This window comes from Emydura macquarii, unplaced genomic scaffold, assembly GCF_026122565.2.
Source record: "Emydura macquarii macquarii isolate MOO-44397 ecotype Brisbane River unplaced genomic scaffold, CSIRO-AGI_Emac_v2 contig_1790, whole genome shotgun sequence".
In the NCBI taxonomy this organism is placed as follows: domain Eukaryota; kingdom Metazoa; phylum Chordata; order Testudines; family Chelidae; genus Emydura; species Emydura macquarii.
Window position 1 is genome coordinate 24,464,840 of NW_027131927.1, and position 576,716 is coordinate 25,041,555.

Below are 576,716 nucleotides of genomic sequence, written 5' to 3' on the forward strand. Positions count from 1 at the left end.
TTGTCTGCCCTCAGAATATAAAGAATCTTCAGCCTCAATTTCACCTGGATTCCTCACTGAAGATCCCTGAGAGAAGCTGTCAGACTCCACAGGGAGGGGAGACAGTGAAGGAAAACCTGCTCGGAGGAAGTAGCATAGGCAAACTGTGCAGAACCTAGGAATAGGGGCCAAGAAGCAAAGAACTTCATTGTAGCTCAAGAGGGGCAGAAGAATTATTATTTGGCTGTTTGTTTGCACTTTCAGTTGGGCCTTTTGTTACCCTGGAAGGGTGTTGACTTTAAGAGGTGACCTGACTGGAGGGCTGAGCCCCAGAAGACCCAGAGAGAGGCAGGCCGTCACAGGGCTGAGGAAGTGATCAAAGGAGGGCAACAGAGGTAAAACCACCTGCAGCATAGTGCCAGGGTCACTACAGGGGGTGAGTACACTACCTTGCACCTTTGCTAGGAACTATTAGCAAAGGGATTGAAAATAAGACAGAAAATAGCATAATGCCACAGTATAAATCCATGGAGTGCCTTCTTGAACAGTGCTGGTTGCCTCATCTCAAAAAGGATATAAAGGAACTGGAAAAAGGTTCAGAGAAGGGCAACAGAGATGATCAAGATTAGTGATTCCATATGAGGAGAGTCTAAAAAGATTAGAGCTCTTCCTTTTAGAAAAGGGGGGCTATGATAAAGTCTAACTCATGAATATTGAGGAAAAAGTGAACATGGGAGTGTTATTTACCCTTTCCCACAATATAAAGAACACAGGTCACCCTGTGGCAGGACATTTAATACAAACAAGAGGAAATACTTTTTCACTCAGTGCACAATTAATCCATGGAACTCATTGTCATAGGATGTTATGATGGCCAAAGTATAAATGGGTTTAAAAAAAGAACTAGATAAGTTCATGGAGGATAGGTCCATCAATTACTATTAGCCAAGATGGTCAGGGATTTAACCCCATGCTCAGGGCAACTATAAACATCTGACTTCCTGAAGCTAGGAAGGGAACCCAAGGATGGATGTCTGAGAATTGCCCAGCTTTCTACACTCCCCCTGAAGTTCTGGTACTGGCCACTGTAGGAGACAGGATATTGGACTAAATGGACCATATGTTCTTATGCTCTTCCATAACTCAGAACTAGCTTGAAAGGATTTTTCTCAAACTTGAGACGTAATACTGTCTCTCACTTTGTGTTTACACAGCACCCAGCATCGCCACAATCACTTTGGGCTTTACAGTACAGGTTTTTAAGCACTGTCAGTGTACATAGCATTGTGCAGGCATACATGAAGACCTGGCCCCTGCCCTAAGAAGCTCCAATCTACTTCACACTCTGAACCGTAAATGAAACATTACTGTTTGCTCAAAAGCTCAGCTGCCAAAGTGTTGTATTAGTTCTGTGCTGAAATTAGAGTGTCTCAGAGGAGGATCCTTTATACTGTTAGGACCCTTCTTAGCTCACTTCAGCCAGCTAACATGACAGGCAGCTGAGGGGAACTCAGTATAGTCCTACATGCTGTCGCTAACAGGTGCTGATGCGCTCTGTGCACTGAAGGGGGGGGGGGGGGGGACGGATTTTGTGTCTTTGCATTCAGGGAAGGGGGAGTCTAAAAGACAAACTGCTGCAGCTCCTGTATGTATCTCAGAGCCCGATGAGGCCCCTCAAAGTAGACATTACTTTTACTGTTTTCAGTCAGTCTGTGAGGGACCTTTGCTTTGCTTACTCACTATCAGATGTCACCAGCTCCCATTGGACAGAGCTAAAGAACCCCTCAGAGATACTGCTAAGGAGGTTTTAAGTTACTGATGTTGGGTTTCTAACAAACTAAAACAAAGAAATCAGAAATATAGCAAATCTGGATTTCATAACAGAGAAGAATGCAAGTTCAATTTGCTTTTACACTTTTGGATGAAATTGTGGGTCTGTTCTTATTTTTCTAAACCACTAGTAAGGGGGTGATCTCTGGTAAACATTAGCATGCGGATAGATTATTTTATTGTTTTTAATATGTTTTCTCTCTAATACTTTCATCTTACGAATTTCCCAGCAGTTCTCATACGTGTCTCCTCCCAGCTGCTCGGGCAGGAGGCATGGCCAGGGAAAGGGGTTATGGCTAGGGTGTCCCTGGATCTTGCTGATCCCTAGGTGCCTTCAGGTTGCTCCGACTTATACTAGAGAAGCAGATGTACTCGGGACACACAAGGCCACCTTTTCATGCCACCCACCTCCATACTTGTTCTCCTGGACATACCTAGAGAATTTGCTCCACGCAGCAGACTCTTTGTCAAAGTGACATTGCTATAATTATCTGTAAGCACAGAGTGAACCAGCACTAGAGTCAGAGCCGCTTCAAGCTCCTGAATGACTCTGTTGCATTATACAAGTTGTTAAATGTACTGAGCTGTGCTGCTGTCAAAACAGGTTGAGCAGGAGTTGATGGGAAAATTTTCCTTTCAGTTGACTCAGACGGAAGGGTGTGACCGACTCACTATTTCCTGAAGGCTGCAGCACCTGGCATTCTTGTGACCAGAGGGGTGTCAATCCTGGCCAAATTCAAAGTGGGTAATTGCATTCTTCTCTCCTGAAACTCCTCCGGCAGTTTCATATGCAGAAATTATTTCTCCTCTTTGTTCCGTAAAAAAAAAATAATAATAATAATAATAATGTTATGTAGTCAAATGTTTCTGGGACAAAATGATTGCTGCTTTTCACATTAGAGGAAGCTACATTTCATGGCAACCATTTAGCTCTTCCTGTTACAGAGCAGCTCTTAAACATGTAAGGAATTTAAAAAGTGAAAAAGAAAAACTGAGAATAACCCTGAGAGAAGTTAACGCAATAGCCTCACTCTGTGGCAACCTGACATTGAATTAGAAGAGAACTATTGTGCTAAATGATCCATTATTCCTGTGAAATGTCTCCTAGCTAGACTATTCTAGTGCATTTAATTGTTATAACCCTTGGCAATAGCCTGTCATGCTGATAAAGTTTATTGAGCTGCAGCAAAAGCTGTATGAACAGTTACATGTTGCTACTCAAGTCTCTCAAGTCAATGAAAACCACAGATGTGTAGATTTCAAAGCCATTTCAGAGGAGAGTTAGACTCCAAGGAACAGGGAGAGGGCTGTGGAAGTGAGGCCTGCTCCCAGCAGCGAGGGCTGTGGGATTCCTGCTGGGATGAGCAGGGTTACATCCCAGAAAGATGGTTGGGAGTGGCACTCCTGACAGAGGGAGAGAAGAGGCTGGATAAGGGCCCAGTTGTGATGGAAGATACTGGGGTACAAGAATAAGGACTATGTGCACTGGGGTGATATGAACTATGTTTTGGGACTTCAGTTATAGACTATCTGCACAAAGTTCTTGTAATAAACTGGCCCCCAGGAGGAGTATTATTTAAGTCAGAGCCTGAAGTGGAGTCCTTTTGGTTACCCAAGAAGGAAACTGAGGCAAGGGGCCATTTGTAAGACTGCCATGAGGAGGTGCCCAGGAGCAGGCCAAATGTTTTACAGTGGCTAAATGCCTTCGAAGATCTGGTCTTCAGGTCCCCAATTCTGCATCAACATCTGCTTCAGTGGGATTCTATATGGCATATCCTGGTGCAGTATTGAGGCTATCTACAGTGTACAAAACAAAAAAGTAATATTCAGATGTTTCATTTAATATTAACTACTAATTATATATAAATCTAATTATATATATAATTATTTCACTTCCACGCTGTTTGTTTCACTTCTTTTCCCCACTGTCTGTCTTTTGTATTTAGTCTGGAAGTTCTACAGGACAGTGACTATTTCTTACTGTGTGTTTATACAGTACTCACCCATCATCATCCAAATGCAGCAATCATAAATCCTCTTGGGAAAGGAAGTGAAACACAGCTTCATTACCCGTTAAAAGTGACAGGGAAATTTGGGTAAATAGCATGTTCCCCTTAACTGGCTTCTTCCTTTTGGTCCAGCAATGGCTATTAGCCAAGATGGCAATGCATCTGACTGCCAGATGTTGGGACTGGACCACAGGAGATGGATCACTAGATAATTGCCTTGTTCTGTTCATTCCCTCTGAAGCACCTGGCATTGGCTACTGTTGGAAGACAGGATTCTGGGATAGAGGGACAGCTGGTCTGACCCAATATGGCTGTTCTTCTGTATCATATGTCTCCATCCCTAATAGCCAAATCCTTTTCATAAAGCTCTTGAAACCAGGTAGATGTACTGTTAACAGACCTCTCTATCAGCCACTGTGATGCTAAGGAGGTAAATTAGGACCCTGCCAGTGCCTTTCCTGTGTACAACTAACATTATTATAATACCCCAGCTAGCTACAAAGCAGACTTATTTTTTTTCCTGCTGTATTTGTTTTCAAAGTGCTGCTTAGGCTTTGTTGTTCCCCTTGGATTGCTGTCAATTTGCCCCTGGCTCCTAAATCCTTTTTTCTGAAACGTACAGCTCTTCTGGCTTGAGAGGAGAGGGTGAAATTCACCCCTGCACAGAGCACCAGCACACCACATGTAGATCACGTCACACTCCCACTAGAGCCCTATTTTGAGTACTTAAAAGGATTTCATTTCAGTGATGAAAAGGCCTTTTGCAGGTCCTCTACATAAGAGTGAATTTCAGCCTAAGAGAGCAACTGCAAAGCCAGTAATTAAACCATAGTCTCTTGCTAAGCAGTTCATAGTTCTGACCATTGGTGTAATGTTTCTTCAGGAGAATCTCAGATTTTTTTTATGGATGCTGTGCTATGACCATCACACACAGCTATGAATATTAAGTGGAGATGTCAATAAACTGGATGTGAGTAAAGAATGCAGGATCAAGCTCAATGTGATTATGAAACAACAGCAACATGAGTCAGAATTTATTATTAGACACCTAAAGAAGGAAGGAAATAGCAGAGAAAAAGTGTTGGTTACAATTTATAATACAGCTTCTGAAATTACATTGTGGTATCACTGCCATTAGAGTGTGGGCATGTGGTTTTTAATACCTGTAATTATCACTAAATTATATAGAGCTTAATCCTGCTCTATTGAAATCAATGTGAGTTTTCTATTGACATGAAGGAGTATGAGTAAGCCCATAACCATGTTTGCATGTGACTGAGCATAACTACAGCATAATGCCAATGTAGATAATGTGCCTGGATTATAATATATTTGTATTTAGTAATTCAGTCATGTTGTTAACTTCCCTTAATATGCATTTGGGGCAATTAGTTACCAAAAGAGCATAACCACTGGGCAATTATAACTACAGTATAATTCAACACTGTAATAAAGTGTAACTAAAATGTGAGAATTATCCCTCTGCTACTTACTATAGTCAGCTCATCTATTTTATTTATTGATTTATTTTTCTAAAAGAAACTCTACATTAATAGATGCTTATCCAAAGTTTTGGGCATCTACGACATGCTTTTAAGAACACAAGCATAGGAGGTACAAAACATAAATAGTCCCAAACAGCAGCAGGTCTCCTTCCACCTTAGTACACATCAGCTAATTACCATACTAATTATGAGACCAACACCACTTAGCTCCCCTATCACCTCATACCCACTTAATATTTGCTAACTGAAAATTATTATGAAAGCCAGGAGTTCTGATATCCTTTGGGTCAAATAGCCCCAATATCTGCTGACATCTACACTTTCAGCTACAGCTTTACAGGAACATAGGAGTGACCACACTGAGGTCCAGTCTACAGCTGAAATTTAGGTTGACGTAGCTACATTTCTTGGGGTATGGAAAATTAACACCCTGAGAGACATTGTCAAGCTGACCTAAGTCCCACTGTAGATAGTGGTATTCTTCTGTTAACTTAGCTACCACCTCTCGAGGGGGTGGATTAACTACAGTGAGGGGAAAAAACCCTTCCCTCACTGTAGCAAGTTGAACAGTTGTGAAGCTGCAGCACCGCAGCTGTGCTGCTGTATTGCTTGTGGTGAAGACCTACTGTAAAACAAACAACTGCTCCACCCATTCTGGTATCTCATCTCTGACAGTGGCTTATATTTCTTCCTTTAGAGGAAGCCAAACACCCTAGACTGTGTCTAGTCAATTTTGTAATGCTGCTGCATGAAGAATGTTTCCTTCACACCTCTCTGCAAGAGATCAACTTGTATCCTGAAGTCTGCTAGCCAATTTTCCCTGTGAGACATTTTCACCCAGCGTCCAAGCTTAATGTGACTGCCCTTGTTACATTAATGTAACTGCCTAGGTCACACTAGATCAGTGTTCCTAGATCAGTGTTTTTTCAGACCAGTGACCCCTTATTTGAAGTCAGACAGCTCCCCCCTTACAGTTGTTATAAAAATAAGAGTACAAAAAGATGAAACAATGTTAACATTGATATGCTGTGTGTGTGTGAAAGAGAATGACTATTAATTGCATGTCTCAGTGCGTCAGTGTTGCAAAAGCTGATGCAATATTACAGTGATTACTGTGGATGCATACCTTCCTATGTGTATGCCATCTAGTGAAACAATATGAAACTACAACTCAGCCAACAAACCTACTGAACCTATTCATGCAGCAGCGCAGAATCTAGGTATTTATCAATTGACTTGGATAATAACAGAAGTTAAGTAAAGTAACCTTAAGATTCAAGTTTTGCAGCACTGGTTTAGTGCATAGGTGGCTTTTCAAGACACTGAAGGCGCTGCAATCATCTTATCCTCTTCAACACATGGCAAGGGAATGCGGCAACCATCAGGGTTTCCTATTATAAACTTCTTGGTTATAATATTTATGATTCAGAGGGTCACACATATTTACACTTGAGGCATTGTAGAGTTACAGAAAGTTTAGCTGATTACTAAGCTCTTTATGCCCTTTCAAAGTAGTTTGGAAAGTTAATCTCTAGAGTAGCATTTCCCTAACTTTTGAAAACCAAGCCCCACTTTCACGAAGGAAAATAACTCTCTGTTCTGCTCTCCACCTCCGAATACTGCCATGTACTAATAAAGACCACCTATCTAAACATTTAATCTCCAATTGGGCCTTTGAGTATCTGGAGAGGGTGCACCCCACGTGGGAAATGCTGGTATAGCTCTTCATAATGCAACACTTCCTTTCCTGAGAGAGACAAAGGGAGTGAGGTAATATCTTTTAGTGGACCAACTTCTGTTTCAAGCTTCACAGAGCTCTTCCTCAGGTCTCTTCCTTTGCTGTCTTACATACTTTGACAAGCTTCACAAACGTTTACAATATTGACATTTAAAGTATTATCACTGGCATCTGAATTACTGGCATTGAAATGGATGGGGCAGTTCACACCTTAGAGTTTGTGCTTTAAAATCTCTGCAAATTCAGCAGACATCACCACATCACTTATACCCAGGCCATATTTTTAATGCTTTTTCCACAAGCAGAATAACCAGAGAATAACTTCTTAGAACAACTGAAAGCTGAGGTTCTGAAGAACAGTTGAGAGATTTGTCCCTACTTTTTTCCCCTCTGGCAGGGTACATCCCACACTCTTGGGGTAGTAAAGGCAATAACCTTACCACATAACATCGGTTATTTGGCTCCACTCATATATCAGTGGTGATATTTATTCCCTAAAATGAGTTTTTGTGTGTGTGGAATATAGTGAAAAAGAAAGAACAATAACCTAGTTATGTGTCCTATTAGCCCATTATTTTGTTAAATACAGTTAGTTATTAAAGATCTGTTCTAATATAAAGGAGAGGGAACAATATCAGTTTATGATGTAATCTCCATTAGCTTGCTTACATAAATCCTAAGGGTTTGAAAGAAGAAAGCTGATTGTTTACAGAAGAGTGTTTTTGAAATAGCTGGCCAAGAGGTGGTCTCCAGCTTCTGCCAAAGGCTCACAATCCCCATTCACAGAGTGGTGCAAAGCCTATGGGTTCTGTTTGACTCCTCGTGAACTTGGCTGGTCCTGTAGCCTCGGTTCCCAAAAATGCTTTGAGTTTTTTCACCTCCAGCTTGCTAGGAAACTCTGTCCCTTTCTCCCAAATTAGGACCTTCCCACAGCACTGCATTCATTTATCATCTCCAGGATGCATCACTGTGGTTATGCTTACATTGCAGTTGGAAGTGTGACTGTAGCAGGTGTAGACATACCTGAGCTAGCTGTAATCTTGCTAATGTGAGTACCAGTAGCAGGGTAGCTGCACCAGGAAGGGATTCAGTGCGGGCTATACAAAACCTATTTATTCGGGCAGCTAGCCTTTACTGAGGTCCATGCTGCCACAGCTTTGCTGCTATTGGTACTTGTGCTAGCTAGAAAAAACTAAGTTTAAGAATGTCTACACATGCTGCCATCACACACCCGGATTGCAGCATAGGCGTGCCTTGTAACTCATTGTGTCTGAGCTGAATGTGAAAATGATGCACGTGCTTCAGTTGATACAGAAAGTGACTGTCCAATTTCTCCATGGCTCAAGCTGCTGCAAGCACATCAAGCCCATGCATAAGTCCCACCACTGGTTCCCTGTAAGTTTTCAATGCCAGTTTAAGGCCTTGGTTCTAATTTCTTCCAAAGCAATTAATAGATTAAGCTCCAGCTATATCAAAGACTGAATTTTCATCTATGAAGCACTGTGATATCAGCGCTCCTCTGGGACAATGCAGATCACAAAGCCCAGGACAAAGCATGTGAGAGCTGCGGATAAAGTACCCTCCTTCAAGAGGATCTAGCTACGGAACAATCCTCCAGAGGGAAACCAGGCAAATCCAGCAGCTGACCATCTTTAGGAAATGCGGCAAAAAACAAGGTTACTTACCAGTAACTGTTGTTCTTCGAGATGTGTTGCTCATGTGCATTCCAATGTAGGTGTGTGCGCGCCCCGTGCACAGATTCCCGGAACTTTTTCCCTAGCAAGCCCCGCATGGCCAGCTCAGGCGCCCCCTGGAGTGCCGCGCTCATATCGCGGTATAAAGGGCACTGCTGGCACCGCGGGTCCCCAGTCCCTTCTTTCTGCCAACTCCGATAGCGGGGACGGGGGGTGGGTTTGGAATGGATATGAGCAACACATCTCGAAGAACAACAGTTACTGGTAAGTAACCTTGTTTTCTATCTTCGAGTGATTGCTCATATGCATTCCAATGTAGGTGATTGAGTAGCCATACCTTGGAGGAGGGTAGGAGTTATCGGTGACCTGCTCTAGACAGCACGGCCCTGCCGAACCCTGCGTCTTCCCTTGCTTGTTCCACGATGGCGTAATGCGACGTGAACGTATGGACTGACGACCAGGTCGCTGCCCTGCAGATGTCCTGCAGGGGAACCCTTTCTAGAAAGGCTGCGGAAGAGGCCTGAGCCCTAGTGGAGTGTGCTCTCACCGGCCCTGGGAGGGGTACTCCTGCCTGCTCATAGCATGCTTTAATGCAGGCAGTAATCCACTTGGAGATGCGCTGGGTGGAGACAGGCAAGCCCTTCATCCTATCCGCCACAGCCACGAAGAGCTGTGTCGACTTCCGGAAAGGCTTGGTCCTCTCGAGATAGAAGGCCAAGGCTCGCCTGACATCCAGCGAATGCCCCCTCCTTTCCTCCTCCGACCCGTGGGGTTTTGGAAAGAACACAGGAAGGAAAATGTCCTGGTTACAGTGGAACTGAGACACCACCTTAGGCATAAAAGCCGGGTGAGGCCTCAGCTGGACCTTATCCTTATAAAAAACCGTGTAGGGGGGCTCCGAGGTTAACGCCCTCAGTTCGGAGACCCTTCTGGCCGAGGTGATAGCCACTAGGAAGGCCACCTTCCATGACAAAAGTAGAAGGGAGCATGTAGCCAAGGGCTCGAATGGATGACCCATCAGCCCGTTAAGGACCAAGTTGAGGTCCCAGGGTGGCACCGGGTCCCGCACCTGAGGGAAAGTCCTCTCCACCCCCTTAAGGAACCTCACCGACATAGGGTGAGAAAACAGGGAGCGGCCCTCCATGGGTTGGTGGAAGGCCGAGATGGCTGCTAGGTGGACCTTGAGGGAGGCCAAAGCCAGGCCCTGCAGTTTAAGCTGCAGTAAGTACTCCAAGATGGCCTGTATAGGTGAGATGTTAGGGTGTAACCCTCTCGCTTCTGCCCACCCCGAAAACCTCCGCCACTTAGCTTTATATGTTACTTGCGTGGACGGCTTCCTGCTGCCCAGGAGGACCTGTTGAACCTGCATGGAACAGGCTCTCTCTCCCTCTGTCAGCCACAAAGTCTCCAGGCGGTGAGGTGGAGGGAGTCCAGGTCGGGGTGCAACAATCTCCCATGGTCCTGGGAGATCAGGTCGCACCGTCTGGGTAGCGGAATCGGTTCGGTGATGGAGAGGTCGAGCAGCATGCTGTACCAATGCTGCCTCGGCCACGCTGGGGCAATCAGGATAATGTCCGCCCTGTCCCTCTTGATTTTGAGGAGGACTTGTGGCAGGAGCGGGACAGGGGGAAAAGCATACATTAAATCCCCTGTCCAGGGAATCAAAAAGGCATCGGACAGAGAGCCCGGCTCGCGACCCCTGAGCGAGCAAAACCTCGGGCATTTCCTGTTCTCCGCTGTAGCAAACAGGTCCAGATGGGGAGTACCCCACCATTGGAAGAGGCAAGCCACTATGTCCTGGTGTAAGGACCATTCGTGGCGGGGAGAAAAAAATCTGCTGAGGCGGTCTGCCTCGCTGTTCCGTACCCCCGGGAGGTGAGAGGCAGATAAATGAAACCCGTGCCTCACCGCGAAGTCCCAGAGGTGAATGGCTTCCTGGCAGAGTGCCGAGGAACGTGCCCCCCTTGCCTGTTCATGTAGAACATGGCTGCCGTATTGTCCGTAAGGACTCGGACCACTCTGCCCCTGAGGAAGTGGAGGAAGGCCTTGCAGGCCAATCGGACCGCTCTGAGCTCGCGCACGTTGATGTGCAGAGCTCTCTCCTCCAGTGACCAAAGCCCTTGGGTGCCCTGATCGTGAGAAATGTGGGCTCCCCATCCCCGATCGGATGCGTCTGTGATGAGCGTCACAGATGGGATGAACTCTCTGAAGGGGACGCCCATCATCACTTCCCTCGGGTCCCTCCACCAATCGAGGGATGACAGCACCTGTGGGGGAACCAGGACCATTCTAGTTAGAGAATGCCGGTGTGGTACATACACCGAAGCCAGCCACGCCTGGAGAGGTCTAAGCCTCAATCGTGCCAGTCTCACCACATATGTAGAAGCCGCCATATGTCCCAACAGCTGCAGGCAGTGCCTGGCTGTCGTCATGGGGGACAAGTGGAGATCAGATATGATGGCTGCCATCGCCTCAAATCTTGCTTGAGGGAGGAAGGCCCTGGCTTGTACCGCATCTAGCCTGGCTCCAATAAACTCAATACATTGTACCGGAGTGAGTGTGGACTTTTGCTCATTGATAAGCAGCCCCAGTCTAGCACACAATTCGCGTGTGAGGAACAGACTATGTCTCACATGGGAACTCGACCTTCCCCTGATTAACCAGTCATCCAGGTAGGGGAAGATTTGAACACCTTTACGGCGCAGGTGGGCTACCACCACAGCCATACACTTAGTAAAGACCCTAGGTGCTGAGGAGAGCCCAAAGGGTAGGGACCGAAACTGATAATGGCGTCCCGCTACCACAAACCTCAAGAACCGCCTATGGGCCGGTAATATTGAGATGTGAAAGTATGCATCCTTTAGGTCAAGGGCGGCATACCAATCCCCTGGGTCAAGGACCGGAATGATTGTGGCGAGGGAGACCATACGAAACTTAACCCGCGTAATATACCTATTTAGGCCACGGAGGTCCAGAATGGGCCTAAGGCCTCCCTTCGCCTTGGGGATTAAGAAATATTTAGAGTAAAAGCCCCTGCCCTCTTCGGCCAGTGGGACTTCCTCCACTGCCCCCAACGTGAGGAGCGACCCAATCTCCCGCACAAGGAGTTGAACCGAGGCCGGATCCCCAATGGGGGACAGCCGCGGAGGGTTGTAGGGGGGAAAAGCTGTGAGCTGGAGGGAGTACCCCTTAGCAATCACCTCCAGGACCCACCGGTCCGTAGTAATGGCTTCCCAATCCGCAAGGAAAGGGCGAAGCCTATCTGCGAACGGCCGGCCAAGATCCCAGAGAGAAGGAAGAGTACCACCCTCCGGTTCTGGGTCAAAAACGTTTATTCGGATTACCCCCTTTCGAAGGCCCCTGCTGGCCCCCTGCAGAGGACCCTTGGCGGCCTCCTCTGCTGGGACCGCGGTAGCGCTCACGACCCCTCCTCTGCTGGGCGGGGCGAGGAGCCGGCCTGGGCGGGGGTGGTGGTTGCCTCTGGGCTTGAGGTCTGGACTGCTGTTTGGAGGCCTGAGGGGTATACAACCCAAGTGACTTCAGGGTGGCCCGAGAGTCCTTGAGTGCGTGGAGTTTGTCGTCTGTCTTCTCCGAGAACAGACCCAGGCCATCAAACGGTAAGTCCTGAATGGCCTGCTGTACCTCCTGGGTGAGGCCAGAAGCCTGAAGCCATGAACAGCGGCGCATCACTATCGCCGAGGCCATAGCCCTGCTGGCTGTGTCCGCCGCGTCACTAGCCGACTGCAGCGCAGCGGTGGCCACAGCAGCCCCTTCCTGGAGGATAGTGGAAAAGTCTGCCTCCTGGTCCGGGGGCAGCTGGGAGGCAAACCTCTGCATAGAGGCCCACAAGTTTTTATTATATTTCCCAAACAGGGCCTGATGGTTCGCTACTCTAAACTGCAGCGCCGCAGTAGAGTAAACCTTCCTCCCAAATAAGTCCATCTTGCGACCCTCCTTGTCCTTGGGCGTGTTACCCTGGTTCCCCTGGCGGTCCCTCTGGTTGGCCGCATCGACCACCAGGGAGCAAGGTGCCGGGTGGTTGTAGAGGAACTCAAATGGTTCCTTGGGGACATAATACTTGCGTTCCACCCCCTTGGACGTAGAGGGCAGAGAGGACGGGGTCTGCCAGAGTTTCCTGGCTATCTTCATGACATTGTCATGTACTGGCAAGGTGGCCCGTGAGGGTCCCAGAGAGCTCGAGGGCCCAAAAAGGGGGTCCTCCTCCTCGGACATGAGCTTAAACTCCATGCCTAAGTTTTCAGCCGCCCTCTTTAGGAGGTCTTGATGAGCCCTAAAGTCAAACAGGGACCCCTTACGATCCCTGGCTGCTGCCTCATCAGGCGATGAGGAGGAAGAGAAGGGTAGGGGCGCAGTGGAGGGTCCCTCCCCTGGGTCCGAATCCTCCGACCCTTGCTCCTGAACCTTAGGTGCGGGAGGTACGGGGGGAGCCACCGCCGACTGCAGCGACACTGAGCCCTGGGGCATAGTGGCATTCCAAGGCCCCCAGTACGGCCACTGCCAAGGCCCTTGGGTCCATCCTGGGGCCTGCAGGGAAGGCTGCTGCAGCTGCACAGCCTTCCTGTCCCCCGAGCCCGCCGTGCGTCGTCTATGTCGCCGACGCGTGGAGCGGTCGGGCGAGGACGACGCGGACCGGTGCCGACGTCGGCGGTGCCGGCGATACGAGGAAGTCGAGGATGATGACGACGACGTAGCCGACCGGCCTCTGCGGTGAGAGGACTTGCGGTACCGCTTCCCTCCCCGGGACCGAGAGCGGTACCGATGACGGCGACGTAGAGGAGAGTCCCGTCGCCCCGATGTCGGTGTCGGGCCAACCGGTGCCGGGCCCATCATCGGTGCGGCCCCCATCGGTGCGGCCCCCATCGGTGCCGGAGCCATCGGTGCCGGAGCCATCGGTGTCTCTGGGCCTTTCGAGACCGACGGTGACCGGGAGCGGTGCCGAGACGGGCTCCGTGCCGAAGAGTGCGAGCCCGAGTCTCGGTCCCTGCTGGCATTGGAGCTGGACACACGGCTCCGGCGACGGACTCGGGACCGCCCACGGTGCCGCGGTGCCGAGTCGCTCGACGACCTAGAGTCGGAGCTCGGAGGGGAGCCGACGCTCTCCACCCTCCGTGACCATCTGGAAGGAGACTTGGATTGGGAACGTCTCCAACCACCGAGACCACCCAGCGCGGGTTTGCCTCGAGACGCAGGTCCCTTGTCCCTCGGCCGAGGGGGGGACGGAGGCATAGGCATGGCCATAAGGGCCCGTGCCGCGGTAAATGCCTCCGGCGTCGACGGCCCTTGCGGGTGCACTCCCCCACCCCCAGGAGTCGGGGGAGGCAACCCGCGCGGAGACCCCGGTGCCGGAGTAACCTCTACGGCCCGTGACTGGGGCGTCTCCGTGCTCCCGCCGCCCTGCGAGGGCCGGGGGGAGATCTCCGGTGCGGCCGAGGGCTGTGCCGACTTCTTGGGACCCTTGGAGGCCTTCTGCGGTGCCGAAAGCGGTGCCGGTGGGGGGGCGCTCCGCACCGACGACACACTCGGTGCCGACGGAGACCGGGATGGTTCAGAGGCTGGACGGAGCGCCGACTCCATAAGTATTGCCTTTAGCCTCGCGTCCCTCTCCTTTTGGGTGCGAGGCTTAAAGGACTTGCAGATTCTGCACTTGTCTCGACGGTGTTCTTCCCCAAGGCACCGGAGACAACGGTCATGCGGGTCACTGATCGGAAAGGCTTTGGTGCACAAGACACAGTTCTTAAAGCCAGTGGAGCCCGGCATGACTCCAGAAGGAGGAACCCCGTCCGGGGTTCAGACTTAACACTAAACTATAAACTAACTAACTCTATAAACACTATAAACAACAACTTTGAAAAACAGTCAAACAACTAGGGAATGAGCTACTTGCACGCAGCAAGAGGCGATAGTTCCAGCAACCGTCACAGGCGGAAAGAAGGAACTGGGGACCCGCGGTGCCAGCAGTGCCCTTTATACCGCGATATGAGCGCGGCACTCCAGGGGGCGCCTGAGCTGGCCATGCGGGGCTTGCTAGGGAAAAAGTTCCGGGAATCTGTGCACGGGGCGCGCACACACCTACATTGGAATGCATATGAGCAATCACTCGAAGATAGAACCTTCCTTGTTACAACCATACGTGATGCTCACAATTAAAACACCCTTTTTATTCCCAAACCCTACCAACTCTCCCAGCCCCACCCCCAAAATCTGTCCCAAGCAGAGTTTTGCCCCTGAAAAGTGCCAGAGATTCCAGGAAGTCCACTTTGCAATTGCTATTGATTTTATATGGAAGGCACTCAGATTCTATGGTGATGGGTGGCAGAATAAAACCCAACAGATAATAGTTATGATTAAAAATTAACCCTGGTCTTAAGGGACAATCCACTTAAAAAAATCACACTTCTATCCAAGAATATTTTAGTAATATTGTTACAAATAACATCAAGAATGACTGTAATAGAAAAAGATCATGAAAAATATATAGATTCCTCCATTTTTTTCAGCTCGTGCATTCAGTAGTTCTTAGTGCACAGTCAGTTGCTTTCATTCCTCTGTATACACTGTAAGGCCCTGATCCTGCAAATACTGTAGCACAAGACTAGAAGTATACATATGAGTTGTCCCACTAAAGCCAAAATAATTAATGTGCCTGCAGGAGGGCAGCCTTGTTTAGTCAGTTTGCCCTGTTGGTCATATGGGGCTGTCACACAGCAACAGGTGAGAGACAACCTGTTTTTAAAATAGGAAAATGAAATTATAAAGCCACAAAACAGGCAGATGAACCCAGGGACAAAACTTGCATCTGAAACTACTCAATATATTTTTAAAAATGAACTAGATTTCAAGTTGGCAAAGTTTCCTTAATAATATCGCCAGTGATGCTGATCAGGTGCTAGACTCAATCTGTTTCTTTCAACACTGAACCACTGTTATGTATGTTTTTTTAATTTAAAGTTTCCTTAATAAACAAATCCAACGAAGTGGATTTCTACCCACGAAAACATATGCCCAAATAAATGTGTTACTCTTTAAGGTGCCACAGGACTCTCGCTGTTTTAATAAGCAAAGTTTCCTTAATATTGCCAGTGGTGCTAGACTCAATCTGTTCCTGTCAACATTGAACCACTGTTATGTATGTTTTTCTGTTCAGTGTTACGATGTTTTTCTAAAAGATACGCATCAGTTCAACCATGGCTATTGGACTTGAAGCAGGAATTAACTCGAGGAAGTTCTATGGCCTGTGTTACACAGGAGGTCAGACTAGATCATCATAATGGTCCCTTCTTGACTTAGAATCCATGAATGTTTGGCAGTTCCCACAATGCAACTTGGCTAATTTGTAAAGTGGAGTCAACAGCTGACAAGAGCTTCAGTGTTCATGGCCAAGATGTTGGTTATTTCTGTAATGCGTTCTCATCTGATTGCAATGTGTTATAAGAACAGACAAACTTCTGTTTGAAAAATAATTTGAGCTAGAGAATAAGGCCTGTTTTAGTGGCCCATTATGAAGTGATTTGAAACATCCCTTAGTTGTGATCCAGCTACACACATACACTCAGATAATCCTTTTCAGGGGCCTGGGTCTGAGTCTGCAGGACAGTGAATGCTCTTAACTAGTGGCTAAAATAGATCAAAAAGGGAGTGGGAGCTCACCAATTCTGGTGATTGTGTGTCATCATAGGTGTTGATGTCATGGGCTAAAGTGACATGATGCATCATCTTGGAGGAAAGAGAGAAGGGACAGAATGTATCAGAAAGGAGTCCATGTGACCAAATGGCTCCAGAGGCAGCTAAACGAAACATGCCTTAGACTCTTTGTGATGGGGTATACAAACCCATACTGGGCAACAAGAGATTGACAAATTACTTTGGGTCCAGCCAGCCGTACACTGCCCCACCTGCAGGAAATGCACCATCTGGTGGAGGAATTAAAACACAGGGAAACAGCTCCTTTGGGGACACACCTGGAAGAGAGCAGATGTGTGGCTCCAGCAGAGTGGAGCAGTGCAAAGGGAAGGCTGAAATTGCTAAGACAACTGCCCCAAAGGGCCCTCTCTGACGGAAGAGAGGGCTCACCCCCAGAAACAGAGAGGGAAGCATTCCCCTCTCCCCTGACTATGGACCCTGGGCATTGGTAATCCCTGTTTATTCTCTTAGTTTGGACTACCCCAGCAGGGGAAAGCTTTGGACTGAGCAGGCCTGGGGAAGGAGCTAGGAAATGGCCCAGGGAGGGCAGCTTGAAGTAGCTTTGCTTGCCAGACTACTGGTAACCCCAAAGGGCTCTGGGTTGGAGCCTGGTGGAGTGGGAGGGCCTGGGCTCCTCTACCAACATCCCCCTGCTGGTTATGGCTTGTAGCCCTGACCACTAGGCTATCTTTCCTGACCAATCCTGAGTGAGAACTGTTACAATCTGGCTCAAATTATCTTTCAAACCGAAGTTTGTCTGTTCCTTATAACACATTGCAATCAGATGAGAACACATTACAGAAATAACCAACATATTGGCCATGAACACTGAAACTCTTGTCAGCTGTTGACTCCACTTTATGAAATAGTCAAGTTGCACTGTGGGAACTGCTAGACATTCATAGATTCCAGGGCCAGAAGGGACCATTGTGATCATCAAGTCTGACCTCCAGTGTAATACAGGCTATAGAACTTCCCCAAAATGATTCTTAGAGCAGATCTCTTAGAAAAACATCCAATATTGACTTTAAAATTGTCAGTGATGGAGGATCCATGATGAACCTTGGTAAAAAGTTGCAATAATTAATTACTTTTCCCATTAAAAATGTATGCCTTATTTCCAGCCTGTATGTGCCTAGCTTCAATTTATTGTCATTGGATTATGTTATGCCTTTCTCTGATAGATTGAAGAGCCCACTATTAAATATTTGTTCCCTGAATAAATACTTATAGACTGTAATCAAGTCACCTCTTAAGCTTCTCTTTGTTAAGCAAAATTGATTGAGCACCTTGAGTCTATCACTATAAGGAATGTTTTCTAATCCTTTAATCATTCTTTTTCACTCTTCTGTAGATTCAGATATATTTTTCCTGTAAAATGTAATATAAGAAAAGACTAAATTCCATATGAAGATTGAGTGTCAAAATGTAGAACCTGATTTTTGAAATACTTGTGCATCTGCATAACTTTACTCACATGAGCAGTATTATCTACTCACATGAGTGAAACTATACACATGCAAAGTGTTTGCATGATCAGCACCCTAACCAGTCAGTTTAGGAGGTTCTGAGTGAAATGGCTTAGGTCCCTACAATACTACTGGACTAAAAGATTTTGGGGGGGTCTGAACCTCAAATAAATAAGGGAATCAACTGATTGCATACAATATTCCTGTATTGGAAAAGTATCGGACAAGGTCTTTTTTGGGTGCTAATGACACACTGGTGATTAAGACTACTCACTGATATTATGCTTTAAAGTCTGTGACAAAACAAGGAAGAAACAGGTTTTCTCCCAAACAAGAGGGGAAAGCGGCTATCTACCTGTCTAATGTAAAGTAAGCATTATGGAATCAAAACAATGGAAGCCCAATTTAAATACAAATCAACAGGGGGATGGTGGGAAGTCCACAGGAAGGGAAGAACAGTATGATGGCATCCTGCTTCTTGAAGCAGGGTCAATGAACACTGAGAGATATATAAGGGGAAACAGAGCCATTTTGGCATCTTTCACCTAGGACAACAAGGACAACCAGCACCTTGAACTTCTATGGAAGGTCCTGACTGAGAGAAAATCAGCCATGACTAGAAAGAAGAGGGATTGGTAAGAAATCTACCTTGAATGAAGACTGTAGTTTGCTAAAACTCAGCCAATAGACAGCATATTTTATTTTTGTAACCATTTTTGTCTTTATCCCCTGTACTTCAACTCACTTAATCTCCCTCTTTTTATTAATAAATTTGTTTTACTTGTAATCTAAGCCAACCCAGTGCTGTGTTTGAATTGAAATGATAACTCCCGTTACAGTAATAACCTGCACTTTTATCTCTTTAAAGGAGCTGCAAACCTTATTACTAAATTGAGTATTCCAGGAGATGAATGGATGCTTCAGAGCAGATGGCTTTGGGGAAATTCACGACTGGGAGTGTGCTGGAGTCACCCTGAAAGTAGTAACCCAGGCTGGTGGAGCTGTTGTGGTGTAAGCAGAATGTTGGAGTCAGAGTGTGGAATGAGGGCTGTACAGCACACAGACACTCAAGGAACTGCATGCTTGTCTGCTGGATGTTGGTGTCTAGGCTGTGAGTCACCACAGCCGAGCATTTTAGGCACCCAGGGTTACAGGGCTGGAGTTGACACACCCCCTTACTGGTCTGAATTCAATCCCAAAATGTTGCAGCTACACTGACTATAATTTAATTTACTCTGTGGCTCTTTCTGATTACCATAAAAAGTCATGTCCTCACCTGCTCTATGTGGACACTAATGAGCCCATGGTGCTGCTTGTAAGGCCTGGCCTACACTAGAAAAGTTTTACTGATATATCAGTAAAGGTGTGAATTTTTTAACCAATATATTCATACCTGTAAATGCCCTAGGTATACACAGTTATACTAGTATATTGCTTCTTGAACTAGAATAAACTATACTGGCATAAAAGTGCTCATACCTATAAGTGGGTCCACACTAGGGAAGCCTTACCATTTTAATTAGATCAGTATTATAAATCACTATTAGAGTCAAGGTCCCCCACATGATGCTGGGTGGAATATGAATGACTAGTCATAATATTATTGATGTCCAATATTGCAAAATTGCAATAATTATGAGATATGACATATCGGGTTCCAATGGAAAGTTTATAACTTGCTAAGATTGAGATGTAACTATAAATGTGCTTATCAGCTTTGTAGTGAGTTGATATATCTATATCCAAACACTTGTGCTGTGTTTCTGGGTGACACCCCAGACAGGATGGTAATAGCACTAAGCCTGCTTCATGGCCCATCAAGGGAACTCAAAGTAGGTGTGAGAACCCAGGGGCTACATCTTATGAGTCACTAGTAGGACATGTAAGAACATGCTTATGGATGATTCGGAGGCTTTTCTATGCCATGTGCTGTGTTTGGGACAAGTCACACGACAAAGGAACATAAAAGTTTGCTGCACTATCCCCATCTTGTCTTCATTCCAGCTTCCTACCTCTAGTTCAACTCATCCACAACTGAAGCTGTGAAACAAAGGACTGAGACCCATTCAGGTACTGGATGTACACCAGAGGAACTGTACAAGCCTGCAAACTCCACAATTCTGCTGAAAATCTGATATATATGGACTTTAATGTCACTTGTATGCATCTGATTGCTTTGACCATTTAACATTTCTCTTCTCATTTGTTTCTTTCCTCTTATAATAAACCTTTAATTTTAGTTACTAAAGGATTGGCCACCAAATCAATATAAATTTGGATCTTATCTTAAATACCATGCTGCCAATGTAGTTGACCCTTTGGGGATCAGGAGAACATTTTTTATAAAGAAAATAAAGTTTTAATAACTTATCTCTTTACTGGACCTAGTTACTGACTGGAAGCCAGAGACTGAAATGCAGTAAAGGGGGCTGTGTAATTGTTTAACTTGATAACTAGGGTGGGAAATAAGAAGCACTGTTTGTAATTGATTGGGGAATAGGCACCAGTTTGGGAAAATCTGCTCTTCTTTTTGCAGGCTCCCCTCACCTTGGCATTTTTAGGTGGGCTAGCCTCAACAGGGAGGGGTCACACCCCAATCCTGCAATGATTTAAAGATGTGTAATTTTTGTTCATGTGAGTAATCCCCCTAATTTTCATGGTACTATTCATCTGAGTAAATTATCCACCTGCTTAACTTTTAAGATCCAGACTGTGATTTGCCCTAGTTCCTTTGGAACCTCTCTGAAAATCTTGGTTAGCTGGTAACATAGCTTCTTCTAATGGATATTGGCTAGGTCTACACTATGAAGTTTTGTGAGCATAGCTCTATCAACTAGGAGTGAGGGAAAAGTCACACTCGCTAGCTGACATACTACCCCCAGTGTAGATGCAACTACACCCCTAGAAGACTATTCTATCGGTTTAGTTTTGCCAACAGATTAACTCCTTTCTGTGTTGGCAAGGGCTGGCTTTGCTGGCATTATGTTACTGGCTAAAGCTCTGTAGTGTAGACACATCCTTAGTTATGATTTGAGGCTTTGATCTTGCAACTACTTCTGGGGGGTTGTTTCATGTGCCCCCACAAAGCCCATTGCTAATCACTAGAGCTCCAGGTGGACAGAGAGACCAGCTGTGGGGGGGGGGGGGGGGAGCAGTAGCTAATGCTTTTAGTTGATAAATGATGGCAAATTGTTGAATTTGGTCATCTGGAGCTGGCTGCCATTTATATTCTGGCTAGAGCTTTATTTACACAAACATGTTTAAAATTATTGAGAGACAAGATTTCCAAAGGCACAAAAAAGCAGTGAGGCATCTCAAGCCCATGGGAGTTGGGTGCCTCACTGCTTTTTTGCTTGCCTCTGAACAATAGCCCTGCCTTCTGTCTCCTCACACTCTCCTCCCCCTACCGCTGCAGCTCAGGCTGGAAAAAAAGAGTCCAGAGCCAGACTCCAGCTGGGCTTGTTGACACCTGAGAGGCTAGAGCACTTCGGCCGTAGCGGGGCAGAGACTGACTGAGAGCGAAGCATCCCGGCCGGGGAGTGAGCAGCCCCCCAACCATGTCCTACTGCTGGGGAGCCGGCTCCTGCGGGCAGCTGGGGCTGGGCGAGGAGGCAGCCAGCGGGCTGGTGCGGTGCCGCCCGGGGCCAGAGACCGCTGGGGGCCGGGCGCTGCTGGAAGCGGCTTGCGGGGAGCGCCACACGCTCCTGTTGCGGCCGGACGGCACCGTCTGCTCCTGCGGGGACAACTCCCGGGGGCAGCTGGGCAGGAAGCCCCGCTCGGGGCAGCGGCAACCGCTTCGCAGCTACACGCCGGGTAAGAGCCAGGTGGCCGGGCTGGAGGGCAGGCTCGGGGGGGTTGCATGGCCGGGAGAGGAGAACGGGGCCAGCTGCAGGGGGGGTGGGATCTGTGCGGTGCTTGGTCTTGAGCCCCGCGGGTGCTCGGCATCGCTGGGGCCGGAGCTCGCCAGGCGGCAGGGCAGGGTAGGGCTGGGGGTCACAGGCCGAGGTGCACTGCGCTCTTTCGCAGCGGACGCCCTGGGCTTCTCTGTGCGGGGGAGGGGGTGTCCGCGCGGCAGCGCCCCGCAGCCGGCTGGGCGTGGGAGTGGGAAAGCTCAGGCAGTCAGGCAGCGCTTTGCGCCGGGAGGGGTCGGGGTCCGGGAGGAGCCCGCCCCCGCCGCGCTGAGTTTCCATTTCTCCCTCCTGCCGATCCAGCTGCCGGTTTCGGATTCGGCCTCCAGGATGGCTGCTACTTTCGGTTTCATTTCCCTGATTGAGGGGGGGAGTGGCAGTCACCTGTTGAGAGGCGAAACCCAGCAGCAGCTGCTGCTGTTCTGCTCCCTGCCTTGCCTGTGTCTGGCTGGCTCGCCTCTCCCCCACCAGTAACTAACTCCAGAGAGAGCAGGTGGAGACGGTGACACCGGCTCACTGCATCTGCAAATGAATATTGGTACTAGGGTGACCTGCTCGCAACAGTAAAATATCGGGACTCGTGGGGGTGGGGTGATATATCTTTTCACACAGAAACAGGTGGAAAAAAAAGGTATGAATAGTAATGGTCTATGTATAACCATATAACATTTACCATATAACATTTCCAGAGCGGTAGCTGTGTTAGTCTGTATACAGCAAAAACAACGAGAGTTCTGTGGTTCTTTAAAGACTAACAAATTTAATATTTGTAGGCATAAGCTTTCCTGAGACTCAGCTCACTTCATCAGATGCAGAGGTAGAATGATACAGTAAATAGGAAACATAAATATACAAGTGCATAGAGAACAATGGGGTAGGTGGATGAACGCTGGGTATTCCAGGATTAATGACAGTCATTGAGCAGGAGGTGAGAATGGGTGAGCAAAGCCATTACCTCTTGTAATGAGAGAGCCATTCCAAATCTCTGTTTAAACCCAGTTTGAATGTGTCAAGTTTGCAGATCATTTCTAACTCAGCAGTTTCTCTTTGAAGTCTGTTTTTGGAGTTTTTTTGGAGAAGTACGGCAACTTTCAGGTCAGTGACAATGTGCCCTGGGAGATTAAAGTGTTCTCCCACTGGTTTATGGATGTTATTTTTTATGTCTGATTTGTGTCCATTTATCCTTTTGCGTAGTGATAGTCCAGTTTGGCCAATGTACATTGCAGAGGGGCATTGCTGGCACATGATGGCATATATAACATTAGTGGATGTACAGGTGAATGAGCCCCTTATGGTGTGATTGATGTGGTTAGGACAGTGATGTTGTCACGAGAGTCGATGTGTGGGCAGAGCTGACAACAGGGTTTGTTGCAGGGATAGGTTCCTGGGCTGGACTTTTTGTAGGGTGTATGGTTGCTGGTGAGTATTTGTTTCAGGTTGGGGGGCTGTCTGTAAGCTAGGATGGGTCTGTGGCCCACTGCCTGAGCAAGAGATGGATCATCTGCTAGGATAGATTGTAGATCTTTAATGATGTGTTGGAGAGATTTTAGCTGGGGACTGTAGGTGATGACCAGTTGGGTTCTGTTGTTTTCTTTGTTGGGTCTGTCCTGTAGTAGGTGACTTCTGGGTACCCGTCTGGCTCTGTCAATTTGTTTTTTTACTTCTCCAGGTGGGTATTATAGTTTTAGGAATGTTTCATAGAGATCCTGTAGGTGTTTGTCTCTGTCTGAGGAATCAGAGCAAATCCGGTTGTATCTTAAGGCTTGGCTGTAGACAATGGATCGTGTGATGTGTCCAGGGTGAAAGCTGGAGGCATGAAGATATGTATTGCGGTCAGTTAGTTTTCGGTATAAGGTGGTATTAATGTGACCATCCTTTATTTTAATTGTAGTGTCCAGGAAGTGGATTTCTTATGTGGACTGGTCCAGGCTGAGGTAGATAGTGGGATGGAAATTATTAAAATCCTGGTGAAAATCTTCGAGGGACTCTTTCCCGTGGGTCCAGATGATGAAAATGTCATCAATGTAGCGTAGGTAAAGAAGAGGTGTTAGGGGATGAGTTTTGAGGAAGCGTTGTTCTAGGTCAGCCATAAAAATGTTGGCATATTGTGTGGCCATGCGGGTGCCCATAACTGTGCCACTGACTTGGAGGTATAGATTGGCTTGAAGTAGTTGTGGGTCAGGACAAAGTCACAAAGTTCAGCTGTGAGGTGTAACATGATCATCAGGGAAAGTGTTTTTGATGGCTTGTAGTCCATCTTTATGTGGAATGTTGGTGTAGAGAGCTTCTACGTCCATAGTGGCTAGGATAGTATTTTCTGGGAGATCACTGATCGATTGTAGTTTTCTCAGGAAGTCAGTGATATCATGAAGATAGCTAGGAGTGCTGGTGGCATAGGGCCTGTGGAGAGAGTCCATATAGCCTGACAGTCCTGCAGTGAGAGTGCCAATGCCTGAGATGATAGGGCGTCCAGGATTTCCAGGTTTGTGGATCTTGGATAGTAGAATAACCCTGGTTATTTAAAAAAAAATATAAAGCACTGCCTGATTTGGTGTATTGTTCTTATCAAATTGCATATAAAGCAGGCAAGATGAGTCAGACTTTCTGCAAGGAGAATGCTGTCACTAACCAAAGGTTATGTGTTCTATAGTTTTTTGTCGCCTTCCTGTGAAGCGTCAGAGATGGCCATGGCTGGATATGTGGTGGGCCAGGGCTCTGAGGGGATGCTGAATATTCTCTCTCAGGTGCTTGGCTCACATTCTTAGTAATTCTAACAGATCACCATATGTGGGGTCAGAAAGGACTGTCCCCCAGGTCAGATAGGCAACCCCCTCCCCAGTGCTAGTGCCATTTTCTGCAGCATGGTGTGTGGGTCATTTGCCAGGATTATCTGGGTATTTCTCACTGAATTCGTTTTCTGCCATTGCAGAGCGTCGGGCATTGGTGCAGCCCTATGGCATAAAATAGTCTAGTCTGCTGTGGGCTTGTAGTACCTTGGTCCAATTTTGATTGTTAGTGTGCAGGTGCTGGGTAGTGGTGGATTGGTATCTACAGATAGTCAGACTAGATGATCTGGTAGATCCTTCTGTCTTTAAACTCTGTGACTCTTAAAAAATAAATAAATAAATAAAAATCAAAAGACAAGAATTCAAAATCATCCCATACAGAACAACATGAAGTTGCTCAGACAAGTGTGCATCCACCCTCACAATAAGATTAAAAAAAAAATTAACAAAGGAAAAGTGTTTATTTAAAAATGAGACTTTGGGTGTAAAGCATAACAAAAAAAAAAAAGAAAATATTTCTTTATAAAAACATATTATTGATGTTAACGAAGCAAAAATATGTCAGGCGTTATCAATATCTGAATCTAAAGCGATCCCCTGAGAAAATTCTTATTTGACTGACATAGCTAACTTCTTGGCATCATAATCAAAAAAAGACTGCGAGCAGCCTTCTCTGCATGGATTTTCTTCGCACACTTCTGAACAGCCCGTGTTATGTATTTAAACTGTTAGCTTTTTGCATAACTAGATTTTTAAAAATTGGTTGAATATTATTTTGAATACACATGAATTACTACATGGAATCCTCCCTTGTGAGAGCTGGTGCTTTGGTGTGGTTTCCAATTTCTTTTGATACCAAGCTATTATCCTTTATACACAAGTTAGTCACTTCCTTCTAACTTAAAGGAGGGTGTGGAACATTCCATAGTCAGACCTAATCAGCTTTTATAAGGTTTTGAAATGTTTAAAATATTTATTACCAAACTTCAATTTGTGGGAAAAAATTGGTTCAGATGTGGTGTCCAGTCCTTACACTCAGTTTTGTGGACTACTGTACCTTGTAAATACAAAGAGCTACCACTTTCCTTGTTCAGATCTTCCTATATTCGCAGTGTTTCCATGATGCCACAAGAAGCAAGTTACTAATAATAATTCCTAGACACAGACTTTTGTTTAAAAGAACTAAGGATGGTTGTGTTGGCATTTTCTTGCTGTTCAGGGGTTGTGTTGGGGGGAAATGCCAAGTTATGGAACACCTTTTAACTGTACCCAAGAGGCCACACAGTGCATTTTCTCTGACTGACAGTCTCTGCATCCTCCCAGGGAACTACCTTTTGCTTTCAACAAGATAAGCAACTGTTCTACCAGGGCTGCCAAGTGGGGGTTAAGCAAAGGGGGCAATTGCCCAGAGGCCTGGCAATTTAAAAGGGCCTGGGTCTCTTCCTCTTGCGGCCCTGCCCTAACTCCATCCCAGGCCCCAACTGGCCTTGCCACGTTGCTCCTTCCCCCCTCTACTTGGCCTCTGCCCTGTCGCCAGCTGCTTGCATCCCTCCTCTTCACTCCGCTTGCCCTGCACAGCTGCTCTTTGCATCCCTCTCCTCCCTCCCCCGGCTCAGCCCCTCCCCCCAGCTGTTGCCTGCTGCCTGAAGGAAGGGGGAATGTGGAAGAGAGGAGGGGGATGACCTCGAGCAGTGGGGACCAGCAGACTGAGTGGGGCCAGACTGTGGGTGGGGTCTCAGGCAGAAGAGGTGGGATGGGATTATTCTGCCTTGGGCTCAGAATTGCTGTTAGTGGACCTGTGCACTACATATGTTTTAGTAATCTCTCTCACTGTATAATACAAATTACAACCCCAGAATATCAGCAGATATTCAACATTGACCTACATGCACAGGTTAAACCTGAGGCATGTTATGTATTTGTAGGAGTAACGTGAGGTGATAATTAAGGTTTTGTGTTAGACTGTGCAGATAACTTGGCCCAGGAGAAACAGACCTGCATGGAGCAGCAGCAGAGAAGTGCAAAAATTAGCTTCAAGCCACTTTTTTTCACCTTTCCAATTTCCTGTGATTCTGGCAAATTAGCCCCACTTTAGGATCTGGCCCCAAACCTCTAAAGTCTTTTGCATTGTCCAGTGTGTTCTGTCTTCTCTGCATTTGTCTTTTGGTTTGTACACTCTTCAAAGCTTGGATTATTTTTATCTCTGTGTCTTGAACAGCCCCAAACACACTGCTAGTACTTAAATAATACCTTTATTATAGGTTATTTTCCAGGTAATACAGCTTCTCTAAAATGGCCACTCCCTGCTGGCTCCCAGTCTTGTCTCTGGTTCTCACAGCCCTTGCTTCTTTGCTGAGGCTCTTGCCCCTCCAGTGAATGGCCCCATCATCGCCACTGCATGTCCTGGGGCGGGGCCCGCAAAGGAGAGGGTGGCCAGGTTGGATCTGGGCCTGGGAGAGGGCTCACCCCTGTGGGAGGTTTCCTGTCCCCTTGTTACCCCGCCCCTACCCCCTCAATTCCCGATGCCATCGCCCTGGCCCCGCCCCTGCTGGCCAGCCCTCCGCCAACACCTTGGAGGGCTGGGTGCTCATCGAGGGGAAGCGTGGCAAGCAAAAAAAAGATCAGAACCTCTCCGCCAGAGCGAAGCAGGTGGGTTTTTTTCTTAAGATGAACACAACCATATTTTTAAAATAAGTTAAGGATCACTACTTGCCTCTTTTCCCCCACCCCATTCAACCCATTACCCCCAACCCAACACATAAAAGAAAGAAACCCAGCAACCACAGAACCAAAGCAAGTGCTGCTAAATGGCTCATTGGTTACTATGGCAACCAGCTCCACTCCGCTCCAGCTGCTTATCCCGCAGTCCCTCTGTCACCCTATTTTTAGCTTGAAATGAAAGAACGAGCGAAGTCGGTGGGGTTTTTTTCTTAAGATGTACGCAACCATATTTTTAAAATAAATTAAGGATCACTAGTGAGTCCACCAGTTGAGGAGGAAGCCGCAGAAGTGAAGAGGCCCTTTTCGATTCCCCTGCCCCCGCCCCCTCCCCCGCCCCGGGAGGCCTTGAAGGGAGTCGCCCCTGCCACCTTATCATCTGTACCCTCTGTCAGAGCTGAGGTGGCTGCTACCTCGGCTTCTAGCAGGGTGGCCACTGTGGTGGTGGAGGGGGACTTCAACGCCATCTTCGAGAAGATCTGGCCGGCCCTGTTCTCGGATCACCACCATGAGAGAAGCTGGGGCCAGCCTACTGGCATTTTAACAACAGCTTGCTGGAGGACCTAGGTTTCGTGACATCCTTCCAGGAGTTCTGGCTGACCTGGCAGGAGCAGAGGGGCGCCTTTCCCTCCGCATGGTGCTGGTGGGACATGGGGAAGGTGCACGCCCGGCTCTTCTGCCACAACTACACTTGGGGGCCAGCCGGTGGAGGGATGCGGGGATAGAGCAGCTGGAGCGGGAAGTCTTAGAGCTGGAGAGGTGTCTGGCTGCCAGCTCCAAGGATCCATCCCTCTGCAGAGCATGCAGGAGAACGGGAGAAGCAGGAGGAGCTCCAGGTCCTTGAAGACCTTCAGGCTTGGGGTGCCTTCGTTTGATCCCGCATCGGATCACAGCTCCCACTTCTTCTATGCCCTGGAGAAATGGAGCGGGGCAAAAAGCATGTCACCTGCCTTCTGGCAGAGGACAGCATCCCCCTCACGGATCCGGCAGAGATGCGTGGAAGGGCCAGGGCCTGCTATGCTAGACTCTTCTCCGCAGATCCGACCGAAGCCACCGCCTGCAAGGCACTCAGGAACAAACTCCCCATGGTCGATGCGGGTGACGGACTGGCTGGAGCTACCTCTCACTCTGGCCAAGTTCTTGGAAGCCCTCCTTCTCGTGCCCACAAATAAATCTCCGGGCATGGATGGGCTGAGCATGGAGTTCTACCGCATGTTCTGGGACGTCCTTGGCCTGGACCTCACCATCATCTGGGCTGAGTCTGAAGGCAGTGGAGTGCTCCCCCTCTTGTGCAGGCCAGCCATCCTCACCTTGCTGCCTAAGAAGGGGGACCTCTGCGACCTTTGGAACTGGTGTCCTGTCTTGCTCCTCAGCACGGACTATAAAATCATAGCCAAGTGCATCTCACTGAGGCTGGGGCCCGTGCTGAAGGACATGGTCCATCCCGGGCCATACCATCTTTGAAAACCTCTATTTGGTCTGGGACTTCTTGGAGCTTGGGTGTAGGGATGGTCTGTCATTCGCCTTCCTGTCCCTGGACCAGGAGAAGGCATTTGACAGGATGGACCATAAGTATCTCCTGGGTACCCTGCAGGAGTTTGGCTTCGGGCCCCATTTCGTGGGCTTTTTCCAGGTGCTGTACACCTCCGCAGAGTGCCTGGTCAGACTCAAGTGGACCCTGACCAAACTGGTCAGCTTCGGGCAAGGAGTGTATCGGCTGTCTGCTGTCAGGCCAGCTGTCTGCTTTGGCCATCGAGCCCTTCCTCTATCTCCTCTGCCAGAGGTTGACGGGGTTGGTGCTCCATGAGTCAAAGCTGAGCCTGGTCCTGTCAGCATATGCCAACGACATACTCCTTGTGGTCCAGGACCCGGGTGACTTGGTGAAGTTGGAGGCCTGCCTGGCTGTCTACTTGGCGGCCTCCTCTGCCCGGATCAGCTGGGTCAAGGGCTCTGGCCTGATGGTAGGGGCCGGGTGGCCCTCCCACCTGCACTTCAAGCCATCCAGTGAAGCGCAGTCCACTGCTCTGTCTGGGCATTTACCTTTCTGCCACCCATTCCTCCCCATCACAGAACTGGCACGATTTAGAGGGCAGGGTGTTTGAGTGACTGTGGAGGTGGACAGGACTGCTCTGATGCCTTTGCCTTTGAGAGAGGGCACTGGTGCTCAACCAGCTAGTTCTGTCCATGCTCTGGCACCGGCTCAACACCCTGGTTCTGTTGGAGAAAATAAACAGGATTCTATGGGAGACACCTAACCCTCCCGCCAACAATTAAAAAGTGTCTAGGTCCCCCTTCTGCATCTATCGTCGGAGTAGTCAGGTGAGTAAATACCAAAACTCAGACTAAAGCAAAACAAGGAACAATTTATTCAGGGGGCAAATAACAAACGAGGGGTCACTCGGGAATTTAACAAGGTGGAGCTTAACTCCAGATTCTTTCCCAACTTAAACCTAAACTACCCAAGCCCAAAGTTAATAAGAACTACTTAAGGTCTTTTTTCACCTTCCTGGGGCATTGTTCATGACTCCCAGGATGAGCTAGGAACTCAGGATCTGATGATGGACTCAGGACCACTGCAGGTAGGTATGCTGATCTTCTTGTGTGGGGGCTATCTGTGATGTTCTTCCTAGAGGTGTCTCTTCTTCTCTCAGCGACTCCTGCACATGATGACACCTTGCTGCCTCTAGGGCAGACAGCCCTGAGCTGAATGGCTCGCTATCATTTACAGAGTCCTGTTGCCAGGCAGATCACACTCCTTTCCACCTTACCTTTCCCGCCTTTTTCCCAGAAAGGGCGGGAAACACTGGGGAAGAAGACCTCCAAGATGGAGTCCTAGTTGTTTTTTCATCAGTTTAAACATTTCATTTAATTAACATAGTAATTCCCACACTGAGGATTTTACTCATAAGGAACAGGGAACATAACACGAGGGTATTCTCAGCCCAACAGTCCCATCCCCGAGGTTCCTGGCCTACCTCCAGAAAACGATTCTGGAGTTCTTTTGGCCAGGACTGCACAGGGTCTCTGCAAGGATCCTGAGTCTCCCCCTGGAAGGAGGGCAGGGTCTGTGCCGTCTCCACAGCCGGGTTCACACCTTCCGCCTCCAGGCCCTGCAGAGACTCCTTTATAGTGCAGGTAGTCCGTCTTGGAGCCACTTGGCATACACCTTCCTCCACCGCCTCCGAGGGCTCCGATATGACCGGCAGCTGCTTTAATCTCCATCCGAGAGGTCTTCGACGAGACTTCTCCAATCTGCCAATCTTCTACCAGGACCTCCTCCAGACCTGGAGGCTGGTCTCGGCCTCCAGGTCTGTTACGGTTGCTGAGGAGGAGGCCCTCCTTGTGGAGCCCCTGCTACACAACCCCCAACTCCATGTGCAGGTGGCAGAGGTCCCCTCGGTGTGACAGAGGATGGTCCTGTCAGGTGTCACCAGGATCGAAGGCCTCATGAACTACAACCGGGTGGATCCCCAAGCGCTAGCTCGGCGCATGGGGCTCTCCACCCTTTGAACCCCCTGGCACGTACTCCAGGAGGTGAGAGCAGCCTTGCTCCCTGCTGCTTGGGTTTATCTTGAGCGGGTCCTGCGAGAGGGCATTCCCCCCACCCCCCACACAAGTCCTAGCCCTCCGGAGCTTTTCATCGGGCCACGGCCCCATGTGCCCCTCCAGCTGCCCTCTCCCCACGCACTGAGCTGGCTGTTAGACTTGCAGCTGGCCCGTTTCCAAACTGCACCCAGGGACCATCTGTAAACGCTCGTGCTCCACACCCTTCATTTCCTCAGCCTCGTGTCCCACCCAGACACCAAATGGTGGGACCTGATACCACCTGTAGAGGGCGAGGACCGCCAGTGGGCCAATCTCTATTCCACACTAACTCCATGGCCTGCTGGGGACATCAGCTGGTGGCTCCTTCACGGAGCTGTGAGCACGGGTGTGTACTTGGAGCGGTTCACCGCTTGCCCCGATAGAGAGACCCTGGTGCACGTTTACCTGGAGTGCGCCAGGCTGCAGCCCCTCTTCTGGCTCCTCCAGAACCTCCTGCTGAGGTTCTGCCTGCACTTTTCCCCACACCTGTTCCTCTATGCACACCCCATCCAGGGTCCCACAAAGTTGCAGGAACTCCTCGTCAATCTCTCCTAGCACTGGCCAAGGTGGCCATCTATAACACCAGGGAGAGGAGGTTGGCTGAGGAGGTGCTCTGCGACAGTGAGGCCTATTTCTATTCCTCCATCCGTTCTCACATCTGGGCAGAGTTACTCTGGGCAGCATCCGCTGACTCCCTCGATGCCTTCTGAGAGCAGTGGGCGCTGTTCGGGGTTCTCTGCTCGGTGTCCTCTTCCGGTTCCCTCTGTTTGACCCTTTGACCTTCACGCCCTTTCCTGTTTTCTCATTTAGTTGTCCCCCAAAATCAATTGAATCCCAGATCCAGTGGCTCCTCCCCTTAGGCTGGGGGAAGGGCCTTTAGCAGTGGGCCCACCCACTTCCCGGAATTCAAATAGTAGTAGCCCTATCTGGTAGCCATCCAGTCTGAGCCTGTCACACTCCTTTCCTACTCATTGCTTCCTTTTCTTTTTCTATTGGGTTCAGAAATAAACAGAGCTGTTCCCCTGTGAATCCATTCCTTTCTTTCCCTACTTGCCTCTTATACTTTCCTTACAATTTCTGTCTTTTTTTCCTACTCCTGGAACTGTGTTGCATTTCTTCTTTCCTTCGTTTATTGCTCTTCTTGCTGTCTGGATCATCAAAGATCCATCTAAAGCAGAGTTGTGTTCTGTTAACATTATTATAAATACATACTTTGAATCTAGATATTTACAACCAGGTTATAACAGCTTTATAAAGCAAAGCAAATTTTTAGGTTCAAAATCAGGACAGTGGAAGGATTGTCTCATTGCTGTAAGTCTGGATAAAAATAGAAATTTATACAAAGACAATTATTTGGCTAATTTCTTCCATGCCCCCCCCCCCCCACACACACACACACCCCTTTTCTCTTTTTACTGTTTGTAAAGCTATTCAAATGTTAGTGCTTTGTCCATCTCAGCCTACTTTCTGATTTTTCCTGCATTGAAGTCATAATCCTGTGCAAAAGCTATCATTGTCTGTTCTTACCAATACAATTATTGCTACAAAATTGGTTTTCTGACTTGTTTCCAGCATCAAAGAAGAGGAAAAGTCTCACAATCCATCTTTTCAAGTAAAAGTGCGATAACCTTGGTAATTAGTTTAATTAATAAAGAGAAATGAAAAGCTGTGAAAGGTGAAGTACGATTTTAGACTGATCTGTTTAAATGTTTCCTTAGTATAAAAGTTCTCTTATTCTGTGGTACTGCCGTAATTTTTTTCTCCCTGTGGCACATTAGTGTTAAGAGTCAGAAACCTGAGAAGGCCCATGTTTTTACTCTGTATTAACCAACTCACTCAAGGTCCTGTGTCAGCTTTGATCTGTCCAGGAGAGGGCGGAAACTCCATTTAGAGCCTATTAATGCTACTTCTTAATTAGTGGGAGGAATCACCAATGGCTTGTGAATTTCTTGCCCCAGGAGCTGAGAGTTGCTATATGGCTAATCCTTTGTTGTTGGAAGGTATGGTTTGTATGTATCTTTTCTTTTTGTAACTTCTGAATAACTGTAATTTTTTTCCCCACCAAAAGAACAAATTCAAGCTTTAGAGGCACAGATTATTGTTCATGTGAGCTGTGGGAAAGAACACTCGCTGTCTGTTTGCAACAGAGGAAAGGTCTTCTCTTGGGGAGCTGGGTCTGATGGCCAGCTGGGCACTGGAGAATTTAAGGAACAAAGATTAATCCCGAAGTAAGTAGTCATTTAAGCATAATGTTTCAGACAGTATGGTCCCCATTTGTGCACATCACCAAACCACTCCAAAATCTGGCACAGTTTGACATTGGTCAGGACTGGAACTGGAAAGTCTGAGAGATCAGAAATGAGTTCTGTGGGGAAGTTTGCAGAGCACTGAATCTCACTTAGAGCTGTCTCAAACCAGGTCTAAGAGTATTGAGATGCTGTGCATGATTTCCCGCTCTTGCAGAGCATGTTCTTTACTTACCCAAACACAGCATTTCATCCACAAATTAAAAGAAATCATAGAGACAAAATTATTATAAACGAGGGGTTAGACAGAGTGGTTCAACATCACCTGAATTGTTTGCAGCTTGTTTAAAAGAGTTTTTTCTGCTAACTATATTGGGTTCAGCATGCCTGGAGAGAGAACTACCTGAGGATTTTAGAATATTTTTTTTCAGGTGCACTTACAGGACTGATAGAACAAGGAGCAATGATCTCAAGTTGCAGTGGGGGAGGTCTAGGTTGGATATTAGGAAAAAGTTTTTCACTAGGAGGGTGATGAAGCACTTGAAGGGTTACCTAAGGAGGTGGTGGAATCTCCATCTTTAGATGTTTTTAAAGTGCGGCTTGACAAAGCCCTGGCTGGGATGATTTAGTTGAGGTTAGCCCTGCTTTGAGCAGGGGGTTGGACTAGATGACCTCCTGAGGTCCCTTCCAACTGTAATCTTCTATGATTCTGACTTACTTATAAATATCAGTACATACACACTTGTGAATATGTGACCAAATTGAAGCTCTAGTGTAAGTGGGTGTCCTTCCAGTGGAAGTCAAGTGCCAGAGCAGGATTTGCCCCTGCAATTTTTTTATTTCACACAACCCTGTTAGTTGGTCTTGTAAATTACATTTGTTCTAACCCCCGGCCGAATGCCAGATCAATGCAAGTTACATTACTTTACCAAATATTCCTTTTTCTAACCATCTTGCACCTGACATGTTTATTACATGACTATTGAATGGTATACAGAAAGGTAAAGCACAAATAGTGTGGCCATAAACTCTTCATTATTTTTATAGCAAGTATATATATCAGTCTCTTTCTTTCCTGTTTAAGCAGAATTGTCATTTACCTCGCCTTCCCCTTTCCCCCCTCTTCCCTCAAAGTAGGATGCATCTAAGACCAGGTCAGCTACTTCAGCTCCCTTTATCTTGACTCAGGGTTAGGCTGTGCAAGAAGTGTGGGGAACAGGTCTCAACTCTCTTGCAGGGTACACCAAAAATTCAGGATCAAGTTCTAGAGCTTAAGTTTTGTTGTCATTTAGAAGCCAATGCATGTCATGTAAAACAAAGCTATTCTGGGACCTTTACTGAGCTGCTTTAATGTTCAGAGTTAGATTTGGATTATGCCCCCCTTTTGAATCAGGTGGCAGAAAAGTCTATCCGCTAGCACCTCCCCTTCACTGGAGGGGTGGAAAGAAGGGCATAGTGGCCAAACAGAGCAGCTCCAAAAGTGGATGGCATTGTCAGGAAGGAGATATGGCAATGATAACTCAGTGGGAATCCCTGTGGGAGGATGGTGCCTCTCTCTCTGACCTTAATTCTTTTCTTCCCCCACATTACTCCCCAATAGAAGAACATTAGACCTCTCTTCACCAGCAGAGAAGCAAACAAGTCCTCGGCATATCAATTTCTAAAAAGTCTATGGATGTTATAAAATAGTCACTAACATCCATACACCACTGTAGAAAATCACCCTGATTAGACCATGATGACTTTTTGGTTACATGAAAAGCTGGCATATGAAATTCTGAGGCCTTGCTTAACTCAGGAACAAAACATTCCCATCCTGTATCAGATGAAAATCTAACACTTTTTTACCCAGTTTTTAATGTTCTTTTTCAGTCTTGTAAGACAACATTTTTGATTTAATTATTTATTCCCCACTGCACCCTCCTATGCATGCCCTTTCTAGCTGCTTATTGGGCATGGGTGTAGGAAAATTGTAAGCAATTTATTAAAACTAACATTTGAAAATGATGTAGTGAAAAATATTGGGCCCATACTTAAAAGCACTCTGCACATGGACTTAAGTGGGAGTTTAGCACATGAAATAGACCCAGGTCTGGATAATTTTATGGCGTATCAATCATGGCTCCTCAAGGAAGTCTGTAGAAGAGACAGAGTGAGGGTTTTCCAAAATGTTTTGAAAATCTCCAGTGAACTTTGTTCTACATGCATAGGCAATACCAACAGAGGATATTTGGAGATCGCTATTTAGAAAAGAAACCTTTATAATTAAGAAATAGGGTGTGTGAAATATGCCTTTTAGGCCCTTAAAATTCAGACAAATAAAAATGGGTTTTCAGTAGAGTACCAAAAAATCTGACCTATAAACAATCATCATGCTAAATTTCTATTTTCTGTTCCAAACAGCTAAGACACCAAAGCCCTTTAAAACAAAACAAAAAAACTTACAGCATTTTCTCCGTTATTAAAATTTGTTTGCTTTTTGTCCCATCTCCCCTCGCCTTTGTAGTAAAACAAACAGCAGAACAATATTTGTGTGAGCTGTCTAAAGATATTCACAGTTAAGCAGAAACCAGACCCAGAAAGTTTCACTCCTACAGGTGAAAGTTTGACAAAGTTCTAAGCAACTGGAAAAGTCCTTTTTAGCATGGACATGTTTAGGGAACCTTAACTTTAACTATAGCTATGTCCTCCAGCTATAATGCTTATACATGGATATTTTTGCTGTCAAAAAGAAGTTACATTGCAGTGGATGCATAAGAATCCATTCTGAATAATGTTAAAATACAGTGCATGTTCACCTGTGTGTGAATATCATACAGCTGAGTCACAGACAAATTAAGTCAGTGTCCAAATGACACTTTTATATGCATCTGTCCTAAGTAGTGGAAAAACAACCTATTGCAGAAAACTCTGGGTAATAACCAGGCAAAGGTAAAATAGAGACTGTACAGAGTCAATGTTATAAAGTATAATATTATATTATGTGTTTTCTGAAACATAATTGTGTTTTTCATATGATCTAGAAGCCAGGTTAATTTGATTATTCTGTTATCTGCTACAGAAAAATAGATGGTCTTTCTGCTCTCAGAATAATACAAGTAACCTGTGGGCACTATCACTCGATGGCACTGGCGCAAGGTAATACACATTTCATTTTTCAATTATTTCCAAAGTACAATGCAAACAATTCTGTTCTTTGGTGTAGCTAATTTATACGTAAGTCAGATGTTAGGTTATCCATTACTCCTTTACCAGAAATTATTAGGATTAATCATGTTTGCTATGGTAGCGCTCACAGACCAACCTAGAATGAAGCCCCATTGTGCCAGATACGATGCAAACACAGAGTAGTTATACAGTCCTTGCCCTGAAGAATTTACAGTCTGATAGCTGAGACAGATAAAAGGAAGGGCAAAGGGATGCAGTATACAAGCAGAGCAATCAGTGCGATGGGGACAAATGTCAACTTATCTCTTTCTGTTTTTCTTACAGCCCAAATAATGCCCAGTACTTCATTTCTGAAAAAGCTGAATGAGGCTAAGTTAGCCATCACTTAGTTATGCTCACAAATGAGTTGCTAGTTATGGTTTTTGTGTTAGTTTTTGTCCATGATGGGAAGGCAACCCTTCTCAAAACTGGTATTTAGATAAGAAAATGTCAAAAATCTTCTCCAGGTTTGTTTTGGGAATTGTTCATTTGATAGCTAAGATCCACCTTTAATAGTAAAGAGATGAACGTGTCCCGTCTTCCTTCTCTCAGTGAGGAACCACAATTCCTGTTATATGCAGTGAGGCTTCTTAAATATTCAATCAACTGTTCAATGGTCTGTTAAGACATAGGTGGTGTCAGTCCAGTTTTGTAGTGGAGATGTGTCCCATAACACAATCTGCTACTTCACTTGATACTAACTGGTACTTAAGACAGAGATGCTTGAATGCATTATGGACACTCAACTACCCCTCACCCTAGGTATGGTTCTCTCTAGATCACATTGATGGTGGGGTTGGAGGAGAAGAAGCTTCCTCTGTTGTTGCCCATTCTGTACTTGTTCTGTGGCTAAGCAGAAGGCATTGGGTTCCAAGGCTGTCAATCAGGCACTTGTCATGAACACTCCATTAAATATATGCATTTGGAGTAGGATGTCATTTTAAGAGAGTGGTATTTTATTTTAATGTATAAGCTCACTAGCACTTTACTAGTAGAAGGGGACACTAAGAAAAATATTCTCTGTTCATTATTTTTTAAATTATTTTATATTCATATGAAAAACATGACAGTTTCTGTGAGCATATAGGACTATCTGACTCCTCAGCTTTGGATGCATTAGGAATCTACAGATACTAATTTCAGTTTGTTACACAAACAAGTTGTGTAAAATTATTCTGACTGTCCACATAGGTCACGCAGCTCCAGGTATTTGCCAAATCACAAGCATGATAAATAATGTGTATGTGCCAAATGCAGCTGTGATTACAGCCCACAATCATCAGGGTAGTGTGGGACTTAGTGATAGCAGAGTTCACCCCTATGTGTCTTGAGTGAGTGGTAAAACTGCCCTCCTCCTTGGCATCACATTTACATCAAGGGCATGATTTTTCACAGCTCTTAGTGAGCTAGTTAGTGAACATGTCGATTTAAGGTGTGTTTTCTTTTTCTTTGTTTCTCTCTCTTTTTTTTTTTTTTTAATAAAGATGGCAGAGTCTTTTCTTGGGGACAGAATAGCCATGGCCAGCTGGGCCTGGGTAAAAAATTCCCCTCCCAGGCCAGCCCACAGCACGTCACATCTCTCAATGGGATCCCTTTGGCTCAGGTTGCTGCCGGCGGGACACACAGCTTTGCCCTGTCTCTCTCAGGAGTTGTGTATGGGTGGGGAAGGAACAATGCACGGCAACTGGGATTAAATCACGCTAATATAAAAGGTAATGCTATCCTTTCATTTTTCAAGGAAACTCCACCTTAATTCCTGATTTCCTGTCATTGTGTAGACGCCCCTGAGATAATGGGATGGCCTTAGTCTGTTTGCTAGAATGAACCACGACTAGAGCTAGATGAATACAAGGGGGAAAGGATGTGTGAACGTTTGAATGAATTTGCACCATGTTTGCCTTCTGTGCGTGTTCTATCAAATGAGTTTTTGGGAGGAGAATTCACCAAAATAGCAAACTTTAAGCAAAAATTGCAGAATGTTTGCAGGAAACACATTTTGAGTTCATATTCACACTGGAAACCGGATTGTAAGAGCTTTACCTACCCAAAGAAGGAAAAGAAGCATACCACATTGCCAATCAAAACAGTTTGGATTTCTAACATTGAACTCTCTCAATGTCCCCTGTACAAACAAGATACCATGAAGGAACTATTGGCAGAAATTATTCAGTGAATCATGTGAACAGCAATTAAATTTGAGAAAATGGCATGTGTTTAGACAGGAAAAGATGAGATGATTGACTATTCAGCCACCTATAACCATAACAGTTCACAGCTTGTATAATGGGCCCACAGATTAGGCAGTTGTGGAGGCACCAGCATTTTTGGAAACCAGAAAGAATGACCAATACAATTCAAAGCTGATGGTATAAAAACCAGCAAAGTAATGTGGCAGTATTATACTTAAAAATTCTGGCCAGGCTAACAATATGCAATTTCTGTCTGGATGGAAATATTGATGGCTGAATATTTGCAGAGAATCTATTAGGTCAGATTTAACCTGAATGGAATGTGAGGTTCTGAGGGAGTGGGGGTGGTTGTTTTGTTTGGTAATCTGGATGTTTAAGCCTGCACCTTCAAGCCTCTTTTAGTTTTCTTGTTCAGCCTTTAAAATTTCTCACTGTGAGCCAAATCTATGGTCTGTCTGCAGATTACAAATCCAAAACAAAGACACAAACTACAGCTAGTTTGATGGCTTACAAATGCAACTTCAGCATGGCCTAGAACAAAAATTCATCTGTTTCTACTTCTGTGCATCACACAAAGCACTTACATTCCTTGCACTAGTTGCATCCCTTACACTAGCTGTAGTAGGTGTGTGTAAATTTGAGAAGACTAAAGCACAGGTGATTTCTCATCTTACCCTTAAACTCCCCTTCCCTTTTAAATACACACACAGTTAGATGGTATGAAATCTGAGGGCAAGATGCTAAAAAGCGGGGTCAAGGTAACCAAACGTTTGGTGGATAGTGCCATTTCACATGCTATAAGAATCTGTGCTTCTCCAACAGAGAAAGTCTTCAAACCGTATTCGGTAGCTGCTCTGAAGACTATTGGTGTGATCTATGTCAGCTGTGGAGATGAACACACTGCAGTCCTCACTCAGGTATGCTCCAAATCCTTCTGTGTGATGGACAGCCAGGCCATGAGAGTTTAAAAGTGTGTGTGTGTGTGTGTGTGTGTGTGTACACATGCTTAGTTGATATGAGGGCACAGCAAGGCCTAAGGGTATTTGTTTGAAATTTTTTTGCGCGGGGGGGGAAGAATGTGAAAGAAGACCTGAGCAGTGCTAACCTTGTGTGAAGATCTTAGGCCTCATAACTTTCACTGAGGCCTATGGGATGTTTCTGTGTTCAAGGATGTCAGGGTTGGACATTGCTGCTGTCTCTGACATTGGAAACCACTGTTGAGTGCTTACATGAAACAGAACAAGGGCCACTTAAGGTTATGAGATCCAGTCTTGCTCCCATTATACTCATTGACCTCAGTCAGTATAGGATTGGACCAAATTTTTTTTTCTAATAACAAAAGCTGTTTTCTGAAAAATGATCAAAAATAAATGGAAAGCACATGAAGTAAGAGCAACATCCCTGCACTACTTCTGAGCTAGAAATATTCTCCAACCAATCAGTGCATCTGTTCAGCAGGTTGCTTCTCCCTGGATCAGTGCACTTGTAATCCTTGTGTTTTTAATCCTCACTAGTGGTTGCTCCTTACAAGAAGGTAATGAATCTGTCTCTTCCAGACAGCGAACTTAGCCCTTTACCTCAAGCAGCAGAGGTTCGTGCTTTTGGTATGTGATCTCAGGTTCAAACCATGCCGACAGCCCAAACTGGATTAGTTACATGTCCACTGTAAATATGATACTTCGTTGGTTTCACTTGTGTGTGGCTAGATTGTATCATCTTTTCTCAACAGTCTTCAGGTTTTCTTCTTTTTTTGTTGGAGCGGATAAAAAAAATGATGATGTGAAAGTTCCATAATTGTACCAAGCTAAATTCGCTTCTGTTTCAACAGGATGGCAGTGTGTTCACATTTGGAGATGACAGTGCTGGACAGCTGGGACATCGCTTTTCAACCCAGATGCCTGGTCCTCAAAAGGTCGAATGGCTAGATGGTCCGGTTTCCCACTTAGCATGTGGAAGGTGTATATTGTAGCTTGTATGTTTTCATAGTAGTCACATTTTTCAAGGGAAAGCAATATTGTTTTCTAAAGGAAGGTAGACATTTTTTTTTTTTTTTAAACCAGGTGTTTGCATATTAAAAGCAAATAACTATTTCAATATAGAGCTAAAGTTCCAGAGTTAATTCACAAGGTCAATTAATGCATAAGTTACCTTCCAGTTCTGTTGAGAACACAGAGACAGACAATTACATTAGGTGTTTGCAGCAGCCAGTAGAAACAGAATTTTAGGGTGAGATTCAACCATCGACTGACTGCTCTGCATTTCTTCACTAACTGTAAGCAGCAGTAAATCCAGCTGTAACTGGTCTGTGAAACTGGATTTATTGCTCCTTCACATCACTGGAAGGATGCAAAGCATTCAGAATATTCCAGTAAAGCTGGCCCTTAATGTATAATTATAATACAACTTGCATATGCAGGTTAGATACTCCTGAGGTAGTTCTGCTGTCTGGGTTCTTTTGTGGATGGTCTCTATATAGCAAATGCTAGAGGGTTCCGAGGTCTGATGTATGCTGTAATATGACACAAAAATAATATAGTAGATATTGCTCTTCATTGATCTCAAATTGTTTTGCAAATCAAGGGTCAAGCTGAAGTCTAATAGGCCTGAGTCAGTAAATAGGAGTATTCTCATTTTGCGGATAGGAACACTGAATTACAGTGCAACTGCGACTTATCAAAAGTCAGACAGTGAGTCAGTAGTGCTGAAGAATAAAGCCCATTTTGTCTGATTCCCAGTCCTGTGCTCCAACCGGTAGATGTCCTAGTGGATTTGTACAAAGTGCCTTTATAACGCTGTTTTACCATCAGCTGACTTATTGACTGGAAGAGAGAACAGAGAGTTTTCTGTAATGGATTGGTAACATGTTATCTCTTCTTTTTGGCAGCTATCACACCCTGGTCTACATGTCTACTTCTGGGCAGATTATATCTTTTGGACGTGGTCCCCAAAGACACATTGAAAACGGAACAGCCAGTAACCAAGGGGAGCAGACACAGAACTTTGACATCAGCAGCCTGGTTTCAGCTAACGGTACTGATTATAAATGGAAATATGTTTCTTTTATTTCCACAGTGCACCATGAATCTGTGGAACTCATGGCCACAAGAGATAACTGAGGTCAAGACCTTTAATTAGATTCAGAAAAGGATTTGACATTTACTTGAATAACAAAAACATCCCAAGTAACATTAGATGGTATTAGAATATCTATTTTTAGAAAGAATATAAAGCCCTTACGCTTCAGTGCATAAATCTCACACTAACATGGGCTAGGGAGAAACAGATGATTCCATTCGGCCACATTTGGAGTACTGTGTCCAGTTTTAGGCCCCCCCCACACACACACACACACACACACACCACACACACACACACACACACACACACACAAAAAGGATGTGGACAAATTGGAGAAAGTCCAGCGGAGGGCAACAAAAATGATTAGGGTGCTGGAGCACAAGACTTATGAGGAGAGGCTGAGGGAACTAGACGTGTTTAGTCTGCAAAAGAGAAGAATGAGGGGGGATTTGATAGCAGCCTTTAACTACCTGAAAGGGGGTTACAGGGAGGATGGAGCTACTTAGTGTTCTCAATGTCAGTAGATGACAGAACAAGGAGCAATGGTCTCAAGTTGCAGTGGGGGAGGTCTAGGTTGGATATTAGGGAAAAGTTTTTCACTGGGAGGGTGGTGAAGCACTGGAATGGGTTACCTAGGGAGGTGGTGGAATCTCCATCTTTAGGGATTTTTAAGCTGTGGCTTGACAAAGCCTTGGTTGGGATAATTTAGCTGAGGTTAGTCCTGCTTTCAGCAGGGGCTTGGACTAGATGACCTCCTGAGGTCCCTTCCAACTCTAATATTCTATGATTCTATAACTGTAATATAGTAATTCCAAGAAACAGCAAATACACCATGAAAGTATTTGTTGTGCCTCTTGCCTATATTTTTCTGTAGCATCAACTAGGGTCCAGTCCGTAACATGCTGAGCAACTCCTAGGCATTTCTTAGACCTCTCAATTCCCTTTGACTTTAATGGGGCCTGAGGGATTTTGGCACCTTGCAGGTCTGGGGCCAGATCCAAAACCCACTGAAGTCAATAGGAGGACTTGCACTGGCTTCAGTGGGCTTTGGATCAGTGCCTAACGTACAAGAGAACAAAGCAGCAGCATAAACAGCAGCAGTAGAAATTGAGGATTTTGGTTTGATCTGATTGATATTCTTGTAGATCTGTCGGGCGTCCGGGTGAAAATGATTTTTGCTGGAACATATGTCAACTTCGTCAATACTCTTCAGTCCCAGGTAGTGATATCCTGTCTTGTAGATTTCATTTAATGCATTTGTTTCAGAATAGTGGACAGAATTGCAAGCAGTTTCTCAATAACATGTTAACAAATTCAAGCTTTATTCATTTTAAAGTAGATATGTCATGGTTCTGGAGAAAGGGATTGGAAGCAATAACAGTGGCAGTTATTGGAAGCAATAACAGTTTTGCCAGGAACAAGCAAAACACAAATGGGAAAATGGTGATTTCCAGTTTATAACTCAGCCAAATTGGAACAGATTTATATGGGGCCCTAGGTTTATTCCCTTGTGAAATTTCAATCCTGCTGGCTGTAAACTATGAAGACATTAGAGGTCTTAATTAAGGTTCTGACTGTTTTTTATGGAAAGTATTATGCAACTTTAATATAGGGGTTGTGATATCTCCCCCTGTATATATATTTGCTCTTAATAACATTTTTCTAAAATCAGATTTTATGGGCCTGATCCTCAGCTACTGTCAATGATCATCACTACATTGATTTCAATGAAACTTTGCTGATTTGGCTTGAGGATCTGGGACAGTGTTTTAAGAAAGGACAATCCATTCCTTAATTATACTCAAGTATATGAACCAATTTTTTAAAAGGAAATATGTAACAAGTTTGTATTGCACAAACTAGTGTAGCACATAGAGAATGGTAGAAATAATAGAGTTAGAGCAGTAGGTGTAATTCTGACCATAATATTACAAGAAGGAAGTTGAGGTTGAAAAGCTGCAGTATGGGCTAATGATAAATTTGGTACTTATATTGAGCTTCAGAGTTCTGTAAAACCATTAACTAACCATAGCAACAGTGATAATTTATGGCCTCTGGTGTAGAATAGCAGTTCTCCATGCATGCTCCATTAATCACAAGCCATCCAAAAAGCCCTTCCTGGTAGTCTGCTGAATGAAATAGTTTGGAGCTAAGTGATGGCTGTTGGAGCAGGAGGAGGTCCAGGTGAGACTGGAAGTTTTCATTTAGAAACAGCTAATTTATCTGTGGTGGCTCAGTACGGAAAAGCCAGATGAGCAGAGAAAATCCTTCAGTCATCAATTCAAGGATTTCTCAAGCAGCTCACTTCAATCACCAGAAAATGTGATCCATAAATACAAAGCAGATCTGGAGATCTGCAGTGGTTGGTAGAAGACACTATGGTCCCCTAACCCCTCTTGCCCCCCAAATTTAACAATTTTAATCTCCAAAATCTAGTGAGTGGCTTTCTTCCTATATTCAGCTTTCTTCTTCTCTAGAACTGTGTCCAGATCATTTTAGGACTAGTTCTACTCATATGGAAGTCAATAGCAAAACTCTTATTGACTGCAATGGAGCATGGTTTTAGAATTGGTTGCTAACTCAAAAAACTTGTAGACTAGAGAAACTAGAGAATCCATGCAGGAGCTTTGTTTGTTACTACAATATACCTTAGTCCATGTCCTTTTTCATTTTACTAACTGTTGATAAGGTAACTACGAAGAGGAAAATTGGTGACCTTCAGGAGCTAAAATTAAGTTGTGAGGGATCTTAGGTACAGTTTAGTCTAAGCATTAGTAATAATGATCTTCTTCTGCTTCAGAACCAAGCCAAGAGAGTTGCACATGTTTATTTCTTGTCCTTCCATTAGGTTACAAAATGTAAATAAAAACAAAAATAATTGTAAACCGTTTTCAATTTGGGAAGCATCAGGGACATTATGATAGTACTCTCATCTTGTTTTGCCTTATCACTTTATAGACTTCCACATAAAATAAATTGATTTTAATGTCAGGAAGCCTATTACAAGATATAGAGAACTGGTAACTTCTCCACATAGCCTGTTGCATTTACCTGCCTACAGCAAATGCAGTGTCATCAGTTTTGAGCAAAAATGGGAGCAGATTTGATCAGACTAAATTGCTTTGTAAAAAGCTTATTTACAGTGATGGTTTATGATTTTTTTATACAATCATATGTATTTACTAAACTTAATCTTTTATTGTTGTATCTTTGCTTTGGTGTTATTTAAGGATCTTGAGCATGCACGTGGGAGCTCTTCCACAGATACTCTGCAGAAGATCAGCAGGATTGACAGGACATTGATAGATAAATGGATGGCAATGAATGATGGCACTGATGAAATCAAGGAGGCTAAAAGGTTGCTGACTACCACTTTTCTATGTTATAGGATAAGAAGACTTGTCTGTAGACGTCTTTACAGTCAGTGTACTAAAAACTTATTTATAAACTTTAAACAAAAGTAGGGTCTGCTTTTACTTCCCTTACTGAAACTGCTAGGCTCTTACCTAACCCAAAACATGGCTGTCCTACAATTTAGCCAGCCTTGTATGTGAACTCTCTTTGATGACAACCAGCCGTGATTAAACACTGTTTCTGAACTCTCTTCTTTGATCATTTTTCATTTAATCATCATAGACCTGTTTGCTGCTGAATGGGAATTGGAGCAGACTCTTACACTGACTGGAAAGACACCCTCTAATTTCATTTGGAGTCAGATTAGATTCTAAAGGTCTGATGCAAAAGCCATTGAAGTTAATGGAAAGACTGGCTTTGCTGGGTTTTAGATCAGGCCCTGAGAAAGAGAATAAAAATCCTGCAGCAAACAGCATCTTCCTCCAAATGAACAGACGTGTCTTAAGAAAGCATCTTTTGGCAGTAGAAAATTCATCATGTAAATAAGATAGACAGAAATGTGCTCTCTTAATTGCTTAAACAACAGAGTAGTTGCTTAAGATTCAAATTTGTAAATGTCTGAGTGCTTATACATTGATCAATTAAGAGGAATAATTGCTTAATGCCTACTTTCTTGTGTTATTGTTCCTTTTCTAGGGAAATAGCAGTGATATTTTCTTCTCCTGCTTGTTTAAATGCAAGCTTTTTAAAACCGAGGTAGGTGATGCTTTTGGAGCAATGTTTTGTTAAATTTAAACAAGAAGTTAAAATTGTTAATCAGCTAAATTATTAAGGGAAAACCCTATCCCTATAATGGTGGGAGAATGGTGAGGCTTAGGGGTGACGAGGGAAATAAGCAGAGCAGTGCTGGCACTTTTAAGTTTGAATAACTGTCATGTCACTGCGGGACAAGAAGAGTCTGGGTAGTAAAGGCAATCAGTAGTTATGATACACTTTGCTGCTTCTTTAAAAAAGGAAAACCATTCAACACACTGAATCCCCACCACCCATGCTAGCATATTCTTCACACTGCAGTATATGTGCTAGGTAGCCAAGGACCCAACCTACCACTAGCCAGCAGACCAGGGTTGTTGGCTGGCCAAACTACTATTTGACCTCAGCATTCTCAAGTGCTTGCTAAGATCCCTGACCACCTACTCTGTGAACATGCTTAGGGTTGTGTTGGAAAATGCTCTCTTTGTCCTCTTCCCATTCCTTCACCCTGGGCAGGGCAGATCTAGCCCATGGAATTTACCTGAGTTTCCTAAAGCTTGAATTTTAAAACACCCGAATAAGACTGGCAGAAACAAGCTGATGGCTGAGCTAAGATGTGCTCTCATGCTCTTTTACTTCACTTAGCAATTCTACAACTCTAAGGTTAACAAGAATCTTTCAGGGCTTTTTACAGAGCGACAGCAATTCTAAGCTTGTTTATAACAAAAAAACAGGTGCATGATATAGTTTTTGCTGATTTAGGGGACAGGATTAGTATTGTGCTATTACGCCTACAGAGTCACTGATTCAAATCCAGCTCATTAAAATAGTGACTGACACTTGCGACCATCTGAGGGCTGTTGGTGGCAGTGTGACGTGAGTTATTTCCCAGTGGACCCTGGTCCGTGGCACAGCTGGAACTGGCCCTCTTTTTAGCAGTCTCAGTAGAGTGGCCAAGGATTGAATGAGCACAAATTCTCAGCTGTCCTTTCTTACAGGTGATGCTTGGTAGAAGCACACTGACTGGGCATTGTGGGAAAGCTTGCATTGCCACTATCCATCCTTTAGATTAACCAAAAGATTCAGTTTCTAGGGCTGTCAGTTTGACACATTGCACAGCACTAAATTCTGAAGAAGAACCTTTTAAAAAATCAATACTTGCTAAATGGGAGAGGGCATATTTGGGGAAAAGATTAAAATAAACCCAAAAAACCCCTCAAACCAAAATGTAACAATCGAGGTGTATTGCAGTCTCCTTTTTGGTTGTATACAAATGATGTGTATTTTTTCCTAATCACCTTAGCTCTGCTTTGGAAGCTAATTGTGTTGGTGTTGATCTACAAAAGGCAAGGGAAGTATTTGATGAGCTAGCCAAAAAGGAGTGGATTGCTAACACGGTAAAACATCTTGCAAGTTTTTGTCCAAATCACACCTAGTGTATAATTTAATTTAACAGGGAGCTACTGATTAAATTGCTAATTAATTAACTTGCAAGGGAATTTTTCTTTGTGTGTATGTTGAAGACATGAGGTGTCATGCTGTCTGCCAGAGTTGCTCAGGACAAGCGTAGGATCTCAGCTCTGCTCCCTGTGCTATGATGTGTTGCAGCTGGATGTGCTAACACATGGACTCTCCCGATAGACTGTTAATTTCCATAAGCCTCTCACCTCCCAAAGACTGGTTCATTTACCAGTCCCTCAGAGTTCACCTTCTAAATATGAGCAATTGTTTTTAAACATAAAAATGAGGTAGCTAACAAGTATATGAGGGGATGGTGACCACTCTTTATCCCATATCTAAATCACCTTGAGTTTGGTGTAATGTCAAAAGTATTTCTATTGTTTAACAACATGATATTGAAATGGGGAGGTAGACAAGAAACAGAGCGGCAGCACAACTTCGAAATAATTTGGATAGATTAGGCAATTGGGCCAGTAAGTGGCTCACACAGCTCTGTACACAGAGCTGCAAAGTAGTACACCGGGGAGTCAGATTTAAGGCACACTTGATGATGTGTCTACTACAGCTCTAACAAACAAACCTCTCTCTTCATCTCTTTTTACCCCAATTTTAACGTAGATTATTTTTTATTTTAACTGCATTGGAACTCCAACTGCCCTGAATTTTTTAAACTCTACATACAAAACTCTTTTGCAAAGTTTCAAGTCCAGCAATATGCCAGGTAGAAAATATTGTCTGTATTAGTGCAAATCATACTCTAAATGCTTACTCTCCTCTACTTTTTTTTTTTTAAATTGCATACAGATAAATTCCTATCTGATAGTTCATCTGATTCCTGGTCTTCCACTGCATTCTGCTCACCAGGAGGCTTTATCTATTTTCCTTCTCCTGGCAGAATGCTTCGTGATGTTCAAAGAACAGAACTTGGAGTCTTTTGTTATGCAACTTGCACGAGCCATTAATAGCATGAGTGACCGTTCTTCAAACATTCTGGGTAAGGTTTTTTCACTTTGAGCATGAGGAGAAGCCACTTCTTGAGATAATAACTTCAGCACACATTGAAAAATGACTTAATTAGAGCATGGTCAACATGCTGGTGCAAACATACAAAGTGATAATTTTTGCCTCTTCACTTCACCACTTGTGGATAGTACTGTAGTCCCAAATTCTTCTATAGAAAATCTTTATATGAAAACTGCGTGTGTGATATATTTTTATTCTCACACATGGTTTTCGTTAGTTAGCCAAGGGTGCTAGGTTGCATAATCAACTAATGCAAACCCTAAAAAGTAAGGAAATAGTATATTCTACATTCCATCTACACTCTACTCATCAGCCCCTCTTCTCAATTATACGTGCATCTCTTCCACAACTCTCAGACCATATATCTCCACCTTCATCCTAAACAACCAATGGGTCCCCTTTATTATTATTGTTTGTATTACCATAGTAGTTAGAAACCCTAGTCACACAACAGGGTCCTGGTCCATGGGGCACTGTGGACACAGAATAAAAAAAACAGTCACTATCCCAAAGAGCTTACAGTCTACTTATAAGACAAGATGATTTAGGTGGATACAGACAGATTGGGGAGCATAGGAAACAATGAGACTGAATTGGTCAGCATGATAGGCAGTGGTCTCCATACACCAGTAGCCTTATTGTTGTCAAGGATTTGTAGGCATCTTGGAAGGGGGGTTTTAAGGAGGTTTTTGAAGGAGGATAATGAGCTGGCTTTGTGGATGTTTATGGTGAGCACTCCGAAGCCTGAGGGGCAGTATGGAAGAAAGCATGAAAGTGATTGTTTGAAAGCTTAACAGGTGGGCAATGGAGGCTGGCATCATGGTCTGATAGGAGGCAGGACTCAACCTTTTGATACTGAATGAGAGGGTAGGGTGGGCATAGGTTGTGAAGGGCTGTGAGAGTAAGGTTGAGTTACTTATGTTTGATACAATAGAGAAGATGGAGCCAGTGGAAGGACTCAGAGACGGGTGGTATGGTCAAAGTGGCGGGCTAGGAAAATGACCCTTGAACTCCGACCATGTTTATTGGCCTGGAGTGGTCATAAGTTCATATGTTAGGTTTGGTGTTGCTCTCCTCTGCTGTAGTTTGTATGTGTGTGTTATATGGGTGGGTGTAAATAGCTGAGATATGGGGTCTGATTGCAAATAATGGCTGCATTCTTGCCTTCCAAAACCACATGGCATTAAAAAATTCTTTGAATCCTATATCATTCATAAGAATGCTAGCTGAAAGATATATGTGGAGGAAGGCTGGAGCATGTGTGTTACTTTACAGATTCTGTTTTGGTGTCTTTGGCAGAGGAGTTTCATTTACATGAATATTTTTCCCTCATACTTCAGAAAAATTCTGGTCATCCTTGTCAGCATCGTTTTTGGACAAAGTGGTACAGATGTTTAAAAAGGCCGTGGTATCTCAGTTGCCATATTATGCCTTTCCCCGTTGCCGGGACACCAAACCTCTCCTAGAAGTGCTTGAAAAGCTGTACAGGGTAAGCATGTCTAGTCTGACTAGATGCATAGAGAATCAACGCTGCTTCTAAGCAAACACATGCATCTTAACATGTGGAAATTTTATTCCATTTCAAGGTAAACAAGAAGGCTAACTATACACTACAGTTAAGCAATTTTTATATAGATGAAATCTCCAGCACATTTATTCTTCAAAATGATGTAGCAAGGTGGCGCTCATGGCAAGCTACAGTTGTAAGTATGACATCTCTTGGCTATTCCCGAGTTTTTAAGGAAGGTGAATGGTTAAAATAAAGCAGGTGCTCCTTCATCTCTTATTATTGTAACAACTAGCATCCCCAACTGAAATGAGGGCCTGATTGTTCCAGGCACTGTACAGATGCTAAGCAAGAGACAGTGTCTGACCTGAAGAGCTCACAGTCTAAATAGATGAAACACACAAAAATATGGGAGGGGAAATAGAGACACAGAAGCTTGAAGCAACTTGCCCAATGGCACCTACAGGTCAGTAACAGAACCAGGAATAGAACCTTGGTGTCCTGATTCCCAGTCCAGAGCTATAACCACTAGAATCTGTTGCCTACCTCTGAAATTTCTAACCTTAATATTAGCTTCATATTGTAGCTGTCTTTTTTTTTTTTTTTTTTAAAGTCAGGGTTTAGTTGCAGAACCTGGTTGGTGAGGGGGGAAAAGGCACCAGGATCTGCACATGAGGCACAGTGGCTAATCCAAAGGAGTAGAGGAGAGCTATAATTCTCTCTGTTCTGGTGACTCCTGGGCAAGAAGGGGAAGGAGACTTCAGTCTTGCAGTGCCATTTCTTTTGGGGGGAGGGGGAGAAAAGGGGGAGTAATGAGTTAAGAGTGCAGTAACTGAGATTTACCTGTTTTATTTTTAATTATTCAAAAGATATGTACCATTCTCATTGGTAGAATTCTTGTAACGAAGATGACGTTCCCATCATATTCTGCCGTTTTCCTTTTATCTTTAACTTGGTTTCCAAGATTCAAGTATTCCACTTTGATTCATTTTTCCTGCAAGAGGTATGACCTGGTCTCTGTATACTCCTGAAACACAGTCTAGTTTGTTTATGTGGCACAAGTCTACAATGGCATTTCAACCCTATGAGCATGTGCTAAAGTGAAGGACTTAGAATCTATTCACTTTTTTCTCAAATCCAGTGGTTTGCCATAGTTCTTTCCGTCATGTTTTCCTGGAAAATGACTCTTTTTTGATATGGAGTTGATTCACATTCTTGTCTACCTTTCCTTTTAAAAGAAGGCCTATTTATGCTATATGACATGAATACCAGTTCCTCCTAAAACACTGTTTCAAATGAAGGAAAATGGGTGTGCAATGCAATAAATTAGTAGTTAGAGTTGGGCAAATGTCACATAGAGTGGAAAATACTACTGTCTATGGAGGAGAAGAATGTTTTACTCATTATTAATGCAGTATTTTTTTATGGCAAGATGCTGGAAATATAGTTATTTATTCATTCTTTTTTAGAGTGCAAAAGTAGAAGCCCAAGTCCTACTGAGGCAAAATGAACTGCTGAGAAAGAGTGAGCTTCCTGAGTTTCCTGTCTTCCCTCTGCAAGTTAAACGCAGCAACCTGGTTGAAGATACCTTACGTAAACTAAGTCATGTGGAGGACAGTGTCCTGAAAAAGCAGTTGTTGGTATGGTGCCTGGTCATGTTCTTCCTAGTTAGCAATGCCAGGGAGGTTAGCAGTAAACTGCAAATCTGACTAGAATTAGGACTGGTTGAAAAATTTCTGTTGAAACTATCTTTCAATTAAATGAAATTATTTGTGAAAATTGTCTGCTTTCCATAGAAATGTCACATTTCAGTTGAAGAAAATGAAACATTTTTGGCTGAAAATCCCAAAACATTTTGGTTTCAGTTTCTGATGAAAAGTCAGAATTTTCCATGGAAGAAAAAACATTTTCTGGTCAGCTCTAGCTAGCATGCACCTGATGACAGGTGCCTAATTAGCCATTTAGGTGGCAAGATAGGTTTCAACACATTAGGTGGATTTATGTACTTGATCACCCTTGACAGCTTTGAAGATTTTAACCAGGGTTTTGAGATTTTAACCATCTGACTCCCATTAACAAAGATCAGTACCTCAAGGATTGTGGTCTTACATGTGCACTACAGTGAACATTTACCCCTCTGTGTTAACACATCCTGTCATTGGATCAGTATGACACCACAGCTGGTGGTTCTCCATTAGAATGGAGGCTTACTTGGTGTGGCTTGTCTGTTGCTTTGTCATGGGACCTCAGAGGGCTAGCGAGTTCAAAAGCAACACCAATTTATCTTGAGAGAAAAAGAGAGAGCCTGGGTCTCTAAGCAGACATAACTTGCACTGTAGCAGTGTATTGTGAACATCATTTTTCAGGAGGTGAGTCAGATCTTGAAAGAGAGGTAAGAATGGCAGTTTGTAAGAGCAGGAATGATGAAGCCCTCCCAAGTCATCACTTTGCACAGTTGTTCCTCTTCTGATCTCGGAAAGGGCTGAATATTTCAAACTCTAAAGCTGTGCATACTTTGCACTTAGTAGTTTGACTCCAGCACTAAAGAATTAATATGGTGTTGATTGTTCCATTTCTGTGAGAATACTAGTCTGTAATGACTTTAGAACAACGGCCATGAAGAATAGCCATCTTTCTCTGTGTTTCTGCAGGTGCAATTTGAAGGGGAGTTGCGGGGCCTGGATGCAGGTGGAGTGACATTAGAATTCTTCTTGTATCTATTTGAAGAGATGGTGAATCCACAATATGGGATGTTCATGTATTGTGACCCTGCGTCCCCGATGTGGTTTCCTACCAGTGTAAGTCAGAATCAGCTCAAGCCATTCAGGGTCAAGAGACAAAGGGAGCGATTTGTTTTTTGACTCCAGGCTTCCTTACCTACTGCACAGTGGCTGGAGTCTGCTGAGTGGGTCTTTGAAGGCTCTGTCAATTTTCCAGAGGAGTGGGTCTGTGCCACCTGGGTGTGTTATATTGCAGAGAATGATTGGAGGCATAGGAAAACTCATGCAGAGAGATTGCAAAGACTGGGATTTAGCTTTGTTTACCTTAGAAAGGAGCTGAATAGGAGGGGACATGATAAAAAAGCACATAAATCAATGAATGCTCTATAGATGGTAATTTGTGAGCTTTGTCTCTGTCTCACAAAACAAGAGGATGTTCAACAAAACTGAAAACTACTGAAGGAAATAATTTTCCATTCAGTGAGTAATTAGACTGTGGAACTCACTGTGGCTAAGAATTTAATAAAATTCAAAAAGGGACTGGACATTGATATGGATAACAAGTTTAGCCAGAGTTATAATAGTTAATACAAATAATAGTTTTTGAAGGGATAAAAATCTCATGCCTCATGTTATATGCCATTCTCTAGATATTAGGGTTTAGGATGAGATCTTCATGAGAGGCAGATTATGCCACTTCTACCGATTGTGGGGTTCTTGCTGCTTCCAACTACAGGGACTTCAGGTCTGATCCAGTCTGGCAATTCCTGAATTCTTACAAGAAATATTTTCTAAAAAATAAAGTTAGAGAACATTGCACTGTTCAGACTGTATTCCCTGGCTGACAGCAATAATTAATCAGACCATAGCAGGGCATGTATTACTGTTCTATATATTGAAACTTTCCATTAGTAAACAAATTGCAGTTGATCATCTGTGAGAGATCAGGTGAGCTGCAGTCAGATAGGGGACCAGTTCCATAGTTCTAGAATTCTGAATGACTGATATTCCCAGGCTAATTATGAGCATAGTCAAAAACAATCAAATTCTTACAATCAGTGGCAGCTCTTCAAGTGGTAATATGCTGCTTTTGTTCTCTTTATATGGCAGTGGCCCAATTAATTCTTTCTTTACTCCTTTGTGAAGTTTAGTTTTATTGCGCTGCAAAATCTATTTTTGTCAGGGAGGGGGAAGAAAAAAAGTAAATTCCTTCACCCTGATTTCTAAATAAAGGTGAACAAAAAGGAGATGACTTAATGCAGTGAATTAAGTCTAAAAGAGGGCTTTTCCAGATAATTTTGCTCATTAATTGCCTTTGGTTTGCACTCATTGAAGTGATAGTGTGGCAGCCACCATCTTGGCCAATACTAGGGATTAAAAGCACGAGCTGCTACTGCTTGAGCTAAAGAGCCAAGATGCACTCTGTGGGCCTTTAATGGACTCTTATCCTCCGCAGATGAGGCACAGAGTGAGACCTCTAACACATTGACCAGTGAGATACAACAGGACAATGAAATCCACTTAAATTCAGATCTGTGGCTAATGCAAAGTTGCCAGATGTCCTTTCTTTCCCAGTAGCGTGATTCAGCCTTCCTTAAAGAGTCTCATTAACTTGGATTGGGCTTCAACACAGGAGCAGACCTTTTATTCCAGGTGTCCCTCTGATTTAGGGCCCTGCCCTGCCCTGTCCTACTCTCATTGTTTTCAATTGGAGTTTTGCCGTTGACTTCAATGGAGCAGGGTTGGAGTCTTGGGGAGTATCAGAAGGTTTCTTTAAACAGAGTTTCAGCTCTTGTTAGATGACTGATAGGTTTTGTTGTTGCTGCTGCTGATTTAGCTTTTTCTTAATTATCAGAACAATAAGTTGTTTTTAAATTGCAGAGGAAGTTAAATTTTGCACCGATTGACCTTGACAGAGTGCCCCTTTAACTCGTAAAAAAAATTATGTAATGAACATTTTTATTGCTCAGAAATGAATTTAAAGATTTACTGTAAATATATGTCTTTGAGATCTCTCTGTTCTGTTTCATTCATTTTCTGTTCTATCATGACTTGGATCTCCAGTTATAATATTACAATGCTTGTTTTTTTCCAGTCTTCAGTAGAGAAGAAAAAGTATTTCCTCTTTGGGATCCTGTGCGGGCTCTCCCTGTTCAACAGGGTCATTGCCTTCATCCCTTTTCCACTTGCTATTTTTAAGAAACTTTTGGATAAGAAGCCTTCTCTTGAAGATTTGAAAGAGCTGAATCCCGTGGTAGGGAAGTAAGTGATTTCAGCTATTGGTTCCGTCTGGAGTGTGTGCATTTACTCACATGTACATGAATAGGCAGGACAATTTGTAGGCATTCACTATATTGTCTACAGAGTGAAGGAAGGATAGTCTTGTGGTTAAGGACTTGAGGTAGGGGTCTATTTCCAGCTCTGTCACTGACTTCCTGTGTGACTTTGGGCAAGTCACTTAAATTCTCTTTCTCAGTTTTGTATCTGTAAAATGGGGTTAATATTTTCCTACAAAGGGGTAATGAGGATAAGTTGGTTAATATATGTGAGGTATTCAGGTATGAAGTAAAATGGGGGCTTTATAAGAACATAAATAGCTGAAAACGTAAGAGTAGCAAATATTCTAATATTTTTCTGTGCTTGAGTTCTATGCCATGGTCATGCAATCTGCCTTTGTGAGGCTCACATTGGCAGTAACTTGCCAGCAGCACTGTTTTTCCTAAAATAGAGCAGATTGCAGCCTTGATCAAATTGAGTTTTATATGCAGAGTCTCATAATCTCCACTACCTTCCCCATTTTAAGAATGAGAGCTGCTGTGAGCCACATTGTAGCATTTCTCATTTTGGTGTACCTTTCTGTTGGTTGTGATTTGTTTTGGGGGCTAAGGTCATGCATTGTAACAGAAGGAGATGCATTCATTCAGATCCATTTTTTTTAAGGGTATCATTAGCACCTTCAGCCACACAAAGCCCTAAAGGTGAAGATCTGTCATATAGCTGCATGCCCTGTCATAAGTAACTTCTTACCTACTCTCTATTTGGAACAGAAGGAGAGAATACAGCACAGGCAGCTGTGAAATACAGCATATTACATACATTGTGCTGTTGTGAGGATGTCGGCATAACTCAAAGAGCAAACCTGAATAGTTTGTATTGTCATCAACGTTGTCAGTGTTAAGAAATAAAAAAGAACTAATTACAGTTACTAGTAATTAAACTGGCCAATAAAAACATACATACAAGTGCAGCTTGCATACAAAGCAACTTATGCTTTATAACACAGAACTCTTTTTGATTTCTAAGTCACATGTTTTGTGAGGCAACCAGACTTGAGATTTGAGATTGTCCCTGGACAGATATTGAGAAAACAAAAAATTCCCAGCTTGACCTGCAGCAGGGGAGGGAGACAGAGATTGGTGAGAAGGACAGAACCCTGTGGCATATGATAGTGGAGATAGAGGAAGTGGGTATAGATTTTCTACTGGTTTTTGAGCCCAAAACTTCTCATGGTGGCCTTTGTCCCTGACATGTATGAGGTTTTTCTACCCATAAGTGCAGAATTTACAATTTTTTTTTTGTTGCAACTGGAAATATGTTTACAATTGTTACAATTGCTGTCACTTTTGAAATGTTGTTGTTTGCTTCATGCAGTGGAGTAGGAGCTCTTACACTGCAGATATGGTATTAAGAAGCTTTTCATGAACTTACTTCAGTCACTTGTTCGTTTCTTTCTCCCCACATTTACTACTATGTTCATCAGAATTTGATCAAAAATCAATAGGGTTTTTTTTTTTTTTACTGTCATATATGAAACACAGTTTTTCATAGTCATAGCTACTAAAAATCAGTAATAAATGGCTGAGACTCATGATGTAGGATAATATGTCGTGGTCTGTCATCTAACAACTTTTAAGCATATTTTTGCCTTTTTTTTTTTTCTTTTAGGAGTTTGCAGGCAGTTCTAGATTATGAGTATGATGATATTGAAGAGAATCTTCAGATATATTATTGTGTAAGTATCTCTGGAAGCCATTATGATACATTCCATTTCATTTGCTATTGACTACAGTAGTTACAATTCTTGTCACTTTTAAAATGTTGTTCTTTGCTTTACATGGTGGACTGGGCACTTTTACACTGCAGATGTAGTATTGAGAAACTTTTCATGAGCTTACTTCAGTTGCTTTTAATTTCACACACACCCCCCACCACATGCTATCCAACTAAAATCTCCAAAGATGACTGTTCCCCTTTGGAAATTCATAATAAGCCACTATGGGAATGCAAGTCTAGAGTGTCTTTTTATAAGCTGTTTGAGGCAGGGATGATCTTTTTGTTCTGTGTTTGTACGGTGCCTGGCACAATTGTGTCCTCATTTGTGACTGGGGCTCTGACATGCTACTGCAACACAAATAAATAATTTTCCCTACTTCCCAATCTTTTTGAAAATTGAAACCCCACTTTGAATAAGAAACTCATAGGACCTGATTGATTTTGTTTTAATTATTTTAGCCTCTTATTGAAGCAATAAGTCCATTGGCTTGAAGGCTGGTCTCTTCCAATCACAGTAGGCCAAATCTTAACTTCTTGTAAGCAAATGTGATTCCATGGACTCCATTGGTGCTAAAATTAGCCCATTTTATCCTGTCAGTCAATGAGAGAAAGCTCTGTGTATGTTAGGGAAGACCTGGACTTGAAGAGGAGATGGGACAGGCAAAAAAGAGGACTGAAATCATTCATGTTTTCTTTAATGCCTAGAAACATACCCATCTGAAAATGACACATAAGAGTTCTACATGTGTACATTAGTCACACACCCATGTCTTTTAAATAGCTACGGGAAATCACTGAAATTGTGCTCACAAGGTACCTCTTTCTCTCTTGCCACTGTAATATAGTTTTGAAGGTGATAGGATTAAAGGTTTCTGTAAACATGCACAACAGCAGTGGGAACTTTGCTGCCATACTGATTTCAAGTACTGAGTAGGAAATTATTTAGTGGAGAGAAGGTTGTCATGACTGTTGCCTTTTATACTTCTCATAAGAATGTTTTCATGGTTTCAGGTGTCGTGGGACAATCAGGAAGTAGATCTGATTCCAGATGGCAGTTCCATAGCTGTGAACAACACCAACAAGTATCTTAATGCAGATTGGTTTATTTAATTCTAACTCTTGGGCTTTTCACGACCAGGCCTCAGAGTTAAAGCAACTGTCCAGCTCTTTACAATAGTGTCCTTTTTAGTTCTCAGTACTTACATGGAAATGGTAATGAGGTAAACCCTCCTAGCTGGGAGAGCAGGGATAAGGTGTAAGGCACAGGAAAAGATAAGCTTAAAACTTACAAACACCTCTGTATAAAGACCTGAGCTAACCTCTGTCTATCTCACCATCCTCTCTGTGTGAAAGACTTGGAGTGACCGCTTGTGTCTCCTTTGTTCAGTCCCAGACTCCTCTCCCTTCCCCTCCCTTGGATAACTCCTAGTGAGATTATGTGAACCCCTGACTTGTCATCTGATAAGCTGATTTAAAACAACTCATCCTTTTGCATGCATGTGTCTGTGAGAGACTTGCCACCATTTTCCCCAATATATGTGTGCAGTTGTATGATATCAGGACTCTGTACCTCAAATCAGGGAATCTAAAGGCACTTGTTGAGACTTTACCCACTTCAGGCTCCCAATGAGGCCACAGTCCCTAATCCTTTTGTTACAAACTCAGGGCTGGATCCTGTGAATACTTAGTATTGAGTGTGGCTCTTACTATCATGAGTAGTCACTGGGACGATCATGATTCCAATGGGACAGTTTGTAGTAGTAAGCAATAAATCCAGTAATAAATGTTTGGAGAGTGAGACTCCAAGTACTTCCTACCCCTTGGATACAAAACATAAATACGGCCATACTGGGTCAGACCAATGGTCCATCTAATCCAGTATCCTGTCTTCCAGCAGTGGCCAATATCAAGTGCTTCCAAGGGAATGAACAGAAGAGGGCAACCATCAAATGATCCGTCCCCTGTCATGCAGTCCCATTATCTGGCAGTCAGAGGCTTAGGGACACTTACAGCCTGGGGTTGCATCTCTGACCATATGGGCTAATAGCCATTGATGGATCTATCCTCCATGAACTTACTAGTTCTTTTTGGAACCTCAGTTGAAACTTTTCTCTTATAACCATCTTGTGGAACAATTATCTGAGCCATTAAATGAACATCCCACATCCCCCTCTTCCTTAGTGTCAAAGGAATGTCAACCGGTTTAGTTCTAACAAGGAGAAAAACAATTTTTTTTGTCATTTAAAAAAAAAAAAAGGATATGTCACACAACTGTATCAGAATAAAGGCTACTCTTATTACTATTGTATTGCTGTGAGGTGGTGAGCAAGGGGACCAGGCAAATACATTTACTGTCCTATGTGTTTGAAGAGAACAATATTGTACGTGAGCTAACCAACATCTCTCTTCACTTCTGTGAAGGAAGGACTTTGTCAACAAGTATGTGGATTATATCTTCAACAAATCCGTGGAGGAGGTTTATGAGGAGTTCAAGAGGGGATTTTATAAAGTCCTGGACAGAGAGATACTTAGATTCTTCCAGCCTCAAGAACTGATGGAGGTGGCAATTGGAAACACTAATTATGACTGGAATGCATTTGAAAAGGTTTGAAGGGGATAGGCACAAGGAATCTTCTCCTGTATCATTCTGATTTATCCATTAAGTTTCACTTCTTTAGAGTAAACCTTTTTCCTTTGTTGTTTCATTTTGAAGAATGCAGTCTACTGGGGAATATACACTCCATCACACCCCACTATCAGAATGTTCTGGAAGGTTTTTCATGAGCTAACTCTGGCAGAAAAGAAGGGTTTCTCTGTGAGTATCATGTCCACAAACAGACAAGTTGATTTCTCCCAAAAATTCAACCAGTGCAAAATCTTTCAAAATAGAGCAGTTACCAGGAACCACTCTTCCTTGGAGCAGAATGGACTCGTCTGGGATTTTATACAGTCTGTCCCAACGTGTACAGTGCCCAAAACTTGTGTGCAGTAAAAATTACTGAATGCAATACTCCCATTGACGTCAGCAGCCTTTGTGCCTGAGTAGCACCACTGAAGTCAATGAGACTATGCATGTGTGTAGTGTTTGCAGGTTCAAGGCCTTAGACTGTAAGTATCTCACTCTAGCGATTTTGTCTGTCTGTCTGTCTTTAAAGCACTATTCGTGCCTATGTAGCCTATATAAATAATTTGAATATCATTCTGAAATTGTGCCATTCTGAAAAGCATTATTGGAGATACGTTTATCTGAAATATGCTATACTAAATATTCCTTAAATGCCCATCACTTTATAAAAGGTAACTTGAAATACATACTTAATTCTAGCTGCTCTTCCCGCTGAAATCTAATTCTGTTCTGCTCTGTAGTGTTTCTCACAGGAAGTGACCGGATCCCTGTAATGGGAATGGACTGTATAAAGATAAAGTTCAACCCACATGTGACTTTGTCTGAGGATCACATCCCTGAAGCACAGACCTGCTTTCACATCCTGATCCTCCCACAGTATTCTACAATAGAAAAACTCAGGGAAAAGCTTCTCCTAGCTATCAGTAACAATCAAGGGTTTGGCAAAAATTAGTTACAAATGTACACAACATGCATCAGAAACAGAAATACTTCCTAGTCTCTTGATCTTCGATTCCTTACTCACCAAAATTCCCATTGAATTCAGGGCAGAAATAACAGTGCCTTCCCGATACAGAAGAAAAACTTTGGAATAAATTACACACCACTTAACAAAAATGGGTTTGTTTGGTTTTGTATTGTTTTAAGTCTTCAAAGGCAATTCCCAAACATCCTTATTCAGAAGTGTCAGAATTATTTAGGGTCTCACTTACATGAAGAAACAGATTAAACCTACATAATAACTGCATAAGTTTAATGACTTGACTAAGCCTCAGCAAAGGGGAGAAATGTACAGCGTAACCTAAAAGAGGGTTTATAACAGAAACTATGTCACACTTGAACACTGATCGAAAACTATAGTGCTACAGGATGAGAATTTAACTTCCATTTATTTAATGCATCTAACCAACAAACTATATATAATTAGTACTATATCACTTAAATCTCAAATTAAAAATACATTCTAACCATTCAGAGTATACATTTTTGCATTACAAACTCAATAAAAAATTGTCTTGAAGTATGAGACTAGAAAATAGTTGTATATGGTATGATCAAATCGTATTAACCATTGCATGCTATTAAAAAGACAACTTCAAAGAAAAATATAAAATATCAATGTTCAAGAAATTAATTTTTAGTTTTCAACCTGATACAAAATTATAACTTGTTTACTGCACCTAGCAGATAAAACGAGTTCCAATTTCTAACATTTACTTTTGTTGTTTGTCAAATTTCAATAGCTTCATGACCATTCTGTTTGTTATTGAAGCCAATTTTGACTTCTTTTTTTTTTTAATGTCTTTATGAGGTAAAATTCTCTGGCCTCATTTTGATGTTAGCAACAATGTAGTAAGATGACATTGCATGTGAATAATTCTGACCTATTTGGTGGTTGGGTGAGCAGATGAAAAGAATGTTAATAATGAATATACATTTGATGGAATAATGTTCTGTAATATTTTTGCAATATAATGGTGTTTCTACTATATTTAGATAGATGATGTAAACTTTTAGGTCCACATTATAGCGCTGATGTTTAAGTAGAACTCTCCATTGAAATCAATGAGATCCACTTAGAAAGTAATTGCACTATGTGGCCTTTTTGTTCTTAGTATTTAGCATCACTTAACTATGATTTCCTTGTACTGACTACTAGTTGCACGTAATTTGCTAATGAAAGTCACTCCAAATAAAATTGTAACCTGCTTTTATTTCCTTCATTCTTCATGTTGTCTTTATTAGTAAAGAAGTCAATCATCTGGTCCTGTAGGTGTTACTCTAGTGAAAAAAGGGACTGAATGACCTGACTTATATGCCTGATGGACATCTGAGGAAGGGGGCTGGGGAAAATAAAGTGAATAGTAATGAAAAAGAAAATAAAGGAGAGTGGAGGTAGTCAGTAGTAGATTCAGTCACACTTCCTGAAAACTTCTGCATGGGCCCAGATCCAGCCAGGTAAGTTTAAGCACATGAGTGCCTAACTTTAACCACATGAGTAGCACTATTGATTTCAGCTAATATAGTTACTTAGGAATGATGCAGGATGCTTAGTAAGAAGTGTGCAATCTGATAAGAGCTTGAACTTCTAGAAATAATGAACATGCTCATAAATACTATTGCAGATGCACAAATGGCAGTTTACTATGGTGTATAAATAAGTGAATGGGTGAATTTTCAGAGAAAAAGGCACATTACCTCTGACACATATGTTTAATTACTACCTACCCTGAGAAACAAGAACTGTTAAAAAAAAAAAACACAAAGCAGGAAAACAAAATATTCACATATTGTTAATTGATCTGATTCCTGAAATTGGATGAACTGTTTTTGATAAGACTTTCCAAAAAGTTCAACCTGAGCAGGTGCTAAGCTTTGAAAATTTCAGCTCTAAAGGCTAAAGTTTATCTTCTGGAAACTGGGAGTTGTTATAGTGTTAAGCAACTTTGACTATAGGCATTGCTACTGTGCTGCCTGTAATCTTAGAAGTTAAATAGTCAAATAGAGCATTCTTTTTGTTTGCTGAAGGATGGCATTTTCTGATGGATGAGAGACAACTGTTAAAAATTGCTCTTCACCGGATGGAAGCTGAGAATCAGTGGGATCCTTCATAAACTGCAAATCCAGGACTGAGGAGTGGAGGTGGGGAGAAATGTATATTCAGATGGATGTCTACACTGCAGAGTGAAGTCGACTTACTTTAAATCGACTTTCACCTGCCGATTTTTAGAAGTTGCAGGAGCGTGTTCACACCACGCTCCTTGTGCCGGGGTCATGTGTCCACACTCGCCACACTTGTGTCGACAAAGCAGTGCACTGTGAGTGGCTATCCCACAGTGCAACTTGCTGCGGAGGCTGTTGGGAAGATTTTCATCGTCCCATGATGCTACGCTCCTTCCTCTCTCTTCTTGCCCCAAACAAACAGAAAACGGTTTTCACACCGTTTATGCCGCGCGCTCATCATTGCTGCAGAGACATGGAGCCCGCTCAACTCTTCACTATTATTGTGAGCATCACAAATACATCACAGCTAATCCTGAATTATTTTCAAAGGTGAGAGAGAGCTCGAAGCACAGACAACCGCGATGTCGCTGAGGCTGCCCTGCTACAAGCCATCGAGCAGAACAATTCCTGATTGCTGCAGGCTGTAACGAGTCATCTGCAGTCGCTGGAGCGCTGGTTCTGGTCCCAGGAAACAAGCACAGACTGGTGGGACCGCATCGGTATGAAGCTGTGGGACGATGACCAACGGCTGCAGAACTTTTGTATGCGAAAGGCCACTTTCCTTGAACTTTGCGCAGAGCTGTCCCCGACCCTGAAGCGCATGAATACTCACTTGAGACCAGCTCTGACGGTGGAGAAGCGAGTGGCCATCACTCTGTGGAAGCTGGCAACTCCTGACTGTTACCGCTCAGGAATCAATTCGGAGTCAGTAAATCTAAAGTGAGAGCTGCCATTATTCAAGTGTGCAGAGACATCAATAGACTTCTGCTACGAAGGGTAGTGACTTTGGGAAATGTGCAGGACATAGTGGATGGGTTTGCCGCAATGGGGTTCCCAAACTGTGGGGGCAGGGGGCTATTGATGGCACACACATCCCTATCTTAGCGCCTGACCACCTTGCAATAGATTACATAAACCACAAAGGGTATTTTTCAGTGGTGTTGCAGGCCCCGGTGGACACAGGGTTCATTTCACCGACATCATAGAATCATTGAAGATTAGGGTTGGAAGAGACCTCAGGAGGTCATCTAGTCCAATTGCCCTGCTCAAAGCAGGACTAACCCCAACTAAATTATCTCAGCCAGGGCTTTGTCAAGCCAGGCCTTAAAAATCTCTAAGAATGGAGATTCCACCACCTCCCTAAGTAACCCATTCCAGTGCATCACCACCCTCCCAGTGAAAAACTTTTTCCTATTATCCAGCCTGGACCTCCCACACTGCAACTTGAGACCATTGCTCCTTGTTGTTCCATCTACTACCATTGAGAACAGCCTATCTCCATCCTCCCTGGAACCCCCTTTCAGGTAGTTAAAGGCTGCTATCAAATCCCCCTCATTCTTCTCTTTTGCAGACTAAACAAGCCTAGTTCCCTCAGCCTCTCCTCATAAGTCTTGTGCTCCAGCCCCCTAATCATTTTTGTTGCCCTCCGCTGGACTCTCTCCAACTTGTCCACATCCTTTCTGTAGTGCGAGGCCTAAAACTGGACACAATACTACAAATGTGGCCTCACCAATGCCGAATAGAGGGGAATAATCACTTCCCTCGATCTGCTGGCTATGTTCCTACTAATGCAGCCCTATGTGCCGTTAGCCCTCTTAGCAATAAGGGCACACTGCTGACTCATATCCAGCTTCTTGTTCACTGTAACCCCCAGGTCCTTTTCTGCAGAACTGCTGCCTAGCCAGTCTGTCCCCAGTCTGCAGCAGTGCATGGGATTCTTCCAGCCTAAGTTCAGATCTCTGCACTTGTCCTTGTTGAACCCCATCAGATTGCTTTTGGCCCAATCCTCCAATTTGTCTAGGTCACTCTGTATCCTATTCCTACCTTCCAGGGTATCTACCACTCCCTTTAGCTTAGTGTCATCTGCAAACTTGGTGAGGATGCAATCCACTCCATCCTCCAGATCATTAATGAAGATGTTGAACAAAACTGGCTCCAGGACCGACCCCTAGGGCACTCTGCTTGTTACCAGCTGCCAACTAGATATCAAGCTACCCATTGATTACTACCTGTTGAGCCCGATGATCTAGCCAGCTTTCTATCCACCTTCTAATCCATTCATCCAACCTATACTACTTTAAATTGCTGGCAAGAATAGTGTGGAAGACCGTATAAAAAGCTTTACTAAAGTCAAGATATATCACATCCACCACTTTCCACACAGCCACAGAGCCAGTCATCTCATCATAGAAAGCAATCAGGCTGGTCAGGCATGACTTGCCCTTGGTGAATCCATGCTGACTGTTCCTGATCACCTTCCTCTCTTCCAAGTGCCTCAAAATGGATTTTTGAGGACCTGCTCCATGATTTTTCCAGGGACCGAGGTGAGACTGACCGGTCTGTAGTTCCCCGGATCCTCCTCCTCCCCTTTTATGAAGATGGGCATGATATTTTCCTTTTTCCAATCCTCCAGGACCTGCCATGGGTTTTCAAAGGTAATGGCCAATGGCTCTGAAATCACATCCGCCAACTCCCTCATCACCCTCAGATGCATTGCATCTGGGCCAATGGACTCGTGTATGTCCAACATTTCTAAATAGTCCTGAACCTGTTCCTTCAGCACTGAGGGATGTTCACCTCCTCCCCGTTCTGTGCTGCCCAGTGCAGTAGTCTGGGAGCTGACCTTGTCTGTGAAGACAGAGGCAAAAGGGCATTGAGTACCTCAGCTTTATCCACATCCTCTGTCACTAGGTTGCCTCCCCCATTCTGTAAGGGACCCACACTTTCCCTAATCTTCCTCTTGTTGGTAACATACCTGTAGAAACCCTCCCTGTTACCCTTCACGTCCCTTGCTAGCTGCAACTCCAATTGTGCTTTGGCCTTTCTGATTTCATTCCTGCATGTTCGAGCAGTATTTTTATAATCCTCCCTAGTCATCTGACCAAGCTTCCACTTCTTGTAAGTTCTTTTTTGTGTTTAGGCTCACCAAAGACTTCTTTGTTAAGCCAAGCTGGGCGCCTACCATATTTGCTATTCTTTCTGCACAGCGGGATGGTTTGTTCCTGCGCCCTCAATACAGCCAGCTCTCTTAGAGTCCTTTCCCCCTCATATTAGACTCCCAGGGGATCCTGCCCATCAGCTCTTGATTTCCTAACTCCCAATTCACATTTTTCAAACAATCTATGTGGGGTGGTCTGGAAAGGTGCATGACACATGCATATTAAGGAACTCGGGTCTGTTCTCGAAAATGGAGGCGGGGACTTTCTTCCCAGACTGAAAAATTAACATCGGGGATGTGAAAATGCCCATAGTGATCCTGGGGGACCTTGCTCCCTTGGCTAATGAAGGCCTACACCCGCCACCTCGACAGTGACAAGGAGCGTTTTAATAACAGGCTCAGCACTTGCAGAATGGTGGTGGAATGTGCGTTTGGGCATTTAAATGCCAGATGGAGATGTCTCCTTACTAGGCTGGACATGAGTGGAAAAAAAACTTCCCATCAGTTATATCTGCATGCTGTGTTCTTCATGTGTGTGAAGCGAAGGGGGAAAGGTTTTCCCAGGGTTGGGCTGTGGAGGCAGAAAGGCTGGCTGCCAATTTTGAGCAGCCAGATGGCAGCAATATGCTCAGAGCCAACCGTGGAGCGCTTCGCCTTTGGGAAGCATTGAAAAACCAGTTCTGCAATGAGACGCAGTAATGTTTTCTGTGTGTTTTGTTCCTTTCTGTACCATCCCCCCTACCATTGATGTCAGCACCCTCCAAATCCCTCCCCAAACAAGCTATGAATTAATAAAGAGACGTGTATTGAAATGCTGCAAAGTTTTATTTATGAACGTTCTGGCTGGGGGGGTGGAGGGCGAGTGTTAATTCATAGTTTAAATTGATAGTGTGGTTGCTTGCAGTGAAGTTCTCAATGAGGCCGCCGCGTCTTTCTGCTTGTGTCCAGCGGGGTGGAGTGCACCACGTACTGCAGCCTACCCAGTCTCCTCCTAGGCCGCTTGGGGGTGGGGGAGGACAGCAAAGCGATAGGCGGAGGAGTGTTCTGGAGGGGCTGCAGAGGGACTCTGTCCTGCCGCTGCTCTTCCTGTAGCTCCACAAGATGCCTGACCATGTCCCACTGATCCTGCATTATTCGCAGCATCTCCTGCTGCGTACTACGCTCCTGCTCCTGGGCAGATCTTCTATGCTTCACGTCCAGTTTCTGGGACAAGGACATCCTCCACGCTCGGAGCTCTGTTTCTGCGGCCGTGGAGGTGTTCATGAGCTCACCAAACATGTCATTCCATGATTTTTTTTTTTTCCTCTTTCTGATCTGGGAAAATATTTCTGCTGCAGTTCTGGTGGTGGCAGAGGGAAGACAAGGCCGAGGTGTCTACAAAAGAAAAGAAATGCAAAAAAGGGTATCGATTGTATAGCTTGGATACTTTAAACATGCGCCATCTTCCCTAGGTGACCATGAGCGATATCAGTCTCCTGAGGGTAACACAGGAGGAAAGGGAAGATTTGCTGCACTCAGCGGGGTACAGGCCTGGCCCTTATGCTGCTATGCTGTGTTCCACCATGATTCCGGCTCATTTGATTGCAGCGTGGCACAGTAAAGTATCTTACCGTGGCGGAAGAAACAAGGCTGCCCTCCCCAGAAACCTTGTGCAAAGGGTAACAGATTACCTTGAGATATCAACGGATGATTCTCAGAGCATACCTCTGCACATGATCTGTTCCAAGCGTAACCCTCCAATAAAGTCTGCTAACATCCAGAAATTCCCTCCCGATTAAAAAGGCCATTTTAGACATTGGATCAAGGGCATAACTGCTAAGAAGAAAAAAACCCTCACCAGATGTGCCTTCCCCGGGATCCTGATCATTAGTGCTGTCCTGTGTGTTGCTGGACTGTTCTGGGGTCAGGAATAGGTCCTGGCTGTCTGGGAGAATGGACACCCTTCTCTCCTGCACCCTGCTCTCCTCATCTTCTTCCTCATCCACAGAGTCCTCGTCATTCTCCCTGGACTGGGATCCAGCAGAGGTATCGATGCTGCGTGGTGGCACCGTGGTGGGGTTGCCACTGAGAATTGCATGCAGCTCCTTGTAGAAAAGGCATGTTTTGGCAAGGAGCTAGAATAGCTGTTAGTTTCCCTAGCTTTCTGATATGCCTGCCATCGCTCTTTGATCACACAGCACTGCTGTGCGTCCCTGTTGTGCCCCTTCTCCAACATGCCCTGGGATATCTTCCCATATATGTCCAAATTTCTTTTGCTGGCTCTGAGCTGAGCCATAACCAACTCCTCGCCCCACAGACCGATGAGATCCAAGACCTCTGGTCGACTTCATGCTGGAGCATGTTTGGGCCTTGCAGTCGCCATGATGAATTCAGCTACAAAGCGATTTCCACACTGGCTGCACAGGAAATGAAAAATCAAATTTTCCTGGGGCTTGAGGGGAAGGGCTATTTCCTGTTTGCATGGCCATATAACAGCAGTGTGTGAATGTCCAGAGCAGTCACAACAGGGCATTATGGGATAGGTCCTGGAGGCCATTAACATCACATTACATTACGCTCTGTCTACACTGACGCAAATTCAACCCATGAAGTTTGAATTACACGCTACGCCACTTGTGGAGGTGGTTTTATTAGGTTGACTTTTACCGCGCTTTAAGTCGACAGAACTAACGTGCCAGTGTAGACGCATGCTTTAGGACAGGGGTGGCCAATCCGCAGCTCGCAAGCCACATGCAGCTCTTTGGTCATACAAATGCGGCTCGTGGCTCTTTGCTCTTTGTGGCTCTTTGCTCTTTGAAATTGACAAGCTTTTTGGAGTAGGGTAAGAGACTAGGGGAAACTGACACGTGAAATTGACAAGCTGCCCCCAAAATTGAGGATCAGTGAGAATTTTCTGCAGAGGGTAAGAGATGAGGGGAAACTGAAAAGGTAAATGTGGCTCTTTGCGGCTCTTCGTCTCTGACTGGTTGGCCACCCCTGCTTTAGGAGTTCGACGTAAACGTCCATCACCAGTGTAGACCAGGCCTAAGTCATCCTTCAGAATTTGCATTTGCTGGGCCAGGGGCAGAGACTAGGTGTGTCAGTGGAAAAGGTGTGGAAGTTTTTATCCATTAGAATGGTCATCTTGGGGGGCTCACTTGACCTGTAGAGAAGATGGCTGCCTGACTCCTGGTCTCCTAAACCCCCTTGCACTCATCCTCATCGGTTAAGGACTCTCAAGTATCCGCAGAATAACTTTCTCTTATAAATGTACTAATTAGACAACGGGGACCCTTTTTGTTGTGTTTATTATTGATCCTGCTAAGACGCATAGAAACACCAAAGGACCCAAGCCTGAGTTTCCACAGAAAGGTAAGGCTGAGAAAACGCAGCAGTCTCTCACACAGGACTTTGCAGCTACGGAGGACTTTCCGTCTACCAATTTTTTTTTCTTTTATCTCAAGATATATGTGAGTTCTCTAAAGATACAGTAGAAGTCAAAGCTCCTTTCACCTATTTAGATAATTAAATATTTTTAAAACCTGCTATAGAATGGAAGGTTAAAACAGAGAGTGCTTCCTTAAGGCAAAGACTAACCAGTCTTGAGGTGAAACAAGAAGATATTAAAAACGGATCATGCAGGAATAATTTGTGGTTAATGGGCATCTCTGAAGGACTGGAAGGAAAAAAACATGATTAGCTTTCTCCAGAACATGCTCTCTGAAGCAGTGGGATTTTGCCTCTCCTGGAGATTGAAAGGGCTCATCAAGTGGTAGGGGCCAGGAGAGGAGAGAACAATAACTGCAGACTTTAAAATTAATCTTTAAATTGCTAAGATTTAATGATAAATTTAAGCTGATGTCTGCTGCTAGGCAAAAAGTTATACTCGCTCTGCATAGTAAATTTTGGAACTATAAGAGCTCCAATGCAAACCTGTCTCATATATTTCTTGGATGTCAAAGTATATCCACATTTTGGAAGTAAGTGTGTGGTGTTGTAGCTAAGGTGAGTGGGGTAGGAGGTTTGTCCTACCTCAAGCCTCTGTGTTTTGTGCATTCTAGATGATCTACCCTGTCCAAGTAATGCCAGGAAATTGATTGCTGTAGCATTTAGAGTGCCAAAAAAGTCATTTTACGAAAATGGAAATTCCCCCCCCCCCCCACACACACACACACACACACACACACACACACATTCTTTGATTGGCTGACAGCTAACCAAGACCACTTTCATGGAAAAACTAACAACCTATAGAGACACAAGATCCAACTATCAAGACTCTTGGTCTTTCATGGGATTATCACAAACTGATTCCAGGTAGATTGGGTTGCTGGTGCTTCTCTTTTTTTGGGAGGGTGGGGGTGGTTAGGGAATTATTTCTCTTATAATGCTCAAAAGTATTTGGGAATATTTCATACTGCGTTATTGTTAAATCCATCCTCCTGCTGTGTTTTCTTTGCCTTTGTATTTGAATATGTCTGTATGGATATGTTAAAATTTCAGAAAAATAAAACACTAAGGATGTTCATCTTCTTATCCCTGCTCCAGGGGATGCTGTTTGTGAAGCACAAGAGAAGAAAAGCCCAGAAATTGCACAAGACACACAGAAATGATGCTTTTCTTATGGTTGCTTTTATTGAAAGGAAAGGGGAGCAAGAAATACTACTGATGTAATATCCAAATTTACGACAGGGTGGTCTGAAAGGACTGCATTTGCTGACACCATACAGGTCACTGAGTCTTGACACATAGATTTGTTGTCTCTGCTGGAGATAACAAATTGTACCAGCTCAGTCACCCAGCTAAAAAAACTCCGGCTCAAATTTTTATTGCAAAACAATGGGAGCAGCTCTGCATTTTTCTTTTTTTTTAATTGATTGATTTCTTTAAATCTACGCCCTTTGCTGCCTCTGTTTGTGATGGACAAATTTTAGTTTCCCTTCTTCCTGTGCTAGGGAGAGGGCTTGGAAAGTAGCACAGTTTCAGTTTCCTGCAAGGACACACCTCCTTTCTTTCCCTCTTACAGAAGGCAGAGGGGAGGAGCAACTAGTGAAGATTTAAGTCTGCAGCCTATCACTGGTAAGCAGTCACTAACATTCACACTCACTGGCTGCTATAAGAGAAGCATCATCAGACAACAAGAGCTTCACTTCTGCAAGGAACTTTTATGGGTGAAAAAATCTGTAGGCTAGTTCTATTTTTCTTTTGCAAATCTTTAAAAAGTAGAAACCCTTTTCTCTCTCCAGTTACTGCCTCAAACAAAGAGCTTATCCTTTCCAGAGTGAATCTCAGTGGACTTAGTGTTTATCAGCTGGTTTTGCTACATTTGGAGCTGTTACCACATCACAGTGTGTGTGGCTGGCTTTCTCTGGAGTGCTGAATAGAGCTGGAGAATACGAGCATCTCTAACAAAAATGCCAAGGGACCGCCAGACTGCCAAGCAACAAACCAGCAGGCAAATGAGTTTATCGTCACCATCTCCTCAACTAGCAGGAGCAGCATCCTCATCGTGGTGGTGGTGGTTCCCCAAACCAAACTGCCAGCCTAACTTCTTCAAGAAGCACCCCGAAGAAATCTGCCAGATAAACTGCCAAGAGAGCAACCTGGCTGTAGTGGAAAAAAATGGAAGCGTTATCATTTTTGACAAAGCAGGTGAACACCAGGGTCCCTACAGAAAATATAGTGAGTATTTGTTTTGCAAACCCCAGGACAGGTCTTAAGCGGGCATAAACTGGCACAGCTCCAAAGATGTCATGGAGCTGTACGGCTTTACAGCAGCTGAGAATCTCCTTCATGGAGATTTAGGTGAAGGTAAATTTGAATGAGAGGACCATAACTTTAGAGAGCAGTAACTTTTTACATATATGAAAGTTTTTTCTTGTTGTCAAGTACCCAAATCTAACCCCTTTAGAATTAAATGTGTGAGAGAAATTGAAGAGTACCCCTGCTATGATTCTGTAATACATTATTTTGACAGTGAATTAAAATGTTTATCTTCTTCCTTTTTAAATTAAACTGAGCACAGAAGGAGACCAAGGTAATTTAGGACTTAGGTTGATTTTTCACAGGAAACTCCAAGTGGTTTGTGATTTGTCTCCTCTTGCTGTTCAGAAGTCCAATTCCCAGCTCCCTGCTGTCACTATTATTTCTGTCTTGTCTCCTGCCTTCTCACTAGAGCAGTTTCCTTTCTCTGTCATACACGTAACAGTTTCGGTTTCCATTCTAGAGACCAAGCACTGTGAGCATAATGTTACTCAGGGGCCAGGCAAGTTGCCCAGCTGCCAGGCAATGGGTGAAGTGCAGGAAGTCACTTCTGAACTGCAGACTCCTGATTCCTGGAGGAATAACCCTTTCTTGCATAAAAATGGGAATTTCGTTTTTATTACAAATATGTGACTCTCATTGACTTCTCAGTGATCTGAGGAATGTAAGCCCTGATCACTGGCTTCATGGAGATTTAGGTGAAGGTAAATTTGAATGAGAGGACCATAACTTTATGGAGCAGTAACTTTTACATGATAAGGCATGGATTAGTAAAATGGTGTAAAGGTCTGATGCAGTTCAAGTGATATAGTGGGGACATTTCTACTTTGGAAATGGAATAGAATCTAGGGGAAAGGGACCTGTAGGATAGAGAAATCTAGTTTAAAGGGATGCTGGCTAATTTCTGGCCTCTCTTTTTGATACTACTAGGAAGAAGAGGAGTTACAAAGTCTAAGATGATTAGAAAAACGTTGATGATTTCTTTTGTTGTTGCACTAATACAGGTTTTTATTTATGGATTTAACCATTTCCCTGCAGGATGGTGAGCCCCAGCAGCAAGCACATTGTGCTAGGGCATGAGATCCAGACAGATAGCCTCACTCTATGCAGCATGAAACCAACTAGTTTGTTTTCCATTGTCTAGAAGACTGAGGGATGTGCAAAACTAACTAACTAAATAAATAAACAGCAAGAAAAAATGGTGGCAAGCAATTTAGAGTGTTTTAAAACTCACCTTAATTTGTAATAATCTGCTGGGCTGACTTTCAGAGGGCCTGAGCACTCAGCTCTTGCTGAAAGAGATCTAGGTACTCCGCACCTCCAAACATCAGGCCTTAAATTATTTTTAGTCCTGCCACGTTCCATTGCATTGGGGAGACTGGAAGCAAAATGGCCCTGCCAGGGGTTCTATAGGCCATAGAACTGAGCTCCGGCGTGTTTCTTTCTCTTATGGGATGTTGTGGGAAGGTTGGGGAAGTTGTGGAGGCATGGACGATGGGTGTACAAACTGTATGGATGCACTAGTACACCACACCACACGAGGGGGAAAGGGAAGTAAGTAAGGTGCAAGCATTACTGAAACCTATGGCCTACGCTGCTACAAGTGCATCTAGGTCATCTGGGTGCTCTGCATGCCACCTCTGTGTATAGGGGAGAATTGTGTGCCTGAGAGTGGCCACATAGTAGTAAATACTAATGTGCAAAGCCCCATTATTAAGCCTTGTGCTATATTAATGATTCTGTGATCATTAATATAGGGTGAAGTTGCTGGGTAGCTTTTAATATGTCCAATGTCTCAAATTGATTGTGTGTTTCTATCTTGCTTTATTCTGCAGAACACATGAACTTAGGAAAGCACGTGAGGGTGCATTCCTTGGACTGTGAAACAGCTCATATGCTCATTCTTTCCTCCAATGGAAAGCTCTCTGAGCACACCATGTCAGCCACAGCTAAGAAGTCAGAGAGAAGGTAGGAAATGTCTCAATGGCCGATGATGATTGTTGCAGAGCAAGACCAGTGTTTGGTGAATACTAAATACAGAGAGTGACCAAAGAAGAGGGGAAGTTGGTCCAGAGCTGGCGGGTCAAATAATGAACTTAAACAGAGAAAGGTCTAGGTTGAAGTAGCCCAAAATAAGGGTAAGTGATTGAGAGGAGACAGCTTAGAATCAAAGTCAGAGCAGGGAATGTGGGGCCAGGTGTAACTGACAGCCAGCTAAAGAGAGCAGGGAGACATAAGAAGGATCAATGGTTTTCCAAGAAGGATAGGTATGGGGGGAGGAGGGTTCTGAAATAACAGGGGGAAAAATGGAACTCATCCGTCACTGCTGCTCCAGCCATTAGGATGTGAGGGAAGGGTAGTAGTAAGGCAATGGTGCACAGTGACAGAGACTGAAATAGCAGGGTATTCTGGAGATATGTTTCCCCTTTGCCTAGGAAAGAAAGAGTTTGTTTTTCAACAAAAGAAAACATAGGTTTAAATGTAAATTAGGGGGTAGCTTTGTTTATACAGAAAGCATGGTCAGTGCCCTGAAAGACCAGTCACATTGGAGCAAGACTTGAGAGTTGCTGGAAGGGATTTGCGACCCCAAACTGATTCCTATGATTACATTTTAATGCACTGAGCATAGTGCTTGAGGATAGCAGTGCTTGCAAGCAGCATATGAATGGCTGCGTATTTCTCCTGATGATAAAAAAGCTCATCCTACAGCAATGGAGTTAGAGGTGCTCCTGTTACAAAGACGTGGGGATGAAGCAGAGTCAGGTTTGGAGCCTACTATCTTGCTTTTTTTTTTTAAGTCCAGCAAGAAAGTATTCCTTTTGAGGATTGTTAATAGTACTGGACTAAATGGACTATCTGAGTACCAGATTCCCTGAACATCAAGCAGGACCTTATTTCAGGAGCCCCACTGTCTCAATGGGACTACTTGTGGAGTAAGGTACTTCTCAGTGTGGTGAGGTGGGAGGGCCCAAAGTGATGATGTAGCATCTGACTGAACCGTATTAATTGAATCACCCTCTGACCTACAGGAAGCATATAAGTACACTACCATCACCTGTGTTATGTTGTTTTCTGTAACTTGATCCTATTCTGGTTTACACTGGTATAAATCAGGATCAGCTCAGTTGAATCCAATGGAACTACACCTGTGCAGAAGCAGTGTGAGTAAAGTTAGAATCAGAACTAGACAGCATTTGCTAGCTATGCTGAAGGTGGTAGAATAGGATAAAATAGATTCTCAGCTGGGCTCCTCTTGGGTTAAGATTAGAATCGTTTATGTTGGAGTCACTGCATGTATTTTTTTCCAGATCGCTGAAAGAATTGGGAACGAAATATATTGTCCAAATTGCATGTGGGGACCATCATTCCATGGCATTGTCTAAAGGTATTCTCCTTGCTTTGATTTTCCTCTACATTTATTAAATCAGAGCATTGCAACCCCCTCCTCCAGAGCTAACATTTTAAGCATCACAGTTAGCTAATGGCATTATTATGAAAAGGTAAATGCTGGATAAGAAACTATTTTCACAAGGGTCAGAGAGGAAGGATGATCCAGTGGTTAGGGCAGTAGCCTGCAACTCAGGAGACATGGACTCAATTTCCTGCTCTGACAGAGACTTCCTGTACAACCTTGAGCAAGACTCTGAGTCTCACTCTGTGCCTCAGTTTCCCCATCTGTAACTTAGGGACAATAGCACTGCCCTCCTCAAAAGAGTGTTGTGAGGCCATGTAAGTAGCTAGGATAGATATAACTCACTATTTTTACAATTTGAGATATACAGATTAATAAATTTGTGCAAAAATAGCGTGAGTTATAGCTATCCTAGGTACTTATATGGCCCCAGCACTATAGTATCAGAGCACATCCCACTATAATGTATTTATCCTCACAACACTCCTTTGAGAAAGGCAGTGCTATTGTCGCTGCGTGACAGATGGGGAAACTGAGGCATAGAGCCTACAATCATGGCTTTTATATGCCGAAAAGCAGTTGTTGTAACACAGGTGGGCCTTAGAAAGAAAAAGATTGAGAAGCCCTGATTTGGAGAAAACTAGCATATGCATGTGTTCTCAACTTTTTTCTTTCCAAGGCCCACCTGTGTTACAACAACTACTCAGGCTTTTATATGCAGACCCCCTAAAACCTGTATGTGGCCCTCCCAGGAGGGCCTCAGACCCCCGGTTGAGAACCACTGCTCCAAACGACAGAATGTGTTAATTTTACATTAGATGAAAGAGAATGGGGATATTGCCATGCCATCTCCTATCAGATTTCTTCCTGTCACTTGTTCCTGGAAAGAAAAAAGCCCGTACTCTGAGCCATAATTAAATCTTCATATTAAAATTATGTGAATCATTTATTTATTTCTATAAATGTCAAAATTATTAATTAGGGTTTTTCACTTTTTAAACTATCCAATGGATAGTGCCACTTTTCCATTCAAATGAATTAAGAAATCTACTCATGATGTCTCTGATGAACCTATTGTAGGGCAAGGACTACAGGACTGGATCCTTAGCAGATAGCAGAGGGCAGCTGCATCTAGCAGACTGAGCATTGGGCTGGGAGTCAGGTTTATTTCTGACTCTGTCAGTGATTCGTGTGCCCTTGGACAAGTTATTTAACTTTACTGTCTCTCTTTCCACATATGTAAAACGGGGGTGATACAATGCTTTGAGATCTACGGATGAAAGTATTATGAATTGCTGATTGTCAGGAAAGATTATGACCCATCACAACTTTAGCACACACACCTGATTTTCCCCAATCAGGACCAGCGAGTCCTTTGAAATGATTTAGTGTCCCCATTGTGGCAACAATGTTTTTCCACTGACCATTGTCCATGTGTGATGACATCATTTGACAATGTGATGATGTAACATAATCATGCCCTGATAAAGCTCTATGGAACAAAGATAGAGAAGGCTAGGTTTGGAACCACCTCCCCCAGCTCCCCAGGCTAATCTCACTGTGGGCCCCTGAAAGCCAATGCTGAGGCATCTGGGATCCCTGCCTTTACTGAATCTTAACTGGGGTCTGGATTCCAGTATACAGCAGTTAGGTTCAGTCTTATGGTCCCTGGTGTGAAAATACAAGGGTCCATTGGGTGAAACCTGTATGTTTGAAACTGTGATGATTTTCTTCTGTTTCTTGTGTTAAGGAGGGGAGCTTTTTACCTGGGGACAGAACTCGCATGGTCAGCTTGGAGTGGGGAACCAGATTGCCTCTGCCCACGAACCACAACTGGTGGGGGAGCTCAGAGGCATCCCCCTGGCTCAGATTGCTGCAGGAGGTGCTCACAGCCTTGCCCTGTCACTCTCAGGAGCCGTTTATTCGTGGGGGAAGAACGATTTTGGACAGCTGGGACTTGGAGACACAGAAAGTAAGGAAAGACACATAGCAGCTTGAAAGTAAGGTGGAGAGGACATATAGATAAGTTTGACACAGACACAGAAACTATTAAGAATGCCAATCACCATCAGAGCAATAATATCTGGCAGTGTCTCTGGAAACAGAAAATGCAAATAAGTGGGTGTTCCACTTGCTAGCTTGCCCTGATCTGCTACTGCCCATGGAAAAGCCAGCTGGAACAAGGGAGTTTGGTGTTTTACTTCCGGAGGATGAATCAATCATTTTATACTCCCATCAAGGTAATGTGGGCTCATAAAATGCTCAGGCCTACAAGTTCTCTCTCTGATCACATTATGCAGTGCCAATAGTTTGCATCAAGAAAGTTCATGTTGTTATACTTCCCTCCCTCCCTCCTTCAATATTCTGTTTCATAGATTTTATAAATACAACGTGAGAGAAAATTAGATGTCCAGGTCTGGAAATGTTGGTGGATTTTTAAAGTTAGGCTCATAAATTCCTATCTAAATATATATGGCTTGATTTTCAGAGGTACTGAATACCCACAAATCCCACAGAAGTCAACAGGAGCTGCATGTGTGCAAAACCTTTGAAAATCAGGCTACTTATTTAGGCACCTAAATATGGATTTAAGAACTTACTTTAAGGCCCCCAAGTGTGAAAATGTTCGCCCAAGTTTTATTCTTAGCTCTAACATGCGTAAATATGTAAAACAAGCAAATAAACAAACTTGCAGGGCATTATGAAGCATTACACATTGTAACAGAAAGTGAATAAGCCTTGTAAACAAGTTCTAAATACACAGAAATTGCTTTAAAAAAGAAAAAAAAGTAATTCCAAGGATGGTTCAAAGTACTTTTCTAGACCTTTATTTGCTTAAAACTTACCAATAGTCTGTCACAGCAGTGCTGTCAATCTACATTGTTTTTCTTTTCAGACAGATTTTACCCTTCATACATTAGAGCCCTAGAACATAAGAAGACTGTATATATCTCATGTGGTGGAGAGCACACTGCAGTTCTCTCACAGGTTTGGTTGAATTTGGATTCATTCACTTCACAGAGCACAAGGAAAGCTTAGTCTGATAGAGATGATATACTAACTTCTAGAGTGTTGACACCCTGCAAGGGCCATATTTACATTTATAGGAGTTTGAAGCTGGCCTCTGAGAGTTGCTAACTGAGTTTTATAGGACCGTAGTCTACTGAAATTCATGCAGAACATTAAATGAGTTGTTGTTCTTCTCATTGAGCCATTGGTTATCAAAGAACCCAATAGATATTCCACTAGTGTCTGGCAGAAGCTGAAACTTTAAATCCAAGTAAATGGGGCCTGGATGTCTCAGGGAAATATTAACAACACACAGTGCAACTGTCAATGATGACCAAAAGTTATTACTCTTTGATGGCTTTTATAGTGTCCTCACTGATTGAGAACAATAACAAAAACTTGTTTATTAGGTTTACTCACATGAGTAAAGTCCTTAAGAAATAGGACTATCCTCAGGAGTAAAGTTACTCACACATGTAAGTAATGCAGGATCAGGCCTTACATTAGTATTATTCCATTTATATTTGCATCACCCATATCCTGATCCATGGTCTATCACATGTTATGTCTTACATGTATACAGTGTAGTTGTAGCTGTGTTGGCCCTAGGATAATAGAGAGACAAGGTGGGTGAGGTAATTGTGACGGTATACAGAACTCCTGGGGTACTGCCTGGACCACTGAGCCTTCTGCCTGACCAGCTAGGGCTCTCTTTCACACTGAAATGCTGTGACAAGCCACAAACCTCTGACAGGTGCTGCACTTACACAGCCCTCCACAGGCAGGGACCACACCCAGCTCAGTTCCACAAATGTTTTCCGGCCACTCACAAACCAACAATAGAGACACTTAAGCTGGCTCCTCAGCCCAGGACCACAGGACTACACCATCTAGCCTGGTCAAAAAGCCTGACTAGTGAAGATGATTATCCAGTCCGCCTTCCCTTAAAGTGGAAGGAACGTGCGCCAGCATTTGTTACTGAGCAGGGTGTTTCTAAACGCTTCACTCAAAAACACGCTGGTTAAGATAAAACATGACACAAGTTTATTAACTATAGAAAAATAGATTTTAAGTGATCATAAGTGGCAAATGTACAGAGATTAGAAGTAGTTACCAAAGTAAATAAACGAAAGGTCGCAATCTAAGTTATACACACTAACAAGATTTGAATTAGCAATGTCTCACCCTTGTTAGGTGGTACAAGCAGTTTCTTAAAGGCAGGCTGGGCAATCTTCCCTTCCCCCTTTCAAAGTCCTTGTGTCTTCCAGAAGACCCTTCAGGTGTTCAGTTGTATGGAAGTGGAGCCAAGTGATGATGTCACACTTCCGCTTTTATAGTCTGTTTCAGCTTGCTATAACAATCGGGGTTTGTAACCTGTGAGGTCATTCTCATTGGTCAGTCCAGCCCCATTGCGAACATGCTTCCTACAGTGAAGCCTTCACTGTAAACAATTCCTGTTAGTGGAATCTATTCTTGACTGGGTGAGAGGTAGCCCTTAACGCTGTCTGGCCACTCCATTGTTGTGCCTGAAAGGCTGTTTGTGGCAGTTTCCCACCTTGCAACATGGTCTAATAGCATGTTCAACAATGTTTCATCACTTCACATACAGTGGTAACACATACAATCCAACAAGATATTAATATTCAGCAGTTCAAGACTTTAAAATAACACCAAACAAGGCATACCTTGTACCAACCGTGTCAGAATTACATGAGACTGGTGAATATGGAGTTTCTGGGGTGATGTTCTCAGACATAGAATGTCATAGTAATATTTTCTGTTGGACCAACTTCTCGAAAGCTTGTCTTTTTTGCCTACAGAAGTTTGTCCAATAAAAGATATTACCTCACCCACTTTGTTTCTCTAATGTCTTACATGGATAGTCAACAGGACTATGTGTGTGAGTGAAGTTGTGTAAGCATTTGCAAGATTTGTCCCCTAGTTTGCAATTATTATTTTTTAATACCATGAGCTATTCTGAGATTACATGTCCCTGATGTCTGTTTGTTCTTCTCCAAGGATGGGCTGGTGTGTACTTTTGGAGCTGGAGATTATGGGCAACTTGGTCATAACTCCACCCGGAATGAGCTGACACCTCGTATTGTGGCTGAGCTGTTTGGAGCTAGGGTGTCTCAGATAGCATGTGGAAGGTAGGAAATAGCAATGTCCTCAAAGCTTTATAATGACGAGGAGATAACTTTGCGGATGCTTTTGGGAAGCACTGAAGGACGTTAGGAAAAGATATTTCTAAGACAATTTTTTCAGATCCCCTTATTCTAGTGGATCACAGCTGATAGACTATTGACCAGACAGACATTTTATTTATTAATTTCTCCATACACAGACCCTGCCCTGCATTGAGCTTCATGAGGGCAAAGTCCCACTCCAATGGAGATCAGACCAAAGTGAGCAGATTTAAAAATCTTAGTGTACCCATATTCCTTAGCTGCTGCTCTCACCAGGTGATGAAGAATACATACATGTGACAAACAGAAGAAGACCATCAAGTTACCTAACAGGGAGAAATTTACCAAAATTTCCAGTCAATCCCTGTACAACATGGGAAAATGATGGCTCCTTACAAACAATGTAACTGTGAGTGGTGGAATCTATGAAATTACATTCAATCATTAACAGACTGTTACAAAGTCCACTGAAATCAACAGAAAGTCTCTTATTGACTTGAGTGGGCTTTTGGATCAGGGCCTTAAAACACAGAAAATATCTATGCTTTCCAAATGAAAAAAATACCAAGGTAGAACATTTATTTTCTAATTTTGAACCAGTGAAAATTACAAGCAATAAAGAGCTATATGGAAGCAATGGACCAGTGTTCATTTAAGTTAAAGATGCACACATTATTCTTTCAGTCCTGCATATTTATTGTAAGGTGTGTCCTACCAATTTGACTAGAGAACTTCTGTAGCATGGTTCTCAGTAATTTTAATGGGAATCACCCTCATGTACCACTCTGAAAATGCACCTGTCTGTATTATCCTAACTAGATCAATGGCCTTCTTATGTTGTTTGTTTTCCTTCTCTGAACAGATGGCACACGCTCGTCTATGTCCTCTCCTTGGAAAAAGTCTATTCTTTTGGTCGTGGAGCAGAAGGGCAGCTGGGCAATGGGGACAAGTCTAATCAGTTGATACCACTGCCTGTCGAATTGCCTTCGGATTGGGTGAACAGTGGAAAACTCAGCCAGGGTAATTTATACAGTAGATCTTTGTAAGCTGTACTTTGTTGTTTTAGGCCCAAACTAGGGAGGTGTTTGATTTTTAAAATGAAAAACCCATCTTGTTTAATGAGGAGAGTGACATGAGCATGAGAGAGAGGATTCAGAATAAGGAGATTTGTCTCCAACCATTGGACAGTCTGAAGGCAATTGAGATGATTGACCTTACTGTTGGAGGCCCAGTACAATTTGAGTTACCTGACCACTGTCCTACAGGCCCAGCATAGCTTCCGTTGCTTGCTTGGCTATTCTGACCCCTGTAGCATGGCATCTTCCGGTTGGCAGAGATGAATAGGACTACTGAGTAACCTTGCAGATGTCTCAGTTTTTGCATACCACGGCACATAACAAGACAAGATACACAACATGTATGCTTGCAGTTGCACATAGATAATGGTGATGGGAACAACAAGTTATCCTTGAACGTCTGGGGGTACACAGTTTCCGTGCCATGGGGCATATTTTTACACTGCCCTTCCTATCACCAGATGTTGTTTTGACGACTCCAATTATCATGGTGAGAACGGAATGTAGTTAAAGTTGAAAATCCAATGTAGGTAATTAGCATATATGATAATGAGTAGAGAGGTAATTAGGTGAAAGCTGTTTATGGAAGGGTATAAGATGTCACTACTTAGACAAAGGGGTGCACTCCATCCGCATCTGACTCCGCGGGAGGTGCTGCTGGTCGGACCAGAGGCCGCTGAATCCCTGGCGGGGCCCCTGAAGAAAGCTGTTCTTATATACAGCCTTCTGAGTGACTGCTTAGCTCTCCAGGCTTAGTGATTATGATATATTGTAGTTAATGTTAGGCTTTGTATTCAACTAGTATATCTATAGAAAATCTTGCACATTAAACCTTATTGATCTGCAGATCAGGCGTAGTGTGTCTCACTGGTATTCACACTGATCACCGAGTGTCCAGTATCAACAATTGGCATCCCTGGGTGGACTCGATCAGCTGTGAGTGAGACGATCTTTGAGACGTATGGTGCAAGTGTTTCTCTCACTGAGTGTCAGCATGGTAGCAACCTGTCTGGCATGGTTCTCCACGAAGCTGTATCTGTATTTGGCTTCAGGAGGAGGGCATTAAGTCCTCTACAGGAATGTGTTGTGACTTAGGCGGTCGAGGAGTTGCCACTCCCGCTCTCCTTTCGCTAGAACCAGTCTCGGATATGGAAGCTTTTGTAGATGGCCAGGAAAAAAACCCATGGTCTGGAGGAGCATTTAAGGGTAAAACGGCATATGCAGACTTGATGCTCCTGTGGGAACAATTCATAGAGACAAAGCCTGGTCGTAAGAAAAAGTGCTGGCTGTTTTACATGGGCTCGTTTTAGTATCTAAAACCCTTACTGAAGAGCTAGGGAAGTTAGCCAAATAAAACAAGAAGCTGCATGAACCATTGATAGCATGCCAAGGTCAAGTACAGAAACTGAAAACAGAGTATGAATCTTCAGTAGACCACTGTCTCACTCAGGTTAATTTGCTCTCTAACTCTCAGCGCGATGCAAAGGGTTACAAAGACAAAGCTAGACAGTGGGAGGAAACAGCTCATATCTGGGAAGTGAAATGTAAGGACGCGCAAGCTGCAGTACGTGTTGTCCTGGAGAAAAAAAGGAGGGACACTGAGGGCCGGTCCCATGCAGTTTGTCGGCAGCTGTTGTCTCAGTGTACAAAGCAACTGGCTGCTGCTCAGGGAATTATTGCTGCCATGCAGGCAGACGGATGGTGCAGAGAGTGTTGGTATGCAGGACTTTGATCTGTCAGCCCTCTGTTATGCAGAGGCTGTGTGGGATAAGAACCAGTCAGCTCAGAGCATAGAATGTCCTTCCCCCTATGCTCCTCTCAGGCAGATAGTAAAACAGCTGGCTGAGAGGGATATACTGTGGGCTACTGCGCCTATGGCTTCTGTGCTTTTGGAGACCAAGAAAAAGACTATTGGAGTGGGGGAGGAGGAAACCACCACCCACACTACCACTGAAGTGAATAAAATACCGGGACCTGAGCAAGTGCAGGCACTGAAAAAAGCTTTAGGAAACATCACCCCTGAGAATGTGGTTACCTGGTTTGCACAGCTTACCACAGTGCCTCAGTTAAATTATAGTGATTATGCCTTGCTCTTAAGGGAGTGTCTCCCATTAGACACCTTTTTGGGACTTCCCATGGATATACAGAGGGGAAAGAGAGCACAGAGGGTTACCCTTATGAGGGATGGTTTTGAGGTAGTAGATCCTGGCAAGCACATTGAGGTGCACTTTTATCTGGAGCGGCAAGCTCTAGGCGAACACCCTGATGCTTATTTACAATGTAAAAAGATCCTATGGCAAGCTATGGGGCATGAGGAGGACAGTCAAGACCTTATGGACACAGACTTTCCAGCTCATTTCATAGAAGGGCTAAGTCCGCAAGTAAAAGTTGCTTTGGGTACTCTGAATTGAATAGCTGTGATGTGGGGGGCACTGTCACAGAGAGTTCGGCAAGCTCATTTACTAGTGAGCCAAGCTTCCCCGATAAGCACAAAGGGAAATCTGCTGCACAGATGGGAGGAAAAGTGGCTGCTCAGATCTCTTTTCAGAATCAAGGGATTAAGGAAGGTGACTTAGTCCCTGAGGGAGTTAACAGAGGTCATGGCTGAGGGTGAGGCCGTGGGAGGATCGATCCCCTGTGCTGGGTACTGTGGAATCGAATTCTCCAATGTGCCCCTAAAGCTCTATTTGATGGCAAATCTCATAAACAGCGGGCTGACCTGATTTGTCAGAAAGAAAGGGAGTCTCACGCTCCTGAGAAACATGCTGATGAGTGTCAATGGCCAACCCCACCTCCTGAGGGGAAGCCCTCAGAGGCATAGGGGGGGCCAGGCATCCCCGAGTCCCCTGATACATGCAGCACCTTTAACATCTGATAAATGGGGATAACCCACTGTCTGGGTAGATTTTGAACAGGGGACATTCGGACAGCATATGCCTGTAGATACTGGTGCCACTATTTCATTGATTGATGACCGCTTAGTTCCTGCAACAGTCAAGTTAAAGGGAAATCATTGGCAGAGGTTAGAGAGGTTTGAAGGCTCCAGTGTAGATATGCCCTTCTCTTGTCTAAGGAAAACATGGACAGGGATTTTTGGTTTGGCACATGCTGGAGAAGCAGCTATTCTGGGCATGAATTGTGTGCTTAAAATGCAGGTTGTTGTTGATTTAGCTAATTGGGTGTTGTGGATTGGATTGGGAATTCCTAGAGTTGTTGCAGCTATGCCCAGGGTGGCAGCCCTTAAAGGACCAGAGCCACTCTCAGTTACAGCAGAGTGGTATTCCCTGGATGTTGCTAATACAGTACAGGCACACCCACAAGCATGGGCCAAGAATACATTGGATTGTGGCCGGGTGGATGCCTGTATTCTTATTGTAGGACCTAATCCACCACCCCAGAAGCAATACAAATACCCAAAGTAGGCTGAGGAAGGATTGCTACCCACAATTGCTGCTTTCTTGCAGCAAGGAGTGCTAGTGAAAACTAATAGCATAAACAACTCCCCCATATGGCCAGTCGGTAAAGCGGATGGGAAAACCTGGTGATTTACAGTAGATTACAGGGCTTTGAATACATGTACACACAAGACAGCCCTGTGGTGGCCAAGTTACCAGAAGCGATGACTGCAATAGGTATGGGAGTTAAATGGTTTTCAGTATTGGATTTATCAAATGCATTCTTTGCTATTCCTCTGCATCCTGACTGCTGGTATAAATTTGCTTTTATCTACAGGCACCGTCAACTCACATTCACCCATATTCCACAGGGGCTATACTGCTCCCACACATGATAATTATTAAATTATGGAATAGGTGCACAGCACCGATGAATGTTCTCTCTTATGTGGATGACATTCTTATTTGGACTGTAACCCAAGAAGCCCAGCTGCTTTTGCTCGATGAAGTAATCTTCCTGATTGAGCAAGCAGGCTTCCCAATTAATTTGGAAAAAACCCAATTGTGTCAGCAAGAGGTCCAATACCTGGGTTCAGTGTTAGGACAAGAAGGAATTACCCCTGACCAGCAGAGAGTGGAACTAATTTGTAAACTGCTAGCACCCATTGATGTCTCTGCATTGTGAACCTTGCTAGGTCTCACAGGATGGCTCTGCAATCATATGGAGAATTTTGCCTTAAAGGCACAACCACTGTACCAGCTACTGAGGAAGGGCGTACCCTGGAATTGGGGCCCAGAACAGGATCAGGCCCTATAAGAACTGAAGCAAGCAGTAATCTCTGCCCCTGCACTAGCAGAGCCAGATAACACTAAACCATTTATGTTGCAGTTAGCTCATTCCCCAAAGGGAATAGGAGCTATTTTAAGCCAGGAGGGTCACTTTGGTCAAAAGCTAGTGGTATTTGCCTCCTGAGTACTGGAAGGGCCAGAGACTACCTTTACCCCTTGTGAAAAAGAATTGCTGGCTTGGAGCACTGGCAATACCTTACTGGTTCTGCCCCGATTATTTTGAGAACGGCCCACACCCCTCTTAAGTACATAGTGTCTGGGAGTATTAAAGAAGGGCATGCGTCCAGCTCTAGATTGGCTAAATGGACCATAGCTTTGATGAATAGAAATGCAGAAGTCCAGCCACCTATGGCTTCCAACCAGGCCCCATATGCCCTGATAATTGAGGGTGCTGAGCGTAATTGTCCTCTCCCTCTGACAGAGCTAGCCCTTCCTGATGCAGGACCAATAGAGTTTACAGGCAAAGGGAATTATAGAATATCACTTACAATTCCTCTATCATGCCATATGATTTTGCAGGCTGCTGGATAACAACAAATAGGAAATTAAATATATGTAAATAATTTATACTAACGGGGTCCATAGATCCCGCTTTATTTTGTAGTTAATTAATTGTTCTTTGACTCACCCTTTCCTTCTTTACCTTTTCACAGGAAACAGTACCTCAGAAAAGGTGATTAAAATTATTGCAGGAGGAAACCAAAGCATTGTGCTTTGCTTGAATAAAAAGGTATGCAAAGTATCTGATATGTTTTTAACAGTGTAGTTCATGGCCAAGGCTTCTGCTTTACTGCCGTTGAACCACATATTAATTTGGATTTGCCATCTAGCCCCATAATAGGTTTTTCTTCCAAAATTACATCATTCTCCCCACCTCCTTCTGTCCCTACACTGAGAACAAATTATATTAGAAAAGCAAATCTCTCCCTCTTTTTTTAATCATGACATCTTTTCTGTATCTTATGCTTGTGGTATTGTCTACGGATTGGAAGCCCATTTATTTGGTCACAGTTTGACCTTCAGAAGGCTGTGATCCTAGCTAACCAGATTGTCCCATCTACTGGGTTTCTAACCTCATTAATATTCTTGCCCATTTTATACAGAATCCATACGTTAATTTGAACAGAACTGAAATAGTAGAAGACAAGAAGGTGGATAAATGGATTTCTAATTCAGATCCTAAACAGTGGGAGAACATACAGAAGTAAGATCCCCGATGATTTTTTCATTAATACTTTAAACTCTAAACCTCCAAAACACTGTATTTTCTTGATTTAGTTCATCCCTTTCAAAAATCTTGTAGGGAATGCAATTAAAAGGACTGTGGCAGAGATGCAGAGTTGAATATTTGCTTGTTTACTGTTTTGAGATTCAGTCCAGCGTGCTTTACTTCCTCTTTGCTCAGGCAAAACTCACATTGATGAAATAAGGGCTCTAGTGTTTGGCCCTTAGTCATCATTTTCTTGCAAAGAGATGGTAATGGGCATTTCATTAGTATAGAGGTGGGGGACACGGGTCAACTTTAGGAGTGTATCCTCCTCTTATTGCAATTATGTAATTGCCACTAGTGTTATCGGGAGTTGAGAGTGCACATCCCAAAGAGTGGTGGCCTTAAACAAGACAGCCTGATGGAAAGTTCATCGAGCAGCGTGGTTAGAATTTTCAGAAGGACGCAGCATGCACAGCTGGGGCCTGATTTTCAGAAATGCTCAGTTCTCTTTCAGGCACAGAAATAAGTGGGAAGATTTTCAACATAACTCAGTGCATTGGGATGCTGAACGCTTTTGAAAATCTTGCCTTTTTGAGGTGCCTAAAAGGGAGCTGATTTTCTTTCAGGAAATCTGGCCCCAATTATGCATGCTGAGTACTTCAAAACCTGGCCCAGAGTTCTTTTGAAAATCTGGCTAGTTTGGATCTCAGTGACTCTCCAGGTATTTTGAATCTAAGGTAAGTGGTAAGAAAAGTGGCATTTAGAACAGCTGGCATCTTTCAGTCACAAACCAATTTGTACATATCTTCTCTGTTTATTCAGATCTGTTGCTGCTGTTTTTGTTGGAATGAATCATTCTGTATTTTTGTCATCGTTGTTCTTTTAAATTAACAGGACTATTTGGCTGATCTTTTCATCTGCAGCTTGTGTCAATGGAAGTTTCTTGGAAAAAAGGTAAAGTGCACTAATTTAAAAACAAAAATAATGCATCAGCTGTGTATGAATTGGTCAGAAATTAGCTACCTTACAATGAAAGTAGAGATAGATAGGATTATCTGGATGTGCAAGATGCAAGTCTATAGAATATTTTTCAAGGAAAGAATAAAATTCTCCTCTGATTCACATAATATATCTTGAGCAAGATTTTAAAAAATGAGGGCCTACAATTAGGCTTCTAAATTCACATTTAGGCACTTAAATAAGTGGCCTGATTTTCAGAGGTGCTGAGCAAATCCAGGTCCCATTGAGGTCCAACTCTTGCAAAATCTAATCAATGTGTTGCTTAACTATGGATGTAGGAGCCAAGACTTAGGCACCCATTTGCCTCCTGGTCTCCAGAGCTCTGCTTTCCTTGCACGCTCCTGTATTTTATATATGTGGAGAAGGCAGAGGATCTGAGCGGAGATTCATCATATGGATCTGAGAAAAGCACTTTACCCAAAATGAAGATTAGACAGGTTTGTCAAATATTAACATTCACTGTTAATGAACTTACATTTATATAGCATCTTATACCCAGAAGGATTCCAAATCATTTCACAAACGTTACTTTACCCAGCACTGAAATGCAGCTACTTCTAGGGTGGAATATGGCAAGCAGCTGATTAATAACACATAGCCACGCTATGTGAGAGCTTAGAGCAGTGAGTACGGAATAACGTTCAACTGATGCTGCAGTGAGAATTTCTTGGTAGGTGGAATATAATTATACCAGTTGGAATTAGGATTTACATTTCTAAGAATGTATATTCCCCTCACACCCAGGGTATGTTAAAATGCTTCAAAGTTTAGCCAGTAATAAACAGAAGAGGAGCAGATCTTTCACATCCCTGACTTCTTTTCCCTTCCAGTAGAGACAAACATTTCAGAACCTCCAAAGAAATCTCAGGCGTAGATATGTCAGCAGTGCTTCTTTTTTGTGAGAAGATGAACAAGAAGCCAAAAGTCTTCCAGAAGGTAAGCAGTGGTGTAGCTCTGGGTCGTAGCATTTTTTTTCCACAAAGGGATGCTGACAAAATGTAGGTCAGGGTTTTTTAAGTGTTTTTACAGACCCTAACATAAACAGGAGAAAACAAATCTGCTACCTCTCAAAGCTGCTTCCAATGTCTTCCAAAGACAGTTTTGTTTGCTGTTATTCTTTGTATTAAATTAGGAGTTGCCAAGATATTATGATGAATGCCACATAATAACCTAGGTTGATAGAATGTTTTCATGGTGTTTTTGTTTTATGTTTTGTTTTAAGCTTGTTTTCCTAATTCAAACTCTCCCTGCTAGGGCAAGAGAATCAGAAAGGGAAACTGACTATAAGTAAAACAGCTCAATCTGCAAAATTTTAGTGCAGAAGGTGTGCATTGTGCTAGGCACTGTACTAACACAGAGTGCAAGACGGTGCCTGTCCCAAAGAGTTTACAGTTTCTAAATTGGCAGATAAATGGACAAGGGTGGAAAAATTATTATCCTAATTTTAGACATGGGGAAAATGAGGCACTGACAGATTAAGTGATTTGCCTAATGTCATATAGGAAATCTGTGGCAGAGTCATGAACTGAACCCGGATATCCTGAGTCCCAGTTCAGTGTATGAAAGAAGATAATGCATGAAATTGAGAATTCTGTATTGGTCTTGCTGCTATAAATAATAAATTATGATGGCAAAACTCCACTGCATTTTTACATTTTTCTTCTCTTTCGGCTCCCTCAATCCCCCAGGTGATCTCTGCAATTATGAAATTGCTGTCTTCACTGTCTTCCTCTCCCAGCTCACCTGAAGCTCTCCGAGTCTACCTGATCATACCTGTCCTTTTACAGGGACAGAATAATTTATCGGACTGTCCTCTTGATCGGCTAGCAGAAGCCATCCTGAGTCTCCAACAAAAGAACCTGAAAGTTCTTGGTAAGGTCTGGTAGCAGTACAGCTGGATCTCCTGAAATCCTGAGCACTTTCTAGTGAGGGGCAGGGGGAAATACTCCCATTGACTTCACTGGGGCTAGGATTTCACCCCAGATATTTTCTACAATGGAAAAGGATTTTGATAAACTGCTTATGTAGAAATAGATATTAATGGATAACTTGTCTGGAGCAATCTACAGATAAAAGCATTATTTGAGTTTGAGATTTACTGGTTTAGTTTAAAACTAAGTGCTTTATTCATTTCATTTAAAAACAAAACAAACTAATGTTTGTTCAAAGGACAGATCTTACTGAGGACTATTTGCATGTTGTCGAAGGTAGAGGTTTCACCAGTTGTTTTCTTTACAGAATCCATGTGGTCAAATCTAGAAATATCCTTTTTCAAGGACCTAGTGAGCATGTATCAAAGGGTTTCCAGAATCAATCTCTCTCGTTTCATCAGACAAGTCAGAAACTCTGAAGAGGTTACCTGTGAACTGCAACTGAATAGGACTCTGAAAATGCTGCAGATTCTTTACCAGGTAGAAAAGCTCTGGTGGGTTAGAAATTACACATACGATTAGAATATATAGAATATTTATTTCCTGAATTTATGAACATATGACTTTCATACCTAAGGTGAAATTGTGTTTACACTTTGTCCACTCAGTGCTAAGAGAATGGAACTGTAATGTCAGATCATTGTTGCTTTGCCCCATTACCAGGCCCCGTTGGTCCATTGCACAAGAACAACCTGAATAGAGGTCTGCAATCAGTGAGTCTGAACTCACTAAATTTCCCTCTTATTCTTCCATGAGGAGACTGTGACATATTGGGGAGGGTAGGAAGGGCAGCAGCTGAGTCACTCCTGCCCTGTAATCTTGGGTGCCTCACAATGCCTTACTGAGGTAGTTCCCACCTGGGCTGTTCACAAAGTCTTTCAGCATGCAAGCCACATCCTGAATGTTTGTGTGTAATTGCAGCCTGCCAGCCACACTTGGGTTACATTCTGGCTCTCACCACCAGCCTTGGTTATACTGTAGGGTGTTCCCAACACGCCCCTGGTACTGGATGTTCCCCCAGAAATGTCTGTCCTTTACTGCACAACCCTCTCCTGGACAGGACATATATTTTAAGTCCATTATTCTTTTAAAGGAATAATATGCACCCAACTTGTCACCTGAAATGGAGTTACCCAGATACGTCAACACACTGGATTAGATAAAACAGTAAAACAAGTTTATTAACTACAAAGAGAGATATTTTAAGTGAGTACAAGTAATGAGTACAAGAAAATAAAATAAGACATTTACTAATGCCTAACTTGAAATGAAAAACATGTCCAGCTGGACACTGGGAGACAAAGAGTCTATGTGGAAGGATGTTCCCTGCTGGCTTTTTCTCACCTCTTTGAGCTTTCTTTGTTTCCCTCCCTGCTTGATAACTCTGTTTACTGCTTAAATGCAAATTAAGCAAAGCACACATTCCTTTGTTTAGGACAGACCTGTTTGCCAACTTCTGCTTGGACAGGGCTGTGCGGTTTGGAACGTGTTAATAACTCCATACGAGGGAATTTTTATAACTTCATATATAGTGTTGCCACCCATATTTTACCAGGACAATAATGACCAGCAAATTATGAGTTTTCAGATGATACCTCACAAGACATACTTTGTATGAAGATTATTACAGTAGTGTGTAGATATGGATACAGGGGTGCATTCTGTCACAGGGACACAGGGCCTTGTCTCTCCACACTGCCTCCTGCCTCTCTCCAGTCCTTTGGCAGCATAGTTCTGAAAGAGTTGAGTTGCCATGGACTCCCTTACCCACCACTGCAAACCTCAAGCCCCATCTCAGACCTGTCCCTGGCTGACCCCCTCCAGAACTCCGGAGTTCAAACCCTTCGGAGTACCTATGGGGAATGGCTTTCATTTGATTGTGAAAAGGGAGGAGCTGCCTGTGCCAGGATCCATGGGTTCAGTCTCCCCTTTGTTCACGTGCCGTGTCCCCACTCCCTTCCATTCCAATGGAATCCTCACTTCATTCACCACATATCTTGACTGTAAGCAGCCTTCATGACCTCTGTCCAACATACTCAGGCAACTACACAGCACTTCAAGATGCTACACATGTGAATCTAAGGTTGTACAACAGGTGTACTCCATTATTGGAGAAACAGTATGCGACAGTGTAATTAGAGACTGTACCAGAATGTATATGCCCAAGGGCAAGAGCTAGAAGTGTCCAGGTGTGATCTTTTAGGGATCACCCAGACCAGAAAGTGGTTCTGTCACCACCTGTCTTGTAACTTTGGGTGCCTTAATGCCATCCTGCTATGGCTCAGAACTCTGACACCAGTAGTCGGCCTACCAGCATAAAGGTCTCAACCCTGGCTTCCACCAGCCTAATTATTCCTTGTAGGATGACCAGTCCAACACCCCCCCCTCCCCCCCCCGAGTTCTTAACTGCCAGACACTCTGGTTTGTCACCTCTAAAGGGTGAAATCTGCCTCCTGTTATCAGTTTACTTTGGCATGCACACTCCACACAATTTGCACAATAGAGATCTGCCGGGGGGGAAATAAACAAAAAGGTTCCTTATTAGAAAAATCAGAGATTCAAAGATGAAATAGTGAGGGAAAGCAAACATATACAAGTTACACAGAAGCTAAACATATGGAGACAACCTCAGGCTTTACACTTTTATATTAACTAAATTCCCTTTTTAATATAAATTACCTATTGCCACAGTTTCCCAGTGTGCCCTCTGTCCTACAGGAGATCCAGTGTTTCACAGACAGCACTCTGCTTAGAGGCTGGTTGTAAGTTTCTGAACAGCCTTAACTTCAACCCTCTTGCCTTTTGACAGGATTCGCAGACAATTATTCCCCTCTCTTTCAGACTGCAGTAATTCATGGTTACACTGAGTAGGGGAAACTCCCTCTTTCCCTAGTTGTTTTCCATAACTGGGGTTTTCTTTTCAGTTGCAATGTCTTTCCATTAACTTTAGTGGTCCACCATTGTCTTTCCCTTGGTTGTACAACGGCTAGGTGCTTGGAGTTAGCTTGGTGTAAACCACAAGCCTGGGAGGTGCTCCTCTCTGCCTGAATGCTTCTCCACAGGGCTAGAGAGACAGGGTGGGTGAGGTAATATCTTTTATTCTTTTTATTCACCAACTTCTGTTGGTGAGAGAGACAAGATTTCAAACCATGCTTGTCTCTCTTGCCAACAGAAGTTGCTCCGATAAAATATATTACCTCACCCACCTTGTCTCTCTAATATCCTGGGACCGACACGGCTATAGCTATTCTCCACAGTACTGTGAGGTGATGCTCTCGTAGCATCCTAGTTACAGTTACAATGTTCTACACATATACACATGCATACATTTATAATCATAGCCTGTATACAGATCTCCTAACAACCATTGATGTATATTTATATGCAATAGCATTGAATACAACCAGTTGATTCAATTGCTTATTCTTTAGCATTCAGACCTTCTGTTCTCCTCTGTGGGTGTCTGGACTCTGATTGTCATAGCAAGTTCCTCCTCTTGTGTGCCTTTTCATTTGAAGCTGAGATTTTCAAGGGAGCCTATAAGAGTCAGGGGCCAGATGAAGTCAGGGGGACTGTAGTCATTGATTTTAGTGGGTGTCAGCCTTACCCCAACATCTGCAAACTTGAAAACATAAAACTAGGCACTTAATTCCATAGGTAGACACTTAAGTAAAAGTGGTCTGGTCCTTAAGAAGTGTGATGAGCCCCACTACTCCAGCTGAAGTAACTGGGAGCTGTGGGTGCTCAGCAGCTCTGAAAATCAGGCCTGTCTTTAATAAATGCCAAAATATGAATTTAATTTCAGGGACCTTAGTTTGAAAGTGTTGGCCTTGATTTCAGGACTGCCTCAGACAACTCTGCCAGACCTGCAGTCAAAAAGTGCCTCATGTCTTGTTGGTCCTGCCCCACGCCAGGGGCAGGTTGAAATGTGACTGTGATGTTTGCTGGTTGCACTCTAATGCTGCAGAAGTTGTTTCACACTGAGCAGCTGCTCTGTGGTCATAATAACTTGAGTCCTCTGGGGAGCTAAGGGTTCTCTCCACTTTTATTACTGTCCTGGTTGTGTCACGTCACAGGTTCCACCCCCTCTTCCTCTTCCAGCCATCACTTTCTTAACTCTCTCAGCAGGCCCATGCACCAGTTCTGGACACATTACTTTCTGACCACACCCACTGGGTTTGCCCTGCAGTTGGCATAGGATTTTGGGGTAGATGGGAAGTTGGAGAGAACTGGGGTAAACTTACACACTGAATCTTGGGCCTTATATAATTGGGACGGTAATGTAATGCCTTTATTGGAAGCCCTGGATTTGCTTGAACTTGATTTTTATTTACTCACCTGGTCAGAATCCATTTTTCGTCTGATTCCTCCCATGTCTCCGCTTATTAGCCACTTCTAAGTAAAAGGCCTTTCTTTGTCCCTCATCTCCGTTTGGTAGAATTTTCAGATATGGCATAATACAAAGGATCTGATTCTCACTTACACTAAGGCCCTTTTCCCCCACTCTTGTAGTGAAGAAGGGCCTTAAATGAGTATAAATGCAGTATGTGCTCACTATAAAGAAGCCTTAGCATAAAAGAAAATCAGGCCCATAGAATTCTCAATTAATACACAAGTATCCTATGATTCTTAGCTGTATGGTTCTATATTTATGGTATTGTTTTTGCACTTCTGCTCTTGTACATTGCTTTGCTCCTTTGTAAAAAGTGCTATGGAACATTTGCAATATAGTTCTGTTTTATAGATTAAGTGCTCCTAGCTCATAGGATCTTCTGGCTAGTTCCTTTTAATACTATGTGTATCAATGCAGGTGAATTCCAGTGCTGGTTTCAAAATACAAGAAAACAATTTCTATGTACCTGAAGTGAAGGAGGCAAGAGACATTTGGGGACAGATTTGGTATTCCAATAAGGGAACAGTAAGTATAACATCTTTCCAAAACTGCAATATAGTTTTCTACATCCTCCTCACTCCTTGGGCTGCTGAGCATTAGGCTGACCCTCATACACCATTTAGAGCAGCAAGGCTCTTCTAAGTTGTGCCAGCTGACCGTGACTTTCCAGGGTTGTTTTGGCAATCAGAGATCAACCGGGCAGAGTCATGCCCCAGCTACACGCCCTTCACTGAGGGCTGGGAATAGGAACTGGCATAGGAGCCGGCATGGGAGCCAACATTGGTGCTTCATGATCTGGAGATTCCCCTACGCCTGAGGTAGCCATATCCACTGGCTTTGCAATGCTTTGCATTGGCCAATCAAAGCAAAGCAGCTGCAGTGGGAGCCAGGATCTGGCCCATTATATTTCCCTTTATTTTTGTGTTTATCCATACAGGCCTTTGAAACTTTTCACCAGGAAGGCCATAGAACATTTTAATTTCTTCTGAAGTCATGGAAGTGAGCAGTGTAACAGCTTCAAACAAATCTTCACTCCAGATTTTGTTTGTTACTAAGGCCCACTCTACAAACTAACTCGCACCTATTTAACCAAAGGTGTGTTCTCAAATTCTGGTAGTTAAACTGGTAGAAAGCTCACTTTTGAACTATAGTGAAATTGACATAAGCCATTTGATTCAAATGTGTCCACACAGGGCTTTGCACTGCTTTAATTTAAATGAGTCTTTTATACAGAAACTGCATCTGGGAGAATGGGGTATGACTCCAGGTCTCAGGCTGAGTGGATCTGTGTTTGTTTTTTCTAACTAGCAGCTATAATTCTGCACACAGTGCTAAGTTTATGTTACATGAGGCTGCTTTGTAGATTTCCACCTTTCTTAACCATAGATTTAATAAGGCCTTGTCTTTCCTAGGGAATGTGCCCTGATTCCATATATCCGTGCATCAGGGCAACCGATAGCATGTAGAGCTGATTATAAGCCATTACTTGCACTATCTAAGGAGAAGATGCACTGGTGCAGATCACAGCTATTTGTGGCTTTCCCTGTCTATACTAAAGGTTTGCATTAGTTCAGCTGTATCCATGGTTTGAACTGATGGCTGAAATCCTTAGCATAGATGATAAGGCCTAAGTTTCATCCTTGAGGTCTCTCATATCTTTATCAAATAGTGGACTTTGGTTTTGAGTCTCATTTGTTCTTAAAGAGTCTGTCTGTCTGTGTGCTTGCTGCTTTACTGAGATATATACTATGGTCTGTTTGGAGGCTGTGTGCTGAGCCTAGTAGCCTGCTAGGCAAGGCTGAGTTTCTTCATGGGGCTTTGATCCCTAAGTCCTTTAGGATCCATTAACTGTTAACCAAGGGGCAGGACTACTCAGGGAGAACCTTATATGATCCTAAATGAGGAGCTAGTGAACAGAGGAGTTTAAAGAGAGCTAGAGACAGAGTAAGAGCCATATATGCCTGATTAACAACCTCTGAATTTAGGCCAATAAACATGCCTCCCCTTCAAAAAAAAAAAAAGCTACAGGAGTATAAAGAATGCAGGCAGAAATCCAACAACTCAGTGCGGGCTATCCACTTTATTGCAGCATGTATAATTACCTGGCTCGCAGGCAGGTGGCATATGTATGCATTTGATGCAAACAGCTCTTGGCCTCCAGAGACACAGTGCAGGCTCTTGAGGCCAGAGTGGCTGAACTGGATGAGCTAAGGAGAGACAAAAAGGGACATGGACAAGACTTTCAGAGACACAATAGAATGGTCCCACCTCCCATCTGCCAGCCTCTGTGTAGTTGAGGAGGATGAAAGTCTTGGGGAAGGAGAACATCTAACTGGAGCGGAGGGAAATGATCGCATAGTTGGGACCCTGCTTCCAGATGATGTCATGGTATCCTCTCGCACTAAGCATACCTCTCCAGGGGAGGAAATCCCAGGTATTCGATCATTTAGAAATATAGATAGTTGGGTTTGTGATGACTGGGAGAATAGCATGGTGAATTGCCTGCCAGGTGTGAAGTTTGCGAATCTCTTGGGACATCTAGACAATCTCATGTGCAGTGTTGGGGGGGAGGCAATGGGCGTGGTACATGTAGGTACCAATGACATAGGGAAAGGTAGGAAAGAGGTCCTGGAGGCCAAATTTAGGTTGCTAGGTAAGAGATTAAAATCCAGGACCTCCATGGTAACATTCTTTGAAATGCTTCCAGTTCCAGTTCTGAAGGAACTCAAATATGCAATTGCACAACTACTAAACGTGATATGTAACCACTTTAATCAGCTTCTGTACCAGATGGCTGGAGGATAGCTAATGTGACACCAATTTTTAAGAAAGGCTCCAGCAGCAATCCTGGCAATTACAGGTTGGTAAGCCTAACTTCAGTACCAGGCAAATTGGATGAAACTATAGGAAAGAACAGAATTATCAGACACATAGTTGAACATGATTTGCTAGGGAAGAGTCAACATGGCTTTTGTAAAGGAAACCATGCCTCACCAATTTACTGGAATTCTTTGAGAGGGTCAACAAATATGTGGACAAGGGGGATCCAGTGGATATAGTGTAGTTGGACTTTCAGAAAGCCTTTGGCAAGGACACTCACCAAAGGCTCTTAAGCAAAGTAAGCAGTCATTGGATAAGAGGGTAGGTCCTCTCATGGATCAGTAACTGGTTAAAAGATAGGCAACGAAGTCGGAATAAATGATCAGTTTTCAGAATGGAGAGAAGTAAACAGCAGGCTCCCCTTGGGACCTGTACTAGGACAAGTGCTGTTCAACATATTCATAAATGATTTGGATAAAGGGGTAAATAGTGAGGTGGCAAAATTTGAAGATGATACAAAATAACTCAAGATAAGTAAGTCCAAAGCAGACTGAGAAGTGTTACAAAGGGATCTCACAAAACTGTGTGACTGGGCAATAAAATGGCAGATGAAATTCAATGTTGATAAATGCAAAGTGATGCACATTGGAAAACATAATCCCCACTATACATACAAAATGATGGGGTCTAAATTAGCTGTTACCTCTCAAGAAAGAGATCTTGGAGTCACTGTGGATAGTTCTCTGAAAACATCCACTCAATATGCAGCAGCAGCCAAGAAAAGCTAACAGAATGTTAGGAACCATTAGGAAAGGGATAGATAATAAGACTGAAAATATCATATTGCCACTATATGAATCCATGGTACGCCTACACCTTGAACACCGTATGCAGTTCTGGTCACCCCATCTCAAAAGAGATATATTGGAATTGGAAAAGGTACAGGGAAGGACAACAAAAAAGATTAGGAGGATGGAACACGAGGAGCCATTAAAAAGACTGGGACTTTTCAGTTTTGAGAAGAGATAATTAAGGGGGGATATGATAGAGATCTATAAAATCATTAATTGTGTGGCGAAAGTGAATAAGGAAGTGTTATTTACCCTTTCACATAACACACAAACCAGGGGTCACCCAATTAATAGGCAGCAAGCTTAAAACAAATAAAAGGAAGTACTACTTCACACAATGAACAATCAACCGGTGGAACTTGTTGCCAGAGGATGTTGTGAAGGCCAAAACTATAACTGGGTTCAAAAAAGAACTAGATAAGTCCATCAATGGCTATTAGCCAAGATGGGCAGGGATGCAACCCTATGCTCTAGGTGTTGTAAGTCTCTAGCTGCCAGAAGCTGGGAGTAGACAATGGGATGGATCACTTGATGATTGTCCTGTTTTGTTAATTTCCTCTGAAGCACCTGGCATTGGCCACTGTCGGAAGACAGGATACTGGGCTAGATGGACCATTGGTCTGACCCAGTATGGCTGTTCTTATGTTCTTACATTTTAAGCAATGAACAAAACTGTCTTATCATCCAGCAATTAGTCATAGAAATCAAAATTCCCTATAATTTAAATATTGGAGAAACCAGGTTGCTAATACCTAAAGTAAGGAGAGAAAAAAGGGAAAGGGCACTAGAATATTTGCCGCCTCCTTCTTGAACTCCAAATATATTCTATAGACTGTAATGTATTTCAGTTATTGCCTACTATTGTGCATCATGTGGACAATGGACTTTACTGTATTTTTTCTTCTTAAATAAAATCTAATGGTTATACTTTCTAATCCAGTGACTGTAATCACATTGCAGTTATGCTTTTAGATAAGCAATTCAGTCATGTAGCTCACCTTCTGATTGTATGAATTAGTGGTAGTTGGTTATTAAAATAAAAATGGTGTGATTACCCTGCAATTGCAGTGAAATTAAAAACACTGTATTATGAAGTATAATTAAATTAACAAGGAAAGAGAAGGGAAAATAAGAGGGGATGGTAGAAATAATACCAAAGCAAACACTAAATAACACACAGACTGAGGTTTTTCCCTAATCAATATAGAACTAGTAACCAGTTTTTCTTTTTGATGTGGCATCTTGAATTAGACTATTTTGTATAATATCTATTTTTGAATATTTTCTAAAAGGTACCAAAAATAATGATAAATCATTTTGCTAAATTTGTGCATTGATTAATCCTTGGTCCAGATGTTCACATTACTAGTAGGTAACTCATTCTTTTGTAGAGTGCATTGCAGTACCTGGAGTATAAAAGGTGCTATTAAAAATCCTATTCTCTTTTATTAGACTCCAGAACAGTGGAACAAAAGACTGATTTCAAAGAGTAAGGAAATGATATCCATATCCAATTAGAAACTGGCCTTTGGACTAACCTACTTCTTGTTGTCTTCATGAACTGTGCAGGAACACTCAGTCATCCAAAAAATCCCAGACAGTTAGTAGAAATGGCTCTGAGTGAAAATTAGTTATAAGAAGCGAAAGGTGCAGATTGGTTGCTTGGAACTCAGAACCCAACAGAATTCAAGCTGGGTTTGGATTCTAGTCTATTCAACAAACCTCTTTCAAAGTCTGTAAAGGTTTAGTTGGCCTGGGCCCCTCAACTCCTGCCCTACACACACCCTTTCCTAACCTCAGTTTTCTTTGGGATGGGTCTGGAATCTGACTCCCCACTGCTTCCCCTAACATCTCCATAGTGTGCAGCTTCAGCGATCACCAGGGAAGAGTTATTGTCCCTTCCAATTCCTACAAGAGGAGACACTGGGCAGGGAGTAGCCTATCCTACATGGCAGCAGGAGAAGGGAAATATTTGGAGTTCTTCTTGCACCAGCTTTTACAAATAAAATTTAATTGTAAACCTCTGGGTTTTTTTTTTTTAAAAAGGGTGTAAAATGAGCTCATGTGCTGAGTATTCAATACTCACTTAATATTTCCATATTTCATATCTGTTTTACAGCAGTTTAGTGAGAGCTCATCCACAGCGGTAGAAAAACATTGTGGTTATTCTGTGGAGTATAATAGTTAATTAGAAATATAGCTGAACACATTTTTCTTCCTAGACCTACCTAATGTAGGTACCTACTGCTATCTTTCTTGCTTTGTAGCTGGAGAGATGTAACCAAGAGAGGGATGTGATTTTTTTCATCCGGGCATTCATCTTCAGAGCCGAGTTCTGATCATTTTAGCCACTAAAGCTCTGATCATGCAATTTGTTGCAGCTTGATGACTCCAGCGGGGTTTCCATGTGGATAAAAGAGTTGACCCACACACACAGGATGAGGCCCAACCTCTCCAAAATAATTTTGGAAGTATACCAGATTGAATCTTCCTCCAGTAATTTACCAAATAAGTGTTTGAATAGGCATAGGTACTATCGTGAGCAGCACAGTTCTCAAATGGTTCAGATGTCTCCATACCAGCATTTCTCCCATATTTGCCTGAAAACTTATTCATAAAATGGTCCACTCTCAAAGCGTGGGGTGTTATTTTTCAGGTTTTGCAATGTAGGTGAAATCCACAAGTATCTATTAACCCTGATTGTGTTTATAACCTATACTCACTGTTCCCTTTAATTGGTTAACATATAGCTTCTGAATATTAATCATGTGATCTTTAATGATAGCTAGCATTGAAATTTAAGAGTAGTGACAAACAAAACTGCGAGGGAGGTGAAATCCTCTGCAATAATTCAATAGATTTTGAAGAAAATATGCAAAATTTATATAAGCTCTCTGGGAATCTCCGCTGCCCGTGCTCACTGCTATAATTATAATGGCTGGGGCCAAATTTCCAAAGCAGCTTGCAGAAGTGTACCCAGTTTGCAAATGAAAACCTTGCATTTGTGCACGCAAAATGCTAAGGGCCTGATTCTGATTTCAATGGGCTACTTCTGTAATGAGTTATTATGCACTATGAATAAAAGTGCAGAATCGGGCTTTAGGAATTCAGGTGCCTACAGTGGGGAACAGGACCCATAAGTGGCTATTTTAACACACAAATATGGGATTTCACTTTTGGAAGTCCCTTTTGAAAATATGGCCTTAATGTACTTTACATGGCTATGAGATTAGACAGAGGGAGAACTGACAATCCAGCTTGTCTTTATGGTAGTGACCCCTGAAACTAGTGTCAAAGTGACATTTTAAAATACATTTTCCTCATTGAAAATGAAACTTCCTTGTCATTTCAGAGGGCTTTGTGGAAACTGACTGAATACCCTTGCATCTTTGACATGGAAGATAAGATTGTGATTCATGACATAGACCGCCACAATCTGTGCAACACATACAACGTAGGTATTACCAAAGTCAATGTTTTTTTTTTTAACTATTTAAAAAACAAATGAACGTAAAGCTTCTAACACATTTCTGTTTTGTTTTGTAGCCATACTTTTTACCCATGCTAAATTGGTGGGGTTTAAAAATCAGCAGAGAACACCTCGTGCATGACTTGTGGCAGATTTTAAGGAGCACATCACCTAAAACATTTGAGAGCTTCCTGAAAGTAAGAAATCAAGCTTGATTATTTTGTTAGATGTGAGCATATTGCTCTGGAGTACTTCAGCCTTTAACATAGCTAATAACCAACACAGCGATCTTTTCAGCATTCTGCAGGCATATTAAAATCCACTTAAAAATGAAGGGTGGAAAAGTATCATGGAAGTTACTTGAAAGCATGTTCCATGTGGGCTAGAATTAAATCCTGAGAGTAAGAGTTATGTTCTTGGCACACCTGGCAATTAAGTTTTGTTTGATTAAAGCAAATGGCTAATAGAAATAACCAGTGAAAGGCAGGTGGTTTAATTTGTTATGACATAGCTTTGGGTGGACAGATGACTAGCTGGCTAAAGGAACTGGTAAGGACAATCATGTCTTTCACTGCTTGGTCACCTCCTTATGGTTGTTGAGTAGTCTGCTGTATGTGAAAGTGGTGGCCAGGCAAATAAGTCTGTACAACAAAAGTCATCTCCATGACTAGCACTGAATTGACTTGGTCACAGAGACTAACTGCAGCTTTCCCTACTGAAGATGGTTTCCTGCACACCACAGATGCGGTGCACCAGTGGCACAGTGTGGGAGATGATTGTATTGCTGCTGCCACCTCTGGTGTACAGTCATGTAGCTAAAAAGGAGGCTTCGGTTTCCATTTCTGTTGGTCTGGCACAAACTCTATTGGAAAAACAATTAGATGGATCAGTGACCTTGCAGCAAATCTGGATAGTGGACTTTAATGTAGCTGTGCATGGATACAGGATCAGCATAGATCTCACTACAAGATCAGGGGGTCAGATGGGCTTCTATTTTCCACTCATATTATCAGCACTACCCAATAGGAGTGCTCTGGTTATCATATCTATGCCACTCGAGACAGCAAATGCAACAACTCTTATCTGATTTTGGTCGTGGTCCTCCTTCCCTGCCAGACTGCCAATGGTTCTCTAAGGAAGTAACCCTACATCTACCATAGCAATGTGAACATTCAGGTCACTCTGCCTTTCATGTCACCCCTTCCAGCATTGAATACCCTGCTTACAGCTTTGTTTCATTAAGCAACACATCAGATATACTGTCTGCCTACCTAGATTATAACTAGTTGCTTTTTTCTAGAGCATCTTACTACTGCAGTTCTGATTTCTCAGTAACTAAGTCTTTAAGAATGTTTACTTGTAGTTTGGTTTCTGTTTCTATAATTCATGTATGTAAACTACCCACCAATTAAATCCAAACTCTGTAAAAATGGGATAAATGTGCTACCTGATTCCCAGAGTTAGACTTGACAGGCAGGGAGGTAGCAGAGAATGAATCTGGTAGACTTGTATTCTTTAATTTATTGCTGTACTTGTTTTGTTAACTTGTACAAATGGCTCCTTCTTACTTCGACACAGCTTCCACCTCTCATGGAGGTGGAGTAATTTTGCATCAGCTGCGCCAGTGTAGTGCTTCTAGTGTAGAATTGCCCTAAAAAGTTATGTAGGGAGAGTTTTCTGCTCTTTCACTCTTACCTTCTTGTATTTTACATCAAGGTGGCAGTGGTATGAATAAGGACAATTTGTACATGTATGGTCTAGCTCATGTAGAGGTGTCACTTTTGCTACCCACCATTCTGTGTCTGAACAATAGAGTTGTGTTTCTCTATCCAGCTGGGAGCTCCTATTAAGTTAAAATGATAGGCACTGGTTGATGAAGGGCTGTCTCTATGGTGGGGTAATGCACTTTATGTGGGTGTGATTTCGAAAGCGCACAAATGTGTTGTGCATTAATTGGTCCCTGCTTTTGCAAACTCAGTGTTCCCTAGTGCGCTTTCACATCGTAGTTTCAAACAGAACTATGTTGAAATGCACCACCACAGTGTACCCAGACCACTTAATGCACAACACCTTCCTGTGCTTTACAAAACATTCCACCCCCTACTCCCATAGCACGCATCACCCCCCCCGTGTAGATAAGTCCTAAGACTTAACTTCTCAGCCATTTCTACAAGTTACTTGACAGTGAACAGTGGGCACTTTAATGAACCATTCTCAGCCCTGCTCTGCTCCCTCGTACTGCATTTCCCAAGACAGCACAGAGCTGGCAAGGGGCTGAGGAGAGGGTATGATGGTTGCTGCATGCTTCACTATTGCTATCCTCAGTTGGCAGGGACACTGCCAATTGGCACAGGTTCCATGAGATCTGCTATCCTGTAATAATAATAATTCCTACTTCAGGAATGACGAGGGCCCTGACTTAATTCCCCCTATAATTTCAATGAGAAATTACTTTTCACTTCTCCCATCTAAGATAAAACGTGTACAGTTACAGTGCCTAAATGGATGCCCCCTAAAATGTGGCTGCATTTCTGTAGTGACTGAAGAGCTCCTCATACAGAGTCTGCAAAGCCTATGTGAATAAAAGTTTGATTTATTATACTCTTTATTTCCATAGCAGAGTATGACAACTGCATTCCATTGCAGACATAAGTTCACACCAGCCAGGCCACTACAAAATGACAGTGCTGCTCATTTAGACTCACCATAACCTATTTAAAATAATTAATCACAAGCAGTGCACTAAATTTGTTCTTAGCAAACAGACACAAAACACTTCTGACATATTAGTAGCGTAGCCTTCCAAACACACCCATAGGTTTTGAGAGGACACACTATAGTGGAGGAAGAAGAGGAAATGTTAATTAATTATCTCTCTCAGCGGTAACGAAGCCATTGTGCATCAAGGCTTGTTCAGAAAGTTACAATGGCAGTGGGAGAATAATAAAGACCACCACTATTGCTAGTCTTGAATAGGAGACTATTGCAACTGCATGGAATATAATGTTAGGGTCTGGAGAGGTGAAGATACCACTCCCTCAGAAGACCCACAAGGTTGGCAAGTTACTTCTGTGGTGCCCTCCAAGCTTTTGCCGTACTAGTTATGTCTAAAAAGTTTAATACCCATCCATGTCCAAAGGTGAAAGAACACATACACTGGTATGGTAATAGGAAGCAGCAGACTGTAGAAACACAAGCTGGTTGTGCTGGTGCAGCCCTCTGGGAAGTTTTCATCCACATTGGCTGAATAAAACAGACCAGCTAAGGACACCAGTGGAACAAGTACTGTTAGCATAGGCAGTGACAGGAACATTTTTCTTCCCCGGTTACTGTGGGTGTAGGTTAGTCTTCAGGTTTTGCTTTTAATTATAATAGGTATTTAGGTATGCTTCGATTCCTCATCCTGGGCCTTTCTGTCAATCATCCTTGCCGCCTGAGGGATCATATTAGGAATGCCATCAATGATTGGATACGCGATGCCTAGCTCTTTGTTAATTAGTTCGTTGGTGGATTCTTCATACCTGGTCAAATAATTAAAAAAAAAAATACAGCTGAACGGTAGATACAAAGATCTGAGTTAGAGGATTATTTTTTGTTTTTACAAATCAGAAAATGTTTTTATGGGGGGCAAGGAAGTGGAAGGACTGACAAATGTCTCTACAGAAGCATATAGCTAGGAAGTAAGGAACTATTAGACTTATCGTAACGAAAGTAACCAGGCCACATTCTCAAAGCAGGAAATCATGCCTTTAAATAAAGATACTATTTAGAATGGTTGTGGGATTTCTTCATAACAAAATGTAGAACATCTAAGCTATAAAAATGAAACTCTTGTTAACCCCTTAAGCACCTCACACTAGTGTGGTGGAGAACTAAGATTTTGTGTAGAAAATTCCATTCAATTCAGTTTTTCTTCACAATTATGTACTTAAGGCTATTCATGTGGCACTTTGACTGGGTTTGCATCTGCCATGGAGAAGGTTTTAAAATAAATTATGGCACACTAGCTTCCACAAACATCACATATTTTAGTCATGAAACCTAGAGGTTGCATTCTGTCCCCACCTTTTGCTGTATTTCAATTAATTCTAGTACATATAAATAGCATGCCCATGGAAAGAAAGAGGTAAAAAATGGAGAGCCAGAGTGACACACACACACCTTCCATTTTAACTAGCTTCCCTCCATGAGCAAACCTGCAGTTCAGTTAATGAATAGCTGCAGAAAAATGGAAGTGAGTGCCCCGCCAAGACTTACTCATCAGATGGTGTATGTTCTCTTTGAATTAGCTTTAGGATTTAAACCCGCCTGCTCTGTGATTAAAGGATCTCTCTGGGTTTTTCAGTGGGACAGAGACATTCCATGGATGCTTTGAAATCGGCCTCATACAAATCTAGTTACAATCTTGTCTCTGAAGAAGGGGGGAAAAGGCCCTTAGCTGAACACTGCCAAAGCTCAGCCAGAGCACACTGTGTTAGTGGCAAAGGGGAGGAAGGGCTACTAGCAAGAACTGCCGGGCAAGGTTTTCTAGCTTGCCTGACGCAGGTCGGACTGGTGATCACCAGGAGACCTCCTGGCTTTCCGATCTGGGAGTCCAAGAAAGGGGAGAGAAGGCTGGCCTCACCTCAGTGGTTTCTTCGACAGAGGGCAGACCAGGAACTCGAGCAGAGCGGGGTCGAATGCCTGGGGCTGCTCCTGGCTCGGTCTGTCCGAGGAACGTCTCAGGGCTGCAGCGTGTAAGCGTCTGTTCGCAGCCGCCGCTGGAGCGCCTGCCCGGAAAGCCTGGGGGAGTCTGCCCAGCTGCAGCACTGATGCTAGGGTCCTGCTCGCATTCCCGAGCATGGTCCTGCTCAGCCGCGGCGGGGCCTGCTGCTCTGCTGACTCACGCCCGCTGCTGGCTCTGAAACTACTGGTTCCTTCCTGTGCTGGGCTGTAGGAGTCCCTGTGCAGTTGAGGGCTTGCACTTCGGTTCCTAGCAGTCAGCAAATGACTTGGGAGGCTTTGATCTCAGCTGTACAAGCCATTACCCCTCCCCCGGCTTTCTTGAATTGCGGTGGTTAGAGCCACTGTTGCTTCATTGGCAGCAGCTCACTTTTCCTTCAGCCAGTGCCAGGTGGATTCGTGTATCACTTCGATTTAGCTCTCTGCACACACTCACAACACAGGCACTCACCAGTAGCTAAGCCATTTCTCCTACAGCTGGGAAGGAAAAAACTGTTGCTAGCTGTTTGTATTTTTTAAATACTCTCACATACTAGGGGGGACGCACTGCAATAGAGAAATGGATCAAGAGGTGTAATCATTGAATCGCATTCTAAGCACTTCCTTTAGCAGTTCAACCATTATCTAGAAGCGGACACTACAGGAAGCTATTTGTGCATTTTTAGGAAAAGTTGTTCCACCGTTCCCAAATATACACCCCCCCCCCCCACCTGACAAGTTGTACTCGTTTTGAGGGGTTAGGGATACTTCCTTGTTTTGAGTTAATTTTTAGTCTATTTTTATTTCTCATCTCATTGTGATGAGGAAGGAATTTGTTGAGTTGATTTCAGTGGGACATTGGAATTTCTTTTGAAATCTCACTTGCTCAACATATTACAGCTTGACTGCTCTGAACCTGTGTTTTCTGGGATTTATAATTTGCTTGGGAAAAAATAGTTCCAGTGGAAATTGGAAAAAGAGAATCTAGGGCCTTTAAAACTCAATTAAAAAAAAACAAACAAACATCAAATACTTGGTGACTAATGTGATTCAACATAAAAACGAGAGCAAAAAATACTAAATTTTTGGCAAGCGACTCAGGTCTTCCTTATAGCCCACCTTTTGTCCTGAAAATCTGCTGATATACAGAAAAGGTTTAAACTCCCCAGACTGGGTCAGCAAATTCCCCAGTGCAGCACTTGCTTTGATGTTCAATGCAGCAGAGCTGCTCCTCCAGAAGAGAACACTCTGCCAAATCTTTCAGTAATAATCTAAAATGTAACTGAAGCACATCTAGAAGCCACATTTCCTTTCAAATGTGCACACAGCCACTGGATTTTGTAAATGCTATTTGCTACTGCTGTGGTATGGCAGGAATGGTGGAGCAGCAAAACATAGCTGGGAGGTGAAGTGGAGGAGCAAAGGAACACATGGGAGAAATTGGCGGAGTAGAGAAGTATTTTGGAGGAGTAGAAAAATGCAGAGGAGAATAGAGTGCAGAGCACTCCAAAAAAAGCACACACACAACAGAAGAATCAAGAGAGAGAGAAAGATCCATTATTCTGTGCTCTCATTCCTGATTTAACGCAGTAGGAGCCTGAATTTATTATAGATATTCATGAGGACATTTCCTTTTACTCTTTACAAGTTGGGCCTATGTGACTGCTATATGTGCTACAATATTTTTCATAAGAATGGCTAACACACATTTTAAATTACATAGTATTACATTTATTTACACAACAGTCAGGCAAGGCTTTTCAGGCAACTCCTAGCTGGATAAATAATTCTATCCAGTGGTTCTGAGATGACCAGAAACCATGACCCAAAAAGATCATGTGATTTATTATTGTCACCAGAATGGCAAGAAGGAATTACAGCTTTTATACAGCAATTCACATTTTGGGAGTACAAAGTTGTCTGAGAACCCATACACAAATGATAGAGCAGAGTAAATTAATATAGTTTTATTTTAATGGTATTGTCTGTATTATATATAACAAAGATCAGGTTTTTTAAATGCAGATATGGCTAACATTTAATTCCTGGAATTAAAATTAGGTAGTACTAACTGATTTCCGCTAGATGGTGCCACACACTATAAAATATGGTTTACAATAGATTTATAACATTGGAAAGCATAGAACCTATCAGTAGTGTTTTCTTTACGTTAATTTAGTGTTCTTGAAAGGCCAGTGTCTCCTTTCCATTCTCTTCTCCCACTGAGCCACCTCAGAAGACAGCCTTGGAAAGAGTAGTCTCCTGCTTCTGCACACACAACACACTGTGCATAAAGCCACCATGCAAATTTGCCTTTTGTGTAGCCATTTACATCAGAGCAAAGTGGGTGTAGAACATTACCAAGGCAGAATGATAGCCTTTTCCACTCACTTTGCTCTAATATAAATAACTGCACCGGTTGCAGACCAGCAGTGATACAGATACTAGAAGTGAAATCCTGTCCCCACTGAAGTCAGTGGGTGTGCTGTCACTAATTTCAGTAGAGCCAGGATTTCACCCCACATATACTGTTACTAACACTCAATTGTGGCTTATAATTATTACAGTGGATGTCAATAGCTGTCTGGCATCTTTCAACAGCACTAAGAGCAAAAAAAGTCATTTAAAATATAAAATATTGGTGCAGTAAAGTAACCTGTGAAAACTGGGCGGTGGAAGAATTAGTGCCTTGGATTTAAGGATAAGGATCTAATCTGATTTGTCAGATTATGGTACCAGTACTTCCAACTTCAAACATTCAAAAAATAATGTCAGGCCCCAAAAATGATAAAACTGGCTTAAAATGCATAAGATCTTTTAAAATAATACATTTTGGATTCTTTTTATTTGCCTCCTTGTTTTTGAGCCTGCATTCATGTTTTCAAGCTTGCTTCTGCAATTACAAAGGCTGGACACTTTTTTCAAAATTGCAAGAGGAGAGTCTCACGTATGCACATGGCTCCAAGAGCTGGGGCTTTCAGAAAAATATCAACCATCACAAGGGTCACGATAAAATTGACAGTTGACAACACTGGGCTATCACTTATACCTTTTACGTCTTCAATCTCCATCCCACTGTCCACTATAACAGACCATGATCGTTCAAGAGCAAACACATTGAGTGGGTCCAATTTTATGCTAAACAGCCACTGCAGTTGTGGGTGTTCATTTTGTTATTGCCACCTCTGCAAACGAGGGCCCCAATCCTGCAAGTTTACATGCATTGACAGTCCCTTGAGCCTGCATCAAGCCCACTGCAGATTCGGAGCCCAAGTAACTGTGTAGTGCTGGGAAGAGTGGTGCAAGTGATTATTTCAATAGGGACACAAAAGCAGTGATATTGTTGGGGTCTCTTGGGGGCTATTCAGGTGAGATTCATTGGAGAACAAGGTATGGATGATGGAGGGTTGTCCCAGGAGTTCTTCAGTATCATTACAAAGGAACTGTGTCATCCAGGAGCACAGATATTCAGATATTTTGAGGACTCCATGCTGATTTGGTTCCCCACCCAGGTGAGTATGAAAATAATAGTTTTTAACCTCATCTTAGAAAAAAAAAAAGTCTCCTTCTAGCTGGAATTTTGCCACATAACTGTCACTCCCCTTTAAGTTTTTATGAACAGCATCCCCAGCTGGGTTATATCTTCTGTGAGAGAGAGACTGAAAAATGTTGCTGGTCTCCCTGTGGACAGTGCTTGGATTCCACTGAGCAAACTCCCCCTCTATTAGGGAAATCCTGGAGTCCCACCAACAACCAGATTCTCAGTTAAAGAAGTTTTCAGTTTAGGTTTTGGGCCTCAGAAATGATTGCTCCTTTAAATAACATGCGCAGGATTCTGTATATATGCAGTTACTTCTCTATTTATCCATAGAGTACATCTACAGTGCAATCAGGAGGTGTGATTGCAGGATATGTAGACATACCTGAGCTATTTTTGAAGCTAGCTTGAGTAACAATAGCAGTGAAGCCACAGTAGCATGGATTAGCCCCAGCTGCTCAGGACCCTGCGTATGTACTTGAATGATTGTCATCTGTGCTGCTGCTGCAGCTTCACTGCTGTTGTTACTGAAGCTACCTTTGATGTAGCTAGCTCAAAGTTAGCTCAGGGATGTCTACATGCGCTTGCTGCAATCACACCTTTCCACTGCAGGTTAGACATAGCTATCAGAGAGTGTAAATGACTTGCCCAAGAACTCAGTGGCAGAACGCTGAATACAATTCACAGATCCAGATGCACAGTCCCCTGCCTCTAACCACAAAACACGCTCCCTCCCCATTATAATAATAATTAAAAAAAAAAAAAAGTCATTTTTTTTGGTTGCTTGTTTGTTTTGTTTTTTGAACACAAACTAGGTACCAGGAAACAAAGACACCTTTTTCCTGATTGGCATTCTGTTTGGAATGGCACTGTATAACATGAAGATCGCTCCCTTTCCTTTCCCTCTCGCTCTGTACAAAAAGTTGCTGGATATTCCACCCACTCTAGAAGACTTAAAAGAGCTGTCTCCTGTGGAAGGGAGGTATGATGAAATGATTGCCAAAGCTTTTTGCCATGGAATAAAAGTTGGGAGACGTCTCCTACTTTGTGGTGTGCATAGCTCTGTGTTTAGTGGTTTCTAACTGCAGTTATTCAAATACTTGCCTTCAATGAACCTCTAATACCATACTGCTTTTGATATGATAATTTTAGGACATGGACATGCTCCGGAGATGAGACATTCAGGGATATATCTGCACTGCAAGTGGCTTGCAGCACATGTAGCCATACCTGAACTAGCTTTAATCGAGTTAACGAGAGTATCAGTAGCAGTCCAGCTGCAGCAGTGTGGACTAGCTGGCTGAGTAAATACTCAGAGCCCTGGGTGGGCTAGCACAGCTCATGCTGAAGTTCATGCAGCTGTGACTTCACTGCTATTGATACTCACGCTAACTAGCTTATAGCTAGCTTGCGTAGGTTTACATGTGCTGCCATCATTCCTTCAATTTCAGTGGAGACGTACCCGAATGGTGAAACCCTGGGTCCACTGAAGTCAATGGTGAAACTCCCATTGCCATCAAGAGGGTCAGGATTTCACCCTAAATGGGCATTGGAAGGGTGATGGGTGGGGTTTAATTGCATCACTGAAAATGGATAGGTTAAGATTATTATTGGCTATAATTTAGACCTGACTGAAAAACAAAGATTCATGTCATCTAATAGTCTCCTAATTGGGGGGTTATCAATTTCTGATGTTGATTCTGTTTTAGCAAATGTTTAGTATAACAGCCGTACTGTACTTCCCTATGCTGTGTTCATGTCAGATCTGAGAAACTAGGCTTTGGCTGGGTTAGTTTTTGGATAAGAGATTTCAGATATGTACAGCAGGAAATGGTGGTGATGATTTAGTAGATAGCGTTCTTCTCCTCGATTCAATATTGAACTGATGTCCTACCATGATATATGGAGATCCTCTGATGCTAGTTCTGGCTGATAAGTAAGAGACCAGGATCAAAAAGATTGCATGGCAGTTTATTTTGTTTGTTTTGTAAGAGCATGTCTATTAACTCCGGTGTCTTGGACATATTCCAACTTGGTTAAATGCATTCTGCTTACCAAACCTCCTCCCCCTGCTGTTTCACTTATTTCACTTATCACCATAGCAACTAGGTCACACAAAAATTTAAAAAAACCCTTGAACTACATCAGGAAACCAAATTAGCAATACATTTTCACTTCCTGTCTTAAAACTGCTTTGTGGTGCTGCTGTGCAGTCTCAGGCTTTGATTCTGCACCCACTTATACCTGAGAGTAGTCATCAATGGGACTATTCACAAATATATAAAACTGTTTGTAGGATTGGGGTCTGAGGCCCCAGCCCTACAATGAGCTGGGTGCAGGCTGACCCATACGTCTACATGGAGTTCCCTTTGAAGTCAGGGAGGCTCTGCTTGGACCCCATGAAGCTCATTGCAGGATCAGGCCTTAAGTTTGTAGACTAGATATAGACCAATTTGGGGTCATTCAGAATGCATGGTGCTAGATAAGGTGTAAGCCACAATATAGCTATGTTTATATGTATGGAATTAGGAAAGATTTTTCTAACTTGAACTAACAAAATTATTTAGAGTCTATTTCCACTGTGCTTCTTTTCTGTTAGAAATCTTCAAGAAATCCTGGATGAAGACTATGATGACATCCTTGAGAACATGATGATGGATTTCACAGTAAGCCATTATCATCCTATTTACGGGTCCAACTCTACAAACATTTATACATAGAGTAACTTGATTCATGAGTAGTCCCATTGAAATCAACACAACTGATCATATAAGTTAAGTCCTCACCTTCAGAAGTGTTTGCAGTGTCAGGCTCTGTGTAAAGAATAGGAATGGTATATGTAAACCAGCATTCAATTTTTAACTTTGCCTTTGACTGTTGTAGATCATGAAGGAACAAGGAGGATCTATAGTTTCCATCGAACTTAAAGAAAATGGTGCAGATATTCCAATCACAAAGCATAACAGGTAAGTTTTTCCTGAACCTTTTTCTTGTCTTGTTCTCTCTCTCTCTCTCTCTCTCTCACACACTCACACACACACACTTTTCTTTAACCATCTAGTGTTTTAGTTTCTGTCTTGGAAGAGATATAGACTTATATATTATGGTTTTAGACTGTAAGATTTTTCTCATGAGCAATGTGTTTGTTACATAGGACAGAAATGTAGTTGGAAATAGAAGTTAATTAAACTTACAGTGTGTCAAGGATATCCTCAACAAAGAGGTAACTGGAGATAGTCTTTGGCCTGTGTTGTGCAGAAGATCAGACTAGATGATCTAATGGTCCTGAATGGGGTTAAAATCTCTGAATCTGAAAGCACCGTTTAAGAAGTCCTATATATAATATTTAAAATGGGTTGATGGTATAGAATTACAATTCCAGTGAATTATTCCGGTCACAAATAAAGAAAAGAATCAAACTGATTTAAACCTGTGTAAATCCAGAATACTTCTATTGATTTCAATGGGAGTTACTCTGGATTTATACCAGTGTAAAACAGAGCAGAATATGGACCAGGGATTTGTGTTCTGTGGCAAACAGCCAGCTTCACCCTAGTGGGTCTCACGCTTTTACCTCTCATAGTGGGCCAGGACATCACCAGTTACCCTGTCTCCCCAGGGAGGGGGGTAGGGACCCGGACCCACCCGCTCCTCCAGGTCCCAGCCCAGGGCCCTATGAGTAGCAGCTATGTGCTGCTGGCACCGTACTCACAGCTGCAGTCTTTTCCCCTGGGCTAATTTCCCCCCTCAGTCCTTCTGGCTTCTCAGGCCCTGCTTCCTTGCTGCCTGGGCTGGGCTTCCTTACCCAGGCCCCTGTGCCTGGGGGTGTATCTCAGTCCTGCCAGGGGCAGGTTTCCCCCTCCTTGGCCCAGTACCTCTCTCAGGATTCCTCTGATCTTCCACGCAACACTGTACTCCTTTCTGCTCCTCCACACAATCTCTGCACACCTCTCTGCTCCTTCGCACGGCACGGCACGGCACACCTACTCCTCCAGCTCGCACGCTGTCTGTCTGGAGCAGAGGGTTTTTATCAGGCACCTGGCTGGGCCTTAATTGGCTTCAGCGGGTCCTAATTGCCCTCTAATAATTCTGGCTAATCTGCTGGGAACAGAGCCCTGAGCATTCTGGGGTTTACATACCTCCCTTCTATCATTCTCCTACTGCATTCTGGGTCCGGTGGCTCCTCCCCATAGGCTGTGGGAGGGGCCTTAAGCCCCACTTCCCAGTTTGCAAATAGGATCACTCTCCGACTGCCCTCTGCCCTTGCTATGTCACAGTTCATAAATGTGCACACGGTACAAAATAAAAAATACCTACCATGTCTTACTTGAGGGCCCTTGGCTACTACTATAATATAAATAATTAATAAGAATAACCTTATAAAGTATAAATATAGCACAGAAAATGCTTTCATGGTAGTGACTGAATTGACGATCATTTGTAGTGGTCATTCCTGTTTATTTATGTTCATAAGTAATCCTGTTGAACTCAGTGGGATGGCTATTCCTGTACACAAAGTTTCTTGCATGTGTAGGATTAAGGCCACATTCAGGAATGAACTACTGTAGGTTTCCCCTAATTAAAGTTGCCTCTCGCACTGTTTCACTACAAGTAGGAAATCAATAGCATTCACTTGATATCTTTGCAGGAAAGAATACGTCAATGCATATGTGAATTACGTGTTTAATGAATCGGTAAAGAAGCCGTTTAAGGATTTTATGAGAGGGTTTTCAAGAGGCTGTCCAGCTAAAAAGTGGAAGCTCTTCCTTCCTATTGAGTTCCAGACGGTTTTCCGTGGACATATAAAATATGACTGGGAACTGCTGGAAAAGGTAATGCAGTCCAGCAGAGCATGCACATGCTTTACTTGCTGACCATTGGTTCCCTGTACCTTGTTCTTTTGTCGAGCACATACATCGTGAATGAGAGAATAGATGTTTCAGGGGCCTGATAAGAGATGAGGAACCCTTCACTTAGGTTCAGACCAGTGACCCAATTTATTGTCCATAGTAGGGCTAGAAGTCATTTTGGGGTTAAACAGATTGATGATATTCCTTTAAATTTTATTGGATTGTGGTATTTTCTGATGTTTAGTGCTCTGTAGCCAAATAAATGTGATCTGGAGGTCCATGCTACAGAGTACAGCACCTAACACACTTTTGGCACTCAAAGTAAGACAGTAGAAGAGTGGTGTCTTTGCTAACTATGTGTATGTACAGATCTAGCATGGTGGGGCTGCAGTCATGGCAGGGGTGTCTAGGCATTACTGTAATTCAAATATTAATAAAAATTTTCAGAACTGCACCCATTACACTCTTGTTGGAATATGAAAGAGGCCCCTTATGTTTTGCTGGTACCACTTAAAATAAAAAACAACAATAGAAGAATTAGAGATGGGCCTAAAGCAATACCCCAGATTTGCCCTGAGTCTTTCTCTGCCACCCCCTTTAAGCTGTGAAGTGAGCATATTCAAAATCCATATCCGGATCTGAATTTTACTATATTCCCCCCTCTATAGTTGGTTGAGGCAGATCCTTGATTAGAATGCCCTGAACTTCTGTGTTAGTACAAGGAGTTTTAAGAACCTGAATTTGGCATCCGTATGTTTGGGGTGGGGTCAGGAAATCCTATGCAATGAGATGCCCCAAAATGGAGTCCATCACAGCAAATGAGCCCATCATGATAATATTAAAATGTAAAACTAACGTTTGGAGCAGTTTTTTCCATTATATTTTAAAATAAGTATTTAAGCAGCCAGAACTATAGGGACTTAATCTTAGAGCAGCCTTCTGTCCTCAGAATGAAGGATTAGAGCCTTTTATTTGATTTATGAGACAAAGTCTGAAGCCTTACTTCAGGACCAAGTTTTCCTTCAGTTCTACTGTGTAAGTAAGCCCACTGGACTGAATGGGTCCAATTCTCTGTTACCCTGCACCTTGTGTGGCCATTTATACCCATATTAAGTAGATGTAAACACTTCCATTCTGATTTGGTGGCACTTTGTCCCCAGGTTTTACTACATGAGGTGCCAGGCAATGAGGAACTGGACCCACTAAAGTTACTCTAGATTTATACTAACCACTTAGATCAGAATTTAACTTTCTGTTTTCACTCAGACAAAACTCTTATTCAAGTCAATGGAGGATTGCCTGAGTAAAGAGGAGTAGAAACTAAGTAAGAACCTCAGGTTTTATCATACAGTCCTTAAAAACCAAACAAGCAGATTCCATCTACAGGAAACTAAAAGACTCTAATCAAGCAACAGGATTATTTTACATATTTCATAAGTAAATGTATTGCTTTAGATAAATAAACAGATATCAAAGAAAAATAATACAGTGGGGCACTGATTATCCAACATGTCTTGGAATGTATTAGATAACTTTTTATTAAAGAAAGTGGAAAAAGCAACTGAGGGAGAGACTATTCTAGATTTGATACTGACAAACAAGAAGGAACTGATTGAGAATTTAAAAGTGAAAGGCAGAATGAAAGTGATCATGAAATGATGGAGCTTATGATTCTAAGGAATGGCAGAATAAAGATAATGGCAAACTTTAGCAATGGCAGACTTTAAAGAAGGCAGACTTTAGCAAACCCAGAGAATGGGTAGGTAAGATCCCATGGGCCACATGTCTAAGGGAAAAGAGTTCAGGGGAGCTGGCAGTTTTTTTAAAGAGACATCATTAAGGTCATGAGAGCAAATTATCCCAATGCATAAGAAAGATGGGAAGTATAGTAAGAGACCACCAGCCTGGCTTAAGCAGGAAATCGTCAATGACCTGAAACGAGTCATAAAAAAAGTGGAAACTAGGTCAAATTACAAAGGATGATTATAAAAACAACAACAACAACACAAGCATGTAAGGACAAAATTAGAAAGGCCAAGGCAAAAAATGAGATTAAACTAGCTAGAAAGAGAGAGAGAGTAACAAGAAAACATTTTACAAATACAGGAGAAGCAAGAGGAAGACGAAGGAGAGTGTAGGTCTGTTATTCAACTAGAAGAGAAAGACCAAATTGTTAAATGCTTTTTTTGTTTCGGTTTTCACCAAAAAAATTAGCAGTGATTGGACAACTACATCAGTGTAAATGGGGTAGGATATATGGCTAAAATAGAAAAAGAACAAGTTAAGAATTACTTACACAAGTTAGATGTCTTCAGATTGGCAGGGCCTGATGAAATACATACTAAGTTACTTAAGGAACTGGCTGATGATATCTGAGCCATTAGCAATTATCTTTGAGAGCTTGTGGAGGATGGGAGAGATCCCAGATTGGACAAAGGCAAATATAGTACCCATCTATACAAAGAGGAATAAGGACAACCCATAGAATTATAGACTAGTCATCTTAACTTTGGTACCAGGAAAGATAACGGAACAATCAATCAATCAATTTGTAAGCATTTAGAAGAAAATAAAGGTGATAAGTAACAGTCAACATGGATTTATCAAGAATAAATCATGTCAAACCAACCTAATATCCTTCTTTGAAAGGGTAACAAGCTTTGTGTATAGAGGGGAAGCAGTAGATGCAATATATCTCAACTTTAATAAGTCTTTTGATACTCTCTTACATGACCGTCTCATAAACAAATTAGAGAAATATAGACAAACCTATTATAAGGTGGATGCATAACTGGTTGGAAAAGAGTACTCAGAGAGTAGTTATCAATGGTTCACAGTTAAGCTGGAAAGGCATATCGAGTAGGGTCCAGCAAGGATCTGTCCTGGGTCTGGTTCTAATCAATATCTTCATAAATGATTTGGATAATGGCATAGAGAGTACACTTATAAAGTTTGTGGATGATGCCAATCTGGGAGGATTTGCAAATGCTTTGGAGGACAGGATTAGAATTCAAAATGATCTTTTGCAGTAATGGTCTGAAATAAATAGGGTGAAATTCCATAAAGAAAAATGCAAAGTACTCCCCTTAGGAAGGAATAATCAATTGCACAAATATGAAATGGGAAATGACTGCCGAGGAAGGAGAAAAGGATCTGGGGGTTATAGTGGATCACAAACTAAATATGAGTCAACTATGTAATATTGTTTAAAAAAAAGTGATCATCCTGGGCTGTATTAGCAGAAGTGTTGTAAGCAGCACATGAGAAGTAATTCGTCCCCTCTACTCAGCACTGAGAAGGCCTCAATTGGCGTACAGTGTCCACTTCTGAGCACCATACTTCAGGAAAGATGAGGACAAATTGGAGAAAGTCCAGAGGAAAGAAACAAATTGTTAGGAAAGACAGAAAAAATGAGTTTGTTTAATCTGAAGAAGAGAAGACTGAGAGGGGACATAACAGTCTTCAAGTACATAAAAGGTTGTTACAAAGAGAAGGGTAATAAATTGTTCTTCTTAATCACTGAGGACTGGACAAGAAGTAATGAGCTTAAACTGAAGCAGGAGAGAATTAGATTAGACATTAGGAAAAACTTCCTGTCACAGTAGTTAAGCACTGGAACAAATTACCTAGGGAGGTTGTGGAATCTCCATTATTGAAGGATTTTAACAGGTTAGAAAGATACCTGTCAGGGACGGTCTAGATGCTGCTTAGTGCAGGGGACTGGACTAGATGACTTAGTGAGGTGCCATCGGGTCTTACATTTCTAAATTAACTGGGCAGGGCTATTTTTTTTCTCTTTGACAGAATACAACCTACACAGATTATGAAAAGTCTGATCAAACCATCAAGAATTTTTGGGCTGTGTTTCATAAACTCCCAGAAGAAAAGAAGAAGGATTTTCTTGGTAATAAAAGAGGCACTTTAAATAATGCACTAAATATTCTCTCTTTATTTAAAAAAAATGTGGTTTGTAAAATAATTTTGCTCTAAATTGCTTTTTACTGCCTCTGGCCTCATTTTCACCATTTCCATGCTAGAGCTTTCTCTGCCAAAGTTAGTTCTGTTCCTCTAGGTCACTCTCTTGGAGTCTGCTCCATGATTCTGATATTGTAGTTCCTTTATCCCTAACATCTATAGGTAATCTAACTTTATTCCACCAAAGGCTAATATAGAGCCAGTGGAGGTGATGGGTCAGCATGGAGCTGAGGCAGGAGGTATTTGATTAGCTTCTGAGCAATTCCCTCCTGAGAGTATTTGGTTTAACCAAATAGAAGAATATCTACTTCTTAATTCTTCATCAGTGTAACCCCATTGACTTCCATAGGATAGAAATCAAAGAATGTGACACTGGATACTAGTGGAATAATGAGCTACAGCCATGGCAAGAAATCAAGTATTTCTGCTGGAAATATTTTAGAAGTGTGTGTTAGTGGTTAGAGCAGAGGAGCAGGGGTCAAGACTTCTGCCTTTTTCCCCCAGCTCCACCTTTGGGTTGGATTAACTGATTTATTAGGAGAGCTGGTGTGCAGATTTCTGTCAAAATATTTTTTCCAACAGAAAATGCCCTTCCTACAGGCAAAACTTAAATTTTGTGACACTCTTTGATTTTCCAGGAAAATTTAAACAAAATGTTTTGGATCAAGTAGACCCAAATTGAACACACTGATTTTTTTTAAATGAATCAAAATGTTGGCTTCAGGTCAGTTCAGCATTAATCTGTGCTCACCTGAGCAGCCCTAGTGCATTTATGGAAGTTGTAGTTCAGTTGCTTCATGCCCCCATTTTCTTCTATGGACTCACTGGCTGGACTGCATTTCCCATGATGCACCATGGTGGTTCAACCAGAGGGGAGACTGTGATGTATTATGGAAGATGCAATCCAGTCAGGGAGCCCTGTCTATAGAGGAGAATGGGGGCATTAGGCACCAGCACTACAACTCCCATCATGCATTGAGCTCAGGAGGGACAAGATTAATATTGAACCATGTCAAAATGAAACTTTTTAATTTGGTTCACCAAACCAAAATGAAATATTTCAATTTGGAAGTGCTGAATCATCTCTCTCTCCACGGTATTTCAAGACATCTATTGCTATAGTACCTTAGTCAAGGATGATAACTGCAGATAGCATTGGGTATGTCTCCCAAAAGGACGATAGTTTCAGTTTCCCAAAATTCCTTTGTGTCTTTTTGTATTTAATTTTATAAATTTGGAGGTGAAATTCTGGCAGTGTTCAGGAGGAAGGGGCACAAAAGAGATGGCTTGGTCTGGACCTAAGAGGAGTCTTTAATTATGTGTGTGGTCTTTGCTGACACAAGTAGTCCCAGCTTTATCCCAGAAGGTTGCTGGGTGAGGCTCATTGTTTTTAAACACAGAAAGCCTAGCCTAGCCCTTTTAACTTAAAAAAATATTTTTAATTAAAAAAGAAAAGAAAGGATCATGGCTCATTATAAGTCAGCAAGTAAAAGGATTCAAAATATTCAGGAACACTAAGTGCAAAACAAAAAACGCAAAACAAGGAGCTTATATAGCTACCTGTACATTACTTTGTGATTCTCTGCCCCTCTCATATCTCCAATAATATTATCTTTGTGTGTTTTCTGTCTGTATCTTGTTGACTTTTTTTTCCCCTCCCCTTCAGCTTTTCTGACAGGAACTGATCGAATCCCAGCTGATGGGATGAAACATTTTGCATTCACTATCGCAGACTTTAAAAAAGAAGACCCAGACCTTTTCTATCCTATTGCCAGTACCTGCTATCACATCTTGATGCTCCCCAGATACAGCAATGAAGAGGTCCTTCGGGAAAAGTTCCTGAATGCCTTAGAGTTCTATGAAAAATTTAACCTATTATGAATTGTGGCCAAGAGCAATTTAAAAAACATTTGTCATGTCTTACGTGCAATATTCTTGTATTATTAGCTCCTGTGGGAGGAGATGCCACCAAATCCTATCTTTTATTTTTACTGCATCTTAAAAACATTCAGATTCGTTCATCCATTGGGATTGCACTTTGACTGCACCACCTCCTTTGTTAAAGTACCTAACATTGTAGAACATGTTTGTAAAAAGACACTGAGCCAAGTAACCAAATGTAACACTGACAAAATGTATTATTGTTATTGGTGAAATGACTTTTTCCCTGCATAAGCTTTTACAATGGATATAAAATATGTGTATATAGATATATAGAGAGAGATTTTTGTGATATGATAGGTATATATACTACACAGGAATTTCAAAGGGACCTAAGGGATTTAAGCCCAACTCTCCTTGAATTTCATTTGGATTTGCGTGAATGAGTCTCTTAGGTTCCATTGCAAATCCCAGCCTTAATATATATCTAAAGAAAATGTTGTAATTAATTATATAATGGTATATATAATATGTTGGCAATGTATATAATAGGTATATTTCTCCCCATAAACAAGTGATACTGTCTAACTTGAGTGCTACCCAATGAACTGCTGTATTGGGCAAAAGCACCTCTCCAGGTCTTAACTCACATGCATCCTACATTCCCAGCACTTAAAGGAATCTTGCTGCTTCACAGGTATTTATGACTGGAGTTTCCAAGGGAGCCTAAGGGATCTAGATACCCAACTCTCAGTGAATTCTAATGGGAGATGGGCAATTGATTCCTTGTGACCATTTGGAAAGTCTCTAGCTTACCAACACATTCCATGAGCAAGAGGTTAATTGGATGCTGGGAGGGGAAGGAAAGGAGAAATGTTAAAGATGGTGAAGCAGCTGTAACTCTACAGTACTCTTATTTGACATGGACCCAATTACTCAGCAAAATAAGTCACTGTCTTTGCCAGTTATGGAAACCTGTATTGTGCTCACATGGTGCCCTCAAAAAGCAAGTCAACAATCATAATATTAATAAATCATAATTAACACTTCTCCTATAGGTTTCCCAATGCATCCTGTCTTCACTGTGTCTTTTTTGTTTAGTCTGTAAGCTCTTTGGGGGCAGAGACTCTCCATACTTTGTACCATGTATAGCACCAAGCACACTGTCAATGCATTCTTAATAGTAATAATACAAGGGGAGAGGAGGATGAAAATTCCACTGATCAGAAAGATTAATGATGAGTTCCCTAGCCTTAACCATTAACTAAGGTGGCCTGAACCTGCAAATTCTCATACACTTTGCCTTTGTCTTCCCTAAGTAGGAGATCAGTAAGGATCAGGCTCCAACAGGGCAAATATTTTATATTCTGTCAGTCATTCCCAGGTTTTGCGAAAAGCTGTAATTTTAAAGCATTAATGCAAGGGCCTTGCATTACCAACAAGCTGTGAACTTATTATTTTAATGTAGTTTATTAAAGGAGGTATGTGGTTTTCTAAATAAACATATTTCATTTTCAAATGCATGAAGGTTCTTAAAATAAATGTCATTGCTACCATAAGTTAAACTCTTAGGGTCCCGTCCTGCAAACAACTCCATGTGGTTGGATCCCTGCATCTATGAAGGCTCCATAGCAGGCCCTAGGAGCTCCCTGCATTTCGCATGATCAAGGCCTAACACTGATAACATTATGCAAGGTCATAAACGCTGCAGCCTATAACTTTTGTATTTTCTCTGTATAGTTTGTTTCTTGTAAAAAGCATTTAAATATTGCATCTTTTTCATTGTCAGACAACAAGAGGTGGAAGCTTGCGCAGATGACTAGGGAGGAGAAAAAAAATACTGCGCAAGCATGCAGGAATGAAATCAGGAAGGCCAAAGCACAATTGGAGTTGCAGCTAGAAAGAGATGTGAAGGGTAACAGGAAGGGTTTCTACAGGTATGTTAGCAACAAGAAGGTGGTCAGGGAAAGTGTGGGCCCTTTACTGCATGAGGGAGGCAACTAGTGACAGATGATGTGGAAGAAGCTGAAGTATTTAATCCTTTTTTGACTCCTCCCAGACAAGGTCAGCTCCCAGACTACTGCACTGGGCAGCACAGAATGGGGAGGAGGTGAGCAGCCCCCAATGGTGAAAGAAGAGGTTCTGGTTTATTTAGAAAAGCTGGACATGCACAAGTCCCTGGGGTCAGATGCAATGCATCCGAGGGTGATGAGGGAGTTGGCGGATGTGATTTCAGAGCAATTGGCCATTACCTTTGAAAACTCGGCAGGTCCTGGAGGATTGGAAAAAGGAAAATATCATGCTCATCTTCATAAAAGGGAAGGAGGAGGATACGGGGAACTACCTACCGGTCAGTCTCACCTCAGTCCCTGGAAAAATCATGGAGCAGGTCCTCAAAAATCCATTTTGAGGCACTTGGAAGAGAGGAAGGTGATCAGGAACAGTCAGCATGGATTCACCAAGGGCAAGTCATGCCTGACCAACCCGATTGCCTTCTATGATGAGATGACTGGCTCTGTGGCTGTACGGAAAGTGGTGGATGTGATATATCTTGACTTTAGTAAAGCTTTTCATATGGTCTTCCACAGTATTCTTGCCAGCAAGTTAAAGTAGTTGGTTGATGAATTGGTTGGATGAATGGATTAGAAGGTGGATAGAAAGCTGGCTAGATCATCGGGCTCAACAGGTAGTAATCAATGGGTAGCTTGATGTCTAGGTGACAGCCGGTAACAAGCGGAATGCCCTAGGGGTCGGTCCTGGAGCCAGTTTTCTTCAACATCTTCATTAATGATCTGGAGGATGGGGTAGATTGCACTGTCAGCAAGTTTGCAGATGACACTAAGCTGGGCGGAGTGGTAGATACTCTGGAGGATAGGGATAGGATACAGAGTGACCTAGACAAATTGGAGGATTGGGCCAAAAGAAATCTGATGAGGTTTAACAAGGACAAGTGCAGAGGCCTGAATTTAGGCTGGAAGAATCCCATGCACTGCTGCAGACTGGGGACAGACTGGCTAGGCAGCAGTTCTGCAGAAAAGGACCTGGGGGGTTACAGTGAACAAGAAGCTGGATATGAGTCAGCAGTGTGCCCTTATTGCTAAGAAGGCTAACGGCACATAGGGCTGCATTAGTAGGAGCACTGCCAGCAGATCAAGGGAAGTGATTATCCCCCTCTATTCGGCATTGGTGAGGCCACATTTGGAGTATTGTGTCCAGTTTTAGGCCCCCTACTACAGGAAGAATGTGGACAAATTTTAGAAAGTCTAGCAGAGGGCACTGAAAACAATTAGGGGGGTTGGGGCATATGACTTATAAAGAGAGGTTGAGAGAACTGGGCTTATTTAGTTTGCAGAAGAGAAGAGTGAGGGAGGATTTGATAGCAGCCTTCAACTACCTGAAGGGGGGATCCAAAGAGGATAGAGCTAGGCTGTTCTCAGTGGTGGCAGATGACACAACAAGGAGCAATGTTCTCAAGTTGCAGTGGGGGAGGTCCAGGTTGGATATTAGATATTTTCACTAGGAGGGTGGGGAAGCACTGGAATGGGTTACCTAAGGAGGTGGTGGAATCTCCATTCTTAGAGATTTTTAAGGCCTGGCTTGACAAAGCCCTGGCTTGTGGCGACAACATAATATCTAGTGACCGGCACTCGCCCCCGCTCAGCCCCTCCCGCTCGGCAATTACAGTAGACCTGAGACCTGACCTTATCGGGACCTTTACTGACACACCTAAGATAGCACGTCTGCAATGGCAAACAATGGGACGTTGCAAATAGCCAGGGGCAGCCATCAACTGTTACGAATACGGCACATAGCCCAGCAGCCATTAGCTGTTACGAATACAGCACATAGCCCAACAGCCATCAGCTGTTACGAATATTGCACATAGCCCGAGTGCATAAACACTGCTGCATCTCGGTGGGTCTGACTGAAGAGAGCTGTTGGCCCACCAGACTGCACGCCTGAAGCTGCTGCCTCCCTTCCCGCCCCCGAGTCTTCTACTGGGCGAGAGTCGAGTCGAGTGTAACCGGTCCGGGTCTTGAATCCGAGCGTTTCTCGTATCCCCCCATTGGCCAGGCGTCATGACCCTGTTCCTCGTGGTGGTAAGATTTTAAATAGCATGCTTGTTATAGTTTTCAGGTATAATTAACATTAATTAATTATACTATTGGAAATTATCTAATCGTTAATTAGTGTATCCTGTGTCTTGTTATCCTTCTAATCTGCTTTAGTCCCCCTATTTAGGAAAGTAGATAAGTCTGTTATATGTGATGTTCCTTTTCCCTTGTAAAACCCCACACCCTCTTGGCCCCAAATAAACTTGTAAGTAGTTAAGAAACTGTTTTCTCTGCGTGGTGCTTGGTAACCTGGGGATTCCTTTACCTGTCTACAACGCTGAGATAATTTAGTTGGTGTTAGTCCTGCTTTGAGCAGGAGGCTGGACTAGATGACCTTCTGAGGTCCCTTCCAACCCTAATTTCTATGAATAGTACTCATTGCATACCTTAAGTACCATATTTTTGCTATACATTGTTGATATGCGAATGGGCAGGAAGCTAAAGCAAGTTTCATGTGTAAGAAAGTGTTTTACTGGATCTTTTGCCAAATGTTGTGTTGAAATAAATGACGTAATACTTTGCCTTTCATATTTATAGCTGACAGTGTTTTTCTTTGTTGTACAACAGCCTGTGTACTGTCGTGTTTCCAGGGTTTTCTCTCTTCATAAAGCTGAGTTTGAGAAGTGGTCACAATAGGAATCAAAGGCTGAGCTAAGAGTGTTACATGTAGTATAATTATGTTTCTGATCCAATTTCCTATGACGACAGTAAGCCAGCTCAAGTTTGTTGCTGAGTGGTAAGATATTTGCTTTATACGGATATGTAAATCTAGGACAAACATTAAATACAATATTCTTCATTTCCTGTCCTAAACTGTTGTCTGGCTGCTGTGTGCTGTTTAACAAACATTGATTCACTCCAGAAGCAGCTGCGTTTCCATGATAAGTTGAGGTGATTCCTCTATAGTTATGACCCCACACTCCTTTTGCTTCTGGGAATGCAGAGGAAACGAAACTCATGGACCTGAGTATGGTCATACAGGGAGCACCAGCTCTACACATACCTCCAGATTCCCACAGAAACTTCGCTGTGGGAGCTCCACAGGGGTCCAGGTCTGCCGGTGGAACAGCAGGCCTGGCTACTCTCTATGGCATACTGCTCCCTCCTCCGAAAACGGTAGGACAAAGCAGCATAAGTTCCATATGGTATGATGCCTTCTCCCACACATACCCACATAACAGTTTCAGAGAGCAGCCGCAACAGAAGTCCCTGGCTGTGTCACTCCTACAGATGATAGTGTTGCAGGGGATGAGATGGAAGTGTGTGATGAAACTGGCAGGACCCTATGCCATTTTTCTCTACTGCACTCTCTTTCATGATAGTGATGAGATTTAACTGGGATGAATGTCCTGCCATTTAGTATTCTCAAATCCTAACTGAGCTGGGACTCAGGCTCATAGCACTACTTCAGGCCAGCCTCCTGCTGATCCATTTGTTTCTCTCCTTTTATACTTTATGGTCCTAGATTAGGGCTCGGAAATTCTGAGTGATTGTTAAAGTATTCTACAACTCTACGAAAGACGTTTTCTGTTTGCATTTCACAGTCACCCATTACAGATTAAATGATTATATGTTTATTTGCAACCTGAAGGAATTTCTCCATCTCAAATGATGCAAGAGGGCATGGGGGATAAAGCCTGGAGTAACTTGCAAGGCTATTTTTAATTCATCCTCAAATAAGCCCTGATTTTATAAAAATAGCCTCCCTCACAAACAGTACTTTGGGCATCAAGCTGTGTCTGTTACAGCTTCTGGGTACATTACAAACAAAAAATTCCATAATTGCTGAATCTATTTTTAAGACATTAATTCAAAAGGGTTCATGTAGGCCAGGGAAAGTGCATGAAACCCACTTTAGAAAATGTTTTTTGAGACTTTTCTTCCTGTTTGAATGTCTGATTATCGCATTTAAAGAAACCCTAACACCATCTACAGTGAAGAAGAGCTGGTTTTGCAAGGCATCCTTTTAGAACAAAATATCCTTGGAGTTTCTAGGTCAAGATAAGCCAAAGGGAGTGAGTTGTGGTCTGTGAAGAGGTTTAGCCGGAGTGGGGAATAGATGTTCTGGAGGAAAGGCTGCCAAGGGCTGACAGAGTGCCACTGGACCACGTGCACACACACATACAGCTGCAGCACTGGTTAGCGTAACCTTAGCCTTGCTGTGAGGAACTGGTATGGGCTACAGGCATGATAGCCCAACCCTCTTAGTAAATGTTCAGCTAAGCCACTCAAAAAGAAGGTAGCTATGCCATAGGAGGAATACAGAAGAAAAACGTGAGTTCATTCCCTCCAGAGTGATCAAGAGAATTTTATGGTCAGCCCAGATGATTACTCCCACACAGGATAGCTCATGCACATGTCTGGATGACTGGTGAATAATGTCTGGTTTCTGTCAGATGGTATCTCTTCCCATTAGACCAAGAGTTCTGCCCTCAGTCTGTTTTTTCCCCTACCTGTGGGTGATTCTTACTTTGAGTCACTTTTTGTCTGATGGACCGATTCCTCTAGGGACTAGAGATGTCAGCTTATGTCTGCCAAGGACCATTTACCAGAACTATAAAAGACATTTTTAATCTGCCTTCATTCAAGGTTCTAAAACCTTTGCATTCTAACAAGGCTTGTTTTACTTTTTCTGAGACAATGAAGGGACAATATGGATGAGAACAAGCCTGTGCACCTTAGGTGCAAAGACACTGTAAGGGAAAGTAAATCCCAGAATTAGAGGCATAATTACTTGATTAAATAAAAAAAAAACCCAACAAAAAAAATTGAGCCACCAGACACGAGATAAGATAAAATTTAACAAGAGAGGGTAGACAATGTTGTAAATGTAGGAGCCCAAATTCTCTGCTGCAGTTAATTTCCGTGTAGCGCAGCTGAACAGATGGGGGAAGAGGGGGCAATCCGGGAGTTGGTTACAGCTGCCTGAATCTCACATGAAAGCCACATCAGAAAGTGTTTTTTGAGACTCTTCTGCTCTAACCTATGCCAGCTGACTGCACCACTTAGAACTCAGTGCACTCTTGTACATCCCACGGTCCCCACAATTCTATGCCATCTTATTCTCCCATTCTGCAGGAATTCTCAGCGAGCCAGATCTGACTGCTTTCTGGCCCTTTTTGCACTCCCAGAGCAAAAGCAAAGGGGCCAGAATGCACAAGAGAATCCATCCTCTAACATATACCAGTATTTGCTAATGAATGTTGGTGCTCAGCTGTTCCTGTAAAGAGCTAGTGGAAAAAGAAACCGAAAATTACAAGCGAGGAGGAAAGCGGACAAGAAATCTGTGAACTGACTAATTTAAGACAAACCAATAAAATGTAAAAACACCACATGACGCACACACTACACTAGTATGGATGACCTGTCTGTCAATCTATCAAGCATCCAATCACAGCAGTGCCTAAGCACTGGTACAAAATAAGGGTTCACAATTAATTTTCTATAGAAGACTCTGCTGCTGGGATGAACCACTCTTATCAAGTTGGGTGGATTTTTTTGTTTACTTCTCTGAAGTTTTCCTTTTCTGACTGTGAAATGACTCAGATGTTCTTCAATCCGCTCATCGTGGTGAAGACTGTGCAAAAAAATCCAGATTATCCTGTGTTCAGAACATACACTATTTCTAGGAAATACCCAAATATTCAAGAAGAATGAGTCAGCCCCTGGCCCCCCAATTATGAGATTTTAAAGTAAAACCATAAAGTTTGGATAGTTTTTCCTTACCTTCAGGTTTTGAGCCTTTAGGGTGTACTCGGGTCACATTCTCAAGCTTTTCTCAGAAAAGCCTTGTGCTAGAAACCTACTCTTTAGAAAAGGATGCTGAAAGTTTCATGTCTTCAGGAGCTCGGGCTTTAGTTAGCTTGTGATTGTTCTGATCTCTTCTGGGAGTCAGTTCCCTAATGCAGGACCCGCTGTTGAAAAGTTCTGCCCCCTCCAAAGTTCACTGGGGGCCTCAACAGTTTCACCAGCCCTGATGATTACAGCTGTGTTGATGGATCACTGGCAAGACAATCTCAGAATGCCCCAGCTCCCAAGCTCCTTTTGGATCTATTTTCTATTTGATTTTGGGGAGTTCACAAATACATTGTTTTTGGAATGATTTTAATATTACTCTGAATGATACTATATGAATGCTGGTGCCTTTTCTCTTACTGCTGCATACTGAGCAAAGCTGACCACTGGGCTAACAAGCAACTTTGTGTGATTGGCACGAATAACGAGATTTAAAACAGGGCTATTCCTCTTCCTTCCCTCCCTTTGTCTGTCACTTGGCTTCTCAGATTGTAAACTCTTCAAGGCAGAGATCATGGCTTCATATGGAATAGACAGTACCTAGCCCTAGCAAGTAACAGCAATGAGAATCATGGTAATTGTTTGGCTATTAATAACATGCTTAACTCTGCATGCTAGGATTCAGGTCAGATCCTCAACTGGTGTAAATCAACAATAAGTTAATGATGCTACATTGATTTACATCAGCTGAGGATCTGGTTCATCATAATCAAATGCTATGCTTCTGGGTGCAAACTGATCGTCACAATGGTCAGGAAGGAACATTCCCCCAGATATAACATTGAATAATTACACAGATCAAACTACCAGGAAGTGCATTATTTTTACTTTTCTTTCACCTGCTGCTAAAGAATTAGGTATTAGCTTCTGCTGAAGGAGAGATAGAAGACAATGATCTGATGCAATATGACATTTCCTATGTAGCTATGTAATAATGACCAACCGCAGCCCAATGCTATATTTTAATGAAAAAAACAGCCTGCAACTATGAATTCCTGGGTTAAGCGATATGATACTCTACATCACCATGGAGACAACACGAGCCAAAAGTAAAAAAAATAGAAAACTAATGTTCCACAAACTATGAAAGGTCAGATTCTCAACTGTGCCAAATAAACCATGAGAGCACCTGGGACTATAGGGAAGCACACAAAAGATGTTTGTTGCTTCCTGATGTTGGGGCAGGATCCGCACTAGCCAAATCCCTACCGTGGTTTAGAGTAGCCCAGGAAATTATTTTCCACCAATTCCTTTAAAAAAAATAATTCCCTCAAAATATGAACAGTACCTGCTAGCCTCCCTAATTCAGAAGTCTCCAAAAGCTCTCCCATAACAGTCCTTAATGGATTAGAAATCTTGACGGAATCTGATTGTCCAATTGTGTGGATGACTGTGGTGGTTTGCACCGCGATGGATCTGCTATTACTAGAGCTGGTATTCTGTATGGTAGGAGAAAGATCCATGGAGAGAAGGTTTCCCTCTGCAAGGATCTCAGGGCTGGTTCACACTTACCGCGCGAGTCGGTGGCAGTCGACGGGAGTTATGCAAACTACGCAAAGTAGTTTGCATAACTGACATCGACTGCTCTGCTTACCTTCTGTGCGCGTTCCCATCAGCTCAGCGCTACGCTACTTGCAAGGGTGGACTTAGTCGACTTCCTGATCGATTGAGCAGGTCTCAGTGACCGCTCAATCGATCAAGAAAGATCGATCTGGCAGTGGCGATTTTGCCGCCGTCAGTCTGAACATAGCCTCAGAGGGATGGTCTACCCAGAAGTTCCCAGGCTCTGGAGTATCTGTAATCGTACTCACACACAATCTGTCTCTTTCCCCCACCAAGCTGGAAAATATGTGGCCAGACTTTAATTGAAGCACATTGATAAGAATAGAGTATTGTATCTTAATAGAAATGGTATTTAAAGAGAACTGTGGTCTAGGGCTTTGAGTTTAGGAATGGGAGCTAAAAACAGCTGCACTCCAAACCTGGAGCTGCCATGGGCTCATCATATGCCTCTCAGAGTCAGTTTGCATCTTGAGAAACTAGAAGCCAGTTGAAATGAAGCCTTTTAGATTTCTCCCTGTCATTAATGGCTGTCCCACTGCTGAAGGAGCATACTTTCTCTATAACTCCTAGTTCACAGGGGGATTTAGAGGATTATTTTAGTATAAGGGTTTAGAAGATGATTAGTACTATTCAGATGCATAAATATTATTATGATTACCAGCCGGTCACAGTTAAAAATTCATACCATGAAGATGAAAAAGTGCAATCAACATCAGGCTCTGAAACACACTGAATGTAGATACCTAGTGGAAGGAGCTCTACAGAATAGATGAATGCTGCTACCTCATCATCTTTCTTGAGCCTAAATTGTATCTGGAACAGAAATCCCACCTTGGGATTTGTCAGACAATAAGGTCAATTCTTCCCCCTTGAGTTGTCGATTCAATTTCAGACCTTTTAAAAACAGACCAGTTTAACAAGCTTTGCTCCACTAACATTCCATCTGCAGAGTTAGCTGTCTGCAGTGAGGCATGCATTGTCTTAAGCTGATGGCTGTCAAGTATCCCTCCCCTCAGCTTGTCTAAAAAGCATAACACACTTGCATGTAAAAGCGTAACCGTATCGGTTTATCATTCACATCAATAATGAAGTCCCACCCTCTATCGCTGCATAATCTCTTAAGTGTGATAGTCAGAGCTCTGCTAATTATATTTCATAGGCAGGAAGACATGCACAGCTTGCTGAAGACAATATCTGAGCCTGGCTCCTCTGTAATGACCAACAGTGCTGGAATCCAATATATGTAGATTGATTTTTCAGAATTACATGTGGAAATATGAAAAAGTTCAACATTTTGTAGCATGTACTTCTGCTCGTCACTCAAGCGGGGTCATAAAAACTATTAAGGACCATATTGTTAAAGGTATCTGGGCACCTAAACTGCAGATAGGTGCCTAGTGGGATTTTTAAAAATGCCTACGTGCCTAACTCCCATTGATTTTGGCATCTTTAGGTGCCTAAATACCTTTGAAAATAACTAAAGCATTACAAAAAGTGAGCGCAGATCAGGCCTAGAGTGGAAGGCTGGATTTTGTGTTGTAGAAAATGTATACACATGCCATGATATTTCATTCTCTAGTAATTGTTTAGGAATGCCGAAGAGAAGGTGAGTGGGTGTCAGTGCTCACCAGTCTGTCATATGCAGACCGAAAAACCAGATGAAGAAAGTCTGCAGCACATGGAAACCCCAGTTCAGGATTCAAGAAATATATTTGAACATAACAGTAAAGAGAATAGGAGTGGGAAGAGAGATTATTTTATTTACTTACATGAGTACATATCCCCAGAGGACACAAAAGAGAGGGAGTGCTCCTTCCATAGTCTCATCTCACTTCCTCGAGTACCTGTAAGAAGTCCCACCACCTGAGTTTCATGGAGATCTGCCAGGTGTGTGGGGGAGGGAAGGGTGGAGTCACCCCTTTCTCAGCAGAGGATATGAAAGCAGTTACCCATGCCAGAGTTATTGAGGCTTCAAGCAAATGCCCAGGGTTGGGAGGCCTCACTCCTCCATCCTCACTCCCCTTCTAACCCAGGAGGCAATCTGCAGTAAACTCCTTGGAATAAAACTGGTGGAGATTTCTTCTCCCTCCAGCTTCTCTCAGGGTGCAAATAAGGACAATTTTTGCTCTGGCACGGCAGCAGTAAAGTACATTTAGAGACAGAGATCTTCACTAGCGTATGAGTAAAATGCCTGCTTGGAGAGCTCATGAAAACCATTAGGAATTTTACTTTCCAGAAATTAAAAGCTGTATGCAGTGCGGTCCAAGGCATTACCACCTGCCTGCATCACGTCCTCAGCATGTGCGCAAGGGGGCGGACGGTCTCCACGTTAGCCAAGCTGTACGAAACCAATGTAACCTCATTAAAACAAAACAAACCTTTTGAGATTATTATGCAAATAAGGAGGCCCCTAATTCTGATTCACCCCCTGTGATCCATGATCCTTTGCAAAAATGCCAAACTGACGGGAGCTGTGGGGCATCTTATTTCAGTGAACTCTGTTTTTATCTGCTATATATTAGTTATCTAGCCCTCTCTCTTGAGTGAGCCCCCTTCATCCTATTTTCTAAATGCGGCAGGGATCCTGCTGAGAAAAACCCCATGATCAAGGTGGGTGCGGGTGGACCAAGAACAGCTGTGTGGGGCTCCAACCCACAGTACGTGGTACAATAAAATATATTACCTCACCCCCCGTCCTTCTAATATCCTTGGACCAACACAGCTACAACTACACTGCATAGTACATGATCAGATTGATTGTATCATAATGCATGCGCACAAGGGGGCTGAATAGAAGTTGTACAGGCAACCTTAAAGCTGGCATTTCCCAACTGTTGGGTGCTTGACTTTACGACCTTAGTCTTTTAACATATTTAATGTAAAAGATGCATATATGTGTGTATATATATTAAAAACATTTCTCTATTTATCCCTGAAATATCAGCTTTACAAGTGTAGTCTCTCTCTCTCTCTGCGTCTCCTGCTTCACACTCTTAATTTTGAATCCCTGACGCTGGCTTTCCTCCTCGCATGGCCTTCCTTTTATTTCACCCATTACAAAAATGATTTCAAAACAAGAACCCAAAGCCTGTCACCGCCGAGGTGGTGGGCTACTGAGATCCTCCCCACGCACACTGGATTGCATTTGCAGCAGCCGCCCCCCGGCCTTAACAACGTCCTACAAGCTGATGCCGCTACTTGCTCCTAGCACGCGCCAGTTCTGCCAGGGTTAACACACAGCCGCGCGCACCCTGCTCCTCCTCCCTCTGCTACCCCACGCCAGGCATTAGCCCCTCCCTTCCAGATCCCGTCTGGGAAACGGTGATTGGTGCGGTCAGGAGGGGCTCCTATTGGCCGCCTCGCCGTGTCAGTCACCGATGTCAGGCCGGGCGGCTGCCTTGCCAGGGGGAAACTAACTTGACTTCCATGTTATTATTGAGATGTGAGTCGCGCGCAGGGTGAAGCCCCGGCCCGAGCCAGCGGTGCGGCCGCAGCTGGAAGGAACGCGGGGTGCAGCAGCAGCGGGGGCGGTGGGTGAGTAGCGCTCGCAGGCATTCCATCACTGCCCCCTTGCAGGCGTTTGCAATGGATGGGCGGCGGGCGGAGAGGCAGAGCCGCCGCGCTCAGCTCAGTTATGGAGACGGGGCTGAGTGGGTGGGCAGTTTGGTGGAGATCAAACCAAGTCAGGCCCTTTAAGCCCTTTCCCCAGCCTGGCTCGTCTCCTCCGCAGGGATAGCCTGTGGCCCCAGTGGCTCTGGCTGCTGGAAGGGAGCTAGGGAGATTGTGTGTTGCTGGCTTTTATTAGCAGAGATACAAGCAGGTTTGCATGGATTTCCCCCTCCCCCTTTCACGTTTCTGTGCATAAGGTGAAAAGGGCCAGAAAAATTACCGCCCCCCCAGTTCAGTAGAGGCAAGGGACCCAAACAGCTCACTTTTCAGTGAGACTAGATAACATGGATTTGGGAGCTGCCGAGGAGAGAAAGCAAAGATCTTAATGGATGTATGTAACCCAGGGTCCAGACGGCTTCTTGCAAGCTGCTCTTTCTCCTCTTCTCTCTGCAGCCTACCAAGGTTAAGCAGCATTAGCATCCAGGCTTCCTGGAAGATGGGTGTGTGTGTGTGTGCACATTTAAAGTACTTGTCTGGGTGGTGGTGGTGTTTTCAGCGCTCTCCTAGAATTGTGTTTTCTTTAACAACTCAGCTGATAAACACAGCAAAGTGGATGAGAAACATTCACCCTTTTTATTAGTGAGGCAGCTACTTTGCTGTAGAATTTATCAAGACCTGAGCGATATATCCTTGATCTTATTTAGCAGGGCTTATTGTGGGTTTCTGCCTTGTGTCTGATACCTCCAGGAATGTATTTAGAGGGATGTTGCTTAGCTCTTCAGTTAAGTCTTTATCTTTTTACCCATTTCTACATCTTATTCTCTCCGTCTGGCCCTCTGAGAGGCGGAGACCAATTCTTAGTTGCCTTTTGGCCTGATATTTTCAGAGATGCTGAGCAACCCCCGCTCTCACCAAAGTCATTGGGAGCTCCACCAGGTGCTCCCCAGCAGAGCATGCAGCTTAGATACCTTTTTTGTGTGAGAGTTTGTGCAAGACTGAGGACAATGAGCTAAAAGTTAAACTGCTAACAGTGAATGGGTCTCTGTGGTGACTTAAATATTGTGCCTCCTATAGGAATTACAGCGTAGTGAAGTTAATACACTAGCCTACCTGTACATTGATAGAGGAGTGGCTTTAATAACATGGGATTTTCATATGTGGTTGCAAAAGTCTCAGGAACTATAAGCAGATGTAATGGAGTGTAGCTCTAAAAAGGGGTATACTTCTGCACACTTCAGTTGCATGTGTCTGCATATATTCAAATAGATATATGCATATAAAAAATCTTACTATTAACAGTTTAATGCTGTAGCATTCACAGTGCGAAATTGCACAAGCACATTAAGGATGCCCTGATCCTGCAAGCGGTTTCCATGCATGTATAACTTGACTCCTGTGAGCAGCACCACTGACTTCAGTAGGACTAGTCACCTATGTGTTTGACAAGATTGGGTCCTAATTTCATGTTCACTTGCATATGATTTATTTTTAAGAACAAAAATTGGCTTCCATCCATCCTGCTTAAGGTATGGCAGATGTCCCAGAAAAATGGTTTTTCAGAGTCTTTTAAATGCATTGTAGGGAATTTTTTCATGGCTGTGTCCCCCAAACAAATAAACACGTACTCTCATCCATCCTTTAAAGCATATAGCCAGTGAATGTGGGGTTCTTCATGACTAAAATAATCAGCTGAACTAGCATTTTGCTCTCAAAAGCATTCTCCCCATCCTAATGATAATGATACTTAAGGCTTGCCTACATTACAAAATTAGGCAGACTTAAGTTAGGTCGACCTACAGTCCTCGCAGTAACTAAATCAGCTGTTGGTGTTCACACTGCCCTCCTTCTGCCTGTGGTGCGGGTCATCAGCACCAGGCATGCTTGCATCGACTGAAGTGGTGCACTGTGGGGCACTGACAGCCAGAGTCTCTTGAATGCTGGGTGTCTGAGTGTGAGCAGGCAGTAAAACAGCCTCAGGGAAATTGATTGCCTTTGGCAATCTCACACTCTTGGGCATGGGCAGAGGTGTTTTGACCAGAATGCCTTGTGTTGTTATATGTTGATTTCCCCCAATAATCCAGCCTTTTACATGGTATAAGAGTGGGGACTGGGAGCACTCTGGCTCTAGCTGTCTCATGCGCACTCATGCATGTGAAATTTCAAATCGTGTGTGTCGAACTGGCTTTTAATTTTGGGGATCTCGATGTTGTTGCACACAGACTAGTAAATGGGGCATCATCTTGGAAGGTTCTAAGTGTTGGGAAGCTGTTCTGAGCATCCTCAACTTCTATTAAAGACCAGGAATTGAGGATGCTCGGTGTCCTTTAATAAGCATGTGGTACATTGCGGGATCGTGACTATGTGCTGTGTGTTGTCTCCAAGAAACGAGGTGAGACAGAAATCGATGATGATGATTTTCAAGATGTGCCCATGTAACTAACATGATGATGATGTTGTCATCTTGTCCTCCCTTGTGCCCCTTTTGTCCACTTATGACCCTCACTTGTGTTGAATTTGGATTGTGTGCTCTTTGGGACAGGGACTGTTATTCCTTTGGTGAGGCGTGTGTATGCCTTTGAAAATGACAGAGCTGTTAACTCGGAAAGAACTCCACTGGAACTTTACCGCAGGCCTTAGGCCAACAGCAACAAGTAAAGGAGCAGTCCCTAGCTTGGCCTTCCAGGTGGGGAGAGGGGAGCTCCCTTAGCTATTCTGTTGATGATGAGGTTTGTAATTATGTAGGTGTCAGCAGCTGTCTGAGGACTTCGGGAGATGCCATTTAAACATCTATCAGGGCTGCAGCTTAATCAGTTGGCAGGATTATCAATGGAAAAAAAATGTGAGGCACTTCCTCCTTCTCTTCCTGCTCCTCCTCCAGTGACTGAGAATCCTCCTGGCGTGGAGAGCAAAAGAAATTGGAATCTGGTGTTGTACCTGGAACTCCTGAAGGCCATGGCAAAGGCATTCCCAAAGTGATCATCTGACACCTTTACCCACCTCTCAGTTCATTACATTACCAAAGACATATGTCCCAGAATTTGAAGCAGTTGATTGGATTTTTATAAATTTTTTTGTAGTCCAGTGATTTCAACTTTATTTTCAGTACCAGTTTCCTCCTCCATCCCTTTTAGCCCCATAAGTATGTTCCGTGTAGTGGCTCTATGCTTCTAGGACACAGTTGCATTCTCTGATTCCCCCCTTTAAATATTAGATGTTAAAAAGAACACCGTCCTCACCAGGGCTACAAAATAGGGATTAAGAAGATTTTTGTTTAAAATGCTGAGGACACTTTGCTTATACAACAGACATGAGGATGCTGTGTGTTCTGTCACAGGTGAAACGGTTTGTTATTATAAGCCTGGCATTTTTTTGCTGCATGTCCTGTTTTAGTTCAAACATTGAGTTGTAGCAAAATGAGAACAGCTAGGACAAGAAGTACTTCCATTAGGAGGAAAAACATTGGACTTGCAGACTTAGTGAAGGGAACATGCAGTGAATTCTGTAATTACTGGGGCAGTGTCAGTAGAAGCAGCACATTAGTTACCACTGAAATCTGGTGAATAACAATGAAGGAAAAGTTTTTTTTTTGCCAACTACAATTGGCAGACATCAGTGTTTAGGGAGCACTCAGCATTGAGCGTTGTTTGTTGTGAGTACAGTATTTACTTTAACTTTCCCAGAAGTGATGTGGTTATAGCAATAGCTTTTGCTTCTAGCTCTTGCGATTGGTTAGATAAGCTTCTATAAACACATGAGGAGGCTATAGTGCCATGCTGGTAAACAGAGCTACCTATGTTTATTTAGTTAGGCCTGGTCTACACTACAGAGTTTGGTCGACAAAAGTCAGCTTTTGTCAACAAAACAGTGGAGGTGCACACACTGAAATGCGCCTCTCGCCAATGTGACTCCCCTGTTATGCTGACATAATAAAACCGCCTCAAGGAGAGGCATAGGCTTACATCGGTGTAGTTAGGCGACGCTGTGTCAGTGTAGACACTGCATTCCTTACATTGGCTATTGCTGTTGGCTGTCATTGTCAATTTCACAGCTCCAAATTGTTAAGAAAGCTGGGCAGCTAAAGCCTAGGTGTCCCCTGATCCCCTGGAGAGCTGACAGCTGAACTCACTCCCAATTGGGAGCTGGGGTGAGAAGCCCGGGTGGCTGGACCCAGCTCTCGGCGGGGAACTGGGAGATGAGGGGGGTAGCCCGCCAGGAGCCCTGGAGCCTGTGGGGCAGCCGGGCTCCCGGCAGAGCTCACAGCTCCTCACACTGCTCCTCTTAGGTCGGTGGAAGCACTGTTGGTGAGGACGCGTATCATCAGCCCAAGGAAGGTAGTGTGGATATCAGCCACTGCAGTAATTAATAGGGTGGCTGTAAGTCGACCTAGCATAGGTCGACTTATCTTTGTAGTGTAGACAAAGCCTGAGATGCAGTGTTGTTATAGGACTAAAAGGGGTGTTAGTGTCCTGTGACTTACAGGGGTAGTAATGGGCCACTTCACCTTAAATGGTTCCTTAGAATGTGTTAACTACTTATGCTAAACTGTCTGTTCCACCTTGTATTTAGCTGTGACACTCTGAATACCTTTCCCAGATTTGAAGAGCTCTGTGTAGCTCAAAAGCTTGTCTCTCTCTCTCTCACCAACAGCAGTTGGTCCAATTAAAAGATACTACCTCACCCACCTTGTCTCTCTATTTAACTAGAATCAGTTTAGTTTGTACTGGTAATCCTATAAACCACCAAGATTATTTCCTCACCAAATCGAATGCAGCATGTCCTTCAGTTTTGGGCAGAGGATAGATGGTGGCTTCCTGGATCTCTTATCCGATAAGGCCCTCCTCAAAATATTCCCTGCAGTGAAGGTTTTTTCCTCTGTTATTGTGCTGCACACACCCCATTGAAAAATTCATTTTGGAAAGTTGGTATTTGCAGATATCTCTTCCTTGCTTAGAACTGGAGAGTCTCTGCAAAAAAACTGATCTGCTGCAATACAACCATTCTGATGTGTAGATGTTAATACAAACCCCATTTGGAGGTGGTTGTGTTCAGATTTACACTTCAAGTTCCATTAAAAATAAATGAGGAACACATTGGACATGTGCTGTGGTTGGACTGGCCAAAGATCATTCATCTTGCAGATTCTGGCCCAACTTTTAAAAGGGAACAGTGACTTTATTAATTAATGGATTTGCCAGTTGGATGCTGATGTGAAAAAACCAAATGTCTTTTAGGAATGTATTACATAAAACGGCCACACTGGGTCAGACCAATGGTCCAGCTAGCTCAGTATTCTGTCTTCTGTCTTCTCACAGTGGCCAATGCCAGGTGCTTCAGAGGGAATGAACAGAACAGGAAAATTATCGAGTGATCCATCCCCTATCGTCCAGTCCCAGAATCTGGCAGTCAGATGCTTATTAACAGGCGTGTGGTATGTAAGACATGGGTGGTAATTGTTCCTCTCTACTCTGCACTGGTGAGGCCTCAGTTGGAGTATTGTGTCCAGTTTTCAGCGCCACATTTTAAGAAATATGTGAACAAACTGGATAGAGTCCAGAGGGAAGCAACAAATATAAGAGGTTTAGAAAACATGACCGATGAGGAAAGGTTGAAAGAATTGGGCATATTTAGTCTATAGAAGAGAAGGCTGAGGGGGAACATAAGTCTTCAAATGTGTTAAGGGCTGTTATAAAGAGGATGGTGACCGTTTATTTTCCATGTCCACTGTGGATAGGACAAGAAGTAATCAGCCTAATTTGTAGCAAGGGAGATTTAGGTTAGATATTAGGAAAGCTTTCTAACTATAAAGATAATTAAGCACCGGAACAGGTTACTATGGGCTGCTCGACACTGCCGCCGATGGGAGATAGGCAGGCTACATAATGTAGTTTGCGTATCTCCGGTCAACTTATGTTGCTGTACTGTGGTGCCTCCTGTTAGTATATAAAATATAGATATTCAGACCTGCCTGTAAAGGCCCATGTTTTGTAAGTATGTCCTTATCATTTAGCTGAATATAGGGGTATAAAATGAAGAATCAAAACCACAGGCCTTCTCTCACTGTGACTGTCTGAGGCCTTGTACTTTGGCTCAGATGCAGGAGTGGCGGCCATAAGCTGGGAAGCGTGCAGTCACAGACGCACATTCCAATATAACATCTAATACCAGGCTTTTAAGACAGTGATCCAGTCTAATACCTCCAGATAAACAAAAGATCCTAGAATGTTTAAAGGAAACTTGGTTTGATAGCATTCTGTTTGGCAAAAGAATTACTCATCAACAATTGTGGTTGTAAAATCCACACTCCTTATTCTTTTGTCTTTATGGTACCTAATTCTCTATGATCTATTTGAATTATTTCTGTCTGGTCCTTTGATTGTTTCTGTCTGTTGCATAAGTAAGTGTGATCACTTAAGGTGGTGGGATATGATTGGTTAAAGAATCATCTTGTAATATTGTTAAAGAAATGATTGGTTAAGATACATTATAAAAACCGAGGTAAACAGGAAGTGGGGGAAAGATTTATTGGTGTAAAGGACTGGGAGTTCCTAGTGGCTGTTTGTTTGAAAAGATCCTAATAAACCTGTCATATTGCCTGCTGCTGGACTCTGGACTTCTGCTTCTGTCAGCGAACTAAGAACTGAAAGGATTGGGGAGGTCCTAAAACCTCCACTGCACTGTATAAATGGGAGACTCCTTCCGGTCGAATTAATCTTATTCCTTTGTGGGGGGGGGTGGTGGATTAATCATGTTAACCAGAGAGCACTTTTGGGAACAATTGAGCAGATCTCCACAGCCTGCTCAATCCATCCCACTGCACTGATCCCTGCATCCCCAGCAATGTAGACATACTCAGAGAGAGGTTGTGGAATCCCCATCACTGGAGGTTTTCAGAACAGATTGGACAAACACTGACAAGGATGGTCTAGCTATACTTAATCCTGACTCAGTGCAGGAGGATGGATTGGACTAGATGACTTCCAACCCTTGAGGTCTCCTTTAAGTTGTCTCAGTATGGAGTTTTTTTTTTTGGATGCTCCGCTTGAGACAATTTATGGGGCTTTCACTTTCACAGGATGGCACCTCTGGAAAAATCAGATTCCATTTCCCAGTGGTGTCTCAAGTTGGGCGCTCGTAATGATTAGTCACTTTTGAAAATTTAGGCTTTTGTATGTCTCTACATACATATTGGATTGGATGTCCCCCCATACAGATTGGATACCCTTCCCCCCCCTTCCCCCCCCCCCAAGCTCTTAAGCATGATTTGGTTCTTCCAGGAAAACATGTACGGCACAGTCCAATACGACAGCTCAATCTCTGAGGCTTTGTAGCAGGGTCAAGCAAGGCTGTATACTTGCCCCAACTTTGTTCAGGATCTTCTTCTTGCAACTGAAACATTCTTTCAGTTCTTCAACTCAGGGAATCACTTGCACCCAAGATCTGATGGAAAGTTGTTCAATCTAGCAAGACTTAGCTCTAAAACCAAGACGCGGGAGGCCCTCATCCAATAACTCCTTTTTGCAGATGATGCAGCAGTGACAACCATACAGAAGCCCGTCTCCAAAACTTCATGGACAGTTTTTCCAAAGCCTGCCAAGACTTCGGGCTTACTATAAGCCTAAAAACGACCAACATGATGTGCCAAGGAATTGAAGAAGCACTCTCCATCAGTGTCAATAATTATGAACTTGAAGTGGTGAATGAGTTCACATACTTGGGGTCTATTATTGCAGTCAATCTTTCACTTAAAAAGGAACTCAATATCAGGATCAGAAAAGCTACCACAACAATATCTAGACTGAGCAAGAGGGGTAGTTCAAAACAACAAACTGACAGAACATATAAAGATCTGTGTGTATCGTGCATGTGTTATCTGCACTCTTTTGTACAGGAGCGAGACATGGACCTTACACTCTCATCAGGCAAAAAGGCTCAGCAGCTTTCACATGTGTTGTCTTCACCAAATTTTTGGAATCTCCTGGAGGGACAGTCACCAACACTGAGGTGCTCAAGTGGGCCAGCATGTAAATGCTCCTTAAACTGAGATGCCTCCGCTGGCATCGGCATGTGTGCGAATGAATGATGGGTGCATCCCAAAGGACGTCCTTGGCGAATTGGCATCTGGGAAAAGATCTAAAGGGCACCCAAAATTGCATTTCAAGGATGTGTGCAAGAGAGACCTCAAACAAGGAATGGACATTGATATGGATAACTGGGAAGTTCACTTTCAGGACTGCAGCTTTTGAAACCAGAGCTCAGTAAAGGTCCCCAAAGCTATGAAAGGAAACAGTCCAGCTCAGCAGAGGAGAAAAGAGCTCACAGAAGGCAGAGCCCAAAGGGTTGAAACACCACCTCTGCTTAAATGCGGCAGAGAGTCTCTCTCCCATGCGTCTCTTCAGCCACAGCTGCGGCTGCCATAAAACCAATTGAGTAAATTTTCTACCTCTCAGGGGCGTTTACTGTTGGTCTCTTGAGACTGAAGGATGCCAAAGACAAAGAAGACGTACATATATTTTTTCCCCCTTTACCTACTGTCTGTCCTGGAAGACTTCCACAATGGCTGTCAGAATAAAATTTTTAATAGAGTTTTCAGAATCAAACTCCAATGTAACACGAGTTTCTACTCACTCAGTTAATAGCAAGGAAGAGTAAATGCCTGTAATAGAATCAACAGGGCAGCAGGAAGCTTCCATTTTTGGTTTCGTAGATAAGGAAACAGGAACACAGTGTCCATTTGAACATATAACACACACAACTTGCAGCATTCTTGCTTGATGCATTTATTTTAAAAAATTGAATTTTAACTTAAACTTTAAAATTCACCGCCTCTTAGAAGTACAGCAGTAACAGACCTGGACTTACAAGATCTTTGGAAAATCTTCTCATTTGTCGTTCTTTCAAATAGGAGCTGCATTTGTGTCTTGTTTTGCTTCCTGCAAATACAGCACTCCTGGGAAGAGTCAGTAAAAGCCTGAGAGACACAAATGTGCCCTTTGCAATTATGGAGATGGTGAAACAGATCTTCCAAAAACTATTTGGAAAACACGTGTCTGTGGTCATTTATACCACCATGCTTTTAAGAGAGCTCAGCACACAGCATCTCCCATTGTTTTCATCAGGAGCTGCTGGTGCTTCAGCACTTGAAAATCTGGCCACTTAATTTAGGGGCCTAAATGGAGGCTGAGGTCCTTTAAATACAGACAAGAGTCCAAATTTTCATAGGTTCCCAAACTTTTTATTGCATGGATCCCATCTTAAGAGATGGTCTTGGGGGCCACATTCCTTCTAGTTATCAATCATTTAACATACCTGCAGCAACTACAGCGATTGTTTACATGAAAAATTAAATTAGGGGAAATAATTGCTCACTGTGTTTTTAACTTTAACTTCAGCATCTGGAAACAAGATAGCCAGCTCTCCGCAAACTACAGTCTAACAGCTCTTGGGGAGGAGTGTGTGTGTGTACAGAGAGAAAGAGAGAGCTAGAATATTGTAAAAGATCAAGGTAGCTTACCTATATAAACAAATGCTGGAGACCAAGTTGAATTTGGTGTAAACTGATGAGACTCGTGCAGTCAACGGAGCAGCACCTATTTTCACTATTAGAGATTTTGGTCTTGGATATTTAGGGCTGCTGTTTTGTATACGGCAGTAGAGCAGGTTGCAGGTTGGGAAGAGAGTCAAGACCCAGAGCGAATGTTGAAGTGGCAGCCTTACTCTGGATCGCTCTGGCTGCGTTGCCACCCAGAGGTTTGGTGATGGGCTTCTTGGACTGGGCATGTGAGTTTAATACAAGTATAATAGCTATCATTTGAAAAACAAACCATCAGAATAACCCCACACATCGCTTTTACCACACTGCAGTATTGCCTGTTCTTAGTCAGGGAAATACTGTGGTAAACTTAGTTACCATTGCATGGTGAGTATCAGCTGGGAGCTGTGTTTCAGCTACAGTACAGGGTGTCATCTAGGTCCAGTATGATTAAAAGCCAAAATACATACAAGAAGAGCCCTGTCAGCTGGCCCGGGAAGAATCCTGAGAGGTTAGTTCCACCAATCAAAAGGATCAGTTTCCCTCTCTTGCAGAGGATTTAGTCTATACTGTGGGTGAGGGGGTGGTTGGGAGGGAGCAGCCTTCACAGTGTTTAAAAAAAAAAAGGGGGGGGGAGGGTGATTTGCAGCATGTCCTAAAGCAACTGAGCAAGGACCCATTCCAGAAGAAGACTCCACCCTTCTCAGTCCTGACTTAATGGAACTGAGATCAGGTCCACCTCAACTGACCACAACCAAGATATAGGGTGAAAGATGATCACGCAAGTGTTTAAGGCCTAGATCCCAGGCCTTTTCCTTCTCTCTCCTCCCTTCCCCACCCAAAAATAGTAACCTTTAATCTGTCTTGTATTCCTAGACCAGACAAAGGAATTCTCAGAGGCTTCAGGTGTGGTGTTTTATTGTTAGTGCAGCATGTTTTAATAAATGACCCAAATACTTTGAGATCAGGCCTGATGGGGGGACTTAATAAAATCTCACAGCCGCTTCTTCTGGAATGAGAAATTGTTTCTCTTGCTGCTGCCAGATACAAATCAGGAGTGAGTTTGGCTTATGGTATTGTCAAGTACTGGCTGCATGTTTTCTTCTCCTTTTGTGTATCTTTGGTTTTTATCCCATTTTATTGTCTCTGAAGTTGCTGTCTGTTAGATGGTTTAGTGGACCCAACAGAGGATGGGGAGCCAGGAATTCTAGTATGTGGGTTTGGGGAAGTTACTTTAACATCTTGTTAGTACAGCTCTGTAGGATGCTAAGCTGTTATTGTGATGCTCCATGTGAATTGTATGTGGTGCATCCTTTCTCTTGGACACATCTCGTCATGGTCTTGGGGTGGATGGGAGGGTGTGTACATGTGCGCATGCATGAATGTTATCTGGCTATGTTCAGTGGTGCAAATTCCTTCTCCACATGGATTTCTCAGCTGGTAGAGTACTGTGGTATTGCACTTGGCCGGAACCCTGTAAATAATTGAGGTCAATCTAATCAGGACCTGTTTAAATAACTTCTTTGCAGAACCCATCATTTAAAAAGATGTTCTATTGTAATTGCCCAAAACATTGCACTGACACTTTATAAACTGCTGTGTTTTGAGCCGTTAGTTTAGGACATTGTAGTGGGTTTTTTAAGGCTCAGAGGCAGAATAATTTTGTCTAAATTACAATACTTAGCAATCTTGCATAGTGCTTTTCTCTGCTAGATCTCAAAATGCTTAAAAAAAGTAAGCACCCTATCCCAATCTTATACACTGCCAGGGCAGCTGAGGCACTCTAGCTGTGACAGACTGAGTCCGTAGCAGAGCCAGAAGTGAAGCCCATGTGTCCTGGTTCCCTGTCTAATGCCTGGTTCATGGGTAAAAGGTAAAGATCAATCCATGTAGCAAATACACAAATGTGATGTGATCAGACAGGAAATATTTTTTCTCTTGGTTCCGCTTCCTGCATAGAATAGCTGAGCTGTGATTGCCTCATTGTTGATGACTTTTTGTTTCTTTCTTCCCCAGGAAGGAAGAAACTACATGACTTGCTGAAGGGAGAGAAAATGTTATGTTGGGGATGTTGGTCTTTTGGCCAGCCTGGGATAGGTAGTCACGTCCAAGCAATCATCCCTGAGCCACAGGTGTATGGATTCATTCATGACAGAAACATCAAGGAGGTGGCTTGTGGAAGAAACCATTCTGTTTTCTTACTGGAGGATGGGGAAGTTTACACCTGTGGCTTGAACACCAAAGGACAGCTGGGCCATGAGAGAGAGGGAAGCAAGCCAGGTACATTGATTTTTGCATACTTCAAACACCAACCACAGTGGTGGGGCACGTGTTTATTTGACTCTTCATGTGGAAATGCTCTACTGAATGCTTTGTGACTCAACAATGAATGGTGCTGACGGGCATGCTCAATGGTACAGAATTAGGATGCTGAATCCCGAGGGTCTGGTTATTGGACTCCATAGCTGTACAACGGTGGGGTGGGGAGAAAAATGAGCGTGTTGCATCCAAGCAATGCGCAAAGATAGAAGCATCAGTGTGAGCACAGACGATCTGGTGGTAAACGTCATGTAAACGTGGCTTGCTTTCTCTTAGTGTTATAGCACGGGAGGGCTGTTAATTCCTATGCTCCTCCCCTGCCTTTCAAACTTTACTGTATTCCCCAAAATCCAACGTCTCATTAGCGTAGGGGTTGAAATCTTGCTAGGAGCAACCATGGGGGCTGATGCTGCTCCCTGCAGTATCAATGGGAACTTTGTCGTTGATAGTAGTGGGAGTAGTCCCATTTTTAGCACAGTTGTTGATAGCAGGGTTCTTTTAACAGGCAGGGAACAGGAGGGTTGGGTTTTTTTTAATGAGATCCCTGCTACAGGTTTCTCAGAGGAATCTGCGCCACAGACTGTCCCCGTCTCTCCACCTCTGGAACAGGGTAGTGTTGTCTCCCCACCCCCCTTCCAACCGCCCCTTGCCTCCTCATTCTTTTCCAGCTGGCAGAGGCCGTGTGTACAAACTGCAGATCCTCAACCCCTCCCCTCCCATGTGGCCACAAGGGTGAGTGGATCCCCTTTGTTTTTTGGAGGAGTTACAGACCCTTCATAAAACTGATCGTGCTAGTAGTAACATCCCAGTTTGCTTTGAGCTGCTTTATATCTTTCTCCTTCCAGTGTGCTCCAAAGAGCTGGATTTCTTGGCTGTGATTTTAACTGAAAACAGCATATTAAACAGTTAACACACCCCCTCCCCCCCACTGACATTTCCAGGACAAAGCTATGTCTACCCTGCAAGGCAGAGGTGTGTGTGATTTCCCCTGCGCGTGTACACGTACTTACGCTAACTCTCATTGAGCTCACGTGAGTATAAATAGCAGCGTAGCTGCAGTAGCTCGGGTAGCAGCTGCTGAGGCATGACTGAGCCATGCCAAGTGTAAACCCGCCTGAAACTGGTGGGCATGGGCTCAGCGCCGCTCAGCCATGCCTCCGCTGCCGCCACCCCTGCTACCATGGCTGCACTGCTATTTCTACTCATGCTAGCGCAAGTATGTGAATCACATTTCTAGGTTGTCGTCTAGATGCAGCCTGTATGTTGTTGAAATTCATCTGTTCCCATTCATCAACTCAGCACAGCTGGAACAATATGGAGAATGAAAACCTCCCCGCTTTAATGGGATAGAAACCTTCATTCTTCAGGGCATTAGCCACCCACAAAGGGGGGGGGGGGGGATTAAGAAGAATCTTCCTCTGTGGGACAGGTTATTCCTTATTTGTCTACTCTGGAGAGTCTTACACCTTCCCTTGAAGCATCTGGTGCTGGGCACTATTCGTGACAGGATACTGGACTAGTTGGATGTTGGGTTAGATCCTCTCTCGCAGCGGTTCTCCATCTGGGTGGGGAGGGAACAGCCCCCGTCAAACTCTCCGATGCTGAAATTGAGGCACACTTCCCTGAAAACTTTGTGGATATTCAGGTATGTGCTTTTAAAAGATTTCCTAGTCTAGGCACAGTTAGACAGCATGATCAAAGGACTTCTATTTAAAGTACAATTCCCTTTGTTGGATTTGCCAGTTCCATCTAGAGTACATTGGAAAGGCCCATTTGGTAAAAAGGGAGTGGCTCAGATTAAAAAAAAAAGTTGGCGGCGGTGACTTGAAAACAGTTGAGAACCCTTGTCCTTTTGCAATTCCTTTGGTCCTACAACTTATTTTTCAATATGTTAATTATGGAGGATGGGGTTTTCAAAAGTGCCTAACTCACTTAGGATCACAAATACCATTGACTTTCAGGGGGACTTGGGCTCCTAAGTGACTGAAGCACTTTTGAACCCCCCCTTCCCTCCCTGCAGAATCAGAGACTAAAATTTACAAATCTCATACTTGTGTGGCTTACTAAAAATGACCCTAGTGGGTACTTGACTGAATACAAATATTTCTTCCCACAGATCTTATTGATTAGGTGTGTTGCTGTTGCACATAATGGTACTCCGAGCTTTTTCTGTGCAAAGGTATTGTACGGAGACATAATAAAAGACAGATTGTACAGAAGAGTTTTCAGTCTAAACACACAAGACAGACAAAGTGGGGAGGGGAAATGGAGACACAGAGGTCAAATGATTTGCCCTGGGTCACACAGCATGTCATTGTCTGCACTGAGAATAGAACCCAAGTGTCCAGAATCCCAATATGATGCTCTATCCACTAGATCATGCTGCTTCCCATCAAGATCTTGTCAAGGCTGCAGCCTGGGACTGGGAGGATGGGGAAGGAAGCCCTTGGATTGATCCCAGGTTCACCTCTTCAGCGCGATAGCACAAAATGCCGTCACAGAGCCATTGCGCCAACTGCGGGTTATCTTGAATATTTAATTTCTTTTAAAAACATTAGCCAAACCGCATGCTCTCAGAGAGCATTTCACGCCCCTTTTAAAGTGTTGTGTCGCTCACGCTATCGTTCAAAGCAGTGCTTTGAGTCACACCTGTCCAGGGTTTAGGGCTAGCTATACTCAGTACTTGAAAAGAAAGGCAAGCGTCTCCCCGTCTCAGATTCCTATTTCCTTTAAACAGATGCAAGAGTCTTAATGGTAAGAATGGTTTTAAAGTTCAGGAAGACTCCCAGCCTCCTGCTCTGCATGGAGCTACTTTGACTGTAGGAGGGCAGCCTGCAAGATCAGGGCCTAAGTTACCAAGCTTGGCTTATGAATAGGGATGATAGGAACTGGGTATTCCTGCTGCCTGGATCTGGATTTTTATGGCTAAACGTTGAAATGACCCGGCTTATTGTCCTTCTCTCTGTTAGCAAACTGTGAATCCATAGATAAGGCTTCACTGTATAGTGACTGGGGCTGTGTAATGGGTATACTCACTGGGGTCCCAAGCTGCTGGAGAGGGAGGGACTGGGTAGCGAGTTTGCGTCCCCGTCGGATCTTAGTGCCTGCATGTGTGAGGTCGGGGGGCAGGGTGGAAAGTGGCGGGGGAAGTGTGGGCATCAGTTGTTGAGCTGTTGCTGGAAAGGGCCACATAGGGAGAAGCTCCCACAGCCTAGCTTTGCTTTGCTTAAGCCAGTCCTGTTACTTTACTGAACTATGCCTTGATCTAGGTTTTGGGGCCCAATGCATATCCAACTCTTGCTGGCACAACCCTGGCTGTGGCTGCAGCAGTGCAAATGACCTGTGACCCCTGCTGTGCCAGTGGGTTTGTGGGTGGCTGGGGTAGCCCCAGTAGTGGGCTGGGTCCTCTAGGAGGCCGTTGAAGCCAAGCTGGCCAGAGGGTAGAGACAGATTCCTTGTGTCTCCCAGGCAGCCTCAGCTGGAAGGGCATCTACAGAGTCCCACCTGGGAGGCGAAAATGTTTACCTTGCCCTGCAGAACGGCTTTGCCATCTCAGAGAACAGGGAAAATGTTCAGCGGTTCTGAGCCTTCCGAAGTTAGTGGGGAAAATCTCCGTGACTTCAGTGGTGTAGGATGAGGCCCTCAACAGTTTGCATCTCTAAAGGAGATGCCCGTCCCTCCTCCTTGTCTCCTTGTGGAGTCTTTTGCAGTTGCTGTGTCAAAAGCCTCCAGGAGCGTCTTGGGATTGTGCCATCCTGTAGTTGTGTCCAAGATGGTTATTTCCCTTGGTGATGTCTGCTCTTTAGCAAAGCCTGGGTGGGACTTTCAGAAACGCTCCACATCGGCCTAACTGCTCCCACTGAAACCAATGGAAGTTTTACCAGCAACATCAGTGGCAGCTGACTTAGAACAGTGCTGAGTGCTTCTGCAGGTCCCATTTTCTGTTCCTTTTCTAATTCCAGCCTTTTCCTGTCCCGCATCTACGCATCTATAAATTAGACAGACTCTCTAGAAGTCCTCTTTCTCTTAACGCCCTTAAACATCAAACAGTAGCATGGAGTCTGTGTGTTCAGGTAGTCCTTCCCCGATGAGCGTCCTGAACTCACGGAGAGCAGCTCTGTAGATGAAAGAGATCTCAGAAGGTGATTAATAAAGAGGCCAGGTGTATTTTCACCTCAGATAGGCACGTGGCTGTAATACAGGAACTGTAGGTAAAATCCGGTCTAACAGGCTGGACTCTGATCCTCCCTTCAGTCTGGGCTATCAGAACCAATGGGGATAGTCTGTCAGAGTAGAACTTGTAGAGATTTCTCCTTTTCTGCAAACTCCCTGCTCCCTAATTTGACCACTCATGCAGAATAGTCAGATCATAGCAGTTAGAGGTAGAAGGGCCATACTGAAAGGAGTCCCATTCTCAGCAAAGACAGGATATATCTTCTCCCCCCCGGCCACCCTCCCCCTGAGCGGGTACCAGTTTAATGTCTGATACATCTCCTACTACAAGTGGTTACTTTTTATTGGAGTAGATATAAATGTGGTTCCCAAGACTGAATTTCAACGGAGTCACCCATGGGTGTAGAAGACCTTTCTTTCGTGGCACGGCTTCCTTAGAGTCCAATCTCATGTCGAGCCTTGGCCGCTCAGCGTGATCCACAGCTTGTGCAGCTGCCAAAAGGGGCATGTCACTTTAACAGCGGTTGCTTTTGCGTGGAGGTGTCAGAAGATGGAAAGCAGGTTCAGGGGCAGCAGGCAAGGTTCTTGCTGGGTATATGGTGTGCTGTGTAACTGTGTGAAGTGGCTGATCGTGCAGCCCCAGCAGTGTGCTAAACCCTTTAAAGACACGGGGTTTGTTTGTTTTTGCCCCTGCCTAGAGGTTCAGTACCTACAGCTCCATTGGAATTCATTTGGTGTTGTGGGTACTTGGTCCTCACGTCCTGCAAGGGCCCACTTTCTCAAAAGGGCCATGTCCCAAGGAGCCTACCATGTTAAAATGGGGGTGGGGGGAAGAGGAAAGAATCTTGCACCTTTCGTTTAGCAACGGGAAGAAAAGAAGACCACACTTCTCTTACTGCCAGCGCCTGTAGAGCTGCAGATAGGTCAAGGCATTAGTGCTTCAGTTTGCATTGTGTAGGGTATCTGCACAGTGAGAAGGGCTTGAAATGTAATTGAGGTTTACTTACAATTCTCCAGAATTTCTTTTTATTTTAAGAAAATCCACAGAATGATCCAGATCCCCTGGATTTCTCTGTCTGAATCTCAGCCTGTACTCTGCAGATTTAACGGCACTTGTTCTAAACTCTGGTACTGGGTTAGCTGTGCCCAGAAATCTCCACGCTCGTGCTGGCTCATCTGTTAATCATAACCCTGTTAACGGATGTGTATCTTGAATGGAAAGGCTGTGTGGGCGCTGGTTCCCCACTTAACTGCTTACTGGGGGAGGAGGAGTTAGCTGTGCCGGGGCTGTTTCATTTTGACTGTGGGAAGAGAGCTAATGGGAGGTGTTGTGCTCACTGGAAGCAGCCCTGGGAGGGATCAAGTCAAGGGTGGAAAGGGCTGGCCAGAGGCTGGGTGTTTGGTGACAGCACTGGCTGGATGAGCAGTGGGATAAGGTGGAGAGCTACTTGGTAGGATGGCAGTCGAGGGTCAATTGGGAGGGTTGTTGGTTTGCAGCTGTGCTTCCCCCCTCTCCCGTGTCCTTTCTTCTTTGCAGAAAGACAGACTGAAACAGGAAAGCAAGGAAATAAGGCAGTTTAAACACCAGTAACCCACTGGGTTTGGTGTTCTCTCCCATGGAGCCTGAATCAGCAGGCTTTTCATGAGGGAGTTAAAGGGAATGTGGAAGATTTCTTCCCTGTGCTTATGCACAGAGTAGCTGCACAGCTCAGAGCTGTAGTGCACTTCCTTAGGCCGGTGGCAGGTCTGCTGTCTGCTTCCCTACCTTGTTTGTGTCTGCCACACCTCCAGGTCCTCTGGCACTTCCTCTGCACTGCAAAGGTAGAACTGCACGGGGAATGCAAGGTCCCACTGTAGACTCTCCATTCTGCACCTCTGTGCAGCAGAGACACAGCGGTTCTGCTTTTAAGAGTCAGTCCTGCCAGGTGCTGAATCCTCCAGCCCAATCTGGCTACAATATTGGGCACGTGTGTAAAGTGACGTCAGTAGAACTGTTCACATCCTGGTGTGTACAATCTGAAAGCAGCTTGGACCCTCAGCTTTGAAATGCTATAAAGAACTGATGCAATGCTGGCTGCTACAGTGATGCTGATGTTGAAAGATGGGGTGTGTGTGTGAGTGAGTGTGAGAGTTGCAGTAATTTCATAAAACTTCGTGTTTGTGACCTGTCTGCAAAATGGGAAAGGCCATGAGATGCCTGTGGTGGCTGCTGATGCCAGCAGTTCCTGTTTTGGGAAAAGTTTTGGGAAAAGTTTTACACCGTTGATCTTCAGTAGCACAGTGCAACAGTTGGGGAGGTGAGTTGTAAAACCAGAGGATGCTCCTACTTATGATCTTGTCATGCATGACTTTCCTGGACTAGGGAAACCCAGGCAGAGCAGCATAAAACGTTTTGGGACCACTAAACCTGTTTAAGAACCAGAGATTGCAGATGGAAAAATATCCAAGTTGTCAGAAATCTCTATCCTGCAATCACAGAAAAAGTTAACCTCTCTTCAAAAAACAGTCCAACCCCTTTTCCTCAGTAAGGACGTCATTCACAACACACTTTTACTTAGCTACCTTTGTGTAAAATATGCCCCTACTATAACCATTTAAGGGATACATAAAGATTAAAGCAAACATTCCCATTATTGTTTAACTTTGGCATAATTTGTCCCCTTTACCCTAGTTCCCCCCGAAGTGTGTAAACTCCTATTAAAGTTCATTCTGTTTGTCCAGTGAGACAATAAAGAAACTAGAGCTGCAAGTTGTAACTCTTAGCTAAGGGAGCAGTAGAACAGTTTCTAGCAAGTTAAGGGAAAATTGTAATCCACCTGGCACTTGATTGTTGCTCTTCTGGCAAGAAATGAAATTACCAGACGCCTGGTAATTACTGCAACAACTGTAACCTCGGCTATAACCTGCATTCTACCTCCGTTCCCCTCAAGCCATGAACAAAGCACTTTTTTTCATCAAGGTAATCAATTGACTTACTCCAGCCTTTCCCTTCTAAACAAGGTCTCTTTTCAGAAACCAAAAAGCTCAGACTTAAAGGTGTCATGGAAAAATAAAGTCACACAGCTACATTTTAGAGTTGGATCGGGTGCAGCTTTAATTGTGACACACACACAATCAAACAACCATAGCTATGGGGAATACTATAGCCATAGGGAAAACCCAGGTCAAGCAGCATGTCTGGGTGCTGGGCAAATGTACTTCACCTGGCTACCAGAAACAAAAGGCTTAGATAGGGGTTGTTTAGGTTCATTTACATGTTGATTGTATAGTGGAATTTGATTAACAGTTCAGGAAAGACAATTATATGTACAATGGGGTACACCAGATGCTTTCACAGGAAAGACCAAAGAGTCACTTGATTATACAATGTGGTTATCAGGTAGTCTGGCTATCACCCGAAGATGGGTGGCTACACAATACATGTTAAAATGCTAATTTGTATGGAGTAACTTCCTATGGGGCCAGGAAGACGGTGGCACGTACTGATACTTATCAGAACAGGAGATGTCGGTTTACAGACATCAAAAGGGCTAGAGTTCACAAAAGGAGTTTGCATTTAAATGGTGGTCCTGAGACATCCTGTGGGATTTTAGCATCTTTATCTCAGTCTCAGTTTGGGTCATCCTGTCAATGATTTAACCTGAGGCTTCCATCACAGTTCAGGCTACCCAGTTTCAGGCCAGGCCTTCTATAATCAATTCTATGATTAATTCTTTGATTCCACAAAGGTTCACAGCAGCAAGCTGAGACCACCTGGTATTCCCTCCTTTCAGGTAATGTGCAGTGCAGCTGTGAACCGCTGCTCTCTTATCTCTTGGCTTACCTTTTAAATCACCTGTCCAAGGGAGGGAAGCTTACAGATACTCATCTCTGCTCTTAGAATGCCCTTTGAATGTTGTGTAAGCAAAGAAAACTAAATTATTTTTTTGGTTTCTTTAGTGTAATATCATTACACATTCCTGGCCTTCCTCTTGCACTGTTCTGGGGGAACATATTTCTTTATGCTTTGCCACTGCTCTTCTACTGAACGACCTATATTAAATTACTGATTTACTTAGCCTTGAACTTCACTGTGTTTTTACTGTGTTTACGAGGGAAGGCTGGAGTTTTCCTGAGCGCTGCATTAATGCCTGTGTTCTAGCATGGGTTTTTTATGACTCATTTGTACTTTAGCCCCCTGGCAATGAGACTGACCAGCATTTTCATGTTTTCTCCAAACAGCCTGAATATATTCACAAGAACTACAGCAAGAAGGATCCCCAAACGCTCCCCCCCCCTTTTTTTTTTTTTAACTAGATGATTCCAGAGACGCCAAGCTGCTTTCATGCTGCATCCATCTAGGAGCTGTGAAATTGCTGCCTTATTGCACATCTTACACTTCCTCAAACTAGGGTGGATCAATTTAAATCAAGGCGATTTAAACAATTGATTTAAATCATGATTTAAATCACCAAGAGAAAATCTTTGATTTAAATCAAGTTTCCCACTGATACTTCTTCACATATTTCTTAATCACTAAAACATGTTAATTTACAGCTTCATATAGCATTTTACAACATCTAGGAGGGTTTACTTTGTGTAATTTTTTTAGATAACTTGATTTTTATTAATTTAGGAAATAGTACATAATACTCATTACCTTTTTCAAGCTAAAGATGCAGCAGTGGTACATTAGGAATGGTAAGAACTAAATCACACACACAAACACAATAGCACTTATATTTTATTCAACTAAATCTTAAATGTTACATAAATGTTTCATATTTGCAGTTGCAGCAGTCTCCTGAGTTGCTGGCTGATGGCTGTCCTTAAACTCTTTTTTTTTTTTTTTTTTTAAATTTTCAAATTTTATTAACTCTAACAGACAAGTCATCACAACACTAAACGCACGCTGTCCTTAAAACTTCTACAACTAGCTCTCATCTTCCCCACTGTCATTTTTGTTCATAGAATGAAACAGAAATACGAGTTTTCCTGCTTTTTCAGCTCCCAGTTGATGTCTTAGCTTTGAATGAATAATACCAAACGATGAAAATATTCTCCCTGTGCCTGCAGAGGAAGCTACTGCTGTTAAAAGTTGGCTTAGCAACTGAGGGAACTCTGTTTCAAGGTGCCTGGCTAATGATTTCCACCAGTTCAGGGGAGTGACTTTGTTCAAAATATCATCAGTAAACATGTGCTGTTTAAATGGTTCTGCTCCAGCCCAGAAATTTATTATGACTGGCATAACTGAGGAGTGATTTTGAGATGCCCAGGCCACGGCAGCATCATCTTCTTCAGAAGTTAGGCATCTACCTTTATATCTGGGGTCGAGAATGTTCGCAAGAAAATGAGGTGGAGTTAGTGCCTTTATTGCCTGCCGTTTAACTTTCTGGTGAGGTATTTCTTTCTTCAATGTGTCTTGAAGTGCCTTCCAGATTTTGACAGCATCAGCAATACGGCAACAATTTCTCTGAAGTTTGTTTAAGACTATGGATATAGGCTTCATTATACTGAAAATATCCTCTACATTCCTTTTTAATCCAATGTTAGATACTTTGGATGAGATTCTTCCATCTATTTTATCATGGTTTTCTTCGCAAAGTTTTATGCGAATAGGCCAGTTCTTAATAAATTGTTCAAAACAATCAACCACAGAATTCCATCAAACATTTTGAGGGAGAATTAGTTTGGATCCTCCTGCTCTCTTCAGTGAAGCTGAAGCAAAATGGTTGTTACGGAAGTATTTTTTGACTTCAACAACATTTTCTTTTATTCCTGGAGAAGGCGTACTTAAGTCTTTGGCTAAAAGATGCATTAAATGGGCACTGCAGCCATATGTTTTTAAGGAGCATCCTTCCATTTCTTCTTGTTTGCGCGTTTGCAGCACTGTCTGTGACAAAACTGCACAAGTGACAGTTGAATTTTTGTTCAGTTTATTACAGCTTTCACTGCCACTTATTTTAAATATTCCGTTGTGTGGGCATTTCCCGATGTATCTATTGTTTCTGAAAGATATGCAACCCCACCTTCTGTTGTCACACAGAAGGTACACATTACTGGATCATTGTGTAGATTGCTCCACCCATCAAAGCTTAAACTGGCAAATTTCCCCTCAGTATTTCTTGCACACAGTTCAAGTTCCTTCTCATACACTGTATCTAGCAACCTTCCACCAATGTTTGCTCTACCAGGTGGAGTGTAGCCTGGTTGTGAGGACTCAACCATGTCAAGGAAGTGTTTATTGTTAATGCGAAAAGCAGAATTTGTGGCACAAATGAACCAAGCAATCTTTTCATCTATGGTGTCTTGTTGGTATTTGCTGGTCCTTACTACAAACCCATCCATGGTGGTGGTTTTACTGGATGACTGAAATCTTTTGCTTGCTACTGATACTTTGTTGTCTAAAATGCGTTTAGTTGCAGCATTGCTGCTAAAAGTACCAATGGATGAATCTGAAGTTATTGCAGATAGACTGTCACAGTCAAAGTGTCTTATGCTTAAATGGGATCCTGAAACAAAATTCAAAAACGATTTTGAATAGTCGTTCTTCTCACTCTATTATTCAGTTAATCATTTACATTTTTTCAGCAAAGATGAAGATCTGATTGCAAATTACCAAAAAAGCTAAGAGTGGCTGCACTTAGAGTGCTCTTAGTTTTGGAGTAAGCCCCATAGAACTCACTGGCACTTCTGTTTTTTGAGAAAACAGCTATAGGATGGGGTTCCCTTGGGGAAGCTGAGTTATGCTGAAATAAAATAGGGAATAGACTTATGGCATCACCATTATGGTCTGTGGCCATGATGTTCCAAAATAAGGGGCATTATTATGTAATATAAAATAAGAAAATGACACCCAGTGACAACTGGCAACTCTAGATTTCTCTTACTACAGCTTTCTGTACCGTATACTTGGGTGATAGATTCTAAAACTAGTTAACTAATTAAACAAGCCATAAGGATTAGCTAAGCTAAATTTTTTTTTCTAGCAACATCCAACATAGCAAGCAGCTTGGTAATTTAGTTGTTAAAATCACACTTATACTAAAAGGTATAGTGAGAGTCTTGAAGAATGATGCATTGCAAAGTGAATTATTTAAGTTACTAACAGTTGATCCGCATTGTTCTTCAGACATATCCACATCTTTATCCACATCATTTTCTCCCAATAAGCAGTTTTCATTATGATGTTTCATTCTTGCAACTAGGCCCTGCATCTCCTTCTTGCACTGCTTACACTTGACACGTTTTCCTTTTTCACCCAGGGAAGGAATTTCTTCAGTATGTTCCCAGATAGGGTCTCTTATGCCCAGAATCCATGACAGTTTTTCTGTGGCAAAAGTGTGGGGGAATATAGGAAGCTGTGTGCGTACTGTATAATGTCTTCCCTTTTTCTTTCCAGCCCACTGTTCCTTTCTACTCTGCCTCCGTCCTTTATCTCTCTGTCTTTAAGACAGTGTCTTAACTAACTCCTCTGCCTTGCTTGGCCCAGCTCCACCACCACATAAGCACAGAACAACATCAGTCCTATCCAGTCTGTGTCTTTCTTTGCACATGTGACTTTAGTTTGCTGAGAAACAGAAACTGAAAGCCCAGAACTTTCAAGAAGCAAGAGCTGGTAGTTAGGCTGGACAGACTAGAGCCATTAATTCATTTTTATGAGACTGTAAGTGTAGGTTTGGCATGTTTGTGATGAGATTTAATTGTAATGGTTATTTTTTAAACGAGAGAAATTTAGTATTTTACTGATGATTTAAAAAAAAAAATTAAAAAATCCAATTTAAATAAAAAAAAATTGATTTTTATCCACCCTGCCTCAAACTACCACTTTCTCCTCTTACGTATCATTGCTGGAAAAGCAACAGTTTGGCTGGGGTGCACTTTCTGATGACTTTATCTCCCTAAAGCTAACCAACTGATTCATGAATTGGGGTCAGAGGAAACACCAGTCCGTGCCAGGGAACTATTACTCCAAAAAAAAAAAAAAAAAAAAATGTGTTGTCTGTAAAGTACATCAGTCTATCTCAGTGCTTTAAGTCCTCACCGCACACATTTAAACAGCCAAGGAAATCATTATTAGTTTGTAAACTCAGGGAACCTCCTAAAGTTGTGTTGATATTTACAGCACAGTTGGCATGAATGTTGCTTTATGGATATTAGAAAAACAAACTGAGGAGCTACCCATTACACTGGTAGGTAACACAGTGGTAAAGAACGCAACTGATCAGGTGACGTGGGTGGTGCTGACAAAGTAAGGAGAGAGGTGATCAGAGTGTGATGAGGAGAGAGAGAGTTCTTGGGGGGCTTTTTTTCCCCTTTTTGCCCTTTCGATTACAGTCAATTGAACTGTTGTGTTACCTGCACCGGTCTTTTAGGCGCCCATTCAGCAGAGTGCCTGAGCATGTTTTTAACTCAGTTGACTTCAGTCAGGCATAAAGCATGTGCTTCTGTGCATTGCAGAAATGGGGCCATTCTGAGCAGGTGCAGAACTATTGCTAGGAAGCGCATGATGAGGAGGTTGGTGGTGGGATGCCAGTTGAAAGTTCATATTTATATGTCAGGCCCTCACTCTGTGGAGATCTGTGATCTGCTGTTGACACTTGCCCACCTTTTGTAAAGTGCTCTGAGGGTGAATGATTGGTACCTTTCATCTAACACCTGTTGAACTCAGTGGAAAGATTCCCATTGATTTCAGTGGCCATTGGATCGGCCCTTATAAGAACTAAGTGGTGTTATTAGATACCATGTTGTTATAACTCATTGTGCAGTAGGGAAGAGCTAAGATTCAATTAATGGGGATCTCCCTTAAGCAGAGAACAAACAGAGTTAAAGGGCAAAGTGAAGGTTGCTGTTAGTACCTCACTGAGTAAACACTGAGTTTGCCTGATGCTTTGAACTACAACATGCCTCATTTTTAAAAGATTTAGTTTTAAATTTAATTCTGAATTGCCTGATTCTCCACCATTGTTTGTAGTGACTACCCCCTCTGAGTTTTGGCTTTATTACAAGCAAAGCAACAATCAGGGAACATAAATAAATAGGCTCAAATTTCCCCAGACTTGGTTGCTCCTGGGATTCCTCTCTCAGGCTGCTCAACCTGCATCTTAGCTGACCCTCACTTCCCCACAGAGCCACTCCCTATCTCCCTTGTATTCAGACCAGATAATAAGTCACCTGCCTCAGTGGGTCAATCAGACATTTCCCAGCAGGAAACAGCAAACAGAGTAGAGCAGTGGTTCCCAACCCATGGCCCATGGGCCAAAAGTGGCCCGCGGGGTCTTTCAGAGTGGCCCGCAGCTCCCCTCCCATAGAAGGGAGCCGCTGTTTAAGCACCCAGGCGGAGCATGTTGCTGGTGCAGGCTCCTTGCTGCAATCAAGGGACGGCAGAGAATCAGTGCTCTGCCTGGGTCCCCCTAGCTGGAGCCAGCAGATGTCCCCCTGGCTGCAGAAGGGAACCGCTGCCTGGGGACCCAGGTGGAACGCATGGTTTCCCTGGTACAGCTGGCTGGACAGGAAATGGATCCCTAGCTGGAGCCTAGGTGCTGGATCCCTGCTGGAGCCAGAGGGAAGGGAGCACTGGTCTCCAATTCCCCTGGCTGCAGAAGGGAGCCAATGCCTAGGGACCCACGTGGAGCGCATGGTTTCAGCAGCGTTGCTGCAGCCAGGGGGACGGGAGATCCTCCTTGCTGAACTCCTTCTCTCTGGCTTCAGTTGGGGGGTTGGTGAGGGGGGCTGCTGGTGGAGCCCTTCAGGGTTGTAAAAATGATATTTGTGGCCCTTGAGTCAAAAAGGTTGGGAACCGCTGGAGTAGAGTGTTTTGGGCAAAGTTTGTTACGCTCCTTCATGATCTTAGTCACTTATCCAATCAGGGTTTTTCTGTTGTCAGCTAGGGACTCTGCTGCTTACTGCCATCATAACGTGGGAGATGGGAACTAGGTTTTCTTCCTTGGCTATTAAAAGCTTTATATTTGCGTTATCCTGCTCTTCCTGGAACAAAATCCACAGATCCTGAATCCACACTGCTGTGACTCAGACCTGCACAGCCTCCTCTGTGTTGTGTGCTGCAAAGATCATTTTTCTAATTGGCTGAGTCAATGTATGGAGTTGCTTTCAGCCTTAAAATAGAAGTGACTTCAGATGTTGCCTGGGTGGGGTGAGCTGGTGTTCTCCAAAGACGTAGTCGAGGAAGGTGACACGTATGGGGACTTTTCCCCAGGTACTTGGAAAATGGGATTTGATTTAAAAGTTAGCATGTACTATGGAGACACCGTAATCCTCTGTTTCCCAGCCTTGTTTTGTTGGTGTCCCCGACCCCCTTCTTTGTGATTTATAACATGTCCCAGAACAGTTGTCACTGTTGCTTCTTCTGTTTGCATTTTCTTTCTCCTGTTCCTCCCCCCCTATTTTTTTTATTGTGTATTTTTTATTGTGTCTGAATTGCTGTACAGTCACGTGCTGTTATTTCTGCAGGACCCCTTTGGAGTTAGTGGCGTATGATCGTGTAATTAAACCTGCTCTTACTGCTTATGCACAAGGAAGCAGAAATAGTGGCACTGGCTAACTTGAGCATTTCCTGACTTTTGAGTGCTTCAAGTTGCAACCTTAATATTTTCCTGGTGTGGGCTTGTATGGACCCATACACGCCCTGTATAACACCAGCTGTCAGATATACCATGAGCAGTACTCATCACCCTCAGGTAGCAAGCCTTCTGTAACCACTCATGGTTTCATCTAAGCATACATTGTAAAACTGCTGTTGTCAAGGCTGGGAGGATGTGTGGTGTCACACCACCGTGGTGGAAAAGCCTGCATCTTGTCTGTACTGCAGCCTCTCACCAGTGGAGAATTACAGATCTGAATTTTGCCAGTGCAGGCTCAGTGCCACCTCCTTGTTAAATTTAGATGGCACAGTTCTTGGAGTATGAGCCTGGTGTGAACTTTGTTCTATGTCTGTGCAGTACTAGGCATGCCTGTGGTGGTATATATATAATAAAGCATCTGGTGAAAACCTGTCTTGCAAATGTCAAAGGGTGCTTCTTATGTCTGGAAAGGGAATACCACCTGACTAGGCAATGTGTTGGAAACAGACCGCCTGATTAATGGTGCAGTGGTTTTATCTGGCATGCAGACAATCCAATGGAATGAAATATTTTGCACTGCTAATAGACCCTTGTATCAGAGGATCTTATAGCCTGTTACAAATAAGCTTCACATGACTTTGGGGAGTAGATATGATCCCTGTTTTATACTGTGGATGGGGAGGGAGCCAAGGCAAAGAGATTGAACGTGGTATTTTCATTCCCATTCAACATTGGCCTATCTGTGCTCCCATTGAAGTCAATGAGAAGGCTCCCTGTGTCTAAGGTTTCAGGGTCAAGAATAGAATGCAGGGGTCCCAAATAGCAGAGCTTGGTTATTGCTACAAGACTATTGTGAAGTCAAACTTTCTTGAAGGCAATGGGCCTGGTTCCCCATTAAAATAGCTCTTTCGTGTTGCTCCATTGATGCGAAGGGGCTGTAAAACTGGTGGATGTGATCAACTGGAAATTCCACCTGCATAGAGAGCATGGCTGCAGTGTTTCTTCATTCCAGTGGCTAAAATTGCCCTTGGGGCTGTTGACAGGAATAAATAAATAAAGAGCAGACTTGAGGCTGCTCTAAATGTACACTGGAAGCCAAGTCACCTTTACCCCCATTTCTCTTAGGACAGACCTTACATCAAGCATAGCTTGACTGAGCTTGATTCTTACATCCAATTTGTATTTAAAAAAAATCTAATCAGGAGAATTGTCAAATAAACCCAACTTTGTTACCTCCTCTTAGGAAAAGTGGGTGAGTGGGAAGGCAGGGGTTAAAATGGCTGACTGGATGGAAAAGTACATTTCAAAACTCCATCAGATGTTGCCAGCTGTCACACTGGCTCTGAACATAGATGCTGCTGTTCTCTGAAATGAAGGGAGATGACTGTGTGTGTTTTCTATAAACACCTTCAGTTTGTAGTTACAGAAGTGTCAAATTAGGTTGAATCTTGAATGTAATTGCTTTGATGTTTAAACACTTTTCCATTCTCTAAGGATTCGTACCATTTTACTTTGTGAATTCCTGTGTGTGCATTAAACTAGCTCAGCTTGATCCATGATTCTCAAGCAAATATGGGAAAAAGAAGATAACGAGAATAAAAAGCACTAGTCACACTCTTCTTCTCTGCATATTTTCAGTCCAGTAATGCTGTTATTGACATCCAAGTATAGAGTGCCAGTGCCATTACTCCAGGGGAATCTGTAAAAATGCATCAAACATTTAAACTGTCTGTTCTATATACACTTTTAGGAGGTAATGGAGGGTGTTAGGGAAGTATTTGCCAGTTGGCTGTAACACTTTGTACTGTTTAACAGGGAAGCAGTAAATTCTATAGCATGGTGCATTGCACATCGTGGAGCTGGGGGTGTGTGTGAGCAGCTTAATCTTCTGTTCCCATCAGAAGAGCTGTATCTAATCCAGAGCATATGGGCTGTGTTTTTGGAGACCTTGGCTAGGAGCTGAGCATTATTTGTGAAGAACAGATTTGGGAAAGGCTGAGGCTGGTGGGTTTGTGATGAATCTGTTCAATAGAACTTGCACACCCTGAAGTAGCAGATGGGTAAGTGCATCATAGCAAGCCTAATTATAAGGTAGCGTGAGAGGTGTACTGCAGTGTGTAGCTAAGAAGATAACAAAGCGTACTCATGAATTGAAGGAATGTTCTGATTTGACATTTCTTCACTCTATTTTCTTGTGAAAATACCTTTCCAGCTAGGGATTTTAACTGGGGACCTTCAGATCCTAAAGCAGTAATAATCCAACATCCTCTTTTAATTCACTGGCCACTAAAAGGAAGAGACTGCTAGAACTAGAACACAATCAGTCTTGAAGTGTGTTACTCCTGTTCTTACAAATACACTCATGCAGCAGCTGCTTGCTTGGAGCCTGCTGTAAAAACAGGCTACCTAAATCACATACACAAATAGGCACATAACAGGCCTCAGAGTGCTGCAATTGGGCCCTGAACTGTCCAAATCTAGGACTTATGTGGTTGCGCTTGACAACTGGGTCCGTAGCTAGCCGTGGCCACCTTTACTGCTGTGTGAGAAGATGAAAATACTAAGTTAGGTAGAAAAAGTTACAGTTACAGAGAGCGCTGGGATTTCCTGCTTTTGACATTGCCTTAAATAACAGGCCCCACCTGAGTATATACTGCTTTTGATACTGTGTGTTTAGTTACTAAGCACCGAGCACCATTTTCATACAATTCTGTCTAACCTCCCCTCCTTCTCCTGCTATTGGAAAACTGGTTTTCAAATTAAAATGAATCACTTGCCTTCATGTTAGAGAGCAAAGCTTTTGATGTCCAGTCTGAAACCTCCATCTGTATTTAATTTTTGTGTAATTAAAAATAATAAAAAGACTGCACAACACTTTTGCAAGTTTGGTGGGCAAGTTTTGCTACCAAACGTGCGCCAGCTTATTGCAAGACAAGAATTTTCCATTTCATTAAGTAAGCACTTAAAAAAACCCATGTAATGAAAGTGCCATGACATTAAAGCTATTTCAGATATATATAGTGACTTAGTAGTGAAAAATGAATTACAGATAATGTTCTTATGGCAGGGTGGCTGACTTTTACTCCTCTGTAAAATCTCTTGATGTACTCACTGTTTTATAGCACTTCTTTCTTTTAATGCATACATGAGAGAGCGTTATAATTTGTAGTAATTTATTGGGTTGATTGGTTTATACCTGTTCAGTCTTGGTACTACCTGATATTCTAGTTGCTGGTAAACTGGGTACTGCATCAAGAGATGAGTGGTGGAGCTAGCATTAGGAAGATAGGTGAAGTAGGAAAGGACAAGCCTGTAGTGAGGAGTTTTGCAGATGCCTGCTTATCCCTAGGTCACTCACTGATTCCTCACAACAGAGCTGAGTGAGAAAATATCAAACAGGGACCATCCTTCAGTTCATGAATAACTCACTTTATTAGCTTCCGCATGCCCTGCTCCTGTACCTTAATTTTGCTTGCTTTGATGCACTCGCACATTACATCAGGCCAGATGTTCAAAAATCTCAGCAGCCACAGTCTCGACTTGCCTTTCAAGAGAGCCCAGAATGTTGGGTACGGAGCAGCCCCAATACCATGGGTGATGGGTGCTTTGTAAGCACCATAAATAGAGATGTAATTCAGTTCTTTTAAAACAAATTTGTGTTACAGTAATGCTTAGTGGGCTTCCCAACTAAGTGTGGGATTTCATTATGCTAGGTCCTGTACAAACACACATCTTTATACCCAAATATATATGGTGTATGTACAGGGCTGTAATGTCCATGCATAAATATGAGAGATGCCTTATTATTGGTTTCCTGTCTTCTTCAGAGCAAATTGGAGCATTGGCAGATCAGCACATAGTCCATGTTGCCTGCGGAGAGTCTCACAGTGTGGCACTCAATGACCAGGGCCGACTCTATTCGTGGGGCTCAGGTAGTGATGGGCAGCTGGGAATCACTACTACAGAAGATTCAGTGGCAATACCAAGGTAAAGCTTACAGGGACCAAATGCTAAAGTTTTCATATGCGGTGTATAAAGTTAGATCTTCTAGTTCAGGGGTGTCAAACTCATTTGGCGGGCCAGATTTGAATTAAATGTATTTCAGGTGGGCCATACATACCATAAATCAAAATACGAGGCACTTTTGGAGCTCTGTGTCTCGTGCACACAACGCTCCACGCGCTGCCACCAGAGTACACAGATCTCGTGGCAGCATGTGACGCCGCGAGATCTCATGGCATCGTACTCTCTGGCGGCAGCGCGTGATGCCATGACATCTCGCGGAGTTGTACCTTTTGGTGGCAGCGCATGCCACCGCCAGAGAGTACAATGCCACGAGATGTTGCGGCAGCACACACTGCCGCCAGGGGCCGAACCAAAAAGGTTGGCAGGCCATATCCGGCCCGCAGGCTGGATGTTTGACACCACTGTTCTAGTTCTTTTTCCTGGGCTTGGGCAAGTCTCTTCATTAACCTCAGTGAGCCCTTCTTGTTTAAGAGTAGAAAAGGGAGGACTTTTCTCCCCACCCATATTCTTCTTATCAGGTCATCAAGGCCCCTTGGTTTTCGTTTTTACTGAAAAAAAATCTCAGGTTCTACAAAAGCTATTATTTGGTTTTCACCAATTTCCCCTCCCCCCTCCCAAAATAAATTTTGGACCATGCAAGTACATGAAAATACGGATTACGTTGAGAAAATCCAATCTTACGTTAGTTAGATGTATTTATGCTAATAATAAATTAGCCTAAGTGTAAATGTGAGGCTGTGTGTTAAAGTGAGGCAATGTAGGGGAAGATACGCACGCACACGTATGTATATAGCGGTGCTCGAGTACTAATAAAAGAAGTGCCGGAACTCTCTGGATCCAGCTGCTTTGCTCCAGTAGGAGAGATGACGGCTCAGTAACATGGGCTGCCCCGGTTACTGAGCCACCAATCTCTCTTTCCGGGTGAGAAATACTCCTACTTTCTCTATTGCATTTTTTTCTATCCTCCCCTAGTAAACTCGATATTGACCTAGAAAACTGAAGTCCATTTTTTTTGCACTGATTTTTCACCGGGTTTTTTTGTTTTTGTTTGTTTTTAATTTTTCTAATACATACCAATAAATTTCCGGTAAATTTTAAACAAAAGAAAAACTAAAAGTGGAGGATCTTGCAAGTCATGTGTCCCTTTTGGTACAGAGAGGAGTTTGTGTTAAGTTCTGTTGCACAATCCGATGTGTTATGCTGCGCTATTGCAGACAAAATGAGCCTCCCATTCTGGTTTCCAAGGAGGAAAAATGGGGCATGAATTAGCAGATGCATTTTTTCTGATGATATAATATTTTAAAAGTTTGTATGAGATGTGAGGGGAGTTGGGATGCGAAGGAAATGCTGATTGATACCTAACCACCCTCTGATTCCCCAAAAATGCTTTTGCTGTGGGATCTGTCTTTCAAGATTAAAGAAGTAAACTTGGAAGTATGTCTGAGCACTGTGGTTTTGAAAGCCTCATGCAATGTTCCCTAGTCACTCATTTTACTTAGCTGAGTTTATGGCACATCACAGTTTAATAAGGAAGCTATGCAACTGCCCATATCAGTACTGTAGTTGATGTTACTCTGAAATCTTTAGATAGTGCTGATGTTTTTGATGTTTGTTTAATCTGATTTGTTCCTATAATTTCTAGGTGCTGCAAGTCTTAAACAGCATAATGAGTGTGTTAGCATCTGAAAAATGATTTAAAAGATCACCTTAATCCAGCTACCTAGTCCCTGTACATATTGAGCCGGATTACCTTACTTTAGGGGCAGATATATGCTCTGTTACTTGTTCCTGTTAGCCCTGCAGAGCCAAAACAGAGCCTTGACAGCTCTTCTAGATTGTGCATCATGAGGAAAACTGTTAACAAAGTTCCAGTTTCAGAATCTTGAGGTTGCATGATCTGAAGGGATCCAGTTTGGCTCGCAGCTGCCAGGTTGACTCTACAGTACTGGAAGCTAGGAAAGCCTCTCTTTACATGTGAACTGAGCAGAGTTGATACAGAAATCATTAAGGCAAAAACGAAAACCTCTCAGCGCCATTTTCTAAATGTTTCAAAGAAATAACTGCACCTTAAGAGCCCTGTGCCATTCTTAAGCTAGTAAACAGAAAGAAATGCACATCCCATTCTTTGACACTAGCAAACACCAGATGCATGGCAGAGCCTAGTGCCATGGACACTGTGAACCACTGTGAACTTAGCTGTTCTAAGCAATTTACAAATGACAGAGCTCAGCTGTACTGAAAAAGTTTGCTTGGTTGTATTAAAGCTAGTTGAAGTCTGTAGTGTTGCTCTACTGTCCAGGGGTGTTCTTAGCCTCTCTGCTGCTTTGTCACCCCAATGGGTTAAACTGTAATCTCTTAAAAATTGGGGCTATATATCACTGTAGGGGAAATGGATGTTGCAGGTAAAATATTGGTTTGGGGTTAGAATAAACGTGTGATGACAAGATGTGATGGACTCTAATAACATTGCGTGCCTGTGTGTGGTGAGTTTTTAAAATAACCTTCCCTGCTTTAGGTTAATAAAGAAACTGAACCAAGAGACGATACTGCAGGTTTCCTGTGGCAATTGGCATTGCCTAGCTCTCGCGACTGGTACGGTTATATTTAATCTATGTTTTTAATGATATTATTTGTACTGTGGAAGTGCTTAAAGGCCAGGCCCAATTGTGCTAAGCTCTGCTCGCTCACATAACAAAGAGACATCCCTACCTAAGGAGCTTGCAATCCAAAAAAAAGACTATAGAAAACCAGTGGTAGTGGGTACAAGAAGTGGTGGAGGGAGTCCAAGAAATGACAAGAGGATTCTGGTAAGAAAGGAAAGCAATGGTCTCAGTACACCAGCTGCCTAACTGTTGTATGATGGCTGGGATTTTTTTAAGTCTTTCGGTCTCGATATGTAAGAAAATCATTCATGGGTGCTGCTCCTCAGCATGCAGAACACGTGCCTTTTTCTGTTTGGCGGTGTAAGCCACCGTAGTTTTCTACAATAGTCCTGCACTGAATATCAGCGTAATCTCTTCATTCAATCACGCACTTTATTTATTAATTTACTTGGCATCTCCATAGTGCATATTTTTGTAGCCAGGACCCTCTTGGTCACCACTCCTGCTTTCAGTAGGCACGGAAGCCCACAGCACCGTTTATTCAGCTTAACAAATTTGTTTCCATGTCGGGCAGATTTTATATGCTGACTTCAGCTGTCTTTCTTCATTTCAGATGGCCAGTTCTTCACGTGGGGACAGAACAACTATGGCCAGCTGGGCCTGGGTAAAGAATGCCCCTCCCAGGCCAGCCCACAGCGCGTCACGTCTCTCGATGGGATCCCCTTGGCTCAGGTTGCTGCCGGCGGAGCTCACAGCTTTGCCCTGTCTCTCTCCGGAGCTGTGTTTGCCTGGGGGAGGAACAACTCAGGACAGCTGGGCTTAAGTGACGAGCAAGGTATTGGAACTCTTAACAATGAAGGATGAGCTGATTGCTGAGCATGGCTTTGCTCTCTGTAAGAATCCTTCATTCTACCAAGTGGCCTATGGGCCTCTCAATGGGCATGCTCCGTTGGAGAGAGCACAAAACCACGATTCCTCCCAAAGGGCCCATGAGCCTTTCATATCATGCATGGGAGGAAACGCTCTGCAGATGTAAATGAGAATTAGCAAGGTCAAAAAAAAAAAAAAAAAAAAAAAAAAAAATTGGCCAGAAATTTTTTGGGTGCCTATATTTTGGCACCTAGATCAGTGGTTTGATTGTTTTGCAGAGGCACTGAGCAAATGTAACTCCTCTTGAAGTCAGTGGGGCTCCATGGAAGAGCCGAAATCTACCCATGTGGGAACAGCCTGCAGGATCTGGGCCCTCGGTTGGTTGAAGCCATGCTAGCAATAAGCAAGTATTCAATCTACAATGATTTGCAGTAGACATTATCACAATATTGCATGTTGCAAATATTGTTTATTGGTAGCATGTGGCCAACGACTTTTTTTCCCCCCTGACAGCTGTGCTAGCCAAATCTCATGGTAACTTAGTCTCCAAACAGTTTGCAGCATGGATTTAGAATAAGTTTCTGAAAAACAAACGTCATGTCCACCCTGGCCTGGGACACCCTGCTATTATTGTTCACACATTGTCAACTCTGTGTATATATCAGAGGGGTTTCTCTGCAGGTGCAAATCAGCCGATCAGCTGTTTTCCGGGTGGCTTTAAATACATGGTTAACTACTAGGCAGGCTATTGATTGTGTAAATTATACACGGAATGTGCAATGCAGGTAAGTTAATGATGGTTCTGTTTTGATGTGTATATATTGTATATTTAGCCTTTTGTAATATGCTATATTTTCATAATGTAATTTGCAAAATATTCTCTATGCACAATACTTATATATTGTTGCAAAATAAAGCCATTAAGTTGCTCCACAGTTCACCTACATATAAGTGGAAGTTACAGCTTTTAACAGCCCACCTATCTTATACAAACATGTATTTTGAAACAACACAGAAAATGTGCAAAGAATGTTGAAGGCATGACTTGAATCTGCAAAATGTTGTAGGCACATGGTCCCATCAGTGCTTGGGAATTCCTAAAGCATGTAGGCAGGTCAACGCTCCATTTGACAGTATTATTTGTTAGTATTGTGGTAGTGCCTCGCAACCCCATGGAGCAGGGTTCCTAGGGCAATCTGTTGTGCTAAGCGCGATACAAATCCAAAACAAAAGACAGTCCCTGTCTCAACGCTTGTCTTCGGTAGCTATTCTCTCTCTCTCAACAATATTGGTGTGTGATTATTAATGCTTTATGGTGTCTCCTTTATTTTTGTTCTTTTGAGAATGGTGGAACATGTTTTAAAAGGAGTGGGGACATTTCATGTGTGGTTTTTTAAGGGCTAAAGCTTTTCTCTCCTATAAGTGACTCATCTAAGATTTAGCTGTTGTGAATTATTCTTAATGAACGTTAACAGCATCTGAGAGTATTTCACAGCACTAGGTTATTTAATAGATTTGAATGTTCCATTTCTCTGTAACAATGCATAGGAATGTCATGCCAGGCAATGTGCCCTAAGTGTCAGAACGGTGGCCATAGGGTGAACAGACAATGCATTAATGTTCTGCAATAATTCAAATAGAAAAATATCAATAGAACGGCACAGTTCTCCCCTCTCCGCCCTGAAAAAGCACCTGTTGGATCCATGGGCTAAAGATAGGTGCCTAAATTTAAGCTATAAATAGGTGGCCTGATTTTCAAAAGTGCAGAGTATGAAGCTGTTCCCATTGAAGTCAAACAGCTACCGGATGTTCATCTTTTCTTGAAGTGCTTGGCCCTGGCACTAGCATGTGTACCATTGTTTTGTGTCTTCGTTATGGAGAAGACAGTCTTCTAAATATTTTGTCTACAAAAAATGTGGAGAGAGGGAAGCATCTCAAATCTTCTGCAGCCAAAGGTAACGACTCTTTCTTAAAAGACACCAAGGGGTGAAAGGCATTGCATTTACATACTGCATCTTCTGAAATACTGGACATCTTTCTTTGTGTTCTGCTTGATATGACCTTGGCACTTGGTGTTATGGATGTCTCCCAAGTGTCAAAATCCTTGCATAACAAGGTGACTCTTAACAGAGTTTTGGTAATAAGCTACAAGCTAGTGTTTTGGAAGGCAGCATGAGTATGAGGGAGGACCTGATCCTTTGAGTCATACAAAACAATACACAGGTACAGGGTAAAAAAAGGGGAGTTATTGGCAATTATTTGGAATTATGGTTACTAGAACATAAGAATGGCCATACTGGATCAGACCAGTGCTCCGTCTAGCCCAGTATCCTGTCTCTAACAGTGGCCAGTGGCAGGTGCTTCAGAGGGAATGAACAGAACAGGGCAATTTCGAGTGATCTATCCCCTGTTGTCCAGTTCCAGTGTCTGGCAGTCAGAGGGTTAGGGACACCCAGAGGATGGGGTGCATCCCTGACCATCTTAGCTAATAGCGATTGATTGACCTATGCTCCATGAACTTACCTAATACTTTTTTAAACCCAATTATAATTTTGGCCCTCACAATATCCCCTGGGTGGCAGCGGGTTCAGCAGGTTGACTGTGCATTGTGTGAAGAAGTACATCCTTCTGTTTGTTTTTAAACCTGCTGCCTGATAATTTCATCAGGTGACCTATAGTTCTTGTGTGCTGTGAAGGGGTAACTAGCACATTCTTATATGCTTTCTGCATACCATTCATGATTTTATAGACCTCTATTATATCCCACTTTAATAATTTCTTTTCTAAGATGAACAGTCCCAGTCTTTTTCATCTCTCCTCATGTGAAAGTTGTTGCATATCCCTATTCATTTTTGTTGCCCTTCTCTAGACCTTTTCCAATTCTAAAATACCTGTTTTGAGATGGGGCGACCAGAACTTCATGCAGTATTCAAGGTGTGGGTGTATCATGGATTCATATAGTGGCATTATGATATTTTGTACTTTATTGTATATCCTTTTCCTAATGCTTCATTACATTCTGTTAGCTTTTTTGACTGCCTCTGTACATTGAGCAGATGTTTTCAGATAACTATCCGCAATGACTCCAAGATCTCTTTCTTGACTGCTAACAGTTAATTTAGACCCCATCATTTTGTTGTGTAGTTGGGATTATTTTTTCCAGTGCGTATTTCTTTGCACTCATTAACATTGAATTTCATCTGCCATTTTGTCACCCAGTTTAGTGAGATCACTTTGTAACTTTTCTCAGTGTGTTTTGGATTTAATTACCTTGAGTAATTTTGTGTTGTCTGCACATTTTGCCACCACACCATCTACCCCTTTTCCCAGATAATTTTTTTATAAATTGAACAGCACAGGTCCCAATACAGATTATTGGGGAAACCTGCTATTTACCTTTCTCCATTGAGAAGACTGACCATTTATTCCTTTCCTTTGTTGCTTATATTTTCACCAATTACTGGTCCATGAGAGGACCTTCTCTCAGATGCCATGAGTGCTTACTTTGCTTAAGAGCCTTTGATGAGGGTCCTAGTCAGAGCTTTCTGAAAATCTAAGTACACTCTATCCATTGGATCACACTTGTCCACATGCTTGTTGGCAGTCTCAAAGAATTCTAATAGCAACAACAGTTTTCAGGCATTTCACCTTTGTGACCTTTGTGACTGTTCCTTTTAATTTCCATTTAACTAGCTTCCTCGTTTTTGTATAGTTTCCCTGTTTGAAGTTAAATGCTACTGTGGTGTGATACTTTTGGTATTTTTCTCCCTGGAAGGATGTTAAAATTATTACATTATGGTCGCTATTACCGAGCGGTTCAGCTATACTCACCTCTTGGACCAGAACTTGTGCTTCACTTAGGACTAAATCAAGAATTGCCTCTCCCCTTGTGGGTTCCAGGACAAGCTGCTCCAAGAAGCAGTCATTTGTGGTGTCCAGAAATTTTATCTCTGCAACCCTTCCTGAGGTGACATATTCCCAGTCAATATGGGGATAGTTGAAATCCCTCATTATTATTAAGTTTTCTGCCTTTGCTGCCTCTCTAATCTCCCTGAGCATTTCACAGTCTCTGACACCATCCTGGTCAGTAGTATATTCCTGTTGTTCAAGTGTGGAATTTCTGTCCATAGAAATTCTATGGTATGATTTGATACGTGTAAGATTTTTACTTTGACTCTCTGCATTCTTTCACGTATAGTGCCATGCCCCCACCAGAGTGACCTACTCTGTCATTCCTATATATTTTGTGCCCTGGTATTACCATGTCTTATTGATTATCCTCATTCCACCAAGTTTCCAGGATGCCTATTATGTCAATATCCTCATTTAAGGCCAAGCACTCTAGTTTACCCTCCTTGTATTTAGACTTCTAGTAACCATCCAGAATGAAGAAAGATTTAAAGCCAGGGTCACTATGGAATAAAACATACTGGTAGACAGGAAATTGTTACACATGGAAATGTACCCTTAAAAAGAATTCCGTTGATCATATTTGAACTGGTCTTGGGTACTCTGGTCATCCTAGCAGATACCTTTCTTTTTATCCTTTCCTCCTTGTAAGATATTCTCTTAGGATGAGTCAGTTGTTTGTGACTTCACAGGATTCGCCTTTGTTCAGCACATTTTCAGTTGACAAGATCTCAAATGTGCCTTTTCTGCTCCAACTAGAGCTGGGCTGAAACACTCTCTATCTAACTCCCTAACTCTCTTCCTTTGCTAGTTTGAACTCAGAAGTATCCTTGAGTTGTGACGTCTCAGGTTTCCTTTGTGTCCCCTGCAGTGTTAACCTTGAGACTGTCCCAGGTCTGCAGAACTTAACTCTGTCACACATGGTCTTTTGGTTATACATTAGCTAGCTGCTCACCTGTTTGCTATGGCTAGATCCCCCTGTGGCCTTGATTAGGTCTCTTAGTGCTTTCTATCTCCAAAGCTTATCTTTGAGAGTCTAATTTTTTTCAGTGATACTGAGCACCTGCAGCTCCTGTCGATGTAGAGTTGTGGGTGCTCATCACTTCTGAAAATCAGGCTGCTAAAGTTTTTCAAGAATTTCTGCACCTTATCAATGAATCGCCTCTTTTGCTCCCATTGTCTTTAATGCAGACCGAGAGTGCCCTTGCCACGTGAAGCTCTTACGGACTCAGCAGGTCGTCTATATCAGCTGTGGAGAAGAACATACAGCAGTTCTAACAAAGGTAAAGGTGCCAATCCAGGAATTCCTTACTGGGTTTGCTTAGTTTAGTTTTTTGGGTGATGTAAGGCAAGAACCATGTGGCTTTTAGCACCACTGTTCTTCCTCCCGGCCCCAGTATCATCATCTTTAAGTATGAAATCTTGTTTTAATTTACTCTGAGATTAATCACCAAACCCACCCCTCTCCACCCAGTTCCGTAGTGGAGCCGTAAATATTTGTTTTGGATTTGGATTTAAGTTGTTTTGTATTCACACCCACAGCCACCTACGGTATCTTGGCAAGACATCAAAAACACAGTGCATAACAATAAAATCCAAACCTTAGCAAAACATTGGCAGAGCCCACAGAAATCCAGCATCTTATCAGCAGATATCACAGCCTTCCCCCTCTGGCCTCCTCAAAGGTCCATCCAAACAGGTGGACTTTGCATCCTGCACTGAAAGTTAAAGTGGGGCTGTCATTCATCAGCCAGGGCAGGGTGTACTCCTAAGTTATGGGGCACCAAAGATGCTGATCTAGGAGTGGGGGAAGCAATCTTAGTCATTTGTGCTATTCGACCCTCTAAAAGCAGCTGGGATTCTTAACAGATGCTGAAGGAGGAGTGTGTGTGGCATAGACATATCTAGATATAGTCCCAGCAGTAGAGTTGACCATTTTAGTTTTATAAATGCCTCACTGGACATTGCACTGTCAGGACTTGTGAAAGCTGCCTTTTCATATACCTCCATACTTAGCACAGTCTCTGTTTAAGCTGAGGAACGGGTGTGAAACCAGACGGAGAGATGTGCTACTGGGAAATGGCTCACTAAATGGTGCATGGGCTGTCTGATTAACAGAGTGGAGGGGTATTCACGTTTGGTGCGGGTTCCTGCGGGCAGCTTGGCCATGATTCCATGAATGATGAGGTTAACCCCCGGAGGGTTCTGGAGCTGATGGGCAGCGAAGTGTCCCAGATCGCTTGTGGCAGGTGAGTGACTGTGAGGAATGGATGGCTTCCTCTTGTGGAGGGTAGCCCAGATGATTGCTCTTGTATTTTTTCAGATGCAAATGGAGGAGTTAGATTCCTCTCTGCTTTGTAGATCATACTTACAGGTAACTAGGTTATATCCTCATGTATGTCTGAATTTTAATGGTCTCTGTAAATGAGATTGGTTCTGATTTGGGCTGTGAATTGTGCTATGTCCTGGTGCTGTGTAAGATCCCCCAATATAAGAACAATCCAACTGGACTCTAAAGTGTTAGTACCATTATACAAGGCACTGGTCAGACCTCATCTGGATTACTGTGTCTCTGGTCTCTGTGTCTCCCCTGTTTAAGAAAGATGAATTCAAACTGGAACAGGTGCAGAGAGGGCTACTAGGATGATCAGAGGAACAGAGAATCTACCTTATGAGAAGAGACTTAAGGAGTTCAGCTTGTTTAGCCTTAAAAAACTGAGGCTGATTGCTGTCTATAAATACATCAGAGGTAAAAGAGTTATTTAAGGGCCACTGTTGGCATGAGAATAAATAGAAACAAACTGACCATCAATAAGTTTAGGCTTGAAATTAGATGAAGGTTTCTTGCCATCAGAGGAGTGAAGTTCTGGAACAGTCTTCTATGGGGAGTAATGAGGGCAAAATCCTAACTTGCTTTAAGATTAACCTTGATGAATTTATGGAAGGGATAGTATGTTAAGATTGCCTACAATGGCATATGATCCATCCGCAATTACTATTAGCAAGTATCTTCAATGACCAAAGATGGGACACTAGATGGGGAGGGTTCCAAGTTACTACAGAGATTTTTTTCCCAGGTGTCTGGCTTGTGGGTCTTGTCCACATGCTCAGGGTCTAAGTGATCACCATATTTGGGGTCAGGAAGGAATTTTCCCCGGATCAAATTGGCTAAGACCCTGGGGATTTTTCAGCTTCCTCTGCAGTGGGGCACATGTCACTTGCTGGTTTGAACAGTGGTAAATGATGGATTCTCTGTAACTGGAAGTCTTTAAATCAAAGTTTGAGGGCTTCAGTAACTCAGCCAGAAATTATGGTCCTATTACAGGAGTGGGTGGGGGAGGTTCTGTGACCTGCAGTGTGCAGGTCAGACTAGACGATTATGATGGTTCCTTCTGGCCTGAAAATCTGAGTCTAAAGCTGCAGTCTCCTCACCCTAATTACATTCAGCCTCTCTCTCTCAGAAAGAGAGTAAATTAGTAATGCTAAATTATATAGTAGCCTTGTGACGTGGACAGACCTTTGCAAATTACTAGGCCAACGTCAGCAAACTCATTGCATTTGTGGAATGAACCCAGGTGTGTTTAGGAGAAAAACGAGTGTGTTCACACACCATGCTATGCACAGAGCTCTGATTGTGTCCCATCCGTCCTAGGTAGCTGCATTCCTCTTATTAGCACAAGGAATTCTGTCGCTCTTTATCATGGCTGAATGCTCCTGTTTGGCGAGACCTTTGGTGCAAATCAGCAATCTGCTGTTGTTGTAAATGGAGCTGTGCTGGCTTACATGAACTGAAGTTCTGGCCCATCGTTTTCATGATGACTAGTTTTTAGTCTGCTTTTAAAAAACATTATTTAAACATGGCACAAACATTGTCATCGTCTTCATTACAGACAGCACACTCTAGCCTTTGTGCCTTCTTCAGGACTGATCTATGCATTCGGTTGTGGAACAAAAGGCCAGCTGGGAACTGGACACATATGCAACGTTAAGTGTCCATCTCCAGTAAAAGGTCACTGGGCAGTGGACGATGGGCAGCTGTCAGGTAGAGCTGGTAAGTGTTCTCTTTCTGTGTGTGACACTGTAGCGTTTCAAAGAGAGAAGCACAGTGTGAAGTGATGTAAAGTCACATTGCATTTGACACAGAAAGAAACGGCACAAAAAACATAACGGGAAGGAGCCCTGGGAATTCATTTTGCCTTTCTCATCTGTGTATCCAACCCTCTTTTCTGTCTGGCACTACTGAGCACTAGGCAGGGCCATTGGGCCAGACAGAAACCTTGATGAATTGATCTGTGGCTGATTGCTGGGAAATTTTTTCTTAATGTTTTTCTAGGAAACCATTCCATCGTAATTAGGGAATGAGGACCTTTCACTTCATAGACAACATACTGGCTTTTTCTATAACAATATTAAAAAATAATTGACAGCTTTTATTTTAAAATTCAAAAGCAGCTATAATTTTAGTTGGTAAAACATGGGGTGAGGATTGATCTTTCTCATTGTAAGCCCTGATCCCAAACTCACTGAAGTCAGTGGAAAGGTTCCCATTGATTTCAGTGGTCTTTGGGTCAGGCCCTCGTTCATAAATTTGGCTATGCGTGCTCCTCTATTTGAGCTAATCTCCTTGTTCATCTGAAAGGGGTGATGACATCCCAGTGGCCACACATGTACTTTGAAGTCAACTCATAACATTTGACTCTAAGTACAAGAGCGGCTGGATGCAGTATCAGATTTGATTTCTAAAAATCAAGGTATAAAAACTTTTCCCAATTAAAATAGACCCTGCTCTGTGCCATCTCAGTATACGTACGATAAAAGTTTATATTCCCTTCATTGCTTTCATTAAAGTAATACCAGATTTTCTTTATCCTAATTGAGATTTCTGGTTTTCAGTTATTTGTATCAGGATTTTATTTAAACAAAGGCCATCAACTTGAAAAATCACATTTCTATCTGAAAACCACCTACTAAAACTGCAAGTAACATCTATGATTACAAAAGCTGAAAAAGAAGTTAACAGAATTGTATTTTTCCTCTGTTTTAAAACTGGATTACTCTGTCTATTAAACCTCACTTTGTGTATAATCAGTTTGACTGCTATGCCTTGTATGTATGTTTGTTTGTTTGTATGTATGTTTTTGTAAATATAAATATTAACAAGGAAGCAGGGACAACATTAAACATTTTTAAGGACTTTTAAAATAATACAAACTTATATTTCAGGTCTCATTATTTACTTGATAAATAGGAAATTCTCATAAATGTGAAAACTAGGATAGTCACAGCTAACAAGATTTGATATGATAGTTGTTTTGGCTAAAGTTGTGACTAGTTTTAAATACCAGGGTTCTAATCATTGACCTCCGTGGTAAAAGATACAAAAATATAGGCTCTGTTCCTGCATTGGGCTCCTGGCAGCATCCTGTCTGACTCAAGTTGTAGGATTCGGGCCTCAGTTTGTATAGAAACTTTTCCCCCCAAAGTTGTCGGGATCCCCCGTTGCGTTTAATTGTGACTAACTGCAAATAGGGAGGTTTGTAAAGAGTCTCTCTTACCGTACTCTGCATCGTGGTACGTCTTTTGTGATATGCACATGGAGTCTTTATGCCCCCTTTATTTTAAAGGATGTGTCCCTGCCAAGCCTGGAACATCTCCTAACTCGATGCTGAACGCTTTTGCTCCATGGGCCTCGGTTGGAGTTGAGGTTGCTTAGGGCCTTAGGCAATACAGGTGAAAGGAGAAGTAGGAAAGTTGTGTTCATCGATCTGTAACGCGTTTGTGTCTCTTCCTTCAACAGATGCGTTTAAATATCACATTGTTAAACACATCTTTTGTGGAGGAGACCGGACATTTGTACTTTGCTCCAAATACGAGGTAAGAAAAGAATGCTTTTTCTCTTCTCGACAAGGGGAGGCAGAAAAGATGTGTCTCTTTTTACTTTGCTATTGAATGCACATAGGCAGCATCAGTTCTGAAAGGAAGCCGGGTCAGCCGTCTGATTAGCAGCTGTGCAAACTCTAACACCAAGTGCGTCAACATTGTGGAGCCTCGCAGCGAGGGGGTCCTCTGGAAATGCAGGAACTCCTGGAACTTCCTTGGACTGCTCCCCATGCTGAGGGGTGGTTCTCTCCCTGGAGCTTGCCCACAGAAAGCAGATCGATAGCTGCCTCTTGGCCACCTCTGGCATTAACTTCCAGGGCAGGGCAGTTAATTCTCAATCTCTTCCACATTATGACTCTCCATTACAATAGAAAAGAGCTTCAAGTTTCCCTGACCCCTTTTCCATCTGGCTGTGTGGTTGTAACATCTCCTGGACCCATTTGTGATGCCTATAGGGATTATACCTCCTGGGGCGAGAGCCTATACCCTAGAGACTGATGTCTGGAGTCACTGTTCATGTTTCATACTACTCCTGATGTCTTAGTGGTGGAGGATTCATCCCTGGCTGACTGCAGTTCCAAAGAGTGAGATGTTTTTCAAGGGCCATTCATGTGTAATAAATAGCAAGTTATTCTGCATGTTTTTTCAGGCAAGACGGATCTACTTCAGGCAGCTCTTGGCTCTTACCTTTGTCTTTAGCTGTGAAGCCTTTCCTTACCCTGCTATGAAACATTTGCTGAACATTTGATTGTGTTTGTTTACATGTGGGCATCTGTCATCTTGATCTGTACCTGCTGGGTGAAATCCTGGCCCAGCTGAAGTCAACGGCAAAACTCTCATTGACTCCAGTGGGTCCAGGATTTCACCCTTTGTCAGCAGGTCTGGAGCAAAAATATCTTAATTCACATTTGATGACTGGATGGCCTAGAGTTCTGCACACTATGCCTGGGAAGTGCAAAACTCCTTCTGTCTGCCTGACAGTGTTCTGTAGTGACCAGGCAAAAGGAAAGACATGTCTGTGTACACATTACAGTCCTTGTTAGTGCATACATTTCTTGCACTGTAGCCAAAACAAGTCCAGTGATTAGGTCCCATCTGTGCCATAGTTTCTACTGGTTATAGAAGACCCAACTCTAACACAGGTCTGAAATTTTTCCTCCTGGGTGGAGAGAATTGAAGTAGCACTGTTGCATTCCACACTGAAACATGTAGAAGAGCAATTGAGAAGATGGCAGCCTCATTATGGTACATGAAGGAGGGGGAGAGCCATTGATACTCTTTGTGGATTATAAAAAAGGGATATTTTGCAGTTGTAGAACAGGGGTCATTGCTGTATGTTTTCTGAGCTTGGGGCCACACAATGAGCATGCTGTTGGTCTGCCAACATGAGCTCAGGATGGAGTTTTGTGACCACTGAATTTAGAGATTGATAGTGGTGATAAGCGGGAGATGGGGAGGCTTTAGATGATTGTCTTTCTTTCCTTTCCTGAATTCCTCAGTGATGGGTGCCTTAAAATATCAAGCATACGTTTGGGGCTATATAAATAATAAATCACACAGTCACTGCTATAAAACCAGCCTCTTGGGCCCACCCAGCCTATACTTGTATGTGGGGGTATTGAAATGGCCTTTGGCACTGTTTAAGAAATCAAATTCTTAATTCTTTTCTTCCTCCTCTTTCCCTTTTTAATTTTGTTTGGGAGTGTCGTCTCCTTTGGAGGTGGCTGAGGGATCCCTTTGGGATGGTAAATGATGTGGCAGCCTTTTTATCAATCCACACCAAAGAAATTGTGTTACGTGTCTTCTCAAATACTGAGATCTGCATTTTCTCACAGAATTCCTTGCCTGCTGATGATTTCCGGACCATAAATCAATTACATTACACTTGTTTAATAAACGATGAAACTATAGACGTTTGGAGACAAAAGCTATTAGAACGGAACAACTCTAATTCTGTCAAGTAGGTGTTCTTGTACAAGCCATTTTTTAAAAATAAACTTTTCTTTAATTGCCTTGTTGGCTAGTGTGGCATCTGCGCTTTAGAACTCAGCAGCATTTTCTAGTTTGGGTCTTGTTCATATCAAAGGGAAAGGCCAGTAGGTGAAGATTCAGCTTTTAGGAAACTTTGTTTGTTCAGATGCAACCCTTTAAAAATGCATATTTAGGAATATTTCACTACTCGTGGTCCACACCTATTATTGCACAATGCTTACATGGAAAGTGATACCGAAAGCTAAGGGGCAAACTCAAATGATGCATCATCCAAGTCTCAGAAGTATTTCTCTGCATGATACACACAGTGTTTGAACTTTAGTTACTGTTTATTCTGAAACCCTGAGATGTTCTCTCACCAATTCATAATTTATATCAGGAATCCCACGTCACATCTTCCTAGCAAAACCAGGAAGATGTGTCAGAGCTTTATCAGCTCCTAACTGAAGGGATGGGGGTATTGAATTCTAAATAAAGTATCTTCTAACACAAGAGTGGAGTTAGCAAAAAGAAGCAAAGCTTATGCCCAGATAAATTTGTTAGTCTTTAAGGTGCCAGAGGGCTCTCGCTGTTTTGCTAAAAAGAAGCAAGGAATTTTAAACAGTCTGATTAAAAATCCCTTCTGTCTCCAATGTGGGTGCCTTCGGGAAAGGAAGGAGGGTAGTGCCAGCGCCTTGTCACATGCCTTTGAGGAAGTCACTAAACCTCTGTGCCCTGCAGTCTCACCACTGCTAATACATGGGTGGTTATAATAATATTTTGCATACAAGGGATGGAAGGGAGGCAACTAGATTTGTTGGTAAAAGAGCAAATGAGGTATGCAGCAGCACAGCATGGCATCTATTCATATTAGCATCCCTGTTTCCTTTTGTCTTCCCCCCTCCAAGCCATGAGGTTATGCAGATATTGTCGTCGGCTGCCTGTTGGAATGGAAGCTTCCTGGAGAAGAAGTAAGTAGCCAGTGGGGTCAAGAAACATGTCCTTTTTGTGCTTGCTATGCTGTAGAGACAGAGCAGGAGTGAGTTACTTTATTCACTGCTGCAATGGGCCTTGAGACAAAAGAACTTGTGATTAGGCACAAAATTGGGACAGAGAGTGATGACTGCATAGATGCAGTCAAGAGGTTATGGGGCAGATTCATGAGTTGCTGGTAAAAGAAGACAAATTGCTTAAGAAAAAGACTTGGGAGTGTGTTATTAGTCAGCATGTCAGTTTCTGTTAAGGGATCAAAGTGACACTCGTCAGACTTGGTTTGCTTTATTAAACATTGCTTAAATGACTTAAAGACATGGGGGGGCCCTCTGAGCAGTAATGATTTCTTTCTCTGAGGAAATAGTCATCAAAACAACGTACTTTAGAGGAGAGAGTTGGAGTATTGGCATAAAGTGAAATGAGAGCGACAGTGGGTTTATGGGCTGGAAGTGTAGAATGTGAGACTTCCACTTACAATGCAGTAGCACAGAGAAGGCTTGGGGATGATAGCAAACTAGGTCCAACCTCACAGCATGTTGCTATTGGAAAAATACATGCTCTTCTGGTGGAATGGTGTGAGTACAGGTGTGGCCCTGTAAGAACGAGGAAGTAATTCCAATTTGGTGATGTCGTCTTTGGAAAGTTTCAGGCTTCTCATTTTTACAAAAGTGACCTGTAGAAAATGAGATACTTCAAAGAGAGCTGACAAAGATGGGAAAGGATTAGAGAGTGTGACTAAAGGAATATAATATACACAGCTCAGTGGAAAGATCAGGGTGTGTTGGGAAGAGTCTGAGTTGTGACTACTGTGTCTATAAATGATTAGGAGGTAACAGCGTAAGAGGAGATCAAGGACTTTTTTATAGAGACATGATGAGTCAATTAGGTGAAGGAAGACTTGTTACACTGGGCAGACTTTTCCAAGGGCATCTCAGACAGGAAAGAAAAACACTATTTGTTCTTCCCATTCCAGTGTTGTGATGCCTTCAACTCAGGCGGCAATGCACAGTCATTTTGGGGGCAGTGAGTGTAAATCAGTTTTTATTTAAAATTTAAAATATTCTATTCTATTTTAAACTTTAAATACTTCTATTTAGTGACCTAGAACCTCCTTTGAAGCTGGGTGGAGATGATAGCTGTGGTTGGTGTACCTCAACATGATACCCCTCCAAAACTGGAAAACCATAGCTAATGGTATCTTACACTGAACAGTAATTAACCCTTATGGAAACTGCTGTGATCTGTGACCAAGTGGTACATAAATCCTGGAGGGTGATTGCCTATAACCTTCATAGTGTGAGGCGTGACAGTATTTTAAATGTGTAATTTTATATTAAGAATATAAAAATCTTCATATACTTGAGGAATAGGTCCTACCGCATCACTTCTGATGCGCCATCCGCATTGGAGCTTAGTCACCATTGGGCATGGACAAAGGGGAGAGAGCCTGCTTGACCTACCAGGCCTGTTAAACTTGCATGCTATTATCATGTCGTCTGTGTGCTGCCTTCACATGTTGCAGTGGGAGCCTCAGGGGAGTTCTTCGCAGCCCTGTCATCTGTGTTATGGTAATAATAGCTATCCCATCACAGATTGCAGCAATAACCTGACACATTCAGCATATAATTTAATAGGTGTCTTTCCTGAGAGCGTCTAATGTTGTGCAGGCTTAAGCCTGGCTCGTTCCCACAGTGCTCTAGGAAAATACTTGGTGCTGGTGCTTGTGGTCCATGGAGTTGTGGGAATTGCCTTTTACTGCCCTCTGCAAGTTTTATAGGTTTTTTTAATCCGCAAAGAGTTATGCTGGAGGCATCTGATACAAACCATTAAACCTGTTCTAGATGTTGGGTCAGATCACTTACTAGCTGCATTGCATGAAGCTCCAGTGCCTAGTCAAATCCTTAGACAGCTTGTCCTCAGCAAGCTTGACTTCTGTCTCTTCAACCTGGGCAATTCCAAGTGAGATGCAGCCTTTTGCATTCAAAGATGTCTGTCAGGCAGGAAAAGAAAAGGATTTGTGGCTTGATCCGAAACCAACTGAAGGCCACAGAAAGACTCCTCTTAACTGTATTGGGAGTTAGATTGGGTCCTTGATTAGTTGAGGGCTAGAAGATTTTAGGGTGGGATTATAAGAGGAGCCAAGGAGAGTTAGCCCACAGGAATTGGGGGTTTAGCTCCTTTAGGCTGCCATGAAAAGCCCAGCCTCATCTCCTGTAAAAACTATCCCATGTTCTACTATGTGGCCCATAATGACAGTCAACATCTTTGTCCACCCTCTCCTTAAAAAACAAAACAAAAGAAACCTTTAGAACCCAGGGGAAAATCATGGGGACTCTTGCCACATCTAACAAGACTTCCATTTTGCAAGTTTAGGTCCCAATCCCACAAATAGATCTGTGTGGGCAGATCCATTTTCCTGTGTGCAATCTCACTAACATCAGTGGGCTCGGTGCGCGGGTCTGATTCTCACATTATGGTCCCCAGAGTGTACAATAAAAGGAATAGTCTATCTTGAACTGTTGTATTTAGCCAAAGATTCCAGGTTTTCTAAATCTTATCTCTCTGTCTATAGACCCATTCCCCATTGGTGCACTTTGCTATGCATCTTGTATACTCATGTCTGTTTCGGGCTTGTTTTTTGTTTTAGAATTGATGAACATTTTAAAACCAGTCCCAAAATCCCAGGAATTGACCTGAATTCCACCAGAGTGTTGTTTGAGAAGCTAATGAATTCTCAGCATTCCATCCTGCTAGACCAGGTATAAATGTCAAGATGTCGTATAAGTATTTTTAAAATAACCGTTTCATAGTGCTGTCAGCGGGTTTTAGGTCCTATAATTGTTTTTAAAAAATGTAATTAAGTGTGTGCGTGATATGCAGAGTAGATGCTTATTAATCTCCTCCACCTTAAATTCAGATCTCTTTGAATGTCTTAGGAAAGATTTAATAATAGAGTGCAGTAACTAGGACTTCATTACTTCACAAAACTTTATTAATACACTGTGAAATGTCACCTAGAAATTGAACTGCCCAGTACTTCTTGGGATGCACAGTTTTAGTTTTGCGTGCGTCTGTGTTAGGCTACTCATTGAGTTACAAAATTCAGTCTATCACAGTGGGTCTCTCCCATTAACGCAAAGTAGGATCTTTAGCTGGTGTGAAGACTTCAGTGGACCTATACTGATTTATACCAGTGGAGAGTCTGGCCCGTAGTCTTTCAAATAACTATTGACGATGCTCTGGTGAGAAATATTAAAGTTTGGCTGTAGCTTTGTCAGACTTTCAGGAGCTATAGAGTAACTGAACTTATTCTTCCACTAATGTTAATGGGAGATGGAGATGTATATGCTTGTTGAGTAAATGAACCCCTTTAGATACTAGATATATGGCTACATATACTAAGCCTAATTTTTCTCTTACACCAGTAACTCCACTGACATCAGTGCAGTTATTCCTGATTCACACTGGTGTAAGCAAGAGACAAAATAGGTCCAGAACATTTAGAAATAAAAGTAGTGGCAATTATACTCTCTAGTGCAGCATTAATTAATGATGGGTGGATTTGTTCTCTAAGACTTGTAGGGTCTAATCCTTTTTGGAGCCTCCCAAAATGTTTGTGGCACTGCTTTTCAGAGACCCTTATGGACGTGTAGAGATGATAGAGTGAAAGCTCTGCTGGAATTTTCATTATAACCTATCTTCTGGGGTTTATGAATTGCCTGTTTAAAAAAAAAATTTTTTTTCTGAGCTGAACTTAATAGTGATGCATGTTAATTAAAAATTGAAAAATAGATTTTAGAATTGAGGATATAGTAGATCTTAATATACCTGATGCATTTAAAGCACTTTTTTCCTCCCCAAAGCAGTCTTAAGTTACAAGATGACAAAAAGGCAATTAGGTATGTCCGTCTCACCATGCTTTTTTTTTTAGTTCCCAGTTTCCCCAAAGCAAATGCCACTAAATGTGTTGAATTGTATAATAATGTTTGAAACATGACTCATAATATTCTTGCTGCATGCAGAGTGGATCCCATTTAAATTGGATTCCAGTATAATGAAACCCCATTTATTATAGACAGCACAGGTACTGACACCTATAGTTAAAGCTGCCCAGCACTTCCAGTTAGAAGACCTTGTTTTCAGCTGCTTCTGACTGCTAAATTTAAACTCTTCAGCCTGAAAATTCCCATGCTGGCTATCCGTTTCAAGCTGACTTTTAGAGAAAGTTTCCGCTAGAATGGCTCATCCATTTTTCAGAATGAAGTTAGGAAAAATACATTGGTTTGGCCCTGTTAAAAAAAAATTCTTGCAACTGTTCCATTCAGAAGCTTTAGTGCTTTGAAACAGGGACTTGATATTCAGTAAGGGGGTTGACCTGGTGTCATAGGTGGACGTTCTGCCCTCCCTGCTCAGATTATAAGCCTCTGAAAAAATCTGTTTGCACATGCTCAGTAGAGACTTGTTAGAATTTTGCAACTAAATTCTCTGAAGATTCCATCCACACTGAGCATGTTCTGTCTCCCCATAGCTCCTATGTGTCAACAAGACTGCACATGCACCATCTGCACAGAGTGACTGACCATGCTCCAACCTGGCTCAAATGCTGAGGAACGGGGAAAAGAGATGCAGGGTGGAGGGACAGGAGCAGAAGACTGGGGTGGGGTGAGGAGAGGCATTAGGAACAGGAGAGGAAGAGGGGCATTTCCTAATTAGAGTGCTTGATTCTGAAACAGTGTTCTTTTAATGTTTTTTGGATGCAGTAGGTGAAATGGAATGATAGTTCTCAATTATTGCAGTACACTGTAGCCTATAGGTTTCTGTACAATGATTCTATAGTTTTTGCATGGACTAAAAAAAATTAAAGCACTTTGAGGATACTACTGTACACACCTGTCTACCAGCCATCTATCAAATATTTTATTTCAATAGAGCCAAATGTAGGAGCGTTCTTTGGAGAGGGGAGTGTCACATTGCTCTCTTAAGCCCTCAAAACTATAATATAAAAGTGTAACACAAATAAATAAATAAAAAGAATAGGTACTCAGGTCTGAAATAAGGATTTTTAGTATCAAGTATAAGATTTAAGTGCAGAAAATCTTAAACACTGGATTAAATTACCATCACTTTACCTTTTTCCTCTTGCTCCCCTTTACTCGCAGTCCACCCTGCAGGGTGAGAGAGCAGAGGGGAATGTCAGCCTGGATTTTCAGCCATCATAAAGTACTTTCTTGCTTTTGTGGGTTATTTTCAGACCCTTGATCATACACGAACCTACATAGCAGAGGACAAATGAGACAAATGGGCCAGATATCGTGAGCATGTGTGACAGGTACAATGTGGTCTTAAGTGAGCACTGAGCCAGCCTTTTATCGTTCTTCAAGGATGTATACTGAGTTGCCTTCTCTTGTCCTTTTTTCCTCCAGATCTTAAAGAGCTTTGAAAGCTTTTTGATTCCTCAGCTGTCCAGCTCCCCACCAGATGTTGAGGCAATGAGAATCTACCTGATTCTCCCTGAATTCCCATTGTTTCAAGACTCGAAGCATTACATAACATTAACGCTTCCTTTAGCGATGGCCATTCTGCGACTGGATACGAACCCCAGCAAAGTATTAGGTAAGGGGTCTGCGTCCTAGGTGCATCTTGTTCTGTGTCATGCCTTTAGCATCGGTCTGGGTCACATTCACAAAACTTAGACTGGGGGCTTTCAAAAGCACTCCATGTTGGCCTGACTCTTCTCCTGTTGAGCTTCCACTGGCTTCAATGAGAGCAGAGTTAGGCTGATACTGAGTATCCCTCATGGTGCTCTGTTGATCACTGCTGTGAGATTCAAATACTTGACCCTTCCTCTCTTTATTCATAGAGATGCTAGTACCAGCTGTGCCTCATCCATGAATCAATCTGTATAGAAATTTTAGTCTGCTGTGTTTGTGAATGCATGGAACTGGACAGGGTGCTTATACTATATTATGTTATGGTTTGTGTTAGTGCTTGCATTTTTTCAGAGCTCTTTTTAATGAAACTGCGCAGCCCCTCTTTACCACAGAGAGAAGTACCATATATTGTGCTGTGTTACAATACTTCATTCTCCGATTCCAGCACTGTAATGCCCTCTATCTGCTAGTGCTCTAATAACAATATTGACATACATATATATGTATACATGTATATATATGTATATTGTTTTCTCTAGATAACTGGTGGTCTCAAGTATGCCCAAGATATTTCCTGCGGTTAGTGAACCTCTATAAAGGTGCAGTGGTGTATCTCCTGAATGGAAGAAAAACATTATTGATCCCTGTTCTGTTCTGTAGTTACATTACAGCGGCTCTCAGACTGCTAGAGAAACTTCACAAGGTAAGAGGCAAGTGTGTGTGTTTTGGAACGTTTCAGTGTCATAGTCCAGGGGCTGTCCGACCTTTTCCATACCAGTTCTTCCCCTAGCAATGTGAGAAGGGCAGCCTGGTTGCAACCTCTGATGCCAATTCGCAAGTCCCAGATTGACAAGGCATGTCATTGTCTGCCACAGACATTTATAATTGCAGCCAAGGAGAGAGGGAGAATGCTAGCACTTAAACTGAGCTTGAGGCTACATTGTTTAAATTCATAAGACTTTGTTTGAAACAGTTTAATAAATAGCTGTACTAAATAGCTGTAGCAAAGAGCAATAGGAAAGTTTAAATCTTTTTGTACATAAGTGGAGGAATTATTTCTTGATTGTATTTTAGCATCTTTCCATGTGCCCTGTAACTAATGACACACATTTATTGAATGCAAATTAAATTCTGAGGCACCTCAGTTGTTTGCAAATGCTCTTTGTGGACCCAAACCTGTGAGCTGCTTCATGCAGTCAGATCTGAGCATGTGGGTTGACACCCCCCCATGGAGGAGAAGAGTCTGTGTTTTTTAAAGGGGAGGGGAGGAGTGCATATGCCCTAGAATTTTAAACCTTTTATTTTCTTAATCAGGTGAATCTGAAAGTTAAACATGTGGAATATGACAAGTTTTATATCCCAGAGATTTCCAACTTGGTGGATATTCAAGAAGACTATCTTATGTGGTTCTTGCATCAAGCAGGAATGGTAAGGGGTTTTAATGAGTCATGAAATTGCTGTTCATCTTCACCTCTTTAATGCTATTTATAAATTTCAGTATTCCTAGTAATGATTATTTGTTGGCGTGATGAATTGAATATATGAGCGTTTATGGGTAAGCTGTCTTTGATTTGGGTACTCGATGAAGCTAACTTAAAACTATGCCATCAGAAGAATAAAGTTACCAAATATATATTTAATGCCCCAAACAATCTCTAAAATTCACTAATGTGATTTATGCCTTCATCTTAATTCAATCACTGTTTAACTTGTTCCTCTTAATTTAATCAGACCCTCAGGAACCAAATCACATATAATAAAAATATAACTTCTATCCTTTACTTCTATGCAGTGTAGTTGTAGCCCTGTCGGATGTTAGATAGACAAGGTGAGTGAGGTAATATCTTTTATTGGACCAACTTCTGTTGACAAGTTTTTGAGCCACTCTGCTCAAAAGAGCTATTTCACCCAACTTGTCACCCTTTACTTCTATCATTTAGGATGGTATTATAAAATAAGATGATCACTGGCTATATAATGCTGCTTGCTAAAAGAAACATTGTCATCCCAATGAGCAGGGCACTGAACTGGGGCTTGGCAGACCAGGTCCTATTCTAGGTTTTTCTTGTAAGGTGGGAAAGTTCCTTCATTGTTTTGTACCTCAGTTTCCCCATCTGTAAAAACTGAGAAAATGATATATGCCTTCCTTGTAAAGCGCTTTGAAAAATATGAATGACGCATGCTATATAGAAGCTAGGTATTATTAGTATTAATAATGACTCTGACCAAAATTCTGAATGAGAGAGAACAAAAATATCAAGGGAAGCCACAATAATAAAAGATGACTGTAATTAAAAGTTGCTTATCCACTTTGAGGGACAGTAAACACTACAATGTACCGTGCAAGCTGTAACACTCCCTTTTGGGTGGTAATAGTAATACTGTAATACCCTATGCTTGTTTTAACCAAAGTGCTGAGATGTGATCAGAGTAATAAGGCAGTGCTTTAATAGTAAAACTTAATCCATTTATTAAAAAGTTGATTAAAGGAATAAATGTGTTAAATGAAAATTGTAGCATTTGGTGATGGACTGAATTTAATGTTGTCACAGTTGTGGGCTTAAAATAGTATCTATTTGTTTGAGATAGTCCCACTAGCTAGAGATGAAGTGATAAGAGGTCAATAAGGTCTGTTTTGTTGATTTCTTGGGGTGAAATTCACCCCTGTGCATAGGATCAGCTCAAGGCATATGGACCACTTGGCCTTTAAGTGGGACCTAGTTGGTATATAAGCCTTGATGTGGCCTTTTGCTCAGAAGTGTATCTCTTCCTACAAGAGAAAAAACTGGGTTTTTCATGCCAGAAGATACGAGGTTCAGAGGAGCTAGATCTCTGAACTAGTCCATCCGAAAAAGCAAGACGTGGAATATGGAACCAAAAGAATTAACCTTTTTTCTTTTTCCCCCCTTATCTCTTTCCACAGAAAGTAAGACCATCTATCATGCAGGTAAAATAATTTGCTGACTCTTTTCTTTGCAAGTGCTTGTCCAAGTGGCAAACAGCAACTGAAATTTTCCTTTCTTCCTTCTAGGATGCGGTGACACTCTGTTCTTATCCTTTCATCTTTGATGCTCAAGCTAAGACTAAAATGTTACAGACGGATGCTGAACTACAGATGCAGGTAGCCAGCTCTCCTCTTTTTCACTTTGCCTGTCCCTGGTCGTCTCCTGCCTTTCCTCATGTGCCTAGGTAAAGTTCGCTGATAGTTTATATGTGTGCAGGATTTCATTGTTCATGTAGCTATGTGCCATCTAGCAACGATTAAATATCTGAAGGACCTTTTGCTACTGGATACCACTGAGGCACTGCTGAAGCCCTTATAGTGCAATATGTTTTTATGTAAATAGAACTATTTCACTAGCAGAGTTCCACTGAAATCCAAAATGTGATTTGCATCTTGCAGTACATTGTAGGATTGAACAATGTGGGATTTTCGTTCTGTTTCACTAAGTGAGTGGCATCAAATATGGCTTTCGCCTGGAGATCCTGATGTAGAATGGTCCTTGACCATAATATAAGTGATCTAGCACAATTTGCATCAAATTGGTGGCCACAGGTTAACATCATGGTCATCAACTAAATTGCACTTATGCACGATAGGGAATAGAATCCAGAACTCTAGTGAAGGACAGTGGCATGTAGTCGGTCAAGTCTGATGCATCCCTTCCAGTAGACGGCAGTGATGCCACATACTAGTTAGCAAATTACAGAGAGCTTTCCTCAGCTATCTTTTATGAATGTGAAAACTGTATGTGTGAACAGTGGGGTAATTTCCGTCGACATTCACTGAGGACCGGGACAGGTGGGGAAGGTCATAATTATTAGTCACTGGTTAAAATGTAGCATAGGTTGCTAGTGTCCAAAAGTCATTACAATCTGATGGCTTTTATGTGGACTGTGTGAAAAGAGAGAGTCTAGTTCCTAGCTGAAAGATTCCCACACAGTGAAAAACCATCACCATAGTTGTCACTAGCAGTGACATTCATCTTGATGGAGAGACTAAAAGTTAAATGGTCTACAGAGACTCAACTGCCACCTTGCTCCTTGAGGAAGTCCTTCCAAATCATGGCTGAAACGTGTTGTTGAGTAGTGTGGGAGCAGCATGCACTGCTGTTTCCTATGTTGCACCTGTTCTGTATATTGAGGACTTCAGACTCCTGGGAGGCCGTTTATTTATGAGCCCTGTTGCTGTGAAGGGAGTATTTGTAGTGAATCCCCTGTGTCTCATCCTCAACAGTAATAAGATGGCTGTTAATGTTGTAACAAGAGACAGCAGCTTTATGAAGGCTGTCACTGAGATGTTAAAGAGAAGAAGGAAAGAAAACAAGGGATTGGTCACAAATTGGTTGGTGGTGGTGGTCAGGCTGTCTCCACTCAAGAAATAAATAGTACTAGGGTAGCCTGCTTATTTCAGTCTCTCTCTTTTTTTATGCTATTTTATAGGTTGCAATCAATGGAGCGAATTTGCAAAATGTTTTCATGCTTCTCACTCTGGAGCCTCTGTTGGCCAGAAGCCCTTTCCTAGTTCTCCATGTCCGCAGGAGTAACTTGGTTGGCGATGCTTTGAGGGAGCTGAGCATTCATTCAGATATCGATTTGAAAAAGCCTCTGAAAGTAAGATCCTTCAGGTTTTTCCCCCTAAACTGCCTTATTTCTCTTGTTTCCTTTTCAATTCTCTTGCAAAACTGTTCCCTCCTTCCCCCAATCCCTGCCACAACTGTGGTCATAATAAGGTATATTGACGTCTCCAACCAATCCAACCAATGAGGGGATAAGTCTGCCTCCTTCCTGATCAGCAGACTTTGTTGGGACTAGGTGGCTCAATACCAATTGGCATCTCCTTCATTGTAAAAGGACCAGATAATAGAAGCCAGAAGGGAGGAGTTTGGCATGGGCTGGGGAGGACTCCACTGATATGTGTGGATGAACGGGTGGGAAGGGGGATGTGAGATCAAAGCCTAGAACAAGTAGCTTGTTTTTATACAGTGCTATGCAGTGTCTTTTTGCCATTTTGCAGGAAGAACTAGACTGGGTCACGTAATAAAATGAATGTGTTTTATGTCTGAGAAATGCTGCAGAAACACTCCCTCCCCCACTGAAACATTCCCATTTTTCAAAGTTGGCCTTGTATGTCACAGCCATTAATTTGCATGACCTCTGATTAAATCTGAAGACTCTAATTTACGGTCACATTCTGTACCCTGATTAGTTCCCTGTTTTCATGACAGGTGATCTTTGATGGCGAGGAGGCTGTTGATGCTGGAGGGGTCACAAAGGAATTCTTCCTTTTGTTGCTAAAAGAACTCCTGAATCCCATCTATGGAATGTTCACCTACTATCCAGAATCTAACCTGCTGTGGTTTTCAGATACAGTGAGTCACTGTCCTGTCTGCATTTGTTAGCACACACGTGCTATATTGAAGTTAGTCACAAAAACTATGTGAGAGAAATTGTTTCCTATTATTTTTTTCAATGATGCTAAAAGGGTCAGATCCTCATCAGATGTAAATTAGTGGAGGGCCATTGCCCTCAATAGACCTATGCCAATTACACCAACGAGGATTTAGCCCTGTTTGTCCAGCGTTAGTCCATAATACAAAAATGCATAAAATCTTAGATGATGGTTTATAATGGAAGTGTTAATGGATTCCTTTTACTGTTAACACTGATAATCATATACTGTTGTAACTGATAAGTGTGGAGCATGATGTTGTGTATTCATTGCTTGATTCTATAGTTTGGTGTCTCAGCTATAAACAGAGGATGTACAAAACCAGAGAATTCCAATCATAAGGACCTTAAATTTATGTGCATCCCCTGCTCTTCAATATCTCATTCATGCATTGAACTTTTTAATGTACAATGACAGGGAGCCATCATATAATCATTACCATAGCAAAGTTATTCTGACTTGCCTGTCTCTGCAAACTGTGTTTTGAGTGGTGTGGAATGAATGTCAGATATCGTTAGACAGGAGATCGTTCACTCCCTCTTCTCAGCTAGCAAAATTGAAAATTACATTGTTGGGTAGTTGTTCTGGTATGTGTGGTGTTTTCTGTTTTTAATAATCAGCACATTACATTTTGTAACTCACAAATCACTCTACACTGCAGTTGTTATCATTAACATTGTGAAAATAGCAAATCACGTGGTGGTGAGAATAATATAATGATGATAATAACAAATGTGAAAAATACCTCATTCATATGGTTGAAAAGTTTAAAAAAACATGTGCAACACTATTGTAACAGATGCACAAATCTAAAACCAAACAGCAATGAAGAAGGATGTGAAATAATCAACAGCTGTGTGCTCCTGGATAACAGTGCAGTTACGCATGACTTTTAAATGAAAATAGTTTTTTTGTTTGGATTTAAACATTTTCCTGTAGTATTTGGAATGAAAACTTTGCAGTCTTGGGAACCTGGCTATTCTCTTGTTAGGGTCCAATTTGAGGGATGTGCAAAAGTAACTCTTAGTATTTGAAATTTGGCCATAACAATCTAAGGTGGTGATTCGGCTGTGAATGCTCCAGTCCTGCAATGAACTCTGTGTGGACTGAAGGTTCTGCTCACAGGGAGCTCACTGCAGGATTGGAACCTACAAGGGATATTTTTACCTCTGTCCCTCTTGAATATCTGTGGCCAGTTTGTTAACAATACAATTATTAATAATTGACAGGACCATTTACTGCGTATGAGGCACTGTCCAGTCAAGGAGGACAGTCTTGGCTCTGAGGCACTCACAGTTGAAGGCTAGATTTTCAGAAGAGCTGAGCTTCCATTTAGGCAATTCAATGAGGTGGCTGGGTTTTCAGAAAAGTTCCACATCTCAATGAGCGCTGCTTAGGGTCAGAGCACTTCTGAAAATCTGGGCCCAAATTTTGATGCTGCAGTATGTGTATGCTTGTAGGGGGAATATGTATTTGTGTTCCAGTAAGTTGCACAATAATTTTGTTCTAACTGTTATCTCCCTATGTGTCTGAAGTGTTTTGTAGAGCACAATTGGTTCCACTTGATTGGTATCATATGTGGACTCGCCATATACAACTTCACTGTGGTAGACCTCCATTTCCCATTGGCTCTGTACAAAAAGTTATTGAATGTGAAGCCCTGCTTAGAAGACTTGAAGGAGCTGTCCCCTACAGAAGGAAGGTATAACGCTGAAGGACTGTCTAGGCTGCTGTTCTGCAGTTCTGCTTTGACTTCTTGTGTGGACTGGGATGATGGGGCTTTGATCTCTGTAGGAACCACTGTGAGCTACCATGACAATAACCAATTAGCAAGGCAATCAAAGATAAAGCAGGAACAGCGTTTCCTGAACACAGGGACACTGAAGAGTTACTACCTAAGGGTCGTTTTTTCCTAGCTCGGGCAGGTTGTGAGGTTCAGGTCACATGAGATTCTTAGTCTGATTTGATTATCATCTGCTATTAATTGCTATGTGATTTTTAGCTCAAAGTTGAACCAAAGTTTAATCATTCTTAAAAAAAGAATTGATGGGGTAAAGTGAGGGGCCATAAAGATCCAGGAGTCTTGCAGCCAGGTTTTGAGAGACATCAACAGGACTCTAAAAAATGGGGTAATGGACATGCCCTTCCTCCCACCCCGGCAGTCCTCACACCTCTCTTGTGAAACTTCAGAACTAGAAATCAAATGCTTTTCCAAGCACTGGGCCACTAAAAAGGATCCTTGTCAGACACAGAATAGATTGAGAATTTGTAGTGCAGCATTTATCCTATTATAACAAAGCACATCTCTAAACGAGAGTGCATGTCGTCCTCCTCCTTTACGCAGTTCAGAGTTTATCTTGTCCTGTTACACTGACTGATAGTATTTACTTTCACTAATGGCTTTTTTTTCCTTTAAACATAAAGCACAAACAGTACTGCCTGTTGGAGGTCTGATTTTTCTTTCTCCTCCCTCCCCTCCCTCTCTTGTAGGAGTCTTCAGCAGCTTTTAGATTATCCTGGGGATGATGTAGAAGAAACATTCTGCCTGAACTTTACAGTAAGACAAATTAATGCCTTTTGTCCGTGATGCGATTTGTTGTGTGGGTGGCCATATACACGTGTGGGTGCTGTGGTTTGACCCAAAGATGACCATCAAATACATGCTGTATATTGTAGAAATGTTAAAGTTCCTTGTAGGTATTCTTCTGTTCTTCTGCATGTGGTCAAGTAGACTATGCTGCTAAGTAGAGTAAGAGGGTAACATTTTCAGAAGTGCCCAACTCCCATTTTCAGAAATGATTTAGGCACTTAGGAGCCTGTGTCTCCGTGACTTTCAGTGAAATGTAGGCTCTGAAGTCCCTTTTGAAAATGGGACTTCGGGTCCGAAGTCACTTGGTTGCTTTAGAAAATGTTACCTCATGCCCATCTTTTTTTTCTCTCTGTCATTCTGTCATTAGTAAACAGTGCACACTCCTTTTGTGACTTCAAACATTTACAGTGAACAATATTTTACTATTGTGTCAGACCTTCTTTGAGACAAAACACTGAAGTGCATCACTAGGGCACAGGCTTTGGCACACTGAAATACCGAGGCTCCAAAAGATTTTCCTCCTGCTAGTAAATGCAATTGATAGTCTTTGCCAGAGGCAGGGGGTGGAAATGCACAAGAATCTCTCTAGTTTCTCTGCCTGGTTGCTTAGTCTGAAGATATGCACCCAGAGGCATCTTGCTTACTTCAAAGTGACAATTCGCTGGCAGGCCTCAAGCTGGGATGATCTCACCTGGAAGAGGATGTTCCAGGTAGGCCCTAACTTTACAGGCAGGTGCTTGTCGCCTTCCTGTTTTATACAGAGGAGTATCTGGGGTGGAGGTGGATGCATTGGTCCAACATCTAAGCTCACTTGTTACTAGAGAGAAGGCTTGAAAGCTCCTTTCCCAAGGGGCTCTGATTAGAGCTGATATGGCCAGGTACTAGGTTGGGTATTGTGAAGAAATCCTCTCCACCTCACTGTGCTTTAGGAAGGCTGTAATTTCTCTTGTTTGATAAGGGAGAGCTTTTAAAATAAAGCTGGCTTATAAATCTTTGCTCTAGAGCTAACCAATTCGGGGTCTAACACAGCCACAGACAGGTCTGTGCTACCGTTCGGGTGAGGTCATGAGGCTGTAGCACTGATAGCATCCACCTATAAGATGAATATTTAAAATAGCCTTGTATAACTTCCCCCAAGCTCTTTTGTGCCTTGTTTCAGGCAAAAGGACATCTTTACTGCTGTGTTGAGGCCTTGAAAAGGAGTAATAATTTTCCCCAAAAAATCTGTAAGGAGATCTGTTTTGTGGGTCATTTGTGCTGGCTGCCTAAAAATCTGGCTCATATCATTTTATCCAGGAGACACTTTGAAATAATGTAATTATGTATGGAGTATAGAATGTACCGCTGGTGTTCTAGCTGTTACAAACACAGATAAAAGTAGCACATCAGACTTATCAAGTGGTCTGGTAATCTACTGTGATTAATTGAGCATCCTGCATTGCCATTATTCAAAGGGGACTTTGTTCGTGCCAATACACATGGCATTGATTAAATGTAGTTTCTCATGTTTTTCAGCTTGCAGTTGACTTAACAGGGTAGCATGGTTCTCTTCCAGGTCTGCATTTGGCCTTGATTGCAAATCATGATCTAAGAGCAAATGATGCCTATGAAAAATGATGCAAACCCAGCAGGGTATCTGTGTATTTTTTTTCTCTCTAACTCATTATAGATGTTTTTCCAGCCCCCTTCCTCACCCTTCGTGTGTCACTAGCTACACAGTTTACCTGGAGCGAGTAAAAGAACTCTGCACCCATTCTACAAGCTTGTCTGGTGACACACAGAATGGTAAAATGACCTTTTTTTCCTTTTTTTTTAAACAGATATGCAGAGAAAGCTACGGTGTGACAGAGCAGAAGAAGCTAATACCTGAAGGAGACAAAATTCCTGTGCAGAAGGACAATAGGTGAGATACTAGAATTGAGCAGCCTTGGCAACTGAAATGCTTTTTTGGTGACATCTAGATCATTGAGCGCCTAGGTGGAGCTGTACGATAATGAACTGAGACAGGGGATAGATAGGTTAACACAGGAAAAATGTAGGACCAGAGTTTCAAAAGATGTCAGGACCCAGTGGGTCCCATTTAGGCACTTAAATAAGTGACCAGATTTTCAAAAGAGTTTAACTACTCACCCCCCAGGTAAAGATCTGACGCATGCCTCTCACTCCACCTCACCTGCACTCTCCCTGCAAAGCCTTATCCATCACTTAAGCCCTTAATGCAGCTGTTAATTTCCCATTGCAACTGATTATGGAGGAGACCATATCTGAAAACATGCATCAGGACTGGAATAGAAGACATAGATGTCAATATAAATGGCCCTTCCTAGGGCCTGAGCCAAAGATGACACTTGAAATTGTTCATTCCAGTGTGGAGGGATTCTCTGCAGATAAGGATGACATTCTGTCTGGTATGGAAACAGATATCATATGCCTGCAAGAGAGACAGAGAGAAACAATTGCACCAGACATCCCTGGCATGCATATTGGTATGAACGTTGAAAGAATCAGTTATGCTTGCATGTGATACAAGACTGACGAAAAACACTGTTCTGAAATACCATGGAACTTATCTTGGCTGAACTTGACCGAATAGCAGTAGTTCTGTTTACAAACTACCATGTGAACAGTTTGCTTGGCCAGCTGACTTCTGCCTGACTGAAAAAACTTGCCTTTTCATAGACAACTTCAACATCCACAATACTACTACTACTTCTTTTCCTTTATGCCACTTTTCCTGATGAGGGTTGCAGTGGCAGCATGGAGAGTAGAGAGGACCAGACCTCCTGTTCTTCCACAAGAGAGTCTAGCTCTTCCTGGGGGATTCCCACACACTACCAGACCAGCCGGGAGATGTGTGTCTTGGGCTGGCCTCGGGGCCTCTTCCCCATGGGACGTGCTGGGTAGAATTCCAAAGGAGGCCTACCAGGGGGCATTCTTATCAGGTATCCAAACCACCTCAACTGACTCCTCTCGATTCAGAGGAGCAGTGGCTCTACACCAAGGTTCTCCCAAATAGCTGAGCCCTTCACCCTATCTCAGAGAGTAAGCCCAGCCACCCAGCGGAGAAACCTCATTTTCGCTGCTGTACCTGCGATCTCATCCTTTCGATCATTGCCCAAAGTTCACGACCTTAGGTGAGAATGGGGACACAGATTGATCTGTAAACCGAGAGCTTCATCCGAAAACTTAGCTCTCGCTTCACCACCACGGTTCGGTATAGTGCCCACATCACTGCCATCACCACACTAATCCACCGGTCAATCTCACACTCCCGCTTTCCATCACTTGTGAACAAGAGCCATAAATACTTAAACTCTTCCACTGAGGGCAGCTGCTTCCCAGAGAACATTCCACTTCCTTCTGGGAGAGGACCATGACCTCCAATTTGGAGGTGCTGATTCTCATCCCAGCTGCTCACACTTCGCAGCGAAGCATTTGAGTGTGCATCAGAGATCACAGTCTGACGAAGCAAGAATGACAACAGCATCTGCAAACAGCAGAGATGCCACCACCAAGGCCTCTGAGGATCATTACCTTGTTGTTGTGGAGGGGGTTGCGTGTTCTGAACCCCAGGGCTACGTCGTCTGGAGCTTAGAGCTCCTGATAGGATCACCCTAGGCGAACAGGTCTGGGGGGAAGGTTCCAGACTAAAACCAATCAACTCTAAGACCCTCATGAAGGCCCAAAAATGATCATGCAAACTTCGTCTGGATTAGGGATATTGGGATCCACCTCTGGAGCCAGACCAGGGGGTGGTGTTAGACGAGTGTCTAGAGGCCAGGCCATCCATGTAACCTGGCCAGGCTCAGCCCGAAAAGGTGCCGTGGACCCACTTCATGGGCTCACTGTCCATGGGGTGAAGGGTGAGGGCTGGGTGCAATGCCAGAATGACAGCAGGGGGGATGGACCATGACGGACTGGCCCTCCGCAATGGAAACTGACTTTAGTTTAGTTTAGTGAAACGTTACTTCGTTGGTGGGGAAACAGCCAGGGCTGGTGTAAGTTGTGGAAAGGTTCTGGCTAGGTATAGTTGGCTTCTCCTACACACACACCTGGAAAAAAACTTCTCAACTGAGGACGGTCTCTTTCCTACTCTGGAGCGCTCCATGTGAGATACCCCGGGCAGGTGTGGGGATGCTCACAAATCCCTGGTTTGGTGCTTCTCAGTTGGAGTTTGTCCTGGTAGACAAGAGGGTCACCTCAATGAGATTTCAGGTCTCAGAGAGGAAAACCCTAACCACGCTGTGTGTGTTTACATGCCTAACAACCGTTTAGATATTCAGACTTTGTGCTCAATAGAGTGCCACATACCGACCGTTGTTCTATTTCAACACCCACATAGGGAACGACGGACATACCTGGAGGGGAGTGATTGGGAGATATGGCCTCCCTGATCTGGATCTGAATGGTGAGCTGTTAATGGACTTCTGTGCTAGTCATGGATTGTCCTTAACAAACACCGTGTTCGAATACAAGGTTGCTCATAAATGTCCCTGGTACCAGAACACCTTGGGCAGAAGATCAGTGATTGATGTTATTGTCATTTACTTGGACCTAAGATCATATGTTCTGGACACCTGGGTGAAGAAAGGAGCAGAGCTGTCGACTGATCACTACTTGGCAGTGAGTTCAATCTGACACACGGGATGCCAGCTGGATAGACATGGAAGGCCCAAACAATCAGTGCGGGTCACCTGGGAACGTCTGGTGGAGGACCCTGTGAGAAAAGACTTCAGTTCCCATTTTCGGAAGAACTTCTGCATTCTGAGCGAGGTCATGGACACTAAGTCTGAGTGGACCATGTTCAGGGCCTCAATCATTGAGGCAGCCACAAAAAGCTGTGACCTGAAGGTAGTTGGTACCTGTCATGGTGGCAACCCTAGGACCCCCTGGTGGACACCAGTGTGGAGGGAAGCTATCAAGGTGAAGAAAAAGGCCTTCTGAGAAATGCTCGTGAATCAGATTCCTGATACAGTTGAAAGATACCAGCTGGCTAGGAGGGCAGTGGTTGTGGTGGTCAGTGAGGCGAAAGCCTGGACCTGGGAGGAGTTTGGAAAGACCATGGAGAATGACCACTAGATGGCCTCAAAGGTGTTCTGGCAAACCATTCGTCACCTTAGGAGGGGTCGGTGGGACTTTGCCCCGGCTGTTCTCAGCAGGGGTGGTGAAACAATGACTGCGACTGAGAAGATTGTTGAGAGGTGAAAAGAGCACCTCAACCCAATAGACATGCTCTACTTTCAGGAGGCAGTGCCAGAAAGTCCCAGTGGGATCAGATCTGTTCCTGTTAATGAGGTCGCTGCGGTGGTAAAGTGCCTTCACAGCGGTAAGGCAGCAGTGGTGGATGAGATGCTGAAGTCGCATGCCGTAAAGTGCCTTCACAACCACAGTACCGTCTGGGGATATCCCAACCATGACAAAAGTGTAGAAGTTGAGAAATGGGTGGCAACAAACAACCTGACTCTACTCCCCCAAGACAAATGCACCTTTCAAAGCGCATGATGGAACAAGGGGATATTTTTGACCCAGTGCTTGTCATTTCTGAATATGCAGGTAACTTTAGAAGAGAGATCATGGCAGCAATCCCAAGATCATGGGATAGACCAGTGCAAGTCACAACAGAGGCTGCAGTTCAACCCAAGAAAACAAAGTACCTGCCAAGATTCAACATCAGAAGGGCTTACTGGGAAGATTTTTCCTCTGAATTGGATGAAACCATCTATATTAGTAGTCTGACACACAAGAATTATGGAGAATTTGTCTTGCTGGTGTGGAAGATTGCCCAAAGAACATCCCTAGGGGATGTTGGACATTATATGTATGGTCTTTCAGTAGCAAAAAAGCACGAGCCACCATTCGCAAGCTGAATCCGGATGGACAACAAGCAAAGCACGTTGCCACACTCTGTCCCAACCAAGCTGCTCATCAACTCCTCCTAAATGGGAACCCAGTCCACAAATCAAAGTGTGAAACAAAACAAATTAAGTGGGAGCTGCACGCACACTCAGAGACAGCAAAATTCACAGTGAGCTGCTCAATATTGAGGAGCTCACAAAAGCTATGAAAACCCTGAAATGTGAAAAGGCAGCTGGATGTGAAGGTGTATCTAATGAACTACTACTATACTGAGGGCACAGAAATATCTACTTGATTTCTTTAACTCTCTTGTATGGAGACAGTGCAGATACCCAGGCTGTGGAGACAGGCCAAAATGGTTGCACTATTCAAACCATGTAAAGACCTTAACTGTGCAAAGAATTATAGACCAGTGTCTTTATTCTGCTCAACCTACAAGCTATATAAGATGATGAATATGGATAGAATAATTTAATTTAAGGGCAACTGATTGATGACCAAGCCGATTTCCACCCAGGGTGTTTATGCTGTGGCTAAGTTGTAAACCTAACTCAGTAAATTGAAGATGGCTTTGAAACCTGCAAAATTACAGAGGTTGTCTTTTATTGAGCTGTCAGCTGTGAACCATTGTTCACTTCTACTGAAATTGACAGGAATTTAAAGCAATAGTATGATGGTCCCAGGTCATCTCTTCCCTGCTTGAGAATCGATGTTTCTTTGTTGATATGGATGGTTAAAAAAGTATATGGTGAACTCAGCAGAATGTGTTGCCCCAAAGTTCAGTGCTAGCACTGTTACTTTTAAAATGTTTGCATAAGTTACCAACCAGAATTCCCCAGTGTGCAAAGATTTATTTATGTAGATGATCTTTACATTGCCACCGAGTTGGAAGGATTTAGCAAGGCACAAGTGTGTGCTTTCCATATGAAACACCACCAGGCCAAGAGAAAACTCCAGATATCATGGGATGGTACAATCTTTGAGCATTTTGAATATCCATTGTACCTGGGGGGTCAAATTAGACCAAATGCTGACATAGAAAGAGCATGTTAAGAAGTTGAAGAAGGAAAGTGAACTCCAGGAACTATGTACTTCAAAAAATTGCAAATACAAAATGGGGAGCTGGTCCCAAAACACTCCGAACTACCAGTGTTGCCTTGTGTTACTCAGTTGTGCAGTGCTATGCACCATTATGGTCACACTTTACCCATGCCCAGAAAATTGAGACTGATCTCAGTCAATCCTGTGGGATCATCACAGGGACTTTGAAACTGACCTCCACCCTCACTTGCGGGAATTGCACCACCATTGGTGAGCTCGATGCCTTCAGTAGGAAGGAGACAAAAACAGATGCAGCATCCAAGACACTCATTGTATGGACATATTCCACCCCTCAAGAGGCTGAAGCCCAGAAAGATCTTTGCCTCTGAAAATTCTGTACCACAAAATACCATTGTGGAAGGCTACATAATAACAAAATGGTGAGAAATGCTAATGATTCTGGAGAACCTGGCTCCTTCAGAACAACTGCCCTCATGCACTGACCTAGAAGGAAAATTCTGGTATGCTTTAAATTGAGTGAGAGCTGGTGTGGCAAAGACTGGTGACAATATGACCAAGTGGAAGCTGAGGTAGGACCCCAAATGTGAATGTGGAGAGTCAAACATTTGAACACTGCCTAATGCAGTGCCCTCTGTCAACATCTTGCACTCCTGAGGTATTATTTGAGATAAACGATAACACCAGGACTTGGCTGTGGTTTTGAAGCTAGATGATGATGATGATGAGTTGCTTATATAGTGTATAGGGGACTTGAGTGGTCACTCCACAAATGGTGATTTTCACCCTTGAAGACTAATCTGAGATTTTGCAGGACAGATACTGGACACGACAGTAAATGTACCGAATGAGGTTAAGATCAGCAAACTTAACTCTTTGAAGCAGGAGCCATCTATTTTTATGCGTGTCTGATAGAGTGGGGCCCCAATCAGGGGCTGTAGTTTCTACCATAACACAAATAGTAATTAACTCCTTTCATCTTGAACCAGCTCCTTGGGTTAGAACCAACAAACCAACCTTTTTTGTTTTGTTTTGTTCAACTACGAAACTGTTTTCTTCTCTTAATCTTGTAATTGGTTTTTACAAAGACTATTTTTCCTGGAAATGTCACCTAGTTCTTTTTGTAATAGCAGAACAGTGTGATTCAGTGACAACTTGATAGCCTGGGATTGGTAGGGGGGCTCTTGAAGATGTTGGCAAACTGGATGATGAAATCCTTTTCTTCTAATCTGGTTACATAAAAAAGGGTTCTGATTGTTTCTGAAAGAGTTGGGAAGCAAAATCTGCTGCCCCACGACTAGTGTAATGAAAGAGTTGTCTATAGACTGACTTTTAGTAAACACTATAACAAACGTTTTAGGATATGTCATCACTACAACGAAAGTGTGTTTTTTTTTTTTTATCTCAAGCTGACTTTGCCGCTGTAAAATCCTAGTGGAGAGCAGGCACAGTAGTGTTTATCTCTAAGCAGCTAATTGAGGTCAGCCCCGGGTGCAGGTGGTGTAGGGTTGACTTAGGTTCACTGCACTGAAGTAAAAAAAATAATCTGTGCCTTGTCTCCACTAGGATGTAAATCACGCACCTTTCTGCAGTGAAGACAAAACCTTAGGACACATCTACCCTAGGGAAAGAAGTGTACGTGTTAGCTCATCCTAGGGTAAAGCACAAATGGTTGTAGCCTGGAACAAACATTTGAGAAGTGTTCAGCTTCGTCTTTGCAAATGTGTTAATTAACTGAAGGTTAAAAAACTCTAGAGAAGGAGGAGCTAAGGCTAGACTTCAGCTCGACCAGTTTAGCAAACTCTGAAGTAGAACTGTTTTGTCTTGACTGTAATTCTGAAGGTGTAGACTGGGCTAGCTAACCTGATCTAGCATCTAAATCCTAGGCTAGACAGGGCCTAACTGGCGTCCTATAGTCACCTATCATCACAACTGGTTAGTTTGTCCCTTGGACTGTCCCTCGTTGTTGAAAATTTGTTCCCACTTGTTTCCACCTTCCAAGGGTAAGTAACACTTCTTACCCATTACTGTTCCAAATACCATGGCACCATGCCCCTCTGAGTGCAGATGAACCAGGATTTGGTTAACTATTGATTCTCCATTGCTTGATGATTTTCCTCTCCATTCCTCTGTGCTTTGGAGGCTGTGAGACAGACCTGCTGCACTTTCTTACTTCAAAAACCTGCTGAATGCATACCCCTGGGCATTTCACACTTTGGTACTGCTCACCTGGGTATTGGTATACTGAGTATGTGGTGAAGATTAAAGAAAAGTGAATTGAGAAGCATCTGATGCATTCCCTTCTCCAGGTCAGAGTTGCCATGTAGGATTTTACATCAAAATGACAATGTTCCAGATAAAGTTCATGTCCATGGCTTCTGTTGAAGCCACAATGGCAGAAAAGGGATGTTGGGCAACTGATCAGTGTTTAGTGTCTTGACGTTATTAGTGGGAATTTCCTCCAAGGCTCAGGCAACTGTCAGAAAGGAACAATTAAAGATGCACACTGGATAGCAAAATTCCCCTCCCTCTGCTTCCTTATTTCAGGCTTTCATGTCTCTTTCTGTTATTTCCTTTATTTTCTCACATTTCCTTTGCACATGCTACTCAAGAGCATAAATAGGAATCTCTTTCTCCCACTCTCCGGGAGGTCACTGTTTTGTTTTTTTGATTGTGTCCTCTACAGCTAGAGACCCAGCTATTGGACCCTGCTCTATTTCCTGATCCGCTTAGCAATCGAACAACAGTGTGAACTGTTACCAAATGTCATGCAGAAACAACTGCTAGAAGAATACGGGGAAGTCACGTCCACCCACACCTCAAAGAGCAGCCCACAGACTAGCTTTAGGAGGTCTCTGAGTTTGCCGTGATACTGTAAGGCTAATACACTGCAATGTACTGAAAACAGCTTTAAAGGAAAATGTTGTTGGGTCTTTGCATGAATAATGTTCTTGTGAAATTAGGCAGTTGTATAGTATTTTGGTCATAGTGTAGGGAGGAAAGAAAGGAGGGTGGAAAATAAATGTGCCCCTTAGCAAGAGGTGGAGAGGTCATAGTGATATCTGGCACAAGATTCTGGCTCTTGGTGCCAAGAGCTACAGGACATGTTTTTTTATTCCAGTATTGTTCTTGACCACCCCCAAAGCAAAACAATGTAGTTCTTATAGTCTGAGAGAAACCTGCTACTTCTTGCCAAGCTTCCTCAGGGCTGGTCTGCATAGTTTTTGCATCCGTGTAACTAGATCGGTAAGAAAACCCATTTTACTCAAATTGGTATAATAACTGTGTCCATAGTAAGACTGTACCACTTTAACTCCATCAGCAGCGGACTGCACTCAACCACGTTCGTACATGAAAGGTGTAGCTTCTCCCTAAAGGGAGAATCAAAGAATAAACACATTGTGGCTGGGGTGTGTTACAAGCTGTGTGACACATCACAGACGACTGCCCCATTCGTGTGTACAGTGGTGGCACAAGGGGGACCCTGCCTCGCTACCGTAGAAACATTAGAATGGCTTTTGCATCTCAAGATTCAGTTATAATCCCAGCCTGTCGCTTTTCAAATGTCATGTGAAAGAAGATGAGGACTCCAGCAGGTCATCTACCAATTTAGTAAACTGGTGCAAAAACTGTTCCTAGATGAGCCTTCCTTTAACTTAATCCTTATGTAGAAACCATAGCACCCTCTATTTGCAGCCTCCAATATTGCATGATATCAGTACAACTGGAGAGTTCCCTTAACAAGATACATTTATTTGTAGGAATAAATACTTCAACTTAGTCACTTCCTTCACCCTACCTGGCCTGCTGTATACATTAGAGCAAACTCAGGACTGCCTTAAACTTCAGCTCTGCTTCCCAGGGCCCCCTATGAATCCTTGAAAGCTAGAAATACCCATAGGCTAGGCACTCCAGTCACAACCCATTCCTGCCTTCAACTGTCCTAGACCTTCCTCCAACCCGCCCTCAGCACACCCCCTACATTAGGGGCTGGGAGCAGGGCTGGCATATGGCTGTGATGCCAGTTCTGCATTAGCCTTGTGCCAAGGATATGGTCAGGGAGTCATTTCTACCTCTTTTCGAATCCTGTACACTGCTAGAGTGGTATAACTGAGAATCAGGCCTTTTGCCTTTCGCTGCTTTCTATGTATTACTCAGGTTAGCTGTTACTGGGATGTATCTGACTCTTCAATTTCCTTGTATCTTTTTGTTTTGCAGCCCTCAGCACAAAGTGATGGAAGTTATAGTAGGTTTAGACCAAGGCTTTCAAAAATAGGACCTCCAGTTTAGGCTCTTCTATGCCTGGCTTTCTGAAGTGCTGAGCACCCAGTAGTTGCCAGTGAGCTCAGTCAAACAGGTGCCTAAATATGGACTTATTAGGCTCTTATTTTTGAACATCTTGGCCTTGGTCTCTGTCTTTTTGGTTTGTCTCCCAGTCCTGAGTAGAGCATCAGCTCAGGGCATCAGGAAGAGACAGGTCAGTATAGAGAAAGCAGGAAATGCTGTGCTGGGGGATCGCCCGCCTGCGCTCCCCCCCAATTTCCCAGTCACTTTAAAGGGTGGCTGAAAGGAGCAGTAGGTTATTTCATGCACATCTTAAACGTAGGGCTGTGAGAGCTGTGCTGAGGGGCAGATGTGTCTTATGGAGACCTAATGCTGCATTCCACTTTAGTGTAATGTGGATTGAAATGCACACAGCAGAAAAAAGGACTCCATGCCTCAGCAGCTCCCAAAGGCACAACTCATGCCTAGCCCTTGATGCTATGCGCATCTGGATGTTCTGCCCTTAAGTGGGTCTGCATTCATAATGCATAGCATGTGCTATTTGAGGAGCCTTCCACTGCCGTTGGTAAGGGGTCCAATGGGCGTATGATACCACTTGCTATTTGAATCTTTACACTCATGACCATTACTGGGGAACCTTGAAACATGGTATGGACTGGAAGCTTTCCACTCAAGCCTCCTGAACAGTGCGTCCATTTTATTCATAATGCAAAGGAGCCTCCTTTTTTAAACCCGACTGAGCGCATGTTTCACTGTAGCTTCCAGCCCACAGCATGAACAGTCTCTTCCCAATAAAACTGACAGTGCTGTTACTCAGCAGTGTGAATAACAGTAATTTCTCTCTTTCCTCCTCCCTCTTCCCCCCGTCCCTTCTCTCAATACACCAGGCAGGAATTTGTTGATGCCTACTTGAATTATATCTTCAATCTCTCTGTCCATGAGTGGTATATGGCTTTCTCCACCGGCTTCCTGAAAGTGTGTGGTGGAAAGGTCCTGGAACTCTTCCAGCCCACAGAGCTGAGGGCGATGATAGTAGGGAACAGCAACTACAACTGGGAGGAACTGGAAGAGGTAAGCTGACATGGAGCATCTTTTTTTTGTTTGTCTTCATGGGCCCAGAAACCATTAAAGATGGTCTAGGGGTTGGGGTGCTAGTCTGGGCCTCAGGAGACCTGGGTTCAGCTCCCCCATCTGACCCAGACTTCGTGGGTGACCCTGGGCTGAGATTTGATGGTAGTAGGAGCCACATAACACCTAAAATATCTAGAAGATAGCTTATCATGTGGTACTAAGTATGGCCATGATCGGGACACGGGGGGCCCACTGTAAGGGGATGGGATGGGATAGGGCCCTCAACCTCTTGTTGGAAATTCTGCTTTTGTCTCCTCACTAGAGCACCTTCTCCTGATTCCCTTGAAAGTGATGATTGCCATTCAGCTGTCCTGCCACTAACAGAGGCTGGCAGGCAGGAAGAGAATGATTTTCACGATCTTTGTTTACGAGTGAAGTCTGAGATTCAGTGGAGAATATGAACACACCATCGCTTCCTCTCTCGGGGTGAAATTCACCCCAGGGTAGAGAGAGAAGCGGAAGGCCAAGAGCTCAAGTGGAACTCATGTAGTGCATAGGGGCTTGTGCTGCCCTCTGCACAAGGGTGAATTATACCCTCTAAATACATGCGTATGGTCTAGCTTCTTTCCCCACACCACACCTTATAAGTAGTTCTGGGCTTGTATTGTAGACACTAAGTTATCATTCATGGTATTAGTACATCAGCAGTTGTTCTTGGATTTCTAAACTGTGCTTTCTATTGATGAAATAGCTGAAAACGTATCACCAGCTTTTTATTCCTCCTGCTTAAGACTCTAAGGAAGGGCAGTTAGTTCTGGTTTTATATTTCTATTCGGTCATCACTTTCTCTCATAAGTTTGTGACTCTTTTAACAGTGTGCCATTTACAAGGGGGACTACTCTGCTACACACCCAACAGTGAGAATGTTCTGGGAAACCTTTCATGAATTTCCTTTGGAAAAGAAGAAGAAATTTCTGTGTAAGTATTTTGCAATGGTATTAGCCATGTCTTGAAACTGACAAATCAGATTTGAACCTCAACTATATTGATGTAAATCTAGAGTAGCTGCACTGACTCTTACTGCACAATCGAAGTGGAAAGGTTGGTATCTAAATAATGATTAGCTAGAATAGCTTTTGCCTTTCTCCTCCTGTTCCTTTTCTCTTCCCTGTTCAGTTTGGCACTAAAAATCCCTGTAGTCCCATTCTGGTGGTGGTGGAAGTGGGGGCAGTGTCAAAAAGACATTGTCATTTTTTTTTCCTGCTGGCCGGAAATAACTAACTTTGACTTAAAGTGTGTAGTATCATTAAACCAATCTTTTCAGTGCTTTGGTTTGTGAAGCAATAAAATGTAAAATACAAAAAATAGTCATTTCTTTCTAGTGGGAAGTATAATGCAGCTACGTTCCCACTGCATAGCCCTTAAGTATCCTGCTTTGGCAGGGGAAACCAAAGCTGCAAATAGCAAGCCAGATCTTTCAGTCCTGATCAGCATGGACTTTAAAGGGAACTCAGTGACCTTAGCCATGAACAAAGAACTTTGGACATTCGCCCATCCCTGAAAATCCTTCAGCTAAATGTTCCGTTCTCTAATCCCTAGCGTCCAACTATAACATGGATGTAATCTGCTTCCAGGAGACACGTCAGCTCCCTTTCGCCAGCTGCCTGAACATCAAAGGTTATGACCTTTTGAGTTACTTCCTACATAGTAAACATGGCTGGGCTGCTTGTGTTAGAGCCAATGTTGCTGGCACAGAACCACTCCCATCTAATTCAGAGCTCTGTGATGTTGTGAGAGTTGGTCAGTTCAGAGTGGCAAATGAGTACAAGTCTCCTAGGCTACTCCGAATATTTTTCTTACAGTCCCACACCCTGCCATCTGTGTTGGAGATTTTACTAGCCACCATCTCCTCCGGGGGGGATAGAGAGAGTCTGATCAAAATGGAGTTGACTTTTTTGACTGAGTCTCACTCCATGATCCAAAACAATAGAGGACTTTTCATTCTACCAGATGTAAAGAAAATTACTTCCCTGAGCTCACTGGACCACCAGTACAGGCAGCCATTCATTTCAAGCTATAAGCAGTGTGTTAAAAAAACTTCCCACACCGTCAACATCATTTGATCCTTACCAAAGCTGGAGTAATCATACCTATTGGGAGCACCGATAAAAGCATTCTAAATTATTAGAATGCAAACTGGCCCAGCTTTACCCAATTCACTCACTGCTACGTCAGTTGTATCCCGCACAACTTCTCCATTGAAGAGGCTTACATGTGGTTCATAAAAGCCATATATGAAGCTGCCACCAAGTCAATTCCAAAAGGTTGTTATAAGACCTACATTCACTGCCTAGATGAGGAGTGTGTAGAATTCCCCAAGCAGTATGAAAAGTGTGGTGTCTTTTGGACAGCTTGAACACCTTCTAGAAGAACAAGATGAGAGCAGGCTACTGCGGAACCAAATATATCAAGCTCCATATGCAAAGCCTGGGTAATAATCAGAAAATTTTGGTGTTGCTCAGAAGCCATCAGCATCCCATTACTCAGTCTCTACAAATAGTATTGCTACCCACCTGATAAATGTTACGAAGGCCAATAAGGTGAAAATGTTTGAAGGAGACGTGAAGAAGAAATAGCGGCAGTACAAACAGTGTATATCAAAAACCAAAGAAGACCTCCAGTCTTTCACCGTAGATGAAATTTAAAGGGTGATCCAAAACACTGAAATGATGATGGGAAAGAAGAGGAGAGAAACACCAGGATTGTGAGCTGTGAAAAGCTGTCTCTTCCCTCATAGCACTATGAAAATCCTTCCCTCTAGGAAATCAGGGTGGTTTTTAGATTGCAAGCTGTTTGGGGCTCCTGCGTGTCAGTGCAGCATCCAGCATACACTGGGTGCTGCTGTAACAGATGGAGAACAATGATTTATGTTGGATTTAGCATGTGAAACCTGCTTAGCCACTCTTCTTTTTCTTGCCGTGGTGAAAAATGGAGTTTGCTTTTAGCAAAGGGCTTTGCAGGTGCAATGAGAGAGCCAAAAGGGAGCTGAAATAGCAACAATAAGCAATGAATATACAGCAGCCCTTCCTTCCCCTCAACTTCTTTGCAGGGACCTCTCTGCTGGTCTCAGCTTTCCTTTTTTGTTGATCCTTGGCTTCCTGGGGAGGCCTCTTGTAGTGTCTGTGTAAATGCGGTATTAGAGTGGGATTGGCCACAGCATTCAACATTGGCCTAATTTGGCGTCTATTGAAGTCTACGGTAAAGCTCTTGCTGACTTCAGTGGGTCCAGATTTGGCCCACTCCGGCATGCTTGTGAAAACCCCACCCTCTAGCGCATGGTGCTCCGTGTTGCACCAGGTGCTGCTGGGCTCCTCCACTAATCCTTTATCTAGTTGTTTGGAGCTTCGCAAGGTGTGACTGTCAGATGGTTTGTCAATTGGCAGAGGGGTTTGTTACAGAAGGGGAAACTCTTCTTCTCTCCTTTTTTGGTCTTTTATTCTGTGGTGGAAGTGAAGATGCAGAAGTTTGCAAAGTAAAACTGCTGAATTCAGCAGAGCTCGGACCTCTGTTTCCATGGGGCACTCACTGTCAACTCACGCCCTATGTGCCATGTCGGCACCAGCCCAGGCTCTACATTCTTGCCACCAGTTTCTGCCTCCTTTGCCAACACACTTCCTTCCTCCTCCCTCCCCTGCCCCCTTATTCTCAGCAAAGCTTTGCCGCAACCCTTCAGAGTGAGTTCATGACAGCGATAAATTTGAAAGGACCGAGCGCTCTGGTCTGCTCTGAGAGCTGCACGTATCTGTGTCCAGAGCTTTGCTGATTTTCATACAGGGACACAGTCCAACTGCCAGCAGTTTAGCTTGCGTAGTGCATGATCACAGGTGCTACGTATGTAAGAGCTGGGTTGGATCTAGAGTCTGGGAGTCTGTTGTTTAAGGTCAGTACAACAGCTATTTAGAACTGCCCTTGTTTATTTTCACATGACAGAGGCCAGGCTGCATATTTGTGGTGGTTTTTCCACGTTCCAGTCCATTCTCTTTGTGGTAGTTCTGCTTGGCAGGCAGCCACCGGCTTGCAGCTCAGCCAGCCCTGGGCATGGGGGCGGGGGCAAGCCTGGAAATATTTGCTGTCAACTTATTTTAGCTGATTCCTTTTAACAACTCCAACACCACTGCGCCAGATTCCCTGATGATGTAACTCCACTGACTGCAGGGCCAGTCGGCCGGGAGTGCCACTATCAGCAGAGAACAAGGTCCATAGTACAAGAATATCTCCCTGTATTTGAAAAGGTTTCAGGTGAATTCTCCTCCTCTTGCAATAACTAACACACAGTCAGCAGAGAGAGTTTCAAATGATCAAGCCCCTTGCAAGAGGTTATTGTTTCAGCTCAGAAGCTCAGCTCAGGTTCCAAGCCTTCCCCAGGGTGCTTCAGATGGAAGTGGCCATGTATGCAGAGCCCTTCTGGGGCTCGTACTGGTTGCAGGCTTTCCCTCCCTGTGTTCCCTGTTCCTCTCTCAATTTCGTTACCAAAGGGCAGGGGCAATGTTTGTTTTTTAAGAGCAGATTAGACAGTCACCTGGCAGGGTGCCTTAGGTCAGTGGTTCTTGGCCCGTGGACTGCTTGTGGCCCAATCAGCACACAGCTGCTGCACATGTGACATCCTCAGGGCCATACAGGGAGTATATATATATATATATTGTGTGGATGTAGCCCACATAACACAGAGGGAGCTGCATATGCAGCCCACAATGGTAAATAGGTTGAGAACCACTGGTCTAGATAATACTTAGTCCTGCCTTGAGTGCAAAAGACTGGACTGTGGCCCCAAAACGGCCGGTAAGGCTTTTACTCTAGGGTCACGGGGTTCCGAGATCAGAGGAGTTGCTTCAATCGAGGGATGGGGATGACCGAACAAGAATGCAAACAAGGTTTCAACCGAAGAAATATTGCTCATTTATTTATTCATTAGTAAAAAACAAAGTACAGAGACATAACTAATACAAACACAAAATCAGAAAAAGATACAAAGGCCTAATACTCTACCATGCATGTATTCATTTCTTATAGTGCACAATTCTATTACTTATTACCTTATGCTTACAGACAGATGGTCGCTTGTAAACTCCTTGTTACACTATACAGACAGATGGTCGTTTATACAATTTCACTACTTATTGCCTCATGTTTACAGACAGATGGTAGTTTGTAAACTCTATCTTATAGTACACAATTCTATTACTTATTACCTTGTGCTTACAGACAGACGGTCACTTGTAAACTCCTAATTATCCTCATGCTTACAGACAGATGATTGCTTGTAAACTTAGTTATATTAAAGCAAGTGTACTTTCATACATTATCAAAAAGCACTTCTTTCCCTAAGCCCCTTGGGCTGAGTCGACTCTGATAAGTGTTAGCCATCCCTCAGACGCTGCTGGTTCATAGAAGGACTCGGTCCAGCTATTGAGGATCCCAGCGGGCTGCAGTCCAAAGTGTGACTGACTTCAGGGAGTTTAAATACCCTCAAACTGATCAGCTTGATCAGTGTGTAACCAACCAGTGAACAGTGTCACTTTTTCAGTCAGCTTGATCAATATATAACTAACCAGTGAACAGTGTCACTTTTGTGGTCAGTGTGGTTACATCATGTGACATGTTCACAGTGACCAGGTTGGCACTTCCTGTTTTTACCCAACCGGCTGCAGTCAGCTCATCCGTTCTTATTTTCGCCCTCTATTTGTGCTGTGCTAGCATACGGACTGCCCTTATCAGGTCCTTCCAGCCCTTTTCCCAAGCTATATACTTTACTATTCTATCTTAAAGCACAAACCCATTAACTATTCTTTCTATATTCTACAGACTAGAAGACCTTTCAAGGTCCCTTCCAGTCCTATGATTCTATAGGAGTTTCTATAAGGTCCCAATTTCTTGGTCAAGGTATAATCAAGGTTCAGACTTCAGAGAATATAATACAAAAAAAATTACAATAATGATAATAAGTAAATAAAAAGATTTCATGGTCTGCTCAAAAGCCTTTGTCAGTCCGGAGTTGGTCTGTGGGTCCGCCTATTGACTACACCTTCTATATAGGGTGGCAATTCTACAATCCTCAAATAAGCTTAGAACCATTTTTCCAGTAGTGGCCACTGTTGTATTATTTTCTCCTAATGTGATTTTGAAAGATAAGTCTCAGATTTCTGCCAATAATAGTGCTGAACCAGACCACGGCCACTCTACCGCTGAGGGAGCTCACCACTGCTGGACCCTGATAACTTTGGCAGTTTCGAATAGACCTTCTAGCCACTTCTTCTTAATGCCACATGGTGTTAGCCAGGATTCCTATAAAGCACATGGTGGTAGCGATAACTGGTGATGCCCTGCACATATTTCTGAAAAAGAACAAACAAAAACAGAGGGCGTCTTGCCCTGCTTAAATCAATGACTGAGTCTCTAACTTTTCGGATTCACCAAAGGGTTTTAATTGTCCCCTATGGTACCACTTTAACCATCTTCCTTTTTGAGATAAACATACTTGATAGACAAAGGAACTCAGCTTATCAGTAATAACATGGGGGCCTTCCCAATGGGGAGAGAAGACATGTTCCCTTTTCCCTAGACATTTTGCCATTACTTGACTCTCTACTTCAAGTTCTATTCTTTTGTTATGGAGAAATCCTCTTTGCACTTTCCCTTTACTTTCTCCTAGCTGCTGAGCTGCTCTTTTGGTCATTTTGGCCAGTCTAGTTTTCAGTTGCTCCAGAAGTCTATCAGCAGACACTGCTGCTTGCCATTCTTCTGAAACAGGAGCGTACCAGATCTCTGGTAACTGTAGCTGCCTACCAGTCATTAATTCAAATGCACTATATCCAGGAGAGGTATTAGTAGCTGCTCAAAGACCCATCAGAATTTGTGGTAATTTAATGTCCCAATCCTTTCCACTTTCAGTGATAATCTTTTTAAGTGCCTCTTTAATTCTGCAGTTTGACTGCTCCACATTCCCACTACGCTGGGGATGGTAAGGGATATGGAATCTCTGCTTGATTCCATAGAGCTTGCATACCAGTTGGGTTAGCTCTCCCTTGAATTGGGATCCCTGGTCAGATTCAAGAAAACAAGGTTACTTACCAGTAACTGCTGTTCTTAGAGATGTGTTGCTCATGTCCATTCCACAACCCACCCCCGGTCCCTGCTGCTGGAGTTGGCAGAAAGAAGGGATTGAGGGGGCGTAGGGCCGGCAGTGCCTCATATGCTGCGGCATGTGCGCAGGACTCCAGGGGGCACCAGAGCTGGCCCTACGGGGTCTGCTAAGGGGAAAAAAGTTCCAGGAACCATGCACGGTGGCGTGCACTCACCTATAATGGAATGGAAATGAGCAATCACTCGAAGAAGAAGAATAGGAATTCCTCACTAGGCACCACATGTTCAGTGAGACACCTAGCAGCATTTAAAGCAGTGTTAGTTTTTACAGAGAAAGCTTCAGTCCGTTTTGTGAAAGTAGCCACTATTCCCAAGAGGTATATATTAGGTGTGGTAGGTGAGGGCCCAATATAATCAATTTGAACCATGGACCATATATCCTTTGGGTGTGTAAGAAAATCTTGCTTCTCCCCTGATCTGTGTTAAGAGCAGCACACTGTAAGCAATTTCTGACATATTGGTCAATAGCCAATTTTACAGAAGGCCACCAAGCTGTTTGCAATAGACTTTCTGTTGAATGAGCAATGTCCTGATACCCCCTTGATCATGTGCATAATGCGTGATCTCATTTCTTAAATGTTTAGGCAGTACCCACACTCACTGGCCTTGGGGTTTTGTGATGAGTAGCCCCCCCACCTCCCTTTCGGGTAATACTCAAAGAGGAGCTCCTCCATCACTAGTCTTTTTAAAGAGAGATTTCAGAGTTAGATTTTTGTTCTGCATTGCAGCGAGGCTATCTGTATTTTCTGGCTCATTTGTTGGAATCCTTGCCACAGCATTCCATTTGGAAGCCTGTCAGCAGGGTCCATTTAATGCTCCCTGTTTAGCTTCAGAGTCAGCCCAATCATTCCATTCTGCTGTGGGTCCTTTCTTTTGATGAGCTTTAACTTTGCCAGTTGAAGTTTTACCTGTTCTCCTTTGTAAAAGGGTAATTATATACAGGTATAATTCAGCATGTGCTACAGGTTTACCATCTGAACATAGCATTTTCTTTCCATTCTGGAAGCCAGTCAAGTAGAGCCATACAGACCCGCTGAGAATCAGAATACACATGTATTATTTTCTAAAGAAACATTTTCCAAGGCACAGCATACTGCAGCCAATTCAGCATACTGAATTTTCTTGCAATCAGTGTCTGATTGACAGGATCTACATATGCAAAACCAGTGTAGGCTTTTCCAGCTATATAGTACAATGAACCATCTATTAACCAGACCTGAATAGATTTTTGTTCAGGAAAAGGTTTCTTATCCTATTTTGAAGCCTCAGAAAGGAAACCCTTTTGAGTGGTCAGCAGAGGAAATGGGCACGCATGGGGACTCCCACCTACCAATAATCCTAAAGCAGTTTTAGATGGTCCACATAGAGTCTGTACCTGCAAATCTCATTCCATTAAAGCTAAAGTCCAGCGAGCCAGCTGAGAATTTGATACCTGTCCATCTTTAATTTTCCAGGAGAAAAAAGCTTTTATAGGTTTGTGGGAAGTCCTAAGGATTATAGTGTTTAATCCTGTAAGAGATTCAAAATGCTGAATGGCCTAATACACTGCTAGAACTTGTTTTCGCATGCAGAAAATTTTTCCTCCACTTGACTAAGAAGCCAAAAAGCATAGGCAAATGATTTATTCTTGCCCAACTGATGTTGCATTAACACAGCGGAAAGAGCTGTAGACAAAGCTCTTACTTCTAAAATAAAAGTTTTTTCTGTGTTAGGATGTGCCAGTGCAGTTATCTGGGCAATTTTTGATTTTACGTCCTGTACTGCTTGATTGTGTTCAGATTTCCAGTCCCAAATTCTCCCTTTTTGAGAAGTTTATACAGGCGTTTAACAATTTCAGCAAATATTGAAATAAATTGCCTATTGAATCCTGCTAATCCCCGGAAGGATCTCAATTCCTGTTCAGATGCTGGTATTGGGAGGTCTAAGTAGTCCAAACTACTGTACCCCTTTCAGGAGTCTGATTTGTCTTGTGTACTCTCAAGTTTCACCTCACTTAAAAACTACTTGCTTACACAATCAAACATAAAAAGACAAAAGCGTCACAGCACACTTTTACTGAAAAATTGCTTATTTTCTCATTTTTACCATATGATTATAAAATAAATCAATTGGAATATAAATATTGTACTTACATTTCAATATATAGTATTTAGAGCAGTATAAACAAGTCATTGTCTGTATGAAATTTTAGTTTGTACTGACTTCACTAGTGGTTTTTATGTAGCCTGTTATAAAACTGGGCAAATATCTAGATGAGTTGATGTACCCCCTGGAAGACCTCTGCATTACCCCCCAGGGTACATGTACCCCTGATTGAGAACCACTGGTCTAAGATAGCTTGGACTCGCTCCTGAAGGGACTGTCTGCCATCAGGGCCAATTTCAGTTCCCAGGAATGATATTCCTGGCTATCTGATCTTTTTTTCCCCCCATTTAATTTTAATTTTGCCTCACGCAGTAGTTTAAGCAACCAAATTAGGACTTTTTTATGTTCTTCCTCCGTTTCTGTGGCAACGAATGTGTCGTCAACATCTACCAGTACTTGATTAGTTTCTAAAAGAGGAGCCAGAACTTTGGTCATAGATGCATGAAATAATGTTGAAGAGTTATTAAATTCCTGAGGAAGTTAGGTCCATGTAAATTGTTGACCTTTATTCATGAAAGCAAACTTACATTGGTTTTTTTTGGCCACAGGGACAGACTAGAAACCATTAATTACATAAAACTGGAGAAACTGATGGAAAGAAATGGTTTTCTTTCTAATAGGTCCTGATAGGATGCCACGACTGGGGCAACTGCAGGAATATATTGATTCAGTGTTTGACAATCAATAATTAGTCTTCGGGAACTATCCAGTTTATGGATCAGCCAAACAGCAGAACTGTTTTTGCTAGTTGTGACAACTAGTATCCCCTGCTAAGGACTGCATAATTTGAGTAAATTTCCTCTTCTGCTTCCAGAGGGTACTTGTACTTCTTTTTCAGTGAAGGATCACTTCCCTCAATTACTACTTCTCCAGTGAGCTTTCCGTAGTGTTGCTTATGGGTAGCCCACAATTTAGGAAATTGGTTTATTAATTGGTCCCATGGGGGTTCTCCCTGAGGCATTGAGATGGATTCAGTGATGGCTCTCACGTACTAAGTGCCTTCCATGCCTTCCCTTCACTCAAGATTAGTTTCTATTTCCTTTATAATACAGACCATTTGTTTCCCATAACCAACATAGTATGGGTTTTCTGGAGAATGTCACTCCCAAGAATGCCTACATCATCAGTGTATCCAACCAATTCATGTCTCTCCTACTAACAGTTTATATTGCCTATCTCCTATCATGATTTTAACATTGGGGTGCCTCCAGGGATCCCCGGGTGGCTGTGGCAGGCTGTCCTATTGTGGGGAAGGAGCACGAGGCTCCAATCCTGGGTCACCACCCAAGGTTCTAACTGTGTTTGCAGGCACAGATTTAGCAAAAGGCTTTCCAGATGTTATGTGCTCATGTGTAGAACGTCTCAGTATTAGCTTCCAGTAGAGAATTCCTTCTTTGACTTCTTCATATTTTTTAAACATCCCTCGTCTCAGAATACGAAGGTCCCTTTTTGATCTTTTCTTTTATCCCTTTTTATCTGTCTGTTGTGACCTTTTTCCTCTCCTTTCTGTTTTCCTTGAATGGTCACAACAGATCCTGTTTTTTCCTTTTATTTTTTAAGTCTCACCTAGCAGAGCTATCCTGCCATGCTCCATATGTATGCTTGGCGGCGTTCTGGATTTCACCATAAGTATTATTTGCGTTGACCACCAAGGCAATCCTATTCCTAAAACCATTTGTTTGTAGACCACATTATCATGAGTGGCATCCAGGAAGATTAAAGCATGACCTCCCCAAAAGCCTGAGGGGGTCTCATTTTATATTCATGAGACTAGGGTACAAACTATTTTCCCCTAAGAGTGTAGTAGCTAGATTCTTTTTAGTGTCTATTAATTGCGGTTCCCCATGCTTTTCTAGAATCTTGGGGGTGAGGGGAGGGAATAGTTGATTTGGTGGCAGAGAAGCTACAACCACTAATCAAAAATTTCAGTTTGTCTATCCATTTACTTTAGCTTCCCTTTCCCAGTTTGGAAGCCAGCTTCAGATGGTTTCTGCTGTTAAAGGTTCCACGGACTGAGCAATGGCTCAAATTTGTTTGGGAAGTGGTTGTAGTCTCATTTACCACTTCTGTGCGATTGCCATTTTGATGCCTCAATTGGTCTTCGCCTGACACAATGCTGAGGGTGACAATCTCCCTGATCTGGATCATCATGCCATAAATCACACTCATAATCAAAATATGAGGAATATAAATCTCCCTTCTACTCTGAGGAGGTGGCTGAGGACTCAGTTGCATGGGAACCTGCAATGGTGGCCATCTTGCTCCACCTCACTTGGTTTGTAATTTAGCGATGATTCGATTGCAGTGACCAATGGGAGGCTGCCTTTTTCTGTCCCAGATTCTCCTGCATTACGACTCAAAGGGCAGATTGAGTGTCTTCCAATTCTTTCTCCAATTCCCCAATTTTTTGTTCAAGTTGTAGACATTTTTCAGACAATGCCTCCTTTTTATTAGCGACCATTCCCACTGTCACGGCGGAACTCAAGATGGAGGCTCGAGCAGCCTGCAGATTGCTCTTAAGGAAATAACAGGCATGCAGGTCACCCACTAATTGCACTTGAAAGTTCTACAGGGCTACATGGACCTGATTCAAGGCTAGTCTACACTAGGAGCACTTGTAGCGGTGCAGCTGCACCATCTCTCCTGCCAACATAGCACTGTCCACACTGGCCCTTAGGTTGGTGTAATGATGTCACTCAGAGGGATGGACTATTCACACCCCTGAGCGACATAAATTATACTGAAGTAAGTGGTAGTGTAGACAAGTTCTCAGCCTTTCCTGGGTTTCAGAGCCGGCCTTCCAGCATTCCTCATCGACCCTTTCCTGACTCCAATTTCCTGTACATTCATTATTTACCCCGCCATCCTGCTAGGACAGTAACTACCTCCTGCCTTGCTTTCCATGACCATGCGTGACCCCCTTTTGATCAGGCCCCGGGAGATGAATTTTGCTCTTTTGGCTGACTGGCATAGTGCAGGGGACAAAAGATGGGAAGACAGCCCAGCAGCCTTTGCCTACAGTAGATACTGAACTCACTACTGCTGACAGCCTAATGAAGCACCCAGCTATTTGAGCTAAGTGGCCCTGGCTCTAACAGAAGCCAGCCCCACAGATGGCTTTGGGGTGTTTGAGCAGAGCAAATCAAGCATAGCTAAAAGCAAGGGCTGGCGCCTCCTGTCACCGCAGAGCAGACTAGAGGATGGGGTCATCGGATGCTGCTGCTATGCAAAGAAGTTGCTCTGCTAGTTGATCTGTTTCCCCTGGCCTGCAGCCGGGGTCCCATGTGCTGCTGGCTGCAAGGTGGAGAAGGGTCAGGGCCAAGCAGCTTTCTGGCGTGCTGTGCCTTGCTTCCTGAAAGGCCAACAGAGGGAGGAAGGGGGGGCACTGGAGGCGCCCAGTGCCGTGGCTGGCAAAACTTTCTAAAAGGGGAGGCACCCCTTGCTGTTGAAAAATGAGGGCATTGACCCAACAACTTTTCACACCCAAAGCAAACAGCCTACCCTTGGAGCTACTGCACTTACCGAGCTACTCTGTCCACCTGCCCATATCATACTAGACATGAGAACTGTCAGGTCTATCTAGCCAAGTACCTTGTCTTCCGCCAGTGGCCAATGCCAGGTGCTTGACTAGAATAGGTAATCATCAAGTGATCCATCCCGGCAGTCATTCCCAGCTGCTTGCAAGCAGCACCCCCTGCCTAGCCATTAATACCCATTGATGGACCTACCCTCAACTAACTTAGCTAGCTCTTCTTTGAACCCTGGTATAGTCCACAGATGCAATGAGGTCACAGTAGTGACAGGTTGACAAGATGCTGCAGAAAGTACTTCCTTGTGGTCTGGGCAGCGCAGCAACTACTGCATAAAATGTAAAGGTGATAGGGTCAACTCCCTGGCTGCCACCTCTGTGGCCAAAGGCGGCCTGTACCTTAACTGCCTTTAAACTTATCCCCTGTATGACTCCAGATTGTTCCTCCATGATCCCCAGGCTTGACCTCATGCAGGTATTGAACGCTTGACCTGAGAGCCTAAACAAGCATTCAGACTTTTCAAATTCAGTGCCCACTATTATGGAAGTAGCCAGCCAAACAGGCAGTTTTGGGCTTGTGAGCAGAGCAGAGCTAAACGCAAGGTCTGGCTCCTTCTGCCAGAGCTGAGCAGGTTGGAGTTATTGGACCCCACTACCGTGCACAAAACTGCTCTATTTGACCTATTTCCCCTGACCTGCAGCCAGGGTCCCATGTGGCGACAAGGTGGAGAAGGCCAAGCAGCTTTCCGGCCTGTTGGGCCTTGCTTTTAGAACGGCTAAGCGGGAGGAAAGAGTGCCACTTAGGTCCCAGGCTAGCAAAAACCTTCGAAAAAGGGCACATACCCGTTAGAGAACAGGGGGACTATGGCAACTACTTGCCCCACCCAAAGCAAGTACCATGAGACTGGAGCTATTGCACTGACAGAGAGGTGCTGTCCACCTGCCTGTGTCATGCTGGACACCACGAAGTCACTGTGGTGATATGTTGCTCCTTTCCAAAACGGCTTGGGGCACATATTTCTCTGGGGTCTGGTTGGCTTAACCAGTCCGTAGCTAGTGCAGAAAACACTGAAGCAGTGGGTTCAAGCCTGAGGCTGGCACCTCCTGGGGCAGATGTGGCCTGTGCGCTACTGGCACAGGTGTTAACTACCTCCTCACCTTTATAGCGCGCTGTGTGAACCCAACTACCTGTAAACTCACCCTCTAGCATCCCAATTACCTCTGCATTTTTGCTTGTTGACGCCTCTACTGCCTCTGTGTCCCGGCGCGTGTGTGTGTCCGTCGTCGTGTGTCGTCCCCCCCCCCCCCCCCAAATGCCTCTAGCACCCTCAGTGATGGCTTAATGACTCCAACTGCCTTCAAATGTTTCCTGATTGATTCCCCCTCTACCACTAGCCTTCCTGTGTGTGGCCCCATTGCCTCTAGACTTGACCCCTGCTGACCGCACAGGCTCAAAGCCTCTTGCTGTAACCCCTCCATCACGCTTTCCTCCTCCTCTGCAGTGGGGCAGCCTTTCAGACCCCAGGGAGCAGGCGTGCTCTAGGGCCAGATGGCAAGCTGTCCATCGCTGGAAGGGCCAGTGCAGGATAGGGAGAAGGCTGCCTCGTAGCGTCTGTGCTGAGATAGATAGCCCCTGGTTACAGTTGGTGCAGCCCTGCAATTTGCTTTTCCTTACAGCAGCATCCCGGCAGCTGCCAGTGGGCTGATCCAGAGCCCATACTAGCTGGACCATACCGCCCTCTCCTCATGCCATATGCTGCACGCGCTCCTGACACACAGCTTCACCTTGGCACACGCCCCCCCCCCCCAAGTGGGGGGCAGTGCACAGCACCTAGGTCATCCTTGCACTACGGTTCAGGGGAGGCTGTTTCTGCCCCTTTAAGGCCGCTTTATGCCTCGAGGGGAGGGTAATGGGGCCTTAACAGGGGCAGGATTTGTCCTGTGGGGTTGATCCCTTCATCAGGGTGCCTGCTCTAACACACCTGCTTTCTCTCTGCTCCCTCAGTGTTCCTGACCGGCAGCGACCGCATCCCTATCTACGGCATGTCAAGCTTACGCATCATCATCCAGTCCACGGCAAGCGGGGAGCAGTACCTGCCCATCGCTCACACCTGCTATAACCTGCTCGACCTGCCCAAGTACAGCAGCAAGGAGACCCTGAGCGTGCGGCTTACACAAGCCATTGACCACTATGAGGGCTTTAGCTTGGCCTGATTGGCCAGAGACACAAACGGGAAACATAAATGGAGCAGGTTTTATTTTTGTAACATCGAAATATTAGAAAACAAAGGCCATGGAGGCCCAGTGTGACGCTGTCAACGTTTGCTGGGGTTTTAGCAGGAGAACATTTGCATTGACATTGTAAGCCCAGCAAACAAAATCAGGTCAGCCTTCTTTTTTTGGGTTAAATTCCCTGGCAGTTTTTTCTCTCTCTCTCCCCCCCCCCACCTTCTCTCACTCACCCCGCCTTTTCCTTTAAAGCATCTGAAGTAGTTTGGTCTTTGCTGCTCCTTGCTTTTCTGGAAGGGGGTGAAATGGTGTTTTTATTAAACTGTCACTCTCCACCCCCCCCAAAAAATGCCAACTGGTTCTTGCTTGCATAGAATTGCTACAGCCCTGCCTTACTACCCTCCCTTCAGGGCAGTGGAGCAGGGTCTCCCACCCTCTTCCAATTGGTACACACTCCTTTTGTTTGCACCAGACTATGGAGTCTTTGGTCTGAATTTTTGGTGGTGTCTTTCCCTGCTTAGCTTTTCAAAGGGTTCTCTTGGGGGCAGGGACACTTGGTTTTAGTTCTGAGGAAGAACAAAATGTAGTAATTGGTTTCCCAAACTGACCCTCTACCAATATAGAAGCACAATATACAAGTCTACATTAGAGAGCAAATGTAGACTTAATCTAGTCCTGGTTTCCCATCCTCACAGGCATGGGATCATGATAAAATGTGAGCTGGCAGCTGCACAGGAAACCAGAATCAAATCCACAGGACAATGTGAATCCGCTTTTGAAGGCTTGTATATGTTTGGAATCAGCAGTTTTGCAGCACAACAGGTCTACTTGACACTGTGTCGCCATTGAATGCTGGGACTTAAAGGCAATCTTTGTTATGAAGCTTTTGTTGAGCATGTTTTTTAAATGTACGTTAACACTTTTGGGTGGGTGAAAGGCTGACTTAACCATTTCCCAAAAAATTAGTGAGCCCTCTTTTTCCCCCCTCCATATGTTAAAATGGTGAACAAGCTCTTCTTGTTTTCCAAGAATCGGTGTAAATCTAATTTTAAATCCATGGCTCTTGGAGAATGGATGTATTTATATAACAGACAATATTTATGTACCATGTTCGAGATGTAGGATTTAACTTTGCACCTCCCTTGCCAAAGGTTGCAGGTGTGGGGTTTTTTTAAAACGCGCTGATTACTACATTGGTAGCCTGTCAGACTCTTTCTAATACAGCATTTAAGACAAATATCCAGCTATAGAAAATTTTTATTTTCTATGTGTGTGTACATAGTTCAGTATCATGCAATAAATTTGATGTTTAATTCACTTGTTAGCAGCTGTCTTTGTTTGAAGGTGTGGAAGAGGGAGGGACACGTTCTGAGTGGGCTTTCATTCAGCTTGGAGAGAAGTGTGGTGTGAAAGTATGCCTTCCTCACTCCACTAGAGTGCAGTGGAGGAGTGGTTCGGGCCCTCAGCTGCAATCCTACGGCATGTGGATTTGAGGCTCATTTGTGCTCATGCTTAAAAGCCACCTTCTGTTTCTCCAGCTGCAAAATGGGTACCTGCTCCATTGGTTTATGGCAGTCAGATGTGATGTTGAATCTGTAACTCTCTTGTGTACCATTGGCTATGATGTGCCTTAGCCTGATGAACCACTGGGGGAGTGTCTTTGACTGCATTGGAATCTGCTGGCTTCAGTGAAAGCATTGATGGTGCTATAGATCTCTTTCCTCTGCCTTGTCCGCCACACCAAGTTACTTTAAGGGCTTCCCTCTTGCATCACAAAGATGCATATTAGTTAGCTGCCCTTCAGTTGCACCAGATGCTAGTGATACTGGGGAAGGACACCAGCAGGAATGAGAGGGAGAGTCCCTGCCCCCAAAGCACATATTGCCTCAATAGCCAAGCCACTGGGGAGCTGAATTCTTAAATTCTGACTCTGTTGGCAGGGGACACTTCACAGTGAGTTTTGCCCTCGCTTTGCTGTCAAATCTTCACCTGAATGAAAGATTTACCAGTGTCTTGAAGCTCAGGACGTCACACTCTCTCCCCGTCTCCACAACGTTGCATGTGAATAAGAAAGAGATCTAGCTCTTTCCACAGATCCATACACACTTGAAAATTCATAGTAGAGTCTGTCTGCCCCGGATGTCCCCACATAGCAAGAGCAATGTGTATTTGTGTCAAACTTTCATGAAAGGGTTCCTGCTGTGTCCCATTTCTTGCAATGGAAATGGGCTTACAGCAGCTAAATACAGCTGCAGGCACTTGTCTGATGACTGTGCTTTGTCTCAGAGTGAAGGCCCTGGGCATTCAGACCCTGGCCTGACACACACGAGCTCAGGAAGAAGGGATGTTCCAACTTTACCTAAATGAAAGATGGAAACGACCCATTTCCTAAGCCTTTCTCTGCTCTCACCTTACCTGAGTTGAGGCAATGACAGAACCGTGCATTTCTACAGCTGCCTCTCAAATGTAACTGAGGGCTGGTGAAGGAGCCCAGAGTCTCAGCCTTGGAGCCTGCTTCTGTTTATCCACAGCTCCAGCACACCAGAGACACGTACTCAATTGCCCTTGCCAGTAAAGCTCAGGTCACAGGCAGAGCCCTCCAAGGTGCTGCTCATTTAGCTTTAGGTTCCCAATTGTCATGGTAGTTTTTGTGCTTAGAGAGAACACCTGGGTTCTGTGTAGGCTGCTCTCCCCTCTTTCAGCCGGTGCAGTGCAGTGCATCAACCGGCACAAACCCAGTTACTTTTAAAGGGCCACAGCATATCTCTCCCATTGGTTTCCAGAGCGCTCCACCTGTCTCAGGATAGGGCTCCTATGTACCTATGGGAGTTTTACCTGAGTAAGAAGTGCTTGGCTAAAGCCTCAAAGGGAGACAGATGCTGCGTTAGGAAAAGCTGGCTCCTGAGCCTGCTGTGTGTGTTCAGGAAAGAGAACCAAGAAGGGGAGGAGGGACCTCTACTTCCCAGACATGCTGCTAGCAACAATACTGCACTGTTCAGAGCAGCAGAAGACTCCCAGCCCCCGAAGTAAGAAACTCAAAAAGCAGAAGTCGTCCAGTAAGGGAGTGAGGGCTGCAGCCTAGAAGGAGGGAAGTGCTCATGTGCACTTGGCAGCAAGTCAGCACTTTAAAACATCTGTGATCTAATTATTCCACAGGTTCCTTTACTTGTGGAACATTAAACAAGAACAACAGTTGCTCCAGCTCCATGAACAATAGTCCCTATCCCAGAGAGCCACTGGGGAGCAAGAGTCCTTTAAGAATGGCTTGAAGTTTGCAGAAAACTAAAAGTTTTGAAGTGACTATTAGGGGTAGAGGTGTGATTTGGAAACAAAGAGGCAGGGCTTCGGACAGCTATGTTTCCATCTTCCTTCACACTTTACTGTCCCTCTCTACAGCAGACTTATCACCACATTCAAAGGCAGGGTGGGGTGATTTCCCCACCTCTCATGGGTGCACACTTCTCTTTGGATATTGCGGTCATCCCTGCTGCAGGTGAGACTGCATAGAGCTCATAAATATACTCCTGGAGGGCAAACATTTTGCCTTTAAATGGCCCAGATTTATTTGACCAAAACAGCAAAAATTCCTAAGGCAGGATGTACATAACGTTTACTTCTGGCAATGCTGATCTGTGCCAAACGGGCACTGGTGTCTGAGCCTAGCAGGGCTGTTTGCTAGCACCTCTAGTTCAGAACTTAACATAGCAAGGCCCTCACCTCAGAACAATGTAGTATTATATCCCTGGAGCTGGATGCAGCTACTTTTTCCTCTCCTCACCAATGAATGAAGATGGGGGTGTGCCATAATCTTCGCCAGCCAGATCCCTAATTAGAGTTACGGAGCCTGTAACATATTGATTGTTGCACCGATCCCTTTTGCTATCAATTCATGCAAACACTCACCGTTGCGTGCAGCTGGCAAGGACTGCTAGAGATCTGCAGTCAAAATAGTTTTATTTCCTTTGTTTTATACAAAATACAATCATGTACAAAAATGTACACATAACATTTGTCAATCAATCAGTTTACATTTAAAAAGACACTGTAGATTCAAATTCATTTTGCTTACATAAATCATGTAAACACAGAACTGGGCCCACATTGGCTGATTTCATTAGTTGTTAAATATGTCATTTGCATGAGACAGTTATGTAGTTACTTTCACACAGAAAATGAAGTCTGCAAAAGTGATTTCTCCAGCCATAACATCTGGCTGTTATTGGCCTCTGAACTCCAAGCAAAATCAAGTTGCATACACAGACAGTCATTTGTGTCCCTCTATGTATATACATATGATAAAAAGCTGGTTTACCAATGCATGCAGATGTCCACAGAGCGGCACAAACAGGCACAATGATCACTTTGAACATACAAGTTGTAGCAAGCATTATCTGTGTCATCTAGAACAGATAATATACAGGTTGGACAGTTTGATGCCCCGCATGCCATCATGAATAGCTTAGATATGCAGATCCCCTAGATGTACAAGGCCAAGAACTTTTACTATTCTTTTTGCCCAGGACAACGAGATACTTCAAATGATACATCAAAGTGTAAGGCCAGCACAGTATATGGTCCTTCATGGATAAAGCTAATAAGGTAACCTGTATTCACCAAATCTCACGTCCAAAAATAAAAAGGCATTACCCGTTGCAGATTATGGTTTCCATGGGCAGAAATCCATGTGCCTCAAAAGAAAGCAGCCTTTCTTCATTCTTTTTTTGTTTTTAATATCTTACTATAACAACATGTAGAAATCGGGTATGAGAGGAGAGTGAATCCCTGCTCAGAGAAACCCCATTACTGTCTATCTAATCTGCCCTCCAAATGCAACAGTCTGGAAGAATGAACAGAAACGCTGTGCATACTTCCCATACACATCCCACTTCAGTCTGCTGTGGGTTACCTTCCATTTTCTACCAGGGTTGAGAACAGAGGTAAATGCATTTCTGGTTGGTCTATCTGACAATTACAGTTCCATTCTTTCTGATGGGGGAAGAGGAAATACATTACTGTTAGTTCTGTTTAGTTTTCCTCCTTGTTTCCTACAAGAGAAATTTAAAGGGATGTTGTCAGGTTAAACACAGTGGGTGAAAACCTGGTCCTGCTGAAGTCAATGACAAAACTCCCATTAACTCTAGTGGGGTTAGGATTTCATGCCATATATTTTAAAATAATTTTAACTGTGTAGATTATTAGCAACTCATTAGGAACTGAGACAGAGTGAAACTGCAGTAAATCTTTTCACTGGTTCTGCTGTCTGTGTGTTTACCTTCACTCAGCAGGGACATTAACTAACAGAGCAACTGGTCTGGGTCTGGCTTTCTGGTTTGCATGAATTAGCACCTAGGTGCAATACTTGGCTTGCAAACACTGCATAGGCCTGTTTACATTCAGATGGAAACTGGCTGAAATGAACTTTTTTAAAAAATTACCCCAATATTAGGTTTTAAAGGGCCACTTTTTTTTTTTTTTTTTTTTTTTTTAAATAAGAAGCCTGGTCATCTCCCTTTAAAATCCTGGATCCTAGAACTCTATTTTGTGCAGTTGGGGGATAAAGGGTGCAATTTTCAATAGTGCCTAAGTAAGTTAGATGACTTCCAATGGCAACCAGGTGCCTAACTCCCTTAGGCTGCTTTGAGAAATCTACCCTAAATGCACAAACAGGACTTAGAAAAATAATGAATAGCTCTAAGTACCCTGCCTTGCCTCCCAATAGAGATTTGCGGATTGTCTGAATATGTGCATAAAATACACTCACAGAAATGTCTCCTCCCTTCCCCCCACTGCCCACATTAACTGGAAGGATTCTGACTGTCATCACATTTCCCATTTATAAATCCCTTCCCTTGCTTAGTAGAGGCTACACAGACACTTACAGGCAAATAAGAAAAGAAACCACTTTCCAAACAGTAAGAGTTGCATTAAGGCTGCTCAGAAGAGACTCAGGTATAGGTCACTGTGCAGGCAAGGTTCAGTGTCAGACAGGTCTCACATATTGCACTATGTTCTGTGACTTCAGAATCCACACTCTTTTCAAACTGAAAACAAAGATAAAAAATCACCTGGCCTTCACCATGGGCCTGCTCCTGTGGCAGTCAACAGATAGGTTGCTGTGCATTCTAGTGGCAGCAGGATCAGGTCCCAACACAGCATAGGTATTTCAATAACCTGATGATTCCCCGAGCAACCATTCAAAGTTATGCATTTAATTGCACTGCAAGGATTTTGGCAAGAAGTGGGCATCCAGCGGGTACACTTAAAAGGTTCCTTCTTGTTCTGCAGATATTCCCAGTTCTAACAAAGATCCCTGGTACAGAATATCGCGGGAGCCAGTAATCTCTCAAAAACCAGAAAGCACATTTTAAGTATACCCATTGTAGCAAAGAGTTTCTTACATTCCGAAATACACAGGCAGCAGCTGTTAACCACATGCAGTGATCCCCAAACTAGCACAAAGGCACTAAAGATATCAACTAAAACATGGCACCGCTTCTAATTTTTCTCATTCATGAATGCAAAGTTACTTTCCTCTCTAGACTGAACAAGGGTGCACAAATTCCACTCCCCCACAACCACTGGCCAGTAACCCAATTTCCCTCCCCCATCAATAAGAAACCCAGAAAATGCCCAGGGTCCCCTTTCCGAGTTCCCTGGGGCACGGAAAATGTGAACAAGGCAACTGTACAATGTCACACACCTCCAGCAAAGCATTAGCTGGTTTTGTGTGTGACAAAATCCATGCTACAAGCCACAGAGCATGAGAACTGCTGCACTGGAGCTTATTTAACAAACTCTCTAACCAAAACAATATTACACCAAGGCTGCAAATAGAGCTCTCTCTGACCTGTAACCAGCTACTTCCATTAACACCTAGACATGAGATCTGTACTGAAGCAGGCACCTACAGGGAGATCTCACTCTCAGACAGTGATTTATCCACATTATACTACTGGACAGCAAGCAAGCTTCTGTTTTTGTTCTGTTTCCAATGTGTCTGAATCACCATTTTGCAAACATTCCTTTGAATGGAAACCTTGTTGAGATGTCATTGATCTATGCTTTTCCCTCTCAGGCACAAGGGCTTTTACCATCACTTGATAGCACTTACAAATTTTTGCACATACATGGAATAAAAACTGACATGATCAAGAGATAAGATGTTTTAATTACACCACATTTAATATAAACTTCTAATAACTGAATGTTTACTCCAAAGTAAACAGAATAAAAGCAAATGCTACCTGTGAAAATTACAAGCTTTTGCCATCTTTAACTCTTTTAGACTTATCATTATATTTATATTGTTTATCATCATCATCATTTTAAATAAACTTCAATCATGTATTGTGTTAACATTCTGTAATACACAAACACACACCCCTAAAAAAATAAAAGGACATGTGTCCATATCATTCCAGGCCACAGGAAGCAAGTTGCCACCAGAGAACAGACTACAAAGTTCCATTGCCATGGAAGTATATTTTGTTATATACCAATAGCTTACTCATTTCATTTTAAGTAGATATTTGTACAGCATTTCACACCTATTAAAAACACTCTCACTTGCATTCAAACATGTTCTCATGTAAACAGTAATATAAACTGGGTTACACTTTCTAGGGCCTACAAGTGAAACAACAAAGGAAAACTGAAATGAACAAAATTATAGCAATGATTTGATTTTTGCATGAAATTTTTTGCAGGGGATGGGGGTTAATCAGTAACTTGAATAGCTATTTTGTGAATTGCCGTAAATACTATTAAACTTATTTTCAATCAGTTTGCAGGAGATACAGCGATTTCATGGAGTTAAGCTCACAGGTGGCATTAATATTTTCTTTTGGTTTAAAGAACAGCTTGTTTAACAACAGAGCTAGATGAAGATTTTTAGAATACAGTTTTGGCTATATATGTTTTGTTATCAGCTTTCAAATTTTAAAAATATAATCTCTCTAAAGTGCATCATCATACTTACAATTTATATAAACTATCTGAAATTACAGCAATGTGCTATGTAAACAGCAGTAGCTAGGCAGTCAGAAAACCCTACAGTCTTATCAACTTAAAAACAAAATATTTTGCTATATTCTGTCTGTCAAGAATTGTCAGGGGCAACAAAACCATGAATTATCAGTGCACAGTTCAAGCAGGCTTTTAACAACAACAAAATGTATTCTTTGTGATTTCAGGCCTTTTGTATGAAGGCTACTGGACACTTATGGCTAGGTAATCACGGCGAGGACTGCCACTGTAATTCAGGTATTAAGGAGGCAAAGGGTTTAAATCTATCTCTGTCCAGGAAAACACCAACCCCAGGCTTAATTTTAAGCATGTTTTTATTTCAATGGGTAAAGTTAGACATGGACTTCAGCGCTTCACTTAACTGGCCCTGACAGTACAAAAGACAACCACTAAGAGTGACTTCTCAGGAACCCAGGAGCCATCCTTGTCCTGCCATTTCCGCCACTAAACACAACTGTCATGTTGATTTAACAGTTATGCCCAACATACCCAACCTTCCCGTCCACTGGCATAAGGCTGTTGTGGAGGACAAAGGCACCTCTATTATTTGCTGCAATACTCGAACATCCTGCATTCAGGAGGGAAAGAGGATTGCAGTCAGCCAATCCAGCCCACATTATCAAAAGCAGCCTCTAACATTTGTGTGCCCAGATATAGATACCTCTGAGCTGTGGTTTTCAGAGTTGCTGAGTACCTACAACTCCCAGGTCAATGAAAGCTGTGGGTGCTCAACCCCTCTGAAAATCAGGCCCTAGGCTGGGAATCCAAAAACTAAAGGTCACCTTTGCAAATATGGGCTCCAGTCTCTCCCACCTCCACTATTTCTTCTGGGTGGAGGAGATAATTCTGTGATTGATGAAGAACAACCTGGAAAATCCTCCTAAATTCAACAAATTTTGTGATTATCAAAAGACAAGATCTGACTTATCCTACCTCTGACCAGCTGACTTGTCTTCTCACTACTTCTCAAGGGCATGGTCTGAAGCCTGAAATTCTAGAGGACATTATTAGGGTTCACGGGAGGGGAAGAGAGAGATTTAATAAGTTTATGAGATACAGAAGCTACTGAGACACCCTGCAAATGTTCTGTCTGTGTTGTAGCAAGACTCAGCATAGCACAGCAATGTGGGGGAAATTCACTTAAGGAGCCAGAACTTCCAAATATCTTGGAGCCAGACTGTCCTTATACGTAAGCATGGGATAGGGAGAGCACAGGCAGACTTCCCATCCTCTTGTGTGACCTACACAAGGGTGAACCATAACTGCAATCCTTGCACTCAATTTCTACTGCCCTTCTTCTCCACACTGGCTCACTGATGGGCTCAGTATGCAGGAGGGAGTACGCTGGTCTGCTCCACCTACACACAGCAAGGAGGAATCCTGCCCCTGGGAGTCAGAATTCTTGTCCGAGTTCCAACGAGAGGCCTCCCCCTAGGATTATGTAAAGCTGCACATTCAAGCTCTGCACGTTCATACAGGGAAATAACGGAGCCCAATGGCTCAGTACAACAGCAATGAGAGCCCTACACTGTATTGTTATTATTTTGAACCCATTCCCCTTCAAAATAATAAATGTCTAAGGTGAGCAGCTAAAAAGCTGTCTGTAATTAATTCACAACATTTTCCTTTCTGAAAACTGTTACTGTTAAGTTCCAACTTTTGACCTCAGACTCACACACTTCCAAGGGCAGAATCAGGCTCAAAGGTTCTGATTTCCTGAAGCATCCCTCTACTCCACTGTATTTATATTTACAACTATCATTAGGAAGAAAGGACCATAAATTCACTGTGTTCTGTATCCTCATCTCTGCAATTCACACTTAGCGCTGCAATCCATGTAGAGGCACAAAAGAACAAAGCTTAGGGTAGAATGTATGGACAACATGTGTATGAACTGTCCAGTTCAATATTTAATGCCAATATTAGATACTGTAAAGTTGGTGGTATATATATGTTGATGTGGGCAGATCTTCAATGTGTTTACCGGATACCTGAACTGGGAGAGCTGTAGTGATAAAGCAGCTCATTCATTTCAATTAACACCTCGCCTACTAAAACTCAATGGGATTCTGATTGCTGCCATCAGAACCTCCCATCTGATCCAAATGCCCAATCACAGTCCTAGTGTCACAGTTCAAAATGCCAACTAAGACAACCCAGCAACCAAGCGTATTGCTGAACTTCCTTTGATATTGCTTTTCTGATCAGAGGCAGCTACCATCTACCCAAATACAAATGACAGCTAGAAAACACGTGGGTAAGAAAATCAAACACTGGGAAAAGTCACAATAAAGGCCAATGCAGTAGGCAGGGCTCCTATTAACAGCAATTCTCCAGCACTTCAATGGGGTAAGTGAAAAGGCCAAATTCCAAAACACCCAACCTACAGGTAACTTGAGAGCCTGAGCTCACTCTCACTGTTGCTAAGACAGAACAGCCTCGGTACTTCCTGACAGCAGGAACTGTCCTTCATATTCCACCGGACACGGCACTTGGTTGGTAGAGGACATTACTGGATGATTCACCACTATTTATACTAGTCTGCCTCTCACTATGATTCTCTGGAAAAAAGTAATCTGACTTTGATATTCTAAACATTACAGAATTTGTAAGCAAACCAAATCAAAGGACCCTTTCGGTGCGGTGTCTGAGTGTAGCATCACCTCTCTCCTCCTGGCAAGCTCCAGTCTAGGTGACTGGCCTGGTGGCACAATGGACTACAGCCAGCCTAGAGAGTGATGTACGCCACCCTTCCTCCCTCGCCCACCTCTAAAAATGGCCTTTCAGTTCTTGGGGAGCTACTAAGCCCCCATCGTTGGGCTCCGGCTGCATCCTTCATGCATTCATTTGGTTGTCTCAGTCTCTTCTTAGCCCATCTGTGAAGTTCATCACCTTCATTACAAAATCTTGGAACTAATATCTCTTTTACTGATCAGGACCTCCAGCAGCCTCAGCTTTGCCTTTATCTGCTTGTATTCATTGTATTCTTCTGCCATGGGAGTGCGATCTTCTTTCTGGACATTTCTAACAGAAACAAAGAGATGTGAGAATTTTCTGGCAGGACATTACTTCCCCAGCTATGAGCCAGACCTTCCGAACACCCCCCATCCCCTTTACTTGTCATCTGGAGAGAAAAATTATTAATGTCATTTTTATTTAGCTACAAAAGAAAAAAAAGGCGCATAAACTAACCTAATAATGGGGTGTGACACTCATGGTATTCCTATGTCAACCCTGAACGTGATCCTGATATCATTCCACAGTCAAAACATATTGACATCCTCGTAGCAGACCCAGTTTTACTGTGCCCCTGGACTTCCAACTGCTCAGCTCATCATGTCTTGTGACAGCTTCCTGATCCATTGAAACTCTCTCTCTCTCTCACTGGCTATACCAGAAGCTATTATGAGGGGGTGCCCCTTTCCAAAGGTATAAAAGTTTCCATTTCCAGTTCGGGAGGGTCATGAGATATCAGTCCATAAATCTGTCAATGGAGCAGGACTGAATACTGCTCAGCCTGGGATCTGGGCCAGAAATGTTGGGCAGAGACTTCTGCAACTATGGAGAGGAGGAAGCTTTTTGTTGCACATTAACCCCTGGTCCTTTTTGAAGCTATCCAGAGATTCAGAATGTTAGAAAAAGCCTCTGCAAGGGATGGGCAAAGGAACAAAATGGTTGGTGAGGTGGTCAAAGGTGCATAAACAGGTGCATTTATCACATGAATATCATCAGCTCATATGCTATATAGATATATGTCCATGTACGTGTGCATGCATTATCCTCTAAGTACCAAAGTAATGTTTGCATAGACCACAGACGACAGGGAGGGATAGATAGATACATTTCTATAGTGTCCCTTCGGAAAAGAAAATTATTCTATCCCAAATAGCTACATTCCTAGGAGTTACTCCATGAGTTGCCTCTAGATTTTATCTTATGGTTTATGTTATTTACTGCTCTGAGCACATGAAAGGGGGCTTGGAACACTTGGGTTTTCATCTTGGCTCCATTGCTGTCTTAGGGCAAAATTTTCAAAAGTGCCAAAGTCACTTAGGAGCCTAACTCCTAAAAAAAAGACAATGGGATTTAGGTGCTTTTCAAAATTCACAGAATTTTTCACAGAATTAATGGAAAGACTCTCATTGACTTCAACAGGCTTTGGAACAGGTGCTCTGTATCCCAGCTTCCTAATAATACCGATCTACCTACCTCACCAATGGCTGGAAGAGGGAAACGAGGATTAATCTGGTGGCATACACAGGGTATGTTCCATTTTCAGAGCCTTTTGCACTCAGTAAGTATTACTAGCAGCAGTTATAGGGATAGTTGGATGAATTAGAAATGAATTACCTTCCGTTTTGTCGGAAAAAATTATCTTCAAAGTCTCTCAATTTTTTTCTGATCCGTTTTTTCTCTTCCCTGACTTCCTGGAGCTGCTCTAATAGTTCTGGCCTGTAGGGTTAAATTATAGAGATAAAAATTACATAGAAAATTAAAACAGGAATGGTATAGCAATTCTACAACAATATATGTAGCATAAGGAGCCAATCCTGCAAACGCTCCCCAACAAACTGACAACTCTTAAATGCAAGAATGTGAACAGTCCCATCACTAATTAGCAAAACAGCTAAGCATGTTTTTAATGTTAACCATGTGCTAAGGTTCCTCTGGCTTCAGTGAGATTTAAAGACATGCTGTAGTTTGCTGTATTCAGGCCTACACTTGGTATAATACAAGAAACATGACGTACATAGAAGCAGCATGGAGGTTAGAAAGCCCCATGTCCTGGCTACTCTTTGAAGGTATCTTATCATCCACTGGAGAAATGAAGCCATCGGCCTCCTCTTCTAGCTGATCCAAGAAACTTCGCACGCTGAAATCCGGTTTCTCGGTGACTGTGAAATCTTGTTTCACATTGCTGTCCTCATCAGAACCCTCCTCTTCCTCCTACAGAGAGAGAGAGAGCTCCCATAACAAGAGGTTACTACTACTCTCTGCAGACACAATCCATACATTATATTCTTCACCACAAATGCTGGGGTACAGATATGGAAAGAGGTGGATGGACAGAGCAAGCACCTTAATTGCTCTAAGATTTACAGTGCACTAAAATATCATTAGTAAACCTCCCCCACCACACACACACCCAACCCATTATTAGTAGAAACAGCCACCACAATTTCAGCTTTGTTAGTGAGACAAAGTGTGGCAGAATCACCATGATGAAAAAAATCAGAATTCTTGGCAGCATTCTCGATTAAGCTACAAGTTCTTCCAAACTTGACAACCATTAGATACAACATCTAAATGGTACCAGTGTTTTCTATATGTAACCTCCACAACTAAGCCCACCAGTGATTTAGTTGCGACAAATCAAGAAGCTGCCACATTAATTTGTATGAAACCTCTCCTGTTGTGGATGCCTCCCAAAGGCTTTATGGTGCTTGGCATGTTGCCAAAAACTTTTGCATATGGTGATAATACAACACAGAAAGGAACTTTTCAGAACCAGAGAGTTAAAGGATTGACTGGAGTTGTAACAAGGATTTAAAAAGAAAAGGTTTGTGATATTTCAGTCTAATGGATGAGTTAAAAAATTAGACAGTCAACCTTGATTAAACTGACAAAGTGGGTTTCTGCCCACGAAAGCTGATGCCCAAATAAATTTGTTAGTCTTTAAAGGTGCCACTGAACTCTTGTTGTTTTGCTTGATTAAACTATAACTCAGCTCAGCATTTCAATTATAAAACACAGGGGCTGATCAACTACAAAAACGCAGTTGTTGCTGACTTGATCTGTTACCAATTCTGTCCCCAGATGTATTGTTTGTTGACTGGAAAAATACAATACTAAAAATTAAAGTTGAAATACTTTAGCTAGTGTGCTTTCTTCAAGCTATGTCTGGGGACTCGGATAAGTGAAAGATCCCTTCGTTTACAGCTACATAATGTGGACGGCTCTGCACACCCAATTACACACCCATCCCCTGGTGCTCCCAAACGAGGAAGCCGTTCTGGTATTGAGTTATTTGTTCAGGACCTTGTTCAGGCTTTGAATCAGTTGGGCCCAGTCGTCCTCTCACTTCAAGCTAAATTGCTATAAGCCAGTTGTATGCCACAACATAGGTAGCAAGGGAATGAAACAGCAAATACGATAAAAAACAAATCACAGGATAGGGAAGAAATATTTTAAATAGGGACTGTCACACACTGGGATGAATCCTGATTCAGCAAGGTACTGAAGCACACGTCTAGCTTTAATAGGCTCCTGAGCAGTCCCAATGAAGTCTTGAAGTAAACTATATGTGCTAAAATACATTGCTGAACTGAGGCCAAAAAGAGCTATTTCCTTTGCCATTTCCCCTGCATTCTCTTTGCTAGTATTTCAATTATTTCTATAAGATCTTTCTCTCTTTCAAACCTAGGTCTCCTTCTGTTTGATTCAGTAAGGAAGCAACAGAGCCAGATTCAGAGCTTGTGTAGTCAGGTAGGAATCCACTGAGGTCACTGATGTGTAAATGAACAAGTGTACACCAGGTCTGGATTTGGCCCATAGTCTTGTGTTTATGATGTCAGTGGCCTTTCCCAGAGGAATGGAATGTGAAGCCACAGACTGAGAATTATGGCAGATGAAGCAAACACTGGGAAGGAAGGGAGAAACTCTGAATAAAAACAGAGAAACCTGAAAACATTTCAAGGAAAACAGCAGAGAACAAGTAAAAGATAAAGTGATGGTTGACTGATGATTAGATTTAAAAGTTTCTCTAGATACAGACCATGAGACAGCTTCACTACCAGTTATAACAGTTAGGCCAAAGAAGAATGATTGCCAGTGCCTTCAATTGTGTACTGTTTTCACACATCTCTTGCTGGCTAATGTAGAGAGCAGCGCATGGGTCTTTGTATCCAGGTACAGTGTGATGTGCATACTAGCCCTGAATGCTATGATGAAAGCAATGAAGAATGAAAAAGGGGACAACACCTCATGCTTAGATATCTGGGAGAGTTCTCTACTCTCCCTTGCTATACGTAGGTTAAAAGTACAGGTATTTTACCATGAAGGACTAAAGTGCATAACTTGTTATGAACTGTGTAACAAATTGTCCACAAGTCAGAGAAAATGATTTGGCATAACTTTAAATTTTAAAATGGATCACTGTCCCCTCCCCATGCAGAACCGTGTGAACTTTATAAGTTAATGAAGTCTATCATGGTGGCTGGTTCAAGTGGCTTGTTCCAGTTCTAGCTGCGCTGCATCCCCTGTCACAACTGCCGAGGACTAGTGTGATTCAAAAACATGCCAACGAGCTTTTGCCAAATGGAACCGGAGGGATGACAAGACACCATCAAACACAGCACAGAACTGTCATCTATCTGGGCCATTAGTGCCTCGCATTGCAGTTTATGGTCACAGATAATCTGCAAAGAATTCAGCTCCTTGAACTGAATGTAGCAAATCAGAAGACTCTTTGGTGAGAATTCAAATGGAAATGACTCCAACAGACATGTAGGAGCATGTTTTTAAATGGGCCTCGACCAGGCCTCTAATTTTGCCCCCACAATCAATTCACTTTGCAGCCTGTAACCACGTTATTATTTGCATATTGATTTGTAGTTATTTTTTCCTGTTTGCTGGCAATTATTTGAAGCCCTCGGCATCTTCAAACATTTTAAAATACAATTACAAATATAAAATTTTAAAACCAATACTGTAGTTCATCAGTTTTCCTAGTAAACAAACTTTCCAATGAATAGACTCCCACTCAAAAACTAAGACAGAGCCTCTATCCAAGTGCATTATAAAGTCCCAAATAAATCGCCCTACAATTTTCAGCCCCCAAACTCTCTAAATGCCTTTAAGAAAAATGAGCTCTGCAGCAACTAATCCTGTTTCTGCTGCGCCAACAAGGGAAGCAAATTCTAGAGGCAAGGACCCCTCATAGAGAACATGCTGCTGGCAGCCCCTCTAGTTATACAGAGGGAAGTGTAGCTGGAGCACCTCTGCAAGGGGAGATTCTATCAGCTGTGTCTTATTAAGGCTTAATAGGTTAACATCAGCTCCTGGAAGGCCCCCCAGAAATATGGGGGAAGCCAGCGTGGCTCTTGGAAGTACTGATGCTATCTGGTCCCTATATGACTCACTATTCAGTTGGTGGACTTCTGTCATCTCGTACTAGCTTGACATCTCCCAGGGCTCCCAATGTGCACTGCACTGCAGTGCGCTAGTCTTACAAGGACTCACAAGGGTCTGTCTACACTGCAATCAGAAGTGTGATTTAATCTAGCTAGAATAAGCAGCAAAAGAAGTGACACCGTGGCAGTGTGGGCTCTACAAACCTGCCTGGGACTTGGGCCTGGCTACTCTAGAAAATTAGATCGCTTTAACTATGTTAGTCAAGGGTGTGAAAAATCCATCCCCCGAGCAGCGCTGTAAAGCACAAGTTAAGTCTCCGTGTAGACAGCGCTAGGTTCACAGAAGAATTCTTTCATTGACCTACCTATGGCCTCCCAGGGAGGTGAATTACCTGCACCAACAGGAGAATCCCTCCCATCAGCGTAGGTAGTATCTACACTGAAGTGCTACAGAGACACAGCTCAGCGGCACACCTCTGGAGCATTTTAAGTGTAGACAAGTCCTTGGGCAGATAGCCTGTGCTGAAATCTACACCGCCACAGCATCACTGCTGCTGGTACTCATGCTGGCTGGATTAAAGCTAGCTCGGGAATGCCTACACATACTGCAATCGTACCTCCAATACAGACATATTCAGTCATGAATTATAGCAATAAGCGCTGAGTTAGGAAGAAACCACAGCACAAATTAGAGGACATTTAAAAACAATATGGCCCTTAATTCAGATTTGGTTCAACAATTATCTATTAAATAGTAAGAATAATTCACTGAGGGATAAGTAGCCATGTAAATACACAACCACTTAACATGTATTACATTGTAGTTTCACTTCAATTAATATGTACTTCATATAGGCAATTAATATTTAGCCTGCAATAATTATCTCAAATATAAATCAAAGAATATTTAGTTCATGGTATTGGTAGTATTACCCAATTTTCGATGGTTAACAGACAAATGGGTAGAGGGTGGAATGAAATCAGAATGCATTGCAGCACCTTTCTTTCATTCGTGCTGTGATGGTAATAAAAAGCATGCACATAATTGTGTCACTAAGTCTCTTGGGGCTGGCAATTAGTCTTTCTTGGATTAAAGTAATATGGACCAATTTCATCTCTGGTGAGTTAACTATTTAAGGCACATACAGTTAGGCAAGTAATGAATATGGCCGAATGGTTTCACATCAGTGCATAACATTGGGACATACCAACCCATAGCAGCACAGGGTGAAAAAGAAACCAACCAACCAAACCAGATCAAATATTCACTAACAGAACAAAGTTGTACTTATTCTGCTTTTAGAAGAGCAGTTTCAAACGTGTAAAATAAGAACTGAACACAGCCAGGAGATGAACACGTGTCGGTAAATTTCCGTAATCTATGTGTGTGAGACCCTATACATGTTCTGGAAAAGCGCAATGTAGCCATGGCATTGCGCAAAAGCCTCAGAGCTTTGGAGTGAGAAAAAACAGCAAAAGCTTGTGAGGATTATTCAAAAGAAAAAGAAAGCAAAGGTGCAACCAATAACTGTGAGGTTTTTACAAAGTAAAATACGTGTGGAGAGGAAAAACACCAAGCCAAAGAAATATCATAGGCTGATTTACAACAACAGACAGGAGGGATTTGTTCAAAACTTGCTAGGCTTAAGCAGCTAATCATTTTTTGGAGAGAGACTGCAAAGAATCATATTAATGAAAAAAAATCAAATCAATCAATCAATGTCTGTCACTGCTGGGAAGGGGAAACTGATGCAGACTGAGCAATTAGTTAGCAGCTGGAGGTCTTCACCTTTATCTCCTTGAAGAAGGAAGCTGTTTCGCCCTCGATAATTGGCTGCAGCAAAGGGCTTCTCCGCTTGCTGGAGGGGGAACCCTGTGATAGGTGTTAACAAGCAGGTTATATTTTGAACCCTTTCTCCTCCATCACCTATCCTCTTGCTCTCCTCTCATCTCCATGACTCTTTTAGCTCATCCAGACCATCCATCGTAAGAAAACTGCTTCTTAAAAAGAAAAAACTCCTGGCGAAAACCTTGAAGCAGAGAATTTTTTTTTTCAAGTTGTTGCTCAGCAATGAACATCAGTGCCATGTGTGTGCAAACAAAACTCTAGCGGTGCAGGAGCAGGAAAAGAAATGCTTTAAAGAAAACAACAACAAAAACCACCCCAAGCCCGAAGCCCATAGATGTATAACGACAACACGTAGCTCTCTGAAGCTACATTGTATACCCTGCAAAACTACCGGGCCGATTTTTGAAAATGAACCGAAGCCAGATTTTCAAAGCTCAGTTCCCAGTTAGGCACTTAATTGACATGGTCAGATTTTCAAAGGTGCTCTGCCCCTGTGAGGTCCCACTGTTCTCAGAGAGGTGAGGGGAGGGGAAGACATTCACTGATGTTCTCAATGGCAGCTGCTGAGTGCTGACTGAGTACTTTTGAATTTCATTTTGGAGCCTGAATGGGAACTGAGAATTTGGCTCTAAACTGCCAAGCTGTGGCTACTGGGTTGGATGGCTTTCTTGTACTCGCTAACCTTGCGTATCTAGTTCACACCGGGAGCTATTCACAATCGTGATTCCAGGAGTTTTTGGGTTTTTTCTAAATACAGCAGCACATAGCAAGAATGTCCAGAAAAGTGTGCTTGTCCGTGTGTCTGGCTGCTCTGAGTAACACTGCACCCATCTGTTTTTCTCAACAGATGCTCTGTTAAAACAGCTGCCAAGACACAAGAATGGCCTGGCAGTAGAGAAGGGGTAAAAGGATCATTCATGAAACAAAGAGCAGGCAGAAACCAATATAAACAGCTTACTTCTGCTGGCAGGGAGAAACGAGTGCGTGTATATGTTTTATAGTACAATAATTTTAGGGCCAGTGACAAGAGCAGTACCAGTTGTGTGACACAAGTAACCTCAAATCTGGGTCACTGAAGATAAAAACATGCACATGGCACTCATGATAACTGCCTTGCAGGACAGATATGTAGGATTCCGTGCCAGTGGTAGCAGCCCTGGCATCAGCTTAGAAAGCAGCAGCCACTGAAGCATTCTGCTAGTAAGAGCGGAGGATTGGGATGCCTGTCCTATCTTGTCCTCTCCCTAAGCCAAAGGAACAAACTGGGCAGTCTGGCTGCTGGTGTAGTTGGCCCTTCAGCAGCAAGATACAAGTCTCTATTCCTGCCATGGTCTCCAATGTAAGTGGCCAACACTGAGTCTATGATGTTGGCGGGGAAAGGAGGTGAGACCTTAGCCAAAAACAGTGTAGTGAAAAAACAAGAGCAACCCAATGGAAAGAGGAACACCACAAGGTGAAAAGTGCCCAACATCCATCTATGGACACTGGAGTCCTTGACCAGCTCTTCACTATTCCAGTTGCTTTGCTATCATTTACTTGCCGTCGTTCAGGTACTCAGTTCTTCAGTGACGAGAGAGGTCGGGCCTCTGAAACTGCGTGGGGATGCAGAGGTGTGATTCTCCTGTCCTCCTCCCTCCAAAAAGCTCCCTCACCAAACCAAAGCAGCCCCCCTAGAGAAGTGCTGTACTCACAATAACAGGGATGCTGTTGGCCCTGGAGAGGATCTGTTTGACCAAGCGGTACCTGTCATACAATGGCTTCATCACCTGGCGCTCATTTTTCGTTACCTGAAAACCAAGAAAGAACAGAACCATGAGGTTGACAGTAGATACTCCGGTCTGTAACATCCACCCCTCCATTTACCTGGGTTCAAAAAGAGTGATGCACTAATGGCAACGGCCCTGAGATTAGTATAGCGTGAACTCTGCCATACTGACCTGCCAGTGTAGCTTAACCCTGACCTGCTCTTCCAATCCTTGGCCTAAGCTAAGCACAGACTCCCAGCCACGTGATGCTTTTGTAATGTGGATAAACCGAACTTAAGACATTTAGGCTCAAACTAGTATTCATTTGTCCTCATCACAAAACCTCCACACACTTGACAGTCTGTGTCTGTGGCCACCTCTGCACTTGTGACCAAAAGCACAAGGCTCAAACCCACATTCTTGTGTCTAGGATCCTGGAACAGGGTGATATTTGTGATGTAGGAACAAGTGAAAGGAGCTGTGATGACCGAATGCCTTCCCTCAGAGGCTCTTCCTCAAGCATGCTGATCTACAGACCTTACGTAAATTGACATTGCAATGACTCTCCTCTGCACTTTCTCCCCTAAGCTGCCTTCAAGTTGTTAGCACAGAATTGCTCATTTTACTCTCCGGTTGATCTTCTGAAACAAAGCTAGGGAGTAAAACTCCCTTGTAATAACTGGGGAGAATGTAGGAGAGGAGAGGTGAAGATTTAAACCTATGCTAGCTAATAGTGAAGCTCTACAGAAATCGTCTGATTAAATGGGGTTCTGTATCTTTAATATCTCGTGAGTGAGGCTGGAAAACAGCAAGCAGAATATTCCACATGGCCATATAATTTATCCTTTTCCTTTTATTCACCAGTGTCTTACCCACATCCTAGGCCTGTCCTTCCATTATATGTTTGGTCTAATTTTAGATTAAATGCTAATGTTATTACATTCATTAGCTGGTGCAGTAAGAGTTGCTTCGGACACTGTGGACAATTGTCTGTAACTAGGTGATTTCAATGGCATTACAAAACTGGAGTAATGCAGTGGTGAATCAGGCTCATACCCTCCCTGTCTAGGCTATGTTGGGAGTGAAAGTGGAGAGAATATCCTGGCACTGCTTTGCTGTTGGACCATGCTGTCCTGAAGGGTTAGACAGTGACACGGAAAGGTGCCTGCTGAGGCAGAGAACCAAACCGTCAGTTAATGCCACTATGAAGAGGGCAAACATCCACGTTTTGTGAAGATAAATATATATATCTATATATATATATATATAGATATATATATATAAGGTTTGGACTGGGGAGACGAATCGCTTAGTGTGCTGAGAGCATCGAGGCTCCTTAACCATCAATGGAGGCTCTTCAAGATGTGTGGTCCCTAACTATATTCCATATTCCATAACTATATTCCATATTGCCATGAGCCGGAGTCTGGAAATGTTTAGTAAGCAGTGCCCGTTGGTCTACACATATGCAGATGTTCTTCTCATACTCCAGAGTACAAAGGGCAGTGCAGACTGACACCTCTCCTGTTCCTTTTCAAACTTGTCTGATTCACAGCAGTGGGGACTGGTGTTACAGGGGTCCCTGGAGAGAGAACTTGCAGACCCAGGTCAGCTGAGGGTCTAGTGTTCAGTGGATCTTTCCAGGAGTATGTCAGACCATCAGATGGGGTCCCAGCATTGACTCCCAGACAGAAATGTTGGATACTGCTCTGTAGGTATGTGGGGTGGAGCTAGAGCTGGTACTGGCAGGTCCTACTTCCTTCACACCTTTCCTTCTTAGAAGGCTTATGTGGGCCTAATTCTTTAGGACCTGCATGAAAGGACTCAGCAGACGTTGAATGAGATGAGGGATCCTTTTTCTCAGAGGCAGATCTGGATGGCGATCTGTCAGTGTGCCTATGTTCATGTCCCCTACTTTTGTGAGAAGGTTTCTTAGGCATAAGAATTGTTGCCTTATCACTGGGGCTCGTGCTTGGGCTGTGTGTGGGAGGGGGGTCCCCCCAGCCTGGATCCAAATGGGAACTCATGACATGATCCATAGGGTGTGTCCACAGACAGAGCTCTTGCCCCTCATGAGTTCGGGGAAGGAAAGAGTGGCAGATGTTGCACTTGGTGGCAATGTGAGCTTAACCCAGGCAATAAAGGCAGCACTTGTGGTTGTCACTGACAGAGAAGGAATGGCGTGAGAAGACATAGTTTTTGATTCCCAGAACTGTTGGCATAGTCCCTGTTCAGCACAAGAAGCTCGCTGAAGCAGGGAGAACTAAACTAATTATGCTAACTATAAAAAACGCTAAAATACTAAACTATTAAAACTATTTACAAATGGTATTGTAGGTCTCACAGGAAAGAAAGATTGAACCAGACAAGGAAGGTTCTGACTCAGACCATGTGGCAATAAGAAGGAACTGGAGGCACTGGTCTGTACTGTAGTTTGCATTTTTGGTTTGCAGCATAAGAACAACTGCGCATGTTCAGATCAACTGACACTGCTCACTAAAAATGTACAGACTCAGGCACATGGTGCACATGTGGAATCATGTGGAATTCACATAGGGACCATCACGCAAAGAAGAATAGAAAAATGCATGCCAGACTTCACAGAGTCCGAACCCCACTAGGAATGGAATGACACAAAACTACAAATTTAAGCATCTGGGTACACATCTGGGCCTGATTCAGTATTGTGGATTTAAACAAGCAGAACTCTATTCATTTCATCAGAGAGCAGGACTCTTAATGAAATACTGCTCTCGGGGCAGACTGTTTTACTGTGTAACTATAAATAATGTCAACAAAACCTGAGCATATTTTGGGAGAACGTCAAACATGAAAAATCTGCTGGCATAAGAGAGCCTTTGATCAAAATTTCAGGCCCAAGCCATGTGGCATATAGCAGCTAGTGAAGAACAAACCATTTCTTGCTTTGTTAGAGGGGCTCTAGGAATTCTGCAGAAATAGACTCCCAGGCTTAACTACAGCTGTTCTGTTTCTACTTCTGCAGGTTCACCTGACACCGATGCAGAAGATCCAGTTATACAATAAATCCATGTTCCACTGGTTTTGTTGTTTCGTTAAATGTCTTTTTTTTTTTTTAAAAAAGAGACTCAACTATCCACCTCATTCTAGAGTTCTCAGTTCTTTTCCACTGCAGCAATGCCAGTAGCTGGAAACAGGAAAGATGGTCAGCTGCAGTCTCCTTTGTTACAAGGTTCAGTTTTGCTGGGTTGTAAAAGTAGCTCATTAAAAAAATTAAAAAGCAGTTATGCTAATAAAAAACAAAGAAAAAAATGTCATTTTAACAGTAGACCAGATTCTGCCCTCAATGCTGGTTTTACATGGGTGTGCATTCATTAACTTAAATGAGGGATTACACCTGATTTACCTCACTGTCAGAGCAGAATCAAGACTCAGAGAGAAGACAGGAAAGATAAATTACTTCTCTGGAGTGGTTTTGTTGCCATGCCGTAAACAATAATAAAACTCTATTACCTAGATGGCCAAGAGTAGGCAGTAATAATCAGGTGGAGGAAAGTAAAATAAATAATTTTAGAACAATGGTCTGAGAAGCAAATATTTCAGGTATGAGGGAAAGGAAGGGAACAGGGACTCCAACGCATCAGCACACTGAAGGGGAAAGAGAATTTGTCAACTGCAATGCCACAGTACTCCTGGCAACGCCCATCTTGCTGAAAGGTGGCATCTTCTGTTATGTTGCCAAGTAAGTGAGGTGGAACTAGAAAACTAGAATTTACCAGAGGTGAGTGCTGTTTAAATGATTGTTTCATCAGTCTCAAAAAAGAGCCAAACAAATTTTACTCTCTCTCATACCATCAACATCGCAAATGAGTTTCTCTTTACAGCCTCCACCAGTGCAAGGCAGTGATGCCAATCATGATTAAGAGCCTGTAGCTCTGATATACACTAAAACTAGCAGTTAATGCAGGGCTAAAAGCACTTCTCACCAGAGGAGCGTTCTGAACGCTCCACTGAGCAAAGGGGCTGGGACTGTCTTAACAAAATCATGGTGTTTTTTTCCCACCGGCATGGGTGGTTAGTATACTTTTAAGGTGGTGGGAGGTTAATTACCACAAGTGAAGCCAATTCAAACATGAGTGCTGCTGTACATACCGGTCTTCCATGAATGCTTTCATAATACAAGAGTGCTTTCTGAAGAGCCACTTTCTCAGCTGCTATCTGATCTCTAGTCATGTCCTATACAAAAGACGGAGGGCGGGGGAAGAGAAAAAAAGTTATATTTCTACACTCATAAAACACTGAGCTGTAGCTTTATCTGCATTCATACTGTAGTTTAAAAGAGTAAGCCACATTATTTTGGAATAAAGCCTGCAATACTTGCTACTACTTCCTTGAATCCCTTATCCTGTGACGCATTTTAAAAAACCATTACCATAAGGGGGCCCACGTTATGTGCTATGGAAACAGATTACAACTAAGTGACATTCAGATTTGAGAGGTAAGTGCTGTGTGTTCATCAAGGAGATTAATTAGTTTTTAATGGTACTCTGAAGATATAAAGTGCTACATAATGTTAAGGCTTATTATTTTATCTGTTGTAAGAGGACATAGTAGTGCAAGTCTTGCTACAAGACATTTGCCCTTGGAATCCAACATCATATATTCTCCTGTCCCATTACTACACTAAATATTACAGTAGGCCCCCACAGAATGACCAGACACTTTTGAAATCTCTCAACTTGCAGTTTTTTCTCCTGCCAATTCAAAGCATTGAGATAATTCTATTTTCACCTTTTATACAAAATATTTGACAGGGAATACATTTTTATTTTTCAAAAAAGATTTTGCTTAGTTGACATGTCAGTGAACTCAAGGCCTTAATGTACAAGGTTATGAACGTTTCAGGAACTAGCTACTTAAGACAGAGACCGCCTCTCTGCCAATCACCTTCAGAGACAACCATGTAGCTAAGAGGGCCTGATTTGAAACTCTTAAGAGTGGAGATAAAGTGTCCTCAGATAAGGCTGTTCAACTTTGAACAAGTTACCAGGAAAGATAAGACTAAGTCAAAGCATGCCCATCTTCAGAAAGTGTGAAAAGACCCACATAATTTGCCTAAGCCTTCCCGTCATAACGTAAGATAGAGAAACCCAAACATGGTTGGAGAGGGAGATACCCACAAACAAAAGCACATCAAACACTTCTTGGAACCTGTGAGAGGCAAAGAACAGAATCCACTATCCACAATTTAAATGATCAATTCCATACTTAGATCCTATGGTGAGAGATGCTACAGAAAAACGAGAGAGAGAGAGAGAGAGAGAGAGAGAGAACTAAGCAAGACTAACGTAGTATTATAACTAAAGGTTATGTAACAAAAATTGATGCTTCAGTGAAAAAGTCAAAACTACTTTAAAATGTTTTATATTATACATATATCAATACCATTAGATTCTAAACTCAGCAGTTTTCAAGCTCCTGCATGGACTACAGAAGCTATCATATGACTGTGCATTTCAGCATGGTTCTCAATCATGGGTACGCGTACCACTGGGGGTACACAGCGGCCTTCCAGGAGGTACATCAACTCATCTAGGTATTTGCCTAGTTTTACAACAGGCTATATAAAAAGCACTAGTGAAGTCAGTACAAACTAAAATTTCATACAGACAATGACTTGTTTATACTGCTCTGATGTAGGTACAATATTTATATTCCAATCAACTTATATTATAAATTATATGGTAAAAATAAGAAAGTAATCAACTCTTCAGTAGTAGTGTGCTGTGACACTTTTGTATTTTTATGCCTTTTTGTAAGCAAGTAGTTTTTAAGTGAGGTGAAACTTGGGATACGCAAGACAAATTAGACTCCTGAAAGGGGTACAGTAGTCTGGAAAGGTTGAGAACCACTGCATTACAGAACTGTATTTAAAGTCCTGACACCAAATCTGATCAGCATGCATTGTACCTTAATGTCCTCAGGCCGATTCGTCTCTGTTCGTTTTTCTTGCAGCTTTTTCTGGATGGACTCTAGGGTCACCTCTACCATGGGTTTTGCAGATTTATCTGACAGATCTTGCTTCTTGTCATCCTCCTTTTCAAGCTGAGACCCAAAGCTCTTGGGGAGTGTGTTGCTTCGCTGGCGCGTTACAGGAGCCAGATCCTCTTCTGATATCTTTAGTTTTGACTCTAGGTGGATTTTTTTGGGATGGGGATGGAAAAACAGAATATTTTCAGTTACTAGGTAACAGCTCCATGTAGCATCTCAAGATAGGTCAAAGCCTATTCTAGGTCATTTTGCACTGCCAGCTACTCACCTTTAAGCTGCTTCCGGAATTTTGCAAGTTCATTTGTCCATTTCAGCACCTCTGGGTTGGCTGCTTTGTCACTGTGGGAAGGCTGGAAGAAAAGAACAGAAATCCACACTGAAATCGTTCTGAAGGGTGTGGGGAGAGAACCTCAGACCAAGGTCTCTATAAACAGGTTTACACTCTACTGAACTTCTGCTTTCCAATCACATTTCTATTTATTAACTCTCTCTGTGGCTTGGGGCAACTTTCTCAAAACTTCCTGCCTCAGTTTCTCCTTCTGTAAAACATGGATAACTCTCATGCAGGGCCGTTGCAAGGGTTAATTCATGTTTGTAAAGCACTCAGAAGATGGAAAGTGCTAAATATTATATTGTAAAGGAGAAATACTGAAGCATCCCTGCCATCTGCACCAGCTGAGATGACCCAACCCAAGTCAGGAAGGAACTCTTCCCATCTGATGCCATATTTTCCTAACGCAGACAAGACTCTTTCAGCACTAACCTTTGCAGTTTAGATTACTAGCAAATGTGGATGCAGGTAAATCTTTTCTCCCTTAAAAAGCTTCCTGTGCCTCAGAAGTGAATGTCAGCAGTGACTGGAGTACAATACAGTGTGCAGGGAACCAGAGTCAAGAAGCACATTTCCCCTCCCCACTTCATACATGAGTACCCTGGAGTTACTGCTTTCCCCAGAGTGAGAACCTCCCTAAAACAAGATGTGCATCTGTGCATCCCATCAGCCCAATTGTAAATAAATAAAAGGCTTAATTTAGCTATTCTCACATACACACAATACCAGCTTTGGGCATATTTATTAAACAGGTAATACAAATCCTAGTAGTTTATTAGATTATTTCCTGCATGCACTTCCAGTACCTAATGCTTCGGAAGGGAATTCACTTGGCCATGCTAACACATGAATACATGCTTTCCACTCATTGCGTGGCAGCTCCACTTCCCTCTTTTTCCAGGTACTAGGCCTGCGGCTGAAAATCTGCCCAAGACCTTGATAACATGGGTCCTATCCATTTTCTTACTCAGACATGAAGAACTTACTCTGTATTTCCTTTCCTCCTCAAATCTGTCCTCAAACTTCCTGATCTTTTTCTTAAGCCCCTGAATTCTCCGTGTTAGCTGTGCAGGCGTCAGATCTTCTCTGTCATCTTCACAAGATCCTAAAGAAGAACTCCGCCTCCTGTTGGGAGCACAAAATGCAGTTACATCCTATGCAAGCAGCCAGCATACATCTGCATGCACAGAGGGTCAATTACACCTGACTGTAAGTACATTCAACTCCCTTGTAGATCATGAAATCCAATTCAAGCATGATATAATTGGTGGTTAATGGGCCAGTGTCCAGAAGCAGTGAGACCAAGAGATGGGGTTTCACAGAAGATTGAACGTGAGTATGTTGACTACAATTCAGAAGATGCTAAGCAGGGAATTTAGGAGAAAGCAGGCACACCAACTTGCTCTCTAAAATGAGGTACAGGACCTGAAGATTAGCTAGCCAACTTCAGAGACATGATGGAGAACTGGCCATCCCTCTAAAAGACATTTAAAATATTTAAAAAAAAAGGGTGGGGGGGAGGCTAGAGTGAGTGAGGAAACCAGGCTTCCTGAGTGGGTGGGAAGTTTGGGGAGGCTGAGAGGGAGGTGGGGGAATATTCTCATATTATTCATTGTCCAGAGTTCAAACATTTCCCAAAGAGAAGGATCTCTGAATAAAAACACCTGAATGTCAATCATGAGTCACTCCTGCATCACTACTTCCTGAGTACTTCATAGTTCTGGAGTGGTTCAAGTTACTCAACTTTTGGCCCTTGTGCTAAAACAAGAGTAACACCATCTGGGAGGGCTACAACTGGGCCAAAATGTATAGCTTGTTCTGTGGCATTGTTCAGACTGAATTTAAATACATATGTATGCCCTGGAACTGGTGGTTTAAAAAAAAGGGGGGAAGGTCTACATTTGTTTTGCCAGAACTTCCCCCAAATCTATCATACTCCCAGGTACAAATGATTTCCATTTTAAAAAAATGATTCTGATCTCAGACGATATTTCAGTGGGAGAAAGTTTATATGGCCAAATTATAAAACCCCTAAAATACATATTTACTAATATATAGGATATCACAACAGTTTTCACTGCACTACTACCTTGTCATAAGTAGCACGTAAAGTGCTTTTTATCTGAGGATGACCTCAAAGCCTTTTACACTGGAGAGTAAGTACCATTATTCCCATGTCATAGATGAAGAAACTTGGGGCACACAAAGTTAAGTGATTTTTCCAAAGTCACACAGAGAGTCAGTGGCAGAGCTGGGAATCCAATCAGGTGTCCACTGCATCACATTGCCTCTCTTTAATGACAGACATGCAGTGGAAAGATGTGATAGCCTCCTTATTATGATAAAAGTATCCTGGGTATCAATGGAAGCCATCACAGCCACCAGAAAGTATTACAATAGAAAAGGGGGAGGCTTCTGTTGGTGGGGAACACTAGCCTAATCCAAAACACAAGGTTATTTTATTAAATGAGATGCTGCTCATTACCACTCTGCCGTCTTTTGTTATTGGGCGATGCTGGGAGCAAGCCCTGCAGCTCAAATGGCAGTTCTGAAATCACCACTTACCTCATGAATGAATGGGAGTTAGGAGGAGAGGGAGGCACTTCTGTATCATCCAGGTACTGCTGGCTTTGCCCATAGGCATAGAAACGAGGGGACAACATTGGATCGCTGTCCTCATCCAGAAGCTGGCGAATTAGACCTCCGGCCTGTGGGGAGAGGCGAGCTTCGCTGGAGTCTAAACCATCTCGTTGCCAGGAGGAGAAAGCTGGGACGGGCTCTGGAAATAACAATTGAAACCACGCAATGAAAGTGAGCTTTAATATTCCTTATTCTAAATGCATTCAATGATCACCACAGACATGGGCCTGTTTTTAAAACCATATTCTCAACTCTTCCCCCATGTTAGAGCTAGAGGGCTTGATTCTTCCCTATCTCGTACCGGGGTCATCATTTACATGTGCGCAAAGTGAGTGCTGAAGGAGTGTAAAATGCTACCAGATCAGAATGGGAGCACTCTGCACAGGTCTAAATGACTATACAAGGTGCCAGCCACAGGAGAACTAGGCCCTAAAATCTGGCCAGTCACCAATGCTTACTGATCCAAATAGACACTAAGCCTGACAGCACCTTCCCCCTTTAATGTCCAGACCATGTCCTTTGGAGCTGAAACTTAACAGACTAGAATATATTCAAGTATAAAGGAGGTAACTCAGGGCTGCAGAACAGTACACACAGAAGGAATCAGTTGACTCACAAGATGTGGAATGCCATAAAATGATTAGCAGGGTGATCACATTGCTATAATCCCTCCTCCGTCCTGCCCCAATTTATCCTCTCCCTGCTTTATGATTCCCTCAGTTGCTGTATCATGACTGAATGTTGATTTTTATTTCATGAGGGTCTGGGTCCATATGTTACTACTTTATTTTGTGGATTGCCTAGTCTACTACAGCTGTAAAAGTGTTAACAACAATAAATCATCTGGGCTCAATTATTCTAACATAAAAGACACCAGGAGCCATCCAGTGTCTCTCACACTGGCACTGTTAATAAATCTCCTATCCACGGGTTGAATTAATCGGTTAACGGTAAAACTAACAATATGTGAAAAGACTGGGGGTGTGAGAAAGGGAAATCCGTTTTGGAAATGCTGATTAGCATACTGGAACAAACTGAAAAGAATCATCTCAATCTTGTGATCATTCCATCCAGATGCCATAAGGGTTCTGATATTCTGTGTTCAGATAGTTTACTAAGCCGGTTTGCATGCTCCTACTTAGCACCGTAAGATTAGACAATCTAAGAGCTGTGCTTTGAACTTGTAATTCTAACATTCTGGAGTCAAAGAATAAAAAAAGTTAGAAAAAACATCAAATAAAAACCTTCTTGAGTGGAAGCTGAATCATTGGAAAGGGCCTTATAACAGCTGTAGCATCATCTGCTTCCTGGGGAATATAGGATCGGATCCTGATCTTATACCAATGAGAGAGATCAGGACTTTTTATTTTGTAATTTTAGAAAAATATAGCACTTCCATTTACTGCATAATTTTACATTTCTGTATTCCTGTCTTCTTGTAAAATCACCATATGGCCGAACAGGTTTAAGATACTCCACTTTCCTCTGCATTATTGAATGCATGGGAATACTCAATTCGGTACTAATCGGGGTGTAAAGTGTTTTACGCTATCTATGCATCAAAGCCTAGATGTAGCCTCACTGGCATGGGAGTACAAATGGCACTCCTCTGCCTCAAGGACTGATGTTGTCCCCAGAAAGTTAAGTCACTCCTGAAGGAATGGTAGGTGGTATTCGTACAATGGCCCTTCTTTGGGGTTCTGAGATGAAAGAGGCAAACTTTTCACTTGTGGCCAGACTCCAGAAAATCCCTGCTGGCAGAGGCTGCTGAGAAGATGCACTGATTCAACTGTGATGTGGTTTAAAAAACTTTACACATCCATGAGATGTGTACATCATGTTAACACTAGTTTTTATTACCCCCCCTTCCCATCCCCTCCCACGCACACACTTCAGTTCCTTTGCATAATCTCTGCAGCAAGCGTTTTCTAAATTGCCTTACCCCTAAATTGCCTTATCCTTGACATTTCCTGGTGTTGAAAATGCTTTGCCCAAGGCATCCAATATTAAAAAGGAAGTAAAATACAGAAGTTTAAAAGTTTTTTAAAAAATCCCACAGTCTACAAGCCCGTGAATCAAATTTTGATGATTTTGGGCCATACCTGTTTCAGAATCCAACTATTTCCCTGAATTTAACAGGCAGCTCAATGTTCTCAGAAAGATCTTTTGAGACCCTCTGGAACTGAGATGTGGAAACTAATGTTCAGTGCAAAAGGCGTATCTTTAATTCCCCACTCTCATTGGTCAAATTACTGAAAATGAAAATTACTCAATACAATTCTTCCAGCTACCCCTCCTCCCATCATGGAGAATTAACAACTTTGAAGTAAGACCTTCTCAAATAAAAAGTATTTGGGAGATTTACGGTCAGTGGGATTAGCATTATGCCTTGCTGGGATTTAGAAGGGAAAGAATGAGTGCAAAAAGGAATACACATAATAGTAAACAACCTCAGCTACTACCACACCTGTGAACAAAGATGTATGTGACTTTGTCCTGAGGTAACATAAAAAATATCACAATGACTGAAGAGGGCTCTGATCAAACCCAAACCACTCTGAGCTAAGCTACTTTGCAGTCAGCAGTGACTGAGGAATGTGCAGTTCCAGTTGTGGTCATTTCAAATACTGACAAAAAGTTTGCACATTCTAAAGAAGAAAGGATCAGAAAAGGGTAGGGGAAGGAAGTCCTAATGGAAAGAAAGTTTGAGACTTGGATGGAACAAACGGCAGCTACATAAAACTCACTATTTCCCACTTTCATTCCTTGATGTCTTGACTCTTTGGGTAAATTGTTTCACTTGTGGTGTGGTGTATAGTATTTATTAAAAATTAGATCAGGAGGTCAAAATGGCTAACAAAACCTGAACAGAGACGGAGCAAGTAGCAAAGGAACACACAAACAGCTGTATAGAATCAGATCAATGAATGGTCCTTCTAGTCCAGTATTTTGTTTCCCATAGTGGCTAGCATCAAATGCTTCAGAAAATCCTTGTCATGCACAATTCTAGAATAACTGACATAAAGAGGAAGGTTCCTCCTAGTCCCTCTCAGTTAGTGATTGGCTTATGCCCTGAAGCATGAGGATTTGTATTTTTTATGTTTTTATCTTACCTAATATAATATACTCATAATGGAAGCTCTCGTTACCTATATAATCATCTAAGACTTTCCAAAACCTGCTAAATTCTTGGATTTGGTAAATTCCACAGATTATTTATGTGTTGTGTTAAAATAGTTTCTCTTATCAGTTTTAAGTATCAGCTTTACTGAATGTCCCTTGTTCTTGTATTAATAAAAAGGTGAATAGGAGTGCTCTATCTTCACTAAGCCATTAATTATTCTGAATACCTTTATCATGTCTGCTCTTATTCACCTCCTCTCTCAATTAAACAGCCTCAGTCTTGTCAACCTCTCCTCTACAGGGGAGTCTCTCCAGACCTTTAACCAATAGCCATCACCCATATGCAAACTGTGGGATAGACAATTTGCTTGGTCAGCCCTGCAATATTCCACTTTCTCCTGTGCAAAGCAATGTTAGACTATGAAAGCAGTAGGTGTGCCTTCCACTCATGGCAGTTTAATTCAAACATGATCCACAACAACTAGATTAAAATCCTTTGTGATGGGAGTGGTTCTGGAAATGCTCTGTTTTATTTGTTGTCAGCCTGCATGGACTCATTGACTTTGCAGGCTGCGCTAGCAGGCACAGAGAGACCAGTACAGTACCCATTTACAGGCAGCAGAGATGAATGGCAGGGCCCGTATTGCTGTTTGTGAAATGCATTTTATCTGTGCTGCATCTTAGTATTTGATGCAGAAACAGCCCAATACACCCACTGCGTGCTCGGACTGAGAATAAAACCTGCTCATTTGGTGTCGATTGATTGTATCCTATTAAACCATGGCATCTCTGCAAGAGCTACAGCTTCTGTTTTCATTGCCTATGGGCACCACAGTATAACTCACACTGGTGCAAGGGATGAGTGCAAAGCCTTCCATATCTTAAGCCCTGAAGGGGCTGCCCCAGTGTGCCTGTGCACACCCTATGTATCACAAGACTGGTCTGTGTGCCAGCTATGTGGGAGTGATCCATGGATGTCCCAGTCAGGAGCCAGAGATTGCCTTTATGCAGATCCCCTCTAGCTCCAGGCCTTGAGAGTTGTAGACAACTCTCACATGTAGACAAGCCCCAAATCTGAACTCATTCTAGCTGCCAACAGGTAGGCCACCTCAGTGGACTGATTAGATCAGATAAAGGAGCACAGGGCAGGGGTTCACAGACCTACCCATGCATTCTGAAATCACAGCGGTCCCAAAGATGCCTGTGCTGATCTCAGGTGAGTGGGATAATTTCTGCTTTGCCTCTCCTCCCCTAAATGATACTCAGTGATAACAATCACAGTTCTAGTGAAGTGCCAGGGAGAATCCCCAGAGTGAGAGAGACTAATTTTCTTTAAGACACTGAGGTTTAAATATGGAGAGGTTTAGTCTGTGTGTTTAAAGGTAAGAAAACAACAGCCATTCCTACATAAGACTATCTTGTAGAACTGTTCTTATACCTGCTTCCCCTCACACCTTCCTTAACAATTTTGACTGGAGGCTGTGATGCCTGGAGGTGAAGGCTGCTTCAGCTATTGAATGTGTCTTCACAAGCCAATTACGAGCCACTTAACCAGGAACCCAGTGTTCTGTAGTTGCTAAATACCTTACAGTGTTATGTCCTGGGAATACAATCAGGAAACACAATGCTAGAATTTCACAAACCATGACCTGGGCTGCTTTCCTAAGGAATGGGCCATTTCACTGATTTTAAGGGCAGATTCTGAGCTCAGTTCACCAGAAATTAATAGAACACAATGAACACTGTTACTGTATTTGAATCTGGAGGCTGCTTAGCATGGAAGTGAGCAGAGCTACAGTATCAATGCAGAGTAAGAGTGAGGACATGCAGGGATGTATACTGGCTCAAGAATCAGACTGCCCACATTATAAGAATAGGGGCCAGACCATGAACCCCTTACTCATATTTGCAAGCCATCTCACTGACAAAATCTGGCTCTAAATGTGGAATTTATGTATGAGTCTGGGTTAGCATCTTCCCAGCTGGCCACTGCCAGACTGATTACACATTCATAGCTGAAATGGGTTCAAAGTCTCCTGTTCACCAAGGCACAGAAGCCACCATTTTGCTGCACTCCTACTGCACTACAAAATGGTGACATTTGGAGACAACTGACATCTCTCACATGCCCCGGCTGCCCCTTTTGCCAATCTCCTCTTCCATCACATATGTATTTTAAACAGGAAGGAGGAAGAAAAAGAGTCTGAAAATAGGGCTTTTTAAAAATATTCTCACACACACCCTTTTCACTTTTACAACATGAAAAAGTTCCAGAGTTCATATGCAAATAAACGCATCTCCAGAAAAGTTCTTTGTATCTGAGGTAAAACGCATCACGTTGTGGGACAGTTTCTGGAAGACAGGCTTATCAGTCTATTCTCCCCTTGATGTGTACATATGACTCCTTTAATGTCAATGGGAGTTACACGCCTGAAAGAAAATAATCTTTATTCAAAAGGTTCAAGTGACAGCTGAAACCACAGGGGAGACTCTTGCCTATGTCACTGCTGAAAACACAATATTCCTATGCTTATCCAAACCCTTCAGGTTATGGCTAATTGGAATCCCAACAAAATATAATGAAACAGAGGTCCCTTGGGAGACTTCCTTGCAGTACATGATTCCCTTTAATCAGATGTGCTATACATGATGAGATCATCTAGGGAATTCCCAGGCTGGAGGTGGTGGATGGTGAAGGTGGTCTGACTCTGAATCAAGCGCACCCACTGCTACTGATTTGGTTTGGTCAGCCCAAGCCCAAATTGTCATCACTAGTCCCTCCTACATATAAAGCAGAAGACGTGTCACATACGCTGTGGAACCAGGAACAAGGAACTAGCCCATTCTCAACATGCCATACGGCTCACAGGTTTTGTTTTTCATGGTGCATGTTACATACTTTTCTCTCTCTTTTTTTTTTAAAACCTCTTTTTTCTAGATCAAGAGCCCCTCCCACTCCATGCTTGCCAAGTTTCAGGACTAAAAACAAAAAGCATGCTCACTTGCATACTGGAGAAAAGAATGTGTGCAGAAATCATAATAGATCTGATCCTGAAAGATAATGTGCACCTTCAATTCCTCTCAATGTCAGTGGCTCAGCATCTCACAGGATTGGGCCCAAAGTGCGTAATTCAACAATGCATTTAAAAAAGTTATTTTTCTTAGCAACTTGGCCTCTTAGCATCTCTGGGATAAATCAGAATGCCTGGCTATTTTGCTGACAGGAAAACGCTAATTATAATGAAGTGGCTCCCCTTTCCACAAACATGCAGTGTATATTGTGTAAATCACACATGAGACACAACCCCTGCACTAATCTCTGCAAAGTGCTATCCTGAAAAGATCATTGAGTGCATCTGAATATATGTAACTAATTAACAAACTCAGTACAAAAAAAACCTCTGGAAAAACCAAACTAAGACACAGCATTAAGATATTTGAATTGCAAGCAACTTAACATCACTTTTTTACCTGGTGAATAGAACTGTACATGGAGTATAACAACTAGGGAAGCCTGTCCCTAAGGAGCACTAAAGCACAGGAAATTGAACAGTCGTTCTTGAATCATGATTTTCAGACCTATTTAGGGTGGGAGTAGGAAGAAAGCAGGGAGAAAGCAGGAAATTCCCTTTAGTCCATAAAATATTCAATTTCACTTAAGTGGGATCCAGCTCCTCACTATCCTGGGCCGCAAAACCCCATGAGAAGAATAATCCTTCATCGGAAAGGGACTAATAAAGTTGACGCTGCAAGAAAAGAGCAAACACATTCTCTCTTCTCTCCCTAAGTTACGATCAGACTTGGCACCAATACAATATTCCATTCCCAGTTTCTCCAGACTTTCATTCTGTATTTAGATCAAAATACATTTCCTGTTGTTTTTGGCCAGGCACCATAAGCACTAAGATACACCCATTCCACGCACATTTCCCTCACTCTCTGTTTCTGTGTCATACCAATAAGCACACAACTGTACCTTCCCAGTTGTTGTCATCGCACAATGCTGTCAAGTCCAGCTGAGGCACTTCTGAGACAAAGCTATCTTCCTGACCTTCAGCATCTTGGCTCCTCTGTAATTTGCTTTCGGGAATGCTCGGGTGCTCCTGAATCTTCATGCTCGAAATATGCTATAATCCCCAATACCCACCAAAAAAAAAAAAAGAAAAAAAAAAGGGGGTGGTCAGAGGGAGGAAGAAAATACCCACAGCTGCAGCAACAAGTGTGCTCCTTTAAGCTACAAGATCAAAAACAAACAGTCCACCATGCTTCCAGCTCAAAAACTAAATTCCCTCCTCAGTGACTCTGAAATGCTAATTGGTCGCTCACACTGGCAAAAACATCTGTCCATCTGCTCTCCTTGAACGTTTCCTTGTTTAGAAAGCCACAAGGAGCTCCTGCATGCAGTTGAAAAAGCCTCCAATCGTTGATTGGGAAGAAAAGGGATGGAGGAGGAGAGAGGGTGTGTGCGTGTTTCCTTAAAGAAGTGCAACTCTTCAGAACATTAACAAAAATGCCCTTGCTGTTGCTAAGGCTACTGTAGTAATATGGTGTCTTTTAAAAGCAGGCGTCGCTGCTCCTGAGGCAGCAGCTCTGGATAGTGAAAAGCGCAGGCCCTGTACATGAATGCTCTCATGCAGGCTGTGCAGGCTCAGATCAATTAGTGCCAGCTAAGCTGTGCTGGCTGCACATGCCCTGATTTCCTGTGGTTGTTTTCTAGCTGGGCGTGGGGAGAGCTGAACTATTTATGGAGGAGCTCTGGGTATTAAAACAGTGTTGCGCAAATCCAAATGGCAGTAGGGTTTGGCATCTCAGCTGGAAGTAGTGCAGACCCTGGGAAAAAGCCAAAAAATGCAGGAAAAGAGTGAGTGCCTTTTTATTTATTTATTTATTTTTTAAACTGCTGGCAAGTAAGTGATCCATAATTTAGATTTACCAGGAAGCAACTGCTGCTTGCTTCACTATTATTCACCTGCTGACTACTACACAGGCTGGGTCTGTTTATGCAGAAATTACTGCTATTCTCCCACTGCAGATACACTGCAGCATATATGCTGTGTGCACACAGTGTATGTCATTTTCTGATCTCATGAATAGTTCTGTCACTATCAAATGAAGTAGGGGAGCTGTCCCTAAGGCACTAAAACACTGGAAGCTGAAATCTTGAATAATGACCTTCACACCTACTCAGGAGGGGGGGGGCGGTCAGAGAAAAGAGAAAGTAAAGTGCTTATGTATGTATATACACCTATACAAACACAGAGCATTCAGAGTGGACATCAATAATATAAACATTAGTGATTATATATACATAAACTGTTATGTAATACTTGATTTCAGTAAGCATAGTTTATTCTTAACTGCCAGATCATAGTCAAGTAGGCAACTGACAAGCAGAGCTTGAAAAACAAACAAAAAGACCTTCTAGCAATCTAGTGAGTGATCTGGAGAAGTTCAGATGATTATACTGTGCGTTTTCGTGTCCAAATAACTTACTCTAAAGAGAATTCTCATTGTACAGACAGTGACACCGGATCCAGCCCAAACTTCAAAGCTGCATAGAATGAGCTGTCAGGATTGACACTCTGCATACAAGTGTGTCCCTAAATCACATATGAATTTTGTATCCTACTTACAATATTCTAAGGCATAACAATTTTTTTCCCATTGTATTCAGCAAAGCAATGAATATTCTACATTAGAGAAAATAGCTCAGAGAATATGCATGATGAAATAAATGCTATCTTGATTTTTTAAAAACATCATAACCTTGATGCTGAAGATCCTGGTATTTGTAAATACAACTATGTAATGCATTATTTAACTTTACATTTGGTTTCTCTTTTCTGTATGTTATCCTTTTTAAACATTATTTAACAAAAATAAGCCAAATGCTAGCTGATATTTGCCAAGAATTAGAAACTTAACTCTCACTCCTTTACGCTGAACCAAGGAAATATTTGACAACACTAAGTGTGTGTGTATCGTGAGCAAAAATGTCAATTCACTACCCAATATCTTACAAGCTGCTTACCGTGTGTGGACTTAAATATTTCCTTGCCATCAACAAAAACATTTTTTTCCTGACAAGATTTAAATGATTCCAGGCTGCTATAACAACAGGATTCATCACAAGACAGAAACAAATAGTGATATCCACTCCCTTAAGGACAAACTGTACCATTTTATAATCTGCCCTCATGTTGTCATCACACCAATTTAAGACTGAAAATCCTGCAATGAGCTTTCAAAGTGATGTAATTAATAAAAGCATCTGAGGGGAAAAAACATACTAAGTTTCTACGGCAACTGTGGTATAGCAAGTCAGAATATCTATCTAAACTATTTTCTTCAGCAACTAACAAAATATTCAGGAGTAAACAGACCATTTAGAGGGCAGCAACCAGAAAATATAATTTACCTTATCACCATCATTTATACTTATTACAGAATTAACTGTTTTCCCACAATGACCATATAATTTCATGATTCATACATTGTATCTGCAGCAGATATGTATGTTCCAAATTGGTACATTTCACTGCACTGTAAATATTTCCACTGACATAATAACTTAATGACATTCATTTTCCTTTGAGGTCACTTAGCGGTTGCAATATTTGAAATTCTTGCTTAAAAATGGATCTGTCCCTGTTATAACAATCAGTTACTCTCAGTTTTTGAGGGCCTGGCTACTTACTCACTCATGTAGCTCCTAATACTATAAATAAACCATTAGGCTTTTGGAAGAATAATGGTGGCATAAACCCAAGAGAGACAAGAAGACAGATGTGCACTAGTATAATCTAATGCATTTGAATGAACACTCTAAACCTACATTTCCATGGATAGTTCACTGTTTTAATGACAAAAATTTTCTCTTTTTGGTTGTCTGATGCAACTGGCTTCCAGCCTCTATGAAGCTGAGTTGTAAGTATAAATAGCAAACAGAAAAAATGGAAGAGGCATGCTTTAGGGGTCAATATATTACCACTCCTTACAAATCTAAAGGACTCTGTTGCTGATCTCATTAGCCAGCAGTCATAAGATGCCATTGATATTAATAACATTAACAACAACATCTTAAAATGAAATGCTTTGGATATGATTTTCAGAAACCTCTTTTGCAGCTACATCTTGTAGGAGCAAATATCGTGCTTGCAAATAACGGAGGATGCAGTTGCTGCCACTTAGGAGTTTAACTACATGACTAAATCAACAATTTGGGTTGGCTGATATTTACATGATTTATTTGTACCTGACAAAACTGGAGGTACAGAACAGAAAGTCAGGTTCTGATCCCTTTAAAAAAATCAGGTCCATTATGAGCTGTTCATTTTAGGGATGGAAGATTATGTGGAGGCAAGCAGCATACTTGAACAACACATTTGAAATGCCGGTATTAGAACCAGAATGGAAGTGAATGACAGATACAGATAGATTTCATTCACGTTCTTCATGATTGGGCAACAACAAAGCAGAGGTAGCCTTTTATGCTTATTTTAACTCTGCCTGGGGGAAGGATAATAATAATTATTATAACAGCAAGAGTTCTGTGGCACCTTAAAGACTAACAAATGTATTTGGGCTTTATGGGCAGAAACCAACTTCGTTGGATGCATCTGATGAAGTAGGTTTTTGCACACAAAAACCTATGCCCAAATAAATATGTTAGTCTTTAAGGTGCCACAGAACTCTTGCTGTTTTGCTAAAAACAGACTAACACGTCTACCTCTCTGAAATGATTATTATAGTTTTGGTTGTAGTAAGTGTTCAAGGTTTTGTCTAAACAAAAACAAAGTCATAATTCCTATTCTGAAGTGGTTACAACAATGTGCTCAGCCATTTCAAACTGTTAGAAACAACAGAAAGGTGGTGAAATTGAGTTCACAAATCTGTATTCTACTAAAATCCAGACGTGGATCCAAATCTCTTTTGCGCTTGTTTTAAAGTGCTCTCCTACCTTACTGCTAACAAACTACTAGAACTGTAAAACACAAAACACCTTCCAAGCGGTTCAAGACTATATCCATTCTGTGGCTAAACCTCTGAATTATGCAAGTCCCCACTGCAAATGGAGAATCTGTTTTGCATAAATTGAAAAAAAACTAAGAATTTTAGTGAATTAACTAGGGAAAAAATAATACAACCTGACAGGACTCCTCCCTTCTGTTAGTTCATTTGGCATTAAATTCCATTTATTTTACTCAACCCTTGACATTTTTAATTTTTAATGTGTTGCAGAGTTTAGTACTGGAAATGCAATAACTGTATAATAAATGTTGGCAGGTGGAAGCTAGAGGTTTTTGCAGCTGAAGATTTTTTTTAAATTTTTTTTAAACCACCTGGGGAGGTCTAGCAAGCCATTCTGGTTTGTGGAATGAGCACATCTGCTGGATGTCAATATGCTCAGCAGTTAATATGCTGACAAACCAATTTATATTGTTAAATTTCAAAGACAACACTGAGATGAATGGGACCAGTTTACATGCCTCTCAGAGCTACTGTTTCAGGCTGTAGGCAGACTCAGACAGCCATCACTACCTTGTTACATTCAGTTCATGTTTGGAAAGGTTTCCTTTGCAACTGTAAGTGCTAGAAACTCTTCTTTTTTCCCCTAATAAAAATTTAGATTCTGGAGCACTTGTCTACACCAAAGGATGGACTCTGGCAAATTCCAAAAGCTCCAGAAGTTCAGAATACAGGTATGCAACCATCCAGGGTCCAGTGCAAACCAAAATTTCCATGAGCAACAACTAATGCCTATTAAATGATCTCAACCTGTAAGCTCCCCATACCGTCTTTAAAATCCTTACACTGGAGGTGGGATGGGCGGGTGGAAGGGGTAAGTAAAAGTCTTTCGCTTATTGTGAATGAGTTGTTTGTTACAAAAGGTATGTTTCTAAGCTCCCCTGAGCAACAGGCTTACGAGGCACAAGGAATTTAAAACCACCCTGAAGGAATGCAACATTTTTTTGACCTTGTAATTCCTATATAATGCGATCTCAGGGTTAATGCTGCACCTTTTCTTATTGAATTTTAAGTTCTTTATAAGGAGAAGCTCATTTTGAAACCAAAATTTAATATTCCGGCTTTTTAAAATAAAATGAAACAAAACTAGTTTGAAATCCAAGGGTCAGTTCTTAGAAGTTACTATGGATGTTGCTGTCCATGCCACAGATAGCCGCACAGGGGCTTGCAGACAGCAGCCTCGACAGACCCATGTCCTCTCCCACACAGGACGGAGAGGTAGGGGCAAGGCATGGTAGAAGCCTGGTCTCCAACCCCGATGCCCAATAAATGTGCTAGCCAGCCCAGCTGAGCAGGGATGGAGTTATCTGTGCCAGATGCAGGGCTGTCACAGATCACTTCCCTCCCTGGAGCCAAGGAGGAACTGGGGACTAGATTGTGAATATCTGAGTCACAGGCTGAGCTCTGGTCAACCTGAGAGATTGTGGTAAAGTTACAATTGAACCTTCAGGCAGTGCCACCTCTCTCATTGAAAACATGGCCTTCATAACCTTGGTAGCAACGTGTCATGACAGTGCCTTGCTGAGCCCAACCATTCATCCTTTTCAGATAATCGTTTCCTGTTTTCCCTATCCTTCCTGCTGCTTCTTAGTGACACTACTGGAAGTCAAAGGGTCTAACAATGTAAAGGAAACAGCGGCAGCTATTTTTAAACAGCACAAAGAGATGGGCCTTTCAGGCCTTGTCCACAACAACTTCTTTTTCCCATCCCCCTTATAATCTCCCTACAACTGGTGCAGCTCCACCAACAGTAGTAACCGAGGGAGCACTGGTGCAGGTATGTCTCCAGTGGCATTTTAACTGTTGTTCTGTCTAGACCTACTCTGAGCAGCGCTAAATGAACCAGTGATTAAAAAGCCACCAGCCTATTTACACTGCCTCTCTTTTTATTGCACTTACCAGCAGAGCTGCACAAGCTGTATTGCAGTTTTAGGGAAAAAGAAATCTAGTGTTGGCACAGCTACAGCAATAGAAATGTGGGGTAAAAAGATGGCATGAATGCTTTTCAGATCATAACTCCAATTACACCTTATCTAGCAAGCCGCTCAGTGAACGTTTCTTAGAATACTTACGGAGTAATTGGCAAGAAACCAGGGTGCAAAATGATTAGCATTGGGCAGAAATAGACCCCCTCTAAATAAACAAATCCCTCCCCCCAATCACTATTCCAAGGGGAGGGGGTATTCAATTTACATCAGACAGCAATCATGAAAATTTATCTATCAAGATTAGGAAACCACAATGGGAAGTCATATATAAAAGACTAAAATTATTTCAGAAAAAAACCAGGAGAGACAAATTAATCTCAGTACATGGTGAACTAATCAATCACATGCCCCTGCTTACTCGGATCCTTATGGAACTCAATGTCAAAACTGCTGACTTCAGTGACTTTTTTGATAAGTAGAGGTTACAGCAACAGCAACAGATGTTTTAAGACTCCTCAATGTTCAATTATGTATCCAGGAGAAAACCAAAGCAAACTTCATTTTGGAGGGCAGGGATGCTGTACCTCAGAGTTACAACATTTCATTTGGAGCATTTACCTTCCTGACCAGCTAATGTATATAAAATTCAACTTTTTTTTGGTTTGTTTTGCCCAGGACCAAATCCCAAAAATATTAAGAAACCAACCTGTGGGTGCCTGAAAAACACATCGTCGTTTTCATTTTCTTTGCTATTAAAAAAAACAAACAAAAAAACATAAAAATAAACCAGATTGTCTCTCAGTGAAAGCAAACAGATGTCTGTACACTCCACTTTTTATATTTTGGCTACCATTGCCCATGCCACACCTTTTACAAAGATTTGAGTGTGCTTGCTATTGCTAGTAAACACAGTAAATATGCGACACACAGTGTCACAACATTTTAAGCTGCTTTCCCATCCGTTTTGCTTCCTCTTAGAAGCTATTAGTGGAAAATATATTGGAATTAAATTCTGCTGCCCTTAATCCAAACAAATTCTCATTTCCCAACAAACATCACAATCACAAATAAATTCTCCTCTTTTAGGGGTTGGGACCCCCTGAAACTTGGGGCCAGTGAATGCTCTTCTGCACCAGTTGTGCTGGGGTTATGGTATCCAGGCAAACACAGAGCCTGGGGTTCTTGTCCTGGCCTGCCCTTCTCCCTACCCTCCATGCTGTCCTATGTGGCACTGAAGCTGAGCCCCTTTGTGGTATACATGAGAGGGCAGAGACTTTCCTGCAGTCACTGTCTCCTCTTTATAAAAGTCCTACATGGGAGTAACATCGTGATGAAAACACAGCAAATTGAAAGTTACTCCCACAGTTTATTGAGGGTTTGTCTACACAACAGCTAGGAGCACGCTTCCCAGTTCAAGTAGGCAGAAACACACATGCCCCGCTTGAGCTATTACACAAAATAGCAGTTATAGCCAAGGTAACAGGGGTGGCTCAGGCTAGCACCTGAGTACACACCCATCCAGACCCCGTGTACACATGGGGTGGCTAGCCTGAGCTGCTGTCCTTGTTACCTGAGCTACACTGCTATTTTTAGCATGCCAGCTTGAGCAGAGCCAGCAAGCGTATGTCTATAAAGCATGCTCCCAGCTGCAGTGTGGATGTGCCCTAAGGAACAACAGTCACATCACATAACCACTTGGAGAGCAAAACATAGCTATAGAAATCACCTTTCGTCAGACAAAACCTCCATTTCATCGGGTCCTGTTCTGTCTATAGGCCGTGAGGAGCTAAAGCTTTCCATACTCTGTAACACAGTAAATATTAAGACAATAAGTTAGATGAAAGAAGTAACAATGCTGGAGGCCATTACAACATTATATCCAAACCAAGTACTACATAGAACAAGATGATAGTCACAGGTCTATCCTTCACACCATTACAATTTAAAAAGCATGCTTCGTTATCAATTTTCTGCAATAAAAATAACAGCGTGGCACTAAAACAGTGCCTTTCACCAGAAGACCTTAAAGTGTTTCACGAAGAACAATTTCGTGAGACTAGGCTTATTGTCCCCATTTAACAGATTGGGAAACAGAACAAGAGAAAGGCAAATCCCTTAATAACTTGTGGAAGAACTGGTAACAAAATCCAGAACATCTGCCACCAGTCAACCCCATCCTTTACCCACTAGATCACCTTCAAATCAAGAATTTTAAGGTTAAAGCAATCAATGTAATAAAGTTGCCTCAAAACACATTTTAATGACAGCACAGTTTGTGTTTGTCTCAGGAAGAATCCTAAATTGCCTCTTCTTGAAAGGGCGGAAGAAACTAAGGATGAAAAATGATTGCTATATACATGGAGGTAACAAACTACAACAACATGAATGCAGAACAAGAGGTTAAATCAATTACAGAATCTTGTTTTGAGATTTGCTCTGGTCATCAGCTATAAGGAATATTAATGATGTCATCTGTCTAAAGCTTGAAAAATTACTAAAAGAATCTGAACTTTGATCTATGTTTGCTCGTATAAAAAGGCTTATAAATGACCTGTTTCAGTTTTATAGACATGATTTCATTAGACACTGGTTATCTTGGTCATTGAACATAAATCTATTTGTACTCTTACCAGTCTCCAGGTTAAATTCTGATAAGAGCACAAAGACGGACACAAAAACGGGTACACAAGATGACTCACATTTGGACACACAACACATACAGAGTAATGGCATATGCAAATGGATAATTATTAACACAAGATACAAATGTGGGATTTTGCAGGTGTAACTGATGTGCAAAGCTAATCCTTAATTTGAATGAAACAGAACTTTTTAAAAATCTTCCATCACTCAAGATCAAGTCACATACTCTATACTTGTAAGCAACACATGTAGTTCACTTTCTTTCTGCTGAATATATTTCACCTCTACGGTGCCTATGAAATTGGCTAAATGAGAGGGACGGGGGAGACCAGATATTCGTGAGCAAGTAATCTACACACTTGGGTGTCTGCTTATTCAAAATTGTTTTCCTACTGAGTTTCTTTCAGATCAGAAGAATATTTCAAAATCACCTATAGTCTATTACTATGTAAGAAGTTGAATGTGGCCATTTCATGCATACAAGTACAATTTTTCAATTCTTATGTTTGGATATGTCTCCTTCCCTGAAGGTAGCCTCCAGTGATTTTAAATAGAAGAAAATAAGTCTTCTGTCAGTGCATTGTTGCGCAGTTCCTGAACCAGACTATGTGAGATAGAGAACAGAATTCCCAGAGCATTCAGAGGCATTCATGATGTGGAACTCCTTTCTCTTTAAAATTCAAGAAGTTTTGTTCTTTTGGTTACATGATTCCATCAGCACGGCCTAGTTATGCTTCAGCATTGCCTTAGGAGCCTCTTCTGATCTCACTTTTATGTCTGGTCTATCTTGAATTTTAGCACAGTTTAATTAAAAATGGGGCATAACAAGTTTTAATATTTATTATTTGATTTTGCTGAGGAGTGTTAATTGAAGAGGATTTCTTTGACTGGCCCTTCACACTCTGGGTCAGATGCTATAGAGCAGCTGAGAGTTCCCACACAATTCCCTACTCACCACTTCAAGCTTCACAGATGGAATGGGAAGAGTTAAGAGAAAATGGGAAAGAGGATGAAGTCTGAGGTCTCCTGGGGCAGAAATGGTCTTTTAGGGCTTGACTACACAGGAAACATACATCGGGATAAGCAAAGGTGTGAATTTAAACCTGTACTGTTATACCAGTGTGGTATAACCCCTCTTGTGGACACCCTTATGCCGGTATAAGAGTGCCTGTTTCAGTTTAGCTTATGTCTCTTGGGAAGGGGTTTATGGTAACCTGAAAAGAGTCACTCTTATACCGGAATAAAAGCATCCACGTGAGAGGTTATACTGATGATATATAGATATATAACTGGACAACAGTCTTTAGACAAGGCCTTACTATGTACTTATACTTCACTTATAACAGTAGGGCCTTCATCCTGACTGGGGTCTCTGGGCAATACTGCAATATAAATATGAAATCACATTCATAAGAGAGTTAAGTCTCCATGCCAGCTCAAACTGCATCTTAGGGTCCTCAGGAGCAGTGACTTTTGAGTATATGATGGGAGATGCAGTTCTCCTCCCTATTTTCTAAGCAAGTTCCTGGGCACTGTCCCGTTGGCAGTGGCTGCCTCTCTGCAGCTGAATCCTATACATGTACTTCGTGCATTAGGACTTGTGCTTTCCTTAAATGGCCACAGAAATATTCCTCCTGTTTCCGTTTGACTGTTCCACTGAGATACACCTTCAGCCAAACCACATGAGGTGACACCACGCCTGTCCACATTTCTTAGGTGTGCTCTAGGCAGAGCTTCTGTGCTACCAGTGTATGAATCCTGACTTCCAGCAGATCCACAGTTCAGAGGAGGGACACAGAAGAGGAATGTCTAGGAGACAGACATTATAGGCAATGCAATTTGATGACCCTTCATTTGACAGTTGTTAGAGCCTCATCAGCCCCTCCACCCTAAGGTATACTGTCAAGTAGGTATTTCAGCAGTCTTTCCCTCTCAAAGGCCAAATTTTGGGCCAGATTCTCATTTACACTTCAGTCTGGCAGAGTGAAGGGGCTTGAATGGGGACATCAGAGTAATGTACTCCCACTTTAAGGTCCCTCTACACTGCCAGAGTGGTTTTGAGGGGCCTTAGGGTAAAAGCAAATCAGGCTGTCTAGCTTCACATGGTACTCCAATTGAAGTTGCATGTGCGTATCCAAAGCAAAGATATGGTCCCAAGTCTGCAGAAACAAGTGTGCTTTAAATTTATTTAAAAGAAAAATAGAAATATTTCAAATGTTTTGGACCCCCACCATATTTCATTAATGCAGTAATGGGAAGAAGAGGAATCCATCACCAAAGAAAGTGATGCAGTCCTTCCCATGAGAGAGGAGGAAGGAGGCAACTGCATATACTGCCGCACAGGGAAGCTACTGCATGTTCAGTACTTGCTGCCACAGGACATTTGATTCTATAACGGCCAATTATGTTGGAATTGTAAGTACCCTGTGCAAGGCCTAGCAAGAGGCTCTTTTTGGATGCGGGAGGCTCCTTGAATATTCTCTGCCTCCTGAACACCCACAAAATAGCCACTTACAATCTTGGGCGAAGCATTTAAATCTGTCTCATGCAGCAGCTCTAAGTAGAGTGTCCCAAAGGGGGCAGAGATTAAATGTCTTTATATGCGATAGGATATTGATATTTTGTGTTAAATCTAATACACGGAGCCTCTGATATCTCAGTCTCTTTCCTTCATTTTATCAGTGCCATTTCTATCACACAAAAGAAGCCAACATTCTCTCTTTGGTATCTGTGTATATTTTAGACTGATAAATAATCACGGCTGTGTAGTCTAAAAGAAGTATGCCAGAACATGATGTACTTTTCCAAAACAAATATATCACATTTAATGGGCACTCACCTATAGGAGACTTTGGAACTCAACCAACTGCAACAAGAAGAAATACTTCACCTCTGGTAAGGCCTGCTCTTTTCTCAGGGTATTATAATTCTACCAGTGGTGCTAAAAGCATGTATGTGCCAGGTATCATAATGCATTGTATGCCTGTCTTTATCAATGGCCCAAGTTGAAATACGATGTAGTTTCTAAACTGCTAACACTATGTTGGCTAGAGGGGGAAGGAGGTGTTACACCAGCAAATTTTTGCAGTTTGTCACTGTGGGCAAGCTGCCTTCTACTGGGAAGGTGAAACAGGAATTCAAACATGCTGTGATTCCAAACAAAAAGGCTGCACAGTGTAAACCTGTTTCTCCTAGAGGCTGTGTACATTCCACTGTGTTCATGACTTGCAGTACATTGCAAATGTGCCAGTTATATTTGCAGCCAAAAGATGTGAAGTATCTAGATTGATCACCTTTCATCCTAAAGGACACCAAAGCATTTTGCAGACTGTATGTATATAGCACCACTAAAATGTAGCCACTGCTGGGAGAAAGGGCAATCAGCTGTGTGCATCACACACTGCCAAACTGACCCACTGATGACGTCCCTGGCACTTGCTCACTACAAACACCACACTGACAAGGTACATTGTGACAGAGAACTATTGGACAGAATTAAAAAAAGAAAAACCCCACACAAGCTAATGGTCCAAGCTGTGAGGTGCTTAATAGTCTCAATCATACTAAACTCTTGCAGGGTTGGGGACAAATTTTACTTCCTTGCTCTATTTCTGAAACCATATTGTTTTGCTTTATTAAAAACAAAAACAGTGACGTATAGACTAAGAGAGTCAAGATGTGAATTTGGTTCCTCGGTAGCCACTGTACAGTCTGATTCTCTATGGCCTTAGCCAACCATTTACACCTGTGCAAAGTGTAAGTGATTACATCTGTGTAAATGGCTACACAAAGTACAAGGCAGTGGAAAAGTGTGATGCTTGCTTGATCATGAACTGTATACTCTGTCCCAAAATGTGGCTGACCCTCTCTGAAAGCTGTGTGGCATGTTTGCTTACCAAAGGGCTATCCTGGTTGTCGTTAAGCTCAGAAAGTTTGGTGCTGGATTTCTGCCGTTTTGGTTTATTCCTTTCTCCAATATACCCAGAGTTGTTTTCTTGTAATTTTTCTACTTCCTGGGGAGTCAGAATACAATCTTCAAGGTTTCCGAATCCAGAAGGAATGTTTTCTTTGTTTTTGACCTCTCTGAGGAAGGAAAATTACATTGCAATAAATTATTCTTTAAAACACAGTCCTATTGCATTTATGTTAATGGCAGAGAATGCATTATGCTGACTGGTGCAGTTCTGGAAATGTGTCTTAAGCCCTATGAAGCCAACATCTGCAGTTCACTCTATTGCAGGAAACGCAATACATGTTGTGAGATCCTAAATCCCATCTAGGAGTTTAAACTGGGTGCCGTACATTTCACGAGAAAACATGGTGATCAACATTGGGCACCTGATCCAATTCCCATCCAAACCAAATGTTTGGGACTTTTAGCAACTAACAATTTTTAATAATTTCCAGTGTAAATGGAAGCAGAATTTAGGCATGGCTCCCAAACCTACTGTAACTCATCCCTTTTCACAAGCTCTCTGGGCTGAGAACACATGAGGATTTCCACTGCACACTTTTTTTCCCCCCTTTTTCCGGGGGGGGGGGGAGGGGGTGGAGGAGGGGGCAAGTGATAACTAACAGAGAACAGGATGGGAATGGAAATGCCTCATCAACCATGACTGCAGTGCAGTGATAGAGGACTGTATGATTTGCTGTGCTGCATGGGAATGTGTTAGCTTGCTTAAATTCTTCTCATCTGACACTGGGATAAATTCCTGTTTTGTCTAGTCAGAGCTGTGTTTTTTCCAGAAATGTCATCTATGCTCATCTTTGCCTCTTTGGTTAGGACTATGGAGATCTTCTGCTAGCTCCCTTTCCCTACACTTTCAAAAATACGTGCATCACTGTATTTCTTCTATTTGCATATCAAAATGTATTTCCTTCTTCCCAACATCTACACTTCCTAAGGCTAAAAGCATGTCTATCACGCCAGAGATGGAAGGCTGGAATGTTGGGTAATAGTTGTAAGCATCTGCAGCAGTTTTGTACAGCGAGGTACAAAGCTCAAATTCTGCTTTCAGTAACATCAGTGAAGTTACTCTAGAGTGGCAATGGTGTAAATGAGAGAGAAGAATCTGACCCCAAATAGTTTGGCTAGTCCTCATGATGCAGAAAGTATTCAGATTTTTTCAAATGTTCTAGTTATTTTCTAGGTCACAAGTCATTAGATAGGCTAGAAAGCACTAGCTGCAAATATGCAATGCAATGCAGAGGCTGTGCAGAGAAAACTGCAGTGCTATATATGCTGACAAACACATACACTAGCCCATCTTTGACCTACTTACCTGAAAAGCCCATCACCATGGCTACTAAACAGGAAAAACTACTCTAGATATGTAGCCAGACGCTTTGGTGATTTGAAAACCCCAATCTCCCAAGCCATCTTTACAACTGGCTTGTAACAACTTGTATAGAAATGTTATTATTGCAGTTAAATTTCTCTACAATGTTAACATCCCACATTTACCAAAAGTCATGATGTATTCACCATCACTGGCGATTTTTAAATCAAGATTAGATGTTCTTCTAGAAGATCTGCGCTAGGAATTATCTTTGGGAAATTCTATGGGCTCTGCTTTACACAGTGCTAATCACAATGGTTCCTTCTGGCCTTAGAATCTATGAATCTATATTCCTGGATGTCAAGAAGCATGAATTACAATTTTTGAACCTGGCTGCCTAAAGTTAGGCTCCTAAATAGAAGTGGCTTGATTTTAAGATACTAAGGATCTGTAGCTTCAGTAGGATTTGGGGGTGCTCAGCAGCTCTGAAAATAAGGTCATTTTTATAAAGGAATCTATAACATGTATTGAAGAGCCTAACTTTAGGTCCCCCAATTATGCAAACACTTATGCTTAACTTTAATATGGCTACTCATGTGCTTAATGTTACAGATGCGTGAATGTTTGCAAGATCAGGGCCTGAATTTCAAAATGTTGGCCATATTATACAGTTGTGCTCTAGTTACCCGCCCTACAAAAAAAGGAATATTTCAATTTCCCCTAACACACTCTGACTACTCATGCTTGGGATAAAGACTTCTAATATATGTATTTTGCAACAGCTTAGACTGCAAACATCTTGCCCATTTAAAAATACATTTTATTTTTTAAAAGTGGAGAAAGGTCACATTTTCTCCTTTCAGTAAAGAATCCTTAGATCTCTGTGTAAACACCTCCTCTGTTAAGAATGCAATGGTGACACTTCGTATTATATGCTGTATGTCATCAGTAGTAATACTACGTATGACTAATCCTTGAAAAGCACGTAAAAAAAAAGTTGTCTCAAAATACCGTTTAGCTATCTTACAACCATTTAGACAAAAATAGTTTATTTTTGATTAATAAAAGGGGCACGTTCTTCTCTCAAATGCAAACACACGGCACTGCAAATTTTGAAGAGAAGCTACCCTTCTACATATGAAACTAGAATTTAGTCCCAATTTTATAGATATTTTGTTAAACAGAAGCATTTGAAGGAGTTATTTTTGTCCAGTATTAAGTTGCAAATGCCAGAATTGATCTTTTCAGGAATGTTATAGTTTACAGATACACACAATTAAAACAAAAATCAAAACCGAATACTACTGTTCCACTGATGCCCTTCAGCTCGTTCCGTGTGAAACTACCACCATCAAAGGCCCCAGTTCTGCAATTCACAGCTCCAAATAAGTCGATGGAGCTTGGCACAGGTGTGGCAGCCACCCTGTTCACTGTCAGTTGCAGAACTGGGGCCAAGGCTTGTAATAATGGAGCTACTGACAGAGTCTTGCCTATTTAATGGGAATGATTATGATGCTATCAATCAAATATAATTTTTAAAGGAAAAGAAATCATGATCATACATGTCTCTGTTTTGTCGGGCTTCATCCTGCTCTTTGTGATGCCGCCTCCTCTGCCTGGCAGACACATTAGAAGAGGCTGATGATGTTCCTGATTCGGAGTCTTCTGAACTCTGCCCACCGGAGCCATGAGCATCAAAGAGATGCTGTTCCACTGCTGAACGGATTGTCTTCTCTAAATATCTGTCAAGATGAAAAAGAAGGTCAACTGAACTTGCAAACTTACCAGAAATCCTCTCCCTTTTAAAATCACGTTTTTTTAATTCTGCAGTAGTGCCATCACATGCTAGGGATTGTACAGATGCATTGTAAGACATCAGCCAAACTGTTTGCATGTGGGTGCCCAAAATGAGGCACCTAAAGGAAAGTGACCCAATTTTCAGAAGTGCTGAGCACTCTCAGCTCCCATTACCTTCAATGGCTGTTACGGCCACTCAACATTTCTGTAAATGAGTTCATTTTTATTTAGGTGCCTCACTGTCGCCCCCTAAATTAACAGCCCCTGGCCTCAAGAGCTAACATACAAGAGTTTGAAACGAGAATTTGAGATTGAAGTGATTACACAGCCCATACTAAGATTGGGACAGGGTTGAAAGTTTTTTGGTGTTTGTTTTTAAATTCACTGCCAGTTCTGGGACGGGGGAGTGGGGAGGTGGTGGAAAGTATGGGGAAAACAACCACCACCTCATGCTGGGTGACCCACAACAACCAAACCCAGGGTGAGGGAGGGGTGATTTAAGCTTGGATTGCTGGTGCCCACATGATGCAAATATATGCAAATGGCACTGCATCGGCACTTCTCTCGCCTGCTCTTCATATATTGACCGCGCGGGGGTGGAGTGGTGTGAATGGCTGGGAAACAATACTTCCCACAGCTCCCTGGTGCACTGACAGAATACTTCTGCTGCACCTCCACTTACGATGGTGCAGCACACTTCCCACTCTCTGCACCTGACCAGCATTGTTGGCCTGTATAATGTGAGGTGGAGGCTATAGCCATGCCTCTGCTTCAACCTGCCCCTGTCCTTTTGGGGTGACTGACCCTTCCAGAGGGGCTAAGAGAGAGAAGTCCCTTGTGACAAAGTGCACAGACTGCAACTGTGATTGGCCCCTGTGAAAGGCCTGTCAGAAGGAAAGGCTCTTTGAAGGAAAGACTTTAAGTGACCCATATATAAAGGCCATGAACGTTTGTGCAGCAAGTTCTTTAATAAGTGTATATTAAGGGCATGCTTTTGAAAGCGTGGTTAGACATACAGATCATCAGGGTGAACGCTATTCATATTTACACTCATCATATATCTCCACCATCACTGACTAAGGGGGAGATTTTCAAAGGCACAAAGGGCACTGAAAGTCAAATGGGACTTGGGCTCCTGTTTGTTCACTCTGCTTTTGCCCATCTCCTCCTAAGTACACTGAATCTTTCTAACATTTGCACATCTTTGAACAAAAATCATTCCAAATCCCAATAGTCAATTCAAAGGAGGCCCATTTGCATTTCGGTACTATTCTTTTAGCAATAAATGCTGCTCTGAAATGTATCTTTTTATGTGAACTGGTTATTCACTGTATTTTTTTTACCTGGCCAACTACAAAACTCAAGGAAGCCAGTCTTATGTAAGATAGATTATGGTATTCAATACCCTCCCTATTTCTTCACAAGAACAGAGCAGTAAGACTGTACCATCTGGATGGTACAACCAGTCTGTGTAACAAAAAGCCAGTAGGTCAAATCTGACAATACCCAGCAGCCTTTACAGTGCCTACGTGAAATAAAATTATGTAAGAAATAGTAACACTTGTGAGAATGACGAATGACTACATTCTTAAAGTTATGACTACTACACAGTAGGGCAACTCATCATAACCATATTTAAAAAAAAAAAAAGTGCCCAATTCTGATCTCATGCTGTTATTACACTGCTGCAACTGATTTCAATGAAATGACTCCTGTTTGATTGTGGTTTGAGATTGGAACCAGAACTATTGTGAGCAATAGAACTTTTATTCACATCAGTATAGTGATGGGGTCACTGCAGTGACAATAGAGTTAAGGCTGTGAGAATGTTGTAAACCTAGTTGAATCCTCCCATTCTCACTTTTTTTCTTGAAATTTCTTCTGCTTATTTTTAGGCGAGAGGAGGGCCTGGGGGTAAAGACCGAGATAAATCAGACAAACATTTTTCATACATCACAGTTTGAAAAAGGAATTGCCCGATGTTTTGAAAAGTCTTCTAGTGTTCTCTGAAACACCATGTCTCAAAGAAGGTTTGATTAGAAACTCCAAATTTGTTTCATTCATTCATGTTCAATAATATTTATCACATAAATATCATTTCTTTAGAAAATCTGATAGTTAATTTTGAATGCTAGCTATGAAGGTGAACCTCTATATGGGCCATGAAGTCACTGAAAAGTTTATAAGTTGATGCTAACAACTATGGACTGTACAATAGCTTTCTGAGTTTGTAAACCCTATACAAAGAACCAAACAAATAAAAAAAATGGCAATATCATAAAAAAAGAGTAATTTAACTTAGCTAAATATTGGCAAGAATCAGTTCATATGCCAAAATTTGGGACTTCAGCGTCAGGCAGGTAAAGAGACTCTTTACAGCACGGTGAGGTTGTGCTTCTTGAAATCTCTGTGGTCTGCATAACCATAACACCACACAGGTGTGGGAAAGGAGCATGGAATTATGATACCCAGGCACTTCTTTGTGAGGAAGTGGTTTATGATCACTATACACATTTTGATTTGGGAAAAACGCACTTTTTCTTTAGACAATACTAGGCTATTACAGAAAAATAAGATAATAAATTTTTTTAAAGCTTTAGACAACAAATGATAGTAATAAAACTTAAAAATAAACAGAATCACTTACTCTCCAGTAGCAGGAATGTTAGTGCTGACTTGGGATACGTGGGCACTGTGGAAAGGGAAGAAAGAAAGATCTAATTACCAAAGTACTGGCAGAAAAAACCTGAAGGAGAATGTTGGCTATTCTTCTCTTCTTGCCTTTCCTTAGACACTACATTATCTGTTAAACGAATTAAAGGTATGATCTTGTTAGCAGGAATTATCTCCTGAAATTACGTACACACATGACAAGCTTCTTATCCTTCACAGAATTTTGACTTACATTATTACAATGCACATTTATGCAAAACCAGTACTCTCAGAATTGGATTACTTGTCATTCACTACCAAGAGACTGCAGTAAAAAGGAAGGTATTTGAGCGATAGTATATTATGATTCTTCTCCTCCTGAATATTTTGCAGCTGTAGATTACCCTTAGCATAATCAAATGAGCACTGTTCTTTTGAATCAAGATTTGAAAATGTACATACTATAAAGGAACTTAACATTTAACAGGCTTTAACTACTCACCAGGAAAAAGGCAAAATGTATTTCCTTTTCAGATTCCCCTCTTCCCCAACTCTCCGTTTTCCATGTTCTTTGCTTCCTTTTTTTTTTTTTTTTTTTTTTTTTTTTGAAGTATATTTTCTTTTCTCTCCGTTTGCCTCTCAGTCTGACTCCAGGCTCAGGAAGAGGTAAAATAACCTCATTGTTGCTACCACTCACTATTCAAAGCCCTTTCAAGTAAGGTGATATGCCATCTTGCATGGCCATTACTGCTCTGCTCTCTAACTGCAGGGTCAGATTAGATTCAGGGGTTCTCAATCTGTATTTTGCTGGGACCCCCTTTGAAAATATTTCAGGCTATGGCGACATCCCCCCGCCACAAAAGTGATGATCCCCCCATGCCATGCGATCCTTACTGGCATGCACACGGCTGACAGAGCATGAACACCCCCCCCATAATAACCTCACGACCCCCTGAGAGGTCACGACCCCTAGTTTGAGAACCCCATTAGACCAAAGACCCTCCCCTTTCATGCACCATCAGATTGCACCTCACGTGTTTGCTCAGCTTTGCAGATAAGAGGGCACATGATATTTTATTCCTGTTCATCATGCCTATGATATTAATTAAATCAAATAAGTTAGTTTAAACATTGTGTTTGGTTTTATCCTCTTATCAGCAATAGAATTAGTTGCAGGGCTGGTTGATGTACTCAGAAGTAAATCGACCCTACACTAGGTTGACTTGTGAAAACCTCACTCCAGAATTCTAGGTTTACTGTGCCACCCTAAATAGATATTTACTGGTTTTAATCTATACATGCAAGGGGTATCATTTCAGAAACTTTAAGTACTAATGATTCAACAATGGCTCTATTACTTTAAACCAACCACAGCTTCTAAGATGTTTTTCCTTTACTTTTCCTAGAATATTTCCCCAACCAACTCTTGTAGCTCTCCTGCAGAGACCTAATGCCAGCCAAAAGACTGGAACACTCACACTCCTCAGAAGTCAAACAACTGTTGGTTCAGTTGTTGTGGTAGGGAGAGGGGGGTGAACTGGGTTTGAGAAGGTAAAAATAAAAGTGTCACAAAAATCAGTTTAGTAAGCCACACAATAGCACACGTCTACAGGACAGAACGTCTTGCAAGCCTACATGTTGTAGATAAGCCTTTCTAGCGTACTTTTAGCTCCTGCAATGATTCAGTGCATCCACACTAACCAACTCAGTTTGTGTAAACCTGAGCAGTGCATCCACACACTCTGTTCCCTTCAACTACTGCTTTACTTGTGCATTCTGACTTCTACCCCAGACACAGCTCCTCGAAGGAGTCACATGGCATGAAAGCACATGCGACATGCATACCTGGTGGTATATTCTATATATACACGGATATTATACCTATATAATACCATGTATTTATACATTTGCATCAATTTATTGTATTTAATATTACACACACACACACACACACACACACACACACACACACACACACACACACACACACACACACAGATAGAGAAAGACTCTCCTCAACACACATGTAGGCAATATCTAAAGGATTAATTTAATTTATCACATGGCTTCATTCACTTCAGATCATATTTGACCACTTCATCTGCTTTCTACCCACCTACTACAATCTCTTCCCTGGAAACTATGGCAGTATTCCAGAACTCCTCAGCAGCTTCAAAGAGTTGCAATTTTTAATATTTTTCTTGGGCCATTTAAATAAATCCGAGGGAGAACAGATTGCTGAGCAGAAGGCAGGTGAGGTACCAAAGTTGCATAATAAATGTAATTTATCACAAACCGATTATCGCTACAAGTGTGGCTGTAGTTTAACTTTCTATCAAATTTCTCTACTTACATTAATTTCTAATATTTATCTATAATACATATCAAATATGGATGTCTATCACACATATTCATTTGTTCTTTGTCTCATCTCTCTTCTCTCCTCCATCCCCAAAAAGCTTTCTGATTTAGTTTTTAAAAAAGACTTGGGGTCAAAAAATGATAGGACACTTAAGAGGAGATTAAGCTCAGAAAATAGCACTTTCCTCCACTTTATACCATATAATTCCAGCAAAATTACTATGGTGTAAAATTGCAAACTCCTGTTTCGTGAGAGAAGTCTTGAGCTCTTCATTCCATTTTTTTACCAGTGATATTTCATGCTTTTGACAGAATTTTGCAGGTTTATTGGGAGCAGGGAAGGGAATGATGATTATTATCCCTAAACCTGCCTTTTATCATGTAATTTCATTTCATCTTGGGGAGAAAGGATCATTAGAACATGCAGCTCCTTCTTCTAGGAAAAAAGTAAATAAAAATCAAATGCAAAACTGTATAAAATGCCAAACATTTTAATAATCTCCAGGTATACTGAGTAGTGACTTTAACCCGTAATAAAAGTGATCTCATCAACAATGATTCAGTTTCAAGTCCATTAAACCTGCTATTTTCTGATGACACACATGCATATGGTAATTATTTTGGGGTATCTATTAAAAGTTCTACTAACAGACTGTAGGTTCTACCAGGGAGCCAATACCATACTGATTTTAAAATTACTTCACACACTCTGTCTATGAAGTAAGTACACACCCACTCACCACCAAACAACTGATGAAGACAAAGTACTTTAAAAAAAGTTTAAGTTTCATTAGCCCTTTTAAGTTTAGAAACTACCGCTTTATGTATTAAGCATGGCCATATAAAAGAAATAGGATTTAACTTTTTCTTGGTCCTGTGATGTTTTAATGCTCTTTGCTGGGCCTGTCTCTCAATAATAGTGGGATTTTGCAGACGTTTTCAGATATACTAAATTTCTTATAATTCCACAGTAATTGGCTTTCCTTGCTATTTAATTTCGAAGCTTAATTAAAATGCACCGCTAAATTGGTTTATTTATTCTGCACCATCAGCCAGGAAGTTAGGCCATTTGTAAAAAATGTCTTGACAGAGTAAACAGAATTATGAAATAGCTTTAGAATGTTAGGCACAAATGGTACGTGTGTATTTCTGACTATGTTGTTAATCTCTCGTAAATACACGGAGATAAAACTTTTTGAGAATTTCTCATTAAATAACAGCAAAGAAACACTTCAAGTGACAAATTCCTGGGGGTTTACTGAACTTCCTGGGTGGCTGCAGTCACTTGGTCCTCAGCTTCATGCTTCACAAGGCACCCAAAGGCATGCTATGAATGCCCAAAAGGCATTACTTGTCATGTCTTAGTGTGTAATTAATTGCCTCTAAATAGCACCTTTGTTCATTCAATCAGTGAAACAATGTGAACTCATGTCCTGCTTGGGATAATCATTTTCTCCTTCTGTGTCTGACACATTGATACATATAGCTGATTATTTTCTTTCCATTTTATTACTGCTGCTCATCCCTGTGCCACATTGACATCATTGGAGAGTTATGCAGTTCCGGGACTTATTCTCCCTCAGAACCAGCCTAGCCCACAAACTCCTGACACAAGTCTTGTTTTGCTGACCTGCCCCCCCCTCTCATATTTCTTCCCTTAGGGGATCTGAACTACAAAAGGGCCTCAGTGATATCTTACATCCAGCTTCCTACACTTGCAAATACAACCTAAGTTTCATGGACTGTCAGATATACCCCATCACCTACAGGTACCTTCTCCCATGCACAGGAAAAATATTGTATTTACTTCATGGGCCACATCCTCCAGTTCCCTGTACATCTCGGAAAACAAATGCTAAATTTTTCTACCACTACTCCATTAATACAGGGCAAGCCTTTAATATCCAGCTACATAAAGACCCAAACATTCAAATCTAGGTGCCTAAAGCTAGGCTTACAAATTCATATTTAGGTGCCAAATTATGGGCATCTGACTTTTACAGGTACTGAGCAATCCCAGCTCCCATTGCTATTAACTCCAATGAAAGGAGAGTCTTAATGGGGGTCGTATATATTTTTCCATTTGGGCCCATTATGCAAGTAGACTGTTTTACTTCTGTTACAGTTCAGTAGATCAAGTTTTTATTATAATTAGTTCTAATCTCACCTAAATATTACAAAGTATGGCACATTTGTTGTAAGGGGATTGATTTTTCTTGTACACAAGGACAAAACAGGAGTAATTTCAGTGAAAGTAAGTGAGATCCAGTGGTAGAATACTGATGTAAGTAAGAGGAGCATCTGATCCTATGAAGCTGGTACCAAAGAGCAAGGCTTTGTCACTTGCACCATCATTTCTGCGCCTCTGTTCTCCTGGTTTATTTATGTTATTTTTAAATATTGCAAAGAAACTTCTGATACTGATATCCAGGAAGCTGGAAATTACAATCAGTGTGGCATGCAATTAGGCAGACTGCACACAGCAATGTTATGGAGAGGTGTGCATTTCGAGATAACTAGTCATTGGCTGGACATTTTTGGCAATTAAACTTAAAAGATCTTGAGTGTGATTTTACATAGATGTAATCAAGGTAAAAAATATAGGGTGAGTCTCATCTCTGCTCTTGGCCTCTTTACACCAGAGTGGTGTAAATGGGCCCTAAAAGCCCTGATTCTGCCTTGAGGAGGATTCTCAAGTAGTCTCTCTCACTACGGGAGATAGTCATAAGAGAACCCCCTTGTCCTCTGAGAACCCCCTTACAAGCCCAGACACCGCAGGGGGGCTGGGGAAGGAGGAGGGAGATAGGACGGGGGTGCTGGGTGGGCCTGCAGCTCACAGCATTGTGGAGATTCTGGGAAGTGCTGTGGCCCTTAGGGCAGCCCAAGGAAGCAGCCATAACTTAACTAGGCCCCCAGGACTGTCTGAACTATGCCAGAGTCCTCTCCAGCCCCCAGAACAGCTCAGGATTTGGAGGTTTCAAAGGTGGCTTAAAGCCACTTTAGCCCCACTTGGTCTACAAGTTCTGTGTTTGTGTCTCAGAGAAAGTCTAAACTGCTAAAAAGAGTGTGTTGTTAACTTGGGTTAACTAACTTGGGCTTGAATAGCAGTGAAGACCCAGCAACTCGGCTTTTAATTCAGGTGAGCAACTCGTGATCAACCCCCAGGTTGCCCTCTAGGCTTTAACTCACGCTGTTAACCTGAGTTAAAAGCCAAGTCACCCTATATTCATTGCTATTTTAAGCTCAATTAAGAACACTTTTTTTTCTGCAATGTAGACATACTCTTAAAGGCACAGTCCAGACTTTCACCTATTGTTCTTTGACACAATAAACCTACCAAAATATGTGCAAATGAGGGTGATTTCATTTTGCACTTGGTTTCACACGTTTGTCATGACTCCCAGAGAGGTCACAACTGGAAACGTTTAGGTACCATAACTCTTTACCTCTTCAATTAAATTCTAATCTTTTAATTTAAACTGAATATACTCTGTCATGATTTTGAATTACACTTCCTAATATCTGCACCTTCTACAGAGTTTATCATTTACTGATTACTGCACTAGCCATATGATTGATTGAATCAACCTTCCTTCCCCCCCCCCCCCAATAATAGAGGCCCCGCAGAGCAAAATCTATTACTGTCAGATATTAAGGATTGTAATTAGAATTAGTCAGAACATACCGTACTATAATCTTGCACAGGACTAGCTTTTCCCTTCTGCCCCAGAGAAGGTGCATTAAAAACAGCATGAAAAGCATCTATAAATTTAATCTAAAACACCAAAAATATTTTAAAAAAGCATACAGTGTTACTCCCTGGCTATCAATAATGAAATGACCTATAATTATCAAGGTCTCAGGGTATGGAGACCTCAGAGCTTGGATTAATGCCATCATTTGCACAGGGGGTTACTTACAATGCATACACTTTACGCAGAGAAGCAAAACGTTCAAAAGAAAAAGTAAATGATAACCAGAGGAAAATTACAGTAGAGGCAAACAAGTTCATTCTTCTAGCAAAGCTGCTTGAGGAAAAATGCCAATGAAAACAGTTTCTACAGCTTTTTAAAAGAGAAAATTTCCAAAGCCTAGTTGGTACATAATTTCCTTGATTTAACCATGGGACTTTTCAATGTTTAAATGTATTGCAAGAATGCAGATGTTGGAACCTGTCCAAAAGCTATTTATTATCCAGAATCATAATGTTGAGTGCTTTCTCCTATGAAGTTTAAGGTCTGTAATATACCTTGATTTGTCTAGAATTTACAACTCCATTATAAAAAAATTTGCTTCACGCTGAAATTTGAGGTACAAATTTTCACAACAGGAGAAGACTGTTTTTGTATATAAAATCTGAAAATAGTGAGTTTAAAAGACGATGTGCTGCAAATGCTTAGCTATGTCCAGTGATGGTAAGGACTTGATTTTAATCTTCTCTTAATATTTTCATATTTTTGAAACTTCAAGTGTAACACAATTAACCTTACCTTGATGTGGTATATTGTGTTTGCATGATTATCTTACTGTCTGGAAAAATGAATCCTATGAAGAATAGTAATTCTCCTTTGCTTGTTTTATACATGCCTTTATTTATCCCTTGTTCCGGTATAATTCCCTATGACTGGTGCACACTGGCACCTACCGTTCAAAGCAGAGATATCTGAGTGATACAAGTACCCTGGCTAAGGCAAGAACTCTACAGGAGCAGGGCAATAAGTATGCAGAGATCCATGCTTCTTTTGCCCCTTCCACTTTCAACTAATGCGCACACAGTGGAGCACAGAACCACCAGCCAAGCAATGTTTCATTTTTTAAAAGGGCTGAACACACAAAGGGTTCTCACTAGCGCTAACATTATGAGTCCGATCCTCTCAGGAGGTGCTCAAGACATTGCCGGATCAGCCCCTTAACTAACAGTAATTCTACAAACAGATTTTCAATTTTGTCCTGAGAGGCTGACATCAAAATAGACAGTGTAATGTCACTGCGTGCCTTGCCCATACACACCCCACAGGCTAAGAATCTTGCCAGTAATGCAGCACTGATGAGACCATTTTCTTTGTGTAACATGGGACTGATACTAAAAAGAGAAAGAGAGTGAGATGCAACACCACAAAGAAACAGACTGGTGAGAGTCAAAGGAAAAAATACGAGGATAGCACTGGGAGAAAAACAGCTGATGTATGAATGTAGGACTGGCTCTGAACACACTGAAGTCAATGCAAGTTTTGCCACACACTTCAACAAGAGTGGGGCTGGACATGGTATCATTTTAATACATTACTCATTAGTGAGATAGCCCTGCAACTCAAAGCAGCCATTATCAACTCATGCACCATGCATTTTCTTTTTCCATTCCTCTGGTTTACGTCAGGATACACCCACTGAGTAATTTCTTTAAAAACAGTTTATATGACAACATAATTTCTAGAACATCCACTCCAGCACAGATCACTATTTCCGTAATAGTTCATCTTCCCAAGATAGACACAACTGCCCTTACTTGGAATTCACTTTGCCAGTTGCTAGTCGTACCTGCAACTCGGTTATCTAACACAGCTGACATTTGCTTTCCTGTTGTATAATCTAAGTAGTCCAGAGCACTTCCTCTTACATAACAATTTCAGTTTTAATGTTCACATGGTTTTCATTTTAAGAAATTCTGGAACATACATGCGCTTCAAACACAAACCTCTAGGACAAGAAATCACCAGTAAGGTTGTCCTTTTCTTTTACTATTACAGTATTCACACTGCAAGGTATTCAATACAGCATTGCTGAGCAAATGAACTAGATCTTCTTGATCAGGCTTACCCGGGCTGTATTTGCCACAATTTCTAATAAACTCCAAAAAAAATTGATGTTTTAAATTAGTATATTTGAACAGTTTTCATTCAAAGTAACATGTGGAACATTCATTTAAATACTAATTCTTGCCTTTGGGTTGTTTTGTTTCTTTTTTTAAGTAAGATCAAGGAAAAGAAAGTTGTTTCTCACAGGACATGGAATATGAAATACACAACAATCAAGTTACTGGGTTTAATAAAAACATTATGACATTTGCAAAAAAGTGATATAATGTTCTGCTAGTTGGCAGACGTGAAGCATTATGTAGCGTTTGGAATCTGAACAGCTCTTGTTCACATCCAACCAACATGTTACATAACTGTCTGCATGAAATTACTGTACTACAGTACAAACCAGAAATCACTACACTCTTAGCAACCCATCTCCCTATGTATTTATATGAATTATTCAGTCGTTATATCTCCTGAATAAGGCTACAGATTATATAAGCTTGACTAAGAGCAAAGCAGGACAAATAAAATGGACCACCAGGCAGACTTATGAATTGATTCAAAGGGTTCCCCCCTCCTTTTGAACAGAACCAAGTTGATTACAACACATGCAATTTGCTTCCCAAGAGCAGCATAAAACATTTTAAAGGTCACATGGGAAAAGCTGCCACTCACCACAGGAGTCCTGAACAGGAGCTCTTAACTGATGAAGCACCAGCCCATTGCCCAGCCTGTGCTGGCTCTCCTGCCAAATTAACTCCACCTGGCAACTAACCTCAACATTACACATTTCTGATGTGTGACAAATAACAGCAAGAGTTACAAGCTGTTGGTTTTATGTATCAGTAATAGCTTCTAAGTGATGTCACAAAAGAAACAAGCTAGGCATGAGGGCTTATACCACAAGGCATGCTACTCCCTCTTTGCTCTTAGCCATTTCTTCAGTTTCAAACTATTTATTTGCTATCACATATTCCTTTTCAAATTTGCAAAGTATATCCTCTCTTTCCCACAGAAGTCACCCCTCCTTCAGAGACTCCCTTATCCATTCCCATTAAAGCCAAACCCTATACTTAAGAGGCCCCTTGAATCTTTCTAATTTCCTCCTACTACTAAGAAACATTGTTCCTCTAACTGCAATCCCACAGAGGCCATCCTTCCCTCTAACAGGCTTCTTGATTCTTCACCAATAACTTCACCATGCACTGTAATCTCTCTCTCGATCATTCCAGCTCAACTGACATTCTCCTGGATCTTCTTTCCAATCTGACACAGTCCCAGATATTTTTGCTATAAGGATGGACCAGGTCCCAAATCAGGAAAGCACGTAGGTATGTGCTTAAATCCATCCCTACTCAGAAAAGCACGGGCTTAAGAGCTTTCCTGAATAGGGAGGCTTTCCTGAATCAGATCCTAAACTTCCTAAAGGAATATACACTTCATTTTTAACAGACAGAAAACCAAAATAGTATGGTACATAAACAGTAATTATATATTATATGTAGTATTATTATATTCCCTCCCTCTACCACAACCGTCAGGGTTAATTAGAAGGAAGTATTTCTATTTCAATTTTTGTCCACTGTATGACCTTTTAGTTTTTAGCTATTGTTGTAACAAAATCTACAAAGAATTGTCCATTTTAGAGTAAAAATAAAACACAGCATTAATGCATTATAGGTAAGTGACAATGCAACACGAAGTGGGGAAGCTGCCTAGTGTAGATACTACAGGTATCTATGTTAGGGTCTGATCTTACTTTACATCTTCCTTAATGATCTGAAAGGTGAAACTAAAAGCACGTTAATGAAATTTACAAATGATGATAAAGCAGAGTCGCAAACACCAATTAGTATAGACCAGCCATAATTCTCTATCCTGGAAAAAGTCAGCTTTTGTTGACAAAACAGTAGAGATGTAGAGACTGAAACACTCCTCCCACCAATATAACTCCCCTGCTGTGCCAACATAATAAAACCACCTCAAGGAGAGGTGTAGGTGTAGGGTAGACACTGCATCCCTTACATCAGCTGTGGGGCTGTCACATTCTTGTCAATTTCACTGCAAGAAGCCTGGTTGCCTGGACCCTGGTCCTGGCTGCAAGTGGGGCGAGAAGCCCAGGTGCTTCTCCACCCACTTCCCGCAGAAAGCCAAGGCAGTCTTTTCAATTTCACGGCTGAGCCTGGCTCCCAGTATGGAGGGGCGAAGGGCGTGAGAAGTTGGGGAAGCTGGACTGGACTGCCCAGGGGCTTGGAGGGGCAAAGCCCAGGGCAGCTTCTTCCAGCTCATGGCAGGGAACAGGGAGGAAAGAAGCCCGGGGCTGGCTCCTGGCAGGGAAAGGGGGAGGAAGGGGGCACAGTCCACTGGAGCGTGGAGGGCTCTCAGCTCCCCACACTGCCCCTCTTAGGTGAGTGGAAGTGCTCCTGGTGAGGACACACTCCACTGACCCAAGGAGGGTAGTGTGGACGTCAGCCACCGCAGTAATTACTGCAGGAGCTGTAAGACGACCTTATGTTAGATCGACTTATTTCTCTAGTGTAGACAAGGCCTTAGCAGTAACAGAAACGAAAGAAGTTAGAAATATGGGCAGAAAAGAACAAAATGAGATTCTGCAAGGAAAAATGCAAGATAAATCATTCAGGAAAAAATAATATGGCACACACACACTAAATGGGAGGGAGAAATGTGGGCATCCGTAATTCTGATAGAGAGCTAGGAGTGACAGTTTCTAAGCAACAACTGAAAGGGGGAAACATAGCGAGAGTCCACCAGTATCTGAAAGGTGTAAACACTAAAGAGGGGGAGGAATTATTCAGAGTGGTAGACAAAGGTAAAGCTTAGAGCGATGGGTTGAAAATTTAGGCTATCCAGCCTTGGTGCTTGAGTTAGCACGCTAAAAACAGCAGTGCGGATGTTGTGGCACAACATGTTGTGGCATGGGCTAGCCACCAGAGTACAAGCTTGCCCGACCAGCTAAGTCCAAGCTCTGGTGGCTAGCCCATCCCACCACTCATGCCACATCATCCACACTGTTATTTCTAGCATGCTAGCTCTCTGGCTTGGAGGCATGTTCCCAGTTGCAGTGCAGACACATCCTGAAATGCATTAGGCTGTGGAACAATCTTTCAAAAGCACAGGTGGAAACCTCATTGACTGGGATTTTTAAAACTAGATTAGACAAAACCCCAGAGAACACACTGTAGAGAACAATCTTGCATTGGCAGGATAGTAGTTTAGATTGTCCATGCAGCCTGCTCTATTGCTAACCTCTGTAATTCCTTCCTGTTTGATAAACAGTTTATTAACAGATCTCTCTCCCACACATATCTACATGTCTGTGTATAGATTTAACAGATACCAGCACATTAACAGTCCGTGAAACATGAATCCTTATGTAGTTTTTGCTAGTAAAACAAAGAGTAAAGCAATTCCACGAAGAAAGACAAGAATCTTTGTGAGAGAATTAATTAAGAGACAATTAAAAAAAAACCCCTAAACAAAATTACAGACATCACAAAAACTATCTTAGCAAAAGATTTTATTTTTTTTTAAACCAGTAAGTGTGAATATGGTCAATCAATTCAAATTGAATTTCTGTCCTTTCCAACTCTCAATTCTCTCACTAATATAACAGTTTCTCTGGCCAGATCCTTTTTTGAAGTATCATTTGAAGGTCTGGAAACCAGTCTATACTGGTATAAATTTAGGGCATAACACCACCGAAAGTCACTGGAACTGTGCTAATTTGTACCAACAGAGCATTTGGCCCTTAGTTGGCAACATCATTTTGTAGGCAAAATAAAATGATCTCTTCATCTAGTGTTTGCAGTGCTGTTGTAGCTGTGTTGGTCCAGGATGTTACAGAGACAAGATGGGTGAGGTAATACCTTTTATTGGACCAACTTCTGTTGGCAAGAAAGACATTCTGACCTTACACAGAGCTCTTCTTCAAATCTATGAAAGGCACTCAGTGTCACAGCTAAATACAAGCTGGAAAAGATTGTTTATAAGAAGGTAACATGCTGTAAGAGACCATTCAAGGTGAAGTGAGCAGTTAACACCTCTGCAGTTGTAGGCCAAAGGAGGGTTAGTGTGTTGTATATAGATTGTTGTAATGAGCTGACTGGGACCACATCCTAAAAGAAATCTTTCCCAAACCCCCTCTTCAAATAAACACCCAACCTCGCCAAGCTCATCATCAGAAGCAAGCTCCCATTGACTAGGAGCCATGAATTCAAAGCAACACTAGACTCTGACAGAACAACAACGTAAAACCTGCAGATGCATCTCCACTGCTATCACAATCAATTACTCCCCAAACACACCTTTCAAGATCCATAGGTCCTATACAGGCCTCTCTTTCACATAGCCAGATTGTAATTTCCCCCTGAGCAGGCATGTCTGGGAGTAGGGCACTTTTTTATTTTCCTGCACTGGCTTTCTACGTAAGGGGAGAGCAGCTGCTGGATGGCTGCTGACTTCCAATCTGATTTCTGAAGCAATGCAGCTATGTGCTGCCCCTTACTGGTGGCTTTGCTACAGCCCAGAGTGAGCTTGTACAGTATGAGTTGTTTATAATGAGTATTCTCTAATCAACTAAATTATATAAAGAAATTATGCAATCAACATGAAAATCAAGTTAATCTCCTAACTGAAAAGGTTACAAGTCTGACATTAAATCAAACCCTACACCCACAAGCTTTAAATCTTTTTATATCTCACTGGATTCCCCCACCCCAGTGGCTGATGAGGCGATCATGACAATAATCTTAGACTTGATTAGAGCCTGTTCGCATATTTCTGGCATCATCCCCAATATTATATTCAAATATCAAATCTTTCCCACACAGAGAAACAAACAAAAAGGAGGAGGAGAAGTAAATACCTCAAATAGAAGGGTGACATAGGCCGCTCATCTTCTTGGGAACTAAAAATAAAATACATTTTTAAAGTTAGCATGTAGTTCTGTTCTTTATTTGCAAGTTAATTTGTAGCAAAACATTTGCTCTTTCAAAAACAAGATAAAAATTAAACATCATGTGTCTGGCCCAGAGGCTATATTTGTGTGTGTATTTTGTTCCATAGTAACTTATGGAAGGCAACTTTAAATTATAGTCCTCAAAGTTACAAAATCCCAACTAATTTGCTAGTGATCATGAATGTGGAATGATCTGCTGCAGAACTGTCAAGAGTCACTGCAATTCTGGAGCACCTGAGGGACTATTCCCATAGCAACAATAAAGAAATTCTACCAACAAAATAACCAGGGCCTTTTGCTTTGTGCAGTTCCAGAATTGAATAACCTGCTAGTAAAGGTAAACAGAAAACCTTCTGTTAAACAAGATTATTTTTTAAAGATTTAAGATGCCAATTTAGTAACGAGGTAGACATAGAATTAAACATTCCAGGCCCGATTCAACATGGCATTATTCCAGTTTTATGCCTGTTTTACTCCACTGAAATGAAACTGAGTTGTTCTACTGTAAAACTGGAGTTACACAGTGGTGAGTCAGGCCTGACTAAAACTCAATACACTTTAAAATAAGTATCGATGAAAAAAAGGCACTTCCTCCTTGACATGAGTCCATTGAGTCCTCGACTTGAGATTATTAGCTAAATTCAATGCAGCTTCCACTCCATTGATTCTAGGGCTGTGTTGACAATTAGAATCAATTTAGCTATATAGGATTCTCCTCTCTGAAGTGTTGTACAGTGTTTTACCTTTGTATTGTTTAAAGGCTCACCTGTACTAGCACCCTGATCCTTACTATCATTTACACACGTGCTTAATTTTCCTGCTGCAAATAGTTCCCCTCAAGCCAATAGGACTTCTCACAACAGTAAAGTTAAGTACTTAAGTGTTTGCAGGTTCAGGCCTAAAAGTCTAACCGTGTCAGGGAACAGTTAGAAGTGTCTATATGTTTACTATTTGTAGTGTGGAAAAAATGGTTAGGGACTTATGTCAAGGAATTGCGTTGCAGCATGGGTCATACCTAGACAAGACACTGGACAACAATTCAGTGTTTCCACTTCAAGAGTGAGATCTCCAGATTCTAAAGCAGACTGAACAGTGTAAGAAAATACTGTTTCTGGTATTATCATCTCCTAGTCATAGGCTGTAACAACGTTCCCCAACACAGTTATGTAATCAAGGCCTATCCACCTTACCCAATGTTAGAACACAAACTTCCCTAATCAAGCCATACAAAAATAAATTCTATGGTCAGATGCGTAGGGTAGATGGGCACTTTGATTACAGGTCCTTAGGGCAGGAAACTTGCCTTACTCTGGGCATAGAGGACATGATCCAAAGTCCACTGAAGTCAGTGGGAATCTTTCCAATGTCTTCATTGAGCTTTAAATCAGGCCCACAAAGAACTGTGTAAATTTGGGAGTCTGTATAAATGATTTTAAACAAAATAAATAATAACAGTAGAGGAACTGAGATGTAGTCAGGAAGCAGAGCCAGGGGAGTCAAGGATGGAGAAGGGCAGGAATTGAAGTGGGCACAAGAACAGGCTGGGCAGGAATAGGAACAGGAAGTAGGACCACGAGCATTTATAGTTTGGAATGCGCTGAAAAGCCAAGCAAGCTCCAGCTGGTGCTTGGTCAAGTAGTAGCTTAGCTACACCCCTCACCAGAGGAGGAAGTGAAATCAACCAGGTAGGCCCTGCCAACTGTGCCCAGTGTATTGCCAGGAACCTGATCCTGCCGTAGCTGGCTCCCTGACATGTAAGATGTCATCAGCTCTTGAGAGGGAAATACAGACTCTTGGACTTCATAGACTTTAAGGTCAGAAGGGACCATTATAATCATCTAGGTAGTCTGACCTCCTGCACAACGCAGGCCAAAGAACTCACCCACCCACTTCTGTAACAGACCCCTAACACATGACTGAGTTACTGAAGTCCTCAAATAAAGGTTTAGGACTTCAATATACAGAGAATCTACGAGAGAATCCACCAGCTAGTGACCTGTGCCTCATGCTGCAGAGGAAGGCAAAAAAAACCCTAGGGTCTCTGACAATCTGCCCTGGAGGAAAATTCTTTGCTGATCCCAAATATGGCAATCAGCTAAACCCTGAGCATTCAGACTTATCAGATCAAATCAAGCGGCAAACTGATTTTGTTATATGAAAATTACTGGTGATTTTTCCATTTGCATTGGGTGAGTTTTTCAGAAGTGCTCAAGGCTGGTCTAACTCTGCTTACACTGAAGTCAATTGAGTTTGATTTCGTTGAAGTCGGTGTAAACTCCCACTGACTTCAATGGGATCAGACCTAGGCCAGCACTAAGCACTAGTGAAAAACCTATCCCTAACTCCACTACTGGTTTGAGATGTTAAGCAGTTTAATTTGTAAATTTACAAAAGTATCTTTAAAAACAGAATAAAAGTGAAATAAAAGTGTGGATTTTGTTGCTATAGGGCCAAATTCTGTACTCAGACATACATCAGCTACTCCCAATGGAGTCAAAAGGAAGCTGTCTGAGCACCCAAGAGCTGAACTTGGCCCAGAGCCAGCCACATACAGCTTTCTTAAGCAAAATCCGCCTCTGGCTGTATTTACTGACTCTCTAGCCAATGCTATTACAACTCCCCAAAATGAACACCAAATGTATCCTGAAACAATTTTTTTTTTTTTAAACAGAATGAAATCAAGCCAGCATATAGAGAATATTATAAGCATGTTTCTGCATTATCCTCTTCATCCCCATTTGACTGCAAGTAAGGGAAATGTCTAGACAAGATGACAGATATCTGTGTCACTAGATGGCAAATGATCTTCACGATGGAATGACAGCTCTGTTCTCTGAGAGAATACCTGTATTTTTAGATTCCATGGTGGTCTAGAATTCTAAGGCAACACAAAATACCACAGAGAACGGAACAGAGGCGACTGAAGGTCTAGTAAAACGGAGGATGACTACTCTGCATTGCAACAACAGTGACTCTGCTGCTTTCCCATTCCTCTAAGTGATCCAATAATTTAACCATCTGTGGAAATTCTGTTGTTCATTTTCACAGATTAGTTCTAAACTGCTTGGGCAAGATTATACTCTGCTTTATATGGGTGAGCAAGGCTCACAGAGAGAGGCAAGAAGGGGTACGTACAATGGTTCCCCCATCTCCTGCACTGGCTGGTTAGCTGTTCCTGTAAAGGGGAGCACACAATGCACTTTTCAAAACTGCTATGTAATCAGGCTCCTCTGCACTAGCTGTGTCAAGTCACTTAGTTAGCATCTCTGTATGTTTGTACACTGGGAATAACAGCCACCTCCCAGGAGTGCGGAGAGGAATAGTTAGCATTTGTAGAGTACTCTGAAGAATTAAAAAGAGCCACGTAAGTGCCAATTATTATTATTATTGCTTTGTAGAAGACAAACTACAGCATATGTGGATGTAACACATTCTACAAAGTCAACCATTTATAACAGAAAGAAGGTAATCACTACAGCCTATGGTAGCCTTCTTACGTGTGTATTTGTCTCTATAATTTGTGGCACATTCTTTATTAAATCAATAAAAAATTACCTTATGATTCATGAGATCAGAGGCAGAGTTTCCATCATTTACTCATTACACTTCAATTACATAACAGCTTTACTTATAGTCTGAATGCCAGGACAGTCCCAATGGTGTACACAGAACATTAAAAATAAAGCCAAAGTATAGAACAATCCACAGTACTGTCAGGACTTCTAGATATCAATGTAATTTGGAATGCCTCTTTGTATAGAACAGGCAGAAATCAACTTCATCGCAACCATACACACTCTCTTGCCCTATCTTAGGGCTACCAGTTAGTTCCCAGGTCACAGAAAACATTGCAATGACATTAAAAAGGTCAAAATAACTTTCTTATAGGCATATCCACTCTAGATTTTTGGATGGGTTTGTTGGAGTGATAGCATTAGGAGAAGAAGTTGCTGTTTGTTTCAGCTATCATTTTTTTCCTTTGTTTGCATTATGAATTGCATTAAACAAGTTTTAAATATAAACAAACATATATTCACCACTAGATATTTTGGCAAAGTAAACCAGAAGAAAAATTATTGACAGCATTAATCAGAGGGGAAAAAAAGAACCATTTCTTTTAGCTTACATAATTATGAAATTTCACCAGCTAAATAATAATTTTAAGTGTTTTATAACTGCATATATCCAGGAGCACTAACATGGGGCCACCTCTGGGATGAAAGGTAGCAATTTATCATGTCACAGCATCATCACAGGGAAAAAGGAAGACTTTGGACAGGAACACTAGGGTAAAAAGTATGCTATGGTGTCTTTGATATCCATGTAGAGCAGGTTCTCTCAGTTTTTTAGATCTATTCCAAAAAGCACATCCTCTCCCAGATAAGTGTGTGTTAGTTACTTTATCTACTGTGCACAGGAAGGTTGACGACCTGTGTAAATCATGCAAAGATTTGAACATGTAAGTTAGGCATTCCCAAAATTGGATGTTAGACCATCAAGCCCCCTTGAAATCTAATAAAATTCCCATTTATAAATGATAAAAATTAAAAATTATAAATGATATAAATGGTAACAAAAGATATAAACTACATTTCTTAGCCTGCTGCTGTAAGGTAACATCTTGTTTACACACACACACAAATTGTAGTACCAGCAGAATTGGGAGTCTCATGAAAGAGATTTTAAAACAATGTCTACCTACTTTAATGCTTTGAAAAAATCAGATACAAGATACAAAAACCAAACTAATAAGCAATAATATTTAAACCATAAAGGGTTACCTTCCAATTGTTATACCATAAAAGTAGAAATGGAATTGAAAGCATTTGCACAGGACTCATATACTGCCAGACAATAAGGATGTTTCTTTAAAGGAAGATTACTGACTGGCATAATGAAATATTTTGCTCTGAAGGATCTATCACTGCAGACACACAGCAAAAAGTGATCCCCACCATGTACCCTTCCAGAACACAGCCCTGAACAAAATGCTTGAAGTCTTTAAAAAAAAATGTATGTGGACTGTACTGTAGAATAGGAATTAGATAATGACCTTCTCAGAAAGAAAGGATTACTTAGCACTTGCCACTGTAGAACCAAGTCAACTGCTCGCACAGGGATCGAATGAGTGAGCAATTCTAAAGTTAATTTTCTATACATTCTAAAATTCTATAGTCCTCAGAAGAATATTCACCCTTTAGAACCTGCTAGTCCCATCTGTAATCTACAGAACACATGTAGCAAATAACTACTACTGGGTTTTTTGGCTGTAAATTGTGATTTTACATGCTATTTATGGCCACAGGGCACTGAATATATCTGAGGAGGGGAGAAGTGATTCAAGTTAATCAGTTGTCTGTTCAGCTGCCATTCACTGGCAATGGCTAAGCAGTTGACTGGGGAGCAGAGTGGACTAACTCTGTTCCAAAGATTTATATACGGCTCCCCACAATTAGGATTGTGAACAGACATGCATGCACTTTCAGACAATCCTTCAAAAGGAGGTAGTTTCTCACTCACCCCCCACCAACATCTAAATCCTGACCATGTCCTTGCTGCTAAAATAATAATCTCAATGGATCTTTAGTTGTCCTTGCTGCTAAAGAAATGGTATTGTTGCCATACAGAAATGGTATAGTTGTCTCCTACTGAGCTGATGAAAAAATCTTACTTGTCAGACTGGGAGAATGCCAGTAATGTTCCCTAGCCGGTGTAACACATATTAGGCTACTGATCTTTAAGCAAATATTTTTCTTACGGAAAATACACAAAACATATTGTTTCTTGTTTTCTTCTTTCTGGACAACATCCATGAAGTTTGAACTGTTCACTGATTCATTTTCATAATCCACACAAACAAAAACACCCATGCACTATATTCAGCTAGCAGTTACTAGCCAGGCAGAAACGGCGTCATGCAGGTAACACAGCAGGCAGACACAGCCTGTTTGAAACACATTGTAAGGAATGCATTCATGAACTCTCAATCAAGTCAAGTCAAAAGAGAGGGTGGCTGTTTTCTCTGCAAAAAATGACCAACACACACACACACACACACACACACGACAACTATTTTTCTGAATGAGGAAATCTGAACGAAAACTTTCAATGCTTATAAAATACAGAGCTGTGCCATTGCTTTCCACGAGCCTTTGTAAGGATGGATTGCACTGGCTCCTCAAAGATGTTCCCACCACCACATGGCAAGTTCTCCAGGTTCTACTGTGCTTCTGGTCGAAGGCCAAACATTCACAGCCAATGCATCTGAGAGTATCTATCCTGGAAGCTATTTCCCTTCCTTTTATAACATGGGCATTACAGGTAGGCCATACCTGCTGCTGGCCTGGGTTCATGATCTTAGTGAAGAGTATTTTTTTAAAAAAATCCTTGTTTCTCCTTAGATAAAATAAGAGAACAGACAAGCCTCTGCCAAAGCTTCAGCTAATTCTTGTCCATTTGGACTGATAGTTCCTAATGCAGATAACCGGTACTGACGACTGATAAACTTTTCATCCCAGGATATCCCAGAATCCTGGCGGTCTAGAGTATCAAATGGCCAAGCTTGTCTTTGGCTAAGAGCTGTCTCCACAATCACAGAAAGGCAGAAAGGCAGCTCTATAAAGGTACAGGGACTGGAAAAGATCTTTTTTTTTAATCCTGGATATGTTCTAAATTAGAATGGTTCAAAATGAAGTTTGACTGAAATGTCAATGATTTTGCACTGGAGACAAAGGACCTAGACATTAGCAGGGTTATGCTTCTCAGCCAAGGTCATGTTTTCCTATGCCTTGCCATAGACCGCATGTTTGTTCTGTCCCGAAAAGTCAGATAAAAAGAAAGGCTCTCCTTTCCCCTCCATCACTTTTCAAAAAGCTATTGTGGACTTTAAAATAATTCTATTTTTTTTGTTTTTGTTTCAACACTATTTTTATGGAATCTGACTCTTGTTGCTACTTTTACAGACAAATGGAGGAGCCATGGAAAAGTTAATGGTATCATTTTACTACTGGTAACTATGCTAAAGCACATTTTGTTATTTTGGGCTCAACTGGGAAATCTGCCATTCTGAGACCAAAAAGGCATCACAGTCTAGTTTTCTTCCTACCATTCAGAATCAGCATGTCAGGCTAATCCATATGTGTAAGAGACAGCAACACTTTGCTTCTGCAAAAGATTTTAGTGGCACTTTTATGATTTGCTATTTGATATTTATAAATCTCTGTAGAATATTTCTTAATGAAATTATTGGAAACAGTCTTCAGAGGAAACCGATATATGATGATATGGTAGTATTTTGCACTGACTGTATAGCTTTCCTCACAAATTCTTCGGCATTCCCCCCACTTTTTTTTTTAAAAAAGGTCAATGTGGTTTGAGTGAAAGGTGCAAGACTGAAATACCCGATTAATCTTTATTGCATGTGATTTCTTAACATCACAACTGTTCCCTTGTACTCCTTCTTCAGAACACTGGGCAAAAGAGAAGGGTTGGTAATGAGAAATATTATCAGGCTACTTCAGGTTCTTTGAAGAGAAAAAGCTGCAGACCAAAAACATTAGCAATAGTATTGAGGTGGGGGATGGAGAAAAAAGAAAGCATTATAACTAATCGAAATAAAACCCAGTTTCCTTTATGCAAATAAGAGGGAATACAAATTTAACTTAATGTTGTAAAACAGCTGTTTCAGCGCACTGAATGGTCACCATTAAAAATCAACCTTTACCTTCAGTTATTAAGAAATACCATTGTGATTTTCTACTCTAATTACAGAGGGGGACTGTGGCATCTCAGAAACCACTGTGTAGTAACTGTTGGCAGGTGCTGACTTTTTTTTTTTTTTTTTTAAACAGAGACCAGTACTCTTCATTAGTTCTGTGGATGACCTAAAAATCAACTTTCATACCCAGCAAACATCAGAAAAATATTATGTCTGTAGCACTTCTCTTCTTGATGGCCTCAATTCAGCAAAGCTCTTAAGCACGTGTATAACTTTAAGCAAATCAGCAGTCCCTCTAAAATCAACTTGAGCAAATAGTTACTTTTACTGATTGGGGTCTACACAGCAAAATACTAGACCCATATTCAATAACAGTTCTCTTTCTTATGAATTTATGACCCATGTATAATCTGTAAGGCCCTTAATATTTTGGGGACCTTTGTGGTATTGAGTTAGAAGGTTCAGAGGAGTTTCCCACTCCATTTTCTGCAAAACCTGAGTATTTCCTCTTAAGGTCTCTCATCCAAGCATTGACCCAAGTGGACCCTGCCTTAGCTTGTGAGGGTATGACTGTAGGATGTGAGGAAGGCTGGATGACCTCTTAGCATGAGATCTCCACACTAGATATCAACATGGTTGAGCTGTGTTCTGATTAAAGCATTGTTTTATCTGGCTTTTTTTTTTTTTTTTAAAGGCCAATTTTATAAAAACAAGTTGAGAGAAATGTGCAGACTCAGCATGTCATACTACTGAGAAAAAGACATAGTATTAGCTAACATATATGCCTCAACAAGGTTCAGGCATCAGTACCCAGTTTATAATGGGAAGCCACTCTCTTTTAACCCTAGAGAAAGCCACTATACAGTATATGCGTGAATCATTTAAACCACTACTAAATATCCACTTAAACAGCTCTGTGCATTGCCTCAATAATATATACTGATTCATGAGGCCAAGAAGATGAAGGACTGCATGCTCAATAACAGAAGCAATATTTCCTTCAGTCTGAGCAGTTTTGATGTACATTTTGCCTGTTTTCCCACATTACAAACCAGCAGTGTGGAAAGAGACATTACAATTAAGCTATGATTTTGGTGCAGTAGTCACATTTTCAAGGGAATCATGAACCTGAATAAAGTCCATGACCATCAGCAGCATCTCTTGTCCCACGGAGCTGGGCCTGGCTCCCCATTCTGAACATTGTGACATGGCCCACACGATTGCAGAGCCACTCCGTAGATGCAGACAGAGGCAGTGGGCCAAATCTGATCAGTGTTGGACCAAAACTAAGTGGCAACCATCCCTCTGTCTCCATCTACAAGGAGGAGGAGTGGATGTGCCAAACCTGAGTGGTTCCATAACTACATGGGTCACATTGCAACACCCATAGCAGAGAGCCAGCCCCCTCAGCCCCATGAGACAGGAGCTGCTGCAGAGGGATGATCGTGGATGGGTTTGCTCTCCAACACGCACCCATGAGCTCTCTGCTCCCCACTTTCCCTGATTTATCTTTTTCCTCACACCTCTGCTATGCAATTTATTAAAAATCTTTATGACAAAATTTTAGCACTAATATTAATATAGCAAGATAAGCAAAGTGGAACCTCCCCTTCACATTCCAAACTAAAGTCCACATTTACATTTAACTTTGTTTATCTGTATCTCTTGAAAACAACAATTGTATAATTTTGTACAATTACAATTTTGTTAAATTACGGATATGTTTTTCTTTGTAAGCTGCTGTAAATGCTATTCAACCTGGTCCTTCTTTAATTTTCTCTCTCTTTTTCTTTTAAGATTAAAATTAGTTCACGTTTATGATTTAAAAAATAAAAAAGGCAGGGCAGAGTCTTGTCTCCTTATTTATGATTTGGCAATGTTCTCCAGTAGGATAAAACCAGAAAACAGGTCAGTGGAAGGAATGACTCCAAGAGTACTCCAGTCAAAATTGCACCCTTCCTTAGAATTTACCAGTGGCAAGGTGTACATGGTTTATACAAACATTGCATAATAATGGAACAAAACTGTGATTAAGTAACTGCTTACTTCAGGGCTGCTTCTGAAAACTTGATGGGTATCTAGTGAACATGTTGAGAGGCCCAATCTTTCAGTATTAAAAAAAAAAAAAAAAATCTAGATTTTCTTCCCTAATCTGCCAGGACTGGCAAGAGAAAGTAATTGAACTTGACTACAGATAGCTCAAATTAACATATGATATTTCATTTACAATATTAATCACATAGATAAATATTTATCACAGAAAAGAATTGGAGGCAAAGCTTAATAAAATGAAAGATTTACAGATCAGCTGGCATTTTAGGAGCTGGGAGCCAACTCTCATTGAAATCAATGGAAAGACTCCCATTGGTTTCGATGGGCACTGAGTCATAGGTCTAGCAGGTCAGGCCTGGGACTTGAAGTCAAGAGATATGGACTGAATTCCTGGCTCTATTATAGGTTTTGTGTGTGACCTTCCACAGGTCATTTACAGTCTGTGCCTTAGTCTCCTCATCTGTTTAATAATTCCAACGCCCCTCCAGCCCACAGAGTTTAACTGTGAAGTTTATTTCATTAATGTTTGTAAAGCACTTTGTGTTCCTTGGAGGGAAGGTGATTTAGAAGTCCAAAGGATAAATATGATTTCATCAGGCTTATCTTACACTATGACTTTCTGATCAGCTGCTCATTGCACTGAAAAAGAAAAGCTAAAATAAACAACCTATCTTTGGTTCCAAAAAGAAGAAAATGCACTAGAACAGAAATGGCTTACTCTAGCTAAAATACAGTTGTACTCATAAAAACAGAGATGATAAATGAAACAATCAGATTAGTGACTGTGAAATCCCTTTGCTTCAGGCAGCCCGGCTGCAAATTATTATTCCCATTATAAATATATTCATAAAAGGGGTTAAAAATTTCTGATGTGGTTTTCTTACTCCTTCCTCCAATTTGTTTATTTTGGGCACAGTATAAAAACATGAGGCGCCACTAGATTGCACAGAGTCTAAATCACACACATGGCTCTCTTATCAGCTGCTTTAACCAGCAATGTGGCAGGTACATTTTGTGAAAGCGGCCACAAGTTTCAGCTTCATGAAGTCTGTAACAGAACATATACACTCAGCTAGAATAAATTTGATAAAATATGAATCAAGATTATGGTTAATAAGATAACTTTATATAATTATGTTAGTGTTATTCAGAAGAATACTTAACGTATTAACTAAATGAAATGAAAAATGTCATTTACTGATGCCTATTTTGAAAAACAGGAATGCAGTTAAGTGTTTTGGGAAGAGGATATACGCCGTAGCGGAGTATCAGATGTACTGCACATTTCACCTCATGTGCCACAATAGAGCGTACATGCATACTGCGTTTCTCTCTTACTAAGGTGGCATGCCATCCCTTAGATAACCATCTATATACAGTATGAAATGTGTATGTACAGTACACGATTATGTGCATACATATAGATTATATAATATTATGTGATATCTAGACAGGCCTTCCCCTACATGAATATCTTGAGTAGAGCTGGGCAAATTTTTCAGCTGAAACTTTCTTTGCTGAAAAATGCAGATTTGGGTCGACCAAAACATTTTGCCAATGCATGTCTATTTTGCCAAAATGCTTCGGCTGGAATGAAAACAAACCCAAACAATTCAGAAGTATTGAAATGGTTCATTTTGTAAATGAACAATATTTTGATTTTTCGGGCTAGGTTCAGAAGTAGATCAAGGCCCCACAGTTGTAGGCATGGCACAAAAACATCACAGAAAAGATGGTATGTGTCCCCAAGACCTTACAATTTATTTTGTGCTGATAAGCCCCGATCTGTGGGGCAGAGGTCCGTCCACACAGATATGATTGTAGGATTCGAGCCATAACTTGGTTGCTGTTGGGAAGAGATTGATTTTCTTAAAAGGGAGAAGGGAATGAAGCTCATTGTACAAGTGCTTTCATCTGATAGTCTGTGGAGTAACACTCGGAAGTTGCCACTAGCCTGCCTATCAAGTAAGCCTCAGAGAACAGTGCACCCAGGAATCTAAAGTTCTGTCTTCACTGTTGAAAAAATTATGTTTTATCACAAGATACCTTAACACATATCAGCTCTCCAGCTGTAAAATATTAATGGTGCCAAAGCATTGTAGTTTTACCTTGAAGTAAACTAATCAAGGTCAACTCCAGTCACCTAACTACCTTAAGGATAGGATTTTGAAGCAGGATAGGTAAGGCACAGTTATCCCACTGTAAAAAAACACCTTTTTGGCAGTGAAGAGATAGCCTGGAAAGAAAAGAGATTCTAGGTTAGGGTGTTCTAAGATGAAAGAAGTGGTGGGGAGCCCGCAGGACTTTATATGCATCTGCCTAGAAATCAAGGGAAATCAGGTGGTGGAGAAACCAAGAACAACATTCATGTATCTATTCTAAATTATTACTTTTAAATACAAAACCCAAATGATTCTACACTATATGCAGAATTTCATCACTGATTCAGAATTTTAATAAAGCTTTCTTATTTAAATCAATGGTGGTATTGATCAAATACATTGCATTTCTAACAGCTCTCAAGTTAAGTATTTCAACTAACAAAAGCAAGGAGCATAATCAAGGCAGCCTTGTGAATAAGAGCTACTCTCCTGAGAAGAGAACATATTTGCAGCCAAGAGGCTGCTAGAGAGAGCACAGTAACTGGCACTGGTTCTGACAGCAGACAGACAGTATCTGGGAATTGAAATCAGCACATTGAATACTTCATACTGTAAGGCATAGACAGTATTTCTGTTTCGCTGCAATCATCAACATGGAGGCCTCTTGACTGCATTACTGCAAAACAGAGCTCTTCCTGCACAAAACATCTACCTGCACAGTGCAATATGGTTTGGACATCAAATTCAATTACTATTTATCAGTACAAGGAAAACACAGCAAGCTCAGAGAAGCTGCTAAAATTACAATGTTGAAAAAGCATGATCAATCACTTACTATATTTACTGTTCTTTAACTTGCATTAAGGTGAATACTCACTATATTTTACTGAAGGGGGGGAGGAGGGGACAAATACACCATTTAGAAAACAAACACCAGACAGCAAAAAATATTAATAAGTGACATAATCATGTAATTGATTACATTTTCCTTCAATTGGTTATATACTTCCATTTTAAGAGCTAAGCTGCAGTTTACCCTACACTATTTTAGCATAGACATACATCAGCAGTCACTGCTAAGAAGCTGTGTCTGGGTGCTATGAAAAGAGAATAGTCGTTCTATGAAAACACAGCTTTTCCCCTGTTCCAAAGGCTACTGCAAAGGCGGATTACACCTGACATGTATCTGGATGAAAATATTAAGGGGATCAGACATCTCTAGATGTGTTCTGTAGGTCCAGCTGTTAATTTTTCATTACTGCACTACTGCCATCCATGGGAAACCCCTACCTCAATCAATATGGGAGAAATTTACAAAGGCACAAAGGACATTTAAATCAATGGGATTTGGGCACCCAAATCCCTTAGAGTCCTTTCAAAATACCTGTCTGTGTCATCATGGTAGGCTTCCCACAAAGGAATCGGATCATTTTTGTACTAAGCACTGAAACCTTTACACAGAAAACAAAGCAAAGATGTGGCTAAAGAGCTGGCCAGATACATCCTATAAACCCATCTAATGTGTTTCTGTGCTCACACCCTTTCCTCCCTTCTCAGAAACCCTAGAAATCCAGCTATTTCCTATTACGTATTCTATGTTTGAGGTGGAGGAGAGTAAAGAGGCAAGTCAAGTCTTTTACACTGAGCTAATCAGAAATAAGAGGAACTTTTAACAACTGCAGAAGTCTCACTCAGCAATGAAAAAGATAACATCCTGTAAACTTCTGTTAGGAAAAAGTCATCCATAAATAATATACAGTACTACTAAATTGTACAAGCACTACTACCATTGCATCATTTAAAATCTGTTAATGATTAATGTCTACATGAATCCAAATAACTGCTAATAAAAAAACCCAGCAATATACCTTTGCAGAGGCATGATTTCACAAGCCATTCCTGAAATAAAAGTTTATAATGGTGACATACAACTGTTTCTTCCACAACAGGTTTTTCTCTGCAGTGAAGATCTTCTCACGCTATCAACAGTATATTCCTATTTCCTAACCAGGAGAGAGGCGTAGGATTAACACTGCTATAGGCTATACAGAGAAAACTCACTGGAGAATACGGCAAAACTACTTTCACTCTAGGAAGCTAGCGCTTAAGTACCCTCTCCAAACTTCTCCAAGTAAAAGTAATGCTGTGTTATCTGCAGCTTCACTCTACAATATACGCTGCTGCAGTACTCTTTGACCTTTTGTTCCAGGGAAGCAGCTGAAGCATCTAGCCAATCAGGAACAGCATCTGCAACAGTTCTGTCTGCCTACCTCCTCCTCTTCTGTGGGCTTGCCATCCTGGTAACCTGAAACTTTCCCCAACAACAGTTCCACTGCTGAGGCTGACAATCAGAGGACACGCAACCAATGGCTGCTGCTGAGAAAAGCACACGCAGCCTCTTAAGGAACCAAAAGGCTCCAGCAAGAAACTGCATTGACATTAAGAGGAGGTAATTCGTACTGTCAACCAGACTTTAAGAATCACCAGCAGGATTTAAAAAACAAAAAACAGGTCATCTTCAGCAGGAATTTTTTTTTTTAATTGATGTGCCTACGTGAAAAGGCACAACAGGTTTCTCTAGAGAAAACGGTCTACGTGATCCCTGTGCATGCCATGCCTGCTTGTATTTCCTGAAGATATTTGTTTCCACACTGCTGCAGACGTCTGCTGCAGATTGCAGTACAACTTACTCCAGACCTGTGACATCACGTCAGGCACGTAGCTCTCGCTCCTTTGGGGGCGAAGGGCAGAACGGAACATCTCCTGATGCAACCCACTGCGTCTTGCTCTTAATAAACAAAGAGGTGCCACCAACCACTGAGAGCCACATACACAGCCAGACAATCAGTGAATGTTGGAAATGCAACCAGTATCTAATGAATAAGGATTAGATGGGTCCTCAGTCACAGTGAAAAAAGAATTAAAATGTGTAGCCTGGGGGGTTTAAACAGCCACAAAGTCACACACATAATCCAAGCGAGATCAGAATCTAGTTGTACTAAAAATGCAAATAACAGTGGCTGAGCCATTAAAAGTGATCTTTTTCTTTCAAGTGAATTTTGTGGAAGTCAAAAAGTGACAGATCGAAAGCCCTGGTGACTGAAATTTTGTCTCCAGAACAAGAACAACATGGGAAGCAGCCGCAGTTCAGTTCTTATTTATCTAGGTACAGCACCTAACACAGAGCGCACCTATTTCAGTTAGAGTCCCTAGGTGCTAACAATGCAAATAATTAATAATAATGTTAACGCAGTGCATAGAGGCCAACTAGGTGAGGCCCTCGTGTGTCAAAAAGTGTCCTCTCACGGAGCCTCACCAGCATTCCATCTCACACCCTTTTCTGGAAGGACCAACCCTAGGATTAAAAAGGGAGCTCATATTCTATGTTCAAACTGCTATTTAATGCCAATAGTGAGGGTGGTTTGTTATGCTGATTCCTGTCCACTCGCTGGATTTCAGCCTAGTCTACAGTAGAAAGGGTGCCATACCAGCAAGCCCTCCCAGTCTAGATGCAGCTTATTCTTGCAAAAGGGTAATTTTTGCTGGTATAGCTTATACCAGTTTCCTGGAAGAAGAAAGATATATTTTACATGGGTATAATTTCATCTACACTAAAGCTTTTGCCACTATAGAAATGTCATTTTAAAAAAATCCCTTCTGAACTGACCCTACTATCTTGGCAAAAGTTGCTAGCATAGACCTGACCTTAGAGGCTACTGGAAGTGCTACATACCTAAGCAAGATGCCAAATTGATATCCTTTGTATTTACAACACAAGTACCATTTAATGAAACATTGAGCAAAGCCTCTTGCCTAACTCACCATAACTTAACTAGAAGCGTATTTGTGTTTCAAATTTGTGTTTTGTCATCCTGAGTTTTAAATGAGTGACCTATTCCAGCCATGCACACAGTTCTGCAGAGGAGCTGTGTGTTCCAGTGAACTGGACTAATGGTATAAAACTGAGATTACAACGAAACTGGCTCCCATAAACATCTATTAACTGCAAAAGGATTCTCAAGGAATCCCTGCTATCCTCAGCAAGTTGTACCAATGTTTCTAAAGATGTTTATAATGCTCCAGCCCCAGTGATCTCTTTAAACCTTAATAATTATTATTTATTGTGGTAATGCTGAGGAGTGCCAGTCTTGGATCAGGGCACCACTGTGCAAACAAAACAAAAAGATAGTCCCTTGCCCTAAAGAGCTTAAGCCTTAATGATAGAAATCAGTTTCTTAATAACAATGGGCCAAACTGAGACGTACTGTAAGCAAGCGTAACTCCAGTAACTTCAACGGAATTGCATCAGGTTTGAATACGTCCAAGTGGCTTTTTCTAATGTAAACATTCAGTGTTCAACAGTTGGACAGAAAATGTATCAAAATAACTGAATCTTTGCAATAAAATTCAGCAGATAAATATTCTAATTACTTTTATATTTTTTCTAATATTTTACAGTATGTAGTGACTGCCATTGATATTAAAAAAAGATCCTAAAGTGCTTTACTATTGAGACATATCTCTGAAATGCAGCCACCTCTGACACTGAGGAAGCATCCAGAAGGGCAAAAGGCGCACATCAGATTACACAACAGTGCAAGGAGGAGAAATTCTCATGAAGAACACAGCATACATTCCCTACTCTTATGAAAAATACCATATACATACAAAGAGAAAGAACCTTCATTTAAGTAATATCTCTCTAGTCTGAATCCACTCTACTATTTCTATCCTGGTTTTAAAACAAACAAACAAACACACACACACACACACACACACCCCCATCCAAAACATCTGCATTCAGCGTTTGCAGTTGAGAGCACATTTGAAAGAACATAAGAAGAGCCATACTGGGTCAGATCAATGACCCATCAAGGCCGGCATCCTGTCTTCCGACAGTGGCCAATGCCAGATGCTTCAAAGAGAATAAACAGAACCGGGCAATCAAGTCATCCATCCCATGTCATCCAGTCCCAGCATCTGACAATCAGAGAGGCTTAGGGACAACCAGAGCACAGGGTTGCCAATCTGATTTCTCTTTCCCAACTACTTAGGGGAGCGGGGTAAATTTGTTTTAACAAGGAGATTATACTTTATATGGATTGTTTTATTTAGATCGTAGGCTTTTCAAGCCAGTGACCATCTCTTACTCTGTATATGCACAGGGCCCAGCACAACAGAGCCTCAATCTCAGTTGGGGTCTCTAGGCCTTACCATAATGCAAATAAATAATAAATAGTTTACATGGTATTTAGCAATACAGATGCTGGCTCCATACAGTGTAGGAGAATGGACAGGAACTGTAAATGTCTAATGGTATCAGAAGAGTGCACAGTAGCAACAGCACAGATTAGTTTTACTGATGTTCCCAATATGCCCCTTCCGATGCCTTCAAAAACTGATGCCTCCACATCCTCTGTAGCTGTTGCCAATGGCAGCCCTCAATCTTTAGGATGAGGAAAGCTGGGGGGCATGGGGTGGGACCACCAATGGTGGGATGGGTGGGGTCATTAACCAGTTATTCTGTAACACTGGTGTCTTGGAAAACAAATCCACCGAAACCTGGAACATAATCCTGCATTGAAACTTGCCAGGGACACTGAGGCAGACATTTGGAATTTCTGGCATCCCCTCATTACCCACTGGTCAAGAATTCCCAAGAAATGTGCAATAACTTTGCTGCCACATCTAAAATAAACAAACACACTGCAGCAAAAGTTACTGCTTGGAAATGAACAATTTTGCTAGTTGGATAGGAAAGTTGCCTTGCTTTCTGCCATCTTCCTCACTGAAAACGGGAAGGCTCCCAGACTGAAGGATGGCATAAATAACGTTCTGGATAATGCCCTTGGTCATCACCATTTAGGAGCTAAAATTCTAATGACCTGTTGGCTGGTTCTAAGACAGTGGCTCCAACCCCATCTTGTAATCCTGGTTTAATATCAAGAGTTAGAGGAGCCAGGCACTGATGCAGGGGAAGCAGTGGCCAGAATTCATTAACTACATGTTTAAAGCTTCCATGCGGATGTAGGTCATATAAATTAGTTATGAGCAGAGTCAGCTCCTTTGAGAACCAAAAGATCCCCATGGATTAGCAAAGGTTTGCCAGACATCAGACAAGGATGCCTAAAATCTGCACCTCCTGGTCCCTCACAGCTGGAGAAGGAAGAGTTTGCATTTAAAAAACAAACCAAAACAAAACCAATGGTCCCTCATGCAGACACACAGGAGTAGGGGGCATGGTGTGGAAAAACATAAAGGAGGCTGATAAACTGTGAAGTGGCTCTGCTTTAGTGTGTTAAGCCGTTTGTTTAATGCTTGCTACTGCTGACAGGCTCACTGAAAGAAGGTCATTAGCAGTGCTTCTGCAAATTGTTTTAGATGTAGTGCTCTGTTGCATATGCACATTATAAAATGGTGCTGTTTTTTGAAAAGAGCAGCAGTTCTGATCAAGGCTTCTCTGCCATCTCAGATCCTGGGTATCAGCTGACCTTTCTCTCAATTAAGTAAATATTTGCAGCACATAAACCTCCATGGTTTCCTTTTAAATTAAATGTGTTTTTAGTTATCTAAGTATAACATAAAAGAGGAAGATTTAAATCATCTTATATATAAAATTGCTCTTTAGCTATAAAAAAAAACCCACCTTGTATAGTTTTTTGCCTTGATATTAAATGCACCTGATCCTTATTGGGCTGTGCTTTATTTTTCATATAAAACAACAATTATTACTGCCCTATTATGTTTCTGTAAATCTGGTTCTTGCCACCAGGATGCTAAGTCAACTAAAAAAAATCAGCTCCCACAACATTTAACTAGAAGTCTATTAAAGTCCACTTCAGAGAATTTTCAGATGAAAGGGGAAGTGATAATTACCAAAAGATTAACTTAGAAATTTACATCGAACAGAAGGACCAATCATGGCATTATTCTAAAATAAATTGTACGGCTCAGGAGAGTATTAATTATTCTTTAATGTTCCCTATGAAGCCACCACTTTCAAACTCAACGTCACCCTTTCTGTGCCCTTTTCCCATGGTGTTTCCCTTCAAGGGGCCTTTACTTCCCGCACCCTCACCCTCAGCTGCATCTTTAAGATTTCTAAAATGCCATGTTTGTGGCAAGGTATCATGGCTTATGTTTTCCCACACATCCACTGGCATGAAACTTTAATGCCCATTAAGTGCAGGGAGATCAAAGATGGAAGAATGTAGCTCCTGGCATTTTGCTAGAAGCCCTGTTTTCTCAAGGCTTTAATTATTTCTAGAGTAATGGCAGCTCTGAAATGGTTTAAACTCTGAAAAATGTAAAGAGGAGTAAAAAAGGCACTGTATGGCACAGAGGTCAGCCATCTCTATGGTATCTGGTATTCAAATTGGGGTAAGTCACACCAGTGGAAACTTGCATTTACACTGGTTCAGCACATCAGTGGGGATTTAAATCCATCACTACATTTGTATAGCTACATCAGTGCAAAATTCCCTTATCCTTGATCTCTCAGTACGAGTCATTTCTCACTATACACTATGCAGACCATGAACACTTTATTTATATCACAACCCCAAAACCTCTGCTTGTTGAGGATATATATATATATATATATATATTTCTCCCTTAACAGTAACTACCTTTAATAGTAATAGCAGATTAAACAATGCGTGTTTACTTTGAAGTCATTTTGCTATTGTAAAAGTAAGATTTTTTTCTGTCTCGCCAATCATACTTTTAATGTATGCTCTTACATAACTGAAGCTAGGTATCACATGTAAAATTTAGGCATCACACCATTTTTGTTGTTGTTGTTGTTGGTGGTTGTTGCCTGTACTTGTTAAATCTGTTTCCAAGATTAAACAAAATAAAGTCTCTTATGAATGTTTTATATCTCTATCCAATTTCTATTGCTCTGGCTGGCAAAACTCATTTGTCCACAGCAGGAGTACATTTTAGCAACTGTGTGCTTATCATGGGATAAATGGCATCATCACCTCAAGAGAACATTAGTGCAAGGTTTAGCCCAATCATATATCAGGATATCATATATCATCATTCTTACATTAAAGGCAAAATGGTCTACTGGACAGAGCTTTGGCCTAGAAGATAAAAGAACCTGAGTTCTATTCCCAGCTCTTCCTCTGGCCTTGTGGATAAACTTGGGCAAGTCACATTACCTCTTCATACCTCAGTTTCTCCATCTGTAAAATGGAGATACTACTCTCCTCTTTTGTAAGTGCTCTGACAGTGACTGGTGAATAAACATAAGAGGGTAGGCATTGTTATTATACAACCCTGACTATCATACAAAAAGGTGTGTGCGCTTTTACAGAAATATTATGGGCACTTTCAAAATAAGCTTGTTTTGGGCAGGGACAGGGCTTTCTTTTGTGTCTATCCCACTCCTAGTACGTTTGTATACACCATCAGAAAAAAAAAATAAGTGAAAAAAGTAAAGGTGGCTGAGGCCAAAATATTCCAACTGGGTTGCTTAAAACTAGGCACCTAAATCCATACTGGTACCACATTTGAACAACTTGCATTCATAAACTTTTATCAAGGTTTTTAAAAAAACCCAAAAAAGACACTAGCTGAGACAACGCATAAATAATCTCAGTTCCCCAAAAATCAATATTTAGAGACTGAACATAATGATTTGGACAAGAAGTGCCATGGCAAATCATTATTATACTGTTGCTTTCTCCCCTGTCTTTACTTTGCACACTTTACTGCACAGCAAGTATTTTTCCCAGTGTGAAAAGAGACCAGGAACTATGAACAGCACAGCTCCAGGGGGTTGAGGAAATAACTGATCTGTTTAATTGATTTTATAAGGATGCAGCAGTGTCTGCCACTTGGAAAACTTTACAGCAGTTATCCAATGCCTCGCTCCACTGTGATACACTTGTATCACATTGTAAAATGCCCACTAAAAATGAAGATACAGACTGTTCTAATGAAATTTTAGTTACATAAAATGTCGAAGCTGAAGATCAGTTCAGTGCCTCTTAAACATTCCTTTAACATTTACTAAATTATGTAGTAGCTTCTCCTTTTCAGAAACATCAGATGTGAAGCAGAGATATAAGCATCTCCTCATCAGATGTCTGATGGGAGTCTGATGTATGTTATAAGGAAAAGATATCTAAACAACTTTTAAAAAACCCCAAAACTACTTGTGAACATGCTGGATAGATGCAATTTTTGGTGTAACAATTTGTGCATGTAAGCGATAGCATTTCCATATGAAAAATCCATTGGAAAGAGTTTTGTGTATGTAAAATGGTTCCTGTGAATAAGCAAAACACTGTGTGCATATAATTAGAAACTGCGTTTTCAAAATGTAGCCCTTAACTGTCCACATAAAGCAGCCTGAATATCACATTTAACAGACCTGTTCAAAAGATCCATATACATTGGGTGGGATTCAATTTCTTTCAAAAGGATAAAGGAGTAACTGATACCTCTCAAAATGTATCGGTAAACAGGGAATCGCCATGAAGCAGGTGTGTATATAGTGAGGCCCCACAGGAATTGGGTCTTGGCCCTCTGCTATTTTTAACATTTTTATCAGTGACCTGGAAGAAAACATTACTGATCAAATTTGCAGGTGACATAAAGATTGCAGTAGTGGTAAATAATGAAGAGGACAGATCAGTAATACAAAGCAATCTGGATTGCTTGGTAAGCTGGAAGCAAGCAAACAATCATAGAAATGTAGGGCTGGAAGAGACCTAAAGAGGTTATCTAGTCCATTCCCCTGTGCTGTGGCAGGATTAAATAAACCTAGACCATCCCTGACAGATATTTGTCTAACCTGCAATGACAGAGATTCTACCACCTCATTTCAATACAGCCAAACTAAGTCAGACATCTAGGAACAAAGAATGCAGGCCATATTTACTGGATAGGGGACTCTATCATGGGAAGCAGTGACTCTGATAAAGACATGGTGGAACTCATGGTGGCTAATCAGCTGAACATGAACTCCCAGTGCAACACTGGCTAAATGGGCTAATGTGATCCTTGGGGGTATAAACAGGGGAATATCAAGTACGAGTCGGAAGTTTATATTACCTCTGTATCTGGCACAATACAACTGCTACTGGAAAACTTTGTCGAGTTCTGGCGTCCACAATTCAAGACAGATGTTGATAAGGTGGAGAGCAACAAAAAAGGATTAAAGGATTAGAAAACCTGCCTAATACTGAAAGACTCAAGGAGCTCAATCTACTTATCTTAACAAAGAGAAGGTTAAGGGATGACCTGATCACAATCTTTTAAAGTATCTACATGGGGACCAGAAATGTGATAATAGCGCAATCTAGCAGACAAAGGTATAGCAAAATCTAGCTTCAATCTAGCAGACAAAGGTATAACAAGATCTAATGGCTGGAAGTTGAAGCTAGACAAATTCAGACTAGAAATATGATTTTAAAAATTAACAGTGAGGGTAATTAACCACTGAAACAATTTACCAAGGGTTGTGATGGATTCTCCACCGCTGGAAATTTTTAAATCACAATTAGATGTTTTTCTAAGATACTCTCCTGTTCAACGATAGACATTCAACTTGAAGTAGGAATTAATTCATGGAAGTCCTAAAGCCTGTTTTATGCAGGTGGTCAGACTAGATGATCACAATGGTCCTTCAAAATCTATGAGTCTATGAATGAATTGTTCCAGAATGGTGGATAGTTCAAATCTGATGCTTACAGTAGATCACTAAGACATTACCTTCCTCTGTTAACAAAGCCTAGTTATAATTAATTCATATAGTGGTACTTGTGGAAACGAAACCCAGTCAAATTATTTAAAGCCTGTATTAAAAAGGATTATGAAAATAAGTGTATAATTAGTAAATTACTAAACTAAGTAAGATTTACTAGACATATTGTCGTAAGGAGGAAATTAACAGAAAAGAGTTATCCTAAAGGGCCAATAATGCTGTATCAAAGATTTCACAGACATAAAACATACACTATCATAAAAAAGGCCTTGTTTGGAAAGTTGTTTAAAGCTTTTAACAAGAAGATAGCTGTGACCTTACCTAAGGAGGGGCTAGTGATCCTCCATAACGAGTGTGCTATCTACATCCACACTGTGACCTTTGTGGCTTTTAGCAATGCATGGGCGTTCTAACTGGCAGATTGCCCCTACACTGGAAACTCACTTGCAGCCGCCCAAGTGGGAGAAGACTGAGCTTTCGACAAGCTGCGCAGATGGGATTTGTTTAATCATCTTATGTATTTCCCTAGCTTCACTAACTGATCCCCTCTTGTCCAAAAGTAAAATAAGCCAACCTCAGCTAAATTTTGTCAGGTTTTATTTTCTGCATTGATGAGTAAAGACTATAAAAGGATAATCCTTGGATAAAAAAAGAAGTAATATGTAATGCTTTTTTTCTGCAATTCTGCTGGTCCTTGTTGAAATGTAGGAGCTGAAATTCCTTTTCAACAGATAGCTAAAAAATCTTAAAATTTACATAATTGTTCCTTTACTCACTGGGACAGCAGGAAAGCACCCATCCAAGCCATGTGGTTCTCAGTTATTGATCATGATCAGTAAATATGCCCTCAGCTACATTTCCCCATGGAACAGGACACTCAGAGCTTTTACAGTCTATCCTGGGGAGTCAGATTAGATACCACTGCTGTTCTTGAAAAAGAAGCAACGTCCTTTACAGGAGATGCCACACACAAAATCAGCTGCTTCAATTTGTTCCAATGGCCTATCACCTCACAAGATGGCACAGAAGTTCCTTCTTGCCTTCTCTGCTGGAGAAAGAGGAGGAGGATTGGGAGCTGGTTTCTAAAGCACTTTCCTGGAATGTATCACGCAATGAATGACTGTGACAGACAATGTGCAGTGGGATTAGGGTAAGACATATGGTATAAAAATTGACTAGATTCTTCATCTGCACCACTCAGCTTACATTCCAGTATACAGGACACCAAGCAAATAAAAAATCTGGTTTTGCAGAAGTCTCTTCAAAAGTGGGCTCTTTCTTTAACACTGCAAGCTGATGAAGTCCTGGCATGTTCATGTGTATTGAAATTTCTCACGGTCTTCTAAAAATGATTATAGGTTTATAAAACTATTCTCTCTCTCTCTCACACACACACACACACACACACACACACACACACACACACACACACACACACACACACACACACACACACACACACACACACACACACACACACACACACACACACACTTTAACAATTCTGCATTGTCAAAGAGAACAAAGAGTATCCCAGGCCCACGTAAAAGCAAATATCAGTCAGTGTCAAATTTTAACATTTCCCATTTCAGAGAGGATCCATATACATTCTCTGAATAAAATTCTCTCCCCATCAAAAAAACTTCATCCATTTCACACTTTCTGATTCCCCAAATAACTCCAACAATCATGACACACAGGCCTCACACAAGACCTTCACTCTCTCCCTCTCACACCTGACTCCATCACTCTCCACCCACTATACTTCCTAAAACACCTCATAGAAATTCTTAAGGAGTCACCCAATCAGGCAATTGATTATTACTGTAGCAGCGGTGGTGAACGACGATCATCATCCTGTGGAAACTGGATGGATGGTGACTGGTTGTGGGGGAGTGAGGGAGAATGAATGGGGCATCTCCTCTGGTGGTAGGCTGGATGGTGAGTGGCCAGTTGGGAATGGGTCCCTTTTGGTGCTAGAAGTGGGCAGCTTCCCCTGACTACTAGTAGTCTCCCATAGCTGATGACAGGTTCTCTCCCCAGATAATTAATGAGAGGGTTAGGTGTGAGTGTGAGCAGTTGCTAGCTCATACTGGAGGAAGTGTGGGACTCCAGACTTGCTCCCAGTACCAACTCTTCATGCTCCAGGCTGGGGCTGAGCAAGAAGGCACCAGTGGAAGGGGTGGGGTTGCAGGACTTAGTGCAGCACCAGTAGCTTAGCTCGGGCTCTTCATAGTATCATAGAGTTGGAAGGGACCTCAGGAGGTCATCTAGTCCAACCCCCTGCTCAAAGCAGGACTAACCTCAGCTAAATCATACCAGCCAGGGTTTTGTCAAGCCACAGCTTAAAAACCTCTAAAGATGGAGATACCACCACCTCCCTAGGTAACCCATTCCAGTGCTTCACCACCCTCCTAGTGAAAAACTTTTTACTAATGTCCAACCTAGATCTCCCCAACTGCAACTTGAGACCGTTGCTCCTTGTTCTGTCATCTGCCACCACTGAGAACAGCCTAGCTCCATCCTTCCTGGAACCCCCTTTCAGGTAGTTGAAGGCTGCTATCAAATCCCCCCTCATTCTTCTCTTCTGCAGACTAAACAAGCCTCGTTCCTTCAGCCTCTCCTCATAAGTCTTGTGCTCCAGCCCCCTAATCATTTTTGTTGCCCTCCGCTGGACTCTCTCCAACTTCTCCACATCTTTTTGTAGTGGGGGACCCAAAACTGGACACAATACTCCAAATGCGGCCTCACAAATGCCGAATAGAGGGGAATAATCACTTCCCGCGATCTGCTGGCAATGCTCCTACTAATGCAGCCCAATATGCTATTAGTCTTCTTGGCAACCAGAGCACACTACTAACTCATATCCAGCTTCTTATCCACTGTTACCCCCAGGTCCTTTTCTGCAGAACTGCTGCCTAGCTCATCGGTCCCCAGTCTGTAGCTGTGCATGGGATTCTTCCGTCCTAAGTGCAGGACTCTGCACTTGTCCTTGTTGAACCTCATCACATTTCTTTTGGCCAAATCCCCCAGTTTGTTTAGGTCCTTCTGTATCCTATCCCTACCTTCCAGGGTATCTACCACTACCCCCAGCTTAGTGTCATCTGCAAACTTGCTGAGGGTGCAATCTACCATCCTCCATATCATTAATGAAGATGTTGAACAAAACCGGCCCCAGGACTGAGCCCTGGGGCACTCCACTTGTGACCGGCTGCCAGCTAGACATGGAGCTATTGATCACTACTCGTTGAGCCCTATGCTCTAGCCAGTTCTCTATCCATTTTATAGTCCATTCATCCAACCCATACTTCTTTAACTTGCTGATAAGAATACTGTGAGAGACCGTATCAAAAGCTTTGCTAAAGTCAAGGTATATCACGTCCACTGCGTTCCCCACATCCACAGAGCCAGTCACCTCTTCATAGAAAGTTACCTCTTCCTTTCCTCTCACGGCACTGGGAGGGAGTACATTTCTGAGAACGATTTGGTATGTATACACCTGCTGAGGCTGAAACCTGGAGAATTTATGCAAATGATGCCCTGGTTCAGTTGACACATCTGAGGAACACACATTACCCCACTGGCATGATCTGCGTTGGTTTTTTTTTTCTGTTTTCATTTTCTACTCCTGCTCCCACACCACACTATGTGTTGTTCTGCTACAGTAATAGGAACACTACAGCAGTCAGTTAAAATAAATAATTTTACTAGCCATTTAGGTGTCCTAGAGACTGAAGCATAAATACAAACTGAAGTTAAACACTTGGAAATAGGATTTTTAAACAAATTGTTCACTGACACCTGATGCTGGTCTCATGTCAGAAGCTTCAGCAGTCACCAGAGGAGGGCAAGCAAATAACACAGACACCATGGTGCAGAGTGAGGGGGATGCTCTCAGCTAAACCAAGGAAAATATGTTCATTCCACTGATAATACATACCCCAGAGGATCCCTGAAGTTCCTGGTTCATTCAGGGGAGACTCTCTCTCTGGGTAGCTGGCTCAGACTCACCTACCCAGCTCAGTGAAAGATGGGATCCTCGAGACCAATTCCAGCCCCTGCTCTGCCACTGCTGCTGGTCCTGGCTCCTCTCACCACAGCTCTCACTGTGACAGCTCCTCCCTGCTACACATGGGGAGCTATGCACTCTCCCTTTAATACAGTGCATACTCTCTGTGTTCTGAAAAGAAGTGAGGGCAAGATGCTCTGCCCACATGCTTCCAGTCTCCATGGCCTCAACTAGGTTGCACCAGCCCTAGATTAAAGTAACCTAACTGAGACTACAGAAAGCAGGAGCATTTGCGGAACAGCATCTTACCCCCACTTTCTGTTTACGTCTTCTTGTTTTCCCAACAGATTCAGACTCCTCATTAGAAGCTAAGGAGAGAGCTCCCGAAATCAGGAGCCTGTCAGGGAAGACAGGAGACTTCACAGGTGTGTGTAGCAGCATTTCCTGTGATCATACATCCAAATGCACATGCAGGGGCTAGTTATACATCTAGGTACCTGCTTTGGAAGATAAAGACTAGGTGCAGAAGTCATTGATGAAGTTATTTGGCCTGTGTTATGTCAGACTACATGATCATAATGGTCCCTTCAGGCCTTAAAATCTGACTCTATTAATCTAATCCTGAGTGGGGCCTTTCAATGCTCCTGTAATACAAATAAGTAAAACAACACACAAGATCCCATAGCGGGTATGACACTCCTAGATAGAAAGCGAATTACTCCAGAGCAGAGGCACAGAAGATTAAAAACTGACTTTTTAATGAAAATTAAGAGCATATTTAACATTAAGCAGATTTAACATCAATTTTGGTTGAAAATAATGCACAAAATGCTGCAACAATGATGCTCTCTGGGGTGGGTTTAACACTGGGTGAAATGCTTGTGCAGACAAGGCCCTGGTGCCTGGAACCATTTTTATAACCTTCTTGAGCAGGAGGGACAGCTACAAAGTGACTGGGGAATTCAGAGGTTGTGTGAGGATAGTGCCACAGACAGAGCTACTTTCCCAAAGATAGTGAGGAAAGACAAGGTGAGGCCATGATGAGGGGAAAGCCACTCTGGTTGCTAGAGCTGGTAGAATGCAAGGGCAAGCAAATCCATTCAGCCACTTCAATGTGCACACCCTCAGAGCTGGGGGGGGGGGGTCATTCTGCCTGTCAGCCACTACACTGCGATCCTTGAGTGCAATGCTACATTTCCTAGTATGGTCTGAGTTTGCCTGCCTTTGCTATGACGAACACTTTTAATATTAAATGCTACAGGTGGGATTTTTGAAAGTGCTTATCATTGACCTAATTCTAGCAAAGACAACCGTAAAATTCCCACTGACTTCAGTGGGAGCAGAGTTTGACCAACGCTGAGCGCTTTGGAAGGATCCACTCCAATGGCCAGATTTTACTCAGCAACTTCCATTGTTAAAAATCAAGCTCGAACAGTTAAAATTACAGGCACTTTTTTAAAATTGATGTGCCAAAGAATATTGACAATTACATGCAGTTTTGAAAGGTCTAAACTAAATTTTAATTTCCATCTAGAATTAAAAAAGAGACAGTCCTGCCTTTGTTATTAAATAAAAGCTAATCAGTCTCTCTGTATTGACAGCATGTTGTTTACTCTAAAATAGACAGATGAAAGAGGATGAGCTGCAACCGTTCACAGGAAGTTTTAGAAGACTCAAAAACATCTACTGTTCTCAATCATTGTCCAGTGCAAGCAGCAGAACCATGGAAGCCAACTCTGACTAAGATGGGTTGTGTGACAGGTGGTATAATACCCTCCAGAGTTAGCACCTCTTCCTGAGCAAATGATATACTACAGAGGAATGCTCTTTTTGCAGCAATTACCAGACAGTCAAGTGGTTCATGAGACGGTGCTGGGAAAAAATGACTGGGCTCAGGCTCAGCTGGAGGGCACTATGAGAAGAATGAGCTGTTGAGAGTAATTTGATCTCTGCATTTGGACAGAACTTGGGGGTCAAACCAACACTGGGAGGAGGGGAGATGGAGGCTGTGAGAAACCCTTTGACTTACACATATTAACCCTTGACTGCAAGAATCCTGTTTGCCTTTAGACTAGCTCTCCGAACCCAAAATTATGGGCTGTTTCTGATAAGCCTCAGTTTACCTGACCTATCACATTAACAAACATGAATGTTGCTTCCCTGCACAGCTGAATTCAACCATGGCAGCTCAACAGTCTGATAATCAGTGCAATTCATTGCTATGACCGGAGTTTAAGATTCACAATGATCCTTAGCTCTTTGGCTGGTACAGGCTACAAGCATTGCAAAAACAGCACACTTTGCCTCTGAAACCTGCAGCAGAAACAGCTCATGTGGTTCTGAAGTGGCCATTCTGAACGATTTATGAGTGGTGCCACAAGATATTATAAAACTAAGCAGGATTCAGAAAAGGACTGGCCATTCACATAGATAACAAGAACATCCAGAGTTACAATAGAAAGGATTAAAACAACAAAACTGAACCCCAAGAGCATATACACTTTCATGGTTCAAGGCACAAGATGATCACCAACTAATGAGGGCTAAGAAAAAACTTTCCCTACAGGAAAGGGTAGCTTTATATAACTGCTGACTGCAGTTTTTCTTCCACCTTCCTCTTAAGCATCTTGTATTGGCCACTGCAATGATTAATTCCTCAAACGACCAAACAACGTGCCAGGCCTGGGCAGTGATAATGTTTAGCAATGATATGAATATTTGAACCACTCATTTGTAAAATCTTGATTACAATTTTAAAAAGCCATAGCTGCCCAGAGGGCCAGCTTACATCTCTATAAATATTCTGCAATCACTTCATAGAATTTCATGATATCAACAATGCAAAGTAAACAATCCATAGTAAGAAAATTTGGCATAAGTGTGCTAGCTTGTAAACATCTTGGAGCAAGGAACTTCTCTTGGTATGTGTTTGTAAAATGCTGCATAAACTAATGGTGTGCTATGCAGAGCAATAATCATCAAATGGTGTTTAGGTAATTTCTAACAGTAATATAACTCACTACAGATCACAGCTTTATGAATCCATCCCTAATTGGTTCTAAAATTCTAACGGAGTAGACTACATTAAGGAAGTATAGAAATCATGAGAGGCTCGGTGACTCAGTGAATTGGTAGGGAGAATCTTTTTACTCTGGGTCACAAGTCAGAGTCCTGCCAACTCATTAATGACTGGAAGTTATTAGCTGCAGATGGACATTTGGGAGTTTCCCAGTGATCCACAGCACTCAAATAATGCTATCATGACAGGCAGAATGAGCAGGGACCAAACAGATATGGAGACAAAACTACTTTCTGATCTCTAAATAAGTGGTCCTTCTGAGTAACATTTGAAGCATGCAGCCATGCACTGAAGGGGAGAGTCCGCTATTTGTGGGTAACCAGACCCTTTCAGTATCCAAATCACTTATGAAAAATAAATTAAAAAAAAAAAATCTGTTTTGCCTTTGGCCATGAGGGAGAAGTATTTTACAGGGTTGAAATTGCTCAGATTACAGATACAAGCAAAAGGATAGGAGCACTGAGTGACAAGCTTACCCTTCTAACCCCTCACTTCACTAGACATCCAGCTGACAATCTTGATTACAAATATATTTGTCATGGGAAATCACAGCTGAAATCTTTCAGCAAACACAGCACTGTACTGAACACAACATTCAATAACACATTTCTTGTGGCTGATCTAGGGAAATTGCACAAGCAAATAATTCTGATTCAGAACTGGTGACCTTTTATGCCAGTCTTTACTGGAGATGGCAAGGGAGATTCTCTCTGGAAAGCACAATATGAAGAAAAAAATCACACAACTTTCAAGAGCAGATATTCCTCAATATGAAAAATATCAGATGTATTCATGTCTGAAAAGGAATCCTGCTACACTGATCTTCAGTGCTGAAAAATGCAGCAGGCACATCAGGGAAAAAAACAAAAATAAAAGCAAAAAGGATCCATTGATTCTTAAGACATAAAAATTAAATAGTCGGTGCTCTGAATTGTCAGTTCTTCTGTTTACAATTCACTGCTGGGGATGTGCAGAGATGGACAGCTAGGTGTCAGGGTTAAAAAATCAACTGAGATCTCAAGGATAGGCTGAAACTTTAACAGCTATTTGAATACTGCCTGTTCTTCTATGCAAGAGCCCATTGATATCATGTGCTTGAGAAAGCCTCCAAACTCTTCAAGGAGGAGTGCAGTCCAATTTGCTTAAGGTGAGATGTAGAATGATTATTCCATCTGACTCCTCAGATGTAAGGAGGTCTCACTGGCCTCATGAGATGAAAAAAAGGCTTTCTCCACATGGGAAAAGCAGAAAGTAAAAAACAACCCTCCTAGTCAGTGAGGTGTAGCGTGAGCTCTGGAAAGAGTTTCATTTCCGATTTATCTTTATGCCTCAACTGGGACAGGATCATTCTTTGAATGACACGTGCTTGTTGTGGCCTCTTAGGCTATGTCTACACTGCAAGTAACAACCTGCGGCTGGCCCATCCCAGCTGACTCAGGCTCCCAGGCTGTTTCATTGCAGCGCAGTCTTCTGAGCTTGGGTTTTGTTGCCTGTGCCTTGGGAGAATGTATTTCTTGAAAACTTGTTACGTAACAGTTCATGCTACCTTCTCACAACAAAAGAAAGAAGGGAACTGATTGTCTATGAGGGTGGAGACAAATGTACTCTCAAAATTAAGTGAGTCAGCTTGGAAAAACTAACTCAACAGAGCCTAAAGCATAGAGAGAGGCAGACACAGAGAAAACAAATCTTGATTAAATGAAAAATAATGCCTCTCACTGAGTCATTATTTATTAAGGGTATTACTACAGCCCCACAAAGGTGCTAGACACGATACAGACATATATGAAGACATTCCTTGTCCCAAAGAACTTACCAGTCTATAATCAACCTCACCCTAGATTTTTGTTCCATTGTTGAAAAATCAACAGTTTTCTCCAAGATTCAGGGGATCTCAGAGGGTAGGGATTGTTGTTTGGCTCTGATTCCTTATGTAAACCTGATATAGAGGCTCCTGAGTGATAAGGGAAGTTGTTAGTTTGGATAATAAATATATACCAAATGTAATGCCCAGATAAACTAAACTAAAAAAACCAAACAAACTTTGATTTGTTCTATCAGCTATTTGTAATCAAGTTCTTATCACTTCACATACCACAGAACAATGGCAAGCTTTTGTTTGTGTTAATTTTAAACAAAAGTTTCTAAAAGGGAAGCCACAAAGGAGGAAAATAAAGGAAAGTGTTTATATTATGTACATATTTTAAGTGTATGGATATACGTATTGACACATCAGCAGTTTATGGTTCAAAAACATAAACATCGTCCTTCAGAACAGGGTGCAGTAATGTACACACATCCACACCTTGTTTTCAGGACATTTGAGCACATGAGCAATAAGCAGGTAGGAATTAGGACAAGAGGCAATATAAGTTACTTTGTGAAAGAAACGTTGGACTAAACAAAGCTTCCCTTTGAAACATTCAAACGGTGGAAGACTACCAAAGGGCAGCTGAGCTGGCAAATCCCACAGTAGCTGAGACTGCAGCTATAAACGAGAGTTTATGATCTATGACACACTGAGAGAATGGATGGATAGCACTCGAAAAGCTGGTTTACACTCTAAATGATTGCCAACTCCACCAACTGACTTCACACTGGCTGCTCTAAGATTTCAGGTCCTGGAATCTGCATGTCATTTTTTCTTTACATTTTCCTGCACTTTTTTCCCCTCACCACCTGAATATGTAAACTGGTGCTAAGGTAGGGTACCTGGAAAAACACTTCTTAGCCTCATAAGCCTGTGTGTAATAGAGGTGAATGGACCCCATGCTGTGTCTAGCAAGTAGACGTTAATCTCCTTATACAGAGGTCCTTGAAAAAGCTGCCAGGAATGCGAACAGATGCAGCCCCAAAAGGCAGTGGCTAAAAGCCATATGCAGCAAAGCTTTATTAATTGGCAGGGGATTCATCATGGTGATGCCAACAAGTCTATAGATAGCAAACATCTGGTACTCTACCGGAATATAAATAGAATCCAGAAAGGATCTCTGTTCAACGCCATACACGCTCATCTTGGATTTTGGCTGCAAGAACCATTTTTCACTCTCCACCTTGGATTTTGGCTGTTGGAAGCATTTTTCACTCTTATCTTTAGACTGTAGAAATTCTTACCCTTTCTGTTAGTGTTATATTTGGCCATACAGAGCCTCAATATTTTAAGTTAGAGACTCTGGCAGAAGGCCTTTCTTTCTTTGTGACTGGTTACTGAATAAATTTCAGACACTGTTCCTGAAAAAAATAATCCATCTGAGTCTTAATCTAAAGCATTTAAGCCATGCATAACTTTAAGCACACAATTTGTCCCAATGAAGTCAATGTGACCAGTGCTTAAAGTTATGCACTTGCTTTGCTGGATCAGAGTTTTATGCAGCTGTTTTCTAGCTGCCAGTCAGTTATACCCACTCTCTTACAAAAATGGGAGAAGTCCTAGGAAAATGTGTGTGCGTGCCCAAATTTATTCACTTTACCCCTTCTCTCACAGGACCTGACTTAATATTTTTATTGTTCTTTTCCCTATATTTTGGGATTAGCTCAGAGAATGCATTAAAAGTTGTGTTTTTCTGCTACTGTATGCTAAGCAGTTTGCCCTTAGCAAGTAGTTATAAAACGGATGTAACTCTTGAAAGACCATATATACATTATTACTGTCACAGATTACTGGTACAAACAGTGCTCCACCTATTTTGGAAAGACAAAATTTTCTCCTTTTATACATACAGAAATATGTCAACCTCAAAGTAAAATTGTTCTCAATATCAACAGTCAACATTGCGTAGGGGGCGGGGACGTCAGAAAGGGTGATATACATATTTTATGCTTTGCAATATACCTTGACTAAAAACAATGCTTTGCATATTTAAATTTGCAAAGGGATATCATGCCTCACGAATTTACTAGAATTCTTTGACGGAGTCAAGAAGCGATAGGAATAAATGGTCAGTTTTCACAATGGAAAGAGGTAAACAGTGGTATCCCCCAGCAGTCTGTACTGAGACCTGTGCTGTTCAACATATTCAGAAATGATCTGGAAAAAGGGGTGAACAGTGAGGTGGCAACATTTGCAGAAGATACTAAATTACTCAAGATAGTTAAATCCAAAGCTGACTGTCAAGAGTTACAAAGAGCTCTCATAAAACTGGGTGACAGGATGACAAAATGGCCGACAAAATTTAATGTTGATAAGTGCATAGTAATGCACATTGGAAAAAAAAATCCCAACTATATATACAAAATGAGGGGGTCTAAATTACCAATCAAGAAAGAGATCTTGGAGTCATGGTGGATAGTTCTCAGAAAATATCGCCTCAATGTGCAGTGGCAGTCAAAAAAGCTAACAATGTTAGGAACCATTAGAAAAGGGATAGATAATAAGACATAAAATATCATATTGCTACTATGTAAGTCCATGGCAAACCCACAGCTTGAATACTGTGTGCAGTTCTGGTCACCCCATCTCAAAAAAGGTATATTAGAACTGGAAAAAGTACAGAGAAGGGCAACAAAAATTACTAGGATTGTGGAACCGCTTCCATATGAGAACAGATTAAAAAGACTGGGAATGTTCTGCTTGGAAAAGAGAGGACTAATGGGGCATATGATAGAGATCTATAAAATCATGAACAATGGGCAGAATGTGAATAAGAAAGTGTAATTTACCTCTTCACCTAACACAAGAACCAGGGGTCATCCTTTAAATAAATGGGCAGCATGTTTAAAACAAACATAAGGAAGTTCTTCTTCATATAATGCACAGTTAACCTGTGGAACTCATTGCCAGGGGATGTTCGAAGGACAAAAGCATAACTGGGTTCAAAAAATAAATAGATAAGTTAATGGAGGATAGGCATCAATGGCTATTAGCCAAGATGGTGAGAGACGCATGCCCATTCTCAGGGTGTCCCTAAACCTTTGACTGCCAGAAGTTGGAACTGGATGACTGGGGATTGATGACTGCCTGTTTTGTTCTCTGAAGTATCTGGTATTGGCCACTGTTGAAAGACAGGAGACTGAGCTAGATGGACCAAAGGTCTGATCCAGCATGGCTGGTCTTACATTCTTAAAATATTCTCCTATCAATGAATCTACATCAGAACCTTTTAAAAAACACCCTGGAATAAATAATATCATACTTCCAAAGGGATCAATTGTACTTTTAATATCAAAGGGTAATAAGCCATTCCATACCAAACAATGAACACTGAATCTGGTACCTAATATTTAGGGTTTTCATTAAAGTCTATTGTGTAATTACAACAACATAAAACTTGTTGAAGTGGTATTTTAAAAACTGCCAAAAAATTCATACAAACAACCCAAGATTCCTTTTCTTCTTCCTAGAGACTCTGTAAGTGCAGTTGAAAACTCCTGACCCATATTAAATGTTATAACTCATTACTATGGTTCCAATCTGAAGAAAACCTTCTTTATTAGTGGAATTCAAAAATTAAAAACAAAAATGGTTTTGGAAAAATAACACCGATTAAGAGTACAAAAATTCATTTGTACTCAAATGGGAAAAAAAAAAAACCAACCCAGTGTTCTTTGTCGAGTTAATGATGCAAACTGAGTAATGAACACCACTGTAGAACAGATTGAGGCAGGTGCAATTTTGGTGGCAGTGCCCCACTAGATGAGATTACTAGCAAAAGCTTAAATCTGACAGCCTCCCACAATAGAAAACTGTGCCACGACAATTCTTCTGGGACAAATTACTACAAATTAACGTGCAAGATGCCTAACGGGTGAGAGGGGGAACACTTCAAGCAGGAAGGATTTTTGGTGAATGTTTTTACAGACTGGTACTGATGAATACTAGAACAGAAAAGAACCTGTAACCCCACCCCCACCAAATATGTTTCTCTCCATTCCATTGCTTTGCCACATTCCATCTCTTCCCCTCTTGCTGACCCATAGCCAAATCCATCAACTTTCCCCCCCTCTCAGTCCACCTTGCCTCTTTTTGTTACTATTGGCAGCCACCGGAGTAAAAGAGCAAAAGCTTCAGAGCTTCCTTCCTCCAGCAATTCCAGAAGACCCTTCCCTATGGAGAAGGGGAGGCCTAGAATTCCTTCCTCCCTCCCTCAGACAACAAGAGGGAAAACCCCCAGTGGAGGGGAGATGCCAGCGAGTGAAAGAAGCTCCACTGCACAGTAGGCAGTGTTCAATGGACAGTGGCTGCCAGCAGGGAGTGTAGCTGGGCATGCTCTCAATTGAGGGGGATCCTTGCTTGCAGCCATGATCCTCTAAACACAAAGCCATAAATGGTAGAGTGAGTAGTACAGGAATGCGGTTTCCATTCCACATACTTGCCCCAGCTCTGCAAATATCAGAAGCTAAAGAATTTGTGCACCGGGCATATGCCATGGCCACATCACTAACATTACTTTTGTGAAAAGAACAACATTCTCCATTCATTACTTCAGATCAAAAGGCGGAGTTTGCAAACGGGCAATACTCAGTAACATGAGCACACAAAAACAAGACTATCTTTTTCTGAACTAGGAAGTGGCATTTCATGTGTAGGTCCTAATTTGTTCTAATTAAGACTAACTTTGCAAGCACTAAGTGATATTTATGAAACATCAATCAGCCCCTCCCCATTTTCCTTACCCCAGACATTTGACACAATCAGTCATTCACTGAGGAAAAGGATTTTCAAAAGTTCAAGGAGTGCTAAAGGAAGGTGAAGTGTCTTGAAATGACCTCATTCTCCAAGGAATGTTTTCAATATAAATCAATGGAAAGGAGAGCTCAAAAGTCACACAGCGCGATAACTTTTATATATGTATTATATTCACTTTTCCATGCTTTCCAAAGTAGATCACTATCATTATTATATATGTATATGAATATATTACACACGCACACAAAAACTAAAGATGTTAAAACAACATCAGATTAGCAAAGTCAAGCACTCAAAAGTTAGGAAATGCCAGAATTAAGGTTGCCCATAAAGCTTTAATTTGCTCCCTTGTGCGTATGCATTTTGACACAGTCTTTAATTATATGATCACATACTCAACATCACATATTTTTTCCAATGGGACCCCTGTCTCATTCAGTGTACAGGATGGATGGTACTCACTAAATGGGCAGCTATGCCATATTTTTTATCCTTAGTGTGACACACTCATATTGAATTAAAACTAATAAATTCATTTCCACAATACCCCACTGAAGCGAGGGACTAGTATTATTCTTATTTTGCAGATAGGGAACTGAGGCACATAGATATTAAGGTCAATAGTGCCCAGTTTGAGATGCCTTGGGCATAATTTTTCAGAGAACTAGCATTTTTGTTCAAGGTGCAGCTCCCCTTGAACTAGGCTGCAGCTTGAGTGCTCAGCACTTCTACAAACTAGGTCCTATGGTCTCAAGTTGGGCACCCAGAAAATGCAGAACACACAGCTGGTGACCACCTGGGAAAGTTTGGTTTAAGTGACTTACTCATCACCACACAGGAATTCTGTGGTAGAGGCAGGGATAGAATTCAATTCTATAACAATCAACATGTATCACAGTATAAAACATACATCACAGCATTGAAAAGCCTTAACCACAAGACCATCCTTTTTCATCCTCCAGTTAGATGCCTCATTCATCATATGCCTTCCAACTTCTGTAAGCTGAGACAGGAGACCTACAGACAACAGCCCCGTTTGCCACACAACTCATTCATTACCAGAGCATCATCCATCCTGTGCGTGAGCTCACACATACACTGATGTAATATATAATATACATATACACAGTTTTAGTGTGCTCACCTTTTACAGCAGCCTGAGAAACCAATTGCACCATATTGACCATTTCTTCAAGTATTATAATATTTTGTACTTCCTTCCATTCAAGGGTGGCTTTACAAACTTTAATGAATTTAGCTTCAAACCCTTCCTGTAAGTCAGGTAAGTATTATCACCATTTTACTAACAGAGAAACTCAAGGATAGAAAGATTAAGTCACAAGTCTAAAGTCACATAGGAAACCTGTGGTAAGACCAACCTTCCCTTCAGTTTGTGTGCTCAGTTATTCCAGAAAAACATCTAAATTTTGGTAGTATCATTTCTATGTTCTCAACATAATTTCAAATGTGTAACAGCCTGTTTAATCATGATCCTTTACAAAACCGGCCAGGTTTATATGCATGCAAATTTGTATGGGAAACAAACATATATGTTCTTTTTATATATATGAATATCTGTTTGCACACATTACTCCATTTGGAGCATGCATGTTTTTAATAATTTAGCCTTATGCATTAGTTTCCCATGAGAGTAGGTACGTGTATCCATGAACAAGAAAAAAACATGGAATTAATTAAGTTCTACCGAATAGTGAAATCTGTTTCCATGCAATATTAAACTTAATGTAATAAACTGCGAAAAAAGCAAAAATGAATTGATGCCCTTTATTACAGTATGACTGAAAAATTTTATTTTTTAAAAGTATTTTTAAATACCTACTCTTCCCTCTTCACTGACTCACAACAGGAGTGCTTAAAAATTGCCCCCACATGGCCAAGGAACATAAAGTTAAAGACATTATAAAAATGGCTTAGGGACATATCCTTTTCTTAAGAATATATTTGAATATTTCCCACAGTTTACAACTAGTATCTTAGAAATACATGTGTTTGAAATCACGCCTTAAATCGCATTTCCAAGGTTGTCAGAGCATTTTGGAGTCTGGGTGAATTAGGGTCCCGCCTTCCTTAGTTAGGCATGTAGTATAATGTTCTATTTCATACAAACAGTAACATGACACAGGCCCTATTTAAAGTAAAAGGAACTGCCTGCTTTAAGATTAAAATCCGAGCATCAGCAGCATTTACAATACTGATACAAAACTACACACTTGCTTTATTTCCTGGCCACACAGTAACACTCTGAATATAACCACATCCACAAATGTATTTTATGAAAAGAAAGGAGCACTAACCTGGAGAAGAATGCACCACTGTTAATGAAGGAGATTTCATCTGCTAAATCCATCTCTTCCGAACACGGACTACTGTCAGTTAATCGGAGGCTGACCTGAGGAATTCCATCCGACAACTCTGGTTGTGGCAAAAGGCATTCCTGTATAGATCCTTCCCTCGTGGACTTTGTGATCTAGAGAAGAAAAGAAATGAACTAAATGAAAATGAAAGAAGGAGCACAGCAACCTTTCCAGCTAATTCGTAGCAGAAAGACATGTTAGAATAGTATATAAATCACAAAGAAGTATGATAGTCGGCAGGACATTTGTATAAAATAACTCAAACCTTTTACTAGATGAAGACAATTAAAAAGAAATAAAGACTGAAAAGATGTGTCAGTTGACAAAGTGATAGCATCAATGAAATTAATCAAAGGAAGATAACTGCAATCACTGGAAAGTTATTTTCTGCATGATGGTAGGATATCATAGATGACTAAAACACAAATGATTGTTTCTCCTTGAGATCAGTAGGAAAAAAAAGACTGTAAAAAAAGGAAGTACTAGCAATGGAATTAAAGTCTGTTAGGACAGCTCAGATTTTTTTTTTTTTTGGACTCCCACTGACTTAGACAGGTCACATGGACACACATCCACACCGACGCTGAGTATTTGGCCCTGAAAGGATAGAAAGTATAAACAGGAGCTGAAAGAAAAATATTTTTATACCATAGAAAAAATATTAGTTCTTGGGGACAGCAACTGATAGAAGTCATGCAGGAATTAGGCATAAAAGGAGGAGCAGGATGAATTTTCTTTAAATAACTACACATGGAACTCCTGTTACTTGGAGGGAGGGGGGAAGGGATTCATTTTTTCTGTTGCCAAAACTTGTGCTATGAAACCACTGTGATGTTTTTTAAATTACCCAGACCAATAAGGGGTTCTCTATCACCACTTACTATGTAACCTTGGGGTCCCTTAATAATGCTATGCTGCTATGGCTCAGATCCCTGACACCCATAGCCTGTCCATAAGCACAAGTTCTCACCCTGGCTTCCACCAGCCTAGTTACTTCTTGCAGGGTAACACCAACAATCCTTCCAATCTCGAGTCTCCCCACATCTATGCTCCTCGAGTTCTTAACTACCAGACACTTGGACAGTGCCCCTCTGCTTCATCACCCCCTGCAGGTGTGAAACCAGCCTCCCAGTTCCCAGTTCACTTTTGCCCCCACCCCTCCACACAGTTTACATACGAGAGACCAGTTTGGAATAAAAATAAACAAGTTTATTTAATAGAAAAACCACAGACTCAAAAGGTGAAATAAGGGGAAGTAAACATATACAAATTACACAGAAACTAAATATAACGTCGCAACCTCAGGCTTTACACTTGCATAGCAGATAAAATCCTTTTGTCTAATGCAAGTTAACTATTGCCTATGAACAGTTTCCCAGCATATGGGGGGAAATCCAACATTCACAGGCAGCCTCCTGCCTAGAGATTGTCCCTCAATTTCTGAATGGATTTCACTTCAAACCCCTTCTACTTTAAAAGGGGTTGTAGTTTTTTTCTTCAGTTACTATAGATATTAAAAGTGAGGAAATTCCCAGCTATCTCAATGTCTTCACATTAATTCTAATAGTCTCTCATTGTCATTTTCTGGGCTGGACACTGAATGGGGACTTGAAGTTGGTTTAGTGCTCCTCCATTTTTGACTGCTTCACCATCCTGCTGTGAGGTGGAGCTGAAATTGCCCCGTAGATTATGAGCAGAGTTTTCTACATACACAAATACATACATTTATAACCATAGTCTGTATACATATCTGACAGTGACTATCAAGTTCAGAACATTACATGCTTTCACGAAAGACTTTACTCCAATAGATTTTTATAGTACAACAACACTGAATACAATCAGTTGATTTAACTGCTTATATTGGGGGTTTAAACCTTCTGCTCTGCCCTTGGGGTTTCTGAACCCTGATTGTTATTGCCACTCCTCTCTGTTCTGAATAACAACAAGATATCTCCGAGAGACAAAGTGGGTGAGCTATTACCTTTTACTGGACCAACTTCTGTTGGTGAGAGAGACAAGCTTTCGCGCTTACACAGAGGTCTTCTTCAGGTCCTGAAGGCCATTTCATGACCTGAAAAAGAGCTCTGTATGGCTCTTTCATCAGTCTCTCAGGAGTTGAAATTATAGCGGCTCAGTATCGCTTGCTGGTTAGCAATGCAAAGCTGAAGCCCCCCGAGTGGAGTACATCTTTCTACTGAAGAGGTCCAGAGGTCGGACTTGGGCGTTGGTCTTCGTTCCCCTTGTCGTTTGGTGCTGCTACCACCAGCAGCCCTGGTTGTGGATAGGTAAAGAGATACTCGTGGCCTGTGGAGGGGGCAAAGCACTTTCTTTCTATCCCCTTAACTGTAGAGGGGATAGAGGCTGGTGTTTGCCACAGTGTCTTGGTGGTGGATTGGATTGTTTTTATGAGGGACAGTAGTACCCTAGAGGGGCCCTTTGGTGCCAAGGTATTCGCAGCGGGGTCCTCTGACTCCCACACTTCCTCCTCTTGGAGACCTAGGTCCTTGGCCACCCTCTGTAGCAGCTCCTGGTGATTCCTGTTATCCACTGGTGGTGGCACATTCGAAGTCCCCGCCACCACCTTGGCAGTGGAGGATGATGACGATGCCCTGGATGAACCAGGCCATCCTAGCAGACTGGTTAACAGGATAACCCTTGTGCTGAGTTGCCAAATTTGGTGCCAGGGTCCTCCCCAAGTACCAGTCTCCATACCATACTCTGTGCTTGCCTTGTCACCAATGTTGTCATCCGCTTCGGTGCCGCGAGGTGATAAGCGGACCTCAGGTGGCAGGGAAGCCCGTGCTTGTGAGGCGACCGAATAGGAGCACTTAGAAGAGGATCCCTGTGCTTAGGGGTATGCCCACAGAGTCCAAAAGGGCCACTGTGCAGGCATCTTCCCAGTGGCATACCGAGGGTCTCCAGTGCCCGGGGGCCAAGCCTACATTTGCGCCCCCCCACAGGCCTCATGCCCCCTGTGCAGGGCAGGAGAGGTCCCAGCGCCACCCCCCAGCTGTCCCAGGGAGGGGGATCTGTACCTGCATGGTGGCAGGGGGTCTGAGGTTGGGGAAGGGCTCAAATGCAGGCTTGGCTCCGCCCCCTTTCTCCACACTTACATGGTGCCTGCCTCTCCTGCTGCAGCCCCACAGCCGGCTCGGATAGGGTGGCCTCAGCCAGACAGCCTATGCGGGGGGCACTGGATCGGCCCTTCACGATGCGCAGGGAGGAGGGAGGTGCTGAGGGGTGACCCTCAGAGCCTCCTGCGTCCACCACCTCCTGCGTGTCTTGAAGGGCCGGCCTGGCACCCCCTGTAGGCTGGCGCCCAGGGGCCTGGTTCCTCCCTATCCACTCCTTGGTACACCGCTGCATCTGCCACTGCGCTGGCCAAGATCCAATGAAGGGGGCTTGCTCCTTCTCCAGCCTGTAGCAGCATCCCTGCGACTGCTGCTGGCTGTGCCTGGAGGAGTAGGATTCTGCCTCTGAGCCCGAAGATTGTGAATCCAAATGCGGAGCCCACGGTGGTGCCGAGTGGGATGGTGCCAGGAAGCGGTGCTGGTGGGAAGGTGACCGGTGCCACATTATGGCAGGCTTGTCCTCTAGACGGCACCACACTTCACTGCGGTGCCAGAGGTCTTGGCTCCTGCTCCTTCATCCTGGGGGGGGGAGGGGGGACGACTCCTGTGTATCAGGTCGCTAGCTACCTCAAATGCATCCGGGGTGGAAGCTGAGAGCAGTTCTTCCGCGTGGCTCTCCCTAATGGGTGAGTCCACTGGCACCAGACTCAACAACATCCACTGCAGGTCTGAAGTCAATGGTGCTGGCCCTGGTGGGTAAGGTGCCAGGTGGCCCGTCAAAGGACACCCACAGTTGTCCTCTCTCCCTGCAGCCTTGGCTGTAGGCGAGCACCCTCTATCAGTTTTCTTTCACCTTTTATGAGGCACCAGAGAGTGGGATCGGTCCCGGTCTTTGGTGCTGGGGGTCTTTCGATGCCGAGTCCTTCTTTGGTGCCTTCGATGGAATTCTCTGCAAATCTTGCACCAGTTGGCCTGATGGGCTTCCCCTGGGCACTTCAAACAGGATTCGTGGGGATCGCCCTTTGGCATAGGTTTATGGCAAGTCCTGCACAGTTTGAATCCTTGGGACCGAGGCATAACCCAGTTCTTGGGACGTAATGGGCAGGGGGGAGGGTGGGGGAAAAGAAGGGGGCAAAAAAAAAACAACCGTATCTAACTACTAATGCAAACTAAGTACTAACTAACTAACTAATTCTAATCTACTAATTATAGGTTTGATAACTCTCTACCACTAGAGGAATGCTTGCTGATGCAAGAGAAGGCAAGAAGCTCCAACGATCGTCACAGGTGGTAAGAAGGAACTGAGAAGGCGGCAGGTCCTATATATAGCGCCATGGATGCTGCAATCCTCATCTTACTTACCTGGACAGCCAGTGGGCTTCAATGAGGCTCCACATACATTTTAAGGACTGCAAAATCAGGCTCATGATTATCTGGTTGTTAATGAATATATGAGAAGAAAACTATTGAAAATCAGAGTGAAAGCTAGAATTACAGCATAATAAAATAAACACACTTAAGTATCCACTAAATCCACCAGGGGAAGAAGAAATGACCTCTCAGTGGCAATATTTTTTCTTTATGTTGGCCAATGTGTTTTTCTTTAAAGCTGGCACTCCTAGGCTTCACTTTCCTGAGTCCTGGGGGGACTGTCATTTGTTTTATGTTGTACAGGGCCTAGCACAATGGGGACCAACCAGACTGTGACCTGTAGGTGCTATCACAATATAAATGTTAAATAATAACAACTCCATTCTAGTCGCAGCAGCAGATAATTTATTATTTTATTAATTACACAGAGTTTAATATTATTAACTATTATTTTAGTATTTGAATAGAGAGCTTTTCTGCTGCTGTGACTTGACTGGAGTTGCTGTTCTTCAACATTTATGTGTGCGTACACACACAGTTGTGACTTTAAGGTACATCTCTATGTTGGGGGCAGCTGGAAGTGCATTCTTGAAGATGTAAAACGATTCTACTAGAACACTGTAATAAACAAACAAACAAACAAGCGCATAAACAGAGCAGACTCACATACCGAGCTAGATATGGGAGTAGTGATCCAAGGACAGGAAGTAGCAGAAAGTTCCTCTTATGTCCTTAACAAGTTGTAGGCACATTAATTTAAGTGCATGATATAGTGGATATAGTGTATTTGGACTTTAAGAAAGCCTTTGACAAGGCCCCTCACCAAAGGCTCTTAAGCAAACTAAGCAGTTTTGGGATAAGAAAGAAAGTCCTTTCATGGATCAGTAACTGGTGAAAAGACAGGAATAAAGGGTAGGAATAAATGGACAGTTTTCAGCACAAAGAGAGGTAAATAGTGGTCCGCCAGGGATGTGTACTGGGACCAGCGCTGTTCAACACATTCATAAATGATCTGGAAAAAGGGGTAAATAGTGTGGTGACAAACTTTGCTTATGACACAAAATTACTCAAGACAGTTAAGTCCAAATCAGACCGCGAAGAGTTATAAAGGGATTTCACTAAACTGGGTGACTGGGCAACAATATGGCAGATTAAATTCAATGTTCAAAAATGCAAATTAATGCACACTTGAAAACATAGTCCCAACTATACATACAAAATGATGGGATATAAATTAGCTGTTATCACTCAAGAAAGAGATCCTGGTCATTGTGGATAGTTCTCTGAAATTATCTACTCAGTGTGAAGTGGCAGTCAAAAAAGCAAACAGAATATTATGAACTATTAGGAAAAGGATAGATAATAAGACAGAAAATATAATAATGCCACTATATAAATCTAGGGTACATCAACACCTTGAATACTGTGTGCAGTTCTGGTTGCCCCATCTCAAAAAAGATATATTAGAATTAGAAAAGGTATAGAGAAGGGCAACAAAAATTATTAGGGTTATGGAACAGATTCTGTAAGAGGAGAGATTAAAAAGACGGGGGCTTTTCAGCTTGGAAAAGAGACAATTAAGAGGGAATAGAATAGAGATCTATAAAATGGTGAATGGTGTGGAGAAAGCGCATAAGTAAGTGTTATTTACTCCTTCACATAACATAAGAACCAGGGGACACCCAATGAAATTAATAGACAGCAGGTTTAAAGCAAACACAAGGAAGTATTTCTTCATACAATGCACAGTCAACCTGTGGAAGATGTTGTGAAGGCCAAAACTACAGCTGGATTAAAAAAAGAATTAGCTAAATCCATGACCATCTGTGGTTATTAGCCAAGATGATTAAGGATGCAACCACATGCTCCAGGTATCCCTAGCCTCTGATTGCCAAAAGCTGGGAGTGGGTGGCAGGGGATGGATCACTCAGTGATTGCCTGTTCTGTTCATTCCCTCTGAAGCACCTGCATTGGCCATTGTCAGAAGATAGGATACTGAGCTAGAAGGACCCTTGATCTGACCTAGTATGACAGTTATTATGTTCACGATCAATGCAGGCACAGAATATTTCTGCCAGACATTTCATCTGTAGAATCTGCCTCACACAATGCTAGAAAAAGAAATGGAATGAGGGCCACTTGGCAAGTCTGCAAAACAAACAGGACACAGTGCATCAGACTGAATTCTTTAGAGCTGTTCATGCCACTTGGTCTGTAACACCATGACTTATAATTGCTTTGACATCTTGAGGCTTTCCCAATAAAAACTCAACTATTGTTCAGGTGTCCATAAGCGAAAAAAAAAATTCCAGTGAATCCTTCTATTCTTTTCTAAAGTTTCTTTTCCTATTCTCTTTCCAGTGATGGTATTGGGACCACTTAGATGATGCCATTGCTACAAGCTCATATGTGTATCACACACCAACTCTGAGGGACAGTTATGCTTGAAAGATCAGGTTTTGGTCTTGTCTACACTAGCACTTATGCTGGCAAAACTTGTTGCTCAGGGGTGTGAAAAAACCACACCGGCCCAAGTGACATAAGTTTTGCCGGCACAAGTGCTTGTGTGGACAGCACTATGTCAGGGTGTGTCTTCACTCACTTCTCCAAGATCGACTGAGCGGAAGTGGAAACCTGTGAGCGGCAGTGGACGTCAACAGAAGATAAGCAAGCTACTCTACATAGCTTGCGTATCTCCTGTCAACTGTTGCTGAATTTCACAGTAAGTGTAGACCAGGCCTCAAGGGGAGATGCTCTCCTACTGACATAGCTACTGCCATCATTTAGGTGGTTTTATTATATCGGCAGGAAAGAGCTCTCCTGCCAACATAACGCAGCTACACAAGCGCTCTTACAGCGGCACAGTTGCACTGGTACAGCTGTGCCGCTTTAACTTTTAAGTGTAGACTAGCCCTTAGGCTAGGATTGTCATTGCACAACTACAACAAACCAAACTTAATATGTAAAGGAAGAAAAAAAGGAATACTTCATTCTCTGTTCCACACTATTTGTAATCTAGCAACATGACGTCGTAACACATCATCACAGTATTGTGGTTATTTGCTCTGCAACTTAACACACAGACAGCAGCTACCCTAGTTAATTCTGACCTCACTGCATGTTTCTTTTTACTCTTCTGGCCAAAATTCTGCATTCAGTTAAACCAGTGTAAAACTGGAGTAATTCCTTTTAATTCAGTGAGGTTACTCTGGATTTAAAACCTTTTTCATCAAGATGAATGCCTGGAAGACACAATGCTGATTATCCAGTACTACAGTTTTTAGTGAGTCTATGAGAAAAGTACCATTCAACAATAAGAAAAACCCAGGATACTGCATCAAATAAATGAACAGCAGAACCTGACTCAAGATGTTCAGAGTGGATTGGGAAGGTGTGCAGATGAGTGAGTGCTGGCAATGGGGAGGAGCACCTATAGCACCAGCCATTTGTACATACCCTAGTTGTGTTCCAGTGGAGGAATGACAAAGTGACACAGTGTTCCCCCATCAGCCCACCAGGAGGACAGCATTGTCCAGAATGGTCCCACCTTGGCACAACAGCAGGAGCCCAATAGACAATGGTTCAGTGAACTCCCTTCACTCCACACACATCTATTTTCAGTGAGGATTTGTGGGTTTGTTGTTTACCAAACTGCAGTGTAGTGAGAATTTTTTCTGCACACAAACACATTGGTCTGTCACAGAGCCCAAAACCAGAGGCTCAGCGACTGATTTATTTTTACATTGGCACAGCAAACCCAACGCTGCCTGGATGATGTGGGAAAATCAGGTCACATCACTATCATTCCTCCTTTGGGGCATCAATACAGGAATGTACTCATGCAGCTGAAAACTCACTGATCAATACTGAGAGGGCCTGTCACATGGCAGGTCAGAAATCAAGACGTAAATGTCTAACCTTCACTTTCATTGTGTTGATCAACAGCCATAGCTATCCCACTTAAGATCTAACCTTCACTTAAGATCAAATCCTCACTGAAAACTGTGCATGAGCCTGTGACCGGGAAGTGCTAACATGAAAGCTTTATGTAAAAAGCAGTAACATTTGTCAAATCAGTATTTGTTCCAGCCTTCACTAACTACCTTGTCTTGGATAACAGTTCCCCACTTCCACTGTGGGGACTACTCTGCCTCATGAGAATACCTCACGTCTTACATGTCTTACTTCTTCATAGTGGGATGGTTAGGAAACGGGATGGGGGACTATACAGTGCAAGCTAACGGGGATGGGGTAAATGTCAAGCTTCCCTTCCCCAATCCCTCGCCCTTTGATTCTCTCTACATTCGCCAAGGTTATTTTGCACCCTGGATCAGACGCAGGCACACACAATTTGCATAGACGGTCATGTGACAATCAGGAGGATTCCTATTTCAAGCTTCTATAGCGGCAGTACTGCCCTTCCATGGCTGCCCTTGTGATGTCAACACTAGCATCCTCTGCTTCCTCGTGGTGGGGTTAATTGGTCTGTCACTCCTAGCCTAAACTCCTACCAGTGGCTGTCTCTGTCCCATCCCCATATCACTCTCTGCAAGGAGCCCCTACTTCCAGCTCATCAGAACTCGGGCTCTGTCGAGGTCAAGATTTGCTGCAATCCTAAATGTATCACTAATTCCCCATAAACAGAACAACACTACCACTACATGGCAAGGTTGTGCAGCTAACTGTACTCCTTGAGCTGACCTCTGGAAACAGCGGAGTTTCTGATTTTTGCTTAAGACCACTTGCTTTTGATTTGGGAGATCCTTTACAAAAAACATTCTATAAGTTCACCACCACATCCACAAAAGTGTTAACCTCCCTCTGCTTGTTACCAGCCTCTTGCATTCCCAGCCACCAGCACACAGCAATCCTGCTAAAATTATGAGTTGTTGCAGATTGCTCTGGCAAAAAGTATTGCCATCTGGCATGATGTTAACTGTATCAAATGGGGACTGTCTCCTGCTGGAATGATAACTGGTGTGTAAGCCTCACACTGAGCTGAGCCACAGAACAGAAATCTTTCCAAATGAGTCAACAACATAACGCTGTTTGATGTAAAGAGCTATAGATAAATCCAAGGACAGCCCAGACAGCAAGGTTTGTTTAGGGAAAAGTGAAACGTCTCACATCTGTCTGCTGATAACCTTTTAATTGATGAAGCTGAACCTCAAGTGACACGTGGCAAAGATCACAGCGTGCCAGATCCTCTGTGCAAAGACTGTGCTACAACTGCCATTAGCTATGCCAAAGAGACAGCAAAAAGGGGAGCAATGGCTGCTTCTCACAGACAGAAACATTAGGGAAGGAGGCTTTCATGGAGGAGAGCACAGGCTGCAGCATATTAAGAGGTGGGCCTGTGCATGTATGGGTATGTCTATCCAGCAGCAGGGAAGGTGCTTCCCAAAACAGGTAGATGAGCCATGCTAGCACTGTGACTACATGGCCTGGGCAGTGGCTCAGGCTAGCTGGGATTGTACTTGGGTGGCTAACTCAAGCCACCGCCCGCACTGCCATGGACACCCTGCAATTTTTAGCATCCTAGCTCAAGCAGAGGTAGGGCATGTCTGTCTACATACATTTTACACTATTTATTATTTAAGACAGTGGTTTTCAACCTGTGGTTGGCGGATGTCTAAGGCGTCCACAAAAGGGTGTTGCTACCATGGAACAGTGGTTTTCAGCCTGTGGTCCGCAGACCTACGGGGATCTGCAGGCTACATCCAAGATTTCCAAAGGGGTCCGCACCGCCATTCAAAATTTTTAGGGGGTCCACAAATGAAAAATGGTTGAAAACCACTGATTTAAGACAATTAAAAAATATTTTAAATCCAGAGATAGCTGTTTCATGACTTGAAATGCACATCAATTTTGTGCTGAATACACATAAAGGGAAGCAGGATGCCACTCTGGTTCAGGCGTGAGAGACTGTCCAACAATAGGAAAAACAAAGGGTCTCACAGTGAAATTAACATCAGGATCATTTAGAATTAATACAAGAGAATACCAGTTCATACTATCTGGACTCAACCTGAGGGGTTCACTGTCCCAACAAGGTCACAGAAGTCAGTAACTGTATCTGGACTTTAAAAGAAGCTGGGTACTTTTATGGGCAATATAAACATTTTGTATTGACGGATGTTAAAAGTAAGGATAATTAAATCTCTCCCATTAGGGCATAAACTGACCATTCAGGAAGGCATCCATTCTCACTCTCCACAACTGGCTAGGTTTATTATGGGTTTTTTCCCCCCATCTTCCAAGGAAACATCAGGCATTGGCCAAGTTCAGAGGTGAAGTAACAGACCTTACAAACTAAAGATCTGGTGCAGTATGGCAAATCCTAGCTTTCTGTATTCCTAAAAAGAAGGATGTGATGATCCTCAGAGATGCCCAGAGATGCACCTTACCACCACCTGCCCTTAGCATAAGGAAATCTTGTCTGTGCCTGCTGTGAGTCAGCTCCCTGAAACCACCAGCCTCCGGGCAACATAAATCCTACCTCCCAGGCCCCCCAAAAGCTTGTTCTCTCCGTATGGGTCAGCAATAGGCACACACCAACCCCCAAGTTCTCAGAGCATTCCCTGTAATATCCAGACCCTTATCTACTGACGCTATCACTTTGCTTAACATCACATCACTGAACTGTATTTATAGCAAAAATAAGGATAAGTTTATTATCAAAGAACACAGAGAGATTCAAGTGATAGTGAGTAAGAATATCAGAAATGAATGGTTACATATAAAACAAAATCATAACATACTTTCTGGAGACTAAACTTAACTAACAAGTTACCTCATTTTGAAAGAAGCTTATCTCACCCAAAGTTCTCTCCAGAGTTTTCAGCCAAGCCTGGCTGAGACCCCTCTTTCATGAAGCAAACTTAATGCACTTTTACTCCCTAGGCGAAGGAAGATAGGGTGCCTTCTTTGCCCTCCAAATATACTAGATCAAACCTTTGATGTGCACCACAAGGTCCCCTCCTCACCCCACTGTTTACTTCCTCCTGTTACTTTTATCTTTTTGAAGAAGTTTTCACAATCCTTCATTAGCATTCAGTTCAGACTGGTCAGAGCAGACCCATCGTGAACTTTACAACACTTAACATATAAGCAGACAGATAGATAAACATTTTTTATCTGACAGAAAACCTGATTCTCACCTTTTCTGGAGATCAGTCCCTAGACACAGACTTTAAGAACATAATTTTCAGTGTGTGTAAGGAGTTACTTACACACCGTCCGTACACGTGTTTCACAATGATACTGATGACCAGTGAGACATTGGCTTTTATTGAGACCATGTAAGACATTCTTTTGCTGAATTAGAATGTACACACCAGAACCAGCAGATCTCTAACTCCTATGCACCCTCTCTGTGCTCCTTGCCAGTTGGCACTAAGAGGTTCCTGGGTCACAAGGGATTACAAGTATTCCATGAGTGAGACAATGAAGATAGCTAGTTCTGTCTGCATTGGCATGCAGTGAAGATGCAGATCCAAATACAGATCACTCGTCTTCGCTAAAGACCTTCACTCATCCTCTGAGGGACAAAAAAAGATACTCTCCAGTATCTCAAGTTACACATACCTAGATTTTATTATATATATATATATATATATATATATATATATATATATATATATATATATATATATATATATATATATATAGTTAGGACAACTTAATAATTACATAAATTTAAACAAAGATGAAGTCACAATAAGGCATTCAGAATAAAGCAGAAATAGCATTGGCTGCTTATAGTTTAAAATAGCACACACAAAAATATATCTTCAGTTAGTATTTCATTAAAACCGCACTCTTCTGGTTGCAAAATCAACTACATTCAAAACAGCCCCACCTCACAGGAATTCATGACAGCAATAGATTTCACTGGAGAATGGAGCAGAGTTATGAGTACACTGCATCTGGAGAGCCCCACCCCTGCCATCCCAGGAGGAGGAACTAAATTTGGGATTTTAAATCCGGGGATTAATTTTAAAATAAATAAATACATAAATGGCCCCCGCACACACACACTTGTTGCCATCCCCTCTATACTATTTGTATCTACCAATTCAAGGCCAGATTCATTCCACAACAGAAGAGACTTCAAAACCTCCCAGTATGTGGAAGCAAGTGCCTACCTCGATTCTGCATGTCTACCAGGCTTCATCTCCATCTCTCTCAATATGGGCTGTTATAAGTGTTACTCATTCCCCATGGTTCCTCATTAACCAAATAAATGAAAACTGTAATGGCATTTTTTCCCAAAACAGCTATAGCACCAATTCAGCAAGGTCCTTAAGTACATGACTAGCTTTAAGCACATGAACAGCCTTATTGACTTCAGTGGGACTACTCATGTGCTTAAAGTTAGGCATGTGCTTAAACACCCTGCTGAACTGGGGCCAAAATCCTGAGAAAATTTAAGATAATAACTTGACCAATCATTTAAAATACTTTAGACATTACATTAAAAGTATACACACCGAGCATGTTTGAAGGGGTTTAATATACAAATCAAATTTTCAAATGGAAAACACAACACCAGGAGGGTCTGAAGAAAGTGAGACAAAGTTTAGCAGTATGACACTTCTTACCAAGATTTATGCATGCTGTCAGAAAGGCTAGAATAGGCAACAAAAGCTGCTGAACACAGCAGATTCAGTCTTTAATTCTCACACTCACTCAAACCCAAAGCACGAACTCTTCCTTTCCAAACTGCCACAGTGATGTCACAAAATTCCTCAGACGGTCATCACATTCTATGCTGCTGTTACCACATCCACCCGTCTACCCCAGATTTTGACCTCCGTTACACAGTTGAAACTTGACTTCATCAAGACTTACACCAGAGTAACAAAGATTAAAAACTTTACTTCTCTTACTCAGGGCCTTGGTATTGTCTGCTGCTGGCAGCTTCCAAAGAAACACCTCTGAGCCGTTTTGGCTGACAATAATGTCTTTAAAAAAATCTAAATAAATACCAGGGAAAGGAAGGGTTAAATACGGCTTATTACTCAAAATAAGAAGAGACCATATGTGTGAAGGATTCATCTGATACCAAAAATCTTAACTGAATCAAAAAAATTTTCATTTATGATATAGATCAAATGATTACTGTACCTGTATGTTTAAATAATAGATCACTAAACCATTTACTCTGTGCAACTGGCCTTTTCAAACACCAAAGGTTTTGATTCAGTGCTGTATTAAAAGGTAAGAAGCTTTAAGGCTCAACCTGGCACTGATATTTTAAAGAAGTTTCTCCACCACAATCTTATGGAGGACAAAGTATATTGGGATTCATGGGGTTGGATATTACTTTGGGGCCTGATTCTCCTAAGCACATGCCTGTCTTTAAGTACGTGATTCCCTTCCCGCCGAAGTTAACATGATCACTCAAACTTAAGCACACATTTAAAACATTGCTGGACTGGAGCATTAGCCTCTTAATTCCAGAGAGGAGATGCTAGAAGATACTAATTACTGAGGATAAATCTGTGTCATAGTTATTGGAATATATAGCACAATATTTCAGTAGTGGATGGGGTTCTGCCAGGATGATTTCCAAGCAACAGTTCCTTCATTCAAGAAATTTTGGTTCTAGTTGAAACCTCTCCATTTTATTTAAAAGGCAAATCTACTCTGGAAAATAACTACATACACTGGATAGAGGGCATTATGGGGTTCCCTATTTACTACTCCTCAGTGACTCAGACATCAAAGTGTACTCCATTTATAAGGAAAAAGGTTTTTTCCCCCTACTCACCTAATCCTGCAATTCCTCCTGTTCAGGCAAGGTGCTTTTTTTCTTGTTTATGAATCACCATTGATAACAAGATGCTGTAAGTTAAATTCTATCTTCAGTTATACCTGTCCAATCCCATTGGTTTCAAACAGCCACAAATTATTTGTATCCTGGTTTGTATATCAACAACAAATGACTTAACTAAATTGTAATTACAGTGCCAAAATTTGCCTTCACTTATAGCTATCCAACCCAGTCAGTGGATTGAACTGGTATCGCTCAAGGTATAATTTAGCACTGTAATTGCAATTTACTTAACAATTCTCTTGTTGATATGCAAACCTTCACTGTCTCTCAGTTGTGTTGGCTCTAGGGTGACCAGAGAGCAAATGTGAAAAATTGGGAAAGGGGGTGGGAGGGAATAGCCCTGAATACTGGGACTGTTCCTATAATCAGCTCATCTGGTCACCTTAGCTGGCTCTGAAGGGCTAACTCAAGCGAAGAGCAGTAAATTTAGTTACCCAGGTAAACAGACATGATTCTTAACACAGACAGGGAGTAGATCTATTGAGAAAAATGATGCCATTTTTCTATGGGCACTTTTCTGATATTAATCACTTCATAAAAAGGCTTTTGAGATTTAACTTCTGAGGAATCAAATGGAGGAATTTTGTTTTGGGGAGGAGGGAAAAATCAATACTGGAAGATTTCTTCTGTTCTAGAGACATGAGACCAGTTTGGGAAACAGCTTTCTGCATGGCTTTATCAGAGCTATTAAAACGATGACTGCATGCTGAGCATATCTGAACTTATTTATTCACTGCTCTTGGTAACAGCAAGGTCAAAAAGAAGATGCTAAAAAGAGTAGAGCGCAGCTGTTCTCATCTTTAATAAAAAGAGGCAACCCATGTCCCAGGCTACTTGGATCAAGAGAGAGCATTGCATACTTACACTCATTATCGATATAACTCAAGTGTCTGTATTAAGAATAAGGGCAGCTTTGAACAGCTTTTGCACAGTTCCACAGTTTGCCATCCCTGGAGCGTTAGTTACATTTAAAAGTGAGAGAGAGAAAGAGAGAGAGAGAGAGAGAGAGAGAGAGAGTGTGTGTGTGGGGGGCAGCGAGGTTTAGGGGGAAGGTTTAACCATATGGTTGCTGCTTCCTGATGGAGCAACACTTACTCCAGTTCCTTGTGCCTCCATACTTGTTTACGTAAGTAGCCACTGTCCTGATTTGAACTGTTCCTTGTTTGACTCAGCAGTGCTGGTGCTAGGCTACATGACACTTTCGATGTACAAGCTGATGATGATAAGACTCCAATCCTGACCCCTCACTTTTTTTAGTAAACCAAATCCTTTCTACAAACCCCTATCACATAGCCTATCAAATCACACAAGCTTCCAGTGACAGAAGACCTCTTGCTAGAAATAAGTTGTTGTATAGTATATAGGAAGGATTAATCTGATACCAAGAACTTTAACTGCATTAGGAAAATGGTTATTTATGATAATATATGGCAAGTAATTACAGTATTTTTTTAAACACCTCTCTCCCATTTGCTCTGTGCAGCTAGTGTTTTCAAGTATCAAAGCTTTTGCTTTGTCATATCAAAAGTGACAAAGCTCTATGGCTTCTAAGTTCTAAGCTCCAAGTATTGACAGAACAATGAAGCTGAAGAACTAATTTTAGAAGCATTTCTGACAGGATGGATTGAATACATGACTTTCCAAATCTCTCTCACTAATAGTAAAGACTATATATAACTGAACCCCCGCATCCACATTGTTCTAAAAACCAACATATGTAACAAGTCAAAGAATAAGAAGACTATCTTAGAACCTGGGATACTCCCACATGGTGAACAAATAACTCAATATAGGGGCAACTGGCTTGTGAAATTCTCTGGTGTGTGTTCTAAAGTGGAACTGGAGCTCTGAAGTCGAATTTTGTCTACTTTAGCTTCACATTTCGCTACTGACAGGGGTGCTCTGAATAGGCAGTAGATGTGCTCTGCTATTATGCAGGTCAGACTGGACAATATAACGGTCTCTTCTGGCCTTGAAAAAAAAAAATCTATTGAGTAGTTTTGCCAAAATGCCAACAATATCCAACATATTTGGAGCTCAGTCCAGAAGATGATGTGTGCTTAGAATGCTCATTGATTGCCATGCGAGTTCTGCCTGCAATCTGTGGCAGATACAGGATCTGGCCCCTGTTGAAAGAGATGCGGGGCAGACCTTGCCTGGAGGATGAACATGCAGGGGATTTTCTGTGTGAAGGTGTCCCCCTCTGCTCACGGAACAGGGGGCTCAATCTACAGGGCTCTCTCGGAGTCCATGAACTGTGAGTGGGCAGGTAGGAATGGTCTGCAGCAGGAGAACACATACACGCTGCCCACTGGACCCATGTAATAGAAGAAGAATGTGAATACAGTTCTCTGCACTGGGGAACCCCCAAAGAGGGGGTTCCGGAGGAAGGTGTGTGCTGGCAGCATGGGAACAAAGGACAGATTATCCAGTCTTTGCACACATAGTCCTGTGCCCCACCTAAATTTCATGGACTGGATGTTCTTTCCTTTTGAAGGGAGAGAGGGGGGTAAACTCTACAAACAAAGGGAACTGCATTGACCATCCTATCCTCTAGGCATGTATTTCCAAATGGAGTCAGAAATATTCTTTATCCATCAGTAATGGGGATTCCAGCTTGTCAGTGCATCTTTTCTGCCCAATTGTCTGTTAATTTTTTTAGGCAAGTTGAGATGCATTTAGTTTAATGAGTAAAGCTGATTGGTTTGTTTGTAAACACAAAATGATTTTTCTTGGATTCTAGAAAAGGATTGGCCCCTATCTTCAAATGGATGAGATCCTTGCAAGCACAGGAGACCTTTAAGTGCTCACTGCAAGCAATTTTCAACAATGCACAAACTATGACTTGTAGGGAAGGGGCATGAGCGATACGGAGGGGCTATGTTTGTTTCCTTTAGACCTATTCTCAAATAACTGCTTTGGAGAGTTTTATTAGATTTAATCTAAAATAAGAAACCCTAATCATTAAACACATCCACCCCAGATGTACATGTCATTTTCCACTGCCTTGCACACAATGATTTTCACACCTGTGCAGAGCACTGATATCAGAATGGTTGTGTTTCATGTGCTCTGTGTTCAGTTCATACATGCTGTAAACACAACCACCAAGTGCAAAGGAGTGAATCCAGCCTTATGTGCCGATAATTATTTAGCTATAAACCCTTCTTCTCTCTCTCCAACATTTCTGTTTTGCATGCAGACATGGGTAAAAAAAAATATATATGACAAATTTCTTGTGTTTGCATGAATCTGGCAGGATGAAATTTTGGTGCTATAGCATGTAACTGATGTTTGGAATGGTGCCTGCCTGCATGTTGGTGGCTACATTTTAGACAGATTTTTAAAAGGCAGTACACAGTCTAGATTTCAATGTTTCAGTATCTCAAATTACTAAATTAAGTTTTGCTGTCAGCCCTTCGATGACTCTCTTACTTATTTTTAAACATACACAAAGCAAAACTAGTAGAGAAGCACCCCAAGATTTATGCAGAATAATATAATCCTGGCTAATCATCATTTTAAGAAAGCGAGCAGAGAAAGGAGGCAGACAGGGAGGAAATGGGGGATTTGCATATTTTGGAATGAACTGTCACTCTGTACTCTGTTTTTGCAAAACTTTAGAAATGTGTTTGCTGTACTGCTGACCAATACAAATATGGTCCCTTGCCACAGTCAATATTAGACACATACAGGTTAACGTTAGTTGTTCCCCTTGCTAATTCTGAAGTGTTATCCAATATAAATGAAATGCAATTTTATATTAAAATGCATCTGTGTACAATCTGCTGTTCAGTATCCATGATGAATCATTTACTAGTATACTATCAAATGATAGCTTGTTTTCACGCTCTTTCTGTTTTCCATCTCAGTTCAGCATAATCAAAGCAATTACTGTACTACTTCATTCCTGCAATAACAGAGTCTTACATGTTCATGTTTGTTGTGTTCTAGTCTATAGTGGGTCTGATTCTCCTCTCACTTAACTCCCAGTTTTAAATTCTCTTCAGGGGCATTACTTCTAGCTTCCACCAGTGCTAGTGAAAAAAAGAATTTTGTCCGATGTGAGTAGATGAGTCACTTCTCTTATGAGTCACTTGTCTGCCATTACTCCTACTTAAAATTAGAGGTGTACTAATACTAAAAGTATAATGTCATAAAAATTGGAGATGGAGAAGATCGATGAGATCACCCTGCTCATCCTGTGTCACTACAAAATTGTTCTCCACCATGTATTTTTCAGTGCTTTGTCCAGTCTAGTTCTAAATGTTCCAAAAGATGGAAGCTTCTCCCTTGTCCCATGGCGTATTTTTATACAGTCGCACTATTAGGGAGATTTTCCTAATAGTCATCCTAGATTCATTAATTTAATTCTGTAATTATATGTGTATCACTTTACATAAAATCTCTCCACATGAGAAACAGGAGGGAGGTTGCAAAAGGGATGTCTCATAATGGAGCTCTTTCCACTGTGGATCCTTGATAGTATGGAACAAAAATCTGTGTTTGATTACTGGCTCTTGATTCAGAGGGCTACAACAAACAGTAACAGCTGTGACACAGCAAATGTGTTTCTGTTGCTGTTTTACTGGTTTGTTTGGGAAGGATCAGATACTACTCAATGTATGTAATGGTAGCAGATTTGAACCCAGGGTAATTATTTCAGTGCTTTAGATTCTTCCCTTTTTTAAAATTGAGCTGTTAATGTAGGGTATGGAACAGGAGAAAAATAGGGTGTTGCTATAACCTATTCACTTTTCTTGAAGGACCTGCCTATGTCTCTTGATTTATTGTGCAGCATAGGACAAGGCCAATGATGTCAGTTAGGCACCGCAAATACTTTTATTAGTCTGTAATTCTTTGTGGTGATGGTATGTTGAACAACACCATAAATGGAGAAAGACAAGTTTCCCAGCGATGTAGTCTAGCCTTTCAAACCTACATACATGGACTTCAGCGAAGCAGCTTTGTTCTGTTGCACATTTTCTTCTTTTACTACTGCAAAAAATCTTATGGCAAACATTTCCGTATTTATAGCAAAAACACTCTGCTAAAAGGAAGTATGGAAGAATATGACTGGCATGTTGCTTACTTACGTCTCAAGCCTACCTTGTGGTGGTCATATTACCCCACCCCTTTTTTTTTCTTTTTTTTTTTAAAACAGTGAGGCTGATATTTTCAGACAGTCTCTGCTTGAAGATTCCTTTACTGTAATTAGTACATTTGTTTTCAGAAAAACTCAAAATAGCTAATAATCAGCATCCATTGTGACTATTTTAGATTATTATTATTATTTCTGGTGGATGCAAGTGCTAATGTAGGTCATACAGGTAGCAAAGGCAACTCATTAGGCCAAAATGCTTCCAGAAAATCTGCTCAGTAACAGGATGAGAAGAGAAGTCCTACATCATGGTTTGCTGAACTGTCTAGTTTTTCCTACGGCCCTCCTCTGCATGCCACTTTTGCAATGATCTGCACTCCTTATCCACACGAAACACTATTCAAATCAATGGGAGCTGAAAGAACCAAATAAATGAACAACAGGAGTTTTGTCTGAGTAAGAAGTGACAGATTGTTCCTATTTTTAATACGGCCCAATCATTTGTTTGTTGAAGTCAGCAGCAAAATTCTTATTGGTTTCAACGACTGCTAACAAGTCCATCTTTTTAAAATCAGAAATAAGGGCATAAAATTCAAAACGTGATACCTGAAGGCCTGAAAATTTTCAAAATATTTGTGTTCATATACAGACTCAAAGAAAAAATGTATTAGATAGATATCTTGCTACTGCCAATTTTGCTTTTACCTTTTAACTAGCCAATATCACAGTCAGTCTGTCTGATGTTATTCTTTATATCCCTCATTGCTGTTTTGTTAATGGGTTCTTTTGTTTTTCAGTCCTCAGGGCTTAAAAAGAGGTAAACAGGCTAGCTAGAGAAGGGGTTAAATTAATAGCAAAAGAGGAGGGTAAAAAGAAGGAAGATATTAGTGCTCAGTTAGCATAAAATCGAGATGTTGAGAACAAAATTAATCAAGGAACCAAAGGACATCAAGAGAAGAAATTCTTGATTTGCCTATAAACCAACGCTAGGAGCTTGGGTAACAAACAAGAGCAACTGGAATTGCTCATTTAGGAGCATAAATTCACTCTAGTTGGTATTACTGAAACCTAGTGGGATGATTCATACCACTGGAAGATTAAAAGTTGAGACTGTAACCTATTTAGGAAGTCTAGAGTGGGCAAAAGGGGAAAGAGCATGGCACTCTATGTCAAAACTGGCATGACCTATTTCCGACTCACTGGTAACTCAGAAGAAAATTATCTTCAATCAAGATCCTGAAGATATAGCATAAGATGGGGTACTAGTTGGTGTCTGCTACAGACCACCAAATCATATTAGGGAACAGGATGACAGCTTCATTACGCACCTATCTACAATGCGTAGGGGGAAATAACTGTGTGATCATGGGGGACTTCAATCTGAGTGACGTGCTGGAGGTCTCATGCTGCCAATACTAAAACATCCTTGGAATTTCTAAACATTATAGATAACAATTTCCTAACTCAACAAGTGTTGACGCCAACACAAAGAATTCTATATTAGACCTTGTCCTAAACAGATAAAAAAGAACTGACCACAGAACTAAAATCTGATGGTAGCTTAGGTACAAGTGATCATGACTTGATCACATTTATAACGTGCAAGTAGAATAAAGTCCAGACCAGTGATTTCAATACTTGGTGCCCAGTTCATGGCTTGGGCTCCAAGGCACTATAGTAATACAAATAATAAACAACAACAACAACAGAAACAACACTTAGTGCCCTGAAGAGCTCACAGTCTAAGCAGACAAGCCAGACAAAGAGTGGGAGTAGAAAGAGAGAAAATGATTTATCCAGGGTCACACAGCGGGTCAGTGACAAAGCCAAGAAGAGAATCTAGTTCTCCCGAATCCCAAGCCAGTGCCCTAACCTAGACCCTGCTAACTTATATTTCCTCAAGCAATAAGTTCCTTCTCCCTACCACCAAAAACATCTTGCTGGCCAAGAATCTCTTTCTCATGCTCCAAAGTTCCTCATGAGATCCGTAAGTGACTCTAAATGCGGTTTCTGCTTTTTCCATGTATCAGAGAGCTCACTTGGTTATTACTGTAAACCAATTAATTACAGAGATCTGACTAGAAAACATTACACTACTTCCAGAATACGTTTTGTCCTACTTATTTTGAAGGTGAATAATCCCTTAAAGTGAAATTGAGTTGACACTGCTAAACACAGTTAGGAAGGAGGAAGAGAGATTAGCCTAGGGCATTCCTGGAAGTGACAATGGAGCAACATATATAGGGAAGCATGGTCAGGGAAAAAGGGGAATACCGTGCAGGGCATGCAGTCTTACCCAGCGATCCACAGCTAGGCCAAGGAGTTGCAAAGCAGGGGCCAGTGGGGTGGGAGCAATTTAGGAGGTCATATAGGGAGGTGAGATGGGAATACTGCTGCAGAGGATGCCATGTACGAGAAAGCATTTGCCTCCCTAGGGAGGCAGGCAAAGCGGAGACCCTCAGTTAGCAAACTAAGGGGGCTCCTTGTCAGTTCCGATCGTTGTTAGCTCTGATCACTGCCAAGGATAACAGCTTGAAAGTGCACCAGTTGTGCCATTCTGTTGTGTCCAGACAGGCACAGATTTCACTGAGTCTGCACCAGTTTAGGCTATCCCAGTTCTTACCAATATAGTTTTTTAGTACAGTATACTGATTGCTGCCTTTCCAGCAAATTGAGTGTGATCCTTTTGCATGTGGTCACAAGGGCCTCTTCAGGTGATTGAGGGGGGAGCAATCAGAATAATTTCTCTAATGTAGACATTGCCTAAAGCTGGCAGTGCTCAGAAAGTAGGATGTGGCTCAGAGTCATCTAGCAATGACTTAATCTTCAATAAGTGCTTTAAAATTATGGGGCAAATGCTTTCTCACCAGCCCCAGTGGCCAGGCTAGGAGTTTTGCAGCAGCCCAGAGAATCCTGCTTCAGGCTGCAGAGCAGGCTTCACACCCCTTTACACTGACCTCCTAGAGCTGGCATTACAATGGATTCTCTGGTTCCACTGCTCAACTGGTCCTCCCATGGCCTGCTCCTGAGGTGCTAATGCCTAGGGACCCCTCATGGAACTGAGCTTTCTTCATGGATCATGCACCCACTAGGTTTCTCTGCCACACACATCAGCAAAGACTGAATCAACGCCAAGATAGCTAGAAAAAACTGCTCCTGATGGCCTGGAGATGGGTCTGAGATGCCCAGAGATGAAAAGGCATGTTAATATTTGTGTTGGTTCTGCATGATAATTGTAAAGAGCAATGACAAAAAAAAAAAAAAAAAGTCTTTGAATAGTGCAGCCATGCAGTGTTTATTTTATTTTATTTTTTTGACAGTACGGCCTGCATCGGTTCCTTTTTAGGCTGCTCAGCAGGAATAGTTCATATTACATATTTGTATCTTGCATTGTTGTCCTTTTACGATATGAAGCTCAAACTGGACAGGATATTGCATTTGTTTTTGCTCTTTTAAAAAAAATGCTGAACAAGTACAAACAGCCTGCTGGGCATCAACCTTTAATATAGTGTAACCTCAGAGTTATAAAGCTTCTCCAAAAAAGAGCAGAGTTATAAATTAAAAATTGACAGATCTTTTGTATCTGTAGCATACCACTGCCTTGTATTGCAGTAGCTTGGATGCATTAAGTTTATGTTAAATTTGAGGTTTTAAAACTAAGCTCTTTTTAGGTATTAATAGATACCAAAATATGTTGGATCCTTCTGTCAACATTTCAAATGTCACTTGCTCCTGATTCCAAAACAGCTGGGTCAGTTTCCTTGGAACTTGGAAAAAATAAATAAATACATCTCCTTTGGCTGAGTCTTAGCATGGCAGTTTGAGAGCCCAAAAGGAGGTTATTTACTGAAATTAACACAGCGAGGAAGAGAGGGGCTGGGAATGAGACCCTGGCAAAGCTGATTATAAACCCTGTCTTATTATCGTCATAGTATTTAGCAAAGAATGTTAATCTGCACCAATAAAACAAAACAAACTGTATACCTGTGTTTACCAACTCTTTTTCCCTATTGCCATTCATCTAACCACAACCAATGCATTTATGATATTGCAATGCAGAACAGTGATGATATTTTTAAAATATCCACATACGTGTTGAATAATTATTCTCTGAGTATTATTTGACCATCCATCATGACTCTTTGGGTTTCTAATGAAAACTTAGATTAGCACTGACATTTGCAGACAATCTCCCAAATTGTTAATAACTGGGTTCTCCAGTCGGAGCTGCTCACATAGAATCAGTCAGTAAGCAAACAAATCTTTAACACCACTTACACTTCAAGACATAGAGCCAAATACCCTGCTGGTATAAATGGGGTGCTGCTGTACTGAAGTCAATGGAGCTGTGCCTGCACTATATCAGCAGAGAACACGGCACACTGTTCCAACAAAATTAATCTGTGAGTTGGGGTGTGCGGGAGGAAGGAAGAGAAGAGTTTAAAATTTGTATCAGACCTATACCTGGTACAGACTACTTCCAGCTGCCCCGGCTCAGCTGTGCCAGCCAATGGCAAAGTGGAGGTTCAAGGGGAAGTAGTTACTTCATGAAAGCTGTTCCCTCTACCCATGCAATGCAGGTAGTTCACCCAAGGAAGTAAGATGGCACCTTACTCCACCTTTCTCCCCTGCATGGTCATGTAAAGTGGTTCACAACTGAGTCCTAATGAATTAAGCCTCACAGCAGCCCTGTGAGATGATGATAATCTTTATCTGTTACATAGACTGCTAAATTACGGTACAAAGAGGCTAAGCCTGGGATTTTCAAAGTAGCCTAAAGGAATTAGGTGCACAACTCCCATTAAATTTCAGTGGGATTTGGGCATCTGAGTCCCTTGAAAAAACTGAGCCTACGTAGATTGGCTAGGGTCAAAGAGCACTTGGAATAGAATCCAAGAGCCTTGACTTCCAGCCCCGTGCTTTAATATTCCCTTCTCAGCACAAAAAAACACGTTAAAACAGATCAATGGCTATTAGCCCAGAGGGTCAGGGACACCTCATGCTCTGGGTGTCCCTAACCCTCTGACTGTCAGAAGCTGGGACTGGATGACAGGGGATGGTTTACCCAATAAATTGCCCTGTTCTGTTCATTCCCTTTGAAGTACCTGGCACTGGCAACTGTCAGAAGACAGGATGCTGGGCTAGATGGACCATTGGTCTGACCCAGTATGGCCGTCGTTATGTTCTTAACTCATTTATCAGTTCATGAAACCAACCCAGTGGTATAGTTTTCTTCTGGGTAAAAACAAACATGTACAATGATTTAACATAAACAATAAAAAAATCTTTGCTGCTACTAGTGTTCCCCTCCACATTTCTCATTACAATCCTATTTGCATCCTACCGGCTTCACAGAAAAAGAAGAAAACATCCTTGTTAAAAGATGAAATGATGTAAGCAAAGTTGTTTAGATGAAAGGATGATTAACAAGCCATATAATGAGGCATGAAAACTCCTGTTTTAAAAATGCTGATTTCATCTCAAATGCTACTGAGGCCTAGGAAGAAAAGTTAAGGTGCATCAATACCTATCTATTGTACTGTCTTTCCACCATTTACAACCAACCTGTAACCACAAATTCAACAGAGCATTTTGAGATGGAAGTAAGAAAAATCACAACTAAATACTTTCAAATATATATATATACACACACACACACACACACACACACCACACTGTTTCACTGAGTAACTAATACTACATTCAATTTTCCTTTCATTATTTTTTGTTCTCCCAAAATGTATATAAGTAACCTTTTACTTGAGACCGTATCTTTCACTAAAAAAAAAGTGACTGCTACGTTTTGACACAGTCTTCATCTACTTAATTTGTTATAGATATTGCAACAAAACACATACAAGGGTCATGAACTGTAGTTTGTAATGAGAAAGACAGAGAGATGGGGAGACCCATTTTTTAGAAAACACTACTGCATACAATAGTAATGGTCCAAACACAGCAGTAACACTGATAAGCTGGAATGTTGGATTCTGTTCTAGAGAACATAGCCATATTTTTATAAGGAAATGCAAAGCATCTAGAAAAAAGTTTTGCTACACATATAAATAAATAGCTTTTCCCCTGTTGCCAAGTGCCCTTAATAGGTCACCTTTTAAATTTGTCATTTTCCTCTATTCTTAAAAAGTATTCTCTCCACAGTAGCCAGATAGGGATTTTATTTAATTACATGGATGAGGCAGAGAGAGTTTTCCATATTTATACAGTAAAACATGCGTTTTAATAATCAAAGGGCATTCAATAATGAACTATATGAAGTGTTAAACACACCATACTGCAAGCACATGCTGAGCTTGTAATTCCTGAGTTTGGAAAGGGCACTCAATAATATTTTAGGAGTAGCTCATTTTCTGCTCTCCCCTTTCTGTGACTGTAATCCTCACTGTTATTAAAAGGGAGTTCAGTAAGTGATTCAGCATCTGTCACATCTGATACCGTAAGAGCTAAGATGCCATAAGCAAAGTTAATGAGAATGACTCTCAGTCTCAGGACTGTCAGGATATGTCTACACTGCAATGTAAGCCCAGGCTCAGATTCAGGCTTGAGCCCAAATCCCACTTTCCATCTACACCCAGATCTCTCAGGCTAGGGCTCACACCTAGTACCCTGCAGGGGTGGAGGGTTTGAGCACAAGTCAAACCGGAATCCAGAATTTGAACTCTACTGCTTTGCAGTATTGACACAGGTAGGGGGAGTCTGCCAAAAGTATCCCACAATCCCTTGGGACAACTTCCTTTGTCCTCTCTATTCCATGCATTTCCAATCGACTCCAGGGAAGTGGAAGCAATCCCCTGTTGTATAGTATAGCAGTATAGTTTATTAATACAGGAACAGGAGGGATTTCCATTCTATGAACCAACATAAAAATTATTAGATGCCCCAGCTAGCAGCATGTATCCAGTAATGGCAGACTGCATGGCATCAGCAGCTTGGTGTTCTCAGCTCTACCCCTCACCAAGTAGAGTTACAATGATGACCGGGAACTGGGAACAATAAAAATGTCTTGAAAGTGAATTTTTACTGGAAAGGCACAGATTTTTGCTAGGGCATGCCTGCTTCTTAAAAGTAACCACATTGCATTGCCATGCCTGTAAGTATACTGCTTTGTAACCACTCAGCGCATAATGAGCCGCTAATAAACACTGAACTGTGGGGGTGGGAAGAGGTGGAAATGTGTTCCATTGACAAATCTAGTCCATTTCGGTTAAAGGAAGTCCATAGGTGACAAAAGCAATTATGCCAAATCCAACTGAAATTTTGTCCAGAAATGGGCTGGGGGTGGAGTTCTGTGTTGCATGCAGCCATAATAGGCTAAGCTACTTGGAAGCTAACCCATTATCCTGTTGATTTCCTCATGAATTCTGACCCAATTCCGGGAGCTGATAGCTGCATACTTTTTCTGAAGCACATAGGTAGTCACATGCCAGGGAAGGGCATATTTTCCAGTCACCTCAGTAGCGGACCAGCCATCACTCACAGATGTGGTGCTCAGTCAATATACGTTTGAATAGTTTGCTTGCATACACTGTAGGTTTCCCACCAGCAGCTTGGAATAGCATTTCCCTTTTGCCAACTGGGCACCAAAAAAAACTGTTTTGTCCTCCAAAATGTGGAAGGCCTAAAATGACAGAAAAAGCTTTTGGAGCATGGCCACTGACTGTACACACACATACACCCTCCAACCCAAACAGTTCTGCAACTTTAAAAAACAAAAAAAGCAGCTTTGAATTTTTAACTTACCATTGTCTCTGCACTTCTCTTGCTGTGATTAATCAGAGAGCTTCTGTAGCCTGAAGTCTCACAATATGCTGAAGTTCAGTTTGGAAAAGTAATTTTATATCTTTGAAATTCCACAAGGACTTTTTTCTTTACTTCTGTTACTGAGCTATTTGAGAAAATAACCCTCTGTGTCTTGTCCTATTCCTGGCCCCTTGATCACTAAAGGTTGCAGGATTTCCACACCTCACCCACAATCCAGTAGATGCCTAAGCCAACGTACTTCCATGGGCCAGTAAGCATTTCCATGATGAACTTATGATTGAAGTCCTGGAGAGGGTCAACAAGCAGGTCCAGTAGCAGACAGAGGGACTTATGGCTAGAGCAAAGGCATGGCAAGAGCAAGGAAGACAGGCTCAGGTTGGCTGCACAACTTAAGAACAGGGTTGCAGTTCCTGGAACAGTAACAGTAGCTAGGGGAGGAGGATAAAGCTCAGCAGAAAGAACGGTTTGAGCACCTGAAATCACTAATGGCCACCAATGTACCAACTCCTGCTGCATCACCCACACCACGGCCTGAGTCCCGAGTGGTACTCCGAGATGTTGTCCAGAAACAGCTTGGAGAACTTCATGCCTGAGTGACCCATGCAATCAGGATCCATGAGTGGCTGGGCAGGGCAGCTCTGCCCCGTGCTGTCCTCCATATTGACTCCCACCTGTGTGGATGCCTCCACCCCCAGCACCAAATGCACAGCAAATATGAAAAGAAAGGAAAGGAGAATGGTGGGGGGAGGGGGAACGCAGGAGACATGCAATGTCAGGGGGTTTCTGACTTGTACGTGGTTTCGATGTTTGCACTTGTTCACGCACTTTTAAGGTTCTGATGTTACTGGTGTTTTGGTGTGGTAGTGACAGCTGGCCTGCCTGGCAAGGGGTTCATGTACTTTTCTAATACATATTTTCAAATAAAACTTCTTATTTTTCAAGGAAGTTTATTGCCTTCACTGCATCGCATCACACAATGTGTATTTTAAATAGTAAAGGTAAATGCAGGGGGAATTAGCATGTAAACACTGTTCCTCAGTACAGGTAGCTACATCAATCCACACTATGAATTATCAAATGAGAGAGGGGTTAAGTGGTCATGTCATTCAGAAGTCCACTGCTATCAACTCCCCCATCTCTTCCCAAGCATTTTCAGAATCTATGCACTCCATCCCCCCCAACAAGCACATTCATAAAGGTACTATTCCCCTCTTCCACTGGGCCATAATGTGGAAGCAAAAAGCATCCTTGTCTTCTGTTGCCTGGGTGCAGCCAGCTCCAGCTGTGGGAGGTGTACTTTCTGGCTGAATGTGCCAATTCACCGCTGTCACAGGTTCATTCAGGGCAAAATGGCTCACCTCTGGCTTTAGAAAGACTGTACAGAGCACAGCAAGCCACAGTAATGCAGACAGCACTGATGCCTGTGGAATCCAAACAGGTCTGCGGACAAGTCCAACAGGATTTCAATCTAACAAAAGCACATTCAACAACCACTCTACATCTGCTGAGCATGTAGTTAAATGGTCATTTGTCAGGGCCTCTGAAATCAGGGCACAGTTTCATAAGCCAAGGCAAAAGGGGATACTCAGGGTCCCACAAAATGATGGGGACAGTAACTGCATTTATGACAATGCCATTTGGTGGGAACAGTGTCTCAGCCTATCCATGAAGTTGACTCCAAATTGGTGAAAAATCCCGGCACCACAAACTTTTCCAATGCAACCCACATTGACATCCATAAATTGGCCTCCCAGGCCCACGAAGGCCTGCATAATAATGGAGTAGTACACTTTGTGGTTTATGTATTCACGTGCTCATTGAGGAGGGCAAACTATGGGCATATGAGTCCCATCAATGGCCCCAACACAGTTTGGAAACCCCATTCTCTCTAGGCCAGCAATTACTTCAGGAGTAGGTTTTATGCCTGATTGCCTCAAAAACCTCTGCCGCTACTTTACCCACAGCTGACTTTTCAACACCAAACTGGTTAGTAACAGACCTGTCACAGTCTGAGGTAGCCAGGTTCCAGAAGTTATAGCAATCCACTTCTGGACCGGCAAGACTGCCCTCATGCATGAGTCTTTATGTTGGAGGGTCAGGGTAAGCATCTCCCAAAGTTCCAGACGTGTAGCTTTCTTCACGTGGAAGTTCTGGAGCCTCTGCTAGTCATCTCGGGCCTGCATGACAATGGAATCCCCATCAGTCTGTGATTGTGGCCATGCTTCAAAGAGCCAGTCTATCTAGGGGACATCAGCGGCTCTAACAAGTGTCATAAGCAGCATCAACCAGTTTGTGTCTGTCAGGTCTGTGACTTTCCCCTCTTCCTGCTCCATCATAAGCCCTGTGAGGTGCCTTTGGAGTGTCAGAAAATGCTGCCAAAATGTCCACCAGCATCTCACGGAAGCTCTGTCCATTTCCTGACACAGGAGTGAAAGTGAAAGCAAGAGAAGTTGATCAAAACATGCCTCTTCCATGTTGCTGGGTCCGGTATCTGGGCGCGCAAAGTCCAAAATGACTGCTTGGCAGAATGTGTTGACGGGCTGTTCAAACTTCCTGGAATGTGCAGGGTGAGCAATCACGTTTTCCCACAATGCATCACAGTCAAAGGGCAAGAGGGACCACATTTTAGGAGGGCACTAAGGAGTCTGGGATATGGTTGAATTGACTCAAGTCTGCGTGCTGCAGCATAGACAACAGAGATCCAGGTTCGAGCCCAGGTTAGAAAATTCTTAAAATAGTGTTAACAATCAGTGAAGACACTCAAGCCCAGGGTTCTCAAACCCATGGTCATTTGACTCAAGTTCCACTAACCCTGGGCTTACATTACAGTGTAGACATAGCCTTTTAGGCATGCTAAATAAAGAACCAGTATCAAAATTAAAATAACCCCTGCAAACAAACATTGCCAAAGCAACTGCATGGCTAAAATTCCTTCCAACTTACCAAAAAGGTATGTGAATGTGCTGTAATGAGGGTGTGTTTATGGAACAGCAAAGCAGGGATCAACACTAAGGACCTTTATTGTTCTCTCTGACTGGTTTAAGAACAGGTGTCTGATTTATCTATTTACTGTAAAGTAATCCATAAATAGAATGTGATCTCAAAAAAACCCCATGACCTAGATGTGGGAGAAATTCAGGCTCTCGAGAGTAGCATCTAATGTTACTCTTGCTTTGAACCAACCTTGGAAAAGCAGAAGTTGTGTTGCTGATCTAAAAGTCAAGCACTCACAATACAAGAAACTTGCCAGACAGAGGTTCAACCCAAAGAGAATTCATCGATTTGAATTTTAAAGTATTTGACATTCCAGTAAATTATTTACTTTTACATTTACTTAGGTAGTTCATGCAATTACTGTCTCAGAGATTCCCTATGTACACAAGATAGGACCTTCTAATTACTGGAAACATGCTGTTAACTAGATCCAAGCTAATTTTCTCTGAGTATAGACGACTGGACCTGGTAGAAGAGACACAGAATGTGTATAACAGATAGCTAGAGCTTTTGTCCCTTCTTGTGCTACCTGCACAGGAACCAGTCACAATTTCAGTTCCTGGGCTGTCCTCAGAACAGGAACTGCTTACTTCTAGAACATCCTGGGTTGTATGCCACCATCTAAAGAAGTACAACACAGGTGGGGCAAGGGCCCCATACCCCCATTCTGCAAAGACCAGCAGAAATGGCCAGACATACAGAGGAGATAATGTGGCCCTCCCTTAAGCCAAAGCGTAGCAGCTGTGCTTGGTCTGTGCACACAGGAGCCCTGGGAAGCATTTTGCCTCCCCGCACTGCTGGTGGTGTGGTGTGACTCAACTCAGACCCCAACACAGGCTAGTGTACCATTAGGCATTATCTGTCCTTAATCGTATTTAATAATGTGCACAGTGCTGGCCTAACTCTGCTCCCACTGAAGTAGTCAGTGGCAAAACTCCCACTGACTACAATGAGAGGAGAGTTGCACCAACACTTTTGAAAATCCCATCCTAAAAGTAGTGTCGATCAAAAAACCATAGTCCAAAATCCAGTGAACTCCCTGAGGTGAAAAACATCTATGCTTTACCTGGCTGGAGTAGCAGACACCTGCTTGTAACATGCTTCTTCTAAACATGGCCTCAAGCCTAGCAAACTTTAAAATGTGAAACTTGATTGATCAGTTGTGTGACCAATTAATGAGAAACAGCATGAAGATTGAGGAATCTGAAGAGGAGGAACCAAGGGGATCTCAGCAACATGAAAATTCTCATTTCCCCCAACCCCACCCCCATGACAGGAAAACTTAACAGAACAGTGTGTCTACTAATAGGCCCATTTTACTGTACCTTGCTTCGTGGCGTGGGCTTTGGTGCTTCTCTTTCTAAAGTTCTTGTCCGATTGTTAGGCACAGACTGCTCACAACAAATAAGGAGACCCCCAAAAATAAAGAGAGAGACAATAAAAACATTTAAAACTAAACATGTGCACATACAAAAATAACTATTTCTATTCACTCAGATCACTCAGCATTACTAACAAGCATTTGCCCACTTATACATATATATATATTTTATATATATATAAAAAATAGGGAACCAAGTAAAGGCAAGGCTCCCTAATAATTTCAGTGACAAAAATTTGCTGGTTATCTTTAAAGAAGCGACAATATTCTAGAAATAGAGATAGCAAGAGAGAGGAAAATAGGGAGGAAAAGATTTGCTGCCTTATTCAATCACAGCTGAGATATGCTGTACCTTAAATACGCTATTTTATTCTCACAATGCACTGCATTTAAATACTGTATCACTTTATAATGGCTTTCTACATAAATAGATACAGTGCAACCAAATTTTATTTTACATTATTTGTGCATACACAGATCTGTGTATTTATTCAGGATTATATTAAGGGCTAGTTAAATTAGTTCCCCCAGCGACATAAACTATACCAGCAATTTATACTTTGGTATAAGTGGTATCTACACAGAGGGAGAGGCTATTCCAGCATAGCTATGATGGTTCGGGGTGTGATTTTTCTTCTCACAGCTATGCCAGCAAAACTTCGTAGTGCAGACCTGGCTTTAGTAACACCACTATCTATCTATTGCTTTATAATTTAGCAAGTGCTTCAGCTAAAGTCAACTAACAGAACTATTATGTATTAATAACACAAACACAATAACTCTGTTTTACATAAGTACAGCGTGTAGCACAGTGGGATCCTGGTAAATTAGAAGGGCTCCCAGGTACTATAGTAAAACAAATAATGAATAAAAAATAACAATACTACATAAAGCTGCTGAATCAAGAGCATTAGAAAGAGATGCCAAAATTATACATGTGATTATCTGAGGATTATCTGATTTTCCCGTTCCTGCTTGACTTACACATAGACTAAACATAATAGCATGCCTCCCCCCTAGGCATTCAACAAGCTACTGTATGTGAAAGGTTTGGAGGCTTGTAAACTTTCCCTTACACATCTCATATTGCTCATTTCCTGTCAGCTCTCATCTTAAAATGTCATCCTGGCTGAATCACTTTTTGCTCCTATAAAAATATGCCCATCTGCTCATTGGTGGACAATTGTGAAGTGAAATATTCACTAAGCATGGAAGCATTACACAGAAAACCAAAGAAAGATATCCACAGGTACTTTTCCCTACAATGCTCTCTTATTTGAATCGCCTATCATAAATTCTGATTGCCCTTTCGTCCCGATGGGAGAGAACTGTTGTTGTCTTTCCCAAATATGGTAATATAGAAAGAAAAGGAAGCCTGTACCATTCATCAAGGTTACTATAGCCATAAGGTGGGATTTTCAAACAGGATCAATTCCCATTGACTTGAATGAGGGAAGAGCCAATGCTGAGACCTTTAGAAAAACCTAGTCTTAGCACCATGCTAGAATGGCACTGAAAAATATTAAACTGGACATAAATAGAAGGAAGCTGTTCAAAACTACAAAAGCTTCCTAGGGGCAAGAGACACATTTGGGACTAGAACCTGGGTCCTTTTTTTCTGACTGGTGGAGGGACAACTCTCTTGTGTTTGTTACATGTATAACGTCCAGTATCTCAGCAGAGATGAGTGAAGGGGAAGATCAGTTGATTAAAATTGGGGAGGAAGGTGAGTGAAGATGGCCATTGTCATGGAAATGCTTCGGCTGTTTTAGATACTTGTGAGAAGAGAGCTGAGGAAAGGTAGTGATGCTATTATTTTTTAAATTGCTGTATGCAGGGTGTTTTGTTTCCAGTAATCTCAGGGTGGGGTTTGCAAAAGCACAAAGTGGAAATGGAGTTATACCACTGACTTCAATGGGAGCAAAGTTAGACCAATGCTAACTGCTTTTGAACATCTACCTTCCTTGTTCTATCTAGAGATAACATGCTTGATCCTTCAAGGGGCTGCCCTCTGCCCTGATCCAATTAAGTAGTTAAGCATGTGGTTAAGATTGAAGTCAATGGGATCGCTCATGTTCTTAAAGAAAGGCACATGTTTAAATGCGTTGCTTTGCTGGACTGGGTCTAAGGTGCTCAGCACCCTCAGGATCAGTCCCCAAATGATTTCACTTCCAAAACACAATTGCACTGGATAGTTCTTTCGTCTGCTGCACAAAAAGTTAACTAAGCATTCACAGACCAACAACAGACAGGACACTGAGTGAGCAGTACACACATTTCTGCTAGAACACTGCTGTAATTTAAAGCATGAAGTGCAGAAATCTGTTTTTCCAGTTAATCCCCTATGTGAAATAGAATCATTTAGCTGAACAGTAGAAACCGGTAGAAGAAAAAGTATATTCCACCTAAAAAGAAAAAGCTGCCAAGAGACCATTTTTCATATCACTCCACAGTTTTAAATCCCCTAACTAACCTCCCCTTCCCGGCTACTCATTGGAATGTACCTAGAGATGACAGTACTTGTAATTTTATAACAGAGTTTAGTTGGTATTTTGCATCCAGGCAAACAGGGGGTGTGTGCTCCGTCACAAAGAGGGGAACAAAAAGACAGTTACATGGCTTTGCCACATCTCCTGTAGTTAAATGAGGAGCAGCATCTAGCCCTCTCCAACCCATTGCTTAAGCAGATTCTGTTGTGTTTCAGTGCAGGCATTAACATGTAATGACACCCCTCTATGCTGTCAGCTGCTCAGTTCTTACACATTAAAAATATTCTGCTAAGAAAATATTTGGATGGGAGACCTCCAAAGGAAAAAACTGTGTGTGGCCAGGAGCCAGGGTGCACTTTTCCATCCAAGTCAGCATCCAAGCAAGGCCTTATGTTGCTGAGAGGCACTCGGCTACTGGAGGTGTCATCTTTCATGTGAGATATACTGTAAGACTTAGGTCTTGATGGTTTCTGGTCATTAAAAATCCTACTATATTTTTTGGTAGGAGTGACAACCTTGAATCTGGACAGACTCCCACTGAGGTCATTATATTCTGCCTGCCTAGATTTGCCCAGCAATTCAAACTGAATGAAGGCATGCTTCACTTCTAATCCATAACCGTTGGGTAGCATTGTTGATCACTGCTAAACAGCAGTCACTTTTCATCAGAGATGTGGCTGCGTAACAGTGGATAATTGTGTATTATTGGACTGTCTATAACTGCAGTTTGAACAGCACTTTGAGATCCTTTGGCATGAAAGATAAAAATGGTAGGAAGCATTATTATTGGGTAGGTTTCTTAAACCAGTTCATGCATCTCACCAGCACAGGTGACAAAATGACAAGAGTGATTAATGGGGAATCGATGTATATTTTAATTATGTATGTTATTTTTCAGTTTCATGTCACAAAAGTCAGGGCATGTCTATATTACACAATTAAGTTGACCTATGTTAGTGGACTTACAGTCACTGCAGTGATTATTGGGGTTTTTCATGTTCACACTGCTCTCCTTCTATCGGTGGTGCGCATCCTCATCAGGAGCACTTCCACTGATTTAAGAAGGGCAGTGTGGGGGGCTGAGAACCCAGGCTCTCAGCTCCATGTGGTGTTCCCTGCTGGGAGCCAGGCTGCCCCACCAGACTCTTAGCTCCCCCCTGCCTCTCCCCCTCGCCCCAAGGCTCTGGGTGCAGAGCTCCCTGGCAGGAGCCTGGCAATCATCCAGGCTCCCAGCGGGGAGCCAAGAGTCCAGGAGGCAGCCAGGTTCCCAGGGGGAGCAGGGAACCTGGATGCAGCCAGGCTCCCTGTGGGGAGTTGAGAACCCAGGCTGTAGCTGTGCTCAAAGCTGGAGCCCCCCCACCTGCCCCGGTGTGAGTGGGGCCTGGGATTCATAGCAGGGAAGGTACCAGCCTTTCTCGTCAATTTCACAGCTCCAACAGGAAGCCGTGAAATTGACAAGAATGACAGCCAACAGCCCATGTAAGTAAAGTAGTATCTACATCAACATAGCAGTGTAGTTAGGGCAGTGCAGTAAGCTCTACACCTCTCAGGGAGGTGGAGTTATTATGTCGGTGTAGTAGGGCACTTACATCAGCTGGAGTAAGGCTGTAGTGTAGACACTGGAATAATTTAGGTCAATCTAAGCTGCTTTACGTTGACCTACTCTGTAGTGTAGACCAGGCCTCGGTCAAGACCATATCTAAACACCCTAAGAATTCTACTCTAAAGCATAACATGAGTAACATTTTCTTTAGCATACACATACCTAAAGTGCAATTCATATACAGCAGTCCAATTACACGGCCTCATTTCCTGGATGGATTGTCAAGGAATAATTAATTCTGACATAACACTACTCCATAAATACACCGAGGCTTTTATTTTATAGCCCTTGTAAATCAGAGGTATGCAACATATGATAGATACCTAATCTGTATACATAACCCTCTTGTTAATGAGTGCCTACTCCACTTGCTTATCTCTAATTATCGTTAAGCTAGCAAATACCACAGAAAGGAGTCACTCCCAATTTGACAATTATGCCACCATAAGATAATGGTCCAGAAACTTCCTCAAGGTCATTGAACGGTACCCAAAATTAAGAAATAACACCCTTGGTAATCTTTTCATTGCTTTGAGATTACAATCTTATAATATGGCCTAAGTAATAGGCAGTGTGTAGCTGCACTGTCCCAGGAGCAAACCAGGGACTGAACTGTAACTTGAAAAATCTTCATTTAGTTCCTGCTTCTCTAGTGATCCATGGGGAAAGCCAGTCCTCTCCCTGGCACAGCTTACTTTCCTGTCCACAGTGGCTGAGCGTGTACATGGGTGGAGCCAATGCCCTGTCCTTACCCATCTGAGAGAGGAGCAGCACACACAGGATTAAAGGTGCTCCTTGGGTCCCCTACACTGCCTTGTGCAGACACAGAGCAAGAGTCACAATCTCACCTTTAAAAACAACAGGAGTCCTGTAGCACTTTATAGACTAACACATTTAATTTCCGCAGGCATTCTGATGAAGTGGGTTACATTCTGATGAAGTGGGTTGCAGCCCACGAAAGCTTATGCCTGCAGAAATTAAATTTGTTAGTCTTTAAAGTGCTACAGGACTCTCGTTTTTTCTGTATACGAACTAACACGGCTACCCCTCTGAAAATCTCATCTTTAATATTTTACACTGCTAATTTGTGCTGGTTTGAAACAAAGGGCAGCATTGTGGAGTCACTTCTATTTTTTTCCTTCTCTTAAAGCTATTTACTTTTAGTTTCCTCCAAAACACAGAATTTTTCAAAACTCTTGCACTTGATACAGTAATAACACTACAAGGTCCTGAGTTTTAAATGCTTTGCTTCTTGCATGGTTTTGCATTTGTTTTTTTCAAAATGCTACTCAAAACCCACGTGTGGGTTTTGCATGGCCTTGGTTGAATGATCCAAAAAGAGAGCATATTCCCTCCCATTAAGGAAGCAAAAGATTTTATTTATAGTCTAGGAAGATCTTAAGATACCCAGACCAGAGAGCATCAGGGGTCATGTGAGTTCAAGAAGATGATGAGCATAACAGAGTTCAAGGGAAGATGCTACAGTCCCAAAGTGGGATGGGATGGCAAAAGCCATAATCCCCTTGTATCAGGTTTTACCAATAAATACCTAGAATAGGCCTGACGTCTGTTCTAAAAGTAGAGCATTATGTATGCAGGATGTGAGAACAGCTGGCAACCACGTGTCTGAAATGCACGGATGAAAAACAGAGGAGATAAAGGAGAAGAAAAAAAAATCTGCACTCAGGCTCTGTCTAAGAGCTGGTTCCTGATTTCTACTTCACTTTTCAGCACCAAATTAGGAGCACAGACCCATGCGAAGACACAAAAGTGTTTAAGGCCTATGGTGCTTGCCCACAGCTCTGCATCAGGAAGTTTTCTGTGCCAACATTGATGTGTTTAATAGTCTAAACTGGTGCTGGTCAAACACATTTTTAAATTAATTCCCTCCTCTTATTTACAGCTCTGTTGCCATCCTCTGGGCTCTTCATGTAGTGTTTCAAAATAAAGGATTCCCACAGAATTATGTCCCAACACCCTAGTGATGCTACACAAACCTAGGAGGGGACAAGACTAAAAACAGACAAATAATGGTGGAGGAAGGGATATAACATACAGACACAGCCCCACCGAGCAGGAGAGGAGAGACCACGGCTTGCTAGCACCAGGTGGTTATTTATTTTACAATATTTGTTTAATTTTTGTTACACAAATTTAATTTTGGATACTGGGACAGAAGGACAAGTTGGGGTTAAAGTATGAGGACAGAAACTGTGAGAGAAAAGGAGGAGAGAGGGAGAAGTGAAGAGGAAGGGGAGGGGAGAGAGATGAACACAATGGACAGGGAGGGTGAGGTCCGGCACCTGAAGGACTGCAACCGATAGGAGAGGCGGTTGGATGAAAGGGCACCCTCAACCCATGGTAATACAGATAAGGACGAGGAAGGGGAGAATACCCCACATCCAAATTTCAGAGTTCAGTGAATGATATCAGGAGGCTGCAAAGGCTCCTCCCAGCTGCTGCTGCTCCCCATGTGGAATGAGGGTGTGGAAGCCAAGGAGACTGGTGCCCTGGGATGAACCAACTGGACCTAGCAAAGATGAGCTGAAAGGCTGAAGCGTACCTGCGTTCTCGAATTATAACCAGTGCTAGATGCACCAGATTCTGTCCTGGTTCACACCCATGCAACACTACAGAGTTCAATGGGATTGCACAAGGGTGTACATCAGAGAAGAATCCGGACTAAACCCTTCACTTGTGCAAACACGGCACTTACAGTAAGTCTCCCTCTAGCCAGCAGTAAATGGGAATCACCCAATCGCTTTGCAAGAAGAGTAGACTTTGCACACAAACCACCTGCAAGTTTCTGGACTACATGACCCAGGGTAAGCCAATAAATCTGTGTAGTAATTGTTTTTTTTGTGACTGCTGCTACCGTCTGCTGATGCATGAGCTTTTGTAATCTGGAATCCCATTGACTTTCTCCTACCTACTGAACTAATTTAGTATCATTCCTTTTTCAGTTCCACTGTGCCATCTAGAATTTATTGCACATTCAGCAGGCTTAGGGACACTTGCCAGGACACAAGGAAAGTGACTTTCAGGAATGGCAAAACACACTCTGTCAAAGGGCCCATTAAGTATTTATTCAGCTTCAAGTAAACAGCTCAACAGCCATTGGTAAAGGCCATAGGGGATTGCAGCAACAGACCTTTGCTGTCCAGGCAAACTAATGAATGAATGAGTAAACAGGTTGCTCATATTCCTTTTGACTGAGTGTTTGGTTAGGTCATGCCAGATCAACTGTAAATCACACCCCATACATTTGACACAGATCTACAACAGATTGCCACTGCAATTTGACAGATATCACCAGGACTAATGACAATGTCTGCCCTCCAGTTTTGACCAGGCTGATTCCACCTGGGTGGCCTGTGATTCACCAACCTCACCAGATGAAGAGATGGGGCTCTAATCTTTTTCATCTTGCTTGGTATAAGAAAGGAACCATCCTCTGAAATGAAAATTTGAACAACTCTGGCTGGTCTCCTGTATCCCTGGAACAGGATCAAAATATATGGTTTTGCTGGTGTATGAACCATCAGGTTATCATGTGAATCTGACGGCTGAACTCTCTGAACTAGTGCCAAAATCCTTAAGGGTTCTTGTCCTTGGGGATTCCAAAGTGCACACAGTGCTTCTTAGAAGTGACAGATTTCTCTTGGTTTTATACAGATGGCTGAGGGGTTTTCCCATTGGGAAAGGAGGACTCTCCATTGGGTCTGGTCTGACTATTTGGGATGCTCTAGTCAGAGGTGTTTTGCTAATCTCTTTTTTACATTTCAGCAGAGGAACTACTCCCTGCCCTGCATCACCAACAAGTGCCGTTCTGTTCAATCATGGGGAATCCTGAATCGTGTAGCTTTACTGAAGCAGTACTGAAGATTAGCAAGGAGATGGCAGGTGAGTCACGAGCAGTTCTATTTCCTTCTGTACGAGGATTTTATGTGGGTGTAGAGAAGAACTCTGACTGAGGTGAAGATGCTTTATTTGCCTTGAACCATGAGCGAAGCAAAGAGACATTTAGCTGAACTCTGACAGGGAGATTAGTCTGAGTCATGAGATGGCCCTGCCCAATTCAGTAGTCTCATCAATTGATCACTCATGATTTTATGTTCTTTGCAAAAACTGTGAGCAGTTCTCAGCTGGTCATATGGTGCTGCTCATTTGGCAGAACCTCAGGCTCACACCATCCTTTCCCCCCCTCGCCTCCCATCAAGTTCAATGCTATTTTTTTTTAAAAGGACAGTTTTCCCAAACACACACCACATGAGCATATGACCCATATCCATTCTGGCCAACCATGAAAATTTTATTAATGGGCACTGTCAATGCCTTGCCTAATGAGGGGAGGTGTCAACACCGCCCATACGTATGGAGGCCCACTGCTTCACAAGACAGTCATCAACTGGTGTGCTGGGCAGAAAAGGAAATAAGGTAGGTACTGAAGAGACTGGATCATGGGAGGTCAAGCCTAATGGTTAGAGCCAGGAACCAGAGCCAGGGTCAGAGTCAGGTGCCCAGCCAAGGTCAGAGCCAGAGTCAATGTGAGGGGTAGGGCACAGGAGCAGACCTGGAGTGAGGCAGAAAAGCAGGAACTGGGAACAGACAGGGGTCTGGGATAAGGAGGGCCAAAGCCAGGAAGGGGCAGGAAGGCAGGACTCAGGAGTCAGGTGAGTAGGTAGGGTCCACAGTAGCAGCCAGCCAGGCATTCACCTAATCGCTCAGACCACTTCCTATGCCTTTCTCTGGCTTCTGTAGCCGTCCCAGCCAATCAGTGAAGGTGGATATCTTCCCCCATCAGGAGCTTCGTGGGCAGAGCCCTTTCTGAGCTAGAGCTTTACTAGCCCCCTTTTCCACTGGTTTGGATTGTGGCCATCGTCTGAGCTCTTTATTTATTTTAACAAAATGAAATTATTAGAGATGTCTCCTGTTTAATCATAATTAGTCCCTATGTTAATATAATAGGGAATAAACTTGTTAAATAGACTAAACTCCCTGAGCATCAAAAGGCAAATGGCATTAGAAAATTGACTTGCTGAAGGACAGCGTCATAAAATGGTGGTAGCAGCAAATGAATGTCAATATCAGAGAAATGTATTATACAAGCATCAATGCCTCCCACCCAGCTTGTGAAGATTCTAGACTGCACTCTGCATGTTCTCACCTGTATCGCTGTATTGCATCAAAACTGAAAGGGCAATATTATAGGTACTCACTTTAACTAAAATAATTCTTGCTAGCTCTTCACATGCATGATTTTCATCATCCTTCTTTGTGTGCTCCAGCTCAAACAAGGTATTATAGTTTTCCAGCATTCTGGCCATTATTTTGTTGCAGATTTCCTGTTCCTTCATACCTTCAAATCCAGAAGGCACGCTGCAAAATTGGATGAAACATCAAGCAGAGCATTAGAAGGACTCAAAATACCAGTGTCCTTGGACATAGCCATCATACTGTAACGGATATAGATACAACCTTGCTGGTAGATAAGAAAAACTCCCTTTACCTCTATGAATGGACTTTCAATTAAAGAAGTTCTAAACATTCAAACTTTACCATGGTTACAACTATTACAATTTGTTCTTATTTCTTGACCAGCTATTAAAAATGTGGTCACATTTTATATTATATGGTACATTTATAAATAATTTACAAAGGGTTTAGAAATTGCTAATAGAGGTTATAAGCGTGTTATAAATATGAGCAGTATCTGTTATAGATGGTTATAAATAATCTGTTGACATGTTGGACTCTAACAACTGATTAGCCATATATTAATCATTTATGACCCCTTAAACTATTTATAAGTGGACACTTTAAAGTGTGGCCAAAAATGCAAACATTTAAAGAACACTGACAACATGTAATCTAGTCAATTTAAAAAAACACCTTAGTAAAAAGTAGTTTCAAGTATTATATCTGCCTTTGTGTCCCTCTGACAATTTTTGTGGTTTTACAACCATATTTTATTATTTTTAAAATGTTTTTCTCTCTCCTGTTGTCTTGTGACAGACCCACACAAACAAAGGGGAAATAATTATTTGACTGACTACACTCATGAAATAGTGAAACTGACTATACACAAAAGTGCCATTAAATGTGCAACGTAGACACACTGAAACATCAGCGGATTAACATACTGTCTCTGTCACTCTCCTTCTTATCTCAATACTAGGAGTTCCACTTCAGGGCAGATTGTTCAATAACAGGAAAGTTAATCCAGTGCCAGCTGTGACACACCAGCTAACTACACTGCTTATTAACTTCCTAGGGTTTGGCCAGCCTTAATATAGAATTAAAATAGTCTCCTTGGAAATCCCAGTCCTTCCTGACACCAATATCTGCAATATCAGGCCCCTTTCACCGTAGTATCACTGAAAATCCAAGTTCCTCTGTTCCCAAAGGATCAGACACATACCATCGGTCCACTCCTCCTCAGATCTCCCTCTTTTACCCAATAAGGCAACACTGAGTCCAATCCTGTAACAAACTTAGTTAGGCTTTATTAATGTTTAAATGAAAACGTAGCAGGAGACATTTGCACAAGAATACTAAAGACAGACAGACAAACTTAGGTTATCATCTTAAAAAACTTCTGTTCAACGAAAAAAAGTCTTATAGGTTCAGCATCTGAGGCTTACTCCAGCTGTGGAAGCGAGGGGTCCATTCCCTGGCAGACAAAGTCCTTGCCTCTGAGGAACCAGTCTGGTAAAAAGAACCTTGTTTCCTTCCACTAGTCAGCTTTTACTCAAAAACCCTGCCACATGACTGTTCTGACCCCAAGGCTCACAGATGCAAAAGGTGATGGAGGGGAGTCAATGAGGTAATTCTTCGGTGAGATGTGTGACTCATCCCTTGAGAGAAGTTCCCTCTTCTCCACTGTCCTGGTTTCTACCTCCTGTACTGAGAATCGAGATGTTTCCTCTGGACACGCTGCTTTTTAATGGATGTCAACTGACCACTCTCTCCTCTAAGTGATGTAATCAAAGCTGTGCAATGATTAGTGGCTCTTTTTATCCTGGAGTCTGTCCCAGACATATGAGAGTTATAAAATATATGTAGAGATATATGTTATAACAGGAGAAATACAGAGATTAGCATATGAGATCGGTTCACCAACATTTAGAAAAGGCCAAACACTACATAGTTTACTGAAAATTTAACAACTTAATTGTAATAATGTCTCACCAGCATAAAGCCCGACAGACTCTCAATTGATACACAGGCCGACTTGGCCTAAACCTTCAGCTTCACAGTCTCTCTGATTTGTCTTAGACCTGGTCTACACATAAGCTGCTTTGCATTGCCCTAGTTGTGCATGTGTCTGCACTTAAATTTGTCTCCCACTAATGTAAGTGGCCCATTACACTGATACAACAACACCATCATCTTATACTTATCCAACTGCTGAATAACTATCTTCAACGACCCTCTGAGTGTTCCGGGAGGTGAGGTGAAGCTCTCTGAATCTGTGGTCATTTTTTGGAATTATTTTGGAAGAGGGATATGCTTTTGCTGGCTTTAGGGATATATTACAGTTTTTATCAGTGGTTACGCTATTTCATACTTACGTTCTTTAAAAATCATCATTTGCATTTCAGAAGCACTTAGAGGCCCCAACTAAGTTCAGGGCCTGTCGTGTGAGGTACTGTAGAAATGCAGAGTGAGAGATAGTCTCTTCCCGGAAAAGCTTAGAATCTTATATACAAAAGGCGAGAGGGGAAGCAAAAGTGCAGAAAGGTATAGTGACTTGCCCACAAGTTCACACACTGCCAGGGATAAACCAAGATCATCTGGGTTCCAACCCAGTGTCCTAGACCATCTGCTTCTCTCAGATGGATGATCACAGTGATTTACTATGTCTGAAATCAAGCTGCTCCATTAAGTTGTTTTTTAAATTTTCTTTTTGTCATCAGTAATAAAGGTTTTTGACTTGGCCAAGCAGTGCTGGCAATGGAGACGCATTAACACTGAAAGTCTCTCAGGCCATAGACTATGGGAGCATTGAGAGAGTCAAGCCAAGCAGTGAACTTTTAAGTGAACACAATAACTGACATTGATGCCAAATCGTCAGCCCTGAAGAAGTCCTTTACTGATCCATAAGGCAGGTACAGTGCAGTCAGCAGTATTGCAACCTTCTCCACAGTGTTCTGTTGCTTTGCCTGACTCCTGACTTGGGGACACCATCTCCAGATCCATTCAAACCATTGACTCACATTATATCTGTTGCTGTTTTTGTAAGCAGTCCCACATCTCAGAAAATTAGTATACACCTACAAAATAGGCTTTGTATGTCCCCAAAATTACTTCAGACTGCTGCAATTCACATCACACTATGATGGTGGTTTGGCATGATGAGAATGTTACCAGAACATAATTTAGACAAACTTGTCATAAGTAACAAACAGGGCTAACTGTGGTGGTGGATTTTTTTAAAGAGAACATTTGTCTATTAGTAGCTGGACTGACACCATTACTCATTCCACGTCAGCTACCAAACAGCCAGCAACCAGTCACAGCTTTTAGCCATTACTGAAGTGGGCTGGATTTGAACTGGGGACCTACAGTGAAATGCTCTGTATCTCATTACCAATCCCCTGAGTTATTCAGCCCCAGCCAATCTACTGTGAGTAATGTAGATTAGTATTTCATTAAGTGGTTTTGCAGGATTAGATTGTGTGGAATGACAGTACTGTAATCCCGCTGTGCAAGTTCATGATAACTGCACACGCTGTAAACCTCTTCAGCTCAGATAGATTTCTGTTTCCATTCATGTTTTTTAAAAGCCTTTAAAAAACAACTTCACACGTGTATGATGCTTTTCATACAAAAGGATTTCTAAACAATTTACAGAACAGAGAGGGGCTTATTCAGGAAATTAGATTATTCAGTGCACAGGTAAACCTTTCACTTTTCAGACCCTGGGTAAAATTTTCTGGCCTAAGTGACCAGAGAGCTTAAGGCCCATTTCCACAAGGGAATTAGGTACTTGAAAGCCTAAGTCTCACTGACTTGCACTAAAGTGCCTACCTATTTAGTTACCTAAGATGCAGACAGGTACCTAAAGGGATTTTCAGAAACACCTAACCTTCTTAGCTGCTTCTGAAAATCCCAGGAGGTCCTGGATCCTCAAAGATAATTAGATGCCCAAATGCCATTGAGTCAATGGGAGCTAGACACCTAAATACCTTTGAAGATCTGGGCGTAGGTGCCTATCTGCATCCTTAGGTGTCTAAACACCTTTGAAATGGGATTTAGGCTCCTAAGTAACTCAGGCACTGTAAAATTTCACCCAGTCTACAACAGACAAAGCTGCATTGGTGTACCTACATATAACACAATGTAGTTCAGTGGCACTGCCAATCCCTACACTGGTTTGCGCCAGTAAATCATAAGATTTAGTCATGCTGGAGTAACCCACGTTGTACATTGGGGGTTTGCATGAGTGTGACTGTGTCAATGTAGGGAGATATTTTCCCAAAGCCACAAAGGACTGTTAAGTGTCTAACTCTCAATGAAAATCAAGGGGAGTTGGGTACTTAACTCCTATTCACATCTTTGAAAAATCATACCTTTACCTTTCCTGACTTTTGTCTGTGCAAAATTTCAACTATAACCACAATTTTAGAAGTCAGATTTAAAAAGAATAGTTCAACCTTATGACTGTTAACAGACCATGTGATTTACCGAGGTCCCAGTTCAGCAAGGTGTTTAAGCATGCGAGCAGTCTCATCAACTTCATTGAAACTGCTCATGTGCTTAAAGTTAGGCATGTGCTTTAGTACTTTGCTAAACTGGGACCTGAAGCAAAACAGTAACTTATTTTTATTGCACCTTTCACCCAGAAGGATCCTAATGTGCTTTAAAACTGTACAAATTAATGTATAAATAGTACTGGAATCATGTCACCTACCACCAAAGTAAACCACCTTTGGGCTGAAATGTGGCAACTATCACAACACTACACATCGGTATAGGACAGATGGTAAAACAGTAACTTATTCAATTGAAATCACAAAGGGAATTTTAGGGAGGGGGAATGTAACTGTAAATAGGAATTTGACCAGAACACCAAGGTTAACATTACTCTTGTGAAAAATCCTATGGAATCTTTAGCAGTCACCAGTTCATTTCATATACAGGAGTTCAGACAACAGAACAGATATCAGATAATTATCGCTGAAACTCAACTGTGCAACAGAACCTCAGTGGAGAAAATATACAAAATAATCTACCTAGATATGTCATAATAGCCTACAAAATGTACCAGAGGAATGGCACAGCTGCAAATATTTTCATGTTATTTAGGAAAATGACCGATTGCAATTTTGATATTGTTATCCTATGTCTAACATTAATAATTTAAATTATAAGTAGTAGTGTGTAGATTTCTATTGAATCAATTATTTTCATGCTCATTGGCTAACACAGTACTTCAGATCTCCACTAACATCATTCCAGACATTGTATTTACATACACACACAATTTTACAATGCAATTCTACTCTTAACAGAAACTATTTGTTCCTTTCATGCATTCAGAGTCATATCCACGAATCATAGTGACAAAAATAAGTTTTTACTACACTTTACTTCTGATCCCCCTTCGGAGTTGATACAGCTAAAAGAGAATGAGCTGAATTCTATTCCATTTCATGCATCCTCAGATTTACTAAAATCCAATCATGGGCACTTCTACATCACAACCAAAAGGTCACCAAGGGCATCATATGATAACAATGGAATTGTTACAGATCAACTACTAAGCACTAAGGTGCAAATGTCAGGTTCCAGCCAGTAACATTCATCCCTCACCTTCACAAAAAATAAATTCACTCTCAGAATTTAAACACACACACACACACACACACACACACACACACACTTCCACAACAACACTTAAAATGCTAGATTGCTGGGGATTAGAACTAACTTTGGAATGCTGTAGAAGTGATAACGCTTCAGGCTTTGCCTCAGGTTATGTTGCTCTCACATGTGGTCTACAACTAGGGCTGGCCACAACATTTCTGTGTCAGAGCTTCTCACGCTATTGGAACTCCTCTAAGAGTGCTAACACTGGGCCTGGTCCAAAGTCTGTGGAGGTCAATGAGAATCTTTCTTCCAACTTCAACGGGTTTTTTATTCAGTTCCATTTTGCTCAAGAACAGCTTTTCCAGAACTCATTTAGCCTCCTATAGGATGATAGTATTATAACTAATAATTAGATGCCAACAACTACATTACTGCAAATTCAGAATTTATACAGGCAAAAAGTCAGAAAATATTAAAAGTTAAGACCTTCAGAGTAACGTTACCTCATCCACGTTGCTCACATTTATATTTTAATATACAATTGAACTGCCTAACTAGTAATAAAGAGCTATTACATAGATATGTGAAAGGGGAATGATTTCACACTGCTCTGAGAACCTTAGATTTTGCATTTTCTGATGTTGTCCATGTTGCTGTTTACTCCCTTAACATTACCTTGACTACGGAAATTAAATGCAAAAAACTTGGTATTTCTGTGAATGGTAAAAAGAAATAAAAAGGACTCCCTAGAACTCCCCCCGCTCCCTCCCTCATATTCATTATTCGTACTTCTCTCCTCTTCCTATTGACATTTATCCAACTTTGCAATCCATCCAGAAACGGATTCCATTTGACCCCTGCCCTGTCAGAAAATCCCTTTGACTCCTGCCCGTCTTGATAAAGGCTCCAGTGGCATCAAAGAGAAGGAGAAATGCCTACTCCTGCTCTGCTGAACATGATCTCTGGGGAGCAGAAGAGTGAGCTTCTGTAGCTATAACAGTATTAAAATCCTAACTAGCATTAGGGCTTAGAAGTCTAGTAAGAGAAGGGAAACATCTTTGTGGAGGAATATAAGGGAAAATCAGCACCACTTCTTTCGAAGCAGCACCAGGGATTAATTCCAGATCAGCAAGGCAGGGCAGAGCAAATGTTCAGAAATCTCCTCATGCCTGGCTGTGATATATTGATGTTTGTGTGTATAAGCATGTGCAAGAACTTTGGTAGTGTTGGCCCACCCACAGAATAAGAGGCCTAGCACTACTGTCTGCTAACAAGTTCTCTTTTTAGCTCAAGTGGTAAGGGCTCAGTTTGGAGAGGCAGGATCAGAGTTTTAGTCCTGACTGGGTGATTTTATCTGGTAACCATCTCTGTAGTATTTGGATTTCATTATACCAAGACGTCTTTAGCTCTGCAAAAGTCTTAGAAATCCCCTACTCATCATGCTCACTAGCAAATATTTCAACTTGTAACTTTTTTTTAAACTTAGAATTTTCTTCCTTCACAACTGACAAAAACTTTTCCTTATTGAGGACTAGGTATATGCCTCGTCTGAATATTCTGTCTAAGTAATTTTGAGCTACCAGTGAGCAAAAAAAGTGTTTATATATTTTAGTTAAACGTATTTCCTTCCTTCTTCGATAGCTCAAAAATGGCTTAAATTCCTTTCTTCAAACTCAAAATTAAAAAAAAATATATCTATATCTATATCTATCTATCTCTGGAGTGAGCCCATACAGAGTTTCACCCCAAACAAAAAGTTCTTCAAAAAAGGTATCAACCAGTGTCAATAGCACTGTAAATAACAGGAGTTATATTCCATGCTTAATTTGCAACAGTGATTTCACAGCAATTATGTATGCATATTCTGATGCATCTTTTTAAATGAATACTCTGGCCCCAGTCCCATAGTCCATGTGTGAAGAGCTCATTGCAGGAGCAGGGTCAGTGGGGGGTTGGAGGCGAAAGGCAAATCAAACATAGCCCAAAAGGCACTTCAGGCCAATGCTGAAAATTAAACAACAATTCCAGTTTTAAATATTCAGTCCCTTTACTTTCATTCTAATATTCTATGTCTGTATATATAACAGTGTCATTAGCAGCCAAAATAGGTACAATTCAAATGAATAATCCCTGCTGAAATTTAGGTCACATTTTAACTTTTGCAAATTAAAGCAATAAACCAAAAGCACAGTTTGGATCCCTGGCTTTCATACAGTAAATATGCTTAGCAAATAGTCCTTTCCCAAAATCAATACATTCCAGTCAGGAATCCCAAGAAATGCTTGACACATTGGAGAGATGGAAAACAAATCTATCAGCCGTTAAAACATTAAAATTGCATTTTGTTTTTATACAGAGATTTTATTCTTCCATGCAGTAAACAGAAGTTGAAAAGGTAACTTGGTTCATAGTGTACTATTAGAATTACAATATGGTCTATCTCTACACCTTTTCTTCTTCTTCTTCCTTGAGTTATTCAAACACAGTGATGCAAGAGTAAACCAGAGACAATTTAGTTAAACACACACTGGAGTTTACACAGAGGCAGTCTACAAGGGGGTATAATGATTTAGATGTGGGTGAAATAGTAATGTAGGGCAAATAAATGAAGGAGGAATGCAGTCTGTGCAATGGTGCAATTCATTGATGGCCTAAATCAGTGGTTTTCTCAACAATTTTTTTGGTGGCCTCAGAGTGCGGCCACCAACTCTTGCTGGTGGCTGCATTGAGAATTTTTCCTAATATACTCAGTTAACATTAGGAAAATCAAATAAACATGCACATATACATGTCCAAATAATAAGTTCTGGGTTTTGATGCATCAGTTGTGTGGATCAGAATATTAGGAAATGTTGAGGAACTCTTTGAATGGAAAGGCTGCCTCACTTGCCCCACTCACCTTTCAGGTGAGAAAGGTGAGTGGGGTGCAGGAAGAACTGCAGCTCCTGCCAGGTGGCTCAAGGTAGCTATATTAGTGTAAAGCACCTTTCTACCAACAGAATTGCACCCACATCAGGGATGCAAACCACTTTAACCTGTGCAGGTAGACAAGGGAATGTTCACTACAGAGAAGTTTTACACACATGCCTGGCTCTGAAGTGGCCCCTGTAATCTTCTTTGTGGTTTTGCTCCCCATCGTCACTCAGGTGGTCGTTAGAACTAATTTCATTTCCAAAATATATTCCATTTTTCCACCCACACTTCAAATGTCCTGTGTGATCTTGGCTCTCTTCAGATCCCATCAGTGATGTTCCAATAGAGGAAAAGAGAAAGTAGAAAATGATGCAAAGAGCTGCTTGTCCCTACTATTTCCACATCACTCTCTGCCAGCCAGGGAGAGGAAGATTCAAATTTGAACCATCTCCCTTGTGAGTAGGCCAATACAACATAGTTTTAATCACATAAACAGACTCCTTGTTATTTGCCTCTACATAAGACACTGCTTTACTGAACAGTGCTCCCGCCGAATAAAAATAGACACATCAGGGACCAAAAATCTAAATCTGCTTGTGCAACATGCACATTTATGTAAACTTCAAAGAACATAAGATATGTAAATCTCATTGGTCTTGTCCAATTTTTACATCCAGACACAATTCAGGCCTCACACCAATCCCAACAGGCTGGAAAAAGGAGAATGATCCCAGTGCACCTTGTATCTGAAGGTGGTATTTACCACTGTTTGTGTAAATACTTTGCTTTCTGACATAATTGGGCAAAGCCTGGTTCCAAGAGATCACAAGTCACACTACTGTTGTTTGGCCATGACTTCAACCTTATTCCTAGTTCGGCATCTGTGAATGTCCAATCTTACCTGTCCAAGCAAAGGAATTGGTCTAACTAAAAATGAAAAGAAAAGAAACCCTCAAGGGATGTCTTTTTCCTGACTAACAAGAGGCTATATCTGCAGTCCCATAATATCATCTTTAGTGGGTTTCAAGCAGGCTGCAACTTCTTAGTTGCAGATGCATAAACTGAGAGTTGCACCAAGTACTACTAGCCCATACAGGTTTGATTTACTACAGGAGGAGATACCCTTATCCACAACAATCCTCCACATGAAATATTTCATATATTAATTGGGCCAGATCCTGAAAAAATTACTCAGCACAAGTAATCCTCCTGAAACCAAATGTATGCATACTTTTGAACGGGTGAACCAACAGCTATTGCATTAAACAGGCAATATCTGTTCCACCTTTGACCTCTGTAAGCTTCCTTTGTTCTGTGTTATAAAATATATAAGATAGGTTATAAAACCCTGAGGCATCAAAATCCATGTACATCAACAACAAAATTTACATACTGTACAAACAAAATTCTTCTGAAGGCAGAGCTGTCACCAACCAATGGAAAGTGTTCTCCAGTTACCACACTAACATCAATAAAGAAGAAATACACAAAGGTCACAAGAAAGGCATAATGCCTACTTATGGAAACCAGCTGTAAAACATCAGAAAAAAATTTTCTTGTCCATCATAATAATAAGCCTCCATCTGAAGCAATTAAACTTACTTTGTCATCACAAAATGGCACAAATCCAGCAAGCAGAATATGCAACAACAGGTAAACGCCTTCTAATACTGCGCTTTAAAAGAGCATCCACTTGCTATTAAAGGCATTCATAATTTGCAATATTTTAAATTTCATCAGTATGGTTGCTTTGTCTTCCTAATTACACATCACATCATCATTCTGTAAAGGAACTTTCATACAGACCTTCACGCACCAATTTACAGGTTTAAGTAATACAAATGCAGAGTAAAGTAATAAGCAGAAAAATCAAAACATACAAAAAAAATGTTTTTAGATACAATTTCAAGAAAAAAATACATACAAGACCACAATTCACCAGCTCTGGCAGATGAAGGTATAAATGACACCTTTCCAGAACAGAAGCTGTTTGGTTTGCAGAGCTTGCAAATGTTGCTACTCAATCTGTGAAGCTTCTAAACTCCTTGAATAAAACTATTTGGTTTACACACTTTACAAATTCCACAGACTATGGAGTTTACAAATGTTTTGTGGTGCTTATAAACCATGGTAAGTGCACCTTTGAAGTGTGGGACATTTTGTGTGGCAGTCAGTTGCAGCTAAAGGGAAACTGGGGACAACACCCCAAAATAAAGTAGCTTCTGAATAAGGACCCCTCACAATCTGCCAACTCAACTCACTTTGTCACTTTATTTTGTTGTTGCCATTGCTTTGATCCAGTTAAAGCCACTGCGATTAATTAAAAAGTCATGTTTCATTTAATGAATTTTTAGCAGAGACACTCACTCAGTTTTGAGCATGAAATGTTCCAACATTGCGTTTGGGGCACTGTGCTTTCTTTCAGATGAGACAGCAAACTACAGTCACGACCACGCATGCTCTTTGGTATCCTATGGCAATTCCTGCAAGAGCAGGAGAGTTAGACCCAGCATTTCAGCCATATTCCAATAACAGAGATCATAATGGGCCTGAACCAAATGGAAGACACCTATTGGCTTCAATGGGTGCTGGATCAGGTCCAACCTGCCTACTAATTCCTCTGTCAGTTTCAACCAACTGAAGTATTTTTCTTCATTTCCTATCCTAAACTGTTTTGTCAGCTGTTCAGCACTGTCATAATAGTGGTCACATTCAACCCTGGAGATGGCTAAACTCCACGGAGGAAAAGAACGATTCTAAAATACAGCTTGAAAAGTTATTTGGATATCCTTCCAGATGCCAAGTTCTAAATAATTACAAAAGTTTTTTGTTATTAATTTGTAAAATATGACACTAACACTAGGCCACCACCAGCCCTGATATTACAGGCTAGATGCTGTCCTTGGCTACATTTTATTTTATAAACAAATTAGTTTGTTGTGCAAGGTCTCTCTGTTTGTTTTAGCTGGGCACATCTTTCTAAAGGTTCTTTCTTCCTGCACCATTTACACAGATGCTAAAACTTTGCAACAATTTATGACGGTTAACAAATACATGCAGCAACTGCATTCCAAAAGAGAATTGTTCTGACCAAGTGTTTTTGCCAGTGTTGAATTTACTCATAAAAATGAATCTCCATGTTCTTGACATTAGGAGCCTTGTTCATTGTTTAATAGCTTTGTTTAGAAAAAAAACAACCCATTAAATTGTTAGTCAGGATTTATTTACCAAGCAATCAAACACAAATAAGGAAATATTTCTGTAAAATAATCCATAAAACAATCAAGGCCTTAAATTGTTAGTCGACAAACAGGTTCTGAAACACACACCAAGTAATGGACACTACTAGGAATCACTTTAGCGGTCACTAACTTCTCTCTTAACCAATACTGGGAAATTAATAGTAGCCAACGAGCACATGAAAATGTGTCAATCTGCAACCTTTTAATGTGCTAACAGAAAAGAAGGAGTGAAAGGGAGAAATTGTCATCCAGCATGCAAAGAAAGCAACAGCGCAAAAAATATTTATGACTGATCTAGTAATTATTTACACAACAGTATCATATGTCTGGAATTTGTTGCATGAACTTTGGGGCAGTTTTGCAACTTTTCATGCTTTAATTGCTATTTCTATTCTCCTAGTTCATGGCAGAACATAATTTTGTTTTTAGTCCTGTGCGGGTTAGCACCTCTGGAGTGCTGCTATCCTGCCTCTGTGTGTATATGAAGAAATGAAGAAAGAGTCAAGTGTTTGTGCATGAAAATCCCCACCAGTTCAAACAGCTGCTGAGATGTACAGATTATTAAGTAGGATTGACAGAAATGCAAGAGATGCTCGAGGATCTAGGGGAGTATTACAAACAACAGTGTTCAATCAGAGCTACAAACATTCAAAATACACCCTAATATTTCACTTTGGACTATGGAACTGGAATTAGTTGTTAGAATTTACTGAACACATCTTCCTTCCAGCTCCACTCCTCAGTAAATAAAATTAGCATGTGTGCAACTCTTAGCTTTTGCCCATACTCAGGAATAGCCTTATTCAGCAATAGATAAAGCTGCATCAGTTCTGACCCCTAAGCATAGACAAAGGCATGCAAGGGTTTTGCACAGAATGGGCTCATGGAGGTTCATCCCTTCTCATAATCCGCGTAAAACCAGATTAGTTCAATCACTTCAAAACTTGGTTTGCCCTTGTCTACTCCTCTGGGTCAGCCCCAACATAGCAATATCAACTGCCTAATTGAAGCAATTCCTGATTGTAGACAAGACCTTGGGGAAGAGCAGGAAACATACTTTTTTTTTTTTAAATTATATTCTGCTTGGCTCCACAATGGCATGGAAATAAAATAAAATAAAAAACATACATAAAACACTGGAGAAAACATCTAGGTGATTCATTGTTTCCTATCTAGTTTCCTGCTAGTTTCCTATCAGCCCTGCCATTAAACTAACTAGACCAACATATGTATACACATTCTAACAATCCATACTGTTACTATCCCCATAACTGGGTCACATGCAGTATTCATAAATTAATACCAATCTGCCTTATGTCCTTCTCAGTCACTTCGACCTCAAACAATGGTAACTAAGCATAGGGGCTTTATCTTTTCTGCATGGAGAATGACATTGATTTGGTATTTTGCTCTTTTCTTTTGTTCACTTGAGAAATAGTGAATAAAAAGGTGGACGCTCACAGAATCAAGGTAGTTCACTTTCTTTGGTATCATAAGGAGCATCACCACTCACTTTTTCTTGGTCTCCAAATACTATCCATTGCTAACACAAGTGGCAGAGCTCTAGTATAGACCAGATAACAGCACTGTAACCACCCTGTCCTTCTATCCTGTCAGAGCAGAGCTAACATGCCAGCAGCTACTGTCATTGTTAGCACTCCCCATTGCTATCATGGTGCAGTTGTACTGATGGTAGCAACGGTGGAGAATTTTAGGCAAATAACTCTAACCTACATGAGGCCAAAGGCATCCCCATCTTTGTGGTGTCCAGGTACATCCCTTTGCTCTAGCATACCAAATACTTCAGTGGATTTCAAACCTACCCGCTTTTCTTTGTAAGTTTTCCATGTCTACATGTGGGTCATACCACACCCTCCTTCCCTCCTCATCAAAATATAGATCATTCCACCTAGCTCTGTTGGATGGACACTTCACCTTGAGAGTCATTCATTAAGAAAATGAATCAGGAGCCATGAGGAGTTGGAGGCTATAATGCAGAACTTCATTTTCTTCTTGTGAAGCTTTTTGTTCTGTTAAAAAAAAAAATTAACTTCTCTGCTCTGAACAAGACATAGCTCATTCATCCAAGAGGGTTTGCATGTCTCACCTCCTGGAAACAAGGAGCATGCAGCATCCAGCAGTTGCCCTATGATGCATTCTTCCCTAAATGCCCCCTCTCTAGATGTTGGGCAGAGAAGCCTCCATGGTGTGTGACCGCAAAGGAAGAATGTTATGTAGATGCAACTTTTCTCCTTCCACAAATTTGAGGGATTTTCTGCTCCATTTTGCTCCCATCTACACAACATAAACTGCTTTTAAAAAGTGTTTCAAAATGCCAACAAACTCCCTCCCCTCCACCCCAAAAAGGACAACCCTAATCCCAAATTGTGATACACTGTGTCTCAAAGTAGCATCCTGTAACCCTCATATTCATTACTGGTATATAGTTGTGATATTTCATACACGGCAGCCCTTGCAAGGTCTTAGATGGAAAGGTCATGATTTGTTGAAACTCATTGTTTTGTCAAAATAGGTATATCATTATTGTGTATGATGTTATGAGATTTTGCTCTATGCTATATGAAATATGTGGTGAGTTTGGGAGATGCCCACTGCTAGCTCTCTAGTGATGAGACAGAGATGCCCACACCCAAAGGGACATTAAGCAACTACTATGAGCTATAGACCAGCAGGGGAATTGTAAACAAGAGACTTACAATTCTGTAAGTAACAATTGTGCAAGCACCACACAATGGAGATTGATCAACTCTGTGACTCAGCAAGGCTCACCAGGACATGTCTGGGCCAGTATCTTCCCTGGGACATGAACTGAGGGTATAAAATAAGGGAGAGGGGCATCATGAAACCACCTCTCTCCTCCTCCACCTATGCTGAAGGCAACAAGAATGATGAGAAGACAAAGACTTCAAACTGAAGAGATTGGTCTCAGGCTGAGAAGGAAGTTTAGGCTGTATATTAAGAACTGTGAGCTGCCTGTAAAATCTATTAAGGTGAGAAAAGCTGTTTGATTCAAATCTTGCTTAGTCTGATAGTTTAGAATTTAGACTGTGATTTTACTTTTATTTCTGTTGTAACCATCTTTGTCCTATATGCCTACCACTTACAAGCACTTACAATCTATCTTTCTGTAATTAAAAAACTTATTTTAATGTTTAATCTTGATCAGTGAGTTTGCCTAAAGTGCTTGGGAAATCTGCTTGGATTACAAAGGCTGGTGCATGTCCACTATCCTTTGACAAATTGGTGAACTAATTAATGAGTCTGCATTGTTCAAGGGAAGCAGTGTAAAATGGTCCATTTCTGGGGTGCAAGGCTGGGGGGATTTGCTGGTGTCTCCCTCTGTATGGTTCATCAGTGTCTTAGAGACCATTCATGCAATTTAGCTGGGTGTGTGTTTCTGTATGCTGGCGGCTGAGTGATGATAGCACTTGGAGGAGTTTGCTGCTTGTCACTAGCAAGGCATTGTGAGAGACAGCCCAGGCTGGAGAGTTAAGGGAGCCCAGCACCCCCACAGTTCCAGGTTATACTCTGGGGAGCCTGTCACAGTTACCCCTAAAGCCTGCATCCATTATTTAGGGAATTTATAGGATCAACTGAAACTGTGGAAATTCTGAGTTGCGTCTCTTGCCATCTGCTTCAAAACGTGTTCAGCTTAAGTGAGAGAAAGGGGGATAAACCCATGAACTTACTGAAAACAACTTGGTCCAAAAACTGTGGCCAGATTGAAAACATTCATTCTGTTCTCCATGTGACGCTCAGCAACTTGTGTCAAGAACCGGCACAGGTACTTCAGCAGGTAGTAATGGGCATCAGGCAGCTCTTTTATTAGTTCTTTCAAGTTGTTCTCCTTCTCAGCATCATTTCTAGTGTCTGGGAAGAAGAGGGGAGGAAAAACATGATTTCTGAACTTGATTCTACATCACTTCCAATTTATTCATGGATGTTACCTAAATTAATTAAATGCACAGGATCAGAGTCTGGTGTAAGGGCTGGTCTACATATAAACTTGCACTGAAGTAACAAAATCAGAAACTGATAAGCTTATGTGTAGACCAACCCTTACTTACACAGGAGTAAAGCAAGATTAATGTAATTAAACTCAGTGGAGTTATACCTGTGTGACAAACCTCTGCCCTCAAATCCTCCTTCAAAATACACTTTTATTATTCAGTCAGTCTGTCTTTTTTAAATCCAAACACTGCACTCGCTCACTCACTTGTTCATCTTATTAGACTGAAATTTCTTTGGGCAGGAAACTTGCCTGTTCCTTAAAAGCACTAAGTGCATTCCATGCACGACAATAAATAATCATGGAAACACTTGAAACACTTGCCTGAAACCTCTTAGCCTGAAACCTAAGGACTAACCAGGGTAAAATTTGTTGTACTCGCACAATGCCTACAGCCGCACTCCCTGTAGTTTATTCTGTACTGGTTATTTAGTTCTGTATTTATTTGTATGTTAGTATATTTGTGTTATACTTTGGGGCCCTTCTTCTTGGCTTCACTTCACTTTCTCTTTCCCACATATCACCACATCTTTTCTTAAGGGCTTTTTTTGTGGGGAGGGGGATAGGATTCCCCTTTCCATTCTCTCCCTCTATACTTTACCTTTCTCCCCTTTCTTCTTCCACTAGTCACAAAATCTCTCTTTGTACTGTACTTCCCTCTTCCAATGTATCCCATCAATTTCTCCCTCAATCCACTCTATGTGCTCTTTCTTCATCAAAGAGGATGGCTCTTGGATACTGTGATTTGGCTCTCTGCAGCTCTACTATTCCCTTTGCTTTGTGGCCGTATCAAGAAGGTCCCTCTGCTACTCCATCCCTCCCTCAACCTCTGGTTTTCAGCTCCCCTTGTCACAATTAGCTCCAGTGATATCTGATTAGTGCTTATGAAGTGTCCAAATGCCATAGCAATGAGTACCATAAGAAAGCTGATATACGCCATCTTTGTGAAAATGTACATAAGACTTTTCAAAACTTTTTAACTCTGACCCCCTTTTTCTTGGTCATTTGTTTTAGTATAGCACAAAATACTTAGTTGTATTAGAATAATCCAAAAACTGTATGATGGTTCAGGTGTTGTATAGTCCCTGAACTACAATTTTAATATTCTGTATGTGGAATATGTTTTGGCAAATACTCTTCGAAGTGTACTTTTATACAGGTTAATTCTGTAACCTTTGCTCACAATCAGTAACACTTACATGACCAGTCTTGCTGAAGTCAAAGGGCTCAGACACAGAAATATGTGCTACTGTTTATAAGGAGTGCAGAATTGGGACCAAAGTTTGATGAAACAGTTAACGTAACTGTATTAGTGTAGTCTTTTTTTTCTGTGTACAAATGGAAAAAGGGGTGATGTTTGTTAGTAGCTATGTTTTATGGGTGAAACTACAGTATGTTATTGGCATCTCTAATGGTAATTTTCATACCTGTGGATTTTTAGAAGAAATTGCATGAACTGTATTTACAAGTAGAGCTGGGAAGAGAATGGAAATTGCATTTCATGGAGGATTTTGAGATTTCAAAATTTTGTTTTATTCCAAATTGGAACAATATGGAGAAATGTCAAAAATTCTCTGATTTTTTTTGTCATTTTGGATCGAACAGAACATTTTGTTTTAACAAAAATCTTTTTATTCAAAAATGTTTCATTTCAACCTAGTTTTGATGCTGCAAGTAAAACTGTCAGTTAATTAAGGTTTTTCTGTGGAATTGATTTAAGACATATTCAGTAACTCTCATAGCTCCTAATGTTTCTCTCTTGCTACTGGAGAGATGTCTTTGCTCCATGTAACCCCACTTGCACTCTGCTGTCTCACTGGTATTGTCAGGGATCGGCAACTGGCAGCCCAGGGACCACATCCATTCTGCCAGATAATTTTAGTTGGCCTGCTACTGCCCAGCTCACAGCAGGCAATCTAGCAGCACCAGGGCCAAGAAGGAGGAAGAGCAAGGAGTCCCAAGGGAGGCGACGCTGCAGCATCATGTGACATGCATAAAAGCCAACAGGCCTCAGCAAGGAGCAGGGCCAAACCTCAGGACAGGAGCCGCTCTGTGGGGTGAGCACGGGGTTGGGTTCGCTCTCCACACCCCCACACAGGACCTCCCCAGGACCAGACACGTCCCCCCCACCACATCACATCCCACAGCCAGCCAAAGGGTTTTAGTGGATTTTGTAGCCATCTAATACCTTAAAGTTGCCCATCCCTGTACTATGTGTTCCTAGAATAAGAGTGCTGTCTCCCGAAGCAGCTGGTGGTTTGAAGAAAGAATACACAGTGCTATAAGTCAACAGAGATTCTTTCACTCAAGAGGTAAAGCCTTCTGGTTTTGGAACAGAACATCCTTTGGTTAAGTCCCAACTAGGTCAGGCTTCTGAGGCCTGCAGCTAGTAAACAGTCTAAACTATGCATGTTGCATCTGAAGCAGTTCAGCAAGTGCCTACTGGAACAAAGTACATGCCAAGTACATGCTGTTTTGGAAGAGTTCTATGTTTTGTGCAGAGCGCTCTGTAAAAGAAGGGAAAGGACATCACATTGTGGGTTTGCCCTCTCATGGCTGGAGGTGAGGACAGAGGATGCATAAAATGCTGCTACTTCTAATGAGAGTAGAGATAGAGCTAAAGTAGAATCTCCAATGCCTGAACTGATGTTTTTGATATATCGCCTTCAGTTTCAAATAGCAGTAGGGGACAATTCCACACACTAAGTCATAGGTACAAGGACTTTCAAGGGAATCACATTTTTGGCTTACATTTTCCTAAGTCTCTTTAATAGAGAAGAAAAATTAAAAAAAAAAAAAAAAAAGTAGTTTGTGTTTTTAAAATAATCTTTAGGATTTTTATCTTTATCATTGCCTTTTGTGTCAAGTAACCATTTTCAGACTGAAATATAGAGTGTCCTGGGGAAAGAAGAGCATTAAGTATAAAAATATGAATTATCAACATAGTTAAAACTGACACAGTTTGGAGACTGAGGGCATGATTGTTAGGTGGGGATGTCTTTATATTTTGCATAGTCAGCCATACTTACAGTTAAAAATTAAACAAGACTTATCTTGCATGTAATTTAAGAAGGCCAGGCAATAAATGTTCTCACATCTGTCGCTCAATATAGTTTCTCATAAATTTAATTAACTGGAATTACAGCATGTTGAAATACCAGAAACAACTGTTTCTCAGGCCATGATTTAGTGCTTATATGATGTACTGATTCCAGAAGCCATTTAAAAAAAATGTAAATGTACATTACAAATTAAGCTTTTCTCTTTTTTTTTTTTTTTTAAAAAAAGACTACAAGGTTAAATCAGAATTCATTCATGATTTGTGTTTTCAAATGTATGTGTAAACATACCTGACAATTCCAGGACACCAATTAATTGTGCTTTTTCCCTCTGCAGCCAAAAGCTAGCTCCTTCCTCAAAAGGAAAAGGTTAAACATGCACGAAGCAGATTTGCAAAATTCTGCTCAGTCACTTACATAGGGCAAGGAATTTTTTTAAGACATATGCTAAAATATCATTAGATTCCTCATTAACATCCATCAGCATTCAGAGAGACAGTAGATATTTTTTTTTCCTTTTTCTTCTCTCCCCCTTCCCCCTTTCTGTTTATTAGGGCTGGTAAGACTCTTATGACAATTTTGAAAGGCTGGTACAAGGAGGGATAATAATAAGGAAGTTAATAGTATCTCAATTTTCACAGATAATTGGATAATCCCTTTGATTACTAACTACCTTTTGTTTCATCACCAACTGGTAAAAAAACAAGTCAGTATCACTGTCACGTTGCCAGAATACTAGAATTAAACCTCCACAAATACTTCTGACTAGGCAGCAAACATTATCTGCTATGCCAAATATCTGTTACCCTAAAAAGCTTACAGTTATTTTCAGTAAAGCCAAACCTAATACTCAGGGAAAACATGTTTTCTCCCACACAGAACAACCTGATTAGGAAATGCCTTTGAGAGATAATTGGCTCTCTCACCTTCTTACTGGCAACTGAGATAGTTAGGTACTTTTCCATTTAGTGAAGGCTCTTTCATCCCTGGAAAAACTAGCAAGATGCTAATCTCCTCTACACTATATTTTGAAGCCAGGAAACAGAAGCTGTAAACAAAGACTTAATTGAAAGGGTTTGATTTCCCTATTCATTAAGTGTACTATCTACAAGGGGATGACCAGGAATATTAGCAGTCCTTAGCCCTGCACTGATCAAACTCATGGCCCTTGCCCAGCACTACTCTGATCTTAGGTGTGCTTGTCCTCATGTCCAGTGATTTCAGGAGAAGGAGGAGAAGCTCAGATCTTCAGAGAGAACCGTCAGAGTACGAGCACAGTTCTACTGAACTGCTTGAAACACAGCTCCCTCCTCTCCTTCACTGAATGGGCATCTAAGTGGCTTCTCCTCAACAAATGAAAGGAGAATAAGCAAAGCTGGCTGCTTTCTTGACTCCCACTGCAAGGGAGGGGGGAGCATGTGAGAGGGGCTGGAAGTCAAGCCTTCCCTCGTCAACACAATTGTAATAAAGAGGCACAAATCTACAAGTTGCACCACTAGTGATACTCCATTTTATTCAGTCGTCTTAATACTTAAAATAAATAGGAACTTTGAGGAGGTCAGAAACATGCACACACAGCATTCCCAGGGATTTGTAAACGTTTGAAGGTAAATCAATCTCAACCACTCTTGACAGTATCTCTCTAAATGGAGCAATCTCTTTGCAGCCTATCAGAGGGCACAAAATGTTTTTGTGCCATGACAACCAAGCACATAGACTACTCCTTGTTTGTTTGATCATCTGCTATTCAAGTTTCTATTCCCTTTTAAATCAAGCGTTTACTCAAACAGGTAGCGGACAGCACAGAAAACATAATTATTTATAGAATGCCACTGCTGTTCACCGTACTATGTAGACAAGTAGTAAATAGGCAAAGTCCCTACCTCAGGGCCATACAATCGAAAGCTCCAATCCTTATGCACATGCTCAAGTTTATGCAATGTAAGTAATCTTACTGAAGTCAATAACTTTTGCATTTTGTATAGTTCTACTGACTTCAATAAGACTACATGCAATGCACCAAGTTAGGCATGTTCTTAAGTCTTTGCAGCATTGTGATCTAAATTACATGGTGAACATCATAGTAACAACCCATGAAGGCCTAGATTTTCAAGGGAGCATAGCTCCAATTTAGGCACTTGAATCAGTGCCATGCTTTCAAAAGTGCTCAACATCAGCAGCTCTTACTGTGACACATGAGGCCAGATATTCAAAAACAGTACAGCATCCAGTGTGCCGAGCTTTTTCGAAAATCTGGCCCTAAAGGGGGGAAAAGGAAGAGAAATGGTAACAGGGAACAAGGGGAAAGTGAAAGCTCTTCTCAGGTGACTATAATTAATGCCTGCAAGGTTTGCTTAGTTTGTGTCTGAGCGCATCTGCTATTTTTTTTAAGTAAAAACTTTTCAGGCACAAGACAGAGTAGAGATAGATGAGCAAGAGAAGCCCAGCTAGAAGAAGTGACTTTTGATGGAGGCTTGAAGACAGGTAGAGAGAGAAGTCGGAGGAAAAGGGAGCTTCTTCCAGGCCTAATGCACAGCATCAAGAAATGCACAGAATTGTGAGTGGGGCACTAAAGACAGAGGAGTAAGCAGACTACAAACCATTAGGGGGAGGGACAGAAATATAAACTGGATACAGTTCTGTGGTTGTTTTTAGTCTCATGCCATGCCACTACCCACTCACATAGTTAAACAAAAGGGTCACCATATTTCTACACGTACCAGGTGTCTTTGAACAAGCATTAAACATTAGCTAACCATCTAATTCAATCCTTTTTGCCACCCTACTCATTTCCCTCCCATTTCAAAACAAGATGACTGAGCATAACGAAGAAGTGCAATACAAAGAGTAAAGTTTTACAATTGCCACTGTGGCTAATGGAGAGTTGGGAACTTTGAAACCCTCCTTTATTTACCCATACACCATCCTGAAAATACACCCATATCAGCTCATTTGTCAGACACGGTGACATGTTTAAGATGTGGCCCTGCCTTTGGGTAACAGGTCACACCTTGTTTAAGTCAACACAAGAAATACCAAAAAAGCCATCTTCTATAACAATGTAAACAGGTAGCTCAGAGGTAAACCACTCAAACCAGGGACATAATATCGCAGAGATGGGTCTCATAATCCACTTCATAAAACAACATTTATTCTCCCACTCTACAACTTTGCCTCCTTATTGTTATTACTATTGCACTAAATGTTATCTATACATGAAATGCAACTTCAAGCGTTACTACTGGTTGATAAGTATCTCATACATTTAGACAACAAATGAGTTGTTCTTCTAGTTCCTAGCTAACCTGGATATTAATTGAAATGAAAATACAAGCCAAACAAAGCTGAAAAAACAAACAGCGATAGCCAATAACAATGCACCAGACAGCAGTCAGGCCAGCTTTATTAAAATGCTGGATTTGAAATGCGTTGATGAAGAGGTCAGCTCCAATTTCTATTCTCAGACCCATTTCTCAGGCTGAAACTTGGCCTACGGAAGTTGACAACCCATATTTTAGTTCTGTCTTTTAGGAATTAATTGGGACAGAGCTTGGCTACAAAGCAAGATATAAAGGGATGCAACAGAATGAAATGTTGATGCAGAACACATCTTCTGTTCTCTCAAACAAGGAAGCTCCTCCAATGATACTACAGAAAACCAAAAATGTGCCTCACCTTACCAAACAAGGCTACTGATGAGAATGGGGAATATATGATTTCAGTCTAAATGCAATATATGAAGAAAATAAAACTCTGAGATGGAGCCGGGACTGCACATGAACTATCTTTAGCAAGCATTATGATTAGGTTGCTATTCAACATAAATATACAGGGTGCCAAAAACAAATTGAAAAACTTTTATTCAAGACAACTTTAAAAAACAAACAAAACAAAACAAAAAAAACCAGGATCAGGTACAGAGTTTAAACAAGTCTCTCAGCATCCAAGCATAACACACATACAGCTGCTCAGCGTACATACAGATAGATGAAAAACAATGAGCTTGACACACCTCACTTTAAATCACAAAATACCGCCAGCACACCCACAGCTGGGTTTTCACAATGGGGCCAACTTTTCAATACAGACCTACTGAATGGAGGAATACAACAAAAGGATTATACAAGAGAAAGCTTCATGTGTTCTGGAAGGAAAGTTACAATAACAACTTGGTCTGCTAAAAAGAAGTGACCTGTGAAAGGGGATAAGGTTCTTTGTACAGAGCTTGTGCTTGTCTGGCTCCTAATATGCCCAAGAGTCTTTACAAGGCAGAGATCAAGAAACAAAACATGAATGAATAAACAAGCTTATACGGGGGATCCTGGTCTGGAGATTTCCAAGGGGGGGCTTCCATTACAACAATAAAGCCTCCAAGCAGTGATGTTTCCTGTTAGTCTATAGGTTTGATTCACACTGTTTGGGCAGGCAAGTACCAATCAGACTTCCCTGTACCAGTGAGAGCCTTTGTACAGGCAAAGGGAGGAAGGGTCATTTCCTCTGCCATGGCAGGTTCCATTAATTTCTGCCAGGTGCACCATAGGATCCTCCAGTTGGCAGAGGTCGTAATAGGGATGTGCTAGAACCAATGCATCACCTACCCATCTTAGCCATGCATCTTCTCTGGCCAATGCCACTCACTTTTGGAGCAATGATGGCCTGCTACAAGCATCTTGCCAATGTGACAGTGACTTGCAGTGCTGCAAACCCTCTCCTGGTAGACTTCTGCCAGGGCCTGAGGGAGAATATGGAGCAGAGCTAAGGGTATCTTTAGAATATGTGAGGATATTTTATTTGGAACTGTATGAACTGAGAGGTATTTGTGCATTGTGTTCATTTCTATACTTTTAAATCCTCTTTAAAGTGGACATATATAGTAACAACCATAAAGTTAACACACTTTGTTGCCAATTTAATTAAACAATCTTTTTAAACTAAAACTATGGGGTTCATTCACCCTACCTTGCAAAGCAGAAGTTCACTGACTGTGTTCCTGGTTTCCCACAAGCTTACTCTGACATGCACCACTCTAAAGCTCTGCAAGATTCTCAGCTTTCCAAAGATTATATTTTCTGTTCTGCGTAGGTTGTTGTAACACCCTCATCCCCACAGTATCGGGGTCCCTTCCAGTAGTGCATGAAGTGATAAGACTAACCTCTGTCACGTGTGGGTCCTTCTCTCTCTCTCTCTCATCTTCTCCCCAGGGGGAGAGCTGTATGTGCAGCATATTGTTTTGTTTTGGTAGGGTTTTGTTTTTTAAATGTGCATACTGCTGTGTGTTTTTGTTTATGTTAGAGGAGACAGATTGAAGAAGAGCACCTTGAACTTGGAGCGGAAGATGGTGAGGATAGATCCTTAGTTCCTGGGGGAGTTCACTTCACTGGTTTTGACCAGCCCCTGAGAAAGCTCTGTTCCTCCACAGACTAGATACTCAGCGCTGTGGGACTCAGGAGCTCTACTGGGTCGCTACCTCCTTTTGTCTCCTTTAGCTCTGCAGAGATTTTTCTCTCTTATATTTTGCATGCCTTTTGGCATTTAGGAGACTTCTGCTGGACTCCCATTTCACCTTGCATTGCATAGACTTTAGAAAACACATCAAGCCATGCTGACTCCATAAAGCACTTGTTGCTGTACTACATAATTATGGCTAATTTTAAAAAAAAATGAGACTTCTGCTTTTTGTTTTTAATTAAACTATGCCGTTCAATTTAACAGCATATAAAGACATGTAAAGTTTATAATTTTTCAATCAAGTCATATTTTTAGCTGCAGGGATTCCCCTCTCTCTACAGTTGGGCATTTTAAATAAAATTTTTAAAAATTACTTCTAGGCTTCAGATAGATTACAGATGTTTTGACATCAATCCCCTTAAACCTTTCAAAAGGAATTCTAGCATACCCTGAAGTAATCATAAAAATATTTTCCTAGAGCTTAGTTTTAATGGGAATTAATAGAGATTTGTAATGAAACCTTGGTAGCAATCTTAATTCTGGAGTCGCAGATGCGTGGCCCCACACTCAACATTATTTTTAACAACCTGCAACCCAAAATAGATTGACCTATTGTTTTCGCAGTTTGCAAGAGAAAAACCAAAACCATACATACACATTTTGCAATAAATCTGCTGGTACACCCATACGTAAGTAACTGGATAACTCACACAAACCTGAACAGCTGAAACTAGAACTCTGATCCTTCAGCTTCAAAAACAACAGATATCTACCAACTGAGCTAAGGTAAAACCCCTGCCAAAGTCAACATTTCAGATAAGGATAATTTGTTAATTACCTGTATGTACCACAGAAAAAGTGCATTCACACTTCAAACTTTACAGAAAAATTCTGCTTAGCTTTCAGCATCCATCTGGCATTTTTCAGACCTGAGGCAAGCTTTCCTGCCAAAGTTATAATGGAACTAAAACTAGGATTTACTGTGGAATACTGTGGAACCTTTACCATGGAGGTGCTTTCAAAGCTTTCTAATTAAACTACCTTGTGCAGAGACAAAGTTTGTATGTTACATAAATAACTGCACCCATGTGTTTTAAATGCAACAGTGACGTTCAGTGGCCAGCTCTCTCTGTTATAGAGGTGTTTCCCATGGAAATGAGATACATACCAGGAGGAATTCTTCATTCCTAGGGGAAACTGTATGTGGATTCCTGAGCATGAATGGAGCTTTCCAAAAGGCTACCTCTGTATTGTTTATACCACGTGTTGATAATTCCCAATATAACACACTGATACGACCTTTGGGAGGACGAGGTACTAAAAATTTTTCTGTTTCATAACAGTAATGAAATACAAGAGGCAATACAGTTAGATAGAGATAGTAAGTCACAGCTGATGAAATCTTAAAATTAATAATAATCAGTAAGTGTGGCAATAACCAGGAAGGGGCCCTTCTAAACAAGGGCACCTTCTTACTCAACTGATCTGCCCCCTGTGGGACAGCCTGTCCTTGTGTGTGCGCACATGCAGGATGGGGAAAGGCACAAAGCCTTCCCTTGCATTTGCAGGGCGTGCAGTAGGGTCAGTTACAAAAGCAGTTTCTCCACTCCTGGACTGCTTCTGCCCTGCATCCCCAAGAGAACGTATCACCCCAAAGGGGGCAGGGAGGAAGTGGTGGACCATGGTCTTGTTCTCTCCCCTCATCAGCCTTCAGGGAGGACTGGATGAACTGAATCTTATCCCCACTCATTTGTCCAGCAATCTTGGGGTGAGGACTGAGAGCAAGGTGATTGTAACCTTTGCACAGCCCTTTACTCAGGGCTATGCTTTAAAGTGCACACTCTAGTCCTGAATGTATGCAGTCACAGCCACTTTTTTTTACTGCTAAGACACATTTCTAGTACTTTTATCCACTAGGTTTGCTGTTACTGCAGGGCTATGGGGAAGAAAGAAGGGATCCAGCCTCCTGTACCTGGATTAATTAGCTCCCCCCCAAGTCAATGGGATCCACTCATATCCTCTGGCAAGACAGTAGGGCTACTGAAGTCTATTCTGGCTCACAATGAGGCCCCTTTCCAACAAACAGATCAGATCAATGTATCATCATTCAACAGAACTGTTAATTAAAATTCCGACAACGGAATCTGTATTACTGGTGATGATGCATGAACCACGGGGAAAAAGCTAGCTTGACAGTCACCTCCCAGGTTGAGTTTGAGGCTGGCAATAAGGAAGGTGGGGAAGAATAATATTTTTACTTGTCAGATGAAAAATCTGGATATGGACATACTTCACACTGTACATATAAGATAAACAATGTTTGGCCCCCCTTGTGGGTGTTCAGTTTGATGAGCAGGTCACGTTCAGCTATAAATTTTCCTTTCCAAGAGTCCACCAGCAAGTATTAACAAAAACAAGTCTCTGTCCTAACAGAACAGCAACAAAGCTTTGTCCTGAAACGACTGCATCTTACTGTATAGGGCTCACATCTACAAGAACGGTTAACAAACTTATCTGTCCATTTTAGAAAGATTATAAGTTAAGATCGGCAACCTTTAACTGGATTATGGGAGTCACGACAAACAGTGCAGGTTTTACCATTTAAGGAAGAAACCATTTTTTATCTAAAGATGCAATAGCTATCTCTTACACAACCATGATGTTTTCTACTAAAATTGTTAGAAGTGTCGTGTATGCATATGCACTGAGAAGAAATGGTGATTGATGCCAAGGAAAATTCAAAATGGAAAGAACAAGACAGGCAAAGTCTGTAATTCTGGTTCACAAGAAAGGAACTACATGTAAGGTTATCAATGGATTTTATTTTTACTCACCCTGGTAAAGCTGTATGAATCTGGGATGCAACGCAGAAGTGATCACCCCATCTGGCAGCTCCCTCAGAAATAATTTCAGCAGACTGGCTACTGAGCACACATCAGCATCTTTAGCCAGCTCCACTTCCTCCCCACGCTCATATTTCAGACGCAACTGATCCACCATTTTCATGTTACCATTCACCCTGAAGAGACCTTCCTGTGTCAGCCCTGTAATTACATATTAAACGTGAGTAAAACAAACAACATGCACTTTCCTTTGAATTAACACACCCCATTGATATCAATACCCTGCAGTAAGTAACCAAGATACCATAAATATCACAAACCCACCAGACAGTGGATTCTCTGGATAAAGTAATGAATGCTGAAGACCAGATCCTGAGTCCTACAAGTATCTACCAAGCACCCACAAAGCCTAATGATTTCAGTAAACTTGTGAATTCTCAGCACCACTCTGGATTTGGCCCAAATGGCTGGAACCTATTTTCATATACTTCAACTGGTGCCCATTCAGGTCCTGACCCAGCAGACAATTACATGAGTAACTTCACCAGAGTGAGCAGTCCCCTATTGCTTCAGTGGAACTGTTCAGGTAAGTTAAAGAAATCTTCTACATCTTCCATAAAGGATGCCAGGAGAACTACATCATGTTAAAAAGTTCACTACATTCCAAGGATGCTCCTAGATTCAAACACTTAAGTAGAACAACTCCACAAAACTGAAGAGTCAGTATATTTTGAAATAGCACCTCAGTAACCAAAACTTAGCATTCTTTTAAACCAGTTCTGCAGAATTACACTTTCATGCTGAAACTTAATAGTAGATGGGTTAAAAACATAAGCACGAGATGTTTTAAACAGCCAGAAAGAGACATCAAAATACAAGGCCCAACTTGCAGAATACACCTGGCAGAGAAACCAATATTGCTATGTGAAACACTATTCTGACATCTGCTGGACAATGGGAAGCACTGCATAACAGCAATGAATGGCATTTGTGTGTGAGAAGTTGGGCAAAGGAATAAATTCTCCACACAGATAAGATGTCTCTTTATCTTCTAGTAAGACTCTCATTCTGGAAAAAGGCCATGCTAGATGATTCTGGAGAAAAAAGGGCTATTTTTAACCTTTGCAGAGGCACCTTAGCCTCCTCCATAAAATGCCAATTCTGTCTGCATAAGAGCGTCACTAGGATGATACAGCTGACTTACAGCCAGCTAAGCTATCTCGGGTGGGTATTCAGTTCAACATGCATTTGAACAGGTATTTTGTAGTGTGCTGTTCACTTCTATCTTCAGATATGAGCAGTGACCAATCAAGTGTGTCTTCACTCTAGTGAAAGTTCCACGATGGAACTGAATTGGCAATAGTGATGTGTACCTCTTACTTCCCATCCAAATTAACTGAGTTCACATCTAGGGCTGTGTTAGTCATTCTTCCTAGTGAACTTCAACATCTGTGCAGAAAATTGCTCTTCCAGGTTAGCTCAGGAACTCGTGGCTGCCCCAAAAACCATGAGTTTATCCTGGACTCTTCTCACACAAGTGGAAATCTTGTAGAGCTTATTTTCACATTGGAAAAAGGATGGGGATTGTATCTTTATCAGACCATTGCCATCTCAGTTTAGAACCAAGAGCTCACTTGAGCTTCCACCAGGGAAGAGGACCTAATTCAATGAGTTTATGATTGGAGACAGATGGGGACATTTGGGTTTCAGGTCTCTTTAAGGGAGCACAGTGTGCAGCCAACAGTCCACTTTATCCACAAACCAGTAGGATATTATGATGATCTTTTCCCCTGGACCATTAGCTGATTGGCTCCCAAACATCTTCTCCCCATACATCATCCTCACAAGCCATTGGGCTACATGGATACAAAATTGGCGAGCTGGCAGTGGCGATCTCACTCCAATCAACTGTAATACACAGAGCACATCTACTCTGCAATTAGACGCCTGGGACTGTCCCATGCCAGCTGACTCAGGCTCACCCAGCTCGGGCTAAGGGGCTGTTTAATTGCGTTGCAGGAGTTCAGGCTTGGGCTGTAGCCGAAGCTTTGGGACCCTCCAATCTCCTGGAAGTCCTAGAGCCGGGCCTCAGCCTGAGCCTGAACACCTACACTGCAATTAAATAGCCCCTTCACCCAAGCCCCACGGGCTTAAGTCAGCTGGTGTGGGTCAGCCGCAAGTTTTTAATTGCAGTGAAAACATACCCACAGAGTCTCTTCACCCTAGAAAATGGCAGTAGAAGGCAGCCAACAGCCTGGTGAATCTACAGGGAAAGAAGAGTATTTCTCATCATGCAGACTAGAACAATAAAGAAAGTAGGTCAATTCTATTCTGCTGTTGCTTGTCAAACAACAGAGCACATCCCTGGTGTGCAGGGCTCAAAAATGGAGGCTGGAAGAAGAGTATAGTAGCAGGCACACCCCCTTCTCTCTCAATAAACGTAGCCAGAAGGTTAAGGACAGGTGGAATAGCAAAGATCCCTTTCCTCCCTTTTGACCCCTCCCCATATAACCCCCCTCACTCCCAGAAGCCAGGAGTCTCTGTCATTTGGAGTCCTAGAATTTGTCTTCAATCAGTCTCACTTTTGACCTAGGTTGCACCGTGCTAGGCTTACTGATGAATGATCACACGTTGGCTGTTATTACATGCTTACAGATGCATGGTCAGCAATATCTACACAGGCTCTGCTTTGGAAGGCTTACAATCTAAAAATCAGAGATTCACTGAGCAACCGAGAGGAAGGAGTCATGTACCTAGAGAGGAGGGTACTTTCACCAGATGGGGCTCAACCAATCCCATTTCTGATTTCAGAAGAATTGCTCACAGAATGAATGGGGGTGACAAAATGGGGCAATTGATTCACATTTGGAAGGTTATCTTTTCCAGCCATAAACGTAGAGCAGGGTTCATGGGTGGTTGTTTTTTAAAATCCTGCAGAGATTTACTGCTTCTAGTTCCTCCATCTTTGTTCTCCTACTGTCCTCATGGACAGTAGAAAAGAAAATATGTCAGTGCAAAATTAAACTCCAACAGCAAGGTGTCGGGACAATAAAGAAAAGGAAATCTGTCACAGGAGCCACACTCAGAGGTACAGAAAGGAGAGCCATTCTAAGCCTGCAAACTTCAGAGTAGTTTGTTTCTCTCATTAGCCAGAAGGAAAGATGTGAAGCTGTTAAGTTTGGATAATAAAGAATCAAAACAAAAACAAAAAAGGAGGAAGAGTCCCTGAGGAAACTCAAGTGAAAGAAGACAAGCTGAGGGCCAGAAGGGTCCTGTGAAGAAAGAACAGGAGCTGAAGAAGCTGTGCAAAGTCCAGCAGCATCTCGTGTACTCAGGGGAATACTCATTTGAATGGTCATGGCACTGTGGGAGTCTTGATCATCCTTATTACTAATCTTGTCAAGGGTTTAGAGAAGATTTCACCATAATGTATGCTGAGAATTCTAATCAATCATTCTCCAATGTACAACACAACCCCCAGTGGACTATATTGTACCTCCAATCCCAAAAGGTTATACTTTCCACAAGTAACTACATAAAGGCATTACCAAATTGGCCTCCTCATTGATATGACACAAAATGAAAATGAAAGTGCCATCTAAAAATGATCAAACTCCCTCCCTGCTATCCAAATTAGTTAAATGAAAGTGAGCTCCCAAAAAGCAATCACCTCCATCGTCTGCTGTGAAAAAGTCCTAGGGGATGATTCTGATCCCACACCTCTTTTACACCAGTGCATTTCATTGACTGTATTGGAGTTATACCAGTTTACGAGAGAAGAGACTCAGGCCCTTGATTTCTCCCTCCTCCATCACATCTGAAATATCTTAGGGCTTGTCTAACCACTGAATTATTCAGGAACAGCTATTCCTGAATAACTCTTTACGTGGACACTCTTACTCCAGAATAAGCGTGCCATATCCCTGTTTAGCTTGACCCATGTTGAAAGTTATTTGTTGAGAGTTAATCATGAACAACTACTGCGCTGTGAATTCACATCCTATATTAATCCCTATTAGCTTGGAAGTCTAGACAAGTCCTTTTCTAAGTTTGTTTTTAAAAGGTTGGTTGTTTTCTCAAGATGTGGGCTGGAAACCTAAAACACTGCAAGTTAACCAGTGTTACAGAGCAGAAAGGAGAATCCTTAAAAAAGATATTGTTCCACTCTCTAGGGTGAGACCAGAAGATGTAAATTCTTACAGGATGAAATTCACTCCCATGTAGCAGGCCAGCACAAGGTCTAGCCATCATTTAAAGAGCCACATAAGTGATGCACATGTGTACCAATGGCCTTGCACTGCCCTTTGCAGAGGGGTGCATTTCATCCACCAAGAAAGAAGTTCATTCTATTCTACAGCTTAAATGCATGTAAGGAGAGTCTGGCAGTTTGGACGTTTACATCAATACTTCCAGTCTTAGTTGATAAAAAACAAAAAGCCCATTCTAGACCTTACAATTATACACAGCATTTTATTCACTATCATACATGTGCCTGGCTATGTTTATGTGTAGGACCTAGAGTCAGAAATGGTGGTCATATCTGCTTAATTTTAATCAAGCAATAATGCAAGGCTAGTTATAAAAACATTTCAAATTATAAAATGAACAGATTCTATATAGTCACTTCAAAACTCAGCAGATTACATTTGCAAATGTCCCTTTGAATATATTTCCATGTAAAGGCAACCAAAAAAGAAAAGAAAAGAAAAGAAAAGAAAAGAAAAGAAAAGAAAAGAAAAGAAAAGAAAAGAAAAGAAAAGAAAGCCAAATGTAATATTATTTTCAGCACATGGTTTGATCCACAAGTTGGTTCAGTTTTCTTGCCATAAATAAATGAACAGAAAACTCTTCCTTTGAAGAAACTATTAAATGAAAGAGACTGCATTAAATTTACCGTGCTGGGTCAGATATTCTACTGTATTCCACACCACCAATGGGATGCCATTCTTGGTAAATCCCTGCTGCTGGAGGTCCTGGAGACTCACACCGAAGACCTTCTGACAGGTAGCTTCCCTCTGCTTGTTCAGTGGCAGCGATGCTAACTTTTTCATGTCTTCTTTCAGCCTCACTGTTGATTTACTTTGCTTAAGAGAGCACAGGAAAAGAGAGCAGTCGGTCACATTTACTATAGGAGGTTGCATGGTTACAGCACAAGCATATCACTTAAGAATTAAGCTTTTGGGTTTTGAAATAGAACAGTCTGCAGGGCTGGGGTTTTATTTTAATCCACAGCAAAATCTCTATGAAATAGAACATTGTAAACAGGTAGGACATGGAAGGATGGGGGGAGGGAAGTAATGAGGGAGGAGTCCAAAGCTACAGCTTATCTGTAGCTAAGAGGTAGGGTGGATAACACATTGCAGTATCCAAGCTATACTGCTATAGTAACCAATGGGCAGGACTCAGAAAAGATCACTGTATGTCAGCTGCAAAATCAATCATCAGCACAGACTCATAGATTTTAAGGCCATAGGGAACCACTATAATCACCTAGTCTGACCTGCTGTATAACACAGAAAAAGAACCCCCTTCACTCAATAATTTCTGCATTAAGCCCATAACTTCTGTTTGAACTATATACAGCATTATCCTTTGGAAAGACAGCCAGCCTTGACTTAAAGACTGGAAGAGAGATGAAGAATTTACAAGATAAAAGTGTCCAGATAAAATGTAATGGTAACACAGTAAGTGATAGATTTCTAAGGGTAGAAATGTAAACCAGGATGATAGCTTGGGGTTGAAAGGCTAGATGAAAAGAGATCCCCCCCACCCCCCACCCCCCCCCAAAAAAAAGACAGCAGTAGCTTTACACACCACACATCGCAGATCTTTGCATGCAGAAGTCCACAATTTATAAGCATGGTTTAATTATTATAGGTAAGCAGAACATAACTCATCTACATCCACTCAACCAGCATTTTTTAAAAAAGTGTTTCCACATACTTGTGGCATCAAACTTATTAGCAGATAGAAAGACTGGTGGCAATGACCCATGACACAAAGGAATTCAAAGTGTGGAGCATAAGAAACTGCTGAATCCTAGAACATATTGATAACAAGCAGGTATACTGATACATCACTGAAACTTGTAATATTCTCTTCCTATAGAAGCGTTCAAAGTCTAGTCTGCGAATTTTGTGTTACAACATGTAGGGACAGAACTATTTAGCAATACATCTATTGTTTTGTTTTTAAAGAAACATTAATATTTTCAAGTCTCTTTAAATGCAACATGATGTTTCAATTCCACCTCCCTAACTGAGTATTTGCCCAGACTTTGCTATTAAGCCAAGCTGTCCTTATTCCAGCTACAAGAGAGAGAATTTGCAGTGAACCTTACCAAGACTGCTGGATCTTTTCTGCTAAGCAGAACTTCTCTGAAGAAAAGTGTGTGCTAGAACCAGCTGTTTGATACCAGGACCTAGCAACTTCATGCTATCTGGTATGTAAAGGACTTTCTTGGACTGTGTTTATCTATACAGAAGATGTTGCTTGTGTATCTAAGGCTACAGAACAAGTTATAAATATTCCATATTATTTGAGAAAGGAAATTAAAAATTTTGTTGTAATGATCACCTTATCAATACATATGATAAATAAGTGTAGTCAATGTTCAAATTCCAGCTTCCACTACCTGTTGCCAAGAGGCCTTTTTAAAAATAATATATCTTATTAGAATTACAAGTGACTGCCATAAACTATTTTAATTTAAGTAACTTAAATACCAAGGCAAAGATTAGGTTGTATGGACCAGACAGATAATAATAATTTGCATCTCTGTAGCACCTTCCATCAGAAGATCTTGAAATACTTTTCTATTTAAGACCCCACACTTGTAAACATTTAACACATGAACTTAGCCTAACATCATCACTAGGAGGCTAGTAAGTGGTAACCTATCTCAATTTTACAATGGGGAAACCAACACCCAGAAGGATGAGGTGAGTTGCTCAAGCTCACACGAGAAGTCTGTAAAAGAGACAAGAATAGAATCCAGATCTCCCAGTCTTATCCCTCAACAGAGATTAGAAATGCTAAACCTATGTCAGGAATTACACAGGATACTTTGGCTTTAAACAAAGATTTATACGTAAGTATGTAAAATACAAAAGTCTTGCCTCTAGCAGAAAGAAAAACCTTGCTTAAGTGACCAATAAGAAACCATTCCCTGTGGCAGTCTCTAAGCAGCAAACTAAATCCTACCTAGGCTCAGCTGGGGAAAAAAATATCAAAATATTGTTATGCTTGTCTTTTTTAAATTCGCTGATTCCTGTATTCAGTTCTTTTTTTTGGATAAAGATATAAATGATTGGGCCACTTAACCATTTTTTGCTTAATAGCACTGCAAAGTGTAATAAAAGACAGCAGTATGAATTTTAGAAGACTAGTCACACACTTCAGAATTTTTTTCACTTCAGTGCTTTTTCAACTTCTTCCCTTTTACAAGTTTATAATTAAGATCATTAGAAATTGCCATTGCTTTAAAAAAATTGTAAATCTAAATTTCACCATCACTAAACTCTGTTTCGAAGGGGCAACAGCTCATCTAAACATAAAACAAAAAGAAAAGGCTAGGATCAAAAACAAAAGAGGAGAAATCCCAACCATACCACTTCAGTTTACTGAATTAACCAAAAACATGTCAGCTCTAGTATATGTATCATCTTTCCACTGTAACAGCCCCCAGACTAGGAGTCCAATATAAAACAGAAAAGAGAAAACCTGTATTTGAATTCAGAGTAAAAGTGAGAGAGGAGCTAGGAAATAGATCTACAGTGATTGGTTCATTTATATTTGCAAGATAAAAAAGTAAGTCAACCAATCTCAGGAATGTTGATACCATCTAATACCTTCCCCTGGAGATGCAAACACTGTCAAGTTTATGCAGTTTAATAAACTAGTAGCTAGCAGAGGCCTCCCTCTGCATACTTGGAGTAATCACAGCATACAACAGACAGTTTGTACTCACACAGATGGCTAATGCGCCTGCCCCCATTCTTTCAGGAAGTGTCTGGACGAACTGATGAAGATGGGATGAAAGCATTAAGCAGAGTACTGAAGGCTATTAAGATTCCATGCCAGGAAAGCCTTACAGTTCAGGAAAAAAGAAAAATATCCAAAAAACGGGCCAAAAACTGCTAAGGAACTCTTAATGTTTTGTTCCACGAATATCCTGAGAAGTTAGCTTTTGCTTCTTAGATTCAATACACATGGCTGGGATCAGCCCCTGCAGTTGAAATCTGACTCCAGGGAGTCTTTTATTGGCAGTCTGGAGGAGTCATGTGACTTAGTACTTAAATGTTGACATCTTTTCATTAATTACCAAGCTTTTCTTACATGCAAGCAGGCTTCTCCAAAAATTTACAGATGTGTCCTACAACAGAGTAGCATCACCCTGACAGCAACCCCATCTTGTCTCATGCAGAGGCTGACACTCCGTGACACTGCCTCTTTAGCGTCATTATTCCCATTTCTGATTTAGTGATGCTAATACTTCACCCTTTCTTCCATCCTGTTACAAAACTCAAATATATGTTCAGGCTAAACAAATTTCTTTGTGAAGACTCCACAGTACATTACTAACCAACACACAAACGTTTCAACTTTCTGAAGCAATGCTGATTTTTCAAAACAAAATGCATTCTACACAGAGTGTACATTGCATATGTCATTTCCTCTGTATCATTTTAACTGCTCCATTTTTCCTAACCTAGTAAACTGCAACTGCCATTCAATTCAGGATAGCAAATGCATTAATTCTTTTTAAAATTTTGGCAACAAAATAATTAAGTAGCTATTTACAAATAACCATGAACCTTTTTCTGGATGACATAGGAACGGGGGCAACATCTAGGTTTTTTACATTGATGGGGCATGTTCCTGCAGAAATGTACAGTGACATCTTTCACTCAATACATTCAATGGTTAAAGTGAAAAAGTCTTAGACATCACAGTTTTGTCACCAATATATTGTACGATTAAGTCAGCCTTGTAAAATGTGTCCATTCACCCAGGGATAATTTTTTAATTATTATTTTTAAAACAGATGAATGTGTTATCTTCCCCCCCACCATTAGCCTCAATCACAGCAAAGAGCAGGCATGTAGATTTTGTGCATGAGCGGATACATTCTCATATAAGGTTTCTTAAAGCTTAATTCTCTTAACTCCAAATTCAGTACTAATATGCCACCTCATCTCCATCCAGTAATGTACTTAGAAGTACCAGGGTAGAGAACAGTACCATGAGATCCATTATGTGACCTGAATTTTGAAATCCCTGTGATACCCCTCATTCCCCTTTCCTCTCCCCTAAAGCTTAAATGGCACAAACATAATCCTCCTCTTCTGTGGTATTGGTGAGATGGCAAAAGGAAGAGACACAGTAATGGCTTGTCTACACAGAGACTTAGTGCATGGCAAACCAGGTGTAAAATCTACAGTGTGGTAGCTTGCTGTGCACTGGTCACGTGGACCCTGCTACCACATATGTCAAAGTGCACTACAGAATTTCTAGCATGCAGTAGCAGGGTCAACGGCCAGTTAGTGTGAGGCAAAATAATGCACTGTGGATTCACACCCCGGCTTGCTGCTGTAGCCAATGATAGGGTTGATACTTTCATACACATGCGCAGAACTTAAGTACAGTTAACCACACACTAAATCTCTCCATGTAGACAAGATGTAAAACAGTAAGGGGGAAACAAGCATGAGACATGCTACCAGTAACTGACAGTATTCACAGCATCTACAAAATTGCAGATGGCAACACTCAGAAGAGAAGTAGAGAGAGTTCCAGACTCTGCCCAGTCCCCCTCCATTCAAGAGTTTGATTTCCAGCAAGTGTCAGAAATTTCTTAACTAGGAACTGAAATTCAGGGCCAGATATTCCAAACAGCTCAGCTCCCATAAGGCATCAAAATAAACGCCCAGATCTGCGAAGTGCTGAGCTCTTTTGCATATCCGGCGCTCTTTTGGAACCCCAATTCATGAGAGCACTTTAGCATATGCTTAACTTTAAACACATGCTTATAGTGCTGTCAGGAATACCACTGCTTTCCTGAATCAAGGTCATAGGTGCCTAAGCAGAAGTTGAGCTCCTTTGAAAATCTGGCCCTAGGAGGTGGGCTGGGTCACCAGATACAGGAGCATTAAACTTCCAGAGAGAAGATAAGGTGTCCAGACACTGAGTGAAAATGGACCAAAGAGAATAGAGTTTTTCCAGAGGTAGGTGGGAAAGGACTGAACTGCTAGTCCGAGGAGAAGGGGATTGGCCCACCTGATGTCAGCCATACAAATGTTGCCTGGGGACCAAGGATATTTTTTCTGTAAGTGATTTAATCTTTTTTGTAATGAGGTGAAATTATTAGAGTCTCCTACATTAAATGTCAATTTTCCTTTAAGAATAGTTTTATCAATTTAACACATCCATTCCCTCACTTTGTGGGCTAAGGTAACAGTAACAGACTATTTACCTTAGCATGCGTGAGCTGTCTTTTAGTTTTCTATTTTCTTTAAGGATATTATGGGACTCAAGAGTGGGTTTGAGTCAATCTCCTCCTGCTCCATTCCCCTCCTTAGTCTGAGCCACTAACGTGCTTTTCACAAAAATCACACAGAGCTGTGTTTCTTAACCCTCATTGTGGTTACACAAGTGAAACCAGATAACGTCTCAGTTTGGGATCTAGACAACAGTCTCTGGGAAAAAGACTGTCAATGTGGACCTCACGAGCAATGGGTTTAAACCATGATCCCGACATAAATAACAAATGTTTTATTAAAAGGCTTTTATAAACCTATTTATCTGAGTGGACAGGAAATTCTCAGTTCCATAATAGTGGAAGAACAAAAAATTACCGGTTGGCGGAAGGCAGCACGATGAGTGGCAGAATCATACTGTGTTCACCAGGGAGAAGTTCTCTCTACTGCAACTGAAAGATGCAATTAACATGAACTAGCAGGAGCAAGAGCCTGCACTTTTTAAAATTAAAATTAACCTCTTCAGAGAGCTGACGACAAGTATAGGCATCTTTTTCTCCTCTATCCCTCTTCCACACAAGAGATGCTTTCCAAATGCTGCTATTCCCCTTCCCACCAGCACTTACTTTGCCCACTGCAGCACCACAACTCAACCTCTCTTTGTCCACGCAGTCCAATCTTCTCTTGCACCCACCATCCAATACCAACCTAGGTTTAAGCATTCCCTGAGCCTTCCCCTGAACACATGTTCTTGCATTATGAGAATTGTTAGAAGGGAAACATGCTGCATCAGCAGCGCCAAGGATCAGTTATGTTTCTGACACCGGAAAAGTAAGGCAGAGACACTGAAGTTCTTAACTGCAGTGAACCTCCCTATGTAGGAAACCTTCAATGATTTGCCATAACTGACTCATAAAATCTGTATAGAAAAAAAATCAACAGCAATCATCCCTATTACAGAGAGCCATAACAGAATCCCTGTATGACATCCCAACACTGCTTTGGGATTTTTGGTTGTAGTACTGCATCCAACTAATGTGGTAAAGTCACAGTGATGCAACATAGCAACTAAAACATTGCAATGTAATGCCATATTCCACTATGATTACCTTTTGCTTCTACAACAGCATTTGACATAATATTGCCTCTCACTACCTCTTCCTTACTGCACTTCCTCCGCACTTCAGAATGGCATACTGGGTCAGATCAATGGTCCATCTAGCCCAGTATCCTTTCGACAGTGGCCAATGCCAGGTGCTTCAGAGGCAATGAACAGAACAGGTAATCATCAAGTGATCCATCATGTTGGCCTTGTTGATGGACCTATCCTCCATGAACTTATCTAGTTCTTTTTTGAACCCCATTATAGTCTTCGCCTTCACAACATCCTCTGGCAAGCAGTTCCACACATTGACTGTGTGTTGTGTGTGAAGAAATACTTCTTTTTGTTCATTTTAAATCTGCTGCCTATTAATTTCATTTGGTGACCCCTAGTTTTTGTATTATGAAAATGAGTAAATAACACTTCCTTTTTTACTTTCTCCATTTTAGCTGCCCTTTTCTATGCTTTTTCCAATTTCAATATATCTTTTTTGAGATGTGGTGAGCAAATCTAGACACAGAATTCAAGATGTGGGTGTACCATGGATTTATAAAAAGGCAATATGATATTTTTCTGTCTTATTAGCTATCCCTTTCCTAATGATTCCCAACATTCTGTTAGCTTAAATGTGTCAGGCAGCAAGCAGAGCATTCCTGTCTGGGAAGCATTTATGCCATCCCAGAAACAGCCAGTACGTGCAGGGTTCTGATCAGTCTCTGCATTTCACAAGAGATATATATAGGGCGCCCTAGAGCCACAAGTTGAGTGTCACTGGCATAGATGCATGACCACAAGTCATGCCAAGCTAGCTTTGATCACATACAGATTTCCTGCAGTTCACAACCGTACCACCACACTGCCTGCACAAGATGTTGCTCGATGGCTTTCGAAATAATTCTGTTGCAATCCAGAGGGCATACTTTGCGCAGCTTGATATACACATCTATATCATCTTCTCTCTAGTTAGAAGTAATTACTTACACATGATACAAAGACACTTAGGAGCACAAGTAGCTCCAAAATTATTTGCCTACGCAAATTCTGAAACCCGCAAAATAAATAAATAAATAAATAAACTCATATTCACTTTCATTTGGATATGGCACAGAATCTAAACTTCAGGTGATGAATCACTACTCCTCAGAGGAGAGGAATGGTTGGAGTAGTATTTAAAATGTTCAAAAGAACGTCCCCATGTCTCTGAGCTCCCCACAAATAATTCCCCTCTTACACAGTATGTAATATCACATTAGTTTAAAGGAACTATTATTCATGGTTTCCATCGTGACACCAGAATTCAGCATTTCCACCATAGTAGCCCACCCATGCACAGGAAGACGGCTTTGATGATGGCTAATCCATGCACTCTTGGACCCATCCCCATTTCTTTCTTGACCATACAGGTAAAGAGCCAGAGGATTCTTGGCTAATACAGTGGACAGCAGCAGTAAGAAAGTAACTACTGCCAGCCACAGTGCAGACTAACTTTCTGCTGGGCTGAAGGGCTTCTTTATTCTCAGTTATTTTTCTTTCTTTCTTTCCTTCTTTTTTTTTTTTTTTTTTTTTTTTAAGTGTCCTCTTCCTGCTAACAATCTCAATGGGCAGAGAGTATGTGCATCCCTGGATACCATAGCTTAGAGCAGCAGGTAAATATATAAACAGAGATACTATGGTGATTAGTACAGTGATTAGCACAGATGTGACAGGAGATTAAAGGAATTGGACAGGACAAGAAACCTCTGGTGTGGTTGGAGTGCAGAAAGTACTGGAAATGCACAGACTGACCCAATCTGGTCCATTTCCTCTCATAGCAACAGTAGGTAAATGAAAGGGATATTATATCATAGTTTTTACCAGATAAAATCAAAGCTGAAGGTAGAACAGGAAAATACACTGTACTGTAGTGAACCAAACCTGCACTGACAGCAGACTGGACTGCCTAACAGCACTCTTTAAAACACCTAGCAGTTTGCCTACTGGTTAGAAGAACACAGGGCTGGGAGACATAACTCCTACATGCCATCAATTACCTGGGTCTGGGCAAATCCTGCAGGGCCATGTTTCCAGAAGCTGCTTCCACGCCTGAGAACCCAAACCCAGGTTTTTGATGTTTGGAGCCCCTAGAAGCCAAGCCCCTGCGATTAGGGGCCCTTTTGAAAGTGTCAATCTTAACCTCCCTGCCTTAGTTTCCCCAACTGTAAGAGTGCTGGTTATTTCACCAACGGGGAGAGGGAAGATCCATTTCCTAATGCACAAACTACCATCATCATTGCCAGCGTTGCAGAGGCGCTAGGCACAGCCCAGCCGCCGTGCCCCGGCTCTAGCTCCTGCGAGAAGAGAAGAGAAGGTCCCAGGGCACAGCGCGGACAGGAGCGCCCAAGGCGGAAGCGCTACGAGATCCCAGCGGAGATTCCGCCCCGCAGCCAGCCAGCCACCTCAGTGCACACAGGGGATGCCCCAGCCCTTGTCTTCCTCTAAGCACGGCTCCTCGGAAAAGGAAAGCCCGGGACTCCGAAACGGGTGGCGGGGCGGGGCGGGGATTGGGCTGCCCCCCCTTCCTTTCTCACCCCCGCCTGCGCTCCCCGTGCAGCGCAAAGCCAGGGGTTCCCGCGGGGGTGGGCGGTGGAAAGGACCGCGCCTCCAAAGCAGTGAGCCCCCCTCCGGCACTAGCTGGGAGTGGGGGGGCACGCCGTGGCGGGCAGGCTGGGGAACGCTGCCCTCCCTTAACCAACGGGCTCAGCCCAGGGCGGGGGGACGGTCACACCCAGCTAAACCTCGCTGCCTTCGGAGGGGAGGGGGCTTGCATCCGCTCACTAGCTAAAGGGCCTCGGACCGCTCCCCAGCAGCTCCAGCCGTCCAACACGCCGCCGCCTTCCTGTACCTGAGTCGCAATGGGAAGCTGCTGCTGCTGCTCGAGGCGCTTGCCAGCCTAACGGGGGTGGCACCTTCCGCCTCCTTGCCTGCGCCGGGGGGGGGCCCTCGCCTCCCCGCCGGGCTGTGCCTGGGTGGGGGAAAAGCGGGGGCCCCTCCCCCCTATGTTTGTAAACACACTCCACGTGCACGCTGCCTCCCAGCGATTCACCATCGCTTTTACGGCCCAGCCGCCGCCCTCCTCCCTGCTCGGGAATAAGGCGCTACGCTGAGCGCTTGCGGTGGTTCCGCCCTGGGGCCGCCCGGGCAGCCGCGCCCCGCCGTGGCGTCTCGCGCCCGCCTGCCCACACCACGTTCTGCGGGCTATCCGCTCCCCCTCGCGGGAGGGTAACAGCACAGCGGGGGGGCGGCAGTACCCCCCCAACCCCCAAGGGACAAGTTAGCGTTCTTCCAGCGCCTCCTTCCTCGTGGCAGGGGGGGAGAAGCAGCCTGCGGCTGCACAGAGCCTGCCTCTGCTCCTGTGAAAGTCGGTGAAAGCAGCGGGAGCTTTGCCATTCACTTCAATGCCAGCTACATCCATCTCTCTGCCCCTGCTGGCACCCAGCAAGGAGGGGCGCAGCCCTGCAGCAAACGCTATTTTCTTCCTCTTACAATGCTGACAGCTACGTTGGCTGCAATGCATCCCCGGTGCTGAGTGCATGGTTGTTATGGGATGTGCAGCAGCAGCCAGTGCTGGCTTTTCCAGGACACCCTGGAAGACATGCATTTGGTTGCCCCAACAGGTCTCCTGTGAAAGTAAAGACTATAAGTGAAACTGAGGGCTTGTCTACATTTACTTCCGAGATTCAGCGGCGGTCGACTGGAGTTACACAAGCTACGCAAAAAACATGCCTAACTCCCATCAATTTCTCTGCTTCTGTTCTGCGCGCCGTCTTCACTGCACTGCGCCGACGCAGCATGCGTCACTTGAGAAGGTGGTCTTAATACGTCGATTTCTGGATCGACTGAGCGGATCTTCACTGACCGCTCAGTTGATCCAGCGAAATCGATCTGACGGTGGCGAGTGGTCAGTGAAGATGTAGCCTCAGCCTAAAGCCAGTTAGTCCTAGCCTAACCCTGAGGGCTTCCAATAGCAGGGGAGCAGATTAGCATGAGGAGTGACATGGGTTTTCCAGCTTCTTTCACTTTTAATCAACTGATGCTGCATGACTGCAACCACCCCAGGCTGAAGGGAGCAAAGCATGGCACCTCACCTGCCCAGGCACAGTGGAAGTGTATGATACCATGTCCTAGCCAGGGCATAGGGAAAAAGTGGGGGTGGGTCACAGAATGCATAAACCTGAGGAGAATGGTGGGGGCCTGACCTGGAAGAGGAAGGAGGCTATAGCAGCAGGAAAATAAAGTGTTCCAGCTAAGGAAGAGGAGAAAAGGCCCTTGCCTTAGGGAGACAACAGCTTGTCCTTGCTGCTTACTGTCTGCTCACTGTGGCTAGGCAAGTGATAAACTGTGACAGTCCCACCATCACTGCCTTCCTTTTTTTACACTCATACTTACAGATGTCCCCCTCCCACTGCTCCTGCCAAGCCTCATTCTACCTCTTACCCCAACTGAAAACAAAACAAACCAAGGCCCTGATCCTCACAGATGTTTAGACTCATAACTTCACTGGGAATCTGAGCCCCTCTAACTAGCCAGCTGTGCCAGTCCTTCACCCCATTCACTTTCTTGCAGGTTATTTTCTTTTCCCCAGCTCTTCCTGTTTGTGCCTTTTAGAGTGTAAACCCTCTGCAGCAGGGACTGTCCTATTTATGTTTGTTCAGTACTCAGCACAATAGAGTCCCAAACCCAACTGGGGTCTTTAGGCACTTGTCTAATACAAAAAAAAGTCTTCTTAGCATTTCTAATAGCAATATACATACATTTGTACACAAGCTTCCTAGTTCTGGCATGCCTTAATAGCATGAAGGATTCTAAAGAATAAATTATCCAAACAACAGTGGAATCAGCTAAGAAGAAAGTACTCTAATTGCTGCCAGCTTTTGAACTGCTTAGACATAGGCTAGAATGACAACTGCAAGTGTCACCATTTTGCTCGTTGAAGGCACTTGTAGCCAGTGGGAACACAGGAACTCACCTGAATTTTAGCTTAGCCTATATGCATACATTGTGAGATAATTAACACTTTAGTTATTGGACTGACTTAACTTTGCAAAGCAGATAGCCAACAATTGTGGGCACTCATTTATGTTTACTTAAATGGGACTATTGTGCTTAAAGTTAATGAAATATGTAAATATGCTTAAATGTTTTGCTGGCTAGGGGCCTATGTAAGTATGACTAGTGAACATTTTAAATAAAATAGAAGTTTTCTGCTCCATGCAATTATGAGTGATATATGCTTCACTTTTGATGTCTTTAGCTAAGAAAAAGTACAAAATGTAATAATATTCTCAAGCAGAAAGTCCAAATGATCTGTTTGTGAGTTGCTTTAAAAAAGAAAAGAAAGTCTTTGTCCTCAGTGCAGCTGATCTAAGGAGAAACTTTGTAGATGAAAGTTTCTGGGCCGTAAAATAACCCTTTGATCTCAATGAGAAAGAAGACCAAAGAAGCAGTGATAGAGCTGGAGGCATTTGGGAAGCCTGCAGCAGTATATTAGTTCTCACTCTTCTTGCTGGGATCTGCAGATTTGTGACCAGCTCCCTGCAGATCTATAGCCTACATAATCATTATAAGCACCACACCTTGATCTTTCCTCCTTTACTGAGGAGCTGATGCAATATGTTTTCAGCGAAGGAAAAAACCACAGCTTTTATTAAGAAAGTTTCCCTTTTACCCAAGTTTATACTTGGAAATTGAAGATAGTCACCTAAATTCAGTTCAGAGGAAGAGTTTATCTATTGTAGCAGATGGAATAATTTATTTTAATGGACTTTAATCCTAAACCATGCAATCCCTGCACCTATGCTTCTCAGTTACTGTTGGTTTTTAACTATTACTTTGTCAGAACAGCTGATAAATATTGCATCCTCTGAAACTAATTCCTAGAAGTCAAACATTTCTATTTATTTCTGATTCAAAATCATTACAATGTCACCTTTCCAACAGTGTTCCTGGATCTATATTTTGACAAACTTCAAAATTAATTGCAATTAAACTGATGTAGAATAAGACTGATCCAAGGCTCTGTTGTATTAAAAAGATACCATTCAACAAAATAAAGCACTAAATCTAAAAAGCCACATTTTCCATTTCCAATGCTAGCTTCCTGCACTACAAGGACCTAAGAGCTATCGGTGAAAGATGCTTTGAATAACAGAAGTCCGCGCAGTCAATGATATTATTATGTAGAGACCACTCTGACAATTCTTGTAATGTGTTTCCGCAGAGACTTCTACTGTAATGACTTTGATTCAGGCTCTCAAGAGAATGTTCATATACACTGGATTCTATAGCTGCTGCAATGCAAGCAGTTCCTATTGGCCTTCACAGGAGTTGCTCATATGCAGTGAGTGCACTATCAGGCCCAAGTTCAAACAGATGAGAAAGGGTGAAAAACAAGGGGAAAACAGAAGGGAAGGAGAGAGAACAAGTCTGAGTAAGTCTGAGATACAAGCCTGGGAATTATGCCAGGATTGAGCACTCCTAAGTAGCTCAATAAGGAGCCCAAGTACCTTTCATGATGGGAGGTCTGACTAAATCAAAGTGGGCCCCTCGCATCTGGCAGCCAAATTCCAATACTAGAGAAAATAGTTGAAGTCATATGCCTCAAACCTTTTGGCAGAGGTTCAGGAACTCAGACTAATCAGACACTGAGGGGATATATTCCCGATTCATAGAGTGACCTTCTGAAAATAACTGCAGTTTGAGTAGCGCACACCTTTTTTTTCAACTTGCAAAACCCCTATAGAAGAGCCACAAAATCACCAATAACTTGGAGAAGGCAGAACTGCTTGCACAAATAGCAGCCAGGAAAGAGGGAATTTTCAGTATTGCTTTCCCTAGTCATTCAAAAGTCATGCTTCAGGCCCCTTCAAACTCATGAAATTGGCTTAAAAACATGACATGAAATACTGAATTATTTTTTGGTCTTCAAGATTTTGAGCATTTAGGGGTTACATTTTCAAGCTTTTTTCTGCAACCACAAGGGCTAGAAACTTAAGAAAAGAAAGCAAGAAAGTGAAAATCTGCATGTATTTACTTCAAGGTCTAGATAAAACTCTCATTGGAATATGCACTTCAGCACTGGAACTTGAGTAAATTCTGATCTAAAATACAGGGCACATTTTCAAAGGAGGGCAATAGTGGTGCATCTATAACCAGCATTATTTACACGTGAACATTCAGTGAGTGAATGTACAAGTGGATAATTAGGTGTGCAACATTATTTAGGGAGTCTTGTTGAGAGCACAGAAATAGGAGAAGAGATCTGGGGTCCAGTTCCAGCTCTGCCACTGACGTGCTGTGTGACCTGGAATAAATCACTTCACCTGTCTCTGATTCAGTTTCCACATTTATTTTGAGAGCTTTAAATACAATTTGCTATATGAGAGTCAGTTCTGCAAATCTTTTCTCACATAAGACAATCCACTCAGGTAAAGGGGTTACTTGCATGTGTATATTATTCATGTGACTAAGGTTTGCAGGACTAAATCCTATGTGCTGGTGGATCTGCCACTATCCGGCCCCTGTGATCATTGCCCTCTGCAGAACACTGGTACAGAAGCTAGTACAGTCCTGTATCTTGTTTGAAGCATGATGTCCCCCTACCTCTCTGCACTCTGGCAGAATGTGGAGGGAATTTGCCCCTCCCAAATTGAAATTCAAATGTTAAGAAAAGGGCAATAGCAAGGAAAGGGCAATAGCAAGGAAGTAAGGGCAGCAGTCAGTTGTAATACACTGGACTTGTAGTCCACACAGTGTTTACTCTGTCCTTGGCTCCTTTGGTTTTCTCTGAGTGGGAACAAAATAAGGAGCTCAGGAGTTGGCCCTGGACATTTTTTTCTTGTACTCTCCCACTCCATCAAAACAGACCCTCTACATTCACTTCAATACATAAGCAAACAGCAAAACGCAAACCACACAATTAGTTTTGTCTGCAGCAACACAAAGAAAAATTTTTAATAGCCCAGGCTTTGGTATTTGAGCCGATATGTACATAGAAGGGTTTCATGACAATCTCAAAGCATTAGAGAGAGACAAGGTGAACGAGGTAATATCTTTTATTGGACCAACTTCTGCTGGTGAGAGAAACTTTTGAGACACACAGACCTGAATAAGAGCTCTGTGTGGCTCAAAAGCTTGTCTCTCTCTCGCCAACAGAAGTTGGTCCAAAACATATATTACCTCACCCACCGTGTCTCGCTAATATCCTGGGACCAACACGGCTATAACTACACTGTATACAATCTCAAAGCATGTCCATGCCAATGTAATCCTGATGGGCCCACTTTTAAAGGTCAGCAATCTGTAGAGTGCCCTGGACACTATACAAATCTAAGCACTTTGAGTTGATTACATCCCCATCTCATGGAAAGGAAAATAAATGCAAGGCAGCAAGCACAAAGCCAATTAGTTCAAACATAGAATGACGTTTTCCTCCAAATCCACACAAGGGGATGTGTTGGTTTACAGTGCTTCATGAGCATAGCCAACGGGAAGGCAGGTGAATCAGTGTCTTTTGTCTGACCCAAAAGCTGTCTGTTAGCTCTGCCTTGGATGCAGATTTTAGTACATATACACAACTCCTTAAATGTCATCCCTACATACATCTCACAATGATTCTGAGGATATTATTAGATATCTCATATGTTATTCTTTATGGTAAACACTATGAAAGGTGTAATGAGTTTGTCCAGTCTGTTAGGAGTTGCTGACAGAGTAGTGAACCCTTTGCCAGCTGGCATCAATGGCCCTGTGTCACAAATGCACATTAGAGGGAACCATTTAAACTCACACACTTTACAGGGTTCTAAGTTAACTATATCAATCAAGAAAGGGACTTGGGTATTACTGTAGACAGTTCAGTAAAGATCACCGCTCAACATGCAGCCATAGTCAAAAAAGCAAAGACATTAGGATTTATAAGGAATGGGCTGGAGAATAACAGGGAGACTATTATAATACTTTTATATAGATCAATGGTGTGGCCTCATCTGGAATAGTGTGTGCAGTATGGGTCACCCCATCTCAAAGAGATATTGCAGAACTCAGTGAGGTTCATAAAAGAGTGATCAAGGAGATTGGCTTGTTTAACTTAAAAAAGGATGAATAAGAGGAGGCATGGTGAAAGTATATAAATGAATGGTCTAGAGAAGGTAGATTATGGAATCTTCTGTTCTCCCATAATACAAGAACAAAGGGACAGGCAATGAAACTAATTAAACTAATGAAAGGAAACACATCTGTATACAATGTATAATTAGAATGTGGTACTCACTGCCACATGAAGTTATTGAGACGAGGAATTTAGCCAGATTCAATAAAGGGGTAGACATATATATAGATATTAAGAATAGCCACAGTTATCATAATTAATGGTAAATTTTCTGGAAGACATATTAAACCTCATGCTTCAGTGCTTAAGACTCTCTCTAATTTTTAGAAATCAGTATGAGAACTAATGTTTGTGGGGGACGAGGAGGCGGAGATTATCCCACATCTGCAGGGTTGTTGTCTCTTAGCTCCACGAGAACCCAATTTGAGCCAATATATTCGAGCCTCTCTCCAGGTGGTGGTAGCTCTCTAGAGATGTTGCAACCTGAGTGAATTTACCTAACTACCTCCTACTGTTCTTAGTTCCTGAAGGACTGTGGTCTTCCTCTCCTATGGAAATACATACAATCCCTGGGCTCATAATGCTACATACCCTTAATTCACTAATATTTAACTTAATTCAATAAGGTTTGTCCATGGTATTGCAAGAAATTGTCCTATCTGACACAACAGCCACCATCAGAGACAGCATTCTGGAGTATATGGACCTCGGGTCTGACGCAGTATGGCAATTCCAAGGTTCCTATGTCCAAGTTGTTCTGGAAACTCAGCACTCTGGCTTTGGTGAGGTCTTTGTCTTCTCTTTGTTTAGCCAGAATTTGCTCCAGGTAGGTTTTGGGAAACATTTTAAAAACGTAACTGCCTGGGAGAAGAAGCAAATCACAGATGGAGTTCAGAAAAATGTCAAACAAACAAGCAACCATTCCCACAAAGTGCCCTAGAACACTGCCTCCAAGGCTGTTTTGAATGTACACTGGCTTGCTCATTCATAATATATACGTTTGTAACCTAGGCTGAAGGATTTACTTCACCTTCAGAACAAGGACATTAACAGCCATGGTTTTATAATGATTAGTAATTACTGTAGAGATGGCTGATGTTGCCATTTGAGCATAGAGATGATAGAAGTGTGCAGGCCAGTGGTTCACTGAGTCCCACAGGATATCCAGGGTTATAAACTGTTTACACATTTAGTCTGTTGGGGCATTGCAAAAAGAATCAAATAACCAAGACGATGGGGGGGGGGGGGGGGAAGGGGGGCAGGAAGGAAGAGAGCAGAAAGTCTGTAAAAAATAAATAAATAAAATACTGCAGACAGCCCAATAATGTTGTGTAGATTTGCCAGCAATGCTGTGGGAATAATGAAAATATTTTTATGAACAGACAGGCAGCATTATCTTCACTAACTGAGCCTACTTGAGTGATTAAACTACTGAAAATGAACTACCTTACAAAAGAGAGAAATGCTGGTGTCAGATGGCATTATTACCCAGTAATAAAATGCTGTCCAGTGATAAATTGCAATAATATTGTAAAAATGATGTATGATATATGATGAATCTTGCCCAGGTTTTCTAAACCAGGCATATTTTATACATGCACTTGGCAGGATCTAGCCTGCTTAAGGATTTTTGGGAGGCATATGAGACAACCAATGGAGGAATATGAAATGATGAGCATGTGCACATGTATCAGGAGTGTAATATTTTTAGGTAACAATGATATAGACTTATTCTCCAATCTCCACCTCCCAGCTGCCTCGGAAACAACACACTATAAAGCCCCAGACCGGACGTTTAAAGGTATTTAAGCATTGCTGTGCTCAAAGTTGCAATGCCTAACTGATTTAAGAGCCTCATTTTCAAGGGATTTGACCACAATTTGGGAGGCTTAACGCTGGGCCCTGCTCTCAAAGTAACATCCATGTTGCTAAGGGGAGGGGACATTGTCCACCAGTCCACCTGTGCTGTTGACACGGGCTTCCCACAAGTTGCAGCACAAGGCCCATGACTCTTGTTGCTGCGCCATACTCACCTTGGCTGGAACAGCAAACAGGTTCATCGAATAGGGATTCTGATTGTGTTCTGGCTTACACTTGAGTGTAATATAAGGGGAGTGATTTTTAAATAGCAACCTTGCATTAGACCTTGGGTATACACTGACAATGGTTGTCTTGTGCTTTGTGTGTCTTACCGTGGAAAGCTTGGCCTTCAGCGCAGCCTCCACACTGGGAGAGAGGCTTTCGCAGATTAGAAGGCAGAAAAAGAGAACACATGATGACATGTTTAATGAGATAATGAACGCGTCTGGGACAGCTGATATGGAGCTAAGAGCCTGCAAGATTTCATTGTCAGAAAACCTGGACATGGAGAGCAGGAGCATGAGCTGCCAAACAGGATGAGATGCTGTGGAATATGAAGGACCAATCAGACATGGTGAGGCATCTGGTTGAACTTCAAGAAAAACAACTTGAGGCTAGAATCCCTCTGCAGCCCCTGCAGAATGGCCTGCAAGAATCACCCTGTTCCCAATCCCTCACCCCCAAGTGTTTCAGGAAGTGGGGTGCAGTATCTCTTTGTTCTTTGGAGGATCCTAAGAACAAAAGGCAGACATTCAAAGATTTTTGATGGGCAAGACTTCTGTCCTTCCAGTGGACTTGGTTTTTCCCCTCCTGATTTTATCACACCATTTGCCCAAGGTTAAATTATTTTCCTGTTCTTTCCTTTTCTTTATGTTTGTGCAATAAAAGTCAAGGTTTTGAAAATGAAATGCTCTTTATTTATTTCAAGCATGCAGGGGTTTGGGGGGCAGAGGGGAGGAAGAGGAGGTACAAGGAAACTGTTGCAACAGAGGAGATGGTATGGGAACGCACAATGCACATAAGCATTGCACATTACTATGGCTCATTACTGAAATAGGTTTTCAGAGCCTCCCAGAGACAGAGTTCCTCGCTGGGCTCTTCTTGTTGCCCTGGTATCTGGCTGCTCAAAATTAGCAGCCAACCTGTCTGCCTTCACACCCCACCCGTGTGGAAACTTCTCTCTCTTTGCCTCACAGATATTATGGAGCACCCAGCAGGCAATGATAACAAAGGGGATATTGCTTTCACTGAAGTCTAACCTAGTAAGCTGCTCCAATGACCCTATAAATGACCAAAGGCACATTCCACCACCATTCTACCCTTGCTCAGCTTATTGTTGAACTGCTCCTTACTGCTGGCCGTGTATAGCTTCATGAGCCATGGAAAGCAAGGGATAGGCTAGGTCTCCCAGGATCACGATTGGCATTTCAACATTATCTCTTGTTATTTTGCAATCCGAAAAGAAACTCTTGATTGCAGCTTTCTGAACAGACCAGTGTTCCTGAAGATGCGCGCACAATGCACCTTTCCGGACCATCCCATGTTGATGTCAGTGAAATGCCCTCTGTGATCTACCAGCACTTGATTTACCATTGAAAAGTATTTCTTTCAGTTTATGTACTCTTTGGCAAGGTGGCCTGGTGCCAAGATAGGGAGGTGTGTGCCATCTATCACCCCAACACAGTTAGAGAACCCCATCATGGCAAAATCATCCACGATGTCCTACATGTTGCCCAGAGTCACTACCTTTCTTAGCAGAAGTTGATGAATAGCCCTGCAGACTTGGATCACAGCAGCTCCCACCATGGATTTACCGACTCCAAATTAATTCTCCACTGACCAGTAGCAGTCTGGCATTGCAAGTTTCCACAGAGCGATGGCCACTCACTTCTCCACTGTCACAGCAGGTCTGAGTTTAGTGTTGGTGCACTTCAGGGCTGGGGAAAGTTCTGTGCAAAGTTCCTGGAAAGTGGTCTTCCATGTTCGAAATTTCTGCAGCCACTGCTCGTCATCCTATAGCTGCATAATGAAGCAATCCCACCAGTCAGTGCTAATTTCCCGGGACCAGAAATGGTGCTCCACTGTGTTCAGCTGCTTGCGTGACTGCCAGCAGCAACCGGGAACTGTTTCTATGGCTTGCAGCAGGGCTGCTTGAATGACATTGCAATGTTCTGTGTGGCGGCTCCTGTCTCTGCTCTGGTAATATTGCAGGATAAGGCGCAAGGTGTTTGTAATGCTCACAACAAGAGTGCACAGTGGAGTGGGGTCCATGCTTCTCAGGCTATGGCATACCAAAAAAAAAAAAAAAAAAAAAAAAAGCGAAAAACAGTATGGGTTGTTTGCTGTTGATATCAGGGGAGCAAGGGAAAGAGGAAACTGCATCATAGGAGGTCGAAGCCATGTTCCCGTTCTCCCCCTGAAACAATGTTTTGGTCCCATGAAGCATTGCAAGCCCTTCCCAAAACCCCCTGGGACTAGCTGCACTGCAGAATACTTACCCACAGTGTACTGCTCTGTGCATCGATGCAAGCGCAGCTAGCTGACATAATGAGCATGGTGTGGACATGTGGACTTCATAGTGTAGACATGCCCTTAGCTTCCAATAGCCTTTAAAATATTTTCCAGAAGGCTGATTTTTATAGGGTGTGCTAACTGCATGACAAGCATTAGAATGTTTGCCAGCAGGCATAATTTAGAAACTTCAACCAGAATATGGTGTTCTTTAGAAAGTTTGCCAAAATGGGCTACTCTCTGTGAGGGAAACAAAGCTAGGTGGATAAAGCTGGCAAAGCTTTAGTCTCCCACCTACTCATAGAAGTCCAGGTTAATGGACACCTAAACGACTCCAGATTCACTGCACAGCTCCCATGCAAAAAACCAAAACAAAACCCCAAATAAACAAAACACCACACTCCATTAGGCTGGTGTACATTTGTATCAATTATTTAAGTATACACACAAACACACACATGCATGCACCAATGGTCTTTTAAAATATATATTAGCCCATTGTAATCTTACTAATATTTAAATATATGGCTGTGTAGCATTAAAATGCCCAGAACAGTCTTAATTCAGTCTTAATGCATCCTGCTGCTCTGTACAGTGTTGTGAGATGTCTTGCTCAGGTCATCCAGAGCTGTGCTGTGAGCCACTGAGTTACCGTTCTGCCTCAGCAAGAGTGAGCTTTGCTGCTGCTAACCTGTGTATCAGCACCCTAACACACTAGCTTGCCAGCAATTCTTAAGGACTCTACCAGTCCAAACCCTGCCTTGAAAGTGACAGTTAGTGAGCCCCAATTCCTGAGTTCTCCAGAGATGCCTTCCTCCAGTGTCCAGTCCCTCTTACTGGATGCTCACAGAATTTAAGTTCACTGCCTCCAAAGAGACAAAGCAGACATCAGCCTGTTAAGTTACCCAAAGGCTCACATTTCACTTCAATGTAACAGCACTGAGATGGTCTTCCAATAAAACAAGAATAAGTTTATTAACAAAGAACATAGTGATTTTGAGTAAGAATGGAAGACATAGGAAAGGTTACAAACAAAATGTACTGTACTGTCTAGGGACTAAAACTTTAGTCTTTGTCTAAGCAGGCTTCTCACCTACAGTTAGTTCCCAGAGACTTCAACCCTCTTGGCTGAAGGCTCCACCTATCTGATTTCAAGAGTGCTAGCCTCTTGTAGTCATTGGGTGATGGGGGATAGATTTCTGTTTCTGCTTACATTTCCCAAAGCCCCTTATCTGTTTCAAGAGCCAGGAAGGCTTCCTGGGGGGGTACAGCCTCCATCCCCTATGGCATGGTCATTAAGTGATCATCTCCTCCACTAGTGAGTCTGATGGTTTTATTTACCTTTTGTAAATATGCTTCCATTGCTTCTGGCCTCGCCTTGCTCAATTTACATTGGAGACAGTCTAGTAGGTGAAATGTTTCTGTGTTTAGAATGGCTGGGCTTATGCACTGCCTGCCAAACACATTTTAAGATCATATTTCCAGCACACATCTACAATTCTTTATATATTGCCCATACATACTTCACACAATACTATTCATGACCACAGTGTTACCAGTTTGTATATGATACTTCACAAGAAACCTTTTAGATACAGATTATGACAACAGTGAGTTGGGGCAATGAGTGTGTGAGGCCTGATATGAATTAGGGTCTGGTGTGCCCTCCACCACCTCCACCATATGGAAACATATTTGGTATGGGGGTGGGAGGGGCGCTGCTTGGGTCACTGGTGGTCCTAGCCTCTCTTAAGTAGTTAATGCAATGGAATAAACTTGAGACCTTCATGTGTTTGGAGTGTGGACAAGGTCAAGTTGTTTGGAAACCGATGGGGGACAAGGTTGCTGGAAACTGAGGTTTCTACTGGCAAAGTGAACTATTGAGGGCATTTACTGTAAATCTTACATAGAAAGTAAGGCATTCAGTTCACCCCTACAAGCATGTGAGTGTGAGTATGTGCACAGGCTGCATCTCCTGGCACTAATAGAGGCAACTGTGACCCAGAGGGTATCATCCCTAGGAGAGGGCAAGTGTGTTTGCACCTTTCCCTTCCTCTGGATTTCTGGCAAGCGAGGGCAGCTTTAACTCTGAGCTAGAGATCCTTAAGGTATCTTCCAGAGGAAGCTGCTCTGGAGTTGTGCTGAATAAACTCTCATTCTTGGTGCCATGCCCTGGCTCCCTTCCTGGCCAGTGCTGCCTACTTTTGGGGTGGCTTTTACTGGCTACGGACCCCTGGTGAGTGGGGTTGTAGGCATCTGGCCCAATGGCTAACCCTTTTTGGGTGAATCCTACTATCAGGCACCCTACTTCCTGGTTTAAACTGGTGGAAGCCAGCATAACTCAGGGATGACCCAAGCCCAAGATGTGTAATATTGGGGACTCTTGAGTAAATCCCAAGAAAGGGGGGTGGATCTACCTTATGGCTTTGGGATGTATACATAAAAATGGCAAGAGGTTGGCATATACTGACTCATCAAGGAATGAATAACTTGGGGAGCATATGGTGCAATGTACATTGCACATATGTAGCAGCTGCCCAATACATATACTAGTATGTCTAATGAAGGACAGCACAGCGGTGATTTGTGTCTACAATTATGAATGCAATTGGCATTCAGGTGAAAAGTTGTCTCATGAATTCAAGTGGAGTGTAGGTGGGAATACAGGGAGGGAAGGACAGAGGTAAGCTTATTTGAGAAACCTTAACTTTGTTATAATTTCAAAAACCAACATCAGGACATATGAAAATACAATAATTTAGAACTTTTTCCTTCCAAGAAACTACAATGTTCTACTGTTTTCTCCCTTGTGATAATTTGCTATCTTGACTCCAACTTAGTTATTTTTGCATGGGAAGTGCATTCATTACGGTGCATGAGCTTGAAGACATTAAATCAGGCACTTCAGGATAGGGCCATAATTGTTGTTTCATAGGGATGCCGAGTACTTACAGCAAATGCAGCACAAGGTGGCAGTGCATCACAACAGCCTCACACAGCAGCTGGTAAGCTGTGCTTCAATATTCTCCATTGCTCACTAGGTTTCTCCTTTTTTATTACTACTATTCATTGTAAGTGTGCAAGTCCAGACTGTCCCTCTGGAGAAACTATTTCTCAATGTCCCTGCAGTTCTGCATGGTATTAATATGTCCCCTTGAAACCTCAGAATCAGATGAAAACTATTCAGTGTTTGTTGGAGAAGCAATAAAAAAAATGGAGCCATCTGGCACAGACCTTTGCCCAGCCTGCAGGGCTACTTTTTCCTTGTTTGAACAGGAAGGCTTCAGAGATTACTAGTAGGTTTTATAAACTTATAAACCAAGGCAGTCAGTCGTTCTGGGGGGTAACTGCAGATACTGCCAGGACGTACCCAGGACAGCAGGGATTTAGCAGGTGTGTTCATTTAGTAGATGACCTTGGGTACACTGCCATTTAACCTAGCAGAGGATATGTAACATGCAGATTTTGCCTGAGGAAAGGACTGAGATCACACAGACTGGCCAGAAAGCATATAGCAGGAGTGGGCAAACTTTGTGGCCTGAGGGCCACATCTGGTATAGAAATTGTATGGCAGGCCATTAATGCTCCAGAAATGAATAATTCATGTTCAAACAGGGACAATCTTGTTTTCAAATCAACACTATTAAAATAATTCTGTTGACCAACGCACTGTTAGAAAATTACATTATTGAGCTATATGTTGCACAATTTGCAACAATTTTGCTCCTGTCTGAAGACATTGTATTACAGCTAACGTGCCCACTAGCTAGCTATGCACGTTGGATAGTTTCCCTGTGTACTGCGGTCTTCTTTACGCGATCTGTAATTGGCATAAGTGTTTCTCCATTTGACTGTGGAAATGATAAGGTATAGGCTACTCAAAGTATTTTACCTTAAAAGTAAGCCATAATGAATTGATTAACAACTAATGATTAACTATTTTAACTGTGAAGATATTAAAATGAAGATATTTTGTGGAAATAAACATAAAACCTACTCACTATTACAAATATACCATCATAACAATATGGTACAATAATTAAACCAAACTTACCCCCTTCTCCGTGCCCTGTTTAATGAATGTGAACAATGCAGCTGGTCACCCTTCTTTACAATGACATCGAAGTCTGGTGTCATTCTTGTGAAAATCCACAATACAGAGCAGAGATGCTGGTCAATTAACTGGGATCTGTAGTGAGTCAGGGCGCTGCTGGGCCCACATGGTGGGAGAAGGGGGGGGGCCAAGGTGTGGGGCTAGGAGGGGAGCAGCCGCAGCCTCACTGCACAGCTTGTTCTGCAACCTTTCTGCAGATCACCTGAATGGAGCTCACGGACCACTGGTTGAGCTGGAGGGCCTGATGAAAAGCTCAGGCACACTGTATGCAGCCCACGGGCTGTAGTTTGCCCACCCCTGGCATATAGGAAGGACACTTGCCTACCTAGCTCAGGGGAGGATTTGCTGGTGTTTTGGATTTTCTTTTGCTTGTTGCAGTTCGTTGACTGGGCAAGAGATGCTTGGCCTGGGACTCTGGACAAAAAGATGTCCTAGTATTTTGTGGTTTTGTCATCATCTTTTGTTCTGAATCTGAATCCTTTCCACACCGTGAGACATTGCAGAGGGCACAAACAAGCTTTTTCCATCCCTGCCTGTTCTGCTCTTCGCAAGTCCTTTCGGTTGTTAAGTGCTATACATTTTCCTTCTCTGAGCAATGTTTGATGAAGGGATTCTTTTGGTCCCCCCGTTTTTCTGTATTCCTCCAGCTACCCAATGACATGCCTGTCATGGCAGATGCTCTGACTTCATTCTTAATGCATGTATCAAATATTTCCATATTCCTTTCTGGATAACTTTAGAGATAAGGGGTTGTTCAACTCGGACAAATCTCAGCTTTTATGACGAATTCATTCCATCTAATACCTCGTTTTTTCTAGGGCATTTGCTTTTCAAGGCATTTAGACATCTGTGCCATTGGTGGATTTCCAGATTTCACTTCCATACATTAAGGAGGAAATAGTGTTTGAGTTGAAGGTGTGTAAATTGTAGATTTTCAATGACCAAATTATGTTTAAGCGGTAAATGCAACTGCCGTGTTGCCTACTTGTATATTATTTCCTTTTGTTACAAGATGATCATGATGGTCCCTTCTGATCTTAATGGGTATTAGTCTAACTCTATAAATACAACACCCCAGAAGGAGGGGAGGGGGAACTTTAACTATCAGAATACATAGGCACACATCCTAAGCTTTGGTAGGTTGTCAATTGACTTTGGTAGAGCTATGAGTACTTACAACCAACTGAAAATCTGAGCAAGTGAACAGGATCTCCTTGTACAGCAGGGAAGCCTTCCACACAGAGCCATAGACAAATGATTCCCCTTCGGTTATCCATGCAGGATCCACCAGCATTTTGAAATGAAATAGCCACTCAAAAAAAAAAAGCTACAGAGAAGTTGGATAGATAAGTTCCCTTCTAGCCCAAAGAAAACCTGGATAACCTAATTTCTCACCTGATACAGCATTGATTGATGCTACCTTAATATTAGTAGTGGTGCCACTCACCATATGCTGTCAGAGACTTTGGGGTGAGGGTGGGGGGAACCTATTCTGGGTTAGATACATGATGCATATAACTCCCATTACTATGGAGGGGAGAGAATGTGCCAGGACAAATTACCTGGAAAGTGTGCCTTTTGCAGTGGGTGATTTCCTGGGCCTTTTCCATTTTTGCTTTGTGTAATACCTATATCACTAGCTCCAATGTGTTTTCCATTTTATAGTATTTATGCACATGGTGCCAGATCCCTAGGTTGGGCTGGATCAATTACCTAGGGTGGTTGGCCCATTACCCAGGGTGAGCTGGGGAGGAAGTTAGCTCTAAGCTGCCTTTCTGCTCCCCTTATCCTCAGTCTGATCAATAAGGGTACAGCTACATTGCATCTAGGGCGAGGTGCTCTGCACAGGGAGACAGACTTGCGCTAGCTTTGCTCAAGCTAGCATGCTAAAAATAGCAGGGTGTGTGTTGTGAATATTGAGGAGACTCAGGCTAGCCTTCTGAACTCAGAGTCCCAGGGGGTTGGGTGGGCTTGAGAGCCAAAGATGCTGCCCAAGTCCAGCATCTACACTTCTATTTTTAACATGCTAGCTTGAGCCCTGCTAGCGCATGTCTGTCTGCCTGGGCTGGGAGGCTCGCTCCCAGCTGCAGTGTAATAGACTTACAGTAATTGACCAGATTGCTCCCTCACAGAAGTAATTAAGCAGCCTCAAACCTATTCCACCAGATGCAAATCACCAGAGTGCACTGAGCTCCAGCTCTTTGTCTGACCAATTGTGATATGGCCTCATTCTCCTAGAGTGGAGGGCATGAGTGGTATAGAGACAGCTGCCCTGCTAGATAGCTTCCCATTCCCCTAATCTGTGCCAACAGAGCAATGCAAAGGGGGATGGGGCCAGTAGCCAGGCTCTGACTCATGAAATCTAAAATACTTCCCTAGGGATTGGACTTACCCCAGAGACTTACATGAGCTAAAATGAGCCCAGAAGGCTTATTATAGTCATGTTTCACAAGAGGACTATAAGTGCATGTGATTCTGCACCACTGAAGTCAATAGGAGTTTTGCCATTGCCCTCAATGGGAGCAAGATCACTCCCTCAGTGAGAAAGTTCTGAAGCATCCACTATCCCTGCACAGCTAATTTGCAGAGATTTATCTTGTGTGAGAAGGAAGATGTTCTCTCCTTAGCTCTCACTGCCCTAGCTGTTATCAGTACTGCTAGTGTGGAGTTTCAGATCTTTCTAATGGAGTTTGACACTAACCAGGCTGTCAAGATATGATGATTAGAATGAAGAAGAAAAAAAGTGAGATTTAAACAAAATTTCTCACTGGAAGACTTTGCAAAGTCCTTTGTCACAACAGTGAAATCCTTAAAAACCTGTCTTAAAATTAATCCATAATGGGGTAGCTTCCCTCCAAATGATCAAGAACTTAGCAGGTCTTGGCTAAATTAATAAGAATAAAGTACATGCTATTTGATGCTGTATTGTCACACTCCACTAAGTGACCAAGTGTCTAAAATAAACAGTTTGTGAAAAATAGAATTTGATGAGTTAATTTACCATAAGACCTGTGTCCCTGAAGACCATTCTAATAGGCTTCAAAAAAGAGCAATGATAACACTGATTAACAGATCTGGTTGCAAACTCTACCACTGGAGCTGACCAAGGCTCTCCATAGAAAACTAAGAACCATATTTAAAATCCAGCATGTTTCTGCTTTTGTTTCAAACTTGGAAACTCAATCCAGGTTTTGTCCTGGGTTTGCAAACTTTTTTTGAAGGGATCTATTAACTCCTGATCCCAATGAAGTGATGGTGTGTGAGACAGGGTGGACTAGGTCTAGAGGCCCCCGCTGGAGGCCTCAGAATCCTACTACAGCCCATCCCAGAAAGAAGCAGAGGAGAAGTCCTCCATGCATCCTAGAGTGGTTGCCAGGAAGCAGCCAAGGAGAGAGACTGCAGGGAGCAGCCAATCAGGGCCCAGCAGACTCACATAAAAGGAGCTGCAGGGCCAGAGTCAGTTGGTGGCTGCCTGGAGCTGAAGGAGAATGGACAGTGTTCCTGGCTGGCTGACTGAAAGAACAGCAGGACCATGGATAGATCAGTTGCTGGCAGGGACTGGAGGAGCAAGTAGGAGCTCCTGGCTGGCTGCTGGAAGACATTGTCTCCAGACAATGCTGGTATGGCCCCATACCAGGACCGGGACTATTTAAAGACCGAGCCTGGAGAGTGCTACAAAAATACCAACAGAAGGGTATTACTGAGAGAGTTACAGGCACATGCATTTGACCAGGGGCACGTGTAAGCAGTGGGAGCAACCCTGTATAGTGTGCATATGAGAATGAGCAACAGAGTCTGTAACTCATTAGAGGTGGACAGAAAATATTTTTCCCCCTGTGGAAAATTGAGTTTGACACAAAAAGCAAAAGCCAATCTATTTGGATTCTGAAATACCACCCTGCTGCCTCATAGGAGCTGTAGTTCAGGTGCCCCATGCTCCCATTCTCCTCCACAGGCTGGGCTCCTTCATTAGACTAAATCTCCCATAATGCACCAGACTGTTTTCTCCTGTCAAGGACTGTCAGTGCAACATGGCAGTCCTATGGCCACAGTGCGTTATGGGACTGTAAAATAGGCAGCCATCTCTCAAGTATCCCCTTGTGGCCAGAAGTCACTGTGGCATCGTGCCTCTGTTTTACGCTTCATCAGCACCCTTTAAGAACTTGCTGTCCACAGGTATTTCAAACAAATCCCCTCTTGGGGTCCACTTCATTGAATCCTCTAGTACACTCTGGCCCTCTAAGCCTCAAGCCCAGTTCAGTGTCTCTCGATTAATCAGAACACCACAAAACAAACTCTGTCTTTGTCCCAGCTGGCCTTATATTGTCTCTCCCATGCCTCCCTACCTGGAGAACATTCTCCACACTCTTGCTTCTTCACCTTTTTCCCCAGATGCAGGCCCCTTCTTGTTTCCTAAAGTAGCTACAGATGTAGCTACAGCCTCTTGGGCTTCTCCCATTTACTGCAGCTTCCTGTTCTTTTTATCCTGAGATCACGTGACTCAAGCCAGGTGTAGCTCAGCCTATGATCAAGGCTGGGTTATCTTCAGGCTCTTAGCCCATGGGGCAAACAACCCTGTTACACTGTTCCCTCTCACCCCCATGAGCAAGTTCTACAGTATTTCTTTTGTCTTGTATGCCACTTACAGGACACTCAGTTTGGCTTGTTGCTCCTCTTCTTTTTCCTGCATATTTTTACAGTTCTTAAAGGAGCAGATCCTCCTTACATGCCCGATCTCTCACCATTTAAAACACTTCACCCAAGATCAAGCAGAAGGTGCGTGTAAGCGTGTTGGCTCCGTGGGAGGCCACAGCGGCTTCCTACAAACAGGGAATAGCTCACACTTGGCGAGTGAGTAGTCCTAATAGTCCACCCTTAGGCAGGGTGAGCAGTAGTTACTCGCTCAGGCCCTCAGTCGGGGTGAGCGAGCAAAGAGTCACTCGCTCCAACCCTTAGGCAGGGGGGGAGCAGCAGTTAGTGGCTCAGGCCCTCAGTCGGGGCGAGCGAGCACAGAGTCAATTGCTCCAACCCCTAGGCAGGGTGAGCAGCAGATAATCGCTCAGGCCCTTGGTCAGGGCGAGCGAGCATGGAGTCAATTGCTCCAACCCTTAGGCAGGGGGGGAGCAGCAGTTAGTGGCTCAGGCCCTTGGTCAGGGCGAGCGAGCAAGGAGTCTATTGCTCCAACCCCTAGGCAGGGTGAGCAGAGGCGGATCGCTCAGGCCCTCAGGCAGGGCAAGCGAACAGGAGTCTATGTTCTAACCCTTAGGCAGGATCAGCAGAGGAGGCAACGGCTTCAGGCGGGCTCAGGAGAGTAGTTCTCCTGGGGTGGCTAGGGAAAAGGGGAAGGGGAGGGGGACGCAGGCCCACCCGTCTCCACTGCGTCCCAGCCCAGGGCCCTAGCAGTGGCAGAAGCAGCTGCCACTGTGTCGGCGGGGCTCCCGCCGCAACACACCGACTATAAGGCAGCTTCAGCCACAGGCCGTGGCTGTCCCTGGGCTACTTCCTCCCTACTGACCCTAGTACCTGCCTCCTCCGTGCCGCAAGGATAGTCCACCTGGGGTAGCGCCGTTAGTCCTGCCTCATCGATCGGAGGTAAGGCAGGAAGCTCCTCTTCAGGGGGCAGCTCCTCAAGGTCGTTGTATGTTGGGAGCGGCTCGGCCTCGGGCAGCTCCTCCAAGTCCTGCCCCACTGCAGGGAGGGGCTCGGCGGCCGGCAGTTCCTCCAGATCCGGCCCGGCCTCCGGGAGTGCCCGCCACTCGGGCTGCTCTGGGGTCTCGGCCCAGTCTGGCGGTTCCAGAGCACGGCCCTGGGCTTGGGGTAACTCGGCCCAGTCATCCTGGCCGGGTTGCCTAGTCCAGCTTCTCGAGGGCCCTATCCAATCCCCGGGCCCAGGTGGGGCTGGGGTTCATTGTCTGCGGCTAGGCTCTGCTAGCAGGGCAGCATGTCTGCCTCTGGCGGCAGTCTAGGCCCTACTGAGCTCAGGGGCCAGGCTTTTGTACTTCCCCTTCCTGTTGGGGCTCCGCCCCGCGGCTGCCAATTGGCCTGGTCGGGTGGCCCTATCACGGCCCGGGTCCCTTGTTGCCGGGCAGACTCTGGGGCAGGGTGTGAGTTGGGCAAATCAGAGCGCTCGTGTTCTTCCTCAGGCTCTGGCTCTGTGGGAGGCCATTGCGGCTTCCTACAGTGCGTCAGCCCAGAAGGGCTTTAGAAAGTTTGAAAGGGGTCAAAACAACAAAGCTTATGCCTCTTGCAATCTTAACTATGGAGCCAATGGCCAAGCCATTCCACTGCTGGCATAAGTAGGCATAACCTCACTGAAGTCAGTGGAATTACACTAGTGGTGGACTTGGCTCACTGACTCCCTCAAGAACTTAGTTGTGCATTTTAAAGCATGCTTCCAACAAGTTGTGACCTGTCCGTGCCTAGGGTAGCCACCTGAAAATGCCAAGGTCAGAGCAGGCTGCAAAAGGAGAGCAAATTCTCCCAACACTGGTGGGTGACATTGAAGTCAGACTTCCCAACCAGCCACAAACTGCTTCTGATTCCCTACACCAGTTTTCAAGAAGCCAATATACAAATATATGCAGCCCCCTTTACTGCATTTCAGTCTCCGGCTCCCAATCAGCCACTAGGTCCAGTAGAGAGATCAGTTATTTAAAACTATGCTCTTTACAAAAAAGGTTCCCTCTGACCCCAAAGGGTCAGCCACAGTACCAGATCTGACCCCAAAGGGTCAGCCACAGTACCAGGTAAGTTTGGATCTTACCTAAAATACCATGCTGCCAGCCAATCCTTTAGTAACTAAAACTAAAGGTTTATTATAAAAAGAAAGCAACAAACTATAAGAGAAGTGTTAAAGGATTAAAGCAATCACATACATACAAATGATTTGAAAGTCCATATATATCAGGTTTTCAGTAAAAATGTGGAGTTTGCAGACTTATATAGTTCCTCTGGTATATATCCAGTACCTGGATGCATCTTAGTCTTTTGATTTATGACTTCAGTTGTAGATGAATTGATCCAGAGGAATGAAGACTAAATAGTCCATATGCAGAGTTTGTTTAAATTCTCCCATGAGAATTAGCAGGGTGATTCCAGGCGGGTGCTGGGATCTCAATCTTGTAATCCAAACTTTCCTTGACAAGGTTGGACAGATCTGAGATAAAAGGATCAGTCCACTAGAGTCTTTTATAGGTCCATGCAGGCTGACTGATATTTTCTTGACAGCAGGTATCTCCTTGGACAATAGATGATTACTTGGGACTCTGAATTACCATCTCCTATATCCTGAGCACAACGGTAACCAGTAACATTAGCACAAGGTAATTGGCCATTTACAACCATTCACAGGTATTCACTACTTAAACTTCAAAGAGAAATATGAACAATTGTAATGTTACATTCAAAATTCCATCTAAATGTTCATATGTTCTTTTTGAACTCCTAATTAATAGAACAGTGACAGACAGGAAAGCAGTTTATCTACCTTGCTAACCTCTAACAAGAGATACGTAAATAACATCAAATTATCAAATAACTACCAACAATGCACTTGCATATCAAAGCTCTAGTCTACTTATAAGGAATGACCCTCACTACCTTTATATTTTCCTATAATATATCTTGAAAGGTCAGAGCTGGGCAATGCAACTTGCAAAGTTGTTTGGCTGTTTTGGGCCTACCGTCACACAAGTGAACAGTGTATTGGATGGTAAATACAACACAGAAATAGCATAGTAATAATAAAACCTGTTACTTAGACTCAGGATCCTTTGACTGGAGTTTTCATGATCTCTGAACTTCCAGCCTTTACGGCAAAGGAGCCTAAAAATAAGTCTTTTCTCCACATTTATCTACTCCAAGCTTTGTCACTATCTGGGATCAACCTGCAGCTTACTATACACTTATATTATTCAGTATTGCTGTATTTCAGTGAAATCCTTTACAGTTTTTGTGGCCTGATGTAAATCATGACAGAGTGATAAATAAATGTTCTCTTAATCTCTCCAAGATGCAGTGGGTCTATTAAACTTGCAAAAACTGCACAGACACCTGAGAAGAATGCAAACAAATTGTTCGTGATCAACAAATAGTTTCAAGAACAATATATTGGCAGTTACCCCATATGTAAAAAGGGGTTATATCTCTTACCCACCCTAGTGAAGCACACTGAGTTCCAGTATTATTATATTACATTTGATCAAAAGTCTGCCTATAAGGACAGGCTATATGAATAGCATGCTATTCACCTCATATAGTAGCTACATGGTTTGTAATGTCTCTATTAAATACTGATTTTTTTCAAATATAATTGTTAAGATTTGTTTAATGAGTCATTCATTTCCTTTCCCAACTTTGTGTGTTGTGTATTGCTGTGCACTGGTAAAGAGCTGCCACGTTCCCAGAGTGGATGCATTTCAGTGGGCAGTGAAGTGATCCTTGTATGGAGAGGGTGGGATTTTCAGAAGTGCTCAGCGTTGGCCAACTCTGCTCCCATTGAAGTCAATTGCAAAACACCCTTTATATTCAATGGGAGCAGAGGTAGGATTTTCACTAGCGGTTGGCCTACGAAGAGCCTGTGAAGTGCTTTCTAATCAAAATGCAAACTGCATTGGGAACCTTCACTCATGCAGCAAATCCTTACTTATGTGAACAGTGCCAGTGACTTCAGTACAGTGTATGGCAATGAATCCAGCACAGTGTGTTTAGGTCTGTTAAAAGGGCAATAATCATTTAAAGTATAGTTCTACTCTGAAACAGACCTTTGTGCAAAAGCCCCATTTTTTGTGTTTCTGTGATTTCCATGTCACATGTCCTCGGTTTCTGGTAAAATGGTTATTTTTTCCCCGAGTGCCAGCCCTGCAAACTCACCCTGGAATGTAGGAGTTACACAAGACTGAAAGAACCCAGTATATCTTCAACAGGAATAATGTTTTTCAAGCCAAAATGTATCCTCAGTGACAGTTGCGCAACCTAATTACCTCCAATGAGGTTGCACAGGTATTACTGATGGACAGTAAACAATTCTGTGGATCAACAAAAAAGGAATAGAATCCAGCTCACTCTCCCAAAACTTTGTTGGCTCTTGAGAACTTAAGGAAGCAGACTTGACTCTAAATACACCCCCACCCAAGAGAAAAAAGGTGCCATTTTTATATAGTCACTTTTCACAGTATTAATACTCTTCAGCAGAAGTTTAACTCTTTGTTTTATGGCACTTCACTGTAGCCCCCTTTAATGGCTTTATCAATTTCTCCTCAACAGCCATTTTGTTTTTCAGTGGCTCCACTGTAACTACAAAGTATTTCAGGATGGTTCTTGAAACCATCCAAATGTAATGCCTGACTAAATATGTTCAAATTTTTGGAAGGGATTCCATGGTCAGTGCAAAATTACCTCAGAGCAAGGATTTAAATTTATCCTTAATGTAACTTCACTAAAGTGTTTGGAGTTATATCAACAATGGATTTAGCCTAATGGTTCTTATTTACACTGTAGTACGGCAACCACAGATACACAAATAGTTCTACTGTAAACTGGTAAAATGCCACATTAAACAAATTTGTATATTTCTAGGCCAAGGTTTATTTTCTTTTTTTAAAAGGCTCCTAAGTGGATATTTAGGGACCTAAGTAAGTACCTGATTTTCAAAAGTGCTGAACACTCAGTTACTTTAAGGAGTCTAAATAAGGATTCAGAGCTGGAATACTCAAAGATGCCTGAGGGAGTTGGGTACCTAACTCCTTTAGGTCTCTGAAAATTCCAGGCCAGGAGCCTAATATTAGGTTCTACTTTTGAAGATCTTGGCCTGAGGGTTTGATCCTAGATAACTGGAAAACAAATACATTTTTGTATTTGTCAGGTTTTCAGAAGAACTCAACCCACAGCTGTTCCCATTTGGGGGCCTAAACAAATAAAGTGACCAGATTTTCAAAGGTGCTCAGCATCCAGAAGTTCCCACTAGTTGCAGTTGTTGGCCACTTCTGAAAATCTGGCCATTTGAGAGGAAATATTTTTTCACATTATATCTTGTTTTCTAGTCACACTGTAAGTTCCATCCTTGTGTACATTTCACCACCCAAAAATCATCCGGGGAAATGTAGTTCAAGAAGCCTTACCTGGCACAGTATGTGGATTTATTCTTACACCACTTTTTAAAACCCTGCGTATTTAACATAACATAAGAAAGGTGGCTGGGCTGAAAAATTCAGAATCAGATCCAGAGCCAACATTTCCCAGAGTGCAGGTATGTTCTGATCCCGATCCAGGATTTGGTTCACAAGCCATCTCAGCTGCTATGAAATACACATATAAACACTGACTGTAATCTCTTTATGAGAGACTGGGTTATAAATGCATGAGAGCTTCTGGGAGAAGGAGTAGATTTGATACTCACTTTCTGTCAATGAATCCCCAGTTACTGGAGCCTGGCCGAATGAAAAGAATGTTGTCATATGACATATAAGTAACCGATAGCTCTGATTTACCCCAATTTCTACTCCTCCCCCAGCCTTCCTCCCCCCCCCCCCCCCCCCCCCCCCGTAGCTGCCAGCTGACTTAACTGTCAGTGCCGGCTTGGAGAATAAAAGGTCACTTCTACTGTCTCTCTCCCACAGAGTGGCCAGCAATTTGGAATCTGGCACCCTTGCCTATACAAGGGAACATGCAGCAGAAGGACTTGCTGTTAACTGCTCAGTCCATCCACAGTGGAAACAGGAGGCCTCTGTGCTCAAATGATCCTGGCTGCATTTCTCATTTCAAAAGGGAGAAGCTAATTATGTACTTTATGAAGTGAATACTGCATTATTCATGTGGTTTGTAAACAACAATACTTAGCACTTACAGAGCACTCCTTATTCATAGATCTCAATGTGCTATGTCAGGGTGGGTAAGCAGTATATGCCCCATTTTATAGATGGGGTAATGGAGTAACAGAGGTTGCATCTTCCCTGATGAGTACTTGGCTATAGTAATCTATGCATTTGTCACCGCCACACTGGGTAACTCTGTAATTCACTGCATCTAAACTCAGGGTGAAAACTATGCATAGATTCTAGCTGATTGAAAAAGCAATTGCTTGCCTCTTCACACTATAGGCCACTGTGAGCACATCAGGCCTTTGCTCTGGTCCCCCAGTCTCCAAGCCTGCTTCGCTTGTCAATGGAAGTGCTTGGTCCTAACCTTTAAAGAAGTTAATGGATCAGGTCTCAGCTACATCAGCAATCACATCTCCATCTATGAGCTGCCGCTCCTCTGGCACAGGGCAAACCAAAACTTATACTTAAAGTAAACTTAAATTGGGAGTTGAATTAGGGTCTGAATGTCACCTGCCAGCCACTGTGCTGAGAACTGAGAGAGTGTGACACAGATCCAGCTTCTCTGGCTCTAGGCCACCTGGAGATTCTCTGATGCCTCTTTTGTCAGCTATCAGGCAAAGCAGCCTTATTGCAGGCTGTGGATCTGGCCTAAAATATCACTGCTGCTTGAATACTACCAATAAATTACTACTTCAGCTTCAGATACCTGGGTGTAAACACCTATACGTATAACCAAGGGGAGTCGTCAGATTTTCTCTTCACCAAGTGTCCATTTTTGCTAGTTTTGGAGGAAATTGTAGGGCCAAAAATTTCTAAAAATTGGTAGTAACTGATATCTAAATCTGCTACACGTAGCTGGTGTAAATCAGCATAGCTGCATTGACTCCAATGGATGATCTATTTAAGTAAGTGAATCACAAGATGCCACCCCTCCTAAAATACACATTTATGGAGTTCATCATACCTTACCCTTTCGCTTCTTATTTGATGCCTGACAGATTCCTGATTCCTGAGCTCGGACTATTGTTCTGCTCTTGGTTAGCATCATCATGGCTATTCAAAATGATTAATCCCAAAGATGTTCCTGATCAAAGTATTCAGTTCCATCAGGAAATTCATGCTGCAAACGGTCTGCAGTTGCCCAAATACGCATACCATTGCCAACTGAAAATGGAGTTGAAGGGTCAAGCTGCTCAAAGAATGTGCACCATATGAAAACCCTCCCTTTCAAACTGGAGTAGACATAAAAATAGAGGGGATGAACCTACATCTTCTCCTATAAGATGTTGGATTGTAAATGTTTTTCCATGACATGGCAGTGTGCGGTATGTACTTTTTGAAGTTTGAACCGTCTCGATTGCCTTTGTCTTACTGTAAAATGTCTCAGAGCAGGGGCTTAGTGACATTGCAAACCACCTATTTGAAAGCACATTTGTAAAGTGCTCTTTTGTTCTTGAAATTAGCAATTATTTTGTCCCTGACACAAGTGCAGTCTTTTGCACAGCCATTAGACAATGGACAGAACAGAAGCTGTTATTTTACGGAAATAGACAAGAAGGGCCTGAACCCTCACTACCTGGCACTTTGTGTTATTGTTTACCTCCGGGCAAAATGTTCAGCACAACTCTTCTGGTTTGCTACATCCACTTTGCACAGGTTTAAATTACCACACAAGGTGCAAGGCAGTGGGGAATCAGGGCCTACAATGTTCAACTGTCTGATATGAAGTTGCACTTCTCCACATAAGTGGTTTGTAAAAGTCACTGGAGTCTTGAAATAATTATACAGAGCCTGGTTGTGCTCTCGCTATGGTCAGAATCAGGAGCAGCTCAAATAAGTTCATAGAGTTACACTCGTGTAAAACTAGGATAAGTAGGATGAGAACCAGGCCCATAGCCTGAATTAGAGATTAGCTGACCTGACAAATACAAACCTCAAACAGTGGGCCAGATCCTCACCTGGTATAAATTGTCATAGCTCCATTGAAGTTAATTGAGCAATATGATCTATAGTCAGAGGATCTGGCCCAAGGTTCTTCATTTTTATTCAGCAACATGATTAATATTTCAACATTGTTCCAAACTTCTTGTCGTCACTTTGTTTGCCTTTGTTTGATGTAGCCACCTAATTAGCTCTAAAGGTCATCTAACAGGAGTATGTGGATGGGAATGGTATGTTTCAGTCAGTCATTTCTCCATTTCTGTCCAGCAGTTTTTTAAACCGATGTCACTTATTGACTCTCTCATTACATATATACTACATTATTTAGGTTGCAAAGTCAAGCCCTCAAAAGTTGGGAAAAAACAAATGAAGGTTGTCTCTGCAACCTTAATTCAGTCCCACTTCTGCACATGCAACATTACAGTCTTTAATTACATGGCCACATACTTTTCTCCTTATTCAGTGCACCAGATGGACTATTTGATATTTATTTTTATCCACATCACTCAATGTGTGGCCATAGGCCTTATTTATTGCACATCATCAAAACTCTGTACTGAATACAAAGTTATTAATTTCCTTCTGGGTTTTGTTTTTGTTTTTTTAACATGCTCATCACTATAGCGTTGCAGACAGCTCTGCCTATAATACTTTGCTTCATTATCTATTATTTTCTTTCTCTGCTCCCACACAAAATAGCAACTTGGTGACCTTCTGAGGACATTTGGCATCTGTGTAACAAATTAAATTCTTCTTAAAATTTAGATTGATGCATCCTGTCTTGTAACACCACAATGGGCTAGTTTTTGTTCCCATTTATCTGGAACAACTCCAGTAAGTGACAGTAAGAAGGGAAGAAACTATTAAACCCATAGGACAGGGACAAAGGACCCATGAAAATTTGGAAGGTTCCCCTTGTGGAGAACCTCACTCATGTTCTACAGGAGTGTGAAGGAAGGGGATTACTTGTAGAGTGAATCCAGTTCCAAATCCCACACGTCTTGTGGCTCCTTGGGGTAGAAACCTCCAGTCCCATGTTGCAGTCCATAATCTATGTGCTCAAATAAATGTGACCATAATCACTCTCTTTCTCAAGCAGCTCTTCTGATCTCCCCACTGTTAATTCCATTACCTAATTAAAATATATGCTCCTTTAATAAAAATGTCCATGGGCTTGCCTCAGCCTCCTTCTAGTTCTTGGGCCAAGATCCTCCATTGATGTAACTTCACCTTGAGCAAGATCTCAACAATGACAGATCTTGTATTTACACCAGCTGAAGACCTAGGCCCTTGCATCCTGTGCAGTGGAGGCTCTCCCAGTTTATTTAGCACTTTCTGGCCCTTCACATAATCTCACCACTCTTGGTGCAAGAACATTCTCTCCTGCAGCAGCCTTCTTAAATCTCCCCATCTCACCAACTTATATTCAAATTTCATCTTCAAAAGATCTTTTCCCCCTTGTTCATACTTGCTAATTTCCATCTGCTTCGGTGTTTTATATCAGTTTGTAACTGTATTTGGAGCATGGTTAAAAAAGTGCAACACCCCTCAGCCCCCAATACAAATGCCATGAGTGTAACATGGCAAAAATAGGATTTTATCTCAGCTTGAAGCTTTTAGCTGTTATCTGTGGCTCATGAGCTTCAAAAGAAATGAAGTTAAAGCCAGTTAGCAGAATGAATTTAAAGAGCTGCTAGGGGCTCATGGAGAAGTCTGTAGAATATAACAATATTATTCTCTCCAACATGTTACTGACTTAGGGTGGGGTTTTCAAAGGACATATGCATGAAAACAGGATTTAGAAGCACTGAGAATAGAGGGAAGAAAGATGTTTGCCATCCCAGGATTCCAGCAGATTCCCCCTCTGTCACATCTATGTGGAGGGGAGGGGGAACAAAAAACCCAGCCCCCCCCCCCCCCACCCCTCCTGCCCCACACCAAACAAAAACAAAAAATACCCCACAGCAGCAAGTCTCAGATCTTATGTCTGCAGATGCAGGCTCATGCTATGGCACTAGAAATAGCCATGTAGATGTTCCAACTCTTGCTCTAAAACCCACCCTAGGCTTTAGAGCCTGAGCTCCAGCCCATGTCAGAATGTCCACACAGCTGTTTTTAGTACTGCAGCGCAAACCCAACAAGGACGAGTCTGCAGACCTGGGCTCTGAGACTGGCTGCTTTGGGATTTATTTTTGCTGTGTAGATATATTGTAGGACTCCTGAGCATCTTTCTGGTTACTAACCTGGGTGAATGGACAGCTTTACCTCTCAACCAATAGACACAGAGGTGCTGTTTGAAGAAAAGAGTCTTCTATTAGTATCCCTGCACCACTGAACTGCCTTTAAAGAAAAAGCATGTTTCCAACCATTTAAGTCAGCAGGTGGTGTTAGTGATATAGACATGCTGTACCAATATTAAAATAGAGGTTATCTAGTTGAAATATACCTTGATTAACAATATTTTACATTTATATGACTTTTCTCTGCAACCATGAAGGCTAGAAACTTACTTTAAAAAAAATAAAAGCTGAAGTTTTCCCTTAATCAAAGGATTCCTGTAGCTGAGGCTTTAAGAAAGACCACAAAATATCATGAGACTTGTGATAAAATTGTGAGAGTTGGCAGCTTTACCACCACCATAATGTGATATATCCTTCAATATTACATCTCCCCCCCTGTCAGGGGACACCCAGAGTGGGAGCACCAAAACATTTGAGCACCTGGCAGGATGCTATGTAAGCTTGAGCTTAGAGGCAAAGATTGTAGGCACTCCAACCAAGCACTAGCAATAAACACAAATTCACACATCAGTATGACAAAGGGGGATTCATTTTTGGAGTGCTCTTTGTTTTAGGAGCTGAGCTGAATTTAAATAGGATATCATAATTTCTTTGTCTGCTTGTCTTAACTTTGTTATGTTTTCAGTCAGCATCTAGGGCTTGAGACAGGTACTTTTTCAATACATCCAAATAAATCAATCCAGTTTTGCACAACCTACATGGGTCACTCTGGGCCATAACTCATTATCTGTTCTATTTTTATGGACTCATCAGGACAATTGCTAAATAATTATATTTTATCACCATAGAACTCTTGAAATTCAAAGTTAATGCCCCGATCCACCAAAATACTTAAGCATTTCCAGCAGATGGAGGGAAGTGATTATTCCCCTCTATTTGGCATTGGTGACACCACATTTGGAGTATTGTGTCCAGTTTTGGGCCCTCCACTACAAAAAGGATGTGAACAAGTTGGAGAGAGTCCAGCGGAGGGCAACCAAAATGATTAGGGGGCTGGAGCACAAGACTTATAAGGAGAAGCTGAGGGAACTAGGCTTGTTTAGTCAGCAAAAGAGAAGAATGAGGGGGGATTTGATAGCAGCCTTTAACTACCTGAAATGGGGTTCCAGGGAGGATGGAGCTAGGTTGTTCTCAATGGTGGTAGAGGACAGAACAAGGAGAAATGATCTCAAGATGCAGTGGGGGAGGTGTAGGTCGGATATTAGGAAAAACTTTTTCACTAGGAGGGTGGTGAAGTACTGGAATGGGTTATCTAGGGAAGTAGTGGAATCTCCATCTTTAGAGGTTTTTAAGCTGCGGCTTGACAAAGCCCTGGCTGGGATGATTTAGCTGAGGTTAGTCCTGCTTTGCGCAGGGGGTTGGACTAGATGACCTCCTGAGGTCCCTTCCAATTCTAATCTTCTATGAACTTTAAGCACACACAGTCATCTGATTGAAGCCAATGGGTTTACCCACATGCTAAATTGCTTTGGTGGATTAGAGCTCAAGTGTGGTCATATAGTTTGCTTTAAAAGATATTTTAAATGGATTGTTAATAGCAAGTTTACAAAACTTGCACCCCCCCATTAGTCTGTCTCCATCTGTTTTTTCTGGTTTTATCCTTATATTGTAAGCTCTTTGATGCAGGGACTGTCTTTGTTTTGTATTTGTACAGCACCTAGTACAATGGGTGTCTCAGTACTTTGGCACTACAAATAATAATGCATGAATAATAATAATTTGGGCCATCAATTATTCAGAGAGGGACTGCCTCAGGAGTGTAGAAATCAACGTCACCAGAGCTGAGTAAAAAACCCAGTAAGCTCTGCTAAAATTGGAAACAAGTTATTTGACCATCTATGGCTTGAGCAACCTACTTACACGCTGACACTCAGCCACCACAGTAGTGGACAACTTTAGACTATTATTTATAATCTAAACCAATGGCATTTAGGTGCCTCTAACAATCACATGACTGTGAAAAGAAACATTTTTAATTCTGATCTCTTATTTTTCTACTGGGTTCGGTGAGAAAGTGACCTGCCACAGCAAACAGCTCTTCCAGTTTCAAAACATGGTAAGATTCTCCTGCAAACCGTGGTGCTGTAGCCGAGTTGGTCCCAGGATATGAGAGAGACCAGGTGAGTGAGGTAATATTTTTTTACTGGCCCAATTTCTGTTGGTGAGAGACAAGCTTTTGCGCTACAGCCAGACCTGAGGAAGAGCTCTGTGTAGTTCAAAAGTTGTCTCTCAGCAACAGAAACTGGTCCAGTAAAAGATATTATACCTCACCCACCTTGTCTCTCTAGAATTCTTCTCAGCATTGCCTTGTGAGAAATTTGCAATTTTGATCACTGGTGGATAATCGCATTTACGGTGTTATCACCAATTGCTCCATTAGCAGCAGCTGCAGCCACCACTCTGAATTCAGATTCATGTTTAGCATTTTCACATTGTATTTCATACTGGGAGTTATAATCACTTGAGTTCAGTCTCTCAACCAACTATTAATGTATTCTATTTACGTTGAAGCCAGTTAGCCTGTAATTGGTGTTTTACCCTCCCCCACCCCCACAATATGTGTGAATTAGGTATGAACCCAATGGTATTACCTGTTGATACAAAATAGGATTCCTTATGTTCACCTTTGCTAATGATGTAAGTATTTTATACCAATATCATATCACTGGCACTCTGCCCACCAGAATAAGTCCTGGGGAGATGGACTAATATTCCTAAACCATGAACTGCAACCTGCTGTCAATAACTTTTAAAATCCAGCAGCTTTCCAGGGAAATGTTTCCTCCTCCTTCCCCCAGATATAGAATTTCCCTCCAAACATTTTGTACTACTGGCAAGCAAAGATTCTTGGGTTCTCACTGGAACACACAACACTTGCTTTTCCCCCTGAAAAAACCCAAGATATTGGACTTCAAAATAAAGATATTTCTAGATATAGGAAATCTATTTTAGGTCATTGTGGGGGTTATTTTATATTTATTTAGGCACCTGGCTTTACAAATGGAAGAGATATAAAAATAGTCTTCATAAAATGTTTAAGACCTCTCAAACATTTCTTAAGCAATTTCCTGTAACATACATGGCAAATACAAGTTCTGTGATGGCATATTGTAACAAATGTGCTCTGAGCATAGGATTCCCTGTTTTATTCACTCCTGATTTCTCCCCTTGCAAGTGCAACAAACCTACACTCATGCCAATAAAACCTTTATACCTTTATAGTTTTTGGCAGCTAGATAAGGGTCATGTGGGGCTTTTATGACACCAGTAGAGGAGCAGGAGAAAGTTTAGGATCAGCACATTAGGTGGTTGTTTCTACTCAGCTGAATAGCAGTGAAGTAGTTAACAGTGTGGCTGGTTACATGGTGGTCTTCCGGTTTCACAGTCAACCACACAGTGAGTGGAATAAGGCAGTTCACTCCTCTCACAGCTATTGTTTAAGGCTGTCTGCAAACTTAGGATGACAACACTGCATTGGTCACACACTTCAAGTTTTCAAGGTTTTCTTCATAATCATAAGCATATGAAATTCATGTTTATAAAATGACAGCTTGGGTCTTGGTGCACAATTTTGTGAAAAGGGGCGGATTCCTTGATAAGTTTTGTGACCATACAATATGCAGGACATTGATTCTCAGGCTTTTTTTTAGTTTACAAAACCTCTACTAAAGAAATCACTCCCTTCTGTAAATACAGCTCTCCTAGTTTTAATTATAAGTGGTGTCAGATGGCAATACCTAGAGTTGCAGAAAAAACAAATGGATTTCAGTAAATAGCTGGATGGCAGACTGCATTCATCAGGGCTTTAATGACTACCTGAACCTCATCTCAGCATCATGCCAGTCAGACACAACTGCATTCAATTTTAATCTGCAAGTCTAATTTCTGCACTGTAAGATATGCACCTGTGTATACCCACACTGCAAAAATATTAACATTGAAATGCACCAAAAAAGTTACGTTAAAAAAAAGTGATCTGAAACATTTATTTCTATTTTAAACAACAAATAAACAAACTTGGACAATCGTCAGGGGAAAGGAAACTAGTGGACATTTCTAATAGGTTTTTGGGGAGAGCTTATGAAGAAATCAGATAAATAGTCTTCAGATTATTCTTAAATTAGGTCACACTGGAATATAAAGAACAGGCCGAGTTATTTGAGTTGCTCAGGAGTGTCTTCTACTACAAGCATATACACTGGAATTAGCAAATAGCAATGCTCACTAACTTGCTCTATAGATGCTCTTGCATTAAAATCGCACCAGGCTCTTAGGTTTAGATGAAGGCTCCCTCTAGTGGCAATACTATCTTACTTGTGGAAATCACACTTTGTAACAATGGAGCTAAGCAACATGGCTTTCTCAGGGGCTGAAGTTTGCAGACCAAATTTAAGAGGCTGTTTTAAGTCATTTTTGTATTGTAGGAGATATTTATATTCTTAGGACCTTTGAGTATTGTCCCCATTTTCCATTCAGTTCAAGAGATGGGTGAACATTTGAGACAATTCTTGCCTAATTGCTTCTTTCAACCTCAACAAAGAAAGTTCATAACAGAAATGAAACAGTGCAGGAACAGCTAGTTTGAACCCCATTCAAAACCATGACACTCACAGTTAATACACAAAAACTGGATCTCAGTTAAAGTTCTGCCTCAGTATTGCTCTGTTCACTGAACAGCAAGGATCCTAGAAAGCCATTTCCCATGGAAAAATGCAGAATTTGCTCATTAACTGTGCTGTCAGCTCATGATATCTGGAGTTTTTCTTAAAGGCCCAGCTCTTGGGAGTGTGTGAGAATTCAACTTTCATTTTTTAAAAAAGTTTCTAGCCTCAAGGTTGCAGTCAAAAATCTTGAAAATGTGAACCCTAAAGGCTCAGAAGCCAGAAGACACAGAGCCCAGATTTAATCATTTTAAAGACAATCTCATCTTATTCGGGGGGTAGGAGGGGAAGGCGTTGGATTTAAAGTTTGAATGCATGGAGGGGACTGGCATTACTGAAATCAATGAAGTGTAGTTCTAGCTGTGTCAGATTCAGGATATTAGACGGGGGGGGGGGGGGGGGCGGGGAGTTCATATTTGGACCAACTTCTGGTGGTGAGAGAGCCTGAAGAAGAGCTCTGTGTGGCTCAAAAGTTTGTGTCTCTCATGAACAGAAGTGGGTCTAATCAGAGTATTACCTGACCCACCTTGTCTCTCTGAAATCATTGAAGTCAGAGTATAAACAGAATAATTATCTACACACACTTTCCCCCACCCTTCAAATAATTCTGCAGACTACTATGTCCACACCTTTAGTTCCCTTTTTATTAGTGTTGATTTATTAATTAAGAGGAAATTATTTCTCAGAAGTGTGTGCCAGGGCTGAGATGACAGATCACAGCACCTTGTTTGTCTGTCTTTCACGGCCTAGGTGCAAATCCCTAAAATACCAGGTGTAGATAATGGCAGTGCTGACACATGAACAGCAGTGGTGCTGCTGTCAGGCTTTGGTGTTCCTTGGGAAATAGATAAGCGCTTAAGAGTGATCAGAGTGATGTAATCAAGGATATTTTAGTTTTCTGCAACAATCATTTTAATAGTTACCTTAATGAGCATCTGTAAAGTGAGAAATCTACGGTTTTGAAATTTTGAATCCACTATTCAAAATGCCTCTAACAAAGTAAACAGTAAAAAAATTCTAAGTATAAAATAGCTTCGAATAAACGTGCAAAAAATGACAAGCACACCATGAAGTGAAAACAGTCACAAGATGCTGCTTACACAGCACGGCTCTTATTTTTATAAGTAAAGTCAATATAGGAACAACATAGAGGCTCCTTTAGGAAACAAGCAGTTCTTGGTATCTTGTTTTCACTAATATATTGTCTGTGGATTTGAACAAAAGTTTAACACTTGCAAACAATCCATCATCCTCCTTGATTTGCCATTTTGGGAGTATTTGCTTTCTTCCATCAAATTGTTGCCAAAGTCTTTATTTATTTGTGAAAGCAGGTTTGGTGAAAGTTTCTGTATCAAAAATTCTGGAGAATTGTCTATGTATCTCCAGGACAGGCACTGCCTAGGCAGTGGAAACACTTGCATTATCAATGTCTCTGAACCTGTAACTGGAGACAGCCAGTTCTAAGGCCAGGTTCAAGTCTGCCAAATGAAAAGACATTCAAAAATTGGTTCTTGACAAACTGGAAAGGGATCAGAAAAGAACAATAGGAAGTCTGAAAAACCTGCCCAATAGTGAGAGACTTAAGACTCTCAGTCTATTTTGTTTATCCAAGAGATGTTTAAGAGGTGATTAGATCATGGTCTACTTCTTGCTAAAAGATATGGTCTAGCTCAAACATAAGTTATGGGCTTGTTTCAGGAATCACTGGGAGAGGTTCTATGGTCTGTGCGTACAGAAGGCGAGACTAGATGTTCATAATGATTCCTTGCAGCCTTAATGTCTGTGAATATTTACAAAAAAAAAAAAAGAAAAAAAAAGAAAAAGTGAATTTGTATCCAGTATTGGAGAATAATTTATACAAACACCTGATTCTAGAGAATTACAGTCTCCTTTTATGGGGCCAGCCAGCCACCCTGTTGTATCACTATCCATATTCAAAGCAGAACTGAAGCATACGCTTAGCTTAAATAATAATAATAAAAAAAAGCATGTTCTTATATGCTTTGCTGAATCAGGGCCTGGATATGATCAGGCCATTAGAGATTTTCTTGCATTATCTCCCAAACTAAATTTGAAGGGAACAAAATGGCAAGGAATAAAAAAGATAGAAAGGATTGTAGTGAAATGAGGTCTGAGCTCTGTTTGTAACTCACCTAATTCAGATCTAGTGATATTTTGCATGAAATTCTTCCTGTTCCTTTAACAAACAAAAACAATTCCGCTAGTTACAATAGTCCTCAGGATATGACAGTGGACAACAGTTTATATTTGCTGATGGAGGGCTGCTTTTTTTAGCACAGGGCATTTGATGCAAAATGTCCTTGGACTCTTTCCCGCAGGGGGTGCTGTTTCAATGACCACAGAAAATGTTTTTGTTCAGGAAAGTTTTTTAATTTTTCTCTTAGGCACACTCTCTCTTACTGCTCAACTGTGGTTTTTAACTATTTAGGAAGAATGCTAGCTCTGTGTAATTTGAGGGCCATTTTTGCCATTGAAATGATGTATAAATTTGAGACACACCTACCTGGGAAGACAAGGAAAGGTAAGATTGCTCACTGCTAACCGTGCTGATTAGTTTAGCTTTACAGTTTTCACTCTGGTGCACCATCCACTTAAATAAATATTAGAAACACTGCATGAAAAAAGTTACAGCTAGATGCTTAATGGCTTGGAATCATATTTTTTAAATATTAAAAAGGGGAAATTCACAGGGAAGCTGGCAGGTGCTCGGTTGAGCAGTGAAGTGAAAAATGCATAACAGTTAAAAGCAGATAACCTTTCTGAGCAAAAGTGACCTCTCCAGTCTCAGCAGCAAGACATGGTTCACAGTTACTCAGGCCTGTGATAAGGAACAAACGGCAGAGTCCATCAGCAAAAGCGATAAATTACTGGGCACTGTCATGGGTGGATCCTGACAGTCTTTTTAGTTGTATCTGGAGTTGTTTTGTGCTTGATAAAAGAATATAAATAATGTTATAGATTTAATTGCCGCCTTTCATTTAAGATAGCTGAGACAGTTAAGCATGTCACTGTCCAAAACAGTGATATGTGAGTCCACTCAGGAATTCAAACAAAATCTGGGAGATTGACTTTGTTGGATATTGTTTTCGTGCAGAGAGAGAGGGAGCAGGAAGCAAGATACAGGTGGCCTATTGTACAACACTGAGAAAAGACTCAAAAAGGCTTTTTGGGGGTGCTGGTGCTGTTATCAAGGAAACATCTGCTGCGGTTTGATTCCTCCTCTCATCAAGGGAAAAAGGAATTTGCTCATCCTTTGTAAAGAAGATCGAATCAAAAGGTACCAGATTCCGTCATCAATTTCTCATTGTGAGTGGAACTAGCCACTTAGGGCAAAAGGGGTAACAATAACTTGACTCCTGGAAGAATTTCACTGCATTGGAGTCTGACTGGGAAGCTTTTTGGGTCTGATTTTTAGCTAAGCCTCAACCCAATAATTCTTCATGCACTTCAAGTAAAAAATGCAGTGTGGGAAACATCTAGCTACACGGGGTGAAATTTTGTCTAGCGAAGGCAATCAGAGTTTTAACGTTGACTTCCATAAGGCCAGATTTTCACCCGGATTTCTGGGTGCAAACATAGTTCCTGACTGACAATTTCAGACCATTTTTCCTTCATATCCACTTCTTTCTCCTTCCTCTTCCATGGAAACATTAATATTACAAAAATCAATCAATCAATCTAATAAAAGACCTGCAAACTCAGCTTTGTTCCAACATAATGGAAGTCCATCACTAGGGATGGATAGACCTGCCATTACTTCATGCCTTCCCAGCATGGGTTATTCCAATCCTGCAAATTCACTACAGGACACACCTTTTAGATTTCCTCTTTATAAAGACTCAGCATATCAGGACCAAGGCAGACATTAAAACCATAGGGAAAGCTGCAGTCATCCTTTGAATTATGTGTTGCCAAATGAGCCCCCTATAGCTTATGTTTCAAGGCACAGTGGTAATAATGCCCAACACAGTTGCTGCTCAGAGAGAAGCAAATATTAAAGCAACATCACAGCAACATGTTAAGACCTTGTGGGTTTTGCTCTAAGTTCTTAATTCTTCCCCAAACACAGATACATCAGTGCCTGGAGGACTTAAAGACATGCTGCTACTGCAATACTTCTTGCTTCAAAACAGTATATATAGCCTATTTATTCAATTGTTTACACCTTTTTTAACCTGTGTTCTTTCTTGGATTGAGTATCGAGCAATTAGCTAATTGCTAGAGGACTAAGAGTATTTCAAAGGCACCATGAGAGCCCTGGAAATTCAGCATAGCACAGTCAAGCACCATACAAGTCTCATCCCTAGTGGGACAGTCCCAGGGGTGAGACCAAAGTTCAGCCTCCAGGCCTGTGAATTAATCAGCCTATAGTTGTAAAAGAGCCGTCTAGGGCTTCAAACAGTTTACAGTAAAAGAGGAACATGTCCTAAACAGCAATATTATGACAAATGACTAATTTAATTCATAGACGAGACATACAAAAGAAGCAGCATGTCAGCAGGGGTGCTGGAACAGTTTATAGAGTGGGGGTGCTGGGGGCCATTGAACCAAACTGTAAACCCTGTATATGATGGAAACCACTTGAAGTCAGGGGTGCAGTAGCACTTCCAGCACCCCTAGTTCTAGCACCCATGCATGTCAGGGCAGGGACTGTCTTCCTTTACCTCCTTCTGAACAGCATTAAAGTGCAGTGTCATCATTTAACAAATACATCATTTTTAATTACATTGCAATAGGATCTGAAGGCCCCAGTCAGGGATCAGAGCCCCGTAGTACTAGGTGCTGTGCAGACTAATAGAAATAAAGGTTTCCCCTGCCCCTGAGAGCTCATAATCCAGGATTATGACAAGACAGTGACGTGAAAGAGAGAGACTGGAGCAGGGCATGAGCAGTAACGGCAAACAGAAAATAAGATAGACCTGACTGAAGTGGAGCGCAGGACATCAAATTATGGTTCAATAAACCTGAGCCTCAAAGTTTGGAACTGAATCAAATTTAAACTTCCCCCAAGCTTTTGGGATCCAGGGTTTTGATTTGGCTTCTGATATATATTGAGGCCAGCTGTGAAATTCAGATTCAGGTTTGAAGGGGTATTCTGAATCAGAGCCAAAGCCTCAGCTGGGGATAGGTAGCAAAGTGCCTTTGCAGCCATTGGACCTTCACCAATGAACACCAAGCTCAGGATCTAGCCCATGGGGTTTAATTGAGACTCCACCGTAACTTACTAGACAATGCGACAGATGTGCTAGACTACACGCACCCTCAGAAGGAGTGAACGTTTTAACTCTAACTTGTACTTAGATTTTTTTTTTAAACTCTACTTAGGACAAATTATATAAGCCAAAGTTTTTTAATATGAAAGACACATAGCGAATAAAGACTGTGTTGACGTTCAATATGAGGTGAGGTGTCTCTTGGACAAGGCTCTCTCACATCATGCCATGGTGAACTTCTGATCAGTTTGTAACCCCTGAGGAAGCTGGGAACTTAGAGGCTGACTAGGCCCGAGATGAACATTTCTCTAGGAAATCGGCAAAGGCAAGAGGCACGTTCCCTATGGCTCCCAAATGGAGATCAAGGTAGTTTATTTTCCTGGAAAATCCCTTAACTGATTAAAACTATAGCTATCAGAGCATGTGTTTCTCTGGGAGTCCAAAGAATTTAGGAATTTTCTTCAATCTCAACATCTGTCATGGGTAAAGGTCAGAGGGATGCCCTCTGTCAGAGTCAGCCTCATTGGAAAGAAAGTAGGATGTAGTTCATGCTCGGTGGAAAGAAAGCTACCCAAAAACTCCATGACCTATCACCCTTTGATATATTTTTGGGTGTTACGAGAAACTGATGGTATTACATCACACAGCACAGTGTCTCCCATGTTTACTAAACAGTCTGAAATGGTGCAAAAAGCCTTGACAATGTAGACCTCCTTCCACTTAGTATGCTAACAAACCCCCGTACATTAGTACAACTCAGATCAGGTCTGTCTCAGGCTTTTCATGTTGCTCCTTACGCACAAAGACTCCTGACCAGGAAGCCCTGTCTGTTGCCTGTAACACACCTGAAGGGCTCTTGTACCAGTATGCACAGTTTTGTGAGCATCTGTTAGAGGGTTTTGTTCTGGAAGCTTTCGATCATTTCATGCTGCTGCTGACCTCTCCTCCATCCAGCTCCTGAGTGGGAGCCACCCAGTCTGGCTGCCCTCCTGAAATGCTTCACCTGTGTTCTATCCCTCTCATTGGAGTACTGTTATGCTATTCACACACACAGATCTTATGGTCTAAGCAGACAAAGGGAAGAAAAACTGAGACGTAGTAACATAGCAGGGAAAAGAACCCAAGTCTCCTGGTTTTCAGTCTAGTGCCCTGTCCCCTGAACCACACTGTCTCTTCTGTAGCTACACAATCTCATCCCTATGACTCACATTATGTAGTCTGTGTTTGACACACCCTTCCTCTCCTTGCACACTCAGGGTTTGATCCAAAGCCCTTTGAAGTCAATGGGAACCTTTTCAAGGACTTCCCTGGGTTTGGATCAGGCCTCAAGAGAATGCCCTGTGTACATACAAATTCCACCATAAAACACACTTCTCCCACAAAGGCGCTCAATGCTAATCAGCAAAGAGCTATACAGATAGCATTAAACTGAAGACACAAAACATATCACTTAAAGGCTGATGCTTCAAACTGTAGATCAAATAAATCTAGATCAAGTGGTCTGTGTTGTGCTCCCCTTTCTGTCAGCTTACTTGGGGAACAATTTTGCAAGGTGCCGAGCACTGCTGGCTCCCAACCATTCTCAGTGGAAGGTGAGTGAGCTCAGCACCTGGGAGGAAACATTCAGTACCTTGCAAGTTTAAGCTTTTTATGACATCACATGTAGCAAGAGAAGCTCCTTAGATTTTACATCTAGCAGGGACCATTATAATCCTCCTGTCTGACTTCCTGCATGACACAGGCCACATAATTCCCAGTAATTCCTGTATCAAGCACATATCTTGGTGCTGAGTGAGAGTATATATTTTAGAAATGCATCCAATCCTAATTTAAAAACTCCAAATGAGGGAGAATCTGCCAGATCCCTAGGTATGTTGTGCCAATGATTAATTACTCTCACTGTTAAAACCATGCATCTTATTGCTAGCTCCAGTTTATCTAGCTTCAACTTCTAGACACTAAATCTTGTTTAAATTGTCTGGAAGATGATTTTAGTTGCATGTTGGGTGGCTTGAAAAATTTCCTGCCTGAGAATTCTGCCCGCTGAAGCTGATAGGCTAACACACTTGGACAAGCAAAGAAGTCATAATATGTTGTGACAAGCAGCATGACTTTTGGATGACCTTTGGCAAAGAACTCACGTGCTGGCTCATCTGTTATGAGAGGGTCATGAAAAAAAACTTCCCTAAGGCTCATTGTGAAGGCTGGTAGTCACATGCAAGGAATTGATCTAGCTTGTATGTAATTACAAGGTTAGTAGTATTCCAAATCATTAAGCCAGAGGTCTAGTAATGGAATACAGAGCCCTCATTTCTAGGTCATCTCTTCAAATCCAGCCCAGGCAATGGTGGCCAAAAGTTATTGCTGCCTGATGGCTAGTTGGTGGTCTAGATGAAAAGCGTGGTTGTCTCAGTCCGGTTTCCAGTGGATAGATACCTCAGTTCCAAAAACTGCCACTACTAGTGGTACCACTGAGCCACCCTGTTGACCTTTTCAGCAGAGGTGAAGGACTGGATGGACATTAGAGAATGGGCTCACCCCTACAGGCAGGCCCATTGGGTCAAGCTGGAGCAGTGGTCCCCAAACTTTTTAGATAGCACACCCTGGCGCCCCTTCCAGATGGGGCTGGGAGCAGGGCTGCGGTCTGGCCTGGGAGCAGGGCTACAGCAGCCAGGGGTTGAGTTGGGAACAGCAGTCAGGAGCCGGCAGTCAAGGCCGGGGAACTGCAGTCGGCAGCCAGGGCTGGACCCATGGTTGGATGGTGGAGCCGGAGTAGAGCTTGGAGCAGAGTGGGGCTTGGCCTGGGCCCTTCCATGCCCCCCCTAATGTTCCTTTGCATCCTCCTGCAGGGGGCGTGACCGACAGATTGAAGACCTCTGACCTGGAGGCACATTGGCAGAGTGGTGTTGGGGGGAGATGGCAGTGCCAATTGCTGGCTGTGCTGCCTGGTTCTGTGGGTAGATAGTGGACTACTGGGTTTTCCCTATTTACTAAAGCAATGCATGCTGGAACTAGGCATTAGACCTAATAAAAACTTATCCAAAGCACAGCTTCTTAGAGTGAAGTCTGCCTCTCTCCTGCCACAAGCACGGAAATGACCCAAATGCAGCTGACCTGTTTCTTTTCTTGTGAGCTGGAGGGGCAGGCTTCGTAAGTGGCCTCTGCATCTATGGCATGCTGTGAAGTTATGCTCCACCATGGCTCACTCGGTGGCAATGCAGAGGGGAGTAGGTACATGAGGGGCAAGAGATCTGTTCAGCAGATTCACAATTATACACTGATGAATTTGCACTATTCTTCATGGAGGGGAGGCCCAGATGCTCCAGATGCTAAGTACTGAAACTCTAATCTGTAGTTACAGCCATGGAGCATTGTGACTGGTGGTCCTCTTCTGCAAAGCCTATGTACACTGGCTTTACACTGAGGACATTTCCCCTTTGTGAACAAGAAGTTGTAGATGTCAAAGCACGATAGAATTACTATGCATGCAGCTTCAGCAGTAGTGTGCAGCAATATTTTATCATGAAGAATGCTAATTCATTGGTCACATGCCCCGTGACTATGTAGACATGAGTAGGATAACTTTTGCTCCAGGCAGACAGTTAGCCATGTAATGTAAGAGTGCTGCCAAGATTTATTGTCTTTCCAGTTCTTGTCAAGGTTTGACAGCTCATTAAAAGTTTTGAAGTGCCTCAAATCCTGAAAATCCTCAAATCCTGAAAAAAGATAAATGTATAACTGGGCTGAAAACATCTCTGGTGAAACTCCAGTGAGCCAATAGAATTACACTGAGGATTTGGCTGCTTTGTGTTGCAAAAACTATGAAGGGAGTCTAACCTTTTGCTTGCTGTGCCCTACATACTCCTTGGCTCCCCTCTATCACAAAGCAGCTAACAGCTCAGATGTATCCAGCTCATTCTGAGTTCTCTGTGTAATTATGGTCCATGGTATAAACTTAAGACTATTTACTTCCCACACACAATACACAGTGCAATGTCCACTGACGTCAGTAAGAGACTTGCAGAGAGTTCAGGACAAAAAATGGCCTGTCATAACTGTTTATTATTTGTTCAGTGCACTATTTTCACATTCATCACTCCGTGAGAAAAATCTGCCTCCCTCTAAGCTGATGCTATTTTTGCCCTTGGCCCCTCTTCCTTCCTCATCCTCCTTTCTCTGTTTCTCCCCTCCTTTCCTGTCTTTGGAAGTTTACCATTTTCTTTTTTCTCTACATTTCCTTCCCTTCAGCAAGACACTTGTTTTCCTCAACTCCATGGGCTCATGCCCACCCCCCATTTTCCAGTCCTTTTACTAAAATTATCAGTAATTAACTATTTAATGGGAACATAATATCATTGGGTTTCTAGCTGACGCTCCTATCAGATTAATAAGGAAGAGGATTTCACACTGAGGAATTGTTTCAGGCTGCCTGCAGATTTAGGCAGACAGTACTGCATTGATTACACTTGTGTTACATTTAGAAGAGTCTCTTTGCAGGCATGAAAGCTAGAAACTTATTTTTAAATGAAAACAGATTCTGCGTGATCGGAGCAGATTTACAGGCTAGATCCAGCCCATAGGCCATATGTTTGGCACCTCTGATCTAATTCTTAGTTGATCTGGGTGTTGAACATTCCCATAAAAGCTACAATTGCTGTCCCAAGAACCATTTCAAGCCGTTTCTTGCAATGTATTAGTCTGATTCTAGACTCTCCAAATGCTGTATAGAGTTCTGGGCAGGATATGGTCCCTTGTGGTAAGCAAGGCAGACAAGCTTGAATGCAAGTTCTGTGGAAGGAAGCCTGTTTGCTTACTCTTAATAGTGGTTTCCTTTAATAAAGATCTGTTATTTAAGATAAGCTGTGATTCCATATATCACGCCAAGAACACTTGAGTTACCAGAGCACATTTCTCATGTGCTCACTCATTCTTAGCTGTCGTTTTCAAATGGGATATTTTCTGCCTGGGTGGATTAAAAAAAGTTTAAAAAAATGGAAAAATATTGATTTTTATTTAAGCCATTTTTCTTTGAATTAAACATTTGAAAAGCCAATCCTATTTAAAATAAAATTGAAGTTGACAAGCTGTGCTAAAGCCTAATCTGTTAAAATCATTTAAATGAAATATAGAAGATATTGAACAGCACCTTGTGGCTGCCAATTTTAAAGAAAGTCAGAGCACTGAACTGATGGAAGTCACTGGCTAAACATTTGGAAGCAGATTTTGTTGAAGTGCTCAGCCACTTTCTGCCCGCAGTCGCCTCTTCTGCAGGTACAGTCCAAATATTTTCTTCATTCTGCTGTTCTCACTCCTCTTTCCTTAGAATAATGAAATCTATCCTTACATGATCACTTTCACCCAAGTTACCTTCAACCTTCAGATTCACAACCAACTCCTCCCTGTTAGTCACAATCCAGTCTAAAATGACTCTCCCCCAGTTACTTCCTCCACTGTCTGAAACAATAAATTGTCCCCAATACATTCCAAGAACTCATTGCACCTGTTTTGGATATTTCTGTTATTTGTTCTATAAGTGCCTCATCCACCTCCTTTGATTTGGTGGTCTACAGTAGAATCTTATAATGACCTCACCCCTGTTTTTAACCACTTTTCTGGGCCTCAGAAGGAGTGCATGTATTCTTGATGTATAATACACCATCTCCCCTCGCCCTCCCCCCCCCGCCTGTCCTTTCTGAAGAAGCTATATCCCTCTATTCCAATATGCCTACCATGAGATTTATCCCCCCCAAAGTCTCTGTGATGCCAATTAAGTTATCATTTAGATATGTACTAATACTTCCCATTTGTGCCTTATACTCCTTGCAGTTGTGTATAGACATCTAAAATATTAAGTCCATGCCCCAGAGAGCTTACAGTCTAACTAGACAAGACAGGGTGGGGGAAGGACCCAACACAGAAACACTGTTAAAGTTTTGGCAGCAAATGGCATATTAAGAGTTTAGTTTGGAGGGACTATGCTAAATGGAAAGAAATGGGAAGTTAGAAGGGGTGAGTTGGACAGGCAGGAGAAAAGAGGGGCAGGTGTGGAACGAAGCTGAGATGAAAAGCCTGGGAGGAAGAGGGTTGGAGCAAACAGCCAATCAGCTCAGGGCAGAGAAAGATTAGTCAAACCTACAGGAAGTTCTGTGCATGTCTAAAGTTATCTGCTTTGGCTCCTTCTGTTCCTACCAGCTGGAGACTCTGGCTAGTTTCTTTCTGCAGTTTTCCCCACAATGCCACATGGCAGGTAGAAAGAGACATCATCTGAGCCTTAGTTTTCCCAGAATGTGTGTGTGGGTGGGGTGTCACCCATGCATAGTTTTGAGCCCAGGGGAATGCTAGGTGGAGGGGGTGGCCCTGGCTAGGCCCCAGTTTACCCTCCCCCACAATGCAACAGTTCCAGTCCTTGCTTGGCTGCTTCTCTACAGATGTTTTCCATCAAGGAATCCATCTGTATAAAACTAACACTGAAGCAGGGGAAAAACTTCATTGTCAGGATCATGTTTCTTGTTGCTGGAAGGGCAGCCTTCCGCCATGAAGACAGAACTGCAACATCTAAACATATAGCACAAGGAGGGAACTGAATTATTGCTATGAGCATATTTTCCAGCCATTCAGCTCCCCATCACTTCTTTTATCACACAGAATATTTGGTGTGCAATTTTTTCATGTTACTTCAATACGCCTGTTAAGGTCAAATGTGGGGTAATATCTAAAATAGAGGCACAAGAAAGAATAAGGAAGGTAGTGATGTACAATGCAGGATTTATTCAAATACACAGTGGTTGAATGGCATACATACCTAGGAGAAGAGACCATTGCTTAGATAGATGGGTGAAAGGATGTGACTGGATAGAGTGGAATTAAATTGAAAAAAAGAGGAAAGCTTTCCTGATATCACCCTAAACTTTCCTAACAGAGAGGTGTGCAACAAAGGATCATTTGTGGTTAACTACTGTGTCAGCAACTCTTATCAGGCCTGACATACTCATTGCACCTCACACATGGGTGTCATGTTTATTTAGAAGGTGACGTGCAATGTATTGTTTGAAGTCTCATGGACAGGAGGGAATGTCACAACAATTTACCTGATTCCTATGTAAATTAGACATGGTGGAATCGAAATGATGGAAGGCCCATTAACACACAGAGAGATGGGAAGCCCACAGGAAGGGAAAAGATAGCATGAGATCATCCTGCCTCTTGTAATAAAGCCATTGAACTTTGGAAGATACAAACAGACAGAAGTCATCTTTGGCATCCATCACTAGACAGACAAGGGGCTAGAGCTCCTGTAGGCTGAGAAATATGGGTCTGTCAACCAAGGGGAGGGTTGACATCTCTGGGAACTGAATATAGGTAAGAAACCTGCTTAGGCAAACATCTTTTTAGGAAGACTAGGAAAGCCAGCCTCTTGTAGTTCTGTAGAAGGCCCTGACAGAGGGAAAGTCAGCCATAGCTGGGAAGTAGAATGACTGGTGAGAGAAGCCATCTTGAAAAAAGCCTGCACCTCACTAGATCAAGTTTTAGACTTAGATGTGTATTTTTGCTTTTATTTGCTTGTAACCATCTGTACCTCTATTTCTTTTACTTGGCATCACTTAACCTATGTCCTATTGTTAATAAGTGTTTTATTTTTACTAGAAGTCAACTCAGTGTTGTGTTTGAAGGGAAGGGTGTACTTACTCACTTAAATTAATAAACTTTAATCTCTTTAAAAGGAGCAACAAACTTTACTATTTCTCTGAGTGGTCCAGATGAGGGCTGGAAGTTTCAGCATTTGAGAATATACTTTATGGAACAACCTTGTATTGGCCCCAATTTTATTTGACTTATCGGAGTCGATAAAGTCTGTCCTGTTTTCTAGCATAAAGACATCCTCTATTATTCTTAGTTTCATAAGTCAGCAATTCTGGTGTAAATAATTGACTCCTCCAGGGGACTGATACCAGAGTGTGAAGAAACAGTGGTGGTGGTGATGTTCATATATATGAGAAAGAGACATACCTAAGCACACGTCAGTACTGTTCCCCAGGCCTATCCTGATAGAGGTGCTGAACCACACCCCTCACAGAGGTTTGTGCCTTGATGCCAGAGCAGAGCGCTAGAGCTACTGAACCACAGATATCCTGGAAACCTGAAATCAGCCCAGTAGCTAGCGGTGCTGAGGCAGAGATACCCATGGAGCTTGTCCCCTGACATCAATCACATGAACAGGAGTGGCTGGGTCAGTAACCTTCCAGAAGCCTGGACCTTTACTTAAAAGCAGTAAGCTAGATATTCTTAACAAGTAACTTCACAGTGGCTTGTTCCTCAATATCAGGTGGGCAAGATATAGAGGCTAAGCCACAAAGATTCGTGCCTGGGATCCATCCCAGCAAGCTAGCCAAAGACAGACAAACAAAGTCACGGAGAAGGATAAGGGCAGTTCCACAATGAAGGAGAAGAAATACATCTGCTTTTCTTGAGTTGCTACTGCCTTCTCTGCCAGCGACTCCATCCTCATCTGGCTACCCCTCAGCTCTTCACACAAACCTCTTGTCATTGTCCACCCTGCCCCTGGCACATGGAATGGTCTCTCTGGACTGATCTGTAACCCTCACTTCCAGGCCCACCTCTACCAGAATGTCGAGAAGAGATTTGCTGACCTGCACTTCAAGTTTAATGCACCTACACCTGCAGATAGTGCTGACTTGCTTGTATCATTTCCAGGTTACTACTAACACACACTCACCTCTGTTGTGAATCACAGTGATCCTTTCTGTGCTTCTTTGTGATCCACACCACAACTGTGCCGGGGCACCATCTTCAAGCACTCCCCCTTGCAGCCCTGTACATATGCCACCCTCAGCTCCCTCTTGGTGCTTAAAATATTTTACTCAGACTCAGGAATTGAGAACGAGACACCCCTTTTGTGGGGGCTCATTTACTAACTCCTTTTACTAAGGACGAAGCCACCTCATTAGTCCCTCAAGTCCGACCCTTCTCCTGGCCTGTGGCTAATCCCAGCAAGCATCCTCTCTAAGCACCCGCCTCCCAAAGCAAGGGAATAGTTCCAAACAACCTCACTCTTCCCAGAGAAGGGCCCCACAACTCTCCTACTGCAGCTGATTTATGCAATAGGTCAGCTATATCTCTGTCAGCTTATCCCATGCTGCTCCCTCGGTCCCTTTTAAATCACTCCCTTCACTTGCTGGCCTGGAGATGTTTGCAGGCAGGTAATCACAGCCACCTCCTGCTGCTACTGCTTTCTCTGGGAGCTCCTCTCCTTAGCAGCCTCCCCTCTCTAAAATCACCCTTCTTGAGCAGAGCTCTGGTAGCCTCTCACAAGGTGCTTGTTTGTCAATTAGCTACCTCATTAGCTGAGGTTGAGGTGGGCCCTTCATAGGTTGCATGGGTCCTAACTCCCCTTAAAGGGTCAACCACCCCATGACAATAGCTGTATGCAAGGGTGCTCAGTTCAGTTCAGTGCAGGTGCAGAGTTTTTCTCACTGTGCTGAGCCCCGCTGACATTGGTGTGTGGAAGCTTTCCATGCAGGAGCCGAGGAAACCACGAGTGCTGAATGCTAGCGCTATAGTTCTCGACACATTTTTCACCACGGTTTGGCAGCCTGTGGGAACTGAGCCCTTCAAATCTTCACCCACTTGTATTTTTCTTATATGCTGTCATAACTGAGTTTATGCCTTTTACTCAGTCCCAGCTTAGCCACAGAGACAAAGCATTAGCAGGAGCAGGTTTCTGAGCATTAATTAGGAAAGGAAAGAAATGGAATGACAGAATTAAAGCAGAACCTCAGCCTGAATGACCCAGTCCCCTGCTTTGTGCTGGAGCACACAGCAGGCCATGAAGAAACAGGCTTTCTTCAACATTAATCCCTTTACAGGCTAGCAACCACGCCTCTGATTCACTGATCCCCCTTTCCTTGGTTCTTGTAAACATACAGGACTACATTTTCAAAACTGTGTACCTCTGTTGCAAACATACCCCACGGCCCCACATACTCACACCCCATTGTTGCTATAAAAAAGGGTAATGGTGCATACACTCTGCCATTTCCTACTGGCTAATTTACATGTGGCTGCATGCACAGTTTACTGCAGGTCCACATTTGGAAAATGTAGGCTAAATTTTTCAGCCTGCAATTAGATACCTAACACTATATTGTATATAGGCATCTAATTAAAAGTGGCCTGATTTGCAGAGATACTGAGCAGCTACAGTTCCCAGCAATTTCAGTGGAAGTTCTGGGTGTTCAGCACCTCTGAAAATTACATCATTTTTATATAAGTGCCTACTTATGGATTCAGTGCCTAACTTTCAAAATGTTGGTTTTAGAAAAGAGTAATAAGCATCGAAAATGCAGGATGCTTCTCTCTGTGTAAATTAATCTCCTTGGTTTTGAAATCTCATGAAAAAACTCCTGAGATTTCCAGTTACAGTACCTGTTGCATAGAGTCTTTACACAAACAAATACTTTGTGCGGTTTTATTTTTCGATTTCATAAACCATAGGTTCATAAGCTCAGGTTGTTCTGATATTTTGTCCGTTTACGGTGTGACTCGTATGGCCTCAGTAAATATAATTCAGCCACAGAGATGGGACCAAACTGATTCTTGATGTATGCAGATGCAACTCCCCTGGAGTTGCTTCAGGCATTGTACCAGCAGTGAAAATGGGCCATGTTTCTTGGCTGCTTAAATTCGTGCTCACATGAACTTGCTCCCAACTTACTGTCTGCTTATCTTTGCAGTATGGCATTGAGCAATGAGAGGTTTATTGGGGCAACCCAACAAGTGTCATGTTTTGGCAAGTCCATTCTGTGGGCTGGATGGGCTCTTTAAACTTTAGCATATGTCTGTACCACATTACGAATCCCTGGCCAGGGTAGGAAAGGGAGAACTCTCAGTTTTTCTGGCTATAAACCAGAGACTGTCATTTGCAGCAGGTAGCTGAAAATCCTTGGAAACCACACCTGTTGTTGAAAGACAACAGGCTCCAGGCGCTCTGCGTGCCAGCTAATCCCTGGCAGACAATGGCATCAGGATGAACTGAACCACACAGAATGGAATCCCAGAGAGCTCATTAATAAAACAAGATGTGTAATTGTACAAAGCAATGGGTCGTTAGATGAAATAGCACGATCCGAAGCTGCTAACAAAATGGTGCGTGAAGCCCCATACACTTGGTACAGGTAGTAACAACATGTGGCTTTTGGGGGCAGAGTCTCATCAGCTGTAAATTGTCTTAGCTCCATTTGAGTCAACACAGCTATGAGAATTTACATAAGGTAAGGCTCCTACCAAGCACTGCACGATTCAAGAGCAGAAGGCAACTCATCTACCTGCTCCTCAATTTCAGTGCACAGATGAGTTAGTTGGGACATCGCACCTGCTGGAAGAGTGCAATCAGGCATATGACAAAACCATGTCTCCCTCAGTGATCCAACTGCTACAATGTGTGTCAGTCATCCTCTGTACTCTGATAATATTGTTGTCTCGGGGGCGTTATTTTGACACCGATGTTCTGAGTGCCCTCCTATGCAGGAGGAGTGTGGGGAAGAGAAATGACAACTTCTCCACGGTAATGGTGATTTAAGTTAAAATTCTAAAGGGCTAAAATAACTTTTTGACTTGGAAACAGGATATGCCTCCTGGGGAGGGGTGCTGGATGTATACTACTTTCCTCCTTGACAGGGGGTGATGAGAGGCTACGGGTATGTCTACACTGCAATAAGAGATGTGACTACAGTTCACATCAACATACCTGAGGTAGCTTTGAATAATAATAGCAGTGAAGTCATAACAGCACAGCCTGGTGGCTCGACTACGTACCTAGGGTGGCAGATGGGGTTCTATATCCTGTGGAGCCGCAGCTTCAGTGCTATTGGTAAATGAGCTCCCTACAGCAGAGCTGGCTACAATCTCTTCCCCGCCCCAGAAGGGACTAAATATGGAGCCTTTCCAGCACTCTTGGGCTATGTCTGTGCTAGGAGCTAGGGGTGTGATTCCCAGCTCAAGTAGATGTACTAGAGCTAGCTCTCATTGGGCTAGCACACTAAAAATAGTAGTGTAGCCACAGCAGCATGCGCAGCAGCAAGTGGTAGCACGAGCTAGCCTCCCTAGGCACAAATCTGCCTGGATCTTGTAGGGAGGTATCCCGAGTAGCAAGTCTGTGCCGCCACTCACTGCTGCCTGTGCTACTGTGGCTACACTACTATTTTTAGTGCACTAGCTTGATGAGAGCTAGTGCAAATATGTCTATGCAAGCTGGGAATCATACCCCCAGCTCCAACTGTGGACATAGCCCTAGTCTTTGCTAAGCACCACGCTTCAAAACTGATTTCAGAAAGCACTAGTGGGTTGTTGTTGCTTGTAGATACTCAGTGTTAGACGTAACATCCAATGACTCCTACAGCCTTACTTCTTCTCCAGGTGCCCAGCCCACAAACAGAGGCCCAAAGTAATTAAGACTGTTTATTTTATTGTATTTATCATGGAAACCAGGAGATGTAAAACAGTGAAACATTGGATTTCTGAAGGGAACATGACCAGATCAATAACGTAACTTTGGCATCACCGAACAATTTCTTCACATGCAGGTTTCTAATGTTACGTCTAAAATGAATGCTACAGTACATTTTGACGCCTAGAACTAGTTCTACTTTGTACAGTACATCACATTCAGTCGTTTTGACTATAGAAAGAATGAAGCCCCAATGATATTAGTCAGCATTAGGACTCCATAAATTGGTTCTAAGCTTTTGACAACAGATTTGTGGCCATCTTTTTAGTGACATTTTGCAATGGTCAGGAATTTAAAGTTCACCCCCATCTCTGTTCAGCTCTAGGGCCAAATTCCATTAATTCCTCAGTGTGCTACTAAGACTTTAACACTTGTTTTTAGACATGGCTTTATGTACCACAAGTGGACAGATCCATATAGTTCTTCCATATAGGTGCAGTTTTTCAACACAGCTTCTAAATGTGGGAGTTTCATCTAGCATCTTTGAAACCATTTGCTGCATATACAGGGAAAAGTTATTGGGCGAACCATCTCAGAATTAAAGGATAAGCTACTGTGTTTGGTAGATAATGGATAATATTCTGTAGCAACACCTGCTAGGAATCTGTACTGGCAGCATTTCTGTGATATACATCTTTTTTTCCAGGGTTTTTCCAGGGTTCCTAATATTTCAAGGCAGGGGAGAGGGGAATTAGTGGTTGTGTCTGCAAAACTCTACCTGTGTGCACAAAATGGGCTCTTACGTTTGCAATCCCCAATTTTCTATGCACATAGGCTCATTTACATGTGCAAATGTGGATTTTTACAGGGGCACTGAGCCAGCATGCCTTTCTGCAGTCTCATCCATTGCACACTCCTTTGATGATCTGGATCCCGAGCTCAGTTAGCTGACTTTGAAGCAGGCACTGGGGATTCCCATCAAGGCCAGAATCCTTGCTCCTAGGTTGCAGAGCACTCTGCAGCTGCTACTGCTATATCAGGGCAGCAATGGACCCAATGGCTCCTGCACTCCACTTTTCATTCAAAGCGGATGGGGAATAGCTGGGAAGCCACATAGTCACAGATTCACTAACCTCCACCCATACACCCTTTTTTGACCCCTCAACTCTTGTACTTTGGAGAGGAAGGATCCCCACCCTCACACAGGAGCAGAGTTTCACATGAATGCTGGCATCCTGCCCCCTTGTGGAGAGGAACACACCAATGTTGGTTGTTTCCTGGACCCTCTATGTCCAGGGGGTGGAAAAGAATTATTTCAACATGGATCAGCGTTCACGTCACACTCCCCATCAATACCTGGCCCAAGCCGGGGAAACTAATGATCCAATCAGTGGACCAAATTCGGTGATGAATCCTGTTCATGTGGCAGCTGACGCACTTTGCACATACGTTAAGAAGTCACAAATAATTAGGCATTACCCATTTATGTTAAGATAATGAATGCTGTATCTACTACCGGAGACACTGCTATACCATAATAGAGTGGATTAACACTGATTCCTCCATTTACAGTTTTGGGGCTAAGTCCATGCCTAATGTGACTTTAATATCATCCTTTGTTAGTATGTATGTAATGTGTGTGAGACCCACCTCTCCCTCCCAACACATACACACTCACTCTCTTTCACACCTGTTACATATGTATTACCATAGACAAAAATACTTCCTCCCAGAAAGGCTGGGACTTGTTAAAAGTGTTGCCTCCTTTAAGCCTGCCTGAATCATAAAGGTAGAATTTCCATGCTCCAACCCTCCTTTGTCAGGGTCTGACTTAAAGGTACATTACAAATACTGGGAAAGTAGAGCTGCTCGGAAAAGCACAAGGCTAAGTCCATATTTAAGCACTGTAATAAGAGGCCTGATGTTCAAAATTGCTGAACACCTGCAGCTGCTACTGACTCCAGAGGGACTCAAGAGCTCAGCACTTGGAAATAAGGTCCTCTGCCTACGTGGGTAAGGATGGACTTAGAAGCATAACGTTAGGCACCCATTTTTGAAAGATTGGCCACTGTATGTACACACACAAATACATCACACACACAAACGAAACATACAGTAAACGCTTGTTTGCAGCAACACCTTGAAAGAGCAACCACTGCTTACAAGCAACATTTCCCCTGGGAACGTTTTCCCTACTGTGAATTGTCGACACTTCCCATAACAGCAACAGCCGCTTAGGAGCAATGTAGCACCAGGGCACCGATCTGTTGCTACTAATTAATGTCTACTGTACCAGTGAAGGGTGAGAGGTAACAGACTCCTTCAGATCCATTAGCTTTCCAAACCCCAACCTGAAATATCAGGTGGCATACCACTATTGTTATTCCTAAGATCAAGAGCCTGGATCCCTGACGGCCTTGCTCCTTCTGTAGTCATTTGCACCTTCTGTAGTCATGTGCAAAAGAGGGTGTAAAACATGCATTCTGATTTGGTAGCACTTTGCACTCACTTTGCAAAGGTGTAAATGGTTGCACAAGGAAGAAAGGCAGTGGAAAATCAAGTCCAATGTGTTGATGGTGACTGTGCTTTACATACATACCTTGGTATATAGCAAGAAAAAAAGGCCCTCCGTTCTTTAAAAATTAGAAACAATGAACTAATATTTTCCCCACATACTGATAATACAAACGTGATCTAATTTTTTTTCTGCATAGGGAAGAAGCCCATCATTCAGTTATGATTTCATAAGCCATCACCACACCTATATAGATACTTCCATCCCTAGTGTTTTTTGGTTGCTAGAATTTAGTTTAAGTTGAGATACCCAATTTGTTACCATTACACCCCAGGCAACAACATATGTTTCTCAGCACTCTGGCATTAATGATAACTTTTTTTTTTTTTGTCTACACTACTCATGATTTGTTTTTCTTTCAACTGACTTCTGATCACTTTCCTCAAACGTATGGCTGGATTTTATTCAATAACTACAAGATTCTGGGCACTTTTCAACACAGTCTTACTGCTTCTGCTTTTTACTGCTTTTGCATAGGATTGATCCTGCCAAGGTGCTAAGTGATCTCAGCACCAACTGATGTCTAGGGATGTTAAGGGTGCTCAGCACCACTCAGAAGATTCTCAGCACTTTGCAGAACTGAGCCCTAAAGCAAGGGAATACTGACATTGTGGTCTCTGTTAAATTTCCCAGTTAGAGGCCAACTGAAGCCAACGGGAATCGTTCTATAGATCTCAATAGGCCTTGGATCAGGCCCTAAATCAGTAGTCATTTATCCTTGTACATTTATTTTGAATGTTGATGACGACATTCAAATCCCAAACAGATTAGTTAAAGATGAACGATAGTAATACTACTAACAACCATAACTTTAGAGAGCACGCTCCCTTTTCCCACATACTTTGACATACTTTGCCTGCGGGTTTGTTTCACAAGGCTCATGAGTAATGGGCACCAACAACAGATTGAGACTTTTCACCTTTGGTGCTGCCAGTTAGTTTTATCAATGAGGTTTCATGACAGCATTTATATGCATCAGCAAAACAATCAACATCTATGAATTTACAACACCTGGGACTATTGCAGACACAAGCTCTTTCATTTCAGAAAAAACAAATGGCAAGAATTGCAAAAATAAAGCGAACCATTGTCTTCCTGGATATAGGATTTGGGAAGCCTCTAGAAAGGCCCCATCACTTCAATTTCTCCTCCTTTTTGCTCCCTTGCCCCCATTTTTTTTATCCCTTCTCTGCCCTTCCATGAATCAATGCATTCCTTACACCTTAGGGATTGTCCTGCAAATTGCATGAATCAGGATCTGCCTTGGCTTTAGGTTTTATGGATCCTAAAAACTGGCTCAGGTTCCCAGTCTAGCAAATATAGTGTTCCAGAGGTCAAGATGGAAACAATCTTTCTATTCCCATTAATTGCACTTATCAAGGGCTCCCAAATCCCTTCTGGACACTTACAGCTTTCCAAGAGATACACCAACATGGGCCTTGTTCCCTTTCCTCTGACTAATTTCCTCATTTTCTTTCAAATTAAATTCAAGGGTTGCTTCAATCTGTTACTCTACCTTCAGTTTCAAATTGCAACCTGGGGTTTTTCAGACATTTTTATCCATAGGAAAGACATCTGTTGCTCAGGTTCACTTTACATTTGGGACCTTCTTTTCATCATTCTGTATGGTATTCCTTTATATTATTAACCATTTAGTTGCTGCAGTGTGGTTTTGGGTCACAAGGCAAAGGGAGTGTAGAGGGTGTGTGTGAAAGCAAACAGGACTTTTTTCAGCATTTTCTTTCAACCTGATTTCAGGCCGATTTCACTTCTGATTTTGACACCAAGAAGGCTGAAAACAAGAACAAGTTTTCCCAGCCAGTGGGAGGATAGCTACATAATCATATTCCTCGCTAAACTCCTGGACTTGTCAGTACAGCCCCAAACATATGGTTCTTTTTGTTGATGATGAAATCTCCAGTATCTCCAGCAAGGTTCATTTTAAACATGATTGTCTAGATATCTTACGCAGGAGAAAGCTTTAACCCGGCATTTTGTTATCAATTTGCTTAATTTCTGCCCTAATAGAGCAAAGTAAAAATATAGACTAGTTTACATGAGCTGTGCTGGTGTTTATTGACTCTTTTTGACTCATTATTGCTTGCCTTTGAATGCATTTCAGCAAGTGGCTGTGCCCACATACAGTTTCACTGACATTTCTGAGTTTGTCTTTAAACAACATTTTTAAGGATCATACTGTTATGCTTTGCTGACCACCTCAGTCTTTCTGCTGATGCCTGAGCTGTTTGGATGCAGCCACCAGCTAGGCTAACTTTTTTAGTTTCAGTTTATACATGTATTGGCGATACTTTACTTAGAGCGAGGTTATTCAGTTGTGATGAGTGGTGGATAGGCTGGTGAATGTTACAATTAGAGACAGCTGCAGGGAACTAAGACAGATCTTGCTGATTCCTCATGAAGCAAAACAATTCCCGTACTCAGTTCATCTACGTGTTCATCCTCGGTCATTAAATGCCAAACAAATTTTAAGTCTAAATTGAGCAAACTGTACCCAGATTTTCAAAATATTTTTTGGGGGTGGGCTGCAGGATGAAGTCCATGGAAATCTGTAAATAGTCCATAGCCATTTATTCCTCCGAGGACATTTTGAACCATAGATATATATACTCATATTAATAAGTTTATACAGGGACAATTCAGAATAGATTGAATCACAAAAAAGTTTGTAACAAGGGGAATAATGGAGAAAGGGACAAAAGGCTACTCAATTGACATCACTTCACAGGGCGACAGGCACAGCTACAACTGATGAGGGTGTGAGCAGAACTGAGCTGAAGTTCCAAGAACAAACAGCACAAAGACTTAGACCTGCACACGAAACAACAAATACTGCAGCAAATATTGGGAACCTCTTCAGTGCCAACACAGAAACAAACATGGTAAGAGACATCAAACTTGTCAGCTAGCCTTACCAAACAATATGGCCAACATTTAATTCCACACAAAAATCCACATGAAATTCACAGTACTAGGAGGGGATGGAAATAAACAAAAAGCATGTCCTTGACAGATGTCCTTGGGAAAAATCCACATATATGTCAGTGTAAGTTCAGCAGCAAGTGTGGAGGTCACTTAAAGCAATGCGAGATGACAGAGTGGATGAATGGAATCAGAATGTATTGTAAGCCTGAAATATGCCAAAAGGAAAGTTAAGAATCAATTCAGTACTGAGCTTAGAAGTAATAACTTTCATTAGACTAGGCTAAAAATATTACATTATATAAGCTTTATGGGATCTTAAGTCTCCTTTGGGGATGAAAAGTGCCCTAAAGCAGCAGTTTTGAAGGTCCCAAAGCTGATAAACCCACAATTTTTGTTTCCATCAATGAAAAGTTATTACCTCTGGGCTGTTTTGAGAAGAACATTACAGAACCTTTCTATTTTGTAAGTATAACATGATCTACAGTATAAGAAGGCATGTGGCATTGCAGACAGGAATAAATGATCACCATCATTCATGATCAGTCTTTGATGGAATCAAAATAATTCCTATTTAACAGTCGTCCTCGGCGGAAGTGCAAAAACCAAATCCACAGAGCCACACCATGTTGAAGACAAGATCTTCTACAAATCACAGCAATTTTCCCCAAATATCCCACACACTGTAGTGGACAGTGTAGGAAAATTACCAGGAAATAAATGCTCAAGCTTGCGGAATATTGTTAATCTTGTGAATGTGGGAACATACATTGGAAACACTGTTGTGTATCACACTTTTGGAGAAAGTCACTATGCTACCATTTATTAGCAGACACTATTTACCACTACTCTAATATTATAAGCACAGTAAAGACTGTCTCAAAGGCTTCTATTACGGCACAGTAATTATTTCAAATTAATGATATATGGGATTATAAACAGTGCCATGTAAAATGTGAACTATGCACAGAATAATTACATGGAATGGCTTCAATGAAACGCAGCAATAGAACCATGAATATATTGGGAAAAGAAAGATTTTAAGAAGTCAGGAGGAAAAAAAAATCAAGAAAGTGTGTGTAAACACTACACAGATGGGCAAATGGACCCAGATCAACTGCATGGCATCTTTCTACCTCAAAATATTATTGTGTGTCATTAAAGACAAAGTCCAAGATTTTCAAAGTTGATTTACAAATGGCAGGTGCTCAGCCCTTTCTGAGAATCAGTTTCCTTGACATTGACTCAGGTTGGGCACCCAGAACCACTAGCTACTTTTGAAAATATTGGCTAAAGTATTATAGTGCAAGTGACCGTGTACTCTCATTAGCTGTAGGTAAATCTAGATAAGTGCTATTCCATATTTCACCACATACAATCCATATTGTCTATATGCACAATCTACTTATTTTAAGTGCATATAGCTGAAAAAAAATTAAATGCCAGTAAAAATCTGTCTCTTTCTTCCTCTCTCAGCTCTTGTTTTGTGCTCAAAAGCCATGTCTGCTTAGGTCACTTCTTCCCCAAATTGACAGTGTCTCACTTTGATTTCCACTCTTCTCTTCATTCTGAGCTTCAGGAGTTTTAAATCAATGGCAAAGCCATCAGACTTCTGTTAAAGGCACTGAGCCTTCCTGTGCTAGCAGCAGGTTGTACAATGAAAAGTGGGGGAGGGGTCAAGGACTACAGACACTGCTGGGAACACCCCCCAACACCATATAATAAATATGGAAAGCTGCACTCAGAAGCAGATGCCTTACACTTTTCTTAGTGAGAAAGCTCTTATTCAGGATAGGGATGTGACGAAGTATTTAATACCTGGCCTCTCATAAGATGGTACATTCTGTATGTATCGTTCATACAACTCACTTAGGGCCTGATCCAGAGCACCCTGACATCAATAAGAATCTTTCCATCGACTTCATGGGCGTCTGCATCGGGGCCTGGCTGAGCTCAATGCCAAAACCGAAGGTGGGAAATGCTTTCCACAAAATATGTACAAAATGTAATGGTGAGACAAGGTAACAGCTTTGCTCTTGGATTTTAATGCATCAGAATGAGTGAGTTTTTAATAGGTCTGTTATTTTCAGGGTTAAAAATATAGAGGGTTGCAGAATCACAGCTATTTACAAAAATGAACTCCTCTTATCATCAATCAACATATCAGGGTAATGTCAAAGGGGCTTGTTTTGTAGAAAGGCAAAGAATCAGCAAGACTCAGAGAAGACCTACAAGCTGGCTAAATTCCAACAGCACAGCTGGCTGCTGGAGCCCAAAAACATAGCCAGGGTCAAAAAGCAAAAAACTTTGAAAAATCACAAAAGAAAACTAAAGAAAACCATGTTCCCTTCTAGGGACATTAACACATTACCCCATGAAGAGTGGAATAAACCATTTATTTCACTCATTGGTCACGACCTTGCAACTCTCCCTCACCAAACTTTTCATGAGTCATGTGGTCGTCCTGAACTCTGTAATAAACAAGACAGTTACACTTTGCTAATTTATACATAGAGAGTCAGCTCCTCAGATGGTGTAAATCAGCACAGTTCTATTGACTTTTATGGAGCCGCCCCAATTTACACCAGAGGAGTATTAGGCTCCTGAAGTTTGTTATGCCACATGATTTCAGTATATGTGTTTACATAATATTAAACAGGATGTAGTAGATGTACATAAAGATCATTGTGTTGCATTAGTTATTTTGCACATCACCATGTAAGTACATTCATGACATGAATTACACTGCATTATCACATGATAGCAGCCTGGTTTACCTTGGGTCACCATTGCATATTGGATATGAGCCCCATATTCTGTGGAAAGTACTTGCTACCTTTGAGTTTTGGCGTTCAGCTCCCGAAGGGTCTGATTCTGCACTGGTTTGCCACAGATTACAGTGGGTGCAAGATCAGGCCACAGCAGTGGTACCAATCATACCTTCATAAATTGAATGTGAGTTTTGCTTGAATGGGACTACAGGACTGAGCCCAGTCCCAGATTTTAGGAACTGTCTGTTCTCCCTTGATCCATAGCAGAGAATAACTGAAAACATTCCTATCTAGTTCCAGTAATGCTGCACGCACAGTATATTTGTGTCCGTATATATTAAACTAGACGCACCTGTTTGAAAGAAACATGGGGCCAAACCCTTAGCGGCGTAAGACTGGCATACTTCCATTAACTTGGATGAAGTTATGCCAATTTCCACCTGCCGTGGACCTGGTCCATGAAGATTGGAGGCTGAAATAATTCCAAGCCAAAACTTTACTCAACTAATTTAGCCTCTTATGGTATGTCTATGCTGCAATTAAAAATCTGCGACTGGCCCATGGCAATTGTCTTGGGCTCAGGGCTGTTCAATGGCAGTGTAGATATTTGGGCATGGGCTGGAGCCTGGGCTCCAGGATCAGGCGAGGTTGGAGGGTCCCAGAGCTTGGCCTGCAGCCTGAGACCAAACATGCAATTATACAGCCCTGTAGCCTGAGTCCTGCAAGCCTGAGTCAGCTGACCCAGGCCAGCCGCGGGTGTCTAATTGCAGTGTACTCTTATTCCGCATGTAGAATATCTGCAAGTAGATCAGGATTTTCTCGGGTTTATTCAGTGATTTGAATTTGTTCAGCATACTGTTATCTGTTTTCTTTATGAACTGATTGCCAACAGTTTGCTGTCATTGGGGCTGTGTTGGCTAGCTGGGATTCTTCTCTCTGACTGGATGAGCAACACTTTTAGGATCAAGAGGAGGAAGTGCTTGAAGATGCTACTGAGGCTTTGATTCTCTCCAGGACAGGTGACAGTAGGGAAAGGTAACAGGGAAGTGTGAATAGCTGGGGAATTTTAGATCAATTTTAACTTTTTTGTCTCTGGATTTCACAGAGGCCTTGTTGGAGGCAATTTTCCTATACTAGTTAGACCTCGGCAAATCTGCAAGTTCATGGTTAAGGGCCCAATGTTGCAAGTCCTCCACAGAAGGTGCCTCCCATAGATTTGCAGGACTGGGCAATAATTTATCTGCAAATTCGTGGCTAAGGCTAAGGGCTTTCAAGCCCTCCCAATTTGGAATTCCTACCCACTTGCAGGCTTGAGACACAATATGGGCTCAAGTCAGTTTTCACACTTCAAAATCTGAGCAGGATCTCTCTCCCTGGAATTTGGAACAAAGATTTATCACACACCAAAAGATGACTTGCGTTCAGATGCAATTAATTGCAGAGTAGAGAATCAACCTTGTTTCTTTGGAAGCCGAATGATTTGTTTAGCCCACCACTCTTCTCTTTGGAAATAATAGTCCTGAAAGCTCTTTTCTTTTAAAAGAGACAGAATACTAAAAGGACTAGAGAACATTCCTCAAAACTACTTCTCTACTTCTGAATTGTAATGTAAAGAAATTACCCTCATCAACAGTTATGTCTTTTATTAGTTAATGCTGGGGTTTCCTAACAATCCCAATGGTGCTAGGAAACCAACCTGGTTATATTTCAAGGGGAGCTGAGCATTTACCCTACTTTAGTATGCTTTGAAAATTCCCCTTGTATGTTATTAATGAAAGCTATTCCTTTCATGCACTCAACCCAATGGAGATAATTTTATTGTAAGAAAAATGTTTTTGTTAGCATTGGAGAGTATTTGTGAGTTTACAGCTATTTAAGGTTAGTTTTATTATTATTAAACAAACAACCATCATACACCCTCTGTTAATCCTTGTGACACAACAAAAATCCCTTTTTATAAACACTTATGCTATTCTTGTCTCTGCCTCATGTCTTGTCAGGAGATACCACTCTCACTGCAGAAAGTTGGCAATTGAAAATTGTGCTTTTGCTAAGTGCCTCGCTTTTCATTTGACAGTAGATTGGGTGAGGGTCTACTATGGAAATAATGAAGAGTGATGTTTCTGAAAGGGACAATGTAGTGACTACTTTGAAAATTTCAGGTACGAATTTCCACAGTCATCTCATCATAATCCCAAACAACACAACTGAACGGTGGGGTTTATTTCCACCTTGGGAGGAGGGGCTGGACACACAACCCTCTATCAGTCTAACACAGAAGAAGGAGCAGGTCGGACACAGCAGTTAGGACGCCTAAAGTTTTGCAGCATGGACTGGAACACATTATGCTGCCTCCTTTTAAGTTTCTTATTTGAAGATGTATCTGAGGAAATTGATTTCCGGGTCTGGGTGCTTTGTGCCCTGATCAGTTTCTCATGTTCTCGTATTTGTCTTTGTAAGTGATTCTGGATAGCAATCCCCAGTGACTCTGGGTCTAGGGAAGCCCCATATACCTCCCATGTCATGCCTTGTTCATCCCATACTACATCTCTGACATGCTTGGATTGCTTCACCTGTACTTTTGCCTCTGTGGCCAGAGTGGGCATTTTCTTCTTCTCTCCGAGATGTGGCAGTGGCGAAGCAGAGGCAGGAACAGTTGTCGGTTCCTTCCTGATTTCACTGGCTTTGCTGACTTGGTGTTGTGGAGCTGTTGGTGTCCCCAGCCTATGGGTGTCGTGGGTAGAATTCACATTCAACTCAGGTGTCAATCCAGCTTGCAGATTCAGGCTGCTAGACCTCTTTGCCTGATTAGTTTCTTCTAGCCTTTTACTCTGCTCCGTTTTTACTGTGCCTGGTGCATATACCTTTATAGAGCCAGCAGCAGTTCCAGTGCTAGTGTTAACCCCTCCTTTAGGATCAAGCAGCATTAGCTTTTCTTCCTTCTTTGGCTTTATATCTGTTTTGACATTAGCCAGACTGATTCCCACTTCATCAACACTCTGAAACGACGAAGGCTTTCTACCAGTGCTGACATCAGCTGCACCGCAAAGAGTCTCTGTTTGCTCTCTGCCACGGCACGCACGGCCGTGTCCCGGTGACTGGTCACTCTCTGAATCACTGACTTGGTGCTGAAAGGTGTGGCTGACTTCTGGGATGGCTATAAATGGTGATGGGCGGGGTTCACCATCTCCAGACTGCTGAGGTGCTGCAGGTTGATCACTGCTGTTAGCTGTGATCTGGCAAACAGGCTTTGCCTTCAGTAAAACGGCAGCATCTGATGGCAGCTGAGGACTGCCAGTGCTGTCTGTGGCCAAGCAGATCACTTGTGTTTCTGCCCTATTGGCAGAGGTTCCTGGGGTGCTACTGGCTGTTTGTGGGCATGGATAGGCAGGGTTTGTGTTAGCCGACAACCCTGGACAAATGGCATCAGATGGGTCTCCTCCATGTTGCTGCTGTTTGACAGGCTGAGCTTTCACTGTATCCATCGCAGCTTTTGAAGCAGACACTTCTGGCGTGCTCCCAGGACACCAGGCTGGCTTTATGAGTGATGCAAAGTTGTCAACAAGTTCTGACTGGTTCAGCCCCCCACCACCCTGATAAATGACGTGCAACTGATCTTTTGCCTCTGACGGAGGATTCCCCTTGAGGAATGCAGCAAGGATACTTGGGCTGGTGGAAGCTGATTTGCTCTCCATACTGGCCACGGCCTGAACCTCAGCATCACGCCATGTCCTGTTTACTGCCTCCTGAGCTAAAGAGCTGCTCTCAGGCTGGACTGTCATTGTACCGGCTTCTCTGAACCTAGAGAGCTGGGGCAGCTCGGGCCCTGTTTTCTCCATCTCTGCTTTGCGTGCCGGCTGTGTCCCCTCAAGGCTCGACTGTGGCAATGCCTCATTGCTCTGTGCAAGCGCAGTCCTAGAAGTGGGACAGGAGTTCACAGCATTCACAGCCCTTATCTCTACTTCTGAATAAACCTGGGGCCTGATCCTCAGATCAGGAATAGCTTCAAAGTCATTCACTGGAGCGGTTGCCAGAGAGAAGCCGTGGTCGGTTATTTCCCCTGCTTTTTCTTTTTCCATGTGCACTCTTTGCAGGGTATTTGCCTGAGAAAAATGGTGACAGGACTCGCTACCCTTGATAGTGTTGCCTGGGAAAGGATAATTTAACTCCCGAAGTTCTGCTGGATCATTTGTCCCACAGACCTTCAATGCATAGTCATCAACTTGTACCAGTGACCTTATCTTTGGTTGGTCACTTTGCATAAGCTGGTTGGAATTGTGGGTAGCTGGCATCATATCTTTTGCATGCCCAGCTGCACTGGTTCTTGCTACAATCTGTGCTTGCACTGTGGAGTCACTGCTGTCGTTTTGCTCCGAGTTATTGGCTGACTCTGTGCATGCAGCTTGGCTGAAGGACCCAGACAAAAACATGTCTGGCTGACTAGCATCATCCCCACAGAGTTGCTCACCCGTTTGAACATCAGAAATTATAGTACGGTTGAGGTCAAACAAGCAAACTCCAGTAGATTCAGCCTTGGTGTAAGACATGCCATTGCTGCTCCTCTCTATGCTTGTTTGTTTGTGCTGGTGCTTAGCAGACTGCAGATCTCCCCGGCCATCTTTCTCTTCAGAAGCTGCAACCAACAAAAGTTTGGCAGACCTCAGAGGATCTGATACAGTCCCCATGGAATTTCTCTGAGCTGTATCTTGCAATCAGCTTCCTCCAGCAATGCTCTTGCAGAACAGTATTTGTATAATGGGGATAGTCGTCAGGAACAACTTTCCCTTAGAACCAACCTGTTAAAGAAGGGAACACAGTGTTAACAGCAATCAGATTTAAGCAGGGAAAATATCCAACTTAGACACTTTTTCAAATGTAAGGGAGATGTTCAAAGGCAAAAAGGGCAAAAGGAGTCAGGCCCCTGACTCTCCTTTGTGCCTTTGAACATCTCCCCCTAAGTAATTTTTCATTCGCAGGATAAGAATTATTTGAATTTCAAATATTTTTCATGCAATCATTTCCAAGGTAGGATCCTGAAGCAGAAGTAGCCACAAATGCATCAAAATCTGCCCTGGTTGTTGAATATGTTATAGAAAAGATGATCAATACATTAGAAAAGAGTAACAATGTTGTGCACTCTTTTAGTTGTGTGATTGACCAGGCACATAAAGCTACCAAAAAACAAAGAGGAAGGGGAAAAAAAAAAAAAAAAAAAAAGAAGAAGTGGGACCTGTGCTGATGCTCTGTGGAAAATATTCTGCACTCATAATTCAACAAACAATGAAAGTGATTCAAAGCTAGAGATACAATAATTTGCAGAATGGAAGGATGGTCCCAGAGTTAGGGGGCTAGCATGAGACATGGGAATTCCAGATTCAAGTCCCTATTATGCCCCAGACTTCCTATGTGACTTTGGGCAAGTCACTTAAGTCTCTCTCTGAGCCTCAGTTCCCCATCTGTAAAATGGGGTAATTCTTCCCTAACCTCACTGGGGTGTGGAAGATAAATACACTAAAGATTGTGAGGCATTTTATAGTGCAACAGAAGTATTGAAGACAGACAGGTGTCTGTGGCAGGTCGCTAATACCTTTAGATTAATATTTGTGAAGTAAAACCTGGCTGATAAAATGAACTGCTGAATTAAATATTGTGGACTAATGTTAAGAAAAACAACAGAATTGATTCTGGCTGTGCTACTGGAGGTGAAGAAGAATACCCTTTCCAAATGAAACAGCAGGGGGAATTTTAGACAGAGGGAGCAGAATTCTCCAGATTGAAATTTGGCCAGGACCTCAAGGTAACTCTCATTTTGAATACAGAACATACTCTTAGAGTGGGATTTTCAAAAGAGCACAGGGTTGGCCAAACTCTGCTCCCACTGAAGTCACTGGTGACGTTCCTATTGACTACAATGGAAGCAGAGCTAGATCAATGGTAGGAACTTTGGAAAATCCCTGCTTTGTCCTTTTACGTTGTAGGTTGTCTTTGTCTCCCAGAAGGCTTTCATTTAAAAGCCTCTCCCACACCTCCACTGCCAGTGGAGTATTAAGATGGGAATCAAGAGTCTGGGTTCTATTTCCATCTCTGCCACTGGCCTGTCAGGTGATCTTGGACAAATCATATCATCATTCTTGGACTCAATTTTGCTGTCTGTGAAGTGGGGTGTGACAGGGTGTAGCTACCCCGCTCTGGCCCAGAGAAGGTTAACTGCGCACTGCAGGCTGAAGGGGCCACACCCCTCCACCTATGCTGGGCATGCTCAACCTGGAGGCAAGGTATAAAAGGAAGCAACCCAGCTCAGTCTGGGCTAGCTGCTGAAGGGTGAGAATGCAGACTGCTGGCTCTCTCCAGGGAGCTGTTGCAGGCCCCAAACCCAGAACTAAGACATGCAGGGCCCCAGATGGATTCCAGGCTGTTGGGCAAACCCAGAGAAAGGACCAAGCTGCCAGGAACTGCACTGGCTGAGGACCCTGGAAGCCCTGGGTAATCATGGATCATCGCCACAGAAGACAGGGTAGAAAGTAGCTCAAAGGACTTACACACTGCTTCAGTGGGAGAACCAGGGAACTGGTCAGCATGTTTCGGGAGGATCCCTGCTGACTCGGTGGCAAGTACCCCTGACAGTGTCAGGGCTCTGGGCTGGGGCTTGGAGGAGCAGGAAGGACCCAATCCCCCCTACCTGGGGTTCCACACACCCCTAGGTAGTGCCCCTTCCCCAACATGCCAATAGGCCACCTTATCCCACAGAGGAGGATGCCATTAGGCTGCGTTGCCCTGACCGAAAGGGCCACTCCATTGACTCCAGCCATTAGGCCGCATTACCACTGTTTATAGTCAGAGATGCTAATGGACCTAACCAGTGGCTATCCAGTCATTTCCCTTCCTCCCAGCATATGTTACCCGACACCCATCACAGGGTGTATCTTCCCCGTGACATGGGCATATAGATACTGATCTTCTTTGTAACGTGTTTTGAGATCTACTGATGGAGGGGGCTATCAACCAGTTAAATTCCATTATTATTATCATCAGTGCAATCCCATAGGCCTGCCAGCAATGTAAATGTGGACCAACAGACACTGGAAAACATGGTGACCCATTACTAATTCATTAACTTGATGTCCTCCAGATATTAATAGTTTGTAGGTTTAACTCTTGTATCTCTAATGTGGCATGCCTTTGGGCTCTATTCAACCACAAATACACACGTTTTCCTGGACTAAGCAAGCCATAAAATACTATGGACATTGGTCCGACAGGATACCAAATTTCTTAGCAGGAATCTTTTTGCAGAAGTCCATACAAATTCACAATCAAACTGCTCCAATAAGGACTTCTAATGAGTTGATCAGAAAGTGGAGAGTTTATATAAAATAAGCCACAAAAAGCTCCTTGTGTGTTGTCCTGAGTCCTCATTTCTCAAGTGATGTAACGCCAGTCACTAGCACTATGCATATAATGAAAGTTATCCCAGCTTTCAACAGTAGTAATCATCCACAGTGGCTGTGCACTGGGGCCTGGGCAGCTCCTCCTCCAGTGTTCCATTTCTCTTCTCCTTCCCCTTCCAAATATGATCAATACCAAGGTTGCAGATAAAATAGACATCCACACAGTCCCTCATCTCATGATGGTTCCAGGGGATCTCCAAAACCTTCATAAAAACTACACTTCATGACCATAAATTTCAACATGAATGTTGTATAAAGGTCCAGCAAGACCTGTGGGCAACATGGAAATTCAAGGTTTCCCTGTATGCAATTTTCCCTGCCTGACATCAGGAATAGATTCATATGAGAACAAAAGAGCACAGCAGCAATACTATACCTCGTAACCTTTTTACACCTCTTCTCCAGCTGAGCAGGTGAAGAACCTGCCCTAATGTTACACTAATTGGGGCTGGGAGCACTCCCCAGGCTTACTAAAAGGAGAGTCTCCGTGGTAGTGTTCAAGGACTTGATTGCTCTAGAAAGTATGTGATTCTGGCTAGGAAAGTCAGAGACTCTGGAGAGCATATTCCAAGGCTGCTGAAAGAGGGTTACTCGTCTCTAAGAATCACAATTAGCATCTCTGACTTCAAAGCCCAGAAGTTATGCAGAGGTCTATCAACTGGCCTGTGAAGCAAGCAAATGTACTTGCCAACTCCTCTCACAGACCCAGTGAAAATTAACAAAGAAAAGGCTGGATTTAAGCAGTCTTCCTGTATGATTGGATAATTAGCACACCAGACAGGCTGCACCCATTGGCCTGGTTCTCTTGGGGTAAATGGAGTCTCAGCAGAGTAAAGCTGGAGGAGTCAGCTCAGAATCAGGACCATGCCTTTCTGCTTGGCTGAGATTGTGCTAAGTGATTTACTGGTGGGAGGAAGGAAAAAGAAAGAGAGAACTTGTTTCAGTGATAGGCAATGCTCAGATGCAAAATTTTTGGGGCATGGCTTGTTATTGAAAACTAACCAGCTGAGATTCGGAGCCCTACTTTTTAACCTGCCCACTGGAGGCAGTGGGGCTGTGAAGGCCATTCTTTTAGGAACAGTTTTAACCCCACACCTTTGTGGGAAAGACTGAACAAGTCTTTCTACTTATGGATAACATGGCATATTACATTTATTCCATATTTCTTTCTTATCAGGGAGACTCGCAGGAGGACACTTGAACAGAACACAGTACTAAACAAGCCCTAAGACAGGAATCCATAGAAGAGGAGGAGAGAGCTCCTTTACAAAGGGGAACATTTTAGGTTCACATGAACCTCATGGAGGCCCCAGCCAGGCCTTTCTTGCAGTCCCTAACCTCTTTATCCCCAGACAGGTCCCTGCATTCTCCTTTACCTGATGTCGTCTTCTGAGAGGGAGGCAACGGCATGTAATCCCCTCCCCTGCCAATGGTTTTGGGGATTGGCTTGCTCGCCCCAATCCCTCTCTCACCTTCAGAGGGAAGGTACAAATAAGTATGAGCAACAGAAACAATGTATAACACCTTCTATCCCAGGACTTCAAAGCATCTAAATCAAACATCAACTAAACCTGCCCTGTTCTCTATGGGTATGTCTACACTGCAGTGTAAAACCCAGGGTTAGTAGAACTCGAGTTAGCATACACTGGGTTTGTTAACCTAGGGCTTGAGCATCTACGCTCATTTGTAACCCCAAGTGAGGAATTGTTGACCCCAAAGACCCAACCTGGGGCTCCACCATCCAACATTGCATTATGTGGGCCCAAATCCAACCACCCATATCCCAGACCTCCTAACACCCTCTCAAAATGTGGCTGCTCTAGCCCTTTGTTCGTGGTGCAGTGTGGGAACACTTGCCTGCCCACCAAACTTTACAGTCGAGGACAAAGAAAGTCAGCCTGTGGGATACTTTTGGTGCACTCCTAGAGCATGAATCCAGTGGGGCTGTACTGCAAAGCAAATGGGCATGAACCCTGGGTTCTGGCTTGACTCAGACTCTCATGGGGGATCCTAGGACCCTGGGTCTAAGCAGTGGGTTAGCACAATGTGTGTGTAGACGGAAGGGGGGTTAGGCTTGAACCTGAGCTTAAACCCTAGGCTTACACTGCAGTATGGACATACCTTAAGTATCTTCACAGGAGCAGTCTATGTGCCCAGTGCCTCGTGTGGCAATGGGGGACTGGAAGCACAGTTGCTGGCCCCATATTTTATTGAAAATCTTTCAAAGATATCACAGGGTTTAACAAGGGAAGTGTGTTTTGTTTTTATATTAAAATCATACAGTGTAAAGAAAATATCTCTCTCCCAGGCTCCTCCAACATGTTTATTGTTAAACAGAAAGACAGGAAATTATTTATTATACTATATGACTGCCAAAAGAGATAAAGAAGAAAGGGTTAGAGAGAGACTGAGTGACAAAGGCTTCATCACGTACAACTTTGGAACAACAATCCAATGGATCTGAACTCAAAAGAATAATTAATAACAACACCTAACTTTAATATAGTTTTTTCATCCTTCGCTGTCAAAGAGCCTTACAAAGGAGGGATATATCATCATTCCCATTTGACAGATGGGGAAACTGATGAGGTAAAGGTCTTGCCCAAGGTCCTTTAACCAGTCAGGGTTTGATCCAGGAACAGACTCCCGGTCTCCTGAGCCCCAGTCCAGTGCTTGGTCTACTAGGCACAAATGCCACAATAAATCCATTAGGATTCCCTGTTAAAGGGAAGAAAGCAAACAGTACTCACTCTGTTATTGTTATTGGACGTTTTCATTATTACAAGTTTGTGAACTACAAAATAAAATTAGTCATGAGTGTTATTTAGCATAGTTCCACATCTTTATCAATAAATGAAATGTCTGTATCATTGCTTAGCACATGGACCAACACATCCACTGTGGTACATGCCTACTACCATGTTCATTTACATTAATCTAAAATGAATATGAAATAAGGGTGGCTCAGGACCCTTAGTATCTCAAACTTTCACTGTTGATGCAGCGCTTGCTAGCTTCAATGTCACTGCGAGTGGCTGCTTTTGACTAATGAAAATCAGGAGCAGAACTGAGGAACAAGAAACCAGGACTCCTGACTTCTTGGCCTGTGGTTCACCCATTATGTGCAGTTTTCCTGTGATCAGCTGGAGCTGCTCTCAGTAGTTTAGAGAAATATTGGGTTTGAAGGACAAAAATGCCTCCAGGTCCAAATCATTCCCATTACCTCTACTTTTCCAAACATGAAAATGCAGTGTATTTGGACAGTCGGAAAGTACACAGGGAGAAAGCTGCCTCTAACATCATTTGATCTTTTCCACACTTCCAGAGGAGTCAGGATTCAGGCCTGAGCAGGGGATAGCAGCTCTCTAGGGCAACATCTCCCTGTCAACTCAGTGAGGACTTTCCAACTAATTTAATCCTGAATGAAATAGGCTTAGTTAGGGGCTTTGTCTCTTGATGCTGTGGAAACCCCATTAGGGGAATGGTTCTGGGGCAAGTGGACGATCGCGGATTCACAAGGAGTTTCCTGTCCCCTGGGTTGGGGAGAGAATAATCTGGTCCCTGATGTGTTCACGATTAACTTATTTTACAGCATGTGAGGGGTTGGTCCATCTTGCCAAGTGCTACTGGCAATTCACATCTCTGCTGGTACTGATTTTAAAATGGCCATAGAGAACTGCCAGTGAGCTCCTGGGAATGGACCACACATTTGCAGATGTATACTGCCGGGCACTGAAAAGTAAACTCTGGTAGAATATTACATAAAATAAAATGTTAGCAACTTGTATAAATATTTTCACACGTTGGGTACAATTCACTTGTAGCTCTTCTTCACAGCCTTCCACATTAATTATGAGCTCTTTCCTAACGTCTGTAAATATTTCTCATCTCCCAACCCTTATGTATTTGTCTCCTCAATTTCACATACACACACAGGGGAAAACTTGGCAGAAGGATCAGTTTGGCCCACCCGTTTTGATTGGTATGTCTGACTCATCCCTATATTCAAATATTGAAAGAGAGAAATTCCAAAAAACCAAACATTTGCACAGGAGCAAAATCTGCATGTTGCTGAGAAAGCAGGTGCTACTAAACTTCTTAATGCCAAGGCAGGTCTGTCAGGTTATATATAATTGGCTCTGTCTGGTGCTTCCACAAGTGTCTTCAGCAGAGAACCTCCCTCCAAAAAGGTGAAATTTCTTTCTATCTTTGAAAACATCAAAGAAATTGCTTCTGAACAAAGCCTACAAATGAATTCCCAGGGATCTGTTGAAAGTGAAGTTCAAATAAAACACCACCTATAGAAAATGGCTTTCGGAAAGATAATTTTATTCTGTTCATTGAAATGATCCCTACAAGTGGTGATCACTAAAATTATACTCCACTGCATATTCTAGATAGCCGCTGCAGAGGGACAAGATCCTGCCCTCAGTCACCCTCATGAAGCCCTGTTGTCTTCACTGGGATAAGAAAACTTAACACAGACGTACAGTGAAACATTTAATTAGGTTCAGATTATGGAGACTTTATTCATGTTTGTGAGCACTTGTTCATGGGAATAGTTCCATGGGAGTCAATGAGAATACTCCTGTGAGGAAGTACTCATCAAAATGAGTAACGGTTCCACACACTGCCCCTTTTCTAATAGGTCAGGTCTTCAAACAGTACCTTACGCTGCAAGTAGTTCTGTTGAAATCTGTGAAACTGCTGAAGGAGTAGGTGAGGTGCAGTAGCAGAACCTGGCCCTCTGTGATTTGTCAAACTGGCAGCTCTCCACCTATCATAACAAAGGTGACTGATGCTCATCACAGCCTACCTGGAGTGATGATCACTTCTCTGCTCCCGCTGTATACTGGAATTAGGGATATTACTTCTAGCTCAAGTACTGGGGCAACCTCTTGTACAATACTATCTTTTCTGTTTATGGGCACTCAAGAGCAGAACAAAGGATCTTGAAAAGGAACCACATTCATCTGCTAGAATGACAACAGGTACCAATGAGCTAATTCATAAGGAAAGGCTAACAAAAAAATGGGAAATCCTGACTTTGTGAGAGCACCAGTCGGGAACTATTTTGCTGTCTAATTTAGGCAATGGTCAAATTCTCCACTCAAGGTACCTCCATAAAAGACACAGTCGCGGCTGGCCCAGGTCAGCGGACTCAAGCTCATGGCGGTCAGGTCACAGGGCTATAAAACTGCAGTGTAGACATTTGAGCTCGGGCTGGAACCCAGGCTCTGGGACCCTGATCCTTGCCGGGGCTCCAACCAGAGCCTGAGTGTTTGCACCGCAACTTTTAGCCCCATAACCCGAGTCATCTGACCTGGGCTCTGAGACTCGGTGCTGCGGGTTTCTTTTATTGCAGTGTCAATATGCTGGTGAAACCCACTGAAGTCAATGGGGTTGCACAAGTGTACCCAAAAGCAGAACTTGAACCAAGCTATTTATATTGTCAAAGAATAACAAACCAGCAGGAACCGCAGGATGACAATTCAAAATCAGAGGCATATAGAAACTATGTAAATGACAACAAATGAACTGACTACACTGTGTGCAAGTTATCTTTGTTGCTGCGTGCAAGTAGAGATTGACCCTGGGATCCTTGTATAAACTATGTGTAGACTGTCCGACTGGCACTGCCATAAAAATTCACACTGACAAACAAAACCTAGGGCAAGCAACCAGCCATTAGAAGAAATATGGATATAAAACCCAATATTAGGAAGGAAAACATGCCATGACAAACTGAAATCTCTGTGGAATTGCTCTGGTGAAATGTGTTCAGTGTTTAACCTGGAGCAATCATCTGAGATTTACCGTTATTAGGAAGAGATATCATTAGTGTCTCCATAAAGATAGAAAACAGTTCCCAGTAATAAGCATGGACTTTCAACACTGTCCCTATTTCTTTCAAAGAAAATCAATCCACCTGAAAATTTTACATCACATCTTATCCCAGGTTGGAATTTTCTTGGACATTCTGAAACAGCGCAAGAAGTTTTAAAACCTGCCAGAATCCGTACATGGTCAGACAGAATCCCTGTGTAGCTTGCAGGCATTTTTTAAAATCTAAGGGATTTCCCAGGCAAATAACTTTGTTAACTTCAAGACGTGGTGGAAAGAATCTACCAATCCCCCTTTTAAAACAATGTTATCGTTTCCTCTCTTGCCAAAAAACAAAAATCCTGCAAATGTTAAAAAAGCCTGACATTGCAAGTTAAGGTTCCACTTTACAAATGACACCCAAACATTTGGAAGTATGCAAACGCTTGGTTAACATTGTCAGTATTGCCAAACCCCCAGGGTAAAAAATCATGAGTCAGGCCTCCAAAAAATCATGAAATCGGCTTAAAAGTCACAAGATTTAAAATAATAAATAATAATAATAAAAAATGTGGATTATTTTTGTTTGTCATCTGTTTAGGGTTCACATTTTCAAGCCATTCTCTGTAAACTTGAGGGCTAGAAATATTGTTTTCAAATGAAAGCTAAGAGTCTGATCTCGTCACATGACTCCTGGAGCTGTGGCTTTAAGACAAAACATAAAATATAAAGAGAAATTACAGTAAAATTGCAAGAGATGACAACACTGTGACGATCCGTACTCTGCCCCAGTAGCAACATGAGCCTTCCTTCTGGCCTTTTAATTTTAGAGAAGACACTGATGTTCTACAATTTGCTGTTTAGTACTGTAAATGTGAACCACAGAGCAGCAGTTCTGACAACTAGCTTCATACATATATACATGTCATTGATACCAAGACTGGTTGTTGTTTTCCACTTCAGTCTTTCCATGGGAGTGCTGGAATTTCATGGTCTTAGCAGATGAGGGTTTTTTGTTTTGTTTTTTTTTCCCCAGGGGCTTCTATTAATAGGTTGTAGTTTATTTTCTCTTGGTATCTGAGGGACCCAGAACTGTCACTATGAATGAGAGACTGAGAGAACTAGAGACAAATGACTGCTCATTACAAATGAGAAACTAAAATAGTTTGAAAGGAATTACTTTAACTAGAGACACACAGGACTTCCAACATCCTGCCTGGTTTGGGATACACAGTTGAAAGAAAGGATTCAAGATGCTCAAAATAAGATGCAATCCTATGCTACCATCATGTGAAGGTAAGGGAAGATATGGGATGCACCTGGATTTTCTGTGTTTCACATGCTTTGTAGGGAAAGATGGTGGTCACAGCCACATGTCTCATTTAGCTGGCTCCAGTCCAAAAGCAAAGCAAAACTGAAGGCAAGAAGTATTAAAAGCTCCATTTTCCTTCTGCACATGGAAACACAACCGTTATGAGTGCAGATGTGTAGACATTACTCCTAGAGGGGACAATGTGCACCAGCAGGATGGGCTGGTGACAAATTTAAGGGGACTTATTTGTGATATGGTGTCATACTGATTTGGTAGCAACAATACAGGTCTATCGGAACCTGTGTGCATCGGGATGTGTGCCATTTGTTGTTCAGGTTTACTTTCTGAGTGTGGGGGAAATGTGTCAGAGACAGATCTGCCTCTGAAAGAGTTAGAAGTCCATTAGGAACATGATCTCTGTTGCTTTTTCTGTGCTGCTGCTATTTCTGATTACAATCAGAGCCTGCATTTCCCAAAACAAGGAGAACACTGTTTCGGAGCAGACAGAGGCATGCACACGTACAGCAGATTTGATACGGTGGGACATGGCAGCAACAATTTCTTTAACAATTTATATGAAATCCAGGCAACTGAGTCTGTGGATTACTTCTGATTAACAATGGAGGTGGAAGATTATCCTCTAGGCTACAGTTTCGCAAAATTGACATGAAAACTTACCAACCCTTGCACAGAATATATTGGCTCACCATTTGTCATGAGGACTGACAACAACAAAAAAATGTGTATTCAGCCCAGGTGAGAGGATGGGTAGAATTTTGCAAGGTTGCTCTCCTGAGACTGAGGTACATTCCCCTTATCCACTCACCTGCACTTATACTGTCCGTTGGATTGTCTGCTGCTTTAGTCATACTCATACAGTTTAAGGCCAGGAGGGACCACCAGATCATCTAGTTTGACCCCCTGTATATCACAGGTGGCCAGCACACACACACAAACTCCAACAACTGAAATTAGACCAAGGAATCACAACCTACAGGAAACTAGGTCATTATGTGTCTCAGACAGAGAACAGGGATAGTTCCACTGAGGTTAATAGAGCTCTGCCAAGTTACACTGAGGATCTAGCCCAATAATTTGTAGTATATAGAAGAACCATCTTCATCTAATAAAACCCAACACCCTGCCCAGAGACAAACTAAAAACAAAACCAAAAAACCAAGTTCCTGTGTAGCACTGTAAGTGACTTTGACATAAATAAAAAAACCTCATCAACAGCCCCCATTAAAACTTGACTCACAACAGAACTCTCACAAAACTGTCCCACTGTCTCACAAACTTCAACCCCCTTCACCTTCCTCCTTCCCCAAAGCCTGAATAAATAGATGCACTCTGTAGCATCTAACACTCTTGCTGATGCCACTGTCATGACAGGATACTCAGAAATGAGAAAGGGAGGAAAGGGACAGGATATGAACCTGAGGGGAACAACTGGGAAAAACTGCTACAGAAAAACGTCAGCTTGGACTCATGCTTTCTTTTTAATGGTATTAAGCGTGTGAAAAAATAGGTGAACAATCCAGGGCAAAATGCTGGGAACAAAGCATGTGATAACATAGTATTCCCATTTTGGCTAAAAGGGAACGTCTACCAATCACGCAGGAAGCTACAGAAATTTTTCGAAAGCAGATTTAGCATTAATGGAAGAAACCTGTTTTCATGACAGCTGAGTGCTCTCCCACTCCCATTGCCCAGATAGACCTTAATTCTGCAAGGTGCTGAGCACTCCAGTCCAGAACCAGCAAAGCACGTAAGCATGGGAGTAGTCCCACTGAAGTCTATTTCCCTGTTTCCTTTGGCTCCCTCCTGTACCCCACTATATCACCCTGCACCTACATCCCGTTTCCACAGGAAACCCAATAGCTGCAGGTCAGAAACTTTCAGTGCTGAGAGAAAAAAAATCAAAGCAACTCACTGGCATCCTTACAGTCCTGATAAATGCTCGTTTGAGGGCACTGAGTCCAAATTGTACATCTCACTGAACCAGCAAGGCCAAACCTGCTTGCTTGTGTCACGCCAGTTTACTATACCACAAAGAGGGGACTCTTCAGACCAGGGCACCCATGAAAATTCCTACCCTTACAAAACGTGCCATTGCATCTTGAGTATCCACACAGAGAGCTGACAGATGTCATGCTGTCTGGAGCGACTCACGACAGAGTGCCTCTCTCAGGGCAGACTGTCAGAGAACGAGCAGACACCCCAAACTGCTGGTGAGTTCTATAATTAGAGTTCACCAAGTCAATAACAAATGTGAATTCCTGGATCACTATACCAGTCTAATCATGAAGACACAGACAGTCCCCTTAGACTCTCCAGTCTATCTTGCCACCCAGACAAACTGGACTTTGTGATAAAAGATCACTTATACCAAAAATCACACGACATTTAGACTGCTTCCAGTCCCAAAAGAACAGTCACTTACCCCAGATCAATTGGTGCTCTAGATCTTACACCAAAGACAATGCTGGTAGTCAACTCTATAGTAAACTAACTAAAAGTTTATCAGCTAAGAAAAGGTAGTGCGAGCTACTGAAAGATTAAAGCAGGTAGAATATGTGCATAAGTGAGTCGCACTTCATAGTTCGAAATGGTGGCAGTGATGGAATAAACGCCAGTTTCCCAAAAGTCTTTGCAGGGTACCCAGATTGTCTCTGGGGATCTCCGCTTTGCATCTGGTACACTTCCCTGGAACAACCCAAACAGACCAGAGATCCAGGATCTTTCCTTGAATCCATACTTATAGCTTCTTCTCACAGGTATGTGCCAACCCACACTTGCCCTCGTTCAATGACCTTTTTAGTCCACCAGCTACATGTTTTTCATCATGACACCCACTGTGGTCCAGGCTGCCATACCAGGATACGGCTCCGGATTCCCTGTCGCAGGAAGACTGATGCTTAACATCAACCACCAATCAGTTCCTTGTCACCAACCCTACTGCTCGCCTGCGTGGCTTCGATCTGCCACGTCATCAGTGGGCCCTTCTTCACCGATTCTGGACTGGGCAAAGGCCTCTGTGCAGCCAAACAGCACTGTTGGCGTCTTCGAAACAATTCAGGCTGCAGCTGCGGCGCATATGAAATGATGATACACACTGTCGAGGAGTGTCCACTAACCAAATTCAGGGGGGGGGGCTCCAAGAGCTCTACCAGGCGACTGAAGCTGCTATTGCTTGGCTCGGTGGATATCAAACATTAATAACAGAAAACAAGCTGACAGCATCACTATCCACGGGGGCTTTTATCTCTGATGACGGAGAGTGTGGAATACATTCTGAGTCTTTGACCTCCGAGCATTATACACAATGACTACTTGCTTTGAAATGAGCACTGTTCTCTTCCTTTGCATTCCACAAGGCTTCTTTCTTTGCTGGGTTATTTAGTTATAAGGTTAAACACAATGTAAATGTTCACTACTACATTATAACAGGATAGAGATAAGTGAAAACAATGCAAGTAAGCTCCCATTAGTTTTCATGAAGTTTAAACACCAAATACACTTTTATACATTTAACAATCTGACCTATACTAATACACAAGTGAACTAGCCTGGGGCTCTGGCATGGGCTGGCACGTGGTCTGCCAGCATTACAATTGGTTTCAAAGGTCTCCTCTGAAAGAACTCATACAGACTTGACCTTCATAGCCCTGAGAAAATAAGACTGACTCGATGAAACAAACTGGTCAGATCAGATTCTTCTCTTAAGAAAAGGCAAACTGAGTATTGATAAAAGATGCTGGATTGGTAGCCCTGGGGACCGGAATCATTTAGTTATCCAGAGAACAGTTATAATATAAGCAGTGGCAATGAAAGCTCCCCCACGCTGTCCCATCCATGTGCCTCAATACTGGGCTGGTGGGACCATCAAGAGGGCCATACACATTCCATCCTTGGCCTCTCTGCCGACGAACAAAGGTACTAATGGTTGTGCCAGTTTGCTCTATGAGTACACTAGGAACTGGTCCAGCAATTCATTACATATACTCCACCCGAAAGGCATCAGATGCTAATGAACTGCAAGCATCACCTGTAATGGATTTGGTCAGGTGACCTAGGATACAAGAGTATATATCTCATTAACAACCTTCTGAACCATCCCCTCCCCTTCTGATTACTTTCCTCTTCTAGTTAACTATTTATTTAAAATTCATGTTTTTGTTTATTTTTTAGACTAATTTTGTCCCTAATCTTTTCATTCTCAGTCAAGTATGTGAAGGCAGTGAATTGTTGCTCGCTTTGTACAACATGTGTCTTAAATCTACTTATTATATAGGCTTGGATGATAATTACATTCTCTTTTATTGCCTATCTGCTGATAAAGTCTTAAAATAACTATGGTTATCAGATAAATTCTTGATCAGTGGCTGCAACTTGAGAACTCACCTCTGCGTGAACACAAACTGAAACCAGTTTCTCAGTCACAGGAAAAATATTTTAAAAAAAGAGGCATGCCAAAAAAAGAAATTACTTCACTAAAATCTCTTTTCCTCCTGCCCTAGATCATCGCATCACATCACCTGACTGTCACACAGTTTAAAATTCTACTGCAATGGAAAAGGAGACCCAATAAGCCTGATACTGCAACTGAAAGATACCTTTCTTTTTTCCATGCCAACAAATAATGATAATCGATTATTGTCCCCATCACTGGCCAGACCCTCATCTGGTGTAAAATGGCATAGCACCATTGTCTTCCATCAAGTGACACTGATTTACCCCACTGTGGCACTAGTCCCATTTCTATGTGCGTAAAACTATATCAAATATTGGGACCTTTCAGAAAAAGTATACAATATATACAATATTATACAGTATAATTTTTACACAGTGTAAAATACTAGGTATAAATTCTTGCTCACTTTTTTTGGAACTCTTGCCAGATATAGTGTCTTTTTTTTTTTAAAGTGAATTAATGCTCAGAAAAGATGAAGTACTGGTCTCCAGTAATTATCCACCAACAGGCACCAGCAACATAAGATTCCTCAACACTAGCCAAACAGTGGGCCTCAATTCTAAATTGGTGAGACCACCCTTCAGGGATCACCGAAAATATTTCCTCTGGTAAAATATTTTAAGGAATACAATTAGCATCAGTCAGGATGATGGGTTATGTGATGTGCACTCCAGTCATCGATTTATTGCAGATGGTTCAGTTACACTATTGGGCCAACCTTACCCTGGGCTGTGTTTCGAGCTAGTGACCTACAGATGGAAAGCGGTGCACTGTCATCAGTCCACTGAGCCAGCTACACAATCAGCCCACCTCGATATATTCTCAAACTATCTTGCAATTCTTTAGTTCTCTGAGGGCCAAATGAGCCCCAAAATATTCAAAAAGTGACACTAATATGGCCCCAAAATTGTATTTAGTTTGTCAGCTAACATCCACTCTAGACTTTCCTCCCTGCTGCCAACTAGTTTTAGCTATCCCCACTCAAACAGCTCTTCCCTTTAGTCTGTAAATCTTAAGAGGGACCTGAGGTCATGTTGTATCTTGCTACAGAACAGCTGTGAATGAGCAGGGCTATGTGATATTTCTTTGTCCTTGTTTCGGAGTCTGCTGGAGGAGAACCTGGCAGAGAATGACAACAGATCATTCACAGCTTAGATCTTAATTACTGGCCTCGGATGAAAAGCAAATGACATGTGGATAAATGCCTAGCTGAGGTAGTGAGAAAATATGTGGGAACTATATAGCTATAATGAACAACCAGATACTGTGATTTATTTTCATACAGTGACTTCCTGGCAGACTATCACCAACTGCTTCACAGGTCCCTTGCCAGTTACAGAGAAAAGGAAGAGTTTAAAATGCAGTTTAGAAAGGAGAAAACTCAAGGGCCCAGAGAGAGAGAGAGAGAAAAGCAGCACAAGCCAAAGAATGACCCCTCATCATGGAGGGTCAGGAAGGGGTTGGCAACCCCATTTCTTTTTACTGACACATTTTTTTAATGGGCAACGTTTTAGTACCACAAAAATCCAATATACATAAAGCCAACATTTTCCATCTAAGTCACTAAAAGAAGGCTCACGCACTGAATAAAAGTGGCCTGATTTTCAGAAGTGCCAAACTTTCGCAAATCTCACTGAAACCAATGGGAGTTTCTGGCACTCTGCACTTTTGAAAATCGGACCATGTTGTTATTATTTGTATTATAGTAGTGTCTACAGGCTCCAGTCAAGATCAGGGCCTTGTTGTACTGGGCACCCTACACACACACTGTGAGAGAGAGTTGCTGCTCACAGTCTAAATATGCGAAGAATGGGCTGTATTATGAAGCCTATTCTACAGACAGGGAATCGAGACACAGAGAGATCCACAGACTTGCCCAAGGTCACATAGGTCAGGAGTTCTCAACCTTTCCAGACTACTGTACCCCTTTCAGGGATCTGCTTTGCCTTACAATATCCCCAAGGTTCGCCTTACTTAAAAACTACTTGCTTACAAAATCAGTCATAAAATACAAAAGTGTCACAGCACAGTGTTACTGAGAAATTGCTTCCTTTCTCATTTTTACCATATGATTATAAAATAAATCAATTGGAACATAAATATTGCACTTGCAATAGTATATAGAGCAGTATAAACAAGTCATTGTCTGTATGAAATTTTAGTTTGTACTGACTTTGCTAATGCTTTTTATGTAGCCTGTTGCAAATATCTAGATGAGTTGATGTACCCCCTGGAAGACCTCTGCGTACCGCCAGGGGTACACGTACCCCTGGTTGAGAACCACTGACATAGGAAATCTGTAAAACATCCAGGAATTGAACTCAGATCTCCCGAGTCCCAGTCCAGTGCCTTAACAAGACCAACCTTCCTCTCGTTTATGCCACTTTCTTAGGTGCCTAAATATGGACTTAGGAATCTGCATTTACATACTCATTGCTGAAAACTTTTCCAACATATGAAGATCTAGAAGGGTTCCCTGCAGCTGCATTGCTGCCATAGGGAATGACTTGAAACAGCTGCCTGTTCCTCATGGGGGGCAAGAGGTAAACAGGCAACCTTGAGAATGGCCCTGTTCATGCTGCTGCACAAGACTATCAACCCTGGGCTGCTGGGTATAGGGAGGGAGGGGATCAAGAATGACAATGTGGCTGAAGAGATGACATCTAATGGTAACGAAACATCAGGTGTCATGACACTGAGTTAGTGACCAGGCACATATATTTTTTGTATAGACATTTATGTTTTACAATATATGGACAGTCCAATGTTTGTGTTTGGTTTCTAAATGGATTGTTTGTAAAGTTACAGACAGCTGGCAGGAGTGGAGGGGACAGAAAGGAGACAAGAATGGATGAAGGAAGAGAACAGACACGGGGGTAAGTGGATCAGAAAGTTATGGCCCCATAAACCCAGGCTGGAGAGCTGAAAAAAACTAGGATAAACTTCTTATTATTTATATTACTATAGCACCTAGCAGCCCCATCCATGGCTCAGGAACCCATTGTGCTAAGTGCTATACAAACAGAACAAAAAGATGGTCCCTATCCCAAAGTGGTTAGTTGTAACGAAGTGCAAGAGCCTGATTTATGCTATCCCCTGGGTTCTTATCTACCCATTCATCAATAAAGATAACTACTCCAACCTGATTCAAGCTGGTCCCACACAACCTCTCTGCCCCCTGGTTCACTAAAAATTCAGATGTCAGGCTTGGGCAGCTGTGGGAAAACTCCTAGATTTACTGTACGCCGAGTTACTGGGAAACAAACATCTCTGTGTGTACAGACAGACTATGGATGTGGCTAGAAAGAGTCAGCTGTTTAGCTTGCACTGCAGATGGACAGGAAAATCCCATGTCACCATTTCAACCCTCTCACCCATTTCTCTTTCCCAGCAGGACATGTATCTGATTCTTTCCCCTGATAATTGTGAGGAATTTGCCCTCTAGTTAAAGGATAAGGAAAAGGTTGAGGCTGATAGAAATGTTTTAGCCCTATTGTCTTCTCCATGGGGACTCACAGCTAAGCGAGGCATCTAGCTAATATCCAATGGTTATCCAATATTCAACCTATTTCACGAAGTCAGAGTAGGAAACTTGTCCTGAAACATTTGTTCCCTTGATCCCACTGTAATTCTCCAGTACGAGGCCAATGAACTCCCCCACTTATCACACATGTATATTTCGTACAAATTGTGAGTGGATTTGTGGCTGGTAAGCAGGCAGGAGGGAAGCATGAAAATAAAGATAGCTGCCCTCCTGGAAAAAGAGGGAGTTGGGAAGAATGTAAACTATCTCCTTTGATTGACACCTGAGTTTATGGGCCTTCTGGCCCTGGCTTTGAGTGCTCTTCCAGCACTGATTCTTTAGTTGTCATTTACTCCATTTCCCTTGACAGATTATTCCACAGCTTAAAATATCACAAGGCAATATCATGATAGTCAATATAAAAAGATAATTTTTTAATTTTAGCCCATTATTTTTAATTATCACATCTTGTACCCTCCAATCTTAGTCTTAACACCCTCCAAATATTTGCCACTGCTACCATGTCCACAATTGGGTGTCACATAGCTAAGCTATACCTATTTTGCTCTTCAACCTTTCTAGCATTACTCAGTCCTTCTGAGCCCCATACCATCGTTGTTTTTTTCCTTCTGTGAACACCCTTTAATCTATCAGCATCTTTCTGGTAATGTGGTACCGGAACTGAATGCAATAAACCAGATGCAGCTGTACCCCAGGGAATGGAAAGTGATTCTTTGTTCAGCGACATGAAAGACAAAAAGAAAAAGGAAGGAGATGCAGCAGATAGAAGAGAAAAACAGGAGGAAAGAACTGAAGGAGGAGGAATTTAATTTCTGCAAAAGCCTGTTCTCTCGTCAGTCACAGACATGAAGTACTATCTCAATAAGGGCAGATTCAGTCATTGGCAACTGACAGGAAAAGCTGATTAATTTGACCTAAGGTAGGAAAATCAAATTGAAAAAGGGAAGAATAAAAGAAATCATTGCTGATAAAATTTGTGGATGACATGAAGATTGGCAGAATGGTAAATAATGATGAGGACAGGGCAGTCATACAGAGCTGTCTGGATCACTTAAATAGACTGGGTCTATTCAAACAAAATGCATTTGAATACAGCCAAATACAAATGTATACACTTAGGAAATGGGGAGGTTACTTACTGTAACTGATGGTTCTTCAAGATGTGTGGTCCCTAACTGGATTCCACCATGAGTGCGCATGTGCACCATGTGCCGGAGCTGAAACTGTTGAAAGCAGTGTCCGTCGACCCGCGTGCACGCCTCGCGTTGCCCACGTGGTACTTCTGAGATCTTATATGTCTGCACAGGTCGACGGCCCCTCAGTTTCCTCTTACTCCAAGGCATCGAGCCCTAAGAAGGGCCGGGGGAGTGAGGGGGGATTGGAATCCAGATATGGACGACATCTCGAAGAACCATCAGTTACAATAAGTAACCTCCCCTTCTTCAAGTGATGGTCCCTATGTGAATTCCATCGTGGGAGCGTAGCTAGCAGTAACTAGTATGGAGGCGGGCTAGGGCTCCGTAGATGCCAGAATTTGTAAGACTGCAGTGCCCACTGGTGCATTAGTAGAGGTGGCATTAGTCAAAGCGCAGTGAGCCATGAAAGTGTGTATGGAAGTCCAAGTTGCTGCTTTGCAAATACCTTGGCATGAGGAAGGCCGTTGTGGCTGCCTGTGCTTTTGTGGAGTGTGCTCTGATACAAGGTGGGAGCTGAACTTGTCAGAGAAAGTAGCACTCCTTTTTTGCAACAAACGATCAAGTGGGAGATATGCTGGGAAGAAAGCGCACGCCCCTTGCAATGGTCTGCTATCACCACAAAGAGTTTTGGCAAGGTTCTGAAGGGGCGAGTGCGTTGTAGATAAAAGGCTAGTGCCCGTCTGACATCGAGGGAGTGTAGGGTCCTCTCCCTGGCAGAGGAATGCGGCTTAGGGTATAAAACAGGGAGGTGAATAACTTGGTTGAGGTGAAACTGGGAGGTTACTTTAGGGAGAAACTTGGGGTGAAGCCTCAGTGATATTTTGTCCCTGTGAAAGATGGTAAAAGGAGGGTCTGCCATCATGGCCGCTAGTTCAGTAACTCATCAACCTGAGGTAATAGCCATGAGAAAGATTGTTTTCACAGATAGATATGGGAGGGCACAGGAAGACAGGGGTTCAAAGGGCGTTTTAGTAAGTGTGGAAAGGACAAGGTTCAGGTCCCAAGCCAGAGTGGGGTCCCTGATGGTTGGGAACAAATTAAGTAAACCTTTCATAAACCTAGAGACAGTTTGATGACTAAAAATAGAGGAACCCTCCACAGGTAGAAGGAAAGCACTTATGGCTGCTAGATGAACTTTTATAGAGGAATGTGCAAGCCCTAGCCATCGTAGGGAAAGGAAGTAGTCTAGGACGTTGGAATACCCATGGCTGATAAAGAGTGGTGATTGTCTGAAGCCACTGAGTAAACCATCTCCATTTGGCCTGGTAACAAGCCCTAGTCGTGGGACGGCGGTTGTGTGTGAGCACCTGTTGCACTGGGGAGGAGTAGGCGTTGTCTACCTGCAAGCCCCATCCAAATACCAAGCTGTGAGGTGGAGTGGTGCTGGGTTAGGGTGCTGGATGTGACTGCTCTGCTGGGTAAGTAGGTTCGGTATAAGGGGGAGGGGTATTGGGGATGGGTCAACAGGTGTAGTAGGTCAGAGTACCAATGCTGTGTGGGTCAAGACGGGGCTATGAGTATGATCTGCGCACAATCTTGCTTCAGTTTGTTGAGTACCCGAGGGATGAGCGAAAGGGGAGGAAGGCATACTGGGGGTCTGGCATCCATGGCATGAGAAAGGCGTCACCCTGTGACCCCTGTCCCAAGGAGCCCCTGGAGCAGAAGAGGGGAAGTTTGTTGTTTGCCTCTGAGGCAAAGAGGTCCCATGCGGGGGTTCCCCACCATCGGAAAACAGCCCGGAGAGTGAGGTTGTAGAGTTCCCATTCATGGGAGCAATGGAAGGAGCAGCTGAGCTCATCTGCAAGGACGTTTTCTGTTCCTGGTAAGTGTGTCGCTTGTAATGTTATATTGTGCCTCAGACACCAGTTCCATAGGTCGATTGCCTCCTGGCATAGGGATTGGGATTTGGCCTCTCCTTGTGTTTTTACATAGTATACTGTTGACATGTTGTCTGTGAGGAAATGGACGTGTTTGCCCTGGAGTAGGGAAAGGAGGGCATTGCATATACGTCGAAACGCTCTCATTTTTAGGATGTTGATATGCAGCCTCACCTCTCTGGGAGACCAAAATCCTTGAACTGTGTTACCCTGTATGTGAGACCCCAACCCAACAGAGATGCACCGTCATCAGGATTGTGTCTGGTTTGGGTTGGTGGAAGGATATGCCCACCAAAACTTTGGAGGGGTCCCACCACCATGTCAGGGAGGCTAGTACTCTTGGTGGGAGGGAGACCCATTTGCCCTGGTGGTCCTTGTTCGGGTTGTAAACCGACGGTAACCAATGTTGTAGGCAGCGCATGTGGAGTAGGGCATACGATGTGATCGAAGTAGATGCTGCCATGTGTCCCAGAAGGGAGACACATTGTTGAACACATGTGTGGGTGACGTTGCACTCGTGCAATAATGTTCATGAGGGCGGTATAGTGGCCTTTGGGAAGGAACACCTGCACTACCTGAGAGTCCATTGTGGCTCCAATAAACATGAGGTTTCTGGTAGGAATAAGTGTGGACTTGTCCCTGTTGATACAAATGCCGAGGTCGGCAAACAGATTCTGTAGGGTTTGGATAGTTACTAGCAGGCATTCATGCAATGATGCTACTAGTAACCAGTTGTCTAGGTAAGGAAAGAGAGAATGACCTTGTCATTGCATGTAAGCTGCCACGACGGCAAAGACTTTTGTGAACACCCGTGGTGCTGTAACTATTCCAAAGGGGAGAATGCAGAACTGATAGTGAGATAGCCTGACTTGGAAGCGGAGAAATTTGTGGTGGGCTGGGTGGATGTCTATATGAAAATATGCATCTTTCATATCGAGAGCCGCAAGCCAGGCTCCTTGATTGAGGGAGAGGATGATTTGTGGTATTGTTGCAATCTGAAAGTGGAATTTGTGGATGAATTTGTTGAGTGTCCGTAAATCGAGAATGGGTCTAAAATCTCTCCTATTCTTTGGAATGAGGAAGTAGGAGGAGTAGAACCCACAACTCCTGTAGCAGGAGGAAACTTGTTCTATCGCTCCCTTTTTGAGTTCTGTTAGAGTCACCTGGTGTAGGAGGTAGATTTGCTTAGCATCTACCTTGGTTGCTTGTGGTGGGCAGTGGGGCGGGAAGGTGTGGAACTCTATGGAGTAGCCCTGTTGCATAATGTCTAACACCCACTGGTCGATGGTAATCTTGCTCTATTCGTCGTAAAAGTGAGCAAGACAGCCTCCACATTGAATGGGTGGGGCAGAGTTTAGCCTCCACATTGAATGGGTGGGGCCGAGTTTGGTTCGGGGAATGGTTCACGGTTCTCTTGCCGAGAGTCAAAAGTGTTGTCTCGGGCACTGGTGTGGGATAGAGGCTGCAGGTGTGGTAGCTGAGGAGTGGCAAGGGTGTTGTGATCTTTGCTCCTGAGGTTGTGGAAGGGTCGATAGTTTTGATAATTGGGCCTTGGTTGATAGTGAGATCGATAAGCTTGTTGATGTTGGAATCTGGTAGGACCAGGGGTATAAAGGCCCAGTGATCGAAGAGTGGCCCTGGAGTCCTTCAGGGACTGGAGACTCTCATCCGTCTTGTCACTAAACTATTTTTGACTGTCAATTGGTAAATCTTCCAATGTCGTTTGGAATTCCTTTGGAAACCTCGAGGTCTGTAGCCAAGATCACATCGCAGAATAAATCCCGATGCAAGGGATCGTGCCACTGTGTCCCCTGCATCTACTGCTGCCTGAAGGGTGAATCTGGAGACCAGTTTGCCTTCCTCTATTAAGGCCTTAAATTCTATGTGTTTGTCCTCTGGCAACAAGGCCTGGAACTCCACTAGTTTAAAATAAGACTGGAAGTCATATTTTGCCAGTATGTTTTGGTAGCTGGCTATACGAAACTGAAGGCCCGCCGAAGAGTATACCTTGCGGCCAACAAGATCTAATTTTTTTGCAACCTGGTCTGGAGGGGTGGCTCTAGGGTGTTGTTGCCTGGTCCGCTGTACCACCAGTGTCTGCTTGAACCACCAGTGAGTTAGGTGGTGGGTGCATAAAAAGGAAGTCTGCATTCTTGGCTGGTACCAGATAGCTGCGTTCGGCCCATTTGGGTATTGGCAAACAGGAGGCTGGGGTGTGCCAGATCACCTGCGCTGGCTGTAAGATAGCCTTATGGATCGATAGTGCTATCCTAGTTGGGCCTGATGGTTGAAGGATGTCTAAGAAATCATCCTGTGATTCTATAACGTCTTCTGCTGTCAGTTTTAGGATTGTCGCTATGTGTCATAGCAGCTGCTGATATTGGCCCTGGTCATCTGGTGGAGATGCAGATGGTGAAATGATGGCCTCATCCAATGACAATGAGGCTCCCATAAGGGGTGGTGGATCCATCAGTCCCGAAGGATTGAGTGGTACTGGCAGTACCAAGACTCCTGTGTATTCCCCAGACACCAATGGTGCAGCATATACTGACGGGGGATGAGAGGTTGTTGCCCGGTCATAATAAGGTTCCCACCCCTGCCAGTTGGGTCTGCCCAAGCTTGCATAAAAATCTTGCGGATATCTAAACCACTGCTGTTCTGGTGGCACTTGTGAGGTTTGGGGGGAGAAGTGGTGCTCTGGTTCAGATGACCAGTCAGACTCCGACGGCTCTGGTTGTGGCGGTGCTGTTGGTACATGTGGAACTGGTGGAGGTTGCGGAGCCTGTACCGTATGTGGTTGTAGGCCTGGTGGTACCGATGGAACCATAGGATATGTTTGCACCGGATGGTGGTGCAACAGTAGCGGTTCATTGTCCATAGATGGTGACCATATGTTATCCTGAGGTTCCTAGTGAGCTGAGCCCTCCACAGGTCTACAGAGTTCTGCTGTGGGGGTCAACAGGGATAGCCATCCCAGAGCGCGTGGTATTGGGTCCAGTGGACTCGTGGATGGTCTGTATTCCATGGGGGCTTCAGAAGTCAATGGGCTGACAACATGCTTTGTTTAATTGTCAGCTTTAGCTCTTTTGGGTGCCAGAGCCACTGAATCTGCCTGCGACTTCTCGCCTGGCTGGTTGTGGCTCAGGGAAGAAATGCAGTGTTTAGAGATGGTCCCTCTCAGGGATCCACTCTTGTGTCCATGACTGTTTCTTCTTATGTGACTTCGTTGGTGTTGACAGCTCCGCTGGTACCGATGTGGCTGGCGACACTGGTATCACTGGTGTGAGTGGTGCTCCGGCAGGTCCATTGGTGCCACCTCTTCCATAAGGAATTTTCTAAGTCTGAATTGCCTCGCTTCTCGCGTTCTCAGTGGGAAGGACCAGCAGATGGAGCACTGTGACACAATGTGAGATTCCCCCAAGTAATATAAGCAGCATGAATATTCGTCACTTACTGAGAAGGATCATGGGCACAAGGTGCAGCTCCTGAAGCCCACCTATTTTGGCGTATTCCCCCACATGAACAGGGGTGGGGAAACGAACTTGGATCTCTAACTCTATATCTCTTTTTCTTTTTTTTTTTAACTTAATGACTTACTAATGATCTGCTAATGACTAACCATTTACTGACTATTTTAACTGCTAACAATGGAATCGTTTACCTGTTACTCAGGTCTGAAGAGGAGAAGAAGATGTTCCGACTCTACCCATGTGGAGGTCAGAGGAAACCGAGGGGGTATCGACCTGCACAGGCATAAAAGACCCTCAAATGTACCATGTGGGCAACGCGAGGTGTGCACGCAAGTTGATGGACACTGCTTTCAACAGTTCCAACTCTGGTGCATGGCACGCATGCGCATGCACAATGGAATCCACATAGGGACCATCACTTGAAGAAGAACGAAGAAGGCAGGCCATACCAACATAATGGGGAGACTGTATCCTGGAAAGCAGTGACTCTGAAAAAAGATTTAGGAGTCATAGCAGATAAACAGTTCAACATGAGCTCTCAGTATGATGTTGCTGCAAAAAGAACTAATGTGATATATCAACAGGGGAGCAGTGGGTAGGAGCAATGAAGAGATTTTATCTCTGTACATGCCACTGGTGAGACGGATGCTGGAATACAATTATGGTGTCCATATTTTTAAAAAGGACATTGAAAAACTGAACAGGGCGTAGAAGAGCCTCAACAATTATTTGAGAGCTGAGAGAAAATGTCTTGTAGTAAGACACTTAGAGCTCAATCTATTTAGTTTATCAAAGAGAACAATATCATATACGTACCTTCATAGGAAGAAAATACCAGGTACTAAAGGGCTTTTTAATCTACAGGAGAAAAGCGTAATAAGAACCAGTGGTTGGAAGTTGAAGCCACACAAATTCAGATTAGAAATAGACAGAAGTTTTTAACAGTGAGGGTGATTAGCTACTGGAACAAACTATCAAGAAAAGTGGTGGATTGAAATCAAGACCAGATGTCTTTCTGGAAGATGTGCTTTAGTCAAACACAAATTATGGGGCCCAGTATGGGGTAACTGGGTGAAATTCTATGGTTTGTGTATACAGGAGGTCAGACTAGATGAACTAATGGTCTCGTCTGACCTTAGAATCTGTGAAAAGGGGAACAATAGAGGGAATGGTAGCAAATTAATGGGACATGAAAATGTTTTCCCATTTTTCAAAATTTTCCAAGAGCGAACCAACAGATCCCCACAAACCAGATTTAACCTTCATCAAACTGAGCTTATTCCCTTCTCTTTTGTTCTTATTCCTCTTTGATGGACTTGCCAGAGCATGATCAGTCAGAAAAAAAGAACCCTTCACTGACTGGTTTTAGTTCAAGATGCGGGCAGGAGAAATTCATTCAATAACCAGTCACAAAAAGTCCAGTGAAGTCACAGGAAACTGCTTCCTGCAGCCAAAGACAAGAGTCAGAAGAGTGCTAAAAGCCCACTCAGCTTTCCTTCTCTAAGCCTTCTTCTTCTCTGGTGCTATCAACACTTAGTGAGATGTTGTGACAAATCATTGTTTGGAATATTCTGAGCTTGGAATGCCCATGCAACACACTGCATCCACACACAACAGCGATGCTTTACAAACATTGGCCTACCATTTTGGTGCAACACATGGGATAAGGTCTTTAGCGCGGGTCCCACTAAGCCAGTGAAGTCTATGTTTTCTCTGCAATGCAGATAGAAGACAAAAGCAATGTAGATGCACCTGGTTCAGTTGATCCTCTTCACTCCATCCAATAACACAGTGCTTTGAATTTGGAACGTCTCAAAAATTTTCTCTCAATGGTAATGGGTTCTTCAGAATATACTGGTACAACCAAAGCTCTGGGATGTGCTCGGTGTGAGCATCCCAAAAAGGATCTGTCAAAATCAGTGTTAGTGCACTAAGGCCCTCATCCTGTAAGCAGTTCTGGGTGGGCAGATCCTTATGCCCTTGGGGAGCACCACTGAAGACAATGATGTCTACCCCTGTGAAGTGAGTTGCAGGATCAGGGCATAAATTGTTGAAAAGTGTGATGAGGGTCTACCCAACACAGGTTCGAAAAGGGTAATATGGGCCTGGGGAGACCAATTAACCAGTCTGGGTGCACCTGGATGGTGGGCCAGGCCTATTTAGAAACAGAGCCCAGCTGTGAGAGAGCAGGTTTTGTCTCCATAAAGAGCTTGGTGAGACCAGCTGGGGAGGAGACTCAGAGGAGAGAAGGTGGAAAGTGCACATGTAGGCATGGTCTCACTCTCACAGCCTCAAAAGAGAGCAGAGAGGAAGAAAGACCAGACACGTTTCCCCAGAGGCAGTGTGGAAGCCTGACAAAGACAGGGACACTGATGCACTGGAACCTGTTGAAAACCCTGGGGAGGAACATGCCAGCCCCTGGACTGGGGGATTGATCGAACTTGGGAGAAGCAGCAGCAACAGAGGTACACCTCTGCTGAAGACAGCCTGCTGAGCCCAGGCTGAAGGTTTGCTTTGTATATATTTTTGGTTGGACTTTCCCAAAGGATTCTGAGGCCCTGAGAGGGTCTGAACTCTGTGAAGTGGTCAGTCAGAGAGCCAGGACACCTCTACACCAGAGTAAGCCAAAAGAAGGTGGGGAAACTCAGGCAAAATGTGCTGCAACACCATATTCAGCCAGGAGGGGGTATTTTGGGGGCAGCCACTTGTCTACACAGGGGCAAATGAAACAAGGTACATCTTCAGTCAATGTCTCTACTACTGTTTAATCAGTGTTTACACTTTTCAGTGTTCACCTAGAACTTAGGCCTTATTACTGCACTATTTGCAGATGTATGAGATGTCTACGCCCCCCTGTAAATTCCAGGAACTTTTTAGGATCATCTGGCTGTAGACTGGAGGATAGGGATTTAAAATGACATCTTACGTGCCAGATACAGTGTAGAGTCCAGCCGTCCCATCAGATCATCTCTTCCTTATTCGCCCTTACTTCATTCTGAATCAGCTACTTACGTATAGCTGACTGCCAGAATATTGTTGGTTGACATCATGTGTCAGTATGGTATGTACCTACAGTACTTTGGATAGATACATTAATTTAATATTTCTGGCTCTGCCTCTAATTAACAGGCCAAATTTAACTACTAATAATATAATTAAGATAGTGCAACTCCATTGATTTCAGTGGAATTGCACCCTTTTACAACAAGTCAAATTTCACCCATTTCATTTAATTTATTCTGTGCAATGTCTTGCTTGCTATCTACTATACCCAGGATAACTTGGTTAAAAATAATTGGTGTTGCCTTGGTTGCCAGCTACTTGAACTTCTGTGATCAAAATTAGTAACAGGTAGTTATAGGCTAGATGGTTAAACAAAAGCTTAGACCACTCACTATGACCACAGTTAAGTTTAAAAAGGGTTACAGGAAATGTAGGGGAAAATGCTGAGTAGGTGAGATTCATTACTCATAAGAAGGTGGCAGATTGTCTTAGTGGGGAGCATATGACAACTGGGTTATTGTGGCATGAGTCCAGGATGCAGTTAATGATTAAAGGTAACTGACTCTATTATATGCTTGATTGTTAAAAATATGACTAGAAATGCAATATAAGATAGTTGAACTGCCATTACCTTGTTTGTTAGCTTCTTTAAAATATTATTACCTTTGTAGCCCTTTCAGCTTTTTCTCCTACTGGGCAATTCTGATGTGTGGCTACAGTAGACATCATGTGGTTCTTTTCCTTTCATCTGCCTATTTGGATCGACTCCCAACAGGAACGTCTGCTTGCATTCTCACAGGCTTGACGCTATGGATCTTACAGATACCCACAAACACACTGTGTACAGGAACCCTGCTGAGAAAACCTTGTGTGCTGTATCAAGCCACTCAGTATGTGTTTTGTTTTTGGGGACAAAGTGTGAGTGTACTTAATGGCCATTTCTTTGGCAAGGCTGCCTTCCTGCCTTTTCCTGCTGGGAAAAGTATAATTCTAATTTGAACCATTTATAATAAAAATGTGTTTTCCAAAGGATATTCCCCGGCACAACCTTGAGTTGGATGCTTCCAAAATGAACCATTTTACACAGGAATTTTCCAAGGGAAGGCTTCCCAGGCCTTTTGTTTAATAGTCTGGTTGTACAATGTGACATCCTGGTCAGAATAGATGGTGCATACACTAGTTAGAATTGTGCCTCACCTCCTTCTTGTCCCCTTTAGAGTGATTTGCACCCTGGGGATTAGCTAGAAGGGAACAGTTTCTGTCCTTGCCAGAGCAGAGACATTAGTGTCAGGTCTTCATGTCTGGGATGCTCAAGGCGGAGGGGGAGAAGGCTGCTTGTGCCCTCCCCTTCCTGTGCATCTAAAATAGGCCAGATGCAATCTGGTGCTCAATGTGTAGCTAATTCCTTTGTGGAAAAGAGCACGGATGGCTAAGTCAATTCCACCAAACCCCCTATTTATAAAACCTTTCAAATGTCACTGCTGATGCAACTTGTCTAACTCTCCTGCAGACTAAGGACCAGTCAGTCACAGCTATGTAACCTCAATGACCAGAGATGAATGAGGCAGCATGGCTGAAACTAAAGACTGAATTTAGTCCTAAAAACCTTCTGTTCACAGAACAGGCACAATAGGGGCAGTGCAAACTTCTAAAAACCATCTCGCTACTATGACTCAAATTCTGACTTGGAGCGTTTCGTTCCAGAAGACCCTCTCCGCCCGTTCAATCCTTGGCTGAAATTGCTGATAGCAAGAGAGCCAATTAGTGCCCATTGTGCAAATGTGGTAGGCAGCATGGTCCAATAGATTGGTGAGCAAGAAGTCCTGGATTATTTTATTCTCTGCTCTACCATTGACTTCTTGGGTGACCTCAGGAAAGTCACTTAATCTCTCTATGCCTTGATTTTACTGTCTGTAAGAATGTTTTAAGATCTGTAGACAAGAGGTGCTGATTATTCATAGATTCCAAGGCCAGAAGAGAACATTGTGATCATTCAGTCTGACCTCCTGTATAACACAGACCACAGAACTTTCCCAAAATAATTCCTAGAGCACATCTTTTAGAAATATTTGGTCTTGATTTAAAAATGGTCAGTGATGGAGAATCCATCACAACTGATGGTAAATTGTTCCAATGGTTAATTACTCTTACCATTAAAAATTTTCATTCTATTTCCAGTCTGAATTTGTCTAGCTTCAGCTTCCAGCCATTTGATCCCATGATAACTTTCTCTGCTAGATTGAAGAGCTCTACTTTTAAATATTTGTTCCCCAGGTATAATCAAGTCACCCCTTAACCCTCTTTTCTTTAAGCCGAATAAATTGAGCTCTTTGAGTCTATCACTATAAGGCATGTTTTCTAATCCTTTCGTCATTCTCATGGCTCTTCTCTGAACCTTCTCCAATTATAAAACATCCTTCTTGAATGGGCACCAGAACTGGACACAGTATTCCAACAGCAGTTGCACCATTCCCAAATATAGAGTTAAAATAACCTCACTGTTCATACTAAGATTACCCTGTTTATGCATTCCAGAACCATATTAGCTTTTTTTAGACACAGTTGCACACTGGGAGCTCATGTGCAGCTGATTTTTCTACCCCTGCCACCAGTATCTTTTTCAGAGTCACTGTTTTCCTGGTTAGAATCCCTCATCCAGTAATTACGGCCTACATTCTTTGTTCCTAGATGTATACATTTACATTTAACTGTATTACAAAACAAACAAAGACATAGTGTTTGTTTGTGCCCACTTTAACAAGCAATCCAGATCACTCTGAATTAATGATTTAGCATCTTCATTATTTACCACTACCTCAATTTTTGTGTCATCTGCAAACTTTATCAGTGGTGATTTTACATCTTCATCCAGATCACAGATAAAAATCTCAGTTAGTGTAGGGACAAGAACCGATCCCTGCAGGACCCCACTGGAAACAGACCTGCTCAATGACGATTCCCCATTTACAATTGCTTTTTTGAAACCTATTAGTTAGCCAGTTTTTAATCCATTTAATGAATGCATGACCTAGTATTATAAAACTAGCCTATTGTAAGATTTCCAAGGTGGTATAATTTTGTCATCCCGTTTCCATTCAGTTCTGCTCCGAGTATCATCCTCCTGATAAATGTTTTATCACACTTATTCTGCCACCTCCAAGGCCCCCCTGCATATACTTATTATGTTTTCTCATTTTCCTAATGACTCCTTTCTGAAGCTGAACATATCAACCATGAAATTTCTTATGAAACTGGTGCTTAAAAGTAATGACACTTGACAGTAATGAGAGTGGCCTTTGGATAGGTTAAGGTTAAGATGTTAAATACTAAGGGTCAATTTTCCCCCCTAAACTGTCTAGATTCATCCTCCATTGTGCCAGTAGGTTTTCTAGCACAGCTGGGATGGGAGGATTTATACTATCTTTAAGCCTTTGACATTCTGACAACGGGATTGTCCCTCAGCACAATTTATAGCAACTCTGAAGGCTGCTCTATATTGTGCTCAGATAAATGGCACCCCAAGGAGCTTCTTTTGACAGCCAGGGATTATGAGAGTGCAGCAGCAGCTCGACTACACCATTGTCCCCTTAGCCACATTCCCTCACAGTAGAGGAATCCCCACATACATTGGCTTTCCAGTTGCTTTCCATTGCTGTCAAAGGGGAAGCAGAGGATCTAGCCCTCTGGTTCTTATATTCACACTAAGGATTTTGTGTGTGTGTGTGTGTGTGCGCGCGCGTGCATGCGTGCGTGCGCTGAATACACGCGAGAATACACAGAGAGGAGAATTTCAACCCTCTACCTCCAACCTTCTATCTTCTGACTTGAATAACTAACTTTAAATATTATCTGATTCTTTACATTTTTCCCTTGCAAGGGAATGGACTCAATGATTTTAAACAGGTCTTTCTCCATGTGCAACTTCTGTGATCATACCAAACAATATTTTAGCATCCATTTCAAGAGCTCTTATAATGGTGTTTTCTCCTTCATATGCAGTGCACTTTTTAATTCATGCCAAATTGATTCTGGTTTGTATTATATTATAACTTGGCAAAATCTGCCAATAATACAGGTGTTCCCAATAACATGTAAAGACTGAACAATTACTGTGGTGAGGACTGTTTTCCTCTCCTATTGAGTTGAATGAGGTTTCCTATGACCTAATTATAATTCTATTAAAGCAATGACAAAAATTATAGGGGAGCATGGATTTGGAAGCTGAGGTTATTCTTATGACAAGAAGCAAAGTAAACGGAGAAGTTTTTGCCTTCCTAGGAAAATATTAACATGCCAGACCTTCAGCCGGTGTAAACCAGTGTAGCACCATCCAGTGTGTTTTATTATTAAAACTGGCTTTTGGAAATATACCATAGTCCAAATACTGCAGCCCTAATGCAAAAAGGCTCTATTCTTGGCTTACTTGAAAGAGCTACTGCTTTTTGAACTAAGATCACCCTGGTTTGAATCTTTCAGAATAAGTGCAGAGTGGGCGTAACACACGAGCCTTCTGAGTTGGGAACGTTTTATAATTACTTTACTAAGGCATACCGAAAATGACTACACAAGATGAAAAAGATGGGAAATCAGGTTCAATGAGTTTAGTCACTATTTTAATTGGTTAATTCTGCTCCATTGTTCATATGCCAGACCCAACATTTCCCTAATCCCACAAAACTACAGTTCGGCTCTATTCCTCTCGGATATAAATCAGTCTCCTCTCACCCCTTCCCAGGCTTTGTGGATGGGATTCTGAAGTTAGATCAGTGTCCTAGGCAGTCTGGGTTTAAACAATACATTTACAAACCTTTTATTTTTCCTCCTCTGCTCACCCTCAACTGAAATTTGGGTTCAATTTCCCTCTTACTTACACTATTTTTACACATTGTCTTCAATGTATCTATTCCTGAATTACACAGGTATCAGAGAACTGTCAAGCCCTTTGAGTATCCCCTAGAGGAAATTCCAGTAGATTCTATTATAATCCTTCACTTCATCTCTATGGATCTCTGCTGGTTTCTGATGGACAGCCAGTAGCCCCGAAAGAGCAATTGATCACTTGGCTTTGTTGCAGTGTTCCAAAGCCTACTAGATTAGTTGGAATTTACTGGAGCTAGTGGAAAATTTCCAGCTAGAAATGTCACTAGGGAACAGTCTTCTCACTACTTACTTGCAGCTCATGGCAGACTGGGTTGAACTCCTACACGACAGAACTCTTTCAGCCAACATTTCACACATCTGCAGTTTAAGTGGGATTTTATGCAGAGAAATGACGGTAACTTGTTGGGAGGTACAGCTATTTGTCTCGTCAGAAAAAAAGTCCACTCATTGAAAAACTTTTTATCCGAGTTCCTGCTACCCCATAATGAAGACTCTTTTTTATACCCTTGTGTGATGAAGCATTCACCCCACACTAGCCCTGCAGGGATTAACGTAGGCAAGAGAAGCCAATTAGCCAGAGGCTGCCCGTGGAGGGGAGCCAGGACACAACGAGGCTTAATTAGAGATGAAGCTCACCTTGGCAGAAACTGGCGGGGTTTCTGTAAAGTCAAGGAGCTGGCACCAGAGAAGTCGGGCTGCACTGAGGAAGTCTGCAGTCACAGTTCCTGATACGAGGGAGAAAAGTAGGAAGCAGTCCAGCGAATGAGCAGTAAGGGCTGGGAGAATAAAGACCTGAGCTGCTGGGTCCCTAGATGGGCACTCTGTGTGGAGGCCAGGCCCAGGTTCCCCTCCAAGACACTGCAGGAGCGGCGTGCTAAAGGCAGCCCATTTGGGGACTGCTGCAGACAGTTTCGAAGGAGAGTGACAGTGCCCCAGAAGAGGCAGGGATTTCAGTGTGACTTGGCCAGAGACACAAATAGTCTCTGGAAGCATGAGAGAGGGCACAGAGCAAGTGAGAGGGATGACTGGCTGACCGACTGCAACAAGGAACGCCAGACGATGTGGAGAGCTAATCCCCAGATAGGCTGCTAGGAGGCGCCAGAGAGGTAAGAGGGCAGGCCCCCATCACACCTTCCAAGAAGGATTTTAAAAATCTTATTGCCAAGGAATTGTCACACACAACTGGCAGGGTCCATTCCCTTACCCCTTGTATAGCCATTTATAAAAGTGCAAAATAGGAATAAAATGCTACCAAACCATAGTTTTTATACCCAGTTTGCAAAAGTGTATGTGACCACACAAGATGCAAGGAATTGGGCCCCATGGCCTATGAGCAACCCCTACTAACATTGATTATATGTTAATCTATTTTTGCAGCTTTCCCAGTTTTTAGCTGCTTCTCTGCTCTTTGTTTCTTCTTCTGAAGATGCTTCAGTGCTAATAACCATTTTACCTTGCAAGCTGCCTTGTTCATCTTGTAAGTCTAGAATACTTGCGCCTGGAAGAACTGCAGGGGTCAGCACTTTGCCAAGATGCTCCTTCCATACTTCCAGCACTTCTTGTCATTTGTTGTCCATTCACCTGTAGCCTTTCTAACCATTTGCATTTTTGGCCTGACTGTACTTCCATACAACTCAATCTTTTCATATTTTTTTTCATATGGTTTTCTTGACACCTCCTCTAGTTGTTGAGCCTCTTTTTTCCAGAACTTGTCTAATCTTTCTGATTTCTTCACTGCTTTGCACAATAGTTTTATTACTTCCAATTTCCCAGCAGTGTTGGCCTGTTTACATTTTTCCTGTAATGTTCTTGTTTCATTGCTTGTCCAGCTCTTTCCTTGTTTGCTTATGCCTTTCAAAAACTTCCTACACTGTATCTTATATCGTATTCCTGAATATTTCCCATCCAGTCTGTAGGGAAACTTTATCACCATCGCAAATAAATGTCTTGTAATACTCTCCCCATGCATCACTTTGTATGCCTCCCTCACAGAGTATCCTCTTAACTTATCAAATCTGGTGCCATTTGCACCCATCTTTTCCTTGGACTTTAACAGAATCATAATGTTTCTCATTAGTAGTTCATGATCATTGCCAAACTCGGCATTTCTATAGACTCTAAAAGCTGGTGGAACAAGTGCTCGCAAAGCATTAGGAAAAAATGCAAGATGGTATGGGAGCAAGAGGAGGTAACAGATGACTGGCTAATGGCAATAGTTGGACCAATCCTGAAGAAAGGAAATTCTGCTGATCCGGATAATTATGAAGATATAAGTTTATTATCAGTACTGGGAAAAATCATAATGAAAGTAATTTGTCAACAGATTAAGGACCATTTTAGAGGCAGAAGTAAATGAGAAACTGGCTTCAGACCAAGCTGAAGTTGCATAGGGTTATCTAGAAGTAAGCTTTCTAGCTTATGAAGATGACATCATACAATTTACAGACACATCTGAATTGATGATGATACTCTTAGTTACGTTAGAAAATTGGTTAGTCCACTTGGATTTACAATAAATGCCAAGATGACAAAGTGGTTGCTTACTGGAAAAGGGACTATAGATCAAGTGTTGAACTGCAACAGCAAAATGGTACAACAAGTAAAATCTTAAGTATACACTTAGAGAGCTTGATCAGTGCTGATGGTTCTATCGAGGATGAGGTTAAAAGAAGATGTGCTTTAGCTACAAGTGCTGCACAGAAGTTGATGAAATTATGGACTGATACAAACACTACATTTTATACCAAAGTGAAAGCTTGTCAAACCAGTGCACTAATAGTATTATTCTATGGTTTGGAACCAACTGCATTAAATGAATCAGAAGGCTGGAGACAGTAGAGATGAATTCTTTGGAAGATGGCAGGTAAAAAGTGAAATGATTTAAAGAGAAATGAAGACGTTAGGACAGTAGGATGTGAAATCAGGATATGGGACTGGCTGCAACTAAAAAGATTATGATGGGGACAGAAGACAAACAAACGATAGGATAAAAATAAATAAATAAATATAACGGAGGTCTGTCAAACCAAGAGACTGACCACCAACTATAAGGTGGGATGTCATATGCAAGTATATAACCAGGTTGGGCTCAATGAAGGAACAAGCCATGGAGAGGAATAAATGGTGATGCTGTTCTACTTCCTGTGTCTTTAAAGTTCCTGTGGGAGGAGAATAAGAATATATAAGTAACACAGATCAGAAGTGAGATAATTCAGGGTGAGATCCCCAGCCTTGTTAAGTCCCCTTTGTGTTGCTCTAGCAGAGCAAAAGAACCTAGAGCTGTCCTAAGTGTGCAACAGAGAATTTCCTCCTACTCTATCCTAACCTTAATCTACCTCACGGTTTTTTTTTGTATCCTTTGCTGCTTATGATTAGTTATTTTTATGGGCTTATAAAGGTGTATCAGATTCTAGCAAGAAGAAAGAAAACAAGGTCTCTGCCCCGTGGCATTTGAAGTGCCCATTCCTGCAAACACAGTCTTGTGAGCCATCCTCACATGTGCAAGTTCTCTCACGAAGTCTGACCCCAGTGAGTATGAATTCATAGAGCCGGGACTCAGTCCTGATAAATACAATACAAATCAAATAATTGGAGTGAATAATGGGTGAAGACAGAATGAAAGATCAGATTCATATGTGAATGTTAAGTGCAAGTAGTGGGCTTTACGAGGGAATTGCAGGAAAACTTGTAAACCAAGAAAAGAGGATCAGTCATAGTTCCAAATTCCTGCATCTTCCATTGACCATGGGTGCTCAGCACCTCTGAAACTTAAAACATTTTTAGGTGTCTAAATATAAATTTAGTTGCCTAATTTTGGACACACAAAGTTGAAGACTATAACTGCTTTCTCTGCCTTGTTTTCCTCACAAAGGGTAGTTGTGAGAGTTCAGGTTTTAAAATGTTCTGAACTGTATTCTGAACTGATGCAAATCTCACTAAAGTCAATAAGAATCTTTCCATTGACTTCAACGGATGCCACATCAGGCCTTACAATGTTTACTATCATAATTTGAGAGGAAGCTATTTTCTTTTACAGCCTCCTTTTATGGTTGGTCATCTTCTCTAGATGTACCAGTTTACCGCATGCAGTGCTCCGCAGCAGTTAGTATTACTGTTCCCTCCATGAAACAGCAGTCTTTTGCACAAAGGAAAGATTAACAGCAAAACTGACTGCGTAACACCTTGCACAGGTTGTTTGTTTTATTTTTTGGCTTCTCCTTTATAAACCAAGCTCTTTGTTTGCTGTCACATTCACGTCACTGGCAATGATGAACCAAAAGATCTTCGTCATTAGAAGGCAATCTGGGATCCTGATCACGCTAACTAATATTTGTCTGACACGTTCCCTTAAGAAAAAACCCCACACCTACATACAAAAAAGCCAATTTGTTCTCTGGATCACAATAACAGCTAATGTTATAGCATGATCTCAATGCCACATCAATAAATGTTTATGACATTTATTAACTTGGGTCAGTTATAGCAGGGATATAATTTAATTCATATCTCTCTATATATATTTAAACAAAGGTTCATCACTTTCACAGAGAATTAAATTCTAGGAAATTCCTGCTCCATTTAGCAGCATTTCCCCCTAATGCTGAATGCTTTATAGGTGCTTTTTGCTTGTCATATGGTCAGGTTATTTTCTGACCATAAGGATGAAGTATAGCTTATCTCATCCTCCCTTTCAAGCAGGTCATTATAAACTATTTGCTTCTCTCTCTCCCCCCACATTTAAACAGAACAGCTACATAACTGTAGCTAACAATAATCCTGAAATGTCTCTTTCGGTCTTTTAATTAGGCAGATTGCTATCCCTTTAGATATGTAAACCTTCCCCCTGTAGCTTGTATATACACAGAGACCTCATCCTTCATTACCTATTTGGAAAACTCTAACAATAAACCCTCTCTGATTTAGAGGATGACATAAAAAAGGATCAATATAGTGTGTAATGGTGTTAATATCCAATGATCTATGGGCATAGTTCATTAGAAATTTGTTCTTGGTAGGCATTGACTGCCCTGCAGGCTTCTGCTACTTGGACATGTTGGCTGCCAAATCATGATGCGTGATTTCCACATCACTAACCTGCCATACAATTTATATAAATAAATTAAATATGTGGTGGGGGGGGGGGGGAGGAGATTGGCCTGAATTAATTTACTTTTAAAGATTACTGCTAGCCAGCAATGAGGCATTTAAAAAACAAAACCCAAACTCTAAATCAAGGCACTTATAACATGTAAGTTATCTGTTACCTAGCCGGTAATAAGAGAGCTCTGCACCAGAACTGGATGGCTCTGTAGTTCAAGAGTTGGACTGAGACTCGAGATCTGGATCTATATTCCTGACTCTCCAGTACACTTTATATGAACTTGATTTACTTTCTCTCTCTGCCTGAGTTCTAATACTTCTTTAGTTCCACTGTCTGGCTTGTCCAAATAGGCCCCAATCCTGCCAGCAGTTGTATGCATGTGCATCCCTGTGTCTAAGTGCAGGCAATTACACGACTGAAGCTACAGATCTGGGGCAATCTCACTTAAAAAAACTTAACTAACTTGTTCAACTCTTTGAGACAAGAACTGACTATTGCTACCTGCATGTACAACTATCTATATATAGTTCCTAGCACAACTGACAGAGAACATTGTGTGCTGGGTTTTTTGTTTTGTTTTGGTCTCTTTCTTAAGCATCCCTCACTGGTACCACTAGGAGCAGGATAGTAGTTCAGATGGACCCACTGGTCTCATTCCCCAAGGGTACCCCTATGCTAATGCACTTATTTACCTGGGGCTGAGGAAGCTGTTGAATCAGATGGCCATAAACTACCATCCTTTCAGGCTTTCCTCAACTCAGACCTGAGCAATGGTTAAAAATATCACACATTTCTCTGAGCTCAGCACGTCACCCAAGTCCAGGGGAAAAGCTGCCAATCTTTTCTGATTAATTCCAACTATTAAAACACTGTAAGCAACACTGCTCTATCATTACCTACATAAACTCTCTGAATGACACAGTGATAAAATAGATATAAATCACATTACTACGCCTGGCACGTTATTGCAGTAAACTCCAGTTCGTGAACACTAGTCCCAGTAAATAATGGTGTTGTTATGCATAAAATCAGTCAACAAGCTATGAATCTCTAATAGGTTCTATCTGTCAAATGCACAAAGTCTCCAACCTCACCCTTTCAGCATGTGCTGATGAGCTCTGCCATACAAGGTAATGAATCCCTTATAGGACAGGATGAGTGGAAGTGTGGAAAAGGAGGACCAAATTTCAAGAGGGACACAGCCTGGTGAGGAACCAGATACTGAAGAATTTAAGGGTGGGGCTGGCTGTTCTGAGACAAATAGCAGAGCATGTAAAACTGTACATTTTACAAAGTTGTGTTTCTGACAGCTCTGCCTGCTTCCTGCATCACTTAGCACTAATTAAACCATTAGCCCTTTCAAAAATTGAGATGACACAAGGTGGTTAAAAGAAGATAGATCAGGGGCCAGGGATTTTGTAGATAAGTGTATGCTTTCCATTGATGCTGACAACCCCTTTACCAAACATGCTGAATAGACCTGTGCTTGAGGATGTGGGAAGAATGAGAAGAATAACGCCAGGAAGGAGACAGTGAAATAAATAGAAAGAAACCAAGCTAGGTCAGCATTCCAATCACCATCATTTTTTTGTTTCTTTATTTTGTGTCTGACACTCAGGAATCTAGGCCTGAACAAAAGGGAAAATGTATAACTGGAAAAATCTGTTTTCCCCAGAAGCGCAGTATGCTATAGAGCATGATAACAAAAAAGGAGGGAACCTCCAAGTTGTCACTTCTGAATTACTGAAGATTTGAAACCTGGTCTGGGATAGAAGGCTAGTTCATTAACCAAACTATACCATCTCCTCTCCAGACTTCCACTTCAACTCCAGTCTAAAATTATTCTCCACTTCTACCACATCAGCCATATCATCTCCCTCCTCAAATGTCAGGCTCCCACTCCCTTTATTTAAAGCTTTTGTCCTTACCTTCAAGGCTCTGAACAGCGCTGCCATTGCCAAAGCTTTCCTCCTACGTTCTTCCTCGTGCCCCACTCAATTGTCTCTCCTTAGTGCTCCCTACGTCTCCTCCTGCTGACAGACAATTATTTTCTGAATACGCATTCTTACACCTAACCAGCTTGTCTTATTATAATCTTGGTCCCACATAGGGTGACCAGATAGCAAGTGTGGAAAATCGGATCATACTAGTTCAGGGTGGAAAAGACTTATGAAAACACCAAGTCTGTCCCTGCCAGAGGATAGGCGATAGTACCCCAACAGGGGACTATAACTGGTGAAATAATTAGTTGTAAGCAATATTTGTTGTTCATTTGGGCATTTCCCTCTCCTCCCCCTCAATTAAATAATTATACCTAAGTAAATGTGTCCATTCTTCATCAAAGGACAGATCAGAGTGTAAAGTAGTACTACACTGGCTCTTAGCCAAAAAGCTTTCTCTCTCTTTCTCAAACCAATATGTTGAATGGGTCGTGAGTGTTGTCGATTACACTTTTTCCATGTTTACACTGCAGGGTACCGACATCATATTTCATTTGGCCACCAACTCTAAACTTGAAGCGAGTTGTTCAATTTTAATAAATAACTGAATCTCTATGATTCAAATATCAATCAGTGCACGTCTTTGTTGCTATAGAACAGTTTCTGAGTTCAAAGTCCACGTCTACAACAGAATGGAAAACACACACATCCACCCGGTTTTATTTTGTTAGAAACAAATGTAAAACATTTATTCAGAGACACTATCTAAAGCATTTTCTTTATGGGGAGGGAGATAGATTAATTTTCTTTGGCTCAGAAAGTACCAAGGATGATTGTATTTCAGTAAAACACCCTTTACTGCCATTGTTCTGCACCTTGTACTGTCATAAAGACTCTTGTAAAAAGGTGTGATCCACAAAGCAACTTGGGTGCCTAAACTGCAGAGTTAGGTGGCTCTGTCCCGGGGTGAGGCACCACTGTGACCCACAAAACTCCTGCTCAGCTGCCGCTTCACCCTGCAGATGCCTAAACTCACTCGGTGCCTAACTTTCTGCTGTAAAAGTTCCCTATGGCCTAGGTTTTATACCCAGGCATGTGCTTTACTGCTTCACTGCAGGCATCTGGATGCCTATCTCCTGCCTAAGCCTCAGAGCAATTCATGCACTGAGGGAAGATATGCATTCAGCACTCTAAATCATGGGCCAGGCCAATCTGGTAAGTGGCCTCCGAGCACGCCTCCCAGAACAGATCCTATTCAAATTCTGTCCAGGGCAGGTGATGGCGGTACCACCCACCTTGTAACCAGGGCCGGCCTGAGCCATTCTTGCGCCCCGGGCAGACATTTGAATTTCCCGCCACGTCTTACCCTCCACTGAAAAATCGTGCTGATCCGTCAATTTCGGCTGCAGCTTATCAATTTCGTTTTGGAATTTCTCATCGCCTCTTACCCGCTGCCGAAAAATCTCGCTGATCCTTGCATTTTGGCGCCCCATAAAATCAGGCGCCCCGGGCTGTTACCCGGTCAAACCATAGCTCGGGCCAGTCCTGCTTGTAACTTTTAGCTCAGTGGTTACAGCATTTGTCTGGGACATGGGAGATACAAGTTCTATTCTCTCCCTCTCTGCCACAGCGGGAAAAAGGATTTGAACAGAGGTCTCCCACCTCAGAACCATGCTCGAACTATTGGGTTATACTGATGTGCGGCTCCTCCCGCACTGATGTCTGCTAAGGCTGTTCCAATGTGGATCAATAATGAGAGGGATTGAAGCTGGGGGACTGGACCAAAGGTCTCCCACCTCCCAGGTGGGCTATGGATTTAATCCCATCCTCCCTCTCTCTTTCAATGATTATGTAAGTATTTATCATAGACTCATAAAAGATTAGGGTTGGAAGGGATCTCTGGTCATCTAGTCCAGCCCCCAGCTCAAAGCAGGACCAGCCCCAACTAAATTATCCACAGTGAAATAGTCCCTGGGCCAGAGACTGCACACAGTCATGAAAGAAAGAAATAAAACAAAATAAAGAGCACAACACAATGTGTTCAAGACGAAGTTTCACTCTCAAACTGTATCTGTAATTCTGAAAGTAGCAGCTTATCAGCTTTATCTTTTGTGCCAGTGAGGAAACCCACAAGCAGATTAGAGGTGGTATATGGCCCGTAATATTAATGATCTGTAGCTCCCCCTAGCTTTTTTTTTTTAAGTGGGATTTTTTTTGTTTTTATTTAAAAAAACCTCAATGACAATAGCAAGATTATGCCTCAAATTTGACCTACTTTACCATCATCATAGTGTACTAATAAAATCCACCTGTTTCTAAGCTATGTCCCATGGGAAGATGTGCATGAGTAAGTCAGGTCTGGGCCTTTAATGTTTGCAAATGAAGAAATCTTTTTTATTTCAAAAGAGAAAGATTAAAAAAAAAATGGTTAGCCCAGTAACTTTTTTTTACTCTTACAATTTAAAAATAGTAACTGATATTCTTCAAATTGAGAAAAAATATTACTCCCATACTGAACCTAGATATTATTGTGATGAGTGTTGTATAAATCTAGCCAGGATAAAATAGATAAGAACCTAGAATGGATTTTTACTAATGACTTGCAAATAATTGAAAACACAGGTTTATTATGGAAATGCTTGCCAACCTTACCTACATAGTGAATACAGTAAATGTACTGGGACAGAGTAGTGATACACACTCAGACACAAGCATTCTAGAATCCTATGCCTGTGCTGTGAAGAAGGCAAAGAAAGCCTGTTTTTCCACTGACATGGAAGCAGTATAGTCATGCCCTGCAGAACTTCTCCAGACCATAAATCACTGTGTAAGTACAGACTCTTTCTGTTCAGATCCAGACAACTGTTTCTCCACCTCCAAAGCTTTCACCCATGGAGTCCCACAAGGCTCAGTTCTCTCACACACATTATTCAACACCTGTATGAAGCCGCTGGGACAGCAACACATAGACAACACACAGCTCTGTATCTCTTTTACATCACCATCTCCCAGCTTTCTCTTGGCCTAGGTGATACCAGCTGGCTAAAGCTGAGCACAAGCAAGACTGAGGTGAGGCCAGTAAAGCTGAAAGTGCTTCAAAGGACTTGTCTGTTCTGTAATTCTGTCTCGTTTGACGGCATTTGCCCTCAGATTGTTAAGTAAGTCCACCTCATTTCAGTTCTGTTAAACTGCTAAATATCACTGGATGCTCTAAAAACCATTGTCAAAAAATACTCACTTCCCTCTGCCAGAAAGTTGAACCCCATTGCATCAGACTCAGGGCTGTCCATGTTGATACACAGATGCATGATTTCCTGGCATGCAACTCATTACATCTGAGAATGAGGCCATGCATCCTGATTAAAACTCAAAATGGTACAAAACAGTAGCCCAATCACTTAGCAACACAGGTCATTGTGAACCCATCATCCAGGCTCCATCCTTGGCCCTGGCTTTTCACTGAACAGAGTCCACTTAAAAGTCTCTGCCTTGGTACAGAAAGCACCCATGGGATTTCAGTTTTTGTTCAAGCGCTGCAATTTCATATTCTGCTCTGAATATTCTGAATATTCCTCATATTCTGAGGAAGTTTGTATTTATAACTGATGTTTAATGACATTTGAATGAGTAGTGGCACACTGAATCTTAATGAAGAATGGAGAATTACTGCCTTCAGTACATTAGGCCTTGTCTACACTATAAAATTAAGTCGACCTAAGGTAGGTTGATGTACAGCCACCGCTATACCACTGCTATTTTTCCATGTCCATGCTACTCTCCTTCTGCCTATGGTGCACATCCTCACCAGGAGTGCTTGCACTGACTTAAGTAGGGCAGTGGGGGGGGGGGCTGAACAGCTGGAGCCCCTCCTCCCCCACCCACGGCTGTCAGCTCCAGGGCAGGGGGATTCCAGCTTTCAGCCCATGCCGGGGTGTCAGCCTACGGATGATGTAACTAATGCAGTGTCTACATGGACCCTGTGTTACCCTAACTACATTGACTTAAGTGCTACGCCTCTTGCGGAGGTGGAGTTACTAGGTGGTGTAGTGGTAGTGGGCGACTTACATCAGTGGAAACAACCTTGTAAAGTATATGCTTACAGAGTTAGGTTTACGTAAGCTGCCTTATGTTGACCTAACTCTGTGGTGTCTCAACAGGAATGTGTAATGTGTAGGGCAGTGCGTTGGTGCACGCTGTAAACTGTAAAGAGAACCACAGTCATCCTAACTGCTAAAATTAAGCCCCTCTAGTGTTCGGAGTAACTGAAGGAAGTGTTTGTTATGCATGACTGAATTACAGCCATGGTGCTCATGGCCAGTTCTACTCAGGTCCACATTAGCTTTAGCAGACTTAAAAAAGTTAGAAGGGAAGCAAATCTTGGTGCAGGAGAAGGAATTAAAATACGGATCCTGTGTGAGTAGGGGTGGCTGAGGTACAGGGGTAGATGTTTTAGAGTAGGTCGGCTAGGAACTAGGAGTACTGCAGGATCTGTCAAGGCCAAGGGAAGCCTACAAAGCTTAGGACCTCACAGGCACTCTGGGGTGTGGGTTTAAGGGAAGCCCTGGTGAGTTTTAGGACTACAGGAGTCACTGAGGAAGCTTTAGTCCAGCAGTCTGTGTTGGGTTCTGATGCTGTGTTGCTGCTATTGCTTCTGTCTTCACGTGTGTACATTTTAGTACACTGTAAATTCCAGAGCACTCTATGAAGATGGGAGGAAGCTGCTTCTTTTCCCCAAAATGTGGCACAGGGTTGGAGATGGATCATTTCCTGGTGTCTTCTCAGCACTCCAAAATGATTTTGTGGTACATCCCCCACAATGGGATTCCAATTCCCATAGGAGGGAGATGAGATGTCTCAAGTTCAGGCGGTGAGGGGGAAGGATATGGATAGTTTCAACTGATGGCACTGACAGCCCAGTTACTCTAGCCAGGAGCACATACCTGAAAGGAGAGACTGGGGACAGTGAATACCTGTCCCCTCTGGTGTGGGCTGTCTCTACAGTGGTTCTGTGAGTTTGGGGAAAGCCAGATTATATGCAGCACTGTGTTTTGTTGCTAATCTAATAAAACACAAATGGTGCTTCTCCCTTTTCTTTCTTGAAACATCTTTGTTGCATTGCATGAGTGAGATTCTTGTCATTCCCATGTGGAAGATGCAAGCATTCCTATGGCCTGTCATGTGTTGTTGTGAGTCATGGGATCATAAAAGTCAGAGATGTAAAAAAAATAACAGACAATTTAGTCAAATCTCCTGCCAGTGCAGTATATTATATTTTGCTTGTCTCTCTCTAGTTATGCTGCTTCTGTCTGGCATTTCAAAGCTTTGCCTCCTGTACCAGAAGAAATGGTAGTCCATACTGTTGGCCAAGCTAAGAATGAACAATTTACTTCTCATTGAAGTATTATATTACGTAAAGAGTTTAGCCTTTCAGGAGGTCATTAACCGGACAATTCATTACAATAAATCCTTGCCCCTGCCAGGTAAGCTATTTTAGGATGGCAGGTTCTTTTAATGTTGGTGCATAAAGTAGTCCATAGAAGGACTGGATAAAAGTCTATTGTTTCATGCTCTTTAAAGTCAGGTATAAATTAGTAAGGGTTGAAATTTTCTTGCTTCTTGAATAAAGATCACACCCAGGAGCAGATTTTTTTAATTAAAGAACGGTAGAGCATGGGCATGATTGTGAATTATGTGTGTGTGACTGTAAACGTAGATGCTGATAATGAACCAATTCAAGGATAAAGACATGTAGCTCTCTTAAAAAGGTCCTGTTAATTTTGCTGATCTTTAGGGAAAGGAATTTGCTTTGCTCTCTTTTATAAAATTACAAGCCCAATGTATATGTAGTTACGTCTGAGACCACGGTGGCACCTGCTTTGGGTTACCTAAGGGAACCCCTTAAACAGCAAGTGTGTGAGCACAGACATTCACTATGGCTATGTCTACACCAGCGACCTTACAATGGCACAGCTGTACCGCTGCAAGGTCTCCCGAGAGCTCTCCCACCGACATAATTAAACCACCCCCAATGAGTGGTGGTAGCTGTGTCAGTGGGAGAGCATCTCCCACCAACATACATAATGCCGTCCACACTGGTGCTTCTGTCGGTGTAACTTATGTTGGTCAGCGGTGTGTTTTTTCACACCTTTGAGCGACGTAAGTTTTACCCACAAAAGTGCTAGTGTAGAGCCTACATCTACCTCTCCGGCCCTCATCACCACAGTGACTGAATGCCTCCCAAGTACTGAAAAATAGGAAATGATATATGCCAAACCTATTCGTGGTAAAACTGTAAAGTTGGCAGTGCAACGACGTTTCTTTGACAATTTATTGGCAATGTTAATTTTTTAAAAGAAATAATCTCCTTTTTATACCCTGGAAGAGAAATAGCTTGATTGGTGTATAGTTTTGTGTGTGTACTCGCATGCATGAAGAACTTATTAGTGAAGGGAAGCAAAGCTGGGGCAATGAATTCTTCCTTTCGTTGCTGCTGTTAGTGGACATTCTTATCTCTTCAAGGACTGAGTTCTATGGTCCACGTTCAGCTCCTGTGGACATTCTCTCTCTATCACTCTTGAGCCTCCCCCATGGAATTGCACCATACCAACACCTGTAGACATATATGAATTAAATCATTGATCAAACCAATGTATGTGGTGCACATTACCAATACTCAACCCCCAGTTTCTTCTCCAGATGCAAGATATCTGCAGCCATACACTGCTAACACCTTAAAGCCTTATGAAACAAATACAAGGAGAAGATGGGAGAATGGTGCTTGACAATGAGGCCACTGGCCTTCTGGAGAAGGAAACAGCAGTGTCCTGTTATTGCTGAATTGCAGACCCCTAATGAATGATGAGATGGGGGTGTGGTGAGGAGAGCAGATCACTAGAATATTGCCAAATAAAAAGCTATGTCTCTCGGCAGAATGAAGGCAAATTACACTTACAGAATAGGAGACTATTCTGGAAAACAGTGACTCTGCAGAGGATACAGGGGTCATTGTAGTTAACCAACTGAACATGGGCTCCCACTGTGTCGCTGTGCAAAAGAGAGTCGCCAATACCATAATCCTTGTATGAATAAACAGGTGGATACCGAGCCAGACCAGGGACCCATTTTTACCTGTCAGACTGTTAGTGGAATACTGGTACACACACTTTGTAAAGGAGATTGGAAAAAGCGGCGGGTTCAGAGAACAGTTACAGAACGTGTGTGCGCTAGAAAACTTACCTGCTAGGAAAGGCTGAAGGAGCTTGATCTGTTTAGCATAAAGAGAAGGTTAAGAGGCAATTTAATTACTCTCTAAAAGCACATGCCAAGAGAGAAAATATCCAATACTAGATGGCTATTTAAGTTGACACACAAAGACATTCCAAGATTCAACGGCTGGAAGCTGATGTCAGAAAATTTCAAACTGGAAAGAATATGTAAATTTTTAACAATGAGGGTAATTAACTACAGGAGCAAATTCTCAAGGAATGTGGTAAATTCTCTCTCGCTTGGAGTCTTTAAATCAAGACAGATACCTATATAAGAGATGTACTTTAGCCGAACCACAAGTTGTTGGAGTACATGCAGGAATCCCTGGAAAATATTCCTGTGTTATGCAGGAAGTCAGACTAGATAATCACAATGAACCCTTTGGGCTTTAAGATCTGTGAAATCCATTGGCAGAGTTTGTTATCCCTTCCTGAGATAAGAAGAAAAACGTGGAAAAGGCAAAAAAGATGAGATTTAAAAAAAAAAAAAATGCAGAGATTCACTTGTGAAGAACTGTGACTCCCCAACTCTAAAACACCAGTCTGTGATTTTGAGGTCAACTGGAGTTTTGCCATAACTTCCGTGGGAGCAGAAGCAGGGTTTCTGAAGATTTATGAACAGTGAGGTATGGAATGGCAGTAATGCTCAAAGCCAGGGTTCTCAAAATATTTTTACAGTGGGGACCACATCTCATGAGAGTGATTATCCGCTGTACACCCCCACTCCCATTCATGCATGGACAAACCTCCTCTTTCTTTGGCAATCACTTTATAACAGTGTGGCAATTACAGCACTGGCTTACTGGGAAACTAGCATTAGGAAAATAATGTAATTTTAAAATTTCTTTTTATTCCTTTTAGCAGCTGGAAACAAAAATAACTGACATGTGACCAGCCAGCTCTCAGCAGACCTCCACTGAATGCAGAGGTTGGGAACCTCTGGTTTAGGAAATACCAGAGAAGGATAGGGTAACGTGTATTTTCATTCATGAAAAAGTACATCTTAAGGAACATAGATTGGGAAGGGAATACAAGGTATTGCTCACTGGCTTTTTCCTAGTCTTTTTTAGGGTGGATGCTATGAAGCCTCATTCTATCTTCCACCTCACTTTTATTCCACCCAATCCTTCCCCCCTTAAAAACAAAACCCAAAGATTTTGAAACAAATGACACCACAAAAGAGGTTTCCAATGGTAAGCTCATATGGAGTTGTTTTGTTTCTCGTCACTTGTGTCTGGGCAAGTATTTGTACTGTGCAACAGTGCTGTTGCTAGGGTAATTGCTCTCCATGGTTGGACAGCAAAGCAACACTGCAGCAAAACCATAAACTCATTTTTATCATTCAAACTCCCATCTTTTGCAGATGTAAATATAGCACATTGTTTCCCTGCTCTCTTCTTTTAACATCTGACTATTTTGTTTATTTGGTTTTGAACTAAAAACCATACCATCTTCCCACAGGCAAACCACAGAATTAAAAGCAAGTACAAAATAATTATGAAATCAATAAACAATTGAGCAGTTATCTTTTCAAGACTTATACGGATCTCTTTGCCCAGATTTACTATGGAGAGTGATCATTGCAAAAATGAGAAGTTAAAAAACACAGCATTTGAGACTGAAAAAAATAACCAGGTTGGACCCACTGCTGCACTCCTTATTCAGGCAACACTCCCACTGAAGTCAGTGAGCGACAATTATGCCCTCTTACGTTGTCTGTGTAATTAAAAGGCAGAATTAGGCCTTCAGTGACTTCAGTGGAGGTTTGCCTAACTATTTTGTTATTGTTTTCATCACTGTATTGCCTAGCAGTACTAACTGAATTTGCTAGACAGTGTACAGACATACAGTAAGACAATCCCTGTAAAGACTTCTGGATTTGACCCTGACCTGGAATATGGGAAAATGCAGTGTATTTTCAGAGTAAAATATGCAACAAACCCCTCCACCTAAACGATGTGTAAATATGTTATGAATCCGGGTCTGCATCCCATCGGTTTTGTTTGTTTATCTTCCTGCTGTAGTAAACATTTCCTTTTCTTCCAGCCCCACCCATGACCCAGATTGCTGGGGGGGGGGGGGTCACGGGAGAGGAAATAACCCCAATACTAGCTTTTAGCAAACAATGTTCAAATATTTTGGATGAGATTCATTCTTCCCCCAGAGCTGCATCAGCACGGGAGAGAGGATCCAGCCCTGCCAATGCTGCGTCTGTCACCCTCCTCTCCACACTTCAGCCTCTTAAGAATTCAGAGCGACAACCTTGGGCTGCAGATATCCAAGGCACAGACGCACCCCCCACGTTGGCCCTTCTCCAGACCGGTTTTGCTGCTTATTCCTCGAGCACGCTAAGCGGCTTTTTCGGGCTGGGGTGGGGGTTCGTAGTCACCCCATTTGCAGCCCCGATTTCCACCTCCTGACTGTAAGGCCCCCCCCCTACACACACATCTGCCTCACTCGTATTATGCCCGTCCCCAGACCACACCGCGTGGGAATGCCTTCGCGTTTCTTTCCCCCGACCAAACTTGCCGGCGGAGTTCCCCTCCCGCAGGTGCAGGGGGGTCCCTTTCCCTCCGCGGCAACGAAAGCCATGTTGCATTGCAGCGCCCGGTGCCGCGGCGGGAGGACGGAGCTCTCGACGACTGCGGGGCCCCGCCAGCGCTGGCCACGTACAATGCAAAGACACCCGCCGATGGGCTGCAACGGCGGCAGCAGCGGCCGCTGGCCCTCGGCTCCCTGGCTTACCTTCAATCCCGGCCGCCGCCGCCGCCACGGATGGGCTTGCAGAGAAATGCATCCTCCGTGCGGGGAAGGAAGCTCTTCCTCGGAGAGGGGGGGCCGGGCGCAGAGATCCCCGGGGTGACCCCGCTCCGCTCCCCGAGGCAGAGACGAGAGACGCGCCCGCCCGCCCGGGGAAGTCCGAGCCCCGCCAGTGCCCGCAAGCGCCGCAAGCCGGCGGAGGGGGGAACTGCCCCGCGCAGGGCAGGGCAGGGCTGGGCGGCGCCAGGCGGGGGCTCCGCGGCTGGCAGCGCAGGTAGCTCCAGCCGCTCGCTTGCTCTGCCGGGCGTGCTGTGCGGTGACGGGGCAGCCGCGGCGCGTCACGGGGACCCCGGGGCTTGGGTCGGAGCCGGCGCTCGCACCTCGATGGGGTGGGGGGAAACACTCGCCCCCAGCCGCAGCCGCGGGGAGAGCGGGGCATCGAAGGGCAGGGGGCTGGGGAAGGGACAGGAGAGGCTGCGCTGCTCTGCTCTGGTCTGCCGCCCCCGCACTGTCTGGGGCAGGGAACTGAGCCCCCCTCTCCGCCGGGGGGACTGAGGCCCTCTGCCCGCTATTGCTCTCCACTTCTGCCCTGTCTCGCCCCCAGTGTCCTTTGGGCAGGTGGGTAATTAGAGGGCGGAGTGTTGGAGGTGCTGCCTCCCCAGGGCCACCCCGCTTGCCCCAGCACAGGCCAGCCCCACGTCTGCTCCCGAGGGCCACTGCTGCTTCTTCCTCTCAACCCTGGGAGAGGAGACTCCAGGGCGCCCCCGCTCGTGGAGTGAGGGATCAGTGACTTTCCCTCACTGGCAAGGAATGTCAGATATGGCACAGCACGAAGCAGCCCCTATGCTGGGGTGCCCACCCAAGACGGCTTGGCTGCTTTCCATCATCTGTTCTGGCTGATCAGTACCTGTTCTCTCTAGCTCACAAAGTGAAACTATCTCTATGTATTCTAGACACAGGCCACCCTTTTTATATGGGAAGAGGGAGACCTGTGCATATTAAATCCACAAGCATTTACCAGGGCTACTTGTGCAAATTAGGAAAGTGTGTCTGCAAACAGCTATTTAGGACCTAACTAGCACAGCTACATGATTTATATCTAGAGTGATGGCAAATGTGGATGTGAATACAGGTACAACTTTTGCTGTTACTTTTTCATACACAAATCTGGTCTCTGCTTTGAAAATTCTGTCCAGTTTGCTTGTGGTGAACCAGAATAAACAGGTATGCACTCTATAGTAGTGGCAAGAATATCCGTAGACTTTCCACACTTAAAAGTTTGGGCTTAAAATTGTCTAAAATTTTAGATCATACTTCATTTCCCTCTTGCTACTAGTATGAAATTTTATCTATATCTATTTACTGCAAACTGAAGACAATGATCCTGCACTGCCAGGGACAGAATAAATCATGAGTTCTCAACAAAGGGGTTCTTGACCATCCTCCCTTTCTTTATGGCTAAATGAGATTAGGGTCTCAAATGTTTTATAGCTAAATATAGGGAGGATTCTGTTGTAGCATGGGGATTACAGTAAGGAAAAGATTGAATAACACTGACTAGACTGGCCAGTCTTTTCTATCTCTAATTGATGTGAACAACAATAAACCACATATCCCTGATCCATATTAATGCAAGTGTCTGCACTGAGCTAACACTATTCTGCAGAAAACCCCTTAGACTTGGTATTGATTCTCTCCCTCTCATGAGTTAAGTAGTCATCTGTGAGTTACAAACATGGAACACTTATTACACCCCCTCCAATTGCATACTCTATTTATATCCCCCAGTGACCATAAACATCAGCACATATTTATGTAGTAGTATTTATTCCAGACTATGGCTTCCTTGGTTTATATAACAGTGTGAAGTCCAAGATATATGTTTGATGATTAGTATAAATTCTTTACACTTGTGCCAAAAGTCAACAGCCATTATTTTAACTATCCAATCTTCTAAACACTAAGAAACTCATTCGCTGGAAGGAGGGAAAGTATACAACAATAACCAAGAGGGATACTTTTAAAGGGCAAAGAGTAAAATTTTGTAATATGATTTAGGAGCCTGTGTCCCACTGAAAGTTAATGCAGCAGAGGATCCGAAGTCACTTAGGCTTGGATTTTAAAGGTGTTTAGGGCTGCTGTGCTCAGTGCTTCTATACCTAACAGATTTAGGAGCCTAAATCTCATTTTCAAAAGGAATGTAGGCACTTAGAAATCAAGGTGTCATCAGTCAATGGGATTTAGATTCTTAAGTGCCTAAATCACTTTTGAAAATGTGACTTAGGTGTTGCAATGCTGAGTGCAGCAATGCCTAAATATCTTTAAAAATCCGGGCCTTATTTGAAAATTTCACTCAGGTTTTCAAACCTGGGTACCTAAAGTCAGGCTCCTAAATCCACAGTTAGGCACCTAGATAAATGTGGCCTGATTTGCAGGTGCTGGGCACTGAACCTCTCTTATTTGCTCAGTGATTTTGAAAAATCAGGCCACTTATTTACATGCCTAAAAATGGAGTCAAAGCATGACTCCTCTCTAGTTTTCTGCCAAATGACCAGTCTTATTTATACAGAACAAATAGCTTAAAAATTATCCTGCTGCTACTAACTGTACTTCAGTGAAGCTTCCCTTTATTGTCAAAGAAGAAAGGCTGGATGATGCCATTTCCCTTTGTCTGTCAATGACTGCATTTGTTAAAAAAGAGCCAGCCTTTGGCACATATAGAGCTTGCAACTACAAGGCGTCTCCCAATTCTCAGATATATCTCAGTAGTGGCAGACCTTAAAGTTGGTGCAACTTTCATAATTTTTCTGATTTTGCAAGATTCCCTGTTTGGATTTTTGTCAGAGGCCCATGTACCTTTGGACCAACCTTTTTGTTAATATCACAGGGGATGCCTCTGGCACTAAATTCAACCTTACCTCTGACTCAGTTATGCACTACAGACTTTCAGCTCTTAAGGTGTGATTGTGATCCCCAGCCTTCCATTGCAGACTCTCCAGCACCCCTTTGCCATCATTCCTTTGTCCTTCCAGGGCTTTTCTCTCCCACTCATCCTGAATTCAAATTTAAAATCTTAGTTAATTCCCTCCTACAGCAATGTTCAGCTCTGGCATTTTTTGGAAACTGAAATTTCTCCTTTCTTTATGTATTTAACTGTCTCTTACTCTGTCTTTGCAATCCAACCTTCAGTCCTATTGAAAAAAATGTATATATACAAAATTATGTGGTAGGAACCTTAAATCAAACTTAAACATACACATAAAGGACATGTATGCATTTCTTAAATTTTCTCTGTGCCTTCCTAGTTATGGCTTTGATCCAAAGCTCACTAAGACAATGGAAAGACTCACAATGACATCAATGGGCTTGGATCAGGACCTATTGGACCCCATTCTGCCCTTCTTTGAAATGGGCTAAGTATAATTTTGAAAAGAAAAACAAGGATAGCCTATATGTGACATACATAATGCAGGAAGACTCCTTTAGGAAGTCTTGAGCTAACTGAAGGCCCAATATTCCCAAAGTGCTTTTTCTCATTACATCCACCCTAACACATCAGAGGAAAGGGAAACTGAGAGGTACTGATCCCTTCAGAAGTGTTATTAGTGAATGACTTCAGGGGTATTTGTGTAACTGCATAACAGAATGGGAAAATTCACAGCATTCAGTGGTATACAGGCTATATGGCAATATGAATGACAATGGTTGGGAACTCCAAGCCACGTATGAACATTTGAACATTATATATGTATATCTGTGCACCCCAGGTGCATGGAGGAAGCAGTCCCAGCACTCCCTTGACAGCAGAGACTGTATTGTAAGTGCTATCAGAAGTGTATACAATTTTTTGTGTGTATGTGTGTATATATATATATATAATGCAAATTATCATGGGCACTCAAAAGGGAGGGGAGCACACACACGCGTGCTCAAGTGCCTCTCACAGTCCAGTCCATGTGTTTTCTTGAGTTCAAATAGTTCCTTCTTTAACTAAGTCTTTCTAAATAATTCTTAATATAACATTATAAAGCAGTACTGCACATGCTTAATGAGAACAGCATGGGCTCTTCAGCTGGATTGCTTGGCCAACATTTCCATTATTAAATATCTTAGGTGATGGGATGGAACTGGCAAGCAATTCACAGGAGGAGTGATATTGAGCACATGATATTATGGTTGAAATAGGAGACATGGTTATCATCGCCCTTATTAGACTATTGCTGAGCCAGTAATCTCAGATACCAGTGTTTTCACATCAGCCAAGTAAGGGAGGGGTGCTCACAAGCCAATGAGGTCACAAAAGGTCATGTCTTTCTTGGAGTCATTTAATCAAGCTAGAGGTATTGAGCAGAGATGTCAAAAAAGCTTTGGTCTTTACATAAATCCAGAGAGCTGCAGGTGCGGATGCGCCCACATACTCATGTTTAGCTGGCTATGGGCTTTCTGGATTATATGGTCTCTATTCAGATATATCTATTCCCTTGTCTCCATTTTCTTCCTAGTGCCATACCGATTCACACAAGATGCTGTCACTTCAGCACATGAAATCTACACCTATGACAAAACACAAGCATCAGGATTGGCGAGCTCCCACTCCTACTGCGTTAACCATTGACCACCATATTGCTATTCTATGGCAGCAGCACCAAACACCAGTGCACCAGTTCTCCCAGGATGCCTGCAAGAACTAGCCAAAGGATAAAGTCTAGGCAGGTGGCCATTAGGCATTACTGAGATCATTAATATCTCTGGTTAATTTAAGTGAAATACAATGATTTTGACTAAACACCTGTCCTGAAGAAAAATGGACATAAAGACATGTTTACAAGCTTGTCTGCATGGGATCTTAGACTGTACGTTTTTGTGCTCAGGGACTGTCTTCTAATATGTATTTGCCCAGTGCCCTGTACAATAGGGAGCTAATCGTAGAAGTCATAAAGTTTAAGGCCAGAAGGGACCACTAGGTCATCTAGTGTGACCTTCTGCATAGCACAGGCCACCAACACCACCCAGTACCCACACACTAAACGCAGCAAATGAAATGAGCCCACAGAAGATGAGGCTATTACATGCCACAGGCAGAGAGCAGGAGGAAATGAGGTGCACCAGTGCTCCAAGCCCCTGCAATGGCAGGTAAATGATTAAGTGAGACATACCCAGATAATCTTGGCAAGTGACTTGCACCCACACGCAGAGGAAGGCAAACCAGCCCCCCACCTCCCGCAAGGTCAGTGCCAATCTGACCTGGGGGAAAAATTCCTTCCTAATTCCACATGTGGTGATCAGTTAGACCCTGAGTATGGGAGTAATTAATCCTCATTGGTCTTCTGAAAACCACTATAACCGGTATTGTATTGCATTGTTACAACAGAGTAACTATAGTGTTTTGAAGGCTAGTAGAGGATATTAATTAAGGAAGGTGTCACAGTTCAGGGCTTCTTTTGACCTGTGATCTCCCCCTCCCCTATGGTCCACCAAAAGCACCCACTTTTATGTTCCTGAGTCATCACCTGTCTTGTCTGTAGACTCGCAGCTTTCTTCCTCTTTCACGGGGTTTTTACAGACTGCACAGTTCCCTGTCTACACTGTGAGTTCCCCAGGAAGTCAGACTGCCTAAACAGGCCTGCTTTGCTTTCTCCTCAGAGATTATAACCAGTGTAATTGTCACAGCTAGAAGTTACCACATAGCCATTGCTGATGAGAGGGGAGGAAAAATATTATAGCTGTAATGTCTGTGTAAATAAAGTGAAATGGGAGGGGTTGCGGCCTCAGCGAACATGACGTATCGGGGCCCAAAATTTCTCTCAACAGACCTGCACACAGCCATTTCTAAACAAGTATATTTATTCTTAACATGAAAGCATTGCAGAGAAAACTTATTAAAAACAATAAAACAAACCTACATGCTTGCTAATAAGCATACCAGAGATCATCCCCCTACCCAACTCCAACAAGGGCTCTGGCAAGTGGTCAAACCTTAAACCTCACCAAGAGGATTTTCTGTGGTTACAAGTTCATAACACCTTTTGCTCAGTACAGGAAGCACCATGAATCTGAGAATCACTACTTTATACAGTTGGTCGTGAGAGTCTAGGAACAGATCATCAGCAGACAATGGGTTTCTCCCAAGTGTTTCCTAGGAAACCCACTCAACTAAAAGTTCATTCTTGTTTGACATATTGTTTAAGAGAGTCCTTTGAAGCTTATAACAGTTCCCAGGGTTTACATTACACATGTTTCCTCACTAGAGACATTACATACTGTCCCACAATAACATGAGCATTTGCATTTTTAATACAATGAACTCCCAAGATACTTACACTTAATTCAATAAGGTTTGTCCAGGATATTGCAGAAAATCGCCATAACTGTCACAGAAGGGTAGCAGAAATATGAGGTATAAAGTGTATCGCCAAACTACTGAAAGAAATTAAAGGAATTTATGGTAATTGAAAAATAGAATATAGAATAACTGAGAGTGTTTCTAATTTAAAAGTGGTATAACATTCTGGATAATGCAGTTATCACCAGCAGTTTACCAGCAGTTTACACCAGCTGACGTTTTTATATATTTATATATTTATTATAGTGTTTAAATTGCAATTCTTTGTACAGCTTTTACTGAGATACCTAACAATGCATACTGTCTTATAATTATATCCAAGTATGTTTTATACAGTGCACCGTGTGTTATTTAAGAAAACAAAGAAAATATTTTGAAAAGTAAATGACAGCAGCTCAAATGCACACACCGTGGGCCTGATCCTACACTCCTTAATTAGGCAAAATTGATTGTGGAATGTGCAGAAAAGCACCAGAGACACAGTTTTAGCAGTAGTAAAGTTTTATAATCTTATGTAGATCTTCAGATCCATATCCTAAGAACAATGCATATGTGAATAAAGAAATGTGTTCTATTTCGAGTGGGAAGGTGGTAGTGCCCTCTGATATGAAACAGCTGTACTGTACGATGCAATAACCGTATCATTAGAGCCAAGTGCATCAAGAAAGAAAACAATATGTGAAGTGCTATGATGTGTGTACCTTCTCTGATCATGCACTCTCGATACAACCCAGAGAGTGCAGTAAATATTCATTCCACGTGCTGCACAGCATCTCACGCTCCTTTCACCTCTCACATACTTAATGGTCTGTACCAGGCATCTCACAAATGGATGCACAGTTAAATCACAATAACAGCACGCTTATATCATTAGACTGGGACAGATAATGCAGCTAATGGGTAGGGAGAGTGGGTACTACTGAGGACATTTTCTTCATGATTTTCTGAATTCTTCTCCTTAAACCTTCTGGGTTCCAAAAAAGAAATCACGTAAAATGAGTAATAAGCTAATGTAAGCCAAGTCTACATTTATTCAACTCCATGGTGTTATATTAACTCTGCAAATCCTTATATTAGTGACTGCAGCTGCAGCAGCTATATTACATGTCACTTTGAAATACTTGAAGAAACCAAGTACTCCAGCACCAAGGAGTTCTCATGGACCCTCAGCATAGGTCTCCTGATAACTTCTGATTCTGAGTGGGCAGCAGTTTCTCTGGTACGATGGGAACCTTCTGGTCACTCTGTCCTGACACTTATGTTGTCACTGTATCTGGCTGTGTAGTGCATTTACATGTGATTAATTCCACATTCTGCTATTTCCTTTTCGCACATAGTTTGCATATTCAGTGCCATACGAAACAAAACAATCCTGTCTCATGAATGGCTTAAAACAATCATGTGATAAGTCAGTAATTTATACTGTTTACCTCCTATTGTGTCAACAAAACTGAGCTCCATTATGTATTGATTTATTATGCACCCATCACCTGGTAGGTTGGTGCATATGCAGCAGTACCAAGGTCAAACAATAGGTCCACAATCCCTCCCTCCTGATGCAACCATCTAGCTGCATGAACCCAGGAAGAGTGGGGAGGGGGGATAGACAGCAAGTGCATTTTCACAGATCACAACTGTAAATCTCTATTTCCGGATGGTCCCATTAAAGGTGAATAACATTTTTTTCCCCAGAGCTCTAATTTCACCTTTCCTTTCAAATGTTAGTTTTAAAACAAAAAAGCTGTCATACTTTAAAAATTCATGGCCATAATGGAGAGATTTCCAGGTATTTCTGATGAAAACATTCAGCATATATGTAACAATGCATACACTGATTTCCTGTTTTGTCAAATATTGAGATTTGAATTAATTGCAACATTCATTTTAACAGAAGTCAATATTGGCATAACATCACTGAAAATCTTTTAAACTGATTGCTCAGTTAGACAGTAACAACCACATGGGTATTTTTAGAATTCCTTGTGATTGAATTAATTATTGCCATTACTGCACAGGAATCAACTGGTATTGATTGGAATCTGATGACATATTGCTGCTATCAATGTAAAAAGCTCTGACTGATTGATGCATGCCTCTTGTACACTTCCATTCTGCTTATCTGCTGAATGCAAATTAAATGGCTTCAGCATATCGATAACTTGTTTCTTTTAGGTTTTTAGTTTTAATTTTAACATTTTTGTAGAAAAATCAGAGGATGATAAAGAGTCACAAAAATAGAGAATATTTCACTTTTAGGCCAACACTGTATATGCCTTCATGATGTGCCACTTTGTACCATACCCCTGCAATATAAAAACAGTGCCAGGGCCCAATTTTACTCTCTGTAGTTATGCTGGTTTTTAACTCAGGGTATGTTTACACTGCAATCGGAGGTGTGGTTGCCGATCATGTCAGCAAAGCTGCGTCAACTTTAATCTAGCTAGCATGGCTAAAAATAGCGGTGAAGACACGGTGGCGCAGGCTTCAGCATGGGTTGTATAAGCCTACCTGGAACCCTGGGTACGTACTCACCTTGCTAGCCTGTGCTGGGGTCCATGCTGCCATGTCTTCAGTGCTCTCTTTAGCCACATTAGCTGGATTATAGCTAGTCTGGGTATGCCTACCCACACTGCAATAACATCTTCAATTGTTAAGTAGACGCACCCTCTCTTGATTTCAAAGGAGTTACCCTGTGCAAGACCAGGATCTTTATTGCTATATATTGTGGTGAACAGTCTTGCACTGGCAGGAAGATAACTAGATAGCCTACAGATCTTCTCTCTAGTTACACAATGTAGGTTGTACATGACTGAAAACCTCTTGATATTTTGGTGGGTTTAGGAAACAGGAAGCATCATTGGCTGGCCCACCAGGAAGGGTGATCTTGGATTATCATTGCCTGCCCTGTCCAGGTCCCACTGCATTGTTTTCAGGCCAGTCACATCACCAAAGGTTTTCAGATGGAATATTGTACTTCTCACTGTCCTGCCTCCGAGTTTAGACACATATCTCAGCCATGAAGAATGATCCCTGGCCTGTCAGTGAGCCAGAACTCTCCTTGTAACCTAAGGAGAAAACATCGACCTAGAGTAGCTTTCCCATTCTTTCTCTAACATCAACACAGTATGAGAAAAAGAATAAATTATTGACCAGTGACCAAGTTCTTGAGAGATATGCTTCAAAAGGTCTCCAGTGCACAGCAATGTTAAAGACCAGGAGAATCTGCTTCACTGGAACATTCCAGTGGTGTCATCCCATTTAAGAGAAAAAAGATACCATTTTGTACATGAAACGGGTCTTGCATGGTGTGACAGGGTGCGGGGCAAGAACTGCTAAGTCAGCCCTCTGTCACACCAGCTCCAGTTTAGGGAGGTAAATTAGAACTGGCTGAAGAAAACCTGTACCTAATTAGAGAAGGGAAGACAGCTGGCTGCCCAATTAGTCTGGGCTGCATAAAGGACTGAGAGGAAGGAAGGTAGGGGGAAGGAGTAGAAGCAGAGTAATAGCCCTTCCTGCCTGAGTGCAGAGACTAAAATATAAGCTGTTATGGTGAAAAGGTGGTGGGAGCACAACCGGTAAATAAAACTGCACCAGTGGTTACTGAACCCCAGGGTCTCTGAGTGACTTTGTGAGCACAGCAGAAGAGGAACCTTCTCTAAAGTGCAGGTGCAGCCTAATGGGAGGAGCCACTGGATCCAGGACTCAACTGATTACGGGGGACAACAAATGAAAAAAAACAGGAAGGGGTGTGAGGGTCAAATGATCAAACGGAGGGAACCGGAAGGGGACACTGAGCAGAGAGCCTCGGACAGTGCCCACTACTCCCGGAAGGTATCAAGAGAGCCAGCGGACGCTGCCCAGAGGAACTCTGCCCAGATGTGTGAGTGCAAAGGGAATGGAAGTAGGCCCCACAGTCACAAGGCGCCCGCCTGCCAACCTCCTCTCCCTGGTCTTGTAGATGGCCATTTTGGCCAGGGACAGGAGGAGGTTACAAGGAGGTCCCACGACTTTGTGGGGACACGGATGGGGTGCGTGTTAATGAACAGATGCGGGGAGAAGTGCAGCTAGAACTTCAGCAGGAGGTTCTGGAGGAGCCGGAAGAGGGGCTGCAGCCTGGCGCACTCCAGATAAGCGTGTGCCAGGGTCTTCCTCATGCCGCAGAAGGGGCAGGCGTCAGGGCGAGGGGTGAACTGCGCCAGGTACATGCTCATGCTCACGGCTCCATAGAGGAGCCGCCAACTGATGTCCCCGGCGGGCCGCACAGCGGAAGAGGAAGCAGGGCAGGTATGCTGACTCCCCGCTACACGGGGTTTCCTTTATTCATCTCAAACCTGGAGGTTCTCCAAAGAGTTAGAGGCAGCGTGGCTGCCACTGATTTTTCCCCTAATTGAGGGAAAATATGACTGAACAAGAGAGGGAGAGAGAGAGACAATGCCATTAAATTTCTGAGAAGTATTATGAGGCTACTGGAACTATGTTCATTTACACCAGTGGAGGATCTGGCTCAGGAGACTGCCAGCTTATGTGCTGGTTAACTTTTAAATCAGAGTAACTTCAGACTTCAGTGGAACTGTTCCTGATTTACACAGGTGTAAATGAGAGCAGAATCATGGCTTAGAGTGCCTGCTGTTTTCTAGAAAAGGCCTACACTATGAGCCATGTTGTTGGTCCAGATAAGATTTGTGCCTCTTCAGGGACAGATGCGGAGCTATGACAATTTACATCAGCTGAGGTTCTGCCCCCAGCAGTGCAGAGAAGCTTTAAAGTTGTCCCAAGTGGCCCACTGTGAATTTCTTTGGGGTAAGGAAATCCCCAGCTGCTACAGACCTATCATAGCTGGCTCTAGGCCACTCCCTCAAAGAGGGCATTCTGGGGGCTTGCTTGAAAGGATGGGCATTGATCAAGACTGGCAATCCCTGACTGCTGCAATGTCCCCTTCAGGACCAAAGCAGGTACTGTAAATTAGAGTAACCTGAAGCTGCTCCAATTTATGTTGGGCACTGAACTGGCCCCTGAGAGTCATAGGGATCAGGGGAATGCAAAAGTGGTATAAACCTACCATTGCTCTCAATAAAACACACTGCAACTGAGCCAGAACCAAAGCTCAGGTCCCTATGGGTTTCAAAGATGCTATTGAAAAATGTAAATCCATCTTGTTCTTCACATTCTGGAATACACAAATGAGAGTGTTCTTGTTTCTAGCAAAATAGTACACTTTTATATCTAGAATAACAAAATGCTTTACATTTACACGGGTCCTTTTATACTGAATCTTTGTCTAAGACATAAATCATTTTTTATCACAATTGAAAAAAGGCATAAATACAGTTTGACATTCTTATCACCGACTCAGTTTTAAACCCAAAGATTTACAATGTAGCTTTCTGGGAAACACACTGAAGTTAAGGAACTCATTTAGAAAACATCAGAAGCAAAGTAACCTTTTACATGAGAGAGATGTAAGTTAAACTATAATTATTTCAGGAAAGCCATAAAGTACAATTTGCAATGTTGCAAATACTGTATGTGACCCTACTGTTTGATTTATTTTGCCACAACCACATTATAGAACCCACGGTGTTGTTTGACAGTCTTTCTGTCATTTTAGTTCAGCGGAGAACAGGTTAGTATTAGAGATGGGCATGTGATTTTTTTTTTAAAAAGGTGAATTATTTGCCCAAATAATATTGTGTAATCAATTGAATTCTTTTTTTTATTAATATTATTTGGTCAGCTCCAGTCCTGATGAACTAGACTGAACTGAGGGCACTTAGCCGGATGCAAAGGGGGAGTGCCATGCTGCCCCCACTCCAGTGAGGGACATGAGTGCCATTCCATCTCAGACACAGTGCCGCTGGGGACTCTCTACTTGTAGTAGGACTGTGCAATCTACTACACATCTTCTTTGGGGCAAGTTGCTCTGGGAGAAGCAGCCCATGAGCTCCCACAGGGAACGTGACTGCGATTATGGCTAGCATTTATGCAGCTCATTCTAGGGACTGGGAAGTCAGCTTCCTCAACTGACTGCATGCAGCTATTTAAGCAACGTATAGAATAACGAAGCCACCATCATTTGTAGAGTGTGAGCTCCTCAGGGCAGGAACCTTGCCCGTTCTATGTTCTCTACAAGAGTAAACACAGTGTCAACACTTACCACATAAACAAACAAACAATATTAATGATGGAGGAATACTCCACATCAGAAGCATTCTGTTTAGATGAATAGCAGTGCTAACTGAGATCAGGACTGCTCTTACTCCTGTTGAGGTGAATGGGAGTTTGCCATTCATGTCCGTGGGAGTAGGGTCAGCCCCCTAGAAACATTAGGGATTGCCTATATATAGGTAGCTATAAACACACACTCAGATCATGTCATCAAAGAAAAAAACCTGTGAAAATCTACAGGTCTTATCTGGGGAGTAGTGTGAACCACACACACAAACAACCCCTGAAAGCATATGATTCAGCCTATATTTTCTGGAAAGTTCAAACAGTTTTTGAACAAAAGTCGAAGTTTGAGTTAAGCTGAATTCCTAGTAGCTGCCTAACTGACACAGCACTAAGAAAATAAAGTTTGTTGAGTCTGAGTCTCATTTACACTAAGGCCTCTTTACACTCTGCAATGTAATGTACACTGTAGCTGTGTAAATTGTTACCTGGCAGCTCTGTGTTCTTGGGGAACCAGGGCTGGCTCACCTGAATACCCTCCCCCACTCCTCCCACAATACCACCCTGCAGGCTGCTTGAACCAGAAACTAAAGGCATTCTCAATATGAAAAGGCAGGAGACACAACTGAAACCCTCCCATCAAGGGTGAGACACTCCCCATGCCTCATAAGCATCTCAGTTAGCACATGAATGGAGAACAGAAGCCTCATCTACATCGAAGATGGAACACGCACTGAACTCTGGGATTGGTACAGTAGGGAACGCACTGAACTCTGGGATTGCTGAAGCAGGGAAGCACTGCATGTTGGGAGATCAATGCTCTCGATGTAAATGAACTAACACCTGCACACATCCAGCTCCGCAGTTATCAGATCATTCTAGTTATTGATATGCAAAACACTGAAACCTGGTTGCATTGTGAGTTCTCTGTCAAGGAAAAGCGCCATTCCAGGAAGGATCAGTTCCTTTTGTCCAGACATTGTTTATCCATAAATAAACCTGGCATCTCCAAATCCCCTATCAAAGCTCAAACTTCTGTCCTGACGCTTTGGATCCAAACTCTGCATCAGTTCCACTGTAACCTGTCTTCTCTTCCTGACTGATGGTGCTGGGGGCTCTGCCAGACTTAAAGCACTCCAGACCCTAAGATGACAAGCCTGTCCCTGAGAATCTCTGAGCTGCATGGAGTGGTGAGATCAACTCCCCTTCTTCCCCCGACACACCTTTTCTCTCTCCCCCTTTCTCTCTCTTAGTCCAGGTATAACTTTCTACTTTTGTAATCAAACCTGGGATAGATTCTCCAATATCCCAACTGTAATTGTGTAGTATTGTAAACATTTGATCGTTTTTCTCTCCTTGTATGGTATTATACCTAGCAATAAAATAACTGTTATAATCAAGCTGGTGGCCACTTTCTCTCTCTTTCTCTCCAAACTGCATTTATTCCTTTGTGTTCTTGGTCCCTATCTTGCTCTGTAGCAATGCTTCTCTTACCTAAGCCAAAGATCTCTGGAGTGCCCAAAAATCCTATGGGGTTTGCTCATCAAGGGGGTTACTGCTAGAACAATTGTGGTGTAAAGGGACGTATGAAGGGGACAGCCAGGAAGTACTACTCTGCCTAGCCTATGGGGTCCAGGGGCAAATAAGTGTACGGCTCAAGTGCTGTTTGACCCAGCCTGATTGAGTCCAGGGGCAGATAGAGGGGAGTATACGAAAGGTGCTGTTTGGACCCAGCCTGCTCTATTCTGGTGCATTGCAAAGGGGCATATAAGGGTAGCCAATGAAAGTGTGGTGTCACCCAGCGTGCTGAGTTCAGGGACACATGAGGGGTCAGCTAGCAGCGCTGATAGCCCTGTCTGCTCAGATGCATTCAGTTAATCTGAAATGTGTGTGTGTGTGTATCTGTGGGGGGTTTATTTGAATCTGGTGCTGGAGGAACCCAGCCCTGAAAACCTTAGGTCCTGCAGGATAGCTCCATTGGGAGGGGGCTTGTAGCCCTATGAACACACAAGTAACACAAGCAGTACATTAGTAGAATCACACCCCTAGAATCACCCCCTTCCAGGAAGGTAACCCTAATAAATTAGCATACTCCAAGGTGAAGGGCAAATCTGGTAACAAAAGGGACTTTAGGCCTGGTCTACACACAGTTTTTTTACTAGTATAACTATTTTGGCGAAGAGTGTAATTTTTTTTCTATAGTTATTATACTGGTACAATCCCTTGTGTAGACACAGTCATACTAGTATAAAGGTGCCTTATACTGGTATAGCTTATTCTCCTCCCTGTATGGGAAGAGCCTTTATGACTGTATAACTGCATTTTACACTAGGTGGGTGATACCACTTTAACCACACCGCTATAGTTAAAATGGTACAACATGTGTAAACAAGCCCTCAGTGTAAATGAGACTTAGCCCCTTTGTTTATACTTGGAATAATATTTCTGCCTTGTCAGTAATGTTTTCCCTCCCCCACTTCCTTTTTCCCCTTTCCCCCATGTTCAATACCCTCTACTTGTTTTTTATTGTGTCGTGTTAAGTGCATGGAGGGTTTTTGTAATTCTTTTCACAACAGTACTGAGTGTGTCTTGGCTGGGGTACTTCTAAAATAATGGCCCAGATCTCGAGCTGGTGTAAATTGGCTTTGTTCCCTTTATCCACTAGCTTGCTTTGCTGATTTATGCCAACTCAGGTTCTGGCTCAATTTTTTGACAACAGTGTTTTCCTTTGCCTTTCCATGTCCTGCCATGCATGCATATCAGGATGCAGATTTTGAGAAATCTGAAGTTCTATGACCTAGAATGGTACAAGTAAGATGAAGCAAACAGGCACTGCTTCCCCTCAGCCTGGCTTTTCATGAGGATGGCTTTTTGAAGCATCTCCTCCAGCACATGAAAGGAGCATACAGGGTACACTCTTCTAGCCACTGGTGTCTCCTCTTCAACTTCTGCCCACAGAGTTGCACACATCAACCACTAACTAAATAATTCAATGAGATATTGGTAAGATTCAATTAGTTTTCTGCAAAGTGGATATTATTGTGATGTGTATATGTATGTGGCTAATTTGATAGGTAGCATAGCAGGAGAATTGTTGATAACTCTGCCAAAGGCCATGGGTACAATTTATGCCTCTCACAAAGGATATAATTTAGAACTGGCAGACAATTGGGTCTTAGGCACCATCAGACTGGGTTATGCAATCCAGTGGCTCTCCACACCTCCTCCTCAACTCTTTTCAGGGACCGCTCTCATGAGATACTGCTCTTTGAGCAGGTTTGGTCTCTACTGGCTTTGGGAGCAGTGGAGACATTTTCACTGGAACACCAGGTTACAGCTTCTCTTGTACTTTCCGGTACCCAGATCCTAGGGAGGGGTAATATCCATCCTCAAACTTCACTGCCTCAACAAATTTGTCAGGTACATGAGGTTCCAAATGGTCACTCTATTGACTATTAAGGATATTAATGGAATATTAAGGATACAATGACTTAGGCCTGGTCTACACTGGCGACTTAGGTCAACTTAAAATCACTTAAGTCAACTTACTTACACCCGCATCTACACTGGCACCACTGTTAATTCGAATTAAGATGCCTGGAAAATCGACTTAATAAGACCACCTCTGCAAGTGGCATAGCACCTAAATCAAATTTGTTAAATCGATTTAGTGTCAGTGTAGACACAACGTTACTTAAATCGAATTAATTGATCTCTGGAATGTATCCCACAATGCCCTGTTTTGACCACTCTGGACAGTCGTGCTGTGCTGCTCAGTGGTCACGCTAGCAGGAAAAGTCCCTTCCCTTCAAGCCCCGGGAAGATTTGAATTTTCATTTCCTGTGCTGCCAGCATGGAGAGAGTTTTGTCACTGTTCTCCGCATGGCTACTGCAAAGCCCAAATGCGCTCCAGCATGGAGTTGACCAGAGGTCTTAGATTTCATCAGGCTGTGGGGCGAGGAGTCCGTTCTGGCTCAGCTCAGAGCCAGCAAAAGGAATCTGGACATTTATGGAAAGATATTCAAGGGCATGCTGGAGAAGGGACACAGGAGGGATGCTCAGCAGTGCCGTGTGAAGATCAAGGAGCTGCGCCAGTCGTATCAGAAAGCCAGGGAGGCTAACAACCGTTCTGGCTCCTCACCCAAAAACTGCCGTTTCTATGATGAGGTGCATGCAATTTTCGGCGGCGATCCCACTACGGTGCCTCCCTGCAGCATCGATACCTCTGCTAGGTCACATTCCATGATCAATGATAAGGACACCATGGATGAGGAGGAGGAGGAGGAAGCTGAGGAGAGCAGGGTGCAGGACAACGGGATGTCCGTTCTCCCCGAAAGTCAGGACTTATTCCTGACCCCCGAGCAGTCCAGCAGCACCCAGGACAGCACAAATGATCCCGGGGAAGCCACATCTGGTGAGTTTTTTTTCTTATTAGCATTTCTGTCCTTTTACATTGGTCTCAAAGTGGATTTCAGGCGTTTCGGTGACTGTACTGTGTGGTTAACCAAGGAACAGTTGATTTATGTGATGAGAAATGCTACATTTATCATCAGTTGATATCTCGCGGAAACTTTTATGTATGTAATCTGTTATCCTTCACAAAACTTTTCAGGGGAGGGCTGCCTTGTTCCTCCCTCCATGGTACGATACTTTGCTGCAATCAAGATAACTGCATCATGGTGGAACACTGCTGGTATCCCGCTGCATCCAGCAAATCCGTGTTTTAAGCATAACCTCCCCCCTCCACACTATCCATGGACGCAGCGGCGGCCACGCTGATAGCTGGCCAGCAAGCTACCACACTACCCCTTGAGACAGTGAATGAACACTCCCTCCTTCCCCCATGACTTGAATGTTAAGAAATAAAGGTTTGTATCATTTCATCACTTTTCTTTATTAAATCATATCTTGTTCAGGAGGGATTTATTGGGCACAGATATCAATGCGGGGGGAGGGGGGAAGGGTTTCAGCAAAGGCAAACAACAGACAGGAACAGAAATCAGTCCTGCATCTCATTGCAGAACCTGGTTTTCAAAGCTTTCCTAATGCAAAGCGCTCTGCGGTTACCTCTCAGCATAGTGCTGGCATCTGGCTGCTCGTAATTGGCGGCCAGTCTTTCTGCCTCCACAGCCCAACCCTGGGGGAACCTCTCACCCTTCACTTCACACACTTATAAAGAACACAGCAAGCAGATATCACAGAAGGGAGGTACTTCTCACTCATGTCCAGCCTAGTGAGGAGACTCCTCCATCTACCCTTTAAACGCCCAAAGGTACATTCTACAACCATTCTGCAATTGCTTAACCTCTTATTAAAACACTCCTTGTCACTGTCAAGGTGACCGGTGTACAGCTTCAATAGCCAAGGGAGCAAGGGGTAAGCAGGATCCCCCAGGATCACTATTGGCATTTCCACACCCCCAATGTCAATTTTTTGGTCAGGGAAGAAGGTGCCCACCTGCATCTTAGAGAACAGCCCTGAATTACGAAATACACAAGAATCATGCACCCTCCCAGACCACCCCACATATATGTCTGTGAAACGACCCCTGTGATCCACAAGCCCCTGCAGGACCATGGAAAGTACCCCTTGCAGTTTATGTACTAAGTTGCTAGGTGGGCAGGTGCTAAGATAGGGATGTGCGTCCCATCAATGGCCCCCCCGCAGTTTGGGAAGCCCATTGTGGCAAACCCCTCCACTATATCCTGACCATTTCCCAAAGTCACTAGCCTTTGTAGCAGAAGTCTATTTATGGCACTGCACACTTGATTCACGGCTATTCCCACTGTAGATTTACAGACTCCGAATTGATTCCCAGCCGAGTGGTAACAGTCTGGGGTTGCCAGCTTCCACTTAGCGATGGCGACTCACTTCTCCACCATCATAGCTTGTCTCAAGTGAGTATTCACACGCTTCAGGGATGGGGCCAGCTCCGAGCACAGTTCGAGGAAAGTTGCCTTTTGCATATGAAAGTTTTGCAGTCACTAATCATCATCCCACAGCTGCATAACGATGCGGTCCCACCAGTCTGTGCTTGTATTTGTCACGTTCACAATTATAGTGCAGAGTTAAACTGGCTCCATGTCTCTGCAGCAATGGCGATCACGGGGAGTAAAAAAATGGCACGAAAATACTTTTCCTGTTTTTTTGGGGGGGAGAGGGGAGGGGGAAGCAGTGTTACATCATGGGACAATGACACTCGTCCCAACAGCCACCATGGCTAGTTGCACTGTGGGATAGCTACCCACATTGCTCTGCTTTGCAATTCAAATTAAGGCTGGTCAATATAAATGCAAGAGACCAGTGCAAACAGCGTAGTGTGTACACGCTGCTGCGATTTCTAAAAATCGGCTGCTGAAAGTCGAATTAAAGAAAGTCGACTTCCTGTGGCAGTGTAGACATAGCCTTACTTTCCTAAAATAGGAATGGGGGAACAAGGCAGCAAAATAAAACTTCTCTTGCATTAAAAAAAATCCCCTTAAAGGCTTTTTATTAAAATCTGTAAACAAAGCTGGGCTTAGTTCTGACCTGACCCTGGTTTTACACTGGTGGTGTAACTCCACTTATCTCAATGGAGCTACTTCTGATTTACACAGTCAGGCCCAAATTCTGCTCTTGTTTTCATGTGTTTAAATCAGGAGTAACTCAATGGATGTACACTAGTCCAATGGAGAGAGATCCAAACCCTCTCTGCTCCTTTATCAATACTGACTAAAAGAGGCCAGGTTGATGAAAGCATTATTCTGTCTTCCAGTTATCTGTATTCCAGTACTGCACAGATTAACCTCACGGCTCATATGGCAATCCCTTCAGTTCAGGTCTGAGAGACTGTGTGGCAAAGGGAAGCTTCAACTCTGCTGTGTATGCTTCACCTCCTCTGTGGATAATGGTATGTGATATCCGCGAATGAGCTCCAAACACAATACTGAGAAAAAAAGGACTTTATTCTCTAGGTCTTTCAGTTCATCCTCACTAAATACACATTACTTGGTTTTTTAAAAGACACTTGTCACAGTCATTTGCTCATTTATGGCCTGGTCTATTCCCATTTGGAATCTAACTCTTTACTTCAGCAGGGGCAAGCCTAGGGCAGGCTGCAGGTCCCAGTGCCAAATGATTCCAAATGAAGCCACTGATTTCCAGGGGCGTGAGACTCTCTGGACCTGATTATTCAAAGCTCAGGGCACTAACAACTGCAAAAAGAGTCAATGGGTACAGCAGATGTTCAGTACCCTGGAAATCAGGCCCTAGAGGTGTCTCAGATTGGAACTATCCATGTAGGCACAATTAATCCTTGCAGGATTGGGATCTAAATATGGCCTTTTTTGAAATAGCCTAAAAGTTTACAGTTAGATTCACAGATTTATGCGTTGATGTGTACCTTCCAGGCAGTGATAATAGACTGAGCACTAAGAGCTTAACCAGAGCCCCAGTGAAATTCTCTCACTTTATTTCTCTCTCTCATGTTCTGGGAACTTTAAACTGAATGGAAATCTTTGTCCCGCTCATTTCTGTGAGTGTTTTGTGAATGTTACCTTTGGTAATGAACACCCCAGCTGATCTGGGGATTTCCCAGTAATTGTAGGGTCACGTTACCTGTGACACATGCACATATGTGTTATTGCTGGCACCTTTTTAATTTTCCACACTGGTGAGTTTCCAAGGAGTGCATGTAGCAAAGCCAAGGGATCAGCGCTGGGGCTCAGGTTGCAAGCTCCAGTCAGAAAAGTTGTCCCAGTGACAACTCACTGTGATGTTCAGCCGGTGGGGTGCGCAGAAGGGAATGCCAAATCATACCACCCCATGAGAAGCTTGGGGTGCCAGGGGACTGCACAGGCCATATCACCCTTAAAGAAGGAGCTACCTAATTGCCAGATATGGCCAGGCTGCTCTGTGGGCCAGTGTTGAAGCAGGTGCAGGGCCATGAATGTATCTACTCCTTGCCCTTTTGGCAAGATGTGTGGCGCTAGGGGAACTCTGAGGGAGCTGTCCCTGTGATCCTTTGAGCATAGTGACTGCAACTGTGTTGAGCCCATGCATGGGCCATGTTCCCCTCCCTATGCAGCGGTGTAAGAGCTTGCCACAGTTTAGCCTCCTGTGTGTGGTTATTTAAGAGTCTAAAACTGCCAGGTTGAATCCTAGGTTGGAAAGAGACTATATAAGTCCTGCTCCTGTTCCTCTTGACTGCAATGGGAGCAGGTTTGGACCCATCAGAAAAAAACCTCCACAAGGCAAGTCTCACAAAAGTGCTGGAGCACATATTACTTCCCTATAACAGTTTGAGAGCTTCCTCATCACAGCTACAATTTACACTAGAGCAGTCTCTTTACAACACCCAAGTACTGATAAACAAATGCTTCCTTCACCAAAGAAGAGAGAGAAGTAGTAGCTTTTCCTGGAAAATACGGAATTTCCAAATATATTCCTAATGAGGTTTCATATCTGTAACCGACTAAACTTGGCTAAGAAGAATAACATCTTTCTGCAGAAGGGTGGGATGGGTAACATTTATGTGTACAATTCTATAAAAGCTCCTGTTCATTGGATATGCTGAGGCTTGCTAGAATAGCTTTAGCTGATTCTTCCCAGACATTAATTTATGTTAGAATTGTGAAGTGAGTTGGGGAAAATGCATTCATTTGATGTTTCCCATAGGGAAAAGTGATACAGTGTGTTTGTAGTGTAATCAGTACATTGCTTTTCCATACGTGTCAGCAGTGGGAAGCTTTCTAGTGCAGTGTGTGGTGTTTGCCAACTTGTTTTAATCTTGTTTCCATAGGAGGCAGAAATATTATTGCTTTCCATAGCGAATGACCTTGAACCTACCTCAACCATTATCCTCCAGGACTTAATTCATGAAAGATTCAAACAGGGGAAAGAAAAGAACACCGAGTGTGTGCTCCCCTTGGTTGTGTGGTGCTGAAGTGAAGACAACTGCCTTAATTACAAACAGAAAGGTGCAGGGGAGCTGTGCTGAGAAGAAAGGCAGCTACTTGAGATGTTTCCCCTTTTTATGTGTTATATGGGCTGCAAGCAGCATATTGGCCTTATGCAAAAAAGGGGAAGTGGCTAGGACCCAGCATTCTTCACTGCCTATTTGAGCTAATATCTATATGACAAAAGGCTAGTTAATGCTGCACTCTGGGCAAGTTCACTCCCAATATACACTAGAGTATGTGAGACCAGAATCTGGCCCGAAACCCTAAAGCCAGATTGCAATACCTTTACTCACGTTAAATAGTACCTTACACTAGGAGTGTATGTCATTGAAGTTTTTGGTGTATCCTGCGAATTAATGTGTTACTAAATGTGAGTAACATTTGGTCTGGTCCTAAAACTGCTTCTATTCATCTCATTGGGATGAGACCTAAACAGCCTAATGATGAAAATTAAAATGTAAATGTTAACAATCCATCAACAACGTGCAGTCATTTCCAGTGCTTTGTCCACTTGGAAGTAGCCGTTCCATCACTCCTAGTTATACCCCACAGTTTGAAGTGAAACAGAACTGGGGACAAGGTGGTGGGTCTGAGGTGGGGGAAGCAGTGACCAACCAGGAACTGGGGTTCTGGAAGGAGGTAGAGAAGTGTGTAGGGCATCAGGAAGGTTCCACCATTTATTTTTTGTTTCCTTTTTCAACTCCTGTCTAAAACCAATTGGAGCATTCCATTAGAGAATAGCCAACCAGCTCTAACAGCTGTACATGTAGATATTCTCTATGTATAAATAATGGGCCTGTGTAGAAGAGTGACTCAACAGCCGGCATGCCCCTATGTGGCATGCCGTGGTGTGCCAGACTCTTCTCCTCTAGCCCCCCCATTATTCCCTCCCTCCAACAGCCACTCTAGCCTTGCAGTAGTCAGCTTCTTCTCTTGATTTGGCTCTCCAGTCAGGTCACATTGACTCCCACCCCGTCAGGGGTAACAGAGTCCCTCCAAACAATAGTCCAACCACTTCATGCCAGGTCTTTGGCCTGACTCTGAGCTCAGTGGTTCTTCTACACCTTATATCTGGGCTTTCAAAACTCCTTCTTTGGGGGCCAGTAGGGGAACCCAGGCCTTCAGTCTAGTCTGCTGCCTCAGACTCTATGCTGCCTCCTTGGAAAACTTCCTACTTTGATCTATTTCTATGCCCTTTTCCCTATCCTGGGCTCACTCCTCTGCAGGCTACTCAGCCCAGATCCAGAAAGGGACTCGGTTGTTGCAGTGCCTAACTTTCAGACCTTGCCCAGCCACTGGAATCCACACACCCTGGCTTAGGCACCTAAGCTCCCTGTCCAATGCGTAGTGAGTGATAGGCACCTGAGAATGGGATTCATAGAAGCCAGCACAGGAGGCAGGGAGCTGCTTAAGCTAGCCAACAGCAGATGCTGAGTAGAAGGGTGTGTCCCAAGACATGACCCTCTTTGGGATTTAGATGTCTAAATTTGGACAAGAGGGAGATACCTATCTTTGTTTATGATCCACAGCTATGAACTATTTTCTGGAGTCAGGCATCTAACCCATTTATTGCAAGAATGGAAGTGGAGCATGCCTACCTCCACACAAGATGGCCAATGATGGAGGACATAGCTTCTCTTATAGCCTTTATCTCAGTGGTTAGGGCACTCACCCTGGATGTGGGAGATCCTGGCTCAATTACTCCCCTATGCCAGAAGAGGAAAAGGGATTTGAACAGGGATCTCCCACCTCTCAGGTGAGTGCTCTAATCGCTGGACTAGAGAGTTGATCGTACATTTTCTATGGCCCGAGCATATTTAATTACTTATGCAAAGTGGAATAGCTTGCAACTGGAGAGATGAGACCCACATCAGAATATCCCATGGTACAATAGTTAGATCACTCTCCTGCTCAAATCCTATCTCCTCATCAGGCAGAGGGAAATTGAACCAGGGTCTCCCACATCCTGGCTGAATTCCCTCGCCAGGGGGCTCATGGTTATATGAGAGGCCCCTCCACCTCCAGTGATTAGATGTGCTCTAAACACACCAACTGGCTCAGGCCTCAAGCAAGGCAATCTCTATCTTCACCTGGTTTAAGTATCACTGGAGATTAGGTATGAGAAAAGAATCCAGGTACCTGTCTAGGCAGCACTGCACATGCCCACAGGTGGAAACTTAGGCCCCAAATATGGCAGCTGGGTGGGAGTTTTGTGGATCATAGTGGTAACAAAATCTGGGCTTTACATATCATAGAAGATTAGGGTTGGAAGGGACCTCAGGAGATCATCTAGTCCAACCCCCTGCTCAAGCAGGACCAACCCCAACTAAAGCAACCCAGCCAGGGCTTTGTCAAGCTGAGCCTTAAAAACCATTAAGGATGAAGATTCCACCACCTCCCTAGGTAACCCATTCCAGTGCTTCACCACCCTCCTAGTGAAAAAGTTTTTCCTAATATCCAGTGTAGACCTCCCCCACTGCAACTTGAGAACATTGCTCCTTGTTCTGTTATCTGCCACCACTGAGAACAGCCTAGCTCTATCCTCTTTGGAGCCCCCCGTCAGGTAGTTAAAAGCTGCTATCAAATCCCCCCCACTCTTTTGAAGACAAAAGAAGCCCAATTCCCTCAGCCTCTCCTCATAAGTCATGTGCTCCAGCCCCCTAATCATTTTTGTTGCCCTCCACTGGATTTTCTCCTATTTGTCCACATCCTTTCTGTAGCAAGGGGCCCAAAACTGGACACAATACTCCAGATGTGGTCTCACCAGAGCCAAATAGAGGGGAATAATCAATTCCCTCGATCTTCTGGCAGTACTCCTGCTAATGCAACCCTATATGCCGTTAGCCCTCTCAGCAATAAGGGCACACTGTTGACTTTTATCCAGCTTCTTGTCACTGTAACCTGCACGTCCTTTTCTGCAGAACTGCTGCTTAGCCAGTCGGTCCCCAGGCTGCAGCAGTAGCAGTGCATGGGATTATTCCATCTTAAATTCTGGACTCTGCACTTATCCTTGTTGAACCTCATCAGATTTCTTTTGGCGCAGTCCTCCAATTTGTCAAGGTCACTCTGTATCCTATCCTTACCCTCCAGCTCCAGTGACAGTGACCACTCCCACCATCTTAGTGACAGCTGTGAACTAGTTGAGAGTGCAGTCCACCCCATCATCCAGATCATTAATGAAGATGTTGAACAAAACCTGCCCCAGGACCGATCTCTGGGGCACTCCACTTGATACCGGCTGCCAACTAGACATCGGACCATTGATCCCTACCCATTGAACCTGACGATCCAGCCAGCTTTCTATTCATGTTATAGTCCATTCATCCAACCCATACTTCTTTAACTTGCTGTCAAGAATACTGTGGGAGACCGTATCAAAAGATTTGCTAAAGTAAAGGTATGTCATGTCCATTGCTTTCCTCACATCCACAGAACCAGTCATCTCATCATAGAAGGCAATCTGGTTGGTCAGGCATGACTTGCCCTTGGTGAATCCATGCTGACTGCTCCTGATCACCTTCCTCTCCTCCAAGTGCTTCAAAATGGATTCCTTGAGGACCTGCTCCATGTTTTTTCTGGGGACTGAGGTGAGGCTGACTGGGCTGTAGTTCCGTGGATCCTTCTCCTTTCTTTTTTTAAAGAGGGGAACTCTATTTGCCTTTTCCCAATCATCTGGAACCTCCCACATGTCCCAGAAGTTCTTTGTGGAACTGGACCATTGCCATTTCTCAGGTTCTGCAGAGTTCTTTCTTGCTTTCATACAGACTGATGTCTCTCAGAGTTTTCTCCATGGAAGCCTGACTCTTTGTCTGCCTCTCCCCAGGCTCTTTGTGAGTCCATGTCTCTCTCCTGGCCCTCCAGGCTTGGGAGAGGGTCCCAGCCCCTACTCTTCCCACTGACTTCCTAGTTCTCTTCTACTGGCTGAAGACTTTTTTTATTAGTTGCATTGCTCATCACCAACTGGGCCTCATGCCCCTGCATGCCAGGTGCACTAATTTCTCTATAACTCCAATTAACCCTTTCACTACCAGCATGGAGGTACATACCCTATCAAACCCTGATTCACTACTGTGAAGTCAGTAGAATAATGCTGGCATAAAACTGGAGTAATGCTGCAGTTATCAGACCCAATAAATATAATGGTCCAAATTCTTCTCTAGTGTAACTCCACTGTGGTCAGTGGAATTATTCTAAGGATAATTAAGGCCCCAATATCTATAGCATATCTGTTTAATGGACAAAAATATGAATTGCCATTAACAAATATCTGACTAATATATCTGCTCTAGTCCTCTGTGTAATAAAAATCTGCTGCAACATTTACCGTGTTGTTCACAAACTGTAAGAGAAGCCTGGAGCCATGTGAATGAGTTTGAGAGAGCACTGTTTGCTTTCCAACTGCAGGGCTGTAACACTGCAGGGAAATATGTTTTATGAAGCCAACCTTCCATGTCTGCTCTGGATCCTGTTTGGTTACTTAATTTAGCAACAAGGAATAGGCTCCCGATTGGTTACCCCTGAGGCACCCCAGTGATTCATCTAACGTAGGTCCCTTTAATCAAGAGCATGAATGCATATTGTGTTGCATACAAACAGAATGTCATAAGGTAAACACTTGTTATAACAGCTGTCTGGCTTTATGGTGATCATCAGCGGTGTGCTGTCTGCTACATTTGGAAAGACATTCCTCTTTCCATGCAGCCGGCATCCCTCAAATCTCTCCTTAAAACATACTCATTTCAGTTAGCCTTCCATCTGCTGTCTTCTACACCTCCATCTAGGCTCCTGTGGTACCTTATTCCTGGTGACATATCCCTCTGAGTAAGATTGCAAGCTCTGGGTCAGAGACCATGGATCTGAGCTTGTTACCATTTAAATCAGTAGGCCAAACTGAGAGGCGATATACAAGATGGTGTGAGTTATATATCAGTAAGTGGATGCAAGTAGGAGTAAGAGAATCTTAGCTGCTGTAACATTTCACACTGAGTAACTGGAAGAGAGGCATGTAGTAGGACAGTCAACTAACAGGAAGACTCTAAGACTCAACCCTTAAGTGTAGCTTTCTCTTTTCAAGGGTTCTTCTGAGTTTATAGAGTCAGTTGCATTACTTTAATTTACACCTTCTGCTAGCCCCTTGGGGCCATATTCTGTTCTCAGTCACACCAGTGTAAAGCAGGAGTAACGGCAATCACTCCACTGAAGTCGATGGAGAATTTGATCCATGTTGTGAAAAGACTTCCTAGGGCCCTCCAAAATGTGACTGCTCAAGCCCTTTATTTCTGGGGCAGTTAGAGTGTCCAGATGTCCTGATTTTATAGGGACAGTCAGGGGCTTTGTTTTGTACAGACACCTATTACACTTCACCTCCTGTTCTGATTTTTCACACTTGCTATCTGGTCACCCTAGGTGCGTTGTAGGGAAAACTTACCTGTCCAGAGGCCAGAGAAAGTCAGCACATAGGATTGTGGAATACTTTTGGCAGACTTCCAAAGCATGAGTCCAGTAGGGCTGTGTCTACACTACAGAGCAATAGGGCTTGAATCCTGACTCAACTGAGGCTTGGACCCTCCACCTGGGTGGATCCAGGAATGCTGGGTCTGAGCCCTGGATTAGCACAATTTGTATGAAGATGAAAGCGGGGGGCGGGGAGGGGAGTGGGATGGTGGGTTAGGCTTGAGGTTGAGTTTGAACCCTGGGCTTATACTGCATTGCAGACATATCCTAAAAGGCCTGCTTAAACTTTGTGATTGCAAAGCAGCACACACATTTATGATGGTATATAACTCATTTATATCTCAGCAACAGCTGAATGGAATTTCATGGAAAAATTAAAAGGCACTTCTGTAGCCTGAACATGTTTCTCCTACAAAATATCAAAGGTCTGCTGCAAACAATGGAGATATGAGATCTTTTCAAAGAAGGTTGGAAGATTAATTTATAATGGAATGTTTTAGGAACCTCAATATATGGATTATACCAGCTTCTACTATAACAATGATCAAAAGGAGACTGCCCCTTTCAGTGTTATATGGGATTCCTTGAATGCAATAAATTGCCTAGCTTTTATTTAGCATTAGGGTGCCCCATGAGCATTTCTACTCCAAAAGACCAAATTGGTCGCTTGAGATCTTTAAAAAGAAAGGGGGGGGGAGGGGAGAGAAAGAAGAGGTTCTCACTGAAGTGATAAATAGGTAAGACATGATGTTCCCGAGGGACATGAAAAAGGAAGTGTCTTCTCTACTGCATTTTGCAAAAGTCTGTGCAAGTTCTGTCAGAGTTGCCTTGGGCAACAGGGGAAAATTTCTGATGCTCAGCCACTCCCACAGTGCTTCCTGTTTGTGACATACGCAGGGTATTATCAGGATACAAGTATAGAGAGGTTGTGACAGCTGCTTCTTGTGTGTCATTGTTTAACAGGTCTGTGGCAAGACAATTAACTTTGCCCAGCTCTCAGATTGGAAAGAGGCATTCTGATGAAGGCAAATAAAAATGATCCAACCAAGACTTCAAGAATCAAAGCAACAGTGTTTAATTATTATTTGTATTACAGAGCATCCAGGGGCTCTGATGAAGATCAGGCCCACAATGCTGCATATACACATAGTAAGAGACAGACAACCCCTGCCCTGAAAAGCTTCAAAACTAAACATACAAGAGAGCAGGAGGCTAGCCTGAACCACTGCCTCTGCTGCAATGACCACGCTGCTAATTTTTAGTGTACACATATAACCTCCATCTGGACAGTGATCTGTGGTTTCCAAAGGTGACTGTTGCCCCAACACACCACATTTGACAGACAGTTGGTTGCCTGCATGGTACAGCAGAAGATGTGTATGTAGGAAGATGGTCCCGTTCCCACTCATAAGTTGACTGGACTTGGGAATGGGGTGGTAAAATTGCACCACACTGTTCTCACTTTCATGCCTTTTGGATGAGACATGAAACTCAGGTCCTGACCTCTGCAGGTCTTTATAGATCCCTAGCCCTTTTACAGGAGGAGAGAGTCAAAGTGGGACTTCAGTCAGGATTTTTCACCAGGAAACTATACAACTTAGGTAAAATCCTGACCCTACGTGGATGTTTATGCTCTTCCTACCTAAAATTACTTCCGTCTGTTAAATCAGAGTCATTCCTCTTTACACCCCCTCTGATACGCTACAAAGACAATACTGGCACAGCTATGGCAGCATAGCTATATCACTATAACCCGATAGTATACATGTAGCCAACACTGATGGAAGGGGTTTTTCTGTCCATGTATGGGTACCACCTCCCCAAAGGATGGTAGGCCTACTGATGGAAGCCTAACAGGGGGTTAGGTTGGCAGAGCTATGTTTAGATGTAAGTGTTTGGCTTTCTCTTGCAGGCATCCATCTCCATAGGGTTCGCACTAGAGTCTGAAACCTCAGCTAACAGGTCCTTTTCTGCTCCCTCCAGACTTCGTTCTCTGGACCTCTCCCTGTACTGGAAACTCTGTTCTCCCACCCCTGAGTTGGCCACATTCCTCTTGTTCTGCTATTGTTAGAAGTTCTTCTTGTCCCTTCAGACTTCCATCAGCTGCATTTTGGCTAATCACTCTGCTAGGCTTGCCAAGACATTCAGTGCCTCAGCTCACATTAGTTTCTGACCAGTGTATCTGATATTGGAACCACTTGCTTGTCATTTACTTCATCTTCCTGTGCAGTGACAGCCACACGTATTTGAATGGATAGCTGCAGGTAAGGTTAATGCTGAAGTGGTCAAAGCTGCCCAAGGGATTTTGGATTTCCAGTGTCCATTAAAATTAATGGGAACTGACTGTCAAGATATCCTAGGCTTTTTGAAAATCCCTACCCTACTGCCTGCATATAGCTAGTCAATCAAACTTTTCACTCCTACACTTTTCCATAAGCAGTTTTAAGAAGTATTTGAAGTGGCACTGTGACCTGAGAATATTTACATGGTTCAAACAATCACTGAGAAACTGAGAATTTTTGTTGCAAGGAATACAGTGCAATTTCTTACTCTAAATCTTAGCACAATTTTGACATTTAAAAAACTCCCCTCACTCCCACCATGTTATTTTGAGCAAAACCATCTTCACTTACAACATGGACATCATTGGGGTCCAAAAATTGTATTACTTGTCAAAATTGATACTATTTCAGTCAAGATTTTGAGTTCTGGTGGAAAGAGGAACAAGACACTGCAAAACATTTGTTGTGAGTAATTTCCTATTTTTGGCTGGCTGCAGTTAGTTAAAATTTCACAATGAAACAGGGAAAAGTTTGTGACTGTTTTGCTTGCTATTTTGACTCTCTAATGTTCACTACAAGAAAAAGTTTTGTTACAACTGATCTTGTGAAGACTAAGCTACTGTGAAGACTTACACATGTGCTTATTTTTAAGCCATGTGATCTTAAACCAATCCCTAATTTACCTGAGCTAACTGAAATAAAGCTGATTCAAAACAGAAGTGTCCATATAGCTGTTTGCACTTTAACTAAATCAGCTTAAAATCACACTAAATTACACACATTTGCACCAGTGTAAACAAACCCTTAATTATACAGAGTTCTATGGGCTTAACTAAGTCCTAGGAGTACGTAGAAAAACTCCTAGCACAAGAGCATTCAAATCGGCCATTTTCCTTCAGTTTTGTGTAGTCAGTTGGCTAGAATCAGAGGACTGATTCTCCTCTTCCTCGCACAGTATAAAAACTGGTGAAAATGAGTGAGGAACTAGGCCCAGAGTATTCAGTTGTAATAAACACATGGAAGCTGTCTGCCATTTTGTGCAGGGGGAGTGAAGGAGGGGGATTGAATTATTTCAGATGAACAGTTTGACTTCTGTTTCCAGCTTTTGGTAATTGTGCACTAGGAAAATGATGCTGTTTTGTGATGTCTGCCACTGCTTCAGGTGAATGTGGTAATAATGAAATGTTTCTTTGCAATTAAAAAAGAAAAAAAATCAAAGTCTTTATCATCGTATAGGTTTTCTAAAACTTTTAATCACACACACACACACACAAATTCTTAATTTAGCAGAATTAAGTGTAGGGAAATAGATTGCTGCTGGCATTCACCTGCTGTAAGCCTGGTACATTGACAAGCAATAAATCCAAATGTAAAGCCATTAGTCCAAAGATCAATCCAAGGCAGTAAGTGCTATATAGGTGGCACTTGCATATTTTCTGTAGGGAAGGTGAGCCAGCCTTGATATAATCACTTGGCAAAAATTAAAGAGAACTGCCAGCTTGAATCCTGCCTATACACAGTATGAAGGATGCAAAGACTTTAGTGCCTGTTTTAGAGAAAGGGGCAATGTTAGTCAGGAAAGTGGGATTATCCCTTGATCTTTTCAGGAAGTGCCCTAGGATCTTAAACTTCCACCAGGACACACAGGAGAGACTGCGGTTTAATCTTTCATAAGTACAGCACTTCAGACATGCAGCCTTCCCTTCCCCACCCACAAAGGCTCCTTAGGACTGTAATGCTGTGTCAGCATCTCGTCCAACAGTGTATCAGATCATAAGCTGCATTATTTTGTTTTGGGGGCAAGTTAGATCAGAGTGGGCATGCTGAAATGTTTTTAGTTTATGCAAGCAAGAGAGGAAGCAATTTAAAGCCTTTCAGGCAACAAGGACAGATATACACTCACTGGCATATTGGTGCCCAATACAACTGCTGTGATGATAGGCAGCAAACAAACACCATAGCATCTATGCTATGAAAAATCTATTTTCATTGCACTGCTTCTTTCATGAGCTAGTTTTGCTGCTGGTATGAAATTTCCATTCCTTTTCTCAGAAAAGGAGATAGGACTGAATCATAAAAATAAAAACCTCAAGCCAACATTGTTTCTGCTTTCATTCAGAGAACAGGGAAATGAAAGTTCAAGGATGAGTCAAAGGAAGCTAAAATGATGTCATCTGAACAGGTGACCCACTTAGGGAGCATTGCTCCTTAGGCTGATCTATTGCAAATTGTCAGGCATGTTAGTTGTGTTATAAGACATGTATTCTCATAAACAAGTTAGTCTGTTACTAACTTTGTAAAGCTGGTGTTTTTGTCTCCTCCCCTCTTACTAAGAGCTGCTAATCTCTTCTGAGATATCTGGTACAGTTACGAGTCAGGACTTCCTACTGCTGGCCATCAACAGTTTTGGCATTACTCTGCTTCTGGTCTGTACAAGTGATGCAGGCTTGGAAGTGTTTGCAGAATGCTGGGATACCAGCTGGTAGGGACAGAGGAAAGCTGATGGAAGTTTCTAGAGTGCAGAGAAGGTGAAGAACTGGAAGAGAGGCCTGAAGCAATATGTTTCTCTTGTAGTAAAAGTATAGGGAAAGGTCTAAGATTCATACTTTATTATAGACCTTGTGTTAGCAGGATCACATTAACTATACATTATGAGGGCAAGGAGTGTAGTTATAATAGTATTATGTTTATTACAGTAGTGCCTGAGGACCACCCAAGGGTGGGGCCTATTGTGTTAGGCACTGTTAAATACAGTAGCAGGCAATCCCTGCCACAAGTTATGTCTACACTGGTGGCAGCATGTATAGTACAGACACTGCATGCCCAGCGAACGTAGGTATAAATAATGTAGACAGTGAGGCATTGCTTAGGTGAGGATAGACGTGCCTGAATCCTCGAGTATGTGTCCTACACGGCTCTCTACATGCCCAAGCAGTGCCCCCCCGTCTACACTGCTATTTTTAGAAGTGTGACGCCCCACTGACTCCCTGCTCCCAGAGCCTTTCCCTGCTGCCAGAGGGCCTTTCACTATAGCATGGAGCTACATGTACTACACACCACCGCCAATGTGGACAAGGCCTAAGTAGACAAGGCAGACAAAGGGTGGAGGAAAGGGGTAGAGCATGCAAAGAGACTGAACTCCTGACCAAGGCCAGATCATCACCTTGTCCCCATAGAGAAGACTCACCCCACAGAATTCCTCTTCCCTTGCAGAAGGGGGTTGGGGAAGTCATCTGCCTCTATAGAAGAATTCCCCTCCCCCTCTATGTGGGCAGGAAGGTAGTGCTGCAGGCCAAGGTTCATGTACCCAATATATGGGAATGGTACAAAAATTTGATAGAGACTTTATGAGTCAGAAGGGACCAATATGATCATCTAGTCTGACCTCCTACACAACAGAGGTCACAGAACCTCACTCCTGTAATAGGAGTAATAACCTGTAATAACCCGTAATAACATATGACTGAGTTATTGAAGTCCTCAAATCATGATTAAAGACTTCAAGGTACAGAGAATCCACCAGCAAGTGACCCGTGCCCCATGCTACAGAGGAAGGTGAAAAATATGTTTAGCCCAGGTATAAAACAGTTACTTATTCCTACTGCTTAGCTGGTGATTATACATTGTAAATCCAACATTCATTCCCATATAACCTGAGTCCTAGTTCAGAAGAACAACCAACTTTCTACACACACACACTCTCTGGTGCTTTATGTAAAGCACTGCACACACTAGTGGTACTCTGTAAAAAGCTTACTAGAGATAGTTTTTCTCTCTCTGGAAATATGTCCTAGTCTGATATGCAGTTTCTATTTTGTTCTCCTGCTCTGCCACTTATCCCAATTGGATGTGAGATCAAGCTTAACATGTTTGAAGTAGCTATGCTGTTACAGCAGGTAATGCTACCTCAGCATTTTATCTGTGTAGATCACCAGGAAAGGATTAACATGGTTTACCTTATGTGAGTGGACAACAACTGAAAGCATCCTTTCTAGCCAGAAATATTTGTACCATAAACAGAGCTATGTAAACCCTTCATCACTAGTCTTGTAAAAGCAAAAGTTGCCTGGGTTTAGGGTGTCATTATTAAGGCAATATTCATTCCAGGGTCACAGAAAGGTTTCTGAACTGTCAGCCATTTATTGTCTTGAGCTACATTTGGGTAATTGCACATGATTTCAGGTGAGTTACACACTTGAGTGAAATCCTGCCCCCCACCGAAGTCAATGGGAGTTTTGCTCTCACTGCAGTAGAGCCAGAATTTTACCTATGGTGTTTTATGTTTGTTGGAAGTAGATGCTCAAACTTGAACGCTTGGGATGAGAACCAAGGTGAGCGTTTGTATGACCCTGTAGGCTGGTGGTTCCATCCAACAAGGGCGTCGCAGCCCTTCCTCAGTCCCAGACTCTGAGGAAGGCCACAGCGCCTTGCTATAAGGGGAAGGTTAGCAGGTTTGCAAGAGTCTGTAGCCCCCCGACCCTCAGGCGGGGCGGGGCTGGCAAAGGAGTCTGTATACCCCAACACTCGGTATCCATTGTGGCTGTGGGCCCAGAGGAGACAAGCACTCCCGGGGTGGCTAGGAAAAGGGGGATCTGACTCCACTGCATCCCAGCCCAGGGCCCTACCAGTGGCAAAGGGTTCTGCCACTGGGTCAGAGTGACTTCTGCCGCAATGCGCTGACACAGGTCTGGCTGAGCATGCACTTGCACCAAAGTCAGCTGCCCCGGGCTACTTCCTCCCACCCTGAACTCAGGTAGCTGGAGCCAGGGATCATCCTCAGCTTCCCTGGGATAGGTGTCTAGTGGGAGTCCCACCAGTTCCTTGCTGTTGGCTGGTGGCAGATCCGGGAACTATCCGCTCCTCCAGGTCACAGGACTCCGCTGGGTCCTCCATCCCACAGGGCTCAGGCAGCTCGGGCGGGTCCCAAGCGACGGCAGCTCTTCTAGGTCGTGGCTGGCCTCGGGGGGTCCTTCCCAGTCACCCGTCTCCAGTAGCTCTTCACAGTTGCAAAGGCCCGGTAGTCCTGGCATGCCCTCAGGACTCTGGCTAGTGGAGGGCTCGCACTGCTCTGCAGCGGGGCCAGGGATATGCTCAGGCTACAGCCCTGGGAAAGGAGCGTCCTTCTCCAGCAACAACTTCCCCTGCACTGAGCTGCTAGGCTGACCTTTGTGCTTCCCCTCCCTGTCTTGGCCCCACCCTTCTGCATCCGGAGTCTGAGCCCCGCAGTTTCTGGATCTGTCCAGCAGGGGCATCACGGCCCTTCCACAGGCCCAGGCTCTGAGGAAGGCCACAGCACCTTGCTCGTCAACTTCCTCCTAGCCCTGGCCAAAGTGTCCATCTACAAGACCAGGGAGAGGAGGTTGGCTGGGAGGGTGCTCTGCGTCTGTGGGGCCTGTTTCCGTTCCTCTGTCTGTTCACGCATCCGGGCAGAGTTTCTCTGGGCAGTGTCCGCTGGCTCCCTTGACACCTTCCAGGAGCAGTGGGTGCTGTCCGGGGTTCTCTGCTCGGTGTCCCCTTTTGGTTCCCTTCGTTTAAACCTGTGACTCCCATACCTGCTCCTTTTCCATTAGTTGTCCCATGTACTTAGTTGAGTCCTGGGTCCACTGTGAAGAAAAAATGACAGTTTTGCTCTGGAGATGTGCCAGTTCAAAATCCCAGATCCAAGCACTCTTCATCCTTGGGGGAGTTTGGATCTTGATCCAAGCCTTTTTGCTCAGGCTCAGCTCTAACTATAGATTTCTTTTTTGGTGAAAAAACAAAATACCACATAATATACAAAGGCATACATTGTCTCTAGCCTGAGAACTCTACTTTGGGAGAGCAGAAAAAAAAGAACACTGAGAAACACAAAAAACTTCAAAGACAGAGCTGAGATTCACTTAACCCCCCCACCCCACCTATCTGCCACATTCAAGAAAATTATGCTTTTACATGCAGTTTTGGGTCAAAGCATTCTCACTCTGTCTTCCTGTGTATTTAAAAGCGCACAGCTTCACAGGCAGCTGAGTGCCTATAAATGGCTATTTGTTATTTATGGTGATTAAGTGTCCACGTTTTCAACTGTATTACGTCTGCAGTGATGTAAGGCTTCTATTTGAAAGATAATATTTATTTATCACACCACAAGCAGCCAATGTCTGGAAAGGTTATATCCATAAAGTAAACACAAAGCTCTCCCGAACAAAGTATAACCTAAATAGTCTGTTTGCATTCAGTATTGGATTTTTAATCTCATTTCCCCATTTTGTTACAAACAGTAAGGGGGAAAAATCAATACAGGATCCATAGGAAAAAAATCCAGAACACTCTGTACCGTATACAAGAACTACTACAATCTTCCCTCACTTTTACTTTGTTGCTACCAACACCATTGACGAGGAACAAGGGGTTGTCAATAGCAGAAAGGCTTTCTTTGCATTTCTTCCCTGTACTGCAGGGTTTATCCACGGCAAGTTTATCAAAGGGTGAAAGTGATGGAGGGTAAAGAGGATTTTTGAAGGTCTTGTTGTTTAGGTCAACTGTTATGTAATGAATATTTGGGTTCCCCCACCTGTATTGGCTGCTTAGAGAGTTGGGCAGGGAAACAGGTAGGAATACTGAGTCAGTTCTCTGGGCCATTGGGAGCTAGTGGGTTGACACCCTGGAACATCTTAAAGTAGTATTCCCAGTCAGGTCTGCCATATTGATATGCAGCTAGCACAGAAGCGAGCATACTCTACCCCCAGCTCCCTTACAGTTATGGCCCTGAAATCAAGGTAAGTCAGAGCTGGAAAAGCCAGGTAAAGTATAGGAAGGTGGGGTAGCATCAAGCCTGGAAGGAGTGGGCCTAGCTTATCTACAAAATGTAACATGCTGTTAGGAAATAATCAGCATGGGATAAACCATCACTGCAGCAGTGAGATCTGCTCAAGCCTGTTGGGAGGGGACGGTGAGTAGAAGTAGTTTACTCTCCTGAAAGACGTTACCTCAGAAGACAGCCTAATCTGAATCTTCTCCTCTTAAAGGCCAGGTGGGACTTGTCTGCTCATCTAATTTCACTTCTTTCATAACATGGGCCATGGAATTCTACCCAGTAATTCCCATCTGAAGGCCAGTAACTTGGGGGTGGTGCTACAGTATCTTTTAGAAAGAGTCTTGATTTAAGGACTCCAGTTGACTCTACCACATCCATTCAAAAATTGCTCCCTCACTGTTAAAATTCTGTACCTCCTCATTTCCAGTTTGAAAGTGTCAAGTTTCAACTTCCAGCCATTCTATCTTACGTCTTTATCTGCTAAATTAAAGAACTCTTTGGTATCAGATATTTCCCTCCCTGCTTCTAGGTACTCAGAGCCGGTGATCAGGGCATTTCTTAACATAAATAGATTGAGCTACTTTGTCTCATGGAAAGTTTTGCTTTCTAGACCTCAACTCGTCCTTGTGGCTCTGCTCTAAACCTTCTCCCTTCAACATCCTTTTAAACAATTAGACACCAGAAATGGATACAGTATTCCAGCACTGGCCTCAGGAGTGCTGTGTACAGAAGTGTACTCACTTCTCTAGCTGTACTGGACTCACTGTGGCCCTGCCTGGGTCAGTGGGGAAGCAGTAAAAGGGGATCTTAGATAGGGGATTTGTTCAAGATGATTGTTTCTGGGACAAAACCCAATGCAACGGAAATTTTGCATAATTTCCATATCAAACAATAGGTGAAACTTGGCAGTTTACAGAGTCTCACTTTGAATTTCTCATTTGACCCTGAAACTCAGGGAGGTGCAAGATAAAACCCAAAGCTAAAGACCCGCCAAACCCTTTGCAAAGCAAAGCCACCAGATTTCACACATTTCTCCGATGGCCTTAAGTCTGATTACTTTTTCCAGTGTGTCCCCATTGTTTTAACTACAGTCCATAGTAGCCATAGCCAGCCCCATAAACATTTTTATAAACAATGAGAGCAGTGTAAAGTAAAGTAAAGAACAAGGCAAATCAGAACTGACTACTATTGATTTTGTGATAAAGGCTCCACAGAAACCAGCTGATAGTTACCTTTCTAGAGGACAATCTTGTTTAGCTTGGAGCCAGTGTTTTGCTCTCAGGTATATCAGAGCTCTGCTGCTAGCACTAGCATAGAATTCAGATGACAAGTATCCATTATGGGTGGGATTTTCAAGAGTGCTCAGGGCAGACCTTACTCTGCTCCCATTTTGGGCTCTAATTGACTTCAATGAGAGCTGAGTTAGGTCAATGCTGTGTGCTGTTGAAAATCCCAACCTATGTTTCTTTCTACTACTCCCATCAACTACACTGTGGCTCAAGCCTGCCAGGTGTTCAGCATGCTCAATTCCCTCTCCCTTCAGGAGCTGGACACTCAGTGTTTTAATGCTCAGCACCTTACAAACTGAGACATAAGGACTGGATCCTGCAGTCTGGCTGGGCTGGGCTGTGCGAGGCAAGCACTAGTGTGACTTGCAAGCCATCTCTCTTTGTTCTCCCCCAATCTTGAGGCTGGCTGGGGACCAGCCCAGTTCATGGCATGGCTGCTGTAACTTATGCTGGGCCACCCTTGCCTCCTGCATTATAGTAATCCTAGTCACTTGGAACAGTAACAGGTACAGAGTTTTCCTGAGAGAAATGAGATTATTTTAAAGCTGACAGTGTCTTTAATAACCAAATAGAATGTGGTTCTCAAAAACACAGGCCCAAGTTGTACATGCAAAACAGGCAGCTGCGTGCACAAAGTCAAATTCCCAGAATTGCTAGGGATATTGCAAAGAAAGTAGGGCTACGTATGAAAGTAAAATGACTGACACCATCAAGCCTTGTTAACACTAGTGGTTTTCTCTGAAAAAGATTTCTCATCATTGCTAAGCTTGGTGCTGTTCCACTCATCGTTGTGATGATAAAAGTACTAGTGCAGAGAATTGCTAACTTTTCAACCACAGTCAAGGAGACTTGCAAACACACAAAAGACAGGCCTTCAGTATCCATTGACAGTGAATGACAGCTGGGTGCCTAACTGCTTTTGAAATTTTCTACCTGTGCCATCTAGACCTGCTCTGAGGACATGGCAGTTAAAACACCAGCTGCTTCTGGGTGCCTTATATCCATCAGCACTCCCACCAGTGTAGGGAAAAAGGCTATTGCAAATACAGTCATAGGAGCCTGGTAGGGACTTCAAGGGTGGTGGCAAAGCCAAAGTTCTCTGGTGTAGACAAGGTCTCATAGACTCTCAGTATTCAGTTCTCCCCTTCACTTAGTCTAGACGTGCTGCACCAATTTAAAAGCGTGAGCGCTGAGGAATAGTGCCACATCCAGGGTAGACTAGACACAATCAGTAGTCACCTTGGTTCACACAGTCTCCAGTTTAATGAGTTGTAACAGATTAAGTCAGCACCAGTCACAAGTTAATGATCTTCACCACCTCACATTTCAAATTCACTATGCCTTGAAAAATGTTACATATAAAAATACTGTTAAGTTTAATACACATTGGGTACAGTGTTGTAGGTCTGATCTAAAACATCTGACATGTCCTAGATAAAGAAAGTTTGGCCAGTGCTATTTATAGAAGCCTCCAATGCTAGAAAAGCAGCCAAGATGTCTTCAGGGCAGAGTTTTGTCAGAGTGAGAATTGCTGAGATCTAGTACATGTCACAATTTGGGTATTCATTATCTCTGATGTATAATCTGTGGCAAAAGGAAATGTTGAATATTCTGGAAGCCTCTTATACTGTGTCAATTTAGTTTCAATTTATAGCAATTATGTGAAATAATTTTGTAAATTCCGGGGAGGCAGGATAGCTTGTCAAAATCCAGACTCAGCCTATTTGGGGCAGTCAGCTAAACACATGAGCTGTTAAATCAGGAGTGTGTCTGAGCACCATCTCAGGTGAGATAAAGGGAGGAGCCATGCTAACAACGAGTGTAGTACCTAGGAGATCTTGAAAAATGTTGAGATTAAATGACACCAGCTGAGGATCTGGCTCCTAGTCTAGAATTTCTAGGACTTTTTTAAAAATGTACCTCGGTTGAATTCAGTGGGGTTATGCCAGTTTACACCTGCTTAAGATTGCTCCCAAAAAGGCAGTGGGAAAGGAGTAACTTGGAGGAAGATGGCCAAATCCACAACATTTAAATATGGGCCCTCACGTGAGCCTATACAGGACAGTTTACTCAAAGGTAAAACTACTAATTAGATTTCTTCCTGGCGGTAGCAGGTTAAGGAATGGCTTAGAATGCAGCACTGCAGTATCCTGATAGTTTTCTCATCACTAGGAGGCAGAGGAAAGTAGTGCCACCTAGCGTCTTTATGAAATATTTTTCTGATGAAGATGCAAGCTGTGTGAGATGCTTGTTAGCATTACAGATGACAAGGGATTTGAGTGAAGAAATGCTCAGGATTTGGCGATGAGTCAATTACAATTCAAACTCAAGAGGAAAAAATAAACCATGGAATAAGAACGAAGAAATAAAGCTGAAATGTATTGTCTCCCTCATCCCAACTCTCATACAGTTCATTTCTTGATTCATGGATCATGTTTACGGCCTGGTCCAAAGCCTGCTGAAATAAATGGAAAACACTCCCTAGCCCCTGCACCTGCTCTCTTCCCCACTGAGTTCAATACGTTTTGGACCTTGGCCAGGGACCTAGGGGGAGAAGGACAAAAAACATGCTGACATAATAAAACCACTTAGTAATGAGCTTTGGGGCAAGGAGTGAAAGTAAAGTAAATTTTTTCCTAATGTCCAACCTAGATTTCCCCCACTGCAATTTGAGACCGTTGCTCCTTGTTCTGTCATCTGCCACCACTGAGAACATCTGAGCTCCATCCTCCCTGGAACTCCCTTTCAGGTAGTTAAAGGCTGCTATCAAATCTCCCCTCATTCTTCTCTTCTGCAGACTAAACAAGCCTAGTTTCCTCAGCCTCTCCTCATAAGTCTTGTGCTCCAGTCCCCTAATCATTTTTGTTGCCCTCCGCTGGACTCTCTCCAACTTCTCCACATCCTTTTTGTAGTGGGGAGCCCAAAACTGGACACAATACTCCAAATGCGGCCTCACCAATGCTGAATAGAGGGGAATAATCCTGCGATCTGCTGGCAATGCTCCTACTAATGCAGTCCAATATGCTCTTAGCCTTCTTGGCAACCAGGGCACACTGCTGACTCATTTCCAGCTTCTTATCCACTGTAACTCCCAGGTCCTTTTCTGCAGAAGCCCTGATGTATGGTACCAGCTCTGTTTTATCAAGGTGAAGATGTAGCTTTGCAGTGAGAACAGACTGTTGCTGAAAGAGAAGAGACCAGTTAGCGTACAAAGGGCCTGATTCTCTCACCTTGCACCTGCTGTAGACATTTACATATGTGCAATGGGAGTGTAAAGCACCACCCAATGAGAATGTCACTGCTTTATAATCGTGGACATGACTATGTATGCTGTAGGACAGTGGAGAATCAGAGCCAGCCTTTTTGGTGACTGGTAATTGTGAGACTGAGGCTCTAATAATAGATGTGGTATTGCCATTAGTTAGAATGAAGCAGAGACTGCAGACTCACCATTCTCATGCACTGAGTCAGTTTATGTCCCAGAGCTGAGCAGATAGTACTCCATTGTTTGAGTTAGATATTGGATAACAAGGGAGAGCTCATAACAATTTAGTTTAAATTAGTAAGGAATCAATTTAAATTGGCTTACAGCTATTGTGTGTTGATTCAGCTTAAGTGTGTATCAAGAGCAACATTTTATTAGCAAGAATGTACACAGGAAGGTGAATGTATAGTGAACATGTGTAAGATCATCAAGGGATATGTCTGTGCATGTGGGAATCAGAAACAACACCATGTGACCCAGGTGACAAACCACAGAGTTAATAGCAAATTATGACCAGAAAATATTTGACGTCATTTTTGCAGTGAATTGTCAGTTTGGTTACAATTTATAGCCATTATGTTAAATAGTTTCCTACCCCTACATAATTATTTCCATAATTGTAAATGTATAATTTGGAGGGGCAAAAGCTTGTCAAAATCCAGACTCAGAGTTTATTTGAGGCAGTCAGTTAAACACTTAGCTGTTAAATCAGGAGCAGCCTATATGCTAAGACATGGTCACAAGCCATTTACCAAACAATTTCAGATAGGTAGCACATCTGTAAAAATCAAAGTCTGTTTGCAGGTAAAGGAAAAAATGCTCAACTCGTTCAGCAAATTGTTATCTATGAACATTTTACCCAGCTCTAGTTGGGATCATCTATAACTGCTCACACCAACACCTATATTATGGATTGAATGCTCCCTTCTAATTGAAGAATTGCTACTAGAGCTCTCACATGGCTGTAGAAGTGATCAAAATGGTGTTCTTTCAAAGTGCCAGCAGCATTTCACCATGTGAGGAGGGTGATATTACCACTGCCTTGCATCTTGTGGAGTCATTTTCTGCAGTGCGGAGTGAGTGTAGAATGGCTTCTCTTTATACCTGCTTTGCACTCACTTTACACTCCTGCAAATACTCTTTACTGTCCTGCACATTAATGCTATGTTAACTGCACACAACCATGTCTGGACAGCTGAGCAGGCCTTCTCTAAGGATGGAAGCCCATCATGAGAAATTCCCCCGCTAAGCCTCTTCTTCCTCCCCACTCCACTTTGCCATTTAAGTGAATCTAAATGGAGAGCAGATTGGTCATGCTTCTAAAAGGGCCTGCAGCATACTGTGGTTGTGATGTCAGTATGGGGACATGATACATTGTCAGATATCTGCATCTGGATCATCAAGAAGACTCCACTCCACCAATTGTAAAAAATTGTTATACGAGACGCTGCCTTGATTAGCCAAATGCACCAAGTTCCGCCACATTACAGTAAAACGGTTAATGACAAAGAATAGAAAGAGCATTTGAGAGACACTCCATGCATACGCTAAATCAAACAATAGAAGAAGAGAGAGAAGAAAGCAGTGCCTTTTATATAATAAAATAATAATAGTGACAGCTGGCACTCCTGGAGCATCTCAGGATCTCCAAATGCTTTATAAACATGAATGAATTTAGTCATACAGGAATGGTGGAAGATAAGCATTATCCTCATTTGGCAGATAAAAAACCAGAGGTAGAGAGGGATTAGGTAACTTGCCCGAATTCACACAAAAAATGTGTCTGTTGAGATTTGACCCTGGGCCTCCTGACCCAGCCCTGTGCTTTCATCTCAAAATGATCGTTCCTCTCCCACACATAGTACCGAGTTGATCATTTCTGATTAGGCAGCAAAATTGCGGTCTCACCGTCTCCCACCGAATAAAATGTCCTTGTAAAATAACCTGCTATATCTGACACACTCAAGCTGCTTTAGCTCACTTCCAATCATAATTGTTTCAAAGTTAGATTTTCTCTTCTTGTTTTTCCTTCCTTTCTGCCTGTGCAATACTGATGGGCTGATCACTGGGAAGAGGCTTCCAGCAAGAGGTCCGTCTCTCTTCCAGCAGGAGGTGATTGTTACCAAGTAACTATCAGCAAGGAATGTTTGTTATCTGAGCTGTCACCTTGCACAGTTTGGAATCGAGATGCAATCAAAGAGAGCAAATGAAGTGTTATTACTACAAGAAATAATCCATTAGCATTGCTTCATTTGGTGCTTTTAAATTAGCATGTGTTCAAAAGCCACATTCAGTTAGTTTTGCTCTGTTTTCTATCAAAAACAACTAGAGTCCTGTAGCACCTTAAAGACTAACAAATTTCTGCCGGCATAAGCTTTTGTGAGCTGCAACCCACTTCGTCAGATGCAAAACTTATGCCCACACAAATTTTTTAGTCTTTAAGGTGCTACAGGATTCTTGTTGTTTTTGCTATATACAGACTAACACGGCTACCCCTCAGGATCTGTTTTCTGTGAGGTCAAAGGGTTTCAACTTCTAGCTGGTCTTGAACTAGAGTGAGACAGTTTGTTCCAATAAAGTAGTAAGGCCTCATCTGTCACTTGAAATGGACTTTACTGGGAAGTTTAAAATTATTTAATCCTCCCCTCCTGTTGTTACATGTTTGCCCAGCTCTGCAGTTCCTGACTCTGACCAAGACTGGAAAGAGAAGTGCCAAAACACAAACAGGTTGTTCTCAAACTTTGCTTTCCAGCTGACTTAGGTATGTGTCTTCAGGAGTGGAGTCCACAGAGAGTTAAATATCTAAGGGTGCATTTTAAAAGTCAGTTCTAGATTCCACAAGAGAAATCCAACATGCAGCTTTCCGTGGAGAGCTGCTGGAATTCATCGCTCACCACTTGGCCTCCCATGGTACAGGAGTTTAGTAACCACAATAGTACTATTGGTACCATAGTTCATATACAACCCAAGTAGGCTAAATCCTTCCTTTCCCATCTCAGGGAAAATGGTGCAAATGGCTTCAATAGAGCTATACTGATTTATACCATCTGATCATCAGGTCTGTTATTTTAGTAATGAAGTATGTAGGATTATCTGTGTAAATTTCTCTAGTTTAACAGTTTGCCATTAATTTATCATAAAGTCTGTTTCTTTAGAGCATAGGTGATGTGAAGTTTCCTCAATATATATCTATGTTTTCTTCTGATTCAGGGAATCAAGTAGCTGGGAAAGAGTCTTTAGCTGGACATTTATGGAAGGAAAATGTAGCTGTACATTACTGGTCTTAGAAGTTTTCATTGTGGATCAAGTCATAAGGCTGAGACCATCACACAGAACACTTCCCGCCTCCTGTCATTCTGGTTCCCTTTCACTCAGTTGTGAAGTTGTTTCATTTTGTGGACAAGCTGGGTACCATGCTCTTTGAGATCACTGCCTTATATTACCCAATTGGTGCCCTTCACTCTGCATCCCTCCCTTCAGATCTGGGAGAAACCTCATTTGCAAAGCTACCTCGTGGACTCAAGGGAACCCAGCCCATGCTCAGCTGAAAACAGTTTGGGAAAGGGATTCTATGCAAGATAATGCTGACAGGAGAGTTGCTATTTCTTCTATGCCACCACATTCCCGATTCTTACAGCTGATGGGACCTTCAGTGTCACCTATTAGCAGCCATGATGAGAGAGTGATCATTTGCTGCTGGTAGAAAGACAGAACTGACACACCAAGCTGCTTTTCCCATTTCCAGCTGCATAATCACAACTGAAGAGAGTCCATGAATTAGGAGGTTTCCTGTAGTTTAGGGAAATATACTCACCCAGAAGAATGATATCACAAGACGGTGTCATCCAATGGGCCCAGAGTTAAGGCAACGTGTGTCTGTGTGAGCACCTGCACTCAGCAGTTTTTGGTTTGGGGTTTTGAATTCCCTCTTTCTCAGAGAGTGTGGGGATCAGAAAACTATGTTATGTAGTAGTGTGGTCCAGTGGCTAAGGTACTGGACTGAGTCAGGAAACCTGAGTGCTATGCCTGGTTATGCTGGTCTCTTGCTGTGACACCTCAGGCAACTCAGCCTCAAAAGAGGTGAAGTGTCTCCCTTGCAACTTCTTGTCTATTTAGACTGTAAGCTCTTTGAGGCAGGGACTCTTACAATGTGTCCATCAGGCACTAGTAAAATGGGGCATCTAAATGCTACCATAAAATAAATAGTAATAACTCTTTTTAATAGGGAGTTAATGAAGCATAGCTCTTTTGTACAGAATATTTTCTTAGCTTATCCCATATTTGAAAACAGAAATCATGATTCTAGGAAGTAAGCAATGGAAGCCTAGTTGCTGCTTAAGAGCCAAATCTCTTCACATTTCATTCTAAGCACACAAAAGGAGAGGCCTGCAAAACAATGCAGAGCACATCTTAACCTTCAGTTCAGGAGCTCCAATGGCTATTGTTTTATTGCCTTAAACCCTTTAGGTTCCAAGGCCAGAAAGGACCCTTGTGCTCTCGTCTGACCTCTTGTATTACACAGGCCATAAAATTTCCCACAAAAATCCCTAGAGCTTATCTTTTAGAAAAAAAACATCCAATCTTGATTTAAAATATTGTCAGTGATAGAGAATCCACCATGACCCTTTGTAAGTTCTTCCAATGGTTAATAATTATTAAAAATTATTAATTAATTAATTAAAAATTGTTAAAAATATATACCTTATTTCCAGTTTGAATGTGTCTAGTTTCAGTTTCCAGTCCTTGGATTGCATTATAGCCAAGGCTTTCCGTACTTAGTGATATTGCGGATCCTGCAATACTAGGCTTCCACTGCAGATTTTAATTAGCTCTCCCTGTCACCCACACCATGCATGGGGCTCCTGCTGTTAGCTGCAACTAATAAAGGTCCATTATTACTTTTCTGCCATTTTCCATGTCTTGTCTGCAACTCAGCCACAATTATTTGAGAATTATCCCACGATCCAAGTTGGACCTTAGTTATATCTTTCTCTGCTAGCATAGGGCCAAGAACCGATCCCTGTGGGTCTCACTAGAAATACCTGTTCAATGATGATTCCCTGTTTACAATTATATTTTGAGATCTATTAGTTAGCCAGATTTTAATCTCTTTAACGTTTGCCATCTTCATTTTATATCTTTAAAAAAAAATGCAGTACCAAGTCAAATGTCTTACAGAAGTTTAAATATTACCTCAACACTATTACCTTTATTAGAAAAAGATATCAAGTTAGAAAAGATCTATTTTCACATTGATTGGCATTAATTATATTAACCTCCTTTCAATTCTTTAGTAAGAGTCCCATATCAGCTGATGTCAGTGATACAAAAGAGTTTTTTAGCTGCTATAGGCCTGAGTTAGGATTCAGCACCACAGACAGCTTCCTGTCACACAGCTGGAGCAGGGAGGAAGATTGTAAAATTGGCATGTCTAATTAGCATAATTAAGGTGGAGACAGTGAACCATAGTGATTAGGTGAACATAAAAATGTAGTTATTTTAGTTTTAAAAGGTTTTAAAAAGTAACAAACAACGGTAGTTTTAATGGCTAAAATCCAAGACGGTGGCTGCAGGTATTTTACCTGAGAAAATCAAAATGGTGGTCTTAAAATGATCTGAAGGGAGGGATCAGTCAGGTAAAAAGTATAAATTCTCAACCAGGTCCAGCATGAGTATGCAAAACAGCTTAGAGCTGATTGGTAGACGGGATACCAGGATTGGAAAAGCAATGAATTGGAGAAAGGCAAGATCTGTATATAAGGCAGAGTGCTTACAGGCTTTCGTCAGTGTGAGTGGAAGGAGCCAGAGTGAGTGGACATCAGGAGAGACATCAGAAGAGCTGAAATCACTGAAAAGAGGAAGTGGGCTAGGTTGTTGTTTTGGATTAATCAATCACTGCAAGCAGCAGTAGTAGCAGAGAAGCAGCAGCAGTTAAGCAGTGACAGCAGAAGCAGCAGCAAAGCAGTAGTCATTTGTCTTGACAGAGTAGAAGGATCAACAGAGGGATAAGATGACTATGGAGAAGTAAGCATGATGACTTTGCTATAGTAACAACTGGGATGAATGTATGTATGTGACTTGGATAATAAAGCTGGATGAATGGGTCTGCCTGAATATAACTTAAAGCTTTAAGTAAAGAACCTGCTTCTCTCATTCCACATGTGATTGTTCACCACATGTCGAATGCCACTACCCAATACCGGTACCTCCAAAACCCCAACATTAATGGTTCAACAAGCTCCACAGCCAGCTCTTTCAAAACTCTTAGATGCAAATTATCTGGCCCTGCTGATTTAAAAATGTCTGTCTTTAATGGCTGCCTTTTAACATCCTCCTGAGATGCTAGCAGAATAGAAAAAGTGTTACATGATGTGATTACATCATTTGTCCCCTCCCCAATACAGAACAGAACTATTTATTGAAAGCGCCTACCTTTTCTGCATTATTGATAATGCTACCATTCCCATCTAGTAATGGACCAATGCTGTTTACTCCCCCTCCTCATTCCCAGGAGAACCTTCATTAAGTCTCAGCTTTGCAAGACTGCGAACTTCCAAATCTACATTATCTGCCTTCATCCGCTATAAATTTCAGACTATATACCCTATAATTTTATGTGCTCTAGCTGCTCAGCTACATTCAGCTCTGGAAAAAGCTATTATCATTTAGTTTATTCTGCTGGGAAAAGCAGCAGCAGGCACACACTCATTGTTTATTTACAGGGATGTCTTACCAAACACTGATTGATTTGAGTCGCAGTAGGTTAAAGAAAAAAAACCTCATGAAACAATTTCATTCAGGAATTCATATAAAAAGAGCCCCTCCTTTCCGTAGTGTGCTGTCTAAGAATAAATCTTTGGGCCAGGAATGAAGTCTGTCTCCAGTTTGTACAGTGCTTAGCCCAATAGGGTCACCACCTATTACTGTAACGTAACAGTAGTAATAAAAGCACAGAAAAAACTCAAAATTATGAGCAGAAATTAGACCAAATGGTAGGGAACCCTCTCTAGGAAAATGAGAAAGGAAAATTTGGCTAAATATATGAGTTATTTTTGCAAAATATAAATAAAATACAAATAAAATAAATCTCTGAATAAAAGAAAGTTCTTAAGTTAGCCCTGGAATAGAAAGTTTACCTGCACAGGCATGTCTGTCAAGTAGTTTGTCCCGTACTATGATCATATTGATAACCAAGCTAATGATATTCTACTAGCCCATCAAAAAAGTTATTGGCCAGAGACAAGCACATGAGTTAAGTTTTGCAAGTGTAACATTAGCAAGATCTCTAGGGGGGTGAGGATGGAATTATGATTAGGGCAATGGACTGAGACTCAGATCTGGATTCAAGTGACACATATGCTACAGGCCTCCTGTGTGACCCAGAGCAAGCCACTTCTCTCTGCCTAAGTTCCCTTGCTATAAAATGGGGTAATAACTTCCCTGCCTCACAGGAGTGAGGAGAGAGAGAGATTAGTTATCACAGAGATGCTCAGATATTATGCTGATAGGGGACCTGTGGGTACATACATCAGCATCAGCTGGCACTATTGCAGATAGTCTTGCAAATTCTGAATGTAAAGGTCTTGAAGAAATGCTTATTAATAGTGGTGCAATTTTTTGAGAGCTGAGTATCACTAGAAAAGTTGGTTCCTAGCCCACCTGTCTCAGCTTGATACATTTCATAGGTGCAGCTGCTCCTTACAAGATATATGCATGTCAGTTTGCTGGGGGTTAGCCGGGAGATGAAGTTGCAGAGAGCTCCTGTTGGTGGCAATGGTATATAGGATCAGTTAGATTCCTTTCCGCTCCTCTGTGAGCCCCATTGTGGGGATTCAGTTTGTAAAACCTTTCATGAACTGAACCCCATGGGTGGGGAATTTCATAGCCCTGCCATAGCTCCGTCAGCAACCTGACACTATTCATTAATCAGATCTCATTTCCTCAAACTCTGAGCAGAGTCATTAATATTTTCTGCTACTTAGCAAGCTCTTTTTCCAGTGAGGAAGCCTCATGAAAGTTAGCTACCCAAGGAATTTTTTGCTTTAACTGAGGCTTTAAGCCAGCAAAATTATTGATGTAAGGTTTGTCTGAAAATACCATGCTAAGTGTTTTTCTGTTCAGCTTGCCCCACTTTGGGCTGTGGGATTCTCTATTGACTATAGTAGCTGTTGATCTTTCCACTTACCTTCCAGTAGTTTTAGAGAACTGCTTAGGAAAAAACTAGTTATAAAAATATATTACAATTTCCAATTTAATAGCAAACCTTCATTAGCACTCGGCATTCCTGCCTTAGCACAAAAACAAATTAGTGCCTCACTCATATACTGTGCTTTTTTCTAGAGCCTTCAAGGGCTTGGTATAAAGAGAGCTGTATTTCTGATCTCTTGCAGTTATGCATGTGCTTCTTGACTCATACATCACATCTGCTGTGTGGCTCAAGGAGTGAATTACACACAGTATTCTGAGCTGGCCAGATGCACTGGTACACAAGAGATCTCTTGAAGGGACGTAACTTTACATTCTCTACATTAGACATTAGCAAAATGTGCTGTTGTATTATTTAGAGCTGCATCTGGCAAGGTGCTCAGCATCCTCAGCTGCCACTGAAGTTACTTAATTTACCACAGCAGGCCCAGCACTGCTACCATGATAATCCCAGGAAATACATCTGTGGTCATTCTTTTCATCAGACAGTTCATATTAACCCATTTCTTGGCAACCGCTTATTTGGGTCTATGCACCTATTTTACAATGCAAGTCATATTTTGGATTCAGTTAGGTTATGCTTATCAGGGTAGCCTGCTGCCACCATTGAAGTGTCAGCTTTTGCTGATAGCTACCCTACAGCAAATCTGGGATACTCCAGTTATATGTCATTCTAAATGGAGGTGGCAGGGCAGGATTGTGGTATCTCAGATAATACTGTATATAGTATTGTGAACAAAGGTTGACTCTTTAACAGGGGCCATCATCTTGTAGCTGATTGTTAGACACTAACGTGTCTTGTTTAATTGTGAGACAAGGTGGGTGAGGTAATTTCTTACTAGACCAACTTCTGTTGGTGAGATTGACAAGCTTTTAAGCTTACACAGAGCTCTTCTTCAGGCCTGGGAAAGGAATTCCCAGTCTCATAGCACTTCTGTCATATGTCTTGACTTTGTCTTTTCCCTCAGATTGTTTGAGGGTTTTTTTTTTGCATTATAGGAACACCTAAAATTTACTTATCCAAAGTCATACATCAGGTCAGCAGCAGAGCCAAAAATAGCAATCAAGTCTCCCAAATTCTAGTCCAGGAACCTATCCACTGGGTTACATTGCCTCTGCCTTTATGGTAAAGAACACATTTTGTTTTGCAAATTGCCTAATACATTTTTGATGTATGCTAATGATTAGTAATAGTAGCAGCAGAAGTGGTGATGACAGAATATGGTCTGCTGCATATGTGATACCTTTCCTCTAGAGAAACTTGAGCGACTAGATAAAGCACATTCTAGACATTACTGTCTTCTATCCAGGAAGATTCAGCTAAATTTCTAAGCTAGCTTCTGCTTTCGTGACCTGATTCATCTGACAGAGGACTCAATGTTTTGTCTCTTCTTTTAATCTTTCAGATATCTCATGCATGGTGATCATAAGATGATCTTTATGCTTGAGTTTTGGTCCCTCCTAGTCAGGTAATACCAAAATAGTCCCTGCTACAGAGGTTTGGTATTTAAGTCACATACTATGGATGAAACATCATTCAAACCATGCCCAGGCCCTGCTTAACCACAGTTCTACCCTCATTTGCTCCTTCAGACTGTGACTGAATACCAACTAGAGCTGGGTGAAATTTTATGGCCAAAACTATTTTTCAGTGAAAAAATGCAGATGCAGGTTGACCAAAATATTTTGCAAATTTGTGTCAATTTGAGTAACTTGTTTGGGCTAAAATTCCTGAAAAATCCAAAAGAATTGATTCAAGACAACTTCAGAAATCTCCTTTGATTTAAAAAATGCTCAAAAGCTAAAATCAAATGTTTTGAGTCAGATGACATTTAATTTGACAGAAAGTGACCGACTTTTTCAATGTGCCAAAAATTTTGAAAAGTTTTTCTTTTGGGTTGACATAAAACAACATTTTTACTTTCCATAATTGAAAGCAACCCCTAAAATCCATAATTCTCACAGCTCTAATATCAGTAGTGTTATATGCACGGCTGAAAAGACAAGGGACCTGATCCTACTCCAGTTGAAGGGAATGGATTTAGCCTTCCAAAAACAGAACAGTTATTTGATCCACTAGTTTTGGGTACAAAAAACTACACAAAGAGGCAAATTTTTGGGATCACACTATTTGAACTCCTACTTATATTCCTCTGCATGTGTCAGACAATCAGATTAATAATCCATACAATATTTAGGTAATATATGGACAGCTATGAATAGTGAGGAGTTCAGATCTCATATGTCTCTCATAAAGATCTCATATGTCTCTGCACACAGTGAGTAGGATGATTCCACTGGACAGTTTTCTCAGAAGGAGGTTTAAGAATTGACAGTAGCAGCCAGCAGTCTGTGAAAGATTGCGCTTTAAATTGACAGACTAAAGAAAAAAATCAGCTATATATAATTTAAATAAAATGCTACATTTAGGCTTTGGTTATCACAGAAAGCTATATCGTGTTGGCTTACAAATGTCAAACTTCATGCAGATGAATTCAGATCAGAGGCAGTGGCTTGTCTTAATCATAACAGTACATATGTGAACATATATGATCTTTTGGAAAAATGAAGTACTACTGTATGTGGTTCTCTAATAATTTCTCCAGATACAACACACCCTTCTTTTTCATAGAATAGAAGTGGGTGTCCTTGAGTGACTTGCTACATATACTATGGGGCTGTATAGAACAAAGTCTTGATTAGAAGAAAGATGTGTTTATACCACACTCAGCATTGGTATCCTGAACGCCCATTGCCTTGGATTCTTCAAAGGACAGTATTTTGACCCTTCCTAGGCCAATGCAGAGAGACAGGTCTCCACTCTCAATGAGACAGGTCTCCACTCTCAGTGAGATGTGTGAAATCCATGGTGTTATTCTGGATTTAATAAAATTACTTTAAATTTAGAAGGAGGTGACTATGCTGACTTTGGTCTGCAATCTCAGAACAAAACTTCGAAGAGGGCATGTGTCTTTCCCCAAAATATACATATCTAAATAGGTCATGGAGGCCAAGAGCTTGACCTGTGGGTACAGGACAGAATAGGGGACAGAGCAGAGCCACACTACACCACTGTGAGCATTGAGAGGCACTCTCTACTTCCTGGTGCAAAAGCACACCTGCACATCGTTCTGGTGTGTGGCCTGCTTCCCTCAGGCCTTGGAAGTCAGGGAGATGGTGTCAGAGCAAGGTGTCAACATGCAAGAGGGGTCCAAACTGGGCCTATAATGGATTTCATATAATTATTAAACACATTTTGGCTACAGGCCTGGAATTCATTGATCACTAGCATTTATGTGAAAGAAAGTCTTTATTTACACAAGTGTTCACAGACAGCAAGAAAGAAAAGGGTGCAAACATGACATGAAATTCTACTGGTTTTAGATTTTGCAAGATGTTCACCGATGCTTTGCCCCAATAATCACCCAACTCTAGTAATCATCATTATCCCATTTTCAAGACAAGACAGTGGAGACACAAGTTAAAAGAAACCTATGAATCCATGAAGTTACTTAAGGCCAGAAGGGACCTTATGATCATCTAGCTTGACCTCCTGCATAATACAAGTCGTGGATTTCACCAACTGATGTCTGCATCTAGCCCAACAGCTTGTGGTTGCACTAGACCATAGTATTCATAAAGACATCCTGGCTTGATTTAGAGCTTCCAAGTGATGGAGATTTTATCAAATGCCTTGGGATCTTTTCCAATGGTTAATTGTCCTCATCGTTTAACATTTGCACCATAATGGTCCCATTTAGCCTTAAAAAAAAAATCTATAAAATGCTTATTATGGTAGCACCTAGAGACCCCACTGAGATCAGGGTTTGCTCCCCACAGGCACTGCCTAGTGGTCAGATGAGGGTACGACAGGCACTCGTCTGTCTTGATACTCCCTGTTGACAGCAGCTCCAGCCCTATAGTGGTCTGTCCCCTTCTGTGACTCAGCCCTCCAGCTGGCCACAAGTTGTGTCCACCGCTTTCAGGGTACATAAAGAGTCCCATAAAGGCCAATTCCACTGTTCAGCCAGGGGCTTCCGATTTCACTCAGCTAACGTCCCACAGTCAGGACTTTCTGGGATATGCGGTCTTCCCAGTCCTGAGTCTCTGGCATCAGAGATGGGAGTTTTGCCTCCAGCCCCATCAGGAGTTTAGGTAGGGGAACCGCACCAGGTTACAGTCCAGGTCCCAAAGATAGGTAGCTGCATCCTGCACCTGAGAGTGCTATGCAGCTGCCTCCCTTGGTCCATCCTATTTCCCAGACAATCAGGAAAAGCAAAGTCACAACCAAAATAAGCCAAAGAAGTCGTCTCTAACCTTGAAAACATCCAGAGTCCTTTTTCCTCAGCAGGTCAGGTAGACCATCCGTAGTCAGAGGCCC

The 576,716-nt window shown here is 42.5% G+C and overlaps 7 protein-coding genes and 1 long non-coding RNA gene across 18 annotated transcripts; 3 read left to right on the forward strand and 5 right to left on the reverse strand.

The window, feature by feature from the left end:
- The first annotated feature begins 21,352 nt into the window (after positions 1-21,352).
- LOC137159027 (probable E3 ubiquitin-protein ligase HERC6) lies at positions 21,353-61,357 on the forward strand. The gene is made up of 23 exons (XM_067557164.1): positions 21,353-21,738; positions 32,991-33,150; positions 36,230-36,306; positions 37,860-38,087; positions 39,387-39,481; positions 40,393-40,520; positions 41,449-41,594; positions 42,788-42,861; positions 44,873-45,000; positions 45,693-45,752; positions 47,053-47,146; positions 48,015-48,204; positions 49,574-49,722; positions 49,820-49,936; positions 50,633-50,743; positions 51,210-51,380; positions 52,392-52,538; positions 54,556-54,722; positions 56,406-56,472; positions 57,525-57,595; positions 58,935-59,118; positions 59,227-59,332; positions 59,880-61,357. Exons 1-23 carry the CDS (start codon positions 21,483-21,485, stop codon positions 60,089-60,091), a joined length of 3,138 nt encoding a protein of 1,045 aa, XP_067413265.1. The 5' UTR covers positions 21,353-21,482; the 3' UTR covers positions 60,092-61,357.
- Positions 61,358-70,692: 9,335 nt separating this feature from the next.
- LOC137159023 (E3 ISG15--protein ligase HERC5-like) lies at positions 70,693-121,084 on the forward strand. Its single transcript, XM_067557161.1, has 23 exons — positions 70,693-70,960; positions 72,877-73,009; positions 74,350-74,426; positions 76,204-76,425; positions 77,350-77,441; positions 79,482-79,612; positions 80,511-80,668; positions 85,622-85,698; positions 86,072-86,172; positions 87,073-87,132; positions 88,029-88,134; positions 88,887-89,070; positions 89,437-89,609; positions 93,940-94,047; positions 100,546-100,662; positions 100,740-100,859; positions 108,732-108,875; positions 109,717-109,883; positions 111,501-111,567; positions 111,785-111,867; positions 113,550-113,733; positions 117,556-117,655; positions 119,393-121,084. The coding sequence occupies exons 1-23, from the start codon at positions 70,693-70,695 to the stop codon at positions 119,605-119,607; spliced, it is 3,087 nt and encodes a 1,028-aa protein (XP_067413262.1). The 3' UTR covers positions 119,608-121,084.
- Positions 103,240-104,123, reverse strand: PIGY (phosphatidylinositol glycan anchor biosynthesis class Y). Its single transcript, XM_067557163.1, has one exon. It carries the CDS (start codon positions 103,973-103,975, stop codon positions 103,760-103,762), a length of 216 nt encoding a protein of 71 aa, XP_067413264.1. The 5' UTR covers positions 103,976-104,123; the 3' UTR covers positions 103,240-103,759.
- On the reverse strand, positions 104,042-105,593 carry PYURF (PIGY upstream open reading frame). The gene is made up of 2 exons (XM_067557162.1): positions 105,287-105,593; positions 104,042-104,183 (listed from the first exon to the last, which is right to left on the reverse strand). The coding sequence occupies exons 1-2, from the start codon at positions 105,502-105,504 to the stop codon at positions 104,042-104,044; spliced, it is 360 nt and encodes a 119-aa protein (XP_067413263.1). The 5' UTR covers positions 105,505-105,593.
- Positions 121,085-132,513: 11,429 nt separating the features above from the next.
- On the forward strand, positions 132,514-221,904 carry HERC3 (HECT and RLD domain containing E3 ubiquitin protein ligase 3). Of its 5 annotated transcripts, XM_067557156.1 has the most exons (27): positions 132,514-132,614; positions 138,002-138,117; positions 144,235-144,498; positions 163,097-163,256; positions 165,811-165,887; positions 166,512-166,733; positions 171,869-171,960; positions 172,796-172,926; positions 174,568-174,728; positions 176,475-176,551; positions 178,393-178,517; positions 179,437-179,499; positions 182,169-182,280; positions 184,945-185,134; positions 185,712-185,875; positions 186,487-186,600; positions 188,096-188,119; positions 188,204-188,293; positions 189,616-189,786; positions 190,401-190,544; positions 192,160-192,326; positions 193,115-193,181; positions 195,035-195,117; positions 205,301-205,484; positions 206,360-206,462; positions 207,084-207,161; positions 220,364-221,904. In XM_067557156.1, exons 3-27 carry the CDS (start codon positions 144,273-144,275, stop codon positions 220,570-220,572), a joined length of 3,234 nt encoding a protein of 1,077 aa, XP_067413257.1. In that variant the 5' UTR covers positions 132,514-132,614; positions 138,002-138,117; positions 144,235-144,272; the 3' UTR covers positions 220,573-221,904. The 5 variants fall into 5 exon arrangements, with proteins under 5 accessions (XP_067413257.1, XP_067413259.1, XP_067413260.1 ...); XM_067557158.1 differs by lacking the exon at positions 207,084-207,161; XM_067557157.1 differs by lacking the exon at positions 138,002-138,117 and having other exon boundaries at positions 132,599-132,614.
- Positions 221,905-224,524: 2,620 nt separating this feature from the next.
- On the reverse strand, positions 224,525-409,136 carry FAM13A (family with sequence similarity 13 member A). Of its 7 annotated transcripts, none has more exons than XM_067557168.1 (24): positions 409,053-409,136; positions 399,486-399,675; positions 394,583-394,792; positions 382,922-383,102; positions 367,461-367,620; positions 358,094-358,159; positions 326,549-326,721; positions 287,837-287,878; positions 274,785-274,829; positions 271,903-272,082; positions 268,958-269,144; positions 264,145-264,221; positions 263,125-263,167; positions 256,439-256,589; positions 249,265-249,478; positions 247,686-247,824; positions 246,637-246,718; positions 246,288-246,508; positions 244,470-244,553; positions 240,285-240,380; positions 238,534-238,617; positions 233,363-233,559; positions 232,963-233,064; positions 224,525-231,636 (listed from the first exon to the last, which is right to left on the reverse strand). In XM_067557168.1, exons 2-24 carry the CDS (start codon positions 399,640-399,642, stop codon positions 231,510-231,512), a joined length of 3,018 nt encoding a protein of 1,005 aa, XP_067413269.1. In that variant the 5' UTR covers positions 399,643-399,675; positions 409,053-409,136; the 3' UTR covers positions 224,525-231,509. The 7 variants fall into 7 exon arrangements, with proteins under 7 accessions (XP_067413269.1, XP_067413270.1, XP_067413267.1 ...); XM_067557169.1 differs by lacking the exon at positions 409,053-409,136 and adding an exon at positions 408,202-408,289; XM_067557166.1 differs by lacking the exon at positions 409,053-409,136 and adding an exon at positions 402,561-402,619.
- A 99-nt stretch (positions 409,137-409,235) lies between these two features.
- On the reverse strand, positions 409,236-411,007 carry LOC137159029 (uncharacterized). The gene is made up of 2 exons (XR_010921523.1): positions 410,962-411,007; positions 409,236-409,829 (listed from the first exon to the last, which is right to left on the reverse strand). It is a non-coding gene; the product is annotated as an uncharacterized lncRNA (long non-coding RNA).
- A 59,874-nt stretch (positions 411,008-470,881) lies between these two features.
- On the reverse strand, positions 470,882-523,732 carry GPRIN3 (GPRIN family member 3). The gene is made up of 2 exons (XM_067557389.1): positions 523,583-523,732; positions 470,882-474,299 (listed from the first exon to the last, which is right to left on the reverse strand). The coding sequence occupies exon 2, from the start codon at positions 474,186-474,188 to the stop codon at positions 471,768-471,770; it is 2,421 nt and encodes an 806-aa protein (XP_067413490.1). The 5' UTR covers positions 474,189-474,299; positions 523,583-523,732; the 3' UTR covers positions 470,882-471,767.
- Between the last annotated feature and the right edge of the window lie 52,984 nt (positions 523,733-576,716).

Excerpts from the sequence above, each read along its gene's own strand:
- LOC137159027 (XM_067557164.1), top strand. The coding sequence starts at position 21,483 with ATGTCCTACTGCTGGGGAGCCGGCTCCTGCGGGCAGCTGGGGCTGGGC. Across the intron at positions 42,862-44,872 it reads TCAATACTCTTCAGTCCCAG|GATCTTGAGCATGCACGTGG; the intron begins GTAGTGATATCC and ends GTGTTATTTAAG. Across the intron at positions 45,753-47,052 it reads GCAAGCTTTTTAAAACCGAG|CTCTGCTTTGGAAGCTAATT; the intron begins GTAGGTGATGCT and ends TAATCACCTTAG.
- LOC137159023 (XM_067557161.1), top strand. The coding sequence starts at position 70,693 with ATGCCAAGGGACCGCCAGACTGCCAAGCAACAAACCAGCAGGCAAATG. Across the intron at positions 74,427-76,203 it reads TTCCATGGCATTGTCTAAAG|GAGGGGAGCTTTTTACCTGG; the intron begins GTATTCTCCTTG and ends TCTTGTGTTAAG. Across the intron at positions 117,656-119,392 it reads AAAGAAGAAGGATTTTCTTG|CTTTTCTGACAGGAACTGAT; the intron begins GTAATAAAAGAG and ends CCTCCCCTTCAG.
- PIGY (XM_067557163.1), bottom strand. The coding sequence starts at position 103,975 with ATGTTCCTGTCACTGCCTATGCTAACAGTACTTGTTCCACTGGTGTCC.
- PYURF (XM_067557162.1), bottom strand. The coding sequence starts at position 105,504 with ATGCTCGGGAATGCGAGCAGGACCCTAGCATCAGTGCTGCAGCTGGGC. Across the intron at positions 104,184-105,286 it reads CTGTCGAAGAAACCACTGAG|GTATGAAGAATCCACCAACG; the intron begins GTGAGGCCAGCC and ends TTATTTGACCAG.
- HERC3 (XM_067557156.1), top strand. The coding sequence starts at position 144,273 with ATGTTATGTTGGGGATGTTGGTCTTTTGGCCAGCCTGGGATAGGTAGT. Across the intron at positions 144,499-163,096 it reads GAGAGAGGGAAGCAAGCCAG|AGCAAATTGGAGCATTGGCA; the intron begins GTACATTGATTT and ends TGTCTTCTTCAG. Across the intron at positions 166,734-171,868 it reads GGGCTTAAGTGACGAGCAAG|ACCGAGAGTGCCCTTGCCAC; the intron begins GTATTGGAACTC and ends TCTTTAATGCAG.
- FAM13A (XM_067557167.1), bottom strand. The coding sequence starts at position 399,732 with ATGCAACCTCCTATAGTAAATGTGACCGACTGCTCTCTTTTCCTGTGC. Across the intron at positions 240,381-244,469 it reads AAAGCATTCATGGAAGACCG|GTAACGAAAAATGAGCGCCA; the intron begins GTATGTACAGCA and ends CTTGGTTTTCAG. Across the intron at positions 231,637-232,962 it reads TTTTTCCGACAAAACGGAAG|AAATGTCCAGAAAGAAGATC; the intron begins GTAATTCATTTC and ends TGTTTCTGTTAG.
- GPRIN3 (XM_067557389.1), bottom strand. The coding sequence starts at position 474,188 with ATGGGGACTGTATCAGATCCTCTGAGGTCTGCCAAACTTTTGTTGGTT.